We start from the raw sequence: 560,309 nt of genomic DNA, 5'->3' as shown, positions 1-560,309 counted from the left end.
CAGGGGGGTGTCACAGATCCCTGTGGTCATGATTGGAGATGGGACGCAGAGTCTTGAGTAAGGAGGGCAAGGGTGACATGAGGATGTGGCGATGGCCAAGGAACCAGCAAGGGACAATCCCTGAGTGTGGAGGACTGAGGAGCCATCATACCGGTCAAAGTCTCAGGAATTGCCCTTATTTCTTTTCTTTTCTTTTCTTTTTTTTTTTACAGGGACACAGAGAGAGAGAGACAGACAGGAACGGAGAGAAATGAGAAGCATCAATCATCAGTTTTTCATTGCGACACCGTAGTTGTTTATTGATTACTTTCTCATATGTGCCTTGACCGTGGGCCTTCAGCAGACCCAGTAGCCCCTTGCTCGAGCCAGTGACCTTGGGTCCAAGCTGGTGAGCTTTTGTTCAAACCAGATGAGCCCGTGCTCAAGCTGGCGAGCTCGGGGTCTTGAACCTGGGTCCTCTTCATCCCAGTCCTACACTCTATCCTTTGCGCCACCGCCTGGTCAGGCTGCCCTTATTTCTAGATGTTTCCTGTCAGTGAAGAACAGTTTGGTGTGAGCCACAACTTTGGAGGAACAGAAAAACTTGGACTGGTAGCCAGGATGTGGGAGACAGAGGGAACTGCGGAGGTATAAGCCTGGGCGGGATCCAGAGTCCTCCAGAAAGAGGTCATAACCAGTTTGTTTCTGGGACTTTGGGAGATAGGACTATCTGGTGTCTGGAGAATAAAGTCAAATAATAAAATCAAACAAAAATATCCTGTGCAGGAAAGTGCACAGGATGTTTGACCCTTTCATTCTTATACTACCATTTTCACACAACAGATGGTTTTATTCTGGGGACGCTTTGATTCCAGTTTTATAAGCACAGTGAGAAAAAAAATCCAACAAATTTTTGTTGGGAAGGACTTTTGAATCATAAACTGCATTTAGCTAATTAGATTCCTGGATCACTTTTCTATTCAGTGTGGTTAAACGATTCCCAAAATTTTCTCAAAGTTCATTTTTACTTCACTAAAATCATTTTTATCAGGCACATTTTTTTTCTCATGTATTTGCAGTAAACATTTGATTCATCAGTGAGACTCTTTGTCCACTTTTTACCAACTGTCAGTTCTATCACTGAATTTTTTGTGGTTGTCATTTCTTCAGAGTCAAGTTTTGCATATTTAATTAAAAAACAAAAACAAAAAAAAGTTTTATTTATTGATTTGAGAGAGAGAGGAAGGGAGTGAGAGAGAAAGAGAGAGAAACACTGATTTGTTGTTCCACTTATTTATGCACTCACTGGTTGCTCCTTGTATGTGCCCTGACTGGGGATTGAACCTACAACCTTGGCATGTCAGGACAACACTCTAACCAACTGAGCTACTCAGCCAGGGCAGTTAAAAGACTTCTTTTTTCCTCTCAGTGTTTAGCCATTAACACATTTTAGCACAATCAAAAATTTTTTCTCGGTTAAACTTTGGACTCAAAATTCACTTGTGAATATTGATTAATGTGAGTTAGAACTCATACTTGTCTCATAGAGAGCAAATAAGATGATAATATTTGTGGCTCTCCTATGAAAAGATGGAGGTTGTTTCCCCATCACTTAAGTCTGAGTTGGCTTTCTCACTTGTTCTTACCAACGCAATGACTCAGCTGATGCTGGGCTAGTCTGATGCTAGATCTTAAAAGGCATTGCAGCTTTGGCTTTTAAAAAATTTTAAATTAATTAAGTGAGAGGTGGGGAGATAGAGAGACAGATTCCCACATGCACCCCGACCAAGATCCACCTAACAACCCTCATCTGGGGCTGATGCTCAAATCAACTCAGCTATCCTCAGTACCTGGAGCCCATACTCAGACCAAAGAGCTATCCTTAGCACCCAGGACCAATGCTCAAACAAATTGAGCCATTAGCTGTGGGAGGAGAAGAGGGAGAGAGAGGGAGAGGGAGAGAGAAAGAAGCAGATGGTTACTTCTGTGTGCCCTGACCAGGAATTGAACCCGGAACTTCCACATGCTGGGCTGATACTCTACTGACGAGCCAACCAGCTAGGGCCCCCAATTATTCTTTTCTTTTTTTTTTAAATTTAAAAAAATGTTTATTTTATTGATTTTAGAGAGAGGAAAGGAGAAAGAGAGACAGGAACATTGATCTGCTCCTGCATGTGCCCTGACCAGGGATCGAACCGACAACCTCTGTGCTTCAGCATGATTCTCCAACCAACCAAGCTATCCAGTCAGGGTCCCATTATTCTTATATTGCTCTTTCTGATGGTGTCAGACAATTCTTGTAGAACTCTATAATTTTTAAAAATTTTCGAGTCTCTTCTTTTCTCTGTATCATCTCTAGTTGCCTGTATTCATGTCACCGATTCTATCCTCTATCTGGCCAGTTCTATTAGTTATACTTGTTAGTTCATATTTCAGTTTGTATATTGAGTTATCTCCAAAATTTCTATTTGGTTCTTTTCTGAAGTTTTAACCTCTTTGGTGAAGTACTCATTTTGTTCATTAATTTATCTGAGTGCATTAAATTGCCTATCAGTGATTTCTCACATCTCGAGTATTTTCAGAACTTCAATTTTGAATTCTCTGTTGTTTATATTTCAAGTTTCCATGTGATTGAAATTGCTTTCTGGAGATTTTTCATTTCTTTTCTGAACTGTGCCTTTTTTTGGTTATTCATTGTATTCGATGGATTCCTTTTCTGCCTAGCTGGCATGTGTGAGTTGTTCTTTCTTTATTATTTCTTTATTTACAAGAGGGTTTTCTATTATTTTCCAATAGGTGGTGCTGGGTTATAGGTTTTTAGGTCTATGCATCCTCTGGCTGACTCCTGCTGTGATGCTGCAGCCCTGATGGGGGCAGGGTGAGCTAAGAGGGCTTTTCTGCCTTCTTTGCTCTTCCCTCCTGGTAATGGTGATCTAAGTTTGGTGCTGAACCTTATTCCCTGTTTCCCAACAGACCGGGTACTAAACAGAGAGTACCCCTATTCTTCAGGGGGAACAGTTCTGCAGAGTTAGTTCTCTGCACCCCAATGTTATGGGCAGAGGGGGGCAATATCTAGGAGGCTGGAGGGGTCACAGCAGCTTGTGTTTCCCTTTGTTTGTCCCAAGTGTGGGCTGTGGGCAGATCCTGGGAGCACCAGCAGTGTTTCAGTTTCTGCCCTGTCCCTGTACTCAACCCTGGTTTTTAACTCCTGAGCATGGCCCTCCAATCTCTCCACTTCTGGCAGGAGGAAACCCAGACACACTGGATTTCTCCCCTCTTAGGAGCCCCACTGCTAGTGTTGAGTATTGGGGCTGTGTCTTTATCTCCCCCTCACCCCACCATTAGATGTTTCAATGCAGATGTCCCTGTGCACCCAGCTCAGGTTCCTTTGCTGAGTTACAGCTGTTCAAATTGTAACATTTCAAGGTGAGTGATCCAGGTGATTTCTCAGTCTGCCATTGCTCTGACATCACTCCATTCTACTTCTGTCTCTGAATTTGCCTATTCTAGATACTCATATAAGTGGAATCACATAATATTTGTCTGATTGTGTCTGGCTTATTTCACTGAGCACAATGTGCTCATGGTTCACCCATGTTGTTGCTAATATCAAAAATTCATTCCTTTTTATGGCTGAATGATATTCTATTGTGTGTGTTTGTTCCTTTTTTTTAAAAAAAATTTTATTTATTGATTTTACAGAGAGAAGAGAGATGGGGTTGGGGGAGCAAGAATTATCAACTCATAGTTGCTTCACTTTAGCTGTTCGTTGCATTCTTGTTTTATGTGACTTGACTGGGCAAGGCCAGGGTGTCAAACCAGCAACCCCAGTGTTCCATGTCAATGCTCCATCCTCTGCGACACCACCGGTCAGGTGTTTGTTTTTTTATTCACTAATCTGTCAATGGGCACTTAGGTTTTTCTTTTATTTTTATTTTTTATTTTTTTATATTTTTCTGAAGCTGGAAACGGGGAGGCAGTCAGACAGACTCCCGCATGTGCCCGACCGGGATCCACCCAGCACGCCCACCAGGAGGCGATGCTCTGCCCATCCGGGGTGTCGCTCTGTTATGACCAGAGCCACTCTAGCGCCTGAGGTAGAGGCCATGGAGCCATCCCCAGCGTCCGGGCCATCTCTGCTCCAATGGAGCCTTGGCTGTGGGAGGGGAAGAGAGAGACAGAGAGGAAGGAGAGGGGGAGGGGTGGAGAAGCAGATGGGCGCTTCTCCTGTGTGCCCTGGCCGGGAATCGAACCCAGGACTTCCACACGCCAGGCCGACGCCCTACCACTGAGCCAACTGGCCAGGGCCACACTTAGGTTTTTCAATCTTTTGGCTGTTGTAAATAATCCTGCTGTGAACATGAGCACACAAGTACTGTTTGAGTACCTGCTTTCAATTCTTTTGATCTACACCTAGGAGTGGAGCTGCTGGATCATATAGTAATTTGTTGTCTAGCTTTTTGAGAAAATATCACACTATAGTCTACAGTAGCTGTACCATTTTACGTTCCAACTAGCAATGTATGAGAATTCTCATTTCTCCACATCCTCACCAATACTTGTTCATTTTTAAAAATTACAGCTATCCTAGAAGGTGTGGAAGTATTACCACATTTGATTTTGATGTGCATTTACCTAATGACTGGTAATGTTGAGCCTCTTTTCATATACTTATCGGACACTCATAGATTATCTTTGGAGAAATGTCTATTCAAGTCTTATGCCCATTTTTTTGTGTGTGTGACAGAGAGAGAGACTGAGAGAGGGGCAGATAGGGACAGACAGACAGGAAGGGAGAGAGATGAGAAGCATCAATTCTTCGTTAGGGCACCTTAGTTGTTCACTGATTGCTTTCTCACTTGCGCCTTGATGGGAGGGGCTACAGCAGAGCAAGTGACCCCTTGCTCAAGCCAGTGACCTTGGGTTCAAGCTAGCGACCTTGGGCTTCAAACCAGCGACCTTTGGGCTCAAGCCAGCGACCATGACATCATGTTTATGATCCCACACTCAAGTCAGCGACCCCGTGCTCAAGCTGGCGACCTTGGGGTTTTGAACCTGGGTCCTCTGCATCCCAGTCTGATACTCTATCCACTGCACCACTGCCTGGTTAGGCCTTATGCCCATTTTTAAACTGAGTTGTATGTCTTTTTGAGTTGAGTGGAGTTGTTGTTGAGTTGCAGGAGTTCTTTTTCTATTCTAGGTTCTAAATCCTTATCAAATATTTAATTTCAAATATTTTCTCCTTTTTTTTTTTTTTGTATTTTTTTCTGAAGCTGGAAATGGGGAGAGACAGTCAGACAGACTCCCGCATGCGCTCGACCGGGATCCACCCGGCACGCCCACCAGGGGCAACGCTCTTCCCACCAGGGGGCGATGCTCTGCCCCTCCGGGGTGTTGCTCTGCGGCGACCAGAGCCACTCTAGAGCCTGGGGCAGAGGCCAAGGAGCCATCCCCAGTGCCCGGGCCATCCCTGCTCCAATGGAGCCTCGGCTGCGGGAGGGGAAGAGAGAGACAGAGAGGAAGGAGGGAGGGAGGGGTGGAGAAGCAAATGGGCGCTTCTCCCATGTGCCCTGGCCGGGAATCAAACCCGGGTCCCCCGCATGCCAGGCCGACGCTCTACCGCTGAGCCAACCGGCCAGGGCCTATTTTCTCCTATTTAGTAGGCTTTCTTTTCACCTTTTTGATAATATCCTTTCATGCACAAAGCTTTTGCATTTTGATGAAGTCCAATTAATTTATTAAAAAAATTTTTAGGCTGTGTTTTTGATTCCTTATCTAAAATCTATTGCCAAGTGAGTTGTCATAATGATTTACCCAAATGCTTTCTTCTATGAATTTAATGGCTTTAGTTCTTATATTTAGGTTGTTTATCCATATTCAGTTAATTCTTGTATGTGGTAGGGGTCCAGTTTCATTTTCTTTGCATGTGGAAATTCAGTTGTCCCAATGCCATTTGTTATTAATTAATTAATTTTTGAGAGAACAAGAGAGAAAGGGGGTGACAGAGAGAGGAAGAAGGAGAATAATCAATTTGTTGTTTCACTCATCCATGCATTCACTGGTTGGTACCTGTATATGTCCTGACCAGAAATCAAACCCACATCCTTGGGGCAGCAAGAAGATACTCCAACCAACTGAGCTATGCAGCCAGGGTCCAGCATGTCTTAGACACTATCTCCCCCCCATTGAATGGACTTGGCACCACTGTCCAAAATCAACTGGCAATAGATGTATGGGTTTATTTCTGGACTCTCAATTCTATTCCATTGGTTAAATGTCTATTCTTATGCCCAAAACACAGAGTTTTACTTAATGTAGCTTTGTAAGCTTTGTATTAAACTTGAAATGGGAAAGTGTGAGTCCTCCAACTTTGTTTTTCTTTTTTAAGAATCATGATGTTAGGCCCTGGCCGATTGGCTCAGCGGTAGAGCGTCGGCCTGGCATGCAGGAGTCCTGGGTTCGATTCCCAGCCAGGGCACACAGAGAAGCGCCCATCTGCTTCTCCACCCCTCCTCCTCTCCTTCCTCTCTGTCTCTCTCTTCCCCTCCCACAGCCAAAGCTCCATTGGAGCAGAGTTAGCCCGGGCACTGAGGATGGCTCTGTGGCCTCTGCCTAAGGTTCTAGAATGGCTCTGGTTGCAACAGAGCGACGCCCCAGATGGGCAGAGCATCGCCTCCTGGTGGGCATGCCGGGTGGATCCCGGTGGGGTGCATGTGGGAGTCTGTCTGACTGCCTCCCCGTTTCCAACTTCAGAAAAATACACACACAAAAAAGAAAAAGAATCATGATGTTAGCTGTCAGGCAGAAGAAGAGCCTGTGGAAGATGGAAGAGGTGGAGCAGGAGTAGCCTTGAAGGTTGGAGGAGTTCTAGATGAAAGTGGGGCTCAAGCTGGGAGGAGGAAGTGGCCACTCCTATTATTGGTAGTACCAAGATGAAATGGGTCTGTTGGTTTTCTTAGGGCAAAGGTAGATACTGTCATTGGACATTTAAAATGTTTATTTATTGATTTTTTAGAGAGACAAAGGAAGGCAGAGAGAAAGAGATAAACTTGTTTCACTTATTTATGTATTCACTGATTGACTCTTGTGTGTGCCCTGACCTGGAATTGGACCCGCAACCTTGGCTCATCAAGACGATGCTCTAGCCTGACCTGTGGTGGCCCAGTGGATAAAGCGTCGACCTGGAAATGCTGAGGTCGTCGGTTCAAAACCCTGGGCTTGCCTGGTCAAGGCACATATGGGAGTTGATGCTTCCAGCTCCTCTCCCTTCTCTCTCTCTGTCTCTCCTCTCTCTCTCTCTCTCTCCCTCTCCTCTCTAAAAAATTGAATAAATAAAAAATAAATAAAAATTGAAAAAAAAAAAGACGATGCTCTAACCTACTGAGCACATTGGTAATTTTTTGGAGAGTGGTAGGAGGCAGAGCATCCAAAAGAGGGGGAAAAGGAGGAGATGATGGTAGGGATGAGGACAACCCCTTTCTGAGACATTTGGTGACACCTGAAAGACTGAGGATATTCTTTTCCCAAAGATGAGAGAAACATACCTATGTTCCTGTATTAAATGATGTCTCCCAAGTAAGTCCTTGTTCTAAGACATGAGGCACAGTTCATCTGCAACACCAGGAATGGAACTGTTGGGGCTGAAACAATATCTGGCCCAGGAGCCAATTACTATGGAGCAGAAATCTGGGCATCCCCCTTTCCCCAAGGCACTCAAGGTGAAAAAAACACACACAAATCTGGAGGATTATGATATCATTCTCAAGAACATGTAAAATGTCAGAGAGATGGAGGACGAATGGCATGCCAGGTAGAGGGTCTGGCCAGTGCAAAGGGAAGGCGGCAGGGCAGTATGGCATTGATTCTGTAAACTTGTGTTGAAGCCACCTCAAGCCCCTGGAGAGAAACCCAATAGGTGGCCTCTTTTTTGATTTCTGCCCACGGCTCACCCGCATCTCCTTCTGGTCTGTAGATGTTAGCTGAGGTTCTGGAATAACTCTGTTATGGACAGATTTCTGAGAAGCCAGCCCAACTGGTCCACATTTCAAGGAAGGAAAGAAAGACAAGTCTCTAAAGCAGCAGGTGGTGCTTGTCTAAGAACTAGGAAGGTAAGTGGGGTCTGCCTGGGGTACACCTTTGGAGAAAACCAAATCAGAAGCTCCAAGTGGATAGGGAAGAAGGCTTCTTAGAGGAAGTGATCATTAAAAGATGTGATTGTGTGTGATGTAGAAGTTAAAATTGAAAAGTAGAATAAGCCAACATTTTCTCACTCACTTCATTTGTTCACTAGCTATTTGTTGAACTCAGTCTCCCCATGCAGAACTCACAGGCTAGAGGGGGGACAGATGTAGAGCATGAGGGTTTCTACATAGCATGTGCAGAAGGGGTTAGGAGAGCCCAGAAGAGCTGCTGACCCAGTGTGGAGGGAATCTAGAATAACTTCTGTGACGTAATAAGAAATATACATTATTTCAGTGTTTCAACCTTTTTTGTGCCATGCCCCACCTTAACCTTTCTAAAATTTTTATGTCCCCCCTATGTAACATACATAATTTTTAACATTAAAAAATTGATTTGTTCACTTAATAAACATAAATGATAGGTTCTAGGAAGAAATCACTATGAAATTGTTAACAAAACACAGTAAGTAAAATTTCACAACATATAATGAAAAACAGAAATTTAAATTCCAAATAATTTTAATACAGATTTTTCTATATTAATTTATTATTTTAATTTAGTGTGATCCTTGCGCTTGATGCTTGCTGCACAGAGATTTTATATTAGGTTCCAATTTGGTTAGCTTTAGTCTCAAGTCTCCACGTTGTGTTATATCCAGCCGATTTCTTTTTTTTTTTTTTACCAGTAAATCATTTACAACACTAAATCCACATTCAGCTAAAAATGAAGATGGAAACGGTAGCAATAGTTTTCTTGCACATTTGGTTGAATTTGGGTATTTGATTTCTGTTTCCTCACAAAGCCATGCCATCGCTCCTTTGATATTAAATAAAGCTTTAACTGACTCATCATTTTGCAATTCTGCGAGTTCTTCTTGATACTGCATATTTGATATATCAGACAAATCCACTAACATTGGCTGCATTATCCATGTTGGGAAATCAATTTGTTTTAAATCAGAAAATCTTTCTTTTAAATCAGCCGATAGAATATTCAAATGATTGACAATAACAAGTAAAGCGGTATCAGTTACTTCACATTTTTGGAGCCAATGAAACTGTTTAAAGTTTTTGTGGTTAATATGTTTCTGACATAACTCAATATTGGTAATGAAACCAAATATCTTTGCTTTTGCATCGACAAGAGTTTTATTTGTTCCTTGAAGTTGCTTATTTAATATATTTAGTTTTTCAGATATCGGCTAAATAACTCACAAATGCTTTACCATCTATTGTTAACAGATACTTCATTTCAGGTTTGTCGCTTAAAAAATCACTAAGAGTATCAAACAGTTCCATAAATCTTTTCAAAGTTTCCTTTAGATAGCCATCTTACTTCAGTATGAAGTAAAAGTCTCACATGGTCTTCATTTTGTTCTTCACAAAATAGCTTGAAAAGACGCTCACATTTGGCACTAGCTTTAATAGCATTAACACACTTTACTACTCTTTGTAATGCTTCATTCAAAACAGGCGAGATGTTTTTAGCTACCAAGTTTTCCCTATGAATAACACAATGTACAAGAATCATTTCTGGATTTGCATCTTTCATCAATTTTAAGCAGCCATTTTTCTTGCCCATCATATTGGGAGCACAAGATGTTATATTTTTCATTGGTATATCATTGCAGCACAAGATGTTATATTTTTCATTGGTATATCATTGACATCTAAGTAGTTTTTTAGCTTATTATATATATCTTTGGAGGTAGTGGTGCTTTCTAATCTTTTACAGAACAACATTTCTTCAGCAAAATGTCCTTTATCAATATATCTTATGTAAGTTATCAATACTGCCTCACTGTCTCTCAAAGTTGATTCATCCATTTGCAAGGAGAATTTTCTTGTTTTCAGCTTTTCAATAAGTTGTTTTTCAATATCCTCACTCATTTTGTCTATTCTTCTGCTAACAGAATTGTTACTGAGTGGCATAGCTTTTACATCTTTGTCATCTTTTTCAAGAACCGTTTTAAGAAATGCTGATATTGATGGTTTTATTAAATTCTCTCCTATAGTGTGATTTTCTCCAGTTTTAGCGATGAATAAAGAAATTTGATAACTAGCCTCAAGAACACGATTATTAGTTGAAGTATGAGCAGTAAATAGAGACTTTAATGTTGTTCTTTTTTCAAAATTTTTCTTTAAAGTTTTAAAGTAACTCAAATCTGAATTAATATGAGCACTATGTTTCGCCTTCAAATGCACCTCAAGACGACCTCGTTTCATTGATTCATTGGTCAAGCATTGCTGGCATAAAAGACAAAAAGGAATCCGCTCATCATGAACAGCGGGTATGAACCCAAATTTTAAATATTCCTTCGAATATTGACGAATTTTTTTCTTGCTTGCACCACTCATTTTACTATGGGCTATAATAAAAATAAGATCAATTAAAAACTAATATTAAAATATGTGTTAAAATATATTCAATGTGACAGAGTAAACGTATACTAAAAATTCATATTTATTTAAATGTATATAACACATTTACTACACTACCACCGCAAATAAAAAGGTATCTATATTTTTTCCACTTGACAAAATTTTCTGGAAAGTTATGCTTCTAAAATTAAAATTGTCGTGCATGCACTATTATAGCCCCAATAATATTTATAAAATATTAGTACTTTCTAGCCCCGATGCAAGAAGTACTTAATAAAGAGTTTAATATTGATAAAAATAAAATCAAATACTTACCAATTATATCTATACAATATATATGTATATTTATTAAATCAACGAGCTTTTACAACAGTTTTGACTGACACTTATTTCAAATTAACACCAATTGAATGATGTGAAACACTACAGAAGTTGCGATGGGCCAATTAGGTGAGAATAACTGCGTTGTTTAGCGAGTTTTTAAAACGTCCGGGGTTCCCCATGGCAGACGGCACGCTCCACGGTGAACCCAAGACGAAGTTTACTTGACGACGCCAATCACCCAGTTGATATTTTGGTCTCGTCAACCGAAATTATACTTAATAATTATTTACCGTAATTATTTAAGAATTGCATTTTTTGTTAAATTTGGCACCGATATCTAGCATTGCATTTAAATGGCCCGGGGCGAAAGAGTTAAAGTCGTGTCGAGTCCATTTCAAATTGCCCCCTTTAACTATTGAATTGCCCCCCTGTGGGGCGTGGGCCCCACGTTGGGAAACACTGCATTATTTGATCTTTGTGCCCAGTTTCTGGCACAGAGCTCCTAACTACCTTTATAATTACTTGAACAGTATGAGTGTCTTTTGTTATTCATAAGGAGTTCTTTTGCTCACACCAGAGTTTATGCTAACGAGATGACTTACACAAGGGCTCTTTTATAGCCTCAGGATGGTTAAGTGATTAGAGGATTGGAGATAAAGCTCTGTAGAAACTCTTGGACAGCCTGACCAGGCGGTGGTGCAGTGGATAGAGCATTGGACTAGGATGCAGACGACCCAAGTTTGAAACCCTAAGGTTGCTGACTTGAGTGCAAGGCTCACCAGCTTGAGCACAGGGTTGCTGGCTTGAGTGTGGGGTCATAGACATGATCCCATGGTCTCTGGCTTAAGCCCAAAGGTCGCTGGCTTGAACCCAAGGTCACTGGCTTGAGCAAGAGGTCACTTGCTCTGCTGGAAAAAAAGGAAGGGCTCTTAGCATAAGTAACTTTTAGCAGAACTTACTTTCTCTAAAACAAAGAGACTTTCAGCAGAACTTACTCTTTTTCTAAGACTCCCTACCCCTGGCCTTGAGTCTGGTTTCCCATGCTGTGGTCTTAGGATAGTTCCACAAGGTTGCAGATGTTCCCAGAATGTTTCTCCCTGAATTAATCTCTTAGATAAATACTGTAAAAGAGCTTGTTTCTGGCCCTGGCCGGTTGGCTCAGCGGTAGAGCGTCGGCCTGGCGTGCGGGGGACCCGGGTTTGATTCCCGGCCAGGGCACATAGGAGAAGCGCCCATTTGCTTCTCCACTCCCCCCCTCCTTCCTCTCTGTCTCTCTCTTCCCCTCCCGCAGCCGAGGCTCCATTGGAGCAAAGATGGCCCGGGCGCTGGGGATGGCTCCTTGGCCTCTGCCCAGGTGCTAGAGTGGCTCTGGTCGCGGCAGAGCGACGCCCCGGAGGGGCAGAGCATTGCCCCCGGTGGGCAGAGAGAGCATTGCCCCTGGTGGGCGTGCTGGGTGGATCCCGGTCGGGTGCAAGCGGGAGTCTGTCTGACTGTCTCTCCCCGTTTCCAGCTTCAGAAAAGAAAAAGAAAAAGAAAAAGAAAAAAAAGAGGTTGTTTCATTGCTTTGTTTTACTGCAATGCTTCCCCTCCTCCCTATTCCTCAATCAGTGTGTAATTTTGTCTTTAAAAGCTGACTTCAAACTGTGTTCAGGGCTGCATGATTTGAATGACTTAGGTCTCCCAGCAGTTGCTGGCTTTGATTAAGACTCCTTTAAATTTGAACTTTGGTGTGGAGAACGTCTGTATACTCTCACTGGTTTCACTACAACAACATATGAAAAACTAATCAATGAACAACTAAGGATTCTTCTGCAACGAAGAATTGATATCTCTCTTCCTTCCTGCCTGTCTGTCCCTGTCTATCCCTCTTTGTCTCTCTCTCTCTCGCTTACTAAAAACAACACCAACAGTAAAAAAAACCAACTCTTGTACAATAAGTTGATAAGCTGGTTGGTGAGCATCCATGTGCAGGAGGGTGGTGCACCCCCTTTCCATGGGTACAGAGCTCTTGTGCTTGGTACCCTCTGGACCTTGTCCTCTAAACCTCTTCATCTGTATACTTTATCATCTCCTTTATAATAAACCACTATACGTAAGTTTAGTTAATGTTTCCTTGAGTTTTGTGAGTTGTTCTAGGATATTATTGGACTGAGGAGGGTGTCATTAGAACCCCTGATTTATAGCCAGTCCATCAGAAATATGGGTAGCCTGGACTTGCAATTGGTGTCTGAAGTTGAGGACAGTCTTGTGGACTGAGCCCTTAATCTGTGAAATCTGTTAAAAACAAGACACAAAATACACAAAATGGAGTCACTTATGCTAAATCCTATGTCACCAAACTGAGACTTAAATTAATGACAGATTACAGAAATGGAATGTTAACCAGGAATTGCCTGATCAGCACTAACCATTCCCTACCGGGAAAGTAACTTTGCAATACCAACCCACCTTTTTGCCTTGTACAACTTCCTTGTTTCTGTTCCCTTCTGCCTCTAAAATCTCTTGCCTTATATAGCTCTTCAGAGCCCCTTTCTGACTACTAGGTTTGGATGCTAGCTGATTCGTGGATTGTTGAATAAAGCCAGTAAAATCTTTAAAATTCACTCTGTTGTTTTTAACAGCTCTGATACTATGTCCAGGCTAATAATGTCAGAATTGACTTAAATTTGAAGGGCATCCAGTCAGTGATGGCTGAGAATTGTGAAATTGCTTGGTGATATAGGGAAACACCCAAGAGCTTCCAAAAGGAGCTTACATTCTAGGGAAGAGGTTACATTCTAGGGAAAAGGTTACATTCTAGGGAAAAGGTTACATTCTGAAAGATGAGTGTTGAGGCTGAGATGGAATGGGGTGGAGGAAGGAGTGTTTCCCGTTAGTGCAATTAGCACATGCAAATATCAGGAAATGAAAGAGTATGTATGTGACTTCCTAGAGGAAGTGAAAGTTTTCAGCAGGACTCAAAGGCTGCCGGAAGAAAAACTGGATTGGTAGCCTGGGATCTAATCACAAGGTATGAAGTCTAGGTGGAAGGATTAATAATGAACGCTGTAGAAATAGACCTCCCAAGAGAGAGTATCATCATCTTTGGCTTTCCTGAGGGGTTGATGCTCCAGTTCTGTTGATGTGTCTCTGGAGATGGAAAAGCCGCCACCTCCTCAGAAAGTTCACCTGGCACAAAGAGTATGACAAATCAGACAGACTTGGCTTTAGACACCAGCTGTGCCTCAAACCATGCAGCTGTAAGCACATCTCTTCAACTCTCTGAGCCTCAGTTTCCCTCCATGTGAAAGGATGACACAGACTGTCTTAGTCCATTCAGGCTGCTATAAAAACACCAGAGACTGGGTGGCTTAAACAACCAACATTTAGTTTTCACAGTTCTGGGGCTGCAAATCCAAGGTTAAGGCACTGGCTAATTCCACATGTGGTGAGAATCTACTTCCTTTTTTTTTTTTAATTAAGTGAGAGGTGGTGAGATGGGGAGGCAGAGAGACAGGCTCCCCTCATGTGCCCCAACAAGTATCCACCTGGCAAACCCCCTACAGGATGATGCTCTGCCCTTATGAGGCTACTGCTCTGTTGCTTGGCAACTGAGCTATTTCAGGGCCTGAGGCAAGGCCATGGAGCCATCCTCAGCAGGTGGGGCCAACTTGCTTGAACCATTCGAGCCATGGCTGTAGGAGGGAGAGAGAGGAGAGAAGTGAGGGGAGGAATGGTGGAAAAGCAGATGGCCACTTCTCCTATGTGCCTTGACCGGGAATTGAACCTGGGACTTCTACAAGCTAGGCAATGCTCTATTGCTGAGCCAGCTGGCCAGGGCCGAGAATCTATGTACATCCTGATTCATAGAGAGTGATCTCTTTGCTGTGTCCTCACAGGATGAAGAGCAGTAGAGCTCTCTGGGGTCTCTTTTATAAGGGCACTCATCTTACTCATGTCCCAGTCACTTCCAAAATGCCCCACCTCCAAACTCCATAACATTGGAGATTCAGTATAGGGATTCTGGGAGGTCATGAATATTTAGTCTGTCACATAAAACCACCTCACGGGTTGTCATGAGAAAGAACAGGTCCTTAGCACAAACAGATGCTCAATAAAAGTTGTTTCTCTCCCCCTTCTTTGAGGAACAGAAACTCCTCCAAAAGACCTGTAAAAGATTCCCGAGTGGATCTCCCACTCTGTCTGACCATTCATTCTGTCACTTCTTTCGCACTAAGAACATACAAGCAACAATAATTCTTTTAGTCATTCATTTAAACACTGATGGAGTGCCAGGCAGTGTTCTTTTTTTTTTTTTTTTAATTATAATTTTATTTTTTTAATGGGGCGACAAAAATCAATCAGGTTACATATATTCAAAGATCAACAAGTCCAGGTTATCTTGTCTTTCAATTATGTTGCATAACCATCACCCTAAGTCAGATTGTCCTCTTTCACCTTCTATCTAGTTTTCTTTGTGCCCCTCCCCCTCCCCCTTTCCCTCTCCCTTTCCCCCCCTCCCCCCATAACCACCACACTCTTATCAATGTCTCTTAGTTTCACTTTTATGTCCCACCTACGTATGGAATAATGCAGTTCCTGGTTTTTTCTGATTTACTTATTTCACTTCGTATAATGTTATCAAGATCCCACCATTTTGCTGTAAATGATCCGATGTCATCATTTCTTATGGCTGAGTAGTATTCCATAGTGTATATGTGCCACATCTTCTTTATCCAGTCGTCTATTGACGGGTTTTTTGGTTGTTTCCATGTCCTGGCCACTGTGAACAATGCTGCAATGAACATGGGGCTGCATGTGTCTTTACGTATCAATGTTTCTGAGTTTTGGGGGTATATACCCAGTAGAGGGATTGCTGGGTCATAAGGTAGTTCTATTTTCAGTTTTTTGAGGAACCACCATACTTTCTTCCATAATGGTTGTACTACTTTACATTCCCACCAACAGTGTATGAGGGTTCCTTTTTCTCCACAGCCTCTCCAACATTTACTATTACCTGTCTTGTTAATAATAGCTAATCGAACAGGTGTGAGGTGGTATCTCATTGCCGTTTTGATTTGCATTTCTCTAATAACTAAAGAAGATGAGCATCTTTTCATATATCTGTTGCAGGCAGTGTTCTTTACACTGGGGATATAACAGTGAAGAAAATAGATTCAGTCTTCTCTCTGTGAACGGCCAGCCCCTGGCTCTTTTTATAAAAACAGTTGACCTTTGGCCCTGGCTAGGTAGCTCAATTGGTTAGTGTTGTACTGACAGGCCAAGATTGTGGGTTCAATCCCCGGTCAGGCCACATATAAGAATCAGCCAATGAGTGAATAAATAAATGGAACAACAAATTGATGTTTCTTCCTCTCTCTTTCCCTTTCTCTCTCTCTAAAAATCAACCAATAAAATATTAAAATAAAAATGTTGAACAATACAGGGGTGAGGGGCACAGACCTCCTGTTCAGTCAAAATCCACATATAACTTTTGACTCCTACAAAACTTAAGTCTTCCCTAGATATCTGTGGGGGTTGGTTCCAAGATTTTTTGTGGATACTAAAATCTGAAGATACTCGAATCCCTTATATAAAATGGCATAGATCAATGCTTAGAGTCAATCCTCTACCTGTAGACTACCAACTGCAGATCGAAAACAGTATAAGTATTTATTGAAAAAAAATCCATGTATAACTGGACCCATGCAGTCAAGCTTGTGTTGTTCAAGGGTCAGTTGTAATTTAGTGAAACACAGCCCTGCTTATTCACCGATACACCATCCGTGGTGTTTTCATGTCATAGTGGCAGAGTTGAGCAGTTGTGGTGGAAAGTGTAGGGCCCACAGGCCAAAAAATATTTGCTATCTGGCTTTTTTCAGAAAAATGTTTGTTAGCTGTTGATCTAGAATGTTGCATTGTGGTAGAGACAGATACACAAATTTTAAGCCTGAATTTGGGCCCTCTTCTCTTTGCCTTGGACTTACCACGTGTTAGAGGAATTACTACAACTCCCTCCCACCTTCAGTGCCAGTCCTTTATTTTTATTTATTTTATTTTTTTTATTTTTATTTTTTACAGAGACAGAGAAAGTCAGAGAGAGGGATAGATAGGGACAGACAGACAGGAACAGAGATGAGAAGCATCAATCATCAGTTTTTCGTTGCAACACCTTAGTTGTTCATTGATTACTTTCTCATATGTGCCTTGACTGTGGGCCTTCAGCAGACGGAGTAACCCCTTATTCGAGCCAGCAACCTTGGGTCCAAGCTGGTGAGCTTTGCTCAAACCAGATGAGCCCGCGCTCAAACTGGCGACCTCAGGGTCTTGAACCTGGGTCTTCCGCATTCCAGTCTGACACTCTATCCACTGTGCCACCACCTGGTCAGGCATGTGCCAGTCCTTTTTAAAGCTGATTTGAGTTGGGGGTACAACGCTGAATGGAAAACACAGTGCTTTCATGGTTTGAACCCAGCTCTAGTATTTAAAAGCTGATGGACCATGGGAAGTAAAGTAATCTTTGAGCCTGTTTGCTCATAGGTACAATGAGGACATTAGTAGCTGTGTTAAGGGGATTAACTGGAATAATGTCCAAAATGCTTTTAGCATAAAAGAAATGCTCATGGAATGCTGGCAGGATTTCTGCTTCTGGATAGAATTTAGAAGGACCCCAAAGACCCTCACTTCCATGGTGGCTATTAGAAGAACCCAGAAGAAAATTCATGCTTTACATCTGGGCCAGCTAAGAGTGATGAATGCAAGGAAGCCTTGATCACTTGGATTTCCGAGATAAAATGAGCCATGAACAATGGCAGATCCACAGTAGGGGGCAAGCAGACACTGGGTGTGAGTGGGCTTGTGTGGCTAGAGACTGTTAGGGTGTTACTTTAGACAGTTAGGGAGTCCCAGGGAGTCTCCTCCATTGACCAGGATGGCTGCAGGGGAGGTCCTTACACCAAGTATGCTAAAAGCTCGAAACATGAGTGGACAGTGCCTGAGTATGTGGAAAACTAGACTAGCAAAATCTTAAAAAAACAAAATCCTTGATAAAGGAATGATGACTCTGATGATGAATGAGGAGGCCCAGGAGCTCCCCTAGACACCTCCTGATGTATTACTATTTCCCCACAGAAGCCGCAGGTACAATTGACAGAGGGGAACAATTATCTTCTTTGTAGATAAGGGAACTACATACTCAGTACTAAATACAAAACTGACTGAGAAAAGCTCAGCTGTGGTGTCAGTTACTGGAGTGAATGGGAAATTACAAAAAAAGGTGTTCCTTCAACCTCTAGAGTGCCCCCTGAGGTAGCAAAACTTCTACTCCAAGGAATAATCTCTAGGTTTGGACTTCCTTACAGCATTCAAAGCAACAATGGAAGGCCGTTCACTTCTGACATCTGCCAGGACATAGGAGAAACACTACATAGTCAATGCATCTTGGAGACCCCAATCTTGGAGAAAATGAACCACACAATGAAGACGACCCTGGTGAAAATATGCCAGGAAACACATTTGCAATGGGACCAGGAACTCACTCCCCATTGCCTTGCTCCAGATTACAGTAGTGCCCTGAAGTGTGCTTAAATTAAGCCCTTTTGAAATAGTTTTGGGAAATCCTTCCAAGTTTCTGTTTTAGAAACATCCCATTTAGATTTACAGTGTGTCCGTGAAGTCATGGTGCTCTTTTGACCGGTCACAGGAAAGCAACAAAAGACTATAGAAATGTGAAATCTGCACCAAATAAAAGGAAAACCCTCCTAGTTTCTGTAGGATGATGTGGCAGCATGTGGGCATGCGTAGATGATGACGTAACACCCTGTATACAGTGGAGCAGCCCACGGCCATGCCAGTCGAGATGTGGACAGTACAAAGGAAAGTTCAGTGTGTTCTGTGGCTCGCTAAATTCGAATCCGTGACCAAAGTGCAACGTGAATATTGGTGTGTTTATAACGAAGCGCCACCACATAGGAATAACATTACTCGGTGGGATAAGCAGTTGAAGGAAACCGGCAGTTTGGTGGAGAAACCCCATTCTGGTAGGCCATCTGTCAGTGACGAGTCTGTAGAGGCTATACAGGATAGCTACCTAAGGAGCTCTAAAAAATCTGTGAGTGAGCCCACATCGAACTGCACTGAATAGGTATGAAACTGGGAGAGTTTTCCTTTTATATGGTGCAGATTTCACATTTCTATCGTCTTTTGTTGCTTTCCTGTGACTGGTCATGGTCAAAAGCACCATGACTTTATGGACACACTGTGTAGAACATTAATAAAAAATCAAGCAATATGTACAACATTAGGGCAAACACTAACTACTTTGCAGAAATTTGCTCATTGCAGGTCTGTCTACTTGTCTGATGAGCCCTTACACTTGTTCCAGTCAGGAGACTTGGTCTTACTAAAGACCTGGAAGACTCAAGGTCCTGAGCAGCAGTTAGCCAAGCAATGGATGTCCTGTTGACAAACACTCTTCCCTAAAGCTCATGGGAATCAAGCCTTGGATTCACCACACATGGATTAAACAGGTGCTACCTGAGGAGAACTTAGATCTTGCTATTGCTGTTCATGTTGCAAGGGAAAGCTAGACTTGCAGTCCTGAGAGAGATTTATTATTATTCTTTAATTTGAATTTTTTAATTTTCTCATTTGAGAGAGAGAGACACACACACAGAGAGATGAAGGGATAGAAGGGAAGAGAGAAACACAGAGAGAAAATCATCAACTTGTTCTACTTAGTTGCGTACTCATTGGTTGCTTTTCATGTGTGCCCTGACTGGGGATTGAATCTGTGACATCAGTGTGTCAGGGCAACATTCTAGCCACTGAGCAACCCAGCCAGGACATGAAAGAGATTTAAAATTCCTCTTTTGAAAAGGAATAGTGCCTCCCAAAGCTAAGTGCAATGTTACATTGTATTTTATTATTTTTTTAAAAAATATTTTATTTATTGATTTTATGGAGGGGGAAGCAGGAAGTATAGTTGCTTCACTTTAGTGTTCATTGCTTGCTTGTTGCTTGTCATATGGGCCTTGACTGGGCAAGCCCAAGTTTTGAACCGGCAACCTCAGCGTTCCAGGTTGACTCTCTATCCACCACAGGTTAGGCTATTATTGTTTTTTTTTATACTTTATGCCCCTGCTTGGACTGATAATGTCTTTGTCCACATTTCCCAGACAGGAACTTCCTTGGCAAGTTTATACCGTTGTTGGGTGTGCTACCCAAAACCCTGCTCAGGATTAGATGATGGAGAAACTTCCCGGTTTCTGATTTAACTACAATTCTTGCACTACTAGGCGCCCCCTCACTAAATACTTGATTGCTTGTCTACACAATAGGTCTCACTTTGGAAGCCCATCACCAACACTGCCTCTTGAGATATAAAGCAGTCTACCAGCTTGACTGGTTCAGCAGTGCATCTTCCAGAGCAATGCTTCTCCCTTGTATAAAGGGTTCCCTCCATTCTTGACCCCCTTCTTTCTTTAGTAGATAGCAAGAATCTCTGGACCTAAGGTTAGGTAAGGCTACACCCCCCTTGACAGCAGGAAGAAACTACAGAAGATGAGACCTACATCCATTTACCCTTGTAAGATTGTAAGGGTCCAGGGTTTTTTTTTTTAGTAAAAGAGAGAGATAAACAGAAAGGGAGAGAGATGAGAAGCATCAATTCTTCATTGTAGCAACTTAGTTGTTCATTGATTGCTTTCTAATATGTGGTCCTCACTCTGATTTACAAACCTGTTCCTCAACCCTCATCTCATACTGCTTACCCCTCACCCATGGTATACCAGTCCCACCAGCCTCCATTCCTCCCCTTCAATGTGTCACACTATCTTACAAGAGGGCCTTTTAATTTGCTATTTCCTGTGTTTGGAGGGCTTTAATTTCTTTTTATTTTTTGAAAGAGGGAGAGAGAGGGAGAGAGACAGGAATGGAGAGAGATGAGAAGCATCAACTTATAGTTGCAACACTTTGTCTTTGGTTGTTTGTTGATTGCTTTTCATATGTGTCTTGACTTGGGTTTGGGGGGCTCCAACCAAGGCAGTCACCCCTTGCTTAAACCAGTGACCGTGAGATCATGTTGACGATCCCATGCTCAAGCCAGAGACCACATGCTCAAGCTGGTGAGTCTGTGCTTAAACCAGGGAACTTCAGGGTTTCCAACCTGGTCGACGCTGACTGACCATTACAGTTGATCATTACATGGTCAAATCCTTCTTAACATTTCAATGTAAAGATCACAAAGAGAGGCTTTCTCTGTCCACCAAGTCCAAAGGCTAAAGTCACTTCATTTTCTTTTCTTTTCCTTTTTTTTTTTTTAAATGGGTGCAAGAGAGACAGACAGAAACAGACAGGAAGGGAGAGAGATGAGAAGCATCAATTTGTAGTTGTGGCACTTTAGTTGTTCATTGATTGCTGTCTTCCATCCAAGTACTAACCAGGTCCAACCCTGCTTAGCTTCCAAGATCAGGTGAAATCAGGTACACTTAGGTTGGTATGGCCATAGACCATTGATTGCTTTCTCATATGTGCCTTGACCAGAGGACTCCAGCTGAGCCAGTAACCCTTTGCTCAAACCAGTGACTGTGGGCTCAAGTCAGTGACCTTGTGCTTCAAGCCAGTGACCTTGGGCTCAAGCCAGAGACCACATGGTCACGTCTATGTTCCCATGCTCAATCCAGCGACCCTGCACTCGAGCCGGTGAGCCCGCGTTCAAGCCAGATGAGACTGCACTCAAGCTGGTGACCTTGGGGTTTCATACCTGGGTCCTTAGCATCCCAGGTTGATGCTATACCCACTGTGTCACCACCTGGTCAGGCACTTTATTTTAATTTAAATTTAATTTAATCCATCATTTTATTTTAATTTTCTGCATAGCATTTATCACTATGTGGTATTTTTCTCAATGTTTTAATTTGCTTATTTTCTGTCTACCCTGCATTAGAATGTAAATTACACACGAGCAGAACTTATCTGTCTCATTCATCACAATATTCCTAACAAACAGTTGGCACTCATTAAATGTGTTTAATTTAACTGAGTGGAAAAAACCCACCCATGAATGGACAGTACCCGAGGGTGCCAAAATCTAGAAACGTGAATGGACTGTACCTGAGTGTGCAGAAAGCTAGCAAAATAATTGGGAAGAAAAAAAAGGCCCTTTCCTCCCTATCCCTATAAGAACAGTGGGTTTGAACAGGAAGGGGAGATGGTCTTTGAGACGGGAGTTCACCATTCTTCCAGATTGTGTCACCTGAATAAATCTCTTCTGTTTTGCACCAGCACCAGTATCACGATTTTGACTTCTGTTGCAGTAGGCAGTGGAACCTACATTTGCATTTTTTGGTTACAAGGGAACAGAGGAAATAAGTGTTCAAAATGGTGGTCCATTAGAGTGTTAGAGTCCAGACCTGGTGAGGAGAGTATCCATATGAGGAGATGGTCTATTATGGGATGTGAGAGCCCAGGTGAGGTAAGAAGGACAACAGCATGGAGATCTGTCTGCCTGGTGGGAAGGGTCAGTTTCCATGCACAGTGAGGTGGTATCCACACAGGGTAAGGGATGGTGATGGAAAAGAAGATTGGTTATATACATAGAGAATTGATGTGATAAATAGATACATTCAGGATAATGGGAACCAGGTTTTTCTCCAGCAGAGGTGGATGTTACAAAGATGAGTGGAGAGAAAATTACAGTGAACCCTGTTGTATTTAATTGGAAGTGTTGGTGTAAACTCATGGTTTTAAAAATATTTAAGTGTGTGTGTATGTGTATGTGTTTTCATTTATTTTCTAAGAGCTTCTGGGATCAGAAATACTCAAATAAGAATAAAACACTGAACACCCAGGTCTTGGTTTCTGAATTACATGCTACACTTAAAAGCAACTATGGCTTTTTGGAAAAATGGCTGATTCCACAGTTAGGGCAGGGAAAGCCTAGAACATTTAGAAGGAGGTCATTGAGAAGATGTGACTGCCAGCCAACCTGTGAGTTGAACCTAGACTCCTCACCCTTCCTCTGTCCTTAGAATGGATGTCCACTTTTTGCACAGTGGGAGCCATTTTCAAGGATGCAGCCTGGGGAGAGCAATGTGTTGGTGAGACCATCAGGACAGTTTACTCAACTAAACCCAGTTAAGGCTTCATGAACTTTTAAGATTCTGGTGAAGGGGGGGCAGAGATGTACTCATCTGTGGTTACCCAAGACAAACCTTGTAAGTAAGTTTCCTCATATCTTAAACTTGCCACCTACCAATCTGAAGTGGTCTGCATTTTTCTTTGGTTTCTCCTGACCCTCTGTGTATGGGGGCCAGTTTCAGATGTCACCCTGGAAATTACCAAGGTTGCAAACCAATAGGAAAGAAGACCAATCAGCAAAAATCTGATAAAAGGCCACAGATGCCAACGTGAAAGGCTTCCACTGGTCAAATTAAAGTCAATTTAAGCCTGACCAGGTGGTGGCGCTGTGGATAGAGCATCCAACTGGGACATGGAAGACCCAGGTTTGAAACCCCGAGGTTGCTGGCTTGAGTATGGGCTCATCTGGCTTGAGTGCAGGCTCACCAGCTTGAGCATGGGGGTTACTGGCTTCAGCAAGGGGTCCCTCGTTCTGCTATAGCCCCCCAGTCAAGGCACATGTGAGAAAGCAATCAATGAACAGCTAAGGAGCTGCAATGAAGAATTGATATTTCTCATCCCTCTCCCTTCCTGTCTGTCCATCCCTCTCTCTGACTCTCTTTCTGTCTCTGTCAAAAAAAAAAAAAGGCAAAATAAAATTTGCCCTTCCAAAAAAGCAATGAAAAAAAAAACAAAACCAACCTGCAAAATTACAGAATCAACATTTTTAGAAGTGTGGAAATCAGCCAAAAGCTTATAGTAATTCAGGAAGCATTATTCAAGAAAAATGGCTGAATCTCAGTACATTTTAGCTTACTGTAGTCCCATTTCTCACTCTCCAACCCATAAGAAGCCTTAAAAATCACCAGCCTATATTCCTGGTACTGGAGAGAAGAGAACAGAATGGGAACTCTTACAACACCTCATTTCCAAGGAAGAGTCATTATTTGACTTGTCTAGTGCTTCCCTGGAAGATCTCCTTTGGAAGGCTTGTCTGCTGGTGACATCACTGAAAGATGCCCCATGTTAAAAGCCTTACCCCAGGGGGCATTTGTTTAATGTTTTATTAATTTTTTTATTGATTGATTTTAGAGAGAGAGAGAGAGAGAGGAAGAAAGAGAGAGACCTCAATTTAAAATTATTTATTGACTTGAGAAAGAGAGAGAGAGAGAGAGAGAAATATTGATTTGTCGTTTCACTTATTTATTCTTGTGTGGGCCTTGACTAGGATCAAACCCACAACCTTGGTATATTGGAACAACACTCTAACCAACTGAGCTAACCAGCCAGGGCCTGTCAAATGATTTAACATCACGGCTTCTTGAGGCAATGAACAACAGTTGGGGCAAAGTATAGCCTAAGCAAAAGGAAAAATTAAGAAATGAGATGTCCTTAGGATCTTTGAAAAGTTCCAACAAATTCCTGGGAATCTGGAAGGCCACAGGCATGTGTAGGGTTGTGTGTATGTCCAGTAAAGATCTAAGAAGCTCCTGGGTTCTCACTGCTGGTTGGCTTTGAGGCTCAGTGAAAGCAAAAAGTAAAGACTGAGGCAGAGTTGCAACCTTCCAGACTAAGTGTTTAAGTCATGTTTGGACACACAGAGATCCCCAGCAAGGACTGGGAGATAGTTATTTATTTATTTAATTTAGAAATTAAATTTAATGAAGTGACATTGGTCCATAAGAAAACATAGATTTCAGGTAAACATTTCTTATAGCATTTTAACCATTCATTGCGTTGTGTGCCCATCACCCAAAGTCAAATAATTTTCTATCAGCCTGGTTTGTGGTGGTACAGTGGATAGAGCGTTGATCTGGAATGCTGAGGTCTCTGGTTTGAAACCTTGGGCTTGCCTGGTCAAGGCTCATACAACAAGCAAGCAATGAACAACTAAAGTGAAACAACTACCTTGTTCCCCTGAAAATAAAACATCCCCCAAAATAAGACCTAGTGCAATTTTTTTCAAGCTTAGAGATATAAGATCTCGCCTGAAAATAAGACTTAGTGCGTCTTTAGGAGCAAAAATTAATATAAGACACTGTCTTATTTTCGGGGAAACAGGGTAGATTGTTGTACATAGAAACAGAGTCACAAGAAATTTTTGATGGAATTCAGAGTTTGGCTGGTTATGCTGATATTTGTGATGACATGACTATAGTATATTAATAAATGCTGATTTTTTTGTTCAACAATAAATGTGAATTCCTGTTCATGGAAAAATAAGACATCCCCTGAAAATAAGACCTAGCATGTCTTTAGGAACAAAAATTAATATAAGACACTGTCTTATTTTCGGGGAAATACGGTATGAGTTGATACTTCTTGCTCCCCTCCCTTAACATCAATAAGTAAAATCTTAATAAAAAAAAAACCCCAAATCATTTTTCATCACTGTATATTTGTCCCTCTTTGTTCCTCTCCCTTCAATGCCATTCCCTCTGGTAACCACTTCACTTTTGTCTATGTCCATGAGCCTCATTTTTATATCCTACCTAAGTGTGAAATCATACAGTTCTTAGCTTTTTCTGATTTACTTATTTCACTTAATATAATGTTCTCAAGGTCCATCCATGTTGTCATAAATGGCAATATGCCATCATTTCTTATGGCTGAGTAGTATTCCATTATATATATGCACCACATCTTCTTTATTCAATCCTCTGTAGAGGGATGCTTTGATTGTTTCCATGTCGGCCACAGTGAATAATGCTGCAATGAACATGGGAGGTGCATGTGTCTTTGCATTACCAGTGTTTTTATTTTTTTGGGTAGATATGCAGAAGAGGGATTGCTGGGTCATGTGGTAGCTCTATTCTTAATTTTGTTGAGTAACTGTCATACTTTCTTCCATAATGGCTGTACCAGTGTACATTCTCACCAGAAGTGAATGAGAGTTCCTTTTTTGTCCAAAACCACTCCAGCACTTGTTCTTATCTGTTTTGTTGATAGCAGCCAGTTTAACAGGTGTGAGTTGGTATCTCATTGTAGTTTTTTGTTTGTTTGTTTGCTTTTAAGTGAGAGGAGGAGAGATAGTGAGACAGACTCCCATGTGCACCCAGACCAGGATCCGCCCGACAACCACATCTGGGCCTGATGCTCAACTGAACATCAACCGAGCTATACTCAGTGTCTGAGGCTGATGCTCAGACCAGTGGAGCTATTCCCAGTGCTTGGGGCCACACTCAAGCCAATCAAGCCACAGTCTGCAGGAGGGAAAGAGAGAGTGGCCGGGGGGTGGGGGTGGGGGAGGGAGTAGGGGCATAGCAGATGGTTACTTCTCCTGTGTGTCCTGATTGGGAATCAAATTCAGGACAGTCACACGCTGGGCCGACACTCTATCTACTGAGCCACTGGCCAGGGCCCTCATTATAGGTTGTTGTTTTGTTTTTTTTTGCATTATAGTTTTGATTCACACTTCTCTGATAGCTAGCAAAGAAGTGCATTTTTTTAAAGCATTTTAATTTTATTTATTTATTTATTTATTTATTTAGTGACATTGAGAGTCAGAAAGAGGGACAGACAGGAAGGGAGAGAGATGAAAAGTATCAATTCTTCGTTGCAGTACCTTAGTTGTTCGTTGATTGCTTTCTCATATGTGCCTTGACTGTGGGGCTACAGCAGACTGAGTGACCCTTTGCTCGAGCCAGTGGCCTTGGGCTCAAGCTGGTGAGCCTTGCTCAAACCAGATGAGCCTGCACTCAGGCTGGCGACCTCAGGGTCTTGAACCTGGGTCCTCCGCATTCCAGTCTGACGCTCTATCCACCGCACCACCGCCCGGTCAGGCGATGAGCATTTTTTCATATATCTATTTGTTGTTTGTATGTCTTCATGGGAGAAGAGTCTGTTCAGGTCCTCTCCCCATTTTTAATTGGATTGTTTGCTTGTTTGTTGTTGGGCTTTGTTAGTTCTTTATATATTTTGAATATTAGCCCCTTATTAGAGCTGTTTGCAAATATCATCTCCCATTTGGTTGGCTGCCTGTTTGTTTTGTTGTTGTTATTATTATTATTATTATTTGCTGTGCAGAAGCTTTTTAGTTTAATATACAAATATTGATCGACTTACGACCTATGCAACTTATGACCATTTGACTTTACGACCACAATCGCTAGCCACGACTGCTCCTCGTCTGGCAGCGCAAGCATTGCCCAGCTGGGTGTACGACAGTGCGGACCAGCTTCTGGCAGCACTACCATCTCCGTGTGCACCATTTCAACTGTTATCCCAGACTCGGTACAGCAATTTGTGTTTTGTGTCTTGGATATTTTTCATCAAACCCCTCCCAAGATGTCTACCAAGAGGAAATTGTCTTTGCAAATATTAAACCAGTTGTACTGGTAATACAGTGTTTTACTTAAACCTGACGAATGTAAAAATAAGAAACAAAATGGTGTAGAGATAATACAAATGGCATAAAATGAACAAAGAAAATTGTGATATATAACAATAATGAAAGAAAATTATGATAAAATATGACTTAAAGATTTTTATAACATCATTTCACAGTACTGTACATATAGCCTATTCAACTTATGACCAAATTGTGTTAAAACCTGTCTGTTGGAACCAATCATAGTCGTAAGTTGAGCACTAGCTGTAGTTTTATTCATTTATTTTTGCCTTTACTTCCCTTATCTTTGGGGTGAACTTTTTATTTCATAAACAGTCTCTATGGCCAAGATCTATAAGTTTAGTACCTATGTTTTCTTCTATGTAATTTATTGTTTCAGATCTTATATTTAGGTCTTTGCTCCACTTTGAATTAATTTTTGGGCATAAGGCAAACTGTAGTAAGTTTTCATTCTTTTTGCATGTGGCTTTCCAATTTTTTTCAGCACCATTTATTGAAGAGAGTTTCTTTTTTCTATTTTCTGTGTTTTGGCTCTTTTGTCAATTCTTCTTCTTCTTTTTTTTTTTTCCTGAAGCTGGAAATGGGGAGAGACAGTCAGACAGACTCCCGCATGCACCCGACCGGGATCCACCCGGCACGCCCACCAGGGGTGATGCTCTACCCACCAGGGGGTGATGCTTCGTTGCTCAAGCTGGTGAGCCTGCTCTAGCTGGTGACCTCGGGTTTTGAACCTGGGTCCTCTGGGATCCAGGCTGCCACTCTGTCCACTGTGCCACCACTTGGTCAGGCTGTGGTTCTATTTCTAAGCTCTCCATTCCATTCCATTGGTCTGTATGTCAACATTTTTTTTTGTGCCAATACCATGTTGTTTTGATTATCATGGCTCTGTAATATAATCTGAGGTCAGATACTGTAATACCTCTGACTTTGTTTTTTTTTCTCAGGATTGCTTTGGCTATTTGAAGTCTTTCATGATTCCATGCAAATCTGGTGGGTTTTGTTCTATTTCTTTAAAAACGACATTGAGACTTTAATGGGGATTTCAGCCTGACCAGGCAGTGGCACAGTGGATAGAGTGTTGATCTGGGATGCTGAGAACCCAAGTTTGAAACCCCAACGTTGCCGGCTTAAGTGCGGGCTCACCAGCTTGAGTGCGGGGTCACAGGCTTGAGCATTGTTCATAGCATGACCTCATGGTCACGGGCTTGAGCACAAAGTTTGCTGGCTTAAAGCCCAAGGTTGCTGGCTTGAGCAAAGTGTCACTCGCTCTGCTGTAGCCCCCTGGTCAAGGCACATATGAGAAGACAATCAATGAACAACTAAAGTGCCAGAATGAGTTGCTGCTTCTCATCTCTCTCCCTTTCTGTCTGTCTGTCCCTGTCTGTTCCTTTCTCTCTTGCTAAAAGAAATAAAAATTAAAATTTTAATGAGGATTGCATTAAATTTGTATACTGCTTTGGATAACGTAGTCATTTAACTATTTTTGTTCTTTCAATCAATGAACATGAAATATCTTTCCATTTCGTTGTGTCTTTTTCAATTTAAAAAATGCTTTGTAATTTTTAGTAGATAGGTTCTTCACATCCTTTGTTTATTGCCAGATATTTTATTTTTTGTTGTAAATGTAGAAGACATTTTTTCCGAATTCATTTTCTGAGGTTTCATTGTTGGTGTATATGAAAGCAGTAGACTTTTGTATATTATTTGTGTATCCTGTGACTTTACTGTATTTATTAATTGTTTCTAAAGTTTTTTGGTGGTGTCTCTGGAGTTTTCTATATACAGAAGCATGTCATCTGCAAAAAGAGATACCTTTACTTCTTCTTTCACAATATGGATGCCTTTTATTTCTTTCTCTTGTCTGATCACTCTGGTGAAGATTTCCAGGACTATGTTGAATAAGAGTAGAGAGAGTGAGCAACCTTCTCTTGTTCCTGATTTTAGAGGAGAACCATTCAGTTTTTGTTTTTATAGGGACAGAGGGTCAGAGAGAGGGATAGACAGACAGGAATGAAGGGAGATGAGAAGCATCAATCATCAGTTTTTCATTGCAACACCTTAGTTGTTCATTGATTGCTCTCTCATACGTGCCTTGACCCTGAGGCTTCAGCAGACCGAGTAACCTCTTGCTTGAGCCAGCGACCTGGGGCTCAAGCTGGTGAGCTTTTTGCTCAAGCCAGATGAGCCCGCGCTCAAGCTGGCTATCTCGGGGTCTCGAACCTGGGTCTTCCACATCCCAGTCCGACGCTCTGTCCACTGTGCCACCGCCTGGTCAGGCCCATTCAGTTTTTTACCATTTAGTATGATATTGGCTGAGGGCTTGTCATATATGGCCTTTATTATGTTGAGTTACTTTCCTTTTATACCCATTTAAATCAGTGTTTTAATTATAAATGGATGTTGTATCTTATCAAAAGACTTTTCTGCATCTATTGATAGGATCATATGTTTTTTGTCTGTTGTTTTGTTGATGAGGTTTATTATATTGATTAATTTATATATGTTGAACCATCTTTGTGCTCCTGAAATGAATCTCACTTGATTATGATTATATATATAATATATATATATTATATATAATATATATATATTTTATCTTTAAAAAGATTTTATTTAGCCTGACCTGTGGTGGCACAGTGGATAAAGCGTTGACCTGGGAACACTGAGGTCACCGGTTCAAAACCCTGCACTTGTCTGGTCAAGGCACATATGAGAGTTGATGCTTCCTGCTCCTCCTCCCTTTCTCTCTCTTTCTCTATCTCTCACTCTCTCTCTCTCTTCTCTAAAATGAATAAATAACAAATAAAAAATAAATTAAAAAGAAGTGTTGTGTCATCTTGATGTAGTGTCCTCTGTATCATTATGAAATGTCCATCTTTGTCTCTGGTTACCTTTGTTATCTTGAAGTCAGTATTGTCAGATATAAGTATGGCTACACCTGGTATTCTTTGGGTACTTTTTGCTTGGAGAATCATTTCTAGCCTTTCACTTTGAGTCTACTTTTGCCTGAAACCTAAATATGTCTCCTGAAAGCAGCATATGGTTGGGTTTTATTTTTTGATTCAGTCTGCTATTCTGTGTTCCTTTATTGGTGAGTTCCATCTATTTACATTTAGGATAATTATTGAGGCATGAGGACTTCCTATAGTCATTTTATATTTTGTTTTCTGGTAGTTCTGTGTCTCCTTTGGTTCCTTTCTTTTATGTTTCTGTCATTTGTTTTTGTTTGGGGGTATTCCATGCTCCTTTCCTCTGTTTCCTATTTTATTTTTAGTGAGAAAGAGAGAGAGAGAGAGAGAGAGAGAGAGAGAGAGAAGTGGGAGAGAAACAGATGGTCACTTCTTGTGTGTGCCCTGACTGGGAATTGAACCTTGGATGTCCACATGCTGGGCTGACACTCTATCCACTGATCCAACTGGCCAGGGCCATAACTGTACATTTTCATAGGCCTATTGTGAGAACTGTCAGTGGTCCTCAGTGAAAGACCACCAGGAGCACACCTGTGGTTTCTTATTTGCTGCAGCAAGGGAGACTGCACAGCACAGTGTGCTGGAGGGCATGTGCTAAGTGCCATTACTACTGAATATTTATCATTAGGACAGGAAACTTATACCTATTATAAGTATACTGTATTAGACCACACAATAACAGAAAGAGGCAGAGTAATTGTCCCATTTTACAGCTGAAGAAACAAGCTCTGATTAGATGAGGGTTGAAGGTCCCAGGACTGCATAGGGGTTGGAACAGTGCCTCTTGGCACTAGCACTGACTGCAAAGCTTCTGCCCCACCCTAAGTGACTTCTTTCATAGCTGTGTCAGGCATTTAATCTTTATCCCCCACCCTTTGACTTTTCTGAGAGGAAGTGGTGTTCCCTATAGTTCCTTGTTCTTCTTTCTGAGTTGGGAAGAAATAGACCTGAGGAGGGGCTGCTGAGAGCAATACATGAGGTTATAAAAACCATAGTCCAGAGAGGAGTTGGACAAAAGAACAGGGAGAGGAGAAGAGGATGGCAGAGATTCATGTCCCCAAGGAATCAGGTGGCTCTGATGAGGCTGAGCATCAGTACTGGGGTGATGGTAAGGAGAGCCGGGATCCAGAGTCCTGGGGGAGTCCCAGCTCTGGCTTCCAGCCTGCATGGAGGAGAGAGGGCCAGGTCTCCAGCAGGGCTCAACAGGCTTCAAAGCTCAGATGAATGTATTCTGTTCTGTTCAGAGGAGAGGAAGATATTTCAAGGCCAGAGATGGGCTGAGAAAGACCTTGGCCTATTCAAGAGCTCACGAAGCTTGCCAGGTACTGGGGTGGGTGGTTTAGGAGCAGGCACCTGGGGAAGGGGTCAGCATGGGTGGGGTGGACAGGGTTTGTTCCTAGTCCTCAGCTCCGTCTATCCTGCAGGGTGTCTGGCCAGGGCCCCTCTCCCTCTGATGGTGCTTCTCATCTCTTTGGGTCTCTTCATGCTCTTGCTGACCACCCTGGTTCAAGGTAAGTCAGGGTCTGGGTCTGGAAATCCTGAGTCCCTTAGGGTTTTCCTTTTGAGATGCTTTGCACTTTTCCACAGTTCTCAAAACCTCTAGGACTGGGTTAATTGGACTGTTTGTCATCTCTGGTGTGGCTGTAGGCTGGTTACCACCTCTTTCTGAGCCTGTCTCCTCATCTGTGAAATGTGGCTCATCTTCTTCCAGGTGGGTTTGGGAGGAGTTTAGGTTCTCAGAGGACTTGAAACCAAACTTGGCACAGGATCAGGCATACAGGTGACACTCACAGAAGAGGAATTCTCTGCTCTGTTTTAGTCTCCAGGATCCAACAATCCCTGCCAAGAGAGATGGACCATCGAGGGAGCCACAGCCCGGGTGAGGAGTCAGAGGCTGGGTTCTGAAGTGGGAGAGGGCTCTGGGCTGCATGACTTTAGACAAGCCACTACTATGGGGCAGAAGGTAGGCAAGAGTTGGGGATGGTGTTGGACCCGTGTGTGGTGTCCTAGGGGCCAGCAATATTGGACAGGTTGTTCTCTAAGGCTCAGTTTTCTCATTTGTATAATGAGAAAGGGGTCACTCTCACGGTTACTGTGAGATACAGAACTCATGGGGCCCTCTCTGCATCAAGCACACAGTTGGTACTTAATAACTGAAGTCCTCTTCTTCCAGTGGTCAATTCAGAAGAGCGGATACAATCAGACCTGGAGGAGATACACCAACAGCTGACCTGGATGAATGCCACCCTGAGTAAGGTTTAAACATTAAGGTCAGGAGGGATTACGGGGGTCACAGGTCGGGCTGAGGCTCACCTTCCACAGCTGCCAGTCTGAAAACAGCAGGGAAGAGATAGGATTTTTCTTGTGGGTTTTTTCGGGCACTGAGTGGACCATTGAACAAAAGGGCCTAGCCCTGGGTCCCCCAGATCTGATGCTGGTGTTGGGGGCCTGGAAGCTTAGCAGCCCATCTCCCTAACTGGCCAACCCAACCCTGCCCTTGCTCCTCAGCTCGTCTGTGCCGTTCCTGCCCCTGGAATTGGGAGTTCTTCCGGGGAAGCTGTTATTTCTTCTCCCGGAGCCAAAACACCTGGAAAGGTTCTGTCTCTGCTTGTGAGGAAATGAACGCCCAGCTGGTGATCATTGACAATGCTGAAGAGCAGGTATGCTGGGCAAGATTTCAGTCTGGGACTGGGCCAAGTGACTGGTCGACCAAAAGCCTTCTGAAGCTCTCCTTTGTCCTCTGAGAGATGGAGGTTCTGGGGTGGAGGGAGATGCAGTCAGGGAAGGCTTCTTGGAGTCCATGATGGACTTGAGAAGATCATGTGTTAGGAGCCCATGTATGGAAAGAAAGGAAACTCAGAGTAATCCCTCCCTTGACACATTACTGAACTGGGAAATAAGTCAATGCATTTCCACACATATACAATACTAATGCACATGTGAACACATACAACTTAAGTAGGGGCTACAGGCTAAACCACAGAAAGACTTTTGTGGGAGGCAGGGGACCATGAGAATGTGGGCAGACATGGTATGGGAGTCCTTCACTGATCTTCCTCCTGATATACCACCCCTAGAAATTCCTGCAATCTTGGGATATCAGAAATAATAAGCGCACCTGGATTGGCCTCAGTGACCAACACCATGAAGGGTCCTGGCACTGGGTGGACAACACTCCCCTCCATCTCAGGTGACCTCTCAGCAACAATGGCATGGGAGGGAAAGGTAGGGGAGAGACCTGAACCCTGAATTCGGAGTGCTCAGACTCTAGGATTGGAAAGAATCACCTGAGAAAGTGGGACAAGATGCAGAGTCTTGTGTCTGCCTATGGTGGAGATGGGGTGGGGGAGGTTGGATTCTCTAAGTCTAGGTATGGGCCCAGAAATCTGTATTTTTACTTTGCCAGAACTGATGGAAGGAGGTAGTGTTTGAACCCACATTTTGAAAACCCTGCCTCTGAATTCACCACCCTCTGGCTGCTTCTTAGACATTTGCTGCCAAAGACCATGGACCAGCTGGTTCAAGGGTGGGTTGAGGTGTGGGCTCTGGGTGGAGAAGGGGACTCATAGTTCTGATGGTGTTCACAGCTTCTGGAAAGAAGGGGAACCTAACAATGTTGAAGATGAGGACTGTGTGGAACTGCGTGGCGATGGCTGGAATGATAGCAAATGTAATTCAGACTTTTTCTGGATCTGTGAAAAGACCCCATCTCAGTGTTCAGGCCTCTGAGGGCCACTGTCCCTGACACCCATTCCTGCCCCCTGTGTGAGACCAGGCCATTTGGGCGTGTGCTCTGCTAGCTCCTCTCTGGCCCCATTCACTCCTGTTTTTATTCCTCCTTTTCTAGGGTCTTTGAGATCCTGAGATTCTGAGACCCCTTTCTCCTCTAAGGCCTACCCCTCCATAGACTAAAGACCATTTCTCTTATTCTGTTGATAGTCTCAGTGCACCCCCTTCAGTCTTCACGACATCCTCTTAATAAAGTCACATACTACATTATGCCTTCCATTGAATTTATTGTATATTCACTTGCAAGTGTTTTAATTATGACAGTTGTGCAATATAGTTGATAAACACTAAGACACTGTTTTCTCTCAATGTTTCTACTACTGTGCATTTTATTTCCCAGATACAATTCTGAATCACTTTGTAATTTTGGCTGGGATTATATATGTGCATGTATATGTCTGTCTGTCTATCTACTCATTCATTCATTATTTATTCAGATTCTTTAAAAATATCTTTCAGTAGCCTGACCAGGCAGTGGTGCAGTGGATGGAGCATCAGCCTGGAATGTTGAGGACCCAGATTCAAAACCTCAAGGTTGCTGGCTTGAATGAGGGCTCATTTGGCTTGAGTGTGGACTCACCAGCTTGAGCAAGGGGTCGCTGGCTTGAGTGAGGGATCATAGACGTGAGCCCATAGTTGCTTGAGGCTTAAGGTCGCTGACTTGAGCAAGGGGTCACTGGCTCGACTTGAGCTCCACAGGCAAGGCACATATGAGAAAGCAATCAATGAACAACTAAGATGCTGCAACAATGAGTTGATGCTTCTCATCTCTTTCCCTTTCTGTCTGTCTGTCCCTCTCTCTGTCTCTCTCTCACTAAAAAAATAAATAAAAATAAAAAATCCTTCAGCAAAGTTTTATGACTTTCCTCATCATTTTGAAAAAACATTAGTTTAGGTATGTGTGTTTGTTTTTGACTGATGCTGTAACAAATTACCACAAACTTACCAGCTTAAAACAATCCAGATTTATTATCGTATAGTTCTGGAAGTCAGATCCAAAGTGGGTCTCACTGGGCTGAAGTCAAGGTGTTGGCAGGGCTGCATTTCTTTCTGGAGGTTCTGGGAACAATCAGTTTTCTTGCCTTTTTCCAGTGTCTACACTACAGGCTGCCTGCACTTCTCTGCTGATGGTCTCTTCCTCCACCTTCCAAGCCAGCAACGACATGGATCTTTCTCACTTTGCATCACTCAAACTTTGACCCTTCCACCTCCTCTTCCACATTTAAAAGACACTTGTGATTACATTTGGGCCACCAAATAATTCCATATGATCTTACTATTTTAAGGGCAGCGGATTAGAAACCCTATTTCTATCTGCAATCCTCATTCTCACTTTTCCATGTAGCGTAACACATACGTAGGTTCTTTTTTTTTTTTTTTTTTACAGAGACAGAGAGAGAGTCAGAGAGAGGGATAGACAGGGACAGACAGACAGGAACAGAGATATGAGAAGCATCAATCATTAGTTTTTCATTGCACATTGTGACACCTTAGTTGTTCATTGATTGCTTTCTCATATGTTCCTTGACCGCGGGCCTTCAGCAGACCGAGTAACCCCTTGCTCGAGCCAGCGACCTTGGGTCCAAGCTGGTGAGCTTTTGCTCAAACCAGATGAGCCTGTGCTTAAGCTGGCGACCTCGGGGTCTCGAACCTGGGTACTCTGCATCCCAGTCCGATGCTCTATCCACTGCGCCACCGCCTGGTCAGGCGCCAACTCTTTCTTATGGTGTCTTCCTCTTCCCTGTGTCCCTTTACCATTATCAGGAGACAACACTCCTTGCATTGAAATCCTTGTCTGAGGGTTTGTTTCTAGGGAAACGACCAAATACAAGTAGTGTTTATGTGACTTATTCTAAATGGTGGGCTAGACCTCTCAGGGTGAATGGATGGGCTGTGGCTGGATCAACCATGTTATTTTCAGACTGGGATATTTATTTATTTGTTTGTTTATTTACTTAATGACTTTTCAGCTTATTACATGAAAGAGTTACACTAGTCAAAGTTAAAACCAGACCTCAAATGGTTACATTACACAAGATTTTTAAACTTGTGACAAGGGACAAAAGAGAAATTCTACTCATTGTAAGGAAATCTTCACTTTTAAGCTTCAGTGAGCCAAAAGCACTTAAAACCCGTGAACCTTCAGCTGGTCATCCTCAGCATGTCCAATATCTATGAGGAACTAGCCTATGTTTCTGCACAGGTCATCCTGTTCTTGAATTACTTCTCTATATTCTGGTTGCTCAATTATAGTACCATTGCAAGCAAATTTCTTCTTAAGTGCCTTTCCTAGTTTATTTTTATTGTAATCATCAGTGGTCCCTTGGAAAATAGTAAGGGTCTTCTTGCTGTTTCTCTGTGAATTCTTTTTTTTTTTTTTCAGAGACAGAGATTCAGAGAGAGGGATAGGTAGGGACAGACAGACAGGAACGGAGAGAGATGAGAAGCATCAATCATCAGTTTTTTTGTTACTACACCTTAGTTGTTCATTGATTGCTTTCTCATTTGTGCCTTGACCGTGGGCCTTCTTCAGCAGACCGAGGAACCCCTTGCTAAAGCCAGCGACCTTGGGTCCAAGCTGGTGAGCTTTGCTCAAGCCAGATGAGCCCATGCTTAAGCTGGCGACCTCGGGGTCTCGAACCTGGGTCCTTCCACATCCCAGTCTGATGCTCTATCCACTGTGCCACTGCCTGGTCAGGCTCTCTATGAATTCTTATATGGGTATACTCCTCAGTGCCAGCAGAAAGCTGACCATCACCCTTACTTGCATCAGCAGAGCATTTGAAAGAGTGGAGCTTCTGGATAGCAGACATACAATACAACTTCTTTTCCTTGGTGGAAACAGCCTGCAGAAGGCTGAGGCAGGAGAAGGAGGTGGTGGGGACAGAGTGTTGGGAAGCCAAAGGGGTTCAACAGGGGAGGTTGTTGAGTCTTGGTGGTGGCTCAGTCACTGGGGCCCAGATTGGGACATTTAAGAGCAAGTGGTCTGGCCCTGGCCAGGTAGCTTAGTTGGTTGGAGTGAAGTCCCAATATGCCAACCTTGTGGTTGGATCCCTGCTCAGGGCACACATACAAGAATTAACCAACATATGTTTGCCAACAAATTGATATTTCTTTCTAATTCTCTCTCTCTATCCCTTCCTCTCTCTCTAAAAAAAGAAGCAACCATTCAATGCAGAGATGAGTGGAACAACAAAATCGATGATTTTCTCTCTCTCAAATTAAAAAAAATTTTTTGAGTAGTCACCACTCTACACTCGCTTCTTCCTGCACTCCTCCCAAAGTTCTGGAACAACAGCTGTCTTGGGCACAAGACAATTTTGCAGAAGTTTTGGCAAGAGTGCATTTAGGCCATGACTTTGTTGTATTAAATTGAAGAGATTTAGGGTGTATTTCTTACTGTGGCATATTCTTAGTATCTGGTCTGCAAAGGAATTACAGAACTTGAGCTAACATCCACAGACTGGGTATGTAGAGGAGAGAACTCTTCCAAACTTAATTTAGTAAGAAGCTAGCTTAATTTATTGTTAAAAGTAATTCCAAGATTTCTGGTCAAGATGGTGGTGTAGGTAAACCCAGTACACAGAACCTCTCACAACCACATCAAAATACGACTAAGTTATAGATCAACCACTATTGAGAATGCCTGAAATCTAGCTGAACACAGTCCTATAACTAAGGCTATATACAGGAGAAGCCACATTGAGCAGAGACCCGGGACAGTCTGGTCCCACACCCATGTCTGGTGGTTAAAAATTGGGAAGCCTATCTTGGCTGTGGAGCTCCCCCATGAAGATTGAGGGGTTCCAGCCCCACATCAGAACCTTCATCCCAGTTTTAAAGTGTCAGAAAGAGAAGTCCCCATAACTTCTGGCTGTAAAAACCAGCAGGGATTGTGGCTGAGTGAGATGGAGGCTCCTGGAGTTCCAGGCATTCCTCTTAAAAGGGCTCATGCACAAACTTATTCTGACTCACTTGCTCTGAGCTCCAGCACTGAGGCAGCAGCTCTAAATAAAGGCACCAAGAGCATGAGGAGAGAAGTGACCTGTCTGACTTTTGGGTGAAGGCTGGAGGAACAGGTTTCTCCCAGACAGAAATTCTGGCAGAAGCCATTGTTCCTTTCCTGAGGCCTTCCCCAACAGAGCCTGCAGGTGAGTGCTATATCTCAGTTTCTATCAACCTGGCTATCACTGCTCATCCCACCCTGGTGGTTCTCTGAGACCTTGCCTCACTTAACTTGTAGGCTTACCTAAGATATTTCCAGTGGTTTTTTGATACAAATGGCCTCTCTTGGCTTTCATTTTGGACTTTCCTAAAAATATTTCAAAGAAGCAGCATCTAGCCTATGTGTAGCATCTAGCTAAGTGACCCCAGGTCCAGCACTGGTGGCAGTCAGCCTTGATTTGCAGTTTGGCCTTTCTTGGCTACCTCCAAGTCTAGCCCAAGTATCAGCCATCTGCAGATGGCTCTGTAGCTCATACTGGGTGGTGCCAGTAGGGAAAAGATGGTGGCTGACCTTGCATCTTCTGGGAGGCCCCAGAGCCAGTGTACCTGGTGGTCAGCTTCAGGCCATGTAGGGTTACAACCCAGCCACCTCCACAAACAACACACTCAAGGGGTAAACTCAGAGGACACCAAAGCCCCACTGAAGCAAGACCTGTTCTGTGGGGTTAACTCCTGCACAGCAGATCCTCTGATGTAGTCACAGTTGTTTCTTGCAGCTGATTAGCCTCGGGGTGATATGCCAACATAAACCAAGGCTCAACTATAACAGGAGGTTATACACAGCCCATGCAAAGGGTGCACCTGGAGTGCCTAGATCTGGTGGCAGAGGAGGCTGTGCTTCTGGGCCTTCCAGACATCTCTATATAAGGTCACTTTACCAAGCCTAAGAGATATAGCAGCTCTACCTAATATGCAGAAACAAACAAAGGGAAGCAGCCAAAATGAGACAAAGGAAAAAATCCTAAATGAAAGAGCAGAAAAAGTCTCCAGAAAAAGAACTAAATAAAATGGAAGCAAATAAACTACCAGGCACAGAGTTCAAAACAATGGTTATAAGAATGCTCAAGGAACTTAGTGAGAACTTCAACAGCATGAAAGAGGACACAGAAACCTAAAAAAGAACCAGTCAGAAATAAAGGGTACACTAACTGAAATGAAGAATTACTTACAGGGAATCATCAGTAGAGTAGATGAAGATGAAAATTAAATCAATGATTTGGAATATGAAAAAGCAAAACACATCCATTAAAATAGCAAAAAAGAAAAAAAGAATTTAAAAAATGAGGATCATGTAAGGAACCTCTGGAACAACTTCAAACATACTGACATTTACATCACAGGGGTGCTGGAAGGAAAAGAGAGAGAGCAAGAAATTATAAACCTATTTGAAAAAATAATGACAGAAAACTTCCTTAACCTGATGAAGGAAATAGACATACAAGTTCAGGAAGTACAGAGAGTCTCAAACAAGATGAATCCAAAGAGGCCTACACCAAGACACATCACAGTTGAAATAGCAAAGGTTAAAGACAAAGAGAGAATCTTAAACAGCAAGAGAAAATCAGTTATCTACAAAGGAGCTCCCATAAGACTGTCAGCTAATTTCTCAACAGAAACATTGCAGGCCAGAAGTGATTGGCAAGATATATTCAAAGTAATGAAAAGCAAGGATATATAACCCAAGATTACTCTATCCAGCAAAGATCTCATTTAATATTGAATGACAGATAAAGAGCTTCCTAGACAAGAAAAAGGCAAAGGAGTTCATCACCACCAAACCAGTACATTAGAAATGTTAAAGGGCCTTCTTTAAGAAGAAGAAGAGGAAAAAGTAATAAAATGGCAATAAATACATATCAGTAATTACTTTAAATGCAAATAGATTATATGCTCCTATCCAAAGACATTCTGGCCTGACCAGGCGGTGGCGCAATGGATAGGCGTTGGACTGGGATGCGGGGGACCCAGGTTCGAGACCCTGAGGTTGCCGACTTGAGTGCGGGCTCATCTGGCTGGAGCAAAGCTCGCCAGCTTGGACCCAAGGTTGCTGGCTCAAGCAAGGGGTTACTCGGTCTGCTGAAGGCCCGCGGTCAAGGCACATATGCGAAAGCAATTGATGAACAACTGAAGTGTCACAATGCGCAAGGAAAAACTAATGATTGATGCTTCTCATCTCTCTGTTCCTGTCTGTCTGTCCCTGTCTATCCCTCTCTCTGTCTCTGAAAAAAAAAAAGACATTCTGTGATCAAAAGAAATACACAATGACTAAATAGATTACAAAACAAGAGCCTTACAGATGCTGTCTACAAGAAACTTGTTTCAGACTAAACGACACACACAGACAGAAAGTAAAAGGATGGAAAAAGATATTTCATGAAAATGGAAACAAAACAAAACAAAACAAAAAACTTGGGGTATCAATACTTATACCAGACAAAATATATGTTAAAACAAAAACTATAACAAAGAAGGAGCTCTAGCAGATCCTCTTCTGGGTATTTATCTGAAGAAACCCAAAACACTAAATAAAAAATACATATACATTCATATGTTTATTGCAGCATTATTTATAATAACCAAGATGAGAAAGCAATCCAAGTGTCCACCTATAGATGAATGAATAAAGACTATGTGGTACATATGTACAATGGAATATGATTCTGCCATAAAAACTATGAAATCTTGCCATCTGCAGCAACATGGATGGACGTAGAGGGTATATACCAGATGATTGCACTAATAATGTGGCATTTAGAAAACAAACAAGCAAAACAGGCTGACTCATTGATGTGAGGAACATTTTAACAGTTGTCAGATGGGTCTGACCTGTGGTGGCGTAGTGAATAAAAGTGTCAACCTGGAACGCTGAGGTTGCCAGTTCGAAACCCTGGGCTTGCTTGGTCAAGGCACATATGGGAGTTGATGCTTCCTGCTCCTCCCCCTTCTCTCTCCCTTTCTCTCTCTCGCTCTAAAAATGAATGAATAAAATCTCAAAAAAAAAAATTAAAAAACAAAACAAAACAAAAAAACAGTTGTCAGATGGGAGAGGGATTGGGGGCATAGGTGAAAGAGGTGAAGAGATTCAGAAGTGCAAATTGGTGGTTGAAAAATGGTCATGAGGCATGGAATGCAGCATAGGGAATATAATCAATAATATTGTAATAACTATGTATGGTGTCATATGAATGCTGGATTTATAGGGGTGATCACGTTGTAGGTCATATAAATGTCTAATTACAAGGTTGTACATTTGACAGTAATATATTGTACAGTAACTGTAGTTTAAAAATAAAAAATAAAAGTAATTCCAATGAATTAAAAAAAAAAAAGAAAAAATAAAAGAAAACTGCTAAAATGCATTGAAAACTAAAAAGATCCAGGAATCAATTTGGCTCAATTTAGTTAATGCCATAAATTTTTCTCCCAACAAAAATTCTTCTGGTAATTATGATAATTTTGATTTATCAGTTTGTTGGTAAAGATGGAATTAAGATATCTCTATGATTACTTCCAGCATAGATGGATTTCCTCTTCTGCTTGAAATAAGTAAAAAGCAAACTGGACAGAATGTTATGAAGCATTATTTCAGACATTGAAAATCGGTGCTGCTCAGTGGTCCTTGCAGAAGAAGAAATGATGGAGGAACCACTCAGGCACAGACTCAGTAGAACCGATGCATTGAGTAAGATAAAGCTATAGGTTAGGAAAGTGCTTGGAGGCTTCTATTTGACTTACGTTGTACTGTGCAATAATTTCAGAATAATGAAAATGTTGGGAAAATAGTCCAAGAGTTTCCTATACAACCTTCCTCCAGCTTCCCTCCATGTTAATTAACATCTTGCAACCACAGTATAATGATTAAAACCAGGAAACTCACATTGATACACTATTATTAACCAAACTACAGACCTTGGTGTGTCATTTTTTTCTGGTCTAGGATGCTACATTTATGGTTACAAGTCTTAGCCTCCTCCAATCTGTGACAGTTCAGTCTTTTTATGTCTTTTATGCCATTAGCATTGTTTTGGCGAATAATGGTCAATTATCTTTGGACTCTCCCTCAATTGAACTTATTTGGTATGTTTTCCCCCTCATGATTAGATTGAGGCTATCCTTTTTGGCAAAAGCACCACAGAAGTGATGCCTTATCTCAAGGGCTACATGATGTCTTATTATTGGTGATGTTAATAGTTACTTGATTAAGGTGGTATCTGCCAGGTTACTCCATTGCAAAGTTAATATTTTCCCCTTGATAATGAATCTTGTAAGATACTTTGAGACAGAAAATATTCCATTTCTCATCAAACTTTCATGTATAAATCTTGACATCCTTCAATGTATCCTTCCTGTGGCAATTGCAGTGATTCTTTTTTTTTCTTTTTAAATGGTGATTTTCTTTTTTTTTTTTAATTTAAATAATTTTATTTTTTTAATGGGGTGACATCAATAAATCAGGATACATATATTCAAAGATAACAAGTCCAGGGTATCTTGTCGTTCAATCATGTTGCATACCCATCACCCAAAGTCAGATTGTCCTCCGTCACCCTCTATCTTGTTCTCTCTGTGCCCTCCCCCTCCCCCTTTTCCTCTCTCTCTCCCCCCTCCCCCCCCCGTAACCACCACACCCTTATCAATGTCTCTCAGTTTCACTTTTATGTCCCACCTACGTATGGAATAATGCAGTTCCTGGTTTTTTCTGATTTACTTATTTCGCTTCGTATCATGTTATCAAGATCCCACCATTTTGCTGTAAATGTTCTGATGTCATCATTTCTTATGGCTGAGTAGTATTCCATAGTGTATATGTGCCACATCTTCTTTATCCAGTCATCTATTGACGGGCTTTTTGGTTGTTTCCATGTCCTGGCCACTGTGAACAATGCTGCAATAAACATGGGGCTGCATGTGTCTTTACGTATCAATGTTTCTGAGTTTTGGGGGTGTATACCCAGTAGAGGGATTGCTGGGTCATAAGGTAGTTCTATTTTCAGTTTTTTGAGGAACCACCATACTTTCTTCCATAATGGTTGTACTACTTTACATTCCCACCAACAGTGAATGAGGGTTCCTTTTTCTCCACAGCCTCTCCAACATTTGCTATTACCTGTCTTGCTAATAATAGCTAATCGAACAGGTGTGAGGTGGTATCTCATTGCCGTTTTGATTTGCATTTCTCTAATAGCTAAAGAAGATGAGCATCTTTTCATATATCTGTTGGCCATTTGTATTTCTTCCTGGGAGAAGTGTCTGTTCATATCCTCTTCCCATTTTTTTATGGGATTGTTTGTTTGTTTGTTGTTGAGTTTTATGAGTTCTTTGTATATTTTGGATATTAGGCCCTTATCTGAGCTGTTGTTTGAAAATATCATTTCCCATTTAGTTGGCTTTCTGTTTATTTTGTTATCAGTTTCTCTTGCTGAGCAAAAACTTCTTAGTCTGATGTAGTCCCATTCTAAATGGTGATTTTCTATTGCCCTCGATTATTGTACATTCATTGAAATTTTTCTGTAGAGAAGAGTGCCCCTTCTCTCTTATTTATTTATATATATATTTATTTTTATTAATATGTACTCAGGATATTTATTCTATTCCATGGGTTGTAATCCAATAAAACCATTCTTTGTTTTTTTGCTTAAATTGTTCTAGTTTTGGCCATTAAGAACTTCCTCAGGTTGCCTGACCAGGTGGTGGTGCAGTGGGTAGAGGATCAACCTGGGACGCAGAGGACCCAAGTTTGAAACTCCAAGGTTGCCAGCTTGAGCGTGGGCTCACCAGCTTGAGTGCGGGATTGCTGGCTTGAGCCCTAAGGTTGCTGGCTTGAAGTCCAAGGTTGCTAGCTTGAGGAGGGGTCACTTGCTCTGCTGGAACCTCCTGGTCAAGGCACATATGAAAAAACAATCAATGAACAACTACGGTGCCGCAATTACGAATTGATGCTTCTCATCTCCCTTCCTGTCTGTCTGTCCCTATCAGTCCCTCTGTCTCTCTCTGTCTCTCTTGCAAAACAATCAAACAAACAAATAAATAAACTTCTTCAGATTGACTAATATGTCCATCTAACATACTCCTATCACAAGATGGTACAGGTTAATTCTGTGCTTTTCTTTTTGCTGCTCTGGATCAACCATTGCTCCAATGAGCTCTGGTTTCTTTTATTCAAAAAGTGGAATGTGCCTGACCTGTGGTGGCGCAGTGGATAAAGCTTTGACCTGGAAATGCTGAGGTCGCCGGTTTGAAACCCTGGGCTTGCCTGGTCAAGGCACATATGGGAGTTGATGCTTCCTGCTCCTTCCCCTTCTCTCTCTCTCTTTCTCTCTCTCTCACTCCTCTCTCTCTAAAAATCAATAAATAAAATATCAAAAAAAAAGTGGAATGTAGGATATTGTTTTGTTTTGTTTTACCTATTTATTTATTTATTCATTTATTTTAGAGAGAGAGAAAGAGAAAGAGAGGCAGAGACAGACAGGAAGGGAGAGAGATGAGAAGCATCAACTTGTAGTTGCAGCACTTCAGTTATTCATTGATTGCTTCTCACATGTGCCTTGACCAGGGTCTCCAGCTGAGCCAGTGACCCTTAGCTCAAGCCAGTGACCTTGGGCTTCAAACCAATGACCTTTGGGCTCAAGCAAGCTACCATGAGGTCATGTTTATGATGCCATGTTCAAGTCGACAATCCTATGCTCAAGCTGGTGAGCCCGTGCTCAAGCTGGCAACCTCGGCATTTTGAACCTGGGACCTCAGTGTCCCAGGTTGACACTTTATCCATAGCACCACCACCTGATCAGGCGACCATTTTAAAATGTACAGGTCAGTGGCATTAAGTAAATTCACAGTGTTGCATAACCACCATCACCATCCATTTCCAAAACTTTCTCATCTTCCCAAAATAAAGTTGTCTCCATTAAATACTCACTACCCATTCTGCCCCCCCCCAACCCCTGGTACCCACCATCTACTTTCTGTTTGCTTTTGACTCTTCTAGAATCTCCTGTGAGTGGAATTATACAATAGTTGTCCTTTTGACTTATTTCACTGAGCCTAATGTCTTCAAGGTTCATTCTTGTTTTAGCATATGTCAGAATTTCCTTTTAAAAATTTTTTTATTAATTTTAATTTATTGTATTAACATGGATTCAAGTGTCACATTGAATATAGTACCCTCATCCCCCACCACCATGTCCCTATTTACACTCCCTTTGCCTCCCTCTTCCTAACTCCCTCTCCCCTTCCCTCTGGGATTTGCTGTCCTGTTATCTGTATCTATGTGTTATGTATATATAATTTCACTAATCCTTTCACCTTCTCTGATCCCATCCCCACATTCCCCTTCCCTCTGACAGCTGTTCCTCTGGTTCCTGTGAGCCCACCTCTGACTCTATTCTGTTCCTCAGTTCACTTTGTTCATTAGATTTCACATATAAGTGAGATAATATGATATTTGTCTTTCTCTGCCTAGCTTATTTTTTTATGTAATATATGAGCTAAATTTATTACCTGAAAGTGAAACTTTACACAGTAAATCTTTACTAATTAGTAATTTATGAATATAGAACAAATTGCTAAATTTTACTTTCCTGTTATAAAAAGAAGATTTAATAAACACATTGATTAAAAAGTAATTTCAAAGAAATGTGCAAAATTACTAACAGAAACATATTAAAATGTTTATTTACTCAAAGTTGATGTGCCATTTGCTCTTAACTCTAGTTCAGTTATTTAAGCAAATTCTTAAGAAACTCTGAGATGCATGGTGTGTCTTATTCTAGTTGTTATATATATACTACAATGTCACAAAAGTAAGTTTAATTTGAAATTAAATGATACAGTTGTCCCCTGCATTTTTTGGTGAGATGTCAATTCACTCACATCAATTATTGAATAGTTCATGTAAAGTCCCTCCCACTTATGAAACTCTAACCATTTTTTAGCCATTCTGAAAATGATAGCAAAGAAAAGTGATAGCAAAAAAAGTACACTTATGAACAGTTACTACTTTTATCAAAATAATGCAGTCATATGGCAAAAACTGAAACAGAAGAGAACTTATGACTGAAAGACACTGTTCTCCCTACTCTCCTCACTTCCCTTGGCTCCTCAAAAGCAGACACCTCTTGTCATCTTTAATTTTTGTATTTGACTGTAGATACTGTACTGAGTTTATATTTCTGGATTTTAGATTCTAAATACTATCTGCTGACATACTGTTAAAATTTGGCACTTTTTACTTTTCATTATTTATGTATAATATTTGTAATTTTAGGTAAATTCTTTTTTTTTTGTATTTTTCTGAAGCTAGAAACGGGGAGAGACAGTCAGACAGACTCCCACATGCATCCGACTGGGATCCACCCGGTACGCCCACCAGGGGGAGACGCTCTGCCCACCAGGGGAGGATGCTCTGCCCCTCCGGGCGTCGCTCTGTCGAGACCAGAGCCACTCTAGCTCCTGGGGCAGAGGCCAAGGAGCCATCCCCAGCGCCCGGGCCATCTTTGCTCCAATGGAGCCTCGGCTGCGGGAGGGGAAGAGAGAGACAGAGAGGAAGGAGAGGGGGAGGGGTAGAGAAGCAGATGGGCGCTTCCCCTGTGTGCCCTAGCCGGGAATCGAACCTTGGACTTCTGCACGCCAGGCCAATGATCTACCACTGAGCCAACAGGCCAGGTCCTAGGTAAATTCTTAAACTGTGTTTCTTACAGTATCAAGTTTAGATGCTCTATCTTCACTTCCTGTTCTTAAGTGTGAGCTGTTTAACCTTCCCCGATTTAAGCTGTGTATTTGTGTATTTTTATCTCGTACATTTTCATTGATAAATTCTCTCCTTCATATACATTTTTTGTGGAACTTTCAATTTTCTGAATACACCCTCTGCTTTTACCTTTCCTTTCTTATTTATTATTATTATTATTATAAAATTTAATGCAGTGACATTGATAAATCAGGGTACATATGTTCCGAGAACACATCTCCAGATTATTTTGACATTTGATTATGCTGCATACCCCTCACCCAAAGTCAAATTGTCTTCCGTCACCTTCTATCTGGTTTTCTTTGTGCCCCTCCCTTCCCCCACCCCCTCTCTCTCCTTCCTTGCCCCATCCCACACCACCCCCACACCCCCTGTTATCACATTCTTGTCCATGTCTCTGAGTCTCATTTTTATGTCCCATCTATGTATGGATTCATATAGTTCTTAGTTTTTTTTTCTGATTTACTTATTTCACTCTGTATAACGTTATCAAGGTCCATCCATGTTATTGTAAATGATCCGATATCATCATTTCTTTTTTCTTTTTCTTTTTCTTTTTTTTTTTTTTTTTTTTTTTTGTATTTTTCCGAAGCTGGAAACGGGGAGAGACAGTCAGATAGACTCCTGCATGCGCCCGACCGGGATCCACCCGGCACGCCCACCAGGGGGCGATGCTCTGCCCCTCCGGGGCGTCGCTCTGCTGTGACCAGAGCCACTCCAGCGCCTGGGGCAGAGGCCAAGGAGCCATCCCCAGCGCCCGGACCATCTTCGCTCAAATGGAGCCTCGGCTGCGGGAGGGGAAGAGAGAGACAGAGAGGAAGGGGGGGGGAGTGGAGAAGCAAATGGGCGCTTCTCCCATGTGCCCTGGCCGGGAATCGAACCCGGGTCCCCCACATGCCAGGCCGACGCTCCACCGCTGATCCAACCGGCCAGGGCCATGTCATCATTTCTAATGGCTGAGTAGTATTCCATAGTATATATCATATATACCAAAGCTTTTTAATCCACTCGTCCTCTGACGGACACTTGGGCTGTTTCCAGATCTTCGCTATTGTGAACAATGCTGCCACAAACATGGGGGTGCATTTCTCCTTTTGGAGCTATTCTATGTTGTTCTTGGGGTATATTCCTAAAAGTGGGATAGCTGGGTCAAAAGGCAGTTTGATTTTCAATTTTTTGAGGAATCTCCACACTGTTTTCCACAGAGGCTGCACCAGTCTGCACTCCCACCAGCAGTGCAGGAGGGTTCTCTTTTCTCCATATCCTCACCAGCACTTATTTTGTGTTGTTTTGTTGATGAGTGCCATTCTAACTGGTGTGAGGTGGTATCTCATTGTGGTTTTAATTTGCATTTCTCTAATGATTAGTGATGTTGAGCATTTTTTCATATGCCTATTGGCCATCTGTATGTCCTCTTTGGAGAAGTGTCTATTCATTTCTTTTGCTCATTTTTTGATTGGATTGTTTGTCTTTCTGGTGTTGAGATTTACAAGTTCTTTATAAATGTTGGTTATTAACCCCTTATCAGACGTATTGTCAAATATGTTCTCCCATTCTGTAGTTTGTCTTTTTATTCTGTTCTTATTGTCTTTGGCTGTGCAAAAGCTTTTTAGTTTGATATAGTCCCATTTGTTTATCCTGTCTTTTATTTCATTTGCCTGTGAAGATAAATCAGCAAATATATCGCTGCAAGAAATGTCGGAGAGCTTACTGCCTATGTTTTCTTCTAAGATGCTTATGGTTTCATGGCTTACATTTTTCCTCACCTCTTTTGTCAAATATCAGTTGTCCATAGAGCTGTGGGTTTATTTCTGGGTTCTCTGTTCTGTTCCATTGATCTATGTTCCTGTTCTTATGCCAGTACCAGGCTGTTTTGAGTACAATGGCCTTATAATATAACTTGATATCAGGAAGTGTGATACCTCCCACTTTCTTCTTCTTTTTTAAGATTTCTGAGGCTATTTGTGTTCTTTTTTAGTTCCACATAAATTTTTGGAATATGTGATCTATATCTTTGAAGTATGTCATTGGTATTTTAATTGGTATTGCATTGAATTTATAGATTGCTTTGGGTAATATAGACATTTTAATAATGTTTATTCTTCCTAACCATAAGCATGGTATATGCTTCCACTTGTTTGTATCTTCCTTGATTTCTTTTATTAATGTTTTATAATTTTCTGAGTACAAGTCTTTAATCTCCTTGGTTAAATTTACTCCTAGGTACTTTATTTTTTTGGTTGTAATAGTGAAGGGGATTGTTTTTGTAATTTCTCTTTCTGACTGTTCATTGTTGGTGTATAAAAGTGCCTCTGATTTCTGAGCATTAAATTTATATCCTGCCACTTTGCTGAATTCATTTATCAAGTCCAGTAGTTTTTTGACTGAGACTTTAGAATTTTCTATATACAATATCATATCATCTGCAAATAATAATAGTTTTACGTTTCTTTTCCAACTTGAATGCCTTTTATTTCTTCTTCTTGTCTGATTGCTGTGGCCAGGACTTCCAGGACTATGTTGAATAAGAGTGGTGAAAGGGAGCACCCCTGCCTGGTTCCTAATGTTAAGGGGATTGCTTTTAATTTTTGCCCATTGAGTATAATGTTGTCTGTGGGTTTGTCATAGATGGCTTTTATCATGTTGAGGTATGTTCCCTGTATTCCCACTTTGCTGAGAGGTTTGATCATGAATGGGTGCTGGATTTTATCAAATACTTTTTCTGCATCTATTGAAATTATCATGTGGTTTTTCTCTTTCCTTTTGTTTATGTGATGAATCACATTGATTGATTTGTGAATATTGTACCAGCCTTGCCTCCCCAGAATAAATCCCACTTGATCATGGTGTATGATTTTTTCCATATATGGTTAAATCTGGTTTGCTAATATTTTGTTGAGGATTTTAGCATCTATATTCATCAGGGATATTGGCCTATAATTTTCTTTCTTTGTGTTGTCTTTACCTGGTTTTGGAATCAGAATTATGTTTGCCTCATAAAAGGAGCTTGGAAGTTTTCCTTTCTCTTGAATTTTTTGAAAGAGCTTGAGAAGGAAAAGAGTTAGTTCTTCTTTGAATATTTGGTAGAATTCACTTCTGAAGCCATCAGGCCTAGGACTTTTCTTTGTTGGGAGTTTTTTGATAACTGTTTCAACCTCATCTGGTGTAATCGGTCTGTTTAGGTTTTCTGATTCTTCCAGATTGATTTTTGGAAGATTGTATGTTTCAAGGAATTTGTCCATTTCATCTAGGTTGTCTAGTTTTTTGGCATACAGTTCTTCATAGTATTTTCTTACATTATTTTGTTTTTCTGTTGTGTCAGTTGTTATTTCTCCACTCTCATTTCTAATTTTATTTATTTGAGTCCTCTCTCTTTTTTTCTTGGTGAATCTAGTTAAAGATTCATCGATCTTGTTTACCTTTTCAAAGAACCAGCTCATAGTTTCATTGATCCTCTGTATTATTTCTTTAGCCTCTATGTCATTTATTTCTGCTCTGATCTTTATTATTTCCTTCCTTCTACTACATTTGGGCTTTATTTGCTGTTCTTTTTCTAGTTCTTTTAGATGCAGGGTTAAGTTGTTTATTTGAGCTTTTTCTAGTTTCTTAAAGTGTCCTACAGTGCTATGAACTTCCCTCTCAGTACTGCTTTTGCTGTGTCCCATAAATTTTGAGTTGTTTTATGCTCATTATCATTTGTTCCTAGGAATTTTTTTTATTTCTTCTTTGATCTCATTCTTAATCCATTTGTTATTTAACAACCTGCTATTTAGTTTTTATGTGTTTGGGAATTTTTGAGCTTTTCTATTGTGGTTGATTTCTTGTTTCATGCCATTGTGATTAGAGAAAGTGCTTGATATGATTTCAGTCTTCTTAAATTTGTTGAGACCACTTTTGTGCCCTAACATGTGGTCTATCCTAGAGAATGTACCATGAGCACTTGAAAAGAATGTATATTCTGCTGCTTTAGGGTGAAAGGTTCTGAAGATATCTATTAAATCGAGTTGATCTAGTGTGTCCTTTAAGTCTGCTGTTTCTTTGTTAATTTTCTTTCTTGAGGATCTATCTATTGATGTTAGTGGGGTATTGAAATCCCTTACTATTATAGTATTGCTGTTGATCTTGACCTTTATATCCATCAAAGTCTGCTATATATATATATATATATATATATATATATATATATATCCTCCTATACTAGGTGCATAGATATTTATATTACTTATATCTTCCTGTTAGATTACTCCCTTTATCATTATGTAGCGGCCTTCTTTATCTCTTACTATATTTTTTGTTTTAAAGTCCATTTTGTCTGATATAAGTATTGCTACTCCAGCTTTTTTTTTCATTTCCATTTGCATGAAATGGTTTTTTCCATCCTTTTACCTTCAATCTATGTGCATCTTTTGTTTAAAGGTGTGTCTCTTGTAGACAGCATATGTACAGGTCCTGTTTTCTTATCCATTTTGCTACCCTATGTCTTTTGATTGGATCATTTAATCTATTTACATTTAAGATTATTATTGATATGTAGTTGTTTATTGCCATTTTATTCTTTAAAGCTGTATTCCTCTTTGCTATACTTTTTTCCCACTTTGATCTGTTTACAGCAGGCCCCTTAACATTTCCTGCATCATTGGTTTGGTTGTAATAAATTCCTTGAGTTTTTTTTGTGTGGGAAGCTTTTTATTTCTCCTTCAATCTTAAATGATAGCCTTGCTGGATAAAATAGTCTTGGTTGTAGGCTCTTGTTCTGCATTACTTTGAACAATTCTTGCTATTCCCTTCTGGCCTCAAGTGTTTCTGTTGAGAAGTCTGATGTCATCCTTATGGGGGCTCCTTTGTAGGTGATAGGTTTTTTTTTTCTCTTGCAGCTTTTAATATAAATATTTTCTCTCTATCACTTAGCTTTGGTATTTTAATTATGATGTGTCTTGGTGTAGGTTTCTTTGGGTTTCTCTTTAATGGAGTTCTCTGTGCTTCTTGAACTTGTGAGAGTTTCTCCTGCATTAATTTAGGGAAGTTTTCAGCTATGATATGATTGAACAAAGTCTCTATCCCTTATTCTTTCTCTTCTTCTTCAGGAACCCCTATGATGTGGATGTTATTTCTCTTCATGTTGTCACAGAGCTCTCTAAGAGTTTCCTCAGACTTTTTGAGTCTCTTTTCTTTTTTCTTCTCTGCTTTCTTGCCTTCATTCAAGTTGTCTTCCAACTCGCTGATTCGATCCTCAGCTCTGTCAATCCTGTTTTTAATTCCTTCCATTGTGGTCTTCATTTCTGATATTGTATTTGTCATCTCTGACTGATTCTTTGTTAATATTTCAATATCCTTTTCCATACTTGCTATTTCTTTATTTAGATGTTTGTAATGACCATCCACTGTTGTTCTAAGATCCCTAAGCATCCTTACAATTATTATTTTGAACTCCGCATCTGGAAGTTTGGTTATTTCCATATCACTCAGTTCATCTTCTGAAGGTTTCTCTTGTGGTTTCATTTGGATTGCACTTCTTTGTCTTCTCATTATGTCTGTGTGTTTGGGTGTTTTGTTTCTAGAGCTGGTTGAGTCTAGGCTTGATGTTGTCTGCCTCCAGTTTTCAATTATGTTATTTCTAGGTCTTCTTGGGTTGGCATCAGCTATTATTTGTAATCCACATTCGAATTTGGGCCTCTTTGAAGTCTTGATTTGTTTGTTTTCTTAACAGGTGGTAGTCTTGTTTACTTATCTCAGCAGGGGGCTTCCTTGAAACTGTATCCAGGATTGTGGGTATAACCTGAGACTCTGAAGGCCTCTTCTACCAGTTAATCTCTCTGGGGGCAGGGTGTTTTCTCAGCTTTAGTAGAAGGAGGTGTATCTCAGATCTCCATGGAGACCTGAGTTACTGCCCCTCCTCCCCACTTCTTGTTTTCAGCTGTGTCTTGTTATGCTGATTGGAACTGGAGAGATGTCTGGAGATCTGTGATCTGGAAGCAATTTAGTCTTTTGTTTTGTGGAAGGATCAGTCCCTCCCTCAGCTATAGCCGCCTCCAGCACTGGATGAGTCAGCTTTTTAGGTTATCCCCTGCCCCTCACTGTCTGTCCCTCTCTGTCCCCTTTCCTGTTGGAAGACAAGCCGATCCTTTCAACACACCTCGCTCCCTGGTTGCCAGGCAAGTGGCTGTAAGCAGTATTTTCTGCTCTTTTCCCTAGAGTGAGAGCCCCTCTTGGCTCTTATCCTCACCTTCCCCCTGCATTCCTGTTAGTAGGGGAGATTCAGGTGCTCCCTACCAGGTTTGTTGTGGCTTCTTCTTTGCTCCTTGGTTTTTGAGAGCTGTTCTTGTAGTCCAGAGTTGGTTTTTTACACTGATTGTTCCTAAATTGATTAGTATTCCAGTTTGGTGGTGAGAGCTGTGAGTCTGTGTGTCTGCCTACTCCGCTGCCATCTTCCAAAGTCCTCTGCCTAGCTTATTTCACTTAGCATAATAATCTCCAGGTCCACCCATGCAGTCACAAAAGGTAAGATTTCCTTTTTTTTTTTTTTTTTTTTTTTTTACAGCCGTGTAGTATTTCATTGTGTATGTCCACATCTTCTTAAGTCATCCACTGATGGATACTTGGGCTGTTTCCAGATGTTGGCTATTGTAAACAATGCTACAATAAACCAGGGGGTGCATACCTTCTTTTGAATCAGTGATTTGGTATTCTTAGGATATATTCCTAAAAGTGGGATAACTGGGTCAAAAGACAGTTCCATTTTTAATTTTTTGAAGAAATGCCATACTGTTTCCCACAGTGGCTGCACCAGTCTGCATTCCTACCAGCAGTGCAGGAGGGTACCTTTTTAAAAAAAATTTATTTATTTATTTATTTATTTAAATTTATGTATGTATTTTTTACAGAGACAGAGAGTGAGTCAGAGAGAGGGATAGACAGGGACAGACAGACTGGAATGAAGAGAGATGGGAAACATCAATCATTAGTTTTTCATTGTGCATTGCAACTCCCTAGTTGTTTATTTTTATTTATTTATTTATTTTTATTTTATTTATTCATTTTAGAAAGGAGAGAGAGAGGGAGAGGGAGAGAGAGGACAGAGATAGAGAGAGAAGGGGGGAGGAGCAGGAAGCATCAACTCCCATATGTGCCTTGACCAGGCAAGCCCAGGGTTTTGAACCAGCAACCTCAGCATTTCCAGATCGACGCTTTATCCACTGCGTCACCACAGGTTAGGCCCTAGTTGTTTATTTATTGCCCTCCCACATGTGCCTTGACTGCAGGCCTTCAGCAGACCGAGCAACCCCTTGTTGGACCCAGCGACCTTGGGTTCAAGCTGGTAGGCTTTTGCTCAAACCAGATGAGCCCACGCTCAAGCTGGCGACCTCAGGGTCTCAAACCTGGGTCCTCTGTATTCCAGTCCGATGCTCCATCCACTGCACCACCACCTGGCCAGGCAGGGTACCCTTTTCTCCATACCTTCACCAGCATTTATTGTGTATTGATTTGTTAATAAGCACCATTCTGACAGGCGTGAGGTGGTATCTCATTGTGGTTTTTTTTCCCCAGAGACAGAGAAAGAGTCAGAGACAGGGATAGACAGGGACAGACAGGAATGGAGAGATGAGAAGCATCAATCATTAGTTTTTTGTTGCGTGTGGCAACACCTTAGTTGTTCATTGATTGCTTTCTCATATGTGCCTTGACCACAGGCCTTCAGCAGACTGAGTAACCCCTTGCTCGAGCCAGTGATCTTGGGCTCAAGCTGGTGAGTTTTGCTCAAACCAGATGCACTTGCACTCGAGCTGGCGACCTCGGGATCTCGAACCTGGGTCTTCGCATCCCAGCCCGACGCTCTATCCACTGCACCACTACCTGGTCGGGCCTCGTTGTGGTTTTAATTTGAATTTCTCTGATGATTAGATGCTGCAGACTTGCACAGCTAGTAATTATTCAGGTCCCGAGTGAGAACGGTGAAGAATGAAGAAAGAAACTCAGAGAGTAAAAGGATAGATCAGGAGGTCTCTGCAATGATAAGATAGCTTGCAAAAAGCCAAAGCAAAGCCCCTGGTCTTCTTTATTATATATTGTAGAGCCATATGCAAATAAGGAAGTCTCTGAGGCACATTTCCAAGGCAACCCAAGAATTCTCCCATGTGCAGAAAACCCTCCACCCTGCATAACTGAAATCAACCAACATCAGACCAAACAAAGGGTGAGAAGAAGGGCATATAAATTGCTTCTAGCAACTTAAGCAAGCAAGTGAAGTGTGTGGGGGGGATGGAATGAGTACAAATATTCAGCTTTAGAGCCAATATGGAGGTGTAGAGGAAGAACTTAGCCTTTGGCTGAGTCTTAAACTGGGAGAACTTTGCCAGTTTATAATCTCCCACATATCCCCCTTTTTTATTTTTAATTTTTAATTTGTGTGCTGAGATTTGCACTTTTCTTATTTCCCAGATTTCAGTTTGGAGGCAGACTGGAAAAACACAGAATAAACACAAAATTAGTATAGCCCATTGCCGCAGACCAGCATGGCTCCTAATTCTGGGTTTTGAATGTGAACGGTGCGGAATTAAGAAAACAGACTTATTAAGAAAAAAGGATGGGACCGGGAAGACTCTTAAAAGCTAATAGCAATATCCGAGTGCCCCATAGCCCCAGTTGGCTTTGTTATATAGCCATATGCAAATAAAGGAAGTCCTTCATACAAAGTTACACATCCGAGGCTAAAACAGGAACTCTCCCAAGGCAAAAACAGGAATCCCCCTACCATGCATAAGTGAAATTAACCAACATCTGGACAAAGAGTAAGAGGAAGGGCATGTAAATTGCTTCCAGCAACTTAAGGAAGCAAGTGAAGTGGGTGCAAATACTCAGCATCATAGCCAATATGGAGGTGGTGGGGGGAGAACTTAGCCTTTTGCTAAGCTTCGAATCTACAATGGCTTTTTGCCATTTATGGCCCACAACAGCCAGTGCTAACAGATACCAAAACAAATGTCTTAATACATTAAAGGGATTAAAGCCTTTTAGATTATCAAGCAAATTCATAGCTAATACAGCAGGATCTATAGTAGAGTCTTTGCTGTTTTGAATGTCCTTAATATGTTGATGCAATTTCACCAAGTCCATGTTGACACTATCACCCTTCCACATTCCCTGTAGATGCAACCCAACCCCACTTCAGTCCTATTGAGAAACTGTCTCAAGGAGCAGAAGTCACACTCAGGAAAAGTCCGCATGGCTCCAGGACTGCTGTCACATTCTTATTCTCTGTAGCTGATTTCCAAGTCTTATGATCATTGACTGCTTCCAGCACATTAAGCTTTTGCTTTAAGATTAATAGGCATTCTGGATCTCTGGAACCAGGTTGCTTTCTAGGGGCTGATGCCAATCCATGATGAGGCTTCACATTCTTTGTTTTTCATTGGCATTTAAAGAGGACCTGTTGCCTGACCTGTGGTGGTGCATTGGATAAAGTGTCAAGCTAGAACGCTGAGGTCACCTGTTCAGAACCCTGGGATTGCCTGGTCAAGGCACATATGGGAGTTGATGCTTCCTGCTCCTCCCCATTTCTCTCTCCTCTCTAAAATAAATAAATAAAGTCTTTTTTAAAAAAGAGGACCTGTTGATGACAAAATTGGAACATACCCTTTCTCCCAAGTTAGTAATTTCAGTGAATTTTGCCACTTAGGGCCAGTTAATATATCCTGTACAACATGAGAAACTTAGGCCATTGTTCGACTAGTGTAAAATGCCTCTTAGCTGCAGTAAGTCCTGAGGAGAAAATGTTAAAAAAAATTAAAGTAAAATAAGTCATATAATTGCACTTGTGCGGTGAGTCTCTCCTCTTGATTCATGATGTCTTACTAAGTGTTCAGGAACCTACCAAGGAGCCTTAGCAGATCTAGGAAAAACACACATATCGTTGGCCCCATAAGGGTCTGGCCCTTGCCTCACTCCTGTGAGTGGGTCCTTCCATTGCATTTTGGGGAAGGCTTTCCTTGTTGGATTCCAGAGTCTCTCAGCTGCTGAATAGTCCTGTATATCAGTATTTAAAAAATTTTAAAGTAAAAAAAGCATGATGAAGAAGATTTGCAGGATTTCTAGGGCATAAATCCCTTTTTTATTTTTTCTAATTGACTTTTAAGTGTTTGATGTGCATGCTCTACAATGCCTTGACCCTGAGGATTGTAAGGAATACCTGCCCTCAGGTCAATTCCAAAAGTCTGACAAAATGTAGTAAATGCTTTTACAAGTAATGCTCCCAAACCTTTCAAAACATTTTTGTCCCATAGATTAACAGGCAATCTAGGGAGCACATAAGGCTGAAAAAGTCTAGTATGACTTTCTTTATTTTTTCATTGTAAAAAAAAGTAGAGCTTTGTTAGAGAACTTTACTTTGTCCTAAGCCTCCCAGCTCTGACTGCTTCATGAGTGAGCCATTTCAGAGCATCAGAGGAGCCAAATTCCTGATTTCCTTGGGTCCTCTTTTGCAGGGTGTGGCCTGATAAGAATTAGCATTCTTTTTTAAAAAATTAATTTATTGTGTTTACATAGATTCTAGTGTCCCCCCAAATACATCCTCCCCTCCCCCATGTTCCCCAGTACATCCCCCCTCAGAATTAACATTCTTATACTATTCTTCCCACTGCCTGAAGCAGCTCAAGACAAATTCTTGAAATGACTTATCAGGGCCCTGCTTAATTTTGCTCAATTCCTTTGTTTCACAGAACTGAGTATAGTTTTACACATAAACAAGATAATTTACAGTACAGAAACACAAGTATAACATATAAATCTGATTAATCTTAATACCTGAGTTGCTATTTGGCTCCCAACTCAAAAACAAAGAACACACCTTACAAAGCAATAACTAAATTAGCAAGTTTTTAGGATCTACATTCCATTCTATTTAAATTTAAATGAGTGCTCCTTACAAGTTCCAATTTTTAAGCAAAAATGTAGGGATGAAACTATTTTATTTTTTCTTGTTCTATATTAGAGCCGGCATTTCCAATTTTTGCATGCAAGAACTTAATTCAGGCCTTTAAAAATCACATTTTAGACACCAGACAAAAACTAAACAGAAACAAGAATCAGACAAACTAGATAAACCAGAGAAAAACTCAAAATTTCAGAGCAAAACCAGACCAGAATGATGCCTACCTGATCTCAGTCAGGGTATTTTCTGACAGAGGGACTGAAGGATGGGACTAAACAAAATCTCCCTGAGAAAAATTTACTCAGCAACTCTATGGAAAATTTTGCAGTCAGATCCACTAGGGGTCCCCTGCCTAAATTTTCAGGCAAAGAATAGGAAAGAAACAAAATGATAGTTCAGAGGATTGTAGCTAAAACATTAAAGAAAATCAGACAATAACAGGAAAAACTGTAACTTTCCTAATACCTGAGTATCCTATCCATTCTCAAATTCCACAGTTGCTATAACTGGCAGCTCAGGTTGACTATGCTGAGATTTCTCCCCCACCTCAATTTTAGCTGAGTGGCAGACTAAGCAACCAGAGAGAACCAGGAGCAGCCTCCCTGCCCTTGCTTGGGATAGTTGGGCAATGTTTGGCTTGCTGGAATTAGAATTTGCTGAGGAAACTCTGACATTGCCCCTATTGTTTGATGGGGCCAGGAGGACCCTGTTGTCCATTTCCCTGAATCACCTGCTCTTTGACAGTATACTTGATTTACATTCATTCACCCAATGTTTCCCTCTCCTACAGTGTGCACAGAGGCTAGGAGCTTTAGGAGCTGGCTGCCCCTGAAGGGGAGGCTGAGACTGATAGACAGAGAAAATAGGGCAATTTTTAGAAAAATGTCCTAAACCCCCATATTCAAAACAAGACCCACTGGCAGAAGTACTTCCCTGGCCTTCCTTCCTTCATTTGTTTTGCCGTTTATCAAAGTATTGTCCTCGAGGTCTCCTCTGAAGCACTGTGGCAATAGCCAGACCTTGCATGTGTGAAGGTCCGATATCAGCGCATATTCTGATGCAATCCCCTATATCTCAAGCCTGATCTAAAGCTTGTTGGAGCAGGAATCTCCAAAGGTCTGAGAGAAAGACCCTGGGAGCAACCTGATAAGCATAAGAAGGAGCAGAGGGTGGCAGAGACACTAAGGTTAAGGAGGCCACAGTTGCAACACCCCCACCCCTCAAGTCGTCCCCAGACTCAGAGGCATCTAGTTCACTTCCCTTCCTCTCATATTCACATTCCTTCTTTTCTAGCTCCCTCTGACACCCCCTAGGCAATGACTCCTTCTCAAATAAAAACATTTGTACAAAAAGAAAAAGGTCCCTTACTTTTGACCCTAACTGTCCCATAATTTATTACTCCCTACTATACTTTCCCCCAAAACTTTACTCACTGTGCACACTTGGGGAGTTTCATCACCTGCTTTTAGTTTAGTTTTCTCTTCCCCAGGTCCCTGTTTGGGCGCCACCTGCCATGGACTTGCATGGCTAGTAATTTTCCAGGTCCTGAGGGATAACAATGTGCAATAAAGAAACAAACTAAGAAAAAAAGGATGGGATTGTGAGGTCTCTTTGCAATGCCAAGATAGCTTGCAAAAGCAAGAGCAAAATCCCAGTTTGGTTTATTATATAGTGCAGAGCCATATGCAAATAAGGAAGTCTCTGATAAAAAGTCAAATTTCCGGCCCTGGCCGGTTGGCTCAGTGGTAGAGCGTCGGCCTGACGTGCGGGAGTCCCGGGTTCGATTCCGGCCAAGGCACACAGGAGAAGTGCCCATCTGCTTCTCCACTCCTCCCCCTCTCCTTCCTCTCTGTCTCTCTCTTCCCCTCCCTCAGCCAAGGCTCCATTGGAGCAAAGTTTGCCTGGCCGCTGAGGATGGCTCTGTGGCCTCTGCCTCAGGCGCTAGAATGGCTCTGATTGCGGCAGAGCGATGCCCCAGATGGGCACAGCATTGCCCCCTGGTGGGCATGCCGGGTGAATCCCGGTCGGGCGCATGCGGGAGTTTGTCTGACTGCCTCCCCGTTTCTAACTTCAGAAAAATACAAAAATAAAAAAGTCAAATTTCCAAGGCAACACAATAATTCTTCCAAGTGCAGAAAACCTTCCACCCTGCATAAATGAAATTAACCAATATCAGAACAAATAAAGGGTGAGAAGAAGGGCATGTAAATTGCTTCTAGCAATTTAAGCAAGCAAGTGTAGTGGGGGGATGGGACGAGTACAAATACTCAGCTTCATAGCCAATATGGAGATGTAGGGGAAAAACTTAGCCTTTGGCTAAGATGAGGCTTTGCCATCTTGCAGTCTCTCACAATTAGTGACGTTGAGCATTTTTTCATATGCCTATTGGCCATCTGTATGTCCTCTTTGGAGAAGTGTCTATTCAGATCTTTTGCCCATTAAAAAAATTTATTTAGACAATTAATTTTAATGGGGTGATATTGATCAGTTAGATTGCACAGATTCAGAGAAAACATCTCCAGATCATTTTGACATTTGATTATGTTATATACCCATCACCCAAAGTCATATTGTCTACTATCACCTTCTATTTTGTTTTCTTTGTGTTGCCCATTTTTAATTGGACTGTTTACCTTTTTAGTGTAGAGTTTTAGAAGTTCTTTATAAATTTTGGTTATTAACCCCTTATCAGATGTATTGGCGAATATGTTCTTCTATTGTGTGGGTTGTCTTTTTATTTTGTTAATGGTGTCTTTTGTTGTGCAAACGCATTTTAGTTTGATATATTTCTATTTGTTTATTTTGTCCTTTATTTCAGTTGCCTGTGCAGATAAATTGGCAAAAATATAGCTATGAGAGATATCAGAGAATTTACTGCCTATGTTTTCTTCCAAGATATTTATGGTTTCGCGACTTACATTTAAGTCTTTTATTAATTTTGAGTTTATTTTTGTGAATGGTGTAAGTGGTGGTCTAATTTCATTTTTTGCAAGTACCTGTCCAATTTTCCAAATTCATTTATTAAAGAGACTGCCTTTACTCCATTGTATGCTCTTACCTCCTTTGTCAAATATCAATTGACCATAAAGGTGTGAGTTTATTTCTGGGTTCTCTGTTCTGTTCCATTGACCTGTATGCCTGTTCTTATGCCAGTATCAAGCTGTTTTGAGTACAATGGCCTTGTAGTATAACTTGATATCAGGAAGTGTGATACCTCTCACTTTAGTCTTCATTTGCAAGATTGCTGAGGTTATTCGGATTCTTTTTTGGTTCCATATAAATTTTTGGAATATTTGTTCTATATCTTTGAAGTATGCCATCAGTATTTCAGTAGGAATTGCATTGAATTTATAGATTGCTTTGGGTAATATAGACATTTTAATGACATTTATTCTTCCTATTCATGAACATGATATATGCTTCACTTTTTTATATCTTCCTTGATTTCCTTTTTCAATGTTTTATAATTTTCCAAGTACAAGTCTTTTACCACCTTGGTTAAATTTACTCCTAGGTACTTTATGGATTTTTTTTTGCTGCACTAGTGAAGAGGATTGTTTCCTTAATTTCTCTTTCAGACAGTTTATTGTTGGTGTATAAGAATGTCACTGATTTATGAATATTGATTTTATATCCTGCCACCTTGCCAAATTAATTTATCAGGTCTAGTAGTTTTTTGATTGAGACTTTAGGGTTTTCTATGTCCCTTGATCTTAAGGGGATTGCTTTTAACTTTTGCCCATTGAGTATGATGTTGGCTGGTGGTTTGTCATAGATAGCCTTTATTATGTTGAGGTATGTTCCCTGTATTCCCACTTGGCTGAGAGTTTTGATCATAAATGGGTGCTGGATTTTATCAAATGACTTTTCTGCATCTATTGATATATCATGTGATTTTTATCCTTCCTTTTGTTTATGTGATGAATCACAGTGATTGACTTGCGAATATTGTACCAGCCTTGCCTCCCCAGAATAAATCCCACTAGATTATGATATATGATATTTTAAATGTATTGCTGGATCTGGTTTGCCAATATTTTGTTGAAAATTTTAGCATCTAAGTTCATCAGGGATATTGGCCTGTAGTTTTCTTTCTTTATAGTGTCTTTATCTGTTTTTAGAATGAGGATAATGTTTGCCTCATAAAACGAGCTTGGAAGTCTTCCCTTCCCTTGAATTTGAAATAGCTTGAGAAGGATAGGTGTTAGTTCTTCTTTGAATGTTTGGTAAAATTCACCTGTGAAGCCATTCATTCCAGGACATTTGTTTGCTGGGAGTAAAATATAGAAAAGAAAGGGCTCTTTGCATGAATAACTTTTGGCAGAACTTACTTTCTCTAAAACAAAGGGACTTTCAGTAGAACTTATTTTTTCTAAAAAGACTCCCTATACCTAGCCTTGAGGCAGGGTTCCCAGGCTGTGGCCTTGGATAATTCCACAAAGTTGCAAATGTTCCCAGAATGTTTCTCCCTGAATTAACCTTATAGATAAACATTGTAAAAGAGCTTGTTTCACTGCTATGCTTCCTCTCCTCCCCATTCTTCAATCAGGATGTAATTTTGTCTTTAAAAGCTAGCCCCAACACAGTTTGGGGCCGCACTGATTTGAAATGACTTAGGTCTCCCTGCAGCTGCCAGCTTTAAAAGACTCTTACTTTGGATACTTAATTGTGTGGCAAAACGTCTCTTTCTTGCTGTTCCGATAAAACAGGATTTTTTGATAACTGTTTCAATTTGATTTGTTGTAATCAGTCTGTGTAGGTTTTCTGACTCTTGCAGAGTTTTGGAAGATTGTATGTTTTTAGGAATTTATTTATTTCATCTAAGTTGTCCAATTTTTTGGTATATAGATCTTCATAGTATTTTCTTACAATTCTTTATATCACTGTGGTGTTAGTTGTTACTTCTCCACTTTCATTTCTAATTTTATTTATTTGAATCCTCTCTCTCTCTCTCTCTCTCTCTCTCTCTCTGATGAGTTTGGTTAAAGGTTCATCAAACTTGTTTACCTTTTCAAAGAACCAGCGCTTGGTTGTATTGATCATTTGTATTTTTTTTAGGCTCTATTACATTTATTTCCACTCTGATCTTTATTATTTTCTTCCTTCCTCTTCCTCTGGGCTTTATTTCTTGTTCTTTCTATAGTTCTTTTAGATGCAGGGTTAAGTTATTTATTTGAGCCTTTTCTTGCTTCTTAAGGTATACTTGTAATGCTATGAACTTCCCTCACAGAACTGCTTTTCCTGTGTCCTATAAATTTTGAGTTGTTGAACATTCATTTTTATATATTTCAAAGAAATATTTTATTACTTCCTTAATCTCATTGTTAACCCATTCATTATTTATTTGTCAGCATTTTTTTATTCTTTTATTTATTTATTTTTTTAGAGAGGAGAGAGAGAGAGACAGAGAGACAGAAAGAGAGAAGGGGGGAGAAGCTGTGCTATTTAGCCTCCAAGTGTTTGAATGTTTTTCAGTTTTTCTATTGTAGTTGATTTCTAGTTTCATGACATTGTGATCAGAGAAGATGCTTGATATGATTTCAATCTTCTTAAATTTCTTTTTTCTTTTTTTTTGTCCCCCTCCTCATAACACCCTCATCCCCTCCAGGATTTGCTTTTTTACTTTCATCCCATCCTCTCACCCTATCATCCCCTTTTCCTCTGTCTGCTTTCCTTCTGGATCTTTTGATCCTGCCTCTGTCTCTATTCTGCTCCTCAGTTTATATTGTTCGTTGGGTTCCTCAAATCAGTGAGGTCATATGATATTTTTCTTTCTCTGCCTGGCTTATTTCACTTAGCCTAATAGTTTCCAGGTCCATCCATGTTGTTGCAAAAAGCAATATTTCCTTCTTTTACATGGCCCCATAGTATTCCATTGTATATATGTACCAAAGCTTTTTAATCCACTCATCCTCTGACGGACACTTGGGCTATTTCCAGATCTTGGCTATTGTAAACAATGCTGCAATAAACATGAGGTGCATTTCTCCTTTTGAAACATTGATGTGGTGTTGGGATATATTCCTAAAAGTGGGATGGCTGGATAAAAAGGCAGTTCGATTTTTAATTTTTTTTTTTTGTATTTTTTCTGAAGCTGGAAACGGGGAGACAGTCAGACAGACTCCCGCATGCGCCCAACTGGGATCCACCCGGCACGCCCACCAGGGGTGACGCTCTGCCTACCAGGGGGCAATGCTTTGCCCCTCCAGGGCGTCGCTCTGCTGTGACCAGAGCCACTCTAGCGTCTGGGGCAGAGGCCAAGGAGCCATCCCCAGCGCCCGGGCCATCTTTGCTCCAATGGAGCCTTGGCTGCGGGAGGGGAAGAGAGAGACAGAGAGGAAGGAGGGGGGGTGGAGAAGTAAATGGGCGCTTCTCCTATGTGCCCTGGCCGGGAATCGAACCCGGGTCCCCTGCACGCCAGGCTGACGCTCTACTGCTGAGCCAACCGGCCAGGGCGATTTTTAATTTTTTGAAGAATCTCCATACTGTTTTTCACAGTGGCTGCACCAGCCTGCATTCCCAACAGCAGTGCAGGAGAGTTCCCTTTTCTTCACATCCTCGCCAGCACTTATTCTGTGTTGTTTTGTTGATGATCACCATTCTGACTGGTGTGAGGTGATATCTCATTGTGGTTTTAATTTGCATTTCACTAATGATTAGAGATGTTGAGCATTTTTTCATATGCCTATTGGCCATTGGTAGGTCCTCTTTGGAGAAATGTCTATTTATTTCTTTTGCCCATTTTTTTTATTGGATTGTTTTTATTTCTTGTGTTGATTTTTACAAGTTCTTTATAAATTTTGGTTATTAACCCCTTATAAGAACGTATTGTTGAATATGTTCTCCCATTGTGTGGTTTACCTTTTTATTTTATTCATATTGTCTTTAGCTGTGCAAAAGCCTTTTAGTTTGATATAGTCCTGTTTGTTTATCCTGTCCTTTATTTCCCTTGCATGTGGAGATAAATCAGCAAATATATCGCTGCAAGCGATGTCGGAGAGCTTACTGCCTATGTTTTTCTCTAGGAGGTTTATGGCTTTATGACTTACATTTAAATCTTTTATCCATTTTGAGTTTATTTTTGTGAATGGTATAAGTTGGTGGTCTAGTTTCATTTTTTTGCAGGTAGCTGTCCAATTTTCCCAACACCATTTGTTAAAGAGACTGTCTTTACTGCATTGTATGCTATTACCACACTTGTCAAATATCAATTGTTCATAAAGGTGTGGGTTTATTTCTGGGTTCTCTGTTCTGTTCCATTTATCTATATGTGTATTCTTATGCCAGTACCAAGCAGTTTTGAGTACAATGGCCTTGTAGTATAACTTGATGTCTGGAAATGTGATACAACCTACTTTATTTTTTTTCAAGATTACTGATGCTATTCATGTTCTTTTTTGGTTTCATATGAATTTTTGGAATATTTGTTCTATATCTTTGAAGTATGTCCTTGGTATTTTCATAGGAATTGCATTGAATTTATAAATTGATTTGGGTAATATGGACATTTTAATGATGTTTATTCTTTCTAGCCATGAACATGGTATATGTTTCCACTTGTTTGTATCTTCCTTGATTTCCTTTAACAATGTTGTATAATTTTCCAAGTACAAGTCTTTAACTTCCTTGATTAAATTTAGTCCTAGGTATTTAATTTTTTTGTTGCAATAGTAAAGGGGATTGTTTTCTTAATTTCTATTTCAGACAGATCATTGTTGGTATATAAAAATGCTACTAATTTCTGAATATTGATTTTATATCCTGCCACCTTTGCTGAATTCCTTTATCAGGTCTAGTAGTTTTTTAACTGAGACTTTAGGGTTTTCTACATACAGTATCATATCATCTGCAAATAATGATAGTTTTACTTCTTTTTTTCCAATTTGGATGTTTTTTATTTCTTCTTCTTGTCTGATTGCTGTGGCTAGGACTTCCAGAACTATGTTGAATAAGAGTGGTGAAAGGGGGCACCCGTGCCCCCTTGCTCCTGATCTTAAGAAGATTGCTTTTAACTTTTGCTGTTGATTATGATGTTGGCTGTGGGCCTTTATCATGTTGAGGTATGTTCCTTGTATTCCCACTTGGCTGGGAATTTTGATCATAAATGGGTGCTGAATTTTATCAAATGCTTTTTCTGCATCTATTGATATTATCATATGGTTTTTGTCCTTTCTTTTGTTTATGTGTTGAATCACATTGATTGATTTATGAATATTGTACCAGCCTTGCCTCCCCAGAATAAATCCCACTGGAGCATGATGTATGATTTTTTTCATGTATTGCTGGATCCGGTTTGCTGATATTTTGTTGAGAATTTTAGCATCTAAATTCATCAGGGATATTGGTCTATAGTTTTCTTTCTTTGAGTGTGTTTGTCTGGTTTTGGAATCAGTATTATGCTCGCCTCATAAAAGGAGCTTGGAAGTTTTCCCTCTTCTTGAATTTTTTGAAAGAGCTTGAGAAGGATAGGGGTTATTTCTTCTTTGAATATTTGGTAGAATTCGCTGGTGAAGCCATCTGGCCCAGGGCTTTTGTTTGTTGGGAGTTTTTTTGTTTGTTTGTTTGTTTTTTAAATTTTTAAATTTTTTTTTTATTTTTACAGGGACAGAGAGAGAGAGTCAGAAAGAAAGATAGACAGGGACAGACAGACAGGAATGGAGAGAGATGAGAAGCATCAATCATCAGTTTTTTGTTGTGATACCTTAGTTTTTCATTGATTGCTTTCTCATATGTGCCTTGACCATGGGCCTTCAGCAGAGCAAGTAACCCCTTGCTAGAGCCAACAATCTTGGGTCCAAGCTGGTGAGCTCTTTGCTCAAGCCAGATGAGCCTGTGCTCAAGCTGGCGACCTCGAAGTCTCAAACCTGGGGCCTTCCGCATCCCCGTCCGACGCTCTATCCACTGTGCCACCGTCTGGTCAGGCTGTTGGGAGTTTTTAAATAACTGTTTCGATCTCATTGGTTGTAATCAGTTTATTTAGGTTTTCTGATTCTTCCAGATTGAGTTTTGAAAGATTATATTTTTCAAGGAATTTGTCCATTTCACCTAGGTTGTCTAATTTTTTGGCATACAGTTCTTCATAGTATTTACTTATAATTCCTTATATTTCTGTTGTGTTCATTGTTACTTCTCCACCTTCATTTCAAATTTTATTTATTTTAGTCCTTTCTCTTTTTTTCTTGGTGAGACTGGCTAAGGATTCATCGAACTTGTTTACTTTTTCAGAGAGCCAGCTCTTGGTTTCACTGATCCTCTGTATTGTTTTTAGTCTCTATGTCATTTATTTTCACTCTAATCTTTATTATTTCCTTCTTTCTACTTCCTCTAGGCTTTACTTGCTGTTCTTTTTCTAGTTCTTTTAGTTGCAGGATTAAGTTGTTTATTTGAGCTTTTTCTAGCTTCTTAAGGTTTGCTTGTAATGCTATGAACTTCCCTTTCAGGACTGCTTTTGCTATGTCCCACAGATTTTGAGTTGTTGTATTCTCATTTTCATTTGTTTCAAGGAAATTTTTTATTTCTTCCTTGATCTCATTGTTGATCCATTCATTATTTAATAACATGCTGTTTAGTTTCTAACTGTTTGAGTGTTTTTCAGTTTTTCTATTGTAGTTGGTTTCTAGTTTCATGCCATTGTGGTCAAAGAAGATGCTTGATAGGGTTTCAATTTTCTTAAATTTGTTGAGACTTGTTTTATGCCCTAATATGTTGTCTATCCTAGAGAATGTACCATGCGCACTTGAAAAGAATGTATATTCTGCTGCTTTAGGGTGAAAGGTTCTGAAGATACCTATTAAATCCAGTTGATCTAGTGTGTTTCTTAATTCTGCTGTTTCCTTGTTAGTTTTTTTTTCTTGAGGATCTATCTAGTGATGTTAATGGGGTATTGAAATCCCCTACTATTATAGTATTGTGGTCACTATTGCCCTTTATGTCCATCAAAATCTGCTTTATGTATTTAAGTGCTGCTATATTAGGCACATAAATATTTACAGTGGTTATATCCTCCTGTTGGATTGTTCCCTTTATCATTATGTGGTGACCTTTATCTCTCACTATAGCTTTTGTTTTAAAGGCTATTTTGTCAAATATAAGTATTGCTACCCAGCTCTTTTTTTTTTTCATTTCCATTTGTGTGAGATACTTTTTTCCACCCCTTCACTTTCAGTCTATGAGTATCTTTTGTTCTGAGGTGGGTCTCTTGTAGAATGCATATGTATGGGCCCTTTTTTCTTATCCATGAAGCTATCTTATGACTTTTGATTGGAGCATTTAAACCATTTACATTTAAGGTTATTATTGACATATACTTATTTATTGCCATTTTAGCCTTTAAATCTACAATCCTCTTTTTCTTGATTTCCTATTTTTTCCTTTTCTCTTTTTACAGCAGGCCCCTTAACATTTTTTGCAGTACTGGTTTTGTATTTTTCTGAAGCTGGAAATGGGGAGGCAGTCAGACAGACTCCCTCATGTGCCTGACTGGGATCTGACCGGGATCCACCCGCCACGCCCACCAGGGGGCAATGTTCCACTCATCCATGGTGTCGCTCTGTTGTGACCAGAGCCACTCTAGCACCTGAGGCAGAGGCCATGGAGCCATCCCCAGTGCCCGGGCCATCTTTGCTCCAATGGAGCCCTGGCTGTGAGAGGGGAAGAGAGAGACAGAGAAGAAGGAGAGGGGGAGTGGAGAAGCAGATGGGTGCTTCTCCTGTGTGACCTGGCCGGGAATCAAACCCGGGACTTCCACATGCCAGGCTGATGCTCTACCACTGAGCCAACCAGCCAGGGCAGTACTGGTTTTGTTGTAAAGAATTCTTTGAGTTTTTCTTGTCTAGGAAGCTTTTTATTTCTCCTTCAATTTTAAATGATGGCCTTGCTGGATAAAGTCATCTTGGTTGTAGGTTCTTGTTTTGCATCACTTTGAGTATTTCTTGCCAATACCTTCTGGCCTCAAGCGTTTTTTGTTTTTTGTTCTTTTTACAGAGGCAGAGATAGACAGGGACAGATAGACAGGAACAGAGAGAGATGAAAAGCATCAATCATTAGTTTCTTGTTGCGCATTGCGACTTCTTAGTTGTTCATTGATTGCTTTCTCATATGTGCCTTGACCGTGAGCCTTCAGCAGACCGAGTAACCCCTTGCTGGAGCCAGCGACCTTGGGTCTAAGCTGGTGAGCTTTTTGCTCAAACCAGATGAGCCGACACTCAAGCTGGTGACCTTGGGGTTTCGAATCTGGATCCTTCCACATCCCAGTTCGATGCTCTAACTACTGCGCCACTGCCTGGTCAGGCTGGCCTCAAGCGTTTTTGTTGAGAAGTCAGATGTCATCCTTATTGGGGCTCCTCTGTAAGTAATTAACTGATTTTCTTTTGCAACTTTTAGTGTTCTTTATTTGCCTCTTAACTTTGGCATTTTAATTATGATGTGTCTTGGTGTAGGCCTACTTGGATTCCCCTTTAATGGAACTCTCTGTGCTTCTTGAACTTGTATGACTTTTCCCTTCATCAATTTAGGAAAATTTTCAGCTATGATTTCTTCAAATAGATTCTCTATCCCTTGTTTGTTCTTTTATTCTTCAGGAAGCCCAATGATGCGGATTTTGTTTCTCTTCATGTTGTCACAAAAGTCTTTTAGAGTTTTCTCAGTCTTTTTGTGCCTCTTTTTATTTTATTGCTTTACTTCTGTGCTTATGTTTATCTTGTCTTCTAAATCGCTGATTCAATCCTCTGCTACATCCAACCTGCTATTGATCCCTTCTAGTGCAGTCTTTATTTCTGATATTGTATTTGTCATTTCTGACTGGTTCTTTTTTTATGGTTTCAATGTCCTTTTTGCTGCTTGCTATCTCTTTATTTAGGTGCTCATTATGTCCATCCATTGTTGCTCTAAGATCCTTGAGCATCCTAAAAAATCATTACTTTAAACTCTCCATCTGGTACCCTAATTAATAAATGTCACCCCATTAAAATTGTCTAAATAAAAAGGAATGCTAATTAAAAAAACAACAACTCTGCATCTGGTAATTTGGTAACTACCATTTCATTTAGTTCTTTTTCTGGGGATTTCTCTTGTTGATTCATTTGGGTCACAGTTCTTTGTCTTCCCATTTTGTTTGTATATTAAGTAGCACTGTCTGACTTTGAAATTTTTGTGGTGTCTTTATGAGGAAGATGGGCTCAGTGGTACTGTCCTCCAGGCCACCTATTTTTCTTGTTCTAGGAATGCTTCTTGAGAGTAGCATTTTCCCTCCTGTTATATGTGTGTATTGAAGGCAGTGGTCCTTTAATGGGTACTATTGTTACTTCAGGCTGGCTGGCTCTAAGGGCCAACCTTAATCATGTGTATTACACACTGTGCAATGTCTGTCTTGCTGGGTGTATTTATTCTCTACAGTGTATGGTGTCTGCTAGACTCATCTTTTGGGTGTGCTACTTGTGTAGCTAGCTGAGTCTATGGTTGGTGCTGTCTGCCACCCTCTACCAGTTGTGTTCATTTTAGATCTTCTTGATTTGGTGTTAGCTGTTGTTTGTAACTTACTATGGGCTACCTGTCTGTAGCTACTGCTCTTTTTGCTGTTTGTGTTTGTTTTCTGTGCCTGCACAGGGTGGGAGGGGCCAACCTGTGTATAAGAATCAGCTTTCTTCTGCTGAGAGATGACAGAAGCTTCATAAAAGCTCCAAACTCCAAAAGATTTGCCTTCACTTTTTAGCTGCTCTACCTTCTCTTGTAGCTGTGTGGTCTTCCCATAGAGTCTTCTGTGGTAGGACTGTAGTGTGGGCCTAGACTAGTATAACTCAACCAACTTCTCTACAAGTTACAAGCTTGTTGGGTTAGAGCAGCTAAGGTAGGGAATACAATGTTATTGGGACCTCTTACTTCAGGGGTCTCTTGGTCAGTAGCTCAGTATAGAGAATATGGCCCCTACTCCAGATCCTAATCTCTCAGTCACTGCTGGATACTCAAATTTTATTCCTACCCAACAAGGTGAGCAGCACATTTAGATAGAGTGTGGCCAACAGTCCCCTCTGCAGATGTTCTTACAGCTGGTAACACCCTGGTCTCAGGGAATAAGACTGAGAGAGTCCTCTCCTGAGGCTGACTGTGTGTCCCCAGAAAGTGGCTAAGCTCCTCAACCAGATCCAACAATAGGCTTAAAGGGACCACACTTTAAATATCTGTGCTCCAAGCCTCTCTCCCTTTCTCCTGTGGAATCTAGCCTAGCATGGCAGAATATCCAGCACCCAGGCCAGCTGACTGTGAAGCTCTACTCTATCTAATGCACATGAGCTGCTGTGCTGGTGCTGATCACAGAGAGCAGAACTCTTCTCAGCTGGGCCAGGTGTGAGGAGCCCTTCCTTAGGATACCACTCTAGCAAGGGTTGTTAGGTCCTGAACTGATGCTCTCTGCAGCTGACCACTGGATGTGTTAGTCTGGGCCTTCCTTGCAGGAACTTGGCACAGACCAGTGGGAGACACTGCCTGTGACTAGCCCTCAGCAACCGTTTTTGGAGCTACAAGCAATCCAGAGTTTGTGGCTGCCTCTGCTGGGCCCAGGTGCACATGGAAATAACAAGCTGCACACCTAGGCTGGCTCTTACCCACACTGGGCCTGGGGAAAGGTCTGCTTAAAAGGCTAATGTTCCATGAGTCCCACCTCCTGCAGCCTCTGTCTTCTGGCTGCTTGGGCTTGGTCACTGAAAAAACCTGTGGTAGAGCCTGGAGCCTGCAGCAATTCAGGGATTAGGAAGGGTGGTGGGTGTGGCTCTGGCCTTCAGCCCCAGGTGTCAGTCTGTTCAGACTTTTTTCACAGACCTCAGAAGGATGTGGCCCCAGTAGACTGGTAAGTGTGGCCTCTGAGACCCAGAGGTGTGGTCTTTCCACACTCTGGACAGTTTCTGCTGAGTCTCCCGTGAGGTGTAATCATCAGTCTTAGAGTTGGGAGCATGTGGGGGAAGCTCTGGCCTCCACACCAGAAAACTGAGTCACTGACGCACCCCCTGCTTCCTGGCTTCTCAGTATGACCCAGTTGCCATGACTGGAGCAGGAGAAATTCCCAAGGACAGAGCAGTTGCTTTCCCCTAAAGCTGATGCTGCTCAGAGTGGACTGTTCTACCCAAGAAAGATGGCAACTGCAGTATGAGAGAATGATTCAGTACAGGGATTGTAGTGGCTGTCCACACAGTGTCTCTCCCTGGGTCTCCAACTTTACACTCTCCTCAAGCAACTCTAGTCCTTTCAGTTTTTCCTCCACTGGAGCCCCATTAAAGTGGCTGTGAACAAGATTTTCTGTGTGGGTCCTTTAAAACGGAGCCTGTGTCTCTTGAGAGCTTCATCTTTTTCTCACAGACAGAAACCCGGCTCTTTTCACCTTCAAATGCTGTATGGGCATCTCTTTAGGCTCTCGGGCACTAGGCTTGGGTTCAGGGCCTGGGGCTGATGACCCACACCTCTCAGGGCAACCCTCCCTGCATTGAGAGTCCCTCTGGAACCTCAGCCACTGCTTGCTCCTGGGAGCAGGGTAGCCCTTTCCATGTCTCCGCCCTTCCTACCAGTCTCGATATGGCTTATTCTGTGATCCTTATTTATAAACTCCTCTTCATTTAGTCCTAGAATTTCCTTTCTTTCTATAGCTGAATAATATTTCATTTTCTAGATGGACAACATTGTGTTTATCCATTCTTCTGTTGATGAACATTTGAGTTGCTTCCACCTTCTGGCTGTTGTGAATATGCTGTTATGAACAGGGATGCACAAATATCTGTTTGAGTTCCTGCTTTAAAATCTTGTGGGTAGATATTTCGAAGTGGAATTTCTGGATCATATGGTAACTCTTTGTTAAATGTTTTGAGAGACTGACAGTTTTCCATGATAGTTGTACCATTTTACATTTTTTTCACCAATGCATGAGGTTCAAATTTCTCCACATCCTCACCAACCCAATTTTAATTTTTTTGGATAAGAGCCATCTTTTTGGGTATGAAGTGGTCTCGTAGTGGTTTAGGTGTGCTTTTGATACTAGAGTGTCCATTGTTCTAGGTCTTCTCAGAAGGCAGAGCTAGGAGACACATGCATGTATTTCTGTATCTACTTGTTCGTATACATATAAAAAACCACGATTTCATATTGATAGCATTACTTCCAGTCCAATACCACAGACTTCATTCTATTCTTTTCCCTTTGCTAATTTTTAACTTATTTTTCCATTAATGAGAAACTATCTCTCATTATCCACAATAAACTTGCCCATTGTTCAATCCTAGAACACACAGAAAGTAGCTGTGGAATTTCTAGTTCATGCCTCTGTGGAAAACAATCATCTATTGCTGAATTGAATCCTCTCATAGATTCTTCCAAAAAACTAATGCATAAAGAGTTCCTTAACTTCTTATTTGTATTTGAGGGACAGCTGGGCTGGTTGGGTATCAAATCTTGGTTTACATTTTTGCTAGTTTTTTTTGAATGACGTTCATTGTTGGTTTACTTTGAATGTTTGTTTTGGGAAGTCTAACCCCAGTCTAATTCTTTCAATTTGGTAAATGAGTTTTCTGAAAAATTTAAGGACTTTATTTTAATCTCTGAAATGGAATAATTTTACTAGAATATGTTTCAGCATTGACCATTCAGGGTTCATTATTCCAGGTACCTGGAAAGTCTTTTGATATGTAAATGCAGGTGGTTTTCTATTTCTGGAAAATATTTTTGATTATGGTTAAATATTAGCTCTGTTTAGTTGTTTTTTCTTTTTTGGGGACTCCAATAGTACACATTTTATTTCTTTAATGCCTGGAATTCCATTTCAATTAATTTCTTCCTGACACTTTTCTGCTTTTCTTCATATCATTGTAATTCTGTTTGTTGTTTTTCTGCCTTTTTCCAATGCCCTTTATTATATTTTTATTTGAGTCTATTCTCTATTGGGTACCTTATAATTTATTCTGCATCTAGAAATAATCCTTTTTCTTTCATTTCTTTGAGTTGATTCAACTCTCTTCACTTATCCCTGGTTTTCTCTCTGCCCATGCAGTAGTGTTTTATTTTTTGAATTTTTGATGTAAGGTGATTTTTTATATCCTCAAATGCTTGTTTGACTAATTCTAATTGGAGTTTGGAGTGTTGGCTTATGAGTGTCTTCTACTTCCTGACTCATTTTCTGGGAAACATTTTATTAAATGATTGGTATGGATTTTTATTTCCTCAATCTTTACAATTAGCATTCCTTTTAATTTGTAATTAGGGATGTTTTATGAGATAAACAGCTCAATGGCACCCTCTTATGTCAATACAGCAAAATCAACCCAATTTAGTGGATTTGTTTTGTTGGTGGCAGGAATAGATCGAGAGATCAGATTAGACCTTCAATTTTGTCTTGAACAAAATTGCCTTTTGGTCCTATCCCTTTTCACCACCCAATTGTTGAAGAATGCTTCTCTTTTCCTTCTTGTGTTTACTTTCCCCAGAAGGTTTGCATTTTGAAGCATTCATCCCTTTTCTACTGTTCACACTCTGATCTGCTCAGAAGTTATTTTCAGATTTAGGGTGAATTTAGTCTTTCTGGAGCTAGTTCTACATCAATCTTACATTCCTTTGCTAGTTTCTTTGTGAACCAAAGGATGTTGGCATCAATTCAACACCAAAACAAATTTCCCATTTGGGGTAGGGTGAAGAAGGAAACTTTATTCAGCACAAAAAGCTCTATTGTGATACAGAACAGCTTTTAGGAGGCCCTGGTATGAAGCAGCCCTAAGCCAGTCCCCTCTTCAGCTAGTCAGTTCTGCCCTGCTCCCTGTTAGTCTGCTTCACTCTGCTCCAGTGAGACATCTTTGGTGTTTCAGCTTCAACCAGGAAATACCAAAGTCTTGGGTAGAGTGGGAGGGGAGGGAGCTGAATTATATAAACAGAAGTCCCTACCCCTGTTCCCTGGTTGGTTCATTATTATGAAAATGAAGACTTCAATTTAGCACAGTTTGATTGGTTCAAAAGGGACTGTTCTAATTGGTCAGAATGGAGCCACTTTGGGCAGTCAAGAAACTGGTAAAGGATATAGTGTCACAGCACTAATTGGACTGGGAAAGCCTCAGTTTTATTGTGAAATAAGATTTCAGGAACTCCTCTATAAGGCTGGCTCAGATGGCAGAAACAGTGAAGGCAGACAGGTCAGTGCAGGCTTGTCCCTGAAGTGCAATTTGTATGAGGCCCCTGTGTATAAATGGCTGCTAGGCTCTATTTTTAAAATTTGATTCCAGTTAGCCACCAGAAGTCCTACTAAAAAGTAGGTATCTTCTTTCTCAGAGTCCACACCCTCTTTTGGGCACCTGCAGATTGTCTCTATTGCCTTTGGGCAGGGGTGGGGCAGAGGGTGAAGAATCTCATGTTGCAAATCTATGACTTTTTTTCTTTTCCCTATAGTTCTTTTAAGTTGTAGCATTATCTGTTATCAAGGTATGCCATCAACAAGACTTTGTGTCACTTTGCTTTCCCCTCTTCTTCTTTTGAATTGTTTGAAGAGGAAATATTTGGGAGACAGGTAGTTCTCACCACTATAGGGCACTTTGAAGATTTTTCAGAGCTGTAATAATATAAATTAATAATGTTATGAATACCAAAAGATGTCAGTGGCATTGGTGGTATTTTTTTTTAGGCTTACAGGAAACTCCCAGTTGAGTCAACCTATTCACCAGCCAAGCAGAACAAAGTTCTGCAGTAAAGGGAGAGATGCAGACAATGGTGATTAGGGCATCAGTGAACACAAGTGGTATTAGTAGACACATAGGGTACCAAATAAAGGTTAAGTAAAAGTACCAACTATAGACACAATCTACTGATTTTGCCTGGAAAGCTTATCCTCACTAGGGAAATCCTGCTTTCATCTTTTCTTGTCCAAATCAGATGGAAATTTTTAGAACCCTATAAGCAGAAAGACCAGCTTAAAGGATTTGTTCATTATTCCCAACTAAAGCACCCCAAGGCTGTCATTAACATGCTGTTATAAACTAAATGTTTGTGTCTCCATTCACATATTAAATCTCTAAGCCTCTATTTGTTAATATTTGGAGAGGGGCCTTTGGAAGGTGATTAGGTTTAGATGAGGTCATGAGGGTGGGGCCCTCATGATGGGATTAATTCCCTTTTAAGAAGGGGAAAAGACGGCCCTGGCCAGTTGGCTCAGTGAGTGAAGCATTGGCATGGCGTGTGGATGTCCAGGGTTCAATACCAGGTCAGAACACACATAAGAAGCAACCATCTGCTTCTCTTCCCCTACTTCTTCCTCTTCTCTCTCTCTTACTCTCTTGCAGCCATTGGCTCAATTGGCTCAAGCATCAGCCCTGGATGCTGAGGATAGTTCAGTTGATTCAAGCATTGACCCCAGGTGGGGATTGCCAGGTGGATCCTGGTTAGGGTACATGCGGGAGTCTGTCTCTCTACCTCCCTTCCTCTTACTTAAAACAGGGGTGGGGGGAGACACTAGAGCTCCATCCCCAGAAGGTGACCATCTACAAGCCAGGATGACAGTCTGCCAGCACTTTGATCTTTGACTTCTGGCCTCCAGAACTGTGAGAAATAAGCCCCCAGTCTATGGTATTTTTTGCTAGCTGCTCAAGCTATGACAGACACCTTTCACTCCATTCCTAAAAGCAGGGTTTTGTGTGTGTGCATGTGTCTTTAAAATTTATTATGATTAAGTGAGAGGCAGGTAGGCAAGGAGGCTGAGAGACAGACTCCCACATGCACTCTGACCTGCATCCACCAGGCAAGCCCCTTACAGGGTGATGCTTTGCTCATCAAATGTTGTGGACTGTATATGGCAAAAAGCCTTTGTAGACTTGAGGCTTAGCAAAAGGCTAAGTTCTCCCCCCTTAACACCCATATTGGCTATGAAGCTGAGTATTTGCACCCACTTCACTTGCTTCCTTGACTTGCTGGAAGCAATTTACATGCCCTTCCTCTGACTCTTTGTTTGTTTTCAGATGTTGGTAGATTTCACTAATGCATCCTGTTTATGCCTTGGGAGAGTTCCTGTTTTAAGCCTTGGGTGTGTAACTTTGTATCAAGGACTTCCTTGATTTGCATATGGCTATATAATAAAGCAAACTGGGTCTATGGGGCACTCGGATATTGCCATCAGCATTTGAAGAGTCCTCTCAGTCCCATTTTTTCTTGATGAGTATGTTTCTTTAATTCTGCACCATTATTAGGAGCTGTGCTGGTCCGTGGCAAGTGGCACCCAAACAGGGACTTAAGTATGAGTACGAGGAAACTAAAACTGAAGGAAGGTGATGGAACTCCTCAAAGTGAAGTGTGCACAGTGAGTAAAGAAAATTTTGGGGAAAGTGTAGTTGGGAGTAAAAGATTATGGGACAAATAGGGTAAAAAAATAAGGGACCTTTTTGTAGAAATGTTTCTGTATGAAGACAGATTGCTGTCTGAAGAGTATCAGGGTAAGCTGGAAACAGAAGGATGTGCATATGAGGATAATTTGGAGTCTGAGGAAGACTTGGGGGATGAAAAACCCATGGCTATGGCTGCCTTAGCCATAGGGCCTCCACTGCCCCTCAGCTCCTCCCTACATTCAACCCTCCGCTCCTCTGTTCCCTTATCGGGCTGATTGCAGAGTCTATAGCTCAAAATATGGGAAATCCCCTCTCCAACAATCTATAGACCAGGCTCAAAATGTAGGGGAAACAATAAATGGCTTTACCTACTTTCCTGTTGTAGAAAGACAAGACGACACAGGCAGACTAGTGCAAGAACATAAACCTATACCTTTTAGAACTCTGAAAAAGCTTAAACTTGCTTGTGTTCAGTATGGGCCTACTGCCCCTTCTTCACTTGGTTTATCAGATACTATTAGTGCAAAGGGTCTTCCCCCAAATGACTGGTAGGCGATTGCTTGTGCTTGTCTCTCCGGGGGTGATTATTTGCTGTGGAAGTTGGACTTTCTTGAGAATGGATAGGAGACTCAAGTATTAGGAAAATTACAGCTTTTCCTGTCATGGTCTGATTTTTTTTTAATGTTTTAACTACAATCTTCTGAACTATCATTTTGTTTCTTTCTTATTCTTTGCCTGGAAATTGAGGCAGGGGACCTGTGTTGGATCTGACTATAGAAAATATCCCAGCAGCTGCCGAGAGCAAATTTTCTCAGGGAGATTTTGTTTAGTCACATCCTTCAGTCCCTCTGTCTGGAAATGCCCTGACTAATATCAGGCAGGCATCTTTCTAATCTGGATGTGCTCTGAAATCCCGGGTTTCTCTCTGGTTTGTCTGGTTCATCTAATTCTTGTTTCTGTTTAGTCTTTGTTTAATGTTGTCTAAAATGTGTCTGTTTTTAAGGCCTGAATTAAGGGGTTTTTTTGCATGCAAAAATTGGAAATGCTGGCTCTAATATTTAGAAAAAATAAAAGGTTTTTTGAACTTATAAGAAGTGCTCTTTAAATTTAAATAGAATAGAATGTAAATCCTTAAGACTTACTGATTTGGTTAGTGCATTGTAAGGTGTGTTCAGAGTTAAGAGCCAAATAGCAATTTAAGTATTAGGATTAATCAAAGTTATATGTTATACTTGTGTTTTTGTGTGTGTAAATTGTCTTGTTTATGTGTAAGGTTATACTCAGTTAGGCAAAACAAAGGAATTAAGCAAAATTAAGCAGGGCCCTAAACAGTCATTTCAAGAATTTGTCTCACAGCTAATTCAGGCAGTTAGAAGAATAGTATAAGGATGCTAATTATGCTTCTCAGACCACATCCTGCAAAGGGGCCCCAAGGAAATTGATGATTTGACTCCTCTGATTTTGCCAATTGGATTCAAAAAATAAGTCAGGAACTCCCTGAAATGGAACTAACAATACAAGGGTGTAAATTTAAAAGACTTTTAAATACTGAAACTAATGTATTTGTTATTGCTAAGCTACATTGGCCTCCTTCCTGGCCCACTCATGCAGCAGCCACAGAATTACAAGGTATAGGGCAGAGTAAATCCCCTCAACAAAGTTCTAGTTTTTTACATTGGGAAGATTAAGAAGGTCATTCTGGATTTTTTCAGCCTTTTGTGCTCCCTAGATTGCCAGTTAATTTGTGGGGTAGAGGTGTTTTGAAAAATATGGGAACATTGCTTGTCAGTCCTAATGGTTTAGTCAATACTCAAATGCTTGATCGGGGATTTTTGCCCACTAAGGTACTAGGGAAAAGAACAGCAGGGAATTCTAACCCCCATAGAAGTGACACTCAATACTAGAAGGCATGGATTAGGATATCAAAATTTAGCATAGGGGCCTTGGTAGCTCCTGCTACCCCAATAATACATTATGCAGACCCAATTACTTGGAAATCAAATAATCCAATATGGGTAGACCAATGGCCTCTTTCTCAGGAGAAACTTAAGGCAGCTGCTCGATAGGTAGAAAAGCAATTATAGCTCGGGCACATTGAACCATCTAATAGTCCATGGAATACACCTATATTTGTCATTAAAAAGAAATCAGAAAACTGGAGGCTATTACAAGATTTGAGAGCAATAAATAAGACTGGAATTTATGGGTCGTCTCCAGCTAGAACTTCCTTTTTCTACTGTCATTCCATGGAATTTTCACCTTGTAATTATTGATTTGAAGAATTGCTTTTTTACTATTTCTTTAAGCCCTCATAATTGCAAGCGTTTTGCATTCAGTGTTCCTTCACTTAACTTCCAGACTCCAATGAAGCAATAGCAGTGGAGTTTTGCCTCAAGGTATGGCTAACAGTCCCACCTTGTGCCAAAAATATATAGCTCAAGCTATCTCTCCAATACAAAGGCAACACCCTAGGCATACATAATTCATTATATGGATAATATTCTTATCGCTCATCCAGATAAAGGCACTATGTTGATCATTTTGCAACAACTAGAATATTCTTTGAAAGAATCAAGACTTTATATAGCTCCTAAAAAAGTACAGCAATCTTTACCTTTTTTCTTATTTAGGACAAATTATTGAGGGACAACAAATTTGTCCACAAAAATTAGAAATACAAATCATTTGCAAACTTTAAGCAATTTCCAGAAACTGTTAGGAATTAATTGGCTTAGATCTTTGTTGAAATTAACTACCGGGGAACTATCTAAGTTTTTGATAGTCTTAGAGGCTCTGCTGAACCAACTTCTCCTTGGCTACTTACAGCTGCAAGACAGCAAGCTTTAAAGCTTGTAGAAAAAGCCTTACAACAAGCACAACTAAAATGCATAAATCCTGAAAAATCAATTGCCTTACTAATTTGTCCCTCGAGTTACACTCCAATGAGACTATTGTGGCAAGCTTCAGGTCCTACTGAATGGATTCATTTAGCTGTTACTCCTAAGAAAGTTTTATCTCCATATATTTTTTTTTTTTGTATCCTTCTGAAGCTGGAAACGGGGAGAGACAGTCAGACAGACTCCCGCATGCGCCCGACCGGGATCCACCTGGCACGCCCACCAGGGGCGATGCTCTGCCCACCAGGGGGCGATATTCTGCCCCTCTGGGGCGTCACTCTGTTGCGACCAGAGCCACTCTAGAGCCTGGGGCAGAGGCCAAGGAGCCATCCCCAGGGCCCAGGCCATCTTTGCTCCAATGGAGCCTCGCTGCAGGAGGGGAAGAGAGAGACAGAGAGGAAGGAGAGGGGGAGGGGTGGAGAAGTAGATGGGCACTTCTCCTATGTGCCCTGGCCGGGAATCGAACCCAGGACTTCTGCACACCAGGCCGATGCTCTACCACTGAGTCAACTGGCCAGGGCCTTATCTCCATATATATATATTTTTGTATTTTTCTGAAGCTGGAAACGGGGAGAGACAGTCAGACAGACTCCCGCACGTGACCGACCGGGATCCACCCGGCATGCCCACCAGGGGCGATGCTCTGCCCACCAGGGAGCGATGCTCTGCCCCTCCAGGGCATCGCTCTGCCACGACCAGAGCCACTCTAGCGCCTGGGGCAGAGGCCAAGGAGCCATCCCCAGTGCCCGGGCCATCTGTGCTCCAATGGAGCCTTGGCTGCAGGAGGGGAAGAGAGAGACAGAGAGGAAGGAGGGGAGTGGAGAAGCAAATGGACGCTTCTTCTATGTGCCCTGGTCAGGAATCGAACCCGGGTCCCCCACACGCCAGGCCGATGCTCTACCACTGAGCCAACCAGCCAGGGCCATTATCTCCATATTTTAATCTTGTTGCCTCCTTGATTATCAAGGGGCGTAAGCGACTCTTACAATTTATAGGTTTTGAGCCTCAAATTATTGTTCCTTTTTTCAAAGAATCAACAACAATGGCTCTAGGAAACTTCCACTAAATGGCAAATAGCTTTTGCAAATTTCACAGGCCAAATTGATTCTCACTACCCAGCTGATAAAATAGTTCAATTTTCATTAATTACTACATTTGTATTTCCTAAAACAATCGTTAATGAGCCCATTCCCGAAACACCTACAATCTTTACTGACGAATCCAGCTCAGGAATAGCAGGCTTAATAATCAATAGACAACTTTATACTGAAACAGTCAACTTAAAATCAACTCAAAGACTAGAATTACATACCATTATCATGGCTTTTCAGCATTTGCCATGTTTCTCCTTTAATCTATATACAGACAGCAAATATTTACTTATGGTTGTTTCCACTATAGAGACTGCTGTATTAGAGACAACTGCTAATAAACTATTTCAGCAGTTTCTCCTTCTTCAAAGACTTATATGTCAACATAGAGCTCCATGTTTTATAAGACATATTTGAGTTCACTCCATGCTCCCTGAAGCTTCAGCGCAAGGGAATGCCCTTGTTGATCAAGCTACCCAAAAGAAAATTATTGAAGCAACCTTGACAAATCAACCAATTCAGTCTCATGCTATTCATCACCAAAACCCTGCAGCCCTGTATAAACAGTTTCAACTTTCTAGGGAAGCAACACGGAAGATTGTTAAATCCTGTCCAAGGTGTCCTATACTACATACAATCTGTCCCTTCATTTGGAGTTAACCCTCAAAGACTCCTACCAAGACAACTTTGGCAAATGAATGTTACTCATATACCTTCATTTGGCAAACAGTTCTTTGTCCACATTACAATGGATACTTATTCTGGATTTATAATAGCCTCTGCTAGAACAGGAGAGGCTGCTAAGCATGTTATAACTCATTGTTTATATGCATTTTCTATTATTAGACTTCTTAATGTGATTAAAACTGACAATGCTCCTGCATATATAGCAAAAGCATTTACTATATTTTGTCAAACGTTTCAAATTACGGGTATTTCTTACAATCTTTAAAGTCAAGGTATTATTAAAATATACCCAGCAAATATTTTAAAATCAATTTAAAAAGATATAAAAGGGGGAGTCATATCCTGAAACTCCTATGGGTTTACCTTATCATGCTTTTTACTTAAAAAAAAATTCTTTTGAATGCTGATGAACAGGAGATGCCAAATCTTTTTCTCCTGCAAACTTCTACCCTCTTTTATTTAATCCAGCTAATAATACTGTTTTGTCTTTTTCCAAATAGCTCCAGATATATGGAAGAGGTTTATATAGGCAATGGGGATCCTCAAACCCCTCAGCGAGATCTTCTAAGTATGGCTTTAAGGTCTATAATGACCAAGAGGCAAAAAAAGCCCAAAAGAGATCAGGTGAAGTACTAGCTCTTGGCATGCACTCTCAAAGGTTCCAATGCCCCAACGAGGCCTCATAGGACTCTATCTGGGCCCTGCTTTAATAGTGGAAAGGAAGGTCATTGAACCAAAGCCTGCCAGGCTTACATGCCTTTGCTGTGAGGAAGAAGGGACACTGGAAGGTAGGCTTCCCCCTCACTCCTCTAAGGGAGGGTTCAGTCTCTTCCAGCCCTGCTCCAGCCACCTGTGACCTAACCTTGCCCAGAATGCTGGGATTTGCTACTGAAGGCTGAAATGCCCAGGGCTGTCAGCCCTATCTATGTCACTGTGGACAAGCCTAGGGTATTTCTTCCAAGTAGCAAGTAAACTAATCTCATTTACACAAATGCCACTTACTATGTCTTGCCTGAATATTCAAATTTTTTATTCTTCCCTCGAAAATCTCTGTTGTGGGTGTTGATAGTCCTATTTTCTGCTGCTTTGTTTTATATATAGTGTTTCCTTTATTCCTCCTGCCTCAATGCCCCACTCATATTTTAGGCTAGGACCTACTCCTAATTTAGAGCTCCTTTTTTCCTTTTTTGCCAACTTACAAATTTACCTCTACCACCCAGCTTAGTGTATCCCAAGGTTCTCTTTACCACACCACGGTTGCAAAGGTCCAGGGAAAAGCAACCTGGTCTCATCTCTCCAGGCTGAGAAGAACAGAAGCTCCATCTCCACATATGCTGCAGATGGCTTTTCCAGTCTACCTAAATCATTACCAGCTAGAAGCAGTGGTCATTGAGACTTTGGAGAGTGTGGAAGTGTGATAGCAATTCCAGTGCGATGTGGACTTTTCCTGGATGTGTTTCCTAGACTTCTGCTCCTGTGACAGCTTTTGATAGACTGAACTGGGGTTGGGTTGCATTTGCAGAGATTTGGAATGATGTTGGTGCCAACTTGGACTTGGTGAACATGTTAAGGATGTAAGGACCAAGAGAAGATCAGAATATCTAAAATAATAGGATATAGGTAGGGCACTGATGGAACAGGGAACTTTAGGGTTACAGGCAGGTCCTGCTCCCATTCTGTTAGGAACACCATGCCCAAGGTCGTTCAAGAAGCAGAGACAGATAGGGACCCTGTGAGGCTGAGAACAAAGAAAGACAAACGTTTGCATTCCATTGATTAAAGACCCTTATCAGAAGTTTATGTTTGGAACTCGCCAATGAGCTAGACCCAGCCTCTGTTGCTATGCTATGTGCAGCCCCCTTAGTGGATAGGTAACCACCACATCTGCTTCTGTATTATGCTTCCTTACTTAGGATATATAAGGAACTAGCTGTAAGCGCCAGGCGCGATTCCCAATTGTATCTCCTTGTGAGTAAGGTGTCTCCGGACACCTGGGAAATCGCCCCTGCGCAGGTTAAACTGGCCAATAAAGAAACATCTATATTCCTGAAAGTCTCTGACGTCTGTTATTATACCCGGTGCATGCTACAAAGGACATTACTCTTTTATAGATTCTTGTTATATTGGCCAAGAATTTGCTTAAAGGCTTTAATCACTGTTATGTATTAGAATGTTTGTTTGGGTATCTGTTAGCATTGACTGTACTAATTTTGTGTTTGTTCTGTATTTTTTCAGTCTGTCTCCAAATTAGAATCAGGGAAACTAGAAAATCAGATGAGTGCAAATCTCAACACACAAATTAAAAATAAAAAAGTAAAGGGGGATATGTTGTGAACCGTAAATGGCAAAAAGCCTTTGTAGACTCGAGGCTTAACAAAAGGCTAAGTTCTCCCCCCTTAACCTCCATATTGGCTATGAAGCTGAGTATTTGCACCCACTTCACTTGCTTCCTTGACTTGCTGGAAGCAATTTACATGCCCTTCCTCTGACTCTGTTTGTTTTCAGATGTTGGTAGATTTCACTAATGCATCCTGTCTATGCCTTGGGAGAGTTCCTGTTTTAAGCCTTGGGTGTGTAACTTTGTATCAAGGACTTCCTTGATTTGCATATGGCTATATAATAAAGCAAACTGGGTCTATGGGGCACTCGGATATTGCCATCAGCATTTGAAGAGTCCTTCCCGTCCCATTTTTTCTTTTTTTTATCTTGTTTTTATTAATTTTAATGCAGTGACTTGATAAATCAGGGTACATATGTTCTGAGAAAACATCTCCAGATTATTTTGACATTTGATTTTGCTGCATACTCCTCACCCAAAGTCAAATTGTCTTCTGTCACCTTCTATCTGGTTTTCTTTGTGCCCGTCCCCTCCCCCTACTCCCTCTCTCTCCTTCCTCACCCCCTCCCCCATCCCCCCCCACCCCCCATTACCATCACATTCTTGTCCATGTCTCTGAGTCTAATTTTTATGTCCCATCTATGTATGGGTTCATATAATTCTTAGTTTTTTCTGGTTTAGTTATTTCACTCCATATGTTATCAAGGTCCAATCATGTAATTGTAAATGATCCGATGTCATCATTTCTTATTGCTGAGTAGTATTCCATAATATATATGTTACAAAGCTTTTAATCCACTCATCCTCTGACGGACACTTGGGTTGTTTCCAGATCTTCACTATTGTGAACAATGCTGCCATAAACATGGGGGTGCATTTCTTCTTTTCATACAGTGCTATGGTGTTCTTGGGGTATATTCCTAAAAGTGGGATAGCTGGGTCAAAAGGCAGTTCAATTTTCAATTTTTTGAGGAATCTCCATACTGTTTTCCACAGAGGCTGCACCAGTCTGCATTCCCACCAGCAGGGCAGGAGGGTTCTCCTTTCTCCACATCCTCGCCAGCACTTATTCTGTGTTGTTTTGTTGATGAGTGCCAGTCTGACTGGTGTGAGGTGGTATCTCATTGTGGTTTTAATTTGCATTTCTCTAATGATTAGTGATGTTGAGCATTTTTTCATATGCCTATTGGCCATCTGTATGTCCTCTTTGGAGAAGTATCTACTCATTTCTTTTTCCCATTTTTTTATTGGATTGTTTGTCTTTCTGGTGTTGAGATTTACAAGTTCTTTATAAATGTTGGTTATTAACCCCTTATCAGACATACTGACAAATACGTTCTCCCATTGTGTAGTTTGTCTTTTTATTCTGTTCTTATTGTCTTTGGCTATGCAAAAGCTTTTTAGTTTGATATAGTCCCATTTGTTTATCCTGTCTTTTATTTCACTTGCCCCTAGAGATAAATCAGCAAATATATCGCTGTGAGAGATGTCAGAGAGCTTACTGCCTATGTTTTCTTCTAAGATGCTTATGGTTTCACATCTTACATTTAAGTCTCTTATGCATATTGAGTTTATTTTTGTGAATGGTGTAAGTTGGTTGTCTAGTTTCATTTTTTTGCAGGTAGCTGTCCCATTTTCCCAACATCATTTGTTAAAGAGGCTGTCTTTACTCCATTGTATGCCCTTACTTCCTTTGTCAAATATCAGTTGTCCATAGAGCTGTGGGTTTATTTCTGGGTTCTCTGTTCTGTTCCAATGATCTATATGCCTGTTCTTATGCCAGTACCAGGCTGTTTTGAGTACAATGGCCTTATAATATAACTTGATATCAGGAAATGTGATACCTCCCACTTTATTCATCTTTTTTAAGATTGCTGAGGCTATTCGTGGTTTGTTTGTTGTTTTTTTTTTGGTGCCATATAAATTTTAGGAATATGTGATCTATATCTTTAAAGTATGTCATTGGTATTTTAATTGGTATTGCATTGAATTTATAGATTGCTTTGGGTAATATAGACATTTTAATGATGTTTATTCTTCCTAACCATGAGCACGGTATATGCTTCCACTTGTTTGTATCTTCCTTGATTTCTTTTATCAATGTTTTATAATTTTCCGAGTACAAGTCTTTAGTCTCCTTGGTTAAATGTACTCCTAGGTACTTTATTTTTTTGGTTGTAGTGAAGGGGATTGTTTCCATAATTTCTCGTTCTGACTGTTCATTGTTGGCGTATAAAAATGCCTCTGATTTCTGAGTATTAATTTTATATTCTGCCAATTTGCTGAATTCATTTATCAGGTCCAGTAGTTTTTTGACTGAGACTTTAGGGTTTTCTATATACAATATCATATCATCTGCAAATAATGATAGCTTTACTTCTTCTTTTCCAACTTGAATGCCTTTTATTTCTTCTTCTTGTCTGATTGCTGTGGCTAGGACTTCCAGGATTATGTTGAATAAGAGTGGTGAAAGGGCGCACCCCTGCTTTGTTCCTGATCTTAAGGGGATTGCTTTTAATTTTTGCCCATTGAGTATGATGTTGGCTGTGGGTTTGTCATAGATGGCTTTTATCATGAAGTATGTTCCCTGTATTCCCACTTTGTTGAGAGTTTTGATCATGAATGGGTGCTGGATTTTATCAAATGCTTTTTCTGCATCTATTGAAATTATTACGTGGTTTTTCTCCTTCCTTTGTTTATGTGATGAATCACATTGATTGATTTGCGAATATTGTACCAGCCTTGCCTCCCTAGAATAAATCCCACTTGATCATGGGGTATGATTTTTTCCATATATTGTTGGATCTGGTTTGCTAATATTTTGTTGAGGATCTCAGCATCTATATTCATCAGGGATATTGGCCTGTAGTTTTCTTTCTTTGTGTTGTCTTTGCCTGGTATTGGAATCAGAATTTTACTCGCCTTATAAAAGGAGCTTGGAAGTTTTCCTTCCTCTTGAATTTTTTGAAAGAGCTTGAGAAGGATAGGAGTTAGTTCTTCTTTGAATATTTGGTAGAATTCACTTCTGAAGCCATCAGGCCTAGGACTTTTGTTTGTTGGGAGTTTTTTGATACTGTTTCGATCTCATTTGGTGTAATCGGTCTGTCTAGGTTTTCTGATTCTTCCAGATTGATTTTTGGAAGATTGTATGTTTCAAGGAATTTATCCATTTCATCTAGGTTGTCTAATTTTTGTCATACAGTTCTTCATAATATTTTCTTACAATATTTTATATTTCTGTTGTGTCAGTTGTTATTCTCCACTCTCATTTCTAATTTTATTTATTTGAGCCCTCTCTTTTTTTTTCTTGGTGAGTCTAGTTAAAGATTCATCAATCTTGTTTACCTTTTCAAAGAACCAGCTCCTAGTTTCATTGATCCTCTGTATTGTTTCTTTAGCCTCTATGTCATTTATTTTTGCTCTGATCTTTATTATTTCCTTCCTTCTACTACATTTGGGCTTTACTTGCTGCTCTTTTTCTAGTTCTTTTAGATGCAGGGTTAAGTTGTTTATTTGAGTTTTTCTAGTTTCTTAAAGTGTGCTTATAGTGCTATGAACTTCCCTCTCAGTACTGCTTTTGCTGTGTCTCATAAATTTTGAGTTGTTGTATGCTCATTATCATTTGTTTTTAGGAATTTTTAAATTTCTTCTTTGATCTCATTCTTAATCCACTTATTATTTAACAACCTGCTATTTAGTTTCCATATGTTTGAGAATTTTTTAGCTTTTCTGTTGTGGTTGATTTCTAGTTTCATATCATTGTGATCTGAGAAAGTGCTTGATATGATTTCAATCTTTTTAAATTTGTTGAGACCACTTTTGTGCCCTAATATGTGGTCTATCCTAGAGAATGTACCATGAGCACTTGAAAAGAATGTATATTCTGCTGCTTTAGGGTGAAAGGTTTTGAAGATGTCTATTAAATTGAGTTGATCTAGTGTGTCCTTTAAGTCTACTGTTTCTTTGTTAATTTTCTTTCTTGAGGATCTATCTAGTGATGTTAGTGGGGTATTGAAATCCCCAACTATTATAGTATTGCTGTTGATCTCGCCCTTTATATTTATAGAAGTCTGCTTTATATATTTAGGTTCTCCTATATTAGGTGCATAGATATTTATAATAGTTATACCTGCCTGTTGGATTGCTCTCTTTATCATTATGTAGTGGCCTTCTTATCGCTTACTATATTCTTTGTTTTAAAGTCCATTTTGTCTGATATAAGTATTGCTAACCCAGCTTTTTTCATTTCCATTTGCATAAAATGTTTTTTCCCATCCTTTTATCTTCAGTCTATGTGTGTCTTTTGTTTTAAGGTGTGTCTCTTGTAGACAGCATATGTATGGGTCCTGTTTTCTTATCCATTTTGCTACCCTATGTCTTTTGATTGGATCATTCAATCCATTTACATTTAAGGTTATTATTGATATGTAGTTGTTTATTGCCATTTTATTCTTTGAAGCTGTATTCCTCTTTTGCTATATTCTTTTCCTACTTTGACCTGTTTACACCATGCCCCTTAATATTTCCTGCAGCATTGGTTTGGTTGTAATGAATTACTTGAGGGTTTTTTTGGTCTGGAAAGCTTTTTATTTCTCCTTCAATTTTAAACGATAGCCTTGCTGGATAGTCTTGATTGTAGGCTCTTGTTCTGCATTACTTTGAACATTTCTTTTTTTTATTTTTTATTATTATATTTTTATATTTTATTTATTGATTTTTAGAGAGAGGGGGGAGAGAGAGAGAGAGAGAGAAAGGGGAGGAGCAGGAAGCATCAACTCCCACATGTGCCTTGACCAGATAAGCCCAGGGTTTTGAGCCAGCAACCTCAATGTTCCAGGTCGATGCTTTATCCCACTGCACCACCACAGGTCAGGCTGAACATTTCTTTACATTCTCTTCTGGCCTTAAGTGTTTCTGTTGAGAATTCGGAAGTCATCCTTATGGGGACTCCTTTGTAGGTGATAGCCTTTTTTTCTCTTGCAGCTTTTTTTTTTTTTTTTTTTACAGAGGCAGAGATAGACAGGGACAGACAGACAGACAGGAACGGAGAGAGATGAGAAGCATCAATCATCAGTTTCTCGTTGCACGTTGCGACTTCTTAGTTGTTCATTGATTGCTTTCTCACATGTGCCTTGACCGAGGGCCTTCAGCAGACCGAGTAACCCCCTGCTGGAGTCAGCGACCTTGGGTCTAAGCTGGTGAGCTCTTTGCTCAAGCCAGATGAGCCCGCACTCAAGCTGGCGACCTTGGGGTCTCGAACCTGAGTCCTTCCGCATTCCAGTCCGAAGCTCTATCCACTGCGCCACCACCTGGTCAGGCTCTCTTGCAGCTTTTAATATTTTCTCTATCACTTAGCTTTGGTATTTTAATTATGATGTGTCTTGGTGTAAGTTTCTTTGGGTTTCTTTTTAATGGAGGTCTCTGTGTTTCTTGAATTTGCGAGAGTTTCTCCTGCATTAATTTAGGGAAGTTTTCAGCTATGATATGATTGAACAAAGTCTCTATCCCTTGTTCTTTCTCTTCTTCTTCAGGAACCCCTATGATGTGGATGTTATGTCTCTTTATGTTGTCACAGCTCTCTAAGAGTTTCCTCAGACTTTTTGAGTCTCTTTTCTTTTTTCTTCTCTGCTTTTATGCCTTCATTCAAGTTGTCCTCCAACTCGCTGATTTGATCCTCAGCTCTATCCATCCTGTTTTTAATTCATTCCATTGTGGTCTTCATTTCTCATATTGTATTTGTCATCTCCAACTGATTCTTTGTTATATTTCAATATCCTTTTTTATACTTGCTATTTCTTTATTTAGGTGTTTGTAATGACCATCCATTGTTGTTCTAAGATCCCTAAGCATCCTTACAATTATTATTTTGAACTCCGCATCTGGAAGTTTGGTTATTTCCATATCACTCAGTTCATTTCCTGGATGTTTCTCTTGGATTGCACTTCTCTGTCTTCTCATATCTATGTATTTGGGTGTTTTGTTTGTCGACCTGGTTGAGTCTAGGCTTGGTGTTGTCTGCCTCCAGTTTTCAATTGTGTTATTTCTAGGTCTTCTTGGGTCGGCATCAGGTATTATTTGTAATCCACATTCAGATTTGGGCCACTTTGAAGTCTTGATTTGTTTATTTTCTTTATAGGTGATTGTCTTGTTTGCTGATCTCAGCGGGGGGCTCATTTGAATTTGTATCCAGGAATGTGGTGGGTGTAATCTGAGCTCTGCCAGTTAATCTCTCTGGGGGTGGGTTGCTTTCTCAGCTTCAGTAGGGGGAGTTGTATCTCAGATCTCCATGGAGACCTGAGTTACTGTCCCTCATCCCTACTTCTTGTTTTCAGCTGTGTCTTTTTGCACTAATTGGAGCTGGAGAGGTGTCTGGAGATCTGTGACCTGGAAGCACTTTGTATTCTCTCTTGTGGAAGGATCAGCCCCTCCCCCATCTATGGCCACCTCCCGCACTGAATCAGTCAGCTTTTCAGGTCCTCTCCTGCATTCCTCTGCCCCTTACCGTCTGTCTCTCTCTCCCCCCTTTCTTTTTGGAAGACCAGCTGGCCCTTTCACACCCCTTGTTCCCTGGTCGCCAGGCAAGTGGCTGTGAGCAGTATTTTCTGCTCTTTTCCTTGGAGTGAGATCCCTCTTGGGCTTTCAGCCTCACCCTCCCCCCTCTATTCTTGTAAGCAGGGGAGATTCAGGCACTCCCTACCAGGTTCACTGTAGCTTCTTCTTTGCTCCTTGGTTTTTGAGAGCTGTTCTTGTTGTCCAGATTTGGTTTTTCACGCTGATTGTTCATAAATTAGTTCATAATCCAGTTCGGTGGTGTGAGCTAGGAGTCTGTGCGTCTGCCTACTCTGATGCTATCTTCAGGTCTCTCCCATTTTTTCTTGATGAGTATATTTCTTTAATTCCACACCGTTATTAGGAGCTGTGCTGGTCTGTGGCAATCAGGGGCCACTGCTCCATTGCTTGGCAACTGAACTATTTTCATGCCTGAGGTGAGGCCTTGAAGCCATCCTTAGCTCCCAGGGCTAACTTGCTCAAACTAATCGAGCCATGGCTGTGGGAGTAGAAGAGAGAGGGTTGGGGGGACGGATGGAAAAGCAGATGGTTGCTTCTTCTGTGTGCCCTGACTGGGACTTCCACATGCTAGGCTGACACTCGACTGCTTAGCCAACTGGCCAGGGCCAACATTTTCTTTTCTTTTTTCCTAGCAAAAGAGAGAGAGAGAGAGAGAGACAGACAGAGAGAGGAACAGACAGGAAAAGAGAGCGATGAGAAGCATCATTTCTTCATTGTGGCACTTTAGTTGTTCATTGATTGCTTTCTCATATGTGCCTTGATGGGGGGGAGGTGGTGGCTATAGTTGAGCCAGTGCCCCCTCGCTCAAGCCAGCAACCTTGGACTTCATGCCAGCAACCATGGTGTCACGCTGAAGCCAGCAACCCCCCCACTCAAGTTGGTGAGCCTGTGCTCAAGCCATATGAGCCCACACTCAAACCAGCGACCTCTGGGTTTCAAACCCGGGTCCTCTGTGTCCCAGGCCAATGATCTATCCACTGTGCTGTTGCCTGGTCAGGTTCAAAGTTTTCTTATGTACTTTTTATTTGTTTGAATTTTTGTTTCTGGGTTGTTGGATTTTTTGTTTGTTTTTTAATTTGTTTCTTTGTCCCTCTTCCAGATCTCATACTGAATGCCTACTTGTTTGGAAATTGCACACTCTATGTTTTGAGTGTTATCAAGGAACATTTCTCTACCAGAACAAGTATAATAAATATGTTCATGTAATAATTTCTATTGTAAGATTGCCCTTGTACTCTTTTTTTTAATTAATTATTTTTATTTATTTTATTTTATTTTTTTACAGAGACAGAGAGAGAGTCAGAGTGAGGGATAGACAGGGACAGAGAGATGAGAAGCATCAATCATTAGTTTTTTCGTTGTGCACTGCGACACCTTAGTTGTTCATTGATTGCTTTCTCATATGTGCCTTGACCACGGGCCTTCAGCAGACCGAGTAACCCCTTGCTGGAGCCAGAGACCTTGGGTCCAAGCTGGTGAATTTTTGCTCAAACCAGATGAGCCCACGCTCAAGCTGGCGACCTCAGGGTCTCGAACCTGGGTCTTCCACATCCCAGTCTGACGCTCTATCCACTGCGCCACCGCCTGGTCAGGCGCCCTTGTACTCTTGGAGAAACTGTTTGGTTCAAGGTATTTGTCTTAGTGCAGTGATAGATTTTTTACTTCTCCTGGTGTTATCTAGGTTACATTAGCTTAATTAAATAAATTGTGAAGATTTTCATGTTTTTCAATATTTTGAAATAGTTCAGACAGTTCTCAAGAGAAACAGAGTTGGAAACTAAAGACGATAAAAACATTATTTTCTCCACTACTATTGCAATAGAGGAGAGAGGCTTCATACAACCAAACTCAACTCCCATTACAGCAAACACGGCTGGAGATTTACAGCAACAAGCAGATTAGGAGGCTGAGTGTAGGCCAAATTACCAAAGTAGACAGTAAATTTAAGAATTCTTGCTTAGCCTGACCAGGCAGTGGTGCAGTGGATAGAGCATCAAACTGGAACATGGAGGACCCAGGTTCAAAACCCAAAGGTCACGGCTCAGGCACAGGCTCATCTGGTTTGAGCACAGGGTCACTGGCTTGAGCGTGGGGTCATAGACATGACCCCATGGTCGCTGGCTTGAGCAAGGGGTCACTAGCTCTGTTATAGCCCCTCCCCCCTCAAGGCACATGTGAGAAATCAATCAATGAATAACTAAGGAGCCGCAAAAAAGACTTGATGCTTCTTGTTTCTTTCCCTTCCTGTATATCCCTGTCTCTGTCAAAAAAAAAAAAAAAAAAAAAAAATCTTGCTCAAACTGACCTAACAGGATTCTTGCTAAAAGGCAGACCAAGGATTTACACATTAAGTGTAAGAGATTAGGAATTTGATCAGATATTGAGAATGGGTATTCTAAATTGATGTAGCAAGATTCTTGCTAAAACTAAACTCAATAGGCCAAGAACCGGGCCCAGGGATCAGGCCTAGCAGAAAAGTGGGCTCAGAGGAAAACCAAATATGACCCACTAAGCTATGATATTGGGCCCCCAAAATCATGTACTTCTTCAAGTTCCAGCAGCAGAATGAGCTGAAACGCACACTGCTCATACATTTGAATGCAGGTTTTGTCCACATTTTTCTACAGTGATAATTTTGAAGCCCTCAGTATAGTGCTTGCCGCTGAGCTGAGCTGGGAGCGGGTACAGTCACCACCATTCGTGGAGTACCTGCCATGTACCCCAGATGTTGCTACCTATTCTGCTCATTCTTCTGACAACTCTTCAAGGGACTCTACCAGGCACTTCACTGCCTTCTCTGTTCCTCATGGATTAGCCAGGAGTAGTCAACCTTTTTATACCTACTGCCCACTTTTGTATCTCTGTCAGTAGTAAAATTTTCTAACCGCCCACTGGTTCCACAGTAATGGTGATTTATAAAATAGGGAAGTAACTTTACTTTATATAATTTATAAAGCAGAGTTACAGCAAGTTAAAGTATATAATAATAACTTACAAGTACTTTATGTAGAGTTTTCGCTGTTTGGCAGAATAAATCTTTAAAAAACAACTTACTGGCCCGACCTGTGGTGGTGCAGTGGATAAAGTGTCGACCTGGAAATGCTGAGGTCGCCGGTTCGAAACCCTGGGCTTGCCTGGTCAAGGCACATATGGGAGTTGATGCTTTCAGCTCCTCCCCCCTTCTCTCTCTCTGTCTCTCTCTCTCTCCTCTCTAAAAATGAATAAATAAAAAAAACTTACTATAGTTAAATCTTATTTATACTTTGGTTGCTCTGCTACCGCCCACCATGAAAGCTGAAACGCCCACTAGTGGGTGGTAGGGACCAGGTTGACTGCCACTGGCAGACACTTTCAGACTCTAAGGAAGGGCTTCTTTATGGTCGTCAAAGTAAGGCCTGACTCCAGCCACAAAACCAGGGCTCCCGCAGGCTGCCTGTCCGCCAAGGGCTAGAACCGTCATCCCCGTCCCGCCCAACTCGAGTTTGCGCATGCGCCCCCTCACGCACACGCGCCCAGCCCGCAGCCTTGTGGGAAATGTAGTCCTGCGTCTCCGGGATTCGGCAGGCGGGATGGTGTCTACTCTGGCGGTTCCGGCTTGTGCTGGGCGGGGTGAGTGCGGCGGACGGACGCGATGTGTCTGGTGGGGAGCCAGCGCCAGTGGAGACCCGGCTGGAGGAGCTTTGTTCCGCCGCGCGAAGTGAGGTGGCGGAGGTTAGCTGGAGCCGTTTGCTCCAGGTGTGCCCCTCGGGCCTGGAGCCGGGTTGGGCCAGGCCGGGTGGTGCGGGGAACCCCGGAGCCGAGAGTGTTCTGACGCGGCCCTTCCGCCACCTGTCTCCGGACCCAGGAGGGCGAGCGTGGCGCGGCGGCCAGGGTCCGAGGGCGCGGGAGGCAGTCTGGGGTGCTGGCCAGGTGCGGAGGCTCCAGCCTGCTGCACCTGCCCTTTGTGCAAACCGCACTCTAGTGCGCTCCCACTGATTCCCCATTGGAGGGGCGCGGCGGGAGCTCCCTTCGACCAGTTTCTTGGTAGGAATGAGGCCAACCCTGTGCAGTTTTTCTATCTTGGGGAATCTTATTCTCTCCTTTTTAAGCAATTTTTTTTCTCTTACCAAAATAAATAAATTAAATAAAATTTAAAAAGGCCATTGTGGGACAACTGGAAAATTCAGAGGAGCAGAAAGGAAAAAAATATTTGCAAATAGTAAAAATCTGCAGGTCGGGGTGTATATGTTGTGAACACAGAAACTCTTTGATCTTAAAGATATGGGTGTTACTGTCCTTTTCTCCATTTGCTTTTAAAAAAATTAGTTGTGAATACATTTGGTATGGGATTTAAAATACCCAATTTTAAGCTCCGTCGTTTTTTATAAATATTTCTTATCCATGTAAGTACTACTTAACATGGAAAATAGACCTCTTTAAAAAATGTAGTATTTTAAAAACATCTACTTATATCAATTTTAAAAAATAGCTCAGTTGTCTTTTTTTTTTTTTACAGGGACAGAGAGAGAGTCAGAGGGATAGGGACAGACAGGAATGGAGAGAGATGAGAAGCATCAATCACCAGTTTTTCATTGTGACATCTTAGTTGTTCATTGATTGCTTTCTCATATGTGCCTTGATTGTGGGCCTTCAGCAGACCGAGTAACCCCTTGCTCAAGCCAGCGACCTTGGGTCCAAGCTGGTGAGCTTTTTCTTTTTTTTGCTCAAGCCAGATGAGTCCGCGCTCAAGCTGGAGACCTCGGGGTCTTGAACCTGGGTCCTCCGCATCCCAGTCCGATGCTCTATCTGCTGTGCCACCGCCTCATCAGGCTCAGTTGTCATTTTTAATGAGTGTGAGGTAAAGTATGTGCCATACTTAAGCCTTTGTGTTCTTTTCCAGGTTTTGTTTTGAGTACTATAAACAATATAGGCAGCCTCGCTACATATATCTTTGCATTCTTGTCTCATTCTGTAAATCTCTTCAAGTGAAATTTCCAGGCCCCACTATAAGGTTTTTGATACCTCTCCTGTTTTAGTCTCTCCAGAAAAGTATTAGTTTATAAAATTTGCAATATACTCATGCCTGAATGACTCACACCAAACCTATTCTCTAACTTTCTGAGAGATGTAAATGATAAAATTTTTTAAATTTGCATTTTGAATACTAATGGACATTTTTATGCAATTGGCATTTTGTTAAAAGATTTTCTATCTGATACACAGGTGTGTTTCCTTCCTAGGCAGAAATGTCCCATTTTCGAGGGACACAAGAAGGTAAGCTGCCCCCTTGCTCCATTGAGGGAGGGTTCAGCCTCTTCTAGCCTTGCTCCAGCCACCTGTGACCTGACTTTGCATGCCGGGATTTGCCACTGAAGGCTAAAAGGTGCCCAAAGCCGGCCATTGGCCCCATCTCATGACACCGTTTCACGAGCCTAAGGTATTTCTTCCTAGTAGCAGAAAAACTGATCTCATTTCTTGTGAACACAAGGTCCATCTACTATGCCTTGCCTGAATATTTGAGTTTATTTATCTCTCGAAGACCTTTACTGTGGGTATTGACAGTCTGGTTTTATTGCTTTATTTAATGTATAGTGCCTCCTTTATTCCTCCTGTCTCAATGCCCCATGCCTATTGTAGGCTGGGACCTGCTCCTAATTCCAGCTAGAAGCAGTGGTCACTAGGACTTAAACTCTAGCTGCAAAGTGTAGAAATGTGACTACAACTCCAATGCCTTGTGGACTTTTCCTGAATATGTGTAACTCCTGTTCTTTAAGAACATTTTTCAGACTTAGTGAAATTACGTTAACATGTTAAGAACATTTGTGAATGTAAGAATTTTATTTTGAATCCTGTTATATTAGAATTTTATTTTTGTTTAATAATCTAGTAGGCTTTAGTCATTTTATTGTATTGAAATGCTTGTTATAGTATTTGTTAACATTAGCTATTTGAATTTTATTGTTAATTGTATATTTTTCCAGACTGCCTCAGAACATAGTAATTCAAGTGAATAGATGCCACCCAGAACCAGTGGGGTCTTGGGACCCTTATTGCCAAAGGTTTATTCGAAACCAATTAGAAAAAGGATTTGGCCAGTAAGAAAGGAACCCAATAATAATTAGAAACTAATTTGAAGTTACATTGTGCCCACAGGTACCAAAAGGTCCAGGCAAGTAAAATGCATGAATCAAATAGTAAAAGAAATGTAACCACCTTTTCCCTAAGTAAGTGCAGGATTTACAGGTTACTCAGCAAACATTTCAAAGACTGTCCAGGAGATCCAGCATTATATCACCCAAAGACTGACTTTCACGTGGACAGGTCCACACACTATGATCCTGACAACTCCCACTGCTGCTAAGGTAGAAAACGGCATGCCCTACCCCAACCACAAACCAGAAGCTGGTTGATCTACTGTTGGGCAGATAAAATATATTATTCTCACTTTGTTAAAGATGTCAGTGCCCACATGGAGGCCTGTTGCCCAGGTGATATTAATGTGTGTTGGGGGCGGGCTGTCGGCAAGCAGGATCCCTGTAGCCTGGGGCTTGGTTTTAGGACTAACCTTTCCCACCCTTTTTGATGTGGGATGGTGCAATTCCATCATGCCCCAGATAAGTGACTTTGTATTAGAGACTTCCCTATTTTATATATTGGATTAAAGGTTTTGATTTCTGCACTATAAAGTGGGGCAGACCGGGAGCTTGCTCTCTTGGTTCCTGAGATTAGCATTAGAGAGCAGAGAGCAGAAGGAGGCCATGTGGAGGAGGCCAGGAGAAGCAGCCAAGATGGTGGAGTGCTGAGTGAGAAGCCATTTTGTGCAGAGTTTGTGCAGGGAGAAGGAAGGAGATGGGGAACTGAGGAGAATAAGGCTAGCGAGCTAGAAACCTTTGATTCTAGGAAACTCAGATAAGTCAGTAGCTTTGTGAGCACTGAATGAGTGGGTTTTGGAGCCCAGTGTGTGTTTTTACTTGCCCGCCGGGTGCAAGCTAGAATTAAAGATGATGGCCCACCAGCTTTTGGCTCTGTTGTTTCTTTGCCGACTGTCTGAATCCAATGCGAACCTGCCTGGCCCAGGCGGCTGTGATGGTGGCCGCGGCTACTGGCTTTACATCTACGTATGGCGGATGTATGAAAAACTCACTAAGGACTTCTTTTTATCAGACTTTGGGAAAAGGGGAACTAGGGTAAACGAAAGCCAACTTAATTGTCACTAAAGGTTAAGATTTTTTTTTTTTTTTGTAGTTTTCCGAAGCTGGAAACAGGGAGACAATCAGACAGACTCCCGCATGCGCCCGACCAGGATCCACCTGGCATGCCCACCAGGGGGCGATGTTCTGCCCATCCGGGGCGTAGCTCTGCTGCAACCAGAGCCATTCTAGCGCCTGAGGCAGAGGCCACAGAGCCATCCTCAGCGCCCGGGCAAACTTTGCTCCAATGGAGCCTTGGCTGCGGGAGGGGAAGAGAGAGACAGAGAGGAAGGAGAGGAGGAGGAGTGGAGAAGCAGATGGGCGCTTCTCCTGTGTGCCCTGGCCGGGAATCGAACCCAGGACTCCTGCATGCCAGGCCGATGCTCTACCACTGAGCCAACCGGCCAGGGCTAAAGGTTAAGATTTTTAAAATCAAGAGTTCTGACTAGAAAGGAATTGTATGGTTTTGATAATAGAAGGTATAAGGTATAGAAATACTTTTGAAAGAAAAAGGAAAAAGCAGGTTGTTGTGAAGGCCAGTTATTTCTGGATAAGAAATTTTATGAAAGTTAAAGGTTTATGTAAGTTGCAGAAGGTTTGTGCAGGTTGTAGGAGATTTGTACAGAGAAAAAAAAGAATTTGAACAGTCAGAAAACTGGTTTTCAAAGAATGTGTAATTAGTCACCCTAGCTAACAATCCTATTGTCTGGGGCAATTAGTCCTCTGACTTTAATATTGTCTTGTACCATGTTTAATCAATTCTATAGCAAGGTTTGTTCCTGTCTGTTAAATATCTGTTACATGTTATAAGTTAGTATCCCTAGACAGCAGCCTCATACTCTTCAGTAAATTAATTCAAGGATTTGACTTAGGAAATAGAACCAGTGGGGATGTTGTAAGGTACCAAAAAGCTGAAAAATTGATATTAATATTCTGAGAGAAAAGGTCAGGCTTTCCTGTCCCGTCCTTCCTTTAGGGAGGGAAGGGAGAAGAAGGTAGAAGTTTCTGGCTTGCAAGAACAATGGGTCATTCAGGGTTTTTTTTGTGTGTGTTTTTTTTGTATTTTTCTGAAGTTGGAAACAGGGAGGCAGACAGACAGACTCCTGCATGTGCCCGACCGGGATCCACCTGGCATGCCCACCAGGGGGCGATGCTCTGCTCATCTGGGGCATCACTCTGTTGCAACCAGGACCATTCTAGCGCCTGAGGCAGAGGCCACAGAGCCATCCTCAGCGCTTGGGCCAACTTTGCTCCAATGGAGCCTTGGCTGTGAGAGAGGAAGAGAGAGACAGAAAAGAAGGAGAGGAGGAGGGGTGGAGAAGCAGATGGGCGCTTCTCCTGTGTGCCCTGGCTGGGAATTGAACTCGGGACTCCTGCATGCCAGGCCGATGCTCTACCACTAAGCTAACCGGCCAGGGCCGGGTCATTCATTCAGTTTTAAATCTAAAATAAAGGTTAACTGAGAAACTTCTTTCAATGGGAGACAGAATTTACATACCACCTTGCATAATTGTAGTTCCTCCCCCTCCCTGGAATCTTGAGGGTAAAATACCTCTAGGCTAGTGAGGGAAGATGAACCCTGAAAGATTTGTAAATACCTTTGATTGTGTTACCTTGAAAGTCTTAATGTTTCTGTGTATCCCCTAGACAAATGTTATAACCTTGTTAATGATTGTGCCATAATGTCATGCTCTCCCCCACCCGCATGTGATCAAGGGTATATAAGCAGCCCCTGAACTGTTTTTTTGGGCTGCACAATTTGAGCCTGCAGATGCCCCTGTCATCCATATGTGGCTGGCGTATTTAATAAATCTCCTCTAATAAAACTCTTCAAAATTAAAAAAAATAGAAAAAAGAAATGTCCCATTTTCATAGGATCAGACATGAGAACCCTCTCTTCCCATTTGGGCCTTTGGCATCCTTAGGCTTTCTAGTCTATTGTGATCACAAAAATGCTCATCTGCATTTTCTTCTAGTTGTTTAGTTGCATAAAAGAATGAATTATAAAATTTCATTCTTTTCCACATGGTAAGCCCTTGTTCCAAGTTATTGAATAATTCATCCTTTTTTCACTGATATGAAGTTCTTTTTTTTTTCTATTTATTTATTTATTATTAATTTTACTAAGGTGACATCAATAAATCAGGGTACATATGTTCAAAGAAAACATGTCCAGGTTATCTTGTTGATCAATTATGTTGCATACCCATCACCCAAAGTCAGATTGTCCTCCATTACCTTCTATCTAGTTTTCTTTGTGCCCCTCTCCCTCCCCCTTACCCTCCCCCCCAACCACCACACTCTTGTCCATGTCTCTTAGTCTCATTTTTATATCCCACCTACGTATGGAATAATGCAGTTCTTGGTTTTTTCTGATTTACTTATTTCACTCTGTATAATGTTATCAAGATCCCACCATTTTGTTGTAAATATTCCGATGTCATCATTTCTTATGGCTGAGTAGTATTCCATAGTGTATATGTGCCACATCTTCTTTATCCAGTCTTCTATTGAAGGGCTTTTTGGTTGTTTCCATGTCTTCGCCACTGTGTGAACAATGCTGCAATGAACATGGGGCTACATGTGTCTTTATGTATCAATGTTTCTGAGTTTTGGGGGTATATACCCAGTAGAGGGATTGCTGGGTCATAAGGTAGTTCTATTTGCAGTTTTTTGAGGAACCACCATACTTTCTTCCATAGTGGTTGTACTACTTTACATTCCCACCAACAGTGAATGAGAGTTCCTTTTTCTCCACAGCCTCTCCAAAATTTGCTATTACCTGTCTTGTTAATAATAGCTAATCTAACAGGTGTGAGGGGGCATCTCATTGCAGTTTTGATTTGCATTTCTTTAATAACTAATGAAGATGAGCATCTTTTCATATATCTGTTGGCCATTTGTATTTCTTCCTGGGAGAAGTGTCTGTTCATGTCCTCTTCCCATTTTTTTATTGGATTGTTTGTTGTTGAGTTTTATGAATTCTTTGTATACTTTGAATATTAGGCCCTTATGTGAGCTGTTGTTTGAAAATATCATTTCCCATTTAGTTGGCTGTCTGTTTATTTTGTTGTCAGTTTCTCTTGCTGAGCAAAAACTTCTTAGTCTGATGTAGTGCCATTCATTTATTTTTGCCTTCACTTCCCTTGCCTTTGGAGTCAAATTCATAAAATGCTCTTTAAAACCAAGGTCCATGAGTTTAGAATCTATGTCTTCTTCTATGTACTTTATTGTTTCAGATCTTATATTTAGGTCTTTGATCCATTTTGAATTAATTTTAGTACAAGGGGACAAACTGGAGTCGAGTTTCATTCTTTTACATGTGGCTTTCCAGTTTTCCCAGCACCATTTGTTGAAGAGGCTTTCTTTTCTCCATTGTGTGTTGTTGGCCCCTTTATCAAAAATTATTTGACTATATATATATGGTTTTATTTCTGGACTTTCTATTCTTTTCCATCGGTCTGAGTGTCTATTTTTCTGCCAATACCATGCTATTTTGATTGTCGTGGCTTTATAATATAGTTTGAAGTCAGGTATTGTAATGCCCCCAGCTTCATTCTTTTTCTTTAGGATTGCTTTGGTTATTTGGGTTTTTTTTATAATTCCATATAAATCTGATGATTTTTTGTTCCATTTCTTTAAAAAATGTCATTGGAATTTTGATGGGAATTGCATTAAATTTATAAATTGTTTTGGGTAGTATGGCCATCTTGATTATATTTAGTCTTCCTATCCAAGAACAAGGAATATTCTTCCATCTTATTGTATCTTTTTTGATTTCCCTTAACAATGCTTTATAGTTTTCATCATATAGGTCCTTTACATTCTTTGTTATGTATTCCTAGGTATTTTTTTTGTTGTTGTTGCAATCGTGAAGGGGATTATTTTTTTGAGTTCGTTCTCAAATGTTTCATTGTTGGCATATAGAAAGGCATATAAATCAGGAACAAGACAGGGTTGTCCACTCTCTCCACTCTTATTTAATGTGGTGCTAGAGGTTCTAGCCAGAGCAATCAGACAAGACAAAGAAATAAAAGGCATTCATATCAGAAAGGAAGAAGTAAAGGTATCACTTTTTAATGATGATATGATCCTATACATCAAAAACCCCAAAGAATCTACAAAAAGACTACTAGAAACAATAATTTCCGATGGCTTTAGGCGACCCCTGTGTTTTGGTCGTTCGACCCCTGCCAGGGTCGCGACCCACAGGTTGAGAACCGTTGTTCTATACCCATTTTGTTGAGAGTCTTAAACATAAAATTGTGTTGTATTTTATCGAATGCCTTTTCTGGATCGATTGATAAGATCATGTGGTTTTTGTTCTTTGTTTTGTTGATATGGTGTATTACGTTAACCGTTTTACATATGTTGAACCATCCTTGAGATTCTGAGATGAATCCCACTTGATCATGATGTATTATTTTTTTAATATGTTGTTGTATTTGATTTGCTAGTATTTTGTTTAGTATTTTAGCATCTGTATTCATTAGAGATATTGGTCTGTAGTTTTCTTTCTTTGTGCCATCCTTGTCTGGTTTCGGTATGAGGGTTATGTTGGCCTCATAAAATGTGTTTGAAAGTATTGCTTCTTCTTCAATTTTTTGGAAGACTTTGAGTAGAATAGGAACCAAGTCTTCTTTGAATGTTTGATAGAATTCACTAGTATAACTGTCTGGGCCTGGACTTTTATTTTTGGGGAGGTTTTTAATAGTTTTTTCTATTTCTTTCCTACTAATTGGTCTGTTTAGGCTTTCTGTTTCTTCATGACTCAGTCTAGGAAGGTTGTATTGTTCTAGGAATTTATCCATTTCTTCTAGATTGTTGAATTTAGTGGCATAAAGTTTTTCATTGAATTCTATAATAGTTCTTTGTATATCTATGATATCCATGGTTTTCTCCTCTTTCATTTTGGATTTTGTTTATATGAGTCCCTTCTCTTTTTTCTTGGATGGGTCTTGCCAAGGGTTTGTTAATTTTGTTGATCTTTTCAAAGAACCAGCTCCTTGTTCTATTAATTTTTTCTCTAGTTTTTCTGTTCTATATTTCATTTATTTCTGCTCTGATTTTTATTATCTCCTTTCTTTGGCTGGTTTTGGGTTGTCTTTGTTCTTCTTTTTCCAGTTCCTTAAGGTGTGAAGTTAAGTGGTTCAGTTGGGCTCTCTCTTGTTTGTTCATATAGGCCTGAAGTGAAATGAACTTCCCTCTCATCACTGCTTTTGCTGCATCCCATAGATTGATATGTCGTATTGTTATTTTCATTTGTCTGTATATATCTTTTGATCTCTGCGCTTATTTCTTCTTTGACTCATTCATTTTTTAAAAGTATGTTGTTTAGTTTGCACAATTTGTGGGGTTTTTTCCCTCTTTTTTGCAGTTGAATTCCAGTTTCAAGGCTTTATGATCAGAAAATATGCTTGGTACAACTTCGATTTTTCTGAATTTGCTGATGTTATTTTTGGGGCCCAACATATGGTCAGTTCTTGAGAATGATCCATGTACAGTTGAGAAAAATGTATACTCTGTCACTTTGGGATGGAATGTCCTGTAGATGTCTATCATATCCAGGTGCTCTAGTGTTTTGTTTAAGCCAGTATATCTTTATTGATTTTCTGTTTGGATGAACTATCTAGAGCCATCAACAATGTATTGAGGTCTCCAAGTATGATTATATTTTTGTCAGTTTTTGTTTTAAGGTCAATAAGTATCTGTCTTATATATTTGGTGCTCCTTGGTTTGATACATATATATTAAGAATTGTTATGTCTTCTTGATTCAGGGTCCCCTTAATCATTATGAAATGATGATTTCATTTTTGTCTCTGAGTACTTTTGCTGTCTTGTAGTCAGCATTATCAGATATGAGTATTGCTACGCCTGCTTTTTTTTTGGATGTTATTTGCTTGGAGTATTGTTTTTCCAGCCTTTTACTTTGAATTTGTTTTTATCCTTGTTGCTTAGATGAGTTTCTTGTAGGCAGCATACAGTTGGATTTTCTTTTTTAATCCTTTCTGTACTCTGTGCCTTTTTATTGGTGAGTTTAATCCATTTACATTTAGTGTAATTATTGACACTTGTGGGTTCCCTATTGCCATTTTATACATTGCTTTCTGTTAGTTTTGTGTCTTGTTTGATTCTTCTCTTTCGTTTTTCTATCCTTTGTTTTTGTTTGGTTGTATTCCATACATCTTTTCTCTGTTGCTATCTTTTTTAAATTATGTGCTTCTGTGGTAGTTTTTTCAAGGGTGGTTACCATTAAGTAATGAAAAGGGTTCCTACCCTGTTTATTGTAGTACACTATCTTGTGAGTACTTTTGCACTCCATCGTCCTTTGCTACTGTTAATCTCCGTCCTCTCCCCCCCCTTTTTTTTTGTTGTCACAGTTTAAATTTGGTTTTCTTGTGTTCTTGCTGGAGCTTTTACTTGTGGTTTTATTTTGTTTTGTTCTTTATATCTGGTTGGAAAACCCCCTTTAGTATTTCCTGGAGTGGGGGTTTTCTGATGGTAAATTCCCTCATCTTTTCTGTATCTGCGAATGTTTTTATTTCTCCTTTGTATTTGAAGGATAGCTTTGATGGGTATAGTATTCTTGGCTGAAAGTTCCTCTCTTTCAGGACTTTAAATATTGGGGTCCACTCTCTTCTAGCTTGTAGAGTTTCTGTTGAGAAATCTGATGATAATCTAATGGACCTTCCTTTATATGTTATATTCTTTTCTCTGGCTGCCATGAGAATTTTTTCTTTGTTGTTGGTTTGTGCCAATTTCATTATGATGTGTCTTGGAGTAGGTTTGTTGGGGTTAAGAAAATTCGGAGTTCTGTTTGCTTCTTGAATTTGAGGCTTTAGTTCTTTCCACAGGCTTGGGAAGTTCTCATCTATTATTTGTTTGAGTGTGTTCTCCATTCCATTTTCTCTCTTTTCTCCCTCTGATATACCTATTATTCTTATATTATTCTTTTTGATGGAATCAGACAATTCCTGTAGGGCTTTCTCATTTTTTTTAAATTTTTGAGTCTCTTTCTTCTTCTCTCTGTTGTGCCTCAATTTGCTTGTCTTCTATTTCACTAATCCTACCTTCTATCTGGCTTGTTCTATTAGCTAAGCTTGTTACCTTGTTTTTCATCTCGTGAATTGAGTTTTTCATCTCTGATTTGTTTTTATAGTTTCAGTTTCCTTGGTAATATATTCTTTGTGTTCATTGAGTTGTTTTCTGAGCTCCCTAAATTGCCTTTCTGTGTTTTCTTGTATATACTCTGAGTATTTTTAGGATTTCTATTTTAAATTCTCTGTCATTTAGCTCAAAGGTTTCCAATATATTAAATTTTTTCTCCATAGATTTTTCCTCATCTCTCTGTGGTACCTGTCTTTTGTATCCATGATACTCGATTTCCTTTTCCTTAATGGCATCTGAGGGTGGTTTTGTTGATAGTACTTCACGTTTAGTGTGAAACTTCTGGAGGCTCCAAGGAGAGATTTTTTTTGTTTCTGGTTGAAGATCTTGTTGAATTTTTGGGGAGATTTATCGGTATTGCTCCTTACCGCACCATTTCTCTGACGTCACCTACTCAACAACTGTCAGCATCCAGTCAGCCTCCATCGTTTCTCGAAGTTCACTTTTTTCATATCCTGAATTCTTAGATGTAATTTTGTTTACCTAAACTATTTGTGTTGACAGGATTTTTATTTGTTCCACTGACTCATTTTCCTTATTAGACTACAACATCTGTGGTGTCATAGAGATGATCTGTTTTGTTTGCAGCTGTTTTCACCCCCTTTCCCCTGTAAGAATGGTGCCCGGTACACAGTAGGTGGTCAACAATATATCTGGTGAATGAGTGGTTCTGCCATTCAGTAACACTGTGCTAATGATCATAGCTTCATAATATCTGGTGGGCAGGGTCTCTCTCATCATTATTCCTTTTCAGAAATTTCCTGGTTTTTTTTTTTGTTTTTTTTTTCATTTTTCTGGAGCTGGAAACAGGGAGAGACAGACAGACTCCCGCATGCGCCCGACCAGGATCCACCCGGCATGCCCACCAGGGGCTATGCTCTGCCCACCAGGGGGCGATGCTCTGCCCCTCCAGGGCGTCACCATGTTGCGACCAGAGCCACTCTAGTGCCTGAGGCAGAGGCCACAGAGCCATCCCCAGTGTCCGGGGCATCTTTGCTCCAATGGAGCCTTGGCTGCGGGAGGGGAAGAGAGAGACAGGGAGGAAAGCGCGGCGGAGGGGTGGAGAAGCAAATGGGCGCTTCTCCTTTGTGCCCTGGCCGGGAATCGAACCCGGGTCCTCCGCACGCTAGGCCGACGCTCTACTGCTGAGCCAACTGGCCAGGGCAGAAATTTCCTGTTTTTAAACAACAGTGAATTAAAAAAAAAACAATTTTTTTTTTTTTTTTTTTTTGTATTTTTCTGAAGCTGGAAACGGGGAGAGACAGTCAGACTTCCGCATGCGCCCGACCGGGATCCACCCGGCACGCCCACCAGGGGCGAAGCTCTGCCCACCAGGGGGCGATGCTCTGCCCCTCCGGGGCGTCGCTCTGCCGCGACCAGAGCCACTCTAGCGCCTGGGGCAGAGGCCAAGGAGCCATCCCCAGCGCCCCGGCCATCTTTGCTCCAATGGAGCCTTGGCTGTGGGAGAGGAAGAGAGAGACAGAGAGGAAGGAGGGGGGGGGGTGGAGAAGCAAATGGGCGCTTCTCCTATGTGCCCTGGCCGGGAATCGAACCCAGGTCCCCCGCACACCAGGCCGACACTCTACCGCTGAGCCAACCGGCCAGGGCCAAAAAAACCCAAACTTTTTTATAATTAACTTAAAAATATTAGTTTGGTATATTTGTTTGGGAATGTGATAAGGTTATAAGTTAAGAGAAATGACAACTTAGGATGTTGTAACATCCAGGTATGTCTCTCACTCTGTTCATTATTTTTTATATATAAGCCAAATAAGCTTAGTAAAGTAAAATAAAATAAAAAGGTTAAATTCATAGTTTTATTTATGTAGATCATGTACATGTTCTTATTTGCTTTATTTATAGGTATTTTACTTCTTGTTGTTGTGCAGTCTCCTTTCTCATGCCTTTTGCTTCTATCAGCTCTGCTTCCTCTTCCCACCCATCCCCTAGGAAGGACCCCAAAGGAAGGAAGGACAGGGCAGTAGCTGTTGGGCCTCTACCATATGGAACTCAGGTGAGCTTTTTTTTTCAATCTCAAACCTCTCTCCCTTACTCTTTAATACTATACCATTGGCCGGCTTCACTGCAGAGGACAGGGCTGTTGAGATTCCTCAATGCTGGATATTTTCCATAAAGGAGCAGGTCTTGACTGACTAGGTGGTGGTGCAGTGGATCAAGTGTCGACCTGGGATGCTGAGGCCCTAGGTTTGAAACCCCTAGTTTGCTGGCTTGAGTGTGGGATCACCAGCTAGAGCGCCAAGTTGCTGGCTTGAGTGTGGAATCATAGACATGACCTCGTGGTCTCTGGCTTGAGCCCAAAGGTCTCTGGCTTGAAGCCCAAGGTGGCTGTTTTGAGCAAGGATTTAAGTAAGGTAGACATGTATAAGAAAGCAATCAATGAACAACCAAAGTGCCATGCCTACAAGTTGATGCTTTTCATTTCTCTCCCTTCTTGTCTGTCCCTATCTCTCTGTCTCTCTCACAAAAAAAAAAAAAAAAAAAGGAGGCAGTCTTTAGAATTAACTTTTAAATTAAATCTCTAAATTCCATGAACATAAAATGAATTGGCCCTGTCCAGTGGTTCAGTGGACAGAGCGTCAGCCTGGCATATGAACATCCTGGGTTTGATTCTTAGCACATAGGAGAGGAGACCATCTGCTTCTCCTCCTTCCCTCTCCCCCTTCTCTCCCCTTCTTTCCCCTTCTCCTCCCACAGCCAGTAGCTCAATTGGTTCGAGAGTGGCCCTGGGCACTGAGGATCACTCTGTTGGAGCGCATTAGCCTCAGGTGTTAAAAATAGCTTGGTACTTGAGCATGAGTTCCAGACAGGATTGCTGGGTGGATCCCGGTAGGGTACGTGTGGGAGTCTGCCTCACTATCTCCTTCTCTGACCTTAAAAAAAGAAAAAAGATGAAATGAATCTTACTGTTTAGTTTTCTGTAGTACATAATGGTTTTAAACTTAAAATGATCAATATTTTCAAAAATACAAAGTATTTTTTTTGTTTTTTAAAATGTTATATGTACAGAAGAAGGTGTAAAATATATATTATTTAACAAAAACTTGTATACTCTTTTAATATAAATACTATAAATATTAACTAATTTTTGTTTTTATATCAACACAGTGAGATAGGTACCATTAAGCAGGTGAGAAAACTGGAATACAGACAGGTTAAGCAACCCTCCCAAGGCCACACAGTCTACAGTGGTGGAGCACTAATTTGAGTCTGGTAGTGTGGCTCCAGAGCTGTTGTCTTAACCATTATGCTGTACTAGTTCTTTTTTATGGTTGATAATGATAGAGATTAATGAATAATAAAGAAAGCAAATACCAAGGCACTGGAACAAAGAGTGAGGAACAGAACATCACTGGTATCCTTGCCGTGCCTGTGTGCTGCTTCTCATTCACACACTCTTGCCTTCCTAGGACTAACCCTTGTTCTCGCTTTTGTGAGGTTTCTCTTCCCTTTAAAGAATTGCTGTCCATAAATGAACGTATAAACAGTATTTTTAGTCTAATCTGTTTTTAAACTTTACCTAAGTGGACTCTTGCTATATATATTTTTCTGTGACTTTGTTTAAAATATTTATTCATTCATATTGATATGTGTAGCTTTAGTTTATTAATTTTAACTAGTTTAGTTCAGGTTGTTATAACAATACCAGAGACTGGGTGGCTTAAAAATCAGACATTTATTTCTCACTGTTATAGAGGTTGTAAGTTGGAGGTCAGTATGCCTGCATGGTTGGGTGGTGAGGATCCTCATCCTGGTTCATAGACAGCTCTCTTCCTGCTGTGTCCTCGTGCACTAGAGAGCAGAGAGACAGGAAGGAAGCTCTCTCTTCTCATAAGGGCAGTAATCCCATCATGACCTAATGACCTTCCAAAGGCCTCACCTTCAAATACTATCTGATTGGGAATTTGGTTTCAACATAATGAATTTTGGGGAGACACAAATACGAAGTCATAACATTCACTGTTGTCATTTATTCCATTGTATAAGTATTTGGCAAGTTTAGTTATCCATTGTGTTATTGATGGATATTTGTGTTGTTTCCAATTTTTTGCTATTGTGCAAATGCTGCATTTCAAATTATGAATCATGGCATACCTTTGCAAGTGTGTGCCTAGTAGTGGACTTGATAAACTACTTGTTTAGGTTTCCTTAAGTGCCTGTTCAAGCTAGGTTTTCTAGTGGGTTGCAGACATTGTTTTCCAAGTTTAGATTCTAGTTCTTTGTGGGTTATTGTTACAAGTATCTTCTTTCAGTATGTAACTATAAAAAATAGATTCTTTATGATGGCTTTTGATGACTGGAAGCACGTAATTCTTGATTTTTATGCTTTTTCTTTCCCATTCTGTTTATATTATTTTAACATTTTACTTCTTAGCCCTCTACATAGTTTCCAAACTTGGTATTTTCTGTGTTTTGTCTTTGAAGGGAGGTGGTTCTGTCTGGACTTCATATTTGTCTCTGGAATGTGACTGGGTCTCTGTTTGCCCTTGGTGTTGTTTCTGGTGGCATTTTAAATGTTCTCAAAGAACTTGAGTTGGATAGCTGGGTATAATAGTGGGGTGAGGCAGGAGGCTACCTCTAATTCATGTGGTGCCTGTTATTTTTATATTTCACTGGGTAAATCCTCTCTGGTTACTCAGTACTATGTGTGTTTTGGAGGTGAAGGCTGCTTGACTTTTCACTTTTTATCTTTTTCTATGTAAGCAGGTCAGGTTGTAAGGAGGTCCAGTTAGTGCTTACCTCTTGCTTCACAGGAAAGCCTCCTGCCCACAAGCCTTTGGCCTGTTGCTTCCTTGTTGATTTCTGCTCTGTTGACTTTGATCAAACTGACCAGTGGATTTCAGATTATAGTTTCCCGCCCTCTGTCTCTCATTGCCCCAAGCCTTTTTGTCTGGGTTAAAAAATAGAGGGCTGAGACCTGACCAGGTGGTGGCGCAGTGGATAGAGCATCAATCTGGGATGCTGAGGATCCAGGTTCAAAACCCTGAGGTCACCAACTGAGCATGGGGTTACTGGCTTGAGCATGGTATCATAAATATGACACCACAGTTGCTGGCTTGAGCCCAAAGGTCGCTGGCTTGAGCTCAAGGTTGCTGGCTTGAGCCCAAGGTCACTGGCTTGAGCAAGGGGTCACTGGCTTGGCTAGAGCCCCCCAGTCCAGGCACATATGAGAAAGCAATTAATGAACAACTAAGGTGCCACAACTACGAGTTGATTCTTCTCTCTCTCCCTTTCTGTCTTTCTGTCTCTCTGTTTGTCTGTCTTTCTCTCATGAGGAAAAAAGAAAAAAAGAAATGGGATCTGAGAAAATAAAGTCTGAGTGGCTACAAAGTCCTTCCTTCAGCTCCCCATGAAGCAATTCAACATTTCTCCCTTACCTGCCCCTGCCCACCAGTCTTCATATTTAAGGAATGGGTATTTAGGAAAATGTAGGGCCCTTTAGGACTCTCTTAACCTTTGTGAGAAAATTATAGCTTGCTTAAAATTGGTGGGAGGGAAAGCTTTTAGATTGTGTAATCCTCCCCTACAAGTTTGAATTTCAAATATGTTCCAGACAAGTATGTTCCCAAATGGTAGGTTGTATATATTGTTTTTACCAGATTATTTTTATCACTTTATATCTGTTTAATCTCAGACCTAGAAAAACAAGTAACTAGTTGTTTGACTCCAGGATGGATAATCTTTACTGTGTCACACCCTGATGTTTTTGAAGATTTAGTATTAGAATTATAGATGGCTGGTAGAACAGTAGGTAAAACATGGTGGGGCTTTCTCTCTGTCTTCCAATCCCAGCTCTCCTGTATGTTCTCCTTTAGTTCCATCTTCATTATTTACACTTGTCCTGTGGTCACTGGCTTCAGTGTCTGTCCTTCTTGCAGAGGCTCACTCTTTTCTCTGTTTACCCTGTTTCTAATTCCCCTATTATTTATGGACCAGTTCCTTGTTTTTTCCTTCCCTTCCAGTTCTCTTCCTAAGTATAGGGATGTCGTTGAGAACTCTCAAATGTGCCATATATTCTCAATTTTATTCTCATCCCCACTTTGTACAATTTTTAGTTTCCCAGCACAGAAACCAATATGTATTTGAATTTTTTATTTTTTACAGACTGGGAGACAAGACTTGAAACCTAAGAATCAACTCCAAAACCCAACCTTACGGAAGATTTACCTTATCGGGTAATAATGGAAAAGGAAGGTCTTTGGCATTCTTCGTTAGGGGAAACCTGGGACCCTCATACTTGGTTAGAGGGGCAACAGGAAAGCCAGGATAGACACCTGGGCCAGGTGGCAGTTACCCATAAGGAAACCCTCACTGAGAGGGGAGTATGTAAAAGTCATTGTTCCAATCAGGGTTCAATCATTGATATACAACAAAGTACTCCTATGGGGAAATAGCCCTGTTATCAGAATCTACATGGAAAAGATATGAAATAAAACTCCAAATTAATTAAGATTCAAAGAATGTTTGTAGGAAAGAAAATCTATGAATGTAATGAAAGCGGGAAAGCCTTCAGCCAGAGCTCATCCCTTCTTAAGCACCAGAGAATTCATACTGGGGAAGAAATGCTATCAGTGTAATATATGTGGGAAGTACTTCATTGAATATTTCTTCCTTACTGTACATAAAAGAATTCATGCTGGAGAGAAAACCTACAAGTGTAATGAGTGTGGGAAAACCTTCAGTCAAAGCATGAACCTTACTGTTCATCAAAGAATTCATACTGGGGAAAAACCCTATCAGTGTAGAGAGTGTGGAAAAGCTTTCCGCAAGAATTCATCCCTTATTCAACATGAAAGGGTCCACACAGGTGAGAAACCATACAAATGTAATGAATGTGGGAAAGCCTTTACCCAGAGTATGAATCTCACAGTGCACCAAAGAACTCACACAGGAGAAAAACCCTATGAGTGCAATGAATGTGGGAAGTCTTTCAGTCAAAGTATGCATCTTATTGTACATCAGAGAAGTCATACTGGAGAGAAACCCTATGAGTGCAGTGAATGTGGAAAAGCGTTTAGTAAGAGCTCAACTCTTACCCTGCATCAACGAAATCACACTGGAGAAAAACCTTACAAATGTAACAAATGTGGGAAATCCTTTAGCCAAAGCACATACCTTATAGAACATCAGAGACTTCATTCTGGAGTAAAACCTTTTGAATGTAATCAGTGTGGAAAAGCTTTCAGTAAGAATTCATCTCTTACTCAGCATCGGAGGATTCATACTGGAGAGAAGCCTTATGAGTGTATCATATGTGGGAAGCATTTCACTGGGCGATCGTCCCTTACTGTACATCGGGTTATTCATACTGGAGAGAAACCTTATGAATGCAATGAATGTGGGAAGGCCTTCAGCCAGAGTGCATATCTTATTGAGCATCAAAGAATTCATACTGGTGAGAAACCCTATGAGTGTGATCAGTGTGGCAAAGCCTTCATTAAAAATTCATCCCTTATAGTGCATCAGAGAACTCATACAGGAGAGAAACCCTATCAGTGTAATGAATGTGGGAAAGCCTTCAGTCGCAGTACAAACCTTACACGCCATCAGAGAACTCATACGTGAGGAGTTTTCATTGGGCCCTTTACCATGACTAACTCGTGAGTGATTATCAGATAAGTTGTGACATGTAGAAACTTAATGTTTAAGATTTTAGGAATCTTTTAGTTGAAGTATATTATACCATACCAGATGATATAGACCACTGCAGAGAAACCATGTAAAATCTTGATTGATTCAGAAGTAAAACTTTGTATCAGAAGATTTAAGTAGCTAATCTAAACAAGGCAGATTCATGTGGAAGATAAATTCTACTGTATCACACTAAAGATTCTCGTTTGGATCTCAGACTTCACATTGGAGAGGAAATGTGAGTGCTTAACTGGGTAGCCCAAAGATCTGGTATGTACTCTGTGACCTGTCACTAGGACAAGTCACCCACTTTCACCAGGTCACAGTGTCCTTATTTGGTAAATGAGGGATTTTTGGATTTAGAAGGTCTCCAGGATCCCTGTAAGCTCTGTAAAGCAACAAACCTATAAATATGAATGCTGGAATATCATTAATCTTTTACCATGTTATATGTTATTAGATGTCCCTGCTTTAACATCTGGTTTCCCTGGATGTGAGTTAAAAATTTCTACCTCTACCAAATCCTGTTATCCCTCCCTGCATTATTTTCTCCCCTAAAATATAGGCTGGTTGCTAACAGGTGTTGGAATAACTGTACAGATCTTAATGCAGTAGCATGCTGTTTTGAGTCTTCAATTAACAGTCATTAAATTCTTAAGTAGCCTATTACTTAGAAACTAAATAACTTAAATATAGTCTTTACATAGTATTCAAATACGTAATCTTTGTATCATACTTTATCAAAGTGGAATGTAGAATAGTCCGAACACTAATAGACATAAACATTTGACATACTAACATATGTCATAATATTAACTCAAAAGCTATTCAAAACAATCTTATGGAGATTTAATAGATCTGTAGGTATGATAGTAGTTAAGACAGTTTTATTGAATTCACACACACTAAGTGGTAAATGTGCTGACATGATCAAGTAAAAATGAGTATAATACATTGTTTTCTAAGGTTTAAACTGAGAAAAGTGGCAGTGGGATGGGAGAGGAACTCAAGCAAAAATGACAGAACCTAGGTAACACGGTAACTGGTTCAATGTGAGCACTTGAATTTTTTATTTGGATGTGTAATTCTATTTGCCAGAATTCAAACTGTAAAGTTAACCAATTCTGTGGGGCAATGAGGACTTCAGTCTAGGGCATTTTGATAATCTGGATATCCAAGTGAAGATTGATTCCTCATAGGCCATTGAATAAGTAGTAGGGCAGTGATTTTAGGGTGCTTTGGGAATACAGTGGTCCCCTCCATTTGCAGTATTTCTTTCCCCAGTTTGTTACCCACAGTCAACCTTGAGTCCAAAGATATTAAATGGAAAATTCCAGAAATAAACAAGTCATGTTTTATGTTGTGCCCTGTTCTGAGTAGCGTGAAGTATCGTGCCGTCCCACTGCATGGTTGCCTCGCTCCCTCTTGTCATGTAGTTATTGTATCTGTGTCATATCATCACAAGAAGGGTGAGGACAATGAAGTATTTTGAGAGACAGAGACCACATTCACACAACTTATTAAAATTGTTTTATTAGTTACTGTTAATCTTTTACTGTGCCTAATGTGTGTGTGTATATATATTTTTTAAGTGAGAGGAGCAGAGATAGTGGGACAGACTCCCACATGCACCCTGACCAGGATCTACCTGGCTACCCTGTCTGGGGCCGATGCTGGAGTACTGGAGTAGTTTTAGCTCCTGAGGCTGGGCCACACTCTAACCAACTGAGCCACTACAGGAGGGGAAGAGGGAGAGAAAGGGAGACAGGTGTAGAAGCAGATGGTTGCTTCTCCTGTGTGCCCTGATTAGGAATCGAACCTGGGACATCATATGCCAGGCTGACGCTCTATCCACTGAGCCACCAGCCAGGGCCAATTTATAAATGAATCATTATCATAAGTATGTATTTATGGGGAAAAAACATAGTATCTATAGGGGTCAGTACTGTCCAGGGTTTCAGGAATCCACTGAGGGTCTTGGAACATATCCCCTGATAAGGGGGGGCTACTATACTGTCACTGAATGGGATGAATAGAAGTGGAATCAGTAGAAGCTGAGGGGAAACAGCCAAAAGAAACACAACACACACAAAAAAACAGGAGAATGTGGTGGCACAGAAGTAAAAGAATTTTAGTGTAGGGATAGGATTAGTTAAGTGCTACCGAAGGGTTAAAGTAAGATAATAATAGAAATGTGGCCTTTGGTTTTGGTTATTGATAACCCCTGTACATTTTAGTAGGTTAAAGCTTGAGTTAAAGATTGAAAAGGACTTGGTAGCTTGATGGGGAAAGGAAAGGTTAGGAAAACAACTAGAGGGAGACGGGTTGAAAGGTGTGTCTATCAAAAGAGCTTTTTTTATTTTTAATTTTTCCGAAGTGGGTTGGGGGGGGTTCACTGACTGACAAGACTCCCTCATGCACCGGACAGGGATCCACCCGTCATGCACACCAGGGGGTGATGCTTGGCCTATCTGGGGTGTTGCTCTGCTGCAACTGGAGGCATTCTAGCACCTGAGGTGGAGGCCAAGAAGCTGTCCTCAGTGCCCGGGCCAACTTTGCTTCAATGGAGCCTTGGCTGCGGGAGGGGAAGAGAGAAATAGAGAGGGAGAGGGGGAAGGGTGGAGAAACAGATAGGCACTTCTCTTGTGTGCCCTGGCCAGGAATCAAACTCGGGACTTTCACACGCTGGGCTGATGCTCTACTGCTGAGCCAACCGGCCAGGGCCTCAAAAGAGCTTTTGGCTACAATAAGAGCCCAGTTAACAACGGCAGATGGGTTTATTCGCTCACTTAGTAAATATGGAGGTGGGAGGAATTGGTTCAGAGACAAAATAATACCTGGAGTTTCATGGTTTTTCCATGAAGGTCACATGATGGCTTCCTTAGTTTCAGGTGAAATACCTACGTTCAGCATGAGAGGAAATGGAGTTGGTAGCACCAGCAATATCTTTGCCTTTTATCAGTAAAGGTCTTCCCAGAAGCCCCTCAGCAGTCTTCTGCTTACCTCTCCTTGACCCTTGTACTTACATGAAGGTTGTAGCAAATTTGCTCTTGCAGCCTCAATAGGGGAGGTAGGTAAAGAAAAGGTGGCTTGAGAAAAGGTTTTGGCTTAGCCCCCAATCAGCTGAGAATATGTTTGCATGACATAAGGTAGAAGAATTGAGTATGTTTATCACCTAAAAGAGGTGTGGAGTGCCTAAAGGTGCAGAAAGGAAGGGGTATGCAGTTCAAAGTGGTAAAGTAAGATTTGGAGCCCAGTAGAGGCTATGGGAGTATTTTTCACCAGGAGGAAGGATACATTCCCCTGGGAGAGGTGGTCGATGGGTGCAGAAGATGTTTGTGGGTGGCAAGGAGGTTCCCTGTGGACTCTTAGTGTTTGGACCTTGGGCCATTTAGTCTCTTTGGGCTATATAACCTCTAAGTCTTAATTTATCGAGTTCTAACAACAAAGACAAAGGACTGAAACACTGAATTAAATGTATCCTCAGAGACGGAGATTTTTCTCTCTACATAACACCCAGTTTCCTCTTTTGCCTTCATCTGTTTTTCCTGTACCTCACCTCATCTTAAGAGAAATGGAGGAGAAGAAAGGAGAAATAAAAAATGGGTAGAAATGATAAAGCAGCACAATAAAGGCTCAAAAGGAAGTCACAGGATATCGGGAATGATAGAATCAATCAGAGTCCGAAAGACCAGTGTAACAGGCTTTAATGAAAGGAAACCTGCCGGGCTGTCTCGTAAGGGAGAGCAGCAGCGGTTACAGTCTTTAGGCCACTTTTTAAGGGTAAGGATAGGGAAATAAGAAGGGTAGTGGGACATTTGCTGATTGGCTGTCGCTATTGCTGGATGCAGGGGTGCGTTTCACCAATTATGGATGTGGGTGCATTTTCAATCAGCGGTTTCGACCGTCATCATCTTCTGTAACTTCTTCCTGCTGAGTAGGGACAGTGAAAGGTTATGGCCTCTCTAAGAATTACTCTCAGTGAGGGGTAGAGAGGTGCAGTGATGGCTTCCTGCCGGGTAGGGGTATATTTACAGGGGTCCAGATTTTTCTGTTTTGTGAAGGCAGGTTTCAGGGTTGGTGTGTAAGGCTAGGTAGATTTCTCCAATTTTCTGATTGGTGAAGGTCTGCATGCAGTTCTGTAAGAAACTAGTTAACAGAAGTAAGAGGCAGGGTCCAAAAGCTAGAATAATAAATAGGAAAGTGAGTGACCGATGAAAGGCAGTAGCCAAGACACCCAGTTTGTGCGAAACCACTGATTCCATGACTTGGTTTGTTTTTCACAGATTCACTAGGCTCGTTCCTTTGATCGCCACGTCTCTATTCCTAAGGTAAAAGCAACACTCTTCTCCTAGAAAGACACAAATACCTTTTTTTCTGCCGTTAAGAGATCAAGTTTTCGGCAGCTTTGTAGCATGATGGCAACTAGGGAATCAAGTTGATCTTGGAGTCTTACTAGAGTGGAGGCAATTTTTTTCAGGGAGTTTTGGAGGTCTTCAGAGAGAGAGTGGTAATAAGACAGGTAAGTGGCCAGTCCCCCTGCCCCTAGACCCACTCCTGTAGATTCCTGAAGCGACAAGAAGAGGGATTACCTGTATAGCTCATTTGGTCCTTAGATTGATGAGTAGTGTACTAGGATTGGAAGAGGCTCATGGGGTGGGATTAGGTCAGGGGTCTCAAACTCAACTCAGCATGTGGGCCGCAGAGCAAGATCACAGCCGTTCGGCGGGCTGCACTAGGTCTACAAAAGGCAACTGTTACGCAACACTTTTCTCACTGCAGTTGAAAACAGTCTGCGGGCCGCACAAAATTGTTTGGCGGGCCGCATGCGGCCTGTGGGCTGCGAGTTTGAGACCCCTGGATTAGGTTGATATTTGGGGTGAGACAGACTAGGGTACAAGTTCCTGTCCGATTAGTAGGGAGACACATATAGGTGTTGGTCTCACACAAGTAGAAAGCCCCTGATTGGGTGAGGCAGGCTGAGAGGTGAATAGAAAATAGATGGACAAGGGGTCAGTTTTGTCCGCCTGGCTCTGAATTTCAGATGGTCAAGGTGGAGGAAAGTGCAGTCCTAACTAGGGGGGAGACGTGGTCAGAGGCCTGCTTTGAGCATTGCAACCATGTGGAAGGTGTAATGAGCCAGGGACATAGTTGTGTGGTGGGAAAGGAGCATTTATGTGGTGAAGCTGTAAGAGTAGGGGGTCCTGTGAATCGAACAGGATTAGAAAATAATTCGTTTGCTTCTGGAGAGACTTGGTAGTTAACTCGATGGTTCTGATGGTCTTTGGGGAATTGGATAGTTATTGTGGTGTTGCAAAGGTTAGAAGGGAGGTGACCTACTGGGACAGTACCTTGAGTAGTAAAGCATAAAGGGGCAGGTGAAAGCAGGGGGGTATTCAGGGTGACTGATCCTCAAGCAGGGGGAATTTGAGGTATTAATTTTTTGAGCTGGGAATAATAGGTTTGATATAGTTTATTTGCTCGGTTGGAGGCTGAAGCGGGATAATTCCCTGTAAGAGTGTTGGCTTTCTCAAAGAAGGAAGCCCCTTTTTTGGGTTTGGTATGTGAGAACTGTCTGTAGAAGGTGGGTGGAGGTGTTTGGGATAGGGAGGGCAGAGTAGGCTGAGGAGGACATAGGCATACACATCCAGCAATTAACTGCACAGGAAGAATTAGCTTTAATTAAAAGTTTTTGAGTGAGGTTAAGAGAGTGTTCTATACATGTGGCCTGTAGGAGAGAGGAGATGGGGGCGGCATATGTGGTGCCCAGTAAGAGAGAAAGTAGAGCTGGTGTTAGGAGATCAAGAACTGTTAGGCTTAGGGGTGATTAAGAGGAAGAGAAGAAATTGAAAAGCCGCTGTTTCTTCTGGAGAAAATTCAAGTAGAGAACCTTGCCAGCCCAAGTACCGCATCCAGTTGAGGAGTATGTCAATTTCACTGGAGTGATGCCTAAACCAGGAAGAGGTCCTTGGAGGCCTGAAGAAGGAAGTAGAAGAATCTGGCAAGGTGGTAATTGGCAGCTGCCTGTTGTGAGAGCCTGCTGGGCTCGGCAGTATGGCGGGATATGGCCTGTTGGAAGAGCATTATGAGATGGACTGGTCTGGTTCTTCTTGGATAGGGGAACATGTGGAGATTTTGAGTGACAGAGGACCTGTAGGGGTGGAGATGTAGGTTTTAGGGGTATTGGTGGCATAAGGCTTAATGTGGGAGAGGTGAGTCCAGTGTGCGTCTCCTTCCACTTTGATGGCGGTAGGGGTGGACAGGATAACAGTATGGGGCCCTGTTCAGGTAGGCTGAAGAGGGTTTTTTCCCCCCATTTCCTCTTATAGACCTGGCCCCCAGGGAGGAATGATAGGTGTGAGTCCATGGTTGGAAAGGGCTGTGGAAGGAGTTTGTCAAGCTGGGAATAGTAGCTTGTTTGCTCAGTTTGCAGCTGAGGTGGGTAATCTCCTGAGAGTGCTGGCTCTCTCAAAGAAAGTGGCCCCTTTCTGAATCTTGTACATAAGAGTAGTGTGAAGGAGAGGAGTATTATTAAGCGGAATAGGGAGAGCTGAGTAGGCTGAAGATGACATGGACAAACATATCCAGCAGTCGGCTGCTTAGGAGGAGTTAGTCTTGATTACAAGATTTTAAATAAGATTAAGAGAGCTTTCTGGATGAGAGAATTCCAAGAGGGAGGGTATGGGGGCAAAGTATGCCTTTAAGGGTAAGGAGATAAGAAAGAATAGAGCAAGCTGGACTCTCCATCCTGTCTGTTATTAGGGGGTAATCACAGTTACGGCTCAGGCTGTTCTTCTGGGATTTTAGTCAGACTGACCTTGGTGGGCCCTAAGGGGGAGCAGGCATATCTAGGTGATGATTCAGGTTGACTGGAAGGGTCATTTGTAGGCATGTGTGGAGATGGAGCTTCTGTTTTCTTTAACCTGGAGACATGAAACTAGTGGGGCCTTTCCCTGGAGTTTTGCCGTCATGGGGGTGGTGAGGAAAACTTTGGGATTCATTATGCTGGGTGGTAAAGGTAAATTTTTAACAGAATTGGGCAAATCTGGCTGGCCGAGAAGCAGTACCAGGGCTGACTCTGAGGACGGGAAGTGAAAGAGAAAGGCTCTGAATTTGGAGAGTAGGTTCCGGCCTAAAATAGGCATAGGGCATTGAGGCAGGAGGGGAAAAGAGTGTGCAAAGGAGACACCATGTATTAGACAAGGCAGTGGGTCTGAGGCCAATAGGGAGGAAATAAGACCATCAACACCCGCAACAGAGATCTCTAAGGGATGAGCAGGACCCGAATATTTGGGCAAGGCAGAGTAAGTGGCCCCTGTGTCTATAAGAAATGAGATCGGGGCCCTGGCCGGTTGGCTCAGTGGTAGAGCGTCGGCCTGGCGTGCAGAAGTCCTGGGTTTGATTTCCGGCCAGGGCACACAGGAGAAGCGTCCATCTGCTTCTCCACCCCTCCCCCTCTCCTTCCCTCTGTTCCCCTCCCGCAGCCGAGGCTCCATTGGAGCAAAGATGGCCCGGGCGCTGGGGATGGCTCCTTGGTCTCTGCCCCAGGCACTAGAGTGGCTCTGGTCGCAACAGAGCAACGCCCCGGAGGGGCAGAGCATCGCCCCCTGGTGGGCGTGCCGGGTGGATCCCGGTCGGGCGCATGCGAGAGTCTGACTGTCTCTCCCAGTTTCTAGCTTCAGAAACATACAAAAGAAAAAAAAAAAAGAGAAAATGCGATCAGCTTACCTGCTACTTGGATGGCTACCCTAGGCTCTTTGATGGTGATGTGAGATGGGGCCAACAGTTATCACACGTGGCTGGGGTAGGGCTAGAAGAGACTGAACCCTCCCTTAGAGGAGCGAGGGGGCAGTCTACCTTCCAGTGTCCCTATTTCCCACAGTGAGGACAAGGCCTTGACAAGGGCTGAGGAGCCGGACAGGCTTTTGCCCAATGACTTTTCTTTCCACACTTGAAGCAGGACTCTGGTGTTTTATGAGGCCCCTCAGGGCATTGGAGACTTTAAGGGCAGCTGCCAAGAGCTGGTATTTTGCCTTATCTTTTTTGGGCTGTCTGCCTTCTCCTATTTCTCTGTTATTATAGACCTTAAAAGCCATGGTTAAGAGATCTCATTGAGGGGTTTGGCTAAGAGAGCAAAATTGGGAATCGAGTGTCTAAAGAAGCCTATTTGACCAAGGAAAGAAAGGATTTGATCCACGGTGGTAGGTGGTTGGAGACTGTGGAGGGTCTGAGTTTGATCTAGGGTGAGACCTCAGGTGGTGGGGGTTAAGGTGATGCCCAGATGGACTACAGACTGAGAGTGAAGTTGAGCCTTAGCAGAGAAGACATGATATCCCTTCATGGCAAGGAAGTTAAGAAGGGTGGTGGTGTGTTTCCTGGAGGCAGGCAGGGAGGGGCTGCAGAGGAGTAGGTCATCTACATATTGTAAGAGAGTACTAGTTTCGAGACTGCATGCTGCTAAATCCTGAGCTAGTGCCTGCTCAAACAGGTGTGGGTTGTCTCTGAACCCTTGGGGTAAGACAGTCCATGTAAGTTGCTGGGCTGCATTAGTGTCCGGGTCAGTCCAAATAAAGGCAAACAGAAAGTAAGAGTCAGGGTATAGAGGAATGGTAAAGAAGGCATCCTTGAGGTCTAGGACCATAAAGTGAGTGGTATCTGAGGGAATGTGTGACAGTAATATGCAGGGATTAGGGACTACTGGATGGAGGGGAACTACCGCCTCATTGATTAGGTGTAAATCTTGTATGAGGCGATAAGCCCCTGAAGGTTTTTAAACGGAAGGATGGGGGTATTGCAGGGAGAGTCCCGTGGGGATGAGTAAGCCTTGATTTAAGAGGCGGGTAATTATTGGTTTAAGGCCTTAGAAACAGACACAGTTACACATTAAACCAGTGGTAGTCAACCTGGTCTCTACTGCCCACTAGTGGGTGTTCCAGCTTTCATGGTGGGTGGTAGTGGAGCAACCAACGTATAAATAAAAAGATAGATTTAACTATAGTAAGTTGTTTTATTAAGATTTATTCTGCCAAACAGCAAAAATTGACATAAAGTACTTGGTAAGTAATTATTATTATATGCTTTAACTTGCTGTAACTCTGCTTTATAAATTTTATAAAGTTATGTTACTTCCCTACTTTATAAATCACCTGCTGTGGAACCAGTGGGCGGTTAGAAAATTTTACAACTAACAGAGATACAAAAGTGGGTGGTAGGTATAAAAAGGTTGACTACCCCTGCATTAAACAAAGACTTCACATACAAATTTTAAATTAAGGAATTTAAATAAGCATGCTTTACTTGTCTCAATTAAAATTATATTACAGATATTTTCTGACAAAGAGATAAATCAGAGTACTTACACAGCTTAATAGACAACTCTGCCTTTTAAGCTTCTCGAGATGGCAGGGAGTTGTCAGCATAGAGAGGAGGAAGAGAGGAAGCAGACGGATGGACAGTGTGAACAGCTGGATGGAAAGGAGGAGGAGGAGGAGGAGGAGGAGGTTGAGGTGGAGGAGGTTGAGGTGCTGGTGGTGGCGCCATGTGGTCAGAGGAGTCAAAAAGATTAGAGCTTAGAGGAGAGTTGGAGGAGGATGGGGGAGAAGAGGTTTTTGCTAAAAGTATTTGGTAGGTCAAGCAAGAGGAACAGAGGGAGAGTTGAGATTGGAGAAAGAAGAAAGCCTGTACATAGGGAATTTCTAAGGCCCTCCTAGTCCGGTGGCAAAATTGTCTAGGTCCCGAAGGATGTTTATGTTAAATGTGCCGTTTTCTGGTCAATGGGAGTCATTGTCAAGTTTATATTGGGGCCAGGCTGTATTGCAGAAGATGAGTTTTTTGGCTTGAGGTCTGAGAGACCGAGTTTGATGAGATTTTTAAGAGACAGCCTGGGGGTGTAGCCTCTGAGGGTCGTGATTGGGAGATGCCCTTGATGGGCTGAGAATAAAGAGAGAGACAAGCGTCCTCAGACTCCATCAATTATTCCCCATGGAATGAGTAGAACGTGAGGTGACCAGTCGTCACCGGAGACCTCAGTCCTAATGAGAATGACAGCGACCTGATTAGGCGCCTAGATTTTTGAGAAAATGAGAAATGGGACAGGCCACTTAAATGAGAGTTCTCCTGAATCACGACACTGGGCCAGGGATGGATGGGATGGATGGGAGGCACAAGGACTTACCAGGGATAGGAAGACCTCAAAGAAATTTCCTACCTCTGGTCCAGCAGGGGTTTGGGACAGGGTCAGACTGCAGGCCAATCAACCTACAATTACACGTCCAAACAGAACCAGGGAGTAAGCCTGGGACGAGCTGCCGCTGCCCGTTGCTTCCCTGGTTGTAAGTTTGGACAGCAAAGAGGGATCCTCCAGGTAGTTAGTACCCTGTCCCGGGTTTCGGCACCAAATGATAGAATCAGTTGGAGTGAGAAAGACCAGTGTAACAGGCTTTAATGAAAGAAAACCTGCTGGGCTGTCTCGTAAGGGAGAGTAGCAGCGGCTACAGTCTTTAGGCCACTTTTTAAGGGTAAGGACAGGGAAGAAAGAAGGGGGTAGTGGGGCATTTGCTGATTGGCTGTTGCTATCGCTGGGTGCAAGAGTGCTTTTCACCAATTATGGATGTGGGTGCATTTTCAATCATCAGCAGTTTCAACCGTCCATGACTTCATCAGACATTCCTTTGTGGTTGGTCACCTGCCACAAGCCCTGAAACGAAACTCATGCTGGCAGGGTTAAAGAACTGAAACCTAAGAGGGAAGAGGAAGAATGAAGTTATTGAAATCTAAGATGGATGCAATAACTCAAAATTGATAAAATATTAGCCCATAAAGGGAGCATTGGGACACATGGGCCTGATAAATGAAGGCTTCACTAATTTTTCAGGGGCAACAAGTAATGAAGGCCATCTTTGCATGTTTCCTCTAACAACAGGCGCAGGACTCCTGGTTCCACTCGCAACGCACTTAACACTGATGCTTCAGTTTTCTCGTGCGTTAACAGTGCAAACCTCAGGGCTTTGGATTGTTAGATAGCTAAAGTAAACTGCTTATAAAGTACCCAAACCTAGTTAGTGCTCATCTAATGTTACATTGTCACTCTTAATGTACCTGAAAGCAACAATATCCAAATTCCTTAGCATGGCGTCCAGAACCCTTAATTATCTTAGAATAACTAGGCTCCCAAAACATAACGTGTAAAAAGGTTTCAATACTGGTGTCTGTCCCTTCCCCAGACTGTTGTAATAGCATCGTAACTGATTTCCCTGTAGTCCCTCTAACCCCACCATAGCCTGTTCTGCCCACAGTTGATCAGTGACTCTGTCCAAGTGTGCTCAGTCATGTCACTTTTTGCTGAAACCCCTACATTGGTTTCCTACCATGCACAGATTCAATCCTGCAATGGTCTTCAAGGCTTCTAGTTACCCTTTGACTACTGTCTCCACCTTCCCTTGCTCACCAGGCTCTCGCCAGTCAGGCTGGTGTGCTAAGCCTCAGACTCACCAGGTACACTTCTCTGGACAGCGTTTCTATTCCCTCCTCAGGAGAGGATTCTTTCCCAGACGGCACGTGGTTTCCTCCCTCACTGTATGTACTCCAACCTCTGCTTAAGGTCAACTTCCCCAAAAGTGACTTAATCCCCAATCTTCAGTCTAAACCTTAACACAGCTTCAGGTCATCACTATCTGACAAATATTTGTTGTGTTGATTTCCTTCCCAAACAGACACGTGCTTAAGGGCTGGGTTTTCGGCCAGGGTCCCCCAAGCGTCTGGACGAAGCCTTCACTGTGTTCACAGTCCTCGCCCCATTTCCCGAGAGGGGGCGACGGTCCCTGCAAGTCTCGGGTCACACGCTTGAATTTCCTTTTTTTTTTTTCCACCACCGACAAAATTAAAACCCTCTCGTCTTTACTAACTGAAAATATGTATTCAAAGGCAAGTTTTGTCGCCAAAAGTACCAGCAATAAGTCCAAAAAGCCCTGGTCCATGCCGCCTGCTCTGCGCTGCCCTTTGGCCTGTGTTCCCCGCCCCGCGCTCACTCTGGCCAGACCGCTGCTGGCCAGGCGGTTCCCGGGGTCCCCGGAGCCGACGCGCGGTTTCATCGCCTTTCCACGTCCTTGGCGCGGTCTTCGTGTGGAACGCCTTTCCGGCTCGTCGCGTCCAATCCATCCCCCGGGACCGCTCCGATCCGCTCTCCATACCAGACCAGGAGCCGCCGCACGGACTGGCAGGCCGTTGTCCCCACCGTCAATTTCTCGCTAGTCTTTACTCGGACGTTTTCAAGGCAGAGATCCATTCCCAGTCCGACCCGAGCGAACCAAAGTCGCAACTACCGATTAGCACACGGGAAGGTATCCGCACAGTTGACCGCGACGTCCGCAGAGTCCCCTGGGAAATGTAGTTTCAGTACGGAAAGCCTCTAGACCGGGCAGGGGAGGGGGCGGGGTTTGAGGGGCGGTGCTCTATCTGCTCCGGAGCTCAGTGTTTTTCCCCGCCTGGTGGAAATGCAGGCGCTCGCACAGGCGGATTTGCCAAATGGGAGGTCGCCCGGGAAGCAGAACGGTGCAGCCCACCAACTTGTAGGGATTCGGCCCAGTGGGTCCCAGGGCAATGCGCAAGCGCAGTTCAGACCTGGGCTGCAGACTCTAGCTCTTTGTGCTCTGCCTGTGATGTGGCGGTTGCGATCTCGCCGCCGGCAGGGCCTCCTCGAAGGGCAGACCATTGGTGACCCAGCACGGTGGCCAGAGCCTCATCCGGAGGGCGGAAACGGCGGGCCCGCCCAGGCAGAAGGACAGAGGGGAAAGACCAGTAGGTCCCAGTTATGCTCTGTACCGGAGAACGTGGATCTATCTGATGCCTCAACACTTCCCGGAATGTATGGCTGAGGTTTGATTACAAAGAGAAAATCTGCGAGTGCCCACCGAGGATGCGGGCAGGGCTCTGGCGTGCATCTTGGAACCGACCCCGGGAAACGCGTTTTCAAAGCCCAGGTTAGCTAATGCACCTGGTAGGGTTGTGAACGCTGTTTGCGGAGCCTTTCGAGGGGGCGGGAAGTTGTGTGAAGAACATTCCTAACCGCTCCCTCTTCCCGCCTCCCCACAGGCAAATCCAGTGCTCGCCCACCTTTCACTCCAGATTATCCAAACTGGGTCCCAGCGGACGACAGGCCTGAGGCTAGCGAGGCTTGGCTTGAGAACCTCGACAAAGAAGATCCAGCCTTCTTAGCTTCCTTTTTGAGGAGAAAGAAGACAACCATTCTCAACTCCCTCCACGCCCCTCCCAGGCAGCTGTCCAGCGAGGAGGTCTTTAGAGACCTCTCAGCGTAACTTCAGAGCACAGTCTGGAGAGAGGGTAGAAAGTCCAGAACTAGGGCTGGAGAGTGCTTTCTGCAAGGAGGGGTCAGTGTATTTACGATATGGCAGGGGAGATGCAGAGGATTTGACTCAGTTGCTAGGGAAATATGCGGGTGGGTATCAGAATGGTGAGTGATTCCCTCTACCGCGAAGCCAGCAGAAATGCTCTCAGAGGAGAGAGAATTGGGAGCAGGTAGGGACTAAGATTCAGGGCTCCCAGGATGTGAATGCTCACAGCCTCACACTGGACTGCTGTGTGCTATTCTCTGATCCAGCCCTCTTCTCATGACAGGTGTGTAGAAGTTTCCACCTGAGGAGTCCTCCTCCCTTTGTTCCTAAAAGGGCTCCTTAGAGAAGAAATGTCTGTCAGGCACCTGCCAAATATGGTTCAGGTGAGTGGAGGTTTGCTGTGCAGTGCTCTTCCACATGCTGAATTGTTTTAAAAGGTTTGAACATAGAGGTGTGGAGAGTGTGGGCATGTTTCTTTTCCCTGACCAGAAGAAGTTTTATCTCCAGTCCCATCTCTCTCAGAGGCTTGACTCAGTCACTATTTTCTCCCCCCTTCCCATGTTAGGGTCATCCTAGTGGGTGTCATCCAAGCTAAAGAACTTGTTAAAGGTCATAACAGTGACAACTGGAACTGGAACCCAGGTTGATTCAAAACAGAAACCTACATTCTTTCCACTAGCAAGTAAGATTAGGGGTCCAAAGAGGTAAAGGTAGTACCTAAGACAGGAGTTGAGAGGAGAGATTGGAACATTTTCTTGGAGAGATGGGACTCTTTAAAAAAAAAAAAAAGGCTTTTTACTTCAAAGGAATATTACATGCCAGTGATATTAAAAAGAAGTGGTACATCTATACAGTGGAATATTACTCAGCCATGAAAAATAATGGAATCTTATTACTATTTGTGACAACCTGGGGAGACCTGGAGGGTATTATGCTAAGTGAAATAAGCTAGGCAGAGAAAGACAAATACCATATGATTTCACTTACATGTGGAACCTAAAGAACAAAATAAAGTAACAAACCAGAAACAGGAACAAAGAGCAAACTAATGGTTGTCAGATAGAAGAAGTTTGGGGTGCTGAGTGGAAAGGGTGAAGGGATTGAGAATACAAATTGGTAGTTACAGAACAGTTACGGGGATGTGAAGTCCAGTATAGGGAATATGGTCAATAATATGATAATAGTTATGTATGGTTCCATGTGAGTTCTAGACACATTGGGGGGACCACTTTGTACATTATATAAATGTCTAGTCACTATATAATATTATATGTCAACTATAATTACAGATTTTTAAAAATTGTTAAAAATAGTATGTTTTTAAATTTCAATAATTTGCTATAAAGCTTTGAGCAGAGCTAGCCTCCATAGAGTAAGGGTATGGGCTACAGGGAGACAGCATTCATTTGAGTGTATAAATTCTGTTGGGCTTGGCAAAATTGTCCTAATTTCTTGACATGTAAGCCTGTCCGTACCAGGAATGTGGGAGAAATCTTAGGAAGTGATGAGCAACTGTTTGAAGATGCCATGTTTAGCCCAGTCACAGCTTATTAGCCACTTACCATCTTGCTCCTGGCCTCTGAATTGTCCTTTAGGATCCATCTCAGGCACCACTTTTTCTGTGCAAATGGTCTCCATGGTGCCAGTCCACTGGTTTTTCTCTTCCTTGACCATTTCTTTAAATTTATTGTTGGTGTCATACAATTATCTTATGTTTATAGTCTGCCTTAATTTGGTTGCCATTCAACAGACCTATGCCTTATTTTAGGCATGTAAAATAAGTCATGTGAAGGGGCAGCCACCAGACCACAGAGATGGGCTTGCTGTTACAGGAATCAGTGACCTTCAAGGATGTGGTTGTGCTCTTCACCCAGGATGAGTGGGCACAGCTAAGCCCTGCCCAGAGGGCCCTGTACAGGGATGTGATGCTGGAGAACTGCAGCCACCTGGTGTCGCTGGGTGAGTGGGGAGCCTCTGAAGGCTTATCTTTACAGTGCACATCTCTCTGGGACCTTTAACTGGTGGCATATGGGAGATTGAGCTGGGAGTGGGCTGATGGAAGGTGTTATTTTTAAGCCTATGACCTGCCTATCCTTGGTGTCCCTGGCATAGGACACTTTTGGCGCCTAAGATTAGTAGGGGTCAAATCCTCCCTCTCTTTGGTAGAAAGAAGGACACGGGAACAGGTTGTGTATCTGGCTAGAGCTATCATTTCATCCTCTGGGAACTCACCTCTACCCCAAGCCTTCCTATTAAATTACCTTTTCCATGAAGTTCCAAGGATCAGATCTCATCCTTGCAGTACATTTTCTGTAGCATGAACAGATGTGCTCCATTTTTTTTTCTCTTCAAAAACAGGGCTTTTAGGACCCAAACCAGATCTGTTTGCCCAGCTGGGAAGAGGGGAAGAGTGGACACCAGAGGACACCCCCCTAGGCTGCTGTCCAGGTAAGACCCCTGTGCGTGGGAAGCACGGAGAGAAACTCAGTAGTGTGTCAGGCCTGTGGGCCAAGGAGTGAGCATCTTACCCCTTTTGTTCACCTCAGTACCTGCTTGCCATGTTTGTCCCCCGTGTGCATGTGTCATTCCCTTCTTTTGGCAATTTGTGCCTCCCTAGACCCTCCTCTCTGAGACTTTTCTTCTATGCCTATCTGGCATAGATTAATCGTTTCCGGTTTGGGCAAGACCTCACCATAATCTGGGAAGCTCTCCTACCAGGTCCCATCACCCCGTTCAGAATTGTTCAGAATTTGGCAGTCAGTCTCTGCTCCTGCTTCTGCAGTGAGGAAGAACCACGTTGGGACACACACAGCAGGGCGGCTTCTTCATGGTTACGGGTCAGTAACCCTGTGTCTCCTGAGGCCACTCTTCGACCTAAACATCTCACTTTTCTTCAACTGCCCTCCTGTTCGTTTATACACGTGTACATGCACTCAGCTAGCATATAATTGTTCTCCACTTCAGACGCCACCACACTGGGCGATAAACGTCATGACAGTGCTTCCAGGTCCACCCAGCACAGTGCTGGGTGCCTAGCGGGCGGCACAGACTTGTTGCTCAGGGATAGAGAACATGGCCATTTAGTGGGTGTTGCTTGTCTTGGGGAGTCCATTGGATCTAGTAGCTTAAGAGCTGGAGCAGGGATGCCTCTCCTACCCCTCAACGTTCTGGAGAGCTTATTGCCTTATCCAAGACACTGCAACGTTTCAGTATTACAACCTCCTTTGCCAGCTATAAAATATTTATATATATCTTTAAAAACCTTTTCTCACTGACGTTTCTCAGTATCCCAGTGAGCAGGAGTTTATATCCTACAGTAAATAACTATATACCTGGAATGTCTGGGACCCAATCTGTTAAGGAATTTAAATGTCTTAACTTCAAAACAGTTACCAAAAAACAAGTCTTTTAAGCCCTGCTGGGAGAGTTTCGTTGGTTGGAGTGTCATCCCAGAGCACCACGGTTGCTGGTTTGATTCCTAGTCAGGGCACATGTAGGAACAGTTTGAAGTTTCTGTCTCTCTTTCACTTTCCCTAAAAAAAGAAGAGAAAAAAATCTTTTAACTTACCCCAATAGCATTCTGAATTTTATGGTTTCCGACAAGCAAACTAAGAAATTTTAATATTTCATTAAATATTACAGAAACAGTGTTATAACCAAAAAAGGGGGGGAGGGGAAATAAATTCATTCACTGTCCTACTACTCTGGCATCATGATCTCAGGCATTCTTCCATTTAGTCATCATTAACACTAGTTCCCTAGGGCACTTCTGTGAGGGGACATGAAGATGAAGGACTTTGATGCCTACAAGTTACTCTGTAGTCAGGTGCACATGATAAGTTGAAAAACCAGGTGGTTGTGGTTCATTCTTTCCCAGGTGCCTTTGAGAGCCTTCAGTCCCAGCATCTCTTACTTCTGTATTGCCCGAACACTCCAAACTGTGAGTCACTCATGAATGACAATTAGTACTTAGCCAGTCCAACATGGAAAGAAGTCTTATTTTATGTTTTCCAATAAAGATTTATAACTGTGGCCCTATCCATTAGGCTCCGTGGTAAAGTGTCAGCCCAGCAGCATGTGGATGTCCCGGGTTCAATTCCCACTCAGGGCACATAGGAGAAGCGACCATCTGCTTCTCTACTCCTCTTCCTGCTTCTGTCTCTCATTCTCTTCCCTTCCTGCAGCCATGGCTCGAATGGTTCAAGTTGGCCCTGGGCACTGAGGATTGCTCCATGGCCTCGCCTCAGGTGCTAAAATAGCTCAGTTGCCAAGCAATGAGCAACTGGAGCAGTGGCTCAGACAGGCAAAGCATCTCCTGGTAGGTGTGCATGCATGCAGGAGTCTGTCTCTGCCTTCCTGTCTCTCACTTAAATTAAAAAAAAAAAGATCTATAACTGTTTTCCCCACTTCCCAATATATTTTCATTTTTGACTAGTACATGTCCTCTTTTTTTCTTTAAACTAGAAATTGCTACTATAAAGAAATAGTTGTAATTTCCAAATATTAATTCTCTTCTAGTCACTTTCCTTATTCTTAAAATATTCATTGGATTCATTTTTAATTTTTGTTTTTTCTTATTTCTGTTTCTTTTTTTATTTTTTATTTCTGTTTCTTTTATAGGACTTCAAAAATCATATAGAGCAATGGTAATAGGTTTTATCTCTGATTTTTAAGGGACTGGGTCTAGATCTTTCCTATTGTACACCCATTACTCTTGGTTCAGAATAGACACTTATTTGTAACAGTCCTTCTGAGAGATAGCTTTCCTTCTTAATTTTTCTCTTCTCTGGACCATAAGCTAGTAGGAGGAGAACGCTGACTGAGTGACTGTGGCTGGGTGATTTCTGGGGACTTAAGCTAGCTGCCCCATTTAATAATTACAACCTGTGAGGTGAATATGGTTAACTCCACTTTACAGAACACTGAGGCTCAGCATGGGTCATTAATTTGGACAGATTTTATGTCACTGTTCCATAGCAGCTCAGGGTCAGGGTGAAGCCCGCTCCAACCCCACCTGACCCTCAAGCTGTGCCATTTTCTCCCCTTCTCCAAAACTGCTTCCATTACATGGAAATTGTTTACTTAGTACTAAAAGAAAACTGCTAGATCCTTTAATTTGAGTAGTTTGTGAATAACTTTGTCTATTTCTTTTTTTTTTTTTTTCAAAGATGGAGAGAGTCAGAGAGAGGGACAGATACAGACAGACAGACAGGAAGAGAGAGAGATGAGAAGCATCAGCTCTTCATTGCAGCACTTTAGTTGTTCATTGATTGCTTTCTCATATGTGCCTTGACGGGGGGGGGGGGGGGGGGGGCGGCTACAGCAGACCAAGTAACCCCTTGCTCGAGCCAGCGACCTTGGGCTGAAGCTGGTGAGCCTTGCTCAAACCAGATGAGCCCTCGCTCAAGCTGGCGACCCCGGGGTCTCGAACCTGGATCCTCTGCATCCCAGTCTGACGCTCTATCCACTACGCCACCGCCTGGTCAGGCTGTCCATTTCTTATTAATATGTTTAGGTTTCTTTTTGTTATATCAACTGTACATCTTACTCTTTAGCTTTAAATTAATCTTTTTTGAGCTATAAAATACATTTACAATTGTGCACGATATGCAGCTATAATTCTAACATTTTTATACTATGTTCTCTTTCTCATTTCAAATTTTACATGCATATTGTGGTCCCCTGTATTTGTTGGCGCCTGACCAGTGGTGGCACAGTGGATAGAGCATTGACCTGAGATGCTGAGGTCCCAGATTCGAAACCCCAAGGTAGGTGGCTTGAGTGTGGGCTCATCTGGCTTGAGCATGGGATCATGATGCCATGGTTGCTGGCTTGAGCCCGAAGGTTGCTGGCTTGAAGCTCAAGGTCGCTGGTTGGAGCCCAAGGTCACTGGCTTAAGCAAGGGGTCACTGATTTGTATAGATCCCCCCCAGTCAAGGCACATATGAGAAGCAATCAATGAACTAAAGTGATGCAACTACGAGTTGATGCTTCTCTCCCTCTCCCTTTCTGTCTGTCTGTCTCTCTCACTCTCTCGCAAAAAAAAAAAAAAAAAAATTATGGGGAATTTGTTTTAAAGAACCAGCTCTTATTTCTCTGACAAGTAATTTTATTTTTACACTTAGCATTATTATTTGCTTTTCTTACCTTAAATATATTTTGAATTTTTATATCCTAGGTACAAGAGAATATATACTATTTTTGAACAGTTTGAAGAATAGCCTACTGTCCAGTTTAAGAACCAGAACGTAGAGGCCCATGTGAAGCCCAGGGTGCACCGCTCTCCGCACTTCCTCCTTTTGTACCGGAGAGCCACCAAGCCACTCTGTGCTGCTCTTCCTGTTTTTACCACATTTATCCACAGTTCTGAGCAATTTTGTTGCTGTAAAGCTTGATATATATGTCTTGTACTATACATACCTTTCCATAACTTTTGTTTCTAAATCCTTGTTGAAGTGTGTAGCTCTAGGTCTTTTATAACTGCACTTTCTTATTCCTTTAATGACTATCCTTTGCTTTATTCTTTCTCTTGCTGAGAGATCTGGAAGTTGTTTCAAGACTGCTGTTTTAAATAGTGCTGACCTGAATATTCTTTTCTTTTTTTTTAGTGTGTGTGAGAGAGAGAGAAAGAGAGACAGACTGACTGACTGACAGACAAGAAGGGAGAGAGATGCAGCCCCTTAGTTGTTCATTGATTGCTTTCTGGTATGTGCCTTGACCGGGGGCTCCAGCTGGGCTAGCTATGTTGGACTCATGTCTATGATCCTACACTCAAGCTGGTGACCCCACACTCAAGTTGGTGAGCTAATGCTCAAGCCCCAAGGTGGCGACCTTGGGGTTTCAAACTTGGGTTCTCAGCGTCCCAGGCCAATACTTTATCCACTGTGCCACCGCCTGGTCAGGCTGACCTGAATATCCTTTTTTTTCTTTTTAAATTAAATGAGAGGAGGGGAGGCAGGGACAGACTTCTGCGTGTGCCCTGACCTGGATCTACCCGGCAAGCCCCCTACTGGGCAATGCTGCTCTGTCCATGTGGGGACACTGCTCTGTTGCTTGGCACCTGAGCTGTTTTAATGCCTGAGGCGAGGCCATGGAGCCATCCTCATTGCCCGGGGCCAGCTTGCTCATTGGAGCCATTTCTGTGGCAAAGGAACAGAGGAGATGGGAAAGGTGGAGAAGCAGATGGTCACTTCTCCTGTGTGTCCTGACCAGGAGTCGAATCCAGGACTTCCACAATCTGGGCCAGTACTCTACCACTGAACCAACCATCCAGGGCCTTCCTTTTGCTTTCTTTGAGTTTTGTTTGATCTTTTTCTGTTTCCTTTAAGTGTAGAGGTAGGTTGTTTATTATGGATTTTTCCTGCTGTTTTTTTTTTAATTGATTGGTTTTAGAGAGAGAGAGAGGAAGGGAGAGGAGAGAGAGAGCAAGAAAGAGAGAAGCATTCATTTGTTTCACTTAGTTGTGCATTCATTGCTTGCTTACTGAATATGTCCTCACTGGGAATTGAACCTGCAACCTTGGTGTTTCTGGATGGCATCCTAACCAGGGCCAGATTTTTTCCTGCTTCTTGAGGTAGGCCTGTATAGCTATTAACTTCCCTCTTCAAACTGCTCTTGCTGCATCCCATACATTTCAAAAAGTTGTATTTTCATTTTTTCAAGATAGTTTTAAATTCCTTGTTTGATTTCCTGTTTGATCCATTGGTTGTTTGGTGGCATGTAGTTTAAAAAACACATAACTGAATTTTTTCGCAGTTTTCTTGTAGTTGATTTCTAGTTTTCATGCTATTGTGGTTGGGAAAGATGCTTGATATAATTTCAATATTTTAGAATGTATTGAGACTTGTTTTGTGGCTTAATATATGATCTGTCCTGGATACTGTTATATTTTGAAAAAAATATATACATACTCTGTAGTTTTGGGATGAAATGTTCTCAAACATCTATTAGGTGAATCTGATCTAACAAGACAGTTAAGGCCATTAGTTCCTTATTAAGTTTCTGTGTAGATGATTGATCTATCTATTGATGTGAGTGGTATGTTAATATTCCCTACTCTTATTGTATTACTGTGGATTCCTCCTTTTTTTAAAAAAAATATTTTTTTGTGTGTGTGTGACAGAGATAGAGACAGAGAGAGACAAATAGGGACAGACAGACAGAAAGGGCGAGAGATGAGAAGCATCAATTCTTCGTTGCAGCACCTTAGTTGTTCATTGATTGCTTTCTTATATGTGCCTTGATGCGGTGGGGGGGGGGCTATAGCAGACTGAGTAACCCCTTGCTCAAGCCAGCGACCTTGGATGCAAACCAGATGAGCTCACACTCAAGTTAACAAGCTTGAGGTTTCGAACCTGGGTCTTCCGTGTCCCAGTCTGATGCTCTATCCACTGCACCACTGCCTGGTCAGGTTTTTTTTTTTTTGTTTTTTTTACATTTTAAAAATTATTTTAGAGTGGAGAGAGAGATAGAAAGAGAGAAGGGGGGAGGATCAGGAAGCATCAATTTCCATATGTGTCTTGACCAGAAAAGCCCAAGATTTCGAATTAGCGACTTCAGTGTTCCAGGTTGACACTTTATCCACTGTGCCACCATAGATCAGGTGGTTTCCTCCTTTTATGTCCACTAATGATTGCTTTGTATATTTCAGCACTCTTATATTAAGTGCATAGATATTTATGATTGTTATGGCCTCTTCTTGGATTGACCCCTTTATAATTATGTAATGTCCTTATTTGTCTTTTTAAAACATTTTTGTTTTAAAATCTTTGTCTAATATGAGTATTGTTACTCTAGTTTTCATTTTGTTTCTATTTTCATGGAATATCTTTTTCCATCCCTTCACTTTTAGTCTGTGTGCATCTTCTGATTTTAAGTGAGTCTCTTGTCCACAGTATATAGATGGGCCTTTTTTCTTTTTTCATTCTGCTATTCATGTCTTTTTATTGGAGCCATTAATTCATTTACATTTGAAGAAGTCAATTATAGTATATACTTATTGCCATTTTGTTAATTGTTTTTGTAATTGTTCCTTTTGTCTTAACTCTTTTCTTTGTAGGTTTTCTTTAGTGGTTTGTTTGGATTTTTTTTTTTTTTTTTTAGAGAGAGAGAGAGAGACAGACAGATGGGCAGAGAGAGGGACAGCTAGAGATAGACAAGAAGGGAGAGAGATGAGAAGCATCAATTCTTTGTTGCAGCACCTTAGTTATTCATTGATTGCTTTCTCATATGTGCCTTGCCTGGGGGGGGCTCCAGCCAAGCCAGTGACCTTGGACTTCAAGCCAGAGACCTTTGGGCTCAAGGCAGCAACCGTGGTGTTGTGCATTCGTGATAGCTTCTCGTACATGGGCTGACCGGGGTTGGAACCAAAGACCTCAACATGCCAGGTTGATACTCTATCCACTGAGCAACCCAGCTAGAGCCTTCATATGAGTTTTAAAGAGATTGATTTTTTTAAAAAATCTTAGCTTTTGGTATATTTTCTGGATTGAGTGGGAAAAAAAGTAATGAGGGAGGCTTATTCCTGATAGCACTTCCCAGTGATCTGCATCATGTGTGTTTAGTCCTTGTTTTTGCATTTCCTAGTACAGTCTTAAATAGACTTAACATAAAAGGCAGATATGCACAAATATGTATGCAAAACTAATATGCAATTCAGAACTCTACTTGTTAATATTAAGGTACCCATGGATGAAAGCAAGTGAGGCAGCTGTTAAGCGTGAAATGTGTGTTTGTAGACAGGAATCGCTTTGTCCGGTAATCCACAGGACCATGGCTCCTGTGCTGGTCGCAGAGTTTCCGTCCTGTCATTGGTGTTTCCCTTTCCTAGATTCAGGGCATTCCTTCTGAGGTGGGGTGGGTATGCCCTGGCAGGTTTGCAGGTGTGTTCCTGATTTTCTGTGCTCACATATCCACTCTCATTACACATCACCCTCAGATGGATGTCACATATGTTTGGAGACACTGCTCCTTCACCAGTAGCAGGGAGTCATTCACAGCCATAATGGTAGCCTAACTTTTTATTATCCATCTGAATACTAAAAGGAGTGTTGAAACATTTAAAGTACTGGTGTTAGTAATTACTCTGGAGTTGAATTTTTTTTCCCTGCCAATTGTTGCCTCTAAGTTCAATGGTTTCTTAAGATGACATCTGGATTATTTTAAAGACCATATCACTTAAACAAGGTACATTTTTTCTTATCTGTTGAAAAATTGTAGTCTGTATAGGTTTTTCTGTGGCTTAAAAGTTCAGGTAACTTCTCTGTAACCACAAGTAAAAGAACTGTTATACTTAGGAGCCAAATCCAGCCCTGTACCATCTGAACCCTGTACCATTAAGCTCCCAAGATCTGCTTAATACACTATAATTAGGTCAACCCCTTCCTGCTTTGTCTTCTGTTCACCTCTTCTCCCCTTTCCTTTCTCTAAGAAATCTTCAAACGTCAACCTTTTCACTAAAAACAGGTTCATCATTTTATCCTAACTAGATGTTTTACTAAGATAAAACACATTTATATTTTCGATGTCTTTCAGACTGGATGTCTCTCCCTGTGAATAAGAAATCTACTTTCAAGACAGATATTCCTGGAGAAGAATTGGGTCAGAAGGTGATAAAGGAGAGATCCACTAACAGTGGTCACTGGGAATGTGACAGCCTGTTGGAATGGCAGCATGGAAGCCAGGAGATAAAGTTGCAGGAAGTGGTACTCACTCACCAGAAAACCTCAGCTGTGGGTGGGGACCAGGAAGGTAATGGGTCTGGGATGTACTGCACCACAAGCTCGTCTTTTGTTCAGAGTCAGGAATGTCAACCTACCAAAAGAACCTTTGAATGTAGTGAGTATGGAAAAGTCTTCACTAAGAGTTCAACCCTCAATAAACACCAGAAACTGCATACTGAAAAACTTAATTCAAATAAGAAAACTTTTATTAAAGAGAAACGGTATGAATGCAGAGAGTGTGGGAAAGCCTTCCACCAGAGCACGCACCTTATCCACCACCAGAGAATCCACACCGGTGAGAAGCCTTATGAGTGTAAGGAATGTGGCAAGGCCTTCTCTGTGAGCTCCTCACTTACTTACCATCAGAAGATTCACACTGGAGAGAAACCTTTTGAATGCAAATTATGTGGAAAAGCTTTTATCCGAAACATACACCTTGCCCACCATCATAGAATACATACTGGAGAGAAACCTTTTAAATGTAACACTTGTGACAAAGCCTTTGTGTGCAAGGCGCATCTTACCAAACACCAGAATATCCACAGTGGAGAGAAACCCTATAAGTGTAACGAATGTGGGAAAGCCTTCAATCAGAGTACAAGTTTTCTCCAGCATCAGAGAATTCACACCGGAGAGAAGCCCTTTGAATGTAATGAATGTGGAAAGGCTTTCAGGGTGAACTCTTCCCTCACTGAACACCAGAGAATTCACACTGGAGAGAAACCTTACAAGTGTAACGAATGTGGGAAAGCCTTCAGAGATAATTCATCCTTTGCTCGACATCGGAAAATTCATACTGGAGAAAAACCGTACAGATGTGGTTTGTGTGAGAAAGCCTTCAGGGACCAATCAGCCCTAGCCCAGCATCAGAGAATTCATACTGGGGAAAAACCATATACATGCAATATATGTGAGAAAGCCTTCAGTGACCATTCAGCCCTTACTCAACATAAGAGAATTCATACCAGGGAAAAACCTTACAAATGTAAAATCTGTGGAAAAGCCTTTATTCGAAGCACACACCTTACTCAGCATCAGAGGATTCACACTGGAGAGAAACCCTATAAATGTAATAAATGTGGGAAAGCCTTCAACCAGACGGCAAACCTCATTCAGCATCAGAAACATCATATTGGAGAAAAGTGATGTGATTGCAGTTTATGAGGAAGAGCTTTGAGATGTAGATAATTGAATGTAAGAGAATTTGTTCTAGAGAATAACTGTCCAAGCTTATATCAAGGCAGTCATTTTGTTTACTGAGAGTCGAGCTCCACAGCATTGTGCGTTTTGAGAATGTAAGAATGTCAGACACTCCTCGTGGTTCAGAACTGCCTCAGCTACATGGTGGCACTGTGTAATTAGCCTGAATTACCAAGTATAAGAACCAAAATGAGCTTCATTAACAACATAGAAATCTATCAAATTCACATTTTGGTTATTAAAATATAAAATTGTAAAATTAAGCTTATGAAGCAAAGGAATGAAAAAGTAAGAAAATGGTCTACAAACACTTCGCTCTACTTGATCCTCTTATGTAAGAGGTTCCCACTGTCAGTGGGACCCCTTGTTCTCATGCCCACTGACCTCCAGAGGAAGGCGGGCACTCATGCAGCAGCCCAGGACTTCTTTCGGCTGTGCTCCCCACCTTCTGTCAGGTCTCCCTGGTCTGAGTGTACACTGGCTTTCTGTCTGTCTTCTTCTAGGGCAGTTCATTTGAATGGGGTGTGGCTCTTTTGAGTTAGCAGCCCCTACTTGGAAACAGCATGTCACTTATCACGAGCCCATTTGTCCCTGGGGGGTAGTAGTGATCCCACTTCACATACAGCCCATGATTCTGGGTATTGCACTCAAACCCAGCTTTTAGAACCTGGAACTTCTGCCTGCGAGGTAGAGATGAATCAAACTCTTGAGTTACCCAGTTCCTCTGGGCCTCAGTTTGACTCTGACCCTGGCCCTGGGATGGTACCTAAACCAGGGGCTTCGTCTGTGTAAACATTATCCTCCAATTGTTCATACTGCAGTTACTCTTCTTGCAGCATGTAGGAGCGTGTTCAGCCTCAGGTGTGGCAGTCCCAATCACTTGGTGTTTTAGGTCATGTCCACTTCTGTGACTTGCCATTTCCTGATGTGCAACTGACATGAGAAATTGAGGCCCACGGCCACTTCTCAAAGGCCCTGACTGACTCTTTCCTCCAGCTGGCCAGTCCTCAGTGGACATCCTGTGTGTTCACAGGAAAAACAGACAGCTTTGTGTTTCTGCTTTTGCATTTGAAAGTGGCCACTTCCTCTCCTCCACCTGGGTATTCCACTTCTTAAAGATGGCTCAGTTCTCACAGTGGTAATGTAACATGGGGAGTAATTCTATAAGTCAAGTAGTAGGCAACAGCATCATGACATTCTCTGGCAGGAGCAGTGTCTGTGCCCAGAAGTCTGAGTGACACTCGAGTCCTGCAGTTACAGCTCATTCATCCTCTTTAATTCTTCAATGCTATCAGAGGTCACAGAGAAAACGATGTCTGTGTGTCTTCACACAGCTGCTGTGGCACTGTCCCTGCTCCACCACAAGGAATAAGGAGTGCACACCGCTGCAGGCTGGGACATGTTATATCATGAAGATGTGACATGAAAAGCAGGGAATGTTGTGGAAGAAGGTGGCAGGTTCCTGGTCTGTGGAAGTGCTCCCAGCAAGGTCACAGCCTGCCAACCCTGTTGACTCTGCACCTCAGCTCCAGGTTATAGAGAAGGTATTCTGGGTCAGGGTAGAGTCACTGGACTCTGGGCTAAACACAGTTGAAGCTTCTTATAGCCTTAAAGCCCATGGTCTCTAAATTCAGCTTCCATTTAACAAAGGACATTTGTAGGCACATCGTCTGTTAGGTAAACAGCAACTCATACTTTCTTCCCATTAAGTTTCTGGTGAAGCAGCATTTCAAAAGTTTACTTGGGACTGTTCGTACCCAGGGCATGTTTCTCCGCAGCCTCACAGTAAACTAGAGAAATGGTTCACTGCCTCAGATGTCTGCCTTCAGGCCTGTCCATGTGGCCTTCCTGGTCCCAAGTCCCGCCCCTTACCTTGAATCACTTGAGAAGCACTTCTCTAAACTGAGTTTTTTAAAATTTTGTTTTTAATGAGAGCTGCTGCCACTCAGTGTGTGCCTGCAGTTGTGTGTGGGGCTAACAGCAGCTGCTACTTTCAGAGCCTCGTTCACCCCAGTGACAGCTCCCGCAGCTCCTCCTCCCAGAACCAGTGTGGCGGAAACTCCCCCGCTTGATACTGCAGTCTGCTTTCCAGGAACCATCGCCTGTCACGCTGTGGTGTTGATGAAGTCAGACCTCTAAGATGCCTGTTCACTCATCCTGTATAGACAAAGAGTAAATAAATGGTCTGTTCAATATGCCACTAAGCTATACTGCCATGGGTTTTGGAGAACTTGTCACATTGGCTATCAGTTTTCACTCACCTTTCTTCTTTTTTTATCCCCTTCCCAAAATATAAGGCAACATCAAAAGGTGTTTCTAAGAATGCTGGTGCATGCATGATTGAGAGCAATACTGTTTCAGTGAATGAATGTGTTCACCACACTATTCTGCATGTTAAACACTGAAAAAACATGCATAAAAGATGTTTCTAGGATATTTAAAAAATAAAAGCAGTTATTTTTACCAGCAATATGTATTTACTCAGGAATGGCCGAAGAACTGCAGTTTGGAACAAGCAAACTATGGTAAACATAGGCAAATTGGAAGAACAAAAGAGGGAGCTGGGTGGGGCATTATGAAGAGTTCAGTATGGTAACTGCTTCTCATTAGCTGGGCTGTTACTGGGTGAGGGGAAGTTCTTTCTGCTAGGGTATGTAAAGTAAATTTCCTTCTGTTTTTGGTGTCTGAGTGATAGTTTGTAAGAGCTCCCCCTTCAGGGCTTCTCTCCATTTTAAATGAGGTTTCCTTTTTTTTTTTTTTTTTGCATTTTTCCGAAGCTGGAAATGGGGAGGCAGTCAGACAGATGACAGACTCCCGCATGTGCCCAGTCAGGATCCACCCGGCATGCCCACCAGGGGGCGATGCTCTGCTCCTCTGGGGCGTCGCCCTGTTGCATCCAGAGCCACTCTAACACCTGAGGCAGAGGCCACAGAGCCATCATCGCCCAGGCCATCTTTGCTCCAATGGAGCCTTGGCTGTGGGAGGGGAAGAGAGAGACAGAGATGAAGGAGAGGGGGAAGGGTGGAGAAGCAGATGGGTGCTTCTCCTGTGTGCCCTGGCCGGGAATCGAACCTGGGACTCCTGCATGCCAGGCCGACGTTCTACCACTGAGCCAACCGTAACTGTAACTCTGGTTACAGTAACCAGAGCGGTCCTTTTAAATTCATCAGAGCATTTCACTGGTCTCTTAAAGTCCTCTAGTGTTGTAGCAGGAATTAGCTGCAAACCGAAGATAATAGACACCCAGACAACTTGATGGAGGAAGAAGGATTTATTAGCTGGTAGAGCACATGGAGCTAGTAGCACCAAAAACACGTACTCCCCCAAAGTTAGTTTTTCTGACTTTAATATACCTTTATAGCTTTAGTTTTCATGTGACAAGTGCCTGATTTCTTTGACTTCTTTGTCTGCAACCCTACATGACTTGTGTCTTTGGGAGGGGAGGGGTTAAGAGAGGAGGTTTTGACTATGTTCCTTTTTTTTTTTTTTTTTTGACCGTCTGTTCTTGGTAATCCATTCTAATTGCTGGTGCTGCAAGTTTATTTCAGGAACTGATAACAAGGACCACAGCTGTGATTTGTTACTTTTCAAACTTTTCTGTCAGTCCTTCCTCCCTTAGTCTGAAACACCTAGGTCACTGACTTGAGTGTAAGATCACAGACATTGCAGGCCCCCCTTTCCTACTTTCTTCTGATTTCTCTTCTCAGTGTAACCTTCAATGTCTCATCTCACTATTGTAAAGTACCCATACCTCAATTCCGTGGGTTTATGTAGAGACACCAAGTCCAGATGAGTTTTGAAGGATTTTATTAAAGGAGGAGATTTATTAAATATGCTGGCCGCATATAGCTGACACGGGGCATTTGCAGACCCAAATTGTGTGTGCCAAATACATCTCAGAGGCTGGTTATATACCCTTGATCACATACAGGCTGGGGAGAGCATTACATCATGGCACAAGCTTACGACATTTGCTTAGGGAATCCATAGAAACATTACAACTTTTAAGGTAACACAAAGACATTTACAAATCTTTTAGTGTCTATCTCTCCTCCCTTGCCTAGAGGTATGTTACTCTCAGGATTCCAGGAATGGAGAAAGAACCAAAATCAATATAGGGTGGTAAGTAAATTCTGTCTCTTATTGTAAAAGAAAAGAAGTTCCTCAGACAACCTTTACTCTATAGTTAAAACTAAATGACCCATTGTCCTTGCAAGCCAGAAACTTCTACACCCTTCTTCCTTCCCTCCCCAAAGGAAGGATGGGACAGGAAAGCCTGACCTTACCTCCTAAAATATCAGTATTAATTTTGTAGCTTTTTGGTACCTTACTACATCACCTGGAATGATGGCCTGTGGGGGTCTCCACATGATATACCCCCATTATTTCATGTCATTGTTTCTTGTGTCCACTTGGCTATACTACCTCGTTATCCAATCAACAACTTACTAATGTGTTGCTGTAAAGGTATTTTTAAGATATGGTTAACAGTACAGTCAGTTGACTTCAAGTAAAGAAAAGAGAAGTAATTAAGCTCAATAACGTGGATGGGCCTCATCCACGGCCTCAGGAGCACAAGTCCAGGTCTCCCAAAGAGAAGCAATGCTCGGATGACATCAGAGTAATGGCAGGGTAGGAAGCGATACCGATAAATCTCCCCCAAAACTCAACAAGATCTTCAACCAGAAACAGAAAAACCTATACTTGGAGCTTCCAGATGCTTCGCAATACACCCAAAGGTATGATTGAGTGAAAAATTGGCTAAATATATAACCAAACCCCGAAGGAAATAGGGAGTAAGAAATGCTCCGCCTTCCTCACTAACCTAAACAGGGCGGCTTTCTCTGGTAACTGTGAATATAGAAACTGAGGCGGGCAAAGGGGGTGAATAGATCCAGGCCGCGACACAAACGGCCGAACCAGGCTGTGGCACGGAGATCCAAGCCGAGGAAAATCTGATCCTGTGGCAACCCGGGCAATACAAGCTAACACTCGCGCCAAACCCAAACAAAGAAAGACAAGTGGAGCAGCCATTTTACCCGGTCTCCTGGTCGGTGCGCAGTTAGTGGGCGAGAATTTCTTCCTAGGCCCCAAGAGTGGGTGCCCGTGTTGCCCCACAGAGAGGCAGGGTCAGAGGCCTTTCTGTGGGCCGAGGGCAGAGTCTCTGGGCAGCCCCAGCGCCCTGGGAAAGCCACGCACAGGAGAGAGTGAGAACTAATTCCAACGGTGGAGATTTTCCGTGCTGGAGGGTGTTTCCCTCAGAGGGAAACGCGGCCGGCCTCATATCCTGGTTTGCGTGCACAGATAAGGAGTGAGCAATTCCTCCGAGTTCCTCGGCAGTGCGCGCCCGTGTTATCGCACAGAGGGGCAGAGTCAGGGGCCTTTGTGTGGGCCAAAGTGGAATCTCGGGCCGCCCCAGCGCCTTGCAAAAGCCGCGCACGGGGACAGAGTGAGACTCAATTCCAACGCTGCAACTTTTCCCTGCGGTTGGGGGTTTCACTCAGAGCGTGAGACTGCTGGCCGGATATCCTGGTCGCAGACAGTGAGTGAGAGTTTCCTCCAAGCGCCCCGGAAGTGGGCGCCCGCTTGTGTTACCGGACGGAGTGGCAGAGCCAGAGGTCTTTGAGTGGGCGGAAAGCCCGCCTGATTATGCTAGCAGCTCTGACTGACTGAGCCTTACCCAGAGCCCTGTGCTGAGTGGAAATAGAGTGGGGAGTTGCCAGCTCTTTGAGCCTCTTACTATCCAGGCAGAGGCAGCAGCAACCCCATAGCTGGATTATCAGGCTACTAATTGAGGAAGGAAAGACTAGGAGAAAGGCTCCAGGAACATGGACTCTCTCACTGTCGGAGCCTATAAATGCTAATGAGCTTCGACTGCCAACGAGACTAAAGCACAATACATGACATTGCCATAGAGACTTATCAACTGCAAACCTCTACCTGAGCGTGCCAAAGGGGCAGAACCCGGGGTACAGAGTCACCAACCAGGAAGAGGGAGAGAAAAGAAAAAGCAAGAAGATAACCTCTCAAAATCAAGAATAATCTGCAGACTTTATAACCTATCCCATTTTATTATATTTGTTCGTTTGTTTCTCTTATCTTCATTCTTGATACTTTTTTTTCCTCCTCTAATTTGGCCGATTAACTCTCTACCGGTCTTACTCTCTCCTCTCCTTGAACTACACTACCCATAAGTGTTACATCTCCCATTATCTTTTCTCTTCTCTTCCTTTCTCTCTATGAGGGTTGCACTCCAAAACCCTTAACTCTCTCTCTCTCTCTCTCTCTCTCCTTTCTTTTTTCTTCTTTTAGTGGTTCCCTCTTTTTTTCTCTCTCTCTCTTTCTTTTCTCCCTCTATATTAGTTTCTTCCTTTCTCCTTTACATCTCCTCTCATTCAAACCTCAATAACAAACAAATTATCTTATCTGGGACTCAAACCTATGTTTGTGGCATTTTGGGGGGTTTTTACTTCACCTTTTTAACTCACTAGCAGTGCTCCCATCCCTGGCTCTCCATATTATCTAGTTCTTGTTCCACTAAATACAATAGTAATTTTTTAATTTGTCCCCCCATTTTTCCGTTTTCCTCTTATTCCTCTCATCATAACTCTTAGACAACCAACACCTAAAAGCAAATCATTTTATACTTGACCCAAATTTTTTCCTTATTTGCTTTTTGTGGGTCCATACGCTCTTTTTTCTTTTTTCTTTTTTTTCCTTTTTTTTTTCTTTTTTCTTTTGCCCCTTTATTACATTTCCCCAATTCAGGCCCTCCATCACAGGCATTGTTTGTTATAATTCACAGTCCACCACAAGATTTTCTCAAGAAAGAGGGGAGAAGAGAGGAGAGGAAAAAAGGAGGGGGGAATAATTTCCTTTTTTTAAAAATTTTTATTTTATTTTATTTTTCTTTATTTCATTATTAATTTTTTTAAAAAAACAACTCTTCGATTTTTTATTTTTTTATTATTTTTTAAACTTTTTATTCTTTATTAAATCTCATTAATACTATCAACAAAACCACCCTCAGATGCCATTAAGGAAGAGAAAATCGAATATCATGGATACAAAAGAAAGAGAGGTAACACAGCTAGATGAGGAAAAATCTATGGAGAAAAAATTTATATATTGGAAACGTTGGAGCTAAATGACAGAATTCAAGATAGAAATCCTAAAAATCCTCCGAGATATACAAGAAAACACAGAAAGGCAATTTAGGGAGCTCAGAAAACAACTCAATGAACACAAAGAATATATGTCCAAGGAAATTGAAACTATAAAAACAAATCAAACAGAGATGAAAAACTCAATTCACGAGCTGAAAAACGAAGTAACAAGCTTAGCTAATAGAACAGGTCAGATAGAAGAGAGGATTAGTGAAATAGAAGACAAGCAACTTGAGGCACAACAGAGAGAAGAAGAAAGAGACTCAAAAATTAAAAAAAATGAGATAGCCCTACAAGAATTATCTGACTCCATCAAAAAGAATAACATAAGAATAATAGGTATATCAGAGGGAGAAGAGAGAGAAAATGGAATGGAGAACATACTCAAACAAATAATAGATGAGAACTTCCCAAGCCTGTGGAAAGAACTAAAGCCTCAAGTTCAAGAAGCAAACAGAACTCCAAGTTTTCTTAACCCCAACAAACCTACTCCAAGGCATATCATAATGAAATTGACACAAACCAACGACAAAGAAAAAATTCTCAAGGCAGCCAGGGAAAAGAAGAATACAACATATAAAGGAAGGCCCATTAGATTATCATCAGATTTCTCAGCAGAAACTCTACAAGCTAGAAGAGAGTGGACCCCAATATTTAAAGTCCTGAAAGAGAGGAACTTTCAGCCACGAATACTATACCCATCAAAGCTATCCTTCAAATACGAAGGAGAAATAAAAACATTCACAGATACAGAAAAGATGAGGGAATTTATCATCAGAAAACCCCCACTCCAGGAATTACTAAAGGGGGTTTTCCAATCAGATACAAAGAACAAAAAAAAAACAGAGCCACAAGTAAAAGCTCCAAGAAGAACACAATAAAACCAAATTTAAACTGTGACAACAACAAAAAGAAAGAGGGGGAGAAGACGGAGATTAACAGTAGCAAAGGACGATGGAGTGCAAAAGTACTCACAAAATAGTTCACTACAATGAACAGGGCAGGGACCCTTTTCATTACTCAAAGGTAACCACCCTTGAAAAAACCACCACAGAAGCACATGAGATAAAAAAGATAGCAACAGAGGAAAGATGTATGGAATACAACCAAATAAAAACAAAAGATAGAAAATCGAAAGAGAAGGATCAAACAAGACTCAAAACTAACAGAAAGCAAGATATAAAATGGCAATAGGGAACTCACAAGTATCAATAATTACACTAAATGTAAACGGATTAAACTCACCAATAAAAAGGCACAGAGTAGCAGAATGGATTAAAAAAGAAAATCCAACTGTATGCTGCCTACAGGAAACTCATCTAAGTAACAAGGATAAAAACAAATTCAAAGTGAAAGGCTGGAAAACAATACTCCAAGCAAATAACATCCAAAAAAAAGCAGGTGTAGCAATACTCATATCGGATAATGCTGACTACAAGACAGCAAAAGTACTCAGAGACAAAAATGGCCATTTCATAATGGCTAAGGGGACACTGAATCAAGAAGACATAACAATTCTTAATATATATGCACCAAACCAAGGAGCACCAAAATATATAAGACAGCTACTTATTGATCTTAAAACAAAAACTGACAAAAATACAATCATACTTGGAGACCTCAATACACCGCTGACGGCTCTAGATCGGTCATCCAAACAGAGAATCAACAAAGACATAGTGACCTTAAACAAAACACTAGAGCACCTGGATATGATAGACATCTACAGGACATTTCATCCCAAAGTGACTGAGTATACATTTTTCTCCAGTGTACATGGATCATTCTCAAGAATTGACCATATGTTGGGCCACAAAAACAACATCAGCAAATTCAGAAAAATTGAAGTTGTACCAAGCATATTTTCTGATCATAAAGCCTTAAAAGTAGAATTCAACTGCAAAAAAGAGGAAAAAAATCCCACAAAAATGTGGAAACTAAACAACATACTTTTAAAAAATGAATGGGTCAAAGAAGAAATAAGTGCAGAGATCAAAAGATATATACAGACTAATGAAAATGACAATACAACATATCAGAATCTATGGGATGCAGCAAAAGCAGTGATAAGAGGGAAGTTCATATCACTTCAGACATATATGAACAAACAAGAGAGAGCCCAAGTGAACCACTTAACTTCCCACCTTAAGGAACTAGAAAAAGAAGAACAAAGACAACCCAAAACCAGCCAAAGAAAGGAGATAATAAAAATCAGAGCAGAAATAAATGAATTAGAGAACAGAAAAACTATAGAAAAAATTAATAGAACAAGGAGCTGGTTCTTTGAAAAGATCAACAAAATTGACAAACCCTTGGCAAGACTTACCAAGAAAAAAAGAGAAAGAACTCATATAAACAAAATCCAAAATGAAAGAGGAGAAATCACCACAGACACCGTAGATATACAAAGAATTATTGTAGAATACTATGAAAAACTTTATGCCACTAAATTCAACAACCTAGAAGAAATGGATAAATTCCTAGAACAATACAACCTTCCTAGACTGAGTCAAGAAGAAGCAGAAAGCCTAAACAGACCTATCAGTAGAGAAGAAATAGAAAAAACCATTAAAAACCTCCCCAAAAATAAAAGTCCAGGCCCTGACGGCTATACCAGCGAATTTTATCAAACATTCAAAGAAGACTTGGTTCCTATTCTACTCAAAGTCTTCCAAAAAATTGAAGAAGAAGCAATACTTCCAAACACATTTTATGAGGCCAACATAACCCTCATACCAAAACCAGGCAAGGATGGCACAAAAAAAGAAAACTACAGACCAATATCTCTAATGAATACAGATGCTAAAATACTAAACAAAATACTAGCAAATCGAATACAACAACATATTAAAAAAATAATACATCATGATCAAGTGGGATTCATCTCAGAATCTCAAGGATGGTTCAACATACGTAAAACGGTTAATGTAATACACCATATCAACAAAACAAAGAACAAAAACCACATGATCTTATCAATAGACGCAGAAAAGGCTTTCGATAAAATACAACACAATTTTATGTTTAAGACTCTCAACAAAATGGGTATAGAAGGAAAATATCTCAACATGATAAAGGCCATATATGATAAACCATCAGCTAACATCATATTAAATGGCACTAAACTGAAGGCTTTCCCCCTTAAATCAGGAACAAGACAGGGTTGTCCACTCTCTCCACTCTTATTTAATGTGGTACTAGAGGTTCTAGCCAGAGCAATCAGACAAGACAAAGAAATAAAAGGCATCCATATCAGAAAAGAAGAAGTAAAGGTATCACTTTTTGCAGATGATATGATCCTATACATCGAAAACCCCAAAGAATCCACAAAAAGACTACTAGAAACAATAAGCCAATACAGTAAGGTCACAGGATACAAAATTAACATACAGAAGTCAATAGCCTTTCTATATGCCAACAATGAAACAACTGAGAAGGAACTCAAAAGAATAATCCCCTTCATGATTGCAACAAAAAAAAATAAAATACTTAGGAATAAACATAACAAAGAATGTAAAGGACTTATATAATGAAAACTATAAACCATTGTTAAAGGAAATCGAAAAAGATATAATGAGATGGAAGAATATACCTTGTTCTTGGCTAGGAAGAATAAATATAATCAAGATGGCTATATTACCCAAAGCAATATACAAATTTAATGCAATTCCCATCAAAATTCCAATGACATTTTTTAAAGAAATAGAGCAAAAAATGATCAGATTTATATGGAACTATAAAAAACCCCGAATAGCCAAAGCAATCCTAAAGAAAAAGAATGAAGCTGGAGGCATTACAATACCTGACTTCAAACTCTATTATAGGGCCACGACAATCAAAACAGCATGGTATTGGCAGAAAAATAGACACTCAGACCAATGGAACAGAATAGAAAGTCCAGAAATAAAACCACATATATATATAGTCAAATAATTTTTGATAAAGGGGCCAACAACACACAGTGGAGAAAAGAAAGCCTCTTCAATAAATGGTGCTGGGAAAACTGGAAAGCCACATGCAAAAGAATGAAACTGGACTACAGTCTCTCCCCCTGTACAAAAATTAACTCAAAATGGATCAAAGATCTAAACATAAGACCTGAAACAATTAAGTACATAGAAGAAGACATAGGTACTCAACTCATGGACCTGGGTTTTAAAGAACATTTTATGAATTTGACTCCAATGGCAAGAGAAGTAAAGGCAAAAATTAATGAATGGGACTACATCAGACTAAGAAGTTTTTGCTCAGCAAGAGAAACTGATAACAAAATAAACAGAAAGCCAACTAAATGGGAAATGATTTTTTCAAACAACAGCTCAGATAAGGGCCTAATACCCAAAATATACAAAGAACTCATAAAACTCAACAACAAACAAACAAACAATCCAATAAAAAAATGGGAAGAGGATATGAATAGACACTTCTCCCAGGAAGAAATACAAATGGCCAACAGATATATGAAAAGATGCTCAGCTTCTTTAGCTATTAGAGAAATGCAAATCAAAACGGCAATGAGATACCACCTCACACCTGTTCGATTAGCTGTTATTAGCAAGACAGGTAATAGCAAATGTTGGAGAGGGTGTGGAGAAAAAGGAACCCTCATCCACTGTTGGTGGGAATGTAAAGTAGTACAACCATTATGGAAGAAAGTACGGTGGTTCCTCAAAAAACTGAAAATAGAATTACCTTATGACCCAGCAATCCCTCTACTGGGTATATATCCCAAAAACTCACAAACATTGATACGTAAAGACACATGCAGCCCCATGTTTATTGCAGCATTGTTCACAGTGGCCAGGACATGGAAACAACCAAAAAGCCCATCAATAGATGACTGGATAAAGAAGATGTGGCACATATACACTATGGAATACTACTCAGCCATAAGAAATGATGACATCGGAACATTTACAGCAAAATGGTGGGATCTTGATAACAGGATACGAAGCGAAATAAGTAAATCAGATAAAAACAGGAACTGTATTATTCCATACGTAGGTGGGACATAATAGTGAAACTAAGAGACATTGATAAGAGTGTGGTGGTTATGGGGGGGAGGGGGGAATGGGAGAGGGATAGGGGGTGGGGAGGGGCACAAAGAAAACAAGATAGAAGGTGACAGAGGACAATCTGACTTTGGGTGGTGGGTATGCAACATAATTGAACGACAAGATAACCTGGACTTGTTATCTTTGAATATATGTATCCTGATTTATTGATGTCACCCCATTAAAAAAATAAAATTATTAAAAAAAAAAAAAAGAGAAGCAATGCTGCCTCAAGGTGGCAGCACCAACTCTCACCTGAGCTTCCAACCTGCTACCTGCCCTACAGATTCCAGACTTGCCAGCCCCCACCATCATGGGAGCCAGTTTCTTAAAACATATCTTTTGAATGTATCTATATCTTTATCATCTATATCACCTCCCTTATAGAGTATAGAACAGATAGATATTATATAGATTATCTAACATCTGTCTGCCTTTGTATCATATATATATCTCATATATATAACATATTCTCACATATTCTATGTCTATGTATACTGATATATATACAAGAGGAGATAGATGTAAATATCTGTCTATAGATAGATAGAGATCTATATCTCTATCTCTATATTGAGATTCTCCAGAGAAACCAGTATGTCTGTTTCTGATATACCTCACTTTCCTTTCTCACATTACTTCCTTCCCACCCTGCTCCAATCATACCAGCCTCCTTAGTGGGTCCTCAAACATACCAAGCATACCCCTGTTCTAGGGTTTCTGCACTGGCTGCTCCATTTGCTGAGCCCTCTTCCCTCTTCACTCCCCCATGACCCACTGCCCACTTCCTTTAAGTGCCACCTTGCCAACGATACCCATACTGAACCATTGTTGGGGACTGAAAGCCAACAGGGTCTTTGCAGTTTAGATTTTTAGGGACAGAGGTGTGGGGAACTGGCAGTAAGCTGACAGTCTGCCCAACCCCCCACCTCATTTGTTCTGTGAAGTTGCTAAAGGCTATTTAACTATGGTGCTGGATTGTTTATACTCATCCTACCCACCATGTCCCTCAGAAAGACTTGAGGCAAGTTTCTTTTTATCCTTTGTCTTGTGAAGTTAAGATGTTAGGTATGATGGGGGTTTTCTGCACTTGGGAGAATTCTTGGGATGCCTTGGAAATGTAACTTTGCTTTAATGATCTCTTTGGTTGCTAATGGCCTTACTTTGCCCTATAAATAAAGCAGGTTGGGGAATGGAACTTTGCTTTTTGCAAGCTATCTCTTGCATTGCAAAGAGACCTCCAAAGCCCATCCTTTTTCTCTAAGGCTATTTTCTTAATTCCACGATGTTCCCACTCAAGACCTGGAATTACTAGCCATGCTGGTTCATGGCAAACCACTCTATTTAAAATTTCAGCCCATTCCCTCTGACTTTCCCCTGCCCTAATATTTTTTATCCCACAACACTGTCCTCTTCTGATAGTCTATGGAATGTGTTTATTTGTATTTTGTATTGTTTATTGTTTGTTCCCACCGCTGGGATGTAAGCCCCATGAAGGAAAAATTCCTTGTCTGTTGTGTAGACTGATATATCTCAGGTATTCAGCACAGAGGAAACTTCCAGTGACACTTGTTGGAACAACAGTGAATAAGGAGTCTGTGGAGGTCAGTAAGTAGGGGGCACATGGGTCGGAGATGGGGTCTTGGTATTTCAGCTGAGGGCTTACCTTAATGAGCTGGTTCTGCGTGGCAGGCTGGTAGGTCAGGTGCAAGTAGATGACATCCTGATTTGAGCATCTCTCCAGGGGTCCTTAAGGATACTCTAGCTGTCAGAGGGGCTAATTAATTTGCTCATGGTCACCCATCTAGTAAGTGGCAAAGCTGGAATTGATCTTAAGGAGTCTTACCCTCAACACTGTACAATTTCAAGCTGTGGAAACGGAGTGAAGGAAGTATACAGTGGCTGAGGCAAGACAAACTGTGGATCCTGGAAAATGCCCTTGTCTGGTAAATTAAAATGTGCCGCGGACCAGCGCAGCTCCAAATAACGGTGCGGAATTGAGGAAACACACTTTGTCAGAACAAAACCGATGGGACCGGGAGGACTCTTCAAACTGCCTGGCAGCATCTGAGTGCCTCACAGCCCCAGTTCGCTTTATTATATGGACCTATGCAAATCAAGGACCCTGATACAAAGTTGCACATCAAAGGCTAAGACAGGAACTCTCCCAAGGCAAAAACAGTATACATTAGTGAATTTTACAAACATCTGAAAACAAAGAGTCAGAGGAAGGGCATGTATATTGCTTCCTGCAACCCAAGGAAACAAGTGGAGTGGGTGCAAACACTCAGCACAAAGCCAAATATGGAGATGGAGGGGGTAGAACTTAGCCCCCTGCCAAGCCTCGAATCTATAATGGCTTTTTGCCATTAACGGTCCACAACAAAAATGGAAAAGGTGCTGTGAACCAGTGCGGCTAGTAATTCCAGGTCCTGAGTTGGAATGGTGCGGAATTAAGAAAATAGGCTTAGAGTAAAAGGATGGGCTTGGGAGGACTCTGCAATGCTGATGGCAAGGACGGAGCGCACTCAACACCCACTTCCTGCTTTATTTATAGGGCAAAGTGGACCATTAGCAAATCAAAGAGATCTCTGATCACATTTCTAAGGCAACCCAAGAATTCTATCAAGTGCAGAAAACCCCCACCATACATAACATCTTAACTTCACAAAACAAAGGATAAAAGAAACTTGCCTCCAGTCTTTCTGGGGGACATGGAGGGTAGGATGAGTATAAACCATCCAGCACCAAGGCAAAGTAGCCTTTAGCAACTTCACAGAACAAGTGAGGTGGGGTGTTGGGCAGACTGTCAGCTTACTGCCACTTCCCCACACTTCTGTTCCCCAAAAATCTAAACTGAAAAGACCCTGTTGGCTTTCAGTCCCCAACAAAAAGGGAACCCAGAAATTGATACTATGGGTCAGTTCAATATTCAAGAGCTCTGGTAGAATAACCTAATGATACTTAGTCTGCCAGATTATATCAGGGAACAGTACATAAGGGCCATGATAGTCTTGACTAACATACCCTTCCTGCTATTTCTGTTTCTGAATTTACAAGTAAATATGAGAATAAATTCACAGCCAGATGCAGGTGCTGGAACAGGCAGGGCCCACAGCCATGTTTCTTGAAACATGGGGAGGTGGTGCCCTGCAATGAGGATTCTGATATTGGTGTGTAGGCTGAGAGGAGAAAGATGCAGGAAGCAGGAACACCAGGTGGTTAATACCCAGCTATAGTAATCCATGAATAAAGCCAGGAGGCTTAAAACATCCAACTCCAGTCCCTTGACACATGCTTCTCTACACCCTTGTCTGAGTGTCCATCCATCCTCCTACTTAGTCTCTTCCTCTTCAGAGCTTTGTCTATTTGCTCCCGCCCTTTGCTCCATTGGCTGAAAAATCATCTCTGAAACGCCCAAACTATTTGCCACCCCAGCCAGTGTGCTATGTGTCTGTCACATGGAAGCAGGGTTTCCCCTCTCCAAGCCTGAGAGATAGAAAATATTTACACTGGGAAATTTTTCACATTAAAAAAGGTGTCATTATAATGAAGTATTCCTGATGAGGTTTCATTCTATAAAATGATAGTGGGAAGATTCACTTGGAATTGTGCGTTTATTCTATTTTAGGAAGAGTATTGCAAATTGATAATTATATTTTTAAAAAGCAACAGAGCCTGACCAGGCGGTGGCACAGTGGATAGAGCGTCGGATTGGGATGCAGAGGACCTAGGTTCGAGACCCCGAGGTTGCCGGCTTGAGCACGGGCTCATCTGGTTTGAGCAAAGCTCACCAGCTTGGACCCAAGGACTGCTGGCTTGAGCAAGGGGTTGCTCGGTCTGCTGAAGGCCCAAGGTCAAGGCACATATGAGAAAGCAATCAGCCTGACCTGTGGTGGCGCAGTGGATAAAGTGTCGACCTGGAAACACTGAGGTCACCAGTTCAAAACCCTGGGCTTGCCTGGTCAAGGCACATATGGGAGTTGATGCTTCCTGCTCCTCCTTTCTGTCTGTCTGTCTGTCTCTCTCTCTAAAATGAATAAATAAAAAATATTTTAAAAAAAAGCAACAGAAAATTCAAGTCAAATTTTTTTTGGGTAAGTTACATTTATTTAACAAAATTTTTTAATTAACTGAGAGGTAATGAGGGTAATGAATCTGGGGGAAATTTCTAAAGAACACAGAATATAATAAGTGTGACAAAGTTGTAATAAATGTGTCAAACCACTCATACTAATGAAAAGGCACATGAGTATAACTAGTATAAAAATAAGGCCGTCCTACACAAGTCACAAAACATTGTACACAGGCTAGAACCTGACAAATAGGTGAGTAAAAGTTTAAGTCAAAATGTAATCCTACTCTCTTTTAAAGAACTCATACTGGAGAAAAATGTTGTGATTATAATGTGGAATAGTCTCCAATCCAGAACCCATTTCCACTGAACATATAATTCATACTAAGGAGAAACCATTCCAGGGCATTGAATGCGAGAATGCAAACATAGCTCAGCTTTTATTCAACATGAAAGAAACCATGCAGGCAGAATGCTTTATAAATTCCACAAATTTGAAAACTTTATTCGGAAGTTCAAACTGGACACCAGGCAATGCAAAACTGTATGCAATAGGAGGAAACTTTCAGTGGGTTGTGAAATTCTCTGAGCATCAGAGAAATGATCAAAGGGAGAGACTTATGTAGACATAGAGTGAGGAAAGCCCTCTTCTACACGTCAAACTTTTGAACACATCTGAGAATTCAGAAAGGGACTGCACGAGTGTGCTAAATATGGTAACGCCTCTAGGAATAGATGCCCACTGCACGCAAGATGGCTGATTCTGTGGCAGTCACGGGCAGTGGGCTGATGTGAGAAGGCCGTGGAAGACAGAACTCAGTGCATCAGGAACTCATAGTAGAGACAGCTAGGAATGGAGGTAGGAGTGTGTGGAAGTCTTCAGCAGGAAGCCAGGACTCTAAGTCAGAAACCTCACACCGTAGATCACATAGGGAGACATCCTCCAAATGTGAAAAAGCATTCAACTAGAAGCCAAGCCACACAGCACATCAGAGAATTCACACTGGGAGAAACTGTCAAGGAGATGGCAATTACTGGAAGACCTTCATTTGGAGATCAGAGCTCACTGACTCTACAAGTTTACACAGGAGAAAAACCCCATAAAAACACTGATATGGAGAAGCCTTCAGCAATATACGAAACTCCATCATTAACACTGCAGAGAAACAAACCAGGGGAATGCAACCTGTGGGAGGAAGGAGAATCTGTCTTGTACATTCCTCTGAGGAGAAGCCCTATTAATTTCAAGAATGCAGAAACATCTAGTTAAAACCTTTATGCATCAGACTGTTGTTTGAAGGGTGGCTGATCTTCAAAAGCAATGTCAGACGTTAGGTACTAGAGAATTCACATTAATTAAAAGATTCAGTTTTAAATTTAAATTCTACCCCAAAGAAATAAAATTCCATCATTTAAACTGTTACATCCTAGGAGACAGACCACAGCAAACCCAAAGTGAATTTTATAAGTTTTATTGCAAACCTGCGCAGGGACTGCAGGTAAACCACGCAAGGGAACACTGCAGCCCCGAGCTTCTAAAATGGCTCCTTTTTATAGGGTGGCTATCTAGGCTGAGCAAGCAAGCAGCGTTTACAAGGGCGAGAGAGGTGCGATTAGCTGACCTTATTCTTGGCTAAGTCTCTAGGGTAGGGCTTCCTGGATGTTGGGTACATAGAGTTCTGTGGAAAATATTGCTACATTTCTAATGGTTGTTTATCTTTTTTCCTCCAGCCATGTACTGGATGTACTCAGTTTTCATGGCTGGTGGCCTGCACCGCTTGTCCTAAGATGTCACATAAACCAAGCTTTTTGTTAAAAAAATTACTGAAAAATAAACACCCATGCATCTGGGTTGCAAGCATCTTCCTCCCTATGCCCATGCTTGCCTTTCAAAGGGGACTTCTGGAGAGTGGCAGGAAAGAAGACTTTAAATCCATCTCCATATTATCCACTTGGAATTAATCCTCCCCTTGGACACAACTCTCTCTGTCACTGGTTCCACCCTGAAACTCCTGAACACAATCTCTCACAAGCATCAGAAGAGGGCAAATGCCACCCTTGTTAATTTATTCTTACACCACTCACGAGCACCTGATTTTCTTAAGGTTTTAGGGGTCATTTAGTGAGTACAGATGGGAAAGAATAAAAGCTTGAGTGTGACACCCGTCAGACTCCAGGGACAAGGTTCCAAGGAAAATGCTTTTCCATGGGCAATTTTCTGAGATGCACCTGGTTCCTCTGTTCACTCCCCTGTTCCCTGCAGGCCCATCCTCTCTCACAAGGCTCTCACCCAAGGCCTCACCACTCTGTGCCAAGCCCAGGTTACTCTGCTCTTGTGGAAACTGCTCCTCCCCAACTCCAGCCCTGTACTTCACTCGGGTCTATGCATTCTCACATACAGCCCAATCCCTAAATTTTGGTGGGTGGGTCAAAGGGTGGAAATCTCACTTACCCTGGCCACGCCCAGGGAGTCAATGCGTCCTCTCAACTTCCAACCAGAGAGTCCCTTCAGAGGGAGGAGCCTCTAAGTGGCCATTTCTCACCAGGAGTAGAAAGTCTTGTCAGCAGTGAATAAATAGGATGCCAGCCCACACAGAGAAGCAGGGATAAAATGGACACGTGGGTCCAGGCCTTTCCGGAGGCCAGCCCCAGCCTCCGGGCATGGCCTGCACGCACCCACTGTGACTCACAGCAGGTTGGGACTCCTCACAACTCCCATAGTGAAGCAAGGGAAACAAAAGAAGAGAGAGGGAGCAAGCATCCCACTCAGCCCCTCTTGCTACTTGGAGGCCTCTGTGTCCTCACCCTTGGGTGGGGCTGCCAATGTGGAGGTTGCTTTGAGGCTCCGCTTCCGCTTCTGCACATTCTGCTCTGGGTGGAACAAGATGATGTAGGTTTTGGGCACATAGAGCATGCCGAGAGACACCGATGCACTCAGGCTCAAGGACACGGTCAATGTGGTGGTTTGAATGTAGATCTGAGACATGGAAAATGAACCGGGTGGAAGTCAGTGCTGTTTTTCCCACTCCCACCCCCACTCCCACATAGTCTGGGGATGAGCACTTAGAAAAGGACAACTGCATAAGCAAAGGCCCTGTGGCATGAAATGGCAGTCACAGTGTGGTTACGGTGTAGGCAGGAAGGAGGAGAGTGATGTGATAAGGAGTGAACCAGTAACTGATGAAAGAGGGCTTCATTCACAAAGAGTGACTCCTGGGGAGGTGATCCCTATGCCTAAAAAGGGTGGGAGGATGTTAATGAATGAATGGACATGTTTTCAAATATAAAAAAGCGAATGGACAAACTGAGACTGAATAAAGGAGCAAGTGGGCAAACACATAGATGAACAAATAAGTGTTCTACTGTATACATGAACAGACAAGTGAATAATAATCAAGCAAATGAACCAATAGATTAATGGACCGACAGAAATTATACAAAGAAGTAATTGAATGAAAAAGCAGAGGGCAAATGGAAACACAAACCAGTGAACAAGTCTAAGTACATGAAAGAATCAACCAACCAAGCAATCATTCATATGTGTGGCCCAGCTCTTGGGATGATCAAGCTTTTCCCTTCTGTAGACAGGCAGGAAATAAATGAGGTAGCAAAACCAACAGACATCCAATTACCTTTTCAGCTGACTGGGCAGTGCCAAAGAAAATAGGCACAAATGCCAGCCAGATGATGCAGGTGGTGTACATGGTGAAGCCAATGGGTTTGGCCTCATTGAAAGTCTCGGGCACACCACGGGCCTTGATGGCATACACTGTACATGTGACCATGAGCAGGAGGCTGTAGCCCAGGCAGCCAACAAGAGACAGATCCGACATATCGCACTTGAGTACCCCTCTGGCTTGCTCTGGGTCTATCGTCCGCTGTTCTTCATAATCGATCACGCTGTTTGGGGGCTGGGCCCCCAGCCACGCCATCACTCCCACGACCTACGGAGCCAACATCATATCAAGGACACACTCTGGCCACCAACTGAGGTCTCTGACAGGTTAAGGTCCCATAGAGGCTCCTGACCTACTGGGTGGGATGCTTAGTCCTAAGAGAGCCACCATAGAGAGTAGACAGCCTTCTAGGAGGAAAATTTCCAGGTAAAGGCCTGTGACATGGTCCAGTGGAGAGAAAGGGCTGCTGTGGAGGTATCTGTTGGCAATGTCAAGGCTGGTTGGGTAAGGGGCTTCTGCATGTCCTTGTCTTGGATTCCAACCATTACTAATGTCATTTACTCAGTCCTACAAAATGCAGTGACTGCAAGCAGAATCTGTGGAATTGTAACCCTAAATATGTCTTCTCCATCTATATTAGAACATGATGCCAGCTTGACCAGTGGTGGAGCAGTGGAGTGAGTGTCAACCTAGGATACATCATTGAGGTCCCAGGTTTGAAACCCCGAGGTCACCAGCTTGACCATGGGATCATCAACATAATCCCATGGTTGCTGGCTTGAGCTCAAGGTCATTGGTTTGAGCAAGGGGTCACTGGTTATGAGAAATAATCAATTAAAATTTAATGAACAATTAAAGTTTTGCAACTACAAGTTGATGCTTCTCATCTCTCTACCCTCCTGTCCCTCTCTCTCTTATAAAAAACAAACAAAACAACAACAAAGAACACGATGCTAGCTTGGAGGGGGAGTGATGCATGTACCACTGATCAAGGGCCAGGCTCAGCAGAGATGTTCTATCCTCACAACCATCCAGGTAGGAATTATCACCTCTATTCTGTAAATGTCAAACACTAGCTTGTTTCCATGGAGCAGCACGGCAAATCTAGTCCCTGAGGACCCACTTCCTTCTCCAGATCCAGAGAACTGTTGAGAAGGAGGGAATGAAATCACATGTGAATGTACCACGCAGCCCCAAATGAAGGTGCCCCTGATGGAAAGTTGTAAGAGAGTGTGTGGAGCCAATGCTGGGCAGCCGGGGGTTATCAGGGCACGTCACATGGCATAACAGTGAGGAGAGGGGAGTTTCAATTCTCTCAGTGACAGAAGATATGCTCTTATGCCAAGAAAAGCTGGGGGGGGGGGCAGAAATAAAACATCTGCACAAAGTCAGGACCTTGAAGGAGCTGCCCAGAAGTTCCTGCAGGTCATTCCCTGCACAGGTGCACCTGATTTGGGGAGGGTGGTGCAGTGAGGTAAGGTGGTGCTGTGCATCTGCAGCAGGGCTGTGTGATCATGGATGAAGGGACATTTTATAATAATTTGTACAACCGGAAGGAATATCTTTTTGTGCTTCTCCCAAAAAGGGAGCTTCATGAACAAGGGACTAACAAAATGTCATACCGCCCACTGTCCAGGTAAGAAGCAGTGAGGCTCTCTAAGATCAAGGCTCCAAGTGGGGGGCAAAAAGTCTCCCATGATAAACTGATATGCAGGAGTAGCCATCAAAAATGTATCGCACCGATTTTGCAACCCTTGTAATTGATGAAAAATTAAGATCCAACAAATGTAGCTAACTCCTACAAAATAACAACAAAGGATCAAAGCAGAGGAATAAGCATGTCACAGAAGAGGACCCTGCAGAGGCTGGCTGCACTAGCGTGAAGTCGAGGCAAACTGAGACCACAGCGAGATAGCACTGTACACCCATCATTGGGTAAATAACCTAGTCAAGTTGAGAGTGGCCTGGCTTTAGCTCAGCGGTTACTTTGGGTCAGGTTTGCTTGCTAATTTCAATGCTGGTGCTGCCTGTCTCACTGGCCCATTTTCCTTCCAGGACAAAGCAGAGGTGTGGCTGCTCTTGAGAGTTCTCTTTATAGGAGAAAGGCAGGGCCCTGTCTCTTGAGGTTATATACATGTTTCCAAAAATAGAAGAATGACTCTATGAGTGGAGGTCAGTGTTTCCTTCCCGCCCCCCCCCCCCCAACACCCTAGCACCTCGGTGGCCTGGCACCCACCTGCACAGATGTGAGGCTGAAGGTGATGACCAGCTGCGAGGTGGGGCTGATGAAGGGCGGGGGCGTGACGGAGCGCTTCCCCTGTTCGAAGATGCGATAGATACGATTGGTCTTGGTGAACAGGGCAGAGTAGCTGAGGGTGGTGCCCAAGCCGAGGAAGAGCCTCCGGGCAGCGCAGACTGCCGCCCCAGGCTCGGCCACCATGAGGAAGGTAATGGCATAGACCAGGAAGATGCCAGTGAGCAGCACGTAGCTGAGCTCACGACCTGAGGCTCGGACGATAGGTGTGTTGTTGTGCCGGATGAAGGTGGCCACCACTGTGGTGGTAGCCGTGATGCCCAGCACGGCCAGGAGGAGAGGCGGGGCGGCCCAGGGCGAGGTCCAGGTAAGGCGCACCACGGGCATCGGGCGGCAGCCAGTGTGGTTGCGCGTGGGGCGCATGTCCCCTGGGCAGGCCTCGCACGTGAACTCATCCACCTGAAAGCGGTACCCGTCGCAGGCCTCGCAGTGCCAACAGCAGGCCACGCCCTTGACCATCTTCTTCCGCTCGCCCGGCCCACAGGGGAGGCTGCACTGAGACAGCGGCACTTCCTGTGGGTCTCCCGACCACTGCAAGGCATCCACCTGTGACATGGGACATGGTCCTGCGACCTCTGCCGCCAGGACTGGCGGGCCACTTCCCACACCCCAAACTCAAGGGCACTCACGTCCAGCCTGAGAGTCTCTGCCCACTGGCCCACCGCCTGGTAGCCGCCGCTGCCAGCACTACTGTTGGTCGCCTGGTACTGGAAGATGTCGTACCTCCCGGGCGCATCCCCGTTCTCATTGAACATCACTGGGGTTCCCGCGCTGCCTGGTGGGAGAGCCTGGCATCCTCAGCTGTTTCTCCAGCCCATCCAAACCAGCCAGCCCCCTGGAGAGGCCAAAGGCCTGGCCAGGATAAAGGAAGAGCTCAACAAGCACAGCAAAGATGTTCAACAGCCTCAGGGAAATAAATACCAATTAAAACCACTGTGAGATACCATCTCTTGCCCTTGAGGACAGCACTGTTCAAACAGCAGAGAAACTGGAATCCTTATGCATTGCTGGTAGGAATGTAAAACTGCGCAGTCACTGTGGAAAAGAGTATGGTGGGTTTCAAAACAATAAACAGAATTACCACATGATCCATCAGTTCCACTTCTAGGTATAAAACTAAAGGAACTGGATGCAGAAATTTGAAGAGATGGCTGTACACCTATGTCCAGAGCAGCATTACTCATAACAGCCCAAAGGTAGAAGCAACCTAAGTGCTATCACGGTTGAATGGATAAAAAAAGGGGCAGTAATTCAGACACATGTACGATATGGATGAACCTTGAGAACATTGTGCTGAGTGAAATAAGCTGGTCACAAAAAGACAAATACGGCATGATTCCACTCATACGAGGTGAGTCAAATCCACAGAGATAGAAAGTAGAATGAGGATTGCCGGAGGCTGGGATTGGGGGAGGGGGAAGGAGTTGTTTAATGGGATGAGAGGGTCAGTTTTGCAAGATGGTAAGAGTTCTGGAGATAAACTGTACACTAAAAGTACTTAAGATGGTGAAAATATTCTATTATGCTATGTGTATGATACCACAATTAAAAAAGGAAGAAAGGAAGAAGCTTAATTGTTCAGGTGAAAGGATGAGCTCAGACTTGCATAACGGTCTGAATGTCGCCACAAAATCTGTATTAATGTGAACAATCAGCTTTGTTTTGGTTAGACGCTTGCCCTGTCAGCTTGTAGAGCTGGTCTGGAGTGAGATTCAGTTGTTCTATTTAGCAGAGAGTCTGGCAGAGAGAAGGTGCTCAGTATTCGGTGGAAGAATAGTTTTAATTTTCTAAAGGAGAGGAATTGTACAAGGAAGTGTATCTTTCCCACAAACCATGCACACAGCCAATTAGATTTGCGCCTTGTGCTCAGGCAGGGCAGGGCCTAGCTGGGGCGGCATTTGGAAACTCAAGACTCAGAGGTCAGCATGCCCACATCAGAGGCAGTGACTCTTCACTGTCTGCACTGAGCCTCGAGAGACCGGTGCCTCCCCGCTCTGGGCAGTAGAGGTGACAGTGGTATGTGACCTGCTGAGGGTTCCAGGTAGAAGGAGTCACAGAGAAGTTCCCCAACACCTGAATTTTTCAATTTGGGGCAGAGGGCGCAGAAGCCTGGAAAAGGAGGAGTGCTAAAAAGGTGGTCCCCGGAACTTGGCTCAAGTCCCCAGCTCTCAGGCTCAGGCGCCTCCTTTCCCATGCTGCCTCTTTTGTCCCTTCAATCCTGACTTGTCCCAGGTCCCACAGCAAACTTCATCTTGGAGGACTTCCCCTCAGTAAGCCCTGGCACCCACTCACCATTGAAGCGGACTGCCCGAATATACTGCAGCAGCATCCGCCCATCAGTGGGCTCCATGGCTGGGCATAGGCCTGTGTGCCCGGGACAGAGTGCCTGGTGCATGCTGTGCAGGGCGTGGGCAATGGCATACACTGCATCGATCACAAACTGCACCTTCCCCTCCTGCTCGTAGGTAGAGTCCCGGCCAATGCGTTCCTCACCTGTCCTAGGGATGCCCAAAGGAAGTGTGACTATCCTCAAGATACCCAGCCTGGCCTCCCACTTCCTCCCTAGCCTCTCTCACCACCCTAGATGACTCTCACCTGTGCATTTGCGGGTGGAGTCATCTGACTGGGTATGTGAGCTGGTCAGTTTGCAGTTAAAATTCTCTTCCCAGAACTCTGCAAACCAGATGTTCCGGCGGTTGTTCTCCAGGGAGCGTGTCATGAAGTACTGGTCAAATCCTGAGAGGGACAGGGAGAGGGGTGGCCATCGTCTAAGTCAGCCATGGTTCTCCTGTGTTCTTTCACCACCCGCTTACTTTGCAGCCAGAATGGCCATGTGACCAATTTCTGGCCCCTGAGTTTAAAGACATTATCTGGGGGCTCCAGGGTAAAATTTGCATCCTGATGCAAACTGAGTGCCTCACTACATGAAAGACTTGTATGCTGCACCTTTTTTCTGGTCACGCTGCTGCCATGAACATGTAGTGGGTGGAGCTTCAGCAGCAATGTTGGAAATATGATGCCACAAGCATGAAGATACACACACAGCAAGCACAGAGGAAGTGAAACAGAAGAGGGACAGAGCTCAGGCCTTTGAGGTCATCATTGACTCCCTGCCCCAAATCTGAGGTCTTGTATTCTGATAAAATGCTTTTATTGCTAAAACTTTTCTCAGTTTAGTTCTCCATGTACAACTGAATGCATTCAAATGGGGAAAAAAAGTGTGAGGGTGGGTGTACACCCCCAAAAGGTATTAGTTTGTGTGTCGGGACTCAGCATTATGAAGGCCCATGCTTTACACATAGCCCTGGTCCCTCCTCAAGTTGCCTTTGGGAAAATGAACAATATTCTGTAAAGTGGACATTCCTGCTAGATATCTCCAGATAGTCACAGGGGGTTTGGTGGGCCAGGAACCGGGAAGGAAGGCCTCATCACTTTGAGCAACAGGACAGTATGTCCTATATCTTTGGGTTCTCTCTTTCCTATCCTCACCCTGGAATCACTGCCTTTGACAGAATGAGGAATACAGGTGTTGAATTGAAAAATAAAACAGTCCTGGCCGGTTGGCTCAGTGGTAGAGCATTGGCCCGGCATCTGGATGTCCCAGGTTTGATTCCCAGTCAGGGCACACAGGAGAAGCACTCATCTGCTTCTCCACCCCTCCTCCTCTCACTTCTCTCTCTCTCTTTGTCTCCTGCAGCCATGGCTTGATTGGAGCAAGTTGGCCCTGGGTGCTGAGGATGGTTGGTTCAATGACCTCTGCCTCAGGCGCTAAGAAGAGCTGGTTATGAGCAATGGAGCGATGCCCCGTAGTGGGTTTTCCCTGGAACATGTGGGAGTCTGTCTCTTTGCCTCCCTTCCTCTCACTAAAATAAATAAATACATAAATAAATAAAACAAAAAAACCACAAATGGCAATTCTTTGCCCTGTGAGTGTGTTTTTTCTCATTTGCCAGTTTATTCAGACACTGCTTGGAGGGATTGACAGGACCTTAGACTAATAGAACCTGGCAATCTTAGAATGGACCTGGATCACAGTGTAATTTTACTGATGGGCAAAATGAGTGCCCCAAGGAGAATGGTGGGGAAGAATGGGGTGGGGGAGGACAGAGTGGAAGAGGGTATCCCTGCACTCACCATCGATGGAGGCTCTTTTTGGCAGGATGGTGATAGCCCCTACTGCCACGTCCTCCAGGTTCAAGATGGGTGAGATTTTGGCTCCCCAGCTGTCCGAGCCAACCCACAGGAAGTGGCCCGTCAGGTTGGCCTGGCGTGCAGCTTCTAGGACTCTTCTGGTAGGAACAGGGCCGGGGGTGAGTAAAGGCCTGAGATCTTCCTCCACCTTACGCATGGTCAGTTCTCATTTTTCTCTCTCCATCCATCACATTCCACATCACTCATCATACCCTAATTTATCAGGGACAATTGGGGTAGGGTGTTTAGGACAGTTGCCCTGGGCTTCTCGGGTGGTGAGACGTGCAGCCAGGCCCTGGCCGAAGCTTGCCCTCCTGTTCTATGCACTGTACTTCACACTGCCTGGAAGCAGGGCCTCCTGTTGGCTATGCCCCCAGGGCTCCTTCCCTGACACTCTTTTTCTGTACTTAGGTCACCCACATGTCTCCCCCATTCTGAATTTTAAAAACAGACATGTATTTTTGTGTGTTTTCCTGGCTAAACTCAGAGCATCTCCACCTGGACCAGGCCTGGTTCATTTCTGGGAGCACCAGGCAGAGATGGCAGCAGGGAGAGCGTGTAGGGGGAAGGGTGAACAAGGAAGGAGGAGCAGGAGGAAGGGAGGATGTGCATGTGGGGACGTGTGAGAAGATGAGGAGAGCCTCTGAAGAACAGTGACTGAAGCACCATGTGTCCCACCTGATGTCATCTTCGTTGGCAAAGATGATGATGCCCCGGGCGTTGGGCGTCTCCATGAGTCGCCTGATCACCTTGTTGAATTCTCCTGGCTTTGGTTCTCTGGGAATCTTGATGGACTGGGCAATACAGACCCCCCCTGGGTGTCCAGGATGCCAAAGTCAGTTTTGTCCATTTCATCCACCCACCCTGGCTGCTCCTGTGCATGTCTGTGTAGTGTGATCACTCGGGGGATTGGGCCTGGGGTTGGTAGGGGTGAAGCTAACCAGGGCCCCACCTGCCTGGCAATGAGGCAGGTCTGAGTCCTCCAAAGGGGCACCTGCCCATAATGTCACAACCAAGCTCCCCACCATGGACCCAGAGCCCCCATCTCACAGCCCTTGGCTCACCCCTATGTAGGCTCCTTGGGGCTTCCAACCTTCCTGCCCCAGCTTACCAGCCTCTCGGGAGATCTGCACAAAGGCCTCAACTCCGCTCTCACCATAGTTGCCCTCAGAGGCCAGTGTGGACACATAGTTCCATCCAAATGCTCGCACAATGTCCACCATGGCCTGGGCCTGGTAGGAATCGGGGGGCACCACGCGGGAGAAGAAGTCGTAGCGTGTGGAGTCGCTGAGCTCGGGGGCCGTGGAGGCATAGCTGATCTGGGGGATCTGGAGTGGGGAAGGACACCTGAGCTGTGGATGGAGGGTCAGTGACTCCAGAAAAGGAGGGCAATGGGGACCCAGGACACAGGCGGGAGCACAGAAAGTTTGGAGTAGGAAGCTGAGAACCAATGGAAGTGGCCAGAGGTGTGGGGAAAGACCTGCATCTTGAGAATGGTCTGATGAACCAGGGGAGATATGAGGGTCTAGGGGAGAGGCCAGTTGTGCGTGGTAAGTCTGAGCAAAGGAACGTGTGTGTGTGTGTGTGTGGGGGGGGATTGGGGGCTCAAATGCAGCCTGTAGCCAGTGTGGCCTCCAAGCACAGGCTTTGTCAGCTCTGCAGAGGGACCCCTTGTCAACCCCAAAGGAGACAAGTTTTCCCACTTCACACGAAGGCGCAGGGTGTGTGTTGGGGACAGCCCCAAGAGGGGTCAGAACAGGCAGGGGAGCTGGGGAGAGGCACTGGATTCAAGGCTATGCCTGGCCTAATGGAGGGGCCTGTTGGGAACTGGTTTGTGCATGAGGGATGAATGAGCTGAGCTGACCTAGGAGGAGTGGGCTGCACATGTGAAGGACGACGGGGCAATGGTTGTAGAAGGCTGGAGAAGCTGAACAGAGGGATCCTCGCAGATAAAGGAGCAAATCAGAGCCATGGTAAGGAAAAACAGTTACCAAGGGAAACTCAAGTGGGAGCTGGTGTGAAGATAAGAGAGGAGAAGGATTCTGGAAGGAGGGAGCTGGGCTGGAAAGGGGAACGAGGTTGTTTGAAACAGGACAAAAGAGCATGAGGAGTGTGAAAATCTATGGAAAAGGGAAGGTACAGCAGGAAGGAGGAAGAGGGAAGAAAGATGGAAGGGACACTAGAAAGGAGACTCCGTTGCCTCTCTCAGAGGCCTCTTGAGAGACCTTTAGAGACAGGTGTTTTGAAATTGAATTTAAATGGTGATCAAAAAAAGAGGAGCGAGGTACAGGTCCTTAGAAACCCACCCACCCCAGAGCAGCTAGGAAATTGTCCCAGTTGTCCCACCGGAAGGAGGGCTCTGGTTCCAGGGAAAGCCTGCTCCTCGTCACTCAGAGCTCTCCACAGGGTCCAGGTTCAGGACCACCATGCACGGTTGTGCATGGACAAGTGGCCGGTGTGGGACCTAAAACCCAGGGCGCCAGCGCGTCCGCGAAGGTCGGTTCCTTCTTCCCACAGCAGGCTGCAGGGCTGCAGGGCTGAGGCGGACCTGGCTCAGGCTGGAGTCTGGCCGGTCCCAAGGGGTTGTTGTGAAGCAGCTGTTTCTCTTTGTGACTGGAGTGATTTGTACAGGGAAACTAGACCCCAAATACCCATGGACAAGGACAGGGGCGCGGGGCTGGTCCTTACCGCAAACAGGCGCAGAACGTTGGCGACCATGATAGAGACGGAGCTGGCCGACGCGCCCACGACTGCCACTACGCGCTCGGGGGGCGCGGCGCGCAGCGGGGGGACGCCGCCAGGGCAGCGCACGGGGACCTCGTCGCGGTCGCCGCGGCCGCGGATCAGCGCCTGCACGAAGCTCAGCGCCTGCTCCAGCGCGTATGTGTCCCGCGAGCACGTGTCGAGCAGCCGCGCCCCCAGGCGCACGCCTGGCAGCAGCTCAGGGTCGGCATTGACTCGGTCCAGCGCATACATCATGGCCTCCAGACGATGCACGCCCTGCTCTTTCTTCAGGGTCCCGCACGCCCTGCCCGCCGCGCCCCGCGCGTGCACCGGGAACAGGCCGCCTAGCGTGAGGCCGCCGGCCAGGCGCACCGAGCCCGCCGCGCCCGCCACGCCCGCCTGCGCCAACACCAGCGCCAGCACCAGCAGCAGCGTCAGCAGCCGCGGCTCCACGAAGGTCCGGGGCCGAGCCATCGGCTCGCCGGCTGCGGGAGGGAACTGGGCAGGGAGAACACAGCCGGAGAACGCTCTGAGCGCCGGGCCGGGAGAACTGGGGAAAGGAAGCCCCGGCTAGGGAGAGGCAGGCGCACAATACATGTTTAACCGAGCCGATCAGAGAAGAGGTGGGATATCAACTCGGCACCGTCCCAGGCCTCCCCCTCTGGCTCAACACCCTCCTAACCTTAGCATATGGGTCCCCTGCCTTACTACTGGCTGCAGCGCACCAGCCTTTCCCTTCCCGACAGTCCTAAGGGGCCCATCCCCAGCACAACCCCGGCCTGCCTCTGTAGACACACTCACCTGTGCCAGCCGCTGTTGGGTCGGGACGAAGCCGTGACAGATGCAGACGGCCTCGAGCTAGAGGGGATTTAAGGATTGTGAGGAAGGGATGAGAGTCCGCCCTGAGGGCGGAGATCCCCTCCTGAACAGTGTATGCACAGAACCGGCGCTCTCCACATCTCCTTTTCCTCCCTCTCTTACTCCCTGCTCCCTGGGTCTTTTTCCTATCTTCAGATGTGTGTCTGACCTGACTTTTCCCCTCTCTCTTAAGTTGTCTCTGACACACACACACTCTGTCCTCTGTTTCTTGGCCTCTTTATTTCTCTATCTCTGTCTCCAACTTTCTCTCTCTCCCCTTCTCTCTGTCTCTTATCTTTTTTCTATCTCACACCCTCTCTTTCCTGACCACCCATCTCTTCACTCCAGCTGCCTGAGTTCCTCCCCAACAACATTCCCCTTGCAAAGCTCTGCAGTAAATCCACAGTGGAAGGAGGAAGGTGCGCAGGCCAAGTGACCTGAGTGAACTTGAAGAAGGGGAGGGAGAGGAGGCCTGGGCAGGAAGGAACAGTGAGCAAGTCAACCTCTAATATTAGCAAGGACTTTGCTTAACACACCACCAACAACCTTGCAAAGAAGACACTTTCACCATCAGCTCCATTTTGCAGATGGGGAAATAGAGACCTCAAGGAATTAAGTGTCTTGCCCAAGGCCACACACGTGGCATGTGTCAGCATCAGGATTTATACCCAGGTTGGTGTGAAACCACCAGCCTGCACGCCTCTATGGAAGGAGGGGACAGTCCAGCTTGCCCTGCAGCTCACACACCCCAGCCCCTACAGCTGATGTGGGAAGCCCTAAGGAGTTGCTCTTCTCATTGTTTATAAAGCCTTCCTGGGCTCTAGAGTCTGAATCAGTGACCCATACCATGTGAGGCTCTCTGTATCTGAATTTCCCCATCTCATTGTTGAGGGCAAAAGGTGAGGGAGCTTGATCAAAATGTCCTTTTACCATCATCCCTGTCTGAGGCCCTGAATTTGGCTCCCTGAGGCCATGAGAGCAAAGGGCATCCTGGAAACAGGTGGTGAGCTCTCAGCCCCAGGGATTAGCAGTCTCGTCCTGCAGGGCCTGAGCTGGCTTGGGCTCCATTAGACAGGGTGGATTAGGGCGGCCATGGATTTGGTCAAAGCTGGCAGTGAAAACAAACAAAGCCATGCTACCCTTCCTCTTCCCCCAACACATACAATATCTGCTTCCAGAGCTTTCCAAGTAACTTTTCCTGGCAGAGGCCTGGGTCAAGTGTGGCCCTACCCATCTGACAAGTTGGGAAGGATGGGGCATTGCACAGTACAAACCAGATGTTTGAGGTGGATGGGCGGGCAGCAGGGTTCACACAGCCCCCTTATAACCTTCTCTGCTCAGGACTGGTCAGACAGGGCAACAGCTGACAGCACAAAGCAGGTTCCCAACTCAGGATCAAAGCATCCTGGTGGCTCCTCAGTGAGGCTGGACCATGAGCGAGTTGAGGCAGAAGCCTTCACATGGTGCAAGATGGGAGTGACAGGGTCTTGTGAATGCGAGTTTTAGTAGCTCTAGAAACATTTTTAAAGAGGAGGTAATTCCACCTCATCCCCTTTTTTAAGTGTAAATGCTTATTTAAAAAAGAGATTAAATCATTTGTTGGTTGTTTATTTTTGGTACAACCAGGAAATAGTGGAATATTGAATATGAGAGTCTTTGATTGTCTTAATATTCCATAGACAAAGGTACTTTTTGTAAATATAAAAGTGGACATAGCCCTGGCCGGTTGGCTCAGTGGTAGAGCGTCGGCCTGGCGTGCAGGAGCCCCTGGTTCAATTCCCGGCCAGGGCACACAGGAGAAGCGCCCATCTGCTTCTCCACCCCTCCCCTCTCCTTCCTCTCTGTCTCTCTCTTCCCCTTCCCCAGCCAAGGCTCCACTGGAGCAAAGTTTCCCCAGGCACTGAGGATGGCTCTGTGGCCTCTGCCTCAGGCGCTAGAATGGCTCTGATTACAACAGAGCGATGCCCCAACATGGGCAGAGCATCGCCCCCTGGTGGGCATGCTGGGTGGATCCCGGTCGGGCGCATGCGGGAATCTGTCTGTCTGCCTCCCTGTTTCCAGCTTCGGAAAAATACACACACACACACACACACACACACGCACACACACACACAAATAGATAAATAAAAAAATAAAGTGGACATATGGTATACTTCCATTTATATGAAATGTCCAAAATATGTAAATCCACAGAGACAGAGAGCAAATTTGTAGTTACTGGGGGCTGGAGAAGGGAATGGAATGGGGAATATATTAATGGGTGAAGTTTCCTTTTGGTATAAATAAAATATTTTAAACCTATGTGGACGTGGGGGTTCTCAGGACAGTGAATGCCCTACTACTAAATTCAATGAAAAACTACATCAACATAACCCAGAAAGAACTACTCATAACCCAGACTCTTTAAGAATGAAGGGTTGAGTTATACCACCAGCTTAAGAACCACGACCAGGTGAGGTGTTTGCTAAAGGCAAAGAGAATACAGAATGGGTGGTGGAGGAGGTGGTTACAAATACCAGCTATGACCACGTGACCAGTTACAGAAATGAGGACTGAAATTATCATGATTTTATTTTTCATTTGGAACATGTGTGTTTATATCTTTATTTTCTCCTTTTTTTCATACCCTTATCATGTAATATAAGATGTCATGACTTTATTTCAGAGTATTTAAGTATTTTTACTTTATATCATTGTATTTAAGTTATAAAATATCATGAGAAGGGTAAACATTACTTAAAGTTTTTTCTCTTCTTCTGGAGAAGAGGTTAATATTTTAAGCCATATGGAAGATAGTTGTACCATGTTAAGTGGGAGTATGACCTTGTTATGGTCTTTATTTGGAGATTTTATGTTTAAGGAGATGTATATGGGTGCCAAGTTGACAAGAAGTGGATAATGAGGGTTAATTTATATGTCAATTTGTCTATGCTATGGTACCCAGATATTTGTTCAACATTATTCTGGATGTTTCTGTGAGGATGCTTTTGAATAAGATTAATATTTAAACTGGTGGATTTTGAGTAAAGCAGATTGTCCTCCACAACATGGGTGGGCCTCATCTGCTCAACTGAATAAAACAAAAGACTCATCTTATCTAATAAAGAGAGAATACAGAATGAGTGATGGAAGGAGCTGGTAGAAGGATATATATTAAATATATATATAAATTCTGCCAGCAAACGACCTTCACATTTGAACTGCACATTTGCTCTTCCTGGGTATCCAGCCTGCCAAGTCTACTCTGCAAATTTTGGACTTCCCTGTCACCATAATTGTGTGAGTCAATTCATTAAAATAAATCAATCTCTCTCTCTCTTTTTACTCTCTCTCCCTTTCTCTCTCTCTCTCTCAGTTCTGTTTCTCGAAAAACCCTGACTAATACAGTACATTCTCTCCCATTTTCTTGAATATAGACCTAGGAGTAGAGTTGTTAGATCACATGATAAATTTAACTTTTTAAGGAACCGTAAAAATGGTTTTCTACAGTGTCTGAACCATTTCACACTCTTACCAGCAATGCACAAGAGTTCCAATTTCTCCACACCCTCACCAACAGTAATTATTTCCCACTTTTTTTTTATTATCTTCTTCCTATTGTGCCTGAAGTGGTACCTCAGTGTGTGGTTTTCATTTGCGTTTCCCTAACAACTAGTGATATTGAGCATCTTCTTGTGTACTTTTGCCCATTTGTATGTCTTCTTTAAAGAAATGACTATTCAAGTCCTTTGAACCTTTCTAAATTGAGTTTTTGTCTTTTTATGTTGGATTGTAAGAGCTCTTTACATATTTTGAATTCTATATTCTTATTAAATATACAATTTGCAAATATTTAGTCCTATTCAGTAGGTTGTCTTTCACTCTTTTGAAAATATCCTTTGATGCAAAAAGTTTTCAATTTTGATAAAGTCCAAATTGTGTATTTTCTTTTATTGCTTGTGTTTTTTGGTGTCATTTCTAAGAATCTCTTGCCAAAGCTGAGATTATGAACATTTACAGATATTTAGGTTTTATTGTAAGATTTCAATAGTTTTTGCTTTTCTGCTTAGGTCTTGATCCATGTTGAGTTAACATTTGTATATGATGTGTGGTGGGGGTCCAAAGTAATATTTTTTTGCACATGGATACCCAGTTGGATATATAGAAGACCTGTATGGTAAGTGATATTTGGGCAGAGACCTGAATGAAAAGTGTGATAAAGCAATGTTAATAATCTTCCAGACAGAGGAGTCAGCAACTGGAGGCTCTCGGTACAGAGGCATGGCACAGATTAACACAGGAACGAATGTGGTATTTCTGCTGGACTGCTCTATAGGTATCTCTGAAAATTTATGTATTGAGTAAAAATGCCAACAACAACAAAAAATAACTGGTGTTATGGGAAGAATAGCATTTGAACAGACCAGTCAAACCATAACAGGTTTGGAACCAGAACACAAACAAAACCCACTTCCTATTAAAAAATAATAACATAGTTCAAAAGATGTGGTAAATTCTTAGATTATGTAAACACACACATGAGAGAGAGGAGAGGGAGACAAAGATAGAGAAAGAGAGAGACGTAATGTCACCTATTAAGAAAGGCAGAAGTACCATGGCGAAAGTGGGAAGGAGGCTGTGATGAAGGAAGGGTTGATGTCACTGAGCAACAGAGGTGGGCACTCTCAGCTAAGAGAAAGGTTGTGAGAGTTAAAGGAACAGCCGTATTTTCTCCAGTTGCACCGCTGTCAGCTGTGTGGGCTTATTTGCATTAAGACCCTTTTATCTTATTAACATACTGGGGGAAAATCTTATAAAAACCAAGAAACCTCCTACATAAAATGGGTTAATCCACAACACAGAAGAATGTGTTGCAGCAGAACACCCCCCCTCCAATATTAGTATAGCCTGACCAGGTGGCGGTGCAGTGGATAGAGCATCGGACTGGGCTGTGGAGGACCCAGGTTCAAAACCTCGAAGTTGCCGGCTTGAGCACTGACTCATCCTGCTTGAGTGCCAGCTTACTGGCTTGAGTGCGGGGTCGCTGGCTTGAGCCCAAAGGTCACAGGCTTGAAGCCCAAAGTCGCTTGCTTGAGCAAGGGGTCACTTGCTCTACTGTAGCCCCCCAGTCAAGGTGCATATGAGAAAGCAATCAATGAACAACTACGGTGCTGCAACAAAGAAATGATGTTTCTCATCTCTTTCCCTTCCTGTCTGTCTGTCCTTATCTGTCTCTCTCTCTGTTTCTCTCTGTCTCTGTTTCTCTCTATTGCAAAAAAACAAACAAAACAAAACAAAATTTAGAATGAAAAAAAAATACATTTAGCAATGCATTTTATGAGGCTAAAAACATAGGTAGGACAAAAAAATAAAATATAATTTGTAACCAAATTATAAAGCATAGACCCAAAACTTATAGTAAAGTATTTGCAAAGGGAAATACATAAACACATTATTATCAAGTCTGGTTTGTCTCAGAAATGCACTTAGCGGATTAATGACTTAGAAAATCTATTAATGTAATTCACTGCATTAACAGATTAAAGGGAAAACATGATTATCTAAATGGATGCAGAAAAAATATTTGGTGACATCTAATATTCATTCATGATTTTGAAAAATATAGCAATTGAGGAATCTTCTTTAATCTGATAAAGTTATTGACCAAAGCTTACAGAATATATTATACTTAGTGATGAATCATTTCAGGAATTTATTTCCTTCAAAATCAGAACAAGACGGTCATTCCAAATAGCATCTCTACCTGCTTCTGTCATTCAAGCACTCTTGGATCTGCTGGGTCAGATAGTCCACATGATGGAGCTGCCGGCACAGCTGCCTGGTTCTGTTGTAGTGCCTTCTTTTCTGGGCCCCACTCAAAACCAGAAAATTTTCTGGTTCTTTGGTAATTAGGCCAGAGAAACACACCCAAATGCGCAACAAATCTAAAGAGGGTAAGATGTACATCTTTTTTTTTGGCGGTCGGAAAGGCCAGATGTAACAATTTAGTCTCACCACACCACTGGACTTCTAGAAAGTAGAAATTCCCTGAATTAGTGTCAGATTTATTTCCTGTTCTCTGACACTTAAATGTTTTATCAATATGTCTAGAGCAGTTGTTACCTCGTCTTGCTCACTAGGTCCAAAAAGCATAATGTCATCAATGTATTGGGCCAGTGTGATATCTTTTTTTTTTTTTTTTGTATTTTTCCGAAGCTGGAAACGGGGAGAGACAGTCAGACAGACTCCCGCATGCACCCGACTGGGATCCACCAGGCACGCTCATCAGAGGGCGACGCTCTGCCCCTCCGGGGTGTAGCTCTGCCGCGACCAGAGCCACTTTGCACCTGGGGCAGAGGCCAAGGAGCCATCCCCAGCGCCCGGGCCATCTTTGCTCCAATGGAGCCTCGCTGCCGGAGGGGAAGAGAGAGACAGAGAGGAAGGAGAGGGGGAGGGGTGGAGAAGCAGATGGGCGCTTCTCCTGTGTGCCCTGGCCAGGAATCGAACCCGGGACCCCTGTACGCCAGGCCGACACTCTACCACTGAGCCAACCGGCCAGGGCCCAGTGTGATATCTTGAAGAAGGAAAAAGTAATCAAGATCCTTCCAAGTTAAATGATGACACGGGTTTGGAGAGCTGACACACCCCTGGGATGGGACACTGAAGGTGTACTGCTGGCCTAGCCCACTGAAAGCAAACTGTTTATGGTGAGTCTCATTGACAGAGGTGGAGAAAATGGCATTTGCCAGTTCAGTAGCTGCATATGAGGATGGGTTAATTTGTTCAAACAATGAAACCAAACCTGGTCTGGAGGCTGCAATTAGAACCACTAGCTGGATAAGCCCAGAATAACCCACAGTCATTTCCAAGGCCCACCTGCCTTCTGCACACTCCACATAGGAGAGTTATTGTAAATGGGGATGAGCTGGGAATCACAACCCCTCCGTCCTTCATGTTCTTTTTTTTTCCCTTTTATTAAATGTGTTGAGGTGACATTGGTTAGTAAGATTACATAAGTTTCAAGTGTATATTTCTGGGATAAATGATTCTTATATTGCATTCTGTGCCTACCACCAAAGTAAAATCATCTTCTTTCACCATTCATTTGACCCCCTTTACCCTTCATCCTTCATATTCCTGATGGTGGCGCTTATCTCTGCATGTCTCCAGGAATGTGGTATTTCTTTTTTTCCAAAATAATTACAATATCTTTAATCTTTTTTTTCTTTAATTAAGTGAGAGGCAGGGAGGCAGAGACAGACTCCCGCATATGCCTCGACTGGGATCCACCTGGCAAATCCATCTGGGGCTGATGCTGTGCCCATCTGGGGCCACTGCTCTGTTGCTTGGCAACCAAGCTATTTTAGTGCCTGAAGTGAGGCTATGGAGCCATCCTCAGTGCCTGGGCCAACTTGCTTGAGCCAATCAAGCCATGGCTGCAGGAGGGGGAGATAGAGATAGAGATAGATAGAGAGAGAGAGAGAGAGAGAGGGAGAGAAGCAAGAAAGGGAGGGGCCCTGGCCGGTTGGCTCAGGGGTGGAGCGTTGGCCTGTCGTGCAGAAGTCCTGGGTTCGATTCCCGACCAGGGCACACAGGAGAGGCGCCCATTTGCTTCTCAACCCCTCCCCCTCTCCTTCCTCTCTGTCTCTCTCTTCCTCTCCCGCAACCGAGGCTCCATTGGAGCAAGGATGGCCCCGGCGCTGGGGATGGCTCCTTGGCCTCTATCCCAGGCACTGGAGTGGCTCTGGTCGCGACAGAGCGACGCCCCAGAGGGGCAGAGCATCGCCCCCTGGTGGGCAGAGCGTCGCCCCTGGTGGGCGTGCCGGGTGGATCCCGGTCGGGCACATGCGGGAGTCTGTCTGACTGTCTCTCCCCGTTTCCAGCTTCAGAAAAATAAAAAAAAAAATTAAAAAAAAGAGAGGGAGGGATGGAGAAGCAGATGAGCGCTTCTCCTATGTGCCCTGACCAGGAATCAAACCTGGGACTTCCACATGCCAAGCTGACACTCTACTGCTGAGCCAACCAGCCAGGACAAAATATAAGTTACTATATTTATTTTATTTTCTGTCATCATGTCTGTATGTGGGGACATGTACTTCAATGATGTGGGAAAGTGAGGTTGCCAAGAAGAAATGCTTGCCGTGTCTATTCAAAACTATACACAGGACTGTGGAAAATTGCAGGACAAGGTACGCTGAAGAATCTCCTGCAGAAGTCTGATACAAGATTTGCATTCTAATTGTAAATTTAAGTTCACTCTTGGAGGGAAGAGGTATCACAGATCACTTTACTTTTTCTTTAAGTTGCACTTACACACTCCAACCCTTAAAGCTCAAACAGCACAAGTAATTTTCACTTTGAAATAAACAAAAGTTTTTTATAATGTGATCGCATGGCAAAAGGCTATGTAATAAACACAATCGTGCATTTTAAGACAAGTATTCTTTTATTTCTGTTAAAATGAACATTCAACTATGCTCCCTAGGCAATCAATTTTTGCTTATAACTATAATTTAATTTCACATGAACAAAATATGGACAGTGGAAAGAGAATTTTGTGAAAACCTAATTATAATAATAAATCAAATAATATTTAAAAAGGAATGTTGAATGTAATTTAAGATTAATCTGTGGCTGATTAGAAAGTCATATGTTGTATTTCTATTTGTCTACAGGTTTCTATTAAATAATTTACCATATATATTTAAACACTTAAAAATATATATATCATATTTCCCCATGTATAAGATGCTCCCATGTCTAAGACATACCTTAATTTTGGGTCCCAAAATTAGGAAAAAAAAGTATTACATAAAGTTATTGAACTCAAATTTATTCATTATAAAATTCATACACTCCTCATCACTGTCAAAACTCTCATCCATTAGCTTGTCCTTATCAGTGTCTGATGACAAATCACTGTCTTCAAAAATGAGTGCAAAAACAAGTGTGAAAAAGTAGGAAATGCAAGTAAAAAACCTACAACAACTGTATAAAGTGCACCCAGTTTTTAGACCCCAAATTTTGAAAAAATGGTGTGTCTTCCCCATAGGGAAATACGATACATCTGGCCTGACCAGGCCGTGTGGTGCAGTGGATAGAACATCAGACTGGGATGCAGAAGATCCAGGTTCAAAACCACAAGGTCACCAGCTTGAGTGAGGGCTCATTCAGCTTGAGTGTGGGCTCACCAGCTTGAATGCGGAGTTGGTGGCTTGACTTTGGGATCATAGACATGACCCCATGGTCGCTGGCTTGAAGCCCAAGGTCGCTGGCTTGAGCCCAAGGTCACTTGTTCTGCTGTAGCTCCTCCTCTCCCCATCAAGGCACATATGAGAAAGCAATCGATGAACAACTAAGGAGCTGCAATGAAGAATTGATGCTTCTCATCTCTCTCCCTTCCTCTCGTCTGTCCCTATCTGTCTCTCTCTGACTCTGTCAACACACACATATAAATATATACATCTGAAGTTAATTTGCATCTATGTTATCCCCTTGAATAAGATAAGAACCTTAGCTTGCTCTCATATCTTGTTTTGCCATCATCTGAGTTTTTAATCCTATTGATAAATTACCCTCACAATATGCCTCAAGAATCATTTTGACTCAGGTGTTTTACTAATTCATGTACTTACTTCATTTTTTTGGTAATCCATATAAGTTTTACTTTCTTGGATTTTTAAAAAATAATCTTATTTAGACAATTAATTTTAACAGGGTGACATTGGTCAACTAGAGCACATAGATTTAGAGAAAACATCTCCAGATCATTATGACATTTGATTATGTTGTATACCCATCACCCAAAGTCAAATTGTCCTCCACTCTTCATTTGGTTTTCTTTATGCCCCTCCCCTCCCACTACCCCCTTCCTCTCCTCCCTTCCCCTCCCCCTGGTAACCACTGCACTCTTATCTATGTCCATGAGTCTCAATTTTGTGTCCCACCTATGTATGGAATCATACAATTCTTAGGTTTTTCTGATTTACTTATTTCACTCATTATAATGTTATCAAGGTCCAGCCACGTTGTTGTAAATGATCCTATGTCATCATTTCTTATGGCTGAGTAGTATTCCATAGTATATATGTACCATATCTTCTTTATCCAATCTTCTATTGAAGGGCTTTTTGGTTGTTTCCATGTCTTGGCCACTGTGACCAATGCTGCGATGAACATGGGTTTGCATGTGTCTTTATGAACCAATGATTTTGAGTTTTAAGGGTATATACCCAGTAGAGGGATTGCTGGATCATATGGTAGTTCTATTCTTAATTTTTTGAAGAACCACCATACTTTCTTCCATTATGGTTGTACTACTTTACATTCCCACCAACAGTAATGAGGGTTCCTTTTTCTCCACAGCCTCTCCAGCACTTGTTATTACCTGCCTTGTTGATAATACCTAATCTAACAGGTGTGAGGTGGTATCTCATTGTAGTTTTGATTTGCATTTCTCTAATAGCTAGTGAAGATGAACATCTTTTCATATATCTATTGGCCATTTGTATTTCTTCCTGGGAGAAGTGTCTGTTCATGTCCTCTTCCCAATTTTTTTTTTTTTTTTTTTTTTTGCATTTTTCTGAAGCTGGAAACAGGGAGAGACAGTCAGACAGACTCCCGCATGCACCCGACCGGGATCCACCCGGCACGCCCACCATGGGGCGACGCTCTGCCCACCAGGGGGCGATGCTCTGCCCATCCTGGGCGTCGCCATGTTGCGACCAGAGCCACTCTAGCGCCTGAGGCAGAGGCCACAGAGCCATCCCCAGCGCCCGGGCCATCTTTGCTCCAGTGGAGCCTTGGCTGCGGGAGGGGAAGAGAGAGACAGAGAGGAAGGCGCGGCAGAGGGGTGGAGAAGCAAATGGGCGCTTCTCCTGTGTGCCCTGGCCAGGAATCGAACCCGGGTCCTCTGCATGCTAGGCCGACCTCTTCCCAATTTTTAATTGGATTGTTTGCTTGTTTGTTGTTGAGTTTTGTGAGTTCTTTATATATTTTGGATATTAGCCCCTTATCTGAGCTGTTGTTCAAAATATCATCTCCAATTTAGTTGGCTGTATGTTTGTTTTGTTGTCAGTTTCTTTTGCTGTGCAAAAGCTTTTTAGTCTAATGTAGTCCCACTTTTCTTTGATTTTTAAAATGAATTGCATTCATGACTATTTCCATTAGAGATCTTGTAGAGATAATCTATCATCTATCTATCTATCTATCTATCTATCATCTAATTTTCAGATTACTAATGCCTTTACTTTACTTACAGGTAAATACTAGATTAAAAGGTTATGGAATTCCAAATTCTAAGTCATTTTACTTTAGAAATACTGTATGAGGATATTGTTCCACACTGTGATCCAGTGCTGCTGATTAGAGTCTGAGGTCAGCCTCACCCTTTTTCTTTGCCTGGTGGAGTGGACAGTCTTGGTTACCCAGCATACTATCCTCTTTTTATTTCTCAACAGAAATTTGATTTTGTGTCCATATCCAAAAGGGAAAATCTTGTATTTTTAAAAAAGATTCTATTTACTCATTTTTTCAAAGGAGAGAGAGAGAGAGAGAGAGAGGGAGAGAGAGAGAAGGGGGGGGAGCAGGAAGCATCAACTCCCATATGTGCCTTGACCAAGCAAGCCCACGGTTTCCAACTGGCAACCTCAGCGTTCCAGGTCAATGCTTAATCCACTATGCCACCATAGGTGAGGTAAAAAAAAATCTTGTATTTTTTATGACATCACTGAACTGCTATTCTGCTATAGTTGGAGTATGCCCACTTTGAGCCATCCCATCTTCTATTACCTGTCACAAGTAAACTTTCAATTTCCTCTACTATCCTGGTAGTCTTTAGGGTTTTCTGTTTCTCCTTAGACTTCTGAAATTTCATCCAGAACATATTTTTTGTAGACGTTTGCTCCACCCCACCTCATATTCTATTCAATCTGCAGCCCCAGCTCTTGTTTGGCCTGAATGTTTTCTGCTGTATCTCTCCCCATATCTCAATATTATCAATTTGTAATTCTGTTCTTTTCTTCATTTGCTCTGTTTTCTTCCTGTGAATCTTTATATTAGATGGGTTTTTGGATCTTAGGGCATATTGCTGCATGCCTTCCAAGATTTTTTCTCAATGTATGGTGCTTTGATGATTTTTTCTAGATATTTTCCATTTATTCCTTTGAAAACTATGCACATGTTAATTATTATTTTAAGAAATAGTAAGAGAAAAAGGGAGGTAATTGTGTTTTACTTCATAAATCAATGCTATATTGTTTGCCAATAATGATTCATAATTTTTATAGCTTTTTGTATTATTATTTTTATTGTGGTAGAATTCATGTAAGATAAAATTTACTAGTTTAACCGTTTAACCATTTTAGGTGTACAGTTCAGGTACATGAAGTACATTCACACTGTGCAACCATCACCACCTTATATCTCCAGAAATTTCTAATTACTTCAAACTGAAACTCTGTCCCTGTTAAACAGGTGTCTCCAAACTATGGCCCCGCAGGCCGCATGCTGCCCCCTGAGGCCATTTATCCTGCCCCCCCTCCCCACCCCACTTCCAGAAGGGGCACCTCTTTCACTGGTGGTCAGTGAGAGGAGCACTGTATGTGGCGGCCCTCCAACAGTCTGAGGGACAGTGAACTGGCCCCCTGTGTAAAAAGTTTGGGGACCCCTGCCAGTGTTAAACAATAAATCTTCATTTTCCTTTTCTTTGAGCCCCTGGTAAGCATTATTCTACTTTTTGTCTATAAAAATGACTATTCTAGATACCTCATATGAGTGGAATTATACAATATATGTCTTTTTTTGAGCTTGCTTATTTTACTTAGCATGTCTTTAAGATCCATCCATGTGTCAGAATTTCCTTCTTTTTTTGTGTGACAGAGACAGAGACAGACAGATAGGGGCAGAAATACAGGAAGGAAGAGAGATGAGAAGCATCACTCTTTGTTGCAGCTCCTTAGTTGTTCATTAATTGCTTTCTTGTATGTGCCTTGCCTGGGGGTGGGCAACAGCAGAGTGAGTGACCCTTTGCTCAAGCCAGCGACCATGGGGTCATGTCTATGATACTATGGTCAAGCCAGTGACCCCGTGCTCAAGCTGGTGAACCTATGCTCAAACCGGATGAGCCCACACTCAAGCCATTTACCTTGGGGTTTTAAAACTGGGTTCTCGGCCCTGGCCAGTTTGCTCAGTGGTAGAGTGTCAACCTGGCGTGCAGGAGTCCCAGGTTCAATTCTCGGCCAGGGCACTCAGGAGAGGCGCCCATCTGCCTCTCCACCCCTCCCCCTCTCCTTCCTCTCTGTCTCTCTCTTCCCCTCCCGCAGGCAAGGCTCCATTGGAGCAAAGGTGGCCCGGGCGCTGGGGATGGCTCCTTGGCGGCTGCCCCAGGCGCTGGAGTGGCTCTGGTTGCGACAGAGCGATGCCCCGGAGGGGCAGAGCATTGCCCCCTGGTGGGCAGAGCGTCGCCCCCTGGTGGGCTTGCCGGGTGGATCCTGGTCGGGCGCATGTGGGAGTCTGTCTGACTGTCTCTCCCCATTTCCAGCTTCAAAAAAATACAAACTCCCCCCCCCAAAAAAAACCCCAAAAAACAAAACAAAAAACAAAAAAAACACTGGGTTCTCTGTGTCCCAGCCTGATGCTCTATCCACTATGTCACTGCCTGGTCAAGCAGAACTCTCTTCTTTATATGGCTGAAAATAACCCATTGTATATCTAGACCACATTTTGTTTATCCATTCATCTCTTCATTGACAGTTGGGTTATTTCCACATTTTGGCTATTGTGAATTATGCTACCATGTACATTGGTGTACAAATACCTGTTCAATACCTGCTTTCAATTCTTTTAGGAATATACCCAGAAGTGGAATTGCTGGATTATATAATAATCCTATTTTTAAAAAACTTTTTGAGAAACCACCATACTATTTTCCACAGTGGTTGCATCATTTTACACTTGATTTTAGCCAAAAGGCCAAGAAGTGATTGGTTGTATCATTTTACATTCCCACCAGCAACGCACAAGGATTCTGATTTGTCCAGGTTCTCACCAACATTTGTTTTCTCCACACTAATAGATATGAACTGATATCCCATTGTGGTTTCAATTTTGCATTTCCCTAATGTTTAGTAATATGTATCATACAAAACAACTCGTGTCCAATTTAATTATTTTAACTTTGAAATGATTTGTATTATTTGCAACATTGTGATCCCAGATTTCTTTTTCATATTATTTTCCTAGAATATTTTAATATCTTTTCTACCTTAAAGTGCCCTTTTGTATAAGGCTTGTCTTTGTAAACTGTAATGTTGAATATTTAAAAATCATTTATTCAACACTGTTGAGTACATGTTATTTGGTACATACAGCGCCAGTCACAGAGGATGACATTTGAAGAAGGGGATTATATACAGTTGATGCTGAAAAACAAGCTACATGATTACAGTGAACCATTTTAAAAGAATGGCATGGAAAAGGATTTACTGGGTTTATGTTTTTGCTTTTACCTAATGTAAATGTCAGTTAAAAACATATCTTTAATAGGTTACACTATTTAGACATAATGTAGAGAAAAATTTGTAACACTTTTTAACACTGCTCTTACAACTAAGAATGAACATCAAGGAGAGTCTAATCGTCTACATTTTAAAATGCTTTTTTCTCTTATCATTGTCATTATAATTACGAATAAAAAGGGTGCACTGGATAAGTGGTTAGAGCTGAGGTTAAAAGATAAGGTTCACTTAGCCAGGTGCGTTCTCCAGCTTTCTCGCTATTGGCCCTTCGCAGACACCGTAGAAGCGCCCGAGGCGGCTACGGCTGGGAAATACCGTCTAAAGCTCTGTGCTCCAGATCAGGGACCCATCGGCTCTTTGGTGTGTAGCTGCAATTACTCCCGGCGGCCCTGCGGCGGCGGTGACAAATGTTCCTACGTTAGGTGTTCCGCTTGCTTACAGGTCGACCCGCTGCCTCGTGTAGGCACGGACTGCCGCTGAGGGAGAGCCTGTGGTGTACACCTCCCGCAACCGGGCCAGCACGGCGAGTCCCAGCTCTGGGGGCCGCGGAAGGGGAACGCGGCCCGGGGAGGGGCGTTGCCCGAGCTCCGCTGCGGGGCCGGAAGTCGGAGCTGCAGCGCTGGCCCCGCCCCAGCTCGGCCGGCCGGGCTTCTGTGGGAATGGCGGGAGGAAGGGGGTATTGGGGAGCCGTGTCTGGTCTTAGGGTTGGTGGCGGTTTTTGGGTGGTAGCGTGTGTTGGTTCCCCTCCTCCCCCCAGAGTTTTTTATTTTAGGTTTATCCGTTTTTGCAAACCTTGCTCGTTTAGTGTCATTTTCCTAGAGTGTTTCACGAAATTATTATTTTTGTTTAGAGTAATTTTGTCCTCTTGCTAAGTCACTTCCTTTTTCTCTCTAAGTTCCTTTCTAGCTGCTGACACTGTTGCCTCTGAGTTTTGTATTTTGGAGGCGGGCGGGCGGTGGTTCCTTTTACGCTCAAGGAGTGGTGGTGCCTCTTTTAATGAAGGAAGCACAGCTTCCATGAAGAAGACAAGGAAATCGTGGTTAGCTCCTTCTGGAAAGGACGCCAGGTTTTTCAAATGACACTTGAAGGAATGATAATTGTTGCTGAATGGAACCTTCAAAGCCTTAACAATTTATTTGGGCCAAGGTTTTGAGGACATGCCTGAAAGCAAGATCTCCATGGATTGAGAAAATGCTTCGGAGAATGGCAGTCTCACAGTTCTTTTATATATTTAGAATCAAAGGAGACAATGGAAGGAAGGTTACTAGATGAAGGTGATGGGAGAAAGCAAAGCCGGGAGTTCTGTAGGATTGGATAATGAGCAAAATGGAGAGACACACACTGCTTTTACACTAGTGGGTGCAGGATGGTTAACATTTAATGATCGGATGGGAGACAGATGGTGTGTGAGCAACAGGATAACAACAGGACTGTCCGCGTGGTATTCTGCTGCTAATGGGTCTTTCTGAAGGGCCTGGATGTGTTCTAGATGCACAAGAACAGTAGACACAGGTTGCTTAAGGTAAAGATTAACCTTTTATGGAGGAAGCTGTAGGTCTGGGACTAGGCTACCCACCACGATCAGCCAGTTAAGAATTCATATTCAGACCATCCTCTGTGGTTACTGTTGATTACTGGGCTCATCAGCCCTGTGTAGCCCTCTTTTTATTCTCAATTATAATTATTATAGCTCAAAATATAAGAGCGCAGATGTGTGGAATATTTGTCATTTTTCATTCGTTTAACCCTGTGAGCTTGGTGTGACTACCCTTGACTGTCGGTGCCCTTCAGGTAGCTCTAATTTCTTAGTTGGGTTCATCTGTGCTCATGAACCTTTGGCTGAAAGGTAGCAGGCCCAGTGACTTGCTGCCCACTGCTGGTTCTGGTGACCATGTTGAGGCCCCTCTGACTTGGGATTGCATGGGCCATGCCAGGTTCCCTCTGCAGGGGTCTCAGTGCAGATTTGTAACCTGGTCTGGCCTAATGAGGGTGGGAATGCTGACAGTTTGGACAGATGTCACAGCTTCTTTCTTCATTTCAGGTGCCTTCTCCAAGAGGGGCAGCAGGTAGGGAGAAATGGCCACAAAGGTGCTACCAGCCCAGGCTCAGGTGAGTGAAGCTTTCTTTTTTTAATTGAACTTATTGGGGTGTGTAGGGGAAACTGTTGTGGTTAGGCTTGCTTGCCTGTTTTTTGGCTGCAAGCACTTTGCGTGATAAGTGTGTGAGCATGTGTATATAGCCTATGTAAGGCTACGAGTACCTTCCCTCAGCACTGATCACTTGCCTACCACCCTGAGGGATGGTTTTCCTGATTGCTGGCTTGCCACCACGAGAAGCGTTTTTTCCCTGCCCGTTAGCTTGCCTGCCTCTGCGAGAATTTAATACATGGGAATGGCCCAATGCTTTCTGGCTCTGTGGTTCTTCTGTGGTTTGCCCGAATCCAGTGTGAACCTGCCTGGCCACGGCCACCAGCATTACAGAGTGACAAGGGTTAATAATAATTATATGTGTTTCAGGAGCCCAATTCTACAACACATCTCTGTACACCATAATGTGTGTTCACCCCCTAAATCTAGTTATTGTCCTTCATCATTTATTTCCACTATACCCTCTTCCACCTCCCTCTCCCCCTCCGACCATGAGGTTTATTTGCCTTTTTTTCTTTGTTCTATCCCTCCATTTCTCTCACCCAGCCCTCTCCACTCGCCACAGCTGTCAGCCTGCTCTCTATGAGTTTGTCTCTGTTTTGCTTGTTAATTCATTTTGTTCATTAGATTCCACATATGAGTGAAATCATATGGTACTTGTCTTTCTCTGACTGGCTTGTTTCACTTATCTTTCTGGAACTGTCTTCCGGGTTCAGAGGTTTGAGAACATGCTTCAATCATTGTTGAGTTTTTCTAGGCTGGAAGACCACAGAGGCCAGTCTCGTTGTGAATTTTGCACTTAATGATTAAGTACTTGTTGATTAGGAATGCACGGGCTCCCATTCCTTGCCACTGTCACACCCAGAGCTAGAGCTTTGTGAGCGATCCAGGCTGTTTTCCTCTGTGGACGTCGAAGACGTGGAAGAAGAGTCAGATAATCCCTTCCCAACACTGGGGATTCACACAGCAAAGGCATGGCCTTGGTCTTTCCAGTCAACTACAGCAATACCTTATAAAGGTCCAGGTGGTTTTCTAGGAAGGTCTGGGAAAAAAAGACTGGTCAGGGACACTCCTTAGTATTGGATGACTTTGGACTGATGAGCAGTACTGAGCTCATACAGATAGTGAGAGGAAAAGAGGTGCAACTTTGAGGGAGTGAGTGAGCCTTCCCTAAGGAGGGAAGTGAGTTATTTCTTCCCTTCTTTGTCCTTTTGTGGCACTTGGAGAAATACAGGTAAACATATCCTCTTTCCAGCCCAGGAGAACCTCTGTACAAAGTAGAAGAGAAAGAAAACACTGTTACTGAGCAAGTATGAAGCCAGAATGTGATGTATGTGACAGGCAGTCTGCTAAGAGACCAGAGGTGGAAAGCGCCTCTTACGGAGATGAGTGGGTTCCAGCCAGTTTGGCAATTTGGCAACTGTGTCAGGTTACAGGTTTGGCCTGTCTGTTTTCAGGAAACTGGGAGCTTGGCACATTCAAAGAGATGGGTTATCGAGTCCTTGAGGAACCTTTCCTGAGTTGTGAGGCTTACTTAGCAATAAAAAAGATGCACATACATTTGAAAGGACTGAGAAAGAAGTTCAAGAAGGAAACAAGGTCAGGCAGCAGGGGTTCCTCTGTCATTGACAGCAGCCTCTTGTTTTTAATTTGTGTTTGCCTTACAGGTCAGAGGACATTCCTGGCCTGTGACTGCCTTCCTGGGGGTCGGGGGAATAGTAAAGAGAAAGCAAGCTGTGCCCTCACACACCTCTAGAAATGTGTTTTAAGGAAAGAAGCTTTGCACGCTTCTCTGGTCATGTGCAGGGGTGCTCAAGCCAGCATTTTTTTTTTTAATTTAAAAATTTTATTTAGAAAATTAATTTGAACCCGATGACACTGGTCCATAAGAGTACATAGGTTTCAGGTAAACATTTCTATAGCATTTGAACTGTTGATTATGTTGTATACTCATCACCCAAAGTCAAATCTTTTTCTGTCCCCTTATATTTGTTCCTCTTTACACTCTTCCCCCCACTGCCCTCCCCATGTCCTCACGTCCCCATGGTAACTACTTAACTTTTATCTATGTCCGTGAGTCTTGGTATTATATCCTACCTATGTGTGAAATCGTACAGCTCTTAGCTTTTTCTGATTTACTTATTTCACTCAGTATAATGTTCTCAAGGTCCATCCATGTTGTCATAAATGTCACTATGTCATCATTTCTTATGGCTGAGTAGTATTCCATAGTGTATATGTACCACTTCTTTATACAACCCTCTTTTGAGGTTCACTTGGGTTGTTTCCGTGTCTAAAAAAGCCAGCATTTTTAGAGTTACTAAAGCAGAAATAACCTAAATGTCCACCAGTAGATTAGTTTATGAATTGATCTGTACAGTGAGATGATGGACAGCAAATAAAACATGCTGAGTGGGATCCAGTTACCTGTATAACATTTCATTTTGGTGTAAATAGAAAACTGGGTTAACCTGTGAAAAGTCTGAATGGACAAACAGGAAATGGTTAACAAGACTTGTTTCTGGAGATAGAAAATTGGATTAACTTTTCTTTTCCCACCTATTGATCTAAGTTGCTTTAAAAGATAAAAGATTCTTAATAAGAAAAGAAGGGGGCCACTAGTTTGAAAAAAGTGAGTGGTCCAGTGAAGCCGGGGAGAGGTAGATAGAAGCCTCATGGTGGCCAGGAGGGTTTCAGCTGCAGCCTTCCCACCTGGCTCTTTTTGAAAGCTTAAAGCAGCCCACCACCCTGGGTCCTCTCCTGGCAAAGCCACGCCTGGGGCACTTGCACAGCCTCCCTTGTCTCAGAACATACACATGGCTCAAGGTAGTGACAGTCCAGCCACACCCATTTCTCCCTGACTGTGCTGGAGCCTTCTTCTAAAACCTGGTTCTGATATCTCATCTGTACAGCGAGAGTTTGGTCTCGATGATTACATGTTTCCATGTCTCAAGTTTTGTGTTTCCAGCATTCTGGTTTTGTTTAATGATTTCAAGTGCTTATCTTGTTTGGCATCTGTGCTTCAGCTTCGGAGGGCACAGTGCTGCACTCACAGGTTTGTGGTAACTATGTGCTCAGTAGCCAAGGTGGGGGCTGGAAGTGCTTAGCTTGAAATGCTCAGGGCTGTGAGTGGTGACAGGGTTGCCTCTCAGTTATCCCCTTTTGGGGATGGTCCTGCGTGAGCAGAAATGTGTTTGCTGTTACAGGAGTCTGTGACATTTGGGGATGTGGCCGTGCTCTTCAGCCGGGCTGAGTGGCTGTGCCTGGACTCTGTGCAGAGAACCCTGTACCGGGAGGTGATGCTGGAGAACTACCACACCCTAGTCTCTCTCGGTGAGGACTTTGCTTTGTGACACAGATCTGCTGGGGAAGCATCTTGGTGCTACAGCCAAGGAGGACATGGGGGGCTTGGCCAGGTCAGCCCACCACCCCAGTAGGTGGGCTTTGAGAGTGGCCGTTGCTGTTCTCTTCAGCTGTTGCGAAGGTTTCAGCTGATAAGAGTTGGTGGCAGATATCTTTCTGTGCGTTCCTGTCTCCTGCCCCCTGGACTCTGTTCCCCTGGGTCTCACAGGAGGTTCCAGCTTAGAGGAGTGCACAGCCAGATTTCTAACATTGTCCTGAGACCAAGTTCTGGCCGTCCTCTGGGATTCCAGTTTTAAGGCCCTCTCAGAATGCATCTCTTTCCTTGGGCTGTCCCTCTGGCCCGGAGACCCCGGGGGCTGCATCTCTGTGCCAGGATGGCTGTTCATGTCTGTGCTACAGACTCATTCTCTTTTTCTTGCTCACAAACAGGGATTCTGTTTTCCAAACCAAAGGTTATCTTCCAGTTACAGCAAGGGGAAGAGCCCTGGATGGTGGAAAATGGAGTGTCTCGTGGTGCATGTCTGGGTGAGTGGGAGTCACTAGGGAATGGGCATAGCTTGTCTAACTGTCTGAGTGCTGCTAGTCGGCGATGAGGCTGCTCTCACTGATCAGGGCCCTTGCTGATGTCCCAGGTCAGGTGGGAAGTGCTGGGAGGGCTCTGTCTCACCTTTTGAGTGCTTGATTCAGCAGGTTCAGAGAGAGAGTTGGATTCCCCCAGTATGGGTTGCACTTTTTTAACATGCCCCTTATAATTTGAATGCAGAATATACAATGCAGCATATAATGTCTAAAGGTTTGTGATTCCATATAATTTCCCCTTTATTTCTCGCTTTTACTAGGTTATTTTCTGAAGTTATTTTCTTTTTGTGGTTTGCACATATGTTTTAACATTAAATAGATCCCTCATTGCTCCATTTTGGGTTCTTGCTTTGACTTTTTTTGTCTGCGAGTTACTACACATAATTTAGCTGAAAAGAAAAAGCAAGTGCACTTGTATTTGTGTACAACATGGGAGAGAGAGCCGTGGTAGCATAATGGACACAGTTATCAAGTGTAGGCAACAGACCTGCAGAGATTCCTGATGCCATTCTCCTAAATCTTTTGTGTGAAAATTTTTAAGAGAATGTGTTCCAGACCTGGTCTGCCAGGACAGAGCTCTCAGTCTCTAAAACCCTTTGTGCTGCTGGTCATAACCTCCTGCTCTGTCCTACTTGGAATTTTATCTTCGTTTCTGGCGCCAGAGAGCAGTACTCTCTTTTGAGTTTTGCTGCTTAGCCACATCTCTCCCAATAGCAGGAGACAGATTTTCTGTGTCTGTTCAATCTTGTGTTTCCTTCCATGAACTCTGCCTTCAGATTTTTCCCTTTGGTTTGACTAGACTATGTTATTAAATGTTTTCAGAAATGTTCCTTTGTGCTTTATTTGTGCGTGTCTAAAATCAGGTCTTTTTTGTGTTTGTTTTGTTTTGTTTTGTTTTAATTGAGAGGCGGGAGGCAGAGAGACAGGTTCCCGTACTTGCCCTGACCAGAATCCATCCAGCAAACCCCTGCTAGGCATGTTCTGCTCATATGGGACCACTGCTCTGTTGCTCGGCAAACAAGCTATTTTAGTGCTTGAGGCAAGGCCTTTGGTGCTATCCTCAATGTCAGGGGATGACTTGCTCCAATTGAGCCATGGCTGCAGGAGGAGGAGGAGGAAGAGGAGGAGAGAGAGAAAAGGGAGGGATGGAGAAGCATATGGTTGCATCTCCTGTGTGCCATGACCAGGAATTGAACCTGGGACTTCCACATGCCAGGCCGACGCTCTACCACTGAGCCAATCAGCCAGGGCCTAAAATCAGTTCTTTTACCTTTCCTGAGGGAGTTACATTTCAGATCTACAACTCTGGCCTCAGGATATTTTCCCACAGAATTGTCCAAACTTTGCTCCACTGTCTTTGGATTCTGAGTGTTTTTGGATTCTGTTTTTTCTATTTCCTGTATAGAAAGTCTCTTCTGTCTAAAATTATAGGTTATTCTCTTTATCTTTGGAGTGTAGAAAATTCATTAGGTTGTATCAGGGAGTTTATTTATTTAATATTGTTGCATAGCACAGTGTTATCGAGCCCTTTGCTTTGAAGAACCAAGTTTTTTCATTTCAGGAATCTTTTTTCTCTACATACTTACATATTCTCTATCACGTCCCACTAAAAATTCAAGGAATCTGACTGCGAGAGTAATATATAAAATGAAATATAAATTTGTTCATAGCTCTTGAAGATAAACATATTTGTTGTAAGGACCAGAATGGGTAGCCGGAGTGAATTTCAGATTTGGCTCTGAGCTTTCTGGTTCTCAGAGAAATTAGTATCAAATGGACTCTTAGTTTTTTAATAAGCATTTTAAAAATTATTTTTATTTCTGCAAGGTATACATAGTATTGTGAAAAAGAGAAGCTAGGCCCTGGGTAAGTAGTTCCATTGATTGGAGCATTGTCCGATATGCCAAGGTTGTGGGTTCAATTTCCAGTTAGGGCACGTACAAGAATCAACCAATGAATGCATAAATAAGTGATACAACAAATCGATGTTTGTTTTTTTTCTCTCTCCCTTCTTATCTCTCTCTAAAATCATTAAATAAAAAATTAAAGAAAAAGGGGGAGGTAAAAAATGAGAGTCATCTGAAATTTTACCAACCATTAGTGAACCTTTGCTGTTATTTAACTGCTTATCCTTTTATACTGTATTATTTGTGTGTTTTTGCATGAGAGAGACAGACACATGCACAGACAGAGAGAAACCGAGAGCTTGATTATACATACCATTCTTGAGCCTGTTTTAAATTGTGAATGTCCTTCAGTTATTCAGCTCTCATTAAATAGAGGCCTACTCCTTTGAAAGAACGCTATTGTATTGTTAAGCCATATTTTATTGAACAGTCTTCTGGAAGTTTTAGTTTTAGTTTTCATATTGTTGCTATGGCTATAGAATACAAAGGTATGATATAAAGATTTAAAAAGTCCAGAAAGTAATTACAGCACAAAGGCATGAATACTGTGATTGAAAAGTCAAGGAATATGAATTGAAAATTCACATAGGATTTTTTGAAAAAGTATGTATTTGACCTCATTATAACCAATGAAATTCAAACTAAAACAACATGATACTATTTTTCTTCCTTGTTAAATTTCAGAAATTAAGAAAAACATATCAGTCTTTTGTTGCTGCTCTGAGTGATATGCAAGATGTTTAGTGGGATTTTGATTGACTCTATCTTTCTGGAGGACTATCTGGCTTTACTGAAATTAATTCCAAGTTTGGAAGTTTATCTTAAGACAGTAATTCTATAATTGTGCAAAGTTGCAAAGATGGTGTAAGAGTGTTACAACATGATTACTGGGAAAAAAGAAAGCTCAATGACTCTCAGAGGGGATGTAGTAAATTATATGTTAATACCTTGGAATATTACATAGCCACTATATTATATAATTTATTACATAAAATAGTGGTGTTATCCTACGTTTATTGACATGGAGAGCTCACAGCTTTTTTAAGTGAAAAGGGGGAAGGGAGAAACTTAGTTTCAATCTGTTTTATTTTTTAAGTAAAAGTGTTTTTTTTCAGTGAGAGGAGGGGAGATAGTGAGACAGACTCCTGTATACACCCCAACTGGGATGCACCTGGTGACCCCCGTCTAGGGCCAATGCTTGAATTAGCTGAGCTGTTTTTAGTGCCTGAGGCTGACGTGCTCGGACTAACTGAGCTATCCTCAGTGCCTGGGGCCAACACTTGAACCAGTTTGAGCCACTGGCTATGGGAAGAGAAGAGAGAGAGAAGGGGGAGAGGGAGAAGGAAGGAAGCAGGTGGTTGCTTCTGTTCTGTGTCCAGACCAGAAATCAAACTCAGGATGTTTATATACTGGGCCGACACTTTATCCATTGAACCAACCAACCAGGGCCAAAAGTGTTTTTTAATATACAGAAAAAAAAAAACCCTGGTCAGCTAAATTTCACATATAATAGTGATTATATTTGTATTCTGTGTTTATGGGTGAGCTATAGTTTCATTTTTATAGTTTTCTGAGTTTTTCTTATGATTGTATATTTTCTTTTTGGTTAAGGAGATAAAAGCTCTTTTATAAAATATATTCATTCTCTTTGAATCAATGCTTCTATTTCCTGAACTGTATCCTAAGTGATCACAAGAGTGGGCAAAATTATTTTCAAGAAAGTACTCTTCCTTTTCCCCATATCATTGTGCAGCACCTGTCTGCATCGAGCTATCCAAACCAGAAGCTAGGTGTTATCCTTGAGTCCTCTCTTTCATTTGCTCTGTACACTCTGTCAATAGATGAAGATACCTGTTATCTCTATGTCCCAAACAACCCAATGTGCCCAGTTCCACTGCCATGCCACTGCAGATTGCCATCACCTTTATCCAGGAGGATTTTGGCATTCTCCTAATTGGCTGCTGTACATCTGCCATTGATCTCTTTCTCCCTTGCCCATTTATTGTCCATTTGTGACCAAACATAGTTATCCTTTTTAAACAAAACCATTATATCCAGCCTAACCTGCAGTGATCCTTAAAAGAAGCTCCAAATGCCTTTTTATAGCTTACAGGACCCCACATGATCAGACCCCTGTCTGCCTCTTCACCCTGTAGCCCTCTTCCCTTGTTCTCTCTTGCTTAAGCCACACTGGACTTCTTTATGTTCTTCAAACACACAAAACTCATTCCTACCTCAGGGCTTTTGTGTTAGCTGTATTTTTCTGACCAGAACTATTTTTATACCCACATTTTTGTGTGGCCAGCTCTTTTTATTTAGATCTCACGTTTAATTTTATTTCCTTATCACAATTTAAAATACCAGCTTGTTCACTCTTATTACACATCACTTTGTTTTTGTGGGTTTTTTTTTTTATAATATCATCACTTCCTAGTACTTCTTTATTTTTTTACTTGGTCATTGTCAGTATCCTACTATTAATTGTAAATCTTATGAAAATCAGACTCTTGTTTGGCACATTCCCTGTAGCCTTTGCATGGTGCATAGTGGGCACTCAGTAACTATTTTTTGAGTAAGTTAATGTCCATCCCAACATTATTTAAATGAGTCCCCAAACAAAACTAGTATATGTCCTGTGGTTCAGAGAGTGTTTTAGGGGGCAATAGCTTTTTTTCTTTTTTTTTTTTCTTTTTCTTTACAGCCCTTCAGTTTCATCTTGAATTTACCTTGAGTGCACAGGGGCTGACATGGGAGGTAAAGCTGGGGAACACGTCCTGCTGTGCAGAGAAGTGCCTTGCAACCTGCTGAGCTGAGCTTTGTTACTAGATCAGGCCTGGCTTTTCTTCCTGGAAGATTCCCTCTGAGGTCTTTGGCCCACCTACATAGTGTCTTCAGACCCTTCCCACCCAGGGATATCTTTATGTTGCCGCCTTCTCTTGCCCTTCTTTACCATCCTTTCCTGAGACTCCAAGGATGTGTCTGTTAGTGATCCTTGTATATTTTTATGTTACTTTTATTTATGCCTAATGCAAGGGAGACTTACATGTTTTGTTTATTTTAGGATGGGAGAGCATCTTTGAAACCGCAGTTTCCAAAGAAGAATATCAGGAAATAATGAATAAACTCTTAGATGACAGTACTTTCGACTTCAAGTTGGGGAGACCCTACATAAGTGAGGACAAGCTAGAGAAGCAGCATGGCAAAGAGAACAAACCTTACAGGAAGGTCTCAGTTATCATCAAAAAGACCTACACAAGGGAGAGGAGCTTTGTAGGTATTGAACTTGAGAAGAATCTTGGTCTAAAATCCTCACTTATTAGGAAACCCCATTCACAGCAGTATTCAATTCTGTTTAAGCAGCTGGGAGTCAGTATAGTGAGAAAATGTTACAGATGTAACATCTGTGGGAAAATCTTCCTCCATAGTTCTTCCCTGAGCAAACATCAGAGAATCCACACTGGAGAGAAGCTCTATAAATGTAAGGAATGTAGGAAGGCTTTCAGCCAAAGCTCATCCCTAACTCAGCACCTGAGAGTTCACACAGGAGAAAAACCTTATATATGTAGTGACTGTGGGAAAGCATTCAGTTTCACTACTTCTCTCATTGGACATCAGAGAATGCATACTGGAGAGAGACCCTATAAATGCAGTGAATGTGGAAAAACATTTAAAGGTAGTTCATCCCTTAATAATCACCAGAGAATTCATACTGGAGAAAAGCCCTATAAGTGTAATGAATGTGGGAGAGCCTTTAGCCAGTGCTCATCTCTTATTCAGCATCATAGAATTCATACCGGAGAGAAACCGTATGAATGTAGTCAGTGTGGGAAAGCCTTTACGTCAATATCACGGCTAAGTAGACATCATAGAATTCATACTGGAGAGAAACCCTTTAATTGTAATGAGTGTGGGAAAGTATTCAGTTACCACTCAGCTCTTATTATACATCAGAGGATTCACACAGGTGAGAAACCTTATGCATGTAGAGAATGTGGGAAAGCCTTCAGCCAGAGCTCAGCTCTTATACAACATCAAAGAATTCACACTGGAGAGAAACCTTACAAATGTAATGAATGTGGGAAAGCTTTCTCCTGGATTTCACGGCTTAACATACACAATAGAATTCATACCGGAGAGAAACCATATAATTGTAAAGAATGTGGAAAAGCCTTCAGTTCCCACTCAGCAGTTAATACTCATCGAAAAATTCACACAGGAGAGAAACCTTATAAATGTAGTGACTGTGAAAAGGCCTTCAACCAAAGCTCAGCTCTGATTCAGCATCAGAGGATTCATACTGGGGAGAAGCCATTTAACTGTAAAGTGTGTGGGAAAGCCTTCAGACAGAGTTCATCCCTTATGACACACATGAGAATTCACACAGGAGAAAAGCCTTACAAATGTAAAGAATGTGGAAAAGCTTTTAGTCAGAGCTCATCCCTGACTAATCATCAGAGGACTCATACTGGAGAAAAAATATAAAATGCATGTGAAAAATCTTCTAATGGAAGTATTGAATGTCAAAGAATTTCATTCTGAATATTGAAGAATCTATCCTGGGGTGAAAGTGTAAAAAACTAGAATGTAGACCATCAAACATCAGAGACTTCATGATAGAGGATAACCTTAGGAATATTTGGAAAACGTCTAAAATTTTTTTCCCCGTACATTCTTAAATTATTATTGACTGTAAAATAGAGAATTTGTTAGATCAAAGGGTCATTTTTTTTCTTCCTGGTGATGTATAATCACAGTCACCAGCTTTCAGAAACATCCTGGGAAGCATGCTGATGTATGTAAAAGTGCAGCCATAAATTCTAAATTTCAGATTAATCTGGCAATCTATATTTTGAAATTGTATTTAAGTATTCTGCAAGCCAATTTTATTAAGAAGAATGTTCTGGAGAAGAAATATAAGCAGGTGGCCTGTAGCAACCTCACTCACTAAAAATTTTTAATTTAAAGGAAAATTCTGTACTTGGTGATTGTTAAAAATTTTGGGTTGTTTCTCTTTCTCAGCCATTCAGTTGAAAAGAAAATCACTCCATAAATTGTGCAGGTACACAATCCTATGAGTTTTCTCCCTGACTACTTGTTTCAGATTGAGTCAGATCTAAAGTCACTTTATTTTAAATCACAGAATGATGGAATTCATTTGTTTTTCTCATGAAGTGATTACCTTTCATGTATTAGGTTGAAAAAGTAGGAAACAACTACTGTTTTTGCTGGTTAATTTACAGCTTGAAACCCCCTAGGCTGTACCTGTTTTCTGTGCTCTCTTAGTAACCAGGCATCAGGAAGGCCCAGGAACAATATTGGAGCCCTGGTAGTCTTCCCTGGAGTTAAAATGAACAAGCTTACTCTCACCCCCATCCCATGGTGCTCACTCCCTCCATTCTGCAGACTACTAGAAAAGAGCAGGCTCCAAGTTCAAATGCTTCTACAAAAATGGACTGTTACAGGCCTGACCTGTGGTGGCACAGTGGATAAAGCGTCGACCTGGAACACTGAGGTCGCCGGTTCGAAACCCTGGGCTTGCCTGGTCAAGGCACATATGGGAGTTGATGCTTCCTGCTCCTCCCCCTTCTCTCTCTCGCTCTCTCTTCCTCTTTCCCTCTCTCTAAAAATTAATAAAATCCTTAAAAAAAAGTTACATTAAAAAAATGGACTGTTACATCCTTCAACAAGTCTATTTTTGCATTTCTGAAATGTAAATAATTTGAGCAAGCTATAAACAGTTGTCTCACAAATCAAACTAAAATTGTTCAACTTGACAGAGGCCAGTACCTAGTTTTGTCTGGTTTATCAGGAGCAGGAAGTACTTGACTGAAATACCCATTTTGTTAAAAAACAAAAGTGTTATTGAGGGTGGGGTCTAAGCAAAGCAAAAATGATCAAATTTACCTTTTGCCTCCTGGGACTATTGTGTCTCAGTGTTTCAGACTTGTGAGGAACAGGCTTTTCCAGGCCACTTAATGCTCCATGTGTAAGGCACCTTTTCCCACAACCATTCTTTTAAATTCTTTAATTCCTGGGAAGTTTTCTAGGAAAATAGAACTTTCCTGTCTTAGTCTGTTTGGGCTGCTGTAACAAAATACTTCAGGCTGGCTGGCTTGTAATCAAATATACTTCTCACAATCAAAAGTGGTGAAATCCAAGATTATGGTGCCAGCTTGGTTGTGTTCTGGTGAAGGTCCTCTATCGGCTTTATAGCCAGTGCCTTTTTTATGCTCTTACATGTTGGATGGGATAAGGTGGGGGCCTTTTAAAAGGACACTAATCACATTCCTGAAGGCTCCACCCTAATGTAATCAGCTCTCAAAGGCTCCATTTTCTAATACCATTGACTTTGGGGTTGGGATTTAACACATTTTAAGGGACACAGCCTTGTAGACCCTAGCATTTCTAAAGTATTAATAGTCATAAAATGAGCAAAAACAAATCTAAATATTAGGTTCAGTTATTTTTAAGGTGAAGTCTACCAAACTTGCAATAACAGGTCATTTACATCTTATGCAAAGTTTTCCAGAGAAGATAATATATCACCACAATGAGTCTAAACCCAGTACCCAAATCAGGGAAGCACAGGAAAGTTATAGGCCAGTTATCAACTATGAATAAAAATGTGAAAATCCCAAAGCATTAGCAAATGAAATCCCAAGTACTAAGTGTAGCCCAGTGTGTCATATAACAAGATTTTTTATAATGGGAATGCATGATTTACTTAACATTTAAAATCTTCCAGATGTTCTGCACATCCATAACAGGTTCAAGGAGAGAGATCTGTGCTCATCTCACCAAATGTTGACCTGACCTGTGGTGGCGCAGTGGATAAAGCTTCGACCTGGAATGCTGAGGTTGCTGGTTCAAAAAACCCTGGGCTTGCCTGTTCAAGGCACATATGGGAGTTGATGCTTTCTGCTCCTCCCTTCCCTCTCTCTCTCTCTCTCTCCTCTCTAAAATTAATAAATAAAATTGTAAAAAACAGAAAAACAGACTGAAAAAAACCCCCCAAAATGATCAGCATCCACTCATTAAAACAAGTGGCAGTAGAAAGGAACTTTCTTAACCTTTTAAAAGGTTATTTACAAAAACCTGCTGAAAAAGAAGGTAAAATTTTAGTATTTGTGACAGGACAAATATAAAATAGAATGAACTATTCAACAATAGTTCCAAAAAGCAGAAATGGTTTGTTCACATGGAAAAAAAAAAAATGAGCCCTGGCTAGAGAGCTCGGTTGGAGCATTATCTTGACATGCCAGGGTTGTGTGTTCTATCATGGGTTGAGGCACTTGCAAAAATCAACCAGTAAATACATAGATGGGTGGAGCAGTAAATTGATGTCTCTCTCCATCTCTAAAATCAATAATGTTAAAAATTGGATGCCTGGCCTTATAATACATAACAAAACTGACTTTGGAAGAATATGTAAGGAATAACTTGATGACCACAAGATAGGAAAGGGTTTTCAAACAGGATACAAGTAAGCTATGATGCTTTACACATTTGCTCACATTAAAATAAAGAACTGGCCTGACCTGTAGTGGTGCAGTGGATAAAGCCTCCACCTGGAATACTGAGGTCACCAATTTGAAATCCCATGCTTGCCTGGTCAAGGAACACAGGAGAAGCAACTATTACTTTTTGAGTTGATGCTTCCTGTTTCTACTGCACTTCTCTCTCCTCTAAAATAAAATCTTTAAAGAACTTTTAAAAATATACCAAAAAAGAAGTGAAAAGTCAAGACAGAAGGACATCTTTCCACAACATGCTGAACAAGTTAATCATCTGGAAAATTTCTACAAATCAAAAAGAAAAAAGACAACTTACTAGAAGGGAGTGGTCTGACTACCTGGCTGCTAACATAATAGAGGAAATACATATTTCTAAAAACATGAAAAGATGCTTCATGAGTATTTAAAAATGCAAGTTAGGGCTACAGGTATGATTTTACCAGTATAGATGACCCAAAATTAAGATGGGTGACAACTGTGACCTGGAATATGTGCAGAAAAAGTGGCATTTATACTATATTAGTGGGAGTATAAATTGAATTAGATCAGTGACATCTTGTAAAGTTGTCCATGTGCACGTCATAAAACAAGTTACATTCCTGTGTATATATGCTAGGTAAGTGTTTGCATAGGAGCACCAGGAGATGTATACAGATATTCTTAGCACTGATCATAATAGCAAATATTTGAAGGTAGTCTAAATGTCCATTAATAAGAGACTAGATAAATTTTAGAATATTAACAGCGATGAAAATGAACCAAAGCTATCAATATATGCAAACCATAAATTTTAAAACATATTAATGAGTTTTTTAAATTCAGTGAGAGGTGGGGAGGCAGAGGCAGACTCCTGCATGCTCCCCAACTGTGATCCACCTGGCAAGTCCACTAGGGGGTGCTGCTCCCTTGCTCCAACCGAGCTTTTCTTAGCACCTGTGGTGGAGGCCATGGAGCCATCCTCAGCCCCCTGGTGCCAACTTGCTCCAGTCAAGCCATGGCTGCAGGAGGCAGAGAGGGGGAGAGAGAGAGGGATAGAAGCGAGAGGGAGAGCGGAGAAGAAGCAGATGGGCACTTTTCCTGTGTGCCCTGACTGGGAATTGAACCTGGGAAATCCACATGCTGGACCAATGCTCTACCACTGAGCCAACGAACCAGGGCCCTAATGAGTTTTAAAAGCATAGGATGCTACAAATAGTATGATTCCATGATGTGCAAAATTTGTACTAAGTGATATATACATTAAAGATATTAAAGATAGCATGTGATTGAAGTGTTCCAGCTATTTTAGTATCTATTCTAGTTATTCTCTTGGTTAGAACTCACCTCAGAGTTTGCTGGCTTGAAACAGTATCTTGGTTTCATGTTGGGGCTCAGCTGAGCATTTCTTCCTTGGTGTCTCGAATGTGTTTGCAGTCACATGGTGGCTGGGGAGGAAGACTCAACTAGACTTCGTTTCTAAGACCCCTGGCAGTTGTTGACAGCTGGCTGAGAGCTCATCTGGGCTTCTCATTGTGACTCAGGATTTTCTGTGAAGGGTGGCTGATAACGACTCAGGAGCAGGCATTCTAAGAGACCTGCAGACAAGTTGCAAATTTTATAACCACATTGGACATCATACATTAATTCTTGTAGTTTGTCAAAAATGATTCACAGATTTGGCTCAGATTCAAGGGGGAGATGATATAAGGGTGTGACTATCTGGGGGCGTGGTTCATTGGGAGACCATCTTTGGAGACGACTTACCACTAAAGACAAAAGTTGGGATAGTGATTACCTCTGTGTGTGAGGCAAGGGGATGCCTTGAGGAGGAGCATGGGGTTCCTCAGCTTGCTTGATGCCTGAAGGAAGGTCCTTTTACCAGGAAGATGCTGCCTAGGCCAGCTGGAGTGATCAGTGTGAAGGCCAATGTGCATATCAGTAAACTCGACTGAGCAATTTGAGGGAGAATAAAACATTTTAATGCCTGAGCTCTCTGGATGAACTGAACATTGTTTAAAATGGAATGACCTCAAAGATTGTACCCAAGGGCCACCCCAAGGTCAACATTGTGCAGGCCACTGTTGAATTTCAGTGTCTAATAAAACTGTTAACACTTCTCTCTTCTATCTATACTTGCCCTTCCCACTCATCTCTCTAGATCATAAGAGGAAGAGACCATTCATTGATTCCTGTCACAGATAAGGAAACAAGAAACCAAAATGCGTATCATAGATGAAGAAGCAATGATCATTGAGTTGTCAACAGATTTTCTTTGTCTTATTTCTCTTAATCTCAGACTTGTTCAGAATCTAGGCAAAAGATGAAGATGTACAATGTCATAGTTTCTTAATAGGCCACTTTTCAAAGTAACCTGCCAAGGAAAATGTGCTTTAACTTATTATAACATGATTGATGTGCCTGACAAACTGTATTTAGTTTTTCAAAGTAATTAAGTTATTTGAAATGTCCATTTATCTTTTTAGGTGGCTTGGACTGTTATCTCACTGGCAGTTGCATTATTAAGTAGATGCTTTCTCATAAAGAGATCTGTGAAATGAATGGGCTGTTTGTTTTCGACTGATCCTCTATTGAATTTGTCAGCTGTTTCCTCATGATTAGATTTATGCTATGCCAGCGGTTCTCAACCTGTGGGTCGCAACCCCAGCGGAGGTTGGACGACCAAAACACAGGGGTCGCCTAAAGCCATCGGAAAATACATATTTCCAATGGCTTTAGCTGCTGAGAAGCCGCGCTACCGTCTGCAGCAGCGCTATTCAGCTTGAATGCACGCCGTTATGGACGTGTGTTCCAAACTGAATGCCTGCGGTCATGTGCAGACATGATTGCATCATCGTCCGGGGCCTAAGGGGCGGGGGAAGCAGGGGGAACGCTCCACAGTCCATAGCAGCGCGGCTGCTCATCTGTAGCAGTGCATTACGTGTGTCCGGCACTTGCTGACGTCATCAGTGGGCGGGTGCAGCAAGTGCCTGAAGACAGAAGCCTAGGAGGCAGAGAGGCAAGAGGCAGAGAGCCAAGAGAGCTTGTGAGACAGCCTGCTGGTGTAAAAAAGGTTAATAATGTAAAAACAGTACACACACCATACACACAATACTGTGTAAGTGTAAGGTGCTTTGTGTGTAATCATTACACAGTACACAAAGCAGCTTACACTTACACAAAGCACCATACATTTACAGAGTGTGAACTACATCGGTCTTATACTATAAGAGACCACTGTAAGATGTAGTTCATACTGTTTCCCAATGTATAATTATCTCCCATATCTCCCACTATTTTCCCATATTCTGAATGAGGAAACTGCTGAAATCAGCGGTTTCCAGCATTGAATCCGCCTCCTATTGATTTCATTGGGAGTGCGGCAGATTTTGTGGAAGAGAGCTCCCGAGAATCTCGGGTTACCACACAATCCGCTGCAGCCTCCTTTTCATTTCAATAAGAGGTGGAGAAATGACAGTTTCTGACACATTTCTTCCTTTCCTATTCAAATCAATGGGAGGCCGCAGCAGATTTCGCTCAAATATAGAACATGTTGCTTAATTTTTTTCACGCTAGAACTTTTCCTAGAGCAGGAAAATTCCAAAGGTGGAATCTGCCACCCCCAATAGACTGAAAGAGGCCTCACACTGAGGAATCTGCTGTGCGAATTCTACAGTGTAAAAGATCTGCCTCCTATAGAAGTCTGGCTCAATGTCATGTTCCTCAAAGAAGGCAGATAATGTAGGAAACATGTAAATTTTATTTTTATCCAATTTATTTTTCCAAAGCTGAAGTTTCATTTGGAATGATTTAATTTTTTTGGACAAATTGAGGCACGTTGCATTTGGTCCTTGCAGTGATAAATTTAAGTCATTCAAGATGACAAAGATGTCCACCAAGTAAGCTATTTTCTGCAGCTCAGTTTTATCACTAAAAAGTGCTTCGAATTGCGGTCTTGCTTTCTGATTAAAAACTGTTTTCAGTTCATCACGAAGCTCAAAGACACGTTTTAAAACTTTTCCTCTTGACAACCATCTGATTTCCAGCAAGCTGGAAGTCAAACAGAGCATTGTTTGGCGCATCTAGCTCGTTGCACAGTTGCCAAAACAGCCGACTGTTTAAGGTGCTCAACTTCTGTGAAAGAACATTTGCACATGCTTGCAGATGAAATTTCATCATACTTTCCTAATCTACCTGACACCCCATTTGCATTTGCCAGAAGTCCATTCACAGTGAAAGTTGAAGATGTTCCGGAGACAGCGCAAGAAGAGTTCATTGACCTAATTAACAATGATGCAGCGAGAACAGATTTCTCTACGATGCCACTGACAAAATTCTGGATTAAGTGTTTACAGTTATATCCTATTCTGTCTGAGACTGTGCTGCGCCTTCTTCCTTTTCCAACAACATATCTTTGCGAAACAGGGTTTTCCAGCTTGCTGGTAATCAAGTCTAAATACCGAAGTAGACTTGTTGTGGAAAATGATCTTTGCTGTGCCCTTGCAAAGACTGCCCCAAGAATTTCTGAATTGGTAAGCAAGAAGCAACCACAACCATCTCACTGAACTTGGCAGCATACTGTTGCAAAATATTGCACTGTTTTTACTGTTATATTACTGTTGTTATATTTAAACCCATGCTATGCCATGAAGAAATGTTATTTATTTGGAATTGTTGTTATATTTAAACCCATGCTATGCCATGGTGAAATGTTATTTACTGGAATTAGTAATAAATATTTCTCATATAATTAAATATTGTTTTGTGATTAATCACTATGTTTAAATTATGTTCATTTATAGCAATGAGAATACATAATGCATATCAGGTATTTACATTCTGAATCATAACTGTAGCAAAATTACAGTTATGAGGTAGCCACCAAAATTATTTTTTGGTTTGGGGTCACTGCAACATGAGGAACTGTATTGTGGGGTCACAGCATTAGAAAGGTTGAGAACCACTGTGCTATGCTTTTTTGGTAAGAATACCACTGAATGATATTGTATTCTCAGTTTATTATATTAGCACATTAGAATGTTTGTGATGTTGACTTATACCATTGCTGCTAATTTTAACTTTTCTCTCTTGGTTGATATCTATCTGCCTGGTTTCCCACTATATAGTTATTGTTTTCTCTTTGTAATCATTAGCATCTTGAGAGGAAATCCTCTGAATGTATATATTTAGTTTTACTAGTGTGGGGAAAGGGAACAATTTTCCCTTCCCTCTGCTGGTTCTTTTGGCTGGTTGAATAATCACATCAACATAAGACAGATTAACAAGAGAAAATCATACTGATTTTCATGTGCATGGAAATAGATGAGAAAGTCAGAGACCCTGAATACATGAGGAATTCAGAGAAAGGAAAAATGAGGTGTTTATGGCATTCTGAGCGAAGGGTGAGGCTTGAGGCTTCAGAGGGTGGAAAGGTCATTGTAGGACAGCAAGAAGAGCAGATATTCAGTAATTAGTAGTTTGTTTTGCCATATAGACAGGTCAAAAGGTTATCTCCTTTGTGTGTGCGTGTGTGTGTGTGTGTGTGTGTGTGTATTTTCCTTTCTTGTGACAGAGAGGGACAGATAGGGACAGACAGGAAGGGAGAGAGATGAGAAGAATCAATTCTTTGTTGTGGCACCTTAGTTATTCATTGATTGCTTTTTCATATGTGCCTTGATCAGGGGGCTACAGCAGAGCAAGCAGACCCCTTGCTCAAGTCAGCAACTTTGGGGCTTCAAGCCAGCGACCATGGGGTCATGGTTCCACATTCAACCCAGCAACCCATACTCAAGCCGGATGAGCCCATACTCAAGCCAGCGACCTCGGGGTTTTGAACCTGGGTCCTCTACGTCCCAGTTCTGATGCTTTATCTACTGCACCACCGCCTGGTCAGGCTTTGATAAATTTTTACTGTGGGCAAGGCCCCTAACTTAAATTCTTCAGTGTAGTTAAGGGTGGAGGGGGCAGATATTTCTCTTGAGCCCACATACCACAGAGGCACGTCTTGAGGTAACTAATGAACACCTACACTAGTCAAACTCCTCCACTAGTTATAACATCTATTAATGACACTTGCATAAATCACTTATCATTATAATTGTTTTGAAATGAAGATTTTATAACTCCGTTATTTCCTTTACACTATTAATTGGCTTTCTACTTTTAGGGAAAAATTTTGTATTCTCTGTTTGTTTCTATGATTCTGGAAACATGGTGTCTTATTTTATTCAGTAGTCTGTAATCTAATATCATTATTCATTTTGGTGAGAGACCCTACAAGCTGGTTTCTGTCATAACAAGATTGGGATTTAGCTAGGGTTTGTAATTCAAGTGTAGCTACTTCTGCCTGTGTGGCAAGTTATTTCTTGACTAGATGACTTGGGGGTTGTGGAGTCCAAAAATTGGGAAGATTTTTATTTATTTTTCTTCAAGATCTGATATTTTCTTCTCTTGCTGCTTTCCCCTTTGACACATGGTTACCACACATCCATGTTTCTATTAACAGTCTTCTCTCTGGAAGCATTACCTTCTGCTTGATACCTCCTCTCATCCTGTATATACTTAAAAAAAAACTGTGGTAAAATATTCATAATTTAAACTTAGCATTTTAACCATTTCAAGTGTAAAATTTAGTGGCCTTGCCACAGCTCCTGGTAACCTCTATTCTACTTTCTGTCTTTATGAATTGCACTTCTTTAGGTAGTTCATGTAAGTGGAGTCATACAATATTTGTCCTTTCGTGTCTGGCTTATTTCACTGAGCATAATTTCTATTTCAAACTACTGTTGTTTCTCAGATTACTACAGTAGCCTTCTAACTATTCTTAGTCTTTCTTCCTTTTCCTTTGACTCTTTCTTTATATTTTATTTTTAAAATTAATTTTAATTTATTGTGTTAACATGGATTCAAGTACCCCACTCAATATAAAACCCTTACCCCTGGTCACATGCCCTCCATTACACCCCCTTTGCTCCCCTTCCCCAAACTCCCTTCCCCACTTCCCTCTGGGATTTGCTGTCCTGTTATTTGTATCTGTGTGTTATGTATGTGTAATTTCACTAATCCCTTTACCTTTTCTGATCCCATCCTCTCACTCCCCTTCCCTCTGACAGCTGATCCTCTGCTCCCTGTGACCCCACCTCTACCTCTATTCTGTTCCTCAATTCACTTTGTTCATTAGAGTTCACATATAAGTGAGATCATATGATATTTGTATTTCTCTGTCTAGCTATTTCACTTAGCATAATAATCTCCAGGTTCATACATTCCATTACAAAAGGTAAGATTTCCTTTTTCACTGCCACACATTATTCCATTGTGTATATGTACCACAGCTTTTTAATCCACTTGTCCACTGATAGACACTTGGGCTGTTTCAAGATCTTGGCTATGTAAACAATGCTGCAATAAACATGGGGGTGCATATATTCTTTTGAGTCTGTGTTTTGGGACTCTTAGAATATATTCCTAAAAGTGGGATAGCTGGGTCAAAAGGCAGTTCCATTTTTAATTCTTTGAGGAATCTCCATTCTATTTTCCACAGTGGCTGCACCAGTCTGCATTCCCACCAGCAGTGCAGGAGGGTTCTCTTTTCTCCACACCCTCGCCAGCACTTACTGTTTGTTAATTTGTTAATGAGCACCACTCTGACAGGTGTGAAGTGATATCTCATTGTGGTTTTAGTTTGCATTTCTCTGATGATTAGTGACGTTGAACATTTTTTCATAAGCCTATTGGCCATCTGTATGTCCTCTTTGGAGAAGTGTCTAGTCAGTGCCTCTGTCAATTTTTTAATTGTATTGTTTACCTTCCTGGTGTTGAGTTTTAGAAGTTCTTTATAAATTTTGGCTATTAACCCCTTATCAGAAGTGTTGGCCAATATGTTCTCCCATGGTGTGTGTTATCTTTTTTATTTTGTTAATAGTGTCTTTTGCTGTGCAAAAGCTTTTTAGTTTGACATAGTCTCATTTGTTTATTTTGTCCTTCATTTCACTTGTCCATGGAGATATATCAGCAAAAATATTGCTACGAGAGGTATCGGAGAGTTTACTGTCTATGTTTTCTTTTCTTTTCTTTTTAAATAATTTTATTTTTTTAATGGGATGACATCAATAAATCAGGATACATATATTCAAAGATAACAAGTCCAGGTTATCTTGTCGTTCAATTATGTTGCATACCCATCACCCAAAGTCAGATTGTCCTCTGTCACCTTCTATCTTGTTTTCTTTGTGCCCCTCCCCCTCCCCCTTTCCCTCTCCCTCTCCCCCCTCCCCCCCCCCCGTAACCACCACACTCTTATCAATGTCTCTTAGTTTCACTTTTATGTCCCACCTACGTATGGAATAATACAGTTCCTGGTTTTTTCTGATTTACTTATTTCGCTTCGTATCATGTTATCAAGATCCCACCATTTTGCTGTAAATGTTCTGATGTCATCATTTCTTATGGCTGAGTAGTATTCCATAGTGTATATGTGCCACGTCTTCTTTATCCAGTCATCTATTGACGGGCTTTTTGGTTGTTTCCATGTCCTGGCCACTGTGAACAATGCTGCAATAAACATGGGGCTGCATGTGTCTTTACGTATCAATGTTTCTGAGTTTTGGGGGTATATACCCAGTAGAGGGATTGCTGGGTCATAAGGTAGTTCTATTTTCAGTTTTTTGAGGAACCACCATACTTTCTTCCATAATGGTTGTACTACTTTACATTCCCACCAACAGTGGATGAGGGTTCCTTTTTCTCCACAGCCTCTCCAACATTTGCTATTACCTGTCTTGCTAATAACAGCTAATCGAACAGGTGTGAGGTGGTATATCATTGCAGTTTTGATTTGCATTTCTCTAATAGCTAAAGAAGCTGAGCATCTTTTCATATATCTGTTGGCCATTTGTATTTCTTCCTGGGAGAAGTGTCTGTTCATATCCTCTTCCCATTTTTTTTTATTGGATTGTTTGTTTGTTTGTTGTTGAGTTTTATGAGTTCTTTGTATATTTTGGATATTAGGCCCTTATCTGAGCTGTTGTTTGAAAAAATCATTTCCCATTTAGTTGGCTTTCTGTTTATTTTGTTATCAGTTTCTCTTGCTGAGCAAAAACTTCTTAGTCTGATGTAGTCCCATTCATTAATTTTTGCCTTCACTTCTCTTGCCTGTGGAGTCAAATTCATAAAATGCTCTTTAAAACCCAGGTCCATGAGTTGAGTACCTATGTCTTCTTCTATGTACTTATTGTTTCAGGTCTTATGTTTAGATCTTTGATCCATTTTGAGTTAATTTTTGTACAGGGGGAGAGACTGTAGTCCAGTTTCATTCTTTTGCATGTGGCTTTCCAGTTTTCCCAGCACCATTTATTGAAGAGGCTTTCTTTTCTCCATTGTGTGTTGTTGGCCCCTTTATCAAAAATTATTTGACTATATATATGTGGTTTTATTTCTGGACTTTCTATTCTGTTCCATTGGTCTGAGTGTCTATTTTTCTGCCAATACCATGCTGTTTTGATTGTCATGGCCCTATAATAGAGTTTGAAGTCAGGTATTGTAATGCCCCCAGCTTCATTCTTTTTCTTTAGGATTGCTTTGGCTATTTGGGTTTTTTTATAGTTCCATATAAATCTGATGATTTTTTGCTCTATTTCTTTAAAAAACGTCATTGGAAGTTTGATGGGAATTGCATTAAATTTGTATATTGCTTTGGGTAATATAGCCATCTTGATTATATTTATTCTTCCTAGCCAAGAACAGGGTATATTCTTCCATCTCATTATATCTTTTTCGATTTCCCTTAACAATGGTTTATAGTTTTCATTATATAAGTCCTTTACATTCTTTGTTATGTTTATTCCTAAGTATTTTATTTTTTTTGTTGCAATCGTGAAGGGGATTATTCTTTTGAGTTCGTTCTCAATTGTTTCATTGTTGGCATATAGAAAGGCTATTGACTTCTGTATGTTAATTTTGTATCCTGCGACCTTACTGTATTGGCTTATTGTTTCTAGTAGTCTTTTTGTGGATTCTTTGGGGTTTTCGATGTATAGGATCATATCATCTGCAAAAAGTGATACCTTTACTTCTTCTTTTCCGATATGGATGCCTTTTATTTCTTTGTCTTGTCTGATTGCTCTGGCTAGAACCTCTAGTACCACATTAAATAAGAGTGGAGAGAGTGGACAACCCTGTCTTGTTCCTGATTTAAGGGGGAAAGCCTTCAGTTTAGTGCCATTTAATATGATGTTAGCTGATGGTTTATCATATATGGCCTTTATCATGTTGAGATATTTTCCTTCTATACCCATTTTGTTGAGAGTCTTAAACATAAAATTGTGTTGTATTTTATCAAAAGCCTTTTCTGCATCTATTGATAAGATCATGTGGTTTCTGTTCTTTGTTTTGTTGATATGGTGTATTACGTTAACCATTTTATGTATGTTGAACCATCCTTGAGATTCTGGGATGAATCCCACTTGATCATGATGTATTATTTTTTAATATGTTGTTGTATTTGATTTGCTAGTATTTTGTTTAGTATTTTAGCATCTGTATTCATTAGAGATATTGGTCTGTAGTTTTCTTTTTTTGTGCCATCCTTCCCTGGTTTTGGTATGAGGGTTATGTTGGCCTCATAAAATGTGTTTGGAAGTATTGCTTCTTCTTCAATTTTTTGGAAGACTTTCAGTAGAATAGGAACCAAGACTTCTTTGAATGTTTGATAAAATTCGCTGGTATAACCGTCAGGGCCTGGATTTTATTTTTAGGAGGTTTTTAATGGTTTTTTCTATTTCTTCTCTACTAATAGGTCTGTTTAGGCTTTCTGCTTCTTCTTGACTCAGTCTAGGAAGGTTGTATTGTTCTAGGAATTTATCCATTTCTTCTAGGTTGTTGAATTTAGTGGCATAAAGTTTTTCATAGTATTCTACAATAATTCTTTGTATATCTACGGTGTCCGTGGTGATTTCTCCTCTTTCATTTTGGATTTTGTTTATATGAGTTCTTTCTCTTTTTTCCTTGATAAGTCTTGCCAAGGGTTTGTCAATTTTGTTGATCTTTTCAAAGAACCAGCTCCTTGTTCTATTAATTTTTTCTATAGTTTTTCTGTTCCCTAATTCATTTATTTCTGCTCTGATTTTTATTATCTTCTTTCTTTGGCTGGTTTTGGGTTGTCTTTGTTCTTCTTTTTCTAGTTTCTTAAGGTGGGAAGTTAAGTGGTTCACTTGGGCTCTCTCTTGTTTGTTCATATATGCCTGAAGTGATATGAACTTCCCTCTTATCACTCCTTTTGCTGTATCCCATAGATTCTGATATGTCGTATTGTCATTTTCATTAGTCTGTATATATCTTTTGATCTCTGCACTTATTTCTTCTTTGACCCATTCATTTTTTAAAAGTATGTTGTTTAGTTTCCACATTTTTGTGGGATTTTTTTTCTCTTTTTTGCAGTTGAATTCTAGTTTCAAGGCTTTATGATCAGAAAATATGCTTGGTACAACTTCAATTTTTCTGAATTTGCTGATGTTGTTTTTGTGGCCCAACATATGGTCAATTCTTGAGGATGATCCATGTATACTGGAGAAAAATGTATACTCAGTCACTTTGGGATGAAATGTCCTGTAGATGTCTATCATATCCAGGTGCTCTAGTGTTTTGTTTAAGGCCACTATGTCTTTGTTGATTCTCTGTTTGGATGACCGATCTAGAGCCGTCAGCGGTGTATTGAGTTCTCCAAGAGTGATTGTATTTTTGTCAGTTTTTGTTTTAAGGTCAATAAGTAGCTGTCTTATATATTTTGGTGCTCCTTGGTTTGGTGCATATATATTAAGAATTGTTATGTCTTCTTGATTCAGTGTCCCCTTAGCCATTATGAAATGGCCATTTTTGTCTCTGAGTACTTTTGCTGTCTTGTAGTCAGCATTATCAGATATGAGTATTGCTACGCCCGCTTTTTTTTGGATGTTATTTGCTTGGAGTATTGTTTTCCAGCCTTTCACTTTGAATTTGTTTTTTTTTTTTTTTTTTTTTTAAAAAGATTTTTATTTATTCATTTTAGAGAGGAGAGAGAGAGAAGGGGAGAAGGAGCAGGAAACATCAACTCCCATGTGTGCCTTGACCAGGGAAACCAGGGTTTTGAACCGGCAACCTCAGAATTCCAGGTTGATGCTTTATCCATTGTGCCACCACAGGTCAGTGAATTTGTTTTTATCCTTGTTACTTAGATGAGTTTCCTGTAGGCAGCATACAGTTGGATTTTCTTTTTTAATCCATTCTGCTACTCTGTGCCTTTTTATTGGTGAGTTTAATCCGTTTACATTTAGTGTAATTATTGATACTTGTGAGTTCCCTATTGCCATTTTATATCTTGCTTTCTGTTAGTTTTGAGTCTTGTTTGATCTTTCTCTTTCGTTTTTCTATCTTTTGTTTTTATTTGGTTGTATTCCATACATCTTTCCTCTGTTGCTATCTTTTTTATCTCATGTGCTTCTGTGGTGGTTTTTTCAATGGTGGCTACCTTTGAGTAATGAAAAGGATTCCTACCCTGTTCATTGTAGCGAACTATTTTGTGAGTATTTTTGCACTCCAGTGTCCTTTGCTACTGTTAATCTCCATCTTCTCCCCCCTTTCTTTTTGTTGTTGTCACAGTTTAAATTTGGTTTTATTGTGTTCTTCTTGGAGTTTTTACTTGTGGCTCTGTTTTTTTTTTTTTTGTTCTTTGTATCTGATTGGAGAACCCCCTTTAGTAATTCCTGGAGTGGGGGTTTTCTGATGATAAATTTCCTTATCTTTTCTGTATCTGTGAATGTTTTTATTTCTCCTTCATATTTGAAGGATAGCTTTGATGGGTATAGTATTCGTGGCTGAAAGTTCCTCTCTTTCAGGACTTTAAATATTGGGGTCCACTCTCTTTTAGCTTGTAGAGTTTCTGCTGAGAAATCTGATGATAATCTAATGGGCCTTCCTTTATATGTTGTATTCTTCTTTTCCCTGGCTGCCTTGAGAATTTTTTCTTTGCTGTTGGTTTGTGTCAATTTCATTATGATATGCCTTGGAGTAGGTTTGTTGGGGTTAAGAAAACTCAGAGTTCTGTTTGCTTCTTGAACTTGAGGCTTTAGTTCTTTCCACAGGCTTGGGAAGTTCTCATCTATTATTTGTTTGAGTATGTTCTCCATTCCATTTTCTCTCTTTTCTCCCTCTGATATACCTATTTTTTTTATGTTTTTCTTTTTGATGGAGTCAGATAATTCTTGTATGGCTATCTCATTTTTTAAAATTTTTGAGTCTCTTTCTTCTTCTCTCTGTTGTGCCTCAAGTTGCTTGTCTTCTATTTCACTAATCCTTTTTTCTATCTGGCCTGTTCTATTAGCTAAGCTTGTTACCTCGTTTTTCAGCTCGTGAATTGAGTTTTTCATCTGTTTGATTTGTTTTTATAGTTTCAATTTTCTTGGACATATATTCTTTGTGTTCATTGAGTTGTTTTCTGAGCTCCCTAAATTGCCTTTCTGTGTTTTCTTGTATATCTCGAAGGATTTTTAGGATTTCTATCTTGAATTCTCTGTCATTTAGCTCCAAGGTTTCCAATATATTAAATTTTTTCTCCATAGATTTTTTCCTCATCTAGCTGTGTTACCTCTCTTTCTTTTGTATCCATGATATTTGATTTTCTCTTCCTTAATGGCATCTGAGGGTGGTTTTGTTGATAGTATTAATGAGATTTAATAAAGAATAAAAAGTTAAAAAAATAAAAAATTGAAGAGTTGTTTTTATTTTAAATTAATAATGAAATAAAGAAAAATAAAATAAAATAAAAATTAAAAAAAGGAAATTATTCCCCCCTCCTTTTTTCCTCTCCTCTCCTCTCCCCTCTTTCTTGAAAAAATCTTGTGGTGAACTGTGAATTATAACAAACAATGCCTGTAATGGAGGGCCTGAGTTGGGGAAAAGTAATAAAGGGGCAAAAAAAAGAAGAAAAAAAAAAGGGGGGGGGTATGGACCCACAGAAAGAAAATAAGGAAAAAATTTGGGTCCAAAAAATAAAATGATTTGCTTTTAGGTGTTGGTTGACTAAGAGTTATGATGAGAGGAATAAGAGGAAAACAGAAAAATGGGGGGACAACTTAAAAAATTACTATTGTATTTAGTGGAACAAGAACTAGATAAAATGGAGAGCCAGGGATGGGAGCACTGCTAGTGAGTTAAAAAGGTGAAGTAAAAACCCTCCAAAATGCCACAAACATAAGTTTGAGTCCCAGATAAGATAATTTGTTTGTTATTGAGGTTTGAATGAGAGGAGATGTAAAGGAGAAAGGAAGAAACTAATATAGAGGGAGAAAAGAAAGAGAGAGAGAGAGAAAAAAGAGGGAACCACTAAAAGAAGAAAAAAGAAAAAAGAGGAGAGAGAGTTAAGGGTTTTGGAGTGCAACCCTCATAGAGAGAAAGGAAGAGGAGAGAATAGATAATGGGAGATGTAACACTTATGGGTAGTGTAGTTCAAGGAGAGGAGAGAGTAAGACCTGCAGAGAGTTAATTGGCCAAATTAGAGGAGGAAAAAAAATATCAAGAATGAAGATAAGAGAAAGAAACGAACAAATATAATAAAATGGGATAGGTTATAAAGTCTGCAGATTATTCTTGATTTTGAGAGGTTATCTTCTTGCTTTTTCTTTTCTCTCCCTCTTCCTGGTCGGTGACTCTGTACCCTGGGTTCTGCCCCTTTGGCACGCTCAGGTAGAGGTTTGCAGTTGATAAGTCTCTATGGTGATGTCATGTATTGTGCTTTAGTTTCGTTGGCAGTCGAGGCTCATTAGCATTTATAGGCTCCGACAGTGAGAGAGTCCGTGTTCCTGGAGCCTTTCTCCTAGTCTTTCCTTCCTCAATTAGTAGCCTGATAATCCAGCTATGAGGTTGCTGCTGCCTCTGCCTGTATAATAAGAGGCTCAAAGAACTGGCAACTCCCCACTCTATTTCCACTCAGCACAGGGCTCTGGGTAAGGCTCAGTCAGTCAGAACTGCTAGCATAATCAGGCAGGGTTTCCGCCCACTCAAAGACCTCTGGCTCTGCCACTCTGTCTGGTAACACAGGCGGGCGCCCACTTCCAGGGCGCTTGGAGGAAACTCTTGCTCACTATCTGTGCGTGCAGACCAGGATATCCGGCCAGCAGTCTCATGCTCTGAGTGAAACCCCTAACCGCATGGAAAAGTTCCTGTGTTGGAATTGGCTCTCACTTTGTCCCCATGCGTGGCTTTTGCAAGGCACTGGGGCGGCCCGAGATTCCGCTTTGGCCCACACAAAGGCCCCTGACTCTGCCCCTCTGTGCTATAACACAGGCGCGCACTGCCGAGGCACTCGGAGGAATCTCTCGCTATCTGCGCGCGCAGACCAGGATATGAGGCCGGCCGCGTTTCCCTCTGAGTGAATCCCCTACCAGCATGGAAAAGTTCCACCGTTGGAATTAGTTCTCGCTCCCTCCCGTGCGCGGCTTTCCCAGGGCGCTGGGGCTGCCCAGAGATTCTGCTTTTGGCCCACATAAAGGCCTCTGACTCTGCCTCTCTGTGGGGTAACACGGGCACCCACTCCCGGGGCTTAGAAAGAAATCTCTCACCCACTATCTGTGCGCGCCGACCAGGAGATTGGGTAAAATGGCTGCCCCGCTTGTCTTTCTTTCTTTGGGTTTGGCGTGAGTGTTAGCTTGTATTGCCCAGGTTGCCACAGGATCAGTTTTTCCTCGGCTTGGATCTCCGTGCCACAGCCTGGTTCGGCCGTTTGTGCCGTGGCCTGGATCTATTCACCCCCTTTGCCTGCCTCAGTTTCTATATTCACGGATCCCAGAGAAAGCCGCCCTGTTTAGGTTAGTAAGGAAGGCGGAGCATTTCTTACTCCCTATTTCCTTCGGGGTTTGGTTATATATTTAGCCAATTTTTCGCTCGACCATACCTTCGGGTGTATTGCGAAACATCTGGAGGCTCCAAGGATAGGTTTTTCTGTTTCTGGTTGAAGATCTTGTTGAGTTTTGGGGGAGATTTATCGGTATCGCTTCCTACCCCGCCATTACTCTGACGTAATCTCTGTCTATGTTTTCTTCAAGATGTTTATGGTTTTGTTACTCACATTTAAGTCTTTTATCCATTTTGAGTTTATTTTTATAAATGGTATAAGTTGTTGGTCTAGTTTCATTTTTTTTGCATGCATCTGTCCAATTTTCCCAACACCATTTATTTTTTATTTTTATTATTTCTTTGTATTTTTCTGAAGTGAGAAGCGGGAAGGCAGAGGCCTCCCGCTAGGAGGCAATGCTGTGCTCATCATTCCTTTCTTCTGCTGATTTTTGGTTGCCTTTGTTCTTCTTTTTCTAGTTTTTTAAGATATGATGTTAAGTTGTTTACTTGAGCTCTCTCCTGTTTGTTCAAATAAGCCTGTAGTGATATAAACTCCCCTCATATTACTGCTTTTACTGCATCCCAGAGATTCTGATATGTTGTGTTGTCATTTTTGTTTGTATATATCTTTTGATCTCTGCTTTTATTTCTTCTTTGACCCAGTCATTTTTTAGAAGTATGTTGTTTAATTTCCACATTTTTGTGGGTTTCTTTACTTCTTTTTTGAAGTTGAGTTCTAGTTTCAAAGCTTTATGGTCAGAGAATATACTTGGTATAATTTTAATCTTTCTGAATTTGTTAATGTTAGTTTTGTGGCCCAGCATATGGTCTATTCTTGAGAATGTTCCATGTACACTGTACAAAATGTGTACTCTGACATTTTGGGGTGAAATGTTCTATATATATCTAGTATGTCAATTTATTCTAGTGTTTCATTTAAGGCTATTTCTTTATTAATTTTCTGTTTGGATGAATGATCTAAAGCCATCAATGGTGTATTGAGGACACCAAGTATGATTGTATTTTTGTCGGTTTGTACTTTTAGATCAGTTAGTAGATTTTTTTTTTTTTTTCATTTTTCTGAAGCTTGGAAACAGGGAGAGACAGTCAGACAGACTCCCGCATGCGCCCGACCGGGATCCACCCGGCACGCCCACCATGGGCGATGCTCTGCCCACCAGGGGGTGATGCTCTGCCCATCCTGGGCGTCGCCATGTTGCGACCAGAGCCACTCTAGCGCCTGAGGCAGAGGCCACAGAGCCATCCCCAGCGCCCGGGCCATCTTTGCTCTAATGGAGCCCTGGCTGCGGGAGGGGAAGAGAGAGACAGAGAGGAAAGCGCAGCGGAGGGGTGGAGAAGCAAATGGGTGCTTCTCCTGTGTGCCCTGGCCGGGAATCGAACCCGGGTCCTCCGCACGCTAGGCCGACGCTCTACTGCTGAGCCAGCCGGCCAGGGCCCCATTTCTAATTTTATTTATTTGAGTCCTCTTTCTTTTTTTTTTTTATGACTCTGGTTAAAGGTCTGTCAATCTTCTTTACTTTTTACAGAACCAGCTTTTGGTTTCATTGATCCTTTGTAATTTTTTTTTAGTCTCTATGTTATTTATTTCTGCTCTTATCTTTATTATTTCCTTCCTTGTATTTCTTCTGAGCTTTATTTGTTTTGGTTTGTTTTTAGTTTTTTTAAATTCAGGGTTAAGTTGTTTATTTGAGCTTTATCTGCTTCTTAAGGTATGTGTGTAATGCTATGAACTTCCCTCTCAGGACTGATTTTGCTGTGTCCCATAAATTTTGAGTTGTTGTATGTTCATTTTCATTTTTTTCAAGGAAATTTTTTATTTCTTCCTTGATCTTGTTGTTAACCCATTCATTATTTAATAACATGCTATTTAGCCTCCAAGTGTTTGAATGTTTTTCAGGTGTTTTTTTTTTTTGTATTTTTCTGAAGCTGGAAATGGGGAGAGACAGTCAGACAGACTCCCGCATGCGCCCGACAGGGATCCACCCGGCACGCCCACCAGGGGCAACGCTCTGCCCACCAGGGGGCGATGCTCTGCCCCTCCATGGCATCACTCTGCCGTGACCAGAGCCACTCTAGCACCTGGGGCAGAGGCCAAGGAGCTATCCCCAGCGCCCGGGCCATCTTTGCTCCAATGGAGCCTTGGCTGTGGGAGGGGAAGAGAGAGACAGAGAGGAAAGAGGGGGGGGTTGGAGAAGCAAATGGGCGCTTCTCCTGTGTGCCCTGGCCGGGAATCGAACCTGGGTCCCCCGCACGCCAGGCCGATGCTCTACCGCTGAGCCAACCGGCCAGGGCCTTTCGGTTTTTTTTTTTATTATAGTTGAGGTCTAGTTTCATGTCATTGTGATCAGAGAAGATGTTTGATAGTATTTCAGTCTTCTTAAATTTATTGAGACTTGTTTCATGTTTTAACATGTGGTCTACCCTAGAGAATGTACCACAGGTACTTTAAAAGAATGTGTATTCTGCTGTTTCGAGGTGAGAGGTTTCTGAAGATATCAATTAAATTCAGTTGATTTAGTGTAGTGGTTCTCAAACTTTTTGAAGTCGGGGCACATTTAAAATCCTACAAATAATTATAGGTACACTATATACAAATTTCTGAGAAATATGTTATAATAATTAAGTCAAATATTAAAGAAAAATATAAAGTCTAAGCATGCTTTTATGGTAATTAAATGAAGTAAATATGACAAAATTAAATTTATTTTGACATTAAAAAACACTTTTATGTTAACTTTTTGAGTTATGCTTTTTAGAATTCATAAAAAAGAGAGGTAAAAAATAAAAAAATGACAAAAATGTTATCTTTTTATATATATAGATACATTCTTAGTAAGATTTAGTAAATTCGGCAGGTCCCAGCATGAATGTGTTTTTTCATTCTTGTGTTTATGAGAAACATGCGCCTGATGTGTCCTAGCGATTTTTTAAATGTTTGGGCATATATTTGAAAGGCAAACATTCATTTCCTTGTCAATACATTGAAGAATTCCTCTCTTTATCTCTTAATTGTGTTGAGGATAGAAATCCTAATTCGTATAAATAGGATGTTGAAAATTGTAGTAAAATGTTCAAAGCTTTTTTAGATATTGCCACATATTCTTCTTTTATAGAAATCCAAAAGGCTTCAAGAGACAATTCCTTATGTTTAATCATCATTCCAAAACCCCCACAATACATATCATTTTAACCTTACATCAAATGAAGGATAGAAGAAACTTGCCTTCAGTCTTTCCTGGGAACATGGGGGGTAGTGTAAACAATCCAACACCACAGTTTAACATCCTTTTGCAACCTAATCAGGCAAGTGAGGTGGGGGATTGGGCAGTCTGTCATCTTACAGCCAATTCCCCACACCTCTGTCCCCCCAAAATCTAAACTCCAAAAGCTCTGTTGGTTTTTTGGTCCCCAACAGGCACATATTTCTCTGGAATACCATAGTGTGCACCTGAAAATCTAGGGCATACCAGTGTGCCCTGGCGCACACTTTGAGAACCACTGATCTAGTGTGTTATTTAATGCTGCTGTTTCTTTGTTAATTTTCTTCCATGAGGATCTATCCATTGATGTTAGTGGGGTATTAAAATCTTCTACTATTATATTATTACTGTTGATCTCACTCTTTATGTCTATCAAAATCTGCTTTATATATTTAGGTGCTCCTATATTAGGCACATAGATATTTATAACAGTTATATATTCCTGTTGCATTGCTCCTTTATCATTATGTAGTGGCCTTCTTCATCCCTTACTATAGCCTTTGTTTTAAAGTCTATTTTGTCAGATGTAAATATTGCCACCCCAGCTTCTTTTTCATTTCCATTTGCATGAAATATATTTTTCCATCCCTTTACTTTTAGTCTATGTGTATCTTTTGTTTTGAGGTGGGTCTCTTGTAGATAGTATATGTATGGGTCCTGTTTTCTTACCCATGCAGCTACCCTATGTCTTTTTATCAGAGCATTTAATCCATTTACATTTAAGGTTATTATTGATATGTAATTGTTTATTACCATTTTATTCTTTAAATCTACATTCCTCTTTTACTAGATTCCCCCCCCCCCCCCCATTTGTTCTGTTTACAACAGGCCCCTTACCATTTCTTGAAGCATTGGTTTGGTTGTAATGAATTCCTTGAGGGTTTTTTTTTTTTTTTGTCTCAGAAGCTTTATATTTCTCCTTCAATTTTAAATGATAGCATTGCCGGATAAAGAAGTCTTGGTTGTAGGCTCTTGTTTTGCATTACTTTTAATATTTTTTGCCATTCCCTTCTGGCCTCAAGTGTTTTGTGTTGAAAAGTCAGATGTCATCCTTATGGGGGCTCCTTTGTAGGTGATTGACTGCTTTTCTCTTGCAGCTTTTAGTATTCTTTCTTTCTTTTTTTTTTTTTTTTTCATTTTTCTGAAGCTGGAAACAGGGAGAGACAGTCAAACAGACTCCCGCATGTGCCCGACCGGGATCCACCCGGCACGCCCACCAGGGGCGACGCTCTGCCCACCAGGGGGCGATGCTCTGCCCATCCTGGGCGTCGCCATGTTGCGACCAGAGCCACTCTAGCTCCTGGGGCAGAGGCCACAGAGCCATCCCCAGCGCCCGGGCCATCTTTGCTCCAATGGAGCCTTGGCTGCGGGAGGGGAAGAGAGAGACAGAGAGGAAAGCGCGGCGGAGGGGTGGAGAAGCAAATGGGCGCTTCTCCTGTGTGCCCTGGCCGGGAATCGAACCCGGGTCCTCCGCATGCTAGGCCGACGCTCTACCGCTGAGCCAACCGGCCAGGGCCTATTCTTTCTTTTTTAATTGATTTTAATTTATTGTGTTTACAAGGATTCTAGTGTCACCCTGAATGCATCCCCCCTTCCCTGTATTCCCTTCAACATCTCCCTTGTCACCCTCTCCATAGCGCCTTCCCCATTCTTTTCAGGTTTATCCCATCCTGTCATTCCCTATCTCTCTGTCCTCTTTTCCTCTGGTCCCTTTGATCTCTCCTCTGTCTCAATTCCATTCTTCACTTTACACTGTTCATTGGATTCCTCAAATGAGTGAGGTCATATGATATTTTTCTTCTTCTGCCTGGCTTATTTCACTTAACATAATAGTTTCCAGGTCCAACCATGTTGTCGCAAAAGGTAAGATTTCCTTTTCTTTTTTTCATGGCCCCATAGTATTCCATTGTATATATGTACCATAGCTTTTTAATCCACTTGTCCACTGATAGACACTTGGGCTGTTTCCAGATCTTCGCTATTGTGAACAATGCTGCTGTAAACATGGGGGTGCCTCAGAATCTTGAAAAGGAAGAATAAAATGGGAGGTATCACACTTTTTGATATCAAGTTATATACAAGACCAATGTACTCAAAACAGCTTGGCATAAGAACAGGCATTTAGATCAATGGAACAGAAAAGAAAATCCAGAAATAAACCCACACCTTTATGGACAACTGATATTTGACAAAGGAAGTAAGAGCATACAATGGAATAAAGACAGCCTCTTTAACAAATGGTGTTGGGAAAATTGGACAGCTACATGCAAAAAAATGAAACTAGACCACCAACTTACACCATTCACAAAAATAAACTCAAAATGGATAAAAGACTTAAATGTAAGCCGTAAAACCATAAGCATCTTAGAAGAAAACAGGCAGTAAGCTCTCTGACATCTCTTGCAGCAATATATTTGCTGATTTATCTCCAAGAGCAAGTGAAATAAAAGACAGGATAAACAAATGAGACTATATCAAACTAAAAAGCTTTTGCACAGCTAAAGACAATAAGAACAGAATAAAAAGAGAAACTACACAATGGAGAACATATTTGACAATACGTCTGATAAGGGGTTAATAACCAAAATTTATAAAGAACTTGTAAAACTCAACACCAGGAAGATAAACAATCAAATGAAAAAATGGGCAAAAGAAATGAATAGACACTTCTCCAAAGAGGACATATAGTATTCTTTTTTTATCTCTTAGCTTTGGTATTTTAATTATGATGTGTCTTGGTGTAGATCTCTTTGGGTTCCTCTTTAATGGGAATCTCTGTGCTTCTTGAACTCGTGTGTCTTTTTCCTCCATCAATTTAGGGAAGTTTTCAGCTATGATTTCTTCAATCACGTTCTCTCTTCCTTGTTCTTTCTCTTCTCTTTTAGGAATCCCTATGATGCAGATGTTGTTTCTCTTTATGTTGTCACAGAGCTCTCTTAAGAGTTTTCTCAGACTTTTTATCCTTTTTTCTTTCTGCTGTTCTGCTTCCATGCTTTTATCTTGTTTTCTAAATTGCTGATTTGATCTTCTGCTTCATCCAGCCTGCTTTTAATTCCTTCTAGTGTAGTCTTCATTTCTGATATTGTATTTGTCATTTCTGTCTGATTTTTAAAATAATTTTAGTGTCCTTTTTGATGCTTGCTATCTATTTATTTAGGTGTTCATTATGTCTGTCTGTTGCTCTAAGATCCTTGAGCATCCTAACAATCATTATTCTAAACTCTGCATTTGGTATCTTGATTATTTCCATCTCATTCAGTTCTTTTTCTGGGAATTTCTCTTGTTGATTCATTTGGATTACATTTCTCTGACTTCCCATTTTGTCTCTGTATAGACTGCTCCTTTGGTTGTTCTGTTTGTGTAGCTAGCTGAGTCTAGGGTAGGTGTTGTCTGCCTCTAGCTTTCAGTTGTGTTGTTTCTAGATCTTCTTGGGTTGGCCTCAGATGTTGTTTGTAATCTGCTGTGGGCTACTCATCTACTGCTACTGCTCTTTTTGCCATTTGTATAAGCGTTTTCTATGCCTTAGCTGGGTCAAGTGTGAGGAGCTCTTCCTTAAAATACCACTCTAACTAGGGTTGTTAGGTCCTGAGCTGATGCTCTCCATATCTGGCTTCTGGATGTAGCAGCCCTGGACCTCTCTGGCCGGAACCTCGCAGAGGCCTGTGGGTGTCACTGCTTATGACTGGCCCTTAGCAACCTTCTTGAAGCTACAGGCAATCCAGAATTTGTGGCTGCCTTACTGGGCCCAGATGTCATTGTAAATATTAGCTGCACTCCTAGGCTGGCTTTTATCTACTCTTGGCCAGTGTGTGTGGCCTCTGTATTCCCAAGGTGTGGTCTTTCTGCCAACTTCCTGCCATCGGCTGCCTCCTCAGGCACGCGGGCACTGGCACTGCCACTGCTGGGTGCGTGGGCTTGTGGGCCATCCCACTGGGCCCCTCCCCCATGGGCATGTGGAATGCCTTTCCGGGCCATGTCCTCCATGAGCACATGGGATGCCTCTCCAGGCTTCGCCCTTTGCCACTGCTTCTGCCGGTGCTGGCCACTGGGCTCCAACCCCTGCTACTGTAGGATGGACTTCCTCTCCAGGCTCCACCCCACACCGTTGAGTGGGCTGAGCACTGCAACCAGTGCCACAGCTGGGCCCTCCCACCCTTTGGAGGGTACTCAGCAATTTGAGGGGGTAGTGTAACCCAGACCTCAGCACTCAAAACCTGTGTCCCTGATGTGCCCCCTGCTTCTAAGCAACTCTTTGCACTGACTGGAGCAGGAGAGCCTCTGGTGGGCGTGGTAATTGCTTCCCTTTGCTGGCGTTGGTTTTCCTAGGAAAAATGGCCACTTTAGGTTTGGGATGTGACCCAGTACAGGGGTCAGGGTGGCTGTCTCCCGCAGTCTCTCCCTGTGCCCCTGAGACTGCATTCTCCTCTTGCAACTTTGGTTCTCTTGGTGCTCCCCACTCCCAGAGTCCTGGGTAAGTGGCTGTGAACAAGGTTTTCTGTGTGGTCCCTTTAAGATGGAGCCTGGGTCTAAGAGTTCTATCTCCCTCTTGCAAACAGTAACATGGCTCTTCTTTTAGCTAAATACTGTCCATACACCTCCTCTAGTCTCTGGGACTCCAGGCTGGGATTCTGGTCCTGGGGCTGAGGACCCACAACTCTCTGGGAAATCCACCCCACCATGAGAGACCCTTCAGGCTGCCCCTCACTCCTGGGAGCAGGGCAGCCCTTTCTGCGTCTCTGCCTTTCCTACTAGTCTTAGTGTGGTTTCTTCAGTGATGCTTGGTTATATATTCCTCTTAGTTTAGTCCAAAGTTGGTTTTTCAAGATGATTATTTCTAGGTTAAATTGTAATTTACTTTGGTTCTGGGAGGTGGGAGTTGTAATGTCTCCATTTTCTCTCTTTCCAGGTACTTTTCTTTCTAACAAAAACTGTGGGAAATCCAGATAATTTTAACTTTTCCTCAGTGTCCTGGACTTGTTATGGGGCTGCTGAGAAATGTACACTCTCTGTCCTGACATCACTTTTAATTCACCCAAACTCATTTCATGACAAAAGATTGAGGCAGCTTTGAACATATGCTTATGCTACAATAAGAGATTAATGAGGAGTATGGGTATTAGGCAGTCTTTGTCTTCACAGAGGATGTGATCTCACTTGGGGCAGGGACTTGAAAGGGTCAAAGACACATTCAACAAACATTGAGCACCCACCATGTCAGGATACTGTGTAGGGCACTGGGATACAAAAGGAAAGATGTTATTTCTGTTTCTTTCTTTTTTTTTTTTAATTTTTTTTAGTTTATTCATTTTTTTAGAGAGAAGAGAGAGAGGAGAGAGAGAGACAGGGGGAGGAGCTGGAAGCATCAACTCCCATATGTACCTTGACCAGGCAAGCCCAGGTTTTCGAACCGGCAACCTCAGCATTTCCAGGTCGATGCTTTATCCACTGCGCCACCACGGGTCAGGCTTTTTTTTTTTTTATTTTTTTTTTATTTTTATTTTTAGTTTAATTTTATTTCTGTTTCAAAGGTGTTCATAGTGCTGATCTTAGGAAATGATTAAATGCTTAAGAACAGGCAGAGACAAGACCCTAGAGCTGATCCCAAAGGTCAGGAATGATCAGTGGGCATCCTGAAGGAGTTCAGCTTGACGTTGGCTTTGAGGCTGGCACTAGGAGGACAGAGAGCTGTGCCTTTCCCAGGGAGCTTCCTGGGAAACTCTCCCTTAGGAGTTCCTCATGCAACTGTGATATTGAAGTGTCTGCATGTCCTTCCTATCTGTCTGAATGATGACTCTATTTCCTTCTCTGATTCTTTTTTCTTCTACTCCAGATTCCTTTCTTGGGTCTTTTTCTTCTTGCTCTTTCCACCTTGAGATCTATTTTCACAACCTTAACCCTCACCTTTCAGAAGATCTTTCCCAAATTTTTGTTCTCAGGCCTGAACTTTTCTCTAGAGAGAGACTGTCTGTCATTCCCAAACTCTTAGTGAATATTTCCACTTGGAAATCCCATCTTTCTCCCAACACCAGGTCCCTTTCCTTTATTTTATTTTCTATTCTGCTGTACCTAAAACCTTTGTTTATCATTGGCTGCTTTTCTTTTCTTTCTTTCTTTCTTTGTTTTTTCCATTTTTCTGAAGCTGGAAACAGGGAGAGACAGTCAGACAGACTCCCGCATGTGCCCGACCGGGATCCACCCGGCACGCCCACCAGGGGTGATGCTCTGCTCACCAGGGGGGCGATGCTCTGCCCATCCTGGGCGTCGCCATGTTGCGACCAGAGCCACTCTAGCGCCTGAAGCAGAGGCCACAGAGCCATGCCCAGCGCCCGGGCCATCTTTTGCTCCAATGGAGCCTTGGCTGCGGGAGGGGACGAGAGAGGCAGAGAGGAAAGCGCGGCGGAGGGGTGGAGAAGCAAATGGGTGCTTCTCCTGTGTGCCCTGGCCGGGAATCGAACCCGGGTCCTCCGCACGCTAATTGGCTGCTTTTCTAAACACTGATGGTAGCCCTTAGGTTAAAAATGTGGACCCTGGAACTTTTTTCATAAGTTTATATCTAAGCTAGGGATGTGAACTTGGGAAAGTTATTTTATTTTATTTTTTTTTGTGTGTGTATTTTCTGAAGCTGGAAACGGGGAGAGACAGTCAGACAGACTCCCGCATGTGCCCATCCGGGATCCACCCGGCACGCCCACCAGGGGCGACGCTCTGCCCACCAGGGGGCGATGCTCTGCCCCTCCGGGGCGTCGCTCTGCCACAACCAGAGCCACTCTAGCGCCTGGGGCAGAGGCCAAGGAGCCATCCCCAGCGCCTGGGCCATCTTTGCTCCAATGGAGCCTCGCTGCGGGAGGGGAAGAGAGAGACAGAGAAGAAGGAGGGGGTGGGGGTGGAGAAGCAAATGGGCGCTTCTCCTATGTGCCCTGGCCGGGAACTGAACCCGGGTCCCCCGCACGCCAGGCCGATGCTCTACCGCTGAGCCAACTGGCCAGGGCCGGGCAAGTTATGTTTATCTCTTTGTATCTCAGTCCCTCATTTCTAAGTGGTGCTAATAATGTACATACTTTAATGCTTACAAGAAGACTGTTAATATCTGCATTTTATAGATGAGAAAACAGACACAGAGACTCAAAAACTTGATCAGGTTACACATCTGGCTTTTGAATTCAGACAGACAGTCTGTACAGTTAGCATTATGCTCTGAGGAAGTATGTGTAAAGTGCTGAGAAATGTGTATGGTGGTATTAAATCTTTTTATTTATTTATTTTTATTTTTTATTTCTTTGTATTTTTCTGAAGCTGGAAATGGGGAGGCAGTCAGACAGACTCCCGCATGCGCCCGACCGGGATCCACCCGGCACACCCACCAGGGGGCGATGCTCTGCCAGAGCGTGACCAGAGCCACTCTAGCACCTGGGGCAGAGGCCAAGGAGCTATCCCCAGCGCCCGGGCCATCTTTTGCTCCAATGGAGCCTCAGCTGCGGGAAGGGAAGAGAGAGACAGAGAGGAAGAAGAGGGGGAGGGGTGGAGAAGCAGATGGGCGCTTCTCCTGTGTGTCCTGGCCGGGAATCAAACCCGGGACTTCCACACGCCAGGCCGACACTCTACCACTGATCCAACCAGCCAGGGCCGGTATTAAATCTTAATAAATGCTATCTGTCACTGCTATTTGTATCACTGGCAGTAGCAGTAGTTTAGCACCTGCCAAATTTGGTATGTCTCTCCTCATTAGGCTAGACTTTATTTTGACACTTTAATTACAAGGAGATGGGTGTATTCAGGGAGCCAAAATGCACTAGAAAGCAGTACCTAGTTTTACCCTGGGTGGCCCTCTGCCCAGAGGTAGGACTCGTGATACTCTGAGCTTCCCACATCCCCAAACTGCAGAGGCTGACTTGATTTTAGCTAAGGGAAGCTGTAGAGGGGTGTGTTCGCAACTCAGAACCAGTTTTTGTGGACTGCTAATTCAGATTTTTTAAAATAATTTTATTTTATTATTATTATTTTTTTTACAGGGACAGAGAGAGAGTCAGAGAGAGGGATAGACAGACAGGAATGGAGAGAGACGAGAAGCATCAATCATTAGTTTTTCATTGGGACTCCTTAGTTGTTCATTGATTGCTTTCTCATACATATGTGCCTTGACTATGGGTCTTCAGCAGACCGAGTAACCCATTGCTCGAGCCAGTGACCTTAGGTCCAAGCTGGTGCGTTTTTTGTTTTTTTTTGCTCAAGCCAGAGACCTCGGGGTCTCGAACCTAGGTCCTTCCGCATCCCAGTTTGATGCTCTATCTACTGCACCACTGCCTGGTCAGGCAAGAGATTGTTACATTTATTATGGACCTGAGGTGACTTGGTCACCAATTTTAAAACCCCATTTGAGAAAGTTCCAACCTTAACTTCTTTTCTTATCCAGGTACAGAGAGACAGATTTCTTTCTGCTTATTAGAAAAATTAGATAGCAAGCAATCACAATTTTTGAAACAAGTAGGCACTTTGCCGATTTTACAAATATTTCTTATTCTATTTGTTTCCATGTAATATGTAAATAACCCTATGGGAAAAAGACATGGAAGTTGGTATTGATTGCTTAATAATCATAGTGTGTTAATTACATCTTTTTTGGCAGTAAATTGGTACTTGTGTTTGGTATTGTCATGCTTTTAAAATTTTGTTTTTTTAGCACAGTTTTAGAGTTAGAGAAGAATAGCAAAGATAACACCATAGTTACCATGTACCCAATTCCTCTATTGTTAACATGATACATTCTTTAGAATACATTTGTTACAATTAATAAACAAAAACTGATATACTATTATTAACTAAAGTTCATACTTTATTCAGCTATCTTTCACTTTTTGCCTAAAATCCTTTTTCTGTCCTGGAATCCCATCAAAAACATCATGTCACATTTGGTTCTGTGTGTCAGGCTATCATTTTCTCAGACTTGTTCTTGATGACCATAACAGTTTTGAGGAATAGTGGTTAGGGATTTTGTAGAATGTTTCTCTATTGTGGTTTGCTTGATTTTTTTTTTTTTTTTTGTATTTTTCTGAAGCTGGAAACGGGGAGAGACAGTCAGACAGACTCCCGCATGCGCCCGATCGGGATCCACCTGGCACGCCCACCAGGGGCGATGCTCTGCCCACCAGGGGCGATGCTCTGCCCCTCTGGGGCGTCGCTCTGTCGCGACCAGAGCCACTCTACCACCTGGGGCAGAGGCCAAGGAGCCATCCCCAGCGCCCAGGCCATCTTTTGCTCCAATGGAGCCTCAGCTGCGGGAGGGGAAGAGAGAGACAGAGAGGAAGAAGAGGGGGAGGGGTGGAGAAGCAGATGGGCGCTTCTCCTGTGTGCCCTGGCCGGGAATCAAACCCGGGACTTCCACACGCCAGGCCGACACTCTACCACTGATCCAACCGGCCAAGGCCGGTATTAAATCTTAATAAATGCTATCTGTCACTGCTATTTGTATCACTGGCAGTAGCATTAATTTAGCACCTGCCAAATTTGGTATGTCTCTCCTCATTAGGCTAGGCCAGGCCAATGCTCTACCACTGAGCCAACCAGCCAAGGCCAATCTTTTTTTTTTCTTAATGTTAGGTTGGGTTTATGGATTTAGGGGAGAAACATGATTGAGATAGTGTCATTCTCATCACATCATTGTTGAGGATTGAAAGCCAACAGGGTCTTTGCAGTTTAGATTTTTGGGGGACAGAGGTGTGGGAAAGTGGCAGTAAGCTGACAGTCTGCCCAACCCCCCACTTCACTTACTCTGTGAAGTTGCTAAAGGATATTTTGCTATGGTGCTGGACTGTTTATACTCATCCCACCCTGCATGTCCCCCAGAAAGACTGGAGACAAGTTTATTTTATCCTTTGTTTTGTGAAGTTAAGATGTTAGGCATGATGGGGGTTTTCTGCACTTGAGAGAATTCTTGGGATGCCTTGGAAATATGACTTTGCTTTATTGATCTCTTTGATTTGCTAATGGCCTTTCTTTGCCTTCTAAATAAAGCAGGTTGGGGAATGGAGTTTTGCTTTTTGCAAGCTAGCTACCTCTTGTGTTTCAAAGAGACCTTTCCATTTTCTCTAAGCCTATTTTCTTAATTTCATGCCATTTCCACTCAGGACCTGGAATTACTAGTTGCACTGGTTCACAGCAAGTGGCTCCCAAACAGAGACCTGAGAAAGGGAAAACTAAACTGAAGGCAGGTGACAGAACTCCCTGAGTGCGTGCAGTAAATAAAATTTTTTGAGTAGAGTTTTGGGGGAGAGTATAATCAGGAGTAATAAATTATGAGACAGGGTCAAAAGTAAGGGGCGTTTTTCTTTTTGTATAAATGTTTTTATTTGAGGAGAAGCTGTTGTTTAATCAGAGTAAGCTAGAAATGGAGGGATGTAAATTTGAGAACACCTAGAAGTCTGAAGATGACTTGGGAAATGAGAGTGTCACAGTTATGGCTGTTTTAGCCTTTGTGCCTCCGCCGCCTTCTGCTCTTTCTTATACTTATCAGGTTGCTCCCAGGATTTTTGTCTCAGACCTTTGGAGATTCCTGCTCCAACAAACTTTAGATCAGGCTCGAGATATAGGGGATTACATAAGAATATGTGCTGATATTGGGCCTTCATATATGCAAGGTCTGGCAATTGCCTCAATGTTTCGGGGGGGGGGCCTTCAGGACAATACTTTGATAAACAGCAGAACAAATAAAAGAAGGAAGGTCAGGGAAGTATTTCTGCTCATGGATCTCGTTTTAAATGTGAGGGTTTAGGACATTTTGCTAGAAATTGCCCTACTTCCCCCAGATGTCAGTCTCAGCTTCTCCTTCAAGGGCAGCTAGCTCTTAAAGCTCCTAGCTTCTGCCCATACTGTGGGAGAATGAAACATTGGGCAAATGAATGTGAATCTAAGTATACTGCTGAAGGACATGTGATTCAGGGAAATGGACAAAGGAGACTTTCCAGGCCCTGTCAACTTTGTTTACTGCTCAGCTAAAATTGAGATAGAGAAATCTCAGCATAATGAACCTGAACTGCCAGTTGCAGCAGCTATTAGAATTTGAGAATGAATGGGAGACTCAGGTAATTAGGAAAGTTACAGCTTTTCGTGTTATAGTCAGATTTTCTTTAATGTTTTAGCTACAACCCTCTGACCTATCATTTTGTTTCTTTCCTATTCTTTGCCTGGAAATTTGGACGGGGGAGCCAAGATGGATCTGTCTACAAAATTTTTTTGTGGCCACTGATATTTTTCTTGAGAAAGTTTTGATTAGTCTCATTCATCTTTAGTCTCTCTCAAAAAATGCCCTAAGATCAGGTAGGCATATTTCTAATCTGGTTGTACTCTGAAATCCCAGGTTTCTCTCTGGATTGTCAGATTTTTGTTTCTGTTTAGTGTTTGTTTAATGTTGTCTACAATATGTTTCACTATAGAGAGGGAAAGAGAGAAAGAGAGAGAGAGAAGGGGGGAGGAGCAGGAAGCATCAACTCCCATATGTGCCTTGACCAGGCAAGCCCAGGGTTTTGAACTGGCAACCTCAGCGTTTCCAGGTTGACACTTTATCCACTGCGCCACCACAGGTCAGGCTACAATATGTTTCTTATTAAGGCCTGTATTAAGTTCTTGCACGCAAAAATCGGAAATGCCAGTTCTAATATTGAAAAAATAAAATGGTTTCATCCCTTCATTTATTTATTTATTTATTTATTTTTTTAATAATTTTATTTTTTTAATGGGATGACATCAATAAATCAGGATACGTATATTCAAAGATAACAAGTCCAGGTTATCTTGTCGTTCAATTATGTTGCATACCGACCACCCAAAGTCAGATTATCCTCTGTCACCTTCTATCTTGTTTTCTTTGTGCCCCTCTCCACCCCCTTTCCCTCTCCCATTCCCCCCTCCCCTCCGTAACCACCACACTCTTATCAATGTCTCTTAGTTTCACTATTATGTCCCACCTACGTATGGAATAATACAGTTCCTGTTTTTTCTGATTTACTTATTTCGCTTCGTATCATGTTATCAAGATCCCACCATTTTGCTGTAAATGTTCCGATGTCATCATTTCTTATGGCTGAGTAGTATTCCATAGTGTATATGTGCCACGTCTTCTTTATCCAGTCATCTATTGATGGGCTTTTTGGTTGTTTCCATGTCCTGGCCACTGTGAACAATGCTGCAATAAACATGGGGCTGCATGTGTCTTTACGTATCAATGTTTCTGAGTTTTTGGGATATATACCCAGTAGAGGGATTGCTGGGTCATAAGGTAGTTCTGTTTTTAGTTTTTTGAGGAACCACCATACTTTCTTCCATAATGGTTGTACTATACTTTACATTCCCACCAACAGTGTATGAGGGTTCCTTTTTCTCCACAGCCTCTCCAACATTTGCTATTACCTGTCTTGCTAATAACAGCTAATCGAACAGGTGTGAGGTGGTATCTCATTGCCGTTTTGATTTGCATTTCTCTAATAGCTAAAGAAGATGAGCATCTTTTCATATATCTGTTGGCCATTTGTATTTCTTCCTGGGAGAAGTGTCTATTCATATCCTCTTCCCATTTTTTTATTGGATTGTTTGTTTGTTGTTGAGTTTTATGAGTTCTTTGTATATTTTGGATATTAGGCCCTTATCTGAGCTGTTGTTTGAAAATATCATTTCCCATGTAGTTGGCTTTCTGTTTATTTTGTTATCAGTTTCTCTTGCTGAGCAAAAACTTCTTAGTCTGATGTAGTTCCATTCATTAATTTTTGCCTTCACTTCTCTTGCCTGTGGAGTCAAATTCATAAAATGCTCTTTAAAACCCAGGTCCATGAGTTGAGTACCTATGTCTTCTTCTATGTACTTAATTGTTTCAGGTCTTATGTTTAGATCTTTGATCCATTTTGAGTTAATTTTTATACAGGGGGAGAGACTGTAGTCCAGTTTCATTCTTTTGCATGTGGCTTTCCAGTTTTCCCAGCACCATTTATTGAAGAGGCTTTCTTTTCTCCATTGTGTGTTGTTGGCCCCTTTATCAAAAATTATTTGACTATATATATGTGGTTTTATTTCTGGACTTTCTATTCTGTTCCATTGGTCTGAGTGTCTATTTTTCTGCCAATACCATGCTGTTTTGATTGTCGTGGCCCTATAATAGAGTTTGAAGTCAGGTATTGTAATGCCCCCAGCTTCATTCTTTTTCTTTAGGATTGCTTTGGCTATTTGGGGTTTTTTATAGTTCCATATAAATCTGATGATTTTTTGCTCTATTTCTTTAAAAAACGTCATTGGAAGTTTGATGGGAATTGCATTAAATTTGTATATTGCTTTGGGTAATATAGCCATCTTGATTATATTTATTCTTCCTAGCCAAGAACAAGGTATATTCTTCCATCTCATTATATCTTTTTCGATTTCCCTTAACAATGGTTTATAGTTTTCATTATATAAGTCCTTTACATTCTTTGTTATGTTTATTCCTAAGTATTTTATTTTTTTTTGTTGCAATCGTGAAGGGGATTATTCTTTTGAGTTCGTTCTCAATTGTTTTATTGTTGGCATATAGAAAGGCTATTGATTTCTGTATGTTAATTTTGTATCCTGTGACCTTACTGTATTGGCTTATTGTTTCTAGTAGTCTTTTTGTGGATTCTTTGGGGTTTTCGATGTATAGGATCATATCATCTGCAAAAAGTGATACCTTTACTTCTTCTTTTCCGATATGGATGCCTTTTACTTCTTTGTCTTGTCTGATTGCTCTGGCTAGAACCTCTAGTACCACATTAAATAAGAGTGGAGAGAGTGGACAACCCTGTCTTGTTCCTGATTTAAGGGGGAAAGCCTTCAGTTTAGTGCCATTTAATATGATGTTATTTTTTTATTTATTGATTTTTTAATTGATTTTTAGAGAGAGGGGAGAGAGAGAGAAGGGGGAGGAGCAGGAAGCATCAACTCCCATATGTGCCTTGACCAGGCAAGCCCAGGGTTTCGAACCGGCAACCTCAGTGTTCCAGGTCGACGCTTTATCCCACTGCGCCACCACAGGTCAGGCCCCCAAAAAATTAATAATGAAATAAAGAAAAATAAAATAAAATAAAAATTTTGAAAAAAGGAAATTATTCCCCCCTCCTTTTTTCCTCTTCTCTCCTCTCCTCTCCCCTCTTTCTTGAGAAAATCTTGTGGTGAACTTGAATTATAACAAACAATGCCTGTGATGGAGGGCCTGTATTGGGGAAAAGTAATAAAGGGGCAAAAAAAAAAAAAAAAAAAAAGAAAAAAGAAAGAAAGAAAGAAAAAGAGCGTATGGACCCACAAAAAGCAAATAAGGAAAAAATTTGGGTCAAGAATAAAATGATTTGCTTTTAGGTGTTGGTTGTCTAAGAGTTATGATGAGAGGAATAAGAGGAAAATGGAAAAATGGGGGGACAAATAAAAAAAATTACTATTGTATTTAGTGGAACAAGAACTAGAGAAAATGGAGAGCCAGGGATGGGAGCACTGCTAGTGAGTTAAAAAGGTGAAGTAAAAAAAACCCCAAATGCCACAAACATAAGTTTGAGTCCCAGATAAGATAATTTGTTTGTTATTGCGGTTTGAATGAGAGGAGATGTAAAGGAGAAAGGAAGAAACTAATATAGAGGGAGAAAAGAAAGAGAGAGAGAGAAAAAAAGAGGGAACCACTAAAAGAAGAAAAAAGAAAGGAGAGAGAGAGAGAGAGAGAGAGAGAGTTAAGGGTTTTGGAGTGCAACCCTCATAGAGAGAAAGGAAGAGAAGAGAAAAGATAATGGGAGATGTAACACTTATGGATAGTGTAGTTCAAGGAGAGGAGAGAGTAAGACCGGCAGAGAGTTAATCGGCCAAATTGGAGGAGGAAAAAAAGTATCAATAATGAAGATAAGAGAAACAAACGAACAAATATAATAAAATGGGATAGGTTATAAAGTCTGCAGATTATTCTTGATTTTGAGAGGTTATCTTCTTGCTTTTTCTTTTCTCTCCCTCTTCCTGGTCGGTGACTCTGTACCCCGGGTTCTGCCCCTTTGGCACGCTCAGGTAGAGGTTTGCAGTTGATAAGTCTCTATGGCGATGTCATGTATTGTGCTTTAGTTTCGTTGGCAGTCGAGGCTCATTAGCATTTATAGGCTCCGACAGTGAGAGTCCGTGTTCCTGGAGCCTTTCTCCTAGTCTTTCCTTCCTCAATTAGTAGCCTGATAATCCAGCTATGAGGTTGCTGCTGCCTCTGCCTGGATAGTAAGAGGCTCAAAGAACTGGCAACTCCCCACTCTATTTCCACTCAGCACAGGGCTCTGGGTAAGGCTCAGTCAGTCAGAGCTGCTAGCATAATCAGGTGGGCTTTCCGCCCACTCAAAGACCTCTGGTTCTCCCACTCTGTCCGGTAACACAGGTGGGCGCCCACTTCCAGGGCGCTTGGAGGAAACTCTCACTCACTGTCTGCGCGCGCAGACCAGGATATTTAGCCAGCAGTCTCACGCTCTGAGTGAAACCCCCAACTGCAGGGAAAAGTTGCAGCATTGGAATTGAGTCTCGCTCCGTCCCCGTGCGCGGCTTTTGCAAGGCGCTGGGGCAGCCCGAGATTCCGCTTTGGCCCACACAAAGGCCCCTGACTCTGCCCTTCTGTGTGATAACATGGGCGCGCACTGCCGAGGCACTCGGAGGAATCTCTCATTCACTATCTGCGCGCGCAGACCAGGATATGAGGCCGGCCGCGTTTCCCTCTGAGTGAAACCCCCTCTAGCACGGAAAATCTCCACCGTTTGAATGAGTTCTCACTCCCTCCCGTGCGTGGCTTTCCCAAGGCGCTGGGGCTGCCCAGAGACTCTGCCCTCGGCCCACAGAAAGGCCTCTGACCCTGCCTCTCCGTGGGGCAACACGGGCACCCACTCCCGGGGTCTAGGAAGAAATCTCTCGCCCACTAACTGCGTGCACGCCAACCAGGAGACCGGGTAAAATGGCCACCCCGCTTGTCTTTCTTTGTTTGGGTTTGGCACGAGTGTTAGCTTGTATTGCCCAGGTTGCCACAGGATCAGTTTTTCCTCGGCTTGGATCTCCGTGCCACAGCCTGGTTCGGCCGTTTGTGCCGCGGCCAGGATCTATTCACCCCCTTTGCCCGCCTCAGTTTCTATATTCACAGTTACCAGAGAAAGCCGCCCTGTTTAGGTTAGTGAGGAAGGCGGAGCATTTCTTACTCCCTATTTCCTTCGGGGTTTGGTTATATATTTAGCCAATTTTTCACTCGACCATACCTTTGGGTGTATTGCGAAGCATCTGGAGGCTCCAAGTATAGGTTTTTCTGTTTCCGGTTGAAGATTTTGTTGAGTTTTGAGGGAGATTTATCGGTATCGCTTCCTACCCCGCCATTACTCTGACGTCATCTCCCTTCATTTATTTTTTAATTGAAACTTGTAAGGCACACTAATTTAAATTTAAATTCAATGGAATGTGGAGTCTAAAGACTTTCTAATTTGGTTGAGCTGATGTATCAGTTATTGCTAAGCAACATTAGGTTTTATTTATTTATTTATTTTCTCTTGACTCATTCATGAAGCAGTCAGTGTGCTTTGAGGCTTGGGGCAGGGTGGATTTCCCTAACAAAGGTTTTAAGTTTTTGTTTTGTTTTTTACAATGGGAAGATAATTAAGGTCATACTGGATTTTTTCAGATTTATGTGCTTTCTAGATTGCCTTTTAACTAATGGAGTAGAAATGTTTTGAAAAATATGGGAGTGTTACTTAGAAAAGCATTTACTATATTTTGTCAGACTTTTGGAATTAACATGAGGACAGGTGTTTCCTACAATCCTTAGGGTCAAGGCATTATAAAGTGTGCCCAGCAAATGCTTAAAGGTTAATTATAAAATATAAAAAGGGGGGAGTCATATCCTGGAACTCTTGCAAATCATCTTTATCATGCTTTTTACTTTAAAACATTTTGAATGCTGATATATAGGGCCATTCAACAGCTGAGAAACTGGAATCCTACAAGGAAAGCCTTCCCTGAAGTTTGGTGGAGGGACCCACTCACAGGAATCTGGCAAGGGCCAGACCCTGTTCTCCTATGGGACCAAGGATATGTGTATGTTTTTCCTAGGTCTGCTGAGACTCCTCAGTGGGTTCCTGAATGTTTGGTGAGACACCATGAGCCAGGATGAGAGACTTACTTCACAAGAGCAATTGTATAAGGCTTATTTTACTATGCTCTCATCCCTTTCTCTGTCAAACCTGTTCCATCTATCAAATCCTCTTAGCACACTCCAAACCTCTTTCTGCTGCAAATTCCCACCCTCCTTTATTTGATCCAGCTGGTAATGCTGTCCTTTTTTCAATCAGCTCCAGATATATGGAAAAATGTCTATATATGTGGAGGAGGATCCTCAAACCTCTCGAGATCTCTTGAGCATGACTTTTAATGCTGAGCATTGGTCTATAATGACCAAGAGGAACAGAAAAGGCAATTAGAGCCCAACATGATCAGGCAAAATGCCAGCTCTTGGTGTACACCCTTAAAGGCTCCAACTCCCCATTGGGGCCTCATAAGACTCCATCAGGGCCCTGCTTCAAGAGTGGAAAAGAAGGTCATTGGGCTAAAGCCTGCCTGGCTTCTTGGTCCCTGCCAGGGCCATGCCCTTGCTATGGGAAAAAGAGACACTGGAAGGAAGGCTGCCTCCTCACTCCTCCATGGGAGGGTTCAGTCTCTTCCAGCCCTACCCCATCCACCTCTGACCTAACCTTGCCCAGTCTGCTGGGAGTTGCCACTGAAGACTATAGGTACCCAGGGCCATCAGCCCCATCTCACGTCACCATGGATGAGCCTAGGGTAATCATCCAAGTAGCAGGTAAGGTGATCTAATTTCTTATAGACATGAGGGCCACTTACTCTGCCTTGCCCAAATATTTGGGTTCTTCTCATCCCTCAAAGATCTCTGTTGTGGGTGTTGATGGTCTTATTTTCCTCCTGTTTGCCACAGATCCACTGCTTTGTTATATACATAGTGTCTCCTTTACACACTCTTTTCTCCTTCTACCTTGATGCCCTATGCCTATTTTAGGCTGGGACCTACTCTCCAAATTCAGAACCCTCCCCTCCTCTTTTTGCCCACTTCTGTTATGAATTTACCTTTTCCACCCAGCATAGTGAATCCCAAGGTTCTCCTCACCACCCCACAGCTTCAAAACTCCAGGGAAAGGCCACCTAGTTTCAACTTTCTAGGTTAAAGGGAACAGAAGCTCTGTCTCCATACATGCTGCAGATGGCCCTTCCAGTCTATTTGCATCATTGTCAAAAATCCAGTATTGACATTAAGCTTGAGACAAAAGCTTAATGTGCTAGAAGCAGTGGTTATTGGGACTTGGACGCTAGCTATAGATTATGGAACTGTGACAACAGTTCCAGTGTCATGCGGACTTTTTCTGAATGTGTGTGACTCCTGCTCCTTAGGACAGTTCTCAGACTTTGCTTTATTGATCTCTTTGATTTGTTAGTGGCCTTACTTTGCCTTCTAAATAAAGCAGGTTGGGGGAATGGAGTTTTGCTTTTTACAAGCTATCTCTTGTGTTTCAAAGAGTCCTCTCGAGCCTATCCTTTTACTGTAAGCCTATTTTCTTAATTCCACATATTTACAGATAATGTGGAGTGTTGATGATGTCGACATGGACTTGTTGAAATTATATTAACATATTAAGGACATTCAGAACTGCAAAGATTCTATTTTAAATCCTGCTGTATTAGCTAAGAATTTGCTTGATAATCTAAAAAGGCTTTAATCCCTTCATTGCATAGTTTTTGTATCTGTTAGCATTGGCTATTTTAATTTTGTGTTTATTTATTTATTTATTTATTTATTTTTGTATTTTTCTGAAGCTGGAAACGGGGAGAGACAGTCAGACAGACTCTCGCATGCGCCCGACTGGGATCCACCTGGCATGCCCTCCGGGGCGTCGCTCTGCCGTGACTAGAGCCACTCTAGCACCTGGGGCAGAGGCCAAGGAGCCATCCCCAGCGCCCGGGCCATCTTTGCTCCAATGGAGCCTTGGCTGCAGGAGGGGAAGAGAGAGACAGAGAGGAAGGAGGGGTTGGGGGGTGGAGAAGCAAATGGGCGCTTCTCCTGTGTGCCCTGGCCGGGAATCAAACCCGGGTCTCCCGCACACCAGGCCGACGCTCTACCGCTGAGCCAACTGGCCAGGGCCAAATTTTGTGTTTATTTTATATTTTTCTGGTCTGTCTCCAAATCGGAACATGGGAAATCAGACGAGTATGAATCACACAGCACACGAGTTGAAGTTAAAAATTAGAAAAGTAGGCTATGTTGGGGAGTGAAAGCCCACAGGGTTTTTTCAGTTTAGATTTTTTGGGGACAGAGGTGTAGGGAACTGTCAGTAAGCTGACAGTCTGCCCAACCCCCCACTTCACTTGTTCTGTGAAGTTGCTAAAGGCAATTTTGCTATGGTGCTGGATTGTTTATACACATCCTACACCCCATTCCCCTCAGAAAGACTGGAGGCAAGTTTCTTTTATCCTTTGTCTTGTGAATTAAGATGTTATGTGTGGTGGGGGTTTTCTGCACTTGGGAGAATTCTTGGGATGCCTTGGAAATGTGACTTTGCTTTATTGATCTCTTTGATTTGTTAGTGGCCTTACTTTGCCTTCTAAATAAAGCAGGTTGGGGGAATGGAGTTTTGCTTTTTGCAAGCTATCTCTTGTGTTTCAAAGAGTCCTCTCGAGCCTATCCTTTTACTGTAAGCCTATTTTCTTAATTCCATGCCGTTCTCACTCAGGACTTGGAATTACTAGCCGCACTGGTTTGCGGCACATCATCAAAATTACATACTGATAAACATGACTGTATCTCTGTTGGTGTTGACCTTGATCACCTGGGTGAGGTATGCTTGCCAGCTTTCTCAACTCAATGTTACTTTCTCATTTCTTCCTTCCCATGCTTCCTCTTTGGCAGGAAATCACTGTTCAGCCCACTTATAGGGAGTAGAGAATTATGCTCCACATCATGGAAGGCAGAAAATCAACATAAATTGTTTGGAATTCTACATGGAAGATTCTCACTTCTCCCCCATTTATTAATATCAGTATGGTCTCACAGATCCTTATTTTATATTTGGGCTTATAATTGAATACTACTTTATTTTGTTGCTCATATTGTTTCATCTCTGACTGTTGGGAGCTTGTCCAGTGTGTTCCTTTGTACCGTGGACATGCCTCCATCAACATGCGTGTTTTGTTCTGTTTTTAGAGCACTTCCTTTCTTTTTTCAGTACAACATGTCCTAGGTTCATTTTGCATATTCTTTGGCCATGTATTTGAATCAGCTATTTTACCAAATAGCCCTGGTTTCTTTTCCTGGAGAATGGTATTAGAAGGCAAGATCTGGGTCTCAGGTTTACTTACTGCTCCTGGGGTATTTTTGCTTTTAGACCCTGTAAGCTGACAGAGCAAAGAAATACATGTGTATATTATCCTGCTTAGCATGCATAGGTGTATGTAAATATTTCTATATGTAACCATCCATATGTATGTTTATATGTATTTTTCTATGTGACCATCTGTGTCTGTAGTCACTGATTTCATATGGATGTCCCCACATGGGTTATTTTAGCTTCCTCTGCTTGCTCATCTATAACCTCCCACTCTAGCAGGGAGAGACCTGGCTCCCACCATCTGCCATCACTGACTCCTAACTTCAGCCATTTGGTTCCAGTATTCATGTGTAGTGATGTCTGCATCCTTAACTCATGCCTTCATGGGAAACTACTTTGTTAACCAGCATACAAGTCACATGTGCAGCTCCTTTTGTCTTTGTCTTACAGACTCCACTGCTTTTCAAAGATACTTAGGTCAGCCTCCCTTTCCACTCCTTCCTTCATAAGGTGTGTCATACATGTTCATTATATTTAGATTGTCTTGTCACATTCTTCATTCTATTCTGGGATCCCCTGACATCCTAAATGATTTTTCTAAAATTTGTTTCTGTAAATTTTACTCTTTATGTTGTAAATTTCTATGGCCTTGAAAAATGCATTCTGTCATGTATCTACCAGTACAACATCATATGGAATAGTTTCACTGCCCTAAAAATTCCCTTTTGCTTTACCTGTTTACCTATTTTCCCATACCTCATTCAAACCTCCTGCCACCACAGATCTTTCTACTATCTGAACATATCCATTATGCTTCTTTTAAAAAAAATGTATGGGCCCTGACCAGTTTGCTCAGTGGTAGAGTGTCAGCCCAGCATGTGAATGTCTCAGGTTTGATTCCTGGTCAGGGCACGCAGGAGAAGCAAACATGTGCTTCTCCACCCCTTCCCCTTTCTCTTCTCTCTCTATCTCTCTTTTCTCCCATAACCATGGCTCAATTGGTTTGAGCACATTGGCCCTGGGCACTGACAATGACTCCTTGGAGCTTCTGCCTCAGGTGCTAAAAATAACTTGGTTTTGAACAGGCTCTAGATGGTCAGAGCATTAGCCCCAGACAGGGTTGCCGGGTAAATCCCAGTTGGGGCATATGTGGGAGTCTGTCTCTCTAACTCCCCTGCTTTCACTAGGAAAATAAGAAGGGAAAAAAAAGTATGGTTGCCCCACAGTTTGCAATATAAATGTATAACTAATCTAATTCCACTTTTAGATAACACTATACTACTTGGGGGGTAGTACAGGTACCTTATGAAGAATAACCCCAATTCCTCCCACACATCCCTTTCAACATTGCTGTCATTTGTGTCAGTCAGCACATGCTATAATTGCCCAGTTCATTGCTGTTATTACTTTATGCAAACAGTTATCTTTTAGCTCAATTAAGAACAAGAAAATCAAACATTTTACTTTATCTTCACTTATTCCTTCTTTGTTGCTCTTCTTTTATATAGATTCAAGTTTTTTACTTCTGTTATTTTACTTCTTCCTAAAGAACTTCTTTTGCCATTTCTTACAGGGCAGGCCTGCTGGTTTTTTTGGTTGAGAAAGTCTTTATTTCTCATCCCTTTTGAAGGATAATTTCACTGCCTATGTAATAGGTTTCAGTTCTTCAGGCTACAAATGTATGTTTCCTTTCTTTAAGTTTCAATTTGTCTTTCCCCACCATTTTGTAAATTCCAACCATTTGTTCTACTCTATCACCTTTTGACATCTACTTCTATATAAGGTAAGAATCTGCACTAAGCTAAAACTTCTGCATAACTGCCTAACTAACTCCTATCAAAGATAGGCCATCCCATATCCTCCTTCCTCCTCTAAATACCTTTAAAATTGCTGTACCAACCATAAACCAGGCTGTGCTCCCTTACAAGACAGCCTAGCAGGTTTTCTTTCAATAAAGCCTGTAACACTGGTCTTTCAGACTCCGATTGATTCTATCATTTGGTGCCGAAACTCAGGACACTGCTCTGGTTGCCTGGACGATCCCCCAGCTCTCACCCAAGCTTACTACCAAGGAAGCAGTGGATAGCGGCAGCTCGTTCTGGGTTTACTCCCTGATTCTGCTTTGTCCTGGAAGTGAGGATAGATTGGCCAGCTCCATGACCCTGTTCTGAATCCTTGCCAGACCAGATTAGAGATCTTTCTTCACCTCCCTTCCTCTGTTAGGTGCTTTTCCAAATTTTTTACCCTAAAAATCTGGGGAGGTAGACCTGGTTTTTTTTTTTGTCTACTCGGACTAATATTTTTGAAAGTCCAGGTGCCTGGCTAAGAAACCTCCTACTCACTGGGATTGAATTCTTGTGGGTGATGACCCCGACAGTTCTTCCCCTTCCTTTTTTTTTTTTTTTTTTACAGAGGCAGAGATAGACAGGGACAGACAGACAGGAACGGAGAGAGATGAGAAGCATCAATCATCAGTTTCTCGTTGCGCGTTGCGACTTCTTTTTTTTTTTAATAAATTTTTATTAATGGTAATGGGGTGACATTAATAAATCAGGGTACATATATTCAAAGAAAACATGTCTAGGTTATTTTGTCATTAAATTATGTTGCATACCCCTTGCCCAAAGTCAGATTGTCCTCCGCCACCCTCTATCTAGTTCTCTGTGCCCCTCCCCCTCCCCCTAACTCTCTCCCTCCCTCCCTCCCATGTCCTCCCTCCCCCCACCCCTGGTAAACACCACACTCTTGTCCATGTCTCTTAGTCTCATTTTTATGTTCCACCAATGTATGGAATCATGTAGTTCTTGTTTTTTTCTGATTTACTTATTTCACTCCTTATAATGTTATCAAGATCCCACCATTTTGCTGTAAATGATCTGATGTCATCATTTCTTATGGCTGAGTAGTATTCCATAGTGTATATGTGCCACATCTTCTTTATCCAGTCATATATCGTTGCGACTTCTTAGTTGTTCATTGATTGCTTTCTCACATGTGCCTTGACCGCGGGCCTTCAGCAGACCGAGTAACCCCCTGCTGGAGTCAGCAACCTTGGATCCAAGCTGGTGAGCTCTTTGCTCAAGCCAGATCAGCCCGCGCTCAAGCTGGTGACCTTGGGGTCTTGAACCTGGGTCCTTCCGCATCCCAGTCCGACGCTCTATCCACTGTGCCACCACCTGGTCAGGCTCTTCCCCTTCCTTTACCTAGGGTTGGAAGAGGAAGAAGGGGGACGCTCCTCCTTCCTCCCTGACTCCTGTCTACGTCCTTTACCTACCATGGGGACCTCCCAATCCAAACTACCACCCCCTTAGGTTGCTGACTCAAAAATCTCTCTAGGTTAGGTCTTTCAGACCTTAAACCAAAGAAACTCATTTTCTTTTGCAATACCGTGTGGCCCCAATATAAACTAGACAATGGTTCCCAATGGACAGAAAATGGTACTTTCGATTACAGTACACTCAAAGATCTCAATTTTTGCCACCAGACAGGGAAGGCCTCAGAAATTCCCAATGTGCAGGTTTTCTTCTTTCTCTGATCTCGACCTTCCCTCTGTTCCTCTTGCTCGACCTACCAAATACTTTTAGCAACAACCTCTTCTCCCCTGTCCTCTCCAAACTCTCATCTAAGTTCTGATCTTTGTGACCCCTCTGACCACGTGGTGCCACCACCAGCACCTCAACCTCCTCCCCATATAACACCGACATAAAGCCCGAAACAACTCCCCAACGTCCCTCCCCTCTGCTTTCCCCTCCTAACCTCCGCCCTCGACCTCATGATCAGCCTCGTCCATAATTCTCCTCCAGAACCCCACACCTAGCTGGTCTCTATCCCCTACGTGAGATGGTAGGGGTGGAAGGCATCATTGGAGTCTCCATCCCTGTCTCTCTAATTGACTTATCCCAAATTGAACGCCATTTAGGCTCCTTTTCCTCTGACCCAGATATTTACATAAAAGAATTCAAATACAGTGGCACCTTGAGATACAAGTTTAATTAGTTCTGTACCTGAGCTCGTAAGTCAGTCAACTTGTATGTCAAACAAATTTCTCCCATTTAAAATAACTGAAATAGATTTAATCCATTCCAGCCCTGTGAAACATCCCCAAATCATCCTAAATTATGAAAAAACACATGTCTTAAGTTAAGAAACACACATGTATACTTTATCAATGCATAACAAAATAAATGAAATAAAAGAATAAACTGTTATTTAGTACTGTATTCTTACCTTGGAGACAGACAAGTGTGGCTAACGGAGGTGGTGAGTGGTGGAGGAGGAGGGAGGGAGGAAGAGATGCAGGCACTGTAGACACATAAACTAAAACCACGCTTTCTTAACACTAAATGTAAACTAAAACTGCATTTTCTTTACTTTAAACAAAACTAAAACTGCATTTTCTTTACTGAAAATGAAACCACAAAAACTTAATTGTAAAAAAATGCACTTTTTTTTTTTTTTTTTTTTACAGAGACAGAGAGAGAGAGTCAGAGAGAGGGACAGACAGACAGGAATGGAGAGAGATGAGAAGCATCAATCATTAGTTTTTCATTGTGCGTTGCAACACCTTAGTTGTTCATTGATTGCCCTCTCATATGTGCGTTGACTGCAGGCCTTCAGCAGACCGAGTAACCCCTTGCTGGAGCCAGCGACCTTGGGTTCAAGCTGGTGGGCTTTTGCTCAAACCAGATGAGCCTGCGCTCAAGTTGGCAACCTCGGGGTCTTGAACCTGGGTCCTCTGCATCCCAGTCCAGCGCTCTATTCACTGCGCCACCGCCTGGTCAGGCAAAATGCACTTTCTTAACTTTAAACTTAACCTAAGCTTAACATTAAATATTTTTCATTTAATCATCACCTGTTTTTGCCTTTTTGGCTATACTTTCAGCACTTTCACTTGCAGGACTTTTGAATAAAAATCTATCCAAAGAGGTTTGCTTTTACCTGCCTTTTAAAATGTTATGGAAATGTAACAAACAAGTGTCATTAAAAAGTGCTGAAGCACGACCAGTTGAAACTTTTTCTGGGTGTTTCTTTCCAATGAAACTTGAAAGCTTCTCCCACATTGCCAGCATGTCTTTAATTTCACTTGTAGAAATCACTTCCTCCGACTCTACCTCCTCCTCAATACTAATCTCTTGCAGAAGCTCCATATGTTGCATCATCTGTAGCTCCGTCAACTCCTCAGTTGAGAGTTCCTCCTCATGTTCCTCGACAAACTCGTTTATGTCACCCTCATCTACCTTCAGACCCATCGACTTTTCGAGGGACACAATCTCCTCCAATGCTTCTGCCTCGGTCTCGGTTTCTGGTTCGAATCCTTCGAAGTACCTGTCTGTAACAACATCAGGCCATAACTTTTTCCATGCCGAGTTCAGGGTTCTTCTTGTAACCTCTTGCCATGCCAAGTCAATAATGCGTAAACATATCACAATGTAGTGATCTTTCCAAAACTCTTGAAGGGTCAGATTTGTATTCTCAGTCACCTCAAAGCAGCAGTGGAACAAGTGCTTTGTGTAAAGCTTTTTAAAGTTGGAAATGACCTGCTGATCCATAGGTTGCAAGATTAGTCGTGTTGTGTGGGAGGTAGAGGACTTTCATGAATTTAAACTCATCAAGAATGTCATCTTCAAGATCAGGTGGGTGGGCTGGAGCATTTTCAAAGATTAGTAATGCTTTCATCGAGAGTTTATTTTCTTGAAGATATTTCTTTACTGCAGGACCAAAGACGAGATTTACCCATGCAATAAAAAACTGCTGCATAACCCATGCCCTAGCATTAGCATGCCACATAACCTGCAGTTTTTTTTTTTAAGAATCTTGTGAGTCTTAAAGACTTGAGGATTTTTGGAATGATACACTAGCAGTGGCTTTACTTTACAGTCACCACTAGCATTTGCACACAATGTAAGGGTCAGATGGTTCTTCATGGGTTTATGGCCTGGCAGCTTCTTCTCCTCTGCGGTGATGAAATTCTTCTGGGGCATTTTTTTTCCAAACAATCCTGTTTTGCCACAGTTGAACACTTGGGGGATGTAGCCTTCCTTTGCAATAAGCACAGCAAAATGTGTGGTGTACTCCTCAGCTGCCTTAACGTCAGCACTTGCAGCTTCACCATGCCTCACTACCGAGTGGATGCCAGATCTCTTCTTGAAATTTTCAAACCAGCCATGACTTGCCTTAAATATATCTTCTGCTGCCTCTTTTGAGGTTGATGGTTCTTTCTTCTTCAAGTCGCCGTAAATAATACGTGCCTTTTTGCATATTACAGTCTCCATCACTGTATCTCCTGCCAAGTCTTTCTCTTTCACCCACATCAACAGAAGCTTCTCCATTTCTTCATGGATATTTGTTCTTAATTGGGACAGAATTGTAGTTCCTTTCACATAGTTTTGCACTTTTTTTTTTTTTTTTTGCATTTTTCTGAAGCTGGAAACAGGGAGAGACAGTCAGACAGACTCCCGCATGCGCCTGACCGGGATCCACCCGGCACACCCACCAGGGGCGACGCTCTGCCCACCAGGAGGGGATGCTCTGCCCATCCTGGGCGTTGCCATGTTGCGACCAGAGCCACTCTAGCGCCTAGGGCAGAGGCCACAGAGCCATCCCCAGCGCCCGGGCCATCTTTGCTCCAATGGAGCCTTGGCTGCGGGAGGGGAAGAGAGAGACAGAGAGGAAGGCGCGGCGGAGGGGTGGAGAAGCAAATGGGTGCTTCTCCTGTGTGCCCTGGCTGGGAATCGAACCCAGGTCCTCCGCATGCTAGGCCGACGCTCTACCACTGAGCCAACCGGCCAGGGCAGTTTTGCACTTTTGATGGCTCCTTTTGTTTAAGGATGGTACAAATTGTAGATGTATTGTACAGCCTTGCCAGTTCAATCACTCGTACACCATGCTCATGTTTTTCTATTATTTCTTGCTTTACTTCTATTGACATCATTCTCTTCTTCTCATCATTCACTTTCTTTGGCCCCATGATAGCACACAAAAAAGTTAGTAAGAAATGCAAAAATGATGCAAGAATGAGTACAGCACACAAGATTCAACTTGATTCTGCAGGTAACACGTGAGAAAGAACGAGATGCTGGTGTTGTGCTGCTGATACTGGACCCATGCATCAATGTGCCAACTAGCAGCAGTTTCCCGAATCACAACTTGTATCTCAGAATTTCACTCAGATCTCGAACAAAAATATGGACCAAGTCACAGCTTGTATCTTAAAAATTCATATGTTGGTCTGCTCGTATCTCTAGGTACCACTATACTTTACATAATCTTATGACCTCACATGGTACGATCTCTACATAATTCTAACCTCTTCCCTCACTCCCTCCAATAAGGACTGAGTCTGGACTACTGCCCAACAAATCGCAGATGAGGCCCATACTAGAAATAATGCCAATCCCATAGATACCACCGCAGTTCCTAACACAGACCCTAATTGGAGCTACCAAACAGACCACCAAAATTGGACAGCTAGAAACCTTATGATTGATTACCTCCTCCAAGCATTAAACATATTAGCGAATAAGGCTGTAAACTATGACAAAATCAAGGAAACCCTGGAGAATTACTTGAATGCCTCTCCCAGGCCCTCCAAAAATATTCTAGAGTAGACCCAACAACCCCGGCTGGCACGGTTCTCTTACACTTCCACTTCATATCTCAATCTGCCCCAGACATTCAGAAAAAAGTTAAAAAGTTGGAGGATGGGCAGAAACACCCCAAAGGGATCTCCTAAACCTTGCATTTAAAGTATTTCACAACCAGGAGGAACAGGAAAGGGAGGACCAGAAGAGGAGAGATCAGGAAAACTACCTTATGCTAGCAAAGGCCCTCCAGGGACACCCTCCAGCGGGCTCAAAAACCCCTCAAAAGGGAAGTTCTGGAACTTGTTCAGACCCACCGGGGCCTGCTTTAAATGCAGACAACATGGCCATTGAGCTAAGCAGTGCCCTAATCCCTGACCTCCTCCAGGTCCCTGTTATCACTGTCACCTTGAGGGACATGGGAGGTAGATTGTCCCAGCCACCAAAGGGGGACTGGAACAAACCTCCCCATATTAAATCCCACACCCAGATCTCTGACAGACTTTCTGGGACTGGTGACTGAAGATTGAAGGGGTCCTGGGCAGCTGGCCCCAGTACTCATCACACTCCATGAGCCCAGGGTAAAACTTTGTGTGGCAGGTAAGCCTATCTCCTTTCTTGTGGACACCAGGGCTCCTTTTGTACCCTCCCTGAATTTTCTGGCTCTCTTACCATCTCCAACACAACAATCGTTGGAGTCTCGGGAATTAAAACTAATCTTTTAATAACTCACCCCCTCCTGTGCACTATAGAGGACATACAAGTCACTCACCGCTTCTTAGTCATCCCACAATGTCCTGCCCCATTACTAGGTAGAGATATCCTCTCCATATTCTGAACTACCCTAACCTTGACGACTACACATAACAGTTCCTCAGCCAATATTCTCCTTTGGCTGGTGGCAGACACAGACTTGGTCACAAACCCTCTTCCACTTCCCCCAGAGGAGGGAAATCCCATAGTTTGGGACACCTCCCAACCCTCAGTTGCCAAACATCACACTCCCATCCTTATTCATCTCAAGAATCCCAACACCTAACCTTTTATTCCCCAATACTCCACTTCTCTAACCCATCTAAAGGGTCTCAAACCCTTAATCTAGAAATTCCTCTAGGCGGGACTACTAAAACTAATCAATTTCCCTTTCAATACTCCCATACTCCCTGTTCTAAAGACCAATGGCTCCTATCGCTTAGTGCAAGACCTTGGGGCTGTTAACTCAGCAGTATCACCCATCGCCCCAGTTGTTCCAAACCCATACACCATCCTATCCTCAATCCCCTCCTTGTCTTCCTTCTTCACAGTATTAGATCTTAAAGATGCTTTCTTCACCATTCCTCTAGATCCAAAATGTCAAAATCTCTTTGCCTTCACATGGACTGATCCTGATACTATGCATGCCCAACAACTAACTTGGACTGTTCTGTCCCAAGGCTTCAGTGATAGTTCTCATCTCTTTGGCCAAGCTTTAGCTGCAGATATCCAACTACTTCCCCTACTCCACAGTTCCCTCATCCAATATGTCGATGACTTCCTGCTTTGCAGCCCTATCTTCAAACAATCTCTACAAAACACCTCTCTCCTCAATTTCCTAGCCAAAAAAGGCTATCGAGTATCCCCTTCCACATGGTTGCAATGCTCAAAGCAGACCTCTGACCATGTCTCCCCCCTAGTTGGGGCTGCACTTTTTTCCACCTTGACCATCTGGAGTTCAGAGACAGACAGATGAAACTGACCCCTTGTTCCTCTATTCTCTGTTTACCTCTCAGCCTGTCTCACCCAATCAGGGGCTTTTTATATGTGTGGGACCAACACCTATATGTGTTTCCCTACTAATTGGACAGAAACCTGTACCATAATCTATCTCACCCCAAATATCAATATAATTCCACCCCATGAACCTCTCTCAGTTCCTAGTACTCTACCTATCAATCAAAGGACCAGATGAGCCATACAGCTTCTTACCGAACCACATGCAGGTCTTCACCAACCAGAAAACTGGAGAAATCTACCTAGCTCTACACACCAACCCTGAAACCTACACTTGCTGGGCAGAAAAATTCGAGCCCCTATGACTATGCCCCTAAACAGCAGAAAGAAGTTACAGAAGAGAGACCACTGCCCCTATAACTTTACCCTGCCGTCTGCCTTCTCAACTTTTTTGTATTATACAAGAAGAGTCAAGAATAATAGGTTTTAGTTCTTCAGGCTACGAACATAAGTTTCATTTCTTTAAGTTTCAATTTGTCTTTCCCCACCATTTTGTAAATTCCAACCATTTGTTCTATCACCTTTTGACATCTACTTCTATATAAGGTAATAATCCGCACTAAGCTAAAACTTCCGCATAACTGCCTAACTACTCTTATCAATGATAGGCCATCCCATATCCTCCTTCCTTCCCTAAATGCCTTTAAAATTACTATACCAACCATAAACCAGGCTGTGCTCCCTTACAAGACAGCCTAGCAGGTTTTCTCTCAATAAAGCCTGTAACACTGGTCTTTTGGACTCTGAGTGATTCTATCACTATGAGATTCTTGATTGGTGATTTTTTTCTTTAAATACTTTAAATATTTCATTTTACTCTCTTATTCACATAGTTTCTAATGAGGAAATCTGCTGAAATTCTTATCCTTGTTCCTTTATAGGTATTTTCTGTCTTCTTTTAAGATTTTTTCCTCTTGTTTTTGGTTTTCTGTGGTTTGAATATGATATATCTAGGTGTAGATTTTTTAGTATTTTACTTAGTAGGTATTCTCTTAGCTTCCTGGATCTACAGTCTGGTGTCTGTCACTACTTTTGGAAAACCCTCAGCCACTATTCTTTTTTTTTTTTTTTTTTGTAAATAAATTTTTATTTTAATGGGGTGACATCAATAAATCACAGTACATACATTCAAAGAAAACATTTCCAGGTTATCTTGTCATTTAGTTCTGTTGCATACCCATCACCCGAAGAGAGATCGTCCTCCGCCACCCTCCATCCAGTTCTCTCTGTACCCCTCCCCCTCCCCCTCTCCCTCCTTCCCTCCCCCCACCCCTGTAACCACCACACTCCTGTCCATGCCTCTTAGTCTCGCTTTTATGTCCCACCAATGTATGGAATCCTGCAGTTCCTGTTTTTTTCTTATTCGCTTATTTTACCCCGCACAATGCTACCAAGACTCCACAATTCCGCTGTAAGTGATCCGATGTCATCATTTCTCCTAGCTGAATAGTATACCATGATGTATATGTGCCCTATCTTCTTCATCCAGTCCTCTATTTTTTTTTACAGTGATTAAAAGCCTTTAGGCAAACTCTTGGCCAATACAGCAAGAATCCATAAAAGAGTAGTGTCCTTAACATGTTCACCAAGTCCAAGTTGGCCCCATCACCATGCCAAATCCCTGAAAAATGCAACCCAACCACAGTTCAGTCTGTTAGGAGCTGTCACAGGGAGCAGGAGTCCAGGAAAGTTCCCCACAGGAAAAGTCTGCATGGCACTGGAATTGTTGTCACCATTCTATACTTTGCAGCTCATGTCCAAGTCCCAATGACCGCTGCTTCTAGATGGTAATGATTCAGGTAGACTGGAAAAAGTCATTTGCAGCATGCGTGGATATGGAGCTTCTGTTCTCCTCTGCCTGGAGAGTTGAGACCAGGTTGCTTTTCCCTGGAGCTCTGTGACTGTGGCATGGTAAAGAGAACCTTGGGAAACACTAAGCTGGGTGGCAAAGGTAAATTCATAATAGAAGTTGGCAAAAGGAGGAAAGAGGGCTCTAAATTAGGAGTAGGTCCCAGCCTGAAATATGAGTGGGGCATTGAGGTAGGAGGGATAAAGGAAACACTATATATTAAGCAAAGTAGCAGAAAATAGGACTATCAACACCCACAACAGAGATCTTTGAGGGAAGAATAAAAAACCTGACTACTCAGGCAAAACATAGTTAACTGGCCCTTGTGCAAATGAGATCAGTTTACCTGCTTCTTGGAAGAAATACCCTAGGCTCTTCCACAGTGTCGTAGATGGGGCCAACGGCCCTGGGCACCTTCAGCCTTCAGTGGCAAACCCCAGCTTTCTGGGCAAGGTTAGGTCATAGGTGGCTGGAGCAGGGCTGGAAGAGACTGAACCCTCCCTTAGAGGAGCGAGGGGGAAGCCCATCTTCCAGTGTCCCTGTTTCCTCACAGCAGAGGCGTGTAAGCCTGGCAGGATTTAGCTCAATGACCTTCCTTTCCACTATTGAAGCAGGACCCACACTATTCTTTTAAATATTATTTTTGCTTCATTCTCTCTTCTGGTTTTTCAAATACAGAACAATTTTATTTATTTATTTATTTAATTGATTTGAGAGAGAGAGAAAAAAACATTGATTTGTTGTTCACCCATTCATGCATTGATTGATTGATTCTTGTATGTGCCCTGACTGGAGACAGAACCCACCACAACCTTGATGTATAAAAATGACACTCCAAGCCACTGAGCTACCTGGCTAGGGCTAGAGAGATTTTAATTGATCAATTAATATATTTTTAATTGCAAGAGGATACACATGATATACCAGTGAGAAACTTAGGGGTGTGACACAATCATTCCTCACAGTTTCTCTGGGTCAGGAATGTAAACAGCCAGCAGAAATACCTTATCTTTCCCATACGAAGTGTGTGGTCTTAGCTGAAAGTCTTAAGGGGCTAGAGTCATCTGAAGTCTCATTCACTCATGTATCTGGTAGTTGGTGCCAGCTCTTGGCTGAGACCTCGCTTGGGCTTTTGGAGGAAGCATCTACTGTGATCTTTGTGAGCTTACAACATGGTGGCCAGGTTCTAAAGGTGAGCATCAGAGGAGCCAGGTAGAAGGTATGACCTGGCAGGTAGAAGGTATTGACCTCTCCTTGGAACTCACAGCATCACTCCCACTGAATTCTACTGATCATGACATCTGTAATCTCTCATACAGGTTCAAGGGAAGGAAACTGTCCTTACTTCTCTGTGGAAGAAGCATTAATGTCACATATATAGAAGAGTCTATGAGATGGGAGAAATATTCAAGTGATGGTTGGTTTCAAAAACAACAGATGTAGTTTATTTGAAATATGTAGAATCCTGAGACATTTTCAGAATTGGTTGCTACACATCCCCATGTCATCTTCTTACTGAGTGTTTCAGTGAAGAAGATGATCTTAGAGGAACAGGGCTGGCTTTGCCATTACAGGAGTCTGACATTCAGGGATGTGGCCGTGCTCTTCAGCTGGGCTAGGTGGCTGTGCCTGGACTCTGTGCAGAGAACCCTGTACCAGGAGGTGATGCTGGAGAACTACCACACTCTGGTTTCTCTTGGTGAGGAGGTTGCCTTTAACTTATTATTTTGATTTTAGAGAGAGGAGAAAGAGAAAGGGGAAGAGGAGCAGGAATTATGAATTCATAGTAGTTGCTTGTTGTATGAAGCCTGGAGTTTTGAACTGGCCTCAGCATTCCAGGTCAACACTTTATCCCCTGTGTCACCACAGGCTGGGCAACGTTGCCTCTAATGAAGCCTCTGTGTGGAGACACCCTACTGCTCCCATGTGGGTTTCATAGTCTGCAGGTCCCTCCCCTGCTGCAATCCCGGGAGAGGACAAACCTCTCGAGGTGCTGCCGTTCATTTGTGTTGTAACATCCTTTATTTCTCTGCTTCTCATGCCTCCCCCCACCCCTTTCTCAGAGTTTCCTCCTACTCCAGTGGCTAGATTCTGGAAAACATACAGGACTCTCATGTTAGAGGCAACACAGCCAGGCTGGGTACTGGTTCAGATCTGTCCCTGAAAGACCAGCCCTTCCTCTGACCCCAGGCATCTGCCCCGTGGGTCAGCTCTGGGAGTACTCTTCATGCTATCTGTTCAGACTTCATCTCTTCCCTTATGAGTAGGGATGCTCTTTCCAATGCTGGAGGTGATCTGCCAGTTGCAGCAGGGAAGAGATCCTTGCATGGTGAAAAGAGAAACTCCTCAGGACTCCTCTCTAGGTAAGTGAGTGAGTGACTGGGAGGCAAGCACAGGGTGTCTCCTGCATGTGATGTCAGGAGGAGGCAGCTCTAGACATTCTTGGGAGATCTGTGCCCCCACTCAAGTGTCCAGGACTGCCTAGCAAAAGCCTCTTTGGTCTGATGGTCCTCTTGGCATCAGGAAGGTCTCCATATGGATGTCTGTTCTCACACCCTCTGCATTTGCCCCTCTCCCTTTATCCCCTTGCCCCTCTCCCATCCCTGTCCTGTGACTCTGCACAGCGCTCTTTCCATTGACATCAGCCTGGGTTCATTACACTTTCCGCTGCCATCTGTATTTTGAGTTCTTTATCATTTTTCACCAGTCACATATTTAAAAGTGTTATCCATGTTCCTCTTGTCTCTGATCCTCAGCATTTCCCTCCATCTTCTCGGAGATGGGTGGTTATCCCCACGGTTACATGCAGCCTGCCATCATTAGCGTGACCACTGCAGCTGTTCTAGTCCAGAAGTCGGCAGACTTTTCCTATAAAGGGCCACATAGCAGATGTTTTGGTTTTGGGAGCCCTGTGGTCTCCATTGCAGCCAGTTGCTGCCACTGTGGTGCAAGAGCAGCCAGAAATACAACTTCAATGAATAGATGTGGCTGTGTTCTAACAGAACTTCCAACAACAGGTGCCCCTATATTCTGGAAAACATGTAGGACTTTCTTTTTTTTTATTAAATTTAATGCAGTGACATTGATAAATCAGGGTACATATGTTGAGAGAAAATATCTCTAGATTATTTTGACATTTGATTGTGCTGTATACCCCCCCCCCAAAGTTAAATTGTCTTCTGTCACCTTCTATCTGGTTTTCTTTGTGCCCCTCCCCTCCCCTAACCCCTCTCTCCTTCTTCACCCCCTCCCTCCTCCCCCAACCTCCCGCCCCTGTTGCCATCATATTCTTGTTCATGTCTCTGAGTCTCATTTTTATGTCCCTTCTATGTATGGATTCATCTTAGTTTTTTTTTTTTTTCTGATTTACTTATTTCACTCCGTATAATGTTGTCAAGGTCCATCCATGTTATTGTAAATGATCCGATGTCATCATTTCTTATGGCTGAGTAGTATTCCATAGTATATATGTACCAAAGCTTTTTAATCCACTCGTCCTCTGAGGGACACTTGGGCTGTTTCCAGATCTTCGCTATTGTGAACAATGCTGCCACAAACATGCGGGTGCATTTCTCCTTTTCGAGCCGTTCTATGGTGTCCTTGGGGTATATTCCTAAAAGTGGGATAGCTGGGTCAAAAGGCAGTTCGATTTTCAGATTTTTGAGGAATCTCCATACTGTTTTCCACAGTGGCTGCACCAGTCTGCGTTCCCACCAGCAGTGCAGGAGGGTTCCCTTTTCTCCACATCCTCGCCAGCACTTATTCTGTGTTGTTTTGTTGATAAGCGCCATTCTGACTGGTGTAAGGTGATATCTCATTGTGGTTTTAATTTGCATTTCTCTAATGATTAGTGATGTTGAACATTTTTTCATATGCCTATTGTCCATCTGTATGTCCTCTTTGGAGAAGTGTCTATTCATCTCTTTTGCCCATTTTTGGATTGGGTTGTTTGTCTTCCTGGTGTTGAGTTTTACAAGTTCTTTATAAATTTTGGTTATTAACCCCTTATCAGACGTATTGTCAAATATGTTCTCCCATTGTGTAGTTTGTCTTTTTATTCTGTTCTTGTTGTCTTTAGCTATGCAAAAGCTTTTTAGTTTGATATAGTCCCATTTGTTTATCCTGTCTTTTATTTCACTTCCCTGTGGAGATAAATCAGCAAATATATTGCTCCGAGAGATGTCCGAGAGCTTACTGCCTATGTTTTCTTCTAAGATGCTTATGGTTTCACGGCCTACATTTAAGTCTTTTATCCATTTTGAGTTTATTTTTGTGAGTGGTGTAAGCTGGTGATCTAGTTTCATTTTTTTGCAGGTAGCTGTCCAATTTTCCAAACACCATTTGTTAAAGAGGCTGTCTTTACTTTATTGTATTTCCTTACCTCCTTTGTCAAATATCAGTTGTCCATAGAACTGTGGGTTTATTTCTGGGTTCTCTGTTCTGTTCCATTGATCTATATGCCTGTTCTTATGCCAGTACCAGGCTGTTTTGAGTACAATGGCCTTGTAGTATAACTTGATATCAGAAAGTGTGATACCTCCCACTTTATTCTTCTTTTTTAAGATTGCTGAGGCTATTCGTGTCCTCTTTTGGTTCCATATAAATTTTTGGAATATGTGTTCTATATCTTTGAAGTATGTCATTGGTATTTTAATTGGTATTGCATTGAATTTATAGATTGCTTTGGGTAATATAGACATTTTAATGATGTTTATTCTTCCTAACCATGAGCATGGTATATGCTTCCACTTGTTTGTATCTTCCTTGATTTCTTTTATCAATGCTTTGCCGGGGTCCAGCCCTGGGGGGAATCCAGGGGTCCCACAGGAAGAGACGGTGTCGGCACGAATCGAGTGAGAGAGCCGAATTCTTTTCTTTCTCTTTATTCTCCAGTTAGCATTTACTGCCAGGCATCTCTGCCAAATGCTGGTCTAGCTTTCCTTTTATGCACACACACTAAGTTACAATCACATGGTATTCAGAATACATTGATTAGTCATTGTTTTTGTTTCACTATGGTTACATTTTCTAGGTAACAGTTAATTCATTTCTATAAACTATAAATCAGGTGGTAAGTCATTCAAAGTACAATTATACAATAACTTGAACAGCAATAACAATATTGATACAAACTTCCAAAAGGTCAGTACTGATTAATAACTCTACCTTGTCTAGGATTCTATTGTCTAGTCAAATTTTATTTATTACTATATTCATACACTAATTAAGTTCTAACTTTACTTTTCTCAGAGTGTTCCACCACCTGCAGGTCAGGTATGCAAGAAGAATGGAAAGTTTCTTTACTCTACCACATGAAAAGGCTAGGGAGGAAAAGTGATGAATTAAGTGAAGGCTGAAAGGTGCTCTGTGTATAGTTACTGTTTCCTACCTATTCATAAGTCACAATCTATTCTTTCTAACATGATTAATAAGAAGAAATTCTCCTACCAACTTAACCCTTTATGAAGGATATCATAGCCAGCCTCTTATGTCTATGAGCCCAGTTCAAGGGGCTTACAGGCTTTTCTGTGGAACTCACACCCTCTGTCTCATTTCCTAAGATATTACTATGAATCTACAAAGAAAGTACGGTACTATTATCCCTGTGCCATGAATGATAGCACACACCCAGAAAAGGGGGGATATAAGGCCAGATTAATTCAAAAAGGTCAAAGGGGGAAGTATCGTTGTGCCTTTCCTTTGCGGTGACTTTGTCAACCCGCAGCTGTTAGTCTTCACTGCGGTGACTTTACTAACCAGCAGCCATTGGTCTTCTTCTGCTGTGACTTTGTCAACCAGCAGTTGTGGATCTTCTTCTGCTGTGACCTTGTTAGCCAGCACTAGTGGATCGGCTCCCGACAATGCTTTGTAATTTTCCGAGTACAAGTCTTTAGTCTCCTTGGTTAAGTTTACTCCTAGGTACTTTATTTTTTTGGTTGTAATTGTGAAGGGGATTGTTTCCTTAATTTCTCTTTCTGACTGTTCATTGTTGGTGTATAAAAATGCTTCTGATTTCTGAGTATTGATTTTATATCCTGCCACTTTGCTGAATTTATTTATCAGGTCCAGTAGTTTTTTGACTGAGACTTTAGGGTTTTCTATATACAATATCATATCATCTGCAAATAATGATAGTTTTACTTCTTCTTTTCCAACTTGAATGCCTTTTATTTCTTCTTGTTTTCTGATTGCTGTGGCTAGGACTTCCAGGACTATGTTAAATAAGAGTGGTGAAAGGGGGCACCCCTGCCTTGTTCCTGATCTTAAGGGTATTGCTTTTAATTTTTGCCCATTGAGTATGATGTTGGCTGTGGGTTTCTCATAGATGGCTTTTATCATGTTGAGGTCTGTTCCCTGTATTCCCACTTTGCTGAGAGTTTTGATCATGAATGGGTGCTGGATTTTATCAAATGCTTTTTCTGCATCTATTGAAATTATCATATGGTTTTTCTCCTTCTTTTTGTTTATGTGATGAATCACATTGATTGATTTATGAATATTGTACCAGCCTTGCCTCCCCAGAATAAATCCCACTTGATCATGGTGTATGATTTTTTCCATATATTGTTGGATCCAGTTTGCTAATATTTTGTTGAGGATTTTAGCATCTATATTCATCAGAGATATTGGCCTATAATTTTCTTTCTTTGTGTTGTCTTTGCCTGGTTTTGGAATCAGAATTATGCTTGCCTCATAAAAGGAACTTGGAAGTCTTCCTTCCTGTTGAATTTTTTGAAATAGTTTGAGAAGGATAGGAGTTAGTTCTTCTTTGAATATTTGGTAGAATTCCGTTGTGAAGCCATTGGGCCCTGGACTTTTCTTTGTTGGGAGTTTTTTGATAACTGTTTCGATCTCCTTTGTTGTAATCGGTCTGTTTAGGTTTTCTGATTCTTCCAGATTGATTTTTGGAAGATTGTATGTTTCAAGGAATTTGTCCATTTCATCTAGGTTGTCTAGTTTTTTGGCATACAGTTCTTCATAGTATTTTCTTAAAATATTTTGTATTTCTGTTGTGTCAGTTGTTATTTCTCTTCTCTCATTTCTAATTTTATTTATTTGAGTCCTCTCTCTCTTTTTCTTGGTGAGTCTACTTAAAGGTTCATCAATCTTGTTTACCTTTTCAAAGAACCAGCTCCTAGTTTCATTGATCCTCTGTATTGTTTCTTTAGCCTCTATGTCATTTATTTCTGCTCTGATCTTTATTATTTCCTTCCTTCTACTACATTTGGGCTTTACTTGCTGTTCTTTTTCTAATTCTTTTAGATGCAGGGTTAAGTTGTTTATTTGAGCTTTTTCTAGCTTCTGAAAGTGTGCCTGTAGTGCTATGAACTTCCCTCTCAGCACTGCTTTCGCTGTTTCCCATAAATTTTGAGTTGTTGTATGCTCATTGTCATTCATTTCTAGGAATTTTTTTATTTCTTCTTTGATCTCATTCTTAATCCATTCATTATTTAACATCCTGCTATTTAGTTTCCATGTGTTTGAGAATTTTTGAGCTTTTCTGCTGTGATTCATTTCTAGTTTCATGCCATTGTGATCAGAGAAAGTGCTTGATATGATTTCAGTTTTCTTAAATTTGTTGAGAGCACTTTTGTGCCCTAACATGTGGTCTATCCTAGAGAATGTACGATGAGCACTTGAAAAGAATGTATATTCTGCTGCTTTAGGGTGAAAGGATCTGAAGATATCTATTAAATCGAGTTGATCTAGTGTTTCCAATAAGTCTGCTGTTTCTTTGTTAATTTTCTTTCTTGAGGATCTATCTAGTGATGTTAGTGGGGTATTAAAATCCCCTACTATTATAGTATTGCTGTTGATCTCGCCCTTTAAATCCATCAAAGTCTGTTTTATATATTTGGGTGCTTCTATATTAGGTGCATAGATATTTATAATAGTTATATCTTCCTGTTGGATTACTCCCTTTATCATTATGTAGTGGCCTTCTTTATCTCTTACTATATCCTTTGTTTTAAAGTCCAATTTGTCTGATATAAATATTGCTACCCCAGCTTTTTTTTCATTTCCGTTTGCATGAAATGTTTTTTTCCATCCTTTTACCTTCATTCTATGTGTGTCTTTTGTTCTAAGGTGTGTCTCTTGTAGACAACATATGTATGGGTCCTGTTTTCTTATCCACGCAGCTACCCTATGTCTTTTGATTGGATCATTTAATCCATTTACATTTAAGGTTATTATTGATATGTAGTTGTTTATTGCCATTTTCTTCTTTAAAGGTGTATTCCTTTTTTTGCTATATTCTTTTCCAACTTTGATCTGTTTACAACAGGCCCCTTAACATTTCTTGCAGCGTTGGTTTGGTTGTAATGAATTCCTTGAGTTGTTTTTGTCTGGGAAGCTTTTTATTTCTCCTTCGATTTTAAACGATAGCCTTGCTGGATAAAGTAGTCTTGGTTGTAGGCTCTTGTTCTGCATTACTTTGAATATTTCTTGCCATTCCCTTCTGGCCTCAAGTGTTTCTGTTGAGAAGTCGGATGTCATCCTTATGGGGGCTCCTTTGTAGGTGATAACTTTTTTTTCTCTTGCAGCTTTTAATATTTTCTCTTTATCGCTTAGCTTTGGTATTTTAATTATGATGTGCCTTGGTGTAGGTTTCTTTGGGTTTCTCTTTAATGGAGTTCTCTGTGCTTCTTGGACTTGTGAGAGTTTCTCTTGCATTAATTTAGGGAAGTTTTCAGTTATGATATGATTGAACAAAGTCTCTATCCCTTGTTCTTTTTCTTCTTCTTCAGGAACCCCTATGATGCAGATATTATTTCTCTTCATGTTGTCACAGAGCTCTCTAAGTGTTTCCTCTGACTTTTTGAGTCTCTTTTCTCTTTTCTTCTCTGCTTTCATTCCTTCATTCCAGTTGTCCTCCAACTCGCTGATTCGATCCTCAGCTGTATCCATCCTGTTTTTAATTCCTTCCATTGTGGTCTTCATTTCTGATATTGTATTTGTCATCTCTGACTGATTCTTTTTTAATATTTCAATATCCTTTTTTTCTTTTCTTTTTTTGTATTTTTCTGAAGCTGGAAACGGGGAGAGACAGTCAGACAGACTCCCACATGCACCCGACCGGGATCCACCCGGCACGCCCACCAGGGGCGAAGCTCTGCCCACCAGGGGGCGATGCTCTGCCCCTCAGGGGCATCGCTCCATTGCGACCAGAGCCACTCTAGCGCCTGGGGCAGAGGCCAAGGAGCCATCCCCAGCGCCCGGGCCATCTTTTGCTCCAATGGAGCCTTGGCTGCGGGAGGGGAAGAGAGAGACAGAGAGGAAAGAGGGGGGGGTGGAGAAGCAAATGGGCGCTTCTCCTGTGTGCCCTGGCCGGGAATCAAACCCGGGTCCCCCGCATGCCAGGCCAACGCTCTACCACTGAGCCAACCAGCCAGGGCCTCAATATCCTTTTTTATACTTGCTATTTCTTTATTTAGGTTTTCAAACTGCCCCTCCATTGTTGTTCTAAGATCCCTAAGCATCCTTACAATCATTATTTTGAACTCCGCATCTGGAAGTTTGATTATTTCCATATCACTCAGCTCATCTCTCAAAGGTGTCTCTTGTGGTTTCATTTGGGTTGCACTCCTTTGTTTTCTCATAATGGTGTTTTATTTGTAGAGTTGGTTGAGTCTAGGCTTGGTGTTGTCTGCCTCCAGTTTTCAGTTGTGTTATTTCTAGGTCTTCTTGGGTTGGTATCAGCTATTATTTGTAATCCACTTTTGGATTTGGGCAGCTTTGAAGTCTTGATTTGTTTGTTTTCTTAACAGGTGATAGTCTTGTTAACTGATCTCAGCAGGGGGCTTCCTTGAAACTGTAACCAGGAATGCTGTGGGTGTAACCTGAGATGCTGAAGGTCTCTTCCACCAACTAATCTCACTGGGGGCAGGGTTTTTTCTCAGCTTCAGTAGGGGGAGGTGTATCTCAGATCTCCATGGAGACCTGAGTTACTGCCCCTCCTCCCCGCTTCTTGTTTTCAGCTGTGTCTTGTTACGCTGATTGGAGCTGGATAGATGTCTGGAGATTTCTGATCCGGAAGCACTTCAGCTCTGTTTTGTGAAAGGTTCAGTCCCTCCCCCAGCTATGGCCGCCTCCAGCACGAATGAGTCAGCTTTTTTATTTCATTTCTTGCATACCTTAGCCCCTCACAGTCTGTCCCTCTTTTTGTCCTTTCCACTTGGGAGATAAGCTGGTCTTTTCAACCCACCTTGCTCCCTGGTCGCCAGGTAAGTGGCTGTGAGCAGTAGTTTCTGCTCTTTTTCCTCTGTGAAATCCTCTCTGGGCTCTCAGCCTCACCCCCCCTTCCGTTCCTGTAAGCAGAAGAGATTCAGGCACTCCTTACCAGGATTATTGTGGCTTCCTCTTTGCTCCTTGGTTTTTGAGAGCTGTTCTTGCAGTTCAGTGTTGGTTTTTCATGCTGATTTTTCCTGAATTGATTTGTATTCCAGTTTGGTGTTGAGAGCTGGGCATCTGTGCGTCCGCCTACTCCGCTGCCATCTTCAAAAGCCTAGGACTCTCATATTAGAGGCAGCTAGCCAAGCTGGATACTGCTTCTACCTGGGAAGTGAGGTGGGAGGAAGGCATGAGAAGCAGAAAAGAATGGCATGAACAATATTAAAAACAGAGACCTGCAGGTAGCTGACCTCTTTTCTAAGCCCACTCTAATCTAGTGCCTTTTTTAAAAAAAATCATAAAACTATGGTTAGACAGAGCACTTAAAGGCAATCAAATGTAGAAACTTCTTTTTATATCTGAAGAAACAGTATCAGAGATTTTAAAATTCTTCAGTCACAGAGCTAGAGAGCTGGAATGCAGTGCCGTGACATTCTATCTATCACCAATATAATGTCTCTTCACCATGTGACATAGGTTGGTGATATTTGGCTTCTATCTTTGTGACTGGACCTTACGTCTGTTACTTTTGTCCTCATTGACATCAACAGAGAGAGAGAGAGACAGAGAGAGGGACAGATGGGGACAGGCAGACAGGAAGGGAGAGAGATGAGAAGCATCAATTCTTCATTGCAGCACCTTAGTTTTTCACTGATTGCTTTCTCATATGTGACTTGACTGGGGGGCTACAGCAGAGCAAGTGACCCCTTACTCTAGCCAGTGACATTAGGCTTCACGCCAGTGTTTTTTGGGCTCAAGCCGGTGACCATGGGGATATGTCTGTGATCCCACACTTAAGCCAGCTCCCCCTTGCTCAAGCTGGTGAGCCTCTGCTCAAGCCGGATGAGCCTGCGCTCAAGCCAGTGACCTCAGGGTCTCAAACCTGGGTCCTACGCATCCCAATCTGATGCTCTATCCACTGTGCCACTGCCTGGTCAGGCTAAAGTAAAATCTTTAATGTGACATTAAACCTACTTCATAGCCTATCTCATTCCTTTTTAGTCTCATCAATTGCCACTTGAATTTCAGCTCTATGATCTGGGAAAATCTGCATATTTATAACATTTGTGTGTTATTCCTTTAGCTCAAATCACCTCTTCCATCTTGTCTACTGGAAAACTGCTTATTCTTCAAGATACATTGTGTGCCTACCTTTACATCTCAAGTTGTGCTCTCTTAATTTTCAGTGTAAATTTGTCTGGTGTGTTCTTCCATACCACACCTTAGCCTATTAGCATCTCTTTCCTTTCCATTCTGTTTTTCTCCAGATTCAAGTCCAGATTTGAGATCAAATGGTATCAAACCTCTTTTATATGTATTACTGCCAATGTTAGTGTCCCACCAGTGTACGTTTGCCTCTTCCAGCAGAGGAGGTATTAATACTTCTAATTAATTCCAGATTTCAAGACATGGCCTGAAATAGAAGTGTTGCCTCCCAGACAGGACATTTTAATAAAAGAACCATCTCAGGGAATAATAAAGGAAAAATCCACTGAGTTTGGTCATTGGGGCATCATGTTTGGAGAAGCTTTGGAATTTGAGAGAACAGAGCAGGAACAACAGAAGAAACATTTAGGCAAATGGTAGCCTCACACAAGAAAACCATCTATGGTGATGGAGACCATATAAGTCTTGAGTTAGGGAAAGGCTTACTTATAAATAATTCTTGTGACACAACAGAGTATTCCTATAGAAAAGACACCCAATATATATTATACTTTTGGGAAAGACTTTAAACAGGATTTTGATCTAATAAAGTGCTTGCAAGTTTATTCTGGAGAAAACCCTCATATTTGTAAAGCATGTGGGAAAAGCTTCAGTCAGGGTCTTCATCATATTGACCACCAGAGACTTCATACTGCTGAGAAACCCTACAAATGTAATGAATGTGGGAAAAATTTCAGCCATAGATCATCCCTTCTTGCCCACCAGAGAATTCACACTGGAGAGAAACCTTACAAATGTAATGAATGTGAGAAATATTGTAGCAGCAGTTGAACTCTTATCGATCATCTGAGAGTGCATATTGGAGAGAAACCCTATCAATTTAAGGAATGTGGTAAAACCTTTAGCCAATATTTGACCCTCACTGTACACCAGAGAATTCATATTGGAGAGAAACTCTATAAATGTGGTAAATGTGAGAAGGCTTTCAGCTGTAGAGCAAAACTTTATAGATATCAAAGGATCCATAAGGGTGAGAAACCCTATAAATGTAGGAAATGTGGGAAAGGCTACAGCCACCTTACATCCCTGGCTGAACATCAGAGGCTTCATACTGGAGAACAGCTGTGTAAATGTTTGGAGTGTGGGAGAACTTTTACACACATCTCAGCTCTTGTTGAGCATCAGCGAATTCACACTGGACAAAAACCTTATCAATGTAATGAATGTGGGAAAAACTTCATCCAGTATTCATCCTTCAATGAACATTGTAAAATTCATACTGGGGAGAAACTTTGTATGTGTGCAGAATGTGTGAAAACCTTTGGGTACAAATCCAACCTTTATAAACATCAGAGAATTCATACTGGAGAGAAACCCTGTCATGTCAGTGTAGTCAGTGTGGGAAATCTTTCAGCCAATATTCATTCCTAATAGAACATGAGAGAACTCATACTGGAGAGAAACTCTATAAATGTATGGAATGTGGGAAAGCCTACAGTTACAGATCAAACCTCTGTAGACACAGAAAGTCTGCAATAAAGAAAAACTCTATAAATGGAAGGAATATGGAATCAGAGATTTCTTTTTTTTTAATTTTTATTAATTTTAATGCAGTGACATCAATAAATCAGGGTACATATGTTCAAAGAAAACATGTCCAGGTTATCTTGTCAATCAATTATGTTGCATACCCATCACCCAAAGTCAGATTGTCCTCCGTCACCTTCTATCTAGTTTTCTTTGTGCCTCTCCCCCATCCCCTCTCCCTCCTTCCCTCCCCCCCATAACCACCACATTCTTGTCCATGTCTCTTAGTCTCATTTTCATGTCCCACCAATGTATGGAATCATGCAGTTCTAGGTTTTTTCTGATTTACTTATTTCACTCCATATAATGTTATCAAGATCCCACCATTTTGTTGTAAATGATTTGATGTCATCATTTCTTATGGCTGAGTAGTATACCATAGTATATATGTGCCGCATCTTCGTTATCTAGTTTTGTGTTGTGTGTGTGTGTGTGTGTGTGTGTATTTTTTTTCAGTGATTAATCCTTTAAGCAAACTCTTGGCCAATACAACAGTCCATAAAAGAGTAGTGTCCTTAACATGTTCACCAAGTCCAAGTTGGCACCAACACCATTCCATATCCCTGAAAATGAAACCCAACTCCAGTTCAGTCCATTAGGAGCTATCACAAGGAGCAGGAGTCCAGAAAAAGTCCACACCCAGGGAAAGTCCACATGGCACTGGAATTGTCACAATTCTATACTTTGAAGCTCACGTCCAAGTCCCAATGACCACTGCTTCTAGCTGGTAATGATTCAGGTAGACTGGAAAAGCCATCTGCAGCATGTGTGGAGATGGAGCCTCTGTTCTCTGCCTGGTGAGATGAGACCAGGGTGCTTTTCCTTGGAGCTCTGCAACTGTGGCGTGATAAGAGAACCTTGGGATACACTAAGCTGAGTGGCAAAGGTAAATTCACAATAGAAGTTGGCAAAAGGGGGAGAGAGAGCTCTAAATTAGGAGTAGGTCCCAGCCTGAAATATGAGTGAGGCATTGAGGTAGGAGGAATAAAGGAAACACTATATATTAAACAAAGCAGCAGAAAATAGGACTATCAACATCCACAACAGATATCTTTGAGGGAAGAATAAAAAACCTGACTATGCAGGCAAGACATAGTTAAGTGGCCCTTGTGCAAATGAGATCAGTTTACCTGCTTCTTGGAAGAAATACGCTAGGCTCATCCACAGTGTCTTAGATGGGGCCGATGGCCCTGGGCACCTTCAGCCTTCAGTGGCAAACCCCAGCATTCTGGGCAAGGTTAGGACATAGGTGGCTGGAGCAGGGCTGAAAAAGACCGAACCTTCCCTTAGAGGAGCGAGGGGGAAGCCTACCTTCCAGTGTCCCTTTTTTCTCACAGCAAAGGCATGTAAACCTGACAGGCTTTAGCTCAATGACCTTCCTTTTCACTATTGAAGCAGGACCCAGACGGATTCCTATGAGACCCCTTTGGGGTGTTGGAGCCTTTACAGGCATATCCTAAAAGCTGGTAGTTTCCCTGATCTCTATTGGGCTTTTTCTGCCTCTTGGTATCTTAAAAGCCATTCTCAGAAGATCTCGCTGAGGGGTTTGAGGATCCCCATCCACCTATATAAACCTTTTCCATATATCTGGAGCTATTTGGAAAAAGATAAAACAGTGTTATAAGCTGGATCAAATAAAAGAAGGTAGAAGTTTGCAGGAGAAGATTTGGCATTTCCCGTTCATAAGCATTTAAAAGAAATTTAAAAAATTTTAAGTAAAAAGCATGATATGGCAGACCCGTAGGAGTTCCAGGATATGACTCCCCCCTTTTAAATTTTTTTAAATTGACCTTAAAATATTTGCTGGGTACACTTTAATAATACCTTGACTTTAAAGCTTGTAAGAAATACCCATAATTCGAAAGGTTTGACAGAATACAGTGAATTCTTTTGCTATATATGCAGGAGCATTGTCAGTTTTAACCAGTTTAGGAAATCCAATAATAGAAAAATGCATACAGACAATGAGATATAACATGCTTAGCAACCTCTCCTGTTCAGGCAGAGGTTACTATGTATATAAATCCAGAATAAGTATCCACTGTAACCTGGACATAGGGCTGTTTGCCAAATGAAGGTATATGAGTAACCTCCATTTGCCAAAGTTGTCCTGGTAGGAGTCCTTGAGGGTTAACTCCAAATGAAGGGACAGACTGTAGTATAGGACTCCTTGGACAGGACTTCCCAATCTGCCATGCTGTTTCCTGAGAAAGTTGAAACTGTTTACACAGGGCTGCAGCGTTCTGGTGATGAATAGTATGAGACTGAATTGCTTGACCTGTCATGGTTGCTCCAAATAATTTTCTTTTGGGTAGCTTGATCAACAAGGGCATTCCCTTGTGCTAAAGCTCCAGGGAGCATGGAGTAAACTCGAGTATGCCCTATAAAACATGGAGCTCTATGTTGACATACAAGTCTTTGAAGAAGGAGGAAGAGCTGAAATAGTTCATCAGCATTTGTCCCTAAGACAGCAGTCTTTATAGTGGACACAACCATAAGTAAATATCTGCTGTCTGTATATAGATTAAAGGAGGAATATAGCAAATGCTGAAAAGCCATAATAATGGCATATAATTCTAGTCTTTGAGCTGATTTTAAGTGGACTGTTTCAGTATAAAGTTGTCCATTGATTTGCAAAAGCGATTTGCCATTTAGTGAAAGTTTCCCAGAGCCATTGTTGTCGATCCTTTGAAAAAAGGAACAACAATAATTTTGAGGCTCAAAACCTATAAGCTGTAAGGGTCGTCTATGCCCCTTGATAATCCAGGAGGCAACAAGATCAAAATATAGAAGTGTATTCCATGGGCTATTAGAGGGTTCAATGTGCCCAAGCTGTAGCTGCTCTTGTACCAATTGAGCAGCTGCCTTAAGTTTCTCCTGAGAAAGGGGCCATTGGTCTACCCATACAGGATTATCTGATTTCCAAGTAATTGTGTTTGCACACTGCATTATTGAGGTAGCAGGAGCTACCAAGGCCCCTATGCTAAATTTTGATATCCTAATCCACACCTTCTGGTATTGGGTGCCACTTCTATGGGGATGAGAATTCCTCGCAGTTCTTTCCCTAGTCCCTTAGTGGGCAAAAATCCCTGATCAAGCATCTGGTACTGACTAAACCATTAGGATTGACAAGCAATGTTCCCATATTTTTCAAAACATCTCTACCCTACAAATTAACTGGCCATCCAGGGAGCGCATAAGGCTTAAAAAAATCCAGAATGACCTTCTTAATCTTCCCAATGAAAAAAACTAGGATTTGTTGAGGGGATTTACTCTGCCCTATACCTTGTAATTCTGTGGCTGCTGCATGAGTGGGCCAGGAAGGAGGCCAATGTAGCTTAGCAATAACAGATACACCAGATCCAGTATCTAAAAGTCCTTTAAATTTATGCCCTTGTATTGTTCCATTTCAGGGCGTTCCTGACCTATTTTTTTAAATCCAATTGGCAAAATCAGAGGAGCCAAATCGCCAATTTTCTTGGGGCCCCTTTTGCAGGATATGGCCTGAGAAGCATAATTAGCATCCTTATACTATTCTTCTAACTGCCTGAATTAGCCCTGAGACAAATTCTTTTTTTAAATTAATTTTAATGGGGTGACATTGATAAATCAGGGTACATATGTTCAGAGAAAACAGTTCTAGGTTATTTTGACATTTGCTTATGCTGCATTTCCATCACCTGAAGTCCAATTGTCTTTTCTCACCTTCTAATTGGTTTTCTTTGTGCCCCTCCCCTCCCCAACCCACTCCCTCTCCTCTCCCCCACCCCGTAACCCCCATACTCTTCTCCATGTCTCTGAGTCTCATTTTTATGTCCCATCTATGTATGGAATCATATAGTTCGTAGTTTTTCTGATTTACTTATTTTGTTCAGTATAATGTTATCAAAGTTCATCCATGTTGTTGTAAATGATCCGATGTCATCATTTCTTATGGCTGAGTAGTATTCCATAGTATATATATACCAAAGCTTTTTAATCCACTCATCCTCTGACGGACACTTAGGCTGTTTCCAGATCTTCACTATTGTGAACAATGCTGCCATAAACATGGGAGTGCATTTCTTCTTTTCATACAGTGCTATGGTGTCCTTGGGGTATATTCCTAACAGTGGGAAAGCTGGGTCAAAAGGCAGTTTGATTTTTAATTTTATGAGAAATCTCCATACTGTTTTCCACAGTGGCTGCACCCGTCTGCGTTCCCACCAGCAGTGCAGAAGAGTTCCCTTTTCTTCACATTCTCCCCAGCACTTATTCTGTGTTTTGTTGATGAGCGCCATTCTGGCTGGTGTGAGGTGATATCTCATTGTGGTTTTAATTTGCATTTCTCTAATGATTAGTGATGTTGAGCATTTTTTCATATGCCTATTGGCCATCTGTATGTCCTCTTTGGAGAAGTGTCTATTCATTTCTTTTGCCCATTATTGGATTGGATTGTTTGTCTTCCTGGTATTAAGTTTTACAAGTTCTTTATAAATTTTGGTTATTAACCCCTTATCAGACACATTGTCAAATATATTCTCCCATTGTGTAGTTTGTCTTTTTATTCTGTTCTTATCGTTTTTAGCTGTGCAGAAGCTTTTTCGTTTGATATAGTCCCATTTGTTTATCCTGTCTTTTATTTCACTTGCCCATAGAGATAAACTGGCAAATATATTGCTGCAAGAGATGTCGGAGAGCTTACTGCCTATGTTTTCTTCTCAGATGCTTATGGTTTCATGACTTACATTTAAGTCTTTTATCCATTTTGAGTTTATTTTTGTGAATGGTGTAAGTTGGTGGTCTAGTTTCATTTTTTTGCATGTAGCTGTCCAATTTTCCCAACACCATTTGTTGAAGAGGCTGTCTTTACTCCAATGTATGCTCTTCCCTCCTTTGTCAAATATCAGTTGTCCATAAAGGTGTGGGTTTATTTCTGGGTTCTCAATTCTGTTCCATTGATCTATATGCCTGTTCTTATGCCAGTACCATGCTGTTTTGAGTACAGTGGCCTTATAGTATAACTTGATATCAGGAAGTGTGATACCTCCCACTTTATTCTTTCTTTTCAAGATTGCTGAGGCTATTCGTGTTCTTTTTCGGTTCCATATAAATTTTTGAAATATATGTTCTATATCTTTGAAGTAAGTCATTGGTATTTTAATCAGTATTGCATTGAATTTATAAATTGCTTTGGGTAATATAGACATTTTAGTGATGTTTATTTTTCCTAACCATGAGCATGGTGTATGCTTCCACTTGTTTGTATCTTCCCTGATTTCTTTTACCAATGTTTTATAATTTTCCGAGTACAAGTCTGTAATCTCCCTGGTTAAATTTATTCCTAGGTACTTGATATTTTTTGGTTGCAATGATAAAGGGGATTGATTTCTTAATTTCTCTTTCTGACAGTTCATTGTTAGTGTATAAAAATGCCTCTGATTTCTGAGTATTAATTTTATATCCTGCCACCTTGCTGAATTCATTTATCAGGTCTAGTAGTTTTTTGACTGTGACTTTAAGTTTTGCTATATACAATATCATATCATCTGCAAATAATGATAGTTTTACTTCTTCTTTTCCAACTTGAATGCCTTTTATTTCTTTTTCTTGTCTGATTGCTGTGGCTAGGACTTCCAGAACTATGTTGAATAAGAGTGGTGAAAGGGGGGCACCCCTGCCTTGTTCCTGATCTTAAGAGGATTACTTTTAATTTTTGCTCATTGAGTATGATGTTGGCTGTGGGTTTGTCATAGATGGCCTTTATCATGTTGAGGTCTGTTCCCTGTATTTCCACTTTGCTGAGAGTTTTGATCATGAATGGATACTGGATTTTATCAAATGCTTTTTCTGCATCTATTTAAGTTATCATGTGGTTTTTCTCCTTCCTTTTGTTTATGTGATGAATCACATTGATTGATTTGCGAATATTGTACCAGCCTTGCTTCCCAAGAATAAATCCCACTTGATCCTGGTGTATCATTTTTTTTCATATATTGCTGGATCCAGTTTGCTAATATTTTGTTGAAGACTTTAGCACCTAAATTCATCAGGGATATTGGCCTATAATTTTCATTCTTTGTGTTGTCTTTGCTTGGTTTTGGAATCAGAATTATGCTTGCCTCATAAAAGGAGCTTGGAAGTCTTCCTTCCTCTTGAATTTTTTGAAATAGCTTGAGAAGAATAGGAGTTAGTTTTTCTTTGAATATTTGGTAGAATTCACTTGTGAAGACATCAGGCCCAGGACCTTTCTTTTTTGAAAAAGCTTTTTGATAACTGTTTCAATCTTATTTGTTGTAATTGGTCTGTTTAGGTTTTCTGATTCTTCCAGGTTAATTTTTGGAAAATTATATGTTTTAAGGAATTTGTCCATTTCATCTAGGTTGTCTAGTTTTTTGGCATACAGTTCTTCATAGTATTTTCTTACAACACTTTGTATTTTTGTTGTGTCAGTTGTTATCTTTCCACTCTTGTTTCTAATTTTATTTATTTAAGTCGTCTCTCTTTTTTTCTTGGTGAGTCTGGTTAAAGGTTAAAGGTACCTTTTTAAAGAACCAGCTCCTGATCCTCTGTATTGTTTTTTTAGCCTCTATGTCATTTATTTCTGCTCTGATCTTTATTATTTCCTTCCTTGTACTAGCTCTGGGCTTTACTTGCTGTTCTTTTTCTAGTTGTTTTATATATAGGGTCAAGTATTTTATTTGAGCTTTTTCTAGCTTTTTGAGGTATGCCTGTAATGCTATGAACTTCTCTCTCAAGACTACTTTTGCTGTGTCCCATAAATTTTGAGTTGATGTATACTTATTATTATTTGTTTCTAGGAATTTTTAAATTTCTTCTTTGATCACATTGTTTACCCATTTGTTATTTAATAACGTGCTATTTAGTTTCCAAGTGTTTGAGTATTTTTCAATTTTTCTGTTGTGGTTCATTTTTAGTTTCATGCCATTGTGATCAGAGAAAGTGCTCGATATGATTTCAATTTTCTTAAATTTGTTGAGACTGCTTTTGTGCCCTAACATGTGGTCTATTCTAGAGAATGTACCATGAGCACTTGAAAAGAATGTATATTCTGCTGCCTTAGGGTGAAAGGTTCTGAAGATATCTATTAAATCGAGTTGATCTAGTATGTTCTTTTTTTTTTTTTTTTTTTTTCCATTTTTCTGAAGCTGGAAACAGGGAGAGACAGTCAGACAGACTCCCGCATGCGCCCGACCGGGATCCACCCGGCACGCCCACCAGGGGGCGATGCTCTGCCCACCAGGGGGCGATGCTCTGCCCATCCTGGGGAGCCACTCTAGCGCCTGGGGCAGAGGCTACAGAGCCATCCCCAGCGCCCGGGCCATCTTTTGCTCCAGTGGAGCCTTGGCTGCGGGAGGGGAAGAGAGAGAGAGGGGAAGGCACGGTGGAGGGGTGGAGAAGCAAATGGGCGCTTCTCCTATGTGCCCTGGCCGGGAATTGAACCCGGGTCCTCCGCACGCTAGGCCGACGCTCTACCGCTGAGCCAACCGGCCAGGGCTAGTATGTTCTTTAAGTCTGCTGTTTCTTTGTTAATTTTCTTTCTTGAGGATCTATCTAGTGATGTTAGTGGGGTATTGAAATCCCCTACTATTATATTATTGCTGCTGATCTCGCCCTTTAAATCCATCAAAGTCTGCTTTATATATTTAGGTGCTCCTATATTAGGTGCGTAGATAATTATAATGATTATATCTTCCTGTTGGATTGCTCCCTTTATCATTATGTAGTGACCTTCTTTATCTTTTACTATAGCCTTTGTTTTAAAGTCCATTTTGTCTGATATAAGTATTGGTACCCCAGCATTTTTTCATTTCCATTTGCATGAAAGATTTTTTCCATCCTTCTATCTTCAGTCTATGTGTATCTTTTGTTTTAAGGTGTGTCTCTTGTAGACAGCATATGTATGGGTCCTGTTTTCTTATCCACACAGCTACCCTATGTCTTTTGATCGGATCATTTAATCCATTTACATTTAAGGTTATTATTGATATGTAATTGTTTATTGCCATTTTATTCTTTAAAATTGTATTCCTCTTTTGCTATATTCTTTTTGTCCTTTGATCTGTTTACAACAGGCCCCTTAGCATTTCTTGTAGCCTTGGTTTGGTTGTAGTGAATTCCTTGAGTTTTTTTTTTGTCTGGAAAGCTTTTTATTTCTCCTTCAATTTTAAACGATAGCCTTGCTGGATAAAGTAGTCTTGGTTGTAGGCTCTTGTTCTGCATTACTTTGAATATTTCTTGCCATTCCCTTCTGGCCTCAAGTGTTTCTGTTGAGAAGTTGGAAGTCATCCTTATGGGGGCTCCTTTGTAGGTGATAGTCTTTTTTTTTCTCTAGCAGCTTTTAATATTTTCTCTTTATCACTTAGCTTTGGTATTTTAATTATGATGTGCCTTGGTGTTGATTTCTTAGGGTTTCTCTTTAATGAAGTTCTCTGTGCTTCCTGAACATGTGAGATGTTTTCCTGCCTTAATTGAGGGAAGTTTTCAGCTATGATATGCTTGAACAAAGTCTCTATCTCTTGTTCTTTCTCTTCTTCTTCAGGAACCCTTATGATGTGGATGTTATTTCTCTTCATGTTGTCACAGAGCTCTCTAAGAGTTTCCTCAGACTTTTTGAGTCTCTTTTCTTTTTTCTGCTCTGCTTCCGTGCCTTTATTTATCATGTCCTCTAACTCACTGATTCGATTCTCAGCTTCATCCATCCTGCTTTTAATTCCTTCCATTGTGTTCTTCATTTCTGATATTGTATTTGTCATTTCTGACTGATTCTTTTTATTATTTCTATGTCCTTTTTTATATTTGCTATCTCTTTATTTAGGTGTTCATAATGACCATCTATTTTTGTTCTAATATCTTTGAGCATCCTAACAATCGTTATTTTAAACTCTGCATCTGGTAATTTTGTTATATCTGACTCATTCAGGTCCTTTTCTGGGGATTTCTCTTGATTCATTTGTGTTGCATTTCTCTGCCTTCTCACTTCTCTGTGTAAAAGAAGGTCTTGGCCACTGGAGTCCACTGGGTGTGGCCTCTGTTCCCTAGGTATGGTCTGTCTGCAGGCCTGCCACTCCCTCTGCTGTTGCTGCCTAGGTTGTTTGGGTATGGGCGTCGCCGGTGCCTGCCCACTGGGGCTGTTGCTGTGGTTTCTGCCTTTCCTTCACGGAGTGGCTGTGATCACGTGCTTGGGTGTACAAGCCTTGGTGACCTTGGCCTTTGCCCCACCCCCATGGGTGGCATTATGCTCTGCCCTGAGGGCAGTGGTGAGCACCTTTGCTCAGCTGCGTGGCTCCACCTGTTTGCGGGCTTCTGCCTCACCCTTGCAGGAGGAACCCACTGGTGGGACGGCTGCAAGCCTTGGCTCCACAGGCCAGGTGGGACTGTGTGTCCACGCTCAGTAGCGGGACTCCACCTGTTCTGGGCTTTTGGCTCCACTCCAAAGTCAGGCCACAAGCCTCTGTTCCGCGGGCGGGGCAAGGCTGTGCTCCTGCACCCTTGCTCAAGGGCTGGTCTCCACCCCTTCTGGGGTTCCCGCCCCTCTCCCACAGGCTGGATTACAGGCAGACTGCAGCTGGGCTTGACCACTTTTGTACACCCCTTCCTCCTCAGCCGAGCAAGACTGATCTCACACCTGAGCCCAGTGGTGGCCACCCAGCTTCCACCTTTGCCGACAGAACCACCCTTTCGTGTCCCGCCGCTGCCCGCCCTTCGGGCGAGCCCTCAGCCGTGCGGTTGGGGGCGCTGCAGCTCAGACCCTAAGACTTGCTACTGTAGTCCCGAAAGCTCCCTCCTTCTAAGCAACTATGCTTTGAGTGCCGCGGGAAGGTTTGTTTGGCTGGTGTCCTGCTTCCCTTTGCTAGTATTGCTGTTTCCAGGGGAAATACTCACTTCAGATTTGGGGAGTGACTCATCCCAGGGGTTAGGGTGTCTGTCTCCCAAAATGTTTCTCCCTGTGCCTCCTAGATTACACTCTCTTCCTGTTACTCCAGTCCTCTCCTCTCTCCCCATCCCCCGGAGACCCAGGTGTGTGGTTGTGAGAGAGGTGTTCTGCGTGGTCCCTTTTAGAAAAATCCTGGGTCTGAGAAATTAGTCTCTTTCTCAGAAATAGTATCCTGTCTTGTTTCCAGCTAATTACTCTCCATACACCTCTTCTAGGCTCTGGGGCTGCAGGCTGGGGCTTTGTTTTTGGGATTGAGGACCCTCCTCACTCTGCTAAACTCACATCCTGCCACACGAGTCTCTCCCGGCTGCCATTTGCTCCAGGGAGCTGGGCAGCCCTCTCCGCATTTCCGCTTTTCCTACCAGTCTTGGTGTGGCTTCTTCAGTGTTCCTTGGTTGAATAGACCTCTTAGTTTAGTCCAAAGTTGGTTTTTCCGGATGATAGTTCTGAAAATTAGTTTGTAATCCACTTTGGTTCTGGGAGGTGGGAGTTGGTACGTCCACCTACTCCATTGCCCTTAGTCTCATTTTTATGTCCCACCTACATATGAAATATTGCAGTTCTTGTTTTTTTCTGATTTACTTATTTCACTCCATATAATGTTATCAAGATCCCACCATTTTGTTGTAAATGATCCGATGCCATCATTTCTTATGGCTGAGTAGTATTCCATAGTGTATGTGTGCCACATCTTCTTTATCCAGTCATCTATTGAAGGGCTTTCTGGTTGTTTCCATTTCTTGGCCACTGTGAACAATGCTGCAGTGAATATGAGGCTGCATGTGTCTTTACGTATCAATGTTTCTGAGTTTTTGGGGTATATACCCAGTAGAGGGATTGCTGGGTCATAAGGTAGTTCTATTTTCAGTTTTTTGAGGAACCACCATACTTTCTTCCATAATGGTTGTACTACTTTACATTCCCACCAACAGTGAATGAGGGTTCCTTTTTCTTTACAGTCTCTCCAACATTTGCTATTACCTGTCTTGTTAATAATAGCTAATCTAACAGGTGTGAAGTGGTATCTCATTGCAGTTTTGATCTGCATTTCTCTAATAACTAATGAAGATGAGCATCTTTTCATATATCTGTTGGCCATTTGTATTTCTTCCTGGGAGAAGTGTCTGTTCATGTCCTCTTCTCATTTTTTTATTGGATTGTTTGTCTGTTTGTTCTTGAGTTTTATGAGTTCTTTGTATATTTTGGATATTAGACCCTTATCTGAGCTGTTGTTTGAAAATATCATTTCCCATTTAGTTGGCTGTCTGTTTATTTTGTAGTCAGTTTCTCTTGCTGAGCAAAAACTTCTTAGTCTGATGTAGTCCCATTCATTTATTTTTGCCTTCACTTTCCTTGCCTTTGGAGTCAAATTCATAAAATGCTCTTTAAAACCAAGGTCCATGAGTTTAGAACCTATGTCTTCTTCTATGTACTTTATTGTTTCAGGTCTGATATTTAGGTCTTTGATCCATTTTGAATTAATTTTAGTACAAGGGGACATTGTACTAAATGTACTGTGGTCAAGTTTCATTCTTTTGCATGTGGCTTTCCAGTTTTCCCAGCACCATTTGTTGAAGAAGCTTTTTTTTCTCCATTGTGTGTTGTTGGTCCCTTTATCAAAAATTATTTGACCATATATATGTGGTTTTATTTCTGGACTTTCTATTCTGTTCCATTGGTCTGAGTGTCTATTTTTTTGCCAATATCATGCTGTTTTAATTGTCATGGCTCTATAATATATTTTGAAATCAGGTATTGTAATGCCCCCAGCTTCATTCTTTTTCTTTAGGATTGCTTTGGCTATTTGGGTTTTTTTATAGTTCCATATAAATCTGATGATTTTTTTTGTTCCATTTCTTTAAAAAATGTCATTGGAATTTTGATGGGAATTGCATTAAATTTGTATATTGCTTTGGGTAATATGGCCATTTTGATTATATTTATTCTTCCTATCCAAGAACAAGGAATATTTTTCCATCTCATTGTATCTTTTTGATTTCCTTTAACAATGTTTTGTAGTTTTCATCATATAGGTTCTTTACATTCTTTGTTATTTTTATTCCTAGGTATTTTATTTTTTTTGTTGCAATCGTGAAGGGGATTATTTTTTTTGAGTTCATTCTCTAATATTTCATTGTTGGCAATTAGAAAGGCTATGGACTTTTGTATATTAATTTTGTATCCTGTGACCTTATTGTATTGGCTTATTGTTTTTAGTAGTCTTTTTGTAGATTCTTTGGGGTTTTTGATGTATAGGATCATATCATCTGCAAAAAGTGATACCTTTACTTCTTCTTTTCTGATATGGATGCCTTTTATTTCTTTATCTTGTCTGATTGCTCTAGCTAGAACCTCTAGCATCACGTTAAATAAGAGTGTAGAGAGTAAACAACCCTGTCTTCTTCCTGATTTAAGGGGGAAAGCCTTCAGTTTTGTGCCATTTAATATGATGTTAGCTGATGGTTTATCCTATATGGCCTTTATCATGTTGAGATATTTTCCTTCTATACCCATTTTGTTGAGTGTCTTAAACATAAAATTGTGTTGTATTTTATCGAATGCTTTTTCTGCATCAATTGATAAGATCATGTGGTTTTTATTCTTTGTTTTGTTGATATGGTGTATTACATTAACCGTTTAACGTATGTTGAACCATCCTTGAGATTTTGGGGTTAATCCCGCTTGATCATGATGTATTATTTTTTTAATATGTTCTTGTATTTGATTTGCTAGTATTTTGTTTAGTATTTTAGCATCTGTATTCATTAGAGATATTGGTCTGTAGTTTTCTTTTTTTGTGCCATCCTTGCCAGGTTTTGGTATGAGGGTTACATTGGCCTCATAAAATGTGTTTGGAAGTATTGCTTCTTCTTCAATCTTTTGGAAGACTTTGAGTAGAATAGGAAACAAGTCTTTTTTGAATGTTTGATAGAATTCACTAGTATAACCATCTGGGCCTGGACTTTTATTTTGGGGGAGGTTTTTAATGTTTTTTTTTTTTCTATTTCTTCCCTGCTAATTGGTCTGTTTAGGCTTTCTGCTTCTTCTTGACTCAGTCTAGGAAGGTTGTATTGTTCTAGGAATTTATCCATTTCTTCTAGATTATTGAATTTAGTGGCATATAGTTTTTCATAGTATTCTACAATAATTCTTTGTATATCTATGGTATCCGTGATGATTTCTCCTCTTTCATTTTGGATTTTGTTTATATGAGTCCTTTCTCTTTTTTCCTTGGTGAGTCTTGCCAAGGGTTTGTCAATTTTGTTGATCTTTTCAAAGAACCATCTCCTTGTTCTATTAATTTTTTCTATAGTTTTCTGTTCTCTATTTCATTTATTTCTGCTTTGATTTGATTATTTCCTTTCTTTGGCTGGTTTTGGGTTGTCTTCTTCTTTTTCCAGTCCCTTAAGGTGTGAAGTTAAGTGGTTCAGTTGTGCTCTCTCTTGTTTGTTCATATTGGCCTGAAATGATATGAACTTCCCTCTTATCACTGCTTTTGCTGCATCCCATAGATTCTGATATGTCATCATTTTTATTTGTCTGTATATATCTTTTAATCTCTGTGCTTATTTCTTCTTTGACCCATTCATTTTTTAAATGTATATTGTTTAGTTTCCTCATTTTTGTGGGCTTTTTTCCCCTCTTTTTTGCAGTTGAATTCTAGTTTCAAGGCTTTATGATCAGAAAATATGCTTGATACAATTTCGATTTTTCTGAATTTGCTGATGTTATTTTTGTGGCCCAACATATGGTCAATTCTTGAGAATGATCCACGTACAGTTGAGAAAAATGTATATTCTGTTACTTTGGGATGAAATGTCCTGTAGATGTCTATCATATCCAGGTGCTCTAGTGTTTTGTTTAAGGCCAATATATCTTTATTGATTCTCTGTTTGGATGACCGATCTAGAGCCATCAGCGGTGTATTGAGGTCTCCAAGTATGATTGTATTTTTGTTAGTTTTTGTTTTAAGGTCAATAAGTAGCTGTCTTATATATTTGGTGCTCCTTGGTTTGGTGCATATATATTAAGAATTGTTATATCTTCCTGATTCAGTGTCCCCTTAATCATAATGAAATGATCATTTTTGTCTCTGAGTACTTTTGCTGTCTTGTAGTCAGCATTATCAGATATAAGTATTGCTACACCTGCTTTTTTTTTAATGTTATTTGCTTAGAGTATTGTTTTCCAGCCTTTCACTTTGAATTTGTTTTTATCCTTGTTGCTTAGATGAGTTTCTTGTAGGCAGCATACAGTTGGATTTCCTTTTTTAATCCATTCTGCTACTCATGTCTTTTTATTGGTGAGTTTAATTCTTTACATTTAGTGTAATTATTGCACTTGTGGGTTCTCTATTGCCATTTTATAAATTGCTTTCTTTTAGTTTTGTATCTTGTTTGATTCTTCTCTTTTGTTTTTCTATCCTTTGTTTTTGTTTGTTTGTATTCCATACTTTCTTCCTCTGTTGCTACCTTTTTTAAGTTATGTGCTTCTGTGGTGGTTTTTTCAAGGGTGGTTACCATTAAGTAATAAAAAGCAATCCTACCCTGTTATTTGTAGTATAATATCTTGTGAGTACTTCTGCACTCCATTGTCCTTTGCTGCTGTTAATCTCCATCCTTTCCCCCCCTTTTTTTGTTGTCACAGTTTAAATTTGGTTTTATTGTGTTCTTGGTGGAGGTTTTACTTGTGGTTTTGTTTTGTTTTGTTCTTTGAATCTGGTTGCAAAACCCCCTTTACTAATTCCTGGTGTGGGGTTTTCTGATGATAAATTTCCTCATCTTTTCTGTATCTGTGAATGTTTTTATTTCTCCTTTGTATTTGAAAGATAGCTTTGATGGGTATAGTATTCTTGGCTGAAAGTTCCTCTTTCAGGACTTTAAATATTGGGGTCCACTTTCTTCATGCTTTTAGAGTTTCTGTTAAGAAATCTGATGATAATCTGATAGGCCTTCCTTTATTTGTTGTATCCTTCTTTTCTCTGGCTGCCTTGAGAATTTTTTCTTTGTCGTTGGTTTGTGCCAATTTCATTATGATGTGCCTTGGAGTAGGTTTGTTGGGGATAAGAAAACTCGGTGTTTTGTTTGCTTTTTGAATTTGAGGCTTTAGTTCTTTCCACAGGCTTGGGAAGTTCTCATCTATTATTTGTTTGAATATGTTCTCCATTGCATTTTCTCTCTCTTCTCCCTCTGATACACCTATTATTCTTATGTTATTCTTTTTGATGGAGTCAGACAATTTCTGTAGGGCTTTCTCATTTTTTAAAAATTTTGAGTCTCTCTGCTTCTCTCTGTTGTGCCTCAAGTTGCTTATTTTCTATGTCACTAATCCTATCTTCTATCTGGCCTGTTTTATTAGCTAAGCTTGTTACCTCATTTTTCAGTTTGTGAATTGAGTTTTTCATTTCTGTTTGATTTATCTTTATGGTTTCAATTTTCTTGGTAATATATTCTTTGTGTTCGTTGAGTTGTTTTTTGAGCTCCCTAAATTGTCTTTCTGTGTTTTCTTGTATATATCTGAGTATTTTTAGGATTTCTATTTTAAATTCTCTGTCATTTAGCTCAAAGGTTTCCAATATATTAAATTTTTTCTCCATAGATTTTTCCTCATCTATCTGTGCTACCTCTCTGTCTTTTGTATCCATGGTATTCTATTTTCTTTTTCTTAATGGTATCTGAGGGTGGTTTTGTTGATAGTACTAATGAGAATCAATAAAGAATAAAAAGTTTAAAAAATTATTTTCTTTTTTTTTCTCTCCTCTCCTATCCCCTCCTTCTTGAGAAAAAATTGTGATGAACTGTGAATTATATTGTGCTAAATAGAACAAAAACTCCCTATAATGGAGGGCCTAAGTTGGGGAGAAGTGATAAAGGGGCAGAATAGGGGATATGGACTGACAAAATGCAGAAAAGGAAAAAATTTGTGTCAAGAATAAAATGATTTGCTTTTAAGTAATGGTCAACTAAGAGATATAATGAGAGGGGTAAGAGGGAAACAGGAAAAAGGGAACAAATGAAAAAATTACTATTGTATTTAGTGGAGCAAAAACTAGACAAAATGGAGAGCTAGGGTTGAGAGCACTACTAATGAGCTAAAAAAGCAAAGTAAAAAACACCCAAAGTGCCACAAAGAAAAATTTGAGTTCCAAATAAAATAATTTGTGATTGAGGATTGAATGAGAGGAGAAGTAAAGGAGAAAAGAAGAAACTAATATAGAGGAAGAAAAAAGAAAGAGGGGAAAAAAAGAAGAAAAAAGAACAAAAAGAGAGAGAGAGAGAGAGTTAAGTGTTTTGGAGTGCAACCCTCATAGAAAGAAAGGAAAAAGAAAGGAAAGAAAATGTGAGATGTAACACTAATGGGTAGTGTAGTTCAAGAAGAGGAAAGAGTAAGACTGGCAGAGAATAAAATGACCAAAGTGGAAGAAGAAGAAAATAATCAAGCCAAGAAGATGAAAGAAATAAACAAACAAATAAAACAAAATAGAAAAGGTTATAAAATCTGTGGATTTTTCTTGATTTTGAGAGGTTATCTTCTTACTTTTTCTTTTCTCTCCCTCTTCCTGATCAGTGACTCTGTACCCCAGGCTCTGCCCCTGTGGCACGTTTAGGTGGAGGTTTGCAGTTGATAAGTCTCTATGGTGATGCCATATATTAGGCTTCAGTCTTGTTGGCAGTCGAGGCTTATTAGCATTTGCAGGCTCCGACAATGAGAGAGTCCATTTTCCCAGAGCCTCTCTTTTTCTCTTTCCTTCCTGAATTAGCAGCCTGATGATTCAGCTATGGGGTTTCTGCTGCCTCTGCCTGGAGAGTAAGAGGCTCAAAGAGCTGGCAAATCCCCACTCTATCCCCATTCAATGCAGGGCTCTGGGTAAGGCTCTGGCAATCAAAGCCACCAGTGTAATTAGACGGGGCTGGGAGCCAATTGCTCTCAAGGTGACTTTCTATGAGCCTCCAGGCCTGTTCAGCATGCCTAGCACTCTGTGGGACCACTGTCCCCAGGCTTTTGGCACTTTGTAACCTGTTTTGGCTGGTTAGAAGATGCCCCAGTCGCTGTTTGCAAAACAGGAGGTCTTACAAGCTGCCAAATCCCTCTTTTTAACATATATCCCTGAGTATGAAAGCTCTGCCAATTAGAAATTGCCCCCACCCCTATGTGCATAGCAAGAGGCACTAAAAAATATCATGCCTCTTGTCTTAGATCGCTGAGCTGAGAGAGATCCTGTCAGTTAGGGTCACATAGGTCAGTTGGGAGGCGAACAAACTGTGGGTTAAGCTAATCCTTTCTGGGTCTGTTAGCTTGTATGGCTGGGGGAGGCGCCCCACCCAACCAGAGAAGTTCGAGTGTAGGGAATTTTGCCTTTGCGCACTCCCCATGCACTGCTCTTTAGGGCGCAGGGGTGACACCGAGACTCCAGTCATAGCCCACGCAAAGGCCTCTGACTCTGCCCCTCTGTCTGGTAACACAGGTGCCCACTCCCGGGGTGCTAGGAGGAACCTCTCACCTACTATACATGCTCGCTGACCAGGATATCGGGGTGGCTGCCTCTCGCTGGGGTGAGGCGCCCTGCCCATCTGGAGAAGTTTGAGCATAGGGAATTTTGCTTTTGCGTACTCCCTGTGTGCTGCTCCTCAGGGTGCAGGGGCGACACCTAGACTCTGGTCACAGCCCACGCAAAGGCCTCTGACTCTGCCCTTCTGTCCGGTAACATGGGCGCCCACTTCTGGGGTGCTAGGAAAAACCTCTCGCACACTATCCACGCTCGCCAACCTCCTGGGGCTAATGACTGCCGCACTTGCCTATCTTTGTCTGGGTTTGTTGCAGATGTTAGCTTGTGTTGACTGGGTCACCGCAAGCACAGTTTTTCCTCAGCTTGGACATCTGTGCCACAGCCTGGCTCTATTCACCAACCCTTTGCCCGCCTTAGTTCCTATTCTCTCAGTTCCAAGTGAAAGCAGCCCTTGTATAGGTAAGTGAGAAAGTCCGAGTGTTCCTTTCTCTGTCTTGTTTCCTTCGGGATTGATTATATATTTAGTCAATTTTTTGCTTGATCATACCTTTGTGTTCAGTGTGGGACTTCTAGACACTCCAAGGATAGATTTTTCTGTCTCTAGTGGAAGAACTTGTTGAAATTTTGGGGAGATTTATCAGTATCGCTCCTCACAGTGCCATTTCTCTGATGTCACTCCAGAGATTTCTTAGAGGAGATAAGCCCTGTGAGTTTAAATTTGGTTTAATACAAGATTTTTTTTAGGAGAGTAATCAGGAGACTAATAAATAAGGCACAGAATCCTGATAGAGTAAAAGTATTTTTTTACTTTTGGAGAAAATATGCTAATTACTACTAACTAATGGTAAGACAATGAAAATATGAAGAGCACTGACTTGTCAAATTTTACAAGAACCACTAAACTCTAGGTTTATAAAAACATTAAAAAAATTTAAATTCATAGAAAAAATGTAAAAGTCAAACATTTTTTTAAAATGTGAAAATAATGAAATATTGCCCAACTGGTGGTGGCACAATGCTAGAGTGTCAATCTGCGACACAGAGGTTTCAAGTTTGAAACTCTGAGATCATTGTCATGAGTGTGGGCTTATCCAGCTTGAGCACAGGCTTACCAGCTTGAGTACAGGGTTGCTGAATTGAGTGTGGGATCATGGACATGATCCTGTGGCCACTGGCTTGAGCCTAGAGGTCGCTGGCTTGAAGCCCAAGGTTACTAGCTTGAGCCCAAGGTCACTGGATTGAGCAAGAGGTCACTGGTTCAGCTGGAGCCTCCCCCCACCCCCATCAAGGCACGTATGAGAAGCAGTGAACAACTAAAGTGCTGCAACTACTAGTTGATGCTTCTCATCTCTATCTGTCTCTTTCTCTCCCCCCCTTGCAGAAAAAAAATGGAATATAAATTTTGTTTTTTTATTTAGACTTTATTCCTTTTTTAAGAGTAAGTTTCAATATGCATTTTCATTTAAAAATAGTCCTTGAGTTATTAATGTGAATAAGTGTAGGACCCTATTTTCTAAAATTACAAGGAGACATAGGATGTGCTCTTTTTCATAAAGAGAAAGAAAAGATAAAAAGGAATTCTTTAAATTCAAATTTTCACATGGCAGTAATTAAGCTCACTTTATAGACTGTCTTATCAGCAATTTTTATATACACAGACACAGTTTTGGAGTATATGTTTTATTTCCCCAAAAAGTGGTTTTTAAAACATGGTTTTAGTAGAATTAGGTTTGAAAATTAAAATTTTCCCCAAGTACAGTCTCTTCCAATTCCTTTTTTACATTATTTCCAAATTTGATAGGATTCTGCTGTACTGACTAGGTCTTTTTATAGTCCTGTAAAAGGGAAGAAAGAACCCCAAAGGAAGAGACCCATGTAGATATTCTCTTGTATTTGCAGAATCTGACTATACATTTGTTAGCTCATTAAAACCAGGAGATTTTTTAATTTACTTTTTTATACCCTTTCATTTTACTAATGAAAAAATTGAGCTATTGGGCAGAGTCAAAAGTAATCTAGGTCTTCCACTCCAATTTTCTATGGTAATTATATGTTCATGTCCAACCTTAAGTCCCGAGAGTACTATTTATTTATTTATTTTTAAACTTTTTTTATTTTTATTTATTTTTTATTTTATTTATTCATTTTTAGAGAGGAGAGAGAGAGACAGAGAGGGTTATAGAGGAGAGAGAGACAGAGAGAGAGAGAGAAGGGGGAGGAGCTGGAAGCATCAACTCCCATATATGCCTTGACCAGGTAAGCCCAGGGTTTCAAACCGGCGACCTCAGCATTTCCAGGTCAATGCTTTATCCACTGTGCCACCACAGGTCAGGCTTACTATTTATTTTGTAAACTAGTCAGGCATAATAGCAGTTTATTGAATCAGCTTTATTTTTATGTTTGTTGTGTTCCCTCTCCCTTTAATCTTAATAATTGGCTTACAATCATGTTTATACTTTTTCTTATGTGTCCCTAATTGTACATGCTTTTGTAATAACTGTACATAAATCCTCAAATCCAGCTGAGGTCCAGATGCTGAACTTGCTTTGGGAGGTTCCATATACAAGATTGTCTTTTTGTTTTGTTTGTTTGTTTTTGCTGCACATCTTTTAGAAATTCATTTGTCTTCAGTGATACATGAATATTTTATCTCTTGACTTGTCTTAGTTCATTAGAAAGAATACTTTTCTATATTTATGTATATTTACAAAGAAAATGAGCTTTTAAAAAATCTCAGTATTTAACACTGTACAGTCATTTGCAAGATATTCTAGATAAAAATATGTTTGGTTACCTAATAGCAGTCACCATGCTTTATATAGTCAAAACCTGGAGGTTTGGGTTTCTAAGTTCCATTCCCCACCAAAGGGAAGCAGAACTCGTTGGAGGAATGGCTGGTTCCATATTTGGAGCAGGGAAAGTGAAAGGAGTTCCTGGAATGGCATTTTATGAAACAAAACAAAACCACTCAAAACTAATGGGACAATGTCAGAAGCCATAGAGCCAACTTGAATGTACATTCCACTGGTCAAATTTAGGATAATTTAAACATCAGAAAAGAATAATCAGTGCCATTGGTTATAACATGCTAAGTAAAAACAAATAAGCCCATAAAGAAAAAATAGAGAAAGGAAAGCTCTTTATAAACTAACTTGGAAGAATGCCACCTTTTAACTGTACATGGAATGATAGATTCAGAAATATCACTGTTTTCCAACCTTTAATGTAATTAAAATGGGCACATTCAATAGATTGTAAAAACTATTAGATAGAAAAAAAATTAAGGAACATTGTTTACACGGTATCAAAAGATCAAAGATACTATTGCAAAGGAAAGATAGGCCTTTATAATTGAGTCAAACTGAGTTTCACTGTTGGTGGGACAACCTACCTGATATGACTCCTGATGCACATGTGATCACCTTGTAGTCTTAACAAAAGTGCTTAACAAAAATCTAATTAAAATTTTTTTATTGATTTAAATTTATTGTGTTTACATAGATTCAAATGTCCCACCGAATACATCCTCCCACACCCCTGAATTCCCCTCAACATCCTTCTTGCACCCTCCCCCTAACACCCTCTCTGCTTTCCTCCAGGATTTGCTCTTCTGCCTCTATAATGCTGTTATGTATATATAATTTCACCAAGCTCTTTCCCTTCTCTGATCCAATCCTCTCATTCCCTTTCCCTCTGTCCCCTTTCTCACTGGTCCCGTTGATCCCACCTCTGCCTGTATTCCGTTCCTCAGTTCACATTGTTCATTGGATTCCTCATATGAGTGAAGTCATATGATATTTTTATTTCTTGCCTGGCTTATGTCACTTAACATAATAGTTTCCAGGTCCATCCATGTTGTTGCAGAAGGTAGTAGTTTCTTCTTTTTCATGGCCCCATAGTATTCCATGTGTATATGTAGTACAGCTTTTTAATCCACTTGTCCTCTGAAGGACACTTGGGCTGTATCCAGATCTTCATTATTGTAAACAATGCTGCCATAAACATGGGGGTGCATTTCTTCTTTTGAATCAGTGATTTGGTGTTCTTAGTGTATATTTCTAAAAGTGGGATGGCTGGGTCAAAAGGCAGTTCCATTTTTAATTTTTTGAGGAATCTCCATACCATTTTCCACAGTGGTTGCACCAGTCTGCATTCCCACCAGCAGTGCAGGAGGATTTCCTTTATTCCATATCCTCACCAGCACTTATTATGTTTTGTTTTGTAAATGTGTCATTCTGACTGGTGTGAGGTGATATCTCATTGTGGTTTTAATTTGCATTTCTCTAATGATTAGTGATGTTGAACATTTTTTCTTTTGCCTATTGACCATCTGAATGTCCTCTTTGAAGTGTCTATTCATTTCTTTTGCCCATTTTTGATTCAATTATGTTCCTTGATTTCTCTTATCAATGTTTTATAATTTTCTGAGTAAAAGTCTTTAACCTCCTTGGTTAAATTTACAGCTAGGTACTTTCTTTGTTGTTGTTGCAGTAGTAAAGGGGATTGTTTTCTTAATTTTTCTTTCGGACAGTTCATTGTTGGTGTATAAAAATACCACTGGTTTTTGAATATTAATTTTATATCCTACCACCTTGCTGAATTCATTTATTAGGTCCAGTAGTTTTTTTACTGAGACTTTAGGGTTTTCTATGTACAGTATCATATCATCAGCAAATAATGATAGTTTTACTTCTTTTTCAATTTGGATGCATTTCTAGAATCTTAAATCTATATTCCTCTTTACTAGATCCCCCCCCCCCCCCGTTCTGTTTACAACAGGACTGTTAACATTTCTTACATCATTGGTTTGGTTGTAATAAATTCCTTGAGGGTTTTGTGGTTTTGTTTTTTGTTTTTTTTTTTTTGTACGGGAAGCTTTTTATTTCTCCTTCTATTTTAAATGATAGCCTTGCTGGATAAAGAAGTCTTGGTTGTAGGATCTTGTTCTGCATTAATTTGAATATTTCTTGCCATTCCCTTCTGGCCTCAAGTGTTTTTGTTGAAAAATCAGATGTCATCCTTTTGGAGTCTCCTTTGTAGGTGATTGACTGCTTTTCTCTTGCAGCTTTTAGTATTCTTTCTTTATTTCTTAGCTTTGGTTTTTTAATTATGATGTATCTTTGTTTAGGTTTATTTGGGTTCCTTTTTAATGGGATTCTCTGTGCTTCTTGAACTTGTGTGACTTTTTCCTGCATCAATTTTGGGACATTTCCAGCTATGATTTCTTCAATCAGGTTCTCTATCCCTTGTTCTTTCTCTTCTCCTTCAGGAACCCCTATGATGCAGATGTTGTTTCTCTTCCTATTGTAACAGAGCTCTCTTAGAGTTTTCTCAAACATTTTGATCCTATTTTTCTTTTGCTGTTCTGCTTCCATGCTTTTGCTTATCTTGTCCTCTAAATTGCTAATTTGATCCTCTTTTTCATCCTACCTGCTTTTCATTCCTTGTAGTGTAGTCTTCATTTCTGATATTGTGTTTATCATTTCTGTCTGATTCTTTTTTATGATTTCAATGTCCTTTTTGATGCCAGATATCTCATTGTTTAGGTGTTCATGTTGTCTATCTATGGTTGCTCTAAGATCCTTGAGCATCCTCACAATCATTATTCTAAACTCTGCACCTGCATCTTAGTTATTTCCATTTCATTCAATTCTTTTTTCTGGGGATTCCTCTAGTTGATTCATTTGAATTGTACTTCCCTGTCTTCCCATTTTGTCTTGATATAGACTGCTCCTTCAAATATGTTGTTTGTGTAGCTGAGTATATGGTTGGTGTTGTCTGACTCCAGCTTTCAGTTGTGTAATTTCTAAATCTTCCTGGGATGGCTTCAGCTGTTTGTAATCCGCTGTGGGCTACTTGTCTGCTGCTACTGCTCTTTTTGCTGTTTGTGACAACGTTTTCTATGCCTTAGCTGGGTCAGGTGTGAGGAGCCTTTTCTTAAGATACCACTCTAACTATGGTTGTTAGGTCTTGAGCTGATGCTCTGTATCTGGCCGCTGGATGTACCGGCCCTGGAACTTACAGGCCGGAAACTGGCGAAGACCAGTGGGAGTCACCACTTTTGACTGGCCCTCAGCAACCTTCTTGGAGCTACAGGCGATCCAGAATCATCTTCTTTTCATCCAACACCCGATCCTGCACGTCAGCCATCTTGGGTTGCTCTCTAAATTTTTAATCTAGACTTATCTGCTTATTTATGAGAAATACAGGGAATAGAAGAGCCAGTTGAATTACACAGTGAAGAAAGTTTGAGACTGTATAAGAACAATGCTCTGGACTTTCTAAAAAGCCAATGTAATTAAACAAAAAGTGGACTCTTGTAGATTAAAGCACTCAAGAGACATAACCAAATGCAAGGTGTGACCCTAACTTGGCTTCTGATTTAGAAAAATTAAAACAACTATAAAAGATAGTTGGGTAGGGTGACACTTGAGGAAATATGAGGGTGGTTATTAGATCATGTGGTATGTTTAGTTTTCTAGAAATGATGATGTTATTGAAGTATATGAGACAATGTCCTTATTCTTAGGAGATGCATGCAAAAGTTTTCAAGTTTAAAAAGTCATGATATTTGCAGCATATTTTCATATAAATATGTTTAAAAGTAGTGATCCATTGTTGAATCTTTGTGGAGGATATAGAGATGTTCATTGGTCATCCTTTAAACTTTTTCTGTGTTTAAAATTTGAGTAATAAAATATTGAGGCAGAATTTGAATGAATGAAGTGATGAATGTGAAGATTCCACTCAGAATTCTTCCTGTGAGCTCAGTTTCCTGTCTGGGAGCTGATTCTCTCAGGATGTAATCATTAGAAGTAATAGGTTGGTTTTGGTTCCACTTAATTTTTTTTTATTTTTTAAATTTTATAAAGATATAGTTAATATACAATACTAAATGTTTCAGGTGTGCAATGGTTTTTCAAAATTTATTTACCTAATGAAGTGATCACTGCAATAAGTCTGATAAACCATCTGACACAATAAAAAATTATTACCATATTATTGAGTATATTTTTCAGGCTGCACATTACATCCCTGTGACTTGTTTTATAACTGGAAATTTGTATCTCTTATTCCATCCATTTAAAAGGAATTAAGTACATGTTTCCCATTATAATTTTGGGTACAAAAATACTTGTTGTGTTTGAACATTTTCACTAACATTTAATTTTATCCATTTTAATGTAAACAAGTTTTTGATTAACCCAAGGAACAAAAATATTAGTTTATTTGCATTTAATTTGAAAGGTAGACATTTCTATTAAGTAAAAGGTTTTCTGAAACACACCTTTAAAACCTACATTCCACATAAGGCTGAGTTAAGATCTCTTTAGTTCATTAGTAATGGAAAGATTGTGCTTTCTCCTCACCATCCTCTCAGTATCCAACACTGTACATAAATTAAAAATTTCAAAACAAACTTACACATATGCCAAGTAAGTTTACTGAAATAAAACTTCCCATTTTCTCTTGTTGTACCTGCTTTGATAGTTAGTATCTTAACCATATGCATAATCCCTCTATAAAACATTTCAGCAATTGTCCTATATTATTGTATATACCAAGAGTTGATGTTCTAAAATCTATATTATCCCTGGGGTCTTTTAAACACTGTGATATTAAATGCTATTAATCTTAAATGGGCCTAGGTATATATTCCTGATGAACAATTCTCTACCATGCACACTTAATCTGAAAGTTCAAGTTATGTCTCTATTTCAAGCCTAATAATGTAACTGATGATCTCCACTTTCATTAGAGATAGTAAACACTGTGGAAACATTAGCCAGGTCTTCACTATGAAAAGAAACATTGAAGAAACACTTTAAATGGGAAGACCAATGAGCTGACCAAAGAACAGAAGTAGTCTTGAATTTTGAGTGATGCCTGCTGAGTCTGACAGGAGACACTGGCAGTCTTGCTGGATCCAGCTATTGCTGCATGATGTCTGGGGTTGGGAGGTTGGTAGGCACTGCAGTAGCATCCAGTTCAGTGAGTTTGTGATGGTGAAAACTTTTATAAATGCATTTGTAGAGATTTTAGCTCTTAAAATGTTAAAATATTGACCAAATTAATTCGGTTACCTTGGAACATTCTCATTATTCTGTCCGTCAGCTTGCCTTGCCAAGTCATTGTCCCAGGGATTCGACCAGCTGACTCCTCAGGGAAACTCCAGTTCTCTTGAAGGCATTGTGTTTCATCAGATCTTTTAGAGCACAATTTCTCCAGGTTAGCAATTAGGACATTCAGGCAGATGTTGACCAAAGAGTAAGGAGATGCCTCTTCCTGTAACACACAGCAGCCTAAGATATCTTTCTGAGTGTTTGGAGGGATGATAGTTTGGGGTAAGAGGCGCATGACAATCCCCTCCCCACCAGAGTTGTACATAAGAAGAGAAGGGGCTTAGAGCCAGGTGGATACCAGGAGAGCTGAAGTCCACTGCTCTCACAGGCAGTTTGAACAGTGTGGGGTCAAGTCCATGGGTATGCACCTAGAACTCACTGGTTCTGCTTCCACTTTAAATGTAGTAAGCACACTTCATCTTATCTTTTCTACTCAATATAGAAATTAAAAACCCTGGAGAAAATGCATGGAGCAGCTGTCTGAGGACCCTGAAAAGTAATGGTGGCAGGCAGATTTGGGAAGAAAACCAGCATTTGAAGACCAATATGGCACTCTCAGATATTCACATGGTGAGGGCAGTAGTGGTTGAGCAGGCATCCAAACCTATGAGGGGGAGCCCTTTTCTCTAGTCAGAGGAACTGTGGGCCAAAAGGTTGGGAGAATCCTTGTTTCTTAGCTTCTCACTATCTTCCTGCTGCTTTGACATGAGGTAGAAATTCCAGGAGGTATGTAGCAGACAGGGCAACCTAAAGCCTTGAGTTTTTAACCAGAAGACCAGGAAAAGGAATTGGCTTTGGAGAAGTGGGATTGACACATCCTGACATGGATGGTGACAGAGAAAAGGAAACTCAAGAAAGTAATTTGATAGCTGTATATGTAATCCTACAATCATTCCCAATCTGGACCCAGAGTCTTATCATATTCAAAATATCCAGGATATAGTGCAGAATTGCACAAAATATAAACATCAGAGAAATGTCAATAATTCATAAGAAAAAAGGCAACAGACACTATTCTAAGGTAACAGATGTTGGAATTATCAAGTAGGTATTACAACAATATTTCAAAAAGTGTGACCATTCTTGAATGTAAACTGCAACATTCTCAGCAGGAAAATAAGTAATGCATAAAAATGAAACAAATGGACATTTTAGAACTGAAAAATACAATAACAAAATTGACCAAAAAATCACTGGAGGGACTCAGTAGAATATAGATGATGGAGAAAAGAGTAAGCTTGAAGATAGATTGACACATATCCAAATTTAACAATAAAGAAATTGATGCAGAAAAGTATTTGACAAAATTAAATATTCATCATTAAAAAGGATTGTTTAGGACCTGAAGATGGCAGTGGAGTAGGCGGATGCACAGACGCCCAGCTCTCACCACCAAACTGGAATACAAATCAATTTAGGAAAAATCAGCATGAAAAACCAACTCTGGAATACAAGAACAGCTCTCAAAAACCAAAAGCAAAGAAGAAGGCACAACAAACCTGGTAAGGAGCGCCTGAACCTCCCCTGCTTACAGGAACAGAGGGGGGTGAGGCTGAGAGCCCAGAGGAAATCTAACTCCAGGGAAAAGAGCAGAAAATACTGCTCACAGCCACTTGCCTGGTGACCAGGGAGTGAGGTGTGTTGAAAAGACCAGCTTATCTTCCAAGTGGAAAGGAAAGAGAGAGGGACAGACTGTGAGGGGCTAAGGAATGCAGAAAACGACCTAAAAAAAGCTGACTCATTCGTGCTGGAGATGGCCATAGCTGGGGGAGGGACTGATCCTTCCCCACAAAACAGTACTGAATTGCTTCCAGATCAGAGATCTCCAGACATCTTTCCAGCTCCAATCAGCGCAACAAGACACAGCTGAAAACAAGAAGTGGGGAGGAGAGGCAGTAACTCAGGTCTCCATGGAGATCTGAGATACACCTCCCCCTACTGAAGCTGAGAAAACACCCTGCCCCCAGAGAGATTAGTTGGTGGAAGAGGCCTTCAGAGTCTCAGGTTACACCCACCACATTCCTGGATACAGTTTCAAGGAAGCCCTCTACTGAGATCAGTTAACAAGACTATCACCTGTTAAGAAAACAAACAAATCAAGACTTCAAAGCTGCCCAAATTCAAAAGTGGATTACAAATAATAGCTGATACCAACCCAAGAAGACCTAGAAATAACACAACTGAAAACTGGAGGCAGACAACACCAAGCCTAGTCTCAACCAGCTCTATAAGCAAAACTCCCAAACATAGACATAATGAGAAGACAAAAAAGTGCAATCCAAGTGAAACCACAAGAGACACCTTCAGGAGATAAACTGAGTGATATGGAAATAAACTTCCAGATGCAGAGTTCAAAATAATGATAGTAAGGATGCTTAGGGATCTTAGAACAACAATGGATAGTCATTATGAACACCTAAATAAAGAAATAGCAAGTATAAAAAAGAATCAGTCAGAGATGACAAATATAATATCAGAAATAAAGACCATAATGGAAGGAATTAAAAAAGGATAGATAGAGCTGAGGATTGAATCAGCGAGTTGGAGGACAACTGGAATGAAGGCATGAAAGCAGAGAAGTAAAAAGAAAAGAGACTCAAAAAGTCTGAGGAAACTCATAGAGAGCTCTGTGACAACATGAAGAGAAATAACATCCGCATCATAGGGGTTCTGAAGAAGAAAAAGAACAAGGGATAGAGACTTTGTTCAATCATGTCATAGCTGAAAACTTCCCCAAATTAATGCAGGAGAAACTCTCACAAGTTCAAGAAGCACAGAGGACTCCATTAAAGAGAAACCCAAAGAAACCTACATCAAGACACATAATTAAAATACCAAAGCTAAGCGATAAAGAGAAAATATTAAAAACTGCTAGAGAAAAAAAAGCTATCACCTACAAAGGAGCCCCCATAAGGATGACATCTGACTTCTCAACAGAAACACTTGAGGCCAGAAGGGAATGGCAAGAAATATTCAAAGTAATGCAGAACAAGAACCTACAACCAAGACTACTTTATCCAGCAAGGCTATCGTTTAAAATCAAAGGAGAAATAAAAAGCTTCCCAGACAAAAAACAACTCAAGGAATTCATTACAACCAAATGAATGCTGCAGGAAATGTTAAGGGTCCTGTTGTAAACAGATCAAAGTGGGAAAAGAATATAGCAAAAAAGGAATACAGCTTTAAAGAATAAAATGGCAATAAACAACTACATATTAATAATAACCTTAAATGTAAATGGATTAAATGATCCAATCAAAAGACATAGGGTAGCTGCATGGTTAAGAAAACAGGACCCATATGTATGCTGTCTACAAGAGACACACCTTAAAACAAAAGATACACATAGATTGAAGGTAAAAGGATGGAAAAAAACATTTCATTCAAATGGAAATGAAAAAAAAGCTGGGGTAGCAATACTTATATCAGAAAAATTGGACTTTAAAACAAAGGCTATGGTAAGAGATAAAGAAGGCCACTACATAATGATAAAGGGAGTAATCCAACAGGAAGATATAACTATTATAAATATTTATGCACCTGATATAGGAGCACCTAAATATATAAAGCAGACTTTGATGGATTTAAAGGGTGAGATCAACAGCAATACTATAATAGTAGGGGATTTCAATACCGCACTAACATCACTAGATAGATCCTCAAGAAAGAAACTTAACAAAGAAACAGAAGACTTATTAGACACACTAGATCAACTCAATTTAATAGATATCTTCAGAATCTTTCACCCTAAGGCAGCAGAATATACATTCTTTTCAAGTGCTCATGGTACATTCTCTAGGATAAACCACATGTTAGGACACAAAAGTGGTCTCAACAAATTTAAGAAGATTGAAATCATATCAAATACTTTCTATGATCACAACAGCATGAAACTAGAAATGAACCACAACAGAAAAGCTCAAAAATTCTCAAACACATGAAAACTAAATAGCAGGTTGTTAAATAACGAATGGATTAAGAATGAGATTAAAGAAGAAATAAAAAAAATCCTAGAAACGAATGACAATGAGCATACAACAACTCAAAATTTATGGGACAGAGCAAAAGCAGTACTGAGAGGTAAGTTCATAACACTACATGCACACTTTAAGAAGCTAGAAAAAGCTCAAATAAACAACTTAACCCTGCATCTAAAAGAACTAGAAAAAGAACAGCAAGTAAAGCCCAAATGTAGTAGAAGAAGGAAATAATAAAGATCAGAGCAGAAATAAATGACATAGAGGCTAAAGAAACAATACAGAGGATCAATGAAACTAGGAGCTGGTTCTTTGAAAAGGTAAACAAGATTGACGAACCTTTAACTAGAATCACCAAGAAAAAGAGAGAGAGGACTCAAATAAATAAAATTAGAAATGAGAGAAGAGAAATAACAACTGACACAACAGAAAAACAAAATATTGTAAGAAAATACTATGAAGAACTGTATGCCAGAAAACTAGACAACCTAGATGAAGTGGACAAATTCCTTGTAACATATAATCTACCAAAAACCAATCTGGAAGAATCAGAAAACCTAAACAGACTGCACCAAATGGGATCGAAACAGTTATAAAAAAACTCCCAACAAAGAAAAGTCCGGGGCCTGATGGCTTCACTACTGAATTCTGCCAAATATTCAAAGAACTAACTCCTATCCTCAAACTATTTCAAAAAATTCAAGAGGAAGGAAGACTTCCAAGCTCCTTTTATGAGGCGAGCATAATTCTGATTCCAAAATCAGGCAAAGACAACACAGAGAAAGAAAATTATAAGCCAACATCTCTGATGAATATAGATGCTAAAATCCTCAACAAAATATTAGCAAACCGGATCCAACATTATATGGAAAAAAATCATACACCATGATCAAGTGGGATTTATTCTGGGGAGGGAAGGCTGGTACAACATTCGCAAATCAACCAATGTGATTCATCACATAAACAAAAAGAAGGAGAAAAACCATGTGATAATTTCAATAGATGCAAAAAAAGCATTTGATAAAATCCAGCACCCATTCATGATCAAAACTCTCAGCAAAGTGGGAATACAGGTAACATACCTCAACATGATAAAAGCCATCTATGAAAAACCCACAGCCAACATCATACTCAATGGGCAAAAATTAAAAGCAATACCCTTAAGATCAGGAACAAGGCAGGGGTGCCCCCTTTCACCACTCTTATTTAACATAGTCCTGGAAGTCCTTGCCACAGCAATCAGACAAGAAGAATAAGTAAAAGGCATTCAAGTTGGAAAAGAAGTAAAACTATCATTATTTGCAGATGATATGATATTGTATATAGCAAACCCTAAAGTCTCAGTCAAAAAACTACTGGACCTGATAAATGAATTCAGCAAAGTGGCAGGATATAAAATCAATACTCAGAAATCAGAGGCATTTTTATATGCCAACAATGAACAGTCAGAAAGAGAAATTAAGGAAACAATCCCCTTCACTATTACAACCAAAAAAATAAAGTACCTAGGAGTAAACTTAACCATAGAGACTAAAGACTTATACTTGGAAAATTACTAAGCATTGATAAAAGAAATCAAGGAAGATACAAACAAGTGGAAGCATATACCGTGCTCATGGTTAGGAAGAATAAACATCATTAAAATGTCTATATTACCCAAAGCAATCTATAAATTCAATGCAATACCAATTAAAATACCAATGACATACTTCAAAGATATAAATCACATATTCCAAAAATTTATATGGAACCAATAAAGAACACGAATAGCCTCAGCAATCTTAAAAAAGAAGAATAAAGTGGGAGGTATCACACTTCTTGATATCAAGTTATACTACAAGGCCATTGTACTCAAAACAGCATGGTACTGGCATAAGAGCAGGCATATAGATCAATGGAACAGAACAGAGAACCCAGAAATAAACCCACAGCTCTATGGACAACTGATATCTGACAAAGGAGGTAAGGAAATACAATGGAGTAAAGACAGCCTCTTTAACAAATGGTGTTGGGAAAATTGGACAGCTACCTGCAAAAAAATGAAACTAGATCACCAGCTTACAACACTCACAAAAATAGACTCAAAATGGATAAAAGACTTAAATGTAGGCTGTGAAACCATAAGCATCTTAGAAGAAAACATAAGTAGTAAGCTCTCTGACATCTCTCGCAGCAATATATTTGCTGATTTATCTCCATGGGCAAGTGAAATAAAAGACAGGATAAACAAATGGGACTATATCAAACTAAAAATCTTTTGCACAGCTAAAGACAAGAAGAACAGAATAAAAAGACAAACTGCACAATGGGAGAACATATTTGACAATATGTCTGATAAGGGGTTAATAACCAAAATTTATAAAGAACTTGTAAATCTCAACACCAGGAAGACAGACAATCCAATCATAAAATGAGCAAAAGAAATGAATAGACACTTCTCCAAAGAGGACATACAGATGGCCAATAGGCATATGAAAAAATGCTCAACCTCACTAATCATTAGAGAAATGCAAATTTAAACCAAATGAGATACCACCTCACACCAGTCAGAATGGCGCTCATCAGCAAAACAATACAGAATAAGTGCTGGCAAGGATGTGGAGAAAAGGGAACCCTCCTGCACTGCTGGTGAGAATGCAGACTGGTGCAGCCACTGTGGAAAACAGTATGGAGATTCCTCAAAAATTTGAAAATTGAACTGCGTTTTGACCCAGCTATCCCACTTCTAGGAATATACCACAAGAACACCATAGAACAGCTCCAAAAGGAGAAATGCACCCCCATGTTTGTGGCAGCATTGTTCACAATAGCGAAGATCTGGAAACAGCCCAAGTGTCCGTTAGAGGAAGAGTGGATTAAAAAGCTTTGGTATATATATACTATGGAATACTACTCAGCTATAAGAAATGATGACATCGGATCATTTACAATAACATGGATGGACCTTGATATCATTATACAGAGTGAAATAAGTAAATCAGAAAAAACCAAGAACTATGTGAATTCATACATAAACGGGACATAAAAATGAGAGTCAGAGACATGAACAAGAATGTAATGGCAACGGGGGTGGGGGGTGGGGGATGGGTCGAGGAAGGAGAGAGGGGGTGGGGGAGGGGAGGGGCACAAAAAAACCAGATATAAGGTGACAGAAGACAATTTGACTTTGGGGGAGGGGTATACAGCACAATCAAATGTCAAAATAATCTGGAGATGTTTACTCTCAACATTTGTACCCTGATTTATCAATGTCAGTGCATTAAATTTAATAATAAAAAATTAAATATTCATGATGAAAACTCAGATAATTAGATATAAAACAGAAATTAACCTAATAAAGGGCATCTGTCAAAAAACACAACTAAATGTAATGCTTAATGGTGATCAACTGAATAATGTTAAGATCTGGTATAAATCATGATATGTGTACTCTGAACACACCTATCCAATCTTTTACTGGAAGTATTCTATATTTGCTAATGCACTCATGCAAAAAATAAAAAGGCACAAAGGCTTTCAGTTTATAAAGCAAGAAATAAAATGGTGTGTATTCAAAGATGACATGATTGTCCACTTAGGAAATTTCAACGGGTCAGCAAAAATCCTTTTAGAACTAATGAGTTGAGTAAGGTCACAGGTATTAGGATAATGTGCAAAAATTAACCTGTGTACTTGCAATGAACACTTATAAAATGAATTTAAATGTGATGCTTCATTTGCAATAACTGAAATGGAAAAAGAAAAGAAAATTTATAGATTTAAATCTAGCAAACATGCAGAATCTCTGTGCTGAAAATGACAAAATGTTGATGAATGTCATCAAAGAAGACCTAAATAAATTGAGAGATATATCATATTTATGGGTTAGAAGACAATAGATTTAAGATGTCAGTTCTCACCAATTTAATTTACATATTTAACACAATTCCAATAAAAATTTTAGTAGGATTATTTTTTGTAGATATAGACAAGGTGATTTTAAAATTTATATGCAGAGGCAAAGGAAATAGAGTAGCCAGAAGATTGCTGAGGGCCAGCCATGGGCAGTGTCCTCCACTGGTCTTTGCCAGGTTTCCTCCAGGGAAGCCCAGGGCTGGCACAGTGGCCAGCTGTGGAGAGCATTGGAGCAGGACCCAGTGACCCTTACTTGTGGTGTGTCTGAAGGGAGACCTTGTCAGACACTAGGCCCAGCTGAGACGAGTTCTGCTTCCTGTGGTTAATACCTGCACAGTGGCTCACCTGCACTTTGGAAGGGTGGAGCTTCACAGCCAGCCAGCCCATGTCCCAGATATCCTGTGTCCCCCCACTCCCCAGACTAGGTTCCACAAGAGGAAGGGAGAGAATCTTGGAGCATGGACCTTCAAAGTATGGTTTCCCTCAAGCCTATTGTTGGGACAGATTGAGGGGTTTAGCCACATTCTGAGGGGGCACAGTCAGCCCCAGGGGAGGACTCTATTGGTCTTCTGCCCTGAGACCAGGGGCTCCCCAGCTGGAAGAACTTCTGCAGAGGTGATTGTTGGTCCCACTCAACTTGAATCTGCTGCTCACCTCACTGGGGAGAAATAGAATTGGAGTATCCAGAAGTGTCTGAAGGATTAAGCTCTGGAGTAGAGGTCACTTTACCCATACTGAGCTCCTGATCAAGAGACCCCTGAAGTAAGGGGTCCAACTAACATTGTATTCCCAACTTCAGCTGCCCTATTCCACCAAGCTTGCAACCTGTAAAGGAGGGGTGAGGCCAGTCTGAGCCCACACTACAGTCTTTATACAGAAGACCCTGTGGGAAGACCAGGCAGCTGCAAAACTAGGTGGAGCAGCTGGAAAGTGGAAACAAATCTTACAGAGCTTGGGTCTTTTTACAGAGCTTCTGTCAGCTCTAAGCAGGAGGAAGCTGATTTTTATATACAGATTGGCACCTCCCACACTACTCAGGCACAGAAAATGCAGACACAAACAGCAAACAGAGCAGTAACTCCAGACAGGTAGCCCATAGCAGGTTGCAACTACTAATGCCAACCCATATCTGAACTCCACCCAAGAGGTCCCAGAACCAACACAGCCAGTAGTGGATGGCAGACACCACCAATGTAGCTCAGTTAGCTACACAAGCAACATGCCTAAAGGAAGAGTCCAGGAGGCACCAGACACTGTGGAGAATAAATATGCCCAACAGGACAGACACTGCACAGCATCTAATACACGTGATCAAGGTTGACCCTTCGAGCCAGCCAGCTTGAAGGGGTAACCCCACCCATGAAAAGGCCAACTGTATTCAATACTCACATACTGCAGGAGGGTAAATATAACTCTCAAAAAGCATTCCTAGAGCAAGGAACTCAGGTGACCTGGATGTTAGTACTACTGAACTCATATTCCTAATAAAGATGCCACAACAAATTTGAAAGTTAGAGCAGAGCTACCTAATACACAGACAAAATGAGAAGACAAAAACATATTACCCAAGTGATCAATAGAGAAATCCCCAGAAAAAGAACTAAATGAAATGGAAGTAAACATACCAGATGCAGAATTTAAAATAATGGTTATTAGGATGCTCAAGGATCTTAGAGCAAGAATGCATGATCACAATGAGAACTTAAATGAAGAAATAGCATCAAAAAGGACATTGAAACCATAAGAAAGAACCAGTCAGAAATGACAAATATAATATCTGAAATGAAGATTGCATTAGGAGGAATCAACAGCCAGCTGGATGAAGCAGAAGATCAAATTAGCGATTTAGAGAACAAGATAAACGAAGGCACGAAAGCAGAACAGCAAAAATAAAAGAGGCTCAGAAAGACTGATGAAACTCTAAGAGACCTCTGTGACAACATGAAGAGAAACAACATCTGCATCACAGGGGTTCCTGAAGGAGAAGAGAAAGAACAAGGGACAGAGAACTTGTTTGAAGACATCATCATTGAAAACTTCCTTAAATTGATGAAGGAAAAAGTCACACAAATTCAAGAAGCACAGAGAGTCCCATTAAAGATGAACCGAAGGAGGCCTACACCAAGATACATCATAATTAAAATGCCAAAGATAAGAGACCAAAAGAATACTAAAAGCTGCAAGAGAAAAGCAATTAATTTTCTACAAAGGAGCCCAATAAGTCTGACAGCTGACTTCTCAACAGAAACACGTTAGGGCCAGCAGGGATTGGCAAGAAATATTCAAAGTGAAGGAAAACAAGAACCTACAACCAAGACTACTCTATCCAACAAAGCTGTCATTTAAAATTAAAGGAGAAATAAAGAGCTTCCTAGACAAAAAAAAAAAAAAAAAAAAGCCTCAAAGAATTCATTATAACCAAACCAGTATTGCAAGAAATATTAAAGGGCCTGCCATAAAAAAAGCAAAGGAAAAAAGAAATCAAGAGAAAGAGGATTGTAGGTTCAAAGAATAAAATGGCAATAAATAAGTACATATCAATAATAACCTTAAATGTAAATGGATTAAATGATCCAATCAAAAGACATAGGGTAGCTGCGTGGATGAGAAAACAAGACCTATAATATATGCTGTCTATGAAAGACCCACCTCAGAACAAAAGATAGACACAGAAACGACAAAAAACTTTTTAGTATAAAAATGTACATACTTATACTAAAAAAAATGTATGTTATTTCTCTGGAATTCAACTTTAACTCAACATCTAGTATTTTTTTTTTCTGGAAGCCCTAACTATAGCAAAGAAAGAGAAAGAATCAGGGAGAAGGTATCTAGGGAGTCCTCATCTCCACTCTGAGCTAAAGGTTTCCTTGGAGCTGTGGACTTGGTCATGTGACCTGGAGAGCCAACCCCATGGGCAGCTATGAGAGAGATAGGTCCCTCTGGTGCCTCTTGCCCTTCACAGGTCCTGGCTCAGTGCCTGCTGCTGCTCCCACCATACCTTTTGCCTGCCACCTGCTCAGTTCAAGTTGGGAATTGGGGGCAAGTGCCATAGAGGTAAGAAACAAACACAAGCACAATGTGCAAAACCACAGATATTTTGACTTTAATAAGTTATAAAATCAAGGAACCAAAGTTTGCTATACAGAAAACAAATGCATTGCTTGCTGTGATTGGTGAGATAAAATGTGATTGGAATTCAGCACCATGATGATTCTTGTGGTGGCTACTTGTCACACAGGAGTACACAGTCATCTGATAGACTTTACTATTGAGCACCATTTATATACCCCAGAGAAACAAACAAGCAAAAAACCTTAAAATACAAATGAAATGCTTATATGTGAAATTCCATGGGTTTTCCAAAAGGAGTATTACCAGAGAACCAAGTCCCAAAACTCTAGCATGAGTCTCCCTGTAAACATAAAGTGATCCTCCGGTCCCTCCGCTGATGTTTTAGAATCATGCACAGAGAACATCTGAGTCTCACATGATGTTAGGAACCTCAGCTAGGACTGACTCCTGTTTGGCCTCCCCTAGGAGGCAGCAGCCCCAAGCACATGGACGGATCACTGACTCTGGAAGCTCAGGACTGCTGCTAAGCCTACTCTCCAACTGTCCCAAACTCAGTGGAGATTTGCAGTTTCTCAGAGCTGGGTGAACACTGCATTCCTGGACAGAGACCGCTGAGACTGTCCAGTTCTAGAGAGCTCTGGATATACGGTCCAAGGTATGGAGAGTAGTGTGTGTGTGTGTAGGGGCATGGCCATGCTGGCTTACAGCCTCCAGGAGACAGCTCTTTCCCTCTAGCAAAAGATGGGTACCCCTGGCAAAATCCCACTCAGGGCCTCTCTTCCAAAGACTTCCAGCTCCAAGATATGCAGCCCTTCTTTGCTGGGATCTGAGAATAAGGCCCCCAGGCTGGGTGAACTGGGTAATACTCTCTGGCCAGGTTTAGCACCCCATACTTCCTTTACATTCTAGGACAGACCCAAGCAAGAATTGCTCAGTCCTTCAGGCCATGAATAACACCAGCTTCCAGGGGTTCAACCAATGAGGGAAAGCATAGTGACCCATTTCCTAATTGTATCGACAGGATTGCAAAAGTACTTTATACCACAGCTTACTAAAGAAGAAGTGATACTAACTATGAGAGAAGTTCAAAATGTTTTCTCCAGTTTGGTTCTTAGGTGCCAGCAAGCTTAGATACTGGAACACGTGTGTGAGCATGTGTGGGACATGGTGGCAGAGGGAGGGCTGGCTGCGCCGGGGGTTGGGAAGGCTGGGCATCACCCAGTTGGACAGTTAAGCATCTTTCCAGATGTGGTCCTTGCTGTGTCCTATGCCCATCCTTTGTCCCTCAGACTATACACACACAGACCCACTTACATGTGTGCACAGATTCAGACAGACTTAGCACCTCAAAACTCAATATAAAGAAGCCGTCATGGGTTAATTACCCTGAGCCTCAGTGTTTTTGTCTATGTGTCAGGGACTAATAAGGAAGAGTTCTCTAATATCCATGAACAGCAAGAGTAAAAAGGCTTTTAAAAAGCTTTCTTGGATATGAAAAGCCTAAGAATTATGTGTCAGGGTGACCTGACTAAGGAGCTCATGTGCCCCCAGTTCTTATAATTTTGGGAAGTTTAAGCTGCGTGTTAATACTGCAGGGAGAGGTAAAGGTAGCCATTGTCCTGCCATCCACCCCACCCTCCCTTCTTACCTCTCTCTCACAAAGCACCGTTCTACCAAAACTAGAGGTTGTGAGAGATTGGAGAAAGCAGAAGCTGCAGCAGGCTGCCCACCTCCTGCACAATGCCTCCAGCAGAAGACAGACCATGCATTCTCTGCTCACACAGCTAAGGGATGGGCAAGAGGCAGGACTAGGGGTTAGGAAGGTCCACAGGGTAAGCCTGTCGCCACAAACGGGCTTGGTCTTCAGCAGCACCTGCAAGCCCTCAGAGCCCCAGCGCAGGTCCCTGGGTCATGACATCCGTGGTGGCAGCACCACAACCCCTCAGCCCTGACCACTCATGGAACTTTCCAGCACAACCTGTGCCTCTCATCCTTCCCACACAAGTGGGACAGGAGAGAGCCTTTCTGGGGAGCTGCAGGGATGCGGCCTGGCCAGTCAGAGGCGACACACAAGGGCCAGGGTTTCTGGAAAGGAGAGAGACCGGGAGCGCACCCCACTACTCCTCCCATGGGAAATGTGACTGGTTTAGATCTACGAAGCCCTAGGCAGCCTCATGGCTGAGACACTCCTGGGCATGCTGAGCACCTTGTGGGTCACATGGCTTCCCCTCAGTCCTTCATTGGCAAGCCTGGGGACCAGGGGCTGCAGCGTAGTGGCTCCCAGACCTCCTTAAAATATTTTGAGCTGACCTTTAAAGAGAATTTTCACACACAAATCTAGCCTTCTAGTGAAAAAGCACGCTATCTGCTGCAGGGCCCAGCACCAGAGGTGGTGCTGATGGTGCTGACCAAGTCAGAGGCTCCCCGGTTGGCTCCGGTCCCCCTGCTCGCCACACTCGTCCTCGCCACCTGTCTGGCCATTGAAGGCACTGGAGTTCACAGTCTCCACCTCACTGTGGTCATCTCAGTGACTGGTTAGTTAGTAAATAATTCCTGCTTCTCCTGAGAGGCCCGATGGGGCTTGTGTCCAGGCCTGGGGATTAGAAGGAAACTCCTGTGTTTCCAGAAAGGGTGCTACCACCGAGGGAAGGAAAACCTCCACTTACTGCTCAGAAACTTGAGGCAAATGTTTTCTCTCTCTCTGAGTTAGTCCTTCCACCTCCCCCCGTCCCCGCTCTGCACTGACAAAGTCTCTAGAACCACCACATTCCTATCTAGCCCCCAGCTGCCCCAGCGCAGGACCGAGAACACTCTGGGCGGGCAACCACGTGCACTCCTGTAGTCACATGCTCACCACCATACGCGTGTGCGCAGATATATTTATTATGCCCCCCCCCCACCCCCACGTTCCCTTGAGACTTTTTGGACTCAGGAATTCTGCCCTCATCTGCACAGCACAGGGTTTGCCAGCCCATAGAATTTCTTTATAAGCAAGAAAAAAAAAAAAGCTATCGATGCTACCTCTCCATTTTATTAGACCTATCTGAGCATCTCCTTCTTCCTCATCTCGTCCATGAGCTCCTGGATCCTTCGGTTCCTGGTCTTCTCGTACGGGCTCGGCCGGTGTGGGATTAGGTTGGGTGGCTGGACTTCGTTGTCCAGGCCACTGATTTTGTAGGGCACATCAACAGCATTGGTTTCCGGGTGGTCCTTCGTGACATTGGTGCCGGAGGCATTGAGAGGCACCTCCAAGGGCGTGCCCAGCGGAGGCTGCAGCTCCATGACTGGAGTGGGGACCGGGTGGGTAGGCACGAGCTCCTCAATGTCGTTGTGTTTCCCAGGTGGCGGTGGCTTTACTCTGTCATCCACATGGGTGAGGTTGCTGTGAAGGCTGCAGGACTTGCAGCACAGCTTGTTGTAGTCGGGCATGGAGCAGTAGCGAGACAAGACTTCCATCCTACAGAACATGGACTTGTCACCTTGGCAGCGGCCCTCTGAAAGAGAAAAGTGGGACACATAACCGAAGGACAAGATGAGGGGAACTCTGTGCCCTCACAGGGCAGCTTGCTGTGGGATGGCATCCGAGAGAGCCCGGAGACAGTGCAGAGGCAAGCAAGCTCACAGGGAAAGTCTGTGTGGTGTCTGTGGCAGCAGAGCGCTGGCCCCTGGCCCTGGGAGACAGCCACAGGAGAGCTGTGAGAGAGGCTCCCCTCCTCTAGGCGGGCCCAACTGGGTCTGCATTTTTCAGCATGTCTCAAAGTCTGAGACAGAAATGAGGACTGTCTGTTTTTAGGGAATGATTCCAAGCTTGTTTTAAAGAATGGAACTTCACCAGATCTTTACATGTGACATCCCTATGGTAACCCCAATGAAACCAGATAGTAGAGTTTGACTCTACAGTGATCTATATTCAGTAACTATAACAAAATGAAACCTAAAAGAAACCTGGTAGTGCAGACACCAGAGCCTTGGCTGTGGCCTCACCACAGTCCTCACATTTTTTCCCTGTCCTCACGAATCCACCCCCCTCATGATCTTTGTTTCCAAAAAGTACCTAAAGGGAAACTAAGTTACCCAGACTTCTGTGGGCTTTTTTCTGCTTGCTTCAACTTACCCAACAGCCCCGTGTCCTGCTCCATTGGCCCCATGGCCCCACTTCAGAACTTCTGGCCATTTCCCAAGCATACTGCTCGGTGACTTACTGCCCTCAGGACAGCACATCCTTCCCTTTCCTCCCTGCCAGGACACTGGTCACCCCCAGGCCAGCTCGCAGGGAGAACCTGACTCCCTCCTTGTAGGCCACATGGTCTCTCTTTCCCCTCGTGGCTGCCTTCTCCCTGGTCTTGCTCCGACTCTGTCTGCCTCCAGCTATACGAAGTCAACCCATCCCATGCCTCTTGTTCTCACTCTCCTCTCACTCTGTGTGCTCCCCAGATTCCTCTTCCTCTTCCTTTTCTCCCACTGCCTCATTCCACACACTACACGAAAACTGAGATGATTTACAAAAACTCATTCAACAAGAAAGAATGAGTCATATTACAGGAGATATTTGATCTTATAAATTCTGATCACTAATTTCCAGGGGCCTGACTCTGCCTACGTTGCTTCTCTACTCAGACACTCGGCTCTCACAGTGAGGGCCCCGGCCATTCCCACACGCACCTTTGCTGTGCCCTCCCTTCCCTTCACCTTCTACTAAAAGGGGGGTGAGAAAGGAGGTGAGAGGGGAGGAAGGGCAGCCATGGAAGGGGAGACACATCTGCAGATTCCCTCTGCGCATCAACATATAGCCCTGTCTACACTTACACTGGGAAGCTGTGCTAGCTCATCAAATCCAGTCCTGACATATACCTGCTGCGTGGCCACTGCTCCAGCCTGTGATTTTCCCTATACTTAGTTGCACACCAAACCCCAAACATGGATACAACTTCCTACTAGACACCCTAAGCTGCCTAAGACTCCATACATCCAGCCTAGGCCCCTGGCATCGGCTGGTGCCATCTGCCTCAGAGAATGGTCTTTCTGATGCACACCCAGCTGTCACCTCCAAACCCATCAGTATTTCCTCCTACACCCTCTCTGGTCTGTCTGGGCGCCCCTCTCCCACCTCCACCCACTGTGGCTACACCATGCTCAGGACCTTCTTTCTGCCTGCCTGTCTACAGTCAGAATATTTTCCAACCAGAGATGTGACCATATCACTGTCCTGCATTGAACCTCATTGTTTTCTGAGTGAAGGCCTGTCCCCATTGCCTGCCTCTCCGCTCACTCAGGCCTCCAAACTCCTGCTCTGCACGGTGCTCCTCTGGCCACAGGATTGCCCTCGCTGCACCTCCCTCTCCTTCCAGCTGCCTCTTCTCTTCTGCTCAGCATGGCTGAAGCACACCTTCCTCAGGCAAACAGTGCCCAACCTCCCTCAGGAGTTTAGATCCTGCCAGCGTGTGGTCCCCTTCCCAGCACTTTATTCCAGTTGGTGAGTTCACATTTAATTGTCAAATAAGGCGACTAATAACGTGACTTGTTCATTATCCTGAAAGCTCCACAGGGCGAGCCCTGAGCCGTAGAATGCCCCTCTGTCCCCAGAGCCTAGAGCTGTGAATGAAAGAACAGTGCCAATGTACACATGCGCACAATGTAAGTGTGAATAACTGAGGAAGTCCAAAACAGGATATGTGTGCATTTACATAGCGACATTGCAGGCGAGAGCACACAGAGGTGCCTACCACAGGCGGTGGAACCGACTTGGGCTGTGTGCTTCCAAATAGCCCAAATAGGTCGGAAGCATCACTGGCTTCAGGACCACAACGTGAAGCAATAAAGAGAGGTGGCTGCTCAGGAAAAGCTTGGTCTTTCCAACCTGGGACAGAGCCATGGGTCGTGAAGTGGAGGGACAAAGGCCGACAGGCATCGAGGGTCCAGGGCTGACCACAAAAATCAAACTGGAAGGTCCAGCGATGTGGATTTCAGGGTTTTAAAACTGACAGCTGAAATCTTAGATGCCCAAAATATGAGACAGGTGAACTCAGAGCTGTCTGGTTGGAGGCTGATGGAGTGGGCTAATGGGGTGGGAGGGGCTCAGAGCCCTTTCCCCTCCACCCTCTCCCTGGGCACTCCCATTTCCGGCAGCCACTGAGGTGAGCTGTGTGAAAACTACTGGTCTCAGACCTCAGGGAGACCCAGGGGAGCTTTGGAGGAGACCGGTGCAGACTTCATTGTCGGGGGTGGGTGGTGGGTGGTGTGGGGTGAGGGGGTGGGTGGAGGGGGATGGGGTAGGGCGGGGCGGGGGGAGGGCAGAGGCACAGGACAAGGGTGGAGCCTGGCCTGATCCTGCTGCTTGGAGTGGGGCTCTCCTGCCACCAGCCTTCCCTTTACTCATGACCAGGCTGGTGTGACACATCTCGCCCATTTGTCTCCCGCTAGGCTGGGACCCTGAGAAGCAGGCATCACATCAGTCTGAGACAGGGGTTTGGCCAGCCAAGTCAGTCTCTCTATCTGGTTTTATAGATAAGGTGTTACTGAGACAGGCATGTCGTTCATGTATTATCTGCGGCTGTTATCCCACTACAAAGGCAGAGTTGAGCATTTGCGAGGGAGACCACATGGCCTCCATGCCTAAAATATTTACTATTTGGCTCTTTAGAGAAAAAGTTTACCAACTTCTGGTCAAGTGCTTGGCGGTGTCCCCAAGGCCCGATCAGGGCTTGACACAGAAAGCACCTGGCAAACTGCTGCTGAGTAAATGGACTCTTTAGGGTGAGCAGTCCATCCCCTACCCAGACAAGCTAGCGAGGCCTGGGGTCAGGCTTCCCCTCCAGGGCCTCCCTTCTACCCGGCCTACACATTGGACCTCTGGGTCTGACTTCCTTTGAGCAGTGGGCTGCATTGCTTTAAGTTTCTAATAACTAAAATAGGTCAATGAATTAAAAAATAATTGAGAAGGCCACTTGCCAGGAGCATGGCTATGCTAATATCAGTCTGGATAAATTTCAAAGTATGATAATTATGACCCACCACTGTTAATCTGTGCCTTTTTAAGCGGCATCACTGAGCAGAGAGCCCTGTGAGATGAAGGTAGAATTGTATCACTGAAGGGGGAGTGACCTGTGCTGGATAGACCGGCCCAGAGTCTCCACTGGATACTAACTTCAGCTCCAGAATGCTTGCCCGTCCACCACATCCAGCAGAGTGACCTGGCCAGACCTACTGCCCCCCAGAGGAAGACCAGGAGAGCACACCCACTTTCACACACTGAAGCCATCACCAGGCTGTTCCCACAGTCTGGCCTGGATTTGAATGCCACTGGTGGTATTATTTGCTTTGTTGTTTTTGCCTTTAAATTATCTCCTTTCTTTTAAACTTAAAATGTATTTTAGAAGAAAATTTTATACTACCATTTATGTCAAACTAGACAAAAAGGAAACTTTTACGTCCTCTTCAATCAGTTTGTAAGTCCTATTTTTAATTCCTCAAATTCCAGGGAGATACTCCTGACTTGCAAAGGTCTGAGTTGGAGAGAAATGAGCAAGTGTGGGAGAGATGCCGGAATGCGACCTGGCATCTCTCCCACACATTCAGAAATGGGGCTATGCAGGCCACACGCATGAGCAACCTCAATCACCTTCGTCCCCACACTGGGGAAAAGGCTGGGATGCAGGGAGCTTCCTTTGCTTTTCTCGGTCAAGTGTAATGTGCTATTTCATCTTTTAAAAGATTGTGTGACAAATTAAATCAGTGGGAGGCATCATCATCTGCCAGGCCCTCCATCACTGTGGCTGTGCCTAAGCACACAGCCTCTGGGGAGACTGCAGCTCTGCGGGGGTCTTGGGGGGACTCTCCTGATCTGTCCAGAAAGGGCACTGAGAGGATGTGGAGTCAGACAGCTTGTCTTGGTCGCCTTGTCACTCTATCCCTCACTCTCTCTCTGTAAAAATATTTTTTCCATTGATGAGAGAGGGAGAAGGGGAGAGAGAGAGAGAGAGAGAGAGAGAGAGAGAGAGAGATATCAACTCAATGTTTCACTTAGTTGTTCCATTCTGTTGTGCACTCGCTGATTGCTTCTTATACATGCCCTGACCAGGGATGAGACCGTGAGGTCTGTGCACTAGGACGATGCTTTACCCACTGAGCCACCCCGCCAGGGCTTCCTTGTCTTTCTTGAATTCCTTTCAATGGCCAGAGCTTAGGCAGGCTGAACTCAGCCACCTGAAAAACTGACCCCCACCCTGAAAAACTGACACCTGTGGCTTGACCCCGAGACCCGTATCCACGATGCAGGGTGGCCCCATGACATACTTCCTCTTGTCTCCTTTCTCCTTGTGTGGGACCCCTTCACTGGCAGGGCACCACTCAGGCCCCAGATGAGGAGGTCCCTGTCAGATCTTGACCATCTGTCTGGTCCTTGTTAGCAAGGTGAGTGAGCACACAGCCCTGTGGCTTCTGAGGGCAGGCCTCAGGAGACATGGGTAGGCATGGCCAAGAGCACATATCCGTGATTGTCGCAGGCCTGGTGCCCAGAGCCACTGAGGCCTTGCCCTTTTTCTGACTCAGATTTTCCCGGGCCAGACAGGCAGGTCTCCTTTCCTTTCCTGAACAGAGAGCTGAGAGCTGCCCCAGGAGCCACGGAGGTGGCTGAACGGTGGCTCTGGGCACCTGACTTGGACCAGCACTGTCTTGGCTCCCAAGTTCATACTCCCCCTCTGTGGGCTCAGATCCCCTTCCTGACTGTTAGAGTGCCGACAAGGAGGAGGGAACACAGGGGTCCCTGGAAGTACTTGTTCAGCATGAAGATTCAGAACTCAGAATCATGGTGGAGATTTCACAGGGGTGGAGGTATAGATATCTCAGGGGGAGCAGGAGCTTAAGCAATCTCCGTTTGTCAGGGGACAAGGAGGCAGCAAAGCCACATGAGTCAGAAACCAAGGAATGGATGGGACAGGGCACTGCCTCTGTCCACGCTGTCAGCCACGGAGAGGACAGGAAGGAGCCAGCCGGCCGCGTGCCGAACCCAAGCACCCAGTCTCACTGAAATTTTATTGAGTTTATTTATGGGCTGCATTACAGGAAGTCTTTTCCAGTGTTTGTAAGAATAAGAGGTCATCTCACAGTCACTTTGGTACACACTCACGCGGTCTCATAAAAAAACAACAACAATGGAGAAGCAACGACAATGTAACCTATATAATATGTCATCAATACATACAAAACACTAATAAAATATCCCTGATAAACCAAGTGCAAATCGACAGAGAGAACAATGCCCAGGAGTGTGTATTGCACCTTCCCCGAGTCACTCTTGTCACTCACATGGCCTGGTCAAAGTTGAAAGTTAACAGTCATGAGAATGAGGATGCATTACACACCGAGTATTTACATCACAGGAATTGCTGCAGGGAGGGTGGCAGGGGGGGTTGTGGGTTGCTATTCACAGGTGGATGGCACTGGGCGTGCGGCGGTGGGAGTCGTGGCGGATTGCTACACTGGTCATTTGAAGGGCCAAGCATGTTGCCCTCTGGTGTAAGGCAGAGCTGTGGGAACGCCTGAAAGGGCTCCAGCAACAGTCAGCACCCACTGGCCAGCAGTGTCCTTCCCCACTGGTGGGCCTCACTACAGGCCAAGGGGCACAGGCAGCCAGGCCACCTGATTGGGAAAGCTCACCTTTGGCCAAAGATAGGTAACTCAGACCGCCTTCCCCTAGACCCGCACCGCTGGCCTCCTATCTGGACCATGTCTTCATGCTGGAGGTGGGGTTAACAGTCGATTCTGTTACCTTTCAACTTTAAGGCATTTTCTACATAGTTTTGTCTAAGCAAAAAAGCAATAAAAATTGAGGTAATTCTGTAGTTGTTCACACTAGCAGGTGCCCCCATCTGCATCAGACAGACTCTCGCCCTCTCGCTCTCTCGCCCTTGTGGACGGGGTCATGTGTGCACAGAGAGAAAAGGCCGTTGGAACTAATGGACAGAGAATGGGAGTCGCGGTGTGTCTCTATGTCCCACTGGAGGGACACATCCCCCGCCTCCTTTGTTTGACCCAAACCCGCCTGACGAGACAGGACGTGGGGGCAAGAGCTGTGTAAGTTGGACACAAAGGCCACAGAAAGCAGGCTGCAGTCACACAAGTAAGACACACTCAGCACAGCGTCAGCAGCAGCAGCAGCAGCAGCAGCAGAGGCAGCAGGAAGCCCCCGATACACCGCCGGACCCTTAGGGCTGGGCCACCCAGCATGGCACTGCAAAACCACAGGCCTTGGGACTGCTGGCCTCTCAGCAGAAGGTTTGTTTGAAAGGGGGTGGGTTGGCTTCCCCTTGACTTCTGACCTGCAGCTCCAGCTTGGAGGGCCGTGGCCCTGCAAGGCGGTCACCAAGTGGTCACATTTGCACTTTGGCCCCTGGCTTCTCCAGCACCATGACAACAGATCTTTGACCCTTTATGAGCCATCTCCAAACAGGTGCTGGCCTCCTGAGAAGAGGCCAGTGCCTGGGCCATGTCTCTGAGAGGCTGGCCCTCCGGCCAGGCAGCCAGGCAACTCCGAAGGAGGTGGATGAGCACAGAGGCCCAGGAGAAAACAGATTCAACAGAGAGCACTCAAGAAGAGTCAGGGGAGTTTTCCATAGAAAGAGAGGAGGAGAGCCCATGGCAAGCTCCACAAAGTGTAGGGCATGCACTGAAGGGCAGAGGCAGAGTTATAAATGGGCCGATTACTTGACGAAGTCTTCTGGACCGGCGAGTCCGTGTCTGGTCGGGACAACCACTGAACCACATAGCTCTTCTTGGAGGGATCGGAGATGTTTCCTAGAGGGAAGAGAAAAAGGCTGTGGCTGCTGGGGCACCAGGCCAGGGCCCCTACCCCACCAGCTCCATAGACCCTTGCATCCTTGGGAAGAAGGGCAATTGGAGGACACTCAAAGCTCTCCCTCATGACAGATGGGCCCCAACCTCCTGCCTTTCCCCCACCCCCATGCATTCTGAGTCTCATCTATTGAGGAGCTCAGCTCTTGGGCCCTGCCGGACTCCTGAGTTATGCACACTGGTCTGGATCCCAGGCCAAGCAGTGCACCAACTGCCTGCCCCAGGAATGCAGGGACCAACTGAGTCTGGATGTCCCACCCCTCCCTCCAGCTGTGTGGGCATGCCTGACCCTCCTGAGCTCCTTCTCCATAGAGGGAATTTGTACTAGGGTCTATGTTTTGAGCTGTTTCAGGCACCAAAGGAGGCCATATGTCTGGCATTCGCCAGAGTATGTGTGTGCAGCTGGTGTCTGGCTGTTTTTTGTGGGAGACACAGGGCACCTGTCTGGCTAAGCCTCACTGTATCATCACTGAGTTTGATTCTGTCTTCTCAACCAAGAGGGAGTGTCAGAAAGGCAGGGTGGGCTGAGTCCGTTCCGTCTTTCCCATGAAGGTGAGCAGCACCTCCCATTCCCACTAGGGAAAGGGCCCAGCTCTGGCCCAGGAGGGCTCAACTTATCCTTCAAGGTCAGGGATGCTGAGTCCAGGCCACTTGTGGGAAGAGCATTTCCCTGGACTGGGACTTGCTGGGGCCCACAGAACCGGGCAGCAGAGGGCTTACGGGAACAGGGCCCCAGCCTGCAGATTCTGGCCGTCTCGGGTCGCTCCTCCTGACAGATCCCGAAGCTGTCCTCCACTGTGCGGCAGAGCACCGGGCGCTCCTGTGTGCCGTTGCCACAGGTTACCGAGCACTGCAGGTAGAGAGTCATCAGTCAGGGCCAACCTCCCATGCTGCACTGGGCTTGGAAGGGCCCCCCAAACATATGACCCCATAACATGTGAGAGGTAGTGAGGGGCAGAGAGGGAGAGTGTGGATTAGACCTATGCCCGGCCTTGGCCTGGCCTCAGGCGGCCATGTCCATCTCCTTGGGCTCTGAAGAGGGGACACTGTGCTATGTGTCTGAGCTACTGTAAGTTACAGAGAGAGAGAGAGAGCGAGAGAGAGAGAGAGAGAGAGAGAGAGACTATGCAGGGCCTGGCATGTCTAAGGGCCTGACTCTAGGAGGCCTGAGACCCAGGAAAACCTGCTGTGCTCTGGGGACCACTGGGAATGCTCTGAGTCCCGGAAACTTTGGTAGAGAACCACCTCCTGACACCTGTCTTCTTCTCCCCGACACAAGGTTCTTACACTACCAGCAAGTCTTACACTCGATAGTCCTTCCAGTCCCCATCCCCTTCTGCCTTCTCCATGGGGAGGGGCTAGCAGGTGTATTCACACCCAGACCCCTGGCTTGGCTCACAACCAGCCCAGCCCTGACCAAAGATCATTCTCCAGTCCTTTCCCTGTGTGTGGGAAAGGGCTGACTCAGCAGGTCTGGTTGCTCAAACCCTACAGAGTCCCAAGAAAGGCCTGTTTGCCGGACTGGCCCTGGAGCAGCTCCTGGGAACCTAGACCAGGGAATGTTCTGTCTGGTACGAGTGTGTTCATGCCCAAGGCTGTGGGTTGCACTGTACCAAGAAGGCCTGAGGCCTTGGGTTACGCTGTACCAACAACGTGATTTCTGCTGAGCACCTGCGTTCCCGCTGCAATTGGAGCTTCAGTAACTGACATCACACACACACAGGCACTGTGTACCAATGTGACTGGTCCCCAGTGAAAACCTAGACCCCCAAGCTTGGATGAGTTTCCTGGTAGGCAGGACTTCATATGTGCAGTCCCACATCCTGGGAGAATCAGGTGCATCCAGGCTAGAAATGGACGCTTGAAGGCACGCATGCACTGGGCTTCCTCTGGCCTTTGCCATGTGCTTCTTCCCTTCCCTGGTTGCACTCTGACTTTCCCTATAATAAGCCATAACCACGAGTGCCCCAGTCTCTGAGTCCTGTGATCCTTCCAGTGGATCATGGAACCTGAGGCTAGTCTTGGCTGTGAGCTAGAGGTCGGTGATCACATCAGCTCAACCCTGCCCCCAGAACTGCTCCTTGGCCCCTGAAACTATCCTCATTACACTTTCCACCCTAAGTCTAAGCCTCCCTTGGTTCATGCATCCTCCTGCCAGCTTAGCTGGCCCTCTAGATTACATACCCACCCTCAGAGATGAGAACCTGGGACTTCTGAGTAACCTGGAACCCAGGCTGCCCTCAGTGTGCTGGGATTCCAGATGCCAGTAGCACATGGGAGCTCGGCCCTGAGGACACACATTGCCCTGGGTTTCTGAACATGGCACTGACTACACGAAGCCACAGGTTCCCTGACACTGACAGGATGTGGCACGCAACCTGAGTCCAGACAAAGGTGCAACACCCCAGCCGCTTCAGTCCCACCCAAGCTCGGTTTGGGGGCCAAGAACACAGGACCAGGGCCAGGGGGACAACCTACTTGGGACCAGGGTCCTGCCTGCCAGCGACCAGGACAGAGCTCACGGTTGCAGGCCCTACGGCTCGAGGGCCGGACGTCACTGCAGTGCTTGGGGTGGACAGGGCGGGTAGTGTTGTTGTGCAGAGGCTGAACGCAGCGCACGGAGCGGACCTGTGTGCCTGTCCGCCCACAGCTCTGGCTGCACGGCTCCCATTCGCCCGTGACCCATCTGCCAGGGTAGAGTGGTACATGGTCAGACCCCTATGGCCTCAGTGGACAGAGAGAAGGCCTCCTGCTCCCCCAGGCATGGCCTTCCCTATTCTCACAAAGGCTTGCTGCACCCCTGCCCAAGGTCCTGCAAATAATGAGCCCTTCTCATGTCTACTGCTGGGATCCCTGGTGGAGGTGGCTGCAAACAGCCCAGGCCTGAGGGACCCTGCCTCTGTCCCTTTTGTGGCTCTGATTCTGCCCTCTAACCTCCATTTCTGTTGGCCTTTCTGGGCAGCAGTGTCAACCCCCTCAGCACGTGTCCTCACAGCCCCTACCTTTCGGGGCCAGACCCTGGGGCTGGCGGTCACGGATGTAGCGGTGCTATGGGTTATCTTGGAAACATCTCCCACAGGACCAGAAGCCAGCCTTGCTCCCTGAGCCTCAGTTTCCCCATCTGAGTATTACCACTTGTCATCTCTAAGATACAAGTCTGAAGCAGGGGTGCAACCTCTTAGATCCCACAAAACAAATGGTGGGTGACAAAGAACCCATCCAGTATCTCGAAGGATCTAAGGCCCAGAGCAGCTTGGGAGTCCACATCCCACACCCCCGCCCCTGGGGCCCAGGGAGTTGGGCAGCCCCAGGCACTCACACGGGCTGGGAACACTCCTGCGGGTTGCAAGGCCGACGGATGGCTTTGGGCTTTGTGAGGGTGTCACAGAAGACTCGGTGCACCATCTTGAGGTCCAGCCTCCGGCGGCAGCCATACTTGGTGAACTGGGATCCTGAAGACGAGACCTTGAAGGGGCTCAATGGGGTGGTGTGGCCCCTCTAGGGAGCTCAGAGGGGCGGTTCACCTGCAGCTTCAGCCCCATTCTTCCCAACATTCTCATGAGGTGGGGTGGGGGGAGCAGTGTGCCAGAGCCCGACCCTGAAGACGTCTAGTCTGGTGTCTCCCCAGCACCCTAGGCCGAGTGAGGGTGGGTGGCCAGAGAGAGTGACCACATCCTCCCTGGCTCCTTGGCTAACCTCCTGGGGCAGGAGGGAAGGTTTCATTTCCTCTCTCATTGCTGAGTTACTTATTCTACCTTAGATTAATATGCATCAAAGATCCAGTATGACCCAAGAGTTGGCTGAACATGGGAACATGCCCTGCCTTCCTCCCCCCTCAGCTAGTACAGCTGTTCTCAACTGGAGGTGATTCCGCACCCGGGGACATTGGGCAATGTCTGGAACACTTAATTGTCGCACTGGGGAGGAAGGGGTGTTATGGGCATTAGCTGGGAGTGCCGTTCAATAGCCTAGAATGCATGGGACAGCCCCCATAACAGAGAGGTCACAAAACCCAGCCTAGTGGGGAAGACAGGAGAGAATATGGTGGGATAGCCTGGTCTAGTCTGGGCAGTTAGGGGCATCACAGGAAGTAGAGGATGAGAGGTATTTAGTGGGAAGGCAGTGGAGGAGCTCCTGGGGGAGCAGACAGTCTATGCAGAGACTCTGAGGCAAGTGTTAACATGTCCATAAAAAGCACCTACGGTCAGGGGGACCAAGGCCTGGTGAGCAGTGGGAGAGGTCAGCAAATTGCCTGGACCTCGGAGGCCATGAGGAGAAGGTTGTTTTTTATCCTAAGAGCAGAGGGAGCTGCTGAAGACTATAACAGCAGGATGGGACATGGTCTGAGCTGCCCCTTTCATAGGTCACTCTGGGGGCGAGTGAACACACAGGGCCAGGGAGGGAGCAAAGGGGTGGTGGTCCCAGGGCTGGGAAAATGGGAACAGCTGATGGGTCCAAGAGATGTGTGGAAGTAACACTCAACAGGACACGCAGGTGAACTCCACGTGGGTTGGGGAGGCTCAACAGGAGGCTGGGGACACCCAGGTGGGAGCACTGGAGAGAAAGGCCTTGCATCTGTCAGCGCCAGGGAGTGGATGACCCGACCCTCGGCCAACTCCTCTTTGGCATCTAGCCTGGCAACCTGCTCCTGCAGGCTGAGCTGTCTTCCTCTGACTTTGATCTTGGTCACCCCCAGGAACAATGACCACTCTGGACAACTCAGAACTTTCTGTCCACCTTCATGTCCCGCCCAACTGTGGACTCCTTGAAGTCTGGGGCTGGACTGCCCCAGGACAGTTTGGGAGGCCTTTCTGAATGAACACAGGGGGTTCTGCAGAGGGCCCCCTCCACCCATCTCCAGCATAGCCCACGCCTTCCCTGTGCCCTTCCTCATGATGCCAGGTAACCCATCCAAGCCATCCTCACAGCCAGCTCCTGCCAGGCCAGCTCCTGCCTCCCATACGGAGGCAGGCTTACTCTGGCGTCAACGAATCCCCACACATGCCCTCTGGCTGCCTTTGGCCTGCTGCCCTGAACACTGCCCTCCTGCTCACTCTCTGCTCCCTCCCGGCACAGGTCACTGCTGCATCCTGCCCAGCTCCTGAGGTCAGTCTTCTCATGCCTGGCACATGCCTCAGCAGGGAACAGGGAGCTCAGGAAGCCCTTTGCCCAGAAGACTTTCCTCCTCAGCCCCTGGTTTCCTCGGGGCCTCAACCCCCAGAAGCCCCCTCACCTCCACCGCAGGGTTTGGAGCACAGAGACCATTTCTTCAAGGCCCACTCATAGCCCACGGAGTCATCTTCCAGGACCTGGTTGTCATCCACGTTGAGCGAGTCCTCGTGGATCATGTACTTGTATGTCAGCGAGATCCGGCTGTCTCCCTGCGGGATGACCTGCGCCCCACAGGACCGTGAGTGTGTCTGCCTCACCCTCCACTTCCTCGGAGTCAGTTTAGAGAGATCAGAGAGCCACACTTGTAGCCTAGCTCATTATCCATGGCTGCTATGTCTTAGAAAGTCCCCAACACTGAACCACTGCTTGCTGGGGTCACAGAGTGAGGCTCTTGTGAGGCTCTGGTCATTACTTTTTCATCAATATCAATGTGTAAACTTATTTTATATGTCTTTCTGTTTAAAGACACCTTACTTAAATATTCCTTGTTAATCTCCTGCCCTCTGACTCCTGACTGGGGCCTGAAGGTGCCCCTCTCACAGGCTGTGCTTACTCCTGGGACGCCGCACACCTCCTTACCCTGGAAACAGCACAAAGCACTTCAGCATTACACCTGGGCCCATTTTAAACAGTGAAATCATCCCATTAAAGCATAAAAATATGAAAAAAAAAAATGGCAGTAAATACACCGTGAAAAGGACACACTCCCCGGAGGCGCTAAAACAAGAAGCAGTGTCACCGGGCTCCACCTCAGTGGGGACCTTGTGTATGTCAAGGCACGGGTCTCTCACTGCTCCGCTCTTGTGCACAATGACTGTGGGAATTACTCCAAGCACTGATTTGGGGATGACAAGCATTTTTCAGCAAGTAGGCAAATTTAGCACTACAGAAGCTGCCGGTCTTGAGGCCGCCGGTGGCAGCACTTGGGAATGAAAGCCCCTTCAGGCGAGGAGAGGGGAGCGCATGTCCTGAAATGGGGTGCTGGGACCCAGGTGCCTATGCCCTACCCGAGCACTCACCTCAGCCTTAGCTGTGATGTTTTGTTTTGCTCTTTTTTGCAGATAAAATATATTACTTCTGCAATTAAAATTAATTTTTAAAAAGTGACTAGGGCCTTGTCTAGGGGGTTCAGTGGATGGAGCATTGCCCTGGCTTGCCAAATTCACAGGTTTGATCTTTCTGTCAGGGTACAGAGGAGCAGCCAGTGACGGTGCAACTGAATGAGACAAGAAATTGATGCTTCTCTCTTACTCTCTCTCTCTTTCTTCCCCCTTTTCATGCTCTCTCTCTCTCTCTCTCTCTCAAATCAATGAAAAAAAAAAAGGTGATTAGAAATCAAGCCTTTTCTGTACTCCCGTAACCAGGAGCAGCCTGTGATCTCGATTCAGGAGACCTGGGGTCCAGTCCTGCTCATGAACAAATCCAGTGTGGCCTGGGTCGGTGGTCTAACATCCTGAGCACCATTGGTCACCACCAGGGTACGGCAGGGTTTGGATTTGATGGCAGATGTTAAAAAGTGTACTGAAGGGTGGTTGTGAAAGTCATTCAGCAGGAAAACCATAACCCTTACAGGGAAAGGTTTGCCTGAGGCCACCCAGGGATGATGCAGGGCCCAGAGCTGTGACTGGCAGCTGCAAGTCTGTTTCTCACTCTGCACACAGATGGAGATCTTTGGTCCAAAGAGGCAGGCCAGAAGGGCTGTTCTAAGTATGGCCTGAAGGGGGCAGGTGGCTTCAGCCCTTACCTAGTGGCCACTCGCTTCTGGCCAGGGACTCACCAGCACAGCGATGGTGCCATGGAGAGGGCCCATGGTCTGCAGCGTCTCCCGGCCATCCTCGTCCCGATACTCCCACTCCACACCCATGGAAATGAATGATTTGGAATTAGGATCCACATCGTTCTCTTCATTTAAAATGAACTTGCCCGTCTCCAAGTTCTTGACAGCTAAAAATGGCAAAAGGGAGACCCCGCCACAATGACCAGGGGCAGGACCCGAGTATGCTGGAAGGAGGTGGCGGGGCACACTGGTTTGGCCAGGTGCAGGGAGTGTCCCTGCCGCAGACAGCCCAAATAAGCGGACAGCTCCCCCATCCTGTGCCGCTCGGCCTGAGCGTGTGCCTGTCTGCCAGTCCCAGAGTCCTTTCTTGGGTTTGTCCCCACAGCAGCTGGAGGTGAAGGATCTTCAACAGCTGTCAAGGCTGCCTCCCTGCAGTCTACTTGGAGCACTCAGCAGGTACTCAGCCACTGCCTGCCCCACCCCCACCCCCAGGTGCAGGGCCTCTGCTGGACTCTAAGGCACGAAGCTGGGGGGGGGGGCTTCCTGCCATGGGGTGAGTGTGGGTCAGCTGTAAAGCAGGGTCTCCCCATCCTAGCCTGGGGCCCTATCATTCCCCACACCCCCCGAGGAGGCTTGGCCTGGCCAGGGGTATACTCAGACAGTGTGGGAGCTGAGACCCTGGCTGGCCAGGAAGCCCACACTTCCCACACTGTGGAAGGAAGCCCCGGGGGCTTATGGATGACCCGAGGGAGCCCACAGACAGGACACAGGAGTGAGGAAGCAACTCCCTCCACAAATCCTCCATAACTCCCCATCCATAACATGAAGTGAGCCTCAGCAGGTACAGATCTTCAACCTGTCACGAACCCTTTCTCCTCCTGCAAAGAGAGAGGAGCAGAGACCTGGACTCTTAAGCAGTCTTTCTTTTTTTGGAGGGGAGGGGGGCAAGTGGTACTGGTTTTGCATTTTGGGTAGCAATATCCAGTTTCTTCTTAAAATAAGGGATAAAGAAAGTATTAGAAGAAAGTGCTTTTTGTACTGTCTCATCAGGGTGGTGAGGTCCTGAACCACTGGGACCTCCAGGAGACAAGGAAGAAGGCAGGGCTCAAACTGGGGGAAGGGGCTAGTTTAGGATTCCCCCACAGACCCTCTGTGTCATTCTGGGGTCCCATGACTACCCAGGAGGGGGGCCCAGGTGCCTTTGCAGGCAGGGGGTGGGGATGGGTGGAGCCCCTCAAGGGGCCCCTGCAGCCTCCACCATCAAGGGACGGTCATGTGAGAGGGGCACCCAGAGCTGTTAGAACACACACATTTCAAGAGTGGCTAGACAATATCTACTCCAGGTAGAATCTCAAGAATTTGAAGTTATACTAATTGAAAATATGCAAATACACTGTATGAGACCACCCTGAAGCCCACCTCAAGCCCTTCGGTTGCTGTCTGCAGACCTGCCTGCCTTCCAGTGGGTAGGGGAAGCTCCCCTTAACCCTAAGATGGGGAGTCATCGTTCTGTGGGCTAAGGGTGGGGTGTGTGGCACATATCCCTCCCCAGCTTCCAAACAGATGGTCTTTCCACCAACAGGTAAAACCAGAAAAGATCCACAGTGTAGTCTGTGCCAGGGACAGGGAGGTGCCCCCCAAGTCAGGCCCCTAACCCCCAGGGGCTCTGCCCATACCCAGAAGAGCCAGCCTGTGGATCTGACACGTTCCTGGGCCGTAACTCACCCAGATGATGGCGGGTAGTGGCTACCTCCTGGATGAGCAGGTGTCTGGCTCCTGCTGGGATCTCAAACATCTTAATGTAACCTTTGTTGAGATATAAGGGGACAAAGCCAAACGAGGGGAGAGGGGTCACTGGGGTGCAGAGAAGGCTCGGAGGACCTTGCCCTTGAAGGTAACTCCCAGGCCCCTTGCTTCATGGGCTCCAACAGCCCACCCAATGAGACTCAGCCTGTGCTTGGCAGTGCGGGACGATCCTGCTACAGCCAGCTGGGTGCAGGGGCTGAGGGGCAGAAAGCAAGAGACCATGGCTGCCCCACAGCCACAGCAGGCAGTGGGAGAGTGCCTTCGGTAGGCCCCTGCCTCAAACAGGCATCTGAGACCAACCCTGTGCACTTGTGTCCTAGTACCCTCTGCGCTCACCCTTCACCTGGGCCCCACTCTCCCTGACCCTCACGCACCATGGACCCCGGCTCAAGCTGTCCTGACTCACGATCTCCCACCATTCACCATCTAGATCCTCTCCCAGAACAGCCATGAACCCAGACAGAGCTCCGAGGACAGACAAGTCTGGCCTATGTCCACCCACTAAGTGCTGTAGATATTCAGGCCCCGGGGCCAGAAGGAGGTGCTCACTCACCTAGCTTCTTAGGTGAACGGGTGAATGTGCCCTTGACCACTTTGCAGCGAGTGTTGTCCCCTCCACACATGCCACACTTGTCCTCTTGCTTGTTGGAGCCAATCACCCCATCACAGCCTACTTTCTGTGGGGGTGGAGAGGGGGTGCAGTGTACACTGAGACCCCTTCCCCACTTGGGCTCTGGCCTGACCTCTGTCCCCAGGGCATTAGCACCTGTTCCCTGGGCATCCCTTCTTAGCAGTTCCCAATTCGGGGGAAGGAGACAGGGATTTGGAGCGAGATAGACTCTGAGTGCCCATCTAAGGAGCAGCCACTTCTCACTCATTCACTCATCTAGACAGTATGACTTCAGAGCGCTCTGCACAGTCTAAACAGGGCCACGCCTTAAGACTGTCCTGACTTGGTAAGCTGTCCTCAGGATGAACGATCTTGTCCCAGGCACTGTTACCTCAGACCTGGCCTCTGCCACTGGCCCCAGAGCCCCAGCACAGCCTGTGCGGCAGCCCCCAGGGCTCCCACCCACAGCTCAGCCCTGGACGCCCAGGCTCCACATGGCCCTCTGGAGCATGATGCACTCTTTGGTCTGTCTCTGGGTACCCAGACAGGAAGTGTCAAGAGCTGGGTGAAACATATTTGCCTTCATTTGCTCAACAAATACTCTCAGCACAGCTCAGTCCAGTGGCAGCAAAGATTCCATACTAAGTGGGCACATTCCTTTGCTCAGGGTCACTGGTAGATAAATGCAGGTTCTTTGCTCGCTAAAGCCGTGGCAGCACACCCTTCCCAGGACCACAGAAGCTAGAAAGGGGGCATGCCCTGATGGCCTGAGGTCACTTTCATACCAATGTCCACACCCACAGTCTTCCTAGCTTAGCAGGGAATATGACCTTTATTCTGTCCCCTTACCTGTCCTATAGTGTGCCATAGCATTACATGTTTCCATCTCTGCCCTGGCTGCTAGGAAGCTCAGAGCCACTTCTCACCTCCAGGTCCTCCTATCACCACCTCTGGAGAGACCCTCTTCCTCTCCCTTTGCTCTGCGATTTCTGACTTTTGTCTTGCAAGGAAGGACTCTAGACCGGTGGTCCCCAACCCCTGGGCCGTGGACCAGTACCGGTCCATGGGCCATTTGGTACCGGTACGCAGAGAAAGAATAAATAACTTACATTATTTTCGTTTTATTTATATTTAAGTCTGAACGATGTTTTATCTTTTAAAAATGACCAGATTCCTTCTGTTACATCCATCTAAGACTCACTCTTGACGCTTGTCTCGGTCACGTGATACATTTATCTGTTCCACCCTAAAGGCCGGTCCGTGAAAACATTTTCTGACATTAAACTGGTCCGTGGCCCAAAAAAGGTTGGGGACCACTGCTCTAGACCATGACAGGGCTAGAGAGCAGTGGTTCATGCATCATTTTTGAGTGTGTGGATAGAAGTTAACAATCTTTGGTGTTACTGATCTTGTGGATGGAAAAGGGGCCACATGCTGAACCTGACAAGGTCAGGGAAAGCCTGCATGGTGGCCTTGCAGACGCAGAGACCTAAAATAACCACACAGGATGGTCAAAAGTTATAACTTTCTAAATCAAATCAGTTCCTGGTGGGTAGTTATGTCCTAAGGAGGTATTTTTCTCTAACAAGGAGGTATTTTTCTCTCACCTTAATCTAGCTTGTATGTTGTCTTTTTTTTTTTTTTATTTAAGTGAGAGGCAGGGAGGCAGACAGACAGACTCTTATATGTGCCCAACCAGGATCCACCTGGCAAACCCCCTACAGGGTAATGCTCTGCCCATCTGGGGCCAGCTTGTTGTTCAGCAACTAAGCTATTTTAGTGCCTGAGGTGAGGCCATGGAGCCATCCTCAGTTCCCAGGGCCAACTTGCTCAAATTTTTGGAGTTATGGCTGTGGGAGGAGAAAGGGGAGAGAGGGAGAGAGAGAGAGAGAGAGAGAGAGAGAGAGAGAGAGAGAGAGAGAAGGGTGAGGGTGAGGGGTGGAATGGACCAGGGTTATCTGCTGTCTTTTGCATCTGTAATAATGTACCTGATGACATGTCTTTGAAATGTAAGGGTCATCTTCTGCCTTCTCAGGGCAGACATCTCACCAGAGCAGGGAGCAACAAATCCCCTTGTTATTTTTGTTATCATGCAAATCGTTAACTGTTAACTGACTTGTTCTTGCCTATGTAAAAGAAGTGTCGCCTGACCAGGTGGAGGTGAAGTAGATAGAGCGTCAGACTGGGACGCAGAGGATGCAGGTTTGAAACCCCAAGGTCACCGGTTTGAGTGCAGGCTCATCAGTTTGAGTGTGGGGTCGCTGGCTTGAGTGTGGGATCACAGACATCACCCCACGATCACTGGTTTGAGCCCAAAGGTTGTTGGCTTGAAACCCAAGATCCCTGGGTTGAGCCCAAGGTCGCTGGCTTGAGCAAGGGGTCACTAGCTCTGCTGTAGCCTCCTGGTCAAGGCACACATGAGAAAGCAATCAATGAACAACTAAGGTGTCGCAACGAAGAACTGATGCTTCTCATCTCTCTCCCTTCCTGTCTATCTGTTCCTCTCTCTGTCTCTCTTTGTCTCTGTCACAAAAAGAAAGAAGTTTCAGCAAGTATGTTTTTACTTTTTATCCAATCCCAGAGATTTCCCCACTTTACTTTTTCCTGCCTTCTTGGTCTAACACCAATCAATTTCACATAGCCCCACCCCTTACCTCTTCCCCTTTGACTCTAATGTATAAAATAAGTGGTGAAACCACCATTTTCCGGAGCACTTTCCAAATCTGTTGAGACTTTGCTTCCTGGCAATTGTTGACAGTTTGGCTCAAATAAACTCACAAAAAATTCTTACAGATTTGGAAATTTCTTACATTAACAATCTATATCACAAGCCTTTTGCATCATTTTTGGAAGTGAGCAGGATGAAAAACAATAAAGTGAACATGTTTGTTTTTATTTTAAATAATTTCTGAGAAAAAAAATCAGCAAAGCAAGGGAACATGATAAACTGGGGGGAAAATGTTCTTTTAAGGCAGAGAAGTTTGAGCTGAAAGCATTCCATTAGCCACTTCTCAGAGACTGCTTCTGATTCCACGTTTGCAGCAGGAGTCAGAGCAGCCCACTGTCAGGGATGTAGTCAGAGTGACAGGAGGTGGTCCTTGTAAAGAGTCACCTACTGCTTGGCAGAGTATGTCCTCAGTGAAGAACGGGGGTGGGGAGGACAGTAGAGAGAAGGAGGGGGAGGGGAGAAGAGCCCTTTGCAGGCCAGAGCAATGGCAATAGTATGATTTATAATAAATACATATTTGGTCTCCATCCACTTCTGGTACAGTGCTCCTAAAATGTTAGGAATTTCCTTTGCTGAGCACTACTAAGGTGCCTTTGGTTACACAAATGAGGTGACTTTAAGAAGCACCTAAGGATGGGGGTTGGTTGCCAAGAGAACCAATCATGTTGAGTGGTTGGAAGTTTCAGTCTTACCCCTGGACCTTCAGGGAGGGGCTGGAGATTCAACCAATCACCAATGGTCAATGATTTAATCAACCACACTGTAAAACAGGGGTCCCCAAACTTTTTACACAGGGAGCCAGTTCATTGTCCCTCAGACTGTTGGAGGGCCGGACTATAAAAAAAAAAACTATGAACAAATCCCTATGCACACTGCACATATCTTTTTTTTTTCTTTTAATTTTTTTCTGAAGCTGGAAACGGGGAGAGACAGTCAGACAGACTCCCTCATGCGCCCGACCGGGATCTACCCGGCACGCCCACCAGGGGCTACGCTCTGCCCCTCTGGGGCATCGCTCTGCCGCTACCAGAGCCACTCTAGCGCCTGGGGCAGAGGCCAAGGAGCCATCCCCAGCACCCGGGCCATCCTTGCTCCAATGGAGCCTTGGCTGCGGGAGGGGAAGAGAGAGACAGAAAGGAAGGAGGGGGTGGGGGTGGAGAAGCAAATGGGTGCCTCTCCTATGTGCCCTGGCCGGGAATTGAACCCGGGTCCCCCGCACGCCAGGCCGATGCTCTACCGCTGAGCCAACTGGCCAGGGCCTGCATATATCTTATTTTAAAGTAAAAAACAAAACGGGAACAAATACAATATTTAAAATAAAGAACAAGTAAATTTAAATCAACAAACTGACCAGTATTTCAATGGGAACTATGCTCCTCTCACTGACCACCAATGAAAGAGGTGCCCCTTCTGAAAGTGCTGCAAGGGCCGGATAAATGGCCTCAGGGGCCGCATGTGGCCCGCGAGCTGTAGTTTGGGGACCCCTGCTGTAAAAGTATAATAAACAGAGCCACTTTAAAAATAAAGCTGGAACTGTCACCCCACAGGAACTCCCTGGCAGGTCTTATGCCTCAAACTTTTGGAATATTAAAAAAGCAAAACAACCTTTGGACTGGGCCTAAAGCAACCTTGCGTCCCAAAGGACTATTTCCAAAGGTAACCAAAAAGCAGATATTATGACTACCGGACTGATGACTATTGGACTGAAAATGAAAACTTGTTTAGAATTAACACCACTGTGCATTCCTGCCTGAATCAATTTTTCCAGAATAGCTATTCTTTGATGCCTGTTGCCTCTCACTTTGCAAAACCTTTTATTTTTTGGTTAGCATATCTGGCATCACAAACAGGATCTCAAGTGATCTCGCCTTCATGGTCCAGCTTCCCCTGGAATGGGGTGTGGTACCTTCAGAGCCTCTTTCTTGCCTACTGCCTCCATGGACTGTTTTCTCATTGACTATGAAACCCTTTTAGGTTCGGACATCCCTACTTTTTGGGTTGAGGTTAAATGCCTTTCTCTGAGATAAGAAGGAGGTTTTTCCTTTAAGGTGAGGTCATTGCCCCAGGTACTGCCATGTGGTATGATGCCTCAGGAGCAAAGGGAGGCTGTTTCCTGATAGATGGGCACTCACTGTGGACTCCTCTGTTTCCTTTTCTTGTCTCTGTTTGTTATGTTGTTATAAGAAAAATACTGAGGAAGGAGGGGCAGGACCCCCCTCTTCCCTGAGAAGGAAGAAAAGAATGCAAAGGAAAGGAACCTGGAGGGGTAACTGAGTCAGCCAGTTATAGGTTAACTACAGTTCTCTGAAAGGTTCCCTGGAGCTGGCTGTAAAACAAAGCAAGAAGAACAAGACTTGTATATAGCTGAGACCAGTGGTCTGGAAACTCCTTCCTCCACTGAAACTTAATCTCCCCTTCCGAAGTCGTAAGAGTGACATATACCTCTAGACAAAGGAATCACGAGCCCCTTGCTTGAACACATGTGTTTGTAAAACATAATTTTTATGTTTGCTTGCTTACAGTTTGCACTGGGGGCTGGGCAGCGCCAGGTATATGTGGTCTGTGAAACTGCAAATTACCTTCCTGCTCGGGAAAGGCCATTGTTTTGCTAACGTTTGCTGGAGCAGAGGTTTTCATGCCAGAAAGTTTTGAAAAGAGAGAGGAAAAGAGGCAGAGAGAGAAGCCATGTTTGCAGAGTGAGAGCAGAGAGAATGCAGAGTGCTGAGAGAGAAGCCATGCTGGCAGAGAAAGAGAAGGTGTGCAGATGGGGAACCAGAGGTGAAGGGCTCTTGTGAGCTCCACTGAGCCTGGTGAGGCCTTTGATTCTAGGAGGAAATGGAGAACATTCTCCTGGTTGTGGAACCAGATAATGTGTCAGGGCTTTGTGAGCTCTGAATGAGTGAAAAGGAGGTGTTTTCCCTGTGTGTTTGCTCATTGGCCGGTGCGAGACTTTAATAATAAAATGGCGCGTCATTTTTTGGCTCCACTGTTTCTTTACCGTCTGCCTGAATCCAATGAGAACCTGAACCTGCATGGCCACAATGGCCGCGGCTTCTGGCCTTACAACATGTGTTCTGTAAAAGGTATATAAAGTGTAAGAAATCTAACTTCGGAAATCTCATGGTTTATTGCCTCTTTTGGGGTCATGCTGCTCCGCAAGCTTTAAAATCCTACTTCCTTCATTAACTTGTCTGGGCGTCTCTGTCCCCCTTGATTCCTGCTTCAATATTTCATAGGAGAGAAATCCAAACAACTCTGGGACAATGGAATACATTCTTTGGTTAATATGCAAAAGTGTCTGAAAGACCAAATAACTTCTAAATGAATCCTAAAGGTAACTTTGCCCATCTGAGTAGGCACTTTAAAATTTCTTAGTGTTTAGGTTCTAGTCAGATAGTTCAGTTGGTTAGAGCACCATCCTGTAATACCAAGGTTGTGGGTTCAATGCTGATCAGGGCACATACGGGAAGCAACCAATGAATGTACAACTAAGTGGAACAACAAATGAATGTTTCCCCCACCCTCCCTTCCCTCCCTCCCTCTCTCTCTTCTTTCTGTTCCTTTAAAAATCAATCAATAGCTTGACCTGTGGTGGCGCAGTGGATAAAGCATCAACCTGGAAACACTGAGGTTGCCAGTTCAAAACCCTGGGCTTGCCTGATCAAGGCACATATGGGAGTTGATGCTTCCTGCTCCTCCCCCTTCTCTCTTTCTCTATCTCTCTCTCACTATCTCCCCCCTCCTCTCTAAAATAAATAAATAAATAAAATAAAAAAATCAATCAATAAAAATTTAAAAAATAATAAATAAAATAAAATTTCTTATTCTTTCTCCCACCTGAAACCTGACAAGATATTTCAAAGACTTTAATTAAACTCTATGACCAGAAATTTGGCAAAATTAGAAGTCTGATGAGATTTTTTTGAAGTCCTTTCAGTAACTTTTAGAGTCTGCCTATAGAGGTCAGGAACTACACAGACTACAACTGCCTGAGACTAAACAAACCAACGGACGAAAGTGGGAAAGAGAGCTTTTCAAAACACAAGGAGCTAAATGAGTTACCTTGCTTAAACAGCACCCCTCCTTAGAAACTGTCTATCAAGGACAAATACAAATCTTAGAGGTTTAACTACTTTAATGAACAAACTTAACTTATTCCAACTGTTACAAATTAATGGGGTTTGTTGTATTTGTCTCATGGTTTAAATTTTTTATAGTGAGAGACAGACATAGACAGACAGAGAAAAGGAGAGAGACTAGAAGCAGCAACTTGTAGTTGCATCACTTTAGTTGTTTATTAATTGCTTCCCATATATGCTTTGATGGGGAGGGGGTGGCTCCAGCTGAGCCAGTGACCCTTTGTTCAAGTCAGCTACCTTGGGCTCAAGCCAGCAACCTTGGGCTTCAAGCTAGCAACCTTTGGGCGCAAGCCAGTGGCCATGGGATCATGTTGATGATCCCAGATCCCTCACTCAGGCTGGTGACCCTGTGCTCAAGCTGGATGAACCCAGACGGAATCTGACAATCTTAGGGTTTCGAACCTGAGACCTCAGCATCCCAGGTGGACACTGTATCCAATGTGATATTACTGGACAGGTTTGTTCTGAATTTTACTGGGGTGACATTAGTTAACATAACTGTACAGGTTTTGGGTGCCTAATTCTACAATACATCTCTATACACCACATTGTGTGTTCACCCTCAAGTCAAGTGTCTATTCAGGTCCTTTGACCATTTTTTAATTGGATTGTTTGCTTTTTTGGTGCTGAGTTTTAAAAGTTCTTTTTTTTTTTTTTTAAATGTTGCTCTTGATTTTATTTATTCATTTTTTTTTTTAAGGAGGAGAGAGAGAGGGATAGAGAGAGACAGAGAGAGAGAAGGGGGGAGGAGCTGGAAGCATCAACTCCCACATGTGCCTTGACCAGGCAAGCCCAGGGTTTCGAACGGGCGACCTCAGCATTTCCAGGTCGATGCTTTATCCACTGTGCCACCACAGGTCAGGCGAGTTTTAAAAGTTCTTTATAAATCTTGGATAATAATCTTTTATCAGATGTATCAGCGAATATGTTTTCCCATTCAGTGGGCTGTCTTTTCATTTTGTTGATTTTTTTTTTTTTATAGCTGTGCAAAAACTTTTTACTTTGATGTAGTCCAATTTGTTTATCTTTCCTCTTATTTCCCTTGCCACAGGAGAAAATATTGCTATGAGATATGTCTGAGGTTTTACTGCCTATACTTTCTTCTAGGATTTTTATAGTTTCATGTTTAGTATTTAAGACTTTAATCCCTTTTGAGTTTATTCTTGTGTATGGTGTAAGTTGGTGGTCTAGTTTCATTTTTTTTGCATATATCTGTCCAATTTTCCCAACACCATTTATTGAATGGACTATTTTTACCCCATTGTATGTTCTTGCCTTTTGTCAAAGATTAATTGACTGTGTAGATGTGGGTTGATGTCTGGACTCTCTATTCTGTTCCATTGATGTATATGTCTGTTTTTATGCCAGTACTAGGCTGTTTTGGTTACTATGGCCATGTAGTATAGTTTGATATCAGGTAGCATGATTCCTCCAACTTTGTTGTTCTTTCTCAAGATTGCTGTGGCTATTTGGGGTCTTTTATGATTTCATCTATGTTCATCAAGGATGTTGGCCTATAATTTTCTTTCTTCATAGTAAGTGTCTTTATCTGGTTTTGGAATTAGGATAATGCTGGCTTTGTAAAATGAGCTTGGAAGTCTTCCCTCCTCTTGAATTTTTTGGAATTGTTTGAGGACGTGTGTTAGTAATTCTTTGAATGTTTGGTAAAATTCGCCTGTGAAGCCATCTGGTCCAGGACTTTTGTTTGTTGGGAGTTTCTTGATTACTGCTTCAATTCTACCAGCTGTAATTTATGTATTCATATTCTCTGATTCTTCCTGATTCAGTTTTAGAAGATTGTATGTTTCTCAGAATTTATCCATTTCATCCAGATTGTCCAATTTGTTGATATATAGTAGTTTGTAATATTTTCTTACACTGTATTTCTTTGGTGTCTGTTGTTACTTCTCGTTCATCTCTGATTTTATTTATTTGGGTCCTCTCTCTTCTTTCTTGATGAATCTGGTTAAAGGTTTGTCAGTTTTATTTATCTTTTCAAAGAACCAGCTCTTGGTTTCACTGCTCTTTTGTATTTTTTTTTTTTAGTCTCTCTTTCATTTACTTCTGCTCTGATCTTTATTATTTCCTTCCTTCTATTCATTTTGGGCTTTGATGGTTGTTCTTTTTCAAGTTCCTTTAAGTATATAGATAGATTGTTCATTTGAGATTTTTCTTGTTTCTTAAGATAGGCCTGAAATGCTATAAATTTCTCTTAGGACTTCTTTCACAGTGTCCTATAGATTTTACAATAGGTTGTTGTGTTCTCATTTTCACTTGTTTCAAGGTATCTTTTGATGTGTTCCTAGATCTCATTGTTAACCCGTTCATTGTTTAGGTGCATGTTATTTAGCCTCCATGTCTTTGCATGCATTTTGATATTTTTCTTGTGGTTGATTTCCTGTTTCATGCTATTATAGTCAGAGAAGATGCCTGATATGATTTCAATCTTCTTAAACTTATTGAGACTTGTTTTGTGTCCTAACATGTAGTCTACCCTAGAGAATGTACCATGAGCACTTGAAAAGAATGTATATTCTGCTGCCTTAGGGTGAAAGGTTCTGAAGATATCTATTAAATCTACCTTATCTAATGTGTCATTTAAGGTTGCTATTTCCTTGTTGATTTTCTGTCTGGAAGATTTATATATTGATGTTAATGGGGATGTTAAAATCCTCTACTATGACTGTATTGCTGTTGATCTCTCCCTATATGTCCATCAATATTTGCTTTATATATTTAGGTGCTACTGTTGGGTGTGTAAATGTTTACAAGGGTTACATCCTATTGTTGTATTGTTCCCTTTATCACTATGTAGTGTCTGTTACTATAGCCTTTGTTATATCTATTTTGTCAGATAAAACTGATATCCCAGCTTTTTTTATTTCCATTTGCATATAATATCTTTTCCCATCCATTTATATTCTGTCTCAGTGTATCTTTTGTTCTGAGGTAGGTCTGTTTGTAGACAGCATATATACGGGTCTTGCTTTCTTATCTTGCGGTAATTGAAAGATGTGCACATGTAAGTTATGTAAGCACATCTCTTATTCTCTTGAATGTCTTTTTTGTGTGTGTGTATGTGTGTGAGAGGAAGGGAAATAATAAGGCAGACCCCAGTATTCTTCCTGACTGGGATCCTGTCTGGGGCTGATGCTTGAGTACTAAACTATTTTTAGCACCTGAGGCTGATATACTCCAACAGAGCTATCTTCAGCACCCAGGGCCATGCTCGAAACAGCTGAACCACTGGCTGCAGGAAGGGAAGAGGGAGAGAAGGGGGAGAGGGTGGGGGAGAGAAGCAAATGGTTGCTTCTCATGTGTGCCCTGACCGGGATCAAACCTGGGACAACCACATGCTGGGCTGACGCTTTATTCACTGATCCACTGGCCAGGACTTCTGCACGTCTTTTGAAGTCATTTCATTTTTAACTTTTCTGAGATTTGATATTCTCTTAATTGACAGCATCTACTTGGATATTATTTTTGACCCAGTATTAGATTCTTTTAAAATAAGAGTTTCGCATTCCCCTGTAATGTTAGGACTCACATAATTCATTGTACTACTATCCATCTTTGTGTTTGCAATCTTTCCTTTCTGTCTCCTTTATTCTCTAACTTTTGCAATGTGTGCATGCCTTAATGTAAATGTATGTTCTGATTATGTAAAAACCATCATCTTTGTTGTTACCATTCAAAATTGCCATTCATTAAGAGAATTCTTAACCTCTTCTTTATCTTATTTTATTTTTTTTAGCGAGAGAGACAGAGAGAGAGATGGAGAGAGGGACAGATAGAGACAGACAGACAGGAAGGAGAGGGATGAGAAGCATCAATTCTTCATTGCAACACCTTAGTTGTTCACTGATTTGCTTTCTTATACATGCCTTGACCGGGGGGCTCCAGAAGAGCCCACGACCCCTTGCTCAAGCCAGCCCTTGGGCTTCAAGCCAGCGATCTTTGGGCTCAAGCTAGTGACCATGGGGTCATGTTTATGATCCCATGCTCAAGCCAGTGACCCCGTGCTCAAGCTGGTGAGCCCTCACTCAAGCCAGTGACCTTGGAGTTTCGAACCTGGGTTCTCTGCATCCCAGTCTGATGCTCTATCCACTGTGCCAACACCTGGTAAGGCTCAATCTCTTCTTTAATTGTCAATGTCAGGAGAGAAGCTAGCTACTGCTGCTCAGATACAAAATTAGTACTCTGACTTCTCTGTTATGTTGCAACCATTTCTTAGTTGCCATTTAAAGCTTCTTCTACTACTCAACGTTCCCTATGCTTACTGCCTATATCAGTCATATTAAAAAAATTTTTTTTCTTTGTCTTATTATGTCCCAGGATTAGCCAGTTTTTAGAAATGATGGCACTAGGTTAGTCTGGGAGTATGCCTTTATGATGCAAACCAGCCAGTCCCTAGCCACCTGCTTTCTTTCACACATCAGAATAGTATTTCCTCTGCTCCAAAATTGTCTTAGGGCCAGGCAGCAGGCAACTAGACAGCAGCCCTGTAGCTGAAGCCTGAGGGAGTTATTCACACTGGCCAGTCCTACACTGTCTCCCTTGCCCTACTTGGCCTTCCCCACAGAAACCCCAGTGAAAGCTCTGGTACCGGCTTTGCCGGCTCCTTTCTGCCTCGCGACCAGCTCTGGTGCTTCCCCACCATGGCTTTACAAGACATGACATGACATGACTTTTTCTCAAGAAATGTAATAAATCCTTCTCTCAGTGGCACTGGCCTCTTTGTGTCCTTATTGTCATCTCTATGAATCAAGACCCCACAGGTACAGAGGAAACAGTGCTGTTTTTGTCTCTGAGGATTTGGAGCAGACCATGGGGCCTGGCCTCTGTGCAAGGGTCAGCCTGAGCCAGTTCCTCCTACCCAGGCCCCCTGCGTCTTAGAGGAGCCTTTTTCTCTGCAGGATATGGTCCTACATGAATGGAGAGAAGCCCTGAGTGGTCTCAGTTGCCCTGCACCCACCTCCCTGTGCTGCCAGCTTCTCCCTCCTCCTGGGCAGCCTGCACTCTGACAGGCTCTGTGCCGGAGACTCCTGAGGAGCTCAGCCTTGATGACACCTGTGCTCAGACTTGTCCTCACAATCTACAGAGGCTTCCGGTGTTTCTAGGCAATCTGGTGGGAGGCAAACTTGTATTCATGTTGTGACTGTATGTTGGGGTTACCCTTCAGCCAAAGACATAATAACAACAGAAAACACAGCAGGCATTTCTGGAGTCAAACCAGCAAGACCCACGGTGGGCCACCCAATGGAGTGTCAGGATGTGGCCGTGCTCTGAAGGGGTCACCCGAGGGCCGTGTGTGTTGAAATCACCTGGGGAGCTTGTAGCAGTCATGCTTCTGGGCCCCAGCTCGACTTAGGAATCAGAATCTCTCAGGAGGAGCCTCAAGCTCCCTGTGGTGTTCCGAGGTATACTCGGAGCTAAGCGCCTCCTGCATCGGGGAGCGGCAGGCCAACATTCGGTGCTGTTCCTAACATTCTGCATGAGTTCTCAGAAACCCCCGGAAGCTGCAAGCCTGGGCCTCCCACACTGGTGTCAGGGTACTCACCCTGCAGTCCCCTCGCACACAGAGGCTGAAGGCATCCTTGTAGGAGCAGCGTGTCCCGTCATGCACCATGCGCTTCATGGACACCACCTCCCCGGTCTCCTTGGACTTGCAGTAGAGGTGGCATCTCTCCTTGGCTGGAAGGGAAGAAGTGGGTGTTGGGGAGAAATGCAGGTTGCTTTGCTCACCTTCCTTCCTTCCTCCACTCAAGAGAATTTCCTACAAGGGTCTTCTTAGGATTTGCCACCCCTACCAATGCACCTGCCCTGGGGCAGGAGAAGAAATGGAGCCAGGAGACTGCAACCACATCTGTTCTCTGTCTTGGGGCCTTTGACCCTGGATGCTGGACTTAGGAAGAGCTTCCCCAGTAGAGCCAGGCTGGTGTTGGAGCAGAGCAGGTATCAGACCCCCACGGGGCTGACACCCAGGGAAAGGCGACTGGCTATCTGCCAGCTCTCCCCTAAAGACCCTCTCAGTCACCCTTCTCTGAAACCTCAAATAAAGCTAGATGCCCCCGATTCAGTCTTGGGTCCTGACATCATCTCTTCTCAGAGGTCACTAAAACACAAGGTCATTATTTAAGGGCTACCTACTCTGCCCACAAGACTGCAGCCTGCCTCCAAGGGGGTACTGTAGGTGCTGGAACCCCTCCCTGCTGAGTGTTCCACTGGGGGAACACACACAGGGTGATGGAGACAGCAGGCCCACGCTGCAGCCTGGGAGGAACAAGAACTGTGCCCCTCCCATCATGAGAGAGGGGCACCCAAATTGAAGACAGACACTATCATGCCTGAAACTACCAGACTCCTCAGTTTCTGGGTGCCTTTTTAACACGTAAAGTAGGTCAAATTATGTTTTCTGATGCTGGAAACCAGGTCCTGACTGAAGGACAGGAAAGCTAGAGCTAGCCTGGTTCCTTGGCAGTCCATTCAGCTCCGTCCCCACCACCATCCCCCAATGGGCTTCATAGCACAACTCCAGCCCGTCCACCGGGTGGAGGCAGCAGAGCCTGGCACTCGCTGAGTCTCCCGGCCCTCGTTGAGTCTCCTGACCCTCTCTCCTGCATCCTCTGGGACTGCAGTCCTGCCTTGAGCCCCAGCCTCAGCCCGCAGTGGCCCTGGCAGCCACCAGGGTGCGCTCTGCTGCAGCTTCGTGCCTGGCAGCTGAGCTCAGGCAGCTCAGCAGGACATAAAGCGCAGAGCCCCACTGCCTCACCTCGCCCTGTCCTGAGCCTTGCCCTGCCCGCCTCACCATCCCGGTGCTCGTGGGGCAGCCAGTGGTGCTGGGCATCCCCATGCTCAAAGTACAGGTCCCACTGTCGGCACTGCTCCTCACGGAAGTCGGCCAGGGAGTCAGGGCAGTCTTGGGCGTTGCAGAGCTGGAAATCGTAGGCAAGGCCTGAGCAGGTGCGGCCCCCGTTGGCTGGGCTGGAGGAGAAAGGAGAGCACTTGCGGCTTGGTGCCACCAGGATGTCAGCACGCAGGGTGCTGCTTGTGGGATTTGGGGGGATCGCTGAGTCTCAGGTGTCAGGCAGCTCTGCTGACTGAGGGGACCCAGCCCTGTCCTGTCCTGGCCACAGGACCAGAGTAGTCCCTTAGCTCTCCAGGCCCCAGAGCATCAAATATAGACAGTTGGAAATCCTCCTTCAGGGCCCCGTGGTGTCTCCCTGGCATCGGAGTCTGGGTCTGTGCCTGACACAGGGTGAGAACTCAAAGAGAAGTTCCGAAAGAGCAGAGTTCTGCAGCACGGGTTCTTCCCAAGTGTGGGGTGCACAGTGGATACTCCGCCCCCCTTCTTCAACATTGGAGGATTGAGGCACTGTTTCTGTAATTCCCTCACTTCATGCAGAACAGTCCACAAAACACTAGCCCCCCAGAAACGGCCTGGCTGTGGGCCAGCAGGTGTACCTGCTAGGTGGGGGATGGGATGCGGCGGGCCAGCACCTGGGGGAGCTGAGGACCATTGTGTTGCGATCTGCCAGGTGTGGCAAAGCCAAACAACACCTGATGTCCCACCTGAGGAGTGAGCTGGTCATGCTCTGCATACAACAGGAAGTGGTAATGGCTGTGCAGCTCAGGAGAGCAGACAAGAGAGGAGCTGCCTCTAGGAGGCCCTCACATGTGTCCTCTGGTGCTGTGTTCTCCAGAGAGTCCATAGGAATGATGGTCAGGGACATTTGTGGAAGAAGAACCAAGAAGCCTCAGTGTATGATGGGAGACTGAAAGAAAGGACAACTCTGAGATTGACACCAGGGTTGTCGATGGGACCCTAGACCAATGACAATGCCAACAAGGGTGTCACCAGGGAAGGGGGACAGCTCTGGGTGCAGGGGTGAGGAGCCCAGGGCAGTGGTGCAATCCTGGGGGCAGCAGGAAGGGCCTGCTGTGGCTGGACCCGCTGGCCAGCAGGGGGCATACTGATTGGAACTGAAATCCATGCTAACTCCAAAACATAGTGAGGTGGAGAATTTGGGTTGGGGGAAAGCAAGTGAAGAGCTGGAGACGTGATTGTTTGCAGTTTTGTGGTCAGAAGACTGTGAGCAGTGATGAACACAGTGGGAGCTCAGTCCTGCAAGCAATGTCCTGCTAGGATCTGTGTGGGATTCTTCACGCTTATGCCAGCGTCACTGGAAGAATTGTAGACTTAGCACAGGGAGTAACAACTAAAATGGACAGCATGAGGTCCAGCAGCTATCACCTGGACAACGAATAAAAGGGATGGCTTGTGGGGTCACCTGTGTTGCTGACAAAGGCTTTGCGGAGCCCGTGACCTCAGAAATGCTCTGTGCAGCTGTGTGTGTATCCCACGAATATAGGGCAGGGAATGCTGGCACCGGTGGGGCTGGGCTAGCTCCAGGACTGATGGCTTTCATCAACAGATGGGGTCAGTAGTAACATCTCTGCTTCCATTGTTGCTGCCTCTGTCCCCTGCTGCCACTGAGGAGGCTAGGCAAGCCAGAGGGGTAAAATCCTGAGAGTGTGCAGGTGAGGAGCAACAGGGCATGCGCCTCTTCTCCACTCGGAGCCTACATGAGCTCCCCCAGAGCCAGGCTAGGGGTGCATCCACAGGAGCCCTAGAGCCCAGCATCAGGCAGGAGAAGTCAGGGTCTGGATGCCAGCAGAGGGTGGGAGGTCAGGACCTGCTCTCCTGACTGCATTCTGGACCTGAGTTACCCCATCAGCATGTGAAAGGGCAGCTGAGACTAATCACATCTGTTGAATGCTTGCTGCACACCTGGCAAATGTCACAGGGTGAGAATCCCACAGTCCTTGCCTAGTACCCTGTGGCCTCTGTGGTTCTAACTTTCTGTCTGATCAATCTCATCCTGAGGCAAGCAGCCCAGAGGTGCTTGAGGGGAGTTAGGGAGCAGGACACTTTGAGCCCCCTTCCTGTCTCTGCTCCTGGCCTAGACAGCAGCCTGAAGCCTCAGGCAAGAGGCAGGTGGAAGTGAGAGAGGAGGGCTCCAGCAGGAGCTGCGGTGGCTATCCGCAGGCGCAGGTGACCGCGAAGTGTGGGCCCTTCCATGGCTGGAGTGGTAGACACCAGTTCCTTCTTGGCCAATGTGGACCTGCCCCCTCTCCCCGGAGTGGTTACTGCTGAGCCCCTCTGGCTCCCTTCCGGGCCTGGCTAGAGGCCATGCAGCATCCGGCTGAGCAGAGCAGGGAAACTGCCGCAAGGGCAGAGCCCAGCCAGTCTGTTGGGTGTCTGGGACCCACGGGGCTGAAATGTTAGGATCACAGACTGCTCTAAGAACATGTGAGGGTAAACACCTGCTCCTCCAGGAAAATGCATAGGCACTGAGTCCTGCACCATTTCTGGTGAGACCACAGCAGGGCCTGAAGAAGGGTGAGGAGCCCGAGACTGAGAGTTAGGGTTTAGAGCCCCACCCCAAATATCTAGGGGTCCAGGCGGGTGGAGGAGGTGAGTGAGGACGGCTGGAGGGGCGGCCTGAGTTGCTCACCGGCCTGTATGTGGGCCTGGTACTGCTAGGTACCCAAGTTAGAAGCTAGAAACTTGTTTTCTTTATGTGAAATACCAGATTTTTTAACATTTTTATTTTATTTTTTATTTTTTTGTATTTTTCCGAAGTTGGAAACGGGGAAGCAGTCAGACAGACTCCCGCGTGTGCCCGACCGGGATCCACTCGGCATGCCCACCAGGGGGCGGTGCTCTGCCCATCTGGGGCATTGCTCTGTTGCAACCAGAGCCATTCTAGTGCCTGAGGCAGAGGCCAAGGAGCCATCCTCAGCGCCCAGGCCAACCCTGCTCCAATGGAGCCTTGGCTGTGGGAGGGGAAGAGAGAGACAGAGAGGAAGGAGAGGGGGAGGGGTGGAGAAGCAGATGGGTGCTTCTCCTGTGTGCCCTGGCCGGGAATCGAACCCGGGACTCCTGCATGCCAGGCTGACGCTCTACCACTGAGCCAATCGGCCAGGGCCTAGATTTTTAACATTTTTATGCAAAGCAAAATCTTTAAAACTCTGGATAGGTGAAAGAAGGAAAGAAAAGAAAGAAAGAAAGAAAGAGAGAGAGAGAGAGAGAGAGAAAGAAAGAAAGAAAGAAAGAAAGAAAGAAAGAAAGAAAGAAAGAAAGAAAGACAAAGACTACATATCTACTGGCAGCCGGGGCTGCTAATGGCAGATGGAAGACCAGTGAGCTGACATCTGTGGGGCACTTCCCTGCACACCAGGCTGTCTTTACATTGCGTACATACACTCACAGTGACTTCATGGGCAGGCTGCCGGAGGCCCAAGAGGCCCAGTGACCTACCCCGAGTCACATGGGCTGCAGCAGTCTTGGGCCCAGGCACTCTGGCTCCACACCTTCCCTCTCCATGGGCACTGACCTGGGGGAGGCGCAGGCTAGGAGTTGAGGCAGGAGAAGTGGCCTGGGTGTGAATAAGGAAATGTCTGTGGGCCAAGGAAGGGGCACAGAACAGAAAGACATTTATAAGGTGTGTGTGTGGGGGGGGGGGGGAATGAGAGGGATGGGGAGGGGCTAGAGAGAACAGCACAATAGGCCTCATGCCTGGGAAACGGGGTAGAGGGGGGAGCAGGTTGCAAATGGGAGTCCTATGGGCATGAGGCAGCCTCTCCAGGCTGCCTCTCCCCTGGGCAGCTGGGTTAAGGCAGCATGTTGCTGACCCTGCCCCTTGCCTCCCTGCATTCCTAGTCTCTGTTCTACCTTCTGCTCTTGATGCCCTTGACCAAGAAGGGCAGAGTAAGCCAGTGTCTAGAGGAGGGTGCAGGCCCCGCAGGGCGTGGCCCCAGGCCGGCCAGTTAAGGGGTCAGGTTTCCAGGTCTTCAGCAGGTTGTGTGACCTGAGCCATGAGCCTTTCCTCCTTGAGTCTCAGATTCCTCCCAGGTGAGGTGAGGCGTGAACAGGGCTGCTGGCCCTCACACCCTCTCCAGACTGACATGCAGCCACTGGGGCCTTGCAGGGTAGGGAGGGGCTTCAGGGGTTGCAGCTGCCACTCAGGAGGGCTGGAAAACATCAGGCTGACTTACTGCGGGTTGTCACACTGGCGGGTCCTGAACTTAACACCAGTGCCACAGGTACGTGAGCAGGAGCCAAACGGACTCCAGGCGCCCCAGTTCCCGTCCCGCTTGAGGATGTCGGGTGTCAGCCAGATGCAGTGTCCTTTAAAGCAGTGCTGAAAGACAGAGGTCATTCCCTTGACCCATGCCCCTTGCCCTCCCTTCAACCTGCAAAGCCCATGAGGCCCACCTGGCCCTGGAGACACAGAGAGAGGTGGGCTTACTCTCTCCTAGACACTCCAAGCCCTTTGGGAGGCCTAGTGAGGCGCTGGCCCACCACTCCCCACACCCCTGCCCTGGCCTCCCACTCCCCTCAATGCCATGTCCAGCATACTCTGCCCAGCTGGCTGCCCCACGCCATGTCTGCAAGGTGAAGCCAGTAGCATGCCCACCAAGGGCACACTCCAAAAAATACAAGCAGTTCATCAAGCCAGGGGTCCTAGAGACATATAACATCTGCTTGTTTAAGTACAAAAAAAAAATTTAAAGAAAATATAGAATTCTATTTCCATACATCAGGTGGTATGCTGACTCACAGATATAGTGAGAACACTGGCAAGCATGGAACATGACTCCACAACTTGAATCTGATCACACTTCCTCCCATGGGGAGAAAGCTTACTCAATTTAGGGGCCTATTTAAAGAAGAAGATTGCAAAATTATAAATACCAAATCAGGTATAAAGTGATATATTGAATTAGAATAGGAAAATATATCACACACCAAACATTTAGAAACTGACCCATACCACAAACAACCAAAAACTGAGAAGAATGATTATTTTCAAATTAATTGACTAACACAAGTTTTCCTACAATTCTGACTGCATACTCTTCCATTCGCTCTTCATGTGACAATAACTTTGTAGTACTGTTGTCCATGGGGAGATTCGAAAGATAGCTCAGTCATTTCCTCAGCAAACTTTTTCTATGAGGGCCACAGAGTAACTACTTCTGACTTGGCAAGCTATATGATCTGTTGCTGCTACTCAGCTCTGCTGTTGGAAATGGGAGCACAGCCACTTGGGAGGACCCTCTGTGCTTGGCCTGACCCTGCCTCCGGAGCATATGAACACAGGCTGCGTGGCCACAGGGCCTGCCGGTTGGAGAGCAGGTCTGAGCCGGGGCTCCAGCACTCTGGACAGAGCAGACTGAAGCCGCCACAGGAAGCACCTTGTTCGGTTAGTCCTTCCCTCTTTCCCACCATTCCCCAGCCTCTTGGGGAGCCACTGTGCTAACCAGGTCTTTTACTTTCTGGATTCAGACACTGTGACATCTGGGGCCTTGTTGACTCTGCGGGGACTGGCCCTCCCAGGGCTAGCCAATTCTTGGAGATAAACTCACCTGACAGCATACCTTTCATACACAAACCACCTCATCCAGAGCCTCCATTTCAACCACCTCCTTCATAGGCTCTCACACTCTGGGCCCCCTGCCCTTATCATGCAGAGACAAGCGGCAGAGGACTGGGCGCCCCTATGCCCCAGTGCCCACTGAAATTATCCACTCTACATAATCCTAGTCCGCACAGCCAGCCTCGGCTTCCACTGTTTCTTCCTGTGGAAACCACAGCTCCCCCATCCTTCTGACCCGCCCTGCTGCTTTCTGGTATGCTCTCCCCCCCACTGTTGTATGGTAGAGGGTGAGGGTGGGACCCTCCTTTTGAGATTTGGGAGGAACAAACTCCCTTTTCAATGGCAATCGTCTCCTGATGGCTTTACGCTACCTGATGTTTTCCATGAACACGCTGGTTTCCAACACCACACTCCTCTCGTCAGCAGGCTCCCGCTCAGCATGGACTCACCCCAACATCCTGCTTTGCCTGGAGTGCTGCCCCCACTGCTCTCCTCTCTCCAGCCTCAGCTGGGGTCACTGGACAGGAGCCTTACTGAGCTCCCGGAGAGGCCACTCCCCATCCACGTCCTCACCACCACTTTACCGCTCCCTCTTCATGATGATGGCCGACTCCCACAGGTGGAGCAGGCTAACACATGGTGTGAGTGAGGGAATGAACGGACAAAGGATGGATGCAGATGGACCTCAGGGACGTGCAGCTTCCTCAGCCTAATCCTCAGTCCACTGCCTGCTTCTTTGTTCAAGGGCAACATGTTCCTCTCTCCCTTCTTATCCACATCTGCCCACCCCCGACTCCATTCCATGAGAAAGCTGCACACCGACTGGCCCTGGTGCCTGAACACCTGACTCTCCTGGCCTCATCTCGCCCCAGTACATGGTTCTGAGCCCCTGGCATGCAACTGCTCCGGCAGACAGTGAGTGAGCTCTGACACTAAAGTCTCATCCTTCTCTGTTGCTTCTCTCTGGACCATCTCTGCAGAGAGAGCAGGCACAGTGTCTGTTTTGGAAACGGTGCACACACAGAACTGTGTGAGAGAGGCGCAGCGTGCCGGGGAGGCTGAGGAGGCAGAACGTGCTGTGGATGGCCCACTGTGGGTGTGGGCAGTGAAGAACCCAGGCTGCCACCAGAGCCTGAGTACTGGGCAACCCCTGCTGAGGGTCTGAGGGAAAGGGGGGGTCAAAGAGGGACAGAGAGGAACAGCTGAGCTCAACACACCTAAGGTGATCTGTTATTTCTCTAACCTGGCAAGACTTCACCCCCTGCTCCCTCCCCACTCCCCTCTCTCCTTGACCTTGGGCTTTTCTTGCATGAAAGAGGAGGCAAGAGATGACTAACTTACAAATATAAAATTATACTGCAATAATAAATACCTTTATTAAATATAATAATACCTTTATTAAAACTTACAAATGCACCCAGGTGGAGGATTCTGATTGGCCCTCTCTCCCTCTGCACCCTGACCCCGACTCTACCCCAACAGTCCCTGGTTTAGGTCAGTCTTCAACCTGTGCTCTTGTGAACTGTGGCAGGTTGAGCTCAGCTCCAGCTCTGCTCCCTCAACCAGCACAGCTCTGCTTTTGTAAAATAAAAAATGGTAATTTCGTTCATTGGGCTAAATTACCAAAGGGTCCTACCACCGAAAGCAGTGAAGGACCATGGCTGGGCCAGTGGTTTCTGTGTGGGGGCTTTTTGCCCTACCGCCGCCCATTTTCCTCACCAGACCAACCCCCACATGAGGAGGGGGCCAGCCAGCTGGCATTGCAGGCATTCTCTGACCCACATTCCCCCAGAGCCAGGTGCCTGTCGGTGAAGGCCAGCCCCCCAGGCAAGCACTCCTGTGCAGGCCCTGCCTCCGGCTCTGTGCACCTGTCTGCCCAGTGTGGACTGGGAAGGTGGCCTGGGGTGGGAAGCCATGCTGAACCAGTGTCATCCTCCAGCTCAGAGTGTGCTGAGCCCCCCGTGGAAGTTACGGCAAATTCTTGAGGGCCCTGTTCCCTTTGTTGAGCTCCTGTGGGGAAGAGGGCTATGTGGTTAGTACTGGTATTACTAGGTCCTTGGTGTGTCACTAACAATGTCCCACCTCCAGCTTCTAACAGTTCATTAAGTCTGGGGCACGGCCAAATCACCTGGGCACGTCTCAGATGTACCAGTGCCCAGGTCTTCAAACGAAACATGCTCGTGAGTATTCACAGCAGCACACTCACAAATACCAAAAGGTGGAGGCAACCCAAATGCCCATGGATGGACAAACAGACCAACACGACGTGGTCCATCCAGACAGTGAGATAGCAGTCATCCCAAAGGAAGCCAGATACAGAAGGCCACATATGACATGGTTCCAGTTATATGAAAGTCCAGAATAGGCAGATCCACAGAGACTGAGAGTGTATTCGCAGTTGCCAGGGGCTGGAGGAGGAAGGGACCAGAGAGCCACTGCTTAATGGGCTCTCCTTCTGGGAGGATGAACAAGCTCTGGAACTAAGCAGGGGTGATGTAACATGACTGAATTGTACAATTTAAAGTGGTTAAAATAGCATATTTTGTTATCTGAATTTCACTATAATTTAAAAAATGACAAAAACAATTACTGACTGTATTGCCAAACTCTGCAGTGGTGGGCACAGGACTCTATAGCTCTAAGAAGCTCCAACGTGGACAAAACAAAATTAAGCAGAATTTAAGATCCACCTGGAGAAACCTCAGGCCCAGATGGGAGCACTTGCCAGGCCTGAGCTGGGGGTCCTGTGAGGGAGTACACGCCCCTTCCCCATGCGCAGGTGCAGGTGCCACGACTTCAGAGGGCTGAGCCCTGGCGGGCTGGAACCCAGGCTCAGGCTCCTCCGCATAAGCCAGCCCCCAGCAAGTGACTGGCTGAGTAGTGGAGGTTTAATAGCCAATGAGAATCAGGTCTGGAGTCAGGAGAGAAAATACTGGGAGGGAGAAGCCCATCTTTCTGCCCATTTGCTGGAGGTGGGAAGTGGACCTGGGAGGATGGCAGGTGATGGTAGGCAACTACCGAATGACCTTGAGGGACAAGTCCTCCTCCTAGGAGGCAGACTGAAAGGTCTCAGAGATGGAGAGGCTAAGCCTGATGCTGGACCTGGGGACCCAGCAGGCACCAGATCCCAATGCCGGACTCAAGGTGAGGTAACCCAGTTTCCCACAGTGTTCAGGGGGTGCTGAAGGCTGTGGGAACCCCAAAACTGCTCCTCAAATAGGATGCTGGGCTGTCTCTGACAAACAACAGTATGTGGAGGCAGGGGGGCAGAAGCTAGGACGTGACTGTGGAGCTGTCAGAAAGGAGGCAGGAGGAGGCCTGCCCCACCACACACGCTGTGAAGAGACTGTCCCCGGAGATCTGAGCGTGGTATGGGGCTTACCCTCCGCCCTGACTCACCTTGCCAGGTGCACACATGGTCCCATCCAGGGGGGGGCCCTTCTTGGTCTTGCAAAAGTAGGGGTTGTCGGGGTGACTGCACCACAGCTGCTTGCAGGGGTCAAAGGTCCGGAACTGGAAGAGAACACCGGACGCTGGTTCAGGGCACTCCCTGCTGCGGGGACCCCATTCCCCAGAGTCCTCCTGGACAACAGTGCAGCCAGGCACGGTGTGGCTGCCTGTGACAGGCCTGTGCAGCCAGCGGGTGCCCTGAGCTCCATGCAAGTCTGAGGCCATGAGAGCCTTGAGTGTACAGCTGCTAATTCAAGTTCTTGTGGGCTACTGGGCCTCCCCAGCCTCCCGCCCTTGTAGGCTACACCCCCATGGAGCCTGGGTAGAACTGGGAGCCAGTGAGCCTGGTGTGAGGGCTGGGTGGGTGTCTCTCTGGCCCAGAAACTGTCACTACAGGGCCCGAAGGACATCCCCCGCTCCCCTACTTCACTTCTGGACTCTCTCCTGAAGCCCTCCTCTCTGCTCCAGCAGGCCCTGCCCTTGCTCCAGCCTTGTCCTCTGTCCGCGGTACCTCACAGTCTCCCCTTTCTGCTTCTTATCCTGATAGCCCTTCCACCAGGACATCCCTGAGCCTTGGCCATGCCACTCGTCTCTTCAAACCTTTCCAGAGCTCCCCATTGCCCACCACATTCTTAAGCCATCATGCAAGAGGTTAAACCGCCTTACCGGTACCCAGCTCCACCACCTGCTCGCTGTCTGGTCTTAGACAGCTTACCTAACCTCTCTGGGTCTCAATTGCCTCTTCTGTAAAATGGGAATACATTGCTTACTTCCTACATGGAGGGGAGATAAGCACTGAGTCAGACACTGATGGGCATTAATGCTCTGGCCTCACACCTGGTGGGCCTTGACCAGCAGGAACACTCAGTTTTGATGGCCAGTGTTGATGCTGACCTGTCCTGGCAGCCAACCTTAGGGAGCAACTGGCCTCTGCATGCTAGGCTGCACACCTTGGGGTCTTTGCACATATGATTCCTGCCTTCTGGAATGCCCTGTCCTCCCACTCGGCCTTTGCACCTCACTCCTCCCTGGGGAAGTCTTCCTGAACTCTGCAGACCACACAGGATTCGCCAGCCCTCACCATCGCTTGCTGACCCCAGGCCACAGCCTTTGTCAGCTGTGTGCTCACTTCCCAGGACCAAGTCTGCATGGATTGCTAGGTACTGGGGGTGACAGATGTGGAGGGAGAGGCGGCCCCAGGCGAGGCTGCGACACTCACCGCGGTGCACATCATGTAGCCCAGGCCGAAGTCGAAGCGGCACTGCTCGTTCATGGAGTAGTGCAGCCCGGGAAGCTGGGGCAGGGCCGGCCAGTCGTGGGCGAAGGGGTCGTCCCGCAGGCAGTCGTAGGAGCTGTGAGGGGACACGTGGGCACTGCAGGCTGCCTTCAGCCGGAATGGCCAGCCAGACTGAGGCAGCTGTGCACCCTCACTTCTGGAGCTGTGGTGGTGGGCCTGTCTGCACACCTCAGCTTAGCTGTGCTGCCTCAGTTTCCCAGCTGCGTCTCTGTTCCTTGGTATAAGCTACCCAGGGCCTGGTTTGCCCAGATCCCAAGTATCCATTAAAGGTGTCCCCAATCGTGGAATTCCCCCACACTGACCTGTATTCTTTTCACTCTCTTCCCTCCCCTGTGCCTCGAACCAGAGGACCCAAGGTCTGGGGGCTTGTGCTGGGCCCGGGCACACTGGACACATACCCTCTCACAGTGGAGCCCAGGGCTTCGGGCGTCCTTGGGGGAAACGGAGTGGTACTCACTGCAGGTAGCGGCTCAGCTCCTGCTGGCTGCAGCGGGACCAGTGGAAGCGGTGGAAGGCGGCCTGCACCAGGGGTGCCATGATGCTGCCCAACCGTACCTCATCGCCACAGCGGTTGCCTTGCCCGTCGTGTTCCATGCCGAGCCTGTTGGGGACACCAAGGCAGCCTCACTAGACCCTTGTTTGGCTGCAACGACCTGTCAGCTCCACCTCAGCCAAATGCTGGCCTTTCATTGTTCCAGTCTGCCTTGAGTCAAGTGATACTGAGCTTCCACAAGCTAGGGTCTTACAGCCAGGGGCAACATGCCCCTCAGTGCACTTGGAGTGAGAATGCAGTGGGGGCAGAGGCTGCATGGCCCAGCTCTCCGGGCGCCCTCTCTCGACACTCCCTGCACAGGCCCAGTGGCCCCGGGAGGCGTCCCATTAGCGTCCACCCAGGCCTGAGATTCAGGTGGTGCCTGGGCATGCACATCCCACTTCTGACTCTCTATTCATTCTGGCTGGGGTCAGCCTCCCGCAGAGCCTCAGTCATTCATCTGTAAAATGGGGTTATCCACGGAAGGCCCCCAGCACCCACCAGCCCTTTCTTTGATGTGTTTCCTCAATAGAAAGTGGACCTTGGGCCTGCCCTGTGCAGCACTGGGTAGACAGGCCATCACATCTTAGTGCTTTTCATATGGAGTGTGTCTCTCTCAGGGCTCAGAGGAGTGGGGCCCCTTAAGTCTCCCCCTTCCACAGACAACAAGGACGGTGAGGCCACTTACACATGGCCAGTCTCGTGGGCCACCACAAATGCCGAGGAGAAGCCGTCCTCATGGTTCAGGGTACAACTGCGGACAGGGTGGCACATCCCGGTGACAGGAGCATAGCCTGGGAGGAGACAAAGGGTGGGTCCAGCTCCCAGTGACCCTGCCCTCCCAAGGATAAATGGCAGAGTCAGCTGTTCCAGGCTGTTCACAGCTCAGAAGACCCCTCCGTGGGCAGCAGACTCAATTCTGCCCGTCCCTCCCCTAAGCCCAGGTCTCACCGGGGAGACTCTGGCACTTTCCCACCTGCCATTCTCTTTCACGCCACCTCCCACCTTCCCACCTGGTTGAGTGACCTGCCAGATCCACTTCCATAGGGCACAAGGGGCTGCAGCAAGGGTGGTGCCACAGCTGATCCAGGGCAGAGCCAGGCAACGAATGCCAACACGCCACATTGCCCTGCCACAGACGACAGGCCCACAGAGCCCTTGCCCAGCTAACCCTGCATTCTGGCTGAGAAGATTGTGAGCCACATTTGTACTGAAGGGCTCCCTTCCTCCAGGGGTCTGAGGGAAGGTGCTCCCAGAGATGGAGGGTGCGGAGTGGGTAGGGGTTGTGACACAGTAGGGCACATCTCCCTGACACAGATGCACAGTGACCCTCCAGCCATCTGTACCCAGTAAGTGGCTTTGAAGGACCCACTCAATTCACAGATAACAGTGAGGAGATGCAGTGCATTTTGCCAGTCCAGTGACACTGTGTGGCCCTGAGAAATGGTAGCCGACAGGAACAAGGGCAAGGCTGAGGAGCTGGGAGGGCGGGAAGGCCTGCAGGGGACTGAGGGGGAAGATTGTGCCCTGCTGGGTTGAACCTGGTCTCTGTGTTTCTTCAGAAATCACAGGAAAGCCTAGCGAACCAATTGCATGCCCACTGACAGAGAGGGGAGGGGTGGGAGGCCAGAGGCTGAGACCTCCACATAAAACAGCAAAACCAGAGAATGGGGCCTGCTTCCAGCCCTGAGCAAGGCAAAGAAGTGCCCACAGAGCTGCCTGTGCCACAGTGGGGCCTCCACTGCTGGCAGGGGCGTGGGTCTGAGGAGCCCGCAGAGCCAGGGCCCCGATCTCAGAACTGTGACCCAGCCTCACACCTCTCAGGCCCCATGGGGAGACCCCAAGGTAGTTTGCTCAAACACAGGGGTTGAGAGGAAGGCAAAAACTGTGCTGGTCTTAGACTCCTCCATATGAGCACTGCCATCCAGCCATGGCCGCCCTCAGAATAAACAGAGAGATCTGTATCCTCCTTAGTTTCTGCTCTGCATTTTGAGATTTTTTTTTTTAAAAAAGTATTTATTTATTTTTATTAAGTGAGAGGCAGGGAGGCAGAGAGACAGACTCTCACATGTGCCACTAATCAGGATCCACCTGGCAAGCCCACTAGGAGGCGATGCTCTGCCCACCTGGGGCATTGCTCTGTTACTCAGCAATCAAACTCTTCTTAGTGCCTGAGGCAGAGGCCACAGAGCTGTCTTTAGTGCCCAGGGCTAACTCGCTGCAATCAAGCCATGGCTGCAGGAGGGGAAGAGAGAGAGCAAGAAAGAGAGAGAGAGAGAAGCGAGAGGAGGAGGGATGGAGAAGCAGATGGGCACTTCTGTGTGTCCTGATCAGGAACTGAACCTGGGACATCCACATACCAGGCCACACTCTAAGACTGACCAACTGGCTAGGGCTGTGACTATGATTTTAGACTTGTTGATTTCTTCCTTTAGATCTGTCAGCTTTACATAGTTTAAATTTTTAAGTAAAATCTCTAAAATTTTAATGGTTGAATTTTATTCTTATTTGTTTTTAAAGAACTGGGGGCAACCAACAGCTCTGAAACTCAACCTCAGACCCTACCTGGTGTGTGGGCTGCCAGCCCCAGATTCTGCCCACCTCACCCCCTCTGCCTTCACTGTGCCCTGAGGGGTTTGGTTTCCCGAGGAGAAGTGGCAGAGGCCCTGGCGGTTTCTGGGAACCAGGGATTACTCACACTGACCCACGCTTCTACTGGCTGAGGCAGCACGGCCTCCCTGCCCTGACATCCTTCCTTGCTCAGCCAAGGCTTCCAGGATCCTCGAAGGGCCAGGAGCTCATGCTCAACCTCCCTCCTGTCTGAACCCTTTTCATCACCAAGGCTCACCTTGCATGCCCGAAGGCCCAAAGTCCTGCCGTGTGAGGAAGATGGCATGATCGTGGTATTCATCGTGGCCTGTGTCTGGCTTCTGCTGGAGGTAGGCCCAGCGGCAGACGTTCTCCAGGCTCTGAGAGGGGTTCCCGATCTCGATAAGGTTAGTGGACTGCAGGGGAGCAGAGACAGAAGGGAGCTGAGTGTCCTGTGAAGTAGATGGGTTTGATCGGGCTGCGGTGTTGACAGGCCTTGTCCATGAAAGGACCTGGTCCTGGTAGTACAGTGGTTCCTGCCCAGTCTTCTCAGCACCTGCTCTCCACTTGGCTCCATTCTTGGCTCCCTGGTGGTTTTCCACGCAGAGTCACTGCACAGTTTCCAGGTGAGATGTGGGAAGCAAAGCTCTGAGGTCAGCAAAGCCCTCAAATAGTCCCTCAGCCCACCCCACTTTCAGCATTCCCAGGACTCCAGCAGCACTGTGGAAGTTCCTGGGAGGAACTGTGCAAGAAGACCCGGACAGGAGGCAAATGCCACGTACACTGCACCCCGCAGAGCTCACAGTGTAGGCAGGGGCCTGGGCAGCGTCCAGGGCAGCGTCCAGGGAGAGGGGAAAGAAGTTCCAGTGTGGTGTGCTAGCCCACGGAAGGGGGAGAACACTATGTTTTCACTGTGTTTGAAGACATCTACAGAAAATGACCCAGTGGAGGGAAGAAACCACAGCAGACACAGCACAGGAGCCCCACGAGGAACAGGCCCGGAGCCACGGAGAAGGGCAGCCCCACACTATTCATGGGGTGACAGAGGCCTGATGGCTAAGGCTGGCCACGCACTGCACCCTGGTGTTGCCCTTCAGGCGTCACAGGCACCCCGAGAGAAGGAACAATGAGGCTGGGCTGGTCCAGCAATATTCCCCGGTCACACAGAGAGAAGGCAGAGCCCTAAACTAGTCTGCATCCGGTCCCCTCCCCAGTGAAGCGCGTGGCACAGCCTCAGGGGGGAGGCTGCTGCAGGTGGCACGCGTGGCTTTCTCAGTCCTCACACCGGGCACTTCTGTCCTGCTTCACCACACACTCTTGTCACTGCAGAGCCCCCCTCCAGGCTAAGAGTCCTGGGCATGCACTTTCCCTCTTTTTTGTTTCCTCTCATTTACTGCAGAGATATGCATTCCCCGTGGACGTGTGCGCAGGCATTCCGCTTCCCTTCTTGCATAAACATGTCCACCCAGCACTGCTTCTCTTCTTGCATAAACATGTCCGCCCAGCAGAGCCAAACCTCTCCACATGCAGATACGGTCTAGGGTATTTTTGGTCAGCCAGAGCATCCCACAGAAGAAAGAACAGCAGTTCAAGGCCAGGGAGGGTCTGGTCATTACCGGGAGTATCTTGTGTTATCCCAGTCAGTGACTTCGAGGATAGTCTCTGACACAGTTCCCAGGTCCCACAAAGAGATGGACAGCTGTGCCTGGGAGGTGAGACTGTTATAAAAAGATATAGTGGGTCCTAACGAAGTAATTCAGACTGGAGTGAGAGAGCTGGTAAACAAGACCTACTGGCCACTGACACAGAGGGGGAGAGGAAGCTGGGGAAGGGGGGACGAGGCACTGGCTGGCCCCCTCCTGACGGAAGGGAGCATGGGACTAGCTCTGACCAGTGAGCTGTGACAAGGGTGATGTGTCTCTTCCAGGTCAGAGCATCCTTGCTCCCATGAAACCTTCCAGAAGTTTCTCCTCTCTGGCATGTGGACCAGCAAGGTTGAGATGGTGGCTGCTCTATCACCTTGGCCCTGAGTGACGAGATGAGTTCTCTGCTAACTCACATGGAACACGCAGTGTGGACAGGACATAAACCTTTGTTGTAAACTGTTGGAAGGTGAATGTTGTCTCTGCTGCACCATCTCACTGGCTCTGGCTCACACAGGGGGCCCAAGAAGGACAGTGGATTTGCAGCATATTCAAGCCAGAGCCCTGCGGTTCAGCCCAAGTCCCTGGCAGGTGGGAGCTGCCCCCAGAAAAACCCGAGAGGTCAGGGATCTGAAGGATGGACCGAATGTGGGTGGACTGAATTTGTTATTAGAGTTCGGGAGTTTTGTAATTGTACTCTGTGAAATGTAAGATTGCCAGCCCAAATCCAGATCAGATCATGTTTGATAAGGACAAGTATCTCAAGGTCTGAGTAGTTCTAAATGTTATTTCTAAATGTCATTCTTGCTAAATGTTAAAATGTAGTACAGTCTTTTTCAGACCAGCTGTAAACAGGATGAATGTGGACAAAATGTAACCAACTGCAAGGAAAAAAATCAACACGTAGTTGACCAAACAGTGTATATAAGCCATGGCTAAGGGGAGACAGAGCTTGGGCTATGAATCTCCTGTCCCTTTTACTTGCTGCAAAGTAAATAAAACTACCTTGAGACAACCAACCATGTCTTCTTCTTTAGTGGAGAACCTTAAGCGGTGAACCCCCTGAGTTTAGTAACAAGAATGAAGGCCAATGCTGAGCACCTCCCCCAAGCTGCCTGCAGAGCCAGAAGAGCCTGCTTCGCCAGGCTTGGCATGCTGCTTAGCAGCGTTGCTAGATCCCTCCCAGAGGAAAAAGGGGTTTTTGTCGCCTCCAGGGCTATGTCTCCAGCCTAAATGTCAGTTTATTCTCCATGGTGGCCTCTCCTGCCCTCAGGGTTCTAAGTTCCATGTGTTGGAACTATTTTAGTCTGGTCCCCACCAATGCTGGAGGATGCAGTAACCTCAGCCTTTGCTCTGATAGCCGCAGACCAGCCCTCTGCTAATCTGGGTCTGATCATAGGCTGAGGGTGGGGCTCAGGCCTTGGCTAGCCTCGGCTCGGCATCTTCCTGGCACCCTATGGTTCAGGTAACACCAACCAGAGTGTGCCATGGAGCTGGAAAGGTGTGAGACTGTGAGCATGGAGTGGCTGGTCCCCTCCCACCATGGGAGGAGACCCCACCAGAGGAAGACATCAACACAGAGCCAAGCAGGGCCCTAGGCTGGAGATAGGCTGGTGTGCTCACATGAATGCCTGGCTCACCCAAGTTCATTTGTTATCCATTACTACATAGCAAGTGATGATAAAATGTCTACTCCCCCCACCCCCCAAACATTCATTATTTGTTGTTTCTAAGAGTCAGGCATGAGATAGGTGTTTCTGGCTCGAGATCTGTCATAAGGCTGCAGGACAGCTGAAGACAAAGGCGGTGGCCTCATCGCAGGTCTCCCCATGGAGTCCTGATGCCCAGTGCACTCTTCCAGCTGCTGGCGGGACTCAGTGTCTCGTGGGCCCCTGGATGAGGGCCCCTGGCCGACCGCACGGGCCTTTTCCCCTTGTACGAGCGATCCTAGAGACAGGACAGTGTGGCCATCCGAGACAGAAGCCACAGTCTGTTTACACTTGAATCTGAGTTGTGCCCACACTTGAGGCAAGCAACTTGCATGCCAAGAGGCGAGGTCACCAGGCCACCTTAGAGGTTGCCTGCTCAGTGACGTGGCTCATTTATGTGTGCCAGGTGATTCCTCCTCGTGGAAGCTGCCTTGAGTTGCGTTACTGTCACTTGCAGCTGAGACTCCTGAACTTCCCCGCTTCCTCCTCTGTGCCAGCTATCACAGCACGTGAGCAGTGCCTCTTCCTGGGCCAGAAGAACCTCAGAGATTCCTGGAGATATCCAAGATGGCGACAGAGTGGGCGTTCCAATCGCCTCCTCCCAGGACCAAACCGGAGTTACAACTAAATTTAAGAACAATCATCCTGAAAAATCAACTCAGAGGGCGCTGGCCCGTTGTCTCAGTGGATGCAGCGTCAGTCAGCATGTGGACATCCCAGGTTCAATCCCTGGTCAGGGCACACGGGAGAAGCGACCATCTGCTTTTCCTCCTTTCCCTCTCTCCTTTCTCTCTCCTCTTCTCCTGCAGCCAGTGGCTCGACTGGTTCAAGTGTCAGCCCCGGGTGCTGAGGAGAGCTTGGTTAATTCCAGCATTGGCCCCAGATGGGGGTTGCTGGGTGGATCCCCGTTGGGGCACATGTGGGATTCTATCTCCCCTCCTCTCACTTAAAAAAAAAAGACTAAATGAAGAGGAACATTATAACCAAGGAGTTACAGAAGAAGCCACATAGAGACTGGTAAGGAAGGGTGGAAATGCGAAAAAGGATGCCCCCTCTCATGAGCAGGGAGGTTTTCCCTGAGAGCTGTGGGTTCTAAACCCGACGCTGGGCTCCGTACAACTGGCCTGAGATACAGGTGCTGCTGTTATCCTGTTGTGGGTGAGGAGCAACATCTCAGACCACTGAAATAACTGAACTGCTAGAAAGGGGTGGGGTGGGCCACAGGAAAGGCCGGGCAGCCCCAGTCTGCCACAAGGTGGCGCTGCTGTCTAAGAACAGCGGGGCCAGGTCTGTGCAGGCTGGGGCTGCAGCTCTGAGCCTGGTGGGCATCAGTAGTGGAGGCTTTGGGGAGACTGAAGACAATCTCTGGGGTCCCACAATGAATAAGTCAATTAAGAACTGCCCCAAACGTTCTGTTGCAATCACTGCTCTCTGACACTTCTATTGTTTGTTCTTGAATGAGCTGAATTATTTATGACCTCCTGTCTAGGAGTCTGAGACACCTGCAGCTGCCACCCCCAGCTGCTCCAGGACACAGCTGGCTTTGCCTGCAAATCCTTAAGCCAGTCCAGCAGCTTACTCACGGCACTGGCAGGTAACAGGTGCAGCTTCTGAACATCTACACTTACAATTGTTCTTGTCCTGTCACTGTCATGACAATGAACGTGGAGATTTAGATATGACTCCAGTCCTGGGGGGAGTGTGCACCCACAGGGGCTGACTGAAAGCATTGGGGGATCATGTCCTAATGCGTTGGCTTCAGTCTGTCAGTCTTTCGACTGCCCTGGTCCCAGGTTCAGCACCACCCTCCCAAACACTCAGGAAACAAGACAACGTGGGCAGAGCCCAGGCCTATGAAAGGGCAGGGCTTGCTGGGTCCAGGAGGGCAGAACACACCGCTCCACCTCTGCCTGCTGACACTAGGGCTGGGGGGCTTCTCTGTGGGAGGCCGTCCTGTGCACTGCAGCATGTGAAGTAGCATCCCAGCCTCTTCTCACTAGAGACCATTAGCATCCCTGTTGCCATGGCAGCAGCAAAGCTGCCCTCCTGAGGACCACTACCATGGAGGAGGGCAGCAGGGGCAGTAGCCTGAAGCTCACTCTCCCCTTCTGGTATGTTTGGCCTTCCTTCCCAGGGCAAAGTGGCTACTGGGTGCTACTGGTTGACCCTGGCAGGCCGCTGGCCTCTGGGAGCCAGAGTCCTCACTGTCAGGTGGGTGTGATGAGGTGACTACCACAGAGAGCTGCTGTGATGGGGAAGAGAGTGACGTCACCTGAGAGGTGACACAGGGCTTGACCCGAAGGGGGCTCTGCAGACAATAACTCACATGAACCCACTCCTTACTTCTGTCATTGTTAGTATGTGTTCACCTTACTGGGGACACTGAGGCTCAGTGATGGTAAATAACTCGTGGGACGTTCCGCAGGGATCAACATGGCCAGAATTCAGACTGCGTCCCTCTGCCGGGGGCAGCGTGGGCTCCTAAGGCTCGAAGTCTTCTCCCTGCAGCTCCAGCCCGAGGAGCTTGGCTCTCATGCTGACAGGCACCTCCATGTCATCAGGGCATGTTGTAGAAACCCTTCCCCCCAGAGGCTGGCAGCCTATTCCCAGAGAAAGCCAAGCAGAGGAGTCTTAGCACAGCCTTTCTCACGTTCAGCCGCTGCTCTGGACCCTGGCAGGTCTGGCTTACCAGGGGGCTGGGATGACCAGGGGCTGGCTGCCATCAGGGCTAGGACCCAGACCTGGGGAGACCAGGGGGCTACCTCAGGAGTACTCTGCAACCCCAACATCGCCCCTCACACAGGTGGAGAAGCAGAGGTCCAGAGTGGGCCCACGGCAGCTTAGGGGATGGTGTCTCTGAGCCTTGGACACCCACACTGTGGTTCTTGGTGTGCTCAGCCCTCACCCCCAGAACTCTCTTCTCTGCTCTTCCACTGAGAGATTCAGAATTTCTTGTATCTTTCCTCTCCAAAGCTGAAAAATTCCTATGTTCCACACTTCGTCTTGACCTGGTCTTTCATGACAAGGAACATGTTGTTCTAGTCTGATTGTCCCTTGTCTCTGGTTTCCATCTGCTTTGATTTCCATCATCCTAGGAAATATTTAAAGTGAGAACAGTTCAGTAGCTTTGGTGACTTCTCAAAAAAATCAATTGAAAACCAGTTGCTATGCAACCCTCAAGGGTTGTGGACATTCTGATCCCTGGCTGATGGCAGACTATATAAAATGAGATTATCTTTTTTTGTTTGTTTTTAAGAATAGAGAAAAATGTTATTTTAGGAAAAAACTTGAGACAACTCAGAAGCTTCCCATAAGTTGGAAGGCAAACAAACACGTCATTCACTCAGTGCTACCAACTGTACCCCCAATGGGGCCTGGGGTGGGGGTGGGGCTGGGGCAGGCGTGCGGAGCCGCTCTATTTCTGTCATGATTCGGAATGAAGAATGAGGTCTGTGCCAAGTCTGGGTCTCGACCTTGCAGCCCCCTGGGCCCCTGCTGGACTTGAGAGGATGCAGTGTAGGCTCCTGTCCTCACAGGGGTCCTGGCTGCAGCCGCCATGGTTTTCCCAAGCTTCAGTCCTTCCAGGGATGGGGCTCGCTTCCTGACAGAAGACACATGGCTCCTTGAGGAGCCGTCATCAGACCTCCACTGCTGTGCCTCGGGCCCCTCAGCTCATTGGGTAGCCACCTGCCTGAAGGACACACCCCAGGGCACCCGTACCCAGTTCTGTTCCCTTCGTGGTGTCGCCACTCTGAAACGGTCTTGCTCACTTGTGACCTCACGGGGGTTTGTGCCTTACTCCTGGGGAACAGGCAGGCCAAGGACCAGTCGGGGGGGGGGGGCTGGAGAGGCTGCTGGTCACCGTCTGCTTCCCATGAAGCACGTTCCTCAGAGAGCTGGCACTGTGCAAAGTAGACACAAACCGCTACTTACTGTCCACAGCCATACGAGCAGAAATGGGAAATGTTCTAGAAATTTGATGGTGTGACTTTCAGTCTAAGGAATTTAATAATAAAAAGTCAAGGCTGGTGTTTTTGTGTGTCTTGGTTGTTGTTACGTTTCCTTTTCCTTTACAATGCAGAAGCATTGGTCAGTGATGGGCTGTCGACACTGATGTTCTCTGTGCATCTGGCTCTGGGTCTTTGGACCTCATAGCTGCCCTCTATGGACTGTCACTTTCCCATGTGGCTGATTGCTCCAGGTGGGTATGACAGTCTCTCTTTTCCCACACATGCTGCTCCTGAGTCCTGCAGCCAACCCCTGATAGTGCCCCTTAAGTCAACCGGAGCCTATAGCTATGTACTCCATGCTGTTCCATGGCCAAGCAAGTGGGCCACCACTTGCCCTGCTGGCCCTGCCACCTCCTAACTCCGCTCTCCCTGCCGACATTCCTGCAGCCTGTCCTCCTCAGGCAAACCGAGACTCACACTCAGGACTGCACTTCCCCTTCCCCATCCAGCAACTCTGCAAAGGAGAGCAGAGCGTCAGTCTGTCCCTGTACCCTTCTGGAATCCCCTGGGACAGAGAGGCCCTGATGGGTGCCAGACCTCCCCAGGGACCGACCATAGCCTCAAGGGGCCTGACCTGGGCCCTGGTTTCCAGGAGCAGGCAGGTCAGGACAAGGTGGGCAGAGCAGGGGGCGAGCTTTGCTCTAGGGCAGGGGTTGGCTACCTATGGCTTGTGAGCCAGATGTGGCTCTTTTGATGGCTGCATCTGGATCGCAGACAAATCTTTAATAAATAAAAATAACGTTAAAAATATAAAACATTCTCATGTATTACAATTCATTCATTTCCTACCGCTCATGTTCATGGTTGTGGGTGGCTGGAGCCAATCACAGCTGTCCTCCGGGACAACACCAAATTTTTACTGGATAATGTGTAACGTACACAGGTTGTTGTGAGGTCAGGAAGTAAACTTCCCTCCTTTTAATCAAGTAGTCAGCTAGCTAAATGCAGAAACTCTTTTGACGAAGAAGATGGCTAAAAGAAAAAAAGATGAGGAGTATCGTACTTTTTAGCAGGAATGGACAGAGGAATTCACCTTTGTGGAGAGAGCAGGTTCTGCAGTGTGTCTAATATGCAAAAATAAAATTGCATCGATGAAATGGTCAAATATAAAGCGGCACTTTGACACATGCCATACTACATTTGCATCAAAATATCCAGCAGGGGACAGCATGAAGAAAGCATGTCAAGAGCTACTGTGCCAAAAAAAAAAAAAAAAAAAAAAAAAAAAGAGATACTGTGCCGAGTGCAAGCTAGTCAGCAGCAACTCCGTGTTTGGACCCAACAAGGTGACTGGAATTCAGCTAGCTTTGCTGGTGCTTTAGCAATTGTGAGAAACGGAAAGCCATTCATAGTTGGGGAGTATGCCAAAACATTCATGCTTGATGTTGCCAATGAACTTTTTGACAACTTTTCGGATAAAGACAAGATAATCAAATGAATAAAAGACATGCCTCTGTCAGCAAGAACTGTTCATGATCGTACCATCATGATGGCAAATCAAATTGAGGCAACACAAATGAAGGACATAAATGCAGCACCATTCTTTTCTCTCGCTTTGGATGAGTCAACAGATGTAAGCCATTTATCTCAGTTCAGCGTGATTGCAAGGTATGCTGTCGGTGATACACTACACGAGGGAAGTCTTGCTGTTTTGCCTATGAAAGAGACAACAAGAGGGGAGGATTTATTCAATTCTTTCACTGAGTTTGCTAAAGAAAAAAATCTACAGATGGATAAATTTATTTCAGTGTGTACTGATAGTGCTCTGTGCACGGTGGGGAAAAACAGAGGATTTGTAGCACTTCTTCATGAACATGAAAAGAGACCCATCCTAAGTTTTCATTGCATCCTACATCAGGAGGCGCTTTGTGCTCAGATGTGTGGTAGCAGCTTGGTGAGGTGATGTCGCTGGTCATTTGGGTGGTCAACTTTATTGTTGCCCGAGCTTTAAATGATCGCCAGTTTAAAACACTGCTGGATGAAGTTGGGAATAATTATCCTGGTCTGCTTCTGCACAGCAATGTGCATTGGTTGTCAAGAGGGAAGGTGCTCAGCCATTTTGCGGCTTGTCTGAGTGAGATCCGACTTTTCTTGAAATGAAAAATCGTCGAGTATCCTGAGTTAGCTAACACTGAGTGGCTCCTTAAGTTCTACTATCTCATGGACATGACTGAACATCTGAATCAGCTCAACGTGAACATGCAAGGCATTGGAAGTACAGTCTTATCCCTTCAACAAGCAGTGTTTGCATTTGAAAACAAGCTGGAACTCTTTATTGCTGACATTGAAACAGGTCATTTACTACACTTTGAAAAACTGGGAGAGTTTAAAGATGCATGCACAGCAAGTGACCCTGCTCAACATCTTTGATCTCCAGCAGCTAGTGGGCTTCACATCTAATCTCCTGCAGTCATTCAAAGCGCGCTTTGGAGAATTTTGTGAGCGCACTCGTCTTTTTAAGTTCATCACCCATCCACACGAATGTGCAGTGGACAGTATTGACCTGAGTTACATCCCCAGTGTCTCCATCAGAGATTTTGAGCTACAAGCTGCTGACCTGAAGGCCTCAGACATGTGGGTGAATAAGTTCAAGTTACTGAATAAAGATTTGGAAAGACTTGCACGACAGCAAGCAGAGTTGGTGAGCAAACACAAGTGGGGAGAAATGAAAAAACTTCAACCCGCGGACCAGCTGATTGTCAAAACTTGGAACGTGCTTCCCATCACATACCACACACTGCAGTGTGTGAATATTGCTGTACTGACAATGTTTGGCTCTATGTATACATGTGAGCAGTCTTTCTCACATCTAAAGAACGTTAAGACCAACCTATGATCACGTTTAATGGATGGAAGTCTCAACGCCTGCATGAAGCTTAACCTCACCACATATCAACTAGACTACAAAGCCATCAGCAAAACCATGCAGCACCAGAAGTTGCATTAATGCTAAGAGTACTTTATTCATCATTGGTTAGCAACAGCATAACAACATTATTAAAAAGAATTCAGAGACTTATTGTACTTTAAAAGCGTTAGTCTTACATAAAATGCACATATTTACTTGTATTTAGTGTTAAACATATTCTATGGCTCTCACGGAATTACATTTTAAAATATGTGGTGTTCATGGCTCTCTCAGCCGAAAAGGTTCCCGACCCCTGCTCTAGGGACTGGTCAACCTGGCTAGATCCCCCCAGCTAGCCGGCAGCATGGTGTCTGTCCTGGCCGGGTTGAGGAGATGAGGAATGACATGGAGCTAGCAGTACCCCACATGCTGGTTTAGCCTCTATTCTGGCTCCTCTCAGGCCATGGGCAGAGGTTAGCGGCCAGTCTGTTGAGCCTCTGCCTGAAGTGCAGTGGGCATCATCTGGCGTTAGCTCTGGAAGCCTGCACCCAGCTCCACTCTCCCTTCCAGCTTTCTTGTCACCATGGATTCCCAAGCCCTTCCAGCAGGAAGACAGGCAGGCAAGGACAACATTGGTCCCTTTGTGCCCACACAGTTCTCACTGTACTACTGGTCCTTGTCTCGCTGAAGCTATCCTACTGCCCAAGTGTCCTTGTCTGCCTAACTTGCTGGCTGTGGCTCCAGGCAGCTCCACGCTATCCCCGAGGACAGACTGCATCCTGACAAAGGGTCCATGTCCACTCCCCTTGTTCCCCACTCTACCTATAGGTAACTTGAGGGTACCAACATGGCCTAGGTGAAGCAAAACCCCTCCCCATGAAGAGCGCATGAGGGGCAGTTCTAGACTGGCCATGGCCACGATCCTCTTCCTCTGCCCTAAACCTCCACAGAGATGAGGTGTCAAGAGAAAGCGTGACGTCCCTGCGTCCTCCATCGAGTGCGAGCCCTGTGTGTGCCACTGAGGACCCTTCTTCTGATACTATTGTTCAGACAGGACTACTTGAACTCCTCCACTGTAAAATTATTTTTTTAATGTAAACTATCTTTTTCTAATAATTAAAAATTCACTAGTTTATTATAAAATAAATTTGCTTAGCATGATAAATTAAGAAAAGTCAGTAAAGTGCAAAGAAGAAAATAAAAACCCATGGCCTACTGCCTATTGTTCCATGTTGATGTATTCCTTCTAGCCCCTCTATAAATATATTTGTATGTAAAATTGAGATCACACTGTAATTTGTATCTTTTTTTTTTAAGGGCACAAACTAACTTACTATGTATTGTAACCCTTTCCCATTGCCCTTCAACATACTTCGCAATGGGACCTGCTGGCCACCTGACACCCTCCCCTAATAGATGCACTATGCTGACCTAACTGGACCCTACTATTGGCCAATTAGGATCGTTTCCAATTGTTTGCACTTAGAAACGGCGGCCGTGACCGCTCATTTGATGCTGACCCTTCACCCACATCTCTAACTGTTTTGGGATAGACTCCCAGAAGTGACTGAGATTATGAAGGATTGTGAAGGGCAGTGTTAAACACTGTCATGTTTCCTCCTAGAAAAGTGGATATGTTTATCCTCATACCCAGAGGGTGCTGCTTCTGTAACCAGACCAGGAGTAAATCCCGCTTCTTTTTCTTTGTAATTTATTTTTTTATTTTTTATTTATTTATTTATTTTTGTATTTTTCTGAAGTTGGAAACGGGGAGGCAGTCAGACAGATTCCCGCATGCTCCCGACCGGGATCCACCCGGCATGCCCACCAGGGGGCGATGCTCTGCCCATCTGGGATGTTGCTCTGTTGCAACCAGAGCCATTCTAGCGCCCGGGCCAACTTTGCTCCAATAGAGCCTTGGCTGTGGGAGGGGAAGAGAGAGAGACAGAGAGGAAGGAGAGGAGGAGGGGTGGAGAAGCAGATGGGTGCTTCTCTTGTGTGCCCTGGCTGGGAATCGAACCCGGGACTCCTGCATGCCAGGCCGACGCTCTACCACTGAGCCAACTGGCCAGGGTGTAATTTATTTTTTTATTTAGTGAGAGGAAGGGAGGCAGAGAGACAGACTCCCACATGTGCCTTGATTGAGATACACTTGGAAAGCCCACTAGGGGGCGATGCTCTGCCCACTGGGTGCTGCTCCATTGCTCAGCAACCAAGCTCTTCTTAATGCCTGAGGCAGAGGCCATGGAGCCATCCTCAGCACCCAGGGCCAACTTGCTGCAATTGAGCCATGGCTGCAGGAGGATGAGAGAGAGAGAGAGAGAGAGAGAGAAAGAAAGAGAGAGAGAGAGAGAAGCGAAAAGGGGAAGGGTGGAGAAGCAGAGAGGCATTTCATCTGTGTGCCCTGACCAGGAATTGAACCTAGGACATCCACATGCTGGGCCAACACTCTACTACTGAGCCAACCAGCCACGGCCAAATCTTGCTTCTTAATCTTAACACAGTCGTGGCTTTAAAAATGGTCAGTTGTCTTAATTCTTTGATTAATAGTAAAGTTAAATATTTTTTCCTTTTTAGCCATTTGTATATTTTTCTTCTCTTATCTGTTTATTTCCATTGCCAATTCTGTTTTTCCTATAATTTAGAAGAGCTCTTCCTATATTAGGATATTTTTGCCATATTGCAAATATTTTTCCTGCTCATGGTTTATTTTTTGATAGAGCTTTATATTCTATATATTCAAATATATCTACCTCCCCTTTACAATTCCTTCTACTATATTCATGCTTAGGAAGCCCTCAACAATCAACACTTTTTTTCTTGATTTGTGTGATTTGAATACTTGATGCTTTATTAGCCTATATATATATATAAATAATATTTAATTTACTATATATAAAATTTATATTTATCGTATATTTATTTATAATCCTTAACCATACTATTTATATTTATCATATATGAAGTTCTTTATCTGAGGGGTGTTTTGAGAACTATATACTTTATTCAATTGATCTGTTAATATGCAGATATAGTAGGATTTGAAACATTTTCACTTTACAAGATGTTTGAGCTAATTCCCTTTTTGTTTGGCCTTCAAGGCTTTCTTAGCCATTCTTGACTGTTTCTAGATGAACCTTAGAATCATTTAATCAACCTTCCAACTATCATTCTGGGAAAAATCCACATGTCTACTATACCCAGTCTTTCCATAAGGAACAGCACATGCCTCTTCATTTATTTTTATTTTTCCCCTACCATTAACAATGTGTAATTTTTTTTCTCCACAGGCCCTGTGTCTTGTCAGGACAATTCCAGCTATTTTATATTGTGGATACTATGTAAAGGGAGCTTTTCTCTCCCTATTATTCCTACTAGTAGGGCATTGTGGGTTCACACAGAAATTGCTAATTTTTGTATAATTATCTTCTGTTTGGCTATGCCATAAAAGTCCTTTATTAACTCCAAAATATTTTTACAAAGGATTTCTTTGGGTTTGCCAGGTACATAATTATCAGGGAATAATTTTAATTTTATTGGCTCTTTTCCAACACTGGTTTCATGTCACATGACATTGTCTAGAATTTCCAGAACCTCAGTAACAAAGGTGTGTTTCTCTTTCTCTTTGCCGCTTTACAGTGACTGCTTCAAGGGCAGCCCTTCCCAGAGCAAGTTCTGGGGGATGCTGATATGTGAGCAGAGGAGCTGCATTCTCCCGCGTCTCTCTGGGACCGTCATGGGCAAGTTCCCACATCCAGTCTCTGAGAAATTCTGCCATCATCAAAATACCTGTTTTATTTTGTTTGGCGAGCATTTTTTAGCAGACTTACTTGACCTTAGAAACGGCGGCCGTGACTGCTCATTTGATGCTGACCCTTCACCCACATCTCTGTTTTGGGATAGACTCCCAAAACAGTCCCAAAACAGAAAGGACAGGGGAACCCATTTATTTTCCTATGTAATTATCTATGAACATCGGAAGAACTATGCATAACACGTTTAGAGACATTTGATTCCTTTTCTACCTTTAAAAATTTATGATTGTCCTATTACCATCTGTTACTAGTTTTCAGGTTTTTAGAAAACCAGTAGATACTTTTCTGCCCTCTATGGGGCTGGTTGCGCCCTGCTCTCTGCCTGTGCCTTCTGTACCAGGGCTCTCTCTCAAATGCCCCCAACTTGATACATTTCCACATTTCCCTGTGCATCCCAGCCATGCCTTCAAAAATAGTGCTCAGACCCCTCTGATGACCTCTCCCTGGCCACCCCCACTGGGATGGCACCAGGTACTTCAAACTCAACCATTTTCTGCTGAACTCATCATTTTCTTCCCCACACCCTATTTCTTCTTCTTAAAACATTGATTTGTTATTTCACCTCCTTATGCACTCATTGGTTGCTTCTTGCATATGCCCTGACCCGGGATCGAACCCACAACCGTAGTGTATAGGGACAACACCCTGACTGTCCGACCTACCCAACAGACCAACACACCCTGCTTCTCACAGTCGGCATCGCCATCTACTTGGTGGCTCAAGGCAGGGACTCAGTACCTCTCTACCTTCATCCACTTAACACCCACACATTCCCGATTGGCCTCTACAGTTCTCTTTTGTCTGCTCTCCTTTCTCCATCCCTGTAGTTACAGTCCCCATCATCTTCCTTTCATGGAGCCCACACCCTCCTAAGCCACAATCCCCACCCACCAGTTCTGTACACAGGAATTTCCATATATCTTTACAAATTAGTGGGGGGGGGGGTTGGATAAATACCCAGAAGTGGGATCGCCGGGTCTTATGGAAGTTCTATTTTTAGTTTGTTTGAGAAATCTCCATACTGTTTTCAATATTGGCTGCAGCTATTTGCAGTCTCCCCAGCAGTGCACAAGGGTTCACTTTTTTAAGTCAGAGAAAGACAGATGCTGTATGGTTTCACCTACATGTAGAATATAAAACAAAACAAAAATAGACTCCTACAAACAGACACCAAAAAGGGTGGTCCCCCGAAGGGGGGACAGGTGGGTGAAAGAGGAAGGGGAAGATAGTTAACAATATTGTGATGTTTCCATGGTGACGGGTGATTAGTAGAATTAGTGGGGAGATTACACTGTAAGGTATAAACGTATCGAATCACTATATTGTAACTAAAAAGAATATTGTTTACCAACTGCTATGCTAAAATTAAAAATAAATATATAAATATAAAATTAAAAAACAATGCAAGTTGGATTGTGTCATTCTCTTGCTTGACACTGCCCTTATGAGCAAACCAAACCCCTTGGTGGGACGTGTCCGCCCTGGCAGTCTGCTCCTTCTGGCATCCTCTGTGTCCCCTGTGCTGGCCTCAGTGTCCCCTACGCTGGCCCCATCTCTGCCCTTTCCTCCAGTCAGATGAAGCTGCCCCCGCTCCTCCAACCATGCTGCCCTCTCACCTTCCAGCCGCTGAGCTCACCATTATCACTTCCTTCTTGTGGCTGAAAAATCATCTTTATCACTTCCTTCCTGTGGTTGAAAAGCCACTTTTCTAGTTTCTCGTTCTGACCAGCTTGTAAGGAAGGGTAGCACCCCCGCACACACACACCTTCCCCATGGAGGGAGCGTCTGAGCCTCTTATTATAATTGTTCCTTTGTCCAGCCCTGTGGAGGAAGGTGTGCACAGCCGTCCCCCACTTGTGCCCAATGAACTTCACAGTGAAAGGACAGGGGAGAGCCCCTGGGGAACTCCCCCAGAAGTGCCCAGGGCCCGCAGAAGACACTTCCTCTTTTGCCCTGGAAAGCAGGCTGGTGCAGGTTATGTGTTAACACACCCACTTGGTTTGGCTTCTTTCTTTTGTTTCTAGATTAAATATGCTTTAGGTTTGCCTTTTCCAAGCCTCTCTTCTTGAGTGATTCTATTGTTTTTATTTTCAAATTTGTCAATTTCTGCTTTTTTTCTGAATGAGCTCCTTGGTTTTGCTTTTTTTAATTTGTGGTTTGGGTTGCTGACATGGGTTCTCACTTACTGAACTGGACGATGTGTTACCTGGCGTGCCTTCTCTCCTGTTCATCTTGGAAAGCAGATGCGACCTTGCCTCCAACCTGCAGGGCGCTCGCTGTTCATAGTTCTCCCAGTGCTCCTAATGTTCTTCTTCCAAAGAGCTGTTTTTGATTTTCAAAGGAGCTGGATCTTTCATTTATACGCCCTTTGTCTACCCTTGGTTTTGGGGCATTGAGTCAGAGGATAGAGTCTGGGCAGTTTTTTGCTGTGTCCAATTGACCGAAGTTTTCTTTATGACCTAAACTACTTCTGTAATTTTTAAGTGTTCTATGATCCCTCAAAGAGAAAGCACAGCTTCTTTCTGTAGGGCAAGGAAAAAATTTATAATAATTACTAGTTTAACTTTATTCATTCTATCCTTCGAGACTTTTACACCTATGAAAATACAGCGTGCCGAAGGTCTTGGAAAGGCATGCAAGGCTGTGCGTGGGCCGCCACCAGCTCTCCTCCATCTGCCATGTGCTTGGTAGACTGCTTGCTCTCTAGGAGTCCGTGACCAGAGCCCTTGCTGTGGCTGCTTCCCTCACATGCTTCCCAGGGTACAGACTGAGGGTTCAAGGTCCCAGTTACAGGAGTTCACTGTGCCGAACGAGCCTTTCATTGCCATTGTGACTCTGCAGGAATGGAAGCTGTGGGTAGTGGAGTTTCATTTTTTGAGGCTGAGACTCTCTTCCGGCTCTTCATATAATGACCGCACCTGAGGGGCTAGTTGTTCATATGGTTTGATTTTCAACTCACTGTGTGAGGTCAACCATGAGCTCTAGAATTCATTTGCCAGGATTGGAAGCCCAACTTCCCAAGAGTCAAATGCTTCTGGCCACTCAGCTGGCACACTACTGCACCGCGTGAAGCCTCAGTGTCCCTGTCTGTGAGATGAGGACCGCTACCTCCTCCCGTCTGTCTTGGGGTTGAGTGAATTAACTATCAAGTGCTTCTGAGCTCCTGGGCACAGGGACTTGCTCAGTCCCAGAGGCAGGCACCATGGGCACCTCAATCTTCACATCTCTCCTTGCTAGGCAGCCCCTTATCTTGCACCTCAGCTCTTTGGGGTGGGGGCTCTATCCTCATGCACAGAACCTACAAAGACCTGTGTATGTTGTTGGGAAAGAAGGATCCAAGTTTGATAACGAGAGGAGGCAAGGAGGCCAAGATAGCGCCTCTGGGCAGAGGCTGCCCAGTATGACACAGGCAGGGTACGGGTGGGGTATGGGCAAAGAGTTGAAGTGAGCATGTGTCTGGGGCCCTGGTGATCCTGGAGGAACTGCCCTCACAGGGCGAACCTTGTCCTAGAGATGGTGAACAACTCACTACGCAGTGTGCTTCTCAAATGCAAACCAAGCCATCCACAGTGCAGCCCAAGCACCTCCTTCCTCGGGGTCTCACAGTCTGGGCCACTGTCCCCTGCCCTGGTCAAGCCCAGGGCCAGGTAGCAGAGGGCTGAAGCAGCCCTGTACAGCATACTACAATTGTTCACACTGGCCAGTCCCACTCTGCTGATCTCATCGCACCCGTTCTTGCCTGCAGAGACCACGGTCAAGGCTCTCACTCATGTTTGTCCCTTCCTCTGCTGCCTCCTGACCAACCCTGGATGCTTCCCTGTGTGGCCTTGTGTGACAGGGTCTGTGAGCAATGAAACATCTTTTTCATGGCGGCCACCTTCTGATCTGCTGGCCTCACTACACCAGAGTAATAACAGAGCCTATACTCGAAAACGAAGGATGAGGGTGAAAGGGAAACAGGAAATGGGGATGGCTCACGAGTCTCGTGTTTCTTACAGGAAGCACAGGACAGCTGGGGGAGGCAGGGCTGCTTGGGAAGACTAGGCTTTGTCCAGAAGCCCACGCCTCCCTGGAGGCTCCACTGTCCCCCGGCACAGGGCCCTGGCTGGGGTGCCCACTCACCTTCCCGTAGCTCAGCAGGATTATCCGCACCAGGACCACATTGATATGGGCGCCCAAGGACTCGTCGTGGTAGATTTCATTGACCTGAAAGACAGCCAGGGAGATGTCATCAGCAGGCATCTCAGGCCCAGGGATCAGGCCTTGGCTTTGCAAATGATATCACTACTCACTCAGCCCCGAGGCCAGAACTGTGGACCCCCATTCCTTCCTCTTTCCCACCAGCTATCACCTCTGCTTTGAATTAAGTCCCCCCTTCCTTTTGTGTCCCCCACCTTGCAGCCACCCCCCTATCAGCGCCCCTTCCTGCCAGCACAGAGCTCTCCACCTGCAGCCTGAACTTGGTCACTGACCCCTCTATTTGCACTAGCCTCAAACTGCACGTGGCCTTTCCTTCAAGGGTGACCGTAGGCTACAACTCCAGAGACACGAACAGTTTCCGGATTGTCACCAGCCGAGCTCACTGCACAGTTGCTGTTGCTGGTTGGGACAAGTTATCTATGCTCATCACTATTTGAAAGGGGCAGTAGGTGTAGGACCACCACCAGAGCTGACTTTAATGCGTTAATGAACAGACATATCTGTCACAACTGTGCTTCCTGTGCTCTGGGTTGATATCTGCAGCTCATATCATTGGCTCCTTTTGTATTTTATCACTGTTTATTCTCATGTATTTTATTTTTTGTATTTAAAAATATTATTCTGAGCAGGTGCCCATCGGCTTCACCAGATGTCAAAGGGGTTCATGGTACAAGAAAGGTGCGGGGACCACACTCCTCGTAGACAGCCAGCATGACCTTCTGTCAACGCTGGTTGGAGCAGACAAAGCCTTCCTTCCCAAGGAGTCCACCCCATGCACTACCAATATTCTGCCAGGAATAGCTCCTCCCGGCTCCCTCCTTTGCTGGCTGAGCAAACCCTGACCTCCAGGCAGCCTAACCTCTGGTTCCTCCCTCTCAGAAGGGCCTCCCCAGGTCTGATCTGCTCCTCAGCAAGCACCAGTGTCCCTGGCTTCCCAAGCTCTTTGTATTCCCATGACTGTGAGCAGCACAGTCACCTGTAACTGTCCTATGTGTCCCAAGCAGCACCCAGTAGGCGAGTGGATGAGTGTGACCTGGCTGTGTACCCTCCCCGTGCACACGCCAGGCCCAGAGGCGGTCCTCTGTGAGGGCAGAGCCACTCTGCCGTCTCAGGCCCGTGCTGTACCCACTCTGGACCCCAGCTTTTATAGTCTCTAGCAGAGCAGTGATAATCACCACCTTGAAAGAGAGGAAAGATCCTTTGGGAAAGTTGAGAGTCAACAAGGAAAACCAAATGCTGATGGATCAAATATATTTCTACTGGGAAGGGGCTACAATTAACCTACAGGAGCCTGGCTGTCACTGTTACTAGGTATTTGAGTCTGGAGAGGGTTAGCTGGCACTGGCCACCTGCAGCTGACAACGTGGAGCCCCAGGAGGCTCTGTCAGCTCACTTGTGCTTTGCTAACTCCTTTGTAAAACAGGAATGACAGTCCCTACCTCACCAAGCTTCTGAGGACTAAATTTTCACATGTGTGAGAAGAAATGACGGTGAGATTAATAAAGTTCCGTATCTGTTGCTGCTGGTAGTTCGCATTGCCCCGCAGACCCCCGAGGTCTCAGGCGGGGTGCATAGCCCTAGAACACTGACATCTCTGCTTGGCTTTATTTTAGTCCACAGCAAGACAATAGCTCTAAAAGCCAGTTTTTCTGAAGAGAGGAAGGTTTTTTTTCTCTCTCTCTCTTTTCTGTCTTTAAAGCAGTTGCTTTATGTATCTCTAGCAAAACTGGCCAGTCTGGTTCCCAGAGTTTGATGAAGCCTTGGTGGGCACCACAGGGAGATCCGTGTGCAGCAGGAGGGGCAGGGAAGAGGATGGGACCAGGCTGGGGATGGCATACAAACAGCCTTGATATTTAAGAAGGCAACAGCAAGGAGAGCTTACACCCCATCTGCTGCTGGGATCTGGGAGCAGGGTTACCTCTGGGGTGAACAGAGAGCAGAAATGGATGCACAAGAGCTTCAGCAGTGAGAGCCTGGATAAGCGGCCAAGCTCCCGGCTATGAGTAGGGGACCCAGGGACAGTGAGCAGGATGGCTGGGGGACACAGTGGGGTCTTAGAGAGCCCGGGGGTGCTGGTCTGCAGTAGGGGAGGCAGATTTCCTTGCATGGCTGCAGCAGAGAGAACAAACCCTGAGCAACCCAAACCACAGGTCTGCAGCCTGGAGGGCCACTGCCCAGAGCACAGCTTGCTGGGACAGATGTGCTTAGTGGGACAGCGGGCCACGCACACACTCCTATTCAGGGGGAGGACAAGTGACAGACAACCCTGTTATGCACTGAACTGTGTCCCCATATTCATATGTTGAAACACAAGCCCCATAGTAATGGAGTGAGGAAGTAGGGCCTCTGGCAGAGGTTAGGCGAGGCCATGAGGGTAGGGCTTCCATGATGGGATTAGTGCCCTTATAGGAAGAGATGCCTGAGAGCTGTCTCTGTCTCTTTTGGTTCCCCCTTTCTGCCATGTGAGGAGAGGGCAAGCAGGTGGCTGTCAGCAAGCCAGGATGGAAGCCCTCACCAGGAACTGAATTAGCTAGAGCTTTGATCTTGGACTTCAAGCTTCCAAACTACATGATCCCATCGTGTTATATGTAAACCACCTTGTCTGTACTGTTACTTTACAGTGGCCAGAGCTGACTATGACAAGCATGGAGTCGAAGCTTAATTTCTGACCTGAGTCCGCCCCCTAGCAGCTTTTAAATGGAAAATTGGTGAGCCATCTCTCATGGGCCAGGTCACAAGTCTCTTTTCATCCTGTGTAGAAAGCCAGTGAGGAGCCCAGGCCACTGGGCAGGCCAGCAGCCAAGCCTGCTCTCCAGGCTCCCCCAAGACCTGCTCACCCAGTAGGCCTGGCCAGTGGCACCCCTCTCGTGGATTTCTGCAGTAGGAAGCCTCTGCCCCTCCACACAGGGACACAGCTCCTCTCAGGGAGGCAGGGATTCCAGCTGGCTGTACCCTGGCCTCGCTCTATGACACACATCTCCCAGCGGTTGCTGAAATTTTGGGGTCTCCCAGCCTGATATTCTTTCTACTCAAGAGCCTTCCCTATGGTTCCCCTGAGGTCAGGTCCTTGCACTCCCTTCTCAGAGGGCAGGACCCTCATGTGACCACTGGCCTGGGCAAAGTTCTTGCTCATTGGTGAGGTGTGGCAGAGACCCCAAACCAGTAAAGAGGTTCCCCTTTGGTGCTGGCTCCCACTCCTCACAGTGTGTTGAGCAGAGGGCCCTACTGCCCTTGTCCTCCAAGGGCCTAAAAAATGGATCTGCCCTATTCTCCTAAGCCATGACAACTTTCCAGAAGGCTGTGGACTTGCCAGTTGCCTCCCTGTCCCCATGGGATGTTGCTCAGATGCCATTGTGACTCAGGAAGCCTGTGGTGCCCTTGTGGGTGTGGGTACCATTGAGGATAATGTGTGAAATCCTTACTAGGGACACAGCCATGATATTTCTGCTGAGCAGAGAGCTTACAGACATGCCAAAAAGAACAACCAAAGACACAGGGTGGCCTCCAGACATCTCCCTCACATCTCTCCTCCCGGAACCCACCTCACCTTCCAGACAGGCATGCAGGTGGTGGGCTCCTAAATGCCTTCCCACCCTATGTCCTGCTCACATCCCCCAGACACCATTCTTCATGACTCAGTCACTGCTTTAGAGCAGACTTGACCTCCTCCCTCTGCCTGAAGCCCTTAAGACTTCCCAAGGCCCCCAGGAACAGGTCCTTGGGGCCTGTCCAGGTTGGCCAGGCTGGCTTCTCTGTGACCTACTTCAGTCAGTTTCCTCTGGGACCCTCAGTCCCCAAAACTCTGCTCCTAGAAGCCTGGCTGCCCCTCCTGCTGCTTGTGCAGAGGCTCGTTCCTGGAATTCCTTTTTTTCTCCTCAGCCCCTGAATTCTTGAAATATCTGAAAAGCATTTAAAGAAACAAAGGCAAAGTAATAAATGCATTTCAAGGAAGGGGGAAGTTACTCCCCGGCTTAACCCCTTATCCCCACCCAAGATCCTCCCATTGCAACGGAATGAAGTCGGAACCCTGTGCTTCATCTCAGGCTGGCCTGGCCCCTTGTACAGAAAGCCCATCCCCCACTCAGGGCCCTGGCACAGGGAGCCCATCCCTAGCTCAGGGCTTTTGCACCTGCTGTGCCCTCATGTTCTTCCCCTAGCATAACTGTCCCCTGCGCAAAGCAAGCCCCTGACCCACCTGCCAGAGGAGTGGCTTGCAGACTTGACTAAGATTTGACACAGAAGGTACGTCTCTCACTGCTGTGTCCCTAGCAGTGTCAGGCTCGGAGTAGGTGGTCAGTGAAGAGTTTTACATAAATGAATGAGTGGATAACTTTAGAGAATGTGGACCAATAGGACATGGGCGAAATGTATGACAGCAGTGGGCCATGATGCCCAAATGACCTAGGCCTCAAGTAAGTGCCTAGTGCCTCCCTGTGCCCATCCTGCCCTCCCAGAGGCCTGTGTGCTGGGAGAATCTGCTCTCCTCAGCCCAGACCACAGGAGGGGAAGGCTGGGACAGAGTACTTGAGCCTGTCTGAGAAAATGATCCAGGAATCTTTAAACCTTGGGGGAAGTGTTCAAAGCAGCAGCCCTTCTCTGCATGGAGAGAGGCCAAGGACTCTCTTGTTTGGGAAAATACATTGTAATGTGCCCTTTACTTATTAAAAGATGCAGCCAAGATTCTGTTCTGGAACAGGCAATAAGGCAGGACTGGTTCTGCATGATAATGTAGAAGTTTGCCTTCTTTGTGGAAGAGTTCCACCCTAGGCAGCGTAAGTTGACTCCCAGACCTTAGAGCCCTGGGCCCAGCCTGGAGTCTCATTCAGAAGTAGTTTCAGGCAGGCCCCTCACAGGGAAACCACAGGCATCCCCCCTCCCCCACCAGTCTCGGAGCCTGTGGTGCATGACCTCCATCCGAGGTGTGATCTCTGTCACCTGTGTCCCACAGGGCACACTGTTGTCATTGAAAACAATGGTTTTTCATTCATCGTGTCACTCATATTTTTCTACTTTCCTACCACCACTTCTACCCAAGGAAAGAAAGAGGGGCAGTATTATCCTTAGGACGGCAGACATGGCACATGGGAAGTCCCCAGGGACAGGGACAGGGACAGGAACAGGGGAGGAGAAAGCTTGCTGGTTGACCAGGCAGGTAAGGGCAGGTGGCTGGTAGAGGCAGGAAGTCAGATCAGGGTTATGGCCCATTCCTGCTGTTGCTCCCCACATACCTTAAGGGCCAAACTGATCCCAAGGGCTAAGGGCTCCTTCTCACATGGACCCTAAAACAAGGCCACACAGCAAAAGTAGAGTCCACTCCCAATGTGGCGCTAAGTGGAGGCGAGAAATGGAAGGGGGTCCCGTCAGTGAACAGACCCAGCAGCAACCTGGCTCCCCAGACTCAGAGGGGTGTGTGTGGGCTCCTCAGCTCCTAGCTGTGCTGGTTGAGGGTGGAGGTAGCTGGCCTGGGACTGGGAGAGGCTGTAGAATGAACAGATCATCATAACATTGGACCTGGACCTGGAGGGACCTGGACCAGCAGGGGCCCAGCACCTGAGCAGCCCAGGTAAAGAGCTTGAAGCCAGATGTGTCTCTCATCCTTCAGCAAAAATGACGAGGATTCAGGGCAGGCTTTCCACTGCCACTAGGGCCCCAGGGGTCCCCAAGTGATGTGGCAAGGAGACCCTGCCCAGGAGGTGGCCACCCTGAAGAGACTGCGGAAACCGTGACAGTGCAGGGTCATTTGTGCCCTTGCACAAGCAGGAGGGAGGCTCTAGAGAGGAACTCAGGGCTCCTCGCAAAGCTCAGGAGCCGCTGTGTAACCCCACTTGCAGCTCGACAGCTTGATGCCCAGACCGCTGTGAGCACAACCCCTGGAAGTGAAAGCACGTAGTGAACACAGCAGGAAACAGTTTGGCCGCTGGCCCTGGCTCAGGACAGGCATCAAGAAGGGTGAGAATGGGATAAATGCAGGGAGCAGGGGGTGAGCGCATCGCTGCACAGGAGCCCACACCAAAGGGGTGGGGCAGAGCTCTTGGAGCGACAAGCTCTAGAAGGTTTTTTCTGGGTCTGAAGGACCATGGGAAGTCCACAGGTCTGTCTCTGAGCCAAGCTATTGTGGGACAGGGCAGCAGGACTGCCTGTCCCCACACCAGGTTGCTGCATCTTGAGTATGGGGTCATTCTCAGGGTCTCACTATGCTAATGCATACACTGCTCCCTCCGAGCCATCCCTCTGCTGGGCCAGCCTATCTGAAGTCTCCTCCTTTGTTAGATGGTTACCTGCCTTCACCTTCCACCAGCTCTGTGTCCTGGGAACTGGGGTCCTTCTGCGTCCTCAGTGCCTAGACCCCAGCTGGCTCCCAAAGTTCCCCATCCACCTACCCTATCGGCTAGCTTGGTCTCAGGGGTTGCCCTGTCCTGAACCTCTGAGCCTGCCCCACTCCATGCCACCCACTCCAGGGGCCTGCTGAGGGTGTGACACCCTCTGCATGGAGTGGCACCAACTCCTCTGGCCAAACCAGCTTGAGGCTTACCTCTGCAGCTAACTGCACAGCCAGGCAGAGGGCTCCGGCGTTACCAAGGCCTTTGTCCTTTCTGCTGCTCCAAGGCAGTCAGGTGTGTCCTCTACAGCTAAGCTTCTCCGGACACGGTGTAAGGGACACAAAAAGCTGTAGCACCTCACTGATCAGCTCTGATATTCGGAGGCCCAGCCCAGTGCCTCATATAATTGATTTTCACCTCCCACATTCTGCCAATGAGCATCAATATACCTGTGTGACCAGTGGGGAAATTGAGGCTCAGAAAAATGGAGAAACCTGCTCACAAGGGCACAAGAGGGAATCGGGGCAAAGGTTTTGGAGAGCAATTCAGGAAACCAGCTGAAGTTTCAGTCATGTGCTTGTGACTCAGCTTTTCAAACATCCAACATCTGTGATGGAGAAAAGCCTTGAGTGTAAGGAAGGACAGACACGTAGGCTACTGGGACTTCTTCTCCATGGACAGGTGGAGACTGCCTTTTCATGGACATCTCTGGGACCGTAATCACTTTATGGGAATTCATTTACTCATTCATTCATTCATAAGACGTTTAATCAACACCTATTATGTGCTGGGCCTTTGGCCAGGTATTGAACGTGCAAATCAGCTAAGTAGACCCCTAGGACCTCAATATTAAACTTGTGGTGCTTCGCATGAGTACCTAACCTTTCTGAGACACATAGGCAAGGGCCCCCACCCCCGGCAGGGTCGCTAGATTGCAACTGAGCAGTGGGTGTAGGGAGGGAGACAGCCTCTACTAGCTCAGACCGTAGCCCTGCGCTGTGACAGTCTGCTTACCTGTTACTTCCTTGCTGGAGTCTGTGTGAGACAAGCTCCACAGCTGCCTCAAGCTGTCACTGAGGAGTGCCATGCTTGGCTCTCCTGGTCCATGGGGACTCTAACAGTGGCTCTGATGACCATCAGCCCCCTATGGAGGCTAAGGTCAGGCTGCTTAGAGGCTTCCATGTCAGCTGTCAGGAAGTCCCCCAGGAGGAAGGGAGTGGGGGGAGAAAAGGTAGAGGCAGAGGTAAGGACAGCCGTGGTACCCCACTCCATCTTCTCTGTCATCACCGGGGAGCTATCATCTACTCCACCACCACGTGTGCTCCATGCAGGCAAGACCCGATGCTCACCAGCACATTCCCAGCACCTGTACGCTGTTTGGCATGTACGAGGTGCTCTATAGCTATATGCTGAATGAGGAGGAACAGAGTGGGTAAGCAAACGTTAGAGAGAACAGAAAAGACACTGGGTGGAGAAGCCCAGGGGAAACACCAGGAGAGTCAGAGAATCAGGTGGAGAGAAGAGCTGTGTGTGGGCAAGTGCCAGCAGATGCTGCTGGAGGTCAGAGAGGCCAGGGCGCGAACACACTCCTCAGAGTGTCAGGAGTGCTTGCTCTTCAGGCCAGGGGCAGGACACCACCTGGGCTAGGTCTCTGAGGATGATCTGCCTTTCCAAAGGCACAGATATCCTGTCTTCCAAGCCTGAGTCATGCCGCCGCCCTCTCTGAGCCTCAGGGATCTTACTGATGTAGGGGAAGGCTCTCACAGGGCCACTGGGCAATGCAGACATCACACACATGCCCCTTGCACAGGGCCTGCATGGTATAAGCCCTGAATCCCTAAAAATGGATGTTTCTCTTTTAAGGCCCAGAACTAGCCTATCACTACCCTGGGGTAGGCCTGCAGTGAATCCCAGGTCCCTTAGTCTGTCCCAGAAGGCTTTGCAAACCTCGTGTCCTGCCTCTCCCCCAGCGTCCTGCACTCCAGCTGGGCCCAGCTGTACACAGTGATGCAGCGATGCTACTGGGCCTTTGATTTTTTTTTAAAATCTATTAATTGATTTTCAGAGAGAGAGGAAGGGAGAGAAACATAGAGAGAGAAACATCAATTTGTATTCGGCTGTCATCAGTTGGTTCTTGTAAATGCCCTGACTGGGGATCAAACCCACGACCTTGGCATGTTGGAAAGATGCTTTAACTCACTAAGCTACCTGGCCAGGGCCACTGCTTTGCCAGCTGCAGCAGCACTTGCACTTTTCAGGTCCCTCCCCAGTGGTCCCTGCCTGTGTTAGGCAGTGTTTTCTGCTCCCTGCAGCACCCAGTGTCTCTGTGACTGGCACATGTGTTCACCAGGTGCAAACTCATTCCCGGCCTTGCTCTCAATCCTCCCAGGCTTGAGCTCTGGAGGTACAGGGACATGGCTGCTCACTTCTGTGCCCAGAGCCCCGAATGGGGCCAGGTTAGAACAAGGGTTCAGAGAGTGGTGAAACCTAACAGATGACAGGGATGGCTCACATTTGTGAGACACTTGCCATGCGCTCAGCACTTTCCTGGTGTTAAGCACCAGTCATGCTCACAACAGCCCTGGGAGGGGGCGTAATTGCCCCATCACTGGACACAGCAGGCAGCTGCATCCTTTCTTCTAGGCCAGAGGGAGCAATGAGCCCACTGACTGGCCAGATTTGCCTGCAGCCACATTCTGATGCATTTGTGTGGTGTGAGGTCTTAATTTCAATTAGCTGACATGAAAAAATAATTAGATTCTCTATAAAAGTTGTATTTCCAGCTTCTCGTGGAACAAAAAGAGCTGGCAATACAGGGCCTGCTTCTTCTTACATGACCAGAAGTGAGTAGGATACAGGAAAGGCCTCCCAGGACATTGTGTCTTCAGTTGCCCCAGTTCTTACCCCTCCACGCTGCCCACAGCTACCCTGGCCCTACTACACACCTCCTGCCTGGCTCCCCCCAGCAGCTGCGAGTGCTGCCCTTTTACAAGCGGTGTGGCAGCCTCCCACACACCCCTGGCTCTGACAGCCCTGTCCTCTGATGGCACACGGGGACAAGCACGAGGAGCAGGAACAGTGCTGGAGGGCCCCATGCGGCCCATGGCTCCGGCAGGCCCTGGGGCCTGGGGAGCTGCGTGTGACAACAGGAGCTTCTGCTCTCTGCCCTCCCTGCTGTACGACAGCGAGGCCCAAACCCGCACGTACACCTTTGCCCAGTAGCTCTGTCTGATTCCCTTCAACTGAACGGAACCAAGGGTTAGTATCCAGTGGCAGAGATGTTTTTCTCTTTACCAGGAAGCAGAGCCAGAGACACGTGAATGAGACTTGGGGCTGCGCCTTCCTCAGGTTGGTTTGGAGCTTCACCAATTCACGAGACTTGCCTCTTCCCTGCGACCAGCAGAAACATCCCTGCCCCACCTCTCCCGCCTTCTCCACCATCACCACGTGGCCCTGACATTACTGGAAGCTGGTGAGAAATGGAGCCATATGTCTCTGATTGTTTGCAAACCCTGGCAAGGCTGTGGTAAGCCCAGGCCAACATCTGGATTAAATTAGAAAAGAAAAGAGAAGAGAAAAAAAAAATCTGAATCCTGGAACAGAGAGAAACCATTCATTCAACAAACATTGTTTAAGAACATACTGTACAAAGACAGTTTCCATGCTCAGAGGGGTGTGAGGATACAGCCTTGCTTCAAAAGCTCAGAAGGCGCTTGGAATCCTATGTTCTTTGTGGGCCTAAGGAGCATCTACCTTCAGCAGGAAAGGTGTCTTAGGGGTTTGGGGGGTTCTCCCAGAACACAAGCAGCTAACACAGCTGAAAGAGAGTGCTCCTGCCCAGAAATCTGCCCCTCCTACTCTGTTGTTTTAAAATGGTTAAGATCAGGTCATTCGATTGCTTTGAAAAGAATCCCAAAGTGACCTCACAGGCCCAGTGAGCTGGCAAGGCTGAAGTGGAGGTGGCATTGGGCTGCGGCCCGAGCAGGGAGAGGGTGGAGCTCAACTCAAGTGCAAAGTCCCTGTAATGGCTCTGGGGAAAGGGCTGCTCCACTTAGAGGGTCTGGGGGAAGCTAGCTGAAAAGGGCAAAGGGAGGCCTCTTGCCAGGCCACCTCTTGCCAGGGACTGTGCCCGCCTTTGTGAATGCTCAGAGTGTTTGGGATATTTAAAGTTGAGGAAGCCAAGTTCAGAGCCCTTTGCTAGGTGGGTAAAAGGCAGGATTAGACACAGTTCCTTTCAATTCAGAGATGGTCCTCGTGCTATGCCCAGTGCTTGTTTAACATGGACATCTGAGGGCGCTGATGCGGTGGAACGAACTGCAAACTCTAGAGGGCTGGGGCTCAGGTGGACACTGTGCATATAGGAGAGTCCTTCAGAACCTGATAGCAAATATTTCTTTAGCACTAGGCAGTGACTACTTTTAGCCTCATGGACTTTACAGTTCCTGCCCTGCCCACTCCACTCCACTACCATAGTGGTAAAGCAGCAAGGACAATTCATAAATGAGTGTGTGTGGCTGCCTGCCAATAAAAGTTTATTTAAGAAAACAGGTGATGAGCCAAATTTGGTTCTTAGGCAGTGGTTTTAGCCACCTCGCTTTAGAATCTCCAGTGTAGCTTGAAAATTTTATGTGAACTTTGCTTTGCCTCAGCGATATGTCCAAGTTTACTTTATTATAACATTGACTTTTTAAAAAAATTATTTTATTTTATTTTTCTTAAGTGAGAAGCGGGGAGGCATATAGACAGACTCCTGCATGGGCCCTGATCAGGATCCACCCAGCAAGCCTCCTACCAGGTGATACTCTGCGTATCTGATTCTGTTGTTCCATTGCTTGGCAACCAAGCTATTTTAGTATCTGAGATGAGGTAGGTCATGGAGCCATCCTCAGTGCCAGGGGCCAACTTGCTCCAACCGAGCCATGGCTGCAGGAGGAGGAGGAGGAGGAGGAGAGAGAGAGAGAGAGAGAGAAAGAGAAGGGAGATGGGGAGTGGAGGAGAAGCAGGTGGTCGCTTCTCCTGTGTGCCCTGACTGGGAATTGAACCTGGGACATCCATATGGGAGGCTAACATTCTACCACTAAGCAAACCAGCCAGGGCCAACATTGATGTTTTCAAATGCTTACTGTCATAAAGAAGTGGCACTTCAGGAAAGACACCTGACCTCTCTCCTGTGACCTCAGTGGCCTCAGGCAGGCCTCCTGAGAGTACAAGTTCCCAGGAGCAAAGGACAATCATGGGCCGCATCCACCACAGTTGTTCACCTTCTGTCTACAGGGAGCACCACTGGCCAGTGGCTGGCCCTGGCAGCTTGGGGTCTCTGTGGACAGTGAGATCCCATGGCACATACCCAGGCCTTTGGTTTTTCAGGGAAGAGTAAGATTAAAATCAGTGCTTCAGTTAAATGCTATCAAGCCATATAGGAAGCAGTAATGTTGGGCCCAGAGTTTATATTTCTTAAGTCTTGGCACAAATAGATTTTACTTTTAGAAATGCATGTACAAACTTTTACTTTAATAATTTCTCCAGTCTTCCCCTAGAGCAGTGGTCAGCAAACTCATTAGTCAACACAGCCAAACATCAACAGTACAACAATTGAAATTTCTTTTGAGAGCCAAATTTTTTAAACTTAAACTATATAGGTAGGTACATTCCTTATCGAGGTAGTGCCCGCACATGGTATTTTGTGGAAGAGCCACACTCAAGGGACCAAAAAGCTGCATGTGGCTCGTGAGCCGCGGTTTGCCGACCGGGGCCCTAGAGCATTTATCCCCGTCTTCCCATGCACCTGAGCTGGGGAGAATAGCCAGTGTTTGTGCCTGGCAAGGGGACTGGAGAGCCTGGAGCGCGGGCCACACCCCAGCTCCTCAGGAGGCCAGGTGTGTGCTGCCACAGTGCCGAGCCACGAGCAGGGACCAGCAGGTGGTAGCAGAGCAAGTCTGAAAGCTGATGACTCCCTAAGCGTGGGTGGAGGCAGGTGTGTTCAGGAGTATGGGCTGCATCCCAGCCTGGGAGGACCAGACACAGTGGCATGTTTTCAGGGAGGAAAGGTCAAACAGGACAGCAGCTCCCAGCACACTGGGGGTGGGGTATGGCAAAGGCTGACCCCAGCGGAGGCCAAATGAGCCTGGAGAAGGTTGGGAGTGGCAGGAGCAGCACCACAAGGGGGGAGATTGGCAGTGCAGAGCCATGTGGGATCAGGAAGCCCGAGAGGAGCCCAGATAGATACAGGGCCAGGCCTAGAGGAGTCAGCAGGGCCGGCTATGCCACACATCAAACGGGTGGTTGAGGTTCTCTGGGGGCCTTTCCTGGGGTCCCAGTCCTCTGAACAGGCTAAGGGCCCCTTGGCCAAAGGAACCAGACCTCAATCCGGGTGTGCCAGCAACCTTGAGTCGATGGCATGTAAAAGCTAAAATTCAGTGTGTGATCCCCAGAGGTGAGGCTGAGGCCCAGAGCTGGGCACCAGAGCACTCTCGGGCACAGCTTTCTTCACCTGGGCAGAAGCCGACAGTGCGGGCAGCTCTGAGCAGGGATGGGGAGAAGCCCTGGAGAACGGCCCCTGAGGCAGGCAGTGTAGGGAGCCCCAGGGGGGTGGCATAGGCTGCAGTGCAGGACTGATGATCCTGGGTTGTTGGGTAAGCTGCCTGGACTCAGAGGAGCCTGGCCCTTGGGGCTTAATGCTCGGCAGCTGCCAGTCTTGAAGTTCTTCAAGCCACCTCTGAACTTGTGTTAAGTGATGCTGGATGGGACAGGGAAGCCTTTGTTCACATGTAAGGCCATCTCCCCAGGATAGGTCCTTGGCCACCAGCTCCCTCCCTGTGACCACTGCTGACTTCTGCCTCCGGCAGGGACCTGGATACAGATGTTGAAAGGTGATGATGCATGCATCACATGGCGTCTCCAGCTGGAGCAGGGCTGGTGCCACCTCATCCTGGGCAGGCAGCCCCGCACAGGTCTTGGGGGTGAGCTGCTCACGTACCCTGATCCAGCTGCTGAGGTGTAAAGACCCTTGATCATCAGCCCTGAGCTGAGGCCCTAGGCCTGTGGGAAGAGGAGATGCCAGCTCACTGCCCTCAGATTCTCTGTGTAAGGCACACAGTGCATGAGTTCCTCCAGTGGTGACTGTTGGCAGGGGAGGGGCAGCTGTCAGGTCCCAGGTCCCTGTGGGACCTGGGCCTGGGGGAGCACTCCCACTGCTGGTTCTGTCCCTGGGGCTCCACTCTCCTTCCTCCCAACCTTTCCGGTCTGGCTTGTGCTGTGTCTGAACTTCCGGCCTGCCTGAGGCACCCTGCAGGCACGAACCACAAAATACAAATCTGTTTAACTTCGGTGATTTTTCATGTGCATTTAAAACAGGTTCTGTATACAATATAAAGACACATGGTAAAATCCATGCTAATTATTTAAAATTCTAACTGTTCTTTACTTACAGAAGATAAAGATAAACTTTAAAATCTTGACAAGTTGAGAGTGACAGATGGGGGGGGGGAGGAAAAAGCTGTATATGGACCTGTGAGGGCACTTCCTCCTGCCCTTTGAACAAGAGAGCCACATTGTCCTCATGGCCCCAGAGTTTCGTATCAGGAAACACTCTGGATGGGCGTCTGCTGGGGCCGACCAGTGTGGTCAGGTGGTCAGTGGGGGCCTGGAGTCTGGGGAATGATGCTGCTGACAACAGGTCATGGGAGTTGCTGCAGGCGACCAGAGGAAAGCCCCAGAAGGCTAAGTTCTGGGCGAGGCCTGATGTGCCAGACACAGCGCCCAAAGATGCTGGGGAGCAGAGATCTTAGGACACAAAAATGTGAGTCATCAAAACTCAGGCCCAAGCCAAACAAGACAAAACAGAAGGCAAACCACACAAAACTGGAAGGACTATTTCCCAGATGGCAGACAAAAATTAACCCTTTTTAATATAAGTGTTCTTCCAAGTAACAAGGAAATCAAATCCCGGTAAAATAAGAGACACAAATAAGTCAGTTATAAAACTGTAAGATGATCACTGTTTTAAAATATACATATTTTTAAAATGTAACTTCCTTACTATGAAGTAAATCCAAACTTACAACAAAAAGTCTATCCTGGGCCCTGACCAGGTTGCTCAGTGGATAGAGCATTGTTCCAGTATGCTGAAGTCATGGATTCAATCCCCAGTCAGGGCACAAAGAAGAAGTGACCAGTGATTGCACAACTCAGTGGAACAACTAAGTGGAGTGAGTCGACGCTTCTCTGTTTCTCTTTCCCCTCACCTCCCTACTCCCCACCCCTGCCGTTCCTCTCTCTCTCTTAAAAAGTCTACCCAGGCCGTGGCTCTCAATGAGGCAGATTAGAAGGATTCGGCGCTATGGGCAGGTGGGAGCCAGGCATTGAGTTAAAGGATCATGAATATGTTAAATAACAGAGAATGTTCTGGCATTGAAACCTTTAAAATATACATACTGTTGCCCAGGGATAGAACTTTTAGGAACTCAGTCTAAGGAAAAAGTAAAGGATGAGTGACAGATTCAATTGTAAGAATGTTCATTGCAGCTCTGGCTGGTTGGCTCAGCAGTAGAGTGTTGGCCTGGTGTGTGGAAGTCCTGGTTCAATTCCAACACAGGAGAAGTGACCATCTGCTTCTCCACCCCTTCTTTCCTTCCTCTGACCCTTCTCTCTCTTTCTCTCTTTTCCTCCTGCAGCCATGGTTCGAATGGTTTGAGCAAGTTGGCCCCAGGTGCTGAGTATGGCTCCATGACCTCCACCTCAGGTACTGAAATAGCTCAGTTACTGAGCAATGGAGCAATGGCCCAGATGGGCAGAGCATTGGCTCCTAGTGGGCTTGCCGGTGGATCCCAGTTGGAGTTCATGCAGGAGTCTGTCTTTTTGCCTCCCCGCATCTCACTTAATAGTAATAATAGTAATAAAAGGATATTCATTGCAGTTAGTGGCTAACTGGACCTCTAATGAAGAAATAAGTACATCATAAATAATCAGTTCCATAAGAGTGCACTGTTGTCAAGGGGCGCAATGACAGGCTATCACAAAAGCGAGGCAGTGGGCCACAACATAGGAGAAAACATCCACATACAGATATGAATGTATTCTAACTTTCCATCATAAGTGACGTAGTGTCTGTGTTAAAGATAATATGTTTTAATAAACACAAAATGTGACTTTTTAGATTTAAGGAGACAGAAGGAAAGTAGACCTGGCAGGAGGTGCCTGAATGGTTTGGGGAGTTCCTTACAGTGCTGCGCGGGGTGCTGAGCTAACATTTCCAACCCTTCTCACTCTCCGGAAAGTCTAAGACAGAGACAGGAACGGATGAATTCCCATTTTCCTATGGAAAAAGAAAATGAGACGTCTTGCCCGGAATGCAGGAAGGAAACAACACTCTTGCTATTTCCCACTGCCCTTGGGAATCACATCCAAGTCCCTCTCCACTTGCCTCCAACCTTCCCTCCTCTCTGGGTGCCTTGCTCCTCACACCGGCCTTTCTCCACTTCTGCAGATGTGCCATCCTCACTCTGCCTCAGCACCAGGCACCGCCTCAGCCTACTCCTCTCACGGCTGTCTGAGGTCATTTGAATCTCAGCTGCAGTGTCACTCCCAGCATACCTCCCTGGCCTCCTCCCTGATCCATCTCACGAGCTGTTTGATTTCCTTCATTACATTTGTCATTATCTGAAATTATCTCATTTGTTTTTCACTTGCCCCCCCGCCCCCACCAGAATGCCAGCCTGTAGCCACAGCATTGTGTCCTGTCTTGCTCACCTTGTACCTTGGGCCTGACAGATATGATCAAGAGCCAGCATATTGTTCAGAACAGAACAGGTTGTGCTGCAGGAACAAAGAATCCACCATTGTCTCAGTAGCTTAACACCATCAAGGCTTGTATGTTTCCTTGCTTACATCACAGCTTAATTCAGGTTGGGTGGACCTGCCCCATCTTGGAGCTGCATCTACTGGGACATGTGGCTTACAAGGTCACTGTGGCAGGTGAAAGGAAGCGAGGGAGGGAACGCTAGTTCTTAACTGCCTTGGCCAAGAAGTGACACATGTCACTTCCTAGCACACAGCTCCAAATTAAGTGCAAGGGAGGCTGGGAAACAGAAGGGAGGAAGGGAGCACATGGATATTTGATGGACCTGATCTCTCCGTATCACACCAGGACCCACACTGCAGCCCAGGTTCTGCACGGAGAGATCCCAAAGGGAGTCTTACAGGAAGTGCCATGCTGAGAGTCACAAGGAACCAAAGCAGCAGACAGCTTCCAGGGTCCAGCGACACCTGCATCCAGTCCGCCTGGGCCTCTCCTCCTCCTTGCATCTTGCACCCCTAGAGGCCCTTCCATAGAGACTTGCACCAGAGCCTCCTACTCCCAGAGCCCCCATGGCCTTCCTCAGGGGACAGACTGTGGCCACCCAGACCTGGTCCCAGAACCTTGGATGCTAGAAGCACTTCCACCCTGGTCTTGGCTGTCCTCACAGCTGGTCAGACGCCTCACTTGGAATTTAGTCTGAGCTGGCTACCCTCACGTCAGTCCTCCATGGTGTTGCTTTGGATTCAATGCCGGGAAGCACGGTAACTGGCTTCCAGGGCTCAGCCACACCTGCATCCAGCCCACGTAGGCCTCCCTTCCTCTATAAAGGCCTCCTCTTTACAGAGGAGGGGAAGATGTGCTCTGGCCAGATCTCCTAGTGCCACTCAGAATGCTGGTTGTAGCTCCAGGTGAGCCAGTGCCTTCAGGGCCTCAAGGCCCCCTCACTCAGGCTGCCCATGTTGCTGTTGAGCACTATGTGCCTTGTCATCTTCAGAAGAAGGGCACAGCAGGTGGTCTCATTGTGTACAAATCTTCCAGGATTGCATTGTTCAATATGGCAGCCAGTAGCCACACTAATAATGTAAATGTAAATGCAAATGAAAATTAATTACAAATATTAAATTGCCCATTAGGATGGCTACCGTCAAAGGTGACAATTGTGGAGAAGTTGGAACCCTTGTGCCTTATTGGTAAAAATGTAAAATGGTGCAGATGCTGTAGGAAACAGTGTAGATGGTTCTCAAAAAATTAAAAAGAGAATTACTCTGTGATCCAGTAATCCCACTTTTGGAATATAGACATAAAAGAACTTAAAGCAGGGACTGAAAAAGACAGACACTGTACACCCAGGTTCATAGCAGCATATTCACAACACCCTAAAGGTGGGAGCAACCCAAGTGTCCACTAACAGATGACGGATACACAAAGGTGGTCCATCCAATGATAGAGTCTTATTCAGCTTTAAAAAGGACGAAAATCCTGACACCTACTTACAACATGGATGAACCTTGGAGACATTGTGCTCAGTGAAATAAGCCAGTCACAAAAGGACAACTATTGTGTGATTCTACTTATATGGCGTCCTTATAGTAGTAAAATTTACAGAAGACAGGCAGTAGAATGGTGGCTCCCAGGGACTGGGGGGAGTTAGTGTATGATGGAGACCGAGTTTCAGTGTTGCAAGATAAAAAGACTTTTGGAGGTTGATGGTACAGATTGTTCCATAATAATATAAAAGTACTTAAAAATTTTTTTTTATTCAGTGAGAGGAGGGGAGGCAGAGAGACAGATTCCTGCATGCTTCCCAACTAAGATCCACCTGGCAAATCCACTACGCGGTGATGCTCTGCCCATCTGGGGCATTGCTCCATTGCTCAGCAACCGAGCTCTTCTTAGCACCTGAGGCAGAGGCCATGGAGCCATCCTCAGTGCCCGGGGCCAACTTTCTTCTATCGAGCCATGGCTGCAGGAGAGGAAGAGAGAGAGAGAGAGAGAGAGAGAGAGAGAGAGAGAGAGAGAGAGAAGCAAGAGGGAGAGGGATGGAGAAACAGATGGGCACTTCTGTGTGACCTGACCAGAAATTGAACCTGGAACATCCACATACCAGGATGATGCTCTACCACTGAGCCAACTGGTCAGGGCCCATAGATGTACTTTATACCACTAAACTGTACACTTAAAAATGGTGGAGACAGTACATTTCATGTTTACCAGAATTTTTAAAAATTTAAAATAAAATAACAATTTTATTGGAAAAAAATATATTAAAAATCCAGTTCCATCATACCAGCCACATTTCAAGTGCTCAAGGCTGGGGTGGCCTCTAAGTGGTCAGGGCAGAAAGAGAGCAGTCCCTGCCTCATAGAAAGCTCTGGAAGGGCATCCTTCTCATGTATTCACAATTCCTCTTTCTCGCTTCTCCACAAGACCACCAAAGGGCTCTGTGTGTCTTAGATCAACACCCCCGGGACTCTCTCTTAGGGGTGCAGAGCCTTAGAGGGTGTTGCCAGGGCAACACATGCCCCAAGTACCATCTCATCTCCTTCTAGCACACTGCGCTCATGCTGAGAGATGGAGCTCAGATCTCCCTGCCAGGTTGCCCTGAGCCTAGGACTGTCCTCCTGGTCTTTGCTTCTGTAGAGCCATGTGCCGTGCCTGGGGCTAGCACACTTCCAGTGAACACCTGAGACAAAGAAAAAGACATGGCCCAACAAACTCTTGCTTAGCGCCTTGATTTATCTCTTAAAATAATTTTTTGTTATGATAAAATTTGCTTCAATTTAAGAATTTTTATATTTCTCATGTTTTTTCAAGTAATAAACCAAATCATCCCATTATCCAAAAACTGAGGTACAGTTGGATCGTGAGGGCATAAATCAGTGGTAGTCAACCTGGTCCCTACTGCCCACTAGTGGGCATTCCAGCTTTCATGGTGGGCAGTAGCGGAGCAAGCAAAGTATAAATAAAAAGGTAGATTTAACTATAGTAAGTTTTTTTATAAAGATTTATTCTGCCAAACTTAGCGAAAATCCGACATAAAGTACTTGGTAAGTAATTATTATATGCTTTAACTTGCTGTAACTCTGCTTTATAAATTTTATGAAGTAAAGTCACTTCCCTACTTTATAAATCACCATTGCTGTGGAACCGGTGGGTGGTTAGGAAATGTTACTACTAACAGAGATACAAAAGTGGGCGGTAGGTATAAAAAGGTTGACTACCCCTGGTGTAAATGAATAAACTGAAGTTAATTGGCAAAACTAAGAGAAAGTTCTAGACTTCCTCCTACAGGTAGGAGGTGTGTGTGACAGAGGGACCTCCATTGTGGGAAAAGGTGGATTTGCTCCCCCAGCCTCAGGAAGAATTCACCAGGGATACTTACAACCTCAGAGTCCTGGGTATGCTTCTCAAGGATAGTGCTAGATGTGCATGCTGTCAATGATTTAAGTATCGTGACCATCATGATAGCAAAACCACATTTTATGTAGTAACTCAAAGGCCCGTTCACCCCTACTGTCTCATTTAATCCTCACGGCAACCCCTGAGATAGAAATTACTGACCCATTTTAAACTGATAAGAACAGATACTACACTTGATCTTAGCCAAAAGGCCGAGAAGCGATACTGACCCATTTTAAAGATGAGAAAACCAAGGCTCATAAGACTAGGGTAGACAGCTCTGCAGCTTTCCAATTCCCCAGCTTTGAGCTCCCCTGCTCACTTCTAGCCCCCTGCAAGCGCCTGCTTCCTTCCATAAATCTGCCCCCACCTCCAAGTTTCTACACACAGGAAGTGTCCTGCTCCTCTCTCCCACCCCAACTCTCCTAGCTGGGCTCAGCGAAGCTTACTGCTGCTCTCCAAGCTTGCACTGTGGAGGCTGGATGCCCCACATCCTCACGAACACCTCGACCAGGCATCAGGCCACGAGAGGAAGGCTCTGCAGGAAGGCTGAGCCCTCTACTGGCCAGTCAGGCAGCCTCCCTGAGCACGGTGCTGGGCCTGGAAGGCAGGGCCCACTCCTCAATCTCTCCTGCTGAGGAGACAAGGGGCAAGTGCCTTGCCATACTCTGGAGGCTTAGGTGGCACACAGACTCCGCAGTACACAGCCCAGTTGCTCAGGGAGAAATGGGTCCCCTCTTAAAGCGTCAATCCCTCTGACCAATCAGGAGAAGGCTGGATGGGTGTCAGTCTTTCTGTCCCCTCTTGAACATACACCACTCTCCCTTTATCTCTTTACATTTTGCTTTTAGGTTACCTTTATGTAAAGTAAGGTTTTGTTTGTAAATAATTTTAAGTTTTAAAAAGCTAATCAATTTATAGGCAAATACACAATCCAGGTACAGTGAGGGTATGGCAAAAATCAAGAAAGCTGGAGTTTGGTTAAAATTGTCTGTGTAAACAGCTTTGCCAAGTCAGAGTCACCCCCCACCTCCCATTTACAGATGAGAAAATGGAACTTCAGTGTGGCCAATGGGAAGGTCACCTTTTCTCACCTGTGGGCCCAGAGAGCCTCCCGGTAGCCACATCACTCACCCCCAGGTCCACTGGGCAACCACAGAGAGCACCTGTGCCCTTCAGCCCACCTGCACCCACTTACAATGTTCATGAGTGTGAGCAGGTACTTCTGCACGTGTTCCTTGCCGTGGAACTGGACCACAGAGTCATCCACACCCAGCAGGACCTCGATGTTGTAGTCGTCGTCGTCGTCAGTGTATCTGCGTGCCCTGTGCCTTGAGCTGTTGACCTGTTCCTCCAGGATGCCCAGGGTATGGCTGAGGCTGTCCAGGCTGCCTGGGGAGGCCCCTGGAAAGACACAGGACACAGTGTGCAGGAGCAGCCCGGGCTCACCAAGGAGATAGCAGTAGCACCACTCAAGTGCTGCTTGGCACCTGCCCGGTACCAGACTGGCCATCATCTTGTTGAAAACTTACAGAAAACAGAGGACATTCTTGTCCCATTTTACAAAAGCACAGACTGAGTTTCAGAGAGGGCAATGGTGAAGTGCCAAGTCAGCTCAGACCCAGCAGTATGCAAACCAGCTCCTTGGCCATCACACCCAGTGAGGAATGAAGGGGCTGGGAAGCTGGGCTGCCCAGCCAGGAGTGGGTATAGGCAGAGCCAGATTCTCCACCCATTCACATACTCAACACTTGAGAAAGGGTGCCCAGGTGCCAAAGAGCTGGTCTCCCAAGTATGGCTACCCTGTTAAAAGTGGAGAAACTGAGGCCAGCCTGGCTGAGGTATGTCCCACAATGTCCCCTCAGGCACTTCCTTTTCAGAACGTCCTGCTCAGTCCTCCACTGGGGCAAGGCCCTTCATCTCTGTGGCCAAGTCTACCTGCCTCTACTCCAAGGCCAAGATCCACCCCTATCCCTGGCCGCCCCTCCTCAGGTGAACTATGCGTGCAGGAGCCAGGACAAGCCCTTCTTATGACAACTCCCTCAGTCTTCCCAGCTAGGATCTTACCTTTAGCCCTCACATGCTCGACACCTGGCCCAGGATGGAGAAGTGAGGCCTAAGAGGCTACAGCTAAGAGGTCTAGGGGCCTGGAGTGCTATCAGGGCCAGGATCCCAGAATGCTGTCCCATCACATGAACAGAAGACAGCTGGCCCTCATTTCTCTTCTCCTTTCCCACTGGGCTCAGATCCCACCCCGGACTGGTCCCTGACCCCATAGTCTTGCTTTTCCTTGGCATTCCCTGAGTGTGTGCATGCGGATTTTCAGAGACTCCTATCCTTGGGGGGACCTTGGACCTCAGGTCATCATGACATCACCAACCCAGGGCGTAGTGTCCAGGCCCTGCAGACCACGCAGCTAAAGATGGAGCTGAGAGCCCAGATCAGCTGTCCATACCTCTGCAGACCACCTCTCTCCAGAAAAATTCTTCTTACTTGGCCCCAAAGCCTTTTGTCTGCTGCCTCTCCATACAGGGATAGGAACTCTCTGTACATCATAGTGCAGCGTAGCCACCCATGGACAGGCTGCGCAGCCTGCCACGGGGTCCTGCTGCACCACTCAGCCCTGTGCAGATGTCCCTCCATCCAGTTCTGACAACGGGCCTCTTTGGTGTGCATTGTCATACCCATTTCATAGACAAGAGGACGGATGGAGCCTCCGGCGTGTCTGACGCTCAGTCAGGGGCTCCCACTTTTGCACCTGCTGTCTGTTAGCTTTGAGGCACAAATTTGCAACTGGGCTATAATTGCAGAGACCAAGTGACGTCAGAGAAATGGCGCCGTGAGGAGCGCGACCGACAAATCTCCCCCAAATTTCAACAAGTTCATCAACCAGAGACAGAGAAATCTATCCTTGGAGCATCCGGGAGTTCCACACACTGAAGGCGAAGGTAGGATTGAGCAAAAAATTGACTAAATATATAATCAACCCTGAAGGAAATAAGTCGGACAAAGGAACACTCTGCCTTCTTCACTAACCTGAGCAAAGGCTGCTTTCACTTGGAACTGAGAGTCGGGGGGGCTAAGGGTGTGGAGGAAGCTAGGCTGCGTCATGGACGTTCGTTCAAGCAGAGGAAAGAGTGTGCCTGTGGTGAATAAGCCCACTTGAGCAAAGGCCAGTGCGCCACGAGCAGCAGGACGCGGGGAGTGTGCCAAAGCGAACTTCCCTACGCCCAAGCTTCTCTAGGCAGGCGGGGCGTCTCAACCAACCATTCAAGCTAACAATCAAGTATCGGGGGAGGGGCGCGCAGGCAGCTTGCAGTCCTTTCTGGAGCAGATTAGTGGATCCAATCGCTGAAATTAGCTTAACCCACAGTCTGCTCACCTCCCAACTGACCTACGCGGCTCTAACTGACAAGATCTCTCTCAGTTCAGCGATCCAAGACAAGAGGCGTGATATTTTTTAGTGCCTCTTACTAAAGGGGTGGGGGCAACTTCTGATTGGCAGATGTTAAGACCTCCTGTACTGCAGGTAGCGACTAGGGCATCTTGTTCCCAGCCAAAACAGGTTACAAAGTGTGGAAAGCCTGGGGAGAGTGGTCCCACAGAGTGCTAGGCATGCTGAACAGGCCTGGAGGCTCATAGAAAGTCACCTTGAGAGCAATTGGCTCCCAGCCCTACCTAATTACGCTGGCAGCTTTGACTGCCAGAGCCTTACCTAGAGCCCTGCATTGAGTGGGGATAGAATGGGGATTTGCTAGCTCTTTGAGCCTCTTACTCCCCAGGGAGAGGCAGCGGCAGCCTCATAGCTGGATCATCAGGCTGCTAATTCAGGAAGGAGAGACTAGGAGAGAGGCTCCGGGAAAACGGACTCTCTCATTGTCGGAGCCTGCAAACACTAACAAGCCTTGACTACCAACGAGACTGAAGCCTAATATATGACATTGCCGTAGAGTCTCATCAACTGCAAATCCCTACCTAAGCGTGCCACAGGGGCAGAGCCTGGGGTACAGAGTCACCAACCAGGAAGAGGGAGAGGAAAGAAAAAGGAAGAAGTTAACCTCTCAAAAAAAAAAAAATCCACAAACTTTATAACTTGTTCCATTATTTTTTTGTTTCTTTCATCTTCTTGCCTTTATTATTATTAGTTCTATTTCCTCCACCTTGGTCCTTTTATTCTCTGCCAGTCTTATTCTGTCCTCTTCTTGAACTACACTAACCATAAATGTTACATTTTATTTCTTTTCTTCTTCCTTACTCTCCATGAGGGTTACACTCCAAAACTTAACTAACTCTCTCTTTTTGTTTTTTTTTTTTTGTTCTTTTCCTTTTCTCCTTTTTCTTATTTCTCCCTCTCTATTAGTTTCTTCTTTTCTCCTTTTACTTTTCCTCTCATTCAATCCTCAATTATGAACAAATTATTTAATGTGGGATTCAAGGGTTTTTTTGTGGAATTTTGGGTGCTTTTTACTTCGCTAAACTCATTAGCATTCCTCCCAACCCAGGATCTCCATTCTATTTAGTTTTTGCTCCACTTAATACAATAGTTATTTTTTTTCCTTTTTCCTGTTTCCCTCTTATCCCTCTCATTATATCTCTTAGTCGACCATCACTTACAAGCAAATCATTTTATACTTGACACAAATTTTTTTCCTTTTTTGAATTTTTGGGTCCCTACTTCCTTCTTTGCCCCTTGAACACTTCCCCCCAACTCAGGCCCTCCATTATAGGCAGTTTTTAATCCATTTAGCATAATATAATTCACAGTTCATCACGATATTTTCCTAAGGAGGAGGGGGAAGGAGGAGAAAAGAAGGGGGGGAAATAATAAATTATTATTCGTTTTTTTTTACAAATTTTTTTCCATTTTTTTTTACTTTTTATTCTTTATTAATTTTCATTAGTGCTATCAACAAGACTACCCTCAGATGCCATTAAAAAAAAGGAAATTGAATATCATGGATACAAAAGATAGAGAAGTAGCACAGATAGATGTGGAAAAATCTATGGAGAAAAAAATTTAATATATTGGAAACCTTGGAACTGAGAATTTAAAATAGAAATCCTAAAAATACTCAGAGATATACAAGAAAACACAGAAAGGCAATTTAGGGAGCTCAGAAAACAACTCAACAAACACAAAGAATATATTACCAAGGAAATTGAAACTATAAAAACAAATCAAACAGAGATGAAAAACTCAATTCATGAACTGAAAAATGAGGTAACAAGCGTAGCTAATAGAACAGGCCAGATAGAAGGTAGGATTAGTGACACAGAAAACAAGCAACTTCAGGCACAACAGAGAGAAGAAGAGACTCAAAAATTTAAAAAAATGAGAAAGCCCTACAGGAATTGTCTGACTCCATCAAAAAGAATAACATAATAATAATAGGTATATCAGAGGGAGAAGAGAGAGAAAATGGAATGGAGAATATATTCAAACAAATAATAGATGAGAACTTCCCAAACCTGTGGAAAGAACTAAAGCCTCAAATTCAAGAAGCAAACAGAACACCGAGTTTTCTTAACCACAACAAACCTACTCCAAGGCACATCATAATGAAATTGGCACAAACCAACAACAAAGAAAAAATTCTCAAGGCACCCAGGGAAAAGAAGAATACAACATATAAAGGAAGGCCTATTAGATTATCATCAGATTTCTCAGCAGAAACTCTACAAGCTAGAAGAGAGTGGACCCCAATATTTAAAGTACTGAAAGAGAGGAACTTTCAGCCAAGAATATTATACCCATCAAAGCTATCCTTCAAATACAAAGGAGAAATAAAAAATTCACAGAAACAGAAAAGATGAAGGAATTTATCATCAGAAAACCCCCACTTTAGGAAATACTAAAGGGGGTTTTCCAACCAGATTCAAAGACCAAAACAAAACAAAACCACAAAGAAAAGCTCCACCAAGAACACAATAAAACCAAATTTAAACTATGACAACAAAAGCAAAAAAAAGGGAAAGGACAGAGATTAACAGTAGCAAAGGACGATGAAGTGCAGAAACACTCATAAGATAGGGTACTACAATAAACATGGTAGGTACCCGTTTCATTACTTAATGGTAACCACCCTTGAAAAAACCATCACAGAAGCACATGACTTAAAAAAGGTAGCAACAGAGGAAAGAAGTATGGAATACAAACAAACAAAAACAAATAATAGAAAAACAAAAGAGATGAATCAAACAAGATACAAAACTAACAGAAAGCAATTTATAAAATGGCAATAGGGAACCCACAAATGTCAATAATTAGACTAAATGTAAATGGATTAAACTCACCAATAAAAAGACACAGAGCAGCAAAATGGATTAAAAAAGAAAATCCAACTATATGCTGCCTACAAGAAACACATCTAAGCAACAAGGATAAAAACAAATTCAAAGTGAAAGGCTGGAAAACAATACTCCAAGCAAATAACATTAAAAAAAAAAAGCAGGTGTAGCAATACTTATATCTAATAATGCTGACTAAAAGACAGCAAAAGTACTAAGAGACAAAAATGGTCATTTCATAATGATTAAGGGGACACTGAATCAAGAAGACATAACAATCCTTAATATATATGCACCAAACCAAGGAGCACCAAAATATATAAGACAGCTACTTATTGACCTTAAAACAAAAACTGACAAAAATACAATCATACTTGGAGACCTCAATACCCCGCTAACGGCTCTAGATAGTTCATCCAAACAGAGAATCAATAAAGATATATTGGCCTTAAACAAAACACTAGAGCGCCTGGATATGATAGACATCTACAGGACACTTCATCCCAAAGTGACAGAGTATACATTTTTCTCTAGTGTACATGAAACATTCTCAAGAATTGACCATATGTTGGGCTACAAAAATAACATCAGCAAATTCAGAAAAACTGAATTTGTACCAAACATATTTTCTGATCATAAAGCCTTGAAACTAGAATTCAACTGCAAAAATGAGGGAAAAAACCCCCCAAAATGTGGAAACTAAACAACATACTTTTAAAAAATGAATGGGTCAAAGAAGAAATAAGCACAGAGATCAAAAGATATATACAGACAAATGAAAATGATAATACGACATATCAGAATCTCTGGGATGCAGCAAAAGCAGTAATAAAAGAGAAGGTCATATCACTTCAGGCCTATATGAACAAACAAGAGAGAGCCCAACTGAACCACTTAACTTCACACCTTAAGGAACTAGAAGAAGAAGAACAAAGACAACCCAAAACCAGCCAAAGAAAGGAAATAATAAAAATTAGAGCAGAAATAAATGAAATAGAGAACAGAGAAACTATAAAAAAAATAAAACAAGGAGCTGGTTCTTTGAAAAGATCATCAAAATTGACAAACCCTTGGCAAGACTCACCAAGGAAAAAAGAGAAAGGACTCATATAAACAAAATCCAAAATGAAAGAGGAGAAATCACCACAGACATCATAGATATACAAAGAATTATTGTAGAATACTACGAAAAACTATATGCCACCAAATTCAACAATCTAGAAGAAATGGATAAATTCCTAGAACAATACAACCTTCCTAGACTGAGTCATGAAGAAGCAGAAAGCCTAAACAGACCAATTAGCAGGGAGGAAAAAGAAAAAACTATTAAAAACCTCCCCAAAAAGAAAAGTCCAGGCCCAGATGGTTATACTAGTGAATTCTATCAAACATTCAAAAAAGACTTGGTTCCTATTCTACTCAAAGTCTTCCAAAAAATTGAAGAAGAAGCAATACTTCCAAACACATTTTATGAGGCCAACATAACCCTCATACCAAAACCTGGCAAGGACGGAACAAAAAAAGAAAACTACAGACCAATATCTCTAATGAATAAAGATGCTAAAATATTAAACAAAATACTAGCAAATCGAATACAACAACATAAAAAAAATAATACATCATGATCAAGTGGGATTCATTCCAGAATCTCAAGGATGGTTCAACATACGCAAAACGGTTAACGTAATGCACCATATCAACAAAACAAAGAACAAAAACCACATGATCTTATCAATAGATGCAGAAAAGGCATTTGATAAAATACAACTTTATGTTTAAGACACTCAACAAAATGGGTATAGAAGGAAAATATCTCAACATGATAAAGGCCATATATGATAAACCATCAGCCAACATCATATTAAATGGCATAAAACTGAGGACTTTCCACCTTAAATCAGGAACAAGACAGACTTGTCCACTATCTCCACTCTTATTTAACGTGGTGCTAAAAGTTCTGGCCAGAGCAATCAGACAAGACAAAGAAATAAAAGGCATCCATATCGGAAAAGAAGAAGTAAAGGTATCACTTTTTGCAGATGATATGATCCTATACATCGAAAACCCCAGAGACTCCACAAAAAGATTACTAGAAACAGATAATCAATACAGTAAGGTCGCAGGATACAAAATTAACATACAAAAATCCATAGCCTTTCTATATGCCAACAATAAAATATTAGAAAACGAACTCAAAAAAATAATCCCCTTCACGATTGCAACAAAAAAATAAAATACCTAGTAATGAACATAACAAAGAATGTAAAACCTATATAACAAAAACTACAAAACATTGTTAAAGGAAATCGAAAAATACAATGAGACGGAATATTCCTTGTTCTTGGATAGGAAGAATAAATATAATCAAAATGGCCATATTACCCAAAGCAATTTATACATTTAATGCAATTCCCATCAAAATTCCTATGACATTTTTTAATGAAATGGAACAAAAAATCATCAGATTTATATGGAACTATAAAAAAACCCGAATAGCCAAAGCAATCCTAAGCAAAAAGAATGAAGCTGAGGGCATTACAATACCTGACTTCAAACTATATTATAGGGCCACGACAATCAAAACAGCATGGTATTGGCAGAAAAACAGACACTCTGACCAATGGAACAGAATAGAAAGCCCAGAAATAAAACCACATATATATGGTCAAATAATTTTCGATAAAGGGGCCAACAACACACAATGGAGAAAAGAAAGTCTCTTCAACAAATGGTGCTGGGAAAACTGGAAAGCCACATGCAAAGGAATGAAACTCGACTACAGCTTGTCCCCTTGCACTAAAATTAATTCAAAATGGATCAAAGACCTAAATATAAGACCTGAAACAATAAAGTACATAGAAGAAAACATAGGTACTAAAGTCATGGACCTTGGTTTTAAAGAGCATATTATGAATTTGACTCCAAAGGCAAGAGAAGTGAAGGCAAAAATAAATGAATGGGACTACATCAGACTAAAAAGTTTTTGCTCAGCAAGAGAAACTGACAACAAAATAAATAGACAGCAAACTAAATGGGAAATGATGTTTTCAAACAACAGCTCAGATAAGGGCCTATTATCCAAAATATACAAAGAACTCATAAAACTCAACAACAAACAAACAATCCAATAAAAAAAATGGGAAGAGGACATGAACAGACACTTCTCCCAGGAAGAAATACAAATGGTCAACAGATGAAAAGATGCTCATCTTCATTAGTTATTAGAGAAATGCAAATCAAAACTATAATGAGATACTACCTTACACCTGTTAGATTAGCTATTATCGACAAAACAGGTAATAGCAAATGTTGGAGAGGCTGTGGAGAAAAAGGAACCCTCATTCACTGTTGGTGGGACTGTAATATAGTGCAACCATTATGGAAGAAAGTATGGTGGTTCCTCAAAAAACTGAAAATAGAACTACCTTATGACCCAGCAATCCCTCTACTGGGTATATACCCCAAAACCTCAGAAATATTGATACGTAAAGACACATGTAACCCCATGTTCATTGCAGCATTGTTCACAGTGGCCAAGACATAGAAACAACCAAAAAGCCCTTCAATAGAAGACTGGATAAAGAAAATGTGGCACATATACACTATGGAATACTATTCAGCCATAAGAAATGATGACATCTGATGATTTACAGCAAAATGGTGGGATCTTGATAACATTATACGGAGTGAAATAAGTAAATCAGAAAAAAACAAGAACTACATGATTCCATACATTGGTGGGACATAAAAATGAGACTAAGAGACATGGACAAGAGTGTGGTGGTTCTCAGGGGTGGTGGGGAGGGGGGGGCGCGGGAGGGAAGGAGGGAGAGGGGAAGGGGAAGGAGGAGGGGCACAAAGAAAACTAGATAGAGGGTGACGGAGGACAACCTGACTTTGGGTGATGGGTATGCAACATAATTGAATGACAAGATAACCTGGACATGTTTTCTTTGAATATATGTACCCTGATTTATTGATGTCACCCCATTAACATTAATAAAAATTTATTTATATAAAGAAAAGAAAACAAAAACAATCAAAAAAATTGCAGAGACCAAGCAGAAAAAGTGGGGTGCTTGCTGCTCCCTGGTGTTCTAAAAATGGGGTACAGGAGGTACAGGAGAAGCAGAGTGGGTCCAACACAGAGGAGTCAGTTGGGCACATGCACACCCATACTCACATGGTTGGTGCTACCCAGGGCACACACACATGCATGTAGCTGGTGTGAACTGGGCACATGCATACACATTTGAACATTGCTGGTGCTGCCCAGGGCACATGCACACGCACATGAATGTGGCTGAAGCTGTCCAGGGCAGCTTTGGGAGGCAGGCTTGCAACATCTCCATGCAGAGCCAGTGTCCTGTTGGGCTTCCTGGAGATAACAGGAACATCTTTCTCACTCCCAGAGGACAGACTGGCTACTTAAATCTGACGGGGGTTTGAGGAATTGCTACTCTATTTTTATACATTTATTTCTTTTCATTTCCAATAAGCAGAGACAGTTCACCTTCAGAACCACCTTGGGAAGCACAAAATGGTAATTTCCACACAACTCTCCACTGGGGAAGAGGCTGGATGTTATCCTCTGCCCATGTTGAGCCAGGGGTGACTGACAAGTGGTCCCTGGGCAAAACCAGCCCTGAAAGACACTTGTTAGGGCCACATGGTGTTTTAAAAATATCTCCCTTGGTTGACAGTATTTCAAAATTGGAAAATTTGTTATTAAGCAAAATCTAGAATAGCTCGTTTTCTTGAGGAATTAGGAGATGTAAGTCACAGGACAGGTGGGTGGTTGTGGATTTAACACTGAGCTGCAGAGTGACAGTCACACCTGGAGACATGACACACAGGACCATGGCCCCAGGCCACCTGGCCTGCTGCTTGCCTGGCCCCAAAGACATCAGAGTGCCCCCCACCCCCGCAACTCAGGGAGTCGCATGCAAGTCAGCAACCTTTCCAGACACTCCCTGTGGGAGATAAGGGGGCTGCCGTCAGGCCAGAGCAGGCCATCCGGGGGTAGTTGCTTCTTCTGAGCAAACACGTTTTTTAATTAACTTGCGTGTTATAGTTCCATCAAAACAATGCTCAGCCTAAGCCTGTTTCTTCCCCCATTTTCCCCACCAGTGTGCATCTCCTAGACTCTAAGGAACCCCACGAGACCTGCAACCAAGGGAGCAATGGTCAGCAGCAGCTTGTCCCAGGCTCACCCCTTGAACCCTGTATCACTGACTCCAATGAGCTAACAGCAGCCCTGCCTAGCCTATTTCTTTCCCATAATGTTTCTAGACAGCCAAACAGCCCCGCCTAGGCTCTCCAGTTACTTCTCCCTTGTTTAAGCCCTTCCTTGTTTCACTGTCCCCAGTTTTAATAAATGTCTTCTCAAAATAAAACACAAAAACAAAAATGTTTTCTAAACATGCATTAGAAATATCAGATCACCTCAAGCACAATTGTTGTTACAATAATTGTTTTACTCATGATTATTTTGGGGTAACTTGAACCTTATGTTCTAGAATGCCCAACCCCTGTAGAGATGGCCCAGCCCCTGTAGAGATGCTCCAAAGCAGAGGTCAAACTGCAGACGAGGAGAGGAAGACAGGGCCCCTCAGCCCTCCCGGAAGGAAACATCAAGCTCTGCTGTGCAGCCCTTGGAAGCCCTGGTGCTGCCCAGGCCTGGAAGGGTATAGGGAGCAGCCCAGAGGTGACAGAGTTTGCTGAGCCTGGGACCACATGAGGGTTGATGGGGCCCAGGGGACAGGCTGACATCCACATTGTCAATCTTGCGTGTCTCCTCAGTGTTCTTACTGTTGGTTTGATCCTGAAACCTAAGCTATGCAGCAACCTCATGGTCCTACCATGCCTGTCCCTCAAGCCAAGCCCTGCTGCAAGGAACTTGGCCAGTGACAGGCTCCTGCCCAATCCTGGGTGGGCTGCCATGTGATTCCCTGATACCAGCTCTGGCCTTTGAGGCCATCCACCTGCACTAGGTCACCTACATGGTCCCATGGTGCCTGGGGAGAGGCCGCACTCTCTCTCCTCCTCCTGGGGCCCCTATAGCTCACATCCAGCCTGCTAGCAGGTGGCCCGAGCCCACCCAGTCCTTTGCTCCAGCCCTCATTACTGTTCTAGGCCAGGATAACGAGCTGTCAGTGCCGCCCGTCTCCTGCCACCCCCTTTGCACTGCCTCCCCCAGGAGAAGTTGCCTGTTCCCCAAGCAGCTGGTCCACGGGAGACGGGGAAGACTGCACCTGGCAGGGAGGCTCTCTGAGTGGAGGCACCTGTGGCAGAACACTACCTTTTCAGTGGGTAACTACAAAGATTTAAGTTTCTTGTGTTCCCTGTGTTGGGCGACCCTCCTGGAAGGCAGTCGAACTATTTTTGCTCACGTCTCAGGCACAGGATGACAGCAGGAAGCTTCTGAGAGCTGTCTCCCAGTGTTAAGTCTGTAGAAATTGAGCAGGTTCCTGAAAGAGTTGATTGACATCAGGGAGAGGACGAAGTGAGGGAGCAGAGCTGTGTCCAGGGGATCCCCAGGTGCCTGCCCTCCAGGGGAATGAGCCATTGAGGACAAGCGGACAAGTTTATCCACCGCCGCTGGAGGGCAGCATGCTGCCTGCACCCTTCCCCGCCATCTGGTGTGGGGCGGGGCATGTGCATAGCCCTTCACAGTGACAGAGCCACCCACAGTAGCCATCTAATCCCCACCGTGAGGAGGAGGTCCCATTTTAGTAAAAGAAAGATTAAGTGACTTGGGACAAGCCACATGGCAGACTGGCTCTGGGATTCTGTGCTGTTAACATGGCTGAGTGGGCCTGTAAACTAGCAAACACCAAGGGGCAGTCTGGAGAGACCTAAACTGGTAGAAACAAGCATGGAGAAGTGAAACCCTGGGGTTCTGAGTCTGGCAGGGCTCAAGGGTGCCTTGTGTTTGCTGACTCTATGCAACATGCATGCCCAGGCCTTTGTGCACCGGCCTCTTCAACTAGGGTGCCCTTTTCACTGCTGCTGCTGCTGTCCAAATTTAACACCCCTAGCAGGCCGAGCAGGAGCCCCCAGAAGGCCCAGAGAGAAGGAGTCTGCAGTCCCTGCTGTGGAGCCCCACTGACTCCTGCACTGGCCTCCTCCCACAGACAGCTGCACACCTATGGGGGAGGGGCGGTGGAGCCTTGAGAAGCTATTGTCTGCTGACCGGAAAAACTCCTTTGACATTAATGTGCATGTAAATCGTAAATAGATGATAAAATAATAAAATAGTAAATAAAATTAGTAAATGACAAGGTAGTAATTCAAAACTGGGTGGTTTGTAAATGGTAGAAGTGGAGCAGGTTTGGATGTGGGGGTGAGCTGGCACCAGTTAGTCATTTACTTGCCAGTGCACCTGAAAGCCCATGTCCTAAAGACACAGGGTGTCTGTGTCTCCTCCTCGGACAGGTCTTTGCTTCATAGGCCATTTGCACTCCCCTGGACGGGGTGTGCAGATGGGTGTGCCGCCATAGGTCCTTAGGGGGACCTATGGCAGCATAACTTGGGTAGGTTAGGGGTAGCTGCAGGCAACCTGGGTGTCATCCATGGGCAAGCGGAGAGGTTAAATTTGGTGGGTGCATGCCGCAGAGTGTTAAGAAAGAGGTTAGACATGTGATTTAGTGCTGAATGCAAAAAGTTAAGAAACATTATGAGAGATAAAATACGGCACCATTTATGTCAATTAAAAACACACACTCAAGGAGCAAGAGTGGTTTTGCAAAAAATACACACTGACCAAAGGATACCCTTTGGCCTCAAAGCAGTTTGTTCATTGCAGGGGAAAGAGGAGGAGCATGGGTGGATGGTGGAGATGAAGCAATTTCTTCTTTTAATGGTAGGCAACTGCTTAGAGAGAGGAGGGAATAATCAAATCCTACCCTCATGTCTTAAGCAAAAAATTCCAGGTGTACTGGGGGTCTGGGATGATGAAAGAGAAGTCACAAAAGTGCTGGTAGAAAATGCAGCCAGATGCCTTTTTAGGATCTTGGTGTTGGCTTTGGACCAAGGCCAGGGCACCTTCTGCCCCCCAACCCCGCCTTCCATGACTGCCCCTGCCTGTGTGCTGTTCTGCGAGCCCCATTATGCAGGCCCTCAAACATTTGGATGACAACACATTGCTCCCCTCCCCCCCAGTGGTCAGACCCCAAAGCTTAAATCCCTACGACCGTTTTGTGCAGAAGGGGTGAGAGACTTAGGGAACTAAACCAAGGCCATGTTCGTTAGTGAAGGGCCAGGCCAGCCAGCCAGCCCAGCTCTCCTGCAACCTTCACAGGCCCCTGCAGGGTGGCAGGCCAGGCCGAGGGGGCCCCGAGTGTCGGCACCAGAAGCCTTGAGGAGCACGCTGACCCTCCAGCCAGGGGAGGTAATGCAGAGAAAAGTCATCCCTCCGTGTGTCAACCACCAGCTGACAGTCCCTCTGCGACAGAAAATTCCTCTAAAGATGATCATCGTTAGGATAAAATAAGTTTATGTAGAAGCATAACCAGGACGCAGCCGAAGCTCTGCTCGGAGGCCGGCAGGCGCAGAGGCTGTGGGAACGGAGAGCAGAGCTGACCCCGTGGGGCCAGCCTCACAGAGCCCCTTCGGGGAGTTTGATTTTAAAAAGCTCATTAGGGTTATTTCATTTAGCCCTTTATAACTTTATTATTGAATTGGAATTAATTTTTGCAACGCAGGCAGATGCAGTTCATCCAGTGTGTGGATGGAGCGGAGGAGTGGGGAGAGGGCTCCTCGGGCCACAGTACATCACAGCTGTACTGAACCTCAGGCCAGGCTGGGAGACCGCTGGTTACCTCGATTCCCAGGCCTGCTTATCTTTCCAACACTTCAGGGAAGATACCAGGCTCTGAAGAAGGGGACAGATGCCACCTGCAGAGTGTGCCCTGGGTGGTACACCTGGAGCATCCTGGCCTGTCCCTGCCCAGCTCCCCTGCTGTAGGTAAACAGGGCCACCTGTAGCTGAGCCGTATGGTGACTGCCCATTCTCTGCTGCCGTTCCCTTATTTTCCTTCAGTGGACCTCCCTACCCACTCCCAGGACACATGGCTCAAGGGAAGCCAACTCCACTGACCCTTTCCCCTGCTCTAGGAGGGCCCACCCGGTCCGGGCAGGACCATGAACCCCAAAGCCGAGCATTTGTTGGAGTCTGGGAAGACACTCTCTTGTCTCTTCCCGTTGTGATAGAGCTAAGCTGGAAGAATGGGAGTCAGGGCTGCTGACTCCCCCATGAGAGGCCGAGCTGAGAGGGGAAGAGAATAGGTGACACTGTTTAACGCCATGCCCCACTGTGGCTGAAGCAGATACACTCCTGGTCTTTACATCTCTTTGAATCCATTCACTTGGATTTGACCCTTGCAATCACAAGAGTCCAAATATGAACACACACACACACACACACACACACACACACACACACACACACACACTCATGCACACTGCTCCATGCTAGATAGTGAGTGCCCTCAGACCCAGGCATCAGATGGTGCCGCTCAGTTCTACTCTGTGCTGGCAGCTCCTGCCTTTGGAGGGAGTCAGTGCTGATGGGTGAGAGAGAAAGCACACTGTGATTTAAGGTATGTGACTGATGGAAAGGGGCCAGGCTCTGGTTTGCCCCCCCCAACCCAGAGGAATCCTTGGAAAGTAAGGGGGCATGCTTGATGCCACTGTGGCCCAGCAGAAGTGTTGAGGCCACTGAGGCTGGACCCAAGGCAGAGGGGCCATGCTGAATGACCAGGAGCTCTCCCAGCCTCTCCTGGCTCCATGCATGGCACTCACACTGAGCGTTCCTCCATGCATGGCACTCACACTGAGCGTTCCAGCACCCCACCTTGCTGCCCCACCCTCTCACCGGCCTAATGCCCTGGGCTCCTCCCCACCTGTCCATTCCCCCACATGCTTGTCCCACCTTCCTACTGGTCTCTGAAGCCCATCTGCCTGGGGATATACAAGAGCTCCTTCAGCAACCAAGTCCCTGGGAGCTCCAGGGCTTGTGCACAGGTTGAGTTCTGCCTGGCCAAGCTCCTGTGCACAACCAGTGCATGGCAGGCCACTGAGACCACACTCAGCCTCTGAGGCACCAAGTTCCTCTGTGGCCCGTTAGCAGGGCAAAGTTGTGCCGTCCCAGGTTACCTCCTCACTGCTGCTCCCCAGCACGCAGCAGCCAGATGGCTGGTACAACGGTGAGAGTGGCAGATCGCTTAATGCAAACATTTACTGTGAACATCAGGACAAAGCACAGACACCCAGGGGTCCCAACAGAAGGTAGGATTCCCTAGGACTTTGTTTTGAAGGTGGGGAAGTGGGAAGCTGAGAGGTGGGAGCCCATGCACAACTTGTAGCAGCATGTCAGGCCAGGGTCCCCATCCCCATCCCTGGACAGCCAGCCTCCCAGGTCTCGGTATCTGGAAGACCCTCAGGCACCCCACAGTCAGAATTAAGGACTGAATGTCTCCTCTGCCCACACCCAAGCTTACAGCTGCACCCCCACCTTGGGGCCTGGTACTGCTGTCCACGTAGGCCCACCCCAGGAACAGGGTCTGCTTCTCTTCCAACCCCAAAGTTGCCCCTTACCGTAAGGGTCTCTGAACTTGCCCCAACCCTCTGCCTTTGCCCTAGCTCAAGCCCCATGTGAAATCTGCTCCTCTGAATCCATGCTGCTTAGGATTTCCTCGCAAGTTTCCAGCCTCAGTTTCCCCTATTGGCCCTTCTCCTTCTCAGATGCAAGGTGGGAGAGGGCACTGCAGGATGTGGGTCCTGTGCTTTGGGAGGGACCTGGTGCCAATAAGTGGAGGAGGTATGGGAGGGTGCCCAACCTGTGCAAGGTCCCACCATCAGGCCACTGGATATACCCAGGTGCTCAGCAGCCCACCTGTGAACCCACCAAGCCACCTTCCCAGAAGGAGAATTCTAGATGTCCTCAGCAACAGCAAGATGGGAAAAGGCACTTCCTGTTCACAATAAAGATGACCCTAATCACATGGAGTATGGGGTTTATAGATTTCCCTGGGAACAAGAAAAGACTCCCTCTGTGTAAAGATGGAAGAACAGGCCCCAGAAGGTCATGTTCCAACCAGGACCTCCCAGCAGTAAGGTGTTTGCCCCCAGGACCTGGATGTACCCAATGCACCTGGGCCTCGGACGAGCCAGGCCAGCTGCTCTGCTAAGGACGGAAACAGAGAAGTGGGAGAAGTTCTGTGGCAGCACTGAGTAGTCTGAGTGGCTTGGCACCCCGAGGGCCTCGTGCCTTGTGTTGTGTTGTTGGTGTCTTGCTGTGAACTGGACTTTCCAGATGTTCTAAATGGCATGTGTACTGCACTGTAAGAGGGGACCCCAAGGGTGCCCTGCACAGCACAGGGCTGAGATGTCTTTCGTATGGCCTCTGCAGGTGTGGGCATGCTCTGGGGGGACACACACACAGGCCCTGCTGTGGACCCTGCAGGAGAATGGCACAGGAAGACCTCAAAGGTCCAGACCGGGCAAGTCTGAGGGGCAAATCTCTGATGGGACACACAGCCCTTTGCCTACTACACATGTCCATCCTTGTCCAGAGTCAGATTAAGAAGCAGCAGCGACCAGGACTTCCCCTAGCCCCCATGCCTGAGAGTCAGAAGAGCAGTGAGGTGGCCCTGGGGGACTGGAATCTTTTGACTGACAGTCGGGGACAGCCTTGGGAATCTCCCATGCTCTGCTGCCGCTGGGGTGAGTGGGGGGCTTCTTGGAGGTGGGCATTTTGAATCAGCCAAGAGAAGAGCTCTACATGGGATGATGTTCACCCTCTCCTTGTTCCCCTGAGTCCTGTTGGGCTCAGGAGCCTGGCGAGTGTCAGGGACACACCGACCTATCCTGGTCCTTTCTTTCGCTGTCAGGCCCAGGAGCTGGTGGTGAGCTTCTCTGAGACCCACCTGCCTCAGGGAAGAGGCGCAGTTGTGGGACAGTATTAAGAGACCTCAGCACATCATCCAGTCCTAAAGATACTGCTTATCTTCCTGTGTGAGCTTAGTGGGGTCAAGAGCCTGCAGGCTATGGGGGCACTGATTAGCCCTCTCCCATGATGTTTCCTGCCTTAGACAGACCACAGCCTGCTGCCACTGAGAAGACATGGAGCCGCCCGACTCCATGGTGACCACGGAGGCACACGCACTGTGCTCCCACGTGGCCCCCGGCCCCCTGTCAGAGCACGGTGTTTACGGGGTTTAATTTGATCAGCCCCTTTTGGGAAGGGAGGAAATGAAGAGAGCAAATGCTGAACTCTTATAGATTTAATCCATGAGGCCGCCTCACACGGGCCTTTCCTAACAAGGCGGGGGACTGGTGGGGGAGAAACGTACTTCAAGCCTGGATCCGTGGCCACCAAGGGCAGCCCTTGCACGGAACGGAGCAGGGCCAGCTCACCAGACCCCTGGCTTCCCAGGACACTGCAAGGGCTCCAGGGATAGGACAGGCAGAGACTATAAGCATCATCACACCATGCTCTCTTTTACAGATGTACCCTGGTCAGGGGCTGTGCCCACCAGCCGCCGAATGATGGCACCCAGCCTGGCCCTGCATGGGTGCCAGGCCACCATCAGGATGAGTGTCGTGGACTACATAGGGAGCCCGGCCATGCAGGACTCAGAGGCTCCTCTCGAGCTGCGGGGGTCTGCTGCTCTCAGCTCCCCCAGCATCAGAGAGGCAGGAAGGCCCTGCATGCCGCAGCCTTGACCACGCCCACCTTGCCTGCTGGCTTGCCCCACCCCTGAAGCTCACACATGCAGCTCTTCAAGGCAGGAATACCCTTCATGGGGAGCCTGACCTGGCTACCACTGTCTGCCTAACAAATCCTGCTCCTCCTTCAAGGGTCTAGTCTGACCTTCCTCCTGTTTGGTATAGTTCCTGACCACCTGTCTCCCCAAGCCCTCCACAAGGCTGAGTTGTGGCTCCTTCCTGGGCTCCCAAAATCTATGTTTTCATTTGTTCTTTCATTAGTCAAGTTTTCCAGCACCTACTACCTGCCTGGCCCAGTGTAGTGGAGCCTGCACTGCAGCTCTCTGGGCTGTGTCACAGCTTTGCTGATGCTCCCACTGGTCCCCCACCCTACTCACATGTGCACGCACAAGCAGACATACTCATACACATGCATGTACAAGCGCATACACACTTACACACTCACATATACACATAGATGCTCATTCACACACACACTCTTCTATAGAAGACTGAGCCCGCCCACCCCTTAAGATTCTCCAGGTGCTCAGACACTTGATAGGACTTGGAAAAAGCAAATCAATAAACCGGGGCCAAAACCACCTGTGGGGTGCATGGAAACAACCGTGACCTTCATATTACCAGTGAGCAAACCGAGGCAGGGAGAGGCTGCTGGGTGGAGGCAGCCAGGGCGGGCCTTTCCCGGGCATGAGAAGTTGTGGGCAGCACATGAAGAGAGCTGTATGAGTTGATTATGAGCTGGAGAATGGGGCAGCAAAGCCCAGGTGACCGTGAGGTTCAGGGTTGGTGAGTGCTGCCCATTCATGCCAGCCTGGCTGCATGCTGGGTGGTTCTGCTATGTACCTCCCGCTCCTCCTGGGAGAGCCATTGCCATGGCTCCAGCACATCCTGGCAATCTGCTAATGACACCTGACAAAACGCCCTGGGCCAAGCCACAGGCCATGCATCCTACTAAAGTGACACTCCCTGGGACCTTCCTGGTCCTTGAGACCCCTGCTATGCCAGGACACGGCTTCGGTGCCTACAGAGCTGGTGGGTGGTTAGGACAGGTGTGTGTCACAGTGATCCCCTTTTTTCTCTTTGATCCAGACACACCGTGACTCAGCCCTCCAGGAACCCCCATCCCAGGCTGCTCCTGAAATCACCTCCAAGAAGAAAGATCACTTCTGCTTCCAAAGTCATCCCAGGCAGGGAAAGGGCTGCGGGCAGCTCCTGCTGTCCCCAGTCTGGCCTCCCTCCCTCATGCTCACCTGCCTTCCCTCTAATTCCATTTTCTGAACTTTTCTGTCGACATCCTCAGCCTACACCTTCCTGCACCTTGGCACACAACACCATGATTATTTAACTATAGATCTTTCATGAATTTCTTTTTTTGAGAAAGAGAGAGAAAGAGAGAGAGAGAGAGGTATCAACACATTGTTCCTCTTAGTTGTGTGCCTCCATTGATTACTTCTCTTATGTGTCCTGACCAGGGTTTGAACCAGAGACCTTGGGATTGAGCAAGCAACACCAGGATTAGACCAGGGACCTCAATGCTCTAGAATGATGCTTTATCCACTGTGCCACCCGGCCAGAGAAGAATTTGTTTTTGACTTTGTTAAAAAGCACTGTAATAAAACTCCTCTGGAAGGAAATACACCTTACGGGATTAAGTCGCTTAGCAAGAGGAGGTCCCTATAGGCAGGCAGGGCTGGGAAGAGGCATAGGTGGGCAGGCAGAATGACTAGAAAGTTCAGTCTGGCCCTCTCTGGGTCAGAAAGGCATCATGAATGTTCATCTGGCCCTGGGCACTGAGAGGGAGGTGATGCCAAAATAGTCCCCTGTGCTAAGCTGTGACAAGCATGTGTAGGTCTCACAGTGGTCACTCACATATGTACCCCAGGGCATGGCCCTGGAAAGACCAGAGGGAGACCTAGCCTCAAATAGACGCTTGTGACATTATACCCAGGGAGGCATTCACACAGGCATAGGGTGAGGGCAAGGTGGGCAAAGAGCTCTGGCCTGGGATCCCCTCTATAGAGCCCCCACCTACAGGAAACCAAACTTGGCTGGCACCCTGGCCCTGCACTGTGTGTGTGCCTGGTACAAGACCTTTTCTTATTTCCCAGACGTACTTAAAATGTAGCACGACTCACCTACCTGTGTGGCACAGTTCTACTTTTTAAGACAGTGGGGTTCTCAAAAAATGAAGGGAGCTAGGCCCCTCTTCACATCCAAGGCTGTGGCTGTGTGCCCTGAACAGGCCCCCAAGGGTGTGTGTACTCACTCAGACTTGTACTCACTCAGAGAGCTGGCACTGAGCAGCTGCTGAGTACCAGGCACCACCATTTAGAGGACTTCCCAGCACCTACTCTCTCTTTTACTGGAGCAGCTTCTTATGTTTCCCCCCAGGAATCACTGGTCCCCAGGTGCACACACCTCTCCCCTAGCCAATCAGCCCTGCCCTCACCAAACATGAATCTTGAGCTAGGTAGGTCAGAAGAGGAAAAAGTTGTGGGGCCTCCAATACCCACTCACAGCTGTCCAGCCCTTCCTGGTGCTGGGATCCCCAAAGCCCTGGGTTTAAGGCCCTTTCCCAGACCAGCCTCTACCTCCCACCAGCTCTGCGGGTGTCCTACTATTCTCCTAGTGATTCTGCCCTGGCTTAGGGCAGCCAGACTCCTCGCATGCTGTCCACTAGCAGAGGATCCTCCCTGACACAGGCGAACCCTACAGGCACCCAGACACATCACCATCCCAGGCCCAGGCACCCCAGGGCTCAACCCTTACTCTGCAGGGGATTCTGGAGGCGCTGAGTCACATGGTCAGGTGAGAAGCCCCCAGGTGGCTGCCAGGTCTCAGTGAATAAGCTCAAAGAGGGGGCAAGGCCAACTCCCTAGGAAACAGAACCCAGGAGACTCACCACCACCCTCTCCCTGTCTGTATTCACTATAGAGGGCTGGGCGCCTGCAAGCCTTATGCTCACTCTCCTCTCTCCCTGCTCTGCACTTGCTGCCTTTACCTCCACGACATGCAGATTGACCGGTGCCTGCCCATTTGCAGCTTACACGTGCTCCAGGATTCCCCACCCACCACCTGGCTGCTGGCTGCCTGAAATGGTCCCTGGGTGACCATGAGCATCTCCGTGCAAACAAGCCCCCTCCCCCAATTTGTCACCTTTCTCTACCACAATCCCAGCAGGCATCACTGGTCTACCCATAACCCTTCCACATGCAAGGAGTTGTCCAGTCCAGGCCCATTCCCCCTGTTCTTCGAATCTGCTCCCTCTCCTCTGTTCATTAGATCACACCTTGTCACCGAAGCAGTCTCCTCACAGACCACACCATGGCAGCCCTGCAGTGGCTCCCCTGGGCTCACCCAGACCACACAGGACTGTAAGCCTCACTGGCCAGAGCCTCGCCACCCACCCTGCCCCTCCTACTCCCCTCCTCACCCATCTCATTCCCTGCTGGGGAGACCCACTGATGCCCCTGTGATGAATTTACAGCTGTGAATCTAGAAAACACTGTTTGCTCTGCCCAGAATGTTGACTCTACCCTCTCTACTCCTATTTAGTCTTCAAAACCCAGCTCCACACCCCAGCTCATCACCCCTGCAAACAAAGCAAGTCACCCTCTTTTCTAGACTTTCATGGCACCCTGAACTTCCTTCTGTTAAAACACAAATTATAACTGACCAGGCAGTGGTGCTGTGGATAGAGCATTGGACTAAGATACAGAGGACACAGGTCCAAATGCCGAGGCCAGCTTGAGCGAGGGCTCATAGACACGATTCCATGGTTGCTGCCTTGAACCCAAAGGTTGCTGGCTTGAGCAAGGGGTCACTCGCTCTGCTGTAGCCCAGTCAAGGAATAAATGAGAAAGCAATCAATGAACAACTAAGGTGCCGCAACGAAAAATTGCTGCTTCTCATCTCTCTCCCTTCCTGCCTGTCTGTCCCTATTGTCCCTCTCTCTGTCTCCATCAACCAAACAAAAAACACAAGTTACATAAAATTGTAAATATATGAGCTCTTGAAGGGAAAACAGCCCAGCGGAGGATCTCCATGATGACTTATGCATGATGGGATGAAAGAATAACCAAACAAGAACCCAACCCTACATTGGGGACACCACAAAACACTCAGATAACGTCTAGTGGAACCAAGTGCCTAGTATGTGAGTCTGAGTTCTGCCAAACGTGACAGACCCAGGTTGAACGGAACTCAGCTGGATCAGGGGCTTAAAAACACTCACCTGGCCCCTTTGTCTCATGTTTTAGGGATTGGTGCTATAGAAAAATTCTAGATAAGGGGGAGAGGGCCTTGCTCCCAGTCTGGACCAGGTATCTGGATAGGCCATGAAAGGGCTCGTGTGTCAGGCATTGCCTTAGGAGAGGAAGGGAGTGAGGGAGTGGGGTGGGAGGTGGGAAGAAGAGAGACTTCTCAGACCGAAGACAGTGTCCAGTATGAATACCCACCTAGAGTTAGTAGGTTTTCTTGAATAAATGGTGCTTCTGTATTTGCTGTACGCCCTTAGGACAATCTCCAGAGACTTTGAATGATTGTTGTTGGTTTTTTTAAAATTATTTTCACCAGTTATGGTGTTTTGCTGGTGAGTGGTTCTTCAGGCCACCATTCCAGAAGCAGAACTCTTTAGACAGGTCATTTTACAATTTATTGTAAGACCATAGCAGTGACAAAGGCTGAGAACCCTGTATCTGTCAGTGTCCTTCCAAGTGTAAGTGATGGAGACACAAATCTAATTAAGCCAAAGAAGGAAATATATTGATGCACATGACTGTGACAATGGGCAGCACTGGCCCAGACACAGCTTGTCAGGCTGTCTCTCCACCCCTGTCCTCAGCTATTTAATGCAAAGATGTCCCTCACAGATCAGCTTTCTGCATGGGTAGTCCCAGGCTATCCCTGTGAGATTGCTGACCTAGCAAGGGACTGTTGCTTTTTCCCCATGTCCAGATCTCATGGAGGGTCACTGATTAGCTTCACAGAGGTCACATGTCTGCCCCTTACTCCCGACCAGCCACTGTGGTGAGGGGAATGGGGTAGCAAGCGTGGGTGATATGCTTCCCCTGCAGCCGGCTGGGAGCGGGGCAATATGATTTACCGTATTCCCCATGTATAAGATGCTCCTATGTATAAGACGCACCTTAATTTTGGGGCCTGAATTTGAATAAAATGTATTACATAAAGTTATTGAACTCAAATTTTATTCACCATAAAATTTATACAACTCCTCATCTATGTGAGAAAGTGGGAAATGCAAGTAAAAAAAAATCTACAACCACTGTATAAAATGCACCCAGTTTTTAGACCCCAAATTTTTCGAAAAAGAGTGCATCTTATACACTGGGAAATATGGTACATGCACAGCAGAGCCACCTGAGGTGAGCAGTGTTCTCTCCCCAACAAAAAAGAGAGGTGCAGAGTGACACCAGAGAAATGGTGCCGTGAGGGGTGCTCCCGCTATCTTCCCCTGAAATTTCAACAAATTCAACAACTAGAGGCAGAAAAACAATCTCAGGAACATCTGAAATATACACACACCAGACAAAGGTATGATTGGGTGAAAAGGTGGCTGAATATATAATCAATTCTGAAGGAAATAGTTGGAGAACAGAGTATTCCGCTTTTCTCACTGATCTGAGGAAGGGCCATTTTCGCCTGGAACCGAGAGAAACGGAGGATTTGGGGCAAAGGGAAGAAGCTGGGCTAGGCGGATGATCAAGCAGAGAAGAGAGAGTACCAGCACAGCCTGAGACCACAGACACAGGGCTAGCACAAGCGGCAGACTCCAGTGGAGATGGCCGGAGTGGGTTGCCCGCGGAGGCCAGTGCCAAAGCGGCTTTGGGCTTTGTGCGCTCCTGGTCTGCGATCACGGGCGGTATGCGAGTGGCTCCACCTGGGGCCTCAGGCGTGGGCCGTGTGTTTGTGGGTGGAAGGTCTAGGCTAGAGATTGTTAGCAGTGGACTTCCGCGTGGGCTGTAGCCAGAGTTTCTGTGTGGTCCCAGCTCCCCTACTACAGCATGGGAAGTGCACAAGGGCTGGGATCCCTAGGCCTGGACCTGTCTGGGCAGGGCGCCTCCGCGAGCCGATACAGGTCACAAAGCATATTTCTGTGGAGCAGAGCTCCGAGTGCACTACAGAAGTCGTGGGGGCTGGGCGGTGGGCTAACAAACAGGCACAAGGGAGAAAAGCCTGTGGAGATTAGAGCCGTGGAGCGCCGAGGTGAACTAGACAGGTCTGGGAGCCCTTAGAAAGGCACCTGATCAGCAGTAGGCTCCCTGCCCTGCCTGCTTTCGCTAGTGGCTCTGGTTGGCACAGCTTTACCCAGAACTGTGCTTTGAGCGGGGCTCGAAGAAGAAGGACTTGGCAGCTCTTGGAACTTCTTGCTTTGCAAGCAGTGTCTGGGGTGACTTCACAGCTGAGTCCCCAGGCTGCTGGCTCAGGAGGGAGAGACATGGGGAGAGGCACCTGGAAAACTAACTGACTCTCCCATTGTCAGAGCCTGCAAAACCTAACAAGCCCTGCCTACCAACGGGACTGAGGCCCAGCCTATGTCATTGTCATAACAACACAACAGCAAATCTCTAGTCAAGAGTGCCACAGGGGCCCTGGCCGGTTGGCTCAGCGGTAGAGCGTCGGCCTAGCGTGCGGAGGACCCGGGTTCGATTCCCGGCCAGGGCACACAGGAGAAGCACCCATTTGCTTCTCCACCCCTCCGCCGCGCTTTCCTCTCTGTCTCTCTCTTCCCCTCCTGCAGCCAAGGCTCCATTGGAGCAAACATGGCCCGGGCGCTGGGGATGGCTCTGTGGCCTCTGCCTCAGGCGCTAGAGTGGCTCTGGTCGCAATATGGCGACGCCCAGGATGGGCAGAGCATCGCCCCCTGGTGGGCAGAGCGTCGCCCCTGGTGGGCGTGCCGGGTGGATCCCGGTCGGGCGCATGCGGGAGTCTGTCTGTCTCTCCCTGTTTCCAGCTTCAGAAAAAATGAAGAAAAAAAAAAAAAAAAAAAAAAAAAAAGAGTGCCACAGGGGCAAAACCTGTAGTACAGCACCACCTGCTGAAAAGAAAAAGAAAGAAAAGAAGAAGCTACCTCTCAATACCAGGAAAAAATTACATTTTTTATAAATTTTTTTTTGTTTTTTCATCTTTTCTTTCCAATTTGGTCACTTTATCTTCTTTCCTTCTTATTCTTTTCCTTTCCTTTTGAACTTCATTATCCATAAGTGTTACATTTTTCATTCTTTTTTTTTTAATGAGGGTTACATTTCAAAAACCTTAACTTTTTTCTTCTTTTCTCTTTTATTTCTCTTTTTCTTTTTCTCTCATTTGATCATCACTTATCAACAAATTATTTCATTCTGGATTCATATATTTCTTTGTGGCATTTTGTGTGTTTTTACTTCATTTTTTGTCTGTCATTTTCCCCCAGCTCTGGCTCCCTGTTCTATGTAGTTTTTGTTCCACTTACACAACAGAATTTTCATTTTTTCACTGTATTTTTTAAATTTTAATTTATTTTAAAAATCATTTCTTATTAGTGTTATTAACAATACCACTCTTAAATGCCATTAAAGAAAAAGAAATCAAATATTATGGATACAGAAGACAGAGACATAGCTCAGATAGATGATGAAAAATCTCCAGAAAAATATTTCAATTACATGGAAACCTTGGAATTAAATGACAGAGAATTCAAAATTCAAGTCCTAAAAATACTCAGGGAAATACAAGAAAACACAGAAAGGCAATTTAGAGAGCTCAAAAACACAATTCAATGAACAAAAAGAATACATCACCAAGGAAATTGAAACTATGAAAAAAGAATCAAACAGAGATGAAAAATTCAATACATGAACTGAAAAACAAGGTAACAAGTTTAGCTAATAGAACAGGCCAGATAGAAGAGAGAATTAGTGACATAGAAGACAGGCAACTAGAGACACTACAGAGAGAAGAGGAGAGAGACTCACAAATTAAAAAAAAATGAGAAAGACTTACAGGAATTGTCTGACCCCATCAGAAAGAGCAATATAAAAAAATGGGTATAACAGAAGGAGAAAAGAGAGAAAATAGAATGGAGAACATATTCAAACAAATAATAGATGAGAACTTCCCAAGCCTGTGGAAAGAATTAGAGCCTCAAATCCAAGAAGCAAACAGAACACCGAGTTATCTTAACCCAAACAGACCTACTCCAAGGCACATTGTAATGAAATTATCACAAACCAGTGACAAAGAAAAAATCCTCAAGGCAGCCAGGGAAAAGAAGAATACAACATATAAAGGAAGGCCCATTAGGTTATCATCAGATTTCTCAGCAGAAACTCTACAAGCCAGAAAAGAGTGGACCCCAATATTTAAAGTACTGAAAGAGAGGAACTTCCAAACAAGAATATTATATCCATCGAAGCTATCCTTCAAATACATAGGGGAAATAGAAACATTCACAGATATAGAAAAGATGAGGGAATTATCACCAGAAAACCCCCACTTCAGGATATACTAAAGGGGGTTATCCGACCAGATACAAAGAACAAAACAAAACAAAATCACAAGTAAAAGCTCCAACAAGATCACAATAAAAACAAGATTAATCTGTGATAACAAAAACAAAAAAGGGTAGAGGACAAAGATTAATAGTAGCAAAAGAGAATGGAGTGCAGAAGCACTCATGAGATAATGTACTACAACGAATATGATATTTATCCTTTTCATTACTTAATAGTAACGACCCCTGAAAAAACCACTACAGAAACGCATGGCTTAAAAAAAGAATAAACAGAGGAAAGAAGTGTGGAATACAACCAAACAAAAACAAATGACAGAAAAACAAAAGAGAAGAACCAAACAAGATACAGAGCTATCAGAAAGCAATATATAAAATGGCAATAGGAAACTCTCAGGTATCAATAATTACATTAAATATAAATGGATTGAACTCACCAATAAAAAGACACAGAGTAGCAGAATGGATCAAAAAATAAAATCCAGCTGTATGCTGCCTTCAAGAAACACGTCTAAGCTACAAGTATAAAAAAAAATTCAAAGTGAAAGGTTGGAAAACAATTCTCCAAGCAAATAACATTAAAAAAAAAGCAGGTGTAGCCATACTCATATCTAACAATGCTGAATACAAGACAGCAAAAGTAATCAGAGACAAATATGATCATTTTATAATGATAAAGAGAACATTAAATCAAGAAGACATAACACTTCTTAATATATATGCACCAAACCAAGGAGCACCAAAGTATATAAGACAGCTACTAACTGATCTAAAAATAAATACCAACAAAAATACAATCATACTTGGAGACCTCAATACACTGCTGATGGCTCTAGATCATTCATCCAAACAGAAAATCAATAAAGAAATATGGACTGTAAACAAAACACTAGAACAATTGGATATCATAGACATCTACAGGACATTTCATCCCAAAACACCAAAGTATACATTTTTCTCCAGTGTACATGGAATATTCTCAATAAATGACCATATGTTGGGCCACAAAACTACCATCAACAAATAGAAAAAGATTGAAATTATACCAAGCATATTCTCTGACCATAAATAAAGCTTTGAAAATAGAATTCAACTGCAAAAAAAGTAAACAAACCCACAAAAATGTGGAAACTAAACAACATAGTTCTAAAAATAAGTAGGTCAAAGAAGAAATAAAAGCAGAGATCAAAAGATACATACAGACAAACAAAAATGACAATATGACATATCAGAATCTCTGGGATGCAACAAAAGCAGTAGTAATAGGGAAGTTCATATCACTACAGGCTTATATGAACAAACAAGAGAGAACCCAAGTAAATAACTTAATATTACATCTTAAGGAACTAGAAAAAAAAGAACAAAGGCACCCCAAAACCAGCAGAAGAAAGAAAATAATAAAAATTAGAGCAGAAATAAATGAAATAGAGGGCAGAAAAACTATAGAAAACAATCAATAAAACGAGCTAGTTCTTTGAAAAGATCAACAAAATTGACAAACCCTTGGCAAGACTCACCAAGGAAAAAAGAAAAAGGACTAATATAAACAAAATCCAAAATGAAAGAGGAGAAATCGCCACAGATATCCTAGATATACAAAGAATTATTGTAGACTACTTATGAAAAACTATATGCCACCAAATTTAACAATCTAGAGGAAATGGATAAATTTCTAGAACAATACAATCTTCCTATACTGAGTCATGAAGAAGTAGAAAGCCTAAACAGACCCATAAGCAGGGAGGAAATAGAAATAACTATCAAAAACCTCCCAAAAAATAGAAGTCCAGGCCCAGACGGTTATACTAGTGAATTCTATCAATCATTCAAAAAAGACTTGGTTCCTATTCTACTTAAAGTTTTCCAAAAAATTGAAGAAGAAGCAATACTTCCAAACACATTTTATAAGGTCAACATAATCCTCATACCAAAATCTGGCAAGGACAACACAAAAAAAGAAAACTATAGAACAATATCTATGAATGAATACAGATGCTAACATCCTAAACAAAATACTAGCAAATCGAATACAACACATTAAAAAAATAATTCATCATGATCAAGTAGGATTCATCCCAGAATCACAAGGATGGTTCAATATACGTAAAACAGTTAATGTAATACACCATATCAACAAAACAAAGAACAAAAACCATATGGTCCTATCAGTAGATGCAGAAAAGGCATTTGATAAAATACAACATCATTTTATGTTTAAAACACTGAACAAAATGGGTATAGAAAAAAAATCTCAACATAATAAAGGCCATTTATGACAAGCCATCAGCTAACATCATATTAAATGGCATAAAACTGAGGACTTTTCCTCTAAAATCAGGAACAAGACAAGGCTTCCCCTCTGTCCACTCTTACTCAACGTAGTGCTGGAAGTTCTAGCCAGAGCAATCAGACAAGAGAAAGAAATAAAAGGATTCATATTGGGAAAGAAGAAGTAAAGGTTTCACTTTTTTGCAGATGATATGATCCTATACATCAAAAACCCCAAAGACTCCACAAAAAGACTACTAGAAACAATAAAACAATACAGTAAGGTTGCAGGATACAAAATTAATATACAGAAGTCTACTGCCTTCCTATAACGCCAACAATGAAACATCAGAAAAGAAACTCAAAAAAATAATCCCTTCTATGGTTGCAGAAACAAAAAAAAAATACCTAGGAATAAACATAACAAAGAATGTAAAGGACCTATATAATGAAAACTACAAAGCATTGTTAAGGAAAATTGAAAAAGATACAATGAAATCGAAAAATATTCCTTGTTCTTGAATAGGAAGAATAAATATAGTAAAAATGACCATATTACCCAAACGATATACAAATTTAATGTGATTTCCATCAAAATTCCAATGTCATTTTTTAAAGAAATGGAACAAAAAATCATCAGATTTATATGGAACTATAAAAAACCTTGAATAGCCAAAGTAATCCTAAGAAAAAAGAACAAAACTGGGGGCATTACAATACCTGACTTCAAATTATATTATAGAGCCACGATATTCAAAATAGCATGGTTTGGCAGAAAAATAGACACTCGGGCCAATGGAACAGAATAGAGATCCCAGAAATAAAACCACATATATATGGTCAAATAATTTTTGATAAAGGGGCCAACAACACACAATGGAGAAAAAAAAGCTTCTTCAACAAATGGTACTGGGAAAACTGGAAAGCCACGTGCAAAAGAATAAAACTCGATCACAGTTTGTCCCCTTGTACTAAAATTAATTCAAAATGGATCAAAGACCTAAATATAAGACCTGAAACAATAAAGTACATAGAAGAAAACATAGGTACTAAACTCATGGACCTTGGTTATAAAGAGCACTTTATGAATTTGACTCCAAAGGCAAGGGAAGTGAAGGCAAAGATAAATGAATGGGACTACATCAGAATAAAAAGTTTTTGCTCAGCAAGAGAAACTGATATCAAAATAAACAGACAGCCAACTAAATGGGAACTCATATTTTCAAACAATAGCTCAGATAAGGGCCTAATATCCAAAATATACAAAGAACTCATAAAACTCAACAACAAACAAACAAACAATCCAATAAAAAAATGGGAAGAGGACATGAACAGACACTTCTCCCAGGAAGAAATACAAATGGCCAACAGATATATGAAAAGATGCTCAGCTTCATTAGTTATTAGAGAAATGCAAATCAAAACTACAATGAGATACCACCTCACCCCTGTTAGATTAGGTATTATCAACAAGACGGGTAATAGCAAATGTTGGAGAGGCTGTGGAGAAAAAGGAACCCTCATTCACTGTTGGTGGGAATGTAAAGTAGTACAACCATTATGGAGGAAAGTATGGTGGTTCCTCAAAAAACTGCAAATAGAACTACCTTATGACCCAGCAATCCCTCTACTGGGTATATACCCCAAAACCTCAGAATCATTGATACGTAAAGACACATGTAGCCCCATGTTCATTGCAGCACTGTTCACAGTGGCCAAGACATGGAAACAACCAAAAAGCCCTTCAATAGAAGACTGGATAAAGAAGATGTGGCACATACACACTATGGAATACTACTCAGCCATAAGAAATGATGACATCAGATCATTTACAGCAAAATGGTGGGATCTTGATAACATCATACGGAGTGAAATAAGTAAATCAGAAAAAAACAAGAACTACATGATTCCATACATTGGTGGAATATAAAAACGAGACTAAGAGACATGGACAAGAGAGTGGTGGTTACCAGGGGTAGGGGGAGGGAGTATGCAGGAGGGAGGGAGGGAGAGAGTTAGGGGGAGGGGGAGGGGCACAGAGAAAACTAAACAGAGGGTGACGTGAGGGAGGACAATCTGACTCTGGGTGAGGAGTATGCAACATAATTCAATGACAAGATAACCTAGACATGTTTTCTTTGAATATATGTACCCTGAATTATTAATGTCATCCCATTAACATTAATAAAAATTTATATTAAAAAAAATTATCTGGAGATGTTTTCTCTGAATCTATGTGCTCTAATTGATCAATGTCACCCTGTTAAAATTAGTTGTCTAAGTAAAATAAAAAAAATAAAGTCTAAAAATAAGGAATATTAAAAAAAAGAGGTGCTGATTTGAAAAATTAACAAATGGCCTTTACTTGCTCCTTTTAAGAAGTGCACACAGACAGGTACACACACAGTTTTGCATACAATTATTTTTCACACACTGTAAATCTCTTCAACATATTCAAGAACTTAAAATCAACTTCCTGAAAGTGACATCTTTAATTGTACTCTTCATGCAATTATGAATGGTCACTTCCAGTAACACTGAAATAAATTCCAATTGCACAAGTAAAAGAAAGAGCAAACTTGAATCCAGCCCAAAAGTAAACCTCCCCACAAAGGCTGCAGTGGTTCAACTGTTAGTAAGTTGAAATGCAGAATGGCCTTTGACACTGCAATTTCAAATTGAGTTTGACTCTGTTTTGATGGTAATGAGGCTGAATATTCTGAGTCATGAAAATGCAAAGTAACAGATTAATCTCACCCAGCTCTGCTGGGCAAGGGAGGAGTCCTCACTGGAATCGTTTTGAAGTGGCTTCATTCCCCACAAAGTGTGAGGTCACCTCTGGCAGTGTGTGCCTCACAGAGGTTCTCAGAGGCAGGAGCAGCTGCCTGTTCAGGGCCAAAAAGGAAGGCTGCCGGGACCAGAAAAGTGTTCACTGTCCTGTGGGGTCCTCAGGGGTTTGCATTGTCTGGGCTGACATAGAGACAGGACCTCATTGCTCAGCCTTGCCTGTGGGGAGTGGCCTGGCCTCAGTGCTGGGAAGCACAGCCCTCTCTTCCTCTTACACTGCAGTTTCTTCTTGGCCAAAGGACACCATTGTTCTCCATAACTTCCACAAAGAGTCTGGGTTTGCCTCATCCAGGAGGCTAAACCCATCTGTCAGTGAGATCCAGACTCAGGCTAAGGCTACTTCTATGAACTGGATCCCACCTCTATGAACTGGATTCCTCCTCTTTTGCCATCTTCTCCTGATGTGGGCTGAGCTTGTCAAAGCTGTCCTTGGAGAGGCTCATCCAGCTCTGCCAGGCACCAGCTCCTTGCCCTGTGTCCCTTCCTGACAAGCCCACCCAGGAGAGGTGAGACTGAGCCTGTATCTGAGAATGCCTGTGGTTTCCATGGTGATGACAGCCTGTATCACTGCCCCTCAGAGCAGGGCCTGCAGGGTGGAGGGCAGCAAAACTCATACCTGACACCCAGCCTGGAGTTTCTGCAAAACTTCCCACTATTTTGATGAGGACAACAGGTTTTGAGGTTTCCAATGGGGCTCAAAAATTAGGTTTTCCTTGGATGATATCCATGCTCATGACCCAGACCTTATTTCACCAGTGACCTCCGTCCCTGTGTAATGCTTTAGCACTGAGCTTTCTGCACTGTTTTTGACAATGTTGATTTTTCCTATCCATGAACATGGTATATATTTTTATTTATTTGTATCTTCTTCAATTTCTTTTTTCCATGCCTTTATGATTTTCTGAGTACAGATCTTTTTATCTCCTTGATTAAATTTATTCCTGGGTATTTAAATTTTTTATGCAATTGTAAATGAGATTATTTTCTTGATTACCCTTTATGGTAGTTCATGATATTGTTGTATAAAAATACAGTTGATTTTTGGATACTTACTTTGTATCCTGCTACTTTAATGCATTTATTTATCAGTTTTTGTAGTTTTTTTGTGGAATCTTGGGAGTTCATAAATATGTGAAAACTAAACAATAAGGTCTTAAATCACCAACAGGTCAAAGAGTAAGTTAGAAGGGAAATAAGAAAGGTTCTTGAAGGAAATGAAAACTAAAACACAGCATGCCCAAAGCTTATGGGATGCAGCATAAACAGGGCTCAAAGGAAAATTTATAGCTGTCAACCCCTACCTTATAAAATAAGAAATCTCTCAGGTCAGTAACCTAATTTATACTTTTAGGAACTAAAGGAAGAGAAACAGACAATACCCAAAGCTCATGGAAGGGAAGATGCAATACTGATTGGAGCAGAGGTAAACAAAATAGAGAAAAGAAAATAGGGAGAATCAATAAAACCAAAAGCTGCTCTTTTAAAAAGATCAACAAAATTGACAAACATTTAGTTAGACTGACCAAGATAAAAAGGGAGAAGGCTTATATTACTAAAATCAGAAACAAAAATAAGGACATTAGTAGTGAGCTTACAGAAATAAAAAGGAATTCTAAGGGAATATGATGAACAAGTATATGCTAATAAACTAGATAATCTAGATGAAAGAAAAAATTCCTAGAAATAGATACATTTCTAAAATTTAGTCAAGGATTAATAGGACATTTCAACAGATCTAGAACAAGTAAAGAAACTAAATCAGTTATCAAAAATTTCCCAAAAAGAAAAATCTAGGACCAGATAGTTTCACTAGTAAATTCTACCAATCATTTAAAGAAGAAATAAGGCCAATTCTTTTCTAACGCTTCGAAAACATAAAAGAGGAACGGACATTTCTTAACTCACTTACTAGGCCAGGATTGACCCAATACAAAAACAAGTCAAAGACATATTATGAAATCTATAGATCAACACTGCTTATGAATGTAGAATCAAAAATCCTCAACAATATACTAATAAACTAAGTTCAGCAGCAGATTAAAAGGACTATACACAATGATGGAATTAGATGGTCCAACCTCTGAAAATTGATCAATATAATACACCATATTAACAAAGTGGAGGAAAGGAAACCACATGATCATCTCAATTGATAGAGAAAAAGCATTTGGCAAATCTAACATGAACAGCCTTCTTGGTAACACTCAATAGACTAGAAATAGAAGGGAGCTTACTCAACACAATGAAAGGCTTTTCAGAAAAACCGGCGGCTAAGGTCACACTCAGTGGCGAAAGACTGAAAGCTTTTCCTCCAAGACCATGAACAAGACAAGGAAGCCTGCTTTGGCTACTGTTGTTCAACACAATACTGGAATTTCTAACTGGAGTCATTAGGCAAGAGAAGGAAACAAAAGGCATCTGGTTTTACTGGAAAGGAAGCAGTAAAACCTCTTGAGGGAAATGAGGAATGAGTGCAGATGAATCTGAGGTTCCCCTTTGCACTGATGAAAACGTCCAGAGATGATTGTGATGATGGGTGCACAGCTCTGTGACTCTGGTACAGAACCACAGGTCTGTGACTTCAGTACAGAACAGGATTGTGCACTTAGGATGGGTCAATTAGAGCATATGAATGTTATCTCAACCAACTTATTTTATAGAAAAAGAAAGAGCAACTTCCCCTTGACCTCTGACTTCTCAGAGCCATCCCCAGTCAGGGCAGTGCCCAGGTGACATTTGGTGGTAACCACATGAATGCCACACTGAAAGCACCAGCTAACAGGGCCCGTTGGTTAGGCTTTGTGGCTGTCGGTGTTGAGAGTGCACAGCCCGGGAGGCTTCTGGGTTACTGGTGTTCTCACCACCAAGGGGAGTGAGTCCACTGGTGAGGGACAAGTACACTTGTCCTTACCTCACTGCCTCCCTCACGTTGACAGCCTCCTCTACAGCCATAGAAGTCAGCCTCTGGGTGTCCTCCAGTCTACCCTCACAGGCGGCAGTGCCAGCAGGACCCTAGTGGATTGTTTCCCTGAGGGGAGGATCAAAGCCCTATCAGCTTGTCATCTTGTTTGTCCCTCAGGGAGACTCTGAAAGCACCTGAAGCTCAAGCAGCAGAAAGCGTCCACACACTGCATTGGGCAGGCCAGGGTTGGAGTCCTGGCTCCTCCACTCTCTAATTGCGTCATCTTTGGGCCTTCTACATCTCATCCCTAATGGCCCTTAGGAGAATGACATCCACGTGACACTTAGAGTGAAGCTGTGAAAAGGCTCAATGGCCAGAGAGGGTTTGACTTGCCACCCCAGAAAAGCCACAGGAATTGTATTCCTACCAAGGAGGGGCCCACTCTAGCGAAAACCAAGTGTGAAAATCGTTCACCAGCCAAAAGAAGCAGAGCTCAGCCCCCCTTCCACCACTTCCCCACTTCCTGGATAAAACAAAAGGCAGGGGCCGAGAATGTGGAGCCCTCAGATAAGAGACAGACACCAGCAGGACCCCCTACACAGCAAGAGGCTGGTCCTTACTCATGAGAACAAGCAGCAGGCCTTCTCGGGTGTCTCACCAGGGCCTTCCTCAAAGGGTGTGAGCACTCACAGTGAGCTGCACACAAGACATTGGCAGACCTGGGACTGTTCTGGGGGTGGTAACTAGCCCAGGGTAGGGATAGCGTGGCATTTCCTCAAAAGGTCAAACATCGAGTTACTATATGACCCAGCAATCCTCTTAGCTGCGTATGCGGAGTAATGAAAACACATGTCCACAGAAAAACATGTCTGTGAATGCTCCTTGAGAAGCCAGCCCCAGGGGGGAGTCAGGAGCAGAGCAGCAGTCTCACCCTGGCCAGTTCCATCGGGTGGCGCTTGGCAGCGTTTGCGAGAAGGCAGGGCTCCCCAAGAGGTGCACAGACTGCGGCCACCAACACACATATTGTTCAGCTTCTGTCACATTTTCTTCATGCAAATATTTCTTGTGGAATTATGCATTTCTGACTTCCCTTGAAAACCTGTAGCAGCAATAGTTGTCAGAACTGGGAGATTTTCTGTCTCATTTATTTCTGGTCTTATTTTGTATTCTCTCTTCTATGTCCTTTAGGGACTTTTGCTTTTTTCTGCCTTCTTAAACTGGACATTTATTTCTTTAATGTGCAGTCTTTTCTTTCTTAAAACTTTTTTTTTTAACGTGAGAGGAGGGGAGATAGACTTCTGCATGCACCCCAAGTAGGATCCGTCTGGGCTGATGCTCTAGTATTTTGAGCACCTAAGGCTGATATTTGGACCCACAGAGCTACCCTCGATGCCCAGGGCCACACTTGAACCAACTGAGCCACTGGCTGCAGGAGGGGAAGAGAGAGAGAAAGGGAAAGGGTGGAGAAGCAGATAGTTGCTTCTCCTGTGTGCCCTGAGGATCAAACCCTAGGCATCCATATGCCAGAGCTGATGCTCTACCCACTGAACCAACCTGCCAGGGCCTTTTTTTGTTCCTAATATAAATTTCCACTCAAGTTTTGGTATTTAGTGCTTTCCTTTTATTTTTTCTTGGACCTATGAATTACTTCAAAGTTTTTATTATAATTTCCAAATAATGGGGAATTTTATTTTGGGTATTATTAATTTCTGACTTAAAGGCATGATGATGCAGAAACAGGATTTGCATCATAATGATTCTTTTATATATATATTTATTTATTTTTTTACAGAGACAGAGAGAGAGTCAGAGAGAGTGATAGACAGGGACAGACAGGAACGGAGAGAAATGAGAAGCATCAATCATTAGTTTTTCGTTGCGACACCTTAGTTGTTCATTGATTGCTTTCTCATATGTGCCTTGACCGTGGGCCTTCAGCAGACCGAATGACCCCTTGCTTAAGCCAGTGACCTTGGGTCCAAGCTGGTGAGCTTTGCTCAAACTAGATGAGCCCGCACTCAAGCTGGCGACCTAGAGGTCTCGAACCTGGGTCCTCCTCATCCCAGTCCGATGCTCTATCTACTAGGCCACTGCCTGGTCAGGCTGTGTGTGTGTGTGTGTGTGTGTGTGTGTGTGTGTGTGTGTGTTTACGGAGACAGAGAGAGAGTCAGAGAGAGGGATAGACAGGGACAGACAGGAACGGAGAGAAATGAGAAGCATCAATCATTAGTTTTTCGTTGCGACACCTTAGTTGTTCATTGATTGCTTTCTCATATGTGCCTTGACCGTGGGCCTTCAGCAGACCGAATGACCCCTTGCTTAAGCCAGTGACCTTGGGTCCAAGCTGGTGAGCTTTGCTCAAACTAGATGAGCCCGCACTCAAGCTGGCGACCTAGAGGTCTCGAACCTGGGTCCTCCTCATCCCAGTCCGATGCTCTATCTACTAGGCCACTGCCTGGTCAGGCTGTGTGTGTGTGTGTGTGTGTGTGTGTGTGTGTGTGTGTGTGTTTACGGAGACAGAGAGAGAGTCAGAGAGAGGGATAGACTGGGACAGACAGACAGGAACGGAGAGATGAGAAGCATCAATCTTTAATTTTTCGTTGTGACACCATAGTTGTTCATTGATTGCTTTCTCATATGTGCCATGACTGCGGGCCTTCAGCAGACTGAGTGACCCCTTGCTCAAGCCAGCGACCTTGGGCTCAAGCTGGTGAGCTTTTGCTCAAACCAGATGAGCCCGCGCTCAAACTGGCGACATTGGAGTCTCGAACCTGGGTCTTCCGCATCCCAGTCCGACGCTCTATCCACTGCACGACTGTCTGGTCAGGCTCTTTTAATTTTTGTGACATTTGCACTAAATTGATAAAATCTTTTTTATGAGCATCACATGCGTTTAAGAATGAAGAACCTAACTGTGAAATGCAAAATTTATCTATGTCCATTAAATCAAGCTTACTATTTGTGTTATTCTGAACTTCCCTTTCTTGTTGATTTTTTTTTTGTCTACTTAATCCAACAAGAATTGGAAACAAATGGCTGAAATCTTCCAAAATGATGAGAAATTTGTTAATGCTAAGAAAGTTTACATCAAATACTTGGAGGCTCCTTTACTGAGGGAATGGATGTTCAGAGCTGCTCTGTCATCTAGGGAAATGACCTGTTCTCATTAGATGGTGACTTGTTTTTCTCTGACAATGCCTGGAGTCTTTGAGTCTGAGATTGACATGAAAACTGTGGCTGCCTTTGGCTGCCTGGCATTTCTGTTTCTACACTTTTCCCTTCAACTTTCTCTTGCCTTTACACTTTGGTTGTGTGTCTGATGGTAGCACACAGCTGGATTATGGATTCGAGTTTGATTTGGTTAATCTATGACAATATCTATCACTGGTGAGTTTTTAACCCATTGACATCTGACTATTGATACATTTGAACTTGTCTCTCCTACCTTATTCTATTATTCCAAATTTTTATTTTTGCTGGTCTCTTTCTAACTTTTCTTATACGCAGTGGCAGCCCCTTTTCTCTAACGCATCTTTTCATGGATGTGCCGGCCAGCCCGGCCGCAGCTGCTGCCCACGTGCATGTGTGGACACGTGCACACCAGGACCAGACCTGAATGTGAGCTCCAGGTCAGTCTCCCCAGGGGCCTCTCATGGAGTTGCTTTTTCCTCTTTGGGGTGGAAGTAGGATGGAGGTGTGTGTTCTTTTTCTTTTTCTTTTTTTGTCTGTTTTATTTTGTTTTAACAGAGACAGAAAGAGTCAGAGAGAGGGACAGATAGGGACAGACAGGAATGGAGAGAGATGAAAAGCATCAATTATCAGTTTTTCGTTGTGACACCTTAGTTGTTCATTGATTGCTTTCTCATATGTGCCTTGACCGTGGGCTTTCAGCAGACCGTGTGACCCCTTGCTCAAGCCAGCGACCTTGGGTCCATGCTAGTAAACTTTTGCTCAAACCAGATGAGCCTGCTCTCAAACTGGTGACCTCAGGGTCTTGAACCTGAGGTTTTCTGTATCCCAGTCCGATGCTCTATCTACTGTGCCACCGCCTGGTCAGGCGTGTGTGTTATTTTTCAAATTCCACATTTCTAGTTTAGAGCTTCTCCGGAGTAGGTCTGCAACCCAGCTAGCATGCCATCTTGGGGAAACTTCAAGTGCCATGCCAGGGTCAACATGAGCTCATTCCAGGAACGTGGAAGAGACTACTACCTGTTTGCTGGATTTTCTTTTTAATGTCTCCACTGCTCCCTCCTGCATACATCCCTGGGCTTCACAAAAGCAAGTTACTGCCTATTTTCAGTATGTGAGATGGAGCTAATCTCATGGAGAAACATCCAGCAGATTCGACCTTAATCCCACCTCCATGGCTGGTGATGCAAGTGTGTGAGATGCAGTCACATTTAATGCAGCCCCCATATGGCCTTCCTTTTGCCACCGAACAGTACTTTGCAGACTTGTAAGAGCATTTTATATTCATGTCACCAGCACCTGGTGCTTCCCCACAGAGGGCCCCTGGAACTGCACACCCTCTCTGCAGTTCTTCTTGGACTGGTCTAGAAAATGTACAGAATATGAAGAAATAAATAAAAGACCCTTCATCCCTGTTTGTGGAGAGGACCTGGAACCAGTCGAGAAGTGACCATGGTCACAGACAAGTCAGAAGAAGTCATGGCTCCTGCCAAGAGTCTAAGAAGTGGTCAGTGGCACTGGCATGTGGCTCTGGAAGGCACAGCACAACCAGTTGCCCCACAGAGTAAGGACATGGGAAAGTCCTCTGAGACCACATGGGACAGATACAGCCAGCACGGACACGGAAGAACCATATGGTGAACCATGAGCCCGCACACTAGCAAGACATTAATTTAAAAGACCAGGCATAAAGCAAGACCCAGAAGACCACATACCGTGTGATAGCATTTCTCTGAAGTGTCCAGAGTAAGTGTAAGCAGAGCCATAGGGACAGGAAGTAGATTAGTGAGTGCAGGGGCTGGTGGAGGGACAATGGGAGTGACTGCTGAGGGGCACAAGGTTTCTTTCTTTCCCTTCCCTTCCCTTCCCTTCCCTTCCCTTCCCTTCCCTTCCCTTCCCTTCCCTTCCCCTCCCCTCCCCTCCCTTCCCTTCCCCTCCCCTCCCCTCCCTCCCTTCCTTCCTCCTTCTTTCTTCCTCTTGCTACCTCCCTCCCTCCTTCTTTTTCTTCCTTCCTTCCTTCCTTCCTTCCTTCCTTCCTTCCTTCCCTTCCCCTCCCTCCCTCCTCCCTTCCTTCCTCCTTCTTTCTCTTTCTTTCTTCCTCTTGCTACCTTCCTCCCTCCTTCTTTTTCTTCCTTCCTTCCTTCCTTCCTTCCTTCCTTCCTTCCTTCCTTCCTTCCTTCCTTCCTTCCCTCCCTCCCTCCCTCCCTCCCTCCCTCCCTTCCTCTTTCTTTCTTTCTTTCTTTCTTTCTTTCTTTCTTTCTTTCTTTCTTTCTTTTTCTCTTTTTAATGATTATATTTATTGGTCCTGGCCGGTTGGCTCAGTGGTAGAGCATTGGCCAGTGTGTGGGAGTCCTAGGTTCGATTCCCAGTCAATGCACACAGAAGTGACTATCTGCCTCTCCACCCCTTCCCTTCCCTTCCCCTTATCTTTATCTCTCTCCTCTCCTCCCACAGCCATGGCTCATTTGAGTGAGTTGGCCCCGGGCACTGAAGATGGCTCCATAGCCTCTGCCTCAGGAACTGAAATAGCTTGCTTGCTGAGCAACTAAGCAGCGGCCCCAGATGGGCAGAGCATCACCCAGTAGGGGGCTTGCTGGGTGAATCCTGGTCAAGGAGCATGCAGGAATCTATCTCTCTGCCATTCTGCCACCCTACCTCTCACTTAAAAAAAAAGATTTTAGTTATTCATTTTAGGGATGAGAGAGAAAGAGAAGTGAGGGAAGAGCAAGAAGCACCAACTCCCATATGTTCTTTGACCAGGTAAGCCCAAGGTTTCGAACCGGCAACCTCAGAATTCCAGGTCAACGCTTTATCCACTGCGCCACCACAGGTCAAGCCATAAGGTTTCTGTTTGGGAGGGTAAAGCTGTCCCAGAACTAACTGGTACTGAGAGTAGCACTGCATTGTGAATATTATTCTAGAACACTGGATTATCTATTTTTAGATGATTAAAATGGTGAATCTTACGTTATATGAATTATATGTAAAAAAACAATTGCCTGAGGTAGCAACTCAAATGCTCATAGGAGCTGGGGTGGGGGTGGGGGAGAAATGAGTGGTGCCAGTGGAGGGGTTCTCTGTGCTCCCAGGTTGTGCACACTCTCCCTCTCAGAGGCCTTCTCTGCTTGGCTGTCCTATGTCAACTGGTGATGGTGCCAAGAACACAGAGAACTATTTTTGGCTAGAAGAAAGACAACAGAGTGCAAGAATGAAGGGTCCAGATGGGGGTCAGTGGAGATGGGACTGGGGAAGGACATGGCGCCCTCCCAGGGCCCCTCAGCGCTCACTCCAGAGGCCACCAAGGGAGAGCTGCCGGGGGTTGTAACTGCTCACAAAGCTATAAATCCTCTTAAATATCAGTTCAATTTGTTCTATTTGTTTTGTAACTGTGTGAAAAAACAACGTATTTGTCCAATAACACCTCTGGCTGGCAGTTCCGATCTTCCGCTTGGCACGTGAAAGTCTCAGGCATGTAGCAGGTTCTGATGGGAGGTTCTGCGCTTGTCTCTCAGGACCACCTTGTACTGCTCTTTCCAGGACACCTGTGCTGGTGCAGCAGGCTGTGTGGATGAGCCCCAGGACTCCCCCAGGCCCCTACTCTCCTGCTACTGCCAGACCTATCGTCCAGGCTGTTCCTGCTTCCCATGCCTGACCTGGCAAGGCAGGAGAGGACACTGGTCTGGTCCACGACTGCCCCACCCTGAGCCCGCCTGAGATGGGCATCGGACAGCAGCCCAACAAACAGCTGCTGAAGAAGTGTGGTGTGGGCAGCAAACTATGGGAAGGAGCCTGACCGCTGGCAGCCATGGTGAAAGGTGAAGCATTCCAGACTTCTGCTCAAGATCCTCTTGCATTACTGAGCACATGCCAGGCCTACAGTGAGCTCTTTACGAGTTTGAGGATGGAGGGGTGGACAGATGGAGGGATGAATGGATAGATGGATGGATGAAGGGATGGATGGATGGATGGAGTGATGGGTGAATGGAGGGAAGGAAGAAGGGAGGGAGAGAAGAGAAGGAGGGAGGGTTGTATGGGTGGATGGTGGGATGGATGGATGTATGGAGGGAGCGAGGGAGGTAGGGAGAAATGGGTGGAAGGATGGATAGATGAGTGGATGGATGGATGGAGGGATGGTGGATGGGTGGATGGATGGATGGATGGTTGGAGAAATGGAGAGATGGGTTGGTGACTGAATGAATGAAAGAATAAATGAATTAATGAATGGACTCTGGCATTGGAAAGTGGATCCATCACGTACATGACAACTGAGTCAGGTAACAAAGTCAGACACAAGGGTGGTGGCAGTGCCTTCTCTAGGCATTTTAGGGGTAAACTTGGTCAGGCTTGTCCATAGATCAGCTCTAGAGAGTGAGGGAGGAGCTGAACATAACAGCCTGGGTATCTGGGCCATACCAGCAATGCCAAGGCCAGTCACTAAAGCAGGGCTGGAGAAGCCCACCTGTGAGGGGGGCGGAATTAAAACTTCAATTCAGCGGGCAGGCACTGACTTCATACCAGGCCTGCAGGCCCCTCTTCTGAATTTGGAATCCACAACAACTCAATACAAGGCAGGCCATCACCAGTGCCTGAAAAGGCAGAAGGGGACTGTCCAACGGCTTGGAATCAGGGCTTGGACTGAGCTTGAGGATATCTGGCCTAAGTGCAGAGTGCCCCTGACACCTGGGAAAGCCTCTAGGACAGTGGTTCTCAAACTTTTTGAAGTCGGAGCACATTTAAAATCCTACAAATAATTGTAGGTGCACTATATACAAATTTCTGAGAAGTATGTTATAATAATTAAGTCTCAAACTGCTTTTATGGTAATTAAACAAAATAAATATGACAAAATTAAATTTATTCTGACATTAAAAAACATTTTTATGTTACATTTTTTGAGTTATGCTTTTTAGAATTCATAAAAAAGAGGGGTTAAAAATAAAAAAATGACAGAAAAGTTATCTTTTTATATATAGATACATTCTTAGTAAGATTTAGTAAATTTGGCAGGTCCCAGAGTGAACATGTTAAGTTTTTTCATTCTTGTGTTTATGAGAAACATGAGCCTGATGTGTCCCAGAGATTTCTTCAATGTTTAGACATATACAGTGTGTCTGTAAAGTCACGGTGCACTTTTGACAGGTCACAGGAAAGCAACAAAAGATGATAGAAATGTGAAATCTGCACCAAATAAAAGGAAAACTCTCCCAGTTTCATACCTATTCAGTGCAGTTCGATGTGGGCTCACACACAGATTTTTTAGGGCTCCTTAGGTAGCTATCCCGTATAGCCTCTACAGACTCATCACTGACTGATGGCCTACCAGAACGGGGTCTCTCCACCAAACTGCCGGTTTCCTTCAACTGCTTATCCCACTGAGTAATGTTATTCCTATGTGGTGGCGCTTCGTTATAAACACGCCGATATTCACGTTGCACTTTGGTCATGGATTCGAACCTAGTGAGCCATAGAACACACTGAACTTTCCTTTGTACCGTCCACATCTCGACTGGCATGGCCGTGGGCTGCTCCACTGTATATACGGTGTTACGTCATCATCTGTGCAGGTGCACATGCTGCCACATCATCTTACAGAAACTGGGAGGGTTTTCCTTTCATTTGGTGCAGATTTCACATTTCTATCGTCTTTTGTTGCTTTCCTGTGACCGGTCAAAAGTGCACCATGACTTTACGGACACATTGTATTTGAAAGGCAAACTCTCATTTCCTCATCAATACATTGAAGAATTCCTCTCTTTTTACTCTTAATTGTGTTGAGTGCAGAAAACTCCCACCATATATATCATCTTAACTTTACACCAAACAAAGGGTAGAAGAAACTTGCCTCCAGTCTTTCTGGGGAACACGGAGGGTAATGTAAACAATCCAGCACCACAGCTTAACAACCTTTTGCAACCTAATCAGGCAAGTGAGGTGGGGCGTTGGGCAGACTGTCAACTTACAGCTAAGTCCCCACACCTCTGTCTCCCCAAAATCTAAACTCCAAAAACCCTGTTGGTATTTTGGTCCCTAACAGGCACATATTTCTCTGGAATACCATAGAGTACACCTGGAAATCTAGGGCACACCAGTGCACCCTGGTGCACACTTTGAGAACCACTGCTCTAGGAGGATGTCAGGGGGTGAGTGTGAGCTGAGGGTAGGGGGACAGGGCAGGGCAGTGGACTGGACTGAGGTCAATCTTAGCTCCCATCATCTCTTTGTCCCTCCACCCATGAGGGCAGCTCTTTCCCACCATTCAGTCTCTGAGTTCCCACTCATCTGTTACTGAGTGCCAGTTGATGCCTGGTTCAAAGGTGCATCAGCAAAGCCCTGACGCAAGGCAAGCTCCCAAGGTTTTGGTATTGAAGTTCACCTTAATTCCTTTCAAGGGGCAGCAGGTAGGAAAACCACCCCATTCCTCTAGAATGGGTCCTTGATCACTGTTGGAGCCACACATGACACACATGCTGATTACATAAGAGGCCAATCTCCATCTCCCCTGTTGCCAGCCAGCATCTGTGGGGAGCAGGTGGCTCTGCAGCAGCAGGTTTGGGCCAGGCTGCCAGGGCCCGGATGGAGGTGCAGCAGGGGAATGGCGGGCACACTCATTCTCCACCTGCCAGGCCATAGGACCCTATGAGCCCCTTTGCACAATAAAGCATGTCTGAGAACTAGCTCCTATTCCACTAACTAATCTATTGGACCCTGGGGGTTGCCAATAATACCCTGCACCTAGGCTCTGGCAAGTTGGCCACCAATTATCCTTCACTGTTCCCCAGCTTCTCCTACAGCCTGGCCTGTGCCCATCATGGCGAGTGCTCATGAGGCTGTCCTCTTCCTCCAGGGCCCCCACAGTGCCTCTCACCCAGGCCCTGATTTGTCTAATCTTGTGACCCCTCACTTGAATTACAGGTTCCCAAAAAGGAAAGGTCCTGGGATCCATTGGTAAGGACCATAGTGTCAGGGGGTCTATGACCCAAGGCCACTGCCAAGGCCCAGGAGCAGGACTCATCCAAGGCTTGTCTAAAGCCTGGGGAGATGCCTCAAGGTCTCACCGCTCATTCCAGGAAGATGTAAATGTGCCTGCTCTGTACACATGTGTACATGCATGTGCATATGTGCACGTGTATGTGTTTGTGCACATGTGTGAGAGGGGCAGAGACAGAGTATGTGCATTGGTAACTACCCAGTAGGGGTTACCTAGGGCCCGAAGTCTCACTCTATGGTCAGTCGGGACCACCAGGGCCAGAGTGAGTGGGGGTCAGATGAGAAGCAGTGAGGAGAGGGCCTGTGGGTGTTCACCTAGAAGGGGCCTGGCTCCTACTGTTAAATACTGCTTACAGGAATAGGCCCAGAGCTGCCAGGCCTTCTGATCTTTCTGAGAAACTAAGAACTGAAATTTTAATGAGAGACCTTGTGACTTTTAAGTGTACACTCAGTTTTTGAGGACATGCTGTAAGTCAAAACATGTGTGTGTGTGGGAGGGTGGGGGTGGGGACAGCTTGGGAGTCACTGGGTGAGGCCTGGCATTAGTCCAACACCCTCACCTTTAGAAATGGGGAAACTGATGCCAAAGCAGGGACCAGCAAGCCAGGGTCATGCAGAAACATCAGCCCCTTCACCCTCTCCTTGGGGAGCACACACACATTCCAGGCACCAAGGACACCAAGAGTAGGAGACGCAGCCCCTGCCCCCGGAAGACTCCACCACCAAGTGCCAAACGGAGTTTTCTGCCGTGGCCCAACACAGGTCCTGCAGGGTTGGCCTCTTCTCGGCATGTGAAGACCCTGTGCCCTTCCTAGTCCAAGGTCCCAGGACAAGATACGGCCCATTTTTTCCTACAGATGATGATGATCAAGTATGTAAGTAGCTCCTGGGACCTCCCTTAGAAATAGGAGCCCAGTCACCTGACCAGCTCCTCTCACATTGACACTCGACTTTGCTCCTTAAGCTGCAGCACCCTGAGGATGAAGGGCATGCCAGGCGAGTAGACTCTCAGGTCCTGGCACCCAGTGCCAGAGGCACCGGCACAGGGTCTGCACAGCTCGGCCCTGTCTGGCCTGGACAATGCAGTGGGGCTGCCTCAGTGCTTGGTGGGCAAGGGGCCGTTTCCAGGGGCCTGGGGGCTGATCCCACCCAAGCGGCCATCCCACTCAGGTTCTGTCTGGAGGCTTGGAAGGGGCCTCCCCTGGGCCTCTTCCCACAAATGCACCGCAGATGGGCTTCCCACTGGCTTCCAAGAAGTCTGATGACCACAGATTTCCCAAAAACGGAGCAGCCGGAAAGCTCTCCGTGATATTCCCAAAATGAAAATAAAAATTCCTCTGGGGCAGTGCTGGCCAAATCCAGAGCCCTGTCTGGCCACTGTGTTCTAGGCACTGAAGCTGTCAAAGATCAGCATGGTAAAAGATCAGCCCCTACACGGTTTTTGAAAATTTTGAGTTAGCTGTCAACATTTGAAAATGAAGACGTTTCCATACAATTGCAATTTCTGCTTCTCTCCAGAAATTGGAAGCCTTCTTCCCACTGACTACACATTGGCCTGTATCCCACCAACACAGGCATCAGATATCTTGAAGAGATGTGTTCCTTACTCCCCTCCATGGACACTTGACCTTCAGCTCTGGGCAAGGTCACAGGGACACAAGTTCCCATCGTTGCACACTCTAATCCATCTGGTTGTTCCTCCTAAGCTTGGGCACTGGGCACAGGTTCCCATACGCACACTATCCAGCCTGTGGCCTCCACAAGTGTGGATCTGGGTTGGGTGGGCAGGGAGAGCAAGCCATCACTGCCCTGTGCCCAACTTGAGCCCTCTGGCTCCCTCAAATCAGATGGACCTATACTGAACTTTGGTTAACTTGGCCCCTCAAGTCCCACTTCCCATAGCCCACTGTGGGCTCAAGTCTCTGGTCATGGGATCTTAGATGGCTCTTGGTCCTTCACAGTGTTGGACATCACCTGGACAGACTAATCTGGTGCCCCCAACTCTTTGTTCTGCTAAGGTGATCCATCACTTGCAAAGCCCACCTGTCCCCCCAAACCTGGCCAGCCCAGCTCGGCTCATGAACTGTCAAAGCACTAAGGGTAAAGAGGGTGACACCAGCCCCTGTGACACACCCAAGTCCCTGAAGTTGACCATAGAAATTCTCCAAGCCCCAGGCAGTATTTCAGTGAAGAATCTGCAGATGCCATTTTTATTTGTTTCAAGGACAAGTCCAGAAAGATTTGGATAGAAAAGCCTTTTAAAAAAAGCCCAGACACACAGATTTCTTCCCTGGCCAGGACCCCCTCAAAGAAGGCGATTTTGGAAAGCCCTGCCTGGCTGGGTGTGCAGGTCCAAGGCGGGGCAGAGATGGTGATGGGGTGGGGGCTGGCTAGGAGCTGCGGTTCTGGCTCCTCTCAGATTGGGGGTGGCTAGGAGTGGAAAAGCCTCGATGGGGATGTGGTTCTGCCCAGTGGGCAGCACCCTCCTTGATCACTGTTGGAATTACCTAACAGGACCTCCAACATCCTTGTTGTTCTATGTATTTAATGGTCCATGATACTATCCTGGCCACGCCTCTCCATTCCATGCCACCCAGTCCTGGCCATTCCTGCGGCCTCATCCCGGACCCCTGCCTCTGACCCTCTCCGTCTCCTCCACGGACACCCAGGCCATACTGCTTCTCCACACCTCACAGGATGCCGGCCCAGCTCCAAGATGGAGCCCACCAGGCCCACTGCAATCTGCCGCTTGGGCCCCTCCCGTTGACTCCGAAGCAGTCCAAGTCAGGACACCCTTCCTTCTTGCCCCTGCTGCTCCACCGCTCCCTCTCTCCTAGTAAGCAGGGATCCGCATTTCAGAGCTCAACTCTGACCTGCCGTTACCGTGCTTACCTTTTGGCATTTCCCACTGTTTCTAACTGTGCAAGAATTTATGGGCCAACCAGTCACCTAGAGCTTTACAAGGCCAAGGGGCTCTGTTTGACTCGCTCTTAGGGTCTCAGAGCTTGGCCCTATGCCAGGCCCTGTGTGGGCAGTCACTGAACCTCTGGTGAGTGAATTGATAAAACAAGAGCTAACTGAACAAACGGGATGGTTCCTATAGGCACTTTATATACAAACACAATGCTCAGTGAACACAGAGCACTGTGGGAGCAGACAGGCTGGTCTCCCCCGATTTCCGGTGACCATCTCCTCAGTTCAGCAGCAAAGGCCCCAGGAATGTCCTGCCTGTACAAACCCAAGAATTGCAGCCAGCAGTGTAGGAGCTGTTGCAACAGCAGAAGTGGGTTTCAGTGGCAATGGCAAGCACTCCCACGCCTACCAGGACCAGCTGCTTCTCCAGGAAGGAGGCCCCTGTGGCCAGGCTTCCTAGGTAAGTGGCATTCATTCTTTCTTCTGATGGATATTTAAGTGCCAGTTGTGGCCAGGCACTGTACCCAATGCTTGGAATTTCATAGCAAAAGATTTTCTACATAGCTAACGTGCTGAGTGGCCTGAGACACTCCCTCACAACCTGGCTGGGCCTCAGTTTCTGCACCTAGTAACAGAACCTTGAGGCCCTCTCTGCCCCAAGGACAGGCAGCCTACAGCGGGTCTGAGACCACCAACCTTGTCGTCCAGGTGCTGGAGGTGGGCAGCAGGCGCTCAGGGGTGCCGTACAGTCCTGTGTCTTTGCTTGCTCATTGGTTGACGGCTTCAGATGTGGTTCCATGACCTTCTAGTTGTGTCACCCGCCTGCACCTCAGTTTTCCCGTCTGTACAGTGGGCATGACTGTGTTCATGAGGTCCCTATAAGAACCCAAGCATGGGGTGCCTGCAGAGCTCTGGGGAAAGCTGCTGGGGAGAGCTCTCCTGCACTGCTGCTCGACTCCCTGGACACTCACAACTGCTTGGGCAGCAGTGCTGGGGCCCAGCTGCTCTGCTGTGGCTGATTAAAGGACACATGGCAGCAGAGCACCATCCTTGTGCTAGCCCTCGATAAATGCGCTGTCTCCAAGCCACCAACGCAGCCCCACGGGCAGAAGAATTACCCACAGACTGGATTACAGAAAGGCTGGCTTTTGTGTAACAACAATGAACAGAACTGAAAAGGCAAGGGGCACTACAGCCTGGGAAAGCTGGTAGAAACAGACAGAAAGTCAGGATCTGGCACAGATAATGGGCTTATCCCGACATGTGAGACCTCAGGAGATGAATGGGCCAAGGGCTTAAGTGGGGAGAGGAGACACACAAAGTAATCAAACTCCAGTCGATTGCCAGCCAATTGTCTTCTCACCGGCACTCAAAGATGCACAAATTAAAACAAAAAAGGTAGCACTGCCTCACTGCAGGACCAGCCGAGTAGCAGCTGGCAAACCCCTTTGCTGGTGAGGATTTATCTGCAGACTCCATTCTGGGAGCTACAGTGGGAAGCCAGCCTGGCTCCGATCCTGAGCCGAGACTGTCCTCTGCTGGGATGCCACCGTTCTTCCATTCTCTCAGGAAGTGCTCCTGGGCAGCTGCTCAGAGACAGGGCTCCAGGGCGTCGGGGCTGCCTCAGGCTGAGGCCTGCAGGGTCAGCACCAGAAGAAGAACCTGAGGCTTCCTGCAGGTAGATCCTCAAACCCAAATCCCAAGAGAGAGAAACATTCCCACAGTCCCAGGCAGCAGCTGGGTGGACAGTCCATACCCTGCATGCTCTCACAAGTTTCCATCCATCCCAGCAGGTGAGGGCCCTCCCAAACCAAAGTGAAGACTGGGGAAGGAGGGCCTGGCACGCCGGAGAGGCATGGACACACGCACAATGGCAGGAACCTTGGACTTCACGTTGTCTCCAGCAACCCCGTCTCACCGACGAGGGCCTCTGCTTCTCAGGGCGAGAGGAGCTGCCAGTGCACCCGAGAGTCTGCCAACCTGTGGAGCAATGTCTGAGGTCGCTTCCCCTCACCCCAACCATCTGCAAGCCAATGGGCTTGCTGTGACCAGCACGGTCTCCCCTGGGAGACCTTGTCCTTTGAGCCAGGGCAGCAAGGCACGGGGCAAGGGCCAAGCTCTGAAGCCAGAAGAGTTCCCAATCCCGGCTTCTGCACTTATCCAGGTTACCTGGCCTCCACCAGTGTTCTCTCCCCAGTCTCCATCACAGCCATCCACCAGCTCCCCAGATGCTCGGGTCTTTCCAAAGCTGTGCACTGTCTGTGATCCCTTCCCTCACACCCACTTTTTGTGAGCTTCACTTCCAAATATGTCCTGCACCCCATCCACTGGAATCACCCAAGGTCCTCTATGGCTTCCATCCTTCCACTCCCTCCACTGAGCGCCCACATGGGGCTTCCCACGGCTGGAAGGACAAGACCCTGCCTCGGACGACGACTCCATGTGAACTAGACTGCCCACATCTCTGGCCCGGCGGTTGTCCCCTATGTCTGGAGGAGACTTCCCAGGGCCAGCTATATGCATGTCACTTCTGACCTGAAGCGGCCTGCAGCTTTACCTCTCATCCCATCCTTTCCTCAGAATTTGTTTTGCTCACAGGTTTACCCCTCTCTGCAGCATCTGCTCATGTCTCCCCAGTGGCCAGTGACTCCATCTGGCTCACTCCCTGTTGTATCCCCAACCCAGTTCAGCCCAAGGCACAGGTGGACATGTAGTAAGAATGTGCTGAATGGGTGAATGTCCAAACGCATGAATGAGGGCAGAAGATGCTCGCTCTGAGCCTGTACCCTGTCTCAGTAATAGAGCTGTTACTCGTGGTACTGCTCTGTGATTGGGGAGCACCTCCTCTCTTCCAGGCCAGATCAGCACCATCCCTCACCTTGCACAAGACCAACTCTCAGGCCACTTCCTCCACCAGATGCCAACCGAGCCTCCTCAGATCCCTGATGTTCTGCAAGCTGTCCCCTAAGCCCTGATTTGGACCCAAGAGCACCATCATCCTGCCTGGGTACCCCACAGGAGGCGCTCCAGCCGGACTCCACTGTCAGGTTCTCCCCCGCCAGCTCCAGGCACACTCCCTGAGGCTTCGCCAGGGGGCAGCCCACAGCCCAGGACCAAACCCAGGCTAACGCGGCCATATCCAGAACTCTGAGAGACACCCCAACTCAAGAATCTACCCCATGCTCCGTGTGTGTGTGTGTGTGTGTGTGTGTGTGTCTGTGTGTGTGTGCACGCGCCAGAGAGAGAGAGTGCAGTGAGGGACAGAAAAAATACACCCTGGGGGTGACAGGGAGCATGAGCAGACACCTCCATTTCCACTTGACTCTGTGACCTTTTCCCAGCTTAGCCTTCCTTCAGGGCCAAATGCACAGCGTCGCTCGGTATTAATTTCAAAGAAAAATAGGTCAAAGAAAATTGGAAATATTCATAGAAAACACTTCAGGCTTAGATCTGGCTGACGTGTTTGCTGACCTGCAGAAAATTCTGAGAAGAAACGGGGCCTCTACCTTCTGTGAACTGGCAGAGTTTGAACCTTGGGCCTCAATCCAGTTTCTGCTTCAGAAGGACCTTCCGTCCCTTTTGGATGTCCTCTGAGCTGTCTATGCAGCTTCATCTCCCTAGCCAGGACCCAGCACCTTTCACCTGCCATCGGGACCCTCTGCGTCACCAGGAGGCCTCTGTGCAGAGACTGGCTGTGGGACACCTGTCCTTCTGACTCATCATGTAGACACAGGATGTAGAAAGCCCATATCTCTTTCAAAGTTGTCCCCTGGGGTGTGGTGGGGTCTCATGAGGTTCCCGCAGATATTGAGGCTCAGCTTTTCCTGCCTCTAACAGGCCAGCAAGCATATGGGAAACACACACACATTAAGTTGCTCCCAGAGTCAGCAAGTCTCTCCCAGAGACATCCTAGTCTGCTGTGCTGGGGACCCCCAAGGAGCAACCGAGCACACTGCTCTTGTTAATTCAACCCCAGAAGAACTGCAGCACAGCCTGGCTTTGCTCCCAGGCCACGTGTTACTTGAAGACAGACATGGGTACTGCATGCCAACAGAAAACTCTCAGCGGGATGTTCACAACACAAATGCAAGGGAAGAAAAGAGAGAGCATTAGTTAATTGTCTGTGGAAGACAGAGTCGCGCCAAGTCTGACCAGACAACTCTAGGACCCAGTGAATGTACAGAGGCCCCTCCTGGCGTGAACCTACATCACCGCACTGGCATCTCCAGCCTCTGTTTCGGGCCAGCCAAAGAGCAACGGAGAGCTGTGGCCTCTGCCAACGGTGGCACATTCCCACACCCCACAGTTACTGCTTCTCCCTGGGGCTCCTCCGCTGCAGGTGCCATGGGGAAAGGAAGAGGAGGAGCTGAGAAACCTCAGGCTTCCAGCTGCAACTTGGTGAGTTGGCAACTGCCGGCTGGGCCAGGCATGGAATGTGCCAAGTCTGGTGCAAGAGCCCTGGTCACCACCTGAATGGGACAGGCCAGCCTCCAGAGCTTCAGTGAGAGGCCCAGGAGTAATGCCTGGGTTAATGTCCCAGAGAGAGCCTGGTTTTGAGACACTGGCCCGGCCTGGGGCTCAGGGTGCAAATCAGCCTCTCCCTACTCTCCTCCAGGCATAAGGCTCCGAAACAGAGTCCCCGGGAGGCTGAAGCATGGCTCCCAGGGTGTCCATGGCCTAATCCCCAGAACCCATGCCATCTTACATGGCAAAAGCAACTGTGCAGATGTGATCAAGTTAAGAATGCTGAGATAGGACATATAATTTATCCCAGGGGGAAAATGTAATCTCAGAAGCCCTTATAAGAGGGAGAGAAAAGGAGGCATAACCAGAGAGGAGGAGAAGCCACTGTAACCATGGAGCAGAGATCAGCGTGATGTGGCCATGAGCCAAGGGATGTGTCGATCACAGAAGCTGAGAGGCGAGGAAGGGAATCTTTCCTTGAGCCTCCAGAGGAAACCAGCCCTGCTGATCCCTCAAGTTTAGCCTCTTAAAATCCACTTTGGATTTCCAACCTCCAGAATTATAAAGGAATAAACCTGAGTTGGTTTAAGCCACTAGGTTTGTGGCAACTTGTGACGTGGGCCAACAAGCTGATCTCAACCACTTCAGGGCTGAGACTGTCCTTGACCTGGCTCCTCCCTCTCCCCCATACGGGGCCTCACACTCAGCTGGGTCCCTCACCTACATCTCACACCATGCACCTCTAAAACTTGGTGACTTGTCTGTCCTCACCAGACTCCACTCTCCCAACCCCACTGCTCTGGCTTCCCTCCCTCCAGCCTGGACCACAGTGGCTGGATGACACGTGGAACTAGCTGGCAGGCCCTTTTTCTCTCAGGGGTTGCGCACTGCCTACAGGACGCCATGCTGGCTCTGGACCAGTTGAGGTGGCAGCCCCTGGCTCCTGGCCCTGCTCACTGCCCGCCCACAAACTTCACTCCTGAGGAAGCACCTCAGAAGCCTGGAAAACCTGCAGCAGGTCAGCAGGGAGGAGGAACTGTGGGCCACTGGGTGGGGCCTGTACCCCACTGACGCCCTGCCCTCCCTCTCTCACAGGCATTCTTGGCAGCAGCAGGGCAGCGTGCTCCCCAGGGCAGCATGCCCACTCTGCCCACCAAGGAGGCTGCTGCAGCCTGATGGCAATGGGCAGAGGCTTGGCACCGGCTGCTTCCCAGAAGGAGGTGGCCAAGGTCGCGGGCAGTGAGCTGTCTGACTGTTCTTCCTTCAGGAAGGGCCCAGAGTAAGGAGGGGTGGGAGGGCACACTGGCCCAGAGGCAGCTCTAGGGGACCAGAACCACCCATCTAGCAGGAGCTCACAGCCCCTCCTCTGTCCCAAGGCACAGAAGAGCAGCCCCAGTGGGTACAGAGGACACTTTGCCTTCACATCTCATAAACACAAGTGGCCAATGGGGGCCGTGTTTTATTGGGCCCAGATGGTGCTTACAGAAATTTGAAGCAACATCTGAAAATCAGAAGAGTTCACATGAAACTTCTGATGTCCGGATTTCCTTGGTTGCTGCCCCAGGCCCACACTCCCACCAGTTCACAGCTGGAAGACAAAGAGGGGCTCTCTGCTTTGCCCTGTGTCCACAGTGAGACCAGGCAGAGGCCACGTGCTACTACATTCATGCCACAGTTCCCCTGTTAGCAGAGACATATTCGCTGTGTCCGTGTCTATGTCTAAAGCAGAAATGACAGCCAGGCCAAGGCTGGTGTGATTCTTTTTCTTGCCCCTGCAGCCTTCCGCATGGGCACTGCCTGCTGGGCCCTTCAGGCCTCTGAGTTTGCAACCCTATCTCAGGACGGCAAGACTTTATGCAAGTCAGTGTGTGACCAACAGAGACCACATGCCCAGGACATGACCCGGGGATCTTTCCACTCCTGTGGGGACTTTCCCAGAATCCCAAGTTCACCTCTCCTCCCGCCCTGACAGCCAGGCATTTGGTACCAACAGCAAGGTTGGCTGGCCTTGAGATCAGCCTAGCCACAGCACCACCCGATCCCAGCCCAGCCCAGCCTCTCCAGGCCCCTCAGCCCAGACGGAGGCCCAGCAGAGGCAGAGGGTCAGCGGGCTTGCCTGAGCACTGTCCTCAGAGAAGGAGGGAGGGAGGCCTGGAGCATCACTCCTGACAGATGTGCATCTCTTCCCCGCACAGCCAACCAAAAGGGGTGCGCACTGATTCACTTTCTATATCAGCCAGATGGTAGCTTCCTGGGTCCTGTGAATGTTATCTTATATGACAAATAAATAAATAAATAACTTTGCAGATATACCTGCAATTATATTACAGATCTTGAGATGGGGTTATCCCCCTGGATGATCCGGGTGCCCTAGATCAGTGGTCCCCAACCCCCGGGCCACGTACCGATACTGGTCCGTGGGCCATTTGGTACCGGTCCGCAGAGAAAGAATAAATAACTTATATTATTTCTGTTTTATTTATATTTAAGTCTGAACGATGTTTTATTTTTAAAAAATGACCAGATTCCCTCTGTTACATCGAAGACTCATTCTTGACGCCTGTCTGGGTCACGTGATACATTTATCCATCCCACCCTAAAGGCCCGTCCGTGATAATATTTTCTGACATTAAACCGGTCTGTGGCCCAAAAAAGGTTGGGGACCACTGCCCTAGATGCAATCATGTGCATCCTGATAAGAGAGACTTAGCGAGACTGACACGTACGCAGAAAAGGAGGAGGTGTGATGTGGCCACAAGCCAAGAGATGCCAGCAGCCATCGGAAGCTGGGAATGGTCAGGAATGAATTTCCTTCTCCCACGGGGCCTCTGGAAAGAATGTGGCTCTGCCAACACCTTGGTTTCAGCCCCATAATATTCATTTAGAACTTCTGCCCTTCAGAACTGTGAGAGAACAAAACGCAGTGGTTTGAAGCCACCTGGTTGGTGGTAGTATATCGAAATAGCCTGAGACTAGGAAGGGGGGGATATGCCAGGACCATCAGGCTAGGGCTTCTCTCCCCTTTCCCGCCAGCCATGGCTTCCCCTCAACAATCCCAGACCACGAGTGTGACAGGTGGCAGCCAGGGCAAGGCTCTGGAAGGAGCCCAGAACTTGGAGTGAGTCCTTGTGCAAGTATGTACATATGTGTGCAGATGAGAACACACACATCCCCCAGAGATGTCAATGTTAGACAGCACAGCTACCTCCAACGTACTGCCAGGGGCACAGGGCTGGCTCCGGCAGGACAGAGAGTGAGGCTTGCAGTGCCTGTGAGGAGCCTCTCCCCAAAACGCCACTATAGCTCCCTGGCCTCCAAATTCTCCTCTCCTACCCTGGCTGGGCTCCCAGGCCCAGCAAAGCTTGGCAGAGAAGCTTCCGCCACACCTGCAAGGCCAGTGAAGGGTACAAAGCCCTTCCCCTTTTCCTCAGGCCCTTGCTCATCCAATACCCGCCTGCAGGACTCAAGACTGACACTGGTGATATAAGCTTCTGCAATTCACAGCCGACGCTGGCCCAGGCCCATGAAGACATATTAAAACCTTCATTTTCCTGTTTCTGTGGGCACTCTGAAACCCTGCACCTGACCTCAGGTGACAGAGGCCATTAGTGGTAACAACTCTTTGAAGCTTGGTGCTTCTTTGACATTCCAGGACGCCTGCCGGCTGCTCAAGGAAAGCAGGACAATGTGCCCTAGTATCCTGGAGGGGCCATGTCAGACATCCTCACCCCATCCACCCTCGCCAGACCAGGAGGTCCAGGGCAGGTGCTTCCCCTTGCCCAGAGGGCCCATCACACCCACTGTCCATCAGTAAATAGCTGGGGCTTCAAATGTGCTTGGAGGAATTGGTAAGAGAAACAGGGAGTGGGGCGTTAGAAGCCTCCTGCCTGCTTCAGCCAGAGTGACACTAATAGGTCAGGGTCTCCATCAGAATCCCCCAGAAGAAAGTACTCCCACTGCACACGCATGCACAGATGTCCTGGGTTCCACGTCCTCTGGCAGGAAAGAGCCAGGGGCAAATGAACTGAACCAAAGACACTGCTTTTCCATTTGTTCCAGCTGCACTATGGGCTTTAACTGGGCTCAGGCTGATGGAGAGCTGGCTGGAACTGTCTGATGTCACCTCAGGCCTGCAGCCCAGCCACAACAGAACATGCATCTGGACCCCTCCAGTGAGTAGGCCTAAACCCCGGGCCATGTGGGAACAATCAGGCTCATCCAGGGAAAAATGTGCTTTCCGTGGACCAAGTCATCCTCACAGTGTCATGCTGACACTGGGCAGGGCCATCACAGAAGGGGACTTGGCCCTCAGCCATAGGCCTACACACCCACAGCCTCGGGTGAGGCCTGCAGCTCAGTCTGGGACACCGTCTCCCACCCACTTCCAAGACAGCCTCAGCCCCAAACAGTGGAATTGGCCTTCTTCAGCATCTTCTAAGCCAATGGTTTCTGGGCTTATTCTGAGTTTAAAATTCCTTTCTTAAACTCTGAGTTCCAAGCTCTCACCAAAGTAAGTGGAGAGGGAACAGGGGGAAGGGAAGATTTAGGAGAAGACTAACAGAAGCCCAGCTAATGAGGCCAGGCTGGCCAGGCTGTGGCAAAGTGCTGTCATGTTCAAGGACACACGCACCACATAAAATGTGGGATTGAAAACTCGCCAGGGCAGCTGGCAGCCCCTCACCCAGGGTAAGCCAGACCCTCGGGACCACCAGTACAGGCCAGCACAGAAGCCCCAGGCCCAAAGCACAGAGTGGCAGGCTCTCAGCAATGTAAGAAACAGGCTTTTCTAACCCCACTGGACAGATAAGAAGACAGGTCAGAGGCCCAAACTTGCCCACGGGCAGCGGGTCATCAAGGAGCAAGGCCGGGGCTCTGCGCTTCCCTGGGTTGAGGCACATCCCCTATGCCATTTTTACTCCCAGCCACATGCTATGGGTTACTCTTCATTCCTCTCCCTACAGAGCAGCCCAAGGGTGGGAAAGAGGCAGGAGGCGGGCAGCTGGGGAAAGCTGGGCAGCCCTGGCAGACAGAGATTTATCACCTGATGGATGCCACCGGACACACTGATCAGCTCCAGAGTGCTAGGCCTTCTGATGGAACAATTCCGTTGCAAAGATAAGTGACACTGCTCATTGAAATTAGAATGGTGCCCTGCTAGGCTGCTCCCAATTTATCTGTCAAGCTGGGGAGTCAGAGACTTAAAGGGTGAGGGGAGGGTCTCCACAAATCACAGCCCAGTGCTCTGGCCCGACAGGGCCTCTGGAGCTCACTTATATATGCAGATGCACCTGACCCCAGACTCAGGCCTCTCTGCCTGCTGCTACCTGTCCCTAGCCAAGGGTTTAGGACCTGAGGCTGAGGCCAGAGCCCACCCCTCAAGAGCCATGTGCAGGCAAGGTGACCTCACTCAGACCCTGGGCCCTGTGAGGCCTTTTAGGATCACAGTCAGACCCCCAACTTCTCCTCACTGTGACCCGTGATCCAAGATCCCAAGAACATGGCATGGTTTGGGCTGGCACTGAGCCCGGCCTCCAGAAGGGCTTGAGGGGCTGCCCCACGCCTGCCCCGGGGCCATCCCCATGCCTGGCTAGCAGCTGTTTCCACACTCCTGGGCCCAGAAAGCACTTTGGTTCTAATTTGAAAAGGACAAAATCATGCCAGTCTGCACAGGTTGCTGAGACTGCTGGGAGAGCCTGTGGGGCTTTGTGGTGCACTGTTCTCTCCTCACGGGCTGATGGAGCACTCAGGGGTCTCCTCTGCAAGCATCCAGAGAGAAGTGGGCACCATCGCAGGGAAAGTGGGCAGTGCATAGGCAAGGGAGACAGTCTGAGAGCAGTGGACATCTTCAGAGGCACAGGCTCTCACAGACACGGCATCAGCACTAGAGCCGAGAGTTGCAGGCCAATCTGGGCTTCTGTTGCCCCCTGACATTTGCTGGCCCTTGGCAGAAGAAGGTAGATCCTCAAGCAGCTTTTAATGTCTATTATGGAGGCTCCAGACCTGCAGGCTTCGTGGCTAACATGCATCCAGAGCAGGGGCCCCTGCCTGAGCTTCCCCACTGTGCTGTGTGGTCGGCAAGGACAGGGCTCAGCCTCAGGCTGGCACCAGGCCCACCGAAGAAGTGCCTGGGTTCCCCAGGGGAGACATCCAGGGCTTACCACCTACAGTAGCCTTACCTGTGTCCAGGGCCTGTGGCCCCACCAGAGAAGGGAGCCTGGGGATGGATGGCCGGCGATATACCACGTGCACACGACCCTGCTCATCCTCCTTCTCTGCCAGCCCCTTCTCCAGGGGCTCAATAAAGAACTCGTCCTCCTTCACACGGATCATGCCAGCCTGCGGGGCAAAGATGAGATGGTTCAGATTCCCAGAGCACAACAGACAAGGCGGGGGAACATGAGGAGGGTCCCCGATGGTCGGCTCCCCCACCTGTCAGAGATAGGTGTGGGTCTGGAACCCCGGGCTGAGAAGGTCATGGACAGAGGCCATAGGGGCACCATCTACCCACAACCTCCACTTCTAATCACTGAGGCCAGAGCCACTGGACGATGGTGAGTTCTGTCTGGGGTAGGGATTCTGTCTAGGTCATTCCTACCCCTATCTTCCAACTCCCTTCATCTAGGCTGGTCAGGCCAAACTGTCAAAAACAGCCTGAAGGAACTGAAGTAGACCATGGGCCTCTGTGGCCCCAGGGGGGGTACCAAGATATGTCTAATATGGACCAGTGCCACCCTACCTGCAGGAGCCCCACGTTCAAGACAAATGTCAAAGTTGTCAGCCAGGGCTGGATCTGCCCACAGATGTGCTCAGTATATCCCACACAGTATTTTTAAAGTTGTAAATCTAATACTCAAAATCATCAGATTTCATGTTTCAAAAATGGGATCCCAACTTTCTTTGGGAAATGCAGGCTTGAACCACAGTGGGCTCTAGGTTGCCAGGCAGGGGGTGCCATGGATGAAGCCTGCACCCCTGCAGCCCACTGTGTGCCCCTTCATGCACATGGGTCACCAGTTGCAGCTCCACAGCCTCACTGCGCCTCTCACAAAACCGCCACGGTGCCCCTTCTTGTAAAGCTCTTGCTGGACCCCCTCCCTCAGAATTCAGGCTGTTCTGCAGTCTGGCACCCAAGGCTCTCAGCCTGCCTCCAGCTCACACACCGCACGCCAGTCTCTGGGGCAGTCCGTCCTTCCTACACGGGGTGCACAGCTGGGCCTCCCTGCCCCTGAGTTGGGAGAGACCCTGCTGTAGCCCTCCACGTTGGCCATCAGGTAAACTCAAACTCCCCTTTCAATAACTGGCTCAAAACCCCCCCAGCCACCACCCTTATATGGTCCTGCCCTCCCCTTGACCATACTTGGTCACGGTCCAGCTCACACACTTTGATTTTTTGGTCCAGTATCCATAAAACAGTGGTCTCACACTGGGACTCCCACTGTGTCAACCTGCAGATCTATTTCCTTTCGATTGCACATAGATGACTCATTCATAAGTGTGTTTTAGTTTTTTAAAAGACCACTTTATTGGCCCTGGCAGGTTGCCTCAGTGGGAGCGTCATCCCACCGTGTGGATGTTCCAGGTTCAAGTCCCAGTCAGGGCACACAGGAGAAGCAATCATCTGCTTCTCCACCTTCCCCACTCCTTTCTCTCTGTCACTCTGTTCCCCTCCCAAAGCCAAGGCTCCACTGGAGCAGGTTGGCCCTGCGCTGAGGAGGGCACCATGGCCTCCACCTCAGGCGCTAAAATGGCTCAGATTGCAATGGAGCAACAGGACCAGATGGGCAGAGCATCACCCCCTGGTGGGCTTGCTGGGTGGATCCTGTGTTGGGCACATGCGGGAGTCTATCTGCCTCCTCACTTCTCACTTAAGAAAAAAAAAACCCAAAACAAAAAAACCCCGCTTTATTGAGGTATTATTAAGGTGAGCAATCATCCTCCTTTAGGGAGGACAGTCCTTCTTTTGTAAGTTCCATCCTCCCTCAAAATGTGTCCTCCTACATGTCCTCCTTTTTTTATATTGGAAGGCTAATCTGTAAATGTCCATATTCTATCCATGCAGAGTAGATCCATTGCGTGTGATGTGACTTATTTGTATTTGACATGACCATTCATCGAGGATCAGTAAGTACAGTGCGATTATGAGACACATGCACTCCGCACAGGAGACCTTGAGAGAGCACGCATATACCGAGCACGCAAATGGCTTTGTGTACTTCTTAGTGAAACATGACACAGCACATACTACGCTGTAGACTCACGATTATTTCTTTCTCAGTGAATATTCAATCAAAGACAGTTAAACAGGCCCTGGCCGGTTGGCTCAGTGGTAGAGCGTTGGCCTGGCGTGCAGGAATCCCAGGTTTGATTCCCGGCCAGCGCACACAGGAGAAGTGCCCATCTGCTTCTCCACCCCTCCCCCTCTTCTTCCTCTCTGTCTCTCTCTTCCCCTCCCGCAGCCAAGGCTCCATTGGAGCAAAGATGGCCCAGGCGCTGGGGATGGCTCCATGGCCTCTGCCTCAGGCACTAGAAGGACTCTGGTCGCAACAGAGCGACACCCCAGATGGGCAGAGCATCGCCCCCTGGTGGGCATGCTGGGTGGATCCCAGTCGGGTGCATGCGGGAGTCTGTCTGACTGCCTCCCCGTTTCCAGCTTCAGAAAAATACAAAAAAAAAAAAAAAAGACAGGTAAACACAATTCATGTAAAATTCAATATGAAGGATATTTCTTGTTCAGATATTTCCAATATATTGTTACAAGATGATACATTGACAAAAAATATTCATTCAATGGAAAAGTACTCATTTAGATAATATTATAATATAATATAATATTATCTAAATTATATTATAATATAAATATAATATAATATTATCTAAATGAGTACTTTTTACAATTATCATTAAAAATAGGCATATAAGCATAATTACAATATAAAATATTACAATGTTTTTATTATGCATTTATCATATTATGTTGTTGCAATGAATAAAATGTTTCTTTTATTTATGATATTGTTTTCTTCAATTTATTTTTGTCCTCCTTTTCATTGTAAAAAAGTTGGTCACCTTAGTATTATTCACATGTGAAACACTGTACATATTTAATGTACAGCACTCCATGAGTCGAGAGTCAGTACACACTTGTGGAACCCCCACCACTATCAAAGCCATAACCATATCCATCACCTTTCAAAGTTTCCTCCCTTTATTATTACTTATTTTTATGTTAAGAACACAATATAAAATCGGCCCTCTTAGCAAATTTTTTTTTTTTTTCCTGAAGCTGGAAACAGGGAGAGACAGTCAGTCAGACTCCCGCATGCGCCCGACCGGGATCCACCCGGCTCGCCCACCATGGGGCGACGCTCTGACCACCAGGGGGCGATGCTCTGCCCATCCTGGGCGTCGCCATGTTGCAACCAGAGCCACTCTAGCGCCTGAGGCAGAGGCTACAGAGCCATCCCCAGCGCCCGGGCCATCTTTGCTCCAATGGAGCCTTGGCTGCGGGAGGGGAGGAGAGAGACAGAGAGGAAGGCGCGGTGGAGGGGTGGAGAAGCAAATGGGCGCTTCTCCTGTGTGCCCTGGCCAGGAATCGAACCCGGGTCCTCCGCATGCTAGGCCGACGCTCTACCGCTGCCTCTTAGCAAATTTTAAGCATACAATAAGAGCACTGCTAGCTATGGGCACTGTGCTATGCAGTGTGCAGTGAACCTCCGGGACTTACTTATCCTGCGTAACTGAAACTCTGTGCACTTTGACCATTTGACCATTGCTTCCCACGTCCCCTTCCCCAGCCCCTGGCAGTCACCATTCTTCTCTCTGCTTCTATGAGTCTGACTATTTTAGATTCTAGACATCAGTGAGATCATGCAGTATTATTGGTTTTTCTGTATCTGGCTTATTTCACTGAGCGTAATGTTCCTCTAGTTTCATCCATGTTGTCACAAAAGATAGGATTTCCTTCTTTATAAAGTCTGAATAATACTCCATTGTACATATGTACCCTATGTATTCATCCATTAGTTGTTCATAGATAAACACTCCAGTTGCTTCCATGTCCATTTGAAGAATGCTATTATGCACATGAAGTACAGGGAGCTCTGATATCTCTCTGATCTCTTCTGTTTTCTTTGGATATATACCCAGGAGGAGGATGGCTGGGTCAGTCACATGGTAGCTCTATTTTTAATTTTTAAAGAAACCTCCATACTGTTTTCTATAATGACTTAACCCATTTACATTTTCAACCACAGTGTGCAAGCATTCCCTGTCTCCACATCCTCACCAATGCTTGTTACCTTTTTGATAACAGCCATTCTAACAGGTGTGAAGTGACATGCCATTGTGGTTTGGATTTGCATTTCCCTATGATCAGTATTCTTGAGCACCTTTACAGGTTCTTGGCCATTGGTAGGTCTTTGGGGGGAAAATGTCTATTCAGATACTGTGCACATTTTTAAACAGATTTTTTGTTTGTTTGTTTTTTTAGCTATTGAATGAGTTTTTTATACGTTTGGAATATTAACTCCTTTTACCCAATCTATGTTTTGAAACTATTTCTTCCATTCTATAGTTTGCCTTTTCATTTTATTTATTTTGCTGTGCAGAAGCTTTTTAGTTTAATATAGTCCCTCCCAGCTGTTAATTTTTGGTTTGGCTGCTTGTGGTATTGGTTTTATGATTTTCAGATCTTACATTTTAGTCCTTAATCCATTTCAAACTAACTTTTGAGAGTGGTATAGGATAGGGCAGTTCAAATTCATTCTTCTGCATGTGAATATCTAGGGTTTTTTTTTTGTTTGTTTGTTTTTTATTCATTTTAGAAAGGAGAGAGAGAGAGAGAAGGGGGGAGGAGCAGGAAGCATCAACTCCCATATGTGCCTTGACCAGGCAAGCCCAGGGTTTCGAACTGGCGACCTCAGCATTTCCAGGTCGATGCTTTATCCACTGCGCCACCACAGGTCAGGCCAATATCTAGTTTTCTTTACACCAATTATTGAAGAGACTGCTCCTTTCCCATTGAGGATTCTTGGCTCCCTTCTTAAACATACATTTACTGCATAGTGCATGGGCTTATTTCTGAGCTCTCCAATGTGTGTCATTGGATGTCTGTTTTCATTTCAGTACCATGTTGTTTTGATTACTATAACTTTGTAATATAATTGAAATTAAAAAGTGTGATTCCTCCAGCTTTGTTCTTTCTCAAGACTGCTTAGGCTATTCAGCATCTTAAAATTTTCAGGATTCTTTTTTACTTGAATTTGAAATTTTAAAAGGGACTGCACTACTTTGGGTAGTGTGGACATTTGAACAATATTATCTATTCAGTTCACAAACACAGAATATCTTTCCATTTATTTGTGCCTTCTTCAATTTCTTCTATCAGTATCTTGTTGTTTTTGGTGTATAGATCTTTCAATTCCTTGGATAGTTTTATTCCTAAGTATTTTAGTATTTTAAGTACTATTATAAATAGGTTGTTGCTCTACTTCTTTTTCAGATCCTTGTTAGTGTATAGGAATGCAACTGATTTTTGTATGCTGCTTTTGTATCCTGAATCTTACTGAATTCGTTGGTTAGTTCCAACAATTTTTTGGGGGGTGGTCTTTTGGACATTTTATACACCAGATCATGTCATAAGGAAACAGATAATTTTACTTCTTCCTTCTCAATTCTGATGCCTTTTATTTCTTTTTCTTGTCTGATTGTGCTATGTTAAATAGGAGCGGTGAGGGTGAACATACCTATCTTGTTCCTAATGTTAGGAGGAAAGCTTTCAACCTTTCACCATTAAATATGATGCTAGCTGCAGGATTATCATATATGGCCTTTATTATGGTGAGGTATGTTCTTCTTTCTATATCCAATTTGTTGAGAGTTACTATCATGAAAGAAGGTTGAATTTTATCAAATGCTTTTTCTGCATCTTTTGAGATTATCATATGATTTTTATCTTTCATTCTCTTAATGTGGTGTATCACATTTATTATTTTGCATAAGCTGACTCACCTTTGGATCCCAGGGGTAAATCCCTCTTGATCATAGTGTATGATCCTTTTCAATATACTGTTGAACTCAATTTGATTAATTTTGGTTCAGAATATTTGCACCTATATTCATCAAAGATATTGGCCTTAGTTTTCATTTCTTGTAGTATCTTCAGCAAGTAAAAATCTTCACTTGCAGGTAGAGGTGCAGTGGTGTATGCTGTGACCCTGGATCTAGTGGTGCAGGGCACCCAGTGTGGGGTATGTGGCAGCTCTGAGTCTGGGTTGAGGGGCCACATGATAGTTCATTGGTTCTGGCTATTAGGGTATACAACATTCATAAATATGTAGGCCTTGGAGAGGGCTGTAGGGGTTCCGCAGTGGCTGCAAGGGATGCTGAGGTTCTTAGCAGGATCTCCAGATCCAATGGGTAAAGACCAGGGCAAGCAGTAGTAGTGGCCAGACCTGGTGGTATCTCATAATCAGCTGCAGGTGCCTGTTTAGTGGCAGGGACTAGCTGCTGATACACATGTAGTGAGGAGGGACAGGGTCAGCAATAAGAACCAGGGCCACTGTGGGCATATCAGCAGTCCCAGGGGCCTGGGCTGTCAGCCTGTACTCCCATGGCTGCAGGGTCTCACCACAGGCATGCACGTGGCAGTGGAGGCTGATGACAGGAAGTCAGGTTGGTGGCATGTGTACCTCTAGAGAAGTTACCATGCATAGTGGTGGGGTGCAGCCACAGGGGTCTAAGCTGGCATGATGTGATCATGCAGTCCCAGAGGCCAGGAAGTGGGGTGCATGGAGCAAGATAAATCCAGGCATCTGTTGTCTGTGAATGTGGAATCCTGTGTGTGTGTGTGGGGGCTCAGCAATGAAATCTGCAGGTCTGTAGCGGCCATAATGGCCACTGGTTTCTTCAGCGGTGCACACTGCTGGGGTCCTCTGAAGAGCAGGCTACGGGAAACCATGGTAACCATCTGTGTGTCTGATATTGGTGGCCTAGGCCCTTGTTCCTGTTCCCAACTGTCTCTGTGCATCTCAGCGTTGCTCGTCTCCAGGTGGAGTGAAGCCGAGGGGGTCCTTTATGTAATGCCATGAAAGCGTGAAAGCTGGTGACTCACCCCACTCTCCCTTTCCCAGTGAGGGGATGCTTTCCCGAGGGGAGGTCCCTCTTAGTGCAGAGCAGCACCAGTCTGCGGGCTGGGATGAGGCAGGCAAAACAGAGTTGTTCTTCCTTCCCTATTGTGACATTCTTCACAGGTTTCTGTTCCACTGCCTCGCTGAAGTTTCATAAGGAGACTTCTGAGCTCTCCAGAGCTGTGTTTGCTCATGGGCAGCTGTCTGCTTGTTTGGTCTTTGTTGAGAGACAGGGTCTCCTAATCTGTACACTTGATGACCTTACTCAGGGGCTTTTAGAAACCTGAGCTAGTTGCTCTGACTTAAGTATCAGGAAAATTCTATGTCAATGACCAGGTTTCCAGATTCTCCTGACACATCAGAAAACCAGCTGTGGGAGCTGAAGTCACGGCTATGGGAGGAGAGAGAAAGGAGAGGCCCACGGGAACCCAGTAGCTTCCTTCACTATGACTCATCCTTGTGTCCCAGGACCTCTCCAGGCCTGGGAGGAAGTGAGCAAACACTCGTGGAATGAATGAATGTATGACGCTGAAATAGTGGGACCTGTTAGACAGAGTGGGAGGGCAAAGACACCACTGAGCTGTCCCCCTCCACCAGCTCGTGGTTAAGGGTTCAAAACACAGTGACTATGTTTGTGGTTTAGGGCAGACTGGTGTCTCAAGCTCATTTTATTAATGGAAACCCTTCAAGGACACGTGGGAATTGACTCCAGGGCAGCAGTGGATAAGCAGTCCCTGCTTCTGTAATTCTAGGTTCCTGGCATCATTTCTGTCTGGATAGGTAACCTCCGGCATGGTGCCACATGTCCTTGGATCTCTGTTACTTACTGCAAATGGGGTGGGTCACCCTTCCCCTGGGCAGTTGCTGCAGGGGTGTATGCAGCCTGCACACACTCAGAACCAGGCACATGTAGGTGGCGCTTTGCAACCCCAGGTGATGGCATCCACCTGCTTGCTTTCCAAATGAGAAAACTGAGGCCTGGGGGACACATGGGGTCTAGGCATTCCCAGGCCCAGGTGGAAGGAGCATCTGCTGTGTGGGCCCCTGGGCCTAGCATGGCAATTAGGAAAGGACAGCGGGGCACCAAGGCCCAGCGGGGCAGTCCCTCTTCTGGAGGGACACATACATGTGATTGGGAGCCATCTATGCCTGGCCTGGGGTCATTCTGGAGAGATCCAGCATGACAATGACCAGCAACCTGACTTCATGGGGAGCAGCCCTGTCTGGCCTGAGCCACCCCAGGAGACAGTGTGGGGTCTCTCTACACATGGCGGGTGGGGGGTTGGATTCTCCATTTTGGCTGGCTTCCTGGTTAAGGCCAGTGGGCGACCCAAAAGCACTGAATCTGTGTGATGCTACCCAGGGCCTTTCTATGGTCGGGAAGGCAGAGCCCAAGTTGGCCAATGGCCTGACAGGATTGCTCCCGGGTCCCGTCTGAAAGGCACTAGAGTACACTGAGGAGAACGAGCAGTGTGCTGCCTTTACTCATGCTTCCCTCCCACAACTAGAGGCCTCTCACTGACAGTGTGCTCATGTGGGGAGGTGAGACACAGTCTTCACAGAGTCACCCAGCTCTCACGAGGCGTGAAAGCACCATGGAACACACACACGGCAGTGTGTCAATAAACATGGAGGTTCCTGCCCCAAGACCACAAACTCGCCCCAAGGAGACTAGCCACTGACCACTCTGAGGCCCATGGGTGACCACCTTCTGGTCTCCCTGAAACAGCAGACTGTTCTATCAAGACCAGCTCTGACCATCCCAGGACCAACAGATGACCACTTGAGCCCAGTGGCTAACCACCTGCCCCAGACCAGAATAGTGCTCGGTGAGGGGCTTTCCACAAAGAAAGTGGGGTTCATTTTATTGCCTGACTTTCAAATATTTTAGTAAGCATCCCAGGAATGATTTGTCTGAAAATCTGCAAAAAAAAAAAAAAAAAAAAAAAAAAAAGAAAGAAAAAAACTGACAAAACAAGGTATAGATTGTGGGCTACATTTTGCTGAGTTTTCCTTGGGAGTTTTCTTTTCCTATAGCAGTGGTACATGTACCTGTTTTTACATGTAATTTTTATTAATAAGAATTAGTTTCTTCTCCCAACCCTATAAATATTAAAGAAACCCCTGAAGTACAGAGGAACTCAATTGAGAGTGTCTGACAGCCTGGTGTCCCATGAAGGGAGACTTGGTGACTATCTGCCCAATCCCACCAGAAAAGAGGCTCATGCAAACAGCTCTGTCCTTGACCCTCAGGTGCCACCACAGGGGCCCAGAACCCAGCCGTTCTCTGGTCATCAGATCAAAGCACCAGTTCTCAGATCTTGGTGAATTATAAGATGCCTGTCTACCTTTCTCTTCTGTGCCCTGTCCCTTTGCCGTTTGGATTAGGATGAAATACCCACTAGACGTGGAAATAAAAAGTAAAAAAATAAGCCCTGGCCGATTGGCTCAGCAGTAGAGCGTCGGCCCGGCCTGAGGAAGTCCCAGGTTTGATTCTGGGTCAGGGCACACAGGAGAAGCGCCCATCTGCTTTTCCACCCTTCCCCCTCTCCTTTCTCTCTCTTTCTCTCTCTCTTCCCCTCCTGCAGCCAAGGCTCCACTGGAGCTAAGTTGGCCCCGGGCACTGAGGATGGCTCCATGGCCTCTGCCTCAGGTGCTAGAATGGCTCGAGTTGCAATGGAGCAACGCCCCACATGGGCCGAGCATCGCCCCCTGGTGGGCATGCCGGGTGGATCCCAGTTGGACGCATGCGCGAGTCTGTCTGTCTGCCCCTGCCCCCACTTCTCACTTCAGAAAAATACAAAAAAAAAGTAAAAAAAAATATTGTATATAGCAAATCCAAAGGTTTAACAGCTATTCTTTGCTACTTTGAATTTTAAAGTGTTCAAAATGCTGACACTGTCAGAACTGGGGTGTCACAGGAAGGCAAGTGAGCATCCTGTTCCCATCTGCAGGGACCAGTGTGCCTTGCTCACCGGCTTTTTCCATGGAAGCCACATGCCATGGCACATGGCAGGCTCCCACAGGTTCATAACCCACACCAGCTGTCACTCAGCCTTGCCGTGTTTGCAACCTCTGGCACCAACAACCATGAGATGCCTGTCAAGGTAGCCGTGGAAACAATCAAGAAAAAAAAACCAGGAGATGATTCAAAACCGAGGATCCAGACTCTGACCTGAGACAAGGTAGTCTGCATCCGCATCAGCGCACTGTCCCTCCAATGACCTTGCCTGTGCGCTTGCCCAGAAATCCCAAACATTCTGGCATCTGGTAGCTTCCAGTTCCTGGAGCTATTTTTGATAGGAGAAAAATGTATCCTTTCATCCCCTCTTCCTTCTTTTTTTTTCAGATCTTGCTTTAGGTTTATTTGTACAAATAGCACAGGAGGACACCAGCCTCATGCAGACCTCAGCCAGGGGTCACACTGGTGCTTCTGTCCTCACATCAGCCAGCAGAGGCCTCGACTCTGAAGCCTTCCTGGGGGCCTGGCACCTTTGGGAGCCTGAGGTGGAGTCTGAGCCAAAGCCGCAGTGCAGCCTGAGCCTTAGTTTCAGCCCTGACCTTGGACTTGGCCCGGCAGAGCCTGAGATCCTTGACGATACGGGCATGAGCACGTTTCTCAAGCCTGGTGTGACTGATTGAGCTTGCGGCTGCTGCTCCTTGGGATCTTGGACTTGACCTTCCTGGGCTTTACGAGGTCCTTGACAGCCTCTGCACGTGCAGTCATGGCCTTGGTGCTGTTGGCCTGCATCTTCAGGCCCTTCTGTTGTGCTTCTTGGCAAAGTGCACGTTCCTCAGGAACTTGGGGTCCACTCCCTTAAGAGATTTGTATCTTTGTGATCATGGTTTCTTTCTTTCTTTATTTTTTTGTATTTTTCCAAAGCCAGAAATGGGGAGGCAGTCAAACAGACTCCCGCATGCACCCGACCAGGATCCACCCAGCACGCCCACCAGGGGGCGATGCTCTGCCCATCTTGGGGCGTCGCTCTGCCGCAATCAGAGCCATTCTAGCGCCTGAGGCAGAGGCCACAGAGCCATCCTCAGCGCCCGGGCCAACTTTGCTCCAATGGAGCCTTGGCTGCGGGAGGGGAAGAGAGAGACAAAGAGGAAAGCGCGGCGGAGGGGTGGAGAAGCAGATGGGCGCTTCTCCTGTGTGCCCTGGCCGGGAATCAAACCCAGGACTCCTGAACGCCAGGCCGACGCTCTACCACTGAGCCAACCGGCCAGGGCCAGATCATGGTTTCTTGATGACATTTCTGCGCCATTTTCGGGACTGGCTGTACGTGGTGTGGTTCTTGGACTTGGCTCTGACTGCACCGAAGTCTGCAGCTCCCGGAGTGCCTGGGATCAGAAGAGAGAGCCATCCCTTCTCCTTTTTGGAAACGGACCAGTGAGATTCAGTTGGGCCATAGGGCAAACAGGCTGCATGCCCCGTCCCGGTCTAATGATGGTCTATTCACTAGTGGGTGCACTGCCAAAACCAGGCCTGCCACTTCCGACCACCTCCCAACAGCCCAGGGAGGCCAGGGCAGCCCTAGAAGCTTTACAGGGAAGGACTTGAAGCCCGTGGGAGTCACAGGCATGAGAACTAAAGTCTCCTTAGGTTAAAGCCACTCTGCCCTACCCTGCAGGCTCCTTCACAGTCTAGCATCCCATGGGTTGTTTAGCACGCTGCTTTTTCCGTTTTTCCAAAAGGAGCACCAGCCATCTGTCCACTAGCAGGTGAGAGTAATCCTGTGGGGCTAGGAGGCATTGATCCTCTCCCCTGTACCTCCATCAGCTTCTACTCCCCACACCTTCTAGAACACTCCCATCTGGAGGGGTCTGTCTGTGGACACTCTTGGGGAAGAGTCCCTGCTTCCCCTGCTCTCTGCCTCATTCAGTGGATGCAGGTTCTTCCCACCCACAATCCACACCCCTCCTTCCACTTGGGGAGCCACATAGCCTGCAGGACTTGTTCTCCCAGGTTGGAGGAGGGCCTGTGGATAGAACTGAGGGACCACAGACAGCTGTCCCTGAGCACCACAGAGCCCACATAAGTTCACCACACAGGCCCTGTCCCTCCTTGGGCCTGGTTTCAGGCCCTCTAGGTCCTTTGCTCCAGAAAGTCCTCCTTTTGCCCTAAGCTGCCCAGAATCCGTTTTTGAGGCTTGGAACCATGACACCCCAGCTGACACATGCTTCCTGGGCTGAGCCCTGTGCCCAGCCAGGTGCTAACAAAAGCTGGACTCCGCTTTGATGAGCAGGGTGCAGAGGGCACAAGCCACGATGCAGAGCCAGGAGGCCTGACTTCGAATCCTGGTCTTGGGCCAGTCTTGCTCCTTCCTCAGCCCTCAATTTCCTCACCTGCCAAGTGAGGAGTTAGGCAGGTGACCTTTGAATTAGGTACCGGTTTTCCTTCTGTAATTCCAACTGGACCAAGGAGAGGGCCAGTAGAAAGAACCCTAGCAAACGACAAGCAGGAAGTCTACTCCCTCCCTGGACCATGGCCTCTGCCCATCAAATAAAGGCTCAGGCCTCCCTGGGCTGTAGCAGCCACTGTCCCTGCCCCACTTCCTCCGCCTATCAACTAACAGCCTCTGGCCTCTATTCCTAAGAAACTGGCAGCACCTGAGGGAATTCCAGTTTGAGCCCCCTGTTAACTAGGTGATATACAACAGGCCTTCACACGTAATGTAAATTCAAACTCCCTTAAAATCCTACACAGCAGAATGATCTATTTTTAAGGACACTAAGGCTCAGAGAAGTTAAGCGGGGAGCTCCGTTTGCCCAGCAGGACAGGAGGAGGCTCAGGGACACAGCCCTGGCTAACACCACAACCCCCAATCAGGGACCTCAGGAGATCCAGTGGAGGGCAGCCAACTCCAGCACTTCTTCACTGGAGCGACTGATTCTCCCTTTCCAGGTTTTGGTAAATTCTAGCTAGATATAGCCCATTTGCTAAGACTCTGCACCTGAATGCTAATCTCTCTGTTATAAACAATTACAGAGGTGTTAAAGGTCATTAGCATCAAATTGAAACTCCTTGACTCAATCAGAAAGTTTAAAGTCAAATTAAAAAGGGTTTTGTCACTATGAGATTCATGCTTCTTTAAATGAATAATAGCTCTCCTGATCTATAATTCTCGTAGCATACAATTTACTCGGAGTTCACCAACCACCACAATCAACTTTAGAACATCATCACCCCAAAATGAAACCCAGACCCACTCTCAGTCGTCTGCCTTTCCCCCCAACCACCCCACATACATGTCAGTCCCTGGCAACTGCCAAACTTCATTCTGTCTCCATGGATTTGCTTATTTCTGAACATTTCATAGAAACAGAATCATACAGTATATGATCTTTCATGACTGACTTCATTCACTAGGCAAAGTGTTTTCAAGATGCCTGTGTTGTAGAATATGTCAGTACTTAAATTCCTCTTTTTATTGTCAAATAATACTGTATTATATGAATATGCCCCGTTTTATTTATCCATTCACTACTTTACAGACATTTGAGTTGTCTCCATTTTTGGTTCCTACTGATAACGCTGCTTTGAACATTCATACATAGTGTTTTGTGTGGGCATATGTCTTCATTTCTATTGGGTATCTCCCTAGGAGTAAAAGGGCTGGGTCCTATGGAAACACTAGGCCTGACGGCTTCCCAGAGCTGCTGCACTATCCAGTTCCGGCCAATGGTGTGTGAGAGCTCCCATTTCTCCACATCCCTGCCGGCACTTACCATGGTTTGTTAGTTTGTTTTTTCTAACCATCTTCATGTGTGCAGAGTGGTACCCCATTATGGTTTTGTTTAGAATTTCTCTGATGGCTAAGGATGTTGGGCGTCTTCTCACGTGCTCATTGGCTATTTGCTTTTGTTCTTTGGAAAAATGACTTTTCGGACCTGTTGTTCATTTTAAAAATTGGGTTATTGTCATTTTTACTGAGTTGTAAGAGTTCTTTATGTATTCTAGATACAAGTCCCTATGACAGCGGTTCTCAACCTGTGGGTCGCGACCCCGGCAGGGTCGCCTAAAGCCATCGGAAAATACATAATGTATATCAGGTATTTACATTCCGAATCATAACTGTAGCAAAATTACAGTTAAGAAGTAGTCACCAAAATTATTTTTTGGTTTGGGGTCACCGCAACATGAGGAACTGTATTGCGGGGTCACGGCATTAGAAAGGTTGAGAACCACTGCCCTATGAGATATCAGAATTGCAAACATTTTTTGTATGGGTCATCTCACTTTCTTGACTGTTCTTGGACATTATAAATGGCTTTCATGAAACCCAACTTGTCTGTTTTTTCTTTTGCCTTTTGTGCTTTCTGGGCCACTCCTAAGGCTTTGCCTACCAAAGCAATTAAGATTTACTACTGCGTTTTAAAAGAGTGGTATAGCTTAAGCTCTTTTATTTAGATCTATAATCCATTCTGAGTTAATTTTTATATGATGTGAGGAGGGGTGCAACGTCATTCTTTCACATGTGGCTATCTGGTTGTCCAGCGCCGTTTGTTGAAACGACTACTCCTTCATCCACTGGGTTGTCTTAGCATTCTGGTCAAAGGTTAGTGTGGGGATGTATTTCTGGATCCTCAGATCTGTTTTGATATACATGTCTGTCCTTCGGCCGGTACACACAGCCTTGATTTCTGTAACTTTGTAGCAAGTCTTGAAATCAGAAAGTGTGTGATTCCCCTAATTTGGGTATTCTCTTTTCAACAGTGCTTTGGCTATTCTGGGTCTCTTGTATTTTCACATAAATTTTAGGATCAGTTTGTCAATATCTTCCAGGAAGCCAGATGGGATTTTTATAAGATACAGTGTCTTCAAGGTCATGTTTGGTGCCACATTAATTCACCCTTTCTGCCAACTCTTGGGGAACAAGAGATGGGAAGGGGAGCCCAAACTCTGCCTCACCAGGTGCATGACCTTGAACCAGTTCGCGCCTGGGGGAGCCGGGTGTGCAGAGGCACGATGCCCAGTCCGCCACAGAAGGGAGTCCCCTCGGTAGCTCCCGCCTCAGGTCTGCGGCGGTGTCTCCTTCCTCACCTGCTGTTGACGCTGCCTGGGTCTGGTTTCAGAGTCGAGCCAAAACAAGTGGAAAAAAGAAACACAGGCTGACAGAACCAGAATGGGCCTCTGCATCCATCCCACTGCGATGATTATGATTACAGACCACATCGTTTACCAGAGACTTGAAAGGAAAGCTATGAAAGGTAAAAATAATTCACAATTCAACTTTGATAAATTGGGGCAAAAACTGCCAAACTGGTCAATAAGAATGAAACAAAGGATAGAGGAGGGACGCAAAAGGTCACTGTATTAATATTTTAATCTTCTATAGAATGAATCAACAGTTACTGATTAGCTGCTGAAGTTCATAGATAGGAGTTTAAGGATACTATCAATAGCATTATCAGTAACATGAAATGAGACCATTTAGAAACATCTGTAACAAACAGTTAATAGAATTAAGGTTTGGGGTGAGTTTTGCTTTTTTTTTTTTATTAGTGTTTTCTGTATTTTGAAGATGTTTGCCAAGAGCCATATATCAAAATAGACAATTTGGAGAAAAGACCAGGGAAGGGGTTGGGGGAAGAAAGAGAAAGATAAGAGAGGAAGATGAAGAAAATAGATGCTCACAAGTGTGCATCTTGGGGGCCACACAGGGGCCGGCCTGATGATCTTGCCAACTAAGTTCAGCAGCACCAGGGTGGCCCTCACAGGAGCTGGCCTGTCCAGCCTGAGAGCCCAGACTGTCCCACACTCAGCCCCTGAGCATCCCAGTGCCAGGAGGGCCTCCAGGAAATAAAGCCCTCCCCCAGCCTGGCCGGAACAGAGGGGTCAGCGGGTTGGATGCAGACCTCAGAGCCACGATGAACCTGCTCATCTATCAGAAGAACTGACACTTGCCCCTGCCCATGTGACTGCTGACATTTTCCAGGCTTGTTCAGCACAAAGGCTGCGCTGGGAAATGTCCTCAGTCACAAATTAACATTCACAGAAATAACAAGGCCTCTCCTCCAGAGAAGAAAAATGACTCTTGTTGCAGGAACATTTGCCAAAAGAGCAAAAAATGGAATGTTCTTTCCTGAGCTCTGTATCTTACCAGGTGGGTCTCAGCCAGCACACTGTGGCCTTAGATGTGAGGTAGAGGAAAGCTCGCAAAATCAAGTCCAAGTTCCTCACTCAAGGTCCTGCAGATATCCCTTCCCTGGGCTGGCACCCAGCCCTGGGGCAGTCCGGCCCGCATAGCACACACAAGAGCTGGAAGCCAGCACCTTTGTGTCCTGTCTCAGCAGCCGCCCAGCCTCCTGGAGGCCATGCACACCTCCCTCCTTCCACCATCTCAGGTGGCTGGGCCAGCATGTCTGAGCTATACCACACCGGCCCCATCCAGACAGACCTGCATGGTTTGGTCAGGGGGCTGCAGTGGCAAGGGGCACTTGCTCAGGAGTGCCACTGTGTGCTTTCGCCTTAGATCTGTATTATTTGGGGTATTGAGGATGACTGTGAGGGGGCTAATATCCCCCAAACCAATGTCACTAGTAGCAGGTCCTTGGGTCAAGATGTCACCAGTCATCTTCACCCACAGAGGCCTAGGCCCCAAAGAAACTCCCATCTGGCCACCCCAAAGCCCCAGGAGACTCATCATGATGAGCAAAGCCCCCAGTATCCTGCTGTGAGGTCACAGGCCTAGGGGCGCCACACCATCCCTTGGCAGTCACATGGCCTCACCCCTTTCTGCTCACTTTGCAGCTTCGAGAGGAAGCCACTTACACATCCCTTAACACAGGGGCAGTCAACCTTTTTATACCTACCGCCCACTTTTGTAGCTCTGTTAGTAGTAAAATTTTCTAACCGCCCACCGGTTCCACAGTAATGGTGATTTATAAAGTAGGGAAGTAACTTTACTTTATAAAATTTATAAAGCAGAGTTACAGCAAGTTAAAGCATATAATAATAATTACTTCCCAAGTACTTTATGGTGGATTTTCACTAAGTTTGGCAGAATAAATCTTAATAAAACAACTTACTATAATGATCTTTTTTTTTTTTTTAACAGAGACAGAGAGAGAGTCAGAGAGAGGAATAGACAGGGACAGACAGACAGGAACAGAGAGATGAGAAGCATCAATCATTAGTTTTTCGTTGTGCGTTGCAACACCTTAGTTGTTCATTGATGGCTTTCTCATATGTGCCTTGACCGCAGGTCTTCAGCAGACCGAGTGACCCCTTGCTCGAGCCAGCGACCTTGGGCTCAAGCTGGTGAGTTTTTGCTCAAACCAGATGAACCCATGCTCAAGCTGGCGACCTCGGAGTCTCGAACCTGGGTCTTCTGCATCCCAGTCCAACGCTCTATCCACTGCACCACTGCCTGGTCGGCACAACTTACTATAGTTAAATCTATCTTTTTATTTATACTTTGGTTGCTCTGCTACCGCCCACCATGAAAGGTGGAACGCCCACTAGTGGGCGGTAGGGACCAGGTTGACTACCACTGCTCTAACATGACACTGGGCCAGCTCCTCCTCCAGGCCTATCTAGTCCACTTGAGTAGCCATAACAAGTGCCACAGACTGGGGGCTTCAACAACAGACAATTATGTCCTTACAGTCCCAAAGACTGACAGTTCGAGAACAAGGCATTGTCAGGGTCAGCTCCTTTCAAGGCCTCTCTCCTCGGCTTCTGGATGGCTTCCTCTGTGTCCTTACATCATTACCCTCACATGGTACGTGTCTATGTCTTAGTCTCTACTGAGAAGGACAGCAGTCACACTGGATTAGAGTACCACCCTATGGCCTCATTTTAAGTGAACCCCTGGAAAGACCCTACCCCCACATACAGGACTTGGATATGTAAATAGAGGGCACAGTTCAACCTAGAGCAGCCGCTGTGTTTCAGAGTCACCTAGATTTGGAGCTGGCTGAAGTTAGAGTGCCAGATGGTCCGTGGGCCCAGAATGACAGAGCTGCAAGGGCTGCTGTTCAGGGATCACCTCCGCACAGCAGGAAGAAGGGGTACCACTCAGCAGGTCGCCCCTTGAATCACATCTTACCTGGCTGGAATTAGGTAAGAGAAGAGCTGTGACTCCAGTGACGCTGGAGCACATCAGAGGTGACACAGGGGATGCCCTGAGCTTCCTCCTTCTACAGTGGGCATCCCTATTCCCATGACATCAATCAGCGCAGGCCCCAGGGACAGGAACACTACTCAGCCAGCCAATGAGGAGTAGGCCTAGGGACTAGCTTTCCAACCCAAACCCCTCTCTGGGGACCAATGGGAGTCCTGCTCCAGAGCCCCACTGAGGGCAACTCCAGGCTAGTGTCATTCATCCATCCTGGGGAGCCTGGCTGTAGTCCAGAGGTCAGCTAGGGCTCTGCCAAGGGGCTCTCCATATGCCCACAGCACTCTCAGATTTTCTGCGGATCTAAGGCTGAGGCTGCACAGCTGCTGGAAGACAAGGCTGCAATTCTACAAGGATGGCACATCCGATCCAAGATGCACACCCAGTCGGGAAAGGAAGCCCTGGTCTGGGTGCCCAGGATGCCATGTCCTGCTCCCCACCGAGGACAGTCCTCCAGGAAAGCATGAAGGGCTAGAGGGGAGACAGAGGCTCACCCAGGGTCCAGCTGCCTGGCAGGTGGGGAGGGCCACTACCCAGGGAGCCGGGGGACAGCTTGACCTGGAACACCCTTAACCCAGGTCTGCTCAGAGTGGGGGCAGGGCGAGGACTATCAAGGACACAGCAGAGAGTGGGGATTGGATGTGTCCCTCAGATGCAGGGCAGAAACAAAAACCCAGAGGGGAAAGTGCAGGCCGCCACACAGACCACCAAAGTGCAAATCCTACGTTTCCCTGGGCAACGATGGCACAGTCTACCTCTCTCTAAGCCTCAGTTTCTCCAGAGGTAGAATGGAGTGTTGGGAGGTGAAGACTTGAGAGAGTGGTGGAGGTCCTCTGTGCCCACATGTGCTGGGCCCAGGGTTAGAAGTGTACAGGCAAAGGAGCTTAGCTTTCACCTCTCACCATGGGCCTTGTTCCCGGGTCCCTGGGCCACCACAGCTCTCTAAGTATCTCAGGCCTAAGGTGCCCTGTCTTACTTCGGTTTTCTTCTTTTTCTGCTTCTTTTCCTGCCCAGATCTCTGGGGTCTGCTGTGGTATTCGGGACAGGCTGACCGCCAACCGTCCTCTGCCCAGCGGGCAACCATGCCAGAGCCTGAGGTCCTCTGTTGCCCCTTCTTGTCCAGATTTCCCCAAACAAAAATCAGGCCACACCATCTGATGAAGGATAGTGTCTAGTTTATTTTGGGAAGAGAGAGCTATAAGGGCCAGGTTCTCTGGGCTGTAGCCAGGTTGCTCCACAGGCCTTCAGACTCTGTCCCTGCTATGTCCTCACTGGTCAAACATGCTCCCGGATGAGGGGCTGGGCCACAACGCCAACGACCTTGGAATGAATATTAGTTCCAGAGCTGGGATGGCAGCCCACGTGGCCCTGGGACCCTGTGTGGACCACTGGAGCCTAGACAGAGAACTGGAGGAGCAAGGCCAGCAGGGATGGAAAGCACTGAACAAATGCAGGCTCAGTGGCTCCATCAGCACTGGACACTGAAGGGCATTCTGGTGTCCCTGGGATGCTGCTTCTACAGGGGACCAGGCATCCTTCCGGGAGACAGTGTCAGAGTCCTGGGGTAAGAAAAGTGACACCCCCTCTCTACTCCAAATCCCCCCACAGACACCCAGGGCACGGCATGGCATCCACACATGGCAACAAGGTACACACACCAACAGTGCTAAGACTGGGCCCTGGGGCCTCCCCTGGAAGCCGGGCAGGTGCAGACCCCATGCGCCTCAGGGCGTCTCTGAGAGGAGGCTGCTGCCACGCCGGCTCCCACCACCATGGACTGCCTCCCTCCTCAGAGCTCTCCTGGAAGAAATGCACCTGCCTCAGTGATGCCTTGCCTCACTATGGAGCTGCCACTGTGGAAAACAGTATGGAGGTTCCTCCAAAAATTAAAAATAGAATTCCAATATGACCCGGCAATTCTACTTCTGGGTATATACCCCCAATCTCAAAAAGGTATTTGTACACTCATGCTCACAGTAGCATTATCCACGATAGTTAAACATGGAAGCAACCCAAGTGTCCATCAGTGAATAAATGGATAAACCAAATGTGATATATTATACAAGGAAACATCATTCAACCTTAAACGTAAGAAAATCTTACAATGTGCTACAACATGGATGAACCCTGAGGATATTATGCTCAATGAAATAAACCAGCCACAAAAAAAGAAATACTGTGTAATTCCACTTATATGAGGTTCCTAGAGTAGTCCAATTCATAAGTGAAAAGAGTTCTGGGGATGGATGCTGGTGAGGGCAGTACAACAGTGTAAATACACTTAATAACACTACACTGTGCACTTAGAAATGGTTCGGATGGTATGTTTTATGCAAAATGTATTTACCACAATAAATTTTTATTTAGTCACATTCAAGCATGCAAGGAAACAAAAACAAAATAACCAAGAGGACCCAATTTGAATGTGTTCTCACTTGCCAAATCTAAACTAATTTGACCAAATAATAAATAATGATAGTGATGGTAACTCACAGATTAAGTAAACACACAAAATCTGTACTTATATACATACATACTAGAAGAATAATTACATGGGGCAGAAGCAGCTGTTCCTCATAGTGGATTTCAGTTATAAGTGTAGAAGAAATGACTGCCTGAGAAAAATTGCCAAAGTAAACATCACAAGAAGAACCATAGCCGATGAGGGTCATCCATGAAATGTAAAATCAGTGGACAAAAGTCTGAGGAGGAACAGACTGATTGCATAATCTCAAAATGTCTCCCCAAGAGATATTTATGAATCAGAAAGGGAAAAACAGTCATTTTACAAGGAAGGACCCCAGCAGATGAGGGGCGGTGGCTCTCAAAGCGATGAGAGTCACGGCCAAGAAGAGCAAGACACGTCCCCGTCAGAAGCTCCGCTGGGCTGTGCTGAGGAGTGCAGCTGCTCCCGCCCAGGTGCCCAGGCTCAGCCTGACTGAGCGAGCATACGGGCCACTCTATGAAATAACTGACCAGTGTCTTCCAGAGTCCTGGACAACAGACCGAAGAGCTCGGACCGGAAGACACTGAAGAGCCACAATCACCAAATGCCACGTGGGAGACTGCGTGGTGTCCTGAATCAGAAAAAGGACAGAAGTTGGAAAATGGTCAAAAATTCAGATGCAGTCAGCAGTGTAAGGTGACTCTCTTCGTGTCACTGTGCCACGTCACATAGGATGTTAACACCAGGAAAGCTGGGTGAAAGGCACACAGGAAAGCACTATGTTGTTTTTATAACTCTGCTCTAGGTCTGAAGTTATTTTACGATCAAAAGTTTAAATACATTAAAATGGAAATGGCTCCCCAGGCTGCTCTTGGCATCTTCTGGCCAGTTCATTCTTCCCCGTTCACTTGTTGCCTGTTGGGTGCATGTTGGCGGCCTCCTCCCGGAGCACACACGCTGAACACACGGGCTCTCCAAGGCATCTCCCGGGCTGGGACTAGCACTGCACGAGCAGTAGCCCTAGGGGACCCAGCAGCAAAAGCAGAGGCCCCGAGGAGGAAGTGGGTCTGGCAAACTCCAGAAACACCAAGGAAACAATGTGGCCAAGGCAGGGCTCTCGGACAGAGGCCCAAACCTGACCAGAACCCATGTGAGCTCTGCTGCTGCCTTCGGGGCCTTCTCCAACCCTCTGCCATACATTGCAGCCCACCAGATGGCCCCAGGGCTCCAGGACTCATGCCTGTGAGGTTGTCTCAGGGTCCTGGGCAAGCAAACCATGCCTCCTAGACAAAGGTGTATTTCTTTTCCAGACGTGCATGGGACTGAACCTCCAGAGCTATGCTGACACCTGGCTTTGGTGACTCTCACTCACATCTGACACGGAAAGAGTTCAGGCTCTAGCCTCTGATGCCCACGGTTGAGTGTGAGGGGCACATGAATGCTCATATGTTGACTCTCGTCCATCCATTCTCCAACTGCAATTGTCACCCTGTCTACAAAACTCAGTGCCAGGAAGGACAGCAGCAGGACTGCTCTGCCTGTGCGCCCAGGACAGGGGCCCCACCCACAGCCCTGAGTCTCCAGGCCACCGAAGGGCACCCTTCGGCTCTGAGGGCTCTCGGAGCTAGTGCTCTGTCTTCTCCTCTCTCACAGCAATATTGAACATTATGTTTCTCCAGGCTGGTCTTCCCGGAGATGGCACAAAGGGAGCTGCTTCTCTCACTCAGCCTGCAGGGGGCAGTGTGAAGGCAGGGGATCATGTACACCAAAAAGTTCCACAACTGATTTAACACGACCAGAGATTAACAACTGTTCCCATTTTCCTGTGTAACGTGGAGCACATCGGTGTGCTTTCATGGTCTTAACTGCTGAAGCACAGCCACAGCTTTTGAGAGAGCCGTGGAAGCCAGCATTTCTAACAGACGGGGAAGCCGAGTCGGAGAGATGCCACAGCAGCACTAAATACATTGGATTTGGGAATGCAGAGCAAGAGCCCCACAGCATCTCTACAAAGGCATGTTCCAGAGTGCCGGGCACTGCAATAACTGCACTTTCCCCACTGTGGGAGACAAACATGGCATGAGCCAGGATCAGCACACTCAGGACAAAGAACACACAGAGCTGAGTCCTGGGTCTGAACAGGAAGAGACGGAGCATGCAAGCAAAGAAGGGCCTCTGCAGGCACTGATCCAATAGGCAGTAAACAAGTGGGTTAGCGCCCTTTCCCAGACCTGTAAGCCTACATCATCATACCCCACATGGGCTCATGGATCTTGTAATACATTGTTAATCAGGTTGTTTATGTAGACAGGGGCCCTGTATACCTTCGGACAGCCCTGCCCCTGGGAACAGTCTAGAATTGTCACTAAGAAACCTGTGTGCGCAAGGGTGGGGGTCAGTTCACCCATTGTGATGCTCTTCCGGGAATGCACATCTGAGCTAGAACAAGGCTGACCTGAGCTCCCACCCTGACCCAGAGCCTTGACCCCTGCCCATGCAGTTTACTGAGGTTCTGTCTGGGTCCTCCAAAGCGCCCAATTTTCAAGCTCCATCCCAGGTCCTTCAGAGCTTGCCTTTAATTACCTTCTGCCTAAATGAGTCACAATCAGTCCCACACTGCCTGACCTCTGTCACTGTCTTCCTCAAGTAAGTCAGAAGCTCCACCTGTGAGTTGCCTGGGCTGTCCTGCCTGCAGTCCTGGATACCAGAACCTCACCCTTACAGGTGACGAACCTTTGGGCTCACACACTAGGAGTACGTGCTAGCCCACAGCCTCCGTCCTGTCTACAGAGGCTGATGGAAGGGGGAGTCTGGGCCTTCTTCCTTTCGCTCTCCCCAAAATAAGGGGTATGATGTCATGTTGCTTTGCCCCAACAGACTCACATGTCCTCCAAAAGTGCCAGTCTTGGCCCCAGCTGGTTGCTTAGTGGATAGAGCATCATTCAGCTCTATGTGGACATCCTGGGTTCGATCCCTGGTCAGGGCAAACATGAGAGGTGACCATCTACTTCTCCCCACCTCCCTCTCCCCCTTCTCTCCCTCTTCCTTCCCTCAGCCAGTGGTTTGATTGGTTCCAGTGTCAGCCTCGGGCACTAAAAATAGCTTGGTTGATTTGAAAATCAACCTTAGATGAGGGTTTCCTCATGGATCCTGGTTAGGGTACATGTGGGAATCTGTCTCACGCTTTCCCTTTCTCTCACTTAAAAAAAAGTGCCAATCTTCACAAAAGAAGCTGGGATGCTATATGTTCCCCTAAAGCAGCGATATTTAACCTTTTCCATCCTGTGGCACACATACATTAATTACTAGAATTCCTGCAGCACACCAGTGTGCCATGGCACACCGATCGAAACCACTGACTCGGTGTGTCACAGAATTTTTAAACCATGCAACCTGACTACTCAGTCAGAGGCACTGATCTCTTTCCCCGAGAGTGTCAAATAAAATAATGACAGCAGGCAACACAACAGAGGTATACGTGTGAATGAATCAAAATTATATGTATTTTTTTGTAAGATCGATGAAAAATGTATTTTTTTTGGCTTGCAACAGAATTTTAATAATTAGTTTATGTGTGCCATGAGATGAAAAAGGTTAAAAACTGCCGCTCTAAGGAAGCCAGAGTTATTAGCTGATTCGTACATGAGGAGCCCCTTGCTCTCTGCTTTTGTTTCCAAGCGGGAAAATAGACTTGAAGCAAAAACAGACACCTCAATGTGAAGAGTGTTTCCCTTTAACACAATTCAGGGCCCTGGACTAAGATATGTGGCATATCGCCTTCCCTTCCCCGTGGACCGAGAGTGTCAATGCCTGGCAGGCCACCCGAGGAGCATCAGTGTTCCACGGCTGTAGACCAGAAGCCACCACGGCCTGAAAGGACCCAGGTCAGGACAGGCTCTGGCCCCTGCCTTCCAAGAGCTCTTTGCTTTTCTGTTGTTTGTTTTTTAGGTGTTGGTGCATCCTGAGCTGACAGTCCAGAACACACCACCCAACCACTCTGTTTCCACAGATGCCCTTTTCTTAGCTGTGTGATCTCCTGCACGGGATCACACTGAGCCTGGTCAGAGGCTCCACCAGGTCCTGTGTGCTGTTTCACAGGCCCACACCTAACTGTGGAGGCCAGCCTGACCCAGGGGCTGCTGAGCAGCCCCAGACAGTCTAATCCACCAGTCATGGCCTCATTGTGGTCTTGGGTGGGCAGCTGTGGAGCTCAGGAGCAGTGACCCTGAGCCCCCCCCACCTTTGGAGTAGCAGGCTCGGGGAAGCGGGAGGCTGTCCCAGGCCCCCGGGCACCGCCGCACTGCTGTAGACCCTACCAGACCCACAGGGTGTCTGCCTCCTGGCATTCCAGCTCCAAGGCAGACTGCCTGCTGGCCAAGCAGGAGTGGGCCAGCTTCTAGAGCCTGCAGGAAATGTCAAGATTATGCCTGGAAGTCCCTTATTTCCCTATCAGGTCAAGGAGATGTGGGTTTTGTGGATACCCAACACAATAACTCTTTTCCAACGAAAGGTAGAGGCCCAGCAAGGTGGTCTAAAGAAGGAAAAACAAACACCCACGTACAAATGTCTAGCACTGAGACACTCCCTCTCTGCCCATCATTGTGACCTCCTGAGTGAATGGGGCAGAGGTGGGGGCCTGGGAGGCTCCTGCTGCTTGCCCATGGGCTTCTGCTCCACACCCAGGACCCTAACACCTTCCTGGAGGCTGCTGGTTGACATGCCACCCTCACGATGTGACAGGTCCCAGCACAAGGCCCGGTAAGTACAAAATGAATAATAGGCTCAAGGTTGGAAAGGTGAGTTGGCTTTGAAAGGACACAGAAGCCACAGCCAGTTGGCACAGTGGTAGAGCGTCGGCCCGGCGTATGGAAGTCCCGGGTTCAATTCCTGGCCAGGGCAAACAGGAGAGGCGCCCATCTGCTTCTCCACCCTTCCCCCTCTCCTTCCTCTCTGTCTCTCTCTTCCCCTCCCGCAGCCAAGGCTCCATTGGATAAAAGCTGGCCCAAGCACTGAGGATGGCTCCATGGCCTCTGCCTCTAGATGCTAGAATGGCTCCAGTTAAAACAGAGCAATGCCACAGATGGGCAGAGCATCGCCCCCTGGTGGGCATGCCAGGTGGATCCTGGTCAGGCACATGTGGGAGTCTGTCTGCCTCCCTGCTTCTCACTTCGGAAAAATACAAAAAAAAAAAAAAAAAAAGAAAGGACACAGAGAAGAATATATCCACTGCTTTTTTCCCTTCTGGTTGACACAGTGCTGTTTGCTCTCCACCCCCTTCTGTCCTGCCTCGTACCAGAGGTTAGCTGGGCTGCCAGCCTCTCCCTAGCTCTTAGCAAAGGGAGGTGACAGCAGGAAGTCAGATGCTGCAGAGAGAAAGAAGCTTTACTTGACCCTGAAGATCCAGGGGTTTCTCCCAGTACCCTGCCCCGCACTGTGAGTTCCCTTATCCTGCTCACAGCTCAGTAGGACATGCTTTCATTCCATTCCCTTCCCACGGAGCATCCATGTGGACCCTGTGTCCTCCAGGTCCCTAATGTTGGGAGCTGCCCACTGAGCAGTGCCTACTGTCATGGTCCCACCCCAGCCTGATTCTGACCCTGTAACCCACAGGGCTGACCTGGTTACTGCAACCACGACTCAGGCAAACAGAACCCGAGACCCGCCTAGAACATTCTGAGCCAGGTGCACGAGCTCCTCTCACTGCTGTTGCAGGCTGTCCTGAACAGAGGGAAGGAGCCAGTGTAGGCTGGACTCTCTGGAAGGAATTTAGGAACGGCTTACTGAGGCCGCCCTCCACACACACACCCTAGTTTCCCTTCCAACTGAAACAAACGTACGGGTCTGTGCTGGGAATGTAGGCCACAGACCTTGGAAACAGGCTGCCGTGAAGGCGGAGGACCCTTCCACCCAGGACACCCATCTGGGAGGAAAGGCCCTCTGGATCACGGAAAGGACCATGCACATGGCCCACAGGCCTGCAAAGGCCCCTCCTGCTAAGAGCGTCACACTAGGCAGAGAAGGCTACACGAGTTGGGGCCTCACCATTGGGAAGACCCTGCCAGTAGGGGAGGAACAAGGATGATGAGGGGCACAAGGACAAAGAAGGCTCGGGCCAGGGCAGTGGCAGCAAATAGCTGCTGAAGACCATTCAGGTCTTTGTCATCCTGAATATGGTATGAAACAATAGAAAAATCAAAGACAGCTCTTAAAACAGCAGACACATATATTTCTTTTTTAAAAAAAATATAGTAGCGATAACCAATGAGAAAAAGCTTCAATTCTATCCACAATAGTACCAGTTTGGTGTGTGTAGGATTGGAATGGAGATGCTCCAGTCCTATTGAACAGATGTGATCAGTGGTGGGATCAGCTGGTTCATATCGGTTCGCTAGAACGGACGCCTAACTTTTTGTTGAGTTTGGTGAACCGGTTGTTAAAATGGCACTTGTAACTAGGGTTTTCTCTAGCGTAGGCGCCTGGGCAGCAGCCCAATGTGAAAACCACAAATTTACATCCCTTACTCTTTTTTTAACGTTCATCTGTGCAACAGTGTATTCTAAGCACCCACAGTAATGTTCATTCTGTCCACAGGTGAAAAAAATTGCAAGTGAGGACACCAATTAAGAAGCAATATGAAAATATATTAAATAACAGCTTTATTATTTTTTGTTAGGCATTATTTAATATTTTTTATTAGTATCTTAAGACTTTCTTATATCATAATCTAGTTTTGTGTATTTTTTTATCTTATTTAAGTATTAAATGTATGAAATAATAACCTAACTTTCAGTATATCATTGTTTTACACTTAAAATAGTCATTAGGGCAGAGAACCAGTTGTTAAATTATTTGAATCCCACCACTGGATGTGGTCCGTGACGCTGGTTGGTTTCTGGCCGATTCTTAGATAAATATAAGTCTAAGAAAGTTTTGAAACTGAAAGGTTAATAGCTAGCAAGATAAAAAGGGATGTGTCTCTTCTAAGTTAATGCAGAAGAAAAGAAAGTATAGAAAATTGTGTAGCTAGCAAAAGACGAGAAAAAAAAATTTTAATTATTAATTAAGCAAATCTTTGCTGAGACCTAAGGAAGGGAAGATGCAGGTAAGGCCAGGTCAGGAGGAAGCCAGAGGAGTAAAGTCCTCAGGAAGGGGGCACGGTAGAGGGGCCGACGGGCTGTCCTCGCAGCCATGGCAGCCACCAGAGATTCTGAAAAGGGGAGGGCATGGTCCAGTGGCTGCTGTGGAAGACCTGCCGTCAAACCCCTTCTAAGACAGTGTGAAGAGACTTGCTGAGGACTAGGAGGGACAAGGAAGGTGAAGGCTGGCTGAGGGCAATCAAGACTTCGTTTTGGAGTTGTTGGCCTTGAGATAGCCGGGAGGGAGGCTGGGCAGGCAGTGTGGATACAAGACAGGTCACAGAGAAAGGCTGCGAGCCATCAAAAGCTGCAGGATGACTCTCTAGGCCTCTGGACTCCCACCATGTCCAGGTGGGTAGAAAAGGACCCAGTGGAGGGGGATGGAAGCTAGGAAAGTGAAGGGGGAAGAATGAGAGGCCAGAGATGTGCGACAGCCACACTCCTAGAGTCAGGGGGGCCTTGCCAGGACACTTTCAGTGACAAGAGGGAGCAGTGAAGAAAGTAGAGGATGCAAGCAACACTTCTCGGAGTGGGCCGTAGCCAAGGGACAGGTGGGACAGGGCTGCAGTTAGGAATTAAAGGTAGATGCTTCAGCTAGGTTGTATCCTTTCTCTTGCTTTGGGGCAGGAGAGTGAGGGGAGGCATGCGGCTTGGTGAAGGGTTCAGTAAGGGAGACAGGAGTTGGGTGGTGGAAACACAGAGCTCTATGCTGTCCTAGTGAGTAAGAGGCTGAGATGGGGGCGGGGCAGGCAGAAGTGGGCTGGGCCGCGGGGTTTCCAGGGGGCGATCTGAGCAAGGGGGCAGGAAGGAGAGCACAGAGCAGGCTTCCAAGTGCGGGGCAGGGTACTGTGCCTGGTAAGACCAGCTCCCTCCATGCCCTTAAGGATGGCACCTAAGGATGGGGGATGTGAACAAGTCACACAGTGATGCAGCCTAACAAATGACAATGACGTCACGACCACGTACATCACTGATAATTAGTAATGGGGTTTAACCATGTAGTTAAAGATCAATCAGATCATGTTTCCTTTTCATTGGCTTTATTGAGATATAATTGAAGCACAGCACTTAATAAGTATAGCATATATAGCATCATGACTTGACCGACATATTGCAAAATGATTACCACAATAAATTAATAACTATCATTTCATATAGATATAAAATGTTCTTGCCCTGGCCGGTTGGCTCAGTGGTAGAGCGTCGGCCTGGCGTGTAGAAGTCCTGGGTTCGATTCTCGGCCAGGGCACACAGGAGAAGCATCTATCTGCTTCTCCACCCCCCCTCCTTCCTCTCTGTCTCTCTCTTCCCCTCCCGCAGTCGAGGCTCCATTGGAGCAAAAAGATGGCCCGGGCGCTGGGGATGGCTCCTTGGCCTCTGCCCCAGGCGCTAGAGTGGCTCTGGTCGCAACAGGACGATGCCCCGGAGGGGCAGATCATCGCCCCCTGGTGGGCAGAGTGTCGCCCCCTGGTGGGCGTGCCGGGTGGATCCCGGTCGGGCGCATGCGGGAGTCTGTCTGACTGTCTCTTCCCGTTTCCAGCTTCAGAAAAATACAAAAAAAAAAAATGTTCTTGTGAAGAAATCCAGTTTTGAGTTAAAAAAAAAACGCCATACTGTTTTGCTTTTTTTTAAAGATTTTATTTATTGATTTTAGAGAAAGGAGAGAGAGAGAGAAGAGAGGAGGAGCAGGAAGCATCAACTCCCATATGTGTCTTGACCAGGCAAGCCCAGGGTTTCGAACCGGCAACCTCAGCATTCCAGTTCCACGCTCCATCCACTGCGTCACCACAAGCCAGGGGACACCCTACAGTCTTAAAGACGGGCAAAAGTGCCCAAAGAAAATGCACTCGCAAAAAGCAGAGGGTTTTTAATACCATAAGAAGGAAATTCAGATCAAGAAGCATGACAGGACAGTGAGAGAGCTTGATGCATTACAATTCATGGTGACAACACATTGTCACAAAGTTTGCAAACCAAGTAATGCAGCATCTGCCCCTGTCACAGAAAGAAGGGGAGAGTGACACAAAGGCAGTGTTGGAGGGCGACTCTGGGCCCCTCTCAGCTGACAAAAGGCTCCTGACTGACGTGCAGGGGCCCAGGGTATTTTCATAATGAAACAAGGAGGGTTGATTTATGGGTGGACATGACTGCTTATAACTGAGAGCACACAGGAACGTTTATCTCAGCCCCTCTTATCAGCCCAGCCAGAGTGTCCTGATCTGCCTCCCTGCTCCCTCAAGCACCTCACCATCAGCCTCCTGCCCCAGGCCCAGCAAAGCCACAACCTAGACCCCACCAGATGCTGCCTCTTAACAGGTGTGCGTGTAGGGGTCCCAGCCTGGGCCTTCCCCTGCCCACATTTGCTGGCCAGAAGTCCCCAGCAAAGTCTGCAATGCTGTCTCTGGACTGTGCCCTCCTCACACTGTGGCCACAACAACCAAAGCCTGGATGTCCACTAGCCGTCTCCCCCAAGATCCCTGGCTTCACCTAGGCTCCAGCCTCAAGGGAACATCATGCCCAACTCTCTCCCCCTAACTGATAAAGCTACCGCTGACATGACCCTCTCACCTCCTTTTCTGCACTCTCAGGGGAGAAAAGCTAGAGCCCACATTGCTCTGGCACCCCTGCTTGCTCAAGAATCTTACTGATCCCGTGTCCTTTCTCCCAGCTACTGCCTCAGCTGCCTCCCATCCGGGGCTTTTCTCTCAGCTCAGCATCGCACCTGGGTTTCCCTCCAATTCTAACCAAGAAGATCCTCAGTTACGACCAAAGCCTCTGCTCCCTTGTACATCCACCCCTCATAGCAGGCTGGCCTGCACTGGCCCTTGTCCTATGTCTCCTGTTCCTGGCACCCAGCACACATGGCTCTAGCCCCACCTCCTCTGGGCCACCAGGGACCTTCAAGCTCCTTCAGCTTCTGTCTGGCCCACTGCAGTTTCCATGGCACCGGAGGCTCATAGTTTATTGGTCCTGTGGACACAGAGCACTCATTCCCTTCAAAAGCCCCCCTAACATTTACAAAATCAAGCAAACACCTGCAGACAAAAGAAGTATCAGAGATTCCCAAGGCTAAGAGCACCCAGGTCGTTCCCGTACTTACAACTCAATGGCTGGCCTGGACTGGGTATGTATGCCAAGTCTCCATGGAGACCGCTCTTCTCCTCTCTTCTGAGTCAGACAGCTGTAGAACATCCTCGAAGCTTCACAGAGCCCAATATACCCGCTGGGAGACAATGGACGCCCAGAGGTACACCTGACAAGAGGGTGCAGGGGACTCTCTGGAACGAAGAGAACCAGAGGTGCCTGGAAATGTGTGTGGGGGGGGGTGAAGGAAGGGAAAGCAGGCCTTGCAGGAAATAATCTGGGCTGGTTAGTGCTGGCATGCGTCAAGAAAACCTGTTTCAACCCTGTAGGAGTTGAGCTCTGAAAACATTTGGGTTGTGTTAGGAATGAACACCAAAGGAGAAACCTAATACTCAAACACTCTAAGGCGTTTTAAACTTCCCTCTAAAAAAGTCAGGTTGTTGGAATAAAAAGCAGAAATCATTTTTTAAAATGACAATGAGAATACAATGTCTTGAGACTGTGGATAAACCAAAGCTGCCTTGGGAAGCCAATTCACAGCCTTACACGCTTCAGAATCACAGCACAGACAGAAACAAGGAGCACTCAAAAAGGCAGAAGAGAGGCCAAAATGAACCTAAAGTAAACAATAGACATAGTGTGCATGACAGGATCCCACTGATGAAATAATATATATATGTAAAAAGATAGAAAAACAGTCCCCCAAAATATCATGGGTGGCAGATTTGTTTCTAGGGCTACTAGGAGAGCACGTGTTTCCTCTTCTGGCTTTTATTTTTTATTTATTTATTTTTTAAGCTTTTTTTTTTTTTTTTTTTTTGCATTTTTCTGAAGCTGGAAACGGGGAGAGACAGTCAGACAGACTCCCGCATGCGCCCAACCGGGATCCACCCGGCACGCCCACCAGGGGGGCTGCTCTGCCCCTCCGGGGCGTCGCTCTGCTGTGACCAGAGCCACTCCAGCGCCTGGGGCAGAGGCCAAGGAACCACCCCCAGCGCCCGGGCCATCCCTGCTCCAATGGAACCCCGGCTGCGGGAGGGGAAGAGAGAGACAGAGAGGAAGTGAAGGGGGGGGGTGGAGAAGCAAATGGGCGCCTCTCCTATGCACCCTGGCCGGGAATCGAACCCGGGTCCCCCGCACGCCAGGCCGACGCTCCATCGCTGAGCCAACCGGCCAGGGCCAACCTCTTCTGGCTTTTATAGGTACTAAATTCCCTGGCTTGTGGTCCCTTCCTCCATCTTCAAAGCCAGCTGTGTATTGTCTTTCAAACTCTCTCTCCCTTTGACCTCTCCTGCCTCCATCATCCACATCAGGCGTCCCCAAACTACGGGCCGCATGCGGCCCCCTGAGGCCATTTATCCGGCCCCCTGCCGCACTTCTGGAAGGGGCACCTCTTTCATTGGTGGTCAGTGGGAGGAGCACTGTATGTGGCGGTCCTCCAACAGCCTGAGGGACAGTGAACTGGCCCCCTATGTAAAAAGTTTGGGGACGCCTGGTCCACATTATAAGGTGCCTTGTGAGTACCCGGGGGCCCGGGATAGTTCAGGGTACTCTCTGTGTTGTAAATTCAGCTGACAATTACCCTAGTTTTACCTGAAACCTTAATTCCCCCTTGCCAAGTAAAAGAACTCACTGCAGGCACTGGGGACTTGGGTGTGGACTCTTTGGGGGCCAATATTTTGCCCCCCACTGTGGCTGTATCACAGGGATACAACTTCATGGTTTCTCTTTTCTTCCTCATGCTTTTCTACACCATTGAATGTTTTGGTTTACAATGAGCATATGTTTAATAGGTCCCAAAATAATTTTTAATTGTGAATATAACAAAACCAAAAAAGAATAAAAAAGAATAACCCTCTTACAGGCCCCACTGATGTTGTCACGCCATTTTTACCAGTCTTTTGTCTCCCCCGCCCTCTGAACTGTGACCCACATAACAGGACAGGACCCTTTTCTTCCTGTGTCCCAGCACTGAGCACAGGCTTTTTAGCACAGCAGACTGAATGTTTCTTGAACTTCCCTGGTCTGGGGGAATGACGTGCATGCTCAAAAATGTGCTTTAAAGCCGAGACCCAAATAAACACAATGATAGGACTGGAAAGTCCTCATACATAAAACTTGATCAGACACGACGTGAGAAAGACCAGTCAGCAGATACAGCATGAACACTCAGGCTCTAGAGAAAAGCCTTTCTCTATACAAAGACAGGGAGAGATGCTAGAAGCCAGGGAGGCCCCACAAAGCACAGGCCCTAAACAGGCCCCTGTGGCCCATTGGCTGAGCCCTCTCACCTCAGGGAACACCAAGCTGCTCATCCTGGTCAAAAAGGACAAGCTAATCCCATGCAAGAACACCCCACTGTGACCTGGGCGGAGGCTCTGAGGGGCTGCACATGCACACGCCCGTACTCCCTAGGGGAAAACCTCAGAAAGCAGAGGGCTCTGCTCAGAGACACAACCTGGCTACATCATCTGTGAATTCCCGGGAAGACCAGAATTTGAAGTACCACCAAACCAGCAGTGACCTGATTCATTTTTGTCTTTCAGTATCCCTTAGCCTGGATATCAGGCAGTTCAAACCCCAAAAGGAGGTGCTAGAGTACAGATAGGGAAAGAATGTCTTAACACAGAGAAAGGAAACCCCTCATTTTTATTTATTCTCTCACATTCCTATGTATGGCAGCCCACAGGACCTAAAACTCTGAGGGAAAGGAGACTCACTCTCTAACTGGAAGAGCTGAGGTCCCAGGAATATGGAGTTTTTTCCTGTTGCTTTTTCCTTTGCGCCCTCTCTTATGCAAGTTGCAGGAAGTATGCGAAAAAGCAGGGGAAACAGAGCCCCAACTCCTCTGGCCAGACAGTATTAGGGAGACTCAGGAAGCTGAAAAATGCTTGGGAGATAATGGACAGACTGAAGCTTGGGGAACTGATGTCATATAGTTGTTTACAACTTCCTGGGCTCACCCCTGAGCTGTGAATGCCTGGATCTGACAGTAAACAATGCACCATAAGCTTTGGGAATGCAATTATGAAACAGACCATTCCCACGTCCTGAATGGCCACTGAGGGTGCAGAAATGAGACTGATCTGAAAAGCGCTTGCAAAGGCTTTGAAAATAGACCTGACATTAAAACCACAATCAGGAGAAGGCAGGTGGGAACTAGCAACTTGAACCTCACTGGAGCAATTAGCTGATAAAATAAAAAAATATCAACCTTGTCCACAGGGTTTAAATAAGACCCCAGTATTGAAACAAGACCCAAAGTCTCATAGCACAGTATCACAAGGTCCAGGATACAGTTCAAAATTACTTGGCATGTGAAAAGCCAGGAAAATTTCAACTCCAACGGGAAAAGACAATCAACAAATATCAACACTAAGATGAAACATATGTTGGAATTATTTGAAAGAACTTTAAAGCAACTATTGTAGAAATGCTCCATAAAGTAAGGGCAAACACTCTTGCAACTAGTGGGAAAATAGTGGCAGAAAATATTTAAAAAGAACCAAATGGGGCCCTGGCTGGTTGGCTCAGTGGTAGAGTGTCGGCTTGGCGTGCAGAAGTCCTGGGTTCGATTCCCGGCCAGGGCACACAGGAGAAGCGCCCATCTGCTTCTCCACCCCTCCCCCTCTCCTTCCTCTCTGTCTCTCTCTTCCCCTCCCGCAGTCGAGGCTCCACTGGAGCAAAGATGGCCCGGGCGCTGGGGATGGCTCCTTGGCCTCTGCCTCAGGCGCTAGAGTGGCTCTGGTCACAACAGAGCGACGCCCCGGAGGGGCAGAGCATCACCCCCTGGTGGGCAGAGCGTCGCCCCTGGTGAGCGTGCCGGGTGGATCCCGGTCGGGTGCATGCGGGAGTCTGTCTGACTGTACCTCCCCGTTTCCGGCTTCAGAAAAATACAGAAAAAAAAAAAAGAACCAAATGGAAACTTTAAGTTTGTTTGTTTTTTATAGATTTTTTTTTTTTAGTGAGTGAGACATTAATTTGTTGTTCCATTTATTTATGAATTCCTTCATTGTTTCCTGACCAGGAATTGAACCTGCAACTTTGGCATCCCCAGAGGATGCTCTAACCAACTGAGCTACCTGGCCAGGGCCCCAAATGGAAGCTTAAGAACTGAAAAATATAATAACCAACCCCCTCCTACTGAATATGCTAAATGGCAGAAAGAAGATAACAGAGGAATGTGTCAGTGAATCTGAAGATACAGCCATAAAAATTTTCCAATTTGAACAGTAGAGAGAAAAGATATTTTTCTAATGAAAACAGCCTTAGAGGCCCTATGGGAAAATACCAAAAGATGTAACATTGATGTCATCGGAGTTCCAGAAGGAGAGGAAAAAGAGTACAGTGATGAAAAAAGTAACGGAAGAAAAAAGGCTGAAAACTTCCTTAATTTAATTGTGAAAGATACAAACCTACAAATTAACAGCATAGAAAATCTCAAACAGATTAAACCTAAAGAAATCTTCTCCATACATGTTATACTCAAACTGCAGGAAACCAGAGATAACAGCAACGTCTTTAAAGCAGCCAGAGAAGAAGGGTGCGTTACTTTTAGAGGAAAAAAAAGAAATCTAATTACTACAGATTCCTTATCAAAACCATTAAATTCAAAGGAAGTAGAAAAGCCTTAATATGCTCAAAGGAAATTACTATCAACCCAGAATTTTATTTCTAGGACAAATATCCTTCAAGAATTATGGAGAAAGGTAAACACTGTGCTCCAGTGACCACATCAAAATTACAACTAAATTACAGAACAATCACCCTTGAGAACCACATGAGGCCTAGCTGAACAGAACTCCTACAACTAAAGATACAAAGAAGCAGCCCTGTTGAGACTGATAAGAGGGGAGGAGATGGGAAATGGGTTGGTACCACACCCACTGTGCTGGTTGAATATCAGGAGGAATATCTCAGGTTCAGAGGTTCCCCTTGAAGAGTGACGGGTCCCAGCCCCACACTGGGCTTCCAAGCCCAGATCAACCACCAGTGTCAGAAAGAGGAGTCACTGCCACATCTGGCAGTGAAAATCAGTGGGAATTTAATCCAGGTGAGACAGAGAGCTGCTGGAAATCCGAGCATCCTTTAAATTCAGTAAAGTAGCAGGACACAAAAATTAATATTCAGTATCATGTGCATTTTATACACCAATAATAAACTATTAGAAAGAGAAATTAAGAAAACAATCCCATTTACAATTGCATAAAAAGAATAAAATACCTAGGCATAAATTTAACCAAGATGGTAAAGACCTATACTTGGAAAACATAAGAAATAGAAGAAGAAATAAATTGAAAAAAATACAAATAAATGAACGCATATACCATGCTCATAGAATTGAAGAATTACTATAATTAAAATGTCCATATACCCAAGTAGATTTCATACAATTCCACCAATGCTATTTTTCACAGAACTAGAACAAATAACACTAAAATTTATATAAAATCACAAGACTTCAAAAGCCAAAGCAATCTTGAGAAAGAACAAAGTTGGAGGTATCACACTTCCTGATATCAAACTATACTACAAGGCTAGAGTAATCAAAACATCATAGTACTGGCATAAAAACAGACATATAGATCAATAGTAGAGAATAGAGAGCCCAGAAATAAAACCATACCTATATGGCCAATTAATATATGACAAAGGAGGCAAGAATATACACTAGGGTAGAGATAGTCTGTTCAATAAATGGTATTGGGAAAATTAGGCAGATACATGCAAAAATAAGAAAAAATGAAACTAGATCATCCCCTTTACACAAGAATAAATTTAAATGAATTACAGTCTTATATATTATATAAGACCTGAAACTATAAAGCTCCTAGAAGAAAACATAGGCACTAAATTCTATGTCATTGGTCTTAGTAATATCTTTTTTTGGATATGTCTCCTTGGTCAAGGGAAATAAAAGAAAAAATAAACAAATGGGACTATACTAAACTAAAAAGTTTTTGCTTCCTCAAAAAACTGCAAATAGAACTACCTTATGACCCAGCAATCCCTCTACTGGGTATATACCCCAAAACCTCAGAAACATTGATACGTGAAGACACATGTAGCCCCATGTTCATTGCAGCACTGTTCACAGTGGCCAAGACATGGAAACAACCAAAAAGCCCTTCAATAGAAGACTGGATAAAGAAGATGTGGCACATATACACTATGGAATACTACTCAGCCATAAGAAATGATGACATCAGATCATTTACAGCAAAATGGTGGGATCTTGATAACATTATAAGGAGTGAAATAAGCAAATCAGAAAAAAACAAGAACTACATGATTCCATACATTGGTGGAACATAAAAATGAGACTAAGAGACATGGACAAGAGTGTGGTGGTTACCAAGGGTGGGGGGGGAGGGAGGACATGGGAGGGAGGGAGGGAGAGAGTTAGGGGGAGGGGGAGGGGCACAGAGAACTAGATAGAGGGTGACGGAGGACAATCTGACTTTGGGCGAGGGGTTTGCAACATAATTTGATGACAAAATAACCTAGACATGTTTTCTTTGAATATATGTACCCTGATTTATTAATGTCATCCCATTACCATTAATAAAAATTTATTAAAAAAAAAAAAAGTTTTTGCAAAGCAAAGGAAACCATCTCACTAATGATAGCATCCATTGAGGGGTTAATATCTAAAATACATAAGGAACTTACAGAACTTAACACCAAAAAGACAAACAATCCAATTAAAAAATGGGTAGAAGACCTTAATATGCATTTCTCCAAAGATGATACAGATGGCCAATAGACATGTAAAGAAATCCAAAACACTAATTCAAAGAGACATATGCATCCTTATGTTGATTGCAGCCAAGACATGGAAGCAACTTAAGTGTCCATCAATAGACAATTGGATAAAAAAGATGTAATACATTATATAATGAAATATTACTTGGCCATAAAAAAGTAATAAAATCTTACCATTTCGATAACATGGATGGACCTAGAGGCTATTATGTTAAGTGAAATAAGTCAGATATAGAAAGACAAATAGCATATGATTTCTCTTATATGTGGAATCTTAAGAAGTATTTTTTATTAATTTTTTTAGAGAAGAGAGAGAGAGAAAGAAGTGGGGAGGAATAGGAAGCATTAACTCCCATTATGTGCCTTGACCAGGCAAGCCCACGGTTTTGAACTGGGAACCTCAGCATTCCAGGTTGATGCTTTTATCCACTCCACTGTGCCACACACAGGAGAAGTGATCATCTCTTTCTCCACCCCTCTCCCTCCCTCTTCTCTCTCTCTTCCTCTCCAGCAGCCACGAATCGATTGGATAGAGTGCATCAGCCCTGGGCGCTGAGGATGGCTCCATGTAGCCTCTGCCTCAGATGCTAAAAATAGTTTGGTTGTGAGCTTGTCCCAGATGGGGTTTGTCGGGTGAATCTCAGTTGGGGCACATGTGGGAGTCTATTTCCCTTCTTCTCACTTGGAAAAGAAGAAAAATAAAGTAGAAGTTCTTTGAACTTAGGGAAATAATACTGGAAAAAAATGTTGAACATCAGGAATAAAGGAAAAACAGAAATAGTAACTATCTGGAAAAATATAATTGTTCTCTTTAGTAGGAATAATAACATTGCTTAATGTGGTTGTCATGTAAAACACAACAACAGTAGAAGGGGGTAAAGAAACCCATATGATGCTAGACCTTCAAGATTCAACATAAAGTTGTAAAAATATTGATTCTAACTAGACAGTGAAAAGTTAGGTGTGACTATTGTGATCCTTAGAGAAACACTAACCTATATAAAAAGTCATAGTCAAACACACAGATAAATTAAAACGAGATACTAAAAAAATGTTCAAATGTTAAAATACAAGAACAAAATAAATCTAAAAGAAGTAGAAGAAAGTAAAAAAAAAAGAGTAAAAAAAAATCAATGAACCCAAATACAAAACAAAAATAGAGAAAATCAATAAACAAAAGCTGGTTCTTTTTATAAAGATCAATAAAATGGACAAATCTCTTTCAAGACTGATATTTATTTAAAAAATACCAATTAATAATATTAAGAACTTTTAAGAAATATCACTAAGGAATTTGCAAGGCATTAAACAGAGAAAGGAATACAAACAACTCTATGAAAGAACTAAAGCCTCAAATTCAAGAAGCAAACAGAACACCAAGCTTTCTTAACCCAAAAAACCTACTCCAAGGCACATCATAATGAAATTGGCACAAACTAACGACAAAGAAAAAATTCTCAAGGCACCCAGGGAAAAGAAGAATACAACATATAAAGGAAGGCCTATTAGATTATCATCAGATTTCTCAGCAGAAACTCTACAAGCTAGAAGAGAGTGGACCCCAATATTTAAAGCTCTGAAAGAGAGGAACTTTCAGCCAAGAATACTATACCCATCAAAGCTATCCTTCAAATACGATGGAGAAATAAAACCATTCACAAATACAGAAAAGATGAGGGAATTTATCACCAGAAAACCCCCACTCCAGGAAATACTAAAGGGGGTTTTCCAACCAGATACAAAGAACAAAACAAAACAAAACAAAACCACAAGTAAAAGCTCCACCAAGAACACAATAAAACCAAATTTAAACTATGACAACAAAAGCAAAAAAAAGGGGGGGAGAGGACGGAGATTAACAGTAGCAAAAGATGATAAAGTGCAGAAACACTCATAAGATAGGGTACTACAATGAACATGGTAGGTACCCTTTTCATTACGTAATGGTAACCACCCTTGAAAAAAACACCACAGAAGCACATGACTTAAAAAAAGTAGCAACAGAGGAAAGAAGATGGAATACAACCAAACAAAAAGAAATAATAGAAAAACAAAGGAGAAGAATGAAACAAGATACAAAACTAAAAGAAAGCAATTTATAAAATGGCAATAGAGAACCCACAAGTGTCAATAATTACACTAAATGTAAATGGATTAAACTCACCAATAAAAAGACACAGAGTAGCAGAATGGATTAAAAAAGAAAATCCAACTGTATGCTGCCTATAAGAAACACATCTAAGCAACAAGGATAAAAACAAATTCAAAGTGAAAGGCTGGAAAACAATACTCCAAGCAAATAACATCCAAAAAAAAAAAGAAAGCAGGTGTAGTAATACTCATATCTAATAATGCTGACTACAAGACAGCAAAAGTACTCAGAGACAAAAATAGTCATTTCATAATGATTAAGAGGATGCTGAATCAAGACATAACAATTCTTAATATATATGCACCAAACCAAGGAGCACCAAATTATATAAGACAGCTATTTATTGACCTTAAAACAGAAACTGACAAAAATACAATCATACTTGGAGATCTCAATACACTGCTGACGGCTCTAGATAGTTCATCCAAACAGGAAATCAATAAAGATATATTGGCCTTAAACAAAACACTAGAGCACCTGGATATGATAGACATCTACAGGACATATTATCCCAAAGCAACAGAGTATATATTTTTCTCTAGTGTACATGGAACATTCTCAAGAATTGACCATATGTTGGGCCACAAAAATAACATAGCAAATTCAGAAAAATCGAAATTGTACCAAGTCTATTTTCTAATCATAAAGCCTTGAAACTATAATTCAACTGCAAAAATGAAAGAAAAACCCCACAAAAATGTGGAAACTAAACAACATACTTTTAAAAAATGAATGGGTCAAAGAAGTAATAAGTGCAGAGATCAAAAGATATATACAGACAAATGAAAATGACAATACGACATATCAGAATCTCTGGGATTCAGCAAAAGCAGTAATAAGAGGGAAGTTTATATCACTTCAGACCTATATGAACAAACAAAAGAGAGCCCACGTAAACCACTTAACTTCACACCTTAAGGAACTAGAAAAAGAAGAACAAAGACAACCCAAAACCAACCAAAGAAAGGAGATAATAAAAATCAGAGCAGAAATAAATAAAATAGAGAACAGAAAAACTATAGAAAAAATTAATAAAACAAGGAGCTGGTTCTTTGAAAAGGTCAACAAAATTGACAAACCCTTGGCAAGACTCACCAAGGAAAAAAGAGAAAAGACTCATATAAACAAAATCCAAAATGAAAGAGGAGAAATCACCACAGACATCATAGATATACAAATAATACTATATACATAGTATTATTGTAGAATACTACAAAAAACTATATGCCACTAAATTCAACAACCTAGAAGAAATGGATAAATTCCTAGAACAATACAACCTTCCTAGACTGAGTCAAGAAGCAGCAGAAAACCTAAACAGACCAATTAGCAGGGAAGAAATAGAAAAAACTATTAAAAACCTCCCCAAAAAGAAAAGTCCAGGTCCAGATGGTTATACTAGTGAATTCTATCAAACATTCAAAGAAGACTTGGTTCCTGTTCTACTCAGTCTTCCAAAAAATTGAAGAAGAAGCAATACTTCCAAACACATTTTATGAGGCCAACATAACCCTCATACCAAAACCTGGCAAGGACGGAACAAAAAAAAAGAAAACTACAGACCAATATCTCTAATGAATGCAGATGCTAAAATACTAAACAAAATACTAGCAAATTGAATACAACAACATATTAAAAAAATAATACATCATGATCAAGTAGGATTCATCCCAGAATCTCAAGGATGGTTCAACATACGTTAAACGGTTAATGTAATACACCATATAAACAAAACAAAGAACAAAACCCACATGATCTTATCAATAGATGCAGAAAAGGCATTCGATAAAATACAACACAACTTTATGTTTAAGACATTCAACAAAATGGGTATAGAAGAAAAATATCTCAACATGATAAAGGCCATATATGATAAACCATCAGCTAACATCATATTAAATGGCATAAAACTGAAGGCTTTCCCCCTTAAATCAGGACCAAGACAGGGTTGTCCACTCTCTCCACTCTTATTTAACGTGGTGCTAGAAGTTCTAGCCAGAGCAATCAGACAAGATAAAGAAATAAAAGGCATCCATATCGGAAAAGAAGAAGTACAGTTATCACTTTTTGCAGATGATATGATCCTGTATATCGAAAACTCCAAACACTCCACAAAAAGATTACTAGAAACAATAAGCCAATACAGTAAGGTCGCAGGGTACAAAATTAATATACAAAAGTCCATTGCCTTCCTATATGCCAACAATGAAACATTAGAAAACGAACTCAAAAAAATAATCCCCTTCACGATTGCAACAAAAAAAAATAAAATACCTAGGAATAAACATAACAAAGAATGTAAAGGACCTATATAATGAAAACTACAAAGCACTGTCAAGGGAAATTAAAAAATATACAATGAGATGCAAAAATATTTCTTGTTCTTGGATAGGAAGAATAAATATAATCAAAATGGCCATTTTACCCAAAGCAATATACAAACTTAATGCAATTCCCATCAAAATTCCAATGACATTTTTAAAGAAATGGAACAAAAAATCATCAGATTTATATGGAACTATCAAAAACCTCGATTAGCCAAAGCAATCCTAAAGAAAAAGAATGAAGCTGGGGGCACTACAATACCTGAGTTCAAACTATATTATAGAGCCACTATAATCAAAACAGCATGGTATTGGCAGAAAAATACACACTCAGACCAATGGAACAGAATAGAAAGTCCAGAAATAAAACCACATATACATGGTCAAATAATTTTTGATAAAGGGGCCAACAACACATAATGGAGAAAAAAAAGCCTCTTCAACAAATGGTGATGGGAAAACTGGAAAGCCACATGCAAAAGAATGAAACTTGACTACAGTTTGTCCCCTTGTACTAAAATTAATTCAAAATGGATCAAAGACCTAAATAAAAGACCTGAAACAATAAAGTACATAGAATAATACATAGGTACTAAACTCATGGACCTTGGTTTTAAAGAGCATTTTATGAATTTGACGCCAAAGGTAAGGGAAGTAAAAGCAAAAATAAATGAATGGGACTACACCAGGCTAAGAAGTTTTTGCTCAGCAAGAGAAACTGACAACAAAATAAACAGACAGCAAACTAAATAGGAAATGATATTTTCAAACAACAGCTCAGATAAGGGCCTAATATCCAAAATATACAAAGAACTCATAAAACTCAACAACAAACAATCCAATAAAAAAATGGGAAGAGGACATGAACAGACACTTCTCCCAGGAAGAAATACAAATGGCCAACAGAGATATGAAAAGATGCTCATCTTCATTAGTTATTAGAGAAATGCAAATCAAAACTACAATGAGATACCACCTCACTCCTGTTAGATTAGCTATTATTAACAAGACAGCTAATAGCAAATGTTGGAGAGGCAGTGGAGAAAAAGGAACCCTCATTCACTGTTGGTGGGAATGTAAAGTAGTACAACCATTATGGAGGAAAGTATGGTGGTTCCTCAAAAAACTGAAAATAGAATTACCTTATGACCCAGCAATCCCTCTACTGGATATATACCCCCCAAACTCAAACATTGATACATAAAGATACATGCAGCCCCATGTTCACTGCAGCATTGTTCACAGTGGCCAAGACATGGAAATAACCAAAAAGCCCTGCAATAGACGATTGGATAAAGAAGATGTGGTACATATAATATACAAACTATGGAATACTACTCAGCCATAAGAAATGATGACATTGGATCATTTACAACAAAATGGTTGGATCTTGATAACATTATATGGAATGAAATAAGTAAATCAGAAAAAACTAAGAACTGCATGATTCCATACACAGGTGGGACATAAAAACGAGACTAAGAGACATGGACAAGAGTGTGGTGGCTATGGGGGGGGGAGGGGAAAGGGGAGGGGAGGGGCACAAAGAAAACTAGATAGAATGTAACAGAGGACAATCTGACTTTGGGTGATGGGTATGCAACATAATTGAATGACAAGATAACCTGCACATGTTTTCTCTGAACATATGTACCCTGATTTATTGATGTCACCCCATTAAAATTAATAAAAAATTTTTTAAAAAAGTAAAAAAATTAATGAACCCAAATACAAAACAAAAAAATAGAGAAAATCAATGAAAACAAAAGCTGGTTCTTTTTATAAAGATCAATAAAATTGCCAAATCTCTTTCAAGACTGATATTTATAAAAAGAAAATACCAATTAATAATATTAAGAACTTTTAAGGAATATCACTAAGGAATTTGCAGGCATTAAATAGAGAAGGGAATACTACAAACAACTCTATGAACATAAATTCAACTTTGAAGAAATGTACAATTACCTCAAAAACTACAAATGACCAAAAGTCACCCCAAGATGAAGGAGATAGCCTGAAAACTCCTGTTACTGTGAAAGACATTTAATTCACAGTTTAAAAGTTTCCAAAAAAGAAATCTCAAAACCCAGAATGTTTTATTGGAAAAATTCTACCAAATATTTATGGAAGAAATGACACTGTTTAACACAATCTCTTTTAGAGGTATTACCAATTTATATATGTTTTTATAGTTTTTTAAAAGATTTTATTCATTTTAGAGAGGAGAGAGAGAGAGAGAAAGAAGGAGAGAGAAGGGAGAGGAGCAGGAAGCATCAACTCCCGTATGTGCCTTGACCAGCAAACCCAGGGTTTTGAATCAGCAACCTCAGCGTTCCAGGTCGATGCTTTATCCACTGCACCACCACAGGTCAGGCCCGACACAATATCTTTCAGAACAGATAAGAGGGGTAATACTTTGCAAGCTCATTTTTCAAAGCCAGCATTACCCTGATACTAAAGAGATATTTCAAGAGGGAAAAATACTATATTAGAGACCAATTGAACATAGATAACAAAAACCTTCAACAAAATATCAGCGAATCTAATCCAGCAATGCATAAAAATTATAATACACAAACAAGTGGGATTGGTCCTGGAATGAAGGCTGGCATAATATTGAAAAGTCAATGTAACCTCCAATATTAACAGACTAGGTAAGAAAAAAACACATGACCATATCAAAGGATGCAGAAAAAGCACTCAATAAAATATAATGTATTCATAAGTAAAAATAGAAACTCTCAGCTAACTCATATAAAAAGAAACTTTCTTAACCTTATAAGGAGCACCTACATGAAACCTAAAGCTAACATGATTCTCTATCATGAAAGACTGAAGGTCTCACCACCCCTATTCCACACTGTACTTGAAATACTAGACAGAGCAATAAGGCAAGAAACATCAACGCCAGATATAGATTTGGAAGGAAGAAATATTGTCCCTATTCCCAGACAACATGACTGCCTGTGTAAAATAAATCCCAGGGAATATATAAAAGAAACTTCCTGAAACAACAAATATGAGTAAAGTCACAGGAAATGAGGTTGAAAAACATTAAGTCAATCATATTTCTACATTCTGGCAGTAAATGCAGACACCAAAAAGAAAAATTTTTTTTAAAGTAAGCAATTTACAACACTTAAACAAAAGCAAATTACTTAGCTATAAATCTCAAAAACATATGCAGAATCTATATCCTGAAAACTAAAACAATGCCAAGAAAAAGAAAATTTAAAGGCCCATATAAATGGAAAGATATATTATGGATTGAAGAACTAAACATACGTAGTAAAGATGTCAATTATCCACAGTTTTAAGGAAATCCCAATCAAAAGATGAGCAGGGCCCTGACCAGTTGGCTCAGCAGTAGAGTGTCAGCCCGCCTGTGGTAGTCCTGGGTTCGATTCACACAGGAGAAGCGCCCATCTGCTTCTCTACTCTTCCCTCCTCTCCTTTCTCTCTCTCTCTTCCCTTCCCGCAGCCAAGGCTCCGTTGGAGCAAAGTTGGCCCAGATGCTGAGGATGGCTCCATGGCTTCCGCCTCAGGCGCTAGAATGGCTCTGGCTGCAACAGAATAATGCCCCAGATGGGTAGAGCATCGCCCCCTGGTGGGCATGCTGGGTGGACCCCAGTTGGGCATATGCAGCAATCTGTCTGACTGCCTCCCGGCTTCTAACTTCGGAAAAAATAAATAAATTTTTTAAAAAATAAATAAATTTTTAAAAAAGGTAAGCAGAATTTTTGATAGATACAGACAAGGTTATTCTGATATTTATATGGAAAGGCAAAGGAACTAGAATTAGCTATTACAATTTTGAAAAGGAAGAATAATGTGGGGCCAACATTCTGCCCAACATCAAAGCCTGATATAAGCTACAGTAACCAAGATGGTGAGATGCTGGCCAAGCAGTAAACACATGGAACAACTCAGCTGAGGATGACCTGGGCTCTGCAGACACACACAGGTTGGCATCCCCAGAGAGCTGCAACCATGCACCTCAGCCGGGAGCACGGCCCCCAGCTGGCACAGCTGACAGGGATGGGCCGTGGTCCCAGGAAAGTTGTGCTGACGGACATGGAACAAGCCTGAGGAGATATCCTTAAATTTCCACTGCCCAACTGGCTCTCTCAGGAGCTGTCCTAAATGAGGCCAGGTAGAATACAGCTGTGTCCAGGGTCCAAGGCTGACCCTGAGGCCCATGTGCACACTCAGGATTCGGCTCCTTGCCTCATCCACCGTGGGACCGCACCGGCCCGAGTGAGGAAGGCTCAGCAGAGAGGACCCACTCCGTACACCAGGCACAGCTGGAGCTGTCTGCAAGTGAGTGGCTTTGAACACACACACACACAAGTACACACACGTAACCACACATATACACAACATACACACAACCCCACTCAAATACACTCCCATGGACACACACACAAAATATACTAAGATCACTCACACACACATCACTCAAGTCACATCATCACAAATTCACACTCACACAGTCACATGGACATACACATACAAATACACCGACTGAACACAGATACACAGCATAAATTTACACACCTCTCAAAGAGATGCTGTACACTCACATAACACATCACACATGCTCACTCACAAACACACTCACACACACCCAGCACTCACAGACCCTCAGGCCAGGGCAGTTCATGAGCAGGAAGAGGTCCCAGAGAGTGCCTCCACAGCCTGTTTCTGGAGGAGGGCAGACACCCAGGGAGGGCAGAGAACCCTGCTCCGTACACCTGCCTCACTGGAACTCTCATCTCGTGCGAGGCCGTGCCAGCAGGGCAGCCAGGCAGGAAGCCCACCTCAGAGCCCACGGCAGAGAGGAGGCAGAGCAGCGAGGTCAGCCCCCTCAGCATCATGTGCTGCACAGCTGCCAAGACAGTCTGACCTGGGGCCCTCGGGAGAGGACCCTCTGAGGACATAGTGCTTGCCCTAGGAAAAGGCCCAACTACCGCCAGGGCCCAAAGGGCTGGGGGGGCATTCCTGGGTAAGAGACTCCAAGGGAGACAAGGGCCAGCCAGCTGCTGGGTGGAGGCTCACCCAAGGGGTCCACCCTGGGAGGCTGGTCCCACCCGTCCTGACTCCAGAAGATTCAATCCTGGGTCTGAGTCTGTGGAGGAGATCCTAGCACCTAACAGAGTGTGAACAGTCACCAGGGACACCCAAGATGAGCCCAGCGCCAGCCAACCTGAGTCCAGCCCAGACCCCTGCCCACATTGCCTTCCTCCCCCACCCCCGGTCCCTTGTCCCTTGTGCACTGCCATCCCCCACCTCCCACCCCCCACCCCAGCAGAGGATGTTAGTGTCTCGCTATCCTCCACAGAGCCATCAGCTGATTTGGGTGGGCACGGGTTATCATGAGAGGACAGCTCCATGGCACAGCGGAAGTTCTGCCCACAGGGGTTCAACACCCTAGAAAGCAGGGCCTGGGAGCCCACCACTCTGCAGGGTTTCCTGGGCCAGAATCCATTTGTTGCTGATGGTGCCAGGGTAAACTGAGCCTTTGTGACTTCCATGCTTCACAGTTGCTCAACGTCATCTCTGAAACATGAGTCAGACCTGTCACCTGCCTGCTCCAAGCCCTCCAGCAGCTTCCCACTGGATGATTGCCCATCACCTAACTCCTTCTTCACATAAAGTTCCTGCCAGAGGTCATTCTGTCTTTGGCATACTTCAACTTAGTTCCTGCCCCAGGGCCTTTGTATTTGCTTTACCTTCCATCTGGAAGTCCAGGTCTTAAATTAAATGTCTTCCCCTCAGAAGGACCTTGGCTAAAAGTGCCCCTTTCCCATCATGCCCTACTATACTATTCTGCTCTATTTTTCCCCATAATACCCTCTCCCAATAATCAACATGTGAGTTCTTCTCTGGGTCACAATCTGCCCTCCAACCAGATCTCAGGAGAGTGAAGTTTTCCTTGCTGGACTCATAACCCCCAGACCAGTGACTGGCACCTCGCAGATGCCCAATATGGAACAGTCACTTCGCCTTCAGAGTGTTTGTTTCTCCAGCTGCAGGATGGCGTGGTAATTCCTTTCCAAGGTCACTGTCTCACACATGGGCCAAGTTCACTGCCTGCTGGGTTGAGCAGGGCACATACAAGAGAAAGTGTAAAAAAAAGGGTTTCTATTGAGAATTTTGGTGCTCTAATTTCTCGTGGGTTTATAAAGCACTCAGGTTGCTAGCTTGGAGATGGGGAATTTTCTGACACAGATTGTCTTAGCAGCAGGAGAATCTGAAGAGATGGCAGGAGGCTCCAGGGACACCTGAACAATGATTGCCTTGAGGACACACTGAACTCAGGGGCCCAGGGGAGCACAGTGGAAATGCCAGCTGAAAGAGGAGCTGTGTGGCCCCAAAGCGAGGGTGCAGGTAGGTGAAAGGCTGCAGGGATCCCATGAAACATTACAATTACCCCTGCAGGCCCCACATGATATGTCACCTCATTTTCTGTTCCTAGAAAAATACTTTGATAGAAAGTCTTTTTAAACTGTGCTCAAAAAGGGCCTGGCTGGTTAGCCCAATTATAGTTGTCCCAGGACACCAAGGTTGCAGGTTTGATCCCCAGTCAGGGCACATATGGGAAGTGACCAATGAGTGCACAACTAGATGGAACAACGAACAGGTGCTTCCCTCTCCCTCTCCCCACTCCCTTCTTCTTTCTGTCACTCTAAAATAAATTAAAACAAAGAACAAAAAAACAACTGTACACATAAAATAAATCATCCCCAAATGACATCTGTGTGCACAGGGAAGGTCAGGAACACCTTAAGCTGTTCCAGAGAAGTGGCTCCTCCTTAACATTGTAGCACCTGGGGCACATCCAGTGTCCTTTCCAGCATTCTGAGCAACCCCAGACCTGTGGGTCACCTGAGAGTCTGTTTGAAATGCAGAATCCACTTGTACCTCAGACTGGAGAATGAGAATCTGTATTTTTTTCAAGTTCCCAGGTGATCTGATTCTTGTTAAAGTCTGGGGAGCAGTTTCCTCTGTGTGTTTATGCGCGCGCGCAGGCGTGTGTGCGTGTGTGTGTGTGTGTGTGTGTGTGTAGTGTACCTGAAATCTACTCTCTTAGCCAATTTCCAGTACTCGATATAGTGTGACTAACAATACTGAGCACAGTGCACATTAGACCTGTAGACATATTCATCCTGTATGACTGACTCTGTACCTGTGACCATCCCCCACCCCCGTGCCCCTGCTCGCCACAATTCTACTCTCTGCTTCTATCAGTTCAACCTTTTTACGTCCCCCATGTCAGTGAGATCATGCAGTATTTGTCTTTCTGTGTCTGGCTTATTTCACTGAGCATAATGTCTACCGGGTTTATCCCGATTGTTTCAAATGACAGGCTTTCTTTCTTTTTTTTAAATCAAATAATAAATATTCCATTGTACATACATACCACAAGTCTTTCTCCACCCATCCAGCCATGAACACTGTAGGAATCGTTTATATATCAAACTATCGTGATGCATACCTTAAATATATACAATTTTTCATTTTAAAAGTGAAAGTTAATTAAAACAAGTTTGGGAAGTGCTGTTCTAAACCCTGCAGGGCCTGGCTGCCTCCGATCCATGTGGCTCGCAAAGTGAAGCTCTTCCGGCTCGCTGTGCCTCACAATCCCGGCTATGACGTAGGATAAACATCTCAGTCTGGCAAAGTCACTGGGAGGACCAAGACCAAGAGGCTGGGAAGCCCTTGGGAAGTGAAGACTCCAGGGCTTTGGTTGGCCTCCCCATGACAATGAGAGGATCACCACATCACACCGCAGCCACACTGTGGGGTCTGAGGGACCTTGACCATCAGGCTACCCACCCCACTGCACAGCACCCAGGGTGCAGCTTCCCACCTGCAAGCTCATTCCTTGTAGCTCTTGGCCTGCTCTGCCACCTCAGGGTGAGCCAAGGAGCCCCTGAGGGCAGGACCAAGGCTTGCCATCTACCATCCCAACAACAGGAAACAATTTTTCCAAACCACTCTCCAAACCAGATTATATGAGAAAGATGTGTATGTTCAACAGATGTTTGCTCAGACGCTGGTTCTCCCCAACTATCCAAGCAGGAAAGGTTGGCCCAGGGGAGCCGGCCTTTGGCCTCACAATCCTCTGGAAAGTCCTGGCTTCATACTGTCCTGAGCTGCTGCAAGCTCATTTCCTCCTGTATACTCCCTCACTGCTGGGAGCGGGGGCCAATGTGGCTCAGAGGCAGGGGGACTGGCCATGGTCTGCTCGCTGTGAGCAGCCCCGGAGAATCAGAGGAAAGGAAGGAAGCCTGCTGAGGAGGCTCAGCCACCATTCAGAACGTGAACAGTGAACACCTTGCCATGCAGAAGGGAGGGCAGAGGTGATGGAGGTGGGGGGCAGTACTGGGACCCCATTACACTGATGGAAGTGTACAGATCCACCACTCTGGGCTAGTGGAAAAAGCAGACAATGTGCAAATATGATATTTAAAGATCCACAGGATGTGGTTGGCTAAAAAGTGGCCTTCAAAGATACATACTGGTCTTAATCCCTGGAATCTGTAAATGTGGATTATAAAAACAAACAAACAAACAATCAAAGGACTTTGTAGAAGTGATTAAGGGTCTGGAGATGGCAGGTGACCCTGAATGATCAGGGTGACCTTGATGCAATCACATGTCCACGTCCCATGTGCTCATAAGGCAGGGAGAGATTAGATGACAGAGTGGGAAGGCCATGCACAGACAGACACTGATGATGCAGCCTCGAAGACTGGAGCAGTACAGCCACAGCCCAGGGACAGGGCCACCAGGGCCACCAGGACCAGCACAACCACCGGAAGCTGGAAGAGGCCAGCACGTTACTCTGCCCTGGAGCCCTGCAGGGAGCACGGGTCTGCAACACCTTGATTTCTGCCTCCAGAACTGGGAGAGAATAGATTCTTGTTGTTTAAGCCAGTGAATTTGTGGTGATTTTTACATCAGCCACAGGAAACTGATACAAGAACCACAACACGGACCAGAGCAGTGACAGAATGTTTCTAGAAGACTGGGGCAAGAGAGGAAAGCAGGGTGTCAGTGAGCTGAATCCTCCGTTTCACAGCAGGAAGTCAACAGGGAATGCCCAAGTCTGGCACATCAAGGAAAAGCACTAGGGGCCCTGGCCAGGTGGCTCAGTTGGTTGGAGTGCCATCCCAATAGGTCAAGGTTGCAGATTTAATCCCTGTCAGGGCACATATGGGGGTCAGTCAATGAATGCACACATAAGTGGAACAACAAATCAATGTTTCTCTCTCTCTCCCTCTCCCTGGGCAGGTTTCAGTTCTGAGCTGAGTGAGTGCAGAGGGGGAAGACGGGTGGTGCAAGGTGGGGACATGGCCAGGACTCCTCCCCACCCACATCATGACCAGAACAGATGCTGTTTTCCTTTTCTTTTGAAACAAGAGTAATACACCCTCAGCACTGTACTTAGAGTCCCCTGCTCACCACTCCTGCCTGCTCATGCTTCCGTTGCCCCCAGGCCATGCCCCTCCTCTCATGGGCGTGTACACTGCCATATCCTAAATGGACTACGCTCCCATTCACATATAAGGGAAACAAAGCCTGTAGAGGCCAACGCTCCTGCCAGGCCACAGCCCATCAGGGTGACTCTGGCCAGAATCCAATACCCTGGCTTGGGGGGCTGCCCTTTTCCTCTCTGCCCTCATGGGCTCTGTGCATCCGTGTGTGTCCTGCCTCAGCCTCAATGCCAGCAGATTGTCCACCCATGGGCAAAGGGCCCACATCACCCTGTGCCAGGGCCAAGAACCATAGGGACACAGGGACACCTCGAGGCCAGCCTCTCCATAGCCAAACCATTCCCACCTATTCCTCCCTCTCCAGGAGCCTGATCCCAGTTGGCCCCACACTTCCTCTTGGTCATGCAGGCCAGGAGCCTGGAGGTCATCCTGGCCTCCTCCTCCCTCCCACCGACGTCCCCAAGTCTCAGCCCATCCACTTTCCAATGACCTCTCATCACCCCCACAGCCCTGCCACCTATCTCTCCCCTGTCTCCCTTCTATTCTTCCCGGGGACTCTGACTCAGACCCTCCCCCTCTAGCACAGTCTCTCCCCCAATGTAGGGAGCTCTTCCTAAGACACACACCCCAAGGAGACCAGGGACAAGACTAAATACCCTGCCTTCTGAATAAACTGAGACAAGATCACGGTCTGAGGGTCATGTCATGGTCCTGGGGTCAGTCACCTGTACTCCTGTTGAAGGGGGTTGTCCCCAACACACACTTGTTTCCCCCATTGTTAATTCAGGGACCTAGGATCTTGGGTCAAGAAATGAGAATTGTGGTCAGTAGGTGCACACAGGTGTGAGAGGAAAGCCAGCTCTGAGACATTCCCCCCAACCCCCTTGTCCCATTCACTAAGGGGAAATAGCCACCAGCCCCACATAACGGGCCATAGCCACTTACAATCCCTGTGGAATAAGAGCTTACATCTGAGCAGCACCTGTACTATAAAAGAAAGACCACACCCAGAACAGCCTTTTACAGAGGGAGAAGTGAAAATAACCATACCACATAGTGTCAAAGAGGTGAAGAAAACGCTGGGAACAGAGAGCAGGAATGAGTGGCTACAAAGCAGAACTGGTGAGGACAAGCATTTGTAACTGGGACAAGGACCAGCTGATGAACCCAAAATTGGAACAGGGAAGCCAAACCACGCACTCAGAACTGCGAGACTTGGTCAGAGCTCTTGCTCTGAATGCCTAAGGGTGCAGAGAGAAGGCATGAACAGAAGGTGAAGCCATGTAGGAAAAGTCCAGAAGTAGAAAAGGAAGTAGAGGAGAGAAAAAATATTTGAATAAATAATAGCCAAAATTTTTTCCAAAATTAGATGAAAGATTTCAACTTCATTTGATTTACAGAGACTGGATCAAGATATATTTAAGAAAAAAAACTCACCCTTAGACACATTATCACAAAACTCAGAACATCAAAGACAAAGAGAAAGTTCTGGCAGGTCCTAGAGAGAGAGAGAAAGAGAGCGCAACTCACTACTAAGAAAGCTCAGATGGCCATCTAAGGCAGGCGAGAGACAAGAGCGCCAGAAAGTCATATTTGCAAAGAACTCTAGAAAAGGAGAAAGAGACTGCCCATTCTCTGAGGCCAGAATAACAGCAGCTGGCAGCAGAGGAGTGCAGGCAGTGGCAGAGGCCACACCAGAGCAGAAGAGACCCAGAGCCTCAGCTAGACAGCACTTTGGGGGACACTTATACAGCTGGGGTGAGAGGGCCTTATAGGGAACCCAAGTTAATGGCCTCAGGGGCTCACACCATTGTGGGCATGTCAGGCTCCTGCCTGGGTCCATTAGGGGCTCCTCACGCCATAAAACACCCCTCCCTCCCTGGATGCCATTTCAGACGCTCCTGATGCGTCTCTCCAGAAAGCTGTGTTCTCCCAGACAACAAGGCTGGGTTCAGGCTTGTCTATGTCTTCACAATGTGTGTACATGGCCTTGGCCAAGGAAGGCTGGGAAAACACATCAAATGAAAGAATGAGGACAAAATAAGGAAAGAAAAGAAGAAGGGAGGAAGGAGAAGGGAGGGAAGGAAGGCAAGAAAATAGAAAGAAGAAACCAACAAAGGAAGGAAAGAAAAACAGCAAATTCTAGGTACCACACAAGTGCAGGGATGTTGGGCACCGGCACAGCCCTGTGTGCTGGAGCAAGAGTTGGGAGACAGTTAATTAGTGCATTTGCTTTATATTCTCTCTTGACTTCTCCATGATCCTTCTCTTTGAAATACAGCAAGAAACTCACCATTCAGGCCACCTCTGAGAGGCATTCAGGAGGTACTCAGAGATGAAGAAAGGAGAGAAACAGTCTGGGAGGAATGCAGAGATCAAGAAGAAGGCAGATAGTCTGTTACCTATCTCAAGGGCAGAGCACACAGACATGCCTTACAAGGACACCCCCCCACCCCTTGCCTTTGTGACTAATGGCACAGACTTTGCCCTTTCCACCATTACTAACAGTCCCTGAATCACATAAAAAGGGTCAGCAGAATGAGAGTGTGATGGAAGACTTTGGGTCCTAAGCCCTCTGCCTCGTCGGGTGTGCCAGCAATTTGATTCAAGACGCTTACCGTCACTTCAGTCGTTGTCTCTGTGTGCTGGCTCCATCATGACAGGCAGCAGGTGCTCTGGCTTATTCTGGTATCACTGGGACTCATGGCCTCAGCCCTCCTGCCAGCTCTTCCAGGGCAATTGTGGGCCCTGGTGCCAGTCCATGGGCCACAGTAGGGTCCATTCCTCTGGGCACCCCTACCCCCAGCACTTTGGTGTCCTTCCTCCTGATGGACTCCTGGTAATTCCTCATCAATCTGTGCTCAGGCTCAAACTAGACTGACCCTTGTTCCTGAAGACTGGCTCGGCTGAAAGCACAGGTGATGTCACATTGCAAGGCCAGCCTGCTCAGGGGGTTCATTCACTTCAGAACCCAATTTCTGTCACCAGCACAACAGGGAAGAGGCATGAAGGCCCCAGAGCCTGCAGCACATAGAGGCAGAGAGACACAAACAGGTGGGGTTCAGGGAGGCCATGACTCTGGTCAGCAGGGATCTTCGTTCATGGGAAGGAAAGACCCCAGGGACACAAAAGAGCTGAGCGTGCATCACTCTCTACTAGTCTCGTATCACCCTGCTGCCACCCACATGTCCGCTGGGAAAGTTCCTTCAGCCCCACTGAGGGAAGGGGACAGGATCTCACACCTTGACCTGAGCCAAGAGCCCTGTGGCCCTCGAAGACAACTGAACAGGCTTGCTGGACAAGGGCTACCAGGAATGCTAGTGGCATGTGACACAACACAGACCACAAGAATTACAGAAAAAGTTCACTCACCTTACTGTATTAAGTATACCAGCATCATGCAAATATAGTCTCAAGAAATTAAAACAGGATAGCATCCCCAGCCCAATCTGTATTCCGTACCACGCAAACCTGGCACCTGGACTGTGTGTGCTGTGTGTGCAGGGGCGGGAGCAGGGCGCCACGGGGCATGCGGGCACATGTTCATCCCTGCGTCCAGCTGTGCCCTTGTCTGCCCAGGTGCGCATGGCTCCAGCTCACTTCTCAGAGAGGCTCTGTCCCCCTGGGCATGTGGTGCAGAGAGTCTCCATCTTCTGGGCAGACGTGGAGGTGCTTTCAGATGCTCACCTGTCGGACAGGTAGCTGCACATCCATGGCTAGGAGAGACCCAGTGGCCTGGAGTGGCAGGGAGGTCACAGTTCAAACTTCCATTGGAACCTCCCGGGGGTGCTCCTTTCCTGCACTCACCACAGACCAGCCTCTTTGCTGCTGCCTGCCCACAGCATCACAGTGTTGAGGTCACTGGTGTTGCCCAAACAGCCAGTGCAGCATGGAGCAGACACCTGCGAGGGAAATGCCCACCTCAGCACATTCAGATCCACTGTGTGCTCAGGACTTGTCCGGGCACCCTGGCAGGCAAGGAAAATGGTGCCGGCATGCAGGGTGGATATGGGGTTGGACCACCAGGAATGGGGGAGGCAGGTGTGGACTGGGCTGGGGGAAGGTTCTAGACTCCCTGGGGGCCTCACCCAGGACTGGTGCAGAGCTGAGATTTGAGCAATGGGCAATGAATAGCAAGTCAAAGGCCCTGCCCTCAGCAGGATCCCCTCCTACAAGCCCTCCTCAAGACAGGGCAAGCTGAGCCTGTGCCAGCACAAGGGTCCCTGGACCAGGCAGGGGCAGGCTGGCCCTCGCTCTTCCAGCCCAGCACCCAGCCCAACACAAAGGTCCCCACGGAGACCTCAGGCCAAGACGTTGCCAGCAGAAAGGGCCATTCAACTCAGAGTTTAACTAGCCTCTTCCAATTAGTGAGGAGTAAGAAGCTAGCATTGACTCTGAAGAACCGCAGTGTGAGATTATTAATTAAATGCAGGGCTGCCGAGTAGCATGCACAGGAGGCCAGGCCCTCATTAAATCAGATGAGACTGAAGCAGGGAAGGTCAAATGGAAGCCAGACATGAGATGGGGAGAGAAGGGGAGGAGACAGAGGCACAGGCAGGAGGACCACGTTGGTCCCGCCAGGGTGACCAGCCCCACTGCAAATGGCATTTGGAGACTGCACTTGTTCCAGCTGCTTCAAGCCCTTTATCAGCAAGTGTGGGAAGTGGAAACATCCAAGCCCCCACAGTGGATGCTCTGGCAGACGCTGGGCCCCTCCTTTTGAAATAACGATGGTGAGAAAGAAGTGGTACCGGCCAGCAGCTGCTGTCAGTCCCCATGTGGCAGACGACAGTTGCTGCCCTGAATGTGGGTGAGACAGCCACCAAGACTCCCCTTGGCTCAAGGTGGGACCACTAGTGTTACTCTCTTTGGCCCTGAGATGGGGAGGCTTGGGCTGTTAGAGAGGAGGTCAGACCCCAACTCAAAGCATCAGGTCACAGACAGAGCTAGCCCCTGAGCAAAAAGGCCCTCCTTGCCCAGGTACTTGAGGACAGAGGCGTCGCCTGCCATGCTAACTTTGCTTTTCCCCATGCACATGATTTCTCCTCTGTTCTCCTCTAGCCGAGTAACAGCTTGTGAAAGATGGCAGGTTGTTCCCAGCAGCTATACCCTTGACACACACATGTGCTATTTTTACCACACACATGCACTTGCATACACACACACACTCATGTTATTCCATATATATCATTGATGCACCCACATGTACCATGCTGCACTTACACACATGCATTGTGTGTGCACACTGCATCACACACATGCATCACTTGTGCATATGTATCATGTGCATGCACGTGCACTCACATACACACGATACATGTGTGCATACACCATCATATGTCAGTATATACGTGTGTGCATGCCATTCACACATGGGTCATACATGCAGCCCCTTGCACTCCCATGCATACTCACCTGTGAGTTGCTTTTGGCCTCATTATCTATTTACTTTTTTTTATTACTTTTTTTTTTTTTAGTGAGAGGAGGAGAGGCAGAGACAGACACCCGCATGCGCCCTGACCAGGATCCACCCGGAAAGCCCACTGGGGGGGTGATGCTTTGCCCATTTGGCACCCTTGCTCTGTTGCAACCGGAACCATTTTAGAATCTGAGGTGGAGGTCATGGAGCCATCCTCAGTGCCCAGGGCCAACTCACTCTAATAGAGTCTTGCTGCAGGAGGGGAGGAGAGAGAAAGAGAGAGGGGGAGAGAGAGAGAGAGAGAGAAGCGAGAGTGGGAGGGCAAGCAGATGGGTGCTTCTCCTGTGTGCCCTGACCAGGAATTGTACCCAGGACTTCCACACATCAGGCCAATGCTCTACCACTGAACCAACTGGTCAGAGCCATCTGTTTACTTTTGTTCACAGTTCTTAGAACTGTCGGAAATGTTTATTTCCGTCTCCCCCATCCCAGCCTACCCACCTTATCCAGCAGAACAGAACTCCCACTCTCGGTTGAGCAGGAATGACCCTCATTCCACCAGAGGCCGTATGCACCTGCAGACCACACACGGCATGTCCACAGGCTGAGTTCAGCTGGATCAGCCTATCGTGGACAGAGTGGTCATTGTGCTGGCTCCCCGTGCTCTTGCCTGGCTCTCTGCTGACTAGCATGGGCCTGCGCAGCGTGCCACACCTCTGGCCAGCTCTGATCATTCTGGTCTCTGGCTCCGACGGTAGGGGGGCTGCCTCCCTGGCCTAGACCCTTGCTTCTCTGTGTTCAGGCCATGCCTATAGCCTGGCCTGAGGGTTCCCAAGGCAGCCAGTGGCCGGCCAACCTCCCCAAGGCTGATGCTCTCCTTCAAGGGGCAGCCAATTCCCAGGAAAGCTCCAGACCCTGGTCAGCAACCTCAGGACCCCTGCCCTACCCAGTGAGCTGGAAGGTGGCCACTCCTGCCTCATACCTGCCTCTACATCCATCCATAGACTTCTGTCTTACAGGGCAGCAACTGCCTCCTCCCGCAACCCAGGGTTCCTAATACTTGCCTGGCCTCAGCCTCGGGGACCTCGGGACTGCCTGGTCCAAGGTCCAGGCCCTCTGTATAATACAATCCATGTTCCTCAGTGGGCAGCCCCTCCTCCTCTCCACTCATACAGGGGAAAGGGGGCACAGGATCCAGGATAGGCCAACCTGGCCACAGTGGACACAGCTCAGGGATGAGGACTTGCTGCAGGTTAGTTCATCAGGTTACATCCAGAAACTGGTGCTGGAACCATTAGTAAAGAAATGCTGTTTCCCCTGAGGTTGTTAAACTGTGAGGATGACAGGCGGCAGCTTTGGTTTCTCCTCCTTGTGGGAAGAGCATGGATAAAATCAACACAGAGGAGAGGAGGAGCCAAGAGCTAAGGAAAGTAAAAGAAAGAGACTAAGAATTGATTTGGGCACCTGCATCCACCCCTACCTGAAGCTAGATAGCCCCAATTTTATTTTCAGCTTTATTAACCAATAAATTCTGTTTTGGCTTAGGCCAGTTTATTTGGTTTCTGACACGTACCAAATAACTCCTCCTTCATACATGCTTTCTCTTACATATCTTCAACTTACTCTCTCTTCTAAATCCTCATCTTTAGTCTATGAGCAAACTCGAGCCACCAAAAATCCTCTGTGCAAAGAGGCAGAGCTCCAACACACATCTACGCGCGTGCACATGTCAATACTACATGCACATACACTCCTATCTCCCCAGGAGAAAGTCCTCTTTAATCCAGTGTCTGCCTGTTACAGGGTCTGTCCCCACGATGCCTCTGCTTTCCTCCAACAGCCTGCCTCTCGTTGCCCACTCACCTCACTGGTCTAGTGCACACCCACTCCCACGGCCCTGGGCCTGATGGTGGCCCACACGGACACTGTCACCCAGAGTCTCTCATCCATTAGCACAGGAGCAGCCACGTTCTCCACTTGTCTCCTGTGTGGTGGAGGACCAAGGAGCACTGTCCTTTTCCCTCCTTCCCTTTGGTGCCTCCCTCTCCTGGCTATTTCACCACAGCCCTCGGCACACAATGCTCCCCACCTGCACTCCACCCAGCTCCTGCTCCTGCACACGGAACCTGCCTCGGCACCCCTCCTGGAGACTACTAGCGACACACTTGCCTCCAAACTGCTCCTCCTCCCTGGCCAGCACCCATGCATCCTGCCCTCCCACCCACCAAAGCCAGAGGCCTGGGGTGTTCCTCCTTGGTCTCACTCTTGCTCCTGGGCCCATGGACACCCAGTGCCCAGAGATCCTGGCCTCTCCACACTTCCTGGGTAGATTCTGCTGCCTCTGGTCAAAGACGGGAAGGTAGAACATTAAATGACCCAGAAATACGTCTGTTATATATACAGCCAACATAAGCAGGTCAAAGAGAAAGATCAGCATGGCTCATCTTTAAAAGTGTGTGCATGCACGTGTGCATATGTGTGAAAAACACACAGAAGCATGTTGGCAGGACTACAGGGGATTGCAATTTCCTTCCTTTGGTTAATTCTGCATTCTGATTCATTCAGTGCTCAGATAGTCTTGGATTTAGAAAGCCAGAAAACACGTTGTAAAGCACTACAAACCGTTCCAGGACTGCTAGAGCTGGTGCCTCCGGCTCCAACAGAACCCAGCACTGCCGGAGAGAAGACTTGTAGCTGCACCCCCAACTTGTTCCTTCCTTGGATAAGTCCTCACTCGAAACCGCGTGGCTGAGGCCCTGGAGGCTACAAGAAGTGAAGTAACTTGCCCAAGGTTACAAAGAAGGAGCCACTTCCTCACTCGGGGCCCACCGTGGGCTGTGTCCAGTCCCCCATGTCACTCGGGGCCCACCGTGGGCCGTGTCCAGTCCCCCCGTCACTCAGGGCCCACCGTGGGCCGTGTCCAGTCCCTCCGTCACTCAGGGCCCACCGCGGGCCGTGTCCAGTCCCCCTGAGTCACTCAGGGCCCACCACGGCCATGTCCAGTCCCCCCTGTCACTCAGGGCCCACCGCGGGCGGTGTCCAGTCCCCCCTGTCACTCAGGGCCCACCGTGGGCCATGTCCAGTCCCCCCTGTCACTCGGGGCCCACCGTGGGCCATGTCCAGTCCCCCTGAGTCACTCAGGGCCCACCGCGGGCCATGTCCAGTCCCCCCTGTCACTCAGGGCCCACCGCGGGCCATGTCCAGTCCCCCCTGTCACTCAGGGCCCACCGCGGGCCTTGTCCAGTCCCCCCTGTCACTCAGGGCCCACCGCGGGCCATGTCCAGTCCCCCTGAGTCACTCAGGGCCCACCGTGGGCTGTGTCCAGTCCCCCCTGTCACTCAGGGCCCACCGCGGGCCGTGTCCAGTCCCCCCTGTCACTCAGGGCCCACCGTGGGCCGTGTCCAGTCCCCCCTGTCACTCAGGGCCCACCGTGGGCCGTGTCCAGTCCCCCTGAGTCACTCAGGGCCCACCGTGGGCCGTGTCCAGTCCCCCTGAGTCACTCAGGGCCCACCGTGGGCCGTGTCCAGTCCCCCTGAGTCACTCAGGGCCCACCGTGGGCCGTGTCCAGTCCCCCCTGTCACTCAGAGCCCACCGTGGGCCGTGTCCAGTCCCCCCAGTCCTCCCCGAATCACTCAAGGCCCACCGTGACTGTGTCCAGTCCCCCCGTCACTCAGGGCCCACCATGGGCTGTGTCCAGTTCCTCCCTCCCCCCGCCCCCCGTCACTCAGGGCCCCACTGCGGGTCATAATTGCCCTCAATTCAGGGCAAACTTGGAGCAATCCTGAGCACTCCAGCAAGTTGTAGAATGAGTACACTTCATATAAGACTCCCAGGAGACATGAGGAGGCTGGCAGCCAATACTAGAAGGCTTGGCAAAGGTACTGCCAGCTATAAAGTCAGGACAGCCTCTGGTTGCCTCTGACATACAAGAAGCAAGACAGAAAGCCCCTCTGGGCAGGCACCGTACATGGACCTTGGCAGCTCCATGGGCAGATGGGGCCCAGGCCAGATAATAACCACATGTGGCAGACAAACAAGCTGGAGAGATGGAGCTGCTCCAGTGTGTGTGTGTGTGGAGGGGGGGCACCAGGGAGGCTGGTTTCTCACAGAGACCGGAGCTCAGCCTCACCTGTAGCTGCAGGTGCCCCGAGGAAGGGCACCCAGAAAGGAGTCGTCCCGCTTTGGGTGCTCTTCCTCTCAAATGCCCACATGGGGCCAGGAGGACTGGATCCTGCCCCCAGACAGAGATGGGCAGCAGATAGGACCCAAGCTTCCTGAGGCCCAGCCTACCCTGGGGCAGGACCCCGACCTCTACACAGCCCAGGAGCCCTCAGCAGCCCCACAGATGGCAGGAGCTGCCCAGGAAGTGGCAGGGGCCCGGTGCCCTTCCCAGAAAGCACCAACCCAGCGGGTGGCAGGAAGCCCAGTCTAGGTCTGAGGTACAATTCATAGTGGCCCCCGCTGACAGGCCATTGGCTGTGTTCCCTTCTAAGTAGCTGTGAAGGGAAATGGCCTGGCAAGAGGGAAGACAATGTGGAGAGGAGGCCCCCAGCAGTCCAAGAGGGCCTGGGACCTGCACCTTCCGGCAGCGGGGCTCCCAGGCTCAGGACACAGAGACAGCTGGGACAGAAATAGGGAGGGAACACTGCCTGTCACAATAGGCAGCACAGTGTGGCTGACAGCAGACCAGGCAGCCACCACCTTGCCCTGGACACCTTGTCCCACCACACCACACTCACCAGGCTGCTCAGGGCAACCACAGCAAAGAGCCTGCCACTATCCTCAGGACCCTTTACCGGTTGCTCCATGACCTGGCAGAAAAATTATGTCACTCTCAGTAACTGCTGAGAGCTGGCATTTCCTTCTGAGTGAGATGGGGTCACCCAGCCCAGCAGAGGAGCGGCAGCCATGATGGGACTTGCATCTCTCACTACAGCTAGAGTGATGAGACCCAGTGGCATTTACATTCAGTATGACTTGAGGTTGTGACGTGTGCTGCCAGGTTCCATGATTTCATGCATTAATTGAAAAGCACATGAAAAACTGGTACACATATGTTCTTAGTGGCATTATATATGGAAATGTGGAAACAACCTGAATATCCATCTACCGATAAATGGAGTTTTACAATGGAATAGTATTTGTCCGTAAAAGAACAATAGTCTGACACATGCTGCAACAATGAGGAGCCTCGAAAATATTATGTTACCTGAAAGACATCAGACACAAAAGGGCAAATATTGCATGACTGATTCTATTTACATAAAATGTCCAGAATAGGCCAATCTTTAGAGATATAAAATAGTAGATTAGGGGGTCGCCAGGGGCTCATAAGTTGGTGGTGACAGCCAACATATATGGGGCATATTTTCGGGGTGATGATCATAGTCTAAAACTGACTGGGTGATGGTTGTACAACTCCATACAAAAACCACTGAGTTTTACTGAAGTGGGTAAAATGTATGGTATGTCAATTATATCTCCATAAAGCTGTCAAACACACACACACAAAAGGCACGATGATGATAAAAAAAGTTTTAAAACCACATGTATTACTGTATTGTAAATTTTTTCAGTGTTGGCACCTTCATTTAAATAGAATATGTGTCCTTTGTATATTATATTATGCACTAAAAATATGATTCTGATAAGGGGTCCATGGGCCTCACCAGACTGCCAGGAGGGTTCACGCACAGAAGGGGTGGAGAAGGCACACTGGCACACAGGGCTGCCATGCAGCCGTGTTACGTGCCTTGACGAGGAAGGCTTCCTAGAAAAGGATAGTGACAAGGAGGCAGCTAGGCATATGGGGTTCCCAGCACTTCAGACAAAGGCCCTGAGGCCCACAGGGACACCTGCTCTGTCTGCGCTGCTCAGGCAAGCTCCCTCACCGCACCATGGCCTTGACTCTTTCAGATCCTGATGCATTCATTCACACCCCCAGAGGGTTTTCAGGTTCAATTGCAGCCAAGACAACCAGTCACCTCCTAGTCCTGTGACATGGCTGCTCTCAACACAGGCAGAGCTGACACTGGACTGGACGGTACGGTCTTCCAGAGCTCCCTGCCCAGGATGCAGGGGCAGAGGGAAGAAGCTAGGTAAAAGAAGCCAGAAACGTTGACTGGTCATGGGGGGCCTTGAATGCTGGTCTGGAGGGCTGAGCTTTACCTGGAGGGTCAAGGAGCACCAATAGAAGCACTTGAAAAGGGGCAAGGCAGGTGGCCAGAGCAGGAGAAAGGGAGAAGACAGCAGAGGTCCAGAAGACAGAGAAGGCAGTGGTGCTCACCACACCCCCGACAACAGCAGCCTAGCTTTCCCCGGGGCCCCCAGCCATCCCCATTCTGATCCCTATACTTCAAACCACAGACTCTATCCCTGGACTAGTGGTCATGTGACCAGGCCTGGCCCAGCAAAGCCCTGCTCACTGTCCAGGCCACAGTGACTTGCTCAGAGATTGACATGTGACCCAGCCTAAGCCAATGAGAACTAGCCTCAAGATTCTTGCTGGAACCCCAAGAGAAGAGAAAGGTTTTTCTGATGGGCTGGTGATGTGTGCCAGGTGAGCCTGTGGCCTCTCACAGAAGATGGGAAAGAGCCTGCTGAGGCCAGGCCGGGGGGAGGGAGGCAGAGATGAAACAGAACAGGAGGCCTGAGCATCTCTTTTTGGCCCAAGTCAGTTTGCCCTGAGCTTCCTGTCCCTTGCAGTGGCAGGAGTCTGGACATGGGGACAGAATCCCAGGAGGGACAGGGTGGCAGGCACCAGCAGCACAGGTGCTAGTGAACAGACAGGTGCATGTCCCCCACAGTCTCTTGGCCACACCTCCCAGATTCATAGCAAAGGGAGAGATGAGGGGACAGGCTGCCCCTCCAGAGATGATGGAGACAGGGCTAGGTGCTTCCCCTTCCCTGTCCGGCAGCTCCGGATGGCTCTTCACCCCAAAGCTGTAGCAACAACCTTGCAGAGCCTACTCACCATCCAGGCCTGCACCTCCCTTGCCCAGCCTGCCTAACAATAAGGCTCTCTTCTCTCCTTCCAGACACTAACCTCTGCTACCTCCTGGTTAACTATGTCTAGGTGGGGAGAATCTGGTGGATGAAACAGTGTGAGCATGTGCGTGTACGCATGCGTGTGTGCGTGTGTCCACCCCAGCTCTGGAAGCTGCCTCGGTAGGAACGGACAGAGGACCCTCGGCCTCAGCCCCTGTGACCTGACGGGCACTCAGTGATGTCAGCAGCTCTTGGCTTCGTTCACTCAACATCTGTTCTCCTTATTCTGACCCAGGAATTCCATTTCAGAACAGTCACGGCCTCATCTGGCAACACGTGCCAGGCCAGTTATGGGTTCTGCGAGCTGGCCTGCACCTAGCCCTCCTCCAGCCCTCCCCAATCCCCTACTCAGCCCCAGCCAGCCCACAGAGCAGTCAACAGTGATTCATAGCTGCACTGCACTTCATACATCCCCCACTGCACTTCATACATCCCCCACAACTCGAGGGAAACATTACCCCATAATGAGGAGGACCATTCGCTATGCGCTGGTCACGAACCTTCATTCAGTCCCCCCCAGCATGACCACCACAGTATCACTCTCACTTTTCACAGATGGGACATAGGAGGCCCCCACATCAACATAAGAAAAAGCCTCAGGTAGGGACGCAGGAACTGTGCAGGACAGGAAAGTCCATGAGGCAGGTGAGGGTGATGGCAGGGGGCTGCAGGAGCCCTCTGGGGTATTCTATCCTGCGTGGGGGACAGGCCTTACAGCTCTCCTGGGGATGCTCAAGGGGAACCGGGACCCTGGACCTTCGTGAGAAATTTGTCCAGCACTGGGAGGGCCAAACAGTCTCATGTGTGGGTGGACGTGGCTCCCAGCCCATCAGTTTGCAGACTCCACCCTGCACAAGGAGGACACAAGTCCGGAAGTGATTTCATTGGTCAGGGGCAAGGCAGAGACACAGATGAGGCTCTGAAGTTCAAATTCACTCAGAACTCCAGGTGATACAAATGGATCTGCCTGCCAGCCCCTCCTGACAGCGTCTCACTGAACCACATCCAAGCTAAGACTCAGGACCGTCTTGGAAGACAGCTACTCCCCCACCCACTCTGCCGATAGCCCTGCACCTGCCGAGGAATACTGCTTCCATGAGACGGGGAACACCTCATAGCCCAAGGGCTGAGGGAGGCTGCCTAACTTCACGGAGGCCTGCCACTCAATGCCACTCAGCCCCCCTCACCACACTCACCACACATACCTGCCCTGTGTCAGCTCCACCTGAGGCAACAGAGCTGGGACAGAGAGCTGCCTCGCCGTGGGTGGGTGAAAACCAGACAGCCACCTCGGCAGAGACTTGCCCGCCAGCAGCATTCACAGAAAGAGAGGCAGGTCTGGCTCTCGTCTCCCTAGCTGGCAGTGGTCCAGACGCCTGGAGTGCCTGGTGTGGCTCCCACACAGAATCACCAAAATTCAATTTTACACTGTCACCAATGTACTCAGACGCAAAATAAATAAATATTGAAAAAGGAGATACACAAATATTAGGAAAGGCAGAAGGAAAAAAACTGTATACTCAAAAAATACCCCCCCCCAAATCCATAATAAAGGGAAAAGAATAATAAGGAAGTTTGTGAAATGCCTACATGTAAAATAAATATAGAAACTGGCATTATCTGGGAATGCAAACATGGGACACATCCAAGCAAGAAATTTATTTTAGAAGGAGTTTTATGATCATTCCTGGTTTGCATTCGTGCTATCAGACTTTGCTGAAGCCGAGAGGATGCTGGGAGTCACTGGGAACAAATTAGGAGGCACAGGCGGGGCCGGGAGGCTCAGGTTTGCGCGGTCAAGGATGGGTGTCAATGTTTAGCTGCAGTTGTGCAAATGCTTATATGATCTCTACTAACATGCTGTTCTTTGCCCTGCTTGCTCTTTGGGAACGAAGGAGTCTAAACTTTGAGAGCATTGCTCATTGGGAACAAGTGGGTGGCAGGTACTCTGGGTAGAATGGTCACCTCCTATATGCAGATTCAGTGTTCCTACATGTCTCTAATAACCTATCTGGGGTGGCAGTAAAATTCTAAAAACTATTAGTAACTAATCCACTGGGATGTATTTTAAAATATTTCACTCAATGTTCTCATTTCCCTGAGAATCTGAACACAGAAAGATGTCATTCTTTTGTCTAGGGCGGGCTTGCTGAGGCTGCCGTATCCTGGTCACCACCGGGTCCTGCCATATACTCAAAATGAAGAGCCTCTTATAGTTTTGTTTGAGAGCATAAGAAAACAAACCCAAATCCATTTGGAAAATGGACAAATATAGCCAAAACATTTTTTTAAGTCACAATGCAATACCTGCCCTATTGAAATTGCATCATTAAGGTATTGGAATTGCATCATTAAGCAACAAACATTAAAAAGTCTAATACTGGTGTTAAAAACAAAACAAACAAACAAACAAAATGAGAGACGCCAGAAAGAAACCAAGTCACCTCCATGAACTTCAGAGGTGAGGGAACACACCCCAAAGTCACAAGAAAAGAGTGAACTAGTAAATAAATGATGCTGACACACAAGAGTGGCAACTTATAAAAAATTAAATACTTAAGATCAACACTTTATCCTGTATAGAAAACACACTTCACTTGTATTAAAGGTGTTTATTAAAAAATAAAATCCTGCCCCCCCCAAAAAAAACACCATCAAAACATATAATGGACAGGCTCATTATTTTCTAGAGCCTAAGAAACAGAAGGAATGCCCAGGAGAGGCCTGCCAGCAAGGCGAACTGCCGCGGCAACCCAGGAGATGACCCTACCTGAGGCCACGAGGGTTAGCGTCTCAGTCCAGAAGGCCCATCAGCCAGGGTGGGGGTGGGGGGCAGCCACCACCAATTGTCAGAAATATTTGACAGGATTGAGTTTCAGCAGCAATAGGGTTGTCCTAAGCGAATGTCCAGGGCTGAGGGCTCCAGGTCAAACCCACTGCAGTGGCCTCCTGCACGCTAGGGAGCACCCCACAGGAACCAGGGGGCAGCGATGGGCCGGAGGAGAGGGCTGTGAGGGCCCTGTGCACCAGCGGCCAATCAGGACAGCGCCAGACAGCCTCCTGGACCCCGCCCAGTGCCAGTGTATCCACCCAGGCCACCAGGGCCACTCTCCATGGCCAGCGGCCTCCTTGCATTGCCTCTGGCTTTTGTTCTTGTGCTCCAAGTCCTGCGGGCCCAGAGGGTCCTCAAAGAGACAATGTAGCAACATGACTTTGATGGTGGGGCAAACATAACATCCTTCTGGCCCTCCCATGTCCATTACTGTCTACCCAGCTTTGGCCACCCTCTGCTCTCCACTCCGTCCACTCCCAGACACTGAACAGAGGCTGGCCTTCTCCACTTCTACCAAGGTACTCTTTTGTAGGACATCACCTGCAAACCTCCCACAGCAGCCCTGATGCACAGAATGGCCTGGTCCAACCAGCCTCCCCAGTAAGGACAGCCAGTGAGGTTCTGGGCACCCCAACATCAAAAACAGCACCCAAAGGCCAGGCTGCCCTATATCTGAGGTAGAGGCCATACCGGTAAGACAATGGTGCAAGCCTTGATCTCGGTTGGGAAGTGCACCAAGAACTCATCCACCTAAGAGAAGAGAAACTCCCCTCCCTTGCAATAATGAACCCTGCTGGTGTCTGGGTGAGGGTAACATGCCCCTCCGATGGCAAAGGTTTTGTGGGGAGCTCAAGCTGCAGTGAAAGGAATGCAGGGTCTGTGTGACCTGGAGGAGGTGGCGCACCCTCTGAGTCGAGATTTCCTCTCAGCGCAGTGGGATGATGCCACCTGTTCCCAGAGTGTGCCTATGGGCAGTGGGGGTCCGAGAGTGTCACAGGAGGTGGTGTGTAAACAGGAGCATGCAGGTGCAGCCTAGACAAAGCGTGTGGCCAGAAATAAAGAGCACACTGCCCAGAAAAGATCACTAAAGAGTCCTAGCTGATAAAGAGGGGGGTTCCTCACACTAGGAGAGAAGGGAGGGCAGACAGGGGAGGGGAAAAAGAGAAGGGAGGAAGATGGGGAGGGGGAGGAGAATAGAGGGAGGAGGAGAGGAGAGAGATGGGGAGAAGAGGGGAAGAGGAAAGAAGGGAGACTGGGAGAAGGGAAGGGAGAAGAAGAGATGGAAAAGGAAAGGGAAGGCTCTGAGGATCCAGCCAGTGCCAGGATCCAGCACTACCCCAACAACCTCCCAGCCCTCCCTGTGACACAGGGTTCCCTGTCAGCTGAGCCCTGGGCAGGGACCTCTCCTCACTGTGTGTTCTGCGTGCGGGTCTCAGACTCACGTACCCAGGAGTGCAGGACACTGAAGAGCCCAGAACAGTGATTAGAAGTCTTCCAGGGCCTGGAGTGTGGCAGGGGCACAGAGGAGCAGCCAGGAGTATGCGCCCTGACCCAGCTCTGGTGGACAGGGGCCTGCAGAATCAGCGCACAGCACCCACTGAGTTCCAGGAACCTGTCTCACAAATAAGCCAGCCTCAGGGACAACCATCTAAGGGCTGGCCTCACTCTGCCCAGTCTAAATTTCCAGGTGAGGCATGTGAGGGCAGAGAAGGTCAGCGGCCTATTTCTTGGTTCCAAGCTGCCAGGAGACCTGGCCATCCCTCTAGGCTGGCATCTAATTCGACCATCACCCTCTTGTGATATTCTTTTGGACTTTTGAACTGAGGCCAGCCAGCCTCACTCTCTCCACTCCCTCAAGAACACACCGTCTAAGGCAGGCAGAATTGCAACTAGGGAAACAGGGTTATAGGCAAGCAAGAGGGGAGCCAGGCCCTGACTCTGGTTCTGTCTGACCTCTCACCTCACGACCTTTGTCTGGCAGTGGGTACCCGTGTACTCTGTGTACGACTCTCCCACGTGGCTCTTAAAAAGCACAGACTGCTCACCCCCACCCCACCCCAGGTCCCACCAGGTCTGAGAAATCCGAATTTCTCACAGTGAGGCCTGGGCACAGGTGTTGCTCAAAGCTGTCACAATCCCATGCCTGTCTGCTGGCAGGCAGGTCAGCTGCAGGATGGGCCACAGATTTCCTCCAAAGTGGCAATAGCCCTTGTTTGGGAAAAGACCTGCTGGAAGCTGGTCGGAGTAAAGGTAACAGTGAGACACAGGAGACCTGTGTGGACAAGTCCCAGGGCTCACTGAAGGGCACAGTCTCTGAAAGACTCAGGAGAGGGACTCAGGAGGTCCACCCCAGGAGAGAGACGCAGGGAAGAAAACCTGGCTCTCCCATGTCAGGCCCTGTTCTATGGAAGCTACCTGCGTAGTGGCCAGGACAGCCTCCTCCGCCTTCCCTGTCTCCTTCCCCCAACAAATGCTCCTGTGAGGGTGTCCATAAACCTAAACCACCCATAAACAGGGGGTGGCTTGCATTTGAGGGTCAGCAAGCCGGCAACGGAGGAACTCTGAGGCCCAAGTCAGCAGGAGACCCAGCCCCTAGGAACTGCCAGGCCTTTGGCTTTGGGTTGGGGAGGGGAAGGGGTGCAGGGTGTTAGACACATTTTATCTAGATTTCATGTACTTAGCTGATAAAAATGGGATGTTAGAAAAATAAGAGTTCAGAAGATGTTGCCTTCACATGAAAACGCTCCTAGTCCACGGGCAGGCATTATATTAAGCAGAGAAACGCCAGGGGCATTCCCACTGGAATTGGGCACAGACACAGATATGCAAAGCCACTGCCGTCACTTAGCATTACTCTGAAGGTTCTAGATGGTGCAGATGGGAAATGAAGCCCCCAAATTACCGTCGTCTCAGATAGCACAACTGTATACCTAGAAAGCCCAAGGGGATCCACAAAGACATATTGGAATTAATGAGTTCAATCAAGCAGCTTGATAAAAGATAATTATATAAAAATCAATAGCCTTCCTGTGCACCAGCAATAGATGGAAATGATTCAATTCAGAGTGGCAAAAAGAAAAGAAAAAGAAAAATCCCTGAAATGACCCTGATTAAAAACAATGGGTAGTGTGTGTGTGTGTGTGTGTGTGTGTGTGTGTGTGTGTGTGTATAATGTGTAATACTTCAGTGAGCAGCATCCAAACAGAATTAAATCAATTTGAGAAACATCATGTTCCCAGCAAATGCTGTAAATTATGTCAATTCTTGCTTTAATTGGTTTCTAAGTTTAATTTAATGTCAATCAAATTCACAAGGGATCTTTTTAACCTGGCAAAACAATTCTAAAACTCAACTGAAAGAATAAACAGATGTGACCAGGCAGCAAAATTATGCAGAAGAATAAGAGCCAGATGTTTCAAAGCAGCTCTGCCCCATAGAAATAAGACATCCAACTTCATATGCTGCCACGTTAAAAAAAAAGAAAGTAGGTGAAATTATCCCAGCAATATATCTTATTTAACCCCATATATCCAAAATACTATGACTTGAGCCTGTAATCAATACATTATTTATTTATTTATTTATTTAATTCAGTGAGAGGAGGGACAAGCAAAGAGACAGATTCCTGTGTGTGCCCCAACCAGGATCCACCTGGCAAGCCCAATAGGGGGTGATGCTCTGCCCATCTGGGGCGTTGCTCCGTTGCTTAGCAACAGAGCTCTTCTTAGTTCCTGAGGCAGAGGACAGGGAGCCATCTTCAGGGCCTGGGGCCAACTTACTCCAATCTAGCCATGGCTGCAGGAGGGGGAGAGTGAGAGGAGAAGGGAAAGAGAGAAAGTGGGAGAGAGAAAAGTGAGAGGGGGAGGAGTGGAGAAGCAGATGGGAGCTTCTCCTGTGTGCCCTGACCAGAATCGAACCTGGTATATCCACATGCTGAGCCAACACTGTACCGCTGAGTCAACCAGCCAGGGCTGTAATCAATACTTTATGTATTCTTATGGACTAATGTCACCCTTTTAATTTAATTTCTAAATAAAAAGAAAGACTTAAAACATAAGTCACACTGTGAGTAGCAAAATATACATACAAGAAGGCACAGTGTATGTGGTTTTGGATCAGTGAGGAATGTCCCTGGAGGAATGACCATGACCCTCTACTTCACCAAAGAGAGGAAGACACCCAGATGTGGATGAAGCCAGTCACATGCTAACTTAGTAAAGCAAATGAGGTGGGAGAAGCAAGCCACCATTCCCGGCAACTAGGGGCAGGGTGGCCGCTGCAACACCTAGTAGGGCTGTGGCTAAGGTGCTGGGCAAGATTTTTAACTGGTGTACACCTTCTTTCTTGGTATGTCCTATCCCTGATGACACCGTAGATTCAAAGAAATACAGAAACAGCCAACATTTCCCAAACCGTGACCTGGGCCAAGGGCTTGTCATGCACTCATCTTTCCAACATCCCCGGATGTGGGTGTGGATGGATAGATATCCCCTTCACAACTGGTCTACTGGGAGGTGTAGCCCTTGTCCAGGTCATCCAGCTGTGTGGGATGGAGCCGACAGTGAGACCCTCCAGTCCCCAGCCTGCACGAAGTCTGCTGCTCCCCACGTTAATCTCTGATGTATGCAGGGCCAAGTCGGTAGCACCAAGCCTGCCTGGGGCCTAGAGCACTGCGTGCATGCCAGAATTTCCTCTGCCTCCAAGAGGAAGTGTTCCGACCCGCAGACCTGGAGCAGACGTGCAGCATAATTGAAATTCATGGACGGGACCCAGGAGCTGGCTCCAGGCTTGGTAGTAACTTCTCCATATTAATGATCGCACCGCAGACCCCGTGGACAGCTGACATTTAATGTGAATAATGTGAAGCATACACAGCAAAGCCAGAGGCTCCTACCTGCCCCCCCCCACCCCATTTCAGAGCATCTGCCATGGACAGATTCAGAAGTCTAGGGTCTTCCTCTCCCTTCAGTACCTCCACTCCTTCTCAGTCCCCTCCCCTGCAGGAAACCCCTACCAAGACCACACACATGCATGCACACACATACCACTCACATGAGAATGCACATGCTCATTCACATGCACACACATGTACATCTACACAAGACACACATGCCCACACACATGCTACACAAGACACACGTGCCCACACACGCACACACTCACACACTCATTCAAATGCACACTCACATGCAGACACCCACATGTGAACTCATGTGCACAGTCACATGTCCCACATAGAGATATGCAAGTACATGTACATGTTTATGTGTACATTCACCAGCATACACACATTTTTACATACATATACCCATGTATAGATGTACAAACATGCACACATGTTTCCATATGCCCTGCAGCCTTGTGTGTTCTCGTGGGCACAGACAACCCCTACCCCCAGCTGCCTGAGCAGGGGGCAGTGGGGATAACGAAGGACTGTCTGCCTGCTCATACAGACCCAGGGTCCCAGGAGAGGCCCCCCACACAACTGCCCCTATAGATCTCAGAGAGCAGAGTAGGAGGCCACAGGCATAGCTCAGGCCATCATGCACCAAAGCCAGCCTTCCTGCTGAGCATCCCAGTGGCTCAGGGCAAACGAGCCCCTCAGTGACTCCTTGGCTGGAGCTGCCTGAGGCACTCGTGGTCCTCACAGCAAGTCAGCCCTGGGCACTGGGGGCACAGAGTCTCGGCCATGGTTCTCCCACTCGTGCCTGAACTGGCTTCTGGCCACCCATTCCCCACCCCCAAGCACTCACATATCCTGGCTCACAGATGAGTTTTGCCAGCCTGAGCTGGTTCCTGTGGACTAGCCAGGTACAAGTCCCCCATGGCACAAGTTATCAAGAAGTACAGGATACAATATGGTATGTGCGTGTTCAGGGCAGTGTCCTGGATAAAGTGCCAGTTAGCTGAGACCTAAGAAGCAAGCGAGGTAAGGATAGAGGGGTAAGAGTGATCCAGGTGAGGGTGCAGCCTGTGCACAGGCCTGAGATGAGAGTGTCCAGCGTTGGAGGAACTAAAAGCTCAGGGTGACTGGAGCACAGGCATGAGGGAGACAGAGTCACAAATAAGACTAGAGACCACTGGGCCAGGTCATGAAGGACTTTGAATGGCATGTCAGAGGGTTTGGATTCTTTCGGGACAGGTTTAAATTTTTTTTTTTTATTAAGTGAGAGGTGGGGAGGCAGAGAAACAGACTTCCACATGTGCCCTAACCAGGATCCACCCAGCAAGCCCTTTATTGGGTGATGCTCTGCCTCTCTGGGGCAGCTTCTCTGTTGCTCAGCAACCGAGCTATTTCAGGGCCTGAGGGGAGTCCATGGAGTCATCCTCAGCACCGGGGAACCATCTTGCTTAAACCATTTGAGCCATGGCTGGGGGGGGAGAGAGAGAGAGAGGAGGGGAGGCAAAGGGAAGGGAGGAGAAGAGAGGAGAGGAGAGGAGAGGAGGGGAGGGGAGGGGAGGGGAGGGGAGGGGAGGGGAGGGGAGGGGAGGGGAGGGGAGGGGAGGGGAGGGGAGGGGAGAGGAGAGGAGAGGAGAGGAGAGGAGAGGAGGGGAGGGGAGAGGAGAGGAGAGGAGAGGAGAGGAAGCAGAGAGGTAGAGAAGTAGATGGTCACTTTTTTTGTGTGTCCTGACTGGGAATTGAACCTGGGGCATCTACACAACTGGCTGACACTCTACCACTGAGCCAACGGGCCAGGAGGATTTCTTTTAAGGGCAATAAGAACCACTGAAAAGTCTTAAGCAAAGGAGGGACATGATTTAATGTATAGTTTATAAAATCAGTCTGGCTGCTCTGTGGCAAGAGTGAGTGGAGAGAGACCAGTTAGGAGAAGCTGTAGTCAAAGACAGGGCTTGAGGTCAGGCAAGGTGGAGAGTTGGGAAATGGGATCAATTCCAGAGACATCTAGGATTCTGGGATTTCGGTCCAAGTGAAGGGTGAGGTCTGAATGAGAGTGGAGAGACTCGCATTCCATTTTAGAAGCATGGGGTCACCCAGGAAAGAAGCCCCAGAGACAGCTGGGCAGGGAAGTCTGCAGGAGATTTGGGCCAGACAGGGGCCTCGAGTCCAGGTGGAGTGTGGCAGCAACCATTTTTATCTGCCTGGCATATGTGTCTTTCCTCTTGCTTTTATAATGAAATTTCAATCCATTCCAAAATTTGAGGATCTGATCCTCATTCTGAACACAAACGATGGGCAAGAGACTAGGGCCAGGTCCACATCACTATAACTGGTTTAACGCAGAGCCCATGAGAGCCCTCTCTAGGACTTGAGCAGGAACCATCCACAAGGAAGAGCTCTCCATTTCTGAGAGACTGCTACCATGGAAGACAAATTAAGCCAGAGCTTCTGGGGTCCCCAGATGGGTAGGGCCATCCTGACACAAACACAGAGAGTGACAGACCAGAAAGGCACAGAGCATGTTCTGAAACTGTCCCCAAGCCCTTGGATCCTGGCATGCCATAGCCTTCTTTAAGATCCCAAGGACAACTGGGCCCATGATGTCCCTTGTTTGTTTCATCTACTGTCAGCTCATTTTTGTCACTTAAATTGAGTGGGTTTTAAACAAGGATTGTAATAAGCTATGGAGGAGACTGAGACCACACTGGGCAGCTGTGTTGATTGCCAAGTGCGGGAGTCAAGCAGGTACCTCCGTCCCTTGAACCTGAGGAGACCCGACACCTAGGGAACCTGGAAGTTCCCATGGCCCCATTTTGGTGTGCCTGAGACCATCTCATTGCCCTCTCAAGGCAGGATGGGAGAAGGAAGACTCTACAAGGGCAACTGCAAGTCCCAGACATCCTACAGCCCAACTGCACAGCCTGAGCCTGCTGCACCTGCTGGCCCCACTGTGGCACCCGAGCCAGCTGGAGCCCAGTGTGTGGTCTCAAAGGCAGCAGCATTATTAGGAAAAATAAAACTCATTTTGGCTCTGGCTGGTTGGCTCAGTGGACAGAGCATTGGCCCCGAGTACGGACATCCTGGGTTTGGTTACCAGTCAGGGCCCACATGAGACCATCTGCTTCTCTTCCCCTTCCTCTCCCATCTCTCTCCCTTCTCCTCTCACAGCCAGTGGCTGAGAAGAGCTCAGTTGGTTCTAGTGTCAGCCTCTGGCACTGAGGATAGCTTGTTTGATTTGAGCATTGGCCCCAGATGGGGGCTGCTGGGTGGATCCCAGTTAGGGTACATGCGGAAGTCTGTCTCCCTATCTCCCCTCTTCTCACTTAGAAAACAAAAATAAAACAAAAACTCATCTTGGTTCCTTAGGCCAGTGAATGACTGCTCTCTGTAGCCTTTAGTGGCTCTTAATATCCAGTAAGACTGGACAAAGAGGGTGCCGGGCCAGGGCGGCAGCCCAGCAGGGGAGCCCCAGCACACAAGGCATCAGACTTTCTGAATCTCGGCTATACAATGGGGCCTCCACATCACAGAATTGTGGAGGTGTACACAACCCTCCTCAGGCTCCAGAGTGGGAAAGACTTCTGAGGCTAGATCCTTCCACTGCCCAACCCTCAGAGGCTTCCACACTGGCCCTGTCCTGCCAGATATATTAGGCTGGAGTAGTCCCCAGAGCTGCCCTGAGTGGGTATAAAGGTGGGGCAGAGTGATTCCATCCTACTGGTCTCCCCACTGCCGTTCCCCAGCCGTGAGGACTCAGGCTGCCTGCCCGCAAGGAATCGGGAGCAGGTTAGCGGTGCATCAGCACCTTGGCCACTAAGCCTGCTCCCGCTCACTCACACTGACCATCGTCAACACCCCTAACTTAGAAGGCCTCCACAAGTCAAAAAGGAAAGACAGACATGTCTCAAAGAAGTGCATTTCTTTTTTTTTTTTTCTTTTTTTATTTTAGCGAGAGGATGGGGAGGCAGAGACAGACTCCCACATGTGCCCAGACCAGGATCCACCCGGCAAGCCCACTAGGGAATGATGCTCTGCCCATCTGGGGCCCTTGCTCCACTGCAACTGGAGCCATTTTTTAGCACCTGAGGTGAAGGCCATGGAACCATCCTCAGGGCTTGGGGCCAACTTGCTCTAATTGAGCAATGACTGCAGGAGGGGAGGCGGAGGAGAGAGAGAGAGAGAGAGAGAGAGAGAGAGAGAGGTGAGATGGGGAGAGGTGGAGAAGCAGATAGACACCTCTCCTGTGTGCCCTGACTGGGAATCAAACCCGTGACTTCCACATGCTGGGAAGACGCTCGACCACTGAGCCAACCAGCCAGGGCCAAAAAGTACATTACTTCATTTTTATACTTTTTGTTGGTGTGCAAAGAAAAAAGGCAATACAATGTAGCAAGCATAGTCTCGGAGACATGCTTTCAAATACGGGCTGTGAAGCTTGAAGCAAGCTGTCTTAGTTCTGGAGCCTCAGCTTACTGGTCTGTAGAATAGAGACCATATCAGACATCGGCCACGGGGTGCAGTGAGGATTAAACAAGATGTGCATTGTTAGGGTCTGGGAGCACGTGACCTGTGATATACTATTATTACTTTTTACCTGACAGCCTCTCCTTGGCTGTTTAATGAGCCTGTGAGGATGATATGAGATCAGCACACCTGTCCTGTGGCCCAGTTAGTACTCAAAAAGTCTTCCATAGCAACGTGATATACAAGACTCCTTTGCTAAGCAGTGTTTCGCCATGCATCATGAAGAGGCAGTCTTAAACCCTTCCCAGTAGGTATCACACTTGATGTGTCGAATGCCTGCGGGAGAACCTGGACAGTCTCCCCATTTCTCCAAATTCTGAAAATGAAGGGCATGAAGTCTCAGGAAGCGTGTCTTCACCTGGCATTTCTTACTTTCTGTCTCTACCTGACTCCAATAGAATTTGCATGTGGTCAGGCCCAGGGTCCCAACCTCACAGCATGTGGGCGAGCAGCACCTCTTATACTCTCCATTTATGAAGTTCTGTAAACCCTATGTCCTTGATTCTCATGAGAGCATTTGACCCCAGCCTGGCCAGTGTGATGCTGAGGTCTCAGGTGGAATTACCAGAAAAAGATGTCAGCCTGGCTGCTGAGGTCCCTTGACTTCCCAACTGAGAAGGATTCCACCTGAGAACAAAACCAGCAAACACACAGGAAAGCAGAGGCAAGAGGCTGCAGGAATCCTCATGATCTGGCAGGAGCACCTGGATCCAGCCATGCCTGAAGACTTGCCATTGTGTGAGCTGATCACTTCCTTTTTTTGTTTAAACTAATTTGAGTTTTTCTGTCATTTGGAACTGAGAAGATCCTGACCAATACAGTTACAGAAGAATCCCTTCATATTAAATAAATAAGGAGACTGCTGTCCGTGGTAAACAAAGCTACTACTGCCTTCTTTTAATGTAGAAAAACAAACCCAGGGGCCAGGCTAGCAGATGAGCACATGTATGTCCCAATCCAAGGGGCAGGACAAAAGGCCTGAAAGGTTCTGTGGCTCTTCGGAGAGGCAGGTCTCACGTAGGAATATCTAAACTTGAGCTGCCAGACCTGTTCCTGTTGAGCCTACTCCATGGTTTCTCCACATCCTCCAGGAAAGCTAGTTCCACATGCTCTGTAGAGCAGGGCCTCCTGGTCCCATCTGTGCAGGAAGTGCTGGATTCACAGAGTTCAAGAAGTTTCTTTATTACAGAAATCCTCAAAGAGCCCTACAGGTCCCTGAATCTGCCAGGCTGAACGCAAGGCACAGCCTTTTCCACACTGGGGTCCACCGAACCCTATTTGCTCAGTCTGCAGAATGTTCTTGTAGAAATGGGGCTGTAGCAGAAGGGGCTCCAAGTGGCATGCTGGTTCAGGGCTGGGGCTGCTGGGAGGATGCTGTGCCCTTGGCCAGGGAAGGCTATTGAGGGGGTGTGCACACAAGTATAGCCCCTGCCATCCCATCTGTGTCATTCGCCCTCCAGGATTGAGTGCACCATGGAAGAAGGGGCTGGACCGAAAGAGGACGGACATCTGTCATCAGGGGCTGAGACTCAGCTGCTCAGCTCTAAACCAGGCATGAGGACCCTGCCCTGCAGGGTTGCTGTTGAGGACCAGAAGAATGATGCATGAAGCCCTTAGCACCTGGACTGATCAGTGATGCACAGAGGTACTTTAAGGGTTAAGAAATTAATTGGTATAAAATCAGAACAGATGCACATGGCAAAAAGAAAAAAAAAGAAGTTATGATGCCATCCCATTGTCTCCAGGCCATTCCTCACAGACAGTACTGAAGGCCATTCAGGGAGACCCCACCCCCTCTTCCAACTCCAGTCTTCTTCCAGCCCTGCTGGTGTGTGTCCAGTATACCTGACATCTTGCCCTGCCTGTCCTGAACTGGCCATGGCACACCTGGGACCTCTTCCCTCTGCTAGGACTGCCAACCTACGTGGCTGCCCACTGGCAAAGCATTCTTCAATTAGCCCCGGCAGCACACTCTCAGGCTGCAGCCAGAGTGACCCTCAGCCCACCATCAGCTACTCTGAGTGTGTGAGCCCCAGACAGGCAACGACTGAGCCAGCCCCATCTCCAACCAGCACAGTGGACAAGGGCACTAGAGGCGCTGGTTGAACAATGAATCACAATGAACAGATAAATGAATGATACAAACTCTCCCTAAAATGCTTCCCATTGGGAATTAACTAGTACATGAGACTTGGCCCGACAACAAGCTGCATCTGTGTCACCTCTTCCCAGCCCACCCACCCCACCCTCCAGTTCCCAGCGCCCACTTCCTTTCATTTAGGTGATTCACCTCCAGAGTTCAATGAGACACACCTGTGAGGCCTGGGACATCCTCAGAGGCATCGAGGGCTACACCACGTCAACCCAACTTTTCCAAGGACTTTGACAGTCGTTTGCAATACGCCTAGGCTTTAACTAAATCCAGCCAAAAGCAGTGATTTTCCAAAGCAACAAGTGATGTTTCCTGTCTCCATAAAAAGAATAGCAGTGGTTGTGGGGCTCTGGAGTAATTGCTGGCTCTGCAGCTGGCAGGATGAGCCTGAGGACAGGGGATCAGGGGAAGCAGGGCTGGGAAAGTGACTACTCCCTTGGAGCAGGAGTCTTCTGAGCTGCAATTAGAGCAGAGCCCTTGGTGGGCGGCCTAGATGTCTGGCCAGCACAGCCAGCCTGACCACCGCACACCAATCCAAAATAGAAAACTGCAGTGGCTTCTACCATGTGCCAGGTCCCCAGGAAGCTGGACAGCGCACCGCCAATGTCAGCCTCCTCCCTGAGCATCGATTCAGGCTTTCTCCGAAGCCCTTATGCCAAGGCATGGTCCCTCTGGGCCCCCTGAAGTAGGAGGACTTCCCAGGACTCCAGTCACACTGGGTGGCCCCGGCAGTTCCAGGAGGGGAGCCCTCTCAGCCTCTCTCCTGTCTTTCAGGGACTGCCCATGAGCACCAGAGCCTGCATTTCCAAATGCTCTCCTTGGCTCAAAATAGAGAGAAAACCGACTTTTCAAATAACCAGCTGAAGTTCAACAGGAAACCACTGCATAAAAATCAGTGGCTCCTGGTCAGCCAGGATGCAGAGGAACAACTGGGCATTTCAGCACCACTGCCTGCTCCGGAGTTGTCACCACCAGTACACACAGAAATAAGGAGACCGATTGCCAAAACATGTGACCCACACACACATATCACACATACTAAAATGTACAGGATCACACATTCAACTGACACACAAATGAACACACAAGAACAAGACACACAATGGCACATTCACATGCTCACAGACGTACACAGTGATGTTCCAAACACAGGTGCGCACGCTTACAGAGATATACACACACTTGGATGCCAGACCAAGACCTGTGCAAGCAGGCCTAAAGGAGACGTGGCTACTTGATCATACATTTGGAGACCCTGGCCCTCCTCCTGCATAAATCACCCCTGTCCTGCCATCAAAGTAACTTGTCCAGCCAACCCCTTCTGTTGATGTCCTGCATCCCCAAGCAGAAAAGGTCCTCAGGGCAGGCCTCCCAGGGGACTGCCAGGTAACCCACTTCCAAAGCTCAGGCAAGAGTGTGGGCAAAGAGGGAGAAGTGCCTACTCACCAGCCCGTCGCAGTTGCTGAGCACCACGGAGGAGGCTTCAGACTGGCCAGCCACGTCTCCAGTGTAGAGGCAGGTCCCAAGCAGGGGCTCCACGCGGGTAGTGCCAGACTCACCCTGCCACTCCACGGTGGCCCCGGGCGCCACCAGGCGAGCGTTGGGCTGCAGCCTTAGGTGCAGGTCTTGGCCGAAGACAGTGACATTGTAGAAAAGTAGCCCGCCGCCAAGGTCCTCCTTGTTGCCTCCAGGGAAGCCTGAAGTCTGGACCGGGGCATCCCTGCGGGCCCGAACCCTAGACTGGGCAGTCTTCACCGACACCACGTGAGACACCAAACGGCCCTGGGCGTCAGTGCGCACCGGCACCGCGAGGAAGCTCTCCGCTGCGTGCCCCAGGGGCCCGCCTGCAATGGGAAGGAACATTAGAACCGCCGAGACCTCGAAGCCCCCTGCCCCGCGATGAGCCCCGCAACCCCCAACCCCTCCCCCACTGCAAAGGGAAGGGCATTCTTCCATGCAACCTCCCAGAGACTAGCCTGCATCTCCCCGCCAAACGCGAAGGGTCTTTAACACGGCCACCCTGGGGCGGTCCCACTCTGGGACCCTGTAAGCCGAGAGCTCTGCCCTTTGCCCCCTTCTGGGCAGGGGTTCCGAGGGCTCCTCACAGTTCCCCAGGGGACCGCCACGTCAGAATGTCTCCCGCCCCATGAACCTACGATCTTTGGCAGGACTCCCGGTTGGCCTTCTATCTGTGCGCCTATATCCCACAGTGGCCCCTGGGGCGGCGAGGACTCGGTTCCCCCGACCACGGGCGGCCTGTCCTCCCTGTCCAGCTTCCGCACAGCCCGCTGCCGGTCCCCCGTCCCCGGAGGGGTGGAGCAGAGTCCCTTGGATCTTCGGGGATCCCCTTAAGGTGCCCGAAGCAATCCTCAGGGCCCCAGGAGTCGCGCTCGGCACTCGGCTCCTCCGATCATCCCCGGACGCCAGCCCGGGCGCCGTCTGGCTCTGATTCCCCTGGACCCACTGGGGCCGGCTCTGCGCGCTTCGCCGAGGGACTTTCCTGGCTCTTCACCTCCACGCTCAGCATCCGAAGAGCCGCGAGGGTTCCGAAGCTCCCCATGGCCTGAGGCGCCAGGATTCGCCTTGGGGGCGCCCCCTGCACGACCAACCCGGCCCAAAGTTGGCCAACTTGGCCCGGATCGGGGTGCTCAGAGTTTGCCCAAGTCCCGCTGGACGCGCCTGGGGAGGGGGCTAGGCGCGCGGGGCGGTGCCGACCAATGGGGGTCGCGGGGCTGGGGGCGGGCCGCACCTACCTGCGGGGGCGGGGGCGGCGAGCCGGGAGTCCGCCGGAAGCGGCGGCAGCAGCAGCAGCAGCAACGCGAGGCAGGGCAGGCGGCTTTGAGCGCCAGCTGGTGAATCCATGGCAGCCGGACCGTAGCCTGGGCCCCGCACTCGGAGCCGGCACGAAAGTTCCCCGCACGCTGCCCAGCCCACATCTGGGGGCAGCTGTAGCCGCCTGCAGCTGCAGCACCGCAGGGCGCGGGGCGGAGGAGGCGAGGCGAGGCGGGGAGGGGAGGGCGGGGAACGCGGAGGAGAGGCGGAGAGAGGGAAGGAGCCAGCGAGGGAGGCGGGCGGAGGGAGAAGGAGAGCGCAGGGAGGGCGGGGACGGCGGGCGCCTCAGCCTGCCGTGACCCGGCGCTTCTTGGTGCTGCCGGCGTCCACCCCCCCCCCCCCATCTCTCACCCCTCCCCCTGCTTGCTGCGCAGCAGAGACACCATGAGGCGGCGGCCGAGAAGCACCGCGGGTCGCGCCTGGGGAGCCCCACCGCTGGCCACACTCGGTTTCCACACGCTCTCGTGGCATACAACCCGGGAGGAGCGCGGCCGCCAGAGCATTCCCACACAGAGAGTTGTTCTCGGGGTGGGGGTGGGGGGGTGGGCAGGGGCTCACCGGTCATCCCTGGGGCAATAGGGGTTACCTGGCTCTATCTTTATGCCCTGAGGCAGGACAGGACTCAGGGAGGGGTTGGGGTTGAGGAGATCTGAGATGGAGACCCCAGACGCCAAAAGAGCTTTTATAGAAACATGCCCTCAAGCAGTGCTACCCCAAAGATCAACTTTTACCCTCCCAGATAGAGGCAGGGTTCCTTGAGTCCTCAACTTCTCTCTGCCTGGAATCCCTGTCCCCTCCACCTGCCTCTCCATCCCTCCACTGCAGCCTGGGAGTCCACCCAGCCTCCTCCACCCAGACCTGGCCCTCCCTCCTAGAGCACAGGCAGGACAGGCAGGTACCAGCCCTCACCTCTGCTGAATGAATCCCACGTGGGCATGTAACCTCCTGGGCTTTGCTCTCCCCCAGGCCCCGCCTGAAATAGCCTTTCTCCTCTCTACCTACCTTTTCCAATTCAGAATACCAGGCATACCTCTCCATCTTGGAGCAAGTGTGCTGTCAAAGGCCGTTGGCAGCTGGACACCCTCTTCTCCAGCAAAGTCCTGAGCCTGGAGTCACTATCCCACCAGACCTGCTGCTCCCAACAGTGACCTTTCTCCCCAGGTCCTGCCTGCAAGCACCCTCTCAGGCATGTGTCTGTTGGAACATCTCTGCTATGTGATTCCAGACTTCCACCCCACTTTCTGGGAGAGTGGACACCAGTCCTTTGGATCTTCTCATCCACACTGCTTCAGGCCTGTGTGCCCAGGGCTCTGGGTTTCGTTCTGGTCAGACAAGGCCTGATGAGTCAGGCCCCTCCATGCCAGCCAGGAGGCCCAGGTCTTATGGGGAAACATGACTTACACAACCCACTCCAGCTGTGGTCTCATTTTCTCAGTCCCTCTGCTTTCAGGACCTGGGCTTGAGGGCACTGCAGCTTGCTGGCCATCGTCACCTGCACACTTCCCTCTGTGCCACCTGCGGGTGCTGAGGCATGACCCAGTCCCCAGGGATGGTGAACATTTGATGTAAACATTACAAATGGTGAGGTTTTTACATTAGAATTTAGATTTCTGACTCTTCTTGAAAAACTGGAACATGGCCACACCGACCCCATTTCTGTTGTTAACCCTTACATGGGACAGGTGCCCTAGAGCTTCTGTGTGTCCTGGGGCCTCACCCCCAGCAGGCATCTACTTTTGAAACCTCTGATAACACAGCTGGTTCCAGAGAAAGGCAGATGGTGATCAGTGGGAGGAGACAGGACGCTGGATCCAGCCATCCTGGAGGGCTTCCGTAAGAAGCAGCATGGATTGACTCCTGAAGTCTCAGGGAGTCAGGTAGCCCAGAGTTGGGTCCAGCAGTATCTTAGAAGCCATGGCATCCTTCCACTCAGCCGTCTCGTGGTTGTGCTTTCGTCCTCATACTACTCAACTAACAGCCTCACAGGCTTCAGGAGTCAAGTTCCACAGCCTCATTCACCTCCCTGCCAAGCCTTCCCATCACCATCGTTATATCTGTATACCATACCTCATTCTGTACTTAAGTTTTTAAAGGGTACTTTAAATCATTACCATAAATGAAAAGCCAGCATCTCTCTATAAATCAAAAGTACCTGTCAAAAATAAATAAAATGAAAACAAAATTTTTAAAAATCCAATTCTAGATACTACTCCCTGCAAAAGGCACTGAGGGTAAAGCTGATTAGCAAGTGTTGAAAAATTGATGAGACAGGTAGGTAAGCAGGATCAGGGACCTTCCCTTTGATGTAGCGGTGAGGGGAGCAGAAGGAAACGTGAGAAGGAGGGATGTTCACTTTGCGAGACATGGTTTGTTCCAACAGGTCCACATACTAAATTATCTACACGCTTTGGAATACCAGTTGTAGGACATTTTTTAGAAAGAGGCATTGTCTCCCTGACACACCTGCATCACCCCTGGCACCTGTTCTTGCCCACATCACCCCCAGTCTCCTAGAACTCCATCTACATGGAGCCCCCCATGAATGGGAGGCTGACCACTGCCCTTGACCAGCCCAGCTTTTGGTCCCCACAATGACACCCTGCAAGGCATATGGATGAATTGGGCACATAGGCATCCAAATTTACAGTGAAACTTCCACATAGGGAATCCTTATGGGTTTCTCTGGAATTCATAATGACCTCTCCTCAACTCAAAAAGAATGAAAAAGCAAGCAAAAAACCATATACTTCTTCACACCTCCAAGGCTCAGATCTCTTTACCTTCTAGAAAATGGTGCCCACCCACTGGTGCTTGCTTCTCTCTTTGGTCCCCTTCTTCCTCTTCCAGGTAAAATGTGGGCACAGAAATCCCCAGCATTTCTTTGCCCATCTAGTTATTCAGAGTAGAACCCAAAATGTAGACCACAGACTACAGGCCAACTCTACTCCAGTACTTGTTCAGTGAGTGTAATATGTGTCTTCTTTGAGCTGATAGTGGACGTGTTTAGGTCTGGCTTGTACTCTTCTGCTTGACACAATCCCAACTACTCTCTATTGTCCTGCACCTGCCTATTGTTCAGGGTTGTTACCAGACTGATCATGAAGGTCTGGAGTTGCAATCCCAGTCAAGAACAGCTGCAGGTGGGGCAGGGTGGTGGAATGAGGACAATTCAAGATGAGCTTGGGCCCCCACCCCCTTAAAAGCTTCCCAAGGATATGATTTGAAGAAAGAAATGTAAACCTTTCATGGTCATCTTGGGTGTCACAAATCCCTATGCATTAAGCAGGGACATTAAGAAAAAAAATGTCTTCCCCTGTTCCCTCTGCCAAATCTTGTCAGGCACAGTGCCCTGCCTTATTCTGAAGAAATGGGCAGAGCTCTCTGCTTCACCTCTGGCTTCCAGGCCACATATGCCAGCACAGACTTACTCAGTTCCCTTGATGGCCACAGAGAAACCAGAAATTCTGCTGTTTGACGAGGTCACAATCTTTGACAGAGTCTGCGCTCACTGCAGGCTACAAGCAGGAGGTTTCACTGTCTTCCCTCCATACAAGCAAGCTCTGACCAGTTAGGGGGTAGACCTAGACTCTTAGAGTCCCCCCACCCTGGGGACCTGGATACAGATAATAAGAGCTGTAAGGTCTTAGTGACCTTGTAAAGGGACCTCTGAAGACAGCAGCTCTGTCCTCTTCCACTGTTGGCAAACAGCAAGCGCAGTGGCCTCATCAGATACACTGATGGAGTCCTGGCCAGGAGCAGCCTGGGTAAGCAATATTGTCAGGGGAATACTGATTGAACAGAATGTGGCAGCCGGATGGCCTTTGGGTAGTGGTTCTTGCTATTTCTTGAGCATCCCTCCACACACACACACCTTGACATGGTGCTTGTGCCAGGAAAAGCAGGACAAAGGGGTATGGTTTCTAGGTAGCAATTGTTTTTCTTGTCGCATTCTACACAGAGTTGTCATACCACCATTGGAATCAGTTCTGCCAGGAAGTGGAAGACAAAAGACTAGAAGTTTCGAGGCCAGGGGATCCAGGCTCAGTCAGCAATCCTACATGTGAACACGAGCTGCAGTTTTGTTTTTTGTTTTGTTTTTTTTTTTAATTTTTTTTTTATTTTTCTGAAGTTGGAAACGGGGAGGCAGTCAGACAGACTCCCGCATGTGCCCAACCAGATCCACCCAGCATGCCCACCAGGGGGCGATGCTCTGCCCATCTGGGGCGTTGCTCCATTGCAACCAGAGCCATTCTAGCACCTGAGGCAGAGGCCATGGAGCCATCCTCAGCAGCCGGGCCATCTTTGCTCCAATGGAGCCTTGGCTGCGGGAGGGGAAGAGAGAGACAGAGAGGAAGGAGAGGGGGAGGGGTGGAGAAGTAGATGGGCGCTTCTCCTGTGTGCCCTGGCCAGGAATCGAACCTGGGACTCCTGCATGCCAGGCCGACCAACGCTGTACCACTGAGCCAACCGGCCAGGGCCACAAGCTGCAGTTTTAAACTCAACAGAAGTAATGACCTGGGAAGGGATGGAAGCTCAGTGTCCTCTTGTGAGTGATGGCCCATTTGCACATATGTTCAACCTAGCAGAGAGGCAGAGGTGCAGGAATTTTCAGGGGGATGTCTGGGTGTAGCAGGGAATGATATCCTGGGCCCCTTTATATCCTGGTCTAGAACCTGGGTCCACCGGTGCCTGACCTCTTAGAGGTGAGGAGGGCCATTTGGTTCCCATCTCCCAACTGAAAAAGACCCCTGGGTTTCTTAAGATAACCCTGACTGCAAGTCACACAGCCAGCTTAAACTGTAAGAAAATGCACGATTTCATATACAGGATCTGCAGATATGACAGCTCCAGAGCTCAATCTACCATCTGGGTCTATGCGCCTGGTAAGGTAGAAGGATGGCCATGCCACATACAGGTTTTTTGCCCTTTCCCAGAAGGACTGGCTGGCTCCCCTCTGGTCTGTAGACCAAGGCTGAGTCACATGACCATTACTAAACCAGCTGCCAACAAAGGTCATGAGGCAAAATGCATGTTAGTGTTCAACCTGGCAGCCCCCAGCCTCCCTGGTACCTGACTGGTCTTTCTTCATGCAAATGAGGACTTCAAATCCTTGCAGTTTGATTGGTGCAAAGGTACTGTCCTGATTGGTCAGAGTAGAGGCACTCTTGTTGGTTAGAGTGTGTAGCTTCAAATGGATGGGGAAAGTCTTAGCCCTATTGGTTGAACTAAGATTCCAAGACTCCTTTATAAGGCCAACTCAGATGGCAGGAACATAGTGTAGATAGGCAGTTCCGTGCAGGCTTCTTGAATTTCAGTTTGTGTGAGAGGACCAACCCTGTCCAGTTCACAAAATCTAGAGTACAGGTCTTAAAATGGTCATAGCTTCTGGCTGGGGCTGGTAGTGGTACTTTCCGTGGATCCTAAGACAAGGATGCAGTGGGAGGAAGCTCTGAAAGCAGAGTGGAAGGCCTTTGCCCATCACTTCAGCCACTAGAGACTCTCTGGGGACCCCACTCTTCTTTCGTGATATGCCAGGAGGCCTCTTCCCCATCCCCAACCCCATTTCCAGTAGAAAGGTTCCTTTTGGCTGGCTCCCTCCTAGCAGCTCCAGATGGTCTCTCCTCCTGGGAAGAAACACTGAGATCCGACACTGTCCTCAGGACATGTAAACTGCAGTACTTGGGAAAACTGGTCACCTCTGCTCCCTGCAAAATAGCATTTCCTTCTTCTTATCATTGGGGAGGGGCAGGACATATACCTATACCTGTAACTTTTGTGTAATGTTTTAAAGTTTTTGTTTAGGGGTGAAATAAATTGTCCCTGAGCCCAGTGGCTTTTGCAGGCTCTTTACAGATCTGGTATAAGGAAGCCCCTTCAAGCGAAGATTCTTCTCTTCACACTGTACCCACTTCTCAGGCCTATCCAGTCCACACATGCGCCCTTCCCACAAGCTATGTCCCTGGCTTCTTTCTTCCTGGGCAACCTCATACTCTCCCATGGATTCAGAGTCTGTGCAACTATGACCCCAACCAGAACCAGGTCCATTGCATCCTGTAAATGTAATAAGGCCCAGGTGTCCCCATCAAGATATCTCAGAGCCCCAGTGACTCACAGCCCAATCTCTGCCTCAACCCAGTCCCCGGTCTAGTCCTCCTGGTCTCTCACCTGGCATTTCTTCTCCTGCCACAAACACCTGGGCATCTGGGCCCCTCATTTCCTTTACCCTCCACCAGAGGGGTCGCCAGCTTCATTCACTTCCTCATTGGCCCTGGAACTTGCCTCCTTCCCATGCCACTCCCTCTATCCCAGGTCTGGTCACCTCACCACATGATAGTTCCACTGCAGCACAGGAAGCCTGAAGTTGAGCCCACGGACTCATTTACTAGCATGATGAGGCATCTGCAGTACCCACACATGACTTGCACACATGCTCAGCCTGTCCATGCCCCGTGTCCTCCTCTGTGACACAGCAGTCACAGTTTAGCTCCTTTTCCCACCCTGGGCAGCAGGTTGGGAAGTGGGGGTGACATCCCCGGAGCAACCCTGAGACAGGATGCTTGGCTCTGTCAACCACTTTCTAGTTTTGTGACCTCAGAAAACGTCTTAACCTTCGTGTGCCTGTTTCTTAAATTGTATAATGGACATAACAGTATCTCTTACTTCGCAGGGTGGTTTTGAGAGTTAAATGATTTAATATGTGTAAAGGCTCTGAACTGGACATCTTAGCTAGCACTGCTCTCCACCACAGCCTGTACTGACTATACATTCTACAGGATTGGGCTGCAGACACAGAATGGCAGTCACTGGAAAATTTCCAGAGTATTTGAATCACATGCTTTTATTCATATCATCACTGACTTTAGAACCAAAGCCAGCTGTAGTGTAGGCCCGGGTGACACCTGTACCAGGGTGGATTTTTGCCTGATAAGCAACCTTGTCGGATGTGAGGGCGATCTGGCTGCGACATCTGTCACCCCATTGATCGCCAGGGTTGATTCGGCTGATCTGGCTGGCTAGGCGGGTGTCCCCTTCCTCCCTCACCGCTCCATGTGCGTCCCTCCTGAAGCTGCGCGCTCGGTCGAAGAGGACAACCTTCCCCGCTAGAAGAAAGGACCGTTCTTCGGTCAAGGGTATACGAGTAGCTGTGCTCCCCTGCTAGAACCTCCAAACAAGTCTCAAGCAACCTTTTCGAAGGCTCACACACACAAAAAAATCCACTGTGTTTAACAAAACATAGCCTGGGACATAGTAGGTGCTCAAAAAATATTTACCAAATGGATCAACAAATAACTACCAAAAATAAATACCATAAAGAAAATAAAAATAAGCATGTGATATTGAATGCATGGGACAAGGAGAGGAGGTAGGAGAGGGTTTCGCTGAAAGTTGAGGGGAAAGAGGTTACCAGGAAGAATGGTCAGTCACCACTATGTGAGCATCTCGAGCATAAAGACCAACATGTGCAAAGGCTTCGAGTCAGGAGAGCACTTTCTCTGCTCCAGGCAAGGCCAGAGGGAGTAAAGGAGGAAGAAATAAAGTAAGAGAGGCAGCTAAGGGACCATAGATGCAGAGGGCCTTGCTGATCTTGGCCCAGAGGTTGCACCTTGTTCCAAGGGGAGAATTTAAGTGAGAGAATGAAGAAGATTGTGTTCAGCATTGGGAACTAAGAGCCTCCCTGAGACACTAATCAGGGGCTTCCAAGCTGCCTTCTCAGGAGAAGGACCATACACATTCATGCCCCATGACCACCTCCATCTGCCCTGGTGACTGGCCTGGCTCAGCCTCTGGAGTGGAAAGAGGAAAACACTTGACTGGCTCAGTGTGACACGGGGGCAGTTCTGCTGGTGAATCAGCAAAGCTCTTAGGTAAACCATCTCCTTGTGTTATCAAACTCAAGGGGTTGGCCTCTTGGGGTGCTCTATTCAAGAATAAAAAGGGGTTGTCACAAGGTACTTTTATTTACTTGCAACAAGCAAAGGAGACTGGATTCACATTCAAAGTTTTATTTCCCCAAAGGGAAGCTTAGACATTGCCTATATACACTATTTGGTCAACTACATGTTGATTTCTTCTTTGCAGTTGGCTACATTTATCTTTTTTTTTTTTTTTCAGAGAGAGAGAGAGTCAGAGAGAGGGATAGATAGGGACAAACAGACAGGAACGGAGAGAGATGAGAAGCATCAATCATCAGTTTTTCGTTGCGACACCTTAGTTGTTCATTGATTGCTTTCTCATATGTGCCTTGACCGCGGGCCTTCAGCGGACCGAGTAACCCCTTGCTCGAGCCAGCAACCTTGGGTCCAAGCTGGTGAGCTTTGCTCAAACCAGATGAGCCCGCACTCAAGCTGGCGACCTCGGGGTTTCGAACCTGGGTCCTCTGCATCCCAGTCCGATGCTCTATCCACTGTGCCACCGCCTGGTCAGGCTACATTTATCTTTTTTTTAAAAAAAAAATCTTATTGATTGATTTTAGAGAGCAAGAGGAAGAGAGAGAGAGAGAAACATCAATTTATTTTATTTATGCATTCATTGGTTGACTCTTGCATGTGCCCTGATTGGGGATCAAACCTACAACCTTGGATTATTGGGACAATGCTCTAACCAACTGAGCTATCTGGCCAGGGCCTACAGTTATCTTTTGAGTTCCTGTCAAGCTCATTCTGATTACAACTGGTCTGCAAATACTGTGCTGCATTTTAACAATTAGCAAGGATAACATTTAGAACTGCCAAGACCTTGAGATCCTTGTCCTCATGACAATCTATAAGGTGGAACTACAACAGCCCACTTTTGCAGGAAGAAGCTGAATTTTCAGGATGGGAAGGTCATCCCCTGGGGGCTGGGGGCAGGTGAGCTTCATCAGCTTCCTCTAGAACCTGAGCTCTCACTGCCCATGAGGTGCTTCTCTGTAAGACCTTCACCTTCTGGGGTTTGGTTACAAGAGCACCCCCCCTAGAAATCCCTACTCTTTGCCTAAAGTCGGGAGTCACTGTAAAATGTAACTGATGCATGAGGGGCTACCAAACTGACAGCCCACGGGTTTGGTTTGTGAACTCAAATTGCTGAGTTGTTTTTTTTTTAAGTCAAAAGATTTGCCATGAAAATACGAATATTTCAGAGGCATAGGCTTCTCTTGGGGGAAAAAAGAACACATCTGGCCACACTGGCTGCACTGGGCCTACCAAATTCTTGGCCAGCATGAAGTGGAGCAGAGAGCCACATGGCTTGCAGATGCTGTCCCAACCGTCACTGTCCTCACCAGATGGCTTCAGACAGGGAGACTGGGACTCAGGCCTCTGTCCTCGGTGGCCCTGCATGGCCCGTGAGGTGTGGGGCAGCCCAGGGGTGTGGGGCAGCTTTCCAGCATAACCTGCCTTCGCATCACAACTAAGGCTTCTCTGCTTTCTCACATGGATTCTGAACCACAATTTCAGGTTGTTGGAACTTTCCAAAATGTTCTCTTTAATGGTCCCTATATGACACTAACGGCTCGCTGCTGTCCACCAAGGTTACAAGGCCCTCCAAATATGAGTCTGAAAGCACAGGCCATTCACTGAGAGTGCCAGTGGAAGGAATGTGGGGTGCAAGGGTAGAGGTGCCACAGGAGAACTGCCTTGTCAAGTTCTGGGGGCTTGTCAACCAGTTCACATGAATGGAAAGCAGGAGCCAGTTCAGGGCCCCTGACAAAACTGGACTGGGAGATGGGGGCAGAGGCGCTCACTTGTACACATGTGCTCACACACACACCAGTCACATGCAGATGCAGCTGGCCCCATCCATGAACACCCACAGACCCGGACACACCAACACGCTCCCCTGCCCATGCAGTACTGGGGTCTCCCTAACTGCATTTTTGAAAATGAGAAAAAGGAAATGAAGTGACTATTAGGCCATGGCTATTCCCCATGATGATTTCTTATCTCTCATCTGAGCAGCCAAGGCAACCAGCAGCCTGTGTTCTCATCAGAGCCCCAAATTCCTTAGCAACCCTCGGCAGGGGCAGAGCTGAGCCTGGCCTGGTCCGGCTGGCCTACAGGCTCTGCCATGTCCTCCCCTGCCCTGGTCATGAAGGCTGTGGACAGTAGCAGCTGGCACACCTGGGGGTTGCAGTCAAGGTAGGAGCCATTAGCCTGCTTGCTGGGCACTATTCTCAGTGCCTTGAGCACAGGACCCCAGGCTTTTCACCATCACCAAGGCTCAGAGGCCTTGCCCTGTCACCCCAAGCATTCTGGAACCCTGTGCCAAGGGCTGGGCAGCAGCTTCATAAAGGATCTCTCCCCATGGGTCTGTGTTATGGTGTCCATCTTCCCCTTGATCTGTCCTGCAAACCATGGAGCTTCTCCTCCAGCATGTGCCAGACCCCTATTCCACATGGCATCTTGGACAGAGCCCAGATAAAAGGTTGCCATAACGTTGCCTTCCATTTTTGAGCAGGAAAATTGCATTTTCAGCCACCCCGTTTTACCTCTGGTCAACTAAAACCCTCAGATCTCTTTTATAGCAACAGAGTAAAGCCTCCCCCCACCCTCGCCCCATGTTGGAAATGGAGAGTTTGAATGTGACTGCAGGTTTCATTGGTTTCCTTTTCCTGGTCCTAATCTATTAGGATGATGAGATAGACAGCTGAAGGGCAGCAAGGTCAAGGGATGACCCAGCTCTGGGGGGAGGGTCCAGGCCCATTTTCCTGAGAATTGCAGAGCCATAGTCGTTGTGGACAGACACGAACCCTGAGCTTTGGGAGATGCAGGCAATGGAGGCAATGTGGCTCAGGGTCCATCAGAGGCTCTGTGCCTGCAGGACCTCCCAATACAGGGAAGCAGAGAAACAACTGCCTCCAAATGGTTGACCTCCTCTCACTGGAAACTGGGCCTTGGCCTCACTAGACCCTGGCCTTCATCTTGCTGAACCCTGGCCTTCAGCCTCACTGGACTCCAACCTTGGCCTCATGGGACAGTGATGTGGTTCTTGGCCCTCCAGCAGAGCCCTCCTCCCTTGGCCGAGTCTCCATGCCATAACCCCAGGCCAGCCGGGCCCTCCCCCATCTCAGGAAGGCTGGGGCTCCTAAGGACATGGCTTCTGCAGGAGGCCAGGCCAACCCCACCCAGCAAACTGACATGCTTTGGGGAAAAAAAAACCCTCTAGCCTCTCTTTTAGCAAGTTTGGTCTGTTGTGCAGCCTCGCAGCTCAGAATGTGCATGTGCCCAGCGGCCCCACTGTTGTGCAATTTTCCAGTTATTTTCAAGACTGCTTCTTCTTTCGTCTGGTGTATTTCAGAAGCCACCTATAAAAATTAGACATACGTAAATACAAACTTGAGTATATGGATGAAAGGATAAGTGAGAAGGGAAGAGAATGGAGGTGGAAGACCATGACTTAGCCATAAAGGAGATGAAACAAGTGTAAACATATTGAATGCCACCTTTTAGAAGTCTGGGAGACAAAATGAATTTAGACTCAATTTAAATTTAAAGCGAGATGTTTGTTCAGTGAAATTGATTTCAACTTAGTGGTATTTGATTGGCCTCTTCCAGTAGTTTTTTTCTTTTTTAAGAGCAATCCTTAAAAACCCACCATTTTTTAAAAAAAATAAAAAACTCTATAGGCATTTTCTTGACAAATATTTTTTTTTAATAATTTTATTTTTTAATGGGGTGACATCAATAAATCAGGATACATATATTCAAAGATAACAAGTCCAGGTTATCTTGTCGTTCAATTATGTTGCATACCCACCACCCAAAGTCAGATTGTCCTCTGTCACTTTCTATCTTGTTTTCTTTGTGCCCCTCCCCACCCCCTATCCCTCTCCCATTCCCCGCTCCCCCCCCCCGTAACCACCACACTCTTATCAATGTCTCTTAGTTTCACTATTATGTCCCACCTACATATGGAATAATACAGTTCCTGTTTTTTTCTGATTTACTTATTTCGCTTCGTATCATGTTATCAAGATCCCACCATTTTGCTGTAAATGTTCCGATGTCATCATTTCTTATGGCTGAGTAGTATTCCATAGTGTATATGTGCCACATCTTCTTTATCCATTGACAAATATTTTTTAACAGCATAACCCAAGACGCCCTCTTCAGGGGCAGAATGGCATTGAGAGCAATGTGCCCCACACTACCTCTTCTTCTGCAGTGTCTGCACTTCCTTCCGGCTGGAATCTTGAGTGTCTGTGGGGCCTGCTGGGTTCTTTGTCACCCAGGAGCACCCTCTCCTCATGGAGCCAGGGTTTTCCCAGGATGGCACCTCTGGCTGGAAGCAGTTGGGCAGAGGGACTGGCCAGGGCCAGCTGTCTTCACCCCAGGACACAAGCCAGGGGCTTCTAGGTAGAATCCTGCCCATAGGCCTGTTTGTTTGGGCCCTCATAATGACTTTTTGTGTGTGTGACAGAGACAGAGAGACAAAGAGAGGGATAGATAGAGACAGACAGGAACAGAGAGAGATGAGAAGCATTAATTCTTTGTTGTAGCACATTAGTTGTTCATTGATTGCTCTCTCATATGTGCCTTGACTGGGAAGGCTACAGCAGACTGAGTGACCCCTTGCTTGAGCCAGCGACCTTGGTTCAAGCTGGTGGGCTTATGCTCAAACCAGATGAGTCTGCGCTCAAGCTGGCAACCTCGGGGTTTCGAACCTGGGTCCTCTGCTTCCCAGTTCGACGCTCTACCCACTGCGCCACTACCTGGTCAGGTACAATGACTTAAAAAAAATAGAATAATACACATACATGCAAATTGGGAGATTTGGGGGTTACAAATATAGATTTTGAGCTCCTTTTGATAAAATAAAACACCCAGCAACACGGGGGCACGTCCAGTATTGCCGCAGGAGCAGAGCTCACACGAGGCCATCCCCATGATTTTTACCTCTTCGTCACTCACATTTGTTCACGCTTCCTCTTGAGCCATGCTAACCATAGCAGAGTGAGACAAGAGTTGTCCCTAGACTTTTGGCCAGCAGGACCACGCTCCCTCCAGAGTCTCTAGGGGACAATTCATTTCTCTCCTTTTCCAGCTTCTGGAGCCTGCCAGCATCCCTTGGCTTGTGGTCGCATCACTCCATCTCTGCATCTATGGTCTATTTGTGTCCTATCTTCTGTGCGTTCATGTGAAATCTCCTTCTGTTTCACAAATTAAACACTGGCCTTGGATATCTGAAATGGTGTTTCTACAACTGTTTCCTTTCTTCCAACTTTCTTGCCTCTCTTCCCTTCGGTTGCTCCTTTCTCAGACTAGAAGCCTCCTCATGGTGCTCAGAGGGCTGCTGCAGCTCCAACTTCACATTCTCACAAGTTCAAGCTGCTGGGTAAAACAGACTGTTGTCCCCAAGAGCTCAGATTGAGTCGTAGGTATCTGATGGGCCCAAGTGACATTAAGTCCTCATCCCTGAACCCGTCCCATGCTGAAGATGATGAAATCCAGTCTTAAAGCAAAGGTTGGGTCAGCTTTACTCCAACTGCATGACCCACAGGTATGAATGGCTACTAAATAGTCCGTGTCCCATACACCACCTTAACATTCTTACTCAAGTGTGCCTAGAGAGTTACAAAGAAGTTAATCCCTAAAACCTGAATTGTCCAGGTTCATGGCTGTATTAATCAGCTGGGGCTGCCATGTGTGGGACACCAATGGCCGAGCTGTCAACATGTGATGCTATTGTCAGACGATAACAACAGAAGCACTCTCCTCCTCTTCTTCCTCTTCCCCTTCCCTCTTACCTCCTCCTCCACCTCCTGCTCCTTCTGCTACTCTGCCTCCTTTTTCTGTTTCTCCCCTTCCTCCTCCATGGCCCAGCGTTATGGCAACACCCCGTGGAGCCACCACCCCTTGACACAGAGTCCCTTGGCTCACTGGCTGGGATATTGTTCACCCTTGCTTCAAGCCTGGCACTGTGTAGGGTTATCTACTCAGAACATTTCTTTTTTTCCTCCTTCTTATGACAGTTTTCTCCCTTCCTTCCTCCTTTCTTTCCTTCCTTCCTTCCTTCCTTCCTTCCTTCCTTCCTTCCTTCCTTCCTTCCTTCCTTCTTTCCTTCCCTTCTTCCCTTCTTTCTTACTACTTCTGAGCATTTCATCCACAAATTTTCCAGTGCCTACCATGTGCCCCTGGGCAGAGTGTTGGGCATAAAAACAACAGTTAACAATTGCGTTATATCACCAGGGCTACCATAACAAAGTGAGGGGAAGGGGGATTAACAACAGAAACCTCTTTTCTCCCAGTTTTGGAGCTTGGAAGACCAAGATCAAGATGTTGGGGCAGGGTTGTTTCCTGCTGAGGCCCCTCTCGTTGGCTTGCATATAGCCATCTTCTCACTCTGTCTTCACGTGACCTTTATTACATGAGTGTCTGTGAATCTCCTCTTCTTATAAGGACATCGGTCACATTGGTTTAGGGTCCACACAGATTTTTAACTTCACTATCTCTTCAAAGGCCCTATCTTCAAATACTCTGAGATACTGGGGCAGGGGACTAACACTTCAACATATGAACTTTACAGGGTATGACACAACTCAGCCTGTAACACTTGTCCACACTTTTTTATGTATAAAGCAGTATTACAAATGCCTCATCTCTTATCTCATTTGATTATCTCAACAGCCCTTTGGGGTGAACACTGTTTTTATCATCCTCATGTTACAAATAAGAAAACTGAGACTCAGGTAGCTTAGGGCAATTGCTCAAGGTCACTCAGTCTCCCATCACTCCTCTGCCCGCTCAGCACCTGCGCTCTGCGTGTGTCTGTCACCCCACTAAAATAAGGGTCCCATAAGGGTAGAAGTAGATTGCTCCCTTCCTGATTCCTGGCACAAAGGAGGTACTAGATGAGCAAGGGATGACCAGAAAGAGGGCATGTTCCAGTCAATATGGTCCTAGCCCTTCAAGAACTGTAGCCTCCCAAGGTGCTTGTCTTTCAAAGCTCAGCTTGGAGCTGAGCCCCCTGGCAGCCAGCTCAGTTCCCCCAGACCCAGGCCTGCCCCCCACACAAGACTGCAGAGCACTTTGGTAAAAATCAATGCTATGGCCGAGGAGCAGCTGGGCCTTGCTTCCCAGGGCTCCACTGTATCCCAGCAACAACACGTGCATCCCCTCATCTGCGGGTTCCTGAGAAGACGCTGCTCTCAGACACCAGAGCCCAGCCATTCTTGGCTCAATCTACAGAGCCTACCACCTCCACCTGGGGCTTCTGTGGGCTCACCTCCTGGGCTGGAGACCACCCCCCAAGGGGGGGAGCAAGGCTGAGAAAGGTGTCTAGGTCACAGACTCCGACCAGGCAGGGCTCTAATTTTTGGCAGTTAATTCCTAATCAGGGCAAATAGCAGGGAGGCCTGTCTGGAATGTGAGCTGCTAAGATTTGACAGGAATCTACAAATAGATGCATGAGCAGGATGCTTTATGGCGATGTACTACTTGAAGCAGGAAGGTATTATCCTTTTGCATGGAGATCAGCTGCAGACTTGGAAACTCACCCAGACCCAAGGGAGATTCCAGACAGTTCCGGCCATGTCTGATCACAGCTGCTGTGAGGCATCAGCTTGGGTGGTAGAGTACCCAACTCCAAAGCACAAGGAGCCTGGCCGCCAGTGAGGCCTTCCTTTGGCACTCTGCCAGGTGGGCTGCCAGCCACTAGTCCCTGGGGGATGCAGTGAGTGGCCAGAGCCCACCCCAAGCTCATCTATCCGACCCTTGCTCTCTTGTTCATTCTGAGTCATATATTTTTTTAATTATCCTGCTTTATTATTTCTTCTGTCTTTTTGGCTCCACCAGCTAATGCTATTACCTTCTGTTTCCATATATGTTCTTTAGGGCACATGGGGGACAGCTGGTAGGTATTCCCTTGCAGGAGGGACCACAGACCTAGGTGGAGAGAGCATCTGAGTCTCATTTCCTCAGAGGAAAAGAGCCTGGACCAGGGCAGAGCTGTGGGCAGGCTTCCAGCAGCTGTGTCCAGTCAGACCATTAGCCTCATGACCCAGGGCAAGGGCCCTTCCTCACAGCAAGCCTTGACCAGCAATGTGTCCAACTTCCCAAGACAGAGGCCAGAAGCAGAGAGTTGAGAAACAGAGGGAGAAGCCTAGTCACAGGGCTGTGGTCCACCTGGGGTAAGGAAGAAGGAGGCAGTGCCTGCCCAGGGCTGCAGCAAGCCCGCCAGCAGACTCTGCCCAGCTCAAAAGTGTCACCATCCCATTCAACTAACCAATTCCTGTCTAGGCAGGCAGCACTGTCAGCAGGCAGAGGGCACAGAGGATGTTGGGGTCTTCTTTTGAAATCACCTCAAAAGACAGTCATAGCAGGTTGTGCAGGCTGCCAGGATAACAGTGGTAGGAAGGTTTCTTGGGACAGGTCCCCTCTGACAGGGTCCTGTCTCTCTTTGACTCGAATCACGGTGGATGGAGAGGTCCTTCAGCTGCAGCGAGAGGGAGGTATCCTAGGTATGGGGTGTGGCAGGGCCCAGCAGCAACTCCCAGGGTTCTTCTTCATGCCACCTCAACGACCCTCAGGAGGAGCCTACGGCCAGCTGCACAGAGGCCCTCCCTGAATTTCTGATTCCAGCCCAGGGCCTGATCACCATTCTATGTCCTGGTCCCACAGGCTACCAGCTTGCCACTCCAACTGGAATCAGTCAGCTGACGATCAGCGTGCATTGTCCTGAACTGGGCTTGTCCTCCACACACAGCACCCTCATGAGCCAGCCACCCAGCTGCGACACTAAGTGACAGTGAGTAGCCCCAAAGTCATCCCTCTCTCTCATACCACATCCATTTCACGAAGCAGAGCTTGTTGGCCCACTTAAGAATAGATGTAGAATCCCATCACCTTTCCCATGGCACTGTTTCCACTGGCACGGCCATCTCCATCACCATCAGCATCACCGCTGAATTGGAGCAGCGCCTCCAGGCATCCCAGCAGCTGGAAGAGGACTGCTAAGACACAAGCCCAGTCTCTGACCTCTGCTCCAGGTCCTCCCTCACACTCCGAGCTGGAGCCAAGACATCCCCCGCAACACCCAGCCCGACCTCAGCAGCAGCTGGCTCCTGCCGTTCTCCTGGCCTGTCTGGGGCCCTCTGGTTATTGCTCATCTTCCATGAACGGGGCTTGCCCATCCTGTCTACTCTGCCTGAAACCCTCTCCCACCAGATATCCAGGTAATCACTTCCTCCTTTTCTACAGGTATCAGTTCAACAGTGACCTTCTCAGCAAGTCCTTGCCTGGCCACCCTACACAGACTCACCACTTCCTACCTCACTGTAAGTGTACCAACCTCCCCGCTGCCTGCATCATTTTAGCCCATGCATCCTCCTGACAGTCTACTTATTTGTCTGTTTGCCTGCTGTCTGTGTGCACCACCAGAATTGCCTTTCTTCAGGCCAGACTTGCATTCTTGACTGCTATATGCACAGTGTCTAGGACCTAGGAAGACTCACATTGATTGTTCAGTGAATGAGTGAGCAGTGTACTAATGAGGGACCTCCTGACAAGACTGTTTTGTGCACAGCAAGTGTAGGGAATGAAGTCAGGAGATGAAGTCCGAGCTGCGGAGATGGCACTGTAGGTCATGGCCAGGAGTTCGGGGGTTATTCTTGGTAGTAGTGGGATTCAAATAATTTAACAACTCATTCTCTGCCCTACTGACCATTTTAAGTATAAAAAAAGATATACTGAAATGTAGTTTATTATTTCATACATTTAATACTTAAATAAGAACAATAAAAGAGGTGCATAAAATTAGGTTATGTTATAAAGAAGAGTTTTAAAATATTAATAAAAAATATTAAACAATACCTAAAAAAAAAAAAAACCTATTACTTAAGATATTTCCATATTGCTTCTTGACTGGCATCCTCACTTGCAATTTTTTTAACCTATGGACGGAATGAACATTACTATGGGCACTTAGAATAGGCTGTTGCACAGATGAACATTAAAAAAAAATAAGGAGCCCTGGCCAGTTGGCTCAGTGGTAGAGCATCAGCCTGGCGTGCAGGAGTCCTGGGTTCGATTCCCAGCCAGGGCACACAGGAAAAGCGCCCATCTGCTTCTCCACCCCTCCCCCTCTCCTTCCTCTCTGTCTCTCTCTTCCCCTCCCGCAGCCAAGGCTCCATTGGAGCAAAGTTGGCCCGGGTGCTGAGGATGGCTCTGTGGCCTCTGCCTCAGGCGCTAGAATGGCTCTGGTTGCAACAAAGCGATGCCCCAGATGAGCAGAGCATCGCCCCCTGGTGGGCGTGCCGGGTGGATCCCAGTCAGGCGCATGCGGGAGTCTGTCTGACTGCCTCCCCATTTCCAACTTCAGAAAAATACAAAAAGAAAAAAAAAAGAATAAGAACTGTAAATTTGTGATTTCCACATTGGGCAGCTGCCCAGGTGCCCACCTTAGAGAGAACCCTGATTACAAGTGCCATTTTAACAACCAGTTTGCCGAGCTCAACAAAAAATTAGGTATCGGTTCTGCTGAACTGATGCGAACCAGCTGAATCCTACCACTGATTCTGGGGTCCTGCAAAGCCTTTGGAGGGTCTTTAGCAGGACAGTGAGCTAATCTGATTCGTGTTTTTAAATTGTCGTGTTAGCTCCCGTATGAAGAGGGCACTGCACAGTGCCCAGGGCTGAAATGAGAAATCAGTGGAGATGGGCCAGCTAAGCCAGGTGAGCCTGAGCCAGCCCAGGACAAAAGCAGAGCAATGGGGTGGGGGTGGGGGTGGGGCTGGCAAAGGCCTACATCTAGTACCTGTGCTCCCAGAAGGGGGCCCTGCCCTTGCTTCATATTTTGTCCCAGCAATTTCAGAATCTAAGAGTGTTGAGAGAAGCATCTACCTACTCTAAAGCAGTGCTTTTCAACCACTGGTCCGCGAACTGCTGCCAATCCGCCAGAAATCTCATGCCAGTTTAGGAAAGAGTTAACCACCCTGATGTTGTATGAAGATTATAGACCCAATGATCTTTGTGGAATTTGCTTATGCGCAGGGTGATTGCCACTTATCAGCTTGTATCACTGATGAAAATCTATTGCTATTGTCTTAGTTATCTTTGAAACTTGTATGCTTGTTCAAGCAACATTTTGCATCATACAGAGCATTTACAAATCGTGCACAATAGACAAAAAACATTGGAACAAACTTATGTAATATTCAATGTATTGTGGTATAGTATTCAATGTATCGTACATGTGAAGTTCAGAAATCAAGCACCAGCTTGAACCATGCTACACTGCTATGAACGGTAAGCGTGCTTCAAGTTTAAAAGAAACAGTAAAAAAAGAAATGTGTTGATAATTTGGAAGGTACAACAGAAACAAAACATAAAAAAGGAAACTTTGTTAGGCAGTACAATGGGAGTATTTAAAACTTGGTTTCACTGTAGCACCTGGAAGTGTATTATTGCCATGGCCCTTGTATGTAGTATGTTCTGAAATTCTGTCAATTGATTCAATGAAACCTTCCAAACTTACTTCTCATTTGCATTCAAAGCATAACAATCTTATCGAGAAGTCACTGGATTTTTTTTTGACAGATTATACAATCCAATAAAAAGCCAGAAAATTCAAATGAAGACAATGATAACTCATGACAAATTGCTGCTTCAAGCATCTTATTTGGCTGCCCTTCAAATACTTAAAATGAAGAAATCATTCCCTACTGGTCAAGAATTAGTAAAACCCTGCATCTGAAATGTTACTCAGGAAGTCTTGGTTCCTCAAGGTGCACAAAAACTTGAGGCTATACCTGGTTTTGGACAATACCATTCAGAGAATTGTTGATATGGCCAATGATATTGAAGAGCAAATTGTAGAAGGGATAAAGAAATTGAAATGTTTCGCCATTCAACTTGATGAATCAACTGATGTAACCATGCTATTCTACTTTGCTTCATGAAATATATTGACGATAAAGACTTTAGAAAAGAACTACCCTGTTGCTTTGATTGAACTGGTCAGACCACAAGCCCAGAGATGCTCTTAATAAGTACTTTTAAGTAGAGGGATTACACTGGGGGAACTGCATTGGACTGTGTATAGATGGTGCTGTGAGCATGATTGGGCATCACTCAGGGATAGTTGTGAAAATATAGGACATTGCACATCCAGAAATGTTGTCCACACACTGTATGATTCACTGGCAGCATTTAGTTGCAAAGAAATTTTCCCCTGCATTGAACACAGTGATGAGTGACACAGTGGAGATTGTTAATGATATTCATAGTGCAGATTTGAATTCCAGACTGTTCACGACACTATTTGAAACCATGGACTCACAAAACTAACAGCTCCTTCTCTACACAGAAGTGAGATGGCTCTCAAGAGAAAGGGTTCTTTCATGGCTTTTTGAGCTAAGAGAAAAAGTGAAACAGTTTCTGCAAGAGTGAAACTGCATTAGTAGAGTTTTTATTGGATGAAGAATGGATGGCTAAGCTTGCATATATGGCAGATATGTTTAGCCTCTTCAGTGAACTAAATATTTCTCTTCAGGGATTTAATACAAATATTTTTTTTATTAAGAGGAGGTGTAGAAATATTTCCACTTTTCCAAAACTTTTTGATTGTTGCCGACATCAACCGGAAATTCACATTTAATATAAGTCAACATTGAAGAACATTTGACACTACTACTCTGAAAATGAGGATCCCTGTAAAGGTAACCTCTGGATCAATAACCCATTCATGGAAGTTATAATTCTTGCTCCCTTAATCATTGTGAAAAAGAAAAGCTGATTGATAGATTTATCTTCTGATGTCACTTTGGTGTCCAAACATAAAATGCAATCATTTCCACAATTTTGGATATCACTGGAAGAAGAATATCTATCTCTTAGTTACAAAATTATTAAATTATTAGATTTTTATTATATTTTCTACTACCTATTTGTGTGAGAAATCCCCATCGCTAATAAAAACCAGACAGAGAAACGAATGAGTGTCAATGCAGCTCTTCCTCTCTCAGAAAGAAAACCGCAGCCTCAGTTATCAAGTATTCTTGCAAAGAAGCAACAGCTGATTTCACACTAGCTTTACTTGAATTAAATGCTGCTTTCTAGAAATTTCTGTTTGTATTCTATTAAAATATATTATTTATTATACTTTAAAATATATTAAAATAATATATTATTTTAATTCTCGAACATAACTGTCTGGTTATGTTAGAGTAATTTCCATTTTATAGTATTATAATTAAAAGATAATGCACAAAATACTAATAATAGTTTTTATTTCTGCCTTAGCAGAATCATTTAGTCCCTGAAATGATTCTCCTATTTTCACTAGTGCCCAAGTATAAAAAGGTTGAAAACCACTGCTCTAAAGAGTGGTTGGACCTCTGGAGGGTTTCACTGAGGAGGGAGCATCTGTAGCTAAAAGAGGTCTATCCACACGGTGTCCATGGTGTTCCTCCACACTGAGGTTTTTGCATGCAATTATCTGGTCAGGCGGGGGTGGGGTGGCAGCCAGTAAGTTCAGAAATCCAGGCCCCACCTCTGAGGCCCAGAGGAGGAGAAGCCCAGCTGGGGCAGGGGAGGCGGGAGGAGGAGCCCAGCTGGGGCAGCAGAAAGGGCAAAGAACCTTACCCCTGGTGACTGGGCTGGTGACCAGATGGAGGATAAAGTATGGGCAGTCTTCACAGAAAGTCAATCCTCTGCCTCTTCTGCATGCAGCAGCCACCAGCCATATCAGCTACATCCACACTGTCAGGTCACATCCAAAAACCCACAGAGGTGTGCATGGCGGATAACCTCTGCCTCACCCTCCGATGCTCACCAACACGCTGGCAGCTAGCTGTCCTGTGGGTGCAGGGAGGGCAGGGTTGCTCGAAATGGCAAAGACAGCCCAGGCCAGTCCAGAACTCCTAGGCACGGCCTCTTCTTAGGCTGCAGAGGCCTTTTTAGAAACAGGGTCACTGACAGAACTCATTTAACCTAGGGCATCTTTTCCTCTTCAAAGACTGTGTCCACAAAAGGCTAGGCGGTTTCTAAAGCCACTCAGAAAAGCTGGCTATATACCCTGTATCAAAACCTTGAAGACGACTTCCTCCCATTGACATGAGAGAGAGATACCCTTACCACAGAGCAGGAGGCCTGCCTCTGAAGTGGGTGGGGAAGCGCTTGGCCAGTCCGGGGGCTTTGGATGCCAGCCTGGAGGGTTTTGTCAGGAATTCAGGGACAGAGTGAATGTCCTGAATTTGACCACAGTTCTTCATTGTTCTAGGAAGGAACACACTAGACCCTGCATGATTTTTTGGAAAAAAATTTCTCATCCAATTGGCAAGCTGGTGAGCAGTGTGCAGGGAAGACTGACCACAGTACTCCAGACACATAGGACAGGACATAAAATGTGAGATAGACATGCATCACTTCAAGCTGACAACGGGTGAAATAGCAGGGACTGGGTGGTAACTGTGTCCCAGGAACTCAGCACGGAGTCCAGCTAGGCAAGGGCTCTGCCTCCACACTGGGCTCAGGCCAACTGGAGACACTGGCACCTTTAGCACCTGCCCATCTCTTATCCATCCTTCTAGAACATTGATGCTCCAAAACCTGGAATTGATCCCTTCTCTTCCTCACTAGAAACCCATCCACTGTTCCCCATGTCCTAGAAGACACAGGGCAACGACCTTACCCTGAGTATCAAGGCCTGTGTTCCAGCCTGCACTGCCCTCTGTGGCGCACTCTTACTCCAGCTCCACATGCCCTCCTGCTCTTCAAGTTTAGAAGATTCATAACTCAGTCTGTGAACTTTCATGTCCCTGATGAGCAAGTGGGCCACTGTGTACCCCAGCAGGACATAGTAGAGCGGCAAGGTCTCTGGACAAGGGACTATATCCACGAATTTCTGCAACCTTAGCAGAGCAGGGCCTACTTGCCAGCAGAATGAGGAGGTGATGATATGTTATATATATGAAATCTCACTTCTGCAACACAGCGGGGAGTCCCACTGCTTCCTCTGCCCTTCACATGGAGGGCCACATACCCTCATCTTCCTCAGCGAGGACCAGGCAGGAACTAGGAACTAAGATGGCCAACATGTCGCATGTCTCTGGCCCCAGGGATTAGCCCAATGATGTTCGTAGGTCAGTCAGAGGATCCTCCGGGTTTCTGGGTTGGAAGCCCCTCTACCCCACAGGCACCTCAGGAAGGGAGGGCACTCTCCTCCAGGGGAGGAAGGAAAGCAGTGTGGCTGGGAGCTGCCATAGCGATTGGCTTTCATGGTGGGAGCCACGCTTAGGAGGAACTAGCATCTGCAGGTAACAGAGCCAAGAGAATCCCAGAAGATTGGAGCTGTTTTTCAGTGACATCATGGAATGGCTGGATCAAGCCTCACCTGAAACACATTATTTCTGGGCTTGTCAGTAACATGAGCCAATAAATTTCCCATAAACCAGTGTTTGAATTTTCTGCCACTTAGAATGCAGATTCCTGGTGGGCCCTGTTGCCCATCACCGGGCATAGGCCAGAAAGCTACGCTGAGAACAGGCACCTACCCCATGACTTTCATCTGGAGTCACTGGGAAGGTGCCTTATTTGCCATCCACCTGACACTGCCAGGCTGTTTGCTTCCTTGATGCTCAAAACAGAGGTCATACCTTTGTACACTCAGCACTTGCACATAGTGTGCCCGGCATGCTCTAGTGATCAAACATGTAAGCCAAATTAATGGTCACTCCCAGATAGCATCAATGTAGAATTAAAAGTAGGTGAACAGCCTGACCAGGTGGTGGCACAGTGGATAGAGCGTTGGGCTGGGATGCGGAAAGACTCAGGTTCGAGACCTTGGGGTTGCCAGTTTGAGCGCGGGCTCATCTGGCTTGAGCAAAAAGCTCACTAGCATGGACTCAAGGTCACTGGCTTGAGTAGGGGGTTACTCAGTCTGCTGAAGGCCCGCGGTCATGGCACATATGAGAAAGCAATCAATGAACAACTACGGTGTCGCAAAGAAAAACTGATGATTGATGCTTCTTATCTCTCTCCATTCCTATCTGTCTGTCCCTTTCTATCCCTCTATCTGGCTCTCTCTCTGTCCCTGTAAAAAAATAATAATAATAAATAAAATTTTTTTAAAAAAAAGTAGGTGAACACCCCCTAATCAGCCTGCATGCCAGTTCTTACCAACACCTCACCAACTAGGAAAGCATAGGGGTGCTGAAAGAGGACTTTGAAGAAGGGAGAGTTGGGGGTACAGTTACTGAATAAGAGCCATTGCCATGCTATGAATGACAGGGGTGAGTGTGGGGTGCCATAGCCTTCACCTCTAGCCTATAGAAGGCACTTGTGTGGGGCCACTTGGAGGCCTTAGACACTGGAAACGAGGTCTGATCTGCCCATGGAAACCAGTGCAGCCCAATCATGATCTTGGAAGCAATTGAGAGGGAACACTGCACTGGAAATGTCCCACCTCCTCTCCTTGCTCCCTCAGGGACAAGGATGCAGAATGCCCTTGGGGACCAGATGTGGTAAGCCTGGAAGCCCCATCCTCAGAGGATGAGGGACTTATGGGAAGTTGTCATGCACTGAACCTGCAGAGAAACAGGCTGAGGACACCAGGGTGGGTTGCTCAGAAGAGGGTGTGGCTACCATTCTGAGCAGCTGCTGCAGGTCCAACCATCCCTTCACACAACAGGACCCCTTGAAGGAGAAAGGCACCATCTCTTCCTGAGTCACCCAGGGGATAGAGAAACTTTCTATGCCAGGAGCTTGAAGTCACAGAGGCTGACAAGAGTCTAGCAGGGAACCTTCCACAACCATCAAACAGCCTGTGTGAAAGAGACAGCTTGACAGCCCCTATGCATGAGTCTCTCTCTCCCCACCCTGATCAGCATGCAGTTTTAAGCCATGAACTTATTTTTTTTTTTATAACTTAACAACTGTGGTGTTTTTAATGACTTTTTTTTTTCTTAAGTTGGAAACGGGGAGGCAGTAAAACAGACTCCCGCATGCGCCCGACCAGGATCCACGCAGCATGCCCACCAGGAGGCGATGCTCTGCCCATCTGGGGCTTTGCTCTGCCGCAACCAGAGCCATTCTAGCGCCTGAGGCAGAGGCCACAGAGCCATCCTCAGCGCCCGGGCAAACTCTGCTCCAATGGAGCCTCAGCTGTGGGAGGGGAAGAGAGAGACAGAGAGGAAGGAGAGGGGGAGAGGTGGAGAAGCAGATGGGTTCTTCTCCTGTGTGCCCTGGCCAGGAATCGAACCCGGGACTCCCGCATGCCAGGCCGATGCTCTACCACTGAGCCAACCGGCCAGGGCCTTTAATGACTTTTAAAGTAAAGCACTTCTCAAGACATTTTTTTACTGCTTCGATCCCCTTTTAAATAAAGCCCTTTTTCACGTGCTTTGGACACCTTGTCTTGGAAATTTACATTGTGACAAACCTTCATAGTTATATTAATTTTCTTTGTCATTTTTACAGAACCCATCATTTCCTGTCTCTGGCTGCTTTTTGTCATGACTGTGTCCTATTTTGTTTTATGAAGACTCCTGTGTTTTGCTGCTTTTCGACCTTTGTCACAACTCTGGGTCAAGGCACACTTTCTCAGGTGTGCAGCCCGAGTTCCACGCCAGTCAACTCCTTGCTCCATGATTTAAGACAAGGTCCTCACCACCCTGGTCAAGAGCACTCCCTATAAAATAAAAAGAGTTGATGATGGCCATGAGCAGGAAGGAGAATCACCTATGTAAAATTGATTGCATAGTGTCTAGTTCCTAATACATTAAAAATTCTATTTTCATATTGTTACCAGTCACTTATCACTTTCTTTCTTCTAGAGTTGAATCAACACAAAAATATTTTTCTGTTATGCTTTTTTCTTTTTCCATTGAAAACATTTTATTTATTGCCTGACTGGCGGTGGAACAGTGGGTAGAGCATCAACCTGGGATGCTGAGGACCCAGGTTCGAAATCCTGAGTTTGCTGGCTTGAGCGTGGGATCATCAACAGATCGATCCCATGGTCGCTGGCTTGAGCTCAAAGTCACTGGCCTGAGCAAGGAGTCACTGGCTCAGTTGGAGCTCCCCTCTTCCTGCCCTGGGCAGGGCACATATGAGAAGCAATCAATGAACAACTAAAGTGCCACAAGTATGAGTTGATGCTTCTCTTCTCTCTCTCTTGAAAAAAATTATTTATTTTATTTTTTATTTTTTTATTTTTTGTACTTTTCTGAAGTTGGAAATAGGGAGGCAGTCAGACAGACTCCTGCATGTACCCGACTGGGATCCACCCGGCATGCCCACCAGGGGGCGATACCCTGCCCATCCGGAGCGTTGCTCTGCTGCGACCAGAGCCATTCTAGTGCCTGAGGCAGAGGTCATGGAGCCATCCTTAGCGCCCGGGCCATCTTTGCTCCAATGGAGCCTCGGCTGCGGGAGGGGAAGAGAGAGACAGAAAGGAAGGAGAGGGGGAGGGGTGGAGAAGCAGATGGGCACTTCTCCTGTGTGCCCTGGCTGGAAATCGAACCTGGGACTCCTGCACGCCAGGCCGACACTCTACCACTGAGCCAACTGGCCAGGGCCTATTTATTGATTTTCGAGAGAGAGAGAAAGGGAGAACGAAAGGAACATTGATTTGTTATTCCCTCTCTTTATGTATTCATTGGTTGATTCTTGTATGTGTTCTCACCAGGAATTGAACCCACAACACTGGCGTATTGGGATGAAGTTCTAACCAACTAAGCTGCCCAGCCAGGGCCTGTTTTGCTTTTTTGAATTATATTTTAAATCACAAGGAATTCTTCACGATATGTAGGATATGATTAGATTAAGATTTCCTTTCTGTTAGATTAAAATCCAATTTTCCCATCTGCATTTATTTGATGGTTCCTCCACATAGGAACAAATGGCCTTTGTGAACTTATTTTAAACCATGGACCTTGCCTGACTATTCACTTCTTTGTTTCTTTGGACCTCAGCTACAGAGATCTGTGCTCCAGCCATGCTCCTCAGATCACAGTTTTGTTAGCCCAGATGCCAAGAAGCCCCTGACTTATCTTTCCCACTTTATTGTTCCCAGCTGCCGACTCCCATGGCCTCCTGCAACGTGCCCGTTCTCTGACACTACCGATCCAACCTCAAACTTGCATGCTTCCCTGTAAAGTACACAGGCTGAGCTGGGAGTGGTAGTTGCCTCACATAAACAGCATTGGGCTGTTGCCACATTTCTCTCTTAAAATTGTTTTGAGCTCCATCTGTAGAACTGTAAGCAGAACTCGGGGATTCCTCCTGCTGCATCATGGACACTGTGGTGGCAGCCACTGCGTTGAACCTGTAGCATTCCTATGGCAGTGACCCCGGAGCTGGCTCTAGCATTCTGCAACCAGAACAGTGCCATAAGAAGCACGCACATCTCCTTGGGCTTCCCTGTGAAAGCTTCTCAACCATTCCTGGGTCCAAGGGCTATGCATGTAAAAGCTGTGCAGTCAATCCCAAAATGACTGTACTTATTTACATTCCCAACGAGCTGAGCCTGGACTAGATGTATTGATTTCTTTAAGACCATGGTCTTGGTCACGGGGCAGACTGATGTGTCAATAGCATGTAATGGAAAGCTCAAAACAGACCCAAGGTAATGTGGACTTGGTGTACCACTGAGGTGGCAGCATACAGAAAAGGGACCTCTTCTCTAATACTTTAATCCTTCTATATAAATTTCACAACTCTAGCCAGTTGGCTCAGTGTTAAAGTATTGGCTTGGCATGTGGATGTTCCAGGTTTGATTCCCAGTCAGGGCACACATAAGCAACCATCTGCTTCTCTACCCCTTCCCTCTACCCCTTCTCTCTCTCTTCTCCTCCTTCAGCCATGGCTCGATTGGATCAAGTTAGCCCCAGGTGCTGAGGATGGCTCCATGGCCTCTGCCTCAGGCGCTAAAAAGAGCTCAGTTGCTGAGCAACAGAGCAATGCCCCAGATAGGCAGAGCATCTCCCTTCTCCCTCTAGTGGGCTTGCTGGGTAGATCCTGGTCAGGTTGCATGCAGGAGTCTGTCTCTGCCTCCCCTCTTCTCACTAAAAAAAAAAAAAAGGTAGCTACCCATGCACACATAATCTCTCTACTTAGAAACATCTCCTTTCATGTCCTTTACAAGAAGTTTCCATTGTTTCTACAGAGAGGGCTCATGCATTCTTTGTTTGGTTGATTTCAGCATGCTATTATAAAAGGTGACATTTTTGTAATTTCTTGGTTACTTTACATAAAGAATTTGTTCCTATAAAACATTTTATAGTATTTTTTGAATGTCAACATTTTTCACAGCACATTTCTTACATAGATGGTTCTTCATTTCATTTTTCAGGAAAGCTCATTTAGTACTTGGTTGTCAATGCCTCATCCTTTGATAAGACCAGCAAAGGATTTGGATACTTGCCAGCTATTTTTGGATAGTTTGAGGAGAACCCTATAAATTTGTAGTCTGGGGTAATTATGTTGTTACTTCAATATTTTAAACTTCAATAGTTGTGTAAGTACTGATTCTCTTACAAAACCATATATGAGTAAACCAGGGAGTATTCTGCATTTTATAATCCAAAACTAAATCAATAAAAAAGAGGTCTATTTTTTTTAACTCAGTGAGAAAAGGGGAGGCAGAGAGACAGACTCCTGCATGTACCCCAACAGGGATACACCCAGCAAGCCCACTAGGGGACAATGCTCTGCCTATCTTGGGCATTGCTCCGTTGCTCAGCAAACAAGCTCTTCTTAGCACCTGAGGCGGAAACCATGGAACCATCCTCAGCACCTGGGGCCAGCTTGCTCCCATCGAACTATGGCTGTAGGAGGGGAAGAAAGAGAGAGAAGCAAGAAGGGGAGGGGTGGAGAAGCAGATGAGCACTTAATGTGCCCTGACTGGAATCAAACCTGGAACATCCACACATTGGGCCGATGCTCTATCATTGAGCCAACCAGCCAGGACCAGAGCTCCATTTCTTAGAAAGGCATTCAGAAGCTTTGCCTTCAGTCTATGTACTGATTTTTTTTTATATAAAGGACATGCCTCAGGAACATTGAATAGAAAGTATGAGTGAGGCAAGGTGTGGAAAGGGGCACACATCTTGGTTTATTAGATGGTTGTTGCTGATACAGAGAGAAGCTGCTTGTGTGTGTACGCTGATCATGAATACAGAAATCTTGTGTCAGCTCCTTGGTCGTTCTGTTCCTTTCTCTGTTGATTCATTTGAGTTTAATCCATGAGTGTTACCATTGGCTTGTACTGAGAACTGAATCTTTTTCCTTCCAATAAGGACAGCCTGGTGCCATTTCTATTCCTTAGACTATTACCTGAGATCTCAAGGTGATGCCAACAGCTGAGAGGGCGTGGGTCTTGTCCCTTAGTCCTGTTTGCAGGGTAAAAATGCCCCAAACATCTTCACTTTTTTCTTGAAGACTATTTGAACACAGTAGTTATAAAGTTAAGGTAGTTTCTGTTTATTCCCCGTTTTTGAAAAAGAAATATACATAAGCATTGGACTGTAGTATCTTACTAGACTGAATCTAGTAAGATAATCAAAACCAGCATTCTTAAACATAAAATATTTTAAAACCAGATGTGCAAATTTTTCTTATGAACACCTTAAAAACCCAAGGAAATCAAAAAGACACAGCCCTACCTGAGTAGCTCAGTTGGTTAGACCATCGTCCCTATACACCAAGGATGTGTGTTTGATACCCAGTCAGGGCACATACAAGAGTTAACCAATGACAGCAGGAGTGGGTGGAACAATAAATAGATGTTTCTCTTTCTCTCCCTCTCTCGTGCCTTTTGTCTCTCTCTAAAAATTAATTTAAAAATAGTTTTAAAAAAAGAGACACTGGAAGGTGAAGAGAATGAGAAACTGGCCTGGGCCACTGACTCCTCCTCGGCACCACTGGGCACCCCTTGCAGAAGTGAGATGCCTCTGAATGTAAGAAGTAATTAGAGACTGCAGGAGAGAGAGGTGTCTCTGCCTGCAGGCTGAGAGCACCTGGCTGCCAGGTGGAGGAGGGCTGTCTACTGGGGTCAAGGAATTGGGTAAGGATTCAGTGTGGTCTCTTCTCTTGACCCCATGGGCTCAGGTCAGCCATTGGTTGTTCCCTATCCCTCATCACGCCTTGTTCAAACCCAGAACTGTAACAGCTGCATATACCCCTTGCAGGGGTGGGAGAAGAGTCAGGTGAGGAGCTTCCTTCACTTCTCCCCACAGTCCCTGCACTAACTGAGCACCAGACAACTCCTATAAAAAGAGAATATCTCTCAGAAGAGCATAATCCCTAAATAGGAGGGCGAGGGGACACACTCAGTCTATGAGGGCCAGGGCCACTTGGTCAGGGGGGCAGCTCAGAGCAGCCATCAAGTCAAAACCATGGGACTCACACTGAACTCTTTGTTCAGGATTGGCCAAGCTACCAAAACTTGGCCCCTTCACACAGTGCATATTGCAACAAGATAACAGATGCTCACCTCGCCTCCCTACCTTGGAAAGCTAGCAATGATGCTTGTCACTGAATTAATAAAGACCTTGAGCCAGAATATGCAGAATATCTTTGTTCACAGACAAACCTAACTGTGTTTTAAATGTCTGGAAACTGATCTTTCAGCCAGGGAATGTGCTCTCTAGAAGCCACAGACCCCACTACTCCCTTCTGCACAACATCGGGTCTGATTCATTTGTTACTCTTCTGGCCCTTCTGGGCATCTGAGTATGTAAATGCCACTTGAGCACAGTTTAAAGTTCTTCTTTCCTTCACAGACCCAATGACGGTTGGTCTGACTTTGTGTACAGAATCCTCCTGCGGGATAAGCCACAGGAGAATATTCCTTCTCTTTCAGAACCCCCTACATAGGGCAGGGTGGGAGCTGAGTCAGATGATGTGTATGAGGCAGGGTCTCTCCCCTCTTTGTGTTTTCTTTCAGTAACTTGCTACAGAAAGGTCTTCTTGCCAGAGCCCTGTTCTGATTAGGCTCAGGCAACCAAATCAGAGGCAGCCCTTGGGAAACCTGGTGGAGGTCATGTGGCTGACCCAGCTCAGTGAGTCCCCAGGACATGCACTGACTCAGATCAAACAGCCTCCAAGATACACTTATGGGCTCCAATTGACAGATGACACCAGGACATTTTCTCTCTCAGAATCCCATTTACTCCCAAGGCCCCCAAATTTCATCTGGAGAAGAGTCACCAGCTGAAATGGACAAAAACAAGTGAGGTCAGACATGGTGATAAAGACCACGCTATCCATTCAGTATATTTTTCCATTTTTGAAAGACACCTGGACAGAAAGACTTGGATTCACAGAAATGAGAAAACAACCTAAGTGACGATGAATGGCAGCCATCATTCTAGACAAATACTGCTGTTTGTCAGTCCCATGTTGACAAATATGATTTTTAAGAGCAGTGGAGAGATTTGTTTTTAAAGAAAATCATCTGCTTTTTTTATTTTTAATTTCTTTTGTGTCGGTTCCTTGGGAAAAACAAAATCCACTCAGTTAAGGATATCTCCTTGCAGCCATGATGGAATAATTAATCAGTATCACACTGGTCCTTCTGCTTTAAACAGATAAAATGGGACAAACATCAGACAAATGTTGTCAGACATTGGACAACAGCCAGCTCAAGATTACAACTCCTGAGAGAAGGAGACACATCAGGGGAGCCCCATGTGCGCTTTGGCTCTTGACCTCGCACGATTTCTTGCGCACAACAAAAGTATTGGGGCCCTGACATACATACCCAGCAGAGAGAGCACAGATGCTGTCCCGAAGAGGCATAAGTTAGAGTTTGGGGCTGCAGATGCACTGGGAACATAAAGCATTAGGTAGCATAGAGGAGGGTAGCATAGTGTGAAGGGGCACTGAAGATTTCTGGCTGAGAACTGAGCTGCACAACTACAAAGAAAGTAAGACCCAGCAGAAACCAGATGTTCGAGGTTATACAGTACTGGGAGTTCTGGCCCAACTAGAATAAAGAGACCTCATTAAAACATTCGTCTGAGACACCATATATGTATCCCATGTCTCATGAATGAACACCATGTTCTCTGAGAGAGAACCACATTCTATGAGAAAAATGGTTGTTAACTGGAAGGGAAGGGTAATTTTGACCCTCTCCCACTCCAAATCTGCAAAATTTGAAGACCTTTTTCATTGTCACAGTGGGAAATACTACTGTCATCTAGTGTGTAGAGGACAGGGATGTTACTAAACATCTTAGAGTACACAAGGTAGTTCTCATAGCAAAGAGTTTCCAAACCAAAATGTCAATAGTGTCATGGTTGGAAAATCCCTCCTTAGAGTCCATACTACTCTAGACCCTTGTAGCAGCTGGTAGCTGACCTCCTAGGTGGTCCCCTAGAAGTCTCACCTATTATTCATACCCTTGTATAGTCCCCACAAGGAGAAACCCAAGTGAAGAGAGTTAGAGGCCTCTGTCATAGCTGCAGTGAGCACAGGTCAGCCAACAAGCACGTTAATGAACTTGAAAGTGTATTCTGCAGCCACAGTAGAGCCTTAGAGGACCACATCCTCAACTATAGCTTGACCGCAACCAGGAAAGACCCTGAACCATCAAGCCACGTCACCGATCCCGATTCCTAATCCCAGAATACTGATCCTCAGAAATGCTCTGATAATAAATTTTGTTGTTTTAAAGTGCCAAGTTTTGGAGTAATTTGTTACACAGCAGTCGATAACTGCAACCCTGCCCTAGGAAAGCCTAAAGCCAGACTTCAACAGGATCAAAGAGAGCTGCCAGGAAATTAATGGTCTGCCAGAACAAAACTTTTTTTTAAATTGAATTTATTGGGGTGACATTGGTTAATAAAATTACATAGGTTTTAGGTATATCATTCCATAATATATCATCTGTGTACTGTACCATGTGTTTATCACCCAAAGTCTGCTTCTATCACCATTTATCCTCCTTTATTCTCTCTTACCTCCCTTATCCCTCTTTCAACTCTTGTAATCAACATACTCTTGTCTGTGTCTATGAACCTTTTTTTCCTTTGCTTAATCCCTTCACATTTTTCACCCAGCCCCACAACTCCCTTCCCTTCTGACAGCTATTATTCTGTTCTCTGTATCTGTGAGTCTCTTTCTATTCTATTTGTTAGTTTATTTTGGCCATTAGATTCAACATATAAGTGAAATGTACTTGTCTTTCTCCTTCTGGCTTCTTTCACTTACCATAATAATCTCCAGGTCCATCCATGCTGTCACAAAAGGTAATATTTCCTTCTTTTTTACAGCTGACTAGTATTTCATTGTGTAGATGTACCACAGTGTTTTTTTTTTTTTCCCCACTCATCGACTAATGGACAGTTGGGCTACTTTCATATGTTGGCTTTTGTAAATAATGCTGTAATTAACATAGGGGTGCGTATCTTTTTTTGAATTAGTGTTTCAGGATTCCTTGAATATATTTCAGAAGAGTAATGGCTGGGTTATAAGGCAGTTTTATTATTAAGTTTTTGAGGTAACTCCATATTGTTTCCCACAGTAGCTACACCAATCTGCATTCTTATCAAAAGTGCATGAGGGTTCCCTCATCTCCATACCCTTGCCAACACTTCCTGTTTGTGGCTAACTCTTAAATTTTTTTAATTTATTGATTTTAGAGAGAATGGAAAAGGAGAGAGAGAGAAAATCAGTTTCTATGAAACTGGTGGTTTATGGGGAAAATAAACAGACCACTGTTGTATATGGCCCAACTGATATCTGCACTCTGGAAGAAAGGATGATTTCCTGGTCTCCTGTGAGTGGTTTGTGGGCATGGAATAGGCAGATAAAATATTTTATAAGATTCATTATACATCATGATCAAGTGGGATTTATTCTGATGAGACAAGGCTACTACAATATTGGCAAATCAATCAATGTGATTCATCACATAAACAAAAGGAAGGAGAAAAACCACATGATAATTTCAATAGATGCAGAAAAAGCATTTGATAAAATCCAGCACCTGTTCATGATCAGAACTCTCAGCAAAGTGGGAATACAGGGAACATACCTCAACATGATAAAGGCCTTCTATGACAAACCCACAGCCAACCTCATACTCAATGGGCAAAAATTAAAAGCAATCCCCTTAAGATCAGGAACAAGGCAGGGGTGCCCCCTTTCACCAGTCTTATTCAACATAGTCCTGGAAGTCCTGGCTACAGCAATCAAACAACAAGAAGAAATCAAAGGCATTCAAATTGGAAAAGAAGAAGTAAAACTATCATTATTTGCAGATGATATGATATTGTATATAGAGTCACCACTCTTATTCAACATAGTCCTGGAAGTCCTAGCTACAGCAATCAAACAAGAAGAAGAAATCAAAGGCATCCAAATTAGAAAAGAAGAAGTAAAACTATCATTATTTGCAGATGATATGATATTGTATATAGAGTCTAAAGTCTCAGTCAAAAAACTACTGAACCTGATAAATGAATTCAGCAAGGTGGCAGGATATAAAATTAATACCCAGAAATCAGTGGCATTTTTATACACCAACAATGAACTGTCAGAAAGAGAAATTAAGGAAACAATCTCCTTCTCTCTTGCAACCAAAAAAATAAAGTACCTAGGAGTAAATTTAACCAAGGAGATTAAAGACTTGTACTCAGAAAATTTTAAAACATTGATAAAAGAAACCAAGGAAGATACAAACAAGTGGAAGCATACACAATGCTCATGGATAGGAAGAATAAACATCATTAAAATGTCTTATTACCCAAAGCAACTTATAAATTCAATGCAATACCAATTAAAATACCAATGACATACTTCAAAGATATAGAACACATATTTCAAAAATTTATATGGAACCAAAAAAGAATACGAATAGCCTCAGCAATCTTGAAAAGGAAGAATAAAGTGGGAGGTATCACACTTCCCAATATCAAGTTATACTACAAGGCCATTGTACTCAAAACAGCCTGGTAGGCTCTGGCCGGTTGGCTCAGTGGTAGAGCGTCGGCCTGGCATGCAGGAGTCCCGGGTTTGATTCCCGGCCAGGGCACACAGGAGAAGCATCCATGTGCTTCTCCACCCCTCCCCCTCTCCTTCCTCCCTGTCTCTCTCTTTCTCTCCTGCAGCCAAGGCTCCATTGGAGCAAAGTTGGCCCGGGCACTGAGGATGGCTCTGTGGCCTCTGCCTCAGGCGCTAGAATGGCTCTGATTGCGGCAGAGCAATGCCCCAGATGGGCAGAGCATTTCCCCCTGGTGGGCATGCCAGGTGGATCCCGATCGGGTGCATGTGGGAGCCTGTCTGACTGCCTCCCCATTTCCAACTTCAGAAAAATACAAAAAAACAACAACAAACAACAACAACAAAAAACAGCCTGGTACTGGCATAAGAACAGGCGTATAGATCAATGGAACAGAACAGAGAACCCAGAAATAAACCTACACCTTTATGGACAACTGATATTTGACAAAGGAGGTAAGAGCATACAATGGAGTAAAGACAGCCTCTTTAACAAATAGTGTTGGGAAAATTGGACATCTACCTGTAAAAAAATTAAACTAGACCACCAACTTACACCATTCACAAAAATAAACTCAAAATGGATAAAAAACTTAAATGTAAGCCATGAAACCATAAGCATTTGAGAAGAAAACATAGGCAGTAAGCTCTCTGACATCTCTCGCAGCAATATATTTGCCAGTTTATCTCTATGGGCAAGTGAAATAAAAGACAGGATAAACAAATGGGACTATATCAAACTAAAAAGCTTTTGCACAGCTAAAGACAATAAGAATAGAATAAAAAGACAAACTACACAATGGAAGAACATATTCAACAATACATCTGATAAGGGGTTAAGAACCAAAATTTATAAAGAACTTGTAGAACTCAACACCAGGAAGATAAACAATCCAATCAATAAATGGGCAAACGAAATGAATAGACACTTCTCCAAAGAGGACATACAGATGGCCAATAGACATATGAAGAAATGCTCAACATCACTAATCATTAGAGAAATGCAAATTAAAACCACAATGAGTTATCACCTCACACCAGTCAGAATGGTGCTCATCAATAAAACAACACAGAATAAGTGCTGGCGAGGATATGGAGAAAAGGGAACCCTCCTGCAGTGCTGGTGGGAATGCAGACTGGTGCAGCCACTGTGGAAAACAGTATGGAGATTCCTCACAAATTTAAAAATCAAACTGCCTTTTGACCCAGCTATCCCACTTTTAGGAATATACCCCAAGAACACCATAGCACTGTTTCAAAAGGAGAAATACACCCCATGTTTATGGCAGCATTGTTCACAATAGTAAAGATCTGGAAACAGCCCAAATGTCCGTTAGTGGACGAGTGGATTAAAAAGTTTTGGTGCATGTATACTATGGAATACTACTCAGCCATAAGAAATGATGACATCGGACCATTTACAACAACATGGATGGACCTTGATAATGTTATACTCGGTGAAAT

The 560,309-nt window shown here is 45.1% G+C and overlaps 7 protein-coding genes, 1 long non-coding RNA gene and 2 other non-coding genes across 13 annotated transcripts; 5 read left to right on the top strand and 5 right to left on the bottom strand.

The window, feature by feature from the left end:
• The first annotated feature begins 31,209 nt into the window (after nucleotides 1-31,209).
• LOC136320095 (CD209 antigen-like protein C) lies at nucleotides 31,210-34,294 on the top strand. Its single transcript, XM_066253241.1, has 8 exons — nucleotides 31,210-31,389; nucleotides 31,526-31,603; nucleotides 31,706-31,792; nucleotides 32,101-32,160; nucleotides 32,455-32,532; nucleotides 32,790-32,941; nucleotides 33,359-33,471; nucleotides 33,869-34,294. The coding sequence occupies exons 1-8, from the start codon at nucleotides 31,320-31,322 to the stop codon at nucleotides 34,008-34,010; spliced, it is 780 nt and encodes a 259-aa protein (XP_066109338.1). The 5' UTR covers nucleotides 31,210-31,319; the 3' UTR covers nucleotides 34,011-34,294.
• A 1,958-nt stretch (nucleotides 34,295-36,252) lies between these two features.
• Nucleotides 36,253-36,883, bottom strand: LOC136320094 (eukaryotic translation initiation factor 1-like). The gene is made up of 2 exons (XM_066253240.1): nucleotides 36,777-36,883; nucleotides 36,253-36,430 (listed from the first exon to the last, which is right to left on the bottom strand). Exons 1-2 carry the CDS (start codon nucleotides 36,881-36,883, stop codon nucleotides 36,253-36,255), a joined length of 285 nt encoding a protein of 94 aa, XP_066109337.1.
• Nucleotides 36,884-75,916: 39,033 nt separating this feature from the next.
• On the top strand, nucleotides 75,917-78,077 carry LOC136320093 (uncharacterized). The gene is made up of 3 exons (XR_010728260.1): nucleotides 75,917-75,959; nucleotides 76,939-77,048; nucleotides 77,821-78,077. It is a non-coding gene; the product is annotated as an uncharacterized lncRNA (long non-coding RNA).
• Nucleotides 78,078-94,195: 16,118 nt separating this feature from the next.
• Nucleotides 94,196-140,384, top strand: LOC136329969 (zinc finger protein 845-like). The gene is given in 7 exon segments (XM_066266518.1): nucleotides 94,196-94,265; nucleotides 95,876-96,072; nucleotides 106,858-107,008; nucleotides 111,118-111,572; nucleotides 111,574-112,574; nucleotides 115,710-115,714; nucleotides 136,929-140,384. Coding segments are annotated over 4 exon segments (2,037 nt in total). The 5' UTR covers nucleotides 94,196-94,265; nucleotides 95,876-96,072; nucleotides 106,858-107,008; nucleotides 111,118-111,473; the 3' UTR covers nucleotides 137,861-140,384.
• Nucleotides 140,385-155,665: 15,281 nt separating this feature from the next.
• On the bottom strand, nucleotides 155,666-167,964 carry GRM6 (glutamate metabotropic receptor 6). 3 transcript variants are annotated; one of them, XM_066266507.1, is made up of 11 exons: nucleotides 167,917-167,964; nucleotides 167,080-167,613; nucleotides 165,503-165,719; nucleotides 165,070-165,205; nucleotides 164,335-164,489; nucleotides 162,796-162,936; nucleotides 162,493-162,693; nucleotides 160,830-160,975; nucleotides 160,123-160,746; nucleotides 157,842-158,153; nucleotides 155,666-157,186 (listed from the first exon to the last, which is right to left on the bottom strand). In XM_066266507.1, exons 2-11 carry the CDS (start codon nucleotides 167,587-167,589, stop codon nucleotides 156,989-156,991), a joined length of 2,640 nt encoding a protein of 879 aa, XP_066122604.1. In that variant the 5' UTR covers nucleotides 167,590-167,613; nucleotides 167,917-167,964; the 3' UTR covers nucleotides 155,666-156,988. The 3 variants fall into 3 exon arrangements, with proteins under 3 accessions (XP_066122604.1, XP_066122607.1, XP_066122608.1); XM_066266510.1 differs by lacking the exon at nucleotides 167,917-167,964 and having other exon boundaries at nucleotides 165,070-165,185; nucleotides 167,080-167,139; XM_066266511.1 differs by lacking the exons at nucleotides 155,666-157,186; nucleotides 157,842-158,153; nucleotides 160,123-160,746 and having other exon boundaries at nucleotides 160,887-161,052.
• Nucleotides 167,965-183,117: 15,153 nt separating this feature from the next.
• On the top strand, nucleotides 183,118-196,999 carry LOC136329958 (zinc finger protein 879-like). Its single transcript, XM_066266514.1, has 5 exons — nucleotides 183,118-183,990; nucleotides 184,510-184,577; nucleotides 187,822-187,948; nucleotides 188,408-188,503; nucleotides 193,526-196,999. The coding sequence occupies exons 2-5, from the start codon at nucleotides 184,545-184,547 to the stop codon at nucleotides 194,944-194,946; spliced, it is 1,677 nt and encodes a 558-aa protein (XP_066122611.1). The 5' UTR covers nucleotides 183,118-183,990; nucleotides 184,510-184,544; the 3' UTR covers nucleotides 194,947-196,999.
• A 47,185-nt stretch (nucleotides 197,000-244,184) lies between these two features.
• Nucleotides 244,185-244,260, bottom strand: TRNAA-AGC (transfer RNA alanine (anticodon AGC)). The gene has a single exon. It is a non-coding gene; the product is annotated as a tRNA-Ala (tRNA).
• Nucleotides 244,261-250,203: 5,943 nt separating this feature from the next.
• Nucleotides 250,204-261,829, top strand: ZNF354C (zinc finger protein 354C). The gene is given in 7 exon segments (XM_066252632.1): nucleotides 250,204-250,366; nucleotides 250,935-251,030; nucleotides 260,459-260,626; nucleotides 260,629-260,719; nucleotides 260,721-261,606; nucleotides 261,609-261,747; nucleotides 261,750-261,829. Coding segments are annotated over 7 exon segments (1,623 nt in total).
• A 36,541-nt stretch (nucleotides 261,830-298,370) lies between these two features.
• ADAMTS2 (ADAM metallopeptidase with thrombospondin type 1 motif 2) lies at nucleotides 298,371-524,083 on the bottom strand. 2 transcript variants are annotated; one of them, XM_066266495.1, is made up of 22 exons: nucleotides 523,845-524,083; nucleotides 522,538-522,935; nucleotides 442,733-442,892; nucleotides 384,659-384,864; nucleotides 363,868-363,951; nucleotides 345,980-346,136; nucleotides 343,820-343,925; nucleotides 343,057-343,200; nucleotides 342,522-342,675; nucleotides 341,252-341,365; nucleotides 336,468-336,613; nucleotides 332,215-332,390; nucleotides 330,967-331,100; nucleotides 318,483-318,606; nucleotides 317,849-317,929; nucleotides 316,124-316,290; nucleotides 314,408-314,567; nucleotides 312,494-312,626; nucleotides 311,653-311,860; nucleotides 309,895-310,024; nucleotides 309,028-309,117; nucleotides 298,371-301,820 (listed from the first exon to the last, which is right to left on the bottom strand). In XM_066266495.1, the coding sequence occupies exons 1-22, from the start codon at nucleotides 523,951-523,953 to the stop codon at nucleotides 301,366-301,368; spliced, it is 3,636 nt and encodes a 1,211-aa protein (XP_066122592.1). In that variant the 5' UTR covers nucleotides 523,954-524,083; the 3' UTR covers nucleotides 298,371-301,365. The 2 variants fall into 2 exon arrangements, with proteins under 2 accessions (XP_066122592.1, XP_066122595.1); XM_066266498.1 differs by having other exon boundaries at nucleotides 342,522-342,654.
• Nucleotides 383,499-383,684, bottom strand: LOC136321446 (U2 spliceosomal RNA). Its single transcript, XR_010728683.1, has one exon. It is a non-coding gene; the product is annotated as a U2 spliceosomal RNA (small nuclear RNA).
• Nucleotides 524,084-560,309: the final 36,226 nt, after the last annotated feature.

Source organism: Saccopteryx bilineata, chromosome 1 (genome assembly GCF_036850765.1).
Source record: "Saccopteryx bilineata isolate mSacBil1 chromosome 1, mSacBil1_pri_phased_curated, whole genome shotgun sequence".
NCBI lineage: Eukaryota > Metazoa > Chordata > Mammalia > Chiroptera > Emballonuridae > Saccopteryx > Saccopteryx bilineata.
Note: the sequence above shows the minus strand (reverse complement) of the source record. Positions and strands in the feature narration are given on the sequence as shown.

Coding starts and splice junctions, on each gene's coding strand:
- ADAMTS2 (XM_066266495.1), bottom strand. CDS start 523,953: ATGGATTCACCAGCTGGCGCTCAAAGCCGCCTGCCCTGCCTCGCGTTG. Junction 384,865..442,732: donor GCCACAGGCCCTGGACACAG/GTAAGGCTACTG, acceptor GTGTCTTTCCAG/GGGCCTCCCCAGGCAGCCTG. Junction 312,627..314,407: donor CTCCAAACCCTGCGGTGGAG/GTGAGGGGGCTT, acceptor TCTCGTCTTCAG/GATCCCAGTTCACCAAGTAT.
- GRM6 (XM_066266507.1), bottom strand. CDS start 167,589: ATGGCTCGGCCCCGGACCTTCGTGGAGCCGCGGCTGCTGACGCTGCTG. Junction 165,206..165,502: donor GCAGATCTCCCGAGAGGCTG/GTAAGCTGGGGC, acceptor CTGGACACCCAG/GGGGGGTCTGTATTGCCCAG. Junction 160,747..160,829: donor CAGAGACTCTCAGGCTGGAC/GTGAGTGCCCTT, acceptor CCCATGTCACAG/GTGGATGCCTTGCAGTGGTC.
- LOC136320094 (XM_066253240.1), bottom strand. CDS start 36,883: ATGTCTGCTATCCAGAAGCTCCACTCTTTCAAATGCTCTGCTGATGCA. Junction 36,431..36,776: donor TATACCCATATAAGAATTCA/TAGAGAGCCTGA, acceptor AAAAAAGAATTC/ACAGAGAAACAGCAAGAAGA.
- LOC136320095 (XM_066253241.1), top strand. CDS start 31,320: ATGGCAGAGATTCATGTCCCCAAGGAATCAGGTGGCTCTGATGAGGCT. Junction 32,533..32,789: donor CTGGATGAATGCCACCCTGA/GTAAGGTTTAAA, acceptor CTTGCTCCTCAG/CTCGTCTGTGCCGTTCCTGC. Junction 32,942..33,358: donor TTGACAATGCTGAAGAGCAG/GTATGCTGGGCA, acceptor TACCACCCCTAG/AAATTCCTGCAATCTTGGGA.
- LOC136329958 (XM_066266514.1), top strand. CDS start 184,545: ATGGCCACAAAGGTGCTACCAGCCCAGGCTCAG. Junction 187,949..188,407: donor CCACACCCTAGTCTCTCTCG/GTGAGGACTTTG, acceptor GCTCACAAACAG/GGATTCTGTTTTCCAAACCA. Junction 188,504..193,525: donor GTCTCGTGGTGCATGTCTGG/GTGAGTGGGAGT, acceptor TGTTTATTTTAG/GATGGGAGAGCATCTTTGAA.